At 42.9% G+C, this 576,716-nt stretch overlaps 7 protein-coding genes and 1 non-coding gene across 15 annotated transcripts in view; 4 read left to right on the top strand and 4 right to left on the bottom strand.

The window, feature by feature from the left end:
• The first annotated feature begins 21,646 nt into the window (after window positions 1-21,646).
• Window positions 21,647-173,795, top strand: upb1 (ureidopropionase, beta). The gene is made up of 10 exons (XM_072587006.1): window positions 21,647-21,801; window positions 24,172-24,343; window positions 53,440-53,527; window positions 62,732-62,826; window positions 119,614-119,775; window positions 137,707-137,876; window positions 143,302-143,383; window positions 161,791-161,833; window positions 170,398-170,552; window positions 173,264-173,795. The coding sequence occupies exons 1-10, from the start codon at window positions 21,686-21,688 to the stop codon at window positions 173,345-173,347; spliced, it is 1,167 nt and encodes a 388-aa protein (XP_072443107.1). The 5' UTR covers window positions 21,647-21,685; the 3' UTR covers window positions 173,348-173,795.
• Window positions 173,796-182,460: 8,665 nt separating this feature from the next.
• On the bottom strand, window positions 182,461-201,911 carry gucd1 (guanylyl cyclase domain containing 1). Its single transcript, XM_072587004.1, has 6 exons — window positions 201,693-201,911; window positions 201,496-201,580; window positions 201,231-201,396; window positions 198,573-198,664; window positions 195,912-196,153; window positions 182,461-183,969 (listed from the first exon to the last, which is right to left on the bottom strand). The coding sequence occupies exons 1-6, from the start codon at window positions 201,721-201,723 to the stop codon at window positions 183,878-183,880; spliced, it is 708 nt and encodes a 235-aa protein (XP_072443105.1). The 5' UTR covers window positions 201,724-201,911; the 3' UTR covers window positions 182,461-183,877.
• Window positions 201,912-202,032: 121 nt separating this feature from the next.
• LOC140487766 (small nuclear ribonucleoprotein Sm D3) lies at window positions 202,033-214,485 on the top strand. The gene is made up of 3 exons (XM_072587005.1): window positions 202,033-202,231; window positions 213,259-213,451; window positions 214,290-214,485. The coding sequence occupies exons 1-3, from the start codon at window positions 202,106-202,108 to the stop codon at window positions 214,349-214,351; spliced, it is 381 nt and encodes a 126-aa protein (XP_072443106.1). The 5' UTR covers window positions 202,033-202,105; the 3' UTR covers window positions 214,352-214,485.
• Window positions 214,486-224,955: 10,470 nt separating this feature from the next.
• med15 (mediator complex subunit 15) lies at window positions 224,956-384,119 on the top strand. Of its 4 annotated transcripts, none has more exons than XM_072587001.1 (18): window positions 224,956-225,117; window positions 228,169-228,256; window positions 228,797-228,848; window positions 235,395-235,415; window positions 262,326-262,463; window positions 266,944-267,125; window positions 273,707-273,922; window positions 288,467-288,706; window positions 303,498-303,605; window positions 345,151-345,266; window positions 348,622-348,749; window positions 361,306-361,440; window positions 370,074-370,137; window positions 371,711-371,777; window positions 373,496-373,656; window positions 380,850-381,016; window positions 381,241-381,339; window positions 383,628-384,119. In XM_072587001.1, exons 1-18 carry the CDS (start codon window positions 225,050-225,052, stop codon window positions 383,762-383,764), a joined length of 2,187 nt encoding a protein of 728 aa, XP_072443102.1. In that variant the 5' UTR covers window positions 224,956-225,049; the 3' UTR covers window positions 383,765-384,119. The 4 variants fall into 4 exon arrangements, with proteins under 4 accessions (XP_072443102.1, XP_072443101.1, XP_072443104.1 ...); XM_072587000.1 differs by having other exon boundaries at window positions 262,326-262,520; XM_072587003.1 differs by lacking the exon at window positions 262,326-262,463.
• A 5,612-nt stretch (window positions 384,120-389,731) lies between these two features.
• On the top strand, window positions 389,732-446,029 carry ccdc74b (coiled-coil domain containing 74B). Of its 2 annotated transcripts, XM_072586998.1 has the most exons (9): window positions 389,733-389,909; window positions 395,381-396,142; window positions 422,047-422,091; window positions 423,926-424,003; window positions 427,194-427,335; window positions 433,066-433,279; window positions 433,846-433,946; window positions 434,900-434,956; window positions 445,714-446,029. In XM_072586998.1, exons 2-9 carry the CDS (start codon window positions 395,809-395,811, stop codon window positions 445,847-445,849), a joined length of 1,107 nt encoding a protein of 368 aa, XP_072443099.1. In that variant the 5' UTR covers window positions 389,733-389,909; window positions 395,381-395,808; the 3' UTR covers window positions 445,850-446,029. The 2 variants fall into 2 exon arrangements, with proteins under 2 accessions (XP_072443100.1, XP_072443099.1); XM_072586999.1 differs by lacking the exon at window positions 422,047-422,091 and having other exon boundaries at window positions 389,732-389,909.
• Window positions 446,030-451,949: 5,920 nt separating this feature from the next.
• On the bottom strand, window positions 451,950-452,024 carry trnaf-gaa (transfer RNA phenylalanine (anticodon GAA)). Its single transcript has one exon. It is a non-coding gene; the product is annotated as a tRNA-Phe (tRNA).
• Window positions 452,025-461,192: 9,168 nt separating this feature from the next.
• Window positions 461,193-540,653, bottom strand: smpd4 (sphingomyelin phosphodiesterase 4). Of its 4 annotated transcripts, XM_072586994.1 has the most exons (20): window positions 540,481-540,653; window positions 539,538-539,624; window positions 536,269-536,411; window positions 532,209-532,284; window positions 526,804-526,912; window positions 522,898-522,950; window positions 517,544-517,695; window positions 514,234-514,366; window positions 507,008-507,079; window positions 505,991-506,002; window positions 504,701-504,793; window positions 497,452-497,603; window positions 491,402-491,492; window positions 489,822-489,922; window positions 482,380-482,543; window positions 479,445-479,650; window positions 473,966-474,202; window positions 471,051-471,182; window positions 470,042-470,170; window positions 461,193-462,684 (listed from the first exon to the last, which is right to left on the bottom strand). In XM_072586994.1, the coding sequence occupies exons 1-20, from the start codon at window positions 540,646-540,648 to the stop codon at window positions 462,361-462,363; spliced, it is 2,634 nt and encodes an 877-aa protein (XP_072443095.1). In that variant the 5' UTR covers window positions 540,649-540,653; the 3' UTR covers window positions 461,193-462,360. The 4 variants fall into 4 exon arrangements, with proteins under 4 accessions (XP_072443095.1, XP_072443097.1, XP_072443096.1 ...); XM_072586996.1 differs by lacking the exon at window positions 504,701-504,793; XM_072586995.1 differs by lacking the exon at window positions 505,991-506,002.
• Window positions 540,654-566,375: 25,722 nt separating this feature from the next.
• Window positions 566,376-576,716, bottom strand: part of LOC140487760 (leucine-rich repeat-containing protein 75B-like) — a 47,912-nt gene continuing 37,571 nt past the window's right edge. The window contains exon 4 of the mRNA XM_072586993.1: window positions 566,376-571,449. Within this exon, the coding sequence (XP_072443094.1) occupies window positions 570,909-571,449 (541 nt within the window). The 3' untranslated portion in view covers window positions 566,376-570,908. The remainder of the gene's footprint in view (window positions 571,450-576,716) is intronic.

Genomic DNA, 576,716 nt, shown 5'->3' with positions numbered 1-576,716 from the left:
GGTCATGGGGACAGTGCTGAACTGGAAGGTTGGAACTGGGGTGAGGTGGGGGGAGGGGAAATGAGGAAACTGGTGAAGTCCACATTAATGCCCTGGGGTTGAAGTGTTCCGAGGCGGAAGATGAGGCATTTTTCCTCCAGGCATCGGGTGGTGAGGGAGCAGCGGTGGAGGAGGCCCAGGACCTGCATGTCCTTGGCAGAGTGGGAGGGGAAGTTGAAATGTTGTGCCACTGGGCGGTGGGGTTGATCGGTGCGGGTGTCCTGGAGCTGTTCCCTAAAGTGCTCTGCGAGGAGTCTCCCTAATGCAAAGGAGACCACATTGGGAGCAACGGATACAATAAATGACATTGGTGGATGTGCAGGTAAAACTTTGATGGATGTGGAAGGCTCCTTTGGGGCCTTGGATGGAGGTGAGGAAGGAGGTGTGGGCACAGGTTTTGCAATTCCTGAGGTGGCAGGGGATGGTGCCAGGACAGGAGGGTGGGTTGTTTGGGGGCGTGGACCTAACCAGGTAGTCACAGAGGGAACAGTCTTTGCGGAAGGCGGAAAGGGGTGGGGAGGGAAATATATCCCTGGTGGTGGGGTCCGTTTGGAGGTGGCGGAAATGTCGGCGGATGATGTGGTTTATGCGAAGGTTGGTAGGGTGGAAAGTGAGGACTGGTGGGGGGGCGCGGTTCTGTCCTTGTTATGGTTGGAGGGGTGGAGTTTGAGGGCGGAGGTGCAGAATGTGGATGAGATGCCTTGGAGGGCATCTTCAACCACGTGGGAATGGAAATTGCGGTCTCTAAAGGAGGCCATTTGGTGTGTTCTGTGGTGGAACTGGTTCTCCTGGGAGCAGACACGGCAGAGGCGGAGGAATTGGTCCTTCTGAAACTTTGTAAGGCTCTGGTCAGATAACATTTAGAGTATTGTGAGCAATTTTGGGCCTCATACCTCAGAAAAGATGTATTGGCCCTGGAGTAGATCCAGAGGGGGTTCACGAGATTGATCCCAGGAATGAAAGGCTTAACATGTGAGGAATATTTGAGAACTCTGGGACTATACTCGATGGATGAGTGGGGATCTGATTGAAACTTCAGAATATTGAATGGCCTGGACAGAGTGGACATGAAGATGTTTCCATTGGCAGGAGATATGAGGACGTGAAGCCACAGTAAAGGGAACACCTTTTAGAATGGAGATACGGAGAAACTTCTTTATCCAGAGTGGTGAATCTGTGGAATTCACTGCCACAGTTGAGAGTGTGGTGCTGGAAAGACACAGCTGGTCAGGCAGCATGCGAGGAGCAGGAGGATCAACATTTTGGGCGTATGCCTGAAACATCAATTCTCGTGCTCCTCAGACACTGCCTGATCTGTTGTGTCTTTCTAGCACCATTTTCTTTCCACTTTGATCTCCAGCATCTACAGTCTTCACTTTCTCCTAATTCACAGCCACAGAAGGTTACAGAGGCTAGGTCATTGAGTGTATTTAAAACAGAGAAAGATAGGTTCTTGATTGTAAGGGTTACGTGGAGAAAGCTGGAAAGTGGGGTTGAAAAGCCTATCAGCCATGACTGAATGGCAGAGTAGACTCGATGGGCCAAATGGCCTAATTCCTGCTCCTATGTCTTATGGTCTTATTGGCATGTAGGTATATGGACCAAACTAAGACAAATGGGACTAGATTAATAGTGAAAATTGGGTGGCATGGACAAGTTGGGCTGACCTGTTTCCATGCTGTAAATCTCTATAAATCTATAAAAATTACCTCTTTACCCCCACAGTGGATAGAGGAGACTCTTAGAATGATAATTCAGTGTCAAATACTGCAGTTCAGTCTGACAAGACACTTAGTCAAATGGAAACAAACCTTGAAAAATATATTCATCTTGATATGTCTGTTAATTAATTCCACTGTCATAAATGGTCTCCAACCTCATTCACCTAAAATTGATCATCAGCAGGATGGATCTGTTGAATGTGCAGTATCAGATCTCAGTACAATTCACGATCTCAAAAGGACTTCTTCCCATGTAACACTTGTTTGTTCTCTACTGTCTGTTCTCCCACATTCCTGTACTCCTGACTTTACCACACTTAGATCAAAAACAAATCTGCAGATGTTGGAAATCAGAAGCAAAAACAGAAATTTCTCAAAATACTCAGTAAGTCTGGCTGCAGGTTTCTGAAGAAACATTAACTCTGCTTTCTCTCCACAGATTCGGACAAACCTGCTGCGTTTTTCCAGCAATTGCTATTTTTGCTACCTGTCGGGTCCTTCTACAGCCTCATGTGATTCTCTCAAGGAGTTCATCCCAACCTCTCCTGCAACCCTCAATGTCCTCTTAGTCTCCATCTGTCCCTTTCTCTCAATACTCGAGTTCCTCTCTCAGTTTCAACAGAAAATGTAGGTTGTTATATTTTGGCAAGAAAGATAAAGACATCACAATTTTCTCAGGAAATATAAGTGGATCTAGGAGCATAAATGTTTGAATTGCTCAAAGTTCTATCACAATTCCAAAAATGCAAAAGAACAAAGTAAACATTTGCTTTCTTCTGAGAGGAATAGAATTGAGCCATCATAGAGCCATACAGCACAAAAACTTCATCTAACTCATCCATTTCAAACAATTTTTTCAAAGTAAACTATTTCCATTTGTGGGACATGGGTAAGGTGAATGACAATGGTATTTTCCCTAGGGTGGGGAGGTTCAAACTTGAGGGCATAATTTTAAGATGACAGAGGAGAAATATTTTAAAAGGATCTGAGGGGCAACTTTTTCACACAAAGGGTGGAATATGTGGAATGAAATGCCAGAAGTGGCAGGTGCAGGTACAATTATAACATTTAATGCATTTGGGCAGGTACATGACTAAGAAAGGTGGAGGATTAGAAAAGGATACAGAGGCAGAGAAAGGTGTGTAACAAAGAGTTGCCACAATGTTTCCTGAAATATGAGTTTGATAAGCATTGATCGGTTAGTGTGTTGAAGAGGGGTTTGGTTAGAGCAGTTAGTTTGTGATGCAGAATGATGCCGACAGCATGGGTTCAATTTCTGTACCTGTTGAGATTACCATGAAAGACTCTCCTCTCACCTGAGGTGTGGTGATACTTAGGTTAAACCCATCATCAGTTACCTCTCTCTCTAATAAGACAGCAGCCCTATGGTTTGGTAAGACAATGGTGAATTTACCTTGAAAAGATAGTTATTGGTGAGACCTTTAGAAGGATGAAACATTTTCTTCCAGTGCAGTGAACAAGATAGGGAATGTTGCCACGTGTATGACAGATCAAAATCACCATAGGATCGTCATCAAAGACTCAAAGGAAATTCAGAAGAAGGGTCTTTGTACAGTGGTGAGAACAACAGACAAAGAAAATTACAGCACAGGAACAGGCCCTTCAGCCCTCCAAGCCTATGTCATTCAAGATCCTCTCCCTTAACCTGTTACCTATTTTCTAAGGATCAGTATCCCTCTGCTCCCTGGCCATTCATGCATCTGTCTAGATACATCTTAAATGATGCTATCGTGCCTGACCTGTTTCCCGTGCCTGCCTCTACCACCTCTGCTGGCAATACGTTCTAGGCACCCACCACCCTCCGCATAAAGAACTTTCCACGCATATTTCCCTTAAACTTTTCCCCTCTCACCTTGAAATCAGGACCCCCCTAGTAATTGAGTCCCCCACTCTGGGAAAAAGCTTCTTGCTATCCACCCTGTCAAACCTCTCATGATTTTGTAGACCTCAATCAGGTCCCCCCTCAACCTCTGTCTTTCTAATGAAAGTAATCCTAATCTATTTGAGCTCTCTTCATAGCTAGCACCTTCCATACCAGGCAACATCCTGGTGAATCTCCTCTGCACCCGCTCCAAAGCATCCACATCCTTTTGATAATATGGCAACCAGAACTGTATGCAGTATTCCAAATGTGGCCAAACCAAAGTCCTATACAGCTGTAACATGACCTACCAACTCTTGTACTCAATACCCCGTCCGATGAAGGAAAGCATGCCATATGCCTTCTATTGACTTGCGTTGCCAACTTCAGGGGACAATGGACCTGAACACCCAGATCTCTCTGCACATCAAGTTTCCCCAGGGCTTTTCCCATTTATTATATAGTTCGCTTTTGAGTTGGATCTTCCACAATGCATCACCTCTCATTTGCCTGGATTGAACTCCACCTGCCATTTATCTGCCCAACTCTCCAATCTATCTATATTCTGCTGCATTCTCCGACAGTCCCCTTCACTATCTGCTACTCCACCAATCTTAGTGTCATCTGCAAACTTGCCAATCAAACCACCTATACCTTCCTCCAGATCATTGATGTATATCCCAAACAACAGTGGTTTCAGCACAGATCCCCATGGAACACAACTGGTCACAGTTCTCCATTTTGAGAAGCTCCCTTCCACTACTACTCTCTGTCTCCTGTTGCCCAGCCAGTTCTCTAACCATCTAGCTAGTACACCTTGGACTCCGTGTAACTTCACTTTCTCCATCAGCCTAGCATGGGGAATCTTATCAAATTCCTTAATGAAGTTCAAGTATATGACATTTACAGCCCTTCCCTCATCAATCAGCTTTGTCATTTCCTCAAAGAATTCTATTAAGTTGGTAAGACATGACCTTCCCTGTTCAAAACCATGCTGCTTAGCACTGACAAGCCCATTTTCTTCCAAATATAAAAAGATGCTATCCCTCAGTATTTTCTCCAACAGCTTCCTTACCACTGATGTCAGTCTCACCGTGTATAATTATCTGGATTATCCTTGCTACCCTTCTTATACAAGGGGACATTAGCAATTCTCCAGTCCTCAGATACCTCACCCTTGATCAAGGATGCTGCAATGATAGCTGTTAAAAACCCAATTATTTCCTCTCTTGCTTCCCACAGTAACCTGGGATAGATCCCATCCAGACCTGGGGACTTGTCCATCTTCATGCCTTTTAGAATACACACTTCCTCCCTCCTTATGCCAACTTGACCTAGCGTAATCAAACATCTATCCCTAACCTCAACATCCGTCACGTCCCTCTCCTCGATGAATACCGACTGAAAGTACTCATTAAGAATCTCACCCACTTTCTCTGACTCCATGCATAACTTTCTTCCTTTGTCCATGAGTGATTAGATTAGGTTAGATTACCTACAGTGTGGAAACAGGCCCTTCGGCCCAACCAGTGCACACCAACCCTCTGAAGAGTAACCCACTCAGACCCATTTCCCTCTGACTAATGCACCTAACACTATAGGCAATTTAGCATGGCCAATTCATCTGACCTGCACATCTTTGGACTGTGAGAGGAAACCTACGCAGACACAGGCAGAATGTGCAAACTCCATGCAGACAATTGCCTAAGGCTGGAATCCAACCTGGCAACCTGGTGCTGAGAGGCAGCACTGCTAACCACTGAGCCACCGTGCCAGTCTCACAATTTCACCTGTCATCCACGGTTCCCAAATCTTGCTATTTCTATCCCTCATTTTCCCAGGGACATGTCCTGCACTCTAATCAACCTCTCTTTAAAAGCCTCCCACATATCAAATGTGCATTTACTCTCAAACAGCTGCTCCCAATCCATGTTCCCCAGCTCCTGCTGACCTTTGGTATAGTTGGCCTTGCCCCAATTTAGACATTTCCATTAGGACCACTCTTGTCTTTGTCCATGAGTATTCTAAAACTTATGGAATTGTGATCACTATTCCCGAAGTAATCTCCTGGTCGGGCTAATTTCCCAACACCAGGTCCAGTATGGCCCCATCCCGAGTTGGGACTATTTACATACTGCTCTAGGAAACCCTCCTGGATGCTCCTTACACATTCTGCTCCATCTAAACCTCTAACACTAAGTGAATCCCAATCAATATTGGGAAAATAAAAATTTTCCATCATCACCACCACCCTGTTGCTCCTACATCTTTCCATAATCTGTCTACAAATTTGCACCTCTGTCTCACACTCACTGTTAGGAGACCTTTAGTACTGCCCCAACATTGTTACTGTACCCTTCTTATTTCTGAGCTCTGTCCATATTGCTTCACTGCTCGAGTCCTCCATTGTGCCCACCTTCAGCACAGCTGTGATATCCTCTCTGAGCAATAATACAACTCCTCCACCCTTTTTACCTCCCTCTCTATCTCACCTGAAGCATCGGTATCCTGGGATATTTAGTTGCCAATCTTGCCCTTCCCTCAACCAAGTCTCAGTAATAGCAATAGTATCATACTCCCAGGTACTAATCCAAGACCTAAATTCATCTGCTTTATCTACTACACTTCTTGCATTAAAACAAATGCACCTCAGACTACCTGTCCCTTTGTGTTCATCTGCTCCCTGCCTACTCTTCCCCTTAATCATGCTGACTTCATTATTTAGTTCCTTACAAGCTTTAGTTACTACCGCCTTACTGTCCACTAACCTCCTCATTGGGTTCCCATCCCCGTCCCATTAGTTTAAACCCTCCCCAACAGCGTTTGCATAAGCATCCCCTAGGACATTGGCTCCAGTACTGCCCAGGTGCAGACTGTCCAATTTGTAACAGTCCCACGTCCCCCAGAACCAGTCCCAATGTCCCAAAAATCTGAACCCCTCCCTCCTACACCATCTCTCAAGCCATGCATTCATTTTGTCTATTCTTTCATTCCTACCCTGACTAGCACGTGGCACTAGTAGCAATTCTGAGATCCGGAGGTCCTACTTTTTAACCTGCTCCTAACTCCCTAATTTCTGCTTGTAGGACCTCATCCCATTTTTTACCTGTATCATTGGTACCTACATGCACCACAATAGCTGGCTGTTCACCCTCCCCCTTAAGAATGTCCTGCAGGCAATCTGACACATCCCTGACCTGTGCACCTGGAAGGCAACATACCATTTGGGAGTCTTGTTTTCAACCACAGAACTGCCTATCTACTCCCCTTACAATTGAATCCCCGAAGACTAAAGCCCTTCCACTCTTTTTCATGCCCTTCTGTGCAGCAGATCCAGCGACAATGCCATGAACCTGGCTACTGCACCTTCCCCTGGTGAGCCATCTCCCCCAATAGTATCCAAAACGGTATCCCTGTTTTGGAGGGAGATGACTGTAGGAGACACCTGCACTGCCTTCCTGTTTTTTCTCTACCTCTTAGGCACCCATTCCCTTTCTCCCTCAGCAATCCTAATCTGCAGTATGATCAATTCACTAAACATGGTATTCATGACCTCCTCAGTATCGCGGATGCTCCAAAGTGAGTCAATTCGCAGCTCCAGAGTCATCATGTGGTCTAACAAGAACTGCAGCTGGACGCACTTCCTGAACATGAAGGAGGAGTCAGGGACATCAGTTGCGTCCCTGAGCTCCCACATTGAGCAAAAGGAGCATAATATGGGTCTGAGATCTCCTGCCATTTTACTCTTAAGCTTAACTTTGTCCAACTATAACATCAAATAATAGATAAATTAAACAAAGATGATTTTATCAATCACACTACTTACCAGCACACGATAAAAGAAAAATCTTATCTTATCAACACACCAGAGTCGTTTCTTTTTGGTTGGAAGAGGAGGGCGGGTGGTAGACACTACACATGTAGTGTATTGCATTTAACCACTGCCCAAATGTATCAGTTCGCTCACCTTCCCAGAGTGCAATTCGACCACTCCCACTCAGCTCCTCACTCTCACCGTTCCCGCTGCTGCACGTGGAATGTGGAACATTCTCTCACAGAGTGGCGGAAGCCAATAGAGTCATAAAGTCATACAACATGGAAACAGACCATTTAGTCCAACCAGTTCATGCCAACCATAATCCCAAAATAAACCAGTCCCACCTGCCTACAAACATTCCATATTCATGTACTTATCTCGATGTCTTTTAAATGCTGTAACTGTATCTGCATTCACCACTTTCTCTGGCAGTTCTTTCCATACAAAAAAAACTGAGTTAAAAAATTGCCCCTCAAGTCCTTTGTGTAAATCTTTCTCCTCTCATAACAATACTCCCCCTAGTTTTAAACTCCCCCATGTGGGGAAAAGACCCTTGTCATTCATCTTATCTATGCTCCTCTTGATTGTGATCACTACTTCCCAGAAGATCTTTTAGATTAGATTAGATTAGATTAGATTACTTACAGTGTGGAAATAGGCCCTTCGGCCCAACAAGTCCACACCGCCCCGCCGAAGCGTAACCCACCCATACCCCTACATCTACATTTACCCCTTACCTAACACTATGGGCAATTTAGCATGGCCAATTCACCTGGCCTGCACATCTTTGGACTGTGGGAGGAAACCGGAGCACCCGGAGGAAACCCACGCAGACACGGGGAGAACGTGCAAACTCCACACAGTCAGTCACAGTTTACTTTCATGTTACTAATTAACTTTGCTTCAACTTAGAACTAAAGTATTTTCATACATCAGACTTAGATCGAAGACATTTTCAGTTCTGCAATGTATTCATTCAAGAATCTGACATGACAACATTCAGCAAACTCACCTTTCACATCACCCTTACTAATTCAGTGATCTCAGTCCAAATGAAAATCAAAACCCCCACGATGCCTTTGCTATAAGCTCCAATATTTCCTTGTTTAATTCTGTGTCCAATGCTATAATTACTGTTTGGGGGCATACAAACTATTCCCATGTGTTTTCTGACTCTTGCTATTTCTAATCTCCACTCTTACCAATTCAGCTTCATGATCTGAGATAGTTCTTCACTGACGCCCTCATATTATCCTTTATTATCAGGACTACTCCATCTCCATTATCAGTCTGTATGTCTTGCCAAACGTTTGTGTAGCCTTGAGTGTTTACTTTCCAAATTTGATTCTTGTAAGCATGTTTTTGTATCAGTGTTTAGACCTAAATCTCTCGTTAGTTCTCAATTTTATTGCAGATGATTTGTTTACTGTTTTTTGAATATATTTGTTATTGAAAAATAGACTTTTTAATGTTACAACAAATACAAAACAATGCAATTCAAAACAGTATAGAAAAAGAGCAAAAAAACAAACTACACTCATATACAAATACATGTAACAGAATGAGAGAGAAAAATAACAATTGAATGCATAAATAAATGAATAATAACTAATAACTAACAATTTAATTATCTTAATAAGGGACCGCTTACGATGCCAGATAAAAGAGCTGAATGAGCCATCCAGTCTCCTGAATATTTGCCTTGTGAAGATCAAAGGGAGCATTTGCATAGGGTAAAGTTGGCGGGGAAGGATAATCATTTTAATAAGAGCTATCCAATTTAACCAGGAAACCAGTAGCGCCTCCCACCTTTAAAGATCTTGTTCGATTTTGTTGAATAAATGAACAAAATTAGCTTTAAACAGCCGATCAAAAATGGAAGTAATGGATATACCTAAACAAAGAAAGCCCCCTTGTGACCACTTAAAAGGGAATTGAAATTCACCTTCAAAACCTGGTACTTTTGTAAGATCACCCATAGGCATAGCCTGTGATTTTGCAAAATTGATCTTGTAACCCGAAAAGGTGCCAAACAAATTGATACATTGTATCAGACAAGGTACCGAAACTGTTGGACTTGACAAAAAGATAAGAACATCATCCATGTATAACAAAATCTTACATAATTCTGACCCCATTTCTGAGCCGATATATTAGGATCCCTACAGATGGCCTCTCCCAGCAATGTTAAAAACAATGGCAAGAGGGGCAGTCCTGTCAACTGCCCCTGAAGATATTAAAGTTGCTTGATTGCACACTATTGGTGAGAACCACGGCAAGAGGGTCACTATAGAGGACCTTTATCCATCTTATAAAGGCTTCGCCTAAGCCAAACCACTCTAGAGTAGAAAAAGGTTATGACCATTGACATGATCAAATGCCTTCTCTGCATCTAGAGAGATCACTAACCCCTATAGTGGTTGTTGTTGACATGCTTGGATCACATTAAGTAACCTTCCTAACATTACTGGAAGATCTACGGCCCTTTATAAAACCCATCTGATCCTCTTTAGTAATAGAAGGCAACAGAGTTTTTACCCCTAACACAAAGTCTTAGAAAGGATTTTGAAATCAACGTTTAAAAGTGAAATGGGCCCATAGGAAGCACAGTCCTCCGGAGCTTTCCCTTTTTGAAGAATAAGAGAGATATTGGTCTCTCTTCGAGATGGCGGGAGGCGATTATGACTGTATGAATCATTAAACATGCTGATTATCAGGCCTGACAGCATGTTGATAAATTCTTTATAAAACTCACTGGGAAGTCCATCAGGACCAGGCGCCTTTCCCCTATGAAGCTGCTTCACAGCCTCCTGCACTGATAACAGGACATTAAGGAAAGACTCTTGTTTTGGGGTTTCACCTGAGAGCTCAAGATTCTTGAAAAAAGACTTCATCCTAGCTCGCCCAGCCTCAAAACTCTCAGACTGATATAATTCGGAGTGAAATCTCTGAAATGCCGCATTAATCTTTTTAGAATCACAGGTTAGGTTTCCAGCGCCTTCCCTAATCGACATAATGGCTTTGGGGGCACTCTTTTGCCTGGCAAGATACACTTGCCCAGTTTGTCACCGTGCTCAATCAACTTTTGGTTTGCAACAGTGAGCTCCTTCTTAGCTGTCTGCGTGAGCATAGAGTTCAATGTAGACCGAAGCACTGTGATCCTCTGTAGCTTGGGCAACGAGGGCTTGTCAAAGTACGCCTTCTGGGGAGCCTTCAACTGTGTTTCGAGCAGACATTGCTGCTTACTTTTCTGCCGCTTCTCACTGGCAGAGTAGGAAATCACTAACCCCTGGCATAGGCTTGAGCAGTTTCCCAGAGAACCAACAGGCTACTAGCCGAACCTGAATTAATGTCTAGGAAAGCCCTGAATTCATTGGAGAAATACTCCACAAACTTACTGTCTTAATTTTTAATTGAAATAGATTTTTATTTTTGACAAAACTATAGAAGTACAAAAAGCTGTAAGTTAATCTTATATTACATAAACATTAACAAAAAGAACTATCTACTACCCTACAAAACAAACCAAAATTATCACAAAGGTACAGAACAATCTCTCCATGTTACAATTCAATAAATAATTGAGCTCAGCAAATTAGTTTAAATAAGCTTAAATTATACTAGACTAACCTAACTTAACTTAGATGAGGTCAAATTAGATAAAATCAACTTAAATTAAGCTAAACTAAATTACACCACCCAATGCATCCCCACTAAGACGCCCATCCACGGAAGCATTAGTTATTATACCCGTACTTATTCAAGCTTCCTCCCCCAAGGCCCCGGGACCACCAAATCCAACCTTCAAGCTATATAAAGGTTAAATGGCTGACAAGTCTGTGTCTATATAATTTAAAAAGAGCCACCACATCTGATAGAATACCTGTCTTCCGGTGCACCATATTCGGAAGGAAATCCAGAGGGACGTGCTAATCTGCACCACCCCACGAGACCTGGGAAGGTTTCTGAGGTCCAGCTCATTAAAATGTTCTTCCTTGCACAATATGTGAGAATATCAAGTATTCTCTTCCTGTGTTCATCTTGTGAAGGCAGATTCGGCAGTCCCAAAAGAAGGGTTACCAGATCTGCCCTAACTTCAATTCCCAGGATCTCATCCACCTCATTCGCTATAGTACCCCAGCACGTACGGAACATATGACATGACCACAGACAATGTGTAAGAGTGCTGGTGCTTGTTTTACATTTAGGGCACCCTGGAGATGCTCCTTTCTTGAATTTTGCTAATCACTCTGGGGCTTCAATTGCATAGCCTGTGCTTTACTGCATATTGAGATCTTTTTCACATTCTTCCATAGGTCTCCCATGTTTCAGATAAAACCTCTACCTCTAGTTCCTGACTCCAGACTCTGTAGAGTCTTTCCATACTTTCCAAGGTGCCCCCTCTCTGTATATGGTATAGAGTACTGACCGAGAGAGTGCCTATGCACTGGACCGCTCTTCTCTCCATGTTGGACTTGTAGCTGACCTAAAAGTGTGGTCCTTCTCTGACGTCCCTATTGAGTAACCCATATTTTTGACTTAGTTGGTCAAAAGACATCAGGATCTCTCCCTCAAGTAGGTCTGCCAAACAGGAGACTCCCTTGCTTTAAAGTTGGAATCCATTGAACCCGGCCTGAATCCTGGGGCTCCAACTCAGGGGGTAAACGGTGAGGTCTTATGCAGGTTGCCCTCGCCCTGCCACATCATCCTCCATGCTTTGACCATATTTATAATAATTGGGCTTCTACAATGCTTAGCAACAGATTTCAGTTGAGAGTGTGTTGCTGAGAAAGCACAGCCTGTCAGGCAGCATCTGAGGAACATAAGAGGAGCATAAGACGTACAGTTAGTAAGTTTGCAGATGACACCAAAATTGGAGGTGTAGTGGACAGCGAAGAGGGTTACCTCAGATTACAACAGGATCTGGACCAGATGGGCCAATGGGCTGAGAAGTGGCAGATGGAGTTTAATTCAGATAAATGAGAGGTGCTGCATTTTGGGAAAGCAAATCTTAGCAGGATTTATACACTCAATGGTAAGGTGCTGGGGAATGTTGTTGAACAAAGAGACCTTGGAGTGCAGGTTCATAGCTCCTTGAAAGTGGAGTCACAGGTGGATAGGATAGTGAAGAAGGCGTTTGGTATACTTTCCTTTATTGTTCAGAGTATTGAGTACAGGAGTTGGGAGGTCATGTTGCAGCTGTACAGAACATTGGTTAGGCAACTGTTGGAATATTGCGTGCAATTCTGGTCTCCTTCCTATTGGAAAGATGTTGTGAAACTTGAAAGGGTTCAGAAAAGATTTACAAGGATGTTGCCAGGGTTGGAGGATCTGAGCTACAGGCAGAAGCTGAACAGGCTGGGGCTGTTTTCCTTGGAGCGTTGGAGGCTGAGGGGTGACCTTATAGAGGTTTACAAAATTATGAGGGGCATGGACAGAATAAATAGACAAAGTCTTTTCCCTGGGGTCGGGGAGTCCAGAACTAGAGGGCATAGTTTAGGGTGAGAGGGGAAAGATATAAAAGAGACCTAAGGGGCAACTTGTTCACGCAGAAGGTGGTACGTGTATGGAATGAGCTGCCAGAGGATGTGGTGGAGGCTGGTACAATTGTAACAGTTAAGAGGCATATGAATGGGTATATGAATAGGTTTGGAGGGATATGGGCCGGGTGCTGGCAGGTGGGACTAGATTGGGTTGGGATGTCTGGTCGGCATGGATGGGTTGGACCGAAGGGTCTGTTTCCATGCTGTACATCTCTATGACTCTAACAGGGAGAATTGATGTTTCGGGCATCAGGAATGAGGCTTGTGGGCCAGGGCTGAGAGATAAATGAGAGGTGGGGTGGGGGGGGGGGGGGGGGGGTGGGGGAAAAGGTAGCTGAGAAAGCGATAGATTATGAAAGTAAGGGAGAAGGTGATAGGTCAGAGGACGGAGTGATGGAAAGGTCTGGAGGGCGATGCCGAGTCGGAAGCTTGGGACTGGGATAATGTGAGGGGAGGGGAATTGAGGAAGCTGTTGAAATCCACGTTTATCTCATGCGGCTGCAGGGTCCCAAGGTGAAATATGAGATGTTCTTCCTCCTGGTGGCGGGTAGTAACGGATTAGTGGTGAAGGAGGCCCAGGACCTGCATGTCGTTGATGGAGTGCAAGGGGGGGTTAAAGTGTTCAGTCACGGGGTGGTGGGGCTGCTGGGTGTGAGTGTCCCAGAGATGTTCTCTGAAACGATCTGCAAGAAGATGTCCTGTCTCCCCGATGTAGAGGCGAACACACCGGGTACAATGTATGCAGTAGATGACATTGGTAGGGGTACAGGTAAATTTCTGGTAGATGTGGATTTAAGTGGGTCATTAGCAATAACCATCTGGAGTCCATTTAGACTCCAGAGAGGAAGAACTCAAATTACAAATTGCTGAGCCTCAATGAAAGAAAATCCACAGAACATTTAAAACTGCACAAACTAAAACCACTACAGTTAACAAACATTCATTCAAAACTACCAAAAACTATATACAACAAACACAAATAAAATCACTAATGACACTGAATTTAACCCCAACCCAAAGGGGGCACCTACACACCCCAAAACCCTACTTGGTACCACGCAGACAATACAGCAATTAGGGCATTTAAATACCAATATAAGCCTTAAACTGCCCATAAATAGGTGTTGAGCCATCCCAACCACTTTCCCTTCTCCTTGATAGAGTCGCATCACAAACACAAACAAAAAAAAGAAAACATGAATACCCCATCCATCCCCTGGTATAGCTTAATTTAGAAGTTAAAAGTGAATACTCCATCTGTCCCAGAGCATAATTTAACCCAGATTATTGCCAAAAAAGGGAGAAGATGAAAACTCCAATAAGACTTCCTTTCAAAAAAAAGGACATATCCAAACAATGCTATTATGTGCACCTGTAAAATCACCCAGCCTAAGTTAGCTTGTCCACAAAGTCTCTTACTTTCTCTGATGAGTGAAAGAAGTATACAGATCCATTAAAGGTAATCCAATGCACTGCTGGGGACCTTAGAGAGTACTGGATCCCGAGCTCCCTCAAATCTTTTTTTGATGCCATCATAAGATTTCCTTTTCCGGATCACCGCCGTGGAAAAGTCCTGAAAATACATGATCCTGGAGCCTTCATAAGCTAAAGCCTTTGGATCTTTCCCCTGGATTCTGGAAGCTTCCATATTCTCCATTTGCCTCTATAATTATGGAACCACATCAGGATACGGCAAGGGCGTTGGTCCAGACCTGGCTTCTGTACCGCGACCTGGCAAGCTCTTTCAATCTTCAGGCTTGCCATGCCAGCCTCCAAGTTAAGGAATTTCAGCAGCCAATCCTCAAGAAATTCCATTGGTTGCTCACCTTCCTCCCCCTCTGGCAGACTAACAATACAAAAGACTTTCCTCCTGCCCTGTTCTCAAGATCATCAACCTGATTAAGAAAATTATGCAACAGCATCTTCAGGGCCTGGATCCAGTCCTTAGAAGAGTCAGTCTCACATTCCACTACTGTGATTCCGTGTTCAACCTCGTCTGACCTTTTCCTACGGTCCCCCAGCATAGCAGAGATCAGGGCCAGCTTGTCCTTGGTCTGCTTCCCCAGCAACTCGCGAGACTTTGTGAGCTCCGAGACCAAGGCCTGGCAAGTAATCGAGTCTGTGGCGCCTGTGGGTTGGGCCTCGGGCGAACTTGCTCCTTTCTTCAGTAACCCTAGGTGGAGAAACGAAGATAAGTAAAATTCTAGGACTCTGTGACTCTTCCAAAGTCCTAATTTACTGAGATGACCTGAATAGGGTGGGTTAAGACTCTATCCTGCCTGCGCTGCGGTGCAGAGCTCAGCACAGCGACTCTTCTAGATTGCTGCCATCTTGGATTCCCCCAGTTTATTTACTTTAATGAAGAAGTTTTAACTTCCATTCCCTTCACACTGTTTGCCAATGTTGAATTTTTTGATCAGCTCTCTGCCCCATTCTTCTTGCATTTATGTGTATCATAATACTGCCATGACCTGTCTCTATCTGCCTCCATAAGAACCCTTCTCATCACACCTAACAACCAACCCTTAGCTTTTAACTATGCATGGGATAAGGGTATCACTGGCTAGGCCAGAATTTATTGCCCATCTCTAATTGCCCAGAGGGGCAATTAAGTAACAGTCACATTGCTGTGAGTCTGGAATTACATGGCAGCTTCTTTAGGATATTAGTGAACCAGATTTTCTCCAAAAATTGACTTGTGGTCATCATTACTCTCATAATTCCAGATCTTTAAAATTGAATTCACATTCCACCATAGCAGGAGTTGAACCTGCAATCCCAGAACCTTGCCTGGATCTCCAGATTAACAAATCTAGCAATAATACCACTAGGCCACTGACTTCCCCAGTTCAAAAGCTTGTGGCCTGGCCAATTTTATTCCCAAGCCACCATTTGAGAACAGATTATTATCCAGCCATTATTCATTTCTGCCTTTCTCTTTGTGGGCCACATGGAACATTCCTTGTCCCAGTTCTATTCCAGCCCCTACTGACAGCTTTCTCTGATATTTTGATGATAACATCAGCACTGCCTCCCTCTCTTGTCCAGAACTGGAAAGATTTAATCGACTTACCTTTCACTTTCCACCCTACCTTGCCCTGACATTTACCTTGTCCATCTCTGACTCCTCCCTTCTAATTCTCAATATCTATTTCTGGGGACAGGCTAGCCACTAATATTCACTAATAAACCCACCAACTCCCACATTCACCTCTACACATTCACTATACATCCTCGCACCCTGCTTCCTGTAAAGACCATTTCATTCTCCCAGTTGCTCCGTTTCATCGCATATGTTCCGATGATGCCAACTTTAACAAGGGAGCCTCTGAAATGTCTACGTTCTTCCTTGACCAAGGATTCCCCACCACCATTGTTGAGAGGGTCCACAACTAGGTCTGACCTATCACCTGCACTTTGGTCCTCACCCCCTCTCTTCCTTCTTGCAAAAGTGATAGGGATCCACATTCAGAAGATCATTAGCTGCCATTTCAGTCAGCTCCAGTCAGACGCCACACCAGACACATATTTCCCTTCCCCCCTCCATTGTCTACTTTCCACAAGGATCGTTCCCTCCAGGACATCCTGGTCCACTCTTCCTTCACTCCCAACATCATCCCACAGCCCAATGGCACCTTTCCCTGCAATCGCCGAAAGTGCAACACCTGCCCATTTAGTTCTTCCCCCCTCAGTATCCAATGCCTCAGACACACCTTCCAGGTGAAGCAGTGCTTTACCCACACTTCACACAGTCTAGTCTGCTGCATTCGCTGCTTACAATATGGTCTCCTCTATATTAGAGAAATGAAATGTAGTCTGGATGATCGTTTCCCAGAACACCTCCTTTCTGCCCACAAAAACAACCCTGGGCTTCCAGTTGCCTGCCACTTCAACACACCACCTTGTTCCCTGGCCAATATCTCTGCCTCAGGCTTGCTGCAGTACTCCAGCAAAGCTCAGCATAATCTGGAAGAACAACACTTTATTTTCTGCTTTAGGGACCCTTCTGGACTCAAGATCAAGTTCAATAACTTTTGGACTTGAACTCTCCCAAATCCTAGCCCCCAGCTTCACTAGTTTCACTTGTTATCACAAAGTCTGCTATTACAACAATTCATTGTTAGCCAATAACAGTCCCCATTAATAGCTATTCATCCTCCTAACCAGATTGTTATCCACTCCTTTGTCTGTCCAAATGTTCTCTCTCTTTGGGCTCCATCTATTGTTCACTCCTTATCCCCTACCCCCACCCTATCTTCTACATAGAAACTAACATTTTCCTAGCTATCATCAGTTCTGAGGAACGGTTATTGGACACAAATTGTTAACTCTGTTTTCTCTTGGTTTATTTGAAATCACAAGCTCTTGAAGTGCTGCCTCTTTGTCAGGTAAAGTGAAGAAAAGCATATAGGCACAGAATTTACAGGGGTAAAAACAATAACTGCAGATGCTGAAAACCAAATACTGGACTAGTGGTGCTGGAAGAGCACAGCAGTTCAGGCAGCATCCAACGAGCAGCGAAATCGACGTTTCGGGCAAAAGCCCTTCATCAGGAATAAAGGCAGTGAGTCTGAAGCGTGGAGAGATAAACTAGAGGAGGGTGGGGGTGGGGAGAGAGTAGCATAGAGTACAATGGGTGAGTGGGGGAGGAGAAGAAGGTGATAGGTCAAGGAGGAGGGTGGAGTGGATAGGTTGAAAAGGAGATAGGCAGGTCAGACAAGTCCGGACAAGTCAAGGAGACAGTGCTGAGCTGGAAGTTTGAAACTAGGATGAGGTGGGGGAAGGGGAAATGAGGAAGCTGTTGAAGTCCACATTGATGCCCTGGGGTTGAAGTGTTCCGAGGCGGAAGATGAGGCATTCTTCCTCCAGGCGTCTGGTGGTGAGGGAGCGGCGGTGAAGGAGTCCCAGGACCTCCATGTCCTCGGCAGAGTGGGAGGGGGAGTTGAAACGTTGGGCCACGGGGCGGTTTGGTTGATTGGTGCGGGTGTCTCGGAGATGTTCCCTAAAGCGCTCTGCTAGGAGGCGCCCAGTCTCCCCAATGTAGAGGAGACCACATCGGGAGCAACGGATACAATAAATGATATTAGTGGATGTGCAGGTGAAACTTTGATGGATGTGGAAGGCTCCTTTAGGGCCTTAGATAGAGGTGAGGGAGGAGGTGTGGGCACAGGTTTTACAGTTCCTGCGGTGGCAGGGGAAAGTGCCAGGATGGGAGGGTGTGGACCTGACCAGGTAGTCATGGAGGGAACAGTCTTTGCGGAAGGCGGAAAGGGGTGGGGAGGGAAATATATCCCTGGTGGTGGGGTCTTTTTGGAGGTGGCGGAAATGTCGGCGGATGATTTGGTTTATGCAAAGGTTTGTAGGGTGGAAGGTGAGCACCAGGGGCGTTCTGTCCTTGTTACGGTTGGAGGGGTGGGGTCTGAGGGCGGAGGTGCGGGATGTGGACGAGATGCGTTGGAGGGCATCTTTAACCACATGGGAAGGGAAATTGCGGTCTCTAAAGAAGGAGGCCATCTGGTGTGTTCTATGATGGAACTGGTCCTCCTGGGAGCAGATACGGCGGAGGCAGAGAAATTGGGAATACGGGATGGCATTTTTGCAAGAGATAGGGTGGGAAGAGGTGTAATCCAGGTAAGCTGTGGGAGTCGGTGGGTTTGTAAAAAATGTCAGTGTCAAGTCGGTCGTCACTAATGGAGATGGAGAGGTCCAGGAAGGGGAGCGAGGTGTCAGAGATGGTCCAGGTAAATTTAAGGTCAGGGTGGAATGTGTTGGTGAAGTTGATGAATTGCTCAACCTCCTCGCAGGAGCACGAGGTGGCGCCAATGCAGTCATCAATGTAGCGGAGGAAGAGGTGGGGAGTGGTGCCGGTGTAATTACGGAAGATCAACTGTTCTACATAGCCAACAAAGAGACAGGCATAGCTGGGGCCCATACGTGTGCCCATGGCTACCCCTTTGGTCTGGAGGAAGTGGGAGGATTCAAAGGAGCAATTGTTAAGGGTGAGGACCAGTTCAGCCAAACGAATGAGAGTGTCAGTGGAAGGGTACTGTTGGGGACATCTGGAGAGGAAAAAACGGAGGGCTTGGAGGCCCTGGTCATGGCGGATGGAGGTGTAGAGGGATTGGATATCCATGGTGAAGATGAGGCGTTGGGGGCTGGGGAAACGGAAGTCTTGGAGGTGGTGGAGGGCGTGGGTGGTGTCTCGAACGTATGGGGGGAGTTCCTGGACTAGGGGGGATAGGACAGTGTCGAGGTAGGTAGAGATGAGTTCAGTGGGGCAGGAGCATGCTGAGACAATGGGTCGACCAGGGTGGTCAGGCTTGTGGATCTTGGGAAGGAGGTAGAACCGGGCAGTGCGGGGTTCCCGGACTATGAGGGATTTATAGGCAGAGAGATGAAAAGATCACACAAGTGATGGGAATAGAGAACAGAATAATAAGTCTCTGCAAGTGAACAAAAGTGTCACAAGTTGTGAATAAAGTGTCAACAGCTCAATAGTAACTGAAGGGGATGAACTACAATCCAAATAATTGAGGCAGAGAGAGATAATTACAAAAAATTAAAAATGAGGTGGTGCTGGAGACAAACCAAATTGCTGGAACAAAATGATAGGTATAAGAGTTGCATGCTGAGGGTCTAACCAAAATAACAAGTAATCAAAATATGTATAAACCAATTAAGATAGAGAGGTCATAATAAAGTAGCAAGGTGATGGTGCTACAAAAGGACATTAAGGAAGATTTTACATATCAGAATGGTAGATTTACATGTAGCACGACATGAACCCAAGATCATGGTTGAGGCCTACTTTGTGGATACTGAACTTGACTTTCAGTTTCTGCTTGCGATTCTGCATTGTTGTGTATCTCGAAGACTGCTTACCCAAAGATTGGAGGTTGAATGTCCTTGGACAGCTGAAGCACTCTCTGATTGGGAGGGAATATTCCTATATGGAGATTGTTGAGCGGTATCCATTCAGACTTACTCTTCAGAACCAGTCTTATTCTTAGACAGACGCATCTCATCAAGGACCTCACTTTACTGGAAGAGCACAAATAACTGCAACAATGCTGCACTTCTCTAGCTTCCACTCTAAAGAAGTACATAGTATCTGCTCAGATGAGGAGGAATGCAATGGACAACTAAAGATCATGAGAGAAGCCCTCATAAGAATGGGATATGATGCTGAACTCATAGATTGCCAGTTCTGACATGCCACAGCAAAAAACCTCAACGACCTCCTCAGAAGATAGACCAATACAGTACCCTTTGTTGCCCCTTGAGCTTGGAAACTATGTCACGTTCTTCACTGCCTTCAACATGTCATCGATGACAACAAACATCTTGCCAAGATAATCCCTTTGTCCCCACTTCTTGCCTTCAAACAAATGCCAAATTTTAAACAGACCATCATTCACAGCAAACTACCCAGCCTTCAGTACAACATCAACCAAAACACCACACAACCCTACCACGGCAACCTCTGCAAGCCATGTCAGATCATCAACATGGATTCTACCATAACATGTGGGAACACCAACCAACATACACTGCAGCAAGGATGCCCCGAGACATGGTATATTGGAGAGACCATACAGATGCAATGACAATAGGTGCATAGACACTGAGCAACAATCGCCAGACAGGATTATTCCCTCCCAGTCAGGGAACACTTCAGCAGTCAAAGACATTCAGCCTTCAATCTTCGGGTAAGTGTCCTCCAAGGCAGTCTTCGAGATAATGCGGAATTGCTGAGCTGAATTCATAAGTTGTGTCCATGAACACGGCCTAAACTGTGACCTTGGATTCATGTTGCGATACCCCACCATATTGTTCTGTACTTGTTAAATTTTCCTTACTGTCCTGTTTTAACACCATTACCTTGATAACTTGTTGCGAACTCTCTACCCTTGGTGGACACTTTACTCACACCGTCTGACACTTGATCACCTGTAGAGACTTATTATTCCACTTAAACAATTTTATGACCTTTGATCACTCTGACCCTTGGTCTCTGCCTATAAATTCTGTGCCCGTGTGCTTTTCCTTACTTCACTTGATAAAGGCACAGTATTCTGCAAGCTTGTGATTTGAAATAAACCTGTTGGACTACAACCTGGTGTCTGTGACTTCTGACCTTGTCCAACACAGGCACCTCCACAGCCCGATTTCTCTTCACAGATGCTGCCAGAACCCGTTGTTCAAAACGGAGCAATTTCTGTCTTCGTCTCTGATTTACATCATCTGCAGTTCTTTCAGTTTTTATCTCATTGTTGCTTGTAGGTTCGCAAATTGGCCACTGTTTCTCACGTGGGTGGGGTTGGCGCAGGCTGGGAAGGGTGCTATATAAATGCAATGCTCACTTGGCAGGGCACTGTTGGCCAATTAAGGGTGTGGAGAAAGTGAGGACTGCAGATACTGGAGCTCGGAGTCAAGAGTGCAGTGCTGATATTCCTGATGGAAAACTCCAGCCCAGAACATGGATTCTCCTGCCCCTCAGATGCTGCCTGACTTTGCTGTGCTTTTCCAGCCCCACAATCAGGGGTGTGGCCAAACTGGACAGGTGACGGGCCGACACTTGTCCAATCAGGACAAAGGGATAGCGATAAGTCTGTCCAATCCGGACGTGGGGAGGGGGCGGGGTCTCCGCTCTGTTTCCAGCAGTTTCTCTGAGGGGCTGGTAATGGCGGCGAAGATGGCGGCTGGAGAGGTCAGCTCTTTGGAGGACTGTCTAGAGGAGCACCTTCCGCCCGCGGTGCTACAGCATGTCTGGCGGATGCTGTATGGTAAAGACACGAGGTGAGGGGCGGATGGTAGAATGTAGTCCCCGCAGAGAGAGAGAGAGAGAGAGAGAGAGAGAGAGAGAGTGTGTTGGTGAACTACAATCCCCAGAGAGCCCCGCGGCCTCAGCCCGAAGATGTGGGTCAACCCGCTGTCCTGTCAGTACTTAGATTTCTGATTTTTTTTTTACCCCCCCCCCTTTGTAATTAATTTCATTATTTTGTCCCGAACAAAACTTCACCCGTCCACACAAATTTGTCTTATTAAACACAATAATTTGTGGTAGAAGGGTCTCCGATGCAGTACTGAGGGAGTGTTGCTCTGTCAGAGGAGCTGGCTTTGCATGAAGAGCAAGGAATGTCTCTCTGTACCTGAAGTAGTGGCCAACATTTACTTTTCAATCAAGGTCACAAAAAACAGATTATTGGGGGGGTGTATCTTTCCCACTACTTTTGTGGGACTTTGTGCATTAATTAGCTGCTGTTTCCCATATTTCAAACGTGGCTACATGTTAAAAGTGCTTAATTGGCATTACAACATGTTAGGCCGATACTGTGATGTTGATTGTTTCCTATATAAAAGCCTTCTCTTTAATGCATCCCTCAGCATGTAGTCCTTGACTTTGAAATGTGCTTGTCAGGGTTAATTCCTTCTGGAAGGCCAAGTTTCAGGCAAACCTGATTGTATTTGAGGCTGAGCTTGCCAGATTTTTGATCAACAAGACTAGGGTTATGGAGTGCAGTAAGGAAGTCAGACTTTAGGCTGGAATCTGACCTGCCTTGATCTTAATGAATGGCAGTGCTGGAATGGATGGGCCAAATGTTTTACTTCCATGCCTAGTTCTTCTAATCTTGTCTATTGAGTTTCACAAGTGACTGATAGTCATTAACTCCTTGCTGTTCATGAGCTCCTGCTGTGGTCAACATTGGCATGTTTCTTAAATTAGAGCAGTGAATGTTTCATTAGATCTCAAGAGGTGAAAAAAGGTGCAAGTACAAAGTTTTCTTTGATTCACAATACTTGCTGACTTGCTAAATAGTTTTGTAAGCTTTTTATCTCAAACTGACCCCAGAACTGTTCTGTTAATAGCAAATCTTGTGTTTACAGATTTACTACCATGAGCAGAGATACTTTGATCCAGTCAAGAGAGACCTGGCTGCACGTTGTCATAGAACCAGAGAAAAGTTATAGCACTGAAAGAGGGCATTCAGCCCATCGTGTTTACCCTGACTAAATAAATTAGCTGTCCATTCTATTCCCACTCCTTCATCCCTTGCAGTTAACAGCATCTAGCTTTAAATAAGTTGTTTGTTTAAGTAATTTGTCTCTCCCTGAAACACCAAACTAGGCAATGGACAGATACCCACTCATGTTCCATCTGAGCCTTCTACCTATCACCTTTAAACCTGTACCTTCTGGTAATTGACCCCTCTGTCTTGAAAAGACGTCTTCCATATCCATGATATTGAAGTTCCTTTTTTTTTCGAAAGATTAGATTAGATTCCCTACATTATGGCAATGGGTCCTTGGGCCCCACAAGTCCACACCTTACCTCTGAAGAGTAACCCACCCAGACCCGTTCCCCTACCCTATATTTACCCCTGACTAATGCGTCTAACACTAGGCAATTTAGCATGGCCAATTCACCTGACCTGCACATCTTTGGACTGTGGGAGGAAACCAGAGCACCCAGAGGAAACCCACACAGACACGGGGAGAATGTGCAAACTCCACACAGTCATCAGAGGTGGGAATCAAACCCAGGTTCCTGGTGCTGTGAGGCAGCAGTGCTGACCACTGAGCCACCATGCTGCCCCTGAGCCACTGTGCCATTGTTTTCTTTTATTTTGTACACCTTCATTTAGTTATCACTAGCCTATTCATTGTTTCCTCATAGCTATAATCTCCAAGCCCTGGCAACATTCTTGTAAATCTTTTTTGTGCTCTCCCTAATGTCCTTCCTGAAACTCTAGCTGAGGCCTAATCAGTTCTTGTTTAGTTTCAAAGTTACATGTCTGCTTTTGTATGCAATATCCTCACTCAGTGAAGGAAAACCTGAATGGATGCAGCTCTAACAACACTGAACTAGCTTGACACCATCCAGAACAATGTAGGCCACTTGATTGGCATCATATCCACAATGATCCACAACCCTCTGCCACCAACGTTCAGTCGTAGCAGTGTGTTCTGCTGACAAGATAGACTACGGACATTCACCAAAGATCTTTAAGCAGCACCTTCTAAAATCACAACTAGTTTGATCCGGAAGGGCAAAAGCAACATATACATGGGAGCAACTGAGATTTTGTGGAAAGTAGTTGTATAAATGAAAATAAAAGCCTGAATTTTAGATTGTCGAGCATTAAGTGTACATTTTCTGTTTTGCAGAAAGCTGGATTTGCCGAAGTCAGCTTTGACAGCCTCTCTGGAGAAGGACTTTCAGCTAAAGGGTTTTGGATTTGAGGCCGCCATAGAGCAGCTCCGTCAGCCTCGAGTTGTGCGAGTGGGACTTATCCAGAACAAGATTCTCCTTCCTACTGATTCCCCTGTGTCTGAGCAGGTGTGGGATAGTGTGGGCTTGCTTCAATGTTTGAATTGAAACCAGTGCAATGACTGTGGATGTCCTAAGAAATGACACTGCACTTACAGACCATAAATAGGGCCAAGTGGTTCAGTTCTGTACAGTGGAAACTCGATTATCCGAATGTGATGGGCAGGCGCTATTTCGTTCGGATAATTGATTGATTATTCGAAAAATTGATTAAATGCCTTTCCTCTGGTGCTTGGAGTTTTTAAAGTCTGCTCCCTAGTCAGGAGACTGCAGCAGCACAGTGTGTAAGACCCGGCCCCCAACACCGCGCCCCCCCCACCATCCAACACCGACCCTGCCCCACAGCACAAAGTGCGTGAGCCCCCGCCTCCAACCCAGTCCAGCCCTGCCCCCAGCACAAAGTGTGCAATTCCCCGGCCCCAGCACAGTCCCCTCACCACCACCCGTCCACCCCCGGCCCCTCTCCAGGGCAGCTGGACTGTACACCAACAACAAGACAACTGCTGCTGTCGCTGTCTTTGTGGGGTAAGTCTCCAAATAGCGTGCCCACAGACAGAACCACAGATACACAACTTTTTACTGCAATTTTTTGACCGGTTCCCTGTTTGCCCTGCACAGGACAATATTGGAGTGATTATTCCTGGGGAGGGGGTTAGGGTACACCCCTCTGTAGAACTCCAGGGAAAGTGTGGGGAGAGAGGGAGGGCAGGAGGGAGGTTAGTCATTTGGAGACGGTGCCTTTTTAATCAGAGAAACAAAAGACGCGATCACTGCTGTAAACGCATCTTTGATGTAGTGTTTCTATCGGGACCTCGAGATGTCCTTCGGATAATCCGATATTCGGATAATTGAGTTTCCTCTGTATATACCTAATCTCACCATATCTGAAAAATCTTTCTATTTCCTGTTTCCATCTGTTTATCTAGCTTTCCTTTTAAATTTGTCCACATTATTCATTTCAGACACTCCCAGTGGTAGTAAGTTCCATGTTCTAGGTAAAGAACATTTTTGGGTCTCTAGCTTTAGACGCCCCTACAATTAGAAATATTTTCTTCATGTCTGCTTTATTGAATCTTTTAATAAATTCAGGCCTCCAAATGATCACTTTTTTTTTGTAGAAAAGTGCCTCATTTTTGAGCTTGATTAGACTTTCCTGATAAATATAATCTTAGTTCTGGTATTACCTGTGCAATTTTTCTTTCTGCACCCTCTTTTTTTTATTCTTTTAGTGAAATGGTCTGATCAAGAACTGGGGTTTTGCTCCCACATTAGGTGCATAGAAGTGATAAATTCCCACTGGAATATTGTGGAGAGTTTTAATCCCCTTACCTATCTAAGGAAAGGTGTTGGAGGCAGTCCAGAGAAATTTTGCTAGGCTGAAATAAGGTATGGAGAGATTGTTTTATGAGGAGAGGTTGAATAGGTTGGGCCTGTACTTAGCATATTGAAGAATGAGACTGCCTTATTGAATCATAACATTATTAGAGAACTTGACAGGATTGATGTGGAAAAGTTGTTTTCCCCCGTAGAAGAATTTAGGATTAGAGGGCATTATCTCAGAATAAGGGGCTGCCCGTTTAAGACAAAGATGAGACGAATTTCTCTTCTGAGGAATTAATTATGAGGGGTTTTGAGGCTGAATCATTAAGTATATTTAAGGCTGAGACAGACAGATTTTTAATCAGGAAAGGAATCAACAGTTTCTGACATTATTTGACAGAACAATAACCCCAATGTATTTATGCATTTTTTGTACAAGAATGACTCATTTTACTAAAGGTTAAAGGTATCTCCTATCTCCTCAATGGTGCCTTACTATCTCTAGCCCTCTAAATGTCTCCTGAGACCAGATCCAAGGAGGTATCTCTTCAAGAGTATGATGGCTATCCAAGAAATCATATATCAGTATGTGCAAAGCAGAAACAGGGTTCCTCACTGAGTACCTCAGATTGAGTCAACTGGAGGCATCTGATCATTTAAGTTGCCATCTGTCTGTTGACTCATGCATGTGGTTACTCTGACCCAATACGTGAAAGTTGGAAGTGTTGTTTACAGGGTGGAACTTGGGATTTTCAGGCATATGCTTCATTTTCTTCATGATGGAGAATCTCTATCGTGAAAATTCAGATACAGCTTCACCCATCCTACTTTTCAATTCTGTTTCTAGCCAATGAGCTGCGTTGCCTTGCTTTCATTTTTTTAAACCTGTTATGTTATTTTTGATTGTGAATCTGTAAAGAATCAAAACAAAAAAAAATGAGCAGGAGTAGGCCATTTGGCCATTGCACCATCTGTCATTCACTGTGATCATAACTGATCATCCAATTCAGTCCCTGCTTTTGCTCCATAACCTTTCAGCCTCTTCAGCCCTAAGAACTAAACCTAACTCCTTCTTGAAAGCATTCATTGTTTTGGCCTCAACTGCTTTCGTGGCAGAGAATTCTACAGGCACACCAAACAAATTCCTTCTCCTCTCCATCCTAAATGCCATATTCTGTATCCTTAAACTGTGCTCGCTAATTCTGGACCCCTCCTTCCCTTCCAGTCAGTGGGAGTAGTCCATCTGTATTTACCCTGTCTAATGCTATTATAGGTTTCTGAAATCTACCCTCATTTTTCTGAACTCCAGTGTTTATCGTGCTAACTGATCCAATCTTTCTTCATTTGCCAGTCTTGCCAGGAATCAGTCTGGTAAAAAGTGTTTGGCTCTTTCCTCCCTCCACAGCCAGAACGTCCTCCTTCAGATAAGGAGATCAAAACTGCACACAATACTCCTCAACAAGTTCTGCATAATTGCAGCAAGACATCTCTGCTCCTGCATTTGAATCCCCTTGCTATGAAGACCAACATACCATTTGCCTGCTGCACCTGTATGCTAACTTTCAAGAACACCTGTGTCTGGTTGCACCTCTTGCTTTCCTGATCTATTGCCTTTCAGATGATAATCTGCTGTCCTGTTTTTGCTACCAATGTGGATAACTTTAAAATTTGTACATATTATCTGTTATCTATTTATCTGATGAATTTGTCCAAATCACACTGAAGCATCTCTACATCCTCCTCACAGTTCACCCTTCTACTCAGCTTTGTGTCATCTGCAAAGATGAAAGTATAACTTTTAGTTTCCTCCCCTAAATCATTAACATGTATTGTGAACAGGGAGTCCAAACACTGATCCCTGTAGTACCCCAGTAGTCACTGGCTGTCAATTAGAAGAAGTTCCTTTTGTTTCTATTATTTGTTTCCTAACTACCAACCAGTTCTCTAGCGATGTCAGTAAATTTTCTGCTACTCTGTGAGTCATAGTTTCATAGTCATACAGTAGAGAAGAGGCCCTTTGGCCCATCAAGTCTAAACCAATCCATTTACGCTAATCATGCCTTCCAGCAATTAACCCATGGCCTTGAATGTTATGACACTTCAAATGCTCATTCCAGCATAGTTTTTAAAGGCTGTGAGGTTTCCTGCTTCTGCTGTCCCAGGCATTCCAGATTCCCACCATCTGAGTAAAAAGTTATTTTTCTCAAATCCCTTATAAACTTCTGACTCTTCAACTAAAATTACATTCTTGGTTTATTGCCACTTAACTGAGTGGAACAGCTGCTTTTTGTCCAACCTGTCTATGCCCCTCAATCTTATACACTTGTATACAATGACTCCACCTTCTCCAGTCCAATGAAAAAAAACAAGCTATTCCAGCCTCTCTTCCTAGCTAAGATGCTCCAATCCTGGCAAACCTCTTCTACATCCCTTCCAGTGCAATCATTCCCATAATGTCTAACTTTACATACTAACCTCTTATATAGGACCTTGTCCGAAACCTTTTGAAATTCCAAGTAAGCATCCTCTGGTTCCCCTTTTTAACTCTACTTACTTGTGTTCTCAAACTTCCATCAGATTTGACAAGCATAATTTCTCTTTTGTAAATCCATGCTGACTCTCTGATCTTGTCATTGTTTTCCAAGTGCTCTGCTATTAAATCTTTAGCATTTTCCCCACTACTGATGTCAGGCTAACCGATCTATAATTCTCTATTCTCTCTACCACGGAAGCAGAATAACTTCAGTGTGGAAACAAGCTATTAGGCCCAACAAGTCCACACTGACCCTCTGAAGAGTGTCCCATCCACACCCATTCCCCTACCATATTACTCTTACATTTTCACCTGAATAATGCTCCTAATCTACACATCCCTGAACACTATGGGCAATTTTGTATGGCCAGTTCACCTAACCTGCACATCTTTGGACTGTGGGATGAAACCCATGCAAACATGGGAAGAATTTGTAAACTCCACACAAATAGTCACCAAGGCTGGAATCGAACCTGGGTCCCTGGCCCTGTGAGGCAGCAGTGCTAACCACTGAGCCACCGTGCTGCCTTTTTTAAATGGTGAAATTATATTCGAGCCCCCAATCCATAAAAACCATTCCAGAGTGTTTAGAAAGATGGCCACCAATTAATTCAGTATTTCGTGGTCCACTTCTGGGATGTGGATTATTGGGCCCTGGGGAATTATTGGCCTTTAATCCCATCAATTCCCTGAACGATTTCTTTCCTTTCCTTCCCTTTCACTAGACTCCGTGTTTCAACATGAGGACAGATAGCCAAAGCAAATCAGCCTCCCTATACCTGTATTTGCAACACAGTAAAATTGAATTGTTTGAAACATACAATGTGGTGAAGTTCAGTGAGAAGCCTTAGAAGTTACCAAAGGATATCTTAAAAAAAACAAGAATTGAGGGCAAGCTAGCTAGTAATATAAAATATTGCAAGAATATTTTTAGGTACTTAAAAAGTAAGAGAGAAAGGCAAGAGTGGACATTGGATTGCTGGAAAATGAGGCTGGATAAGTAGTAATGGGGAACAAAAAAATTGCACAGAACTGATTATGTAACATGTCTTTCACCATGTAGATGGACACACATACACCTGTAGCGTACTAGAACTTCCAGAGAGTAGGGGGGCAGTGGTGAATGCAGTGCTGTCACTCAGGAAAAGGTGCTGGGTAAGGCTGAAAGATGGATAAATAACCTGGGCCAGATGGACTACACCTCAGATACTTGAGAGAGCTCAGGAGATTTTGGAGGTATTGGTGATTTCAGGAATCATTTGAGTTTAGATTAGATTAGATTAGATTACTTACAGTGTGGAAACAGGCCCTTCGGCCCAACAAGTCCACACCGACCGCCGAAGCGCAACCCACCCATACCCCGACATCTACCCCTTACCTAACACTACGGGCAATTTAGCATGGCCAATGCACCTGACCTGCACATCTTTGGACTGTTATGGAGGGTCCCAGAGGACTGGAAAATGGCTAAGATAACATCCCTTTTAAAAGGGAAGGAGACAGAAGGCAGGAAACAATAAGCTGGTTAGCCTGACCTGGCTTGTTGGTTAGATTTTAGTGTCCATTATTAAACATGAGATTGTGGAGTACTTGAAAGTGCAGGAAAATAGGGCTGAGTCATGCCTGATGAATCTGTTAGAATTCTTTGAGGTAAAGCACAAGTTAGACAAAAGAGAGCCAGTGAATGTGATCTATTTTCTGGATTTCCAGAAGGCTGATGTCAAGGTGCCACTCAGGATGCTAAATAAAATAAGAGCTTAAGTCTTGGGCACTAGGTACTGGCATGGATATGGGATTGGCTGACTGGCAGAAGACTGAGAGCAGATAAAGGGTTCTTTTTCAGATTGGCAGCTGCTGACTAGTGGGAGTTCCCCAGGAGTCATTGTTGGAATCACGACTAATCACGTTTCCCAAATTTGCAGATGACCACAAGATTGACGGGTCTGTGGAGTTGGAAGGTGCTGTCTAAGGTTCTTTGGTGAATTTCTGCAGTGCATCTTGTAGATAGTACACACTGCTGCTACTGAGCACCGCTGGTGGAGGGATTAAATGTTTGTAGATGTGGTGCCAGTCAAGCGGGTTGCTTTTTCCTGGATAGTGTCAAGCTTCTTGAGTGTCATTGGAGCTGCACCCATCCAGGCAAATGGGGAGTATTCCATCACAATCCTGACCTGTGCCTTGTAGATGGTAGATAGAGTTTGGGGTGTCAGGTGGTGAGTTACTTGCCATAGTATCCCTGGTCTCTGACTTGCTCTTCTAGCCACTGTGTTTATGTGGTGAGTCCAGTTGGGTTTCTAGGCAATGGTAACTCCAAGGATGTTGACAGTGGGGGATTTAGTGATTTTTGTAATACCATTGAATGTCAAGGGGTGGTGGTTAGTGTCTCTTATTGGTGATGGGCATGTCTGGCGTGAATGTTACTTGCTACTTGTTGGCCCAAGCCTTAATTTTGTCTAGATCTTGTTGCATTTGAGCACTGACTGCTTCAGTATCTGAGGAGTCGAGAATGGTGCTGACACAGCAATCATCGGCGAACATCCCCAGCTCTGATCTTGTGACAGAGGGAAGGTGAACTGGCTGAAGATTGAACCTAGGACACTACCCTGAATGAATCTTTTTTTTAATCCTCTGTTGCTAAATCTAAACTGCATCCAGTTCTTTTTTGACCAATTTGTATGCCTCTCGTACTATCCCAAATTTCTCTTGCTAGTCATGGACTAGTTCCCGTTTGGGCTATGTTTCCTGTTTTATATATGTTCCACAGGCTCTTTAATGTTTGTCATTGCCTGTCCATAATCATCCCTTTAAGTAACATTCTCCAATTTATCATAACCAGCTCAAACTTCAAATGGTTTCCTTTATTTAGATTCAGAACTCTAGTCTGAGAATTAATTGCATCACTCTCCACCTTAATGAAGAATTCTGTCATATTATGGTCCCTCTCTGGAGATTGCCCTTAAAAGAAAAATCAAAATGTGTGAAGTAATGGGAAACATGCTAAGTAATTTAGTAAAGCATTGCTTAACAGCTGGGAATTTAAATTTTTCCAGTTCTACCTCATGGTTGTGCTGGGGTTTAAGACAATGCAAATGCAGGAATTGTCTGGCAGTCAGTGATTGTTCTAGTAGAATCTGGGGAGACTGACTTGTAAATATAAAATTCAAACATTTGGCAAACATCAGAAGAATGAGAAGATTGAATTATTAGATCATATACACTGTTCTTTATAAAGTGTAGTAAGTAGGTAAAGTCAATTTTCTGTAATAGTATATACAATCTAGAATAAAGGATACTTGGTGATCATGACAGTAGACTTTACCATGGGGTCAGTAGATACCACCTTGTATTAATAACTTGCATTAAAGAAATAGAGAAATGGAATAAAATGTCCTGAAGTTTTTTCACAAGAGCATAAATGCAAAGTGTACTTGTATGAAGTGGAATTTGAGTTACTTTGGTATCTGGACTTGTGGTAATAGGAATTGTTAATTTGTGGATGGAGTCAATATCCTCCCAGATAATGTTTTTATAAAAAGTTATGACTTCACCTTTTAATCACAACACCTGATTGAGGTTAAAGAAATAGAACAGTTGGCAGAAGTAATTCCAGGTATTTTTCCATAGTGTGTGGTTACCAAAGCAATTTCTACAAGTCCATCACTGGAGGTTAGTAATACCACAAACTGTCAGTAGCCAAAACTTTCTTTAAGGATGGGAATGATTCAGAAGTGTTTGAAAAGTCTCTGCTATTTGAAACTCAAAGCAGACTCAGATAAATAAGATGATACACGGGCGACACGGTGGCACAGTGGTTAGCACTGCTGCCTCACAGCGCCTGAGACCCGGGTTCAATTCCCGCCTCAGGCGACTGACTGTGTGGAGTTTGCACGTTCTCCCTGTGTCTGCGTGGGTTTCCTCCGGGTGCTCTGGTTTCCTCCCACAGTCCAAAGATGTGCAGGCCAGGTGAATTGGGCATGCTAAATTGCCCGTAGTGTTAGGTAAGGGGTAAATGTAGATGTAGATGTAGGGGTATGGGTGGGTTACGCTTCGGCGGGGCGGTGTGGACTTGTTGGGCCGAAGGGCCTGTTTCCACACTGTAAGTAATCTAATCTGTAAGTAATCTAATCTAATCTAATCTAATCTGATACAGGTAGCTTACACTTGACCTGAGGCTAAAGTAGTTCTGGAGTGCTATTGTGTTAAAACCTAGAAAGTAGAATCGGAAGTAGGCCATTCAGCCCATCAAGCCTGCTTTGCTTGAAATTTGATCATGGCTAATCACTGAACTCACTGGGCTGTTCCTCCTCCCCACATTCTTTGATCTCTTTAATGAGCGTGATATCCATCTCCTTGAAATCAATGTTTTGACCTTGACTACTTTGTGTTCCACAGGCTCACCATTCTCTAGGTGAAGAAATTTCTCCTCCTCTTAGTCCTAAATTGTTTATTCTATACCCTTAGATGGTGATCAATGGTTCTGGCCCCTCCCCCATCGCAATCGTAAACTTCCTTCCTGCATCTACCCTGACTAGTCCTGTTAGAATTTTATACATTTCAGTGAGTGTCTTCTGAACTCCAGGGATTATAATTCTAACAAAGTCAACCTCTGACAGAGTTTTAATGAGGAAATGGAGACCTCCTCATCAATCTGTGGACTCTTGGTGAGCCTGACCTTGGTGGTGGGCAAGTTGTTGGAGGGAATCTTGAGGGACAGGATGTACATGTATTTGGAAAGGCAAGGACTGATGTGGGGTAATCAAAATGGCTTTGTGCATGGGAAATCATGTCTCAAACTTGATTTGTTTTTTGAAGAAGTAACAAAGAAGGTTGAGGGCAGAGCAGTAGATGTGATCTATATGGACTTCAGTAAGGCGTTCGACCATGGCAGACTGATTAGCAAGGTTAGATCTCATGGAATACAGGGAGAACTAGCCATTTGGATACAGGACTGGCTCAATGGTAGAAGACAGAGGGTGGTGGTGGAGGGTTGTTTTTCAGACTGGAGGCCTGTGACCAGTGGAGTGCCACAAGTATCGGTACTGGGTCCTCTACTTTTGTCATTTACATAAATGATTTGGATGCGAGCATAAGAGGTACAGTTAGTAAGATTGCAGATGATACCAAAATTGGAGATGTAGTGGATAGTGAAGAGGGTTACCTCAGATTACAACAGGATCTGGACCAGATGGGCCAATGGACTGAAGTGTGAGGTGCTGCATTTTGGGAAAGCAAATCTTAGCAGGACTTATACACCTTAATGGTAAGGTCCTAGGGAGTGTTGCTGAACAAAGAGACCTTGGAGTGCAGGTTCATAGCTCCTTGAAAGTGGAATCGCAGGTAGATAGGATAGTGAAGAAGGCATTTGGTATGCTTTCCTTTATTGGTCAGTGTTGAGTACAGGAATTGGGAGGTCCTGTTTCAGCTGTACAGGATATTGGTTAGGCCACTGTTGGAATATTGTGTGCAATTCTAGTCTCCTTCCTGTCGGAAAGATGTTGTGAAACTTGAAAGGGTTCAGAAAAGATTTACAAGGATGTTGCCAAGGTTGGAGGATCTGAGCTACAGGGAGAGGCTGAACAGGCTGGGGCTGTTTTTCCTGGAACGTCGGAGGCTGAGGGGTGACTTTATAGAGGTTTACAAAATTGAGGGGTGTGGATAGGATAAATAGACAAAGTCTTTTCGCTAGGGTAAGGGAGTCCAGAACTAGAGGGCATAGGTTTAGGGTGAGAGGGGAAAGATATGAGATATAAAAGTTTCCCTAACGGGCAACTTGTTCACGCAGAGGGTGGTACGTGTATGGAATGAGCTGCCAGAGGATGTGGAGGAGGCTGGTACAATTGTAACAGTTAAGAGGCTTTTGGATGGGTATATGAATAGGAAGAGTTTGGAGGGATATGGGCTGGGTGCTGCCAGGTGGGACTAGATTGGGTTGGGTTGTCTGGTTGGCATGGACAGGTTGGACCGAAGGGTCTGTTTCCATGTTGTACATCTCTGACTCTAAATACTAGTAACACCCAGATATCAGAAGGAGATATTAAAAGCAGCTGCTGAAATTCCTATGGCAGGACATGTAGGCATTCAGGAAGTTTGAATGTTGAACAGGTAAGTCACCTGTTCAAGTCTTCGAAGGATGTAAAGCAGTTCTGTAAAACAACAAAAACGTTAGTGAGAAAACCTGAAAATGTGATCAAACCAGCACCTTTAACCACTGTCAATCTAGGCAGTCTATGTGGAGTTTGTACATTCTTGCGTGTTTGCACATGTTTCCTCTGGGTGCTCCTGTTTCCTCCCACAGTCCAAAGATGTCCAGGTTAATTGGATTGCTCATAGTTTCCATGGATGAGCAGGCTAGTTGTATTAGCCCTGGTAAATGCAGGGTTACAAGGATAAGATGGGGCAGTGGGTCTGGATGGAATGCCCTTTTGGACGGTCAGTGTAAGCTCAGTGTGCCAAATGGCCTGCTTCCGCACTAAGGATTCTATGATAAGCCATAAGTGATAGGCGTCGCGAAGTGATCCCATAACCAACGGTTTAAGGAAAGGCAGTTAGGAACGTTTGTAGAGTGACTTATCAGACGGATACTCCTGGTGGCAAGATGAAGAGTCAGATATCACATAATTATATTCTGGAAATATCGTCCTAGGTAGGAAGATGAATTGAAGGTGTATGTTAGGTAGAAAGATGACTGGGATAGCAAGATTGAGATAGTAGGTGAGGTGACAGTTTACAAAACTGCCTTCTCCAATTTGACTAGCAAATACTGGGACAGATGTATTTAGAAGCAGGGCAAAGGGATGATCTAGTAAAGTTGCTTAAGAAATTCAAGAAAATCATGATAAATATACCAGGATATACCATACTGTGGTTATTGGGGAATCAGTACTGATTTTTTAAAAAATCCTCTGGTTAAGCCGATAGTCAAGCTCAGATGAAAACAATAATTCAATATATACTACAAAATCCCCTAATGGACCCTCTTTTATGACGCAGTGATAGTGTACCTACCCCTGACTGAGATGCTCGGGTTCAATACACTCTGTTGTGATGTAAGAAAGAACATCTCTGAACATGTTGATTAGAAAAATAGGCTAAATTGGGTGTTCTTGTGGCACACAAATAGTGCCCTACCCTTGGACTGGGAGGAATGGGGTTCAAGTCACACCTGCTATAGAGGAGTGTAATATCTGCGCAGGTTGGTTAGAAAAATATGTTTAAAGAAAATTACAAAGTGTCCTAATGGATACACTCATGGTACAATGTATTGTTTCTAACCCTGGACTGGGTTCAAGCCTCACTTGTTCCAGAAGTGTGTAATAACATCTGAGTAGGTTGATTGGAAAGTACACACAATTTCCTAAGGGGTCTTGAGATGTAATAGTGTCCTGAGTCAGGAAGTCTGTGTTCAACCCCACCTGATGCAGACATGTGTAAGTACATTTCTGAGCAGGTTAATTAGAAATAGCTAGAACATCTCCTGACTTGAACCTAGTTGTTGGAGCTCGCTGGTGTTATTAGTTCCTAAACCAGAGGGAGCAAGTAGATTCTGCATTGATTACAGAGAAGTAAATGCAGTAACATTACTTCATACCGAATTCCTCAGTTAGGAGGTGTTGATTGGGGTTGGTATTACTTCACTTCATTCTAAGAATGAATCTATTGAAGAGGCACTAATAAGTGCCATAACATCAAAAGCTGAAGAGATCAGCCTTTGTTGCACCAAGTGGGTGATATCAATATCTGGTGATGCCATTTAGGTTATTCAAAAAAAAAGTTACATTCCAAAGATATAGGCACCTTTAGCTAAACTTATTTTCTGTGTAGTTCATTTTGAGAATATCATAATTTGCAGGAACACCTAAGAAGCAAAATAGAAAACCTACTTAAGCAACTGCAGTTTTCTGGCTTAGTAGCAAATCTTGCCAAGAGTCATTTTGCAAAAACAAGGGAAATTTCTCAGACATGCCTTAGGGCAAGGGAAGTATTACCAAGAATAATTAAAGTGGAAGGCTCTGAAAGAATTCCCTGTTCCTAAACCAAATAGGAAATCATGAGATTTCTAAAAATGCATGGGTGTTGTATGCATCGGAACTGTTTCCCTAATTTCAGCGCAGTAGCTGTCACTTTAACAGATTTGTTCTGAAAACAGGTAGAGCTGGTACGTTCAAGCATAATGCCAAGTAGCCTTGGAAAAGTTGAAGGCAATCCTAATAAATGAACCATTTTTGTCTGTCACTGACTTGATGAAGTATTTTAAAATGTAATTGATGCGAATGACTTCGGGGTACGTGCAGTCTCATTGCAAGCAATGAATTAAAAATAGAAAAACCATCCGGATACTTTTGGAACAAATTAAACCAGTATCAGAATAAATGCTGTCCAGTGGAAAAGGAGACTTTGGGATTACTTTTGGCTCGTGAGCATTTTGAAGGGGAAGGTGATGTATGGCCTCTTATCAGCGCTTTTTTTTGTTCTTTCATTGCTTAACTGTTAATCCAAGAATCCAAGGTAAATGTTTTGGGGACAGTTTTAAATCATGTCAATTTAAAAAAAAATCTGGAAGAGCCTAATGAAGTGAAACCATTGCTGAAACAAACTAAAAAATAAACTAAAAATACAAATAAATGTATGGTTGAATCAATAATCCCATTGTAACAATATAAAAATTGTTCACATTTCCAGAATAAATGTAATAGCAGGGGAATTATCAAGAAGGTGATAGTATGGATATAGTTTAAGGATTTGAGAAGAATATTGCAAGAAGTTGCTTAAATGCTTTACAAGGGATGGATGGTGGTGTTAAATTAAGTTGAAGCATCTTTAATACAACACTTCATTTCCTTTTAAAGGTGGGAGCTTGTTTTTCTGTCTTTTTGGCCTATTAAATCTTGTGAATTTGTGGGCTGTAAACTGAAATGGAAGTTCAACTGCAATAGTGTACCCAGGGATGGCTTTTACAACTTGAAAATCAAGTGCTGCGTATTGTTGAGCTGTGTGATACAATATGCCTTTTTATTTAAAAAAAGGCAAATGTAAAGTTGAACAGCAAGAATCTTTCCTTTTTTTTAATGTATAAGAATGTATAAAACTTGATTATGCAGAACACTGAGCCCCCTCAACTGTCTGAGTTCCAAGGATGTGATGTAAAATGTATATGGGGTAAATGGGTATGATCTAATTACTATTACAGAAATGTGGTTCTAAAGTGACCAAGACTAAGAATTGAATATTCAAGGGTATTCGTCATTTAGGAAGGACAGAAGAGAAAAAAATGCTACTACACATCCTTTTTCTAAGGAATTAGGTCAGTGCATTTGTGAAAGAGGAACTTAGATTGATTCTACAACTTGATCTTTCAATTTAAGTAGAGCTAAGAGTCAGCATGGGAGAACAAGCATTAGTTGAAGTTGTTCCCAGTAATGATGATGGAGGGCATGATCTAAATTGGGAAGTTCAAGGTGTATGTAATGTGTGATGTAGTAATGATATGTAACTGGAAGTTGCATATTAGTAAACCTAACTGCCGAATGATGACCGATGAATCCCTGGAGTGTGTATGTGATGGGTTATGCAGCAGTACATTGAACAACCAACTCTGGTTTGGGCTATTTTTGATTTAAATTTTTAAAAATGTGGGCATTGCTGGCTGGGTCTGTATACATGGATGAAACCTGATCAGGGCTTTATAAGTATTGAGTATAACATCCCTGATTTTTGCACACAGTATTTCTGTGTGAAGTATTACACTCCATGTACATTAAAATCATCTCCGCATGTTTTGCTTCTTTCACAGAAATCTCCAGATCTGTGTATATTCTTTAGTATAGGGCTGTTGCCTCTCCCTATGTCTGGAAAGACTATCTCTGATAGGGAGAACTGCACTACAGTGTTAGCCTAGACTGTGTTCAAGTCCGTGGAATAGGATATGAACCTTCTCTGTTTGAGGTGAGGATTCCTATCACTGATTCAGGGCTGACCCCTTAACATATGACCCTTCTTTGCTCTCACATATGATCTGATTATCCGACATTCTGCCTACCCTGATAACTTTTCACACACATACCAAGAGTACATATATCTGTGCCTTATAAATATTCCAAGCTCTAAATCTAACACCTTTTGGGGAGGCGAACCACCTGAACAGAGAATAATCTCTCCCATGGATGTCTCCAATGGATAATCTGTGACTTTTTAACAGTGACCCCTGAATTCTCAATTCTCCCACAATAAGGAACATTCTCTCTGCTTCCACCCTGTCAAGATCTCTCAGTCAAGATCTCTCAATCAAGTTGCCCACTTATTTGTTTCATCTCCAGCAGGTATTAGCTGCTCTCTCCAACCTTTCCTCATAAGACAATCTGTTCATTCTAGGTAATTGACTAGCAAACCCTCTCTGAATTGCATCCAATGCATTTACACACAAGAAGATGAACACTGCATACATTACTCCCTTGCATGCAATTCTCTTCACAATAAATATTACAGGGAGAGAGTGAATAGTCTGGGGCAGTTTTCCCTGGAGCGTTGGAGGTTGAAAGGTGACCTCAGATTTAGGAAATCATGAAGGGCATGGATAGGATGAATAGACAAAAGTCTTTTCCCTGGGGTGGGGGAGTCCAGAACTAGAGGGCACAGGATCGGTGTGAGGGGGGAAAAATTTAAAAGGGAACTAAAGGGCAACTTTTTCCACACAGCGGATGGTGCGTGTATGGAATGAGCTGCCAGAGATAGTAGTGGAGGTTGATAAAATTACAACATTTAAAAGGCATCTGGATGCCTATATGAATAGAAAGGGTTTAGAACGATATGGACTGGGTGCTCGCAGGTAGGATGAGATTGGGTTGGGATATCTGGTTGGCATGGACAAGTTGGACTGAAGGTTCGGTTTCTATGCTATACATCGAGGACTATAAATATTCACATTTCATTAGCTTTCCTGATTACTTGCTGTACCTGCGTACTAATGATATGGAGCAAGCTAGACCCCCTCAAAACATTTCATGACTGGAACACAGACACTAACTTTTCCAGTTGTTTTAAGCAGGTATAACGTGGATATTCTAGGAGTTATGCAGCTGACCCAACCACTGAGTTTTAAAATAACTTATTTACAGACTACTGAATGAAACATTCCAAAAGAGAAGCGCACTTAGAATAACTTATCTGAAAACCCATTCTCTGTATCGCAACTTAATGATGCTGTTCCAAATTTTGTAACATACCCAGAAACACCCCCTTGGCAAAAGAAGGTAAAAATCAAATAGTTTTTGACAGGAATGATGTCATTGAACGAGTGAGAGGATCAGCATAGAATTGTTTTTGTCTTTAGTAGCTTCTCTGGGTTCCTAGCTAAAACTTGACTCGCAGCTGCAAACAAAAAGCTTGTTCAAACCAAACCCTGACCCAGGAGAACTGGCCACTACCTTTTCACTGCACAAGTTTTTTTTTATTTTAAGAAAAAAATACTTAAAAGCTGTTTTTAAGTAGATATATTTCCAGACACATCGAAACCTCTGCCTTTAACGGCCCCTCTGGGGGGAAAAAAAAACTAGGGACAGAATAACCTTGTTTTTTTAAAAAAAAACCCCATCGATATCTAAAGATGGCTTCATTTTAAAACCCCTTCCTCTTAAATTGTTGGTACACTACAACACCGGTATACATTACATTGACTATAAATATGCGCTATTACATTCTGTTTACTCCTGCCACCGAATGCCTCAGTTTCTTTTTAGATTACTTACAGTGTGGAAACAGTGTGTGAGTGCTGGATAGGTTTGTCCCACTGAGGCAAGGAAGAGATGGTAAGGTGAAGGAGCCTTGGATGACGAGATGTGGAACATCTAGTCCTCGATGTATAGCATAGAAACCGAACCTTCAGTCCAACTTGTCCATGCCAACCAGATATCCCAACCCAATCTCATCCTACCTGCGAGCACCCAGTCCATATCGTTCTAAACCCTTTCTATTCATATAGGCATCCAGATGCCTTTTAAATGTTGTAATTTTATCAACCTCCACTACTATCTCTGGCAGCTCATTCCATACACGCACCATCCGCTGTGTGGAAAAAGTTGCCCTTTAGTTCCCTTTTAAATTTTTCCCCCCTCACACCGATCCTGTGCCCTCTAGTTCTGGACTCCCCCACCCCAGGGAAAAGACTTTTGTCTATTCATCCTATCCATGCCCTTCATGATTTCCTAAATCTGAGGTCACCTTTCAACCTCCAACGCTCCAGGGAAAACTGCCCCAGACTATTCACTCTCTCCCTGTAACACAAATCCTCCAACCCTGGCAACATCCTTGTAAATCTTTCCTGAACCCTTTTCGAGTTTCACAACACCCTTCTGAAAGGAAAGAGACCAGAATTGCATGCAATATTCCTAAAGTGGCCTAACCAACGACTGTACAGCTGCAACATAACCTCCAACTCCTATACGCAATACTCTGACCAATAAACAAAAGCATACCAAACGCTGCCTTCACTACCCTATCTACCTGCAACTCCACTTTCAAGGAACTATGAACCTGCATTCCAAGATCTTTAGTTCAGCAACACTCCCTAGAACCTTACCATTAAGTGTATAAGTCCTGCTCTGATTTGCTTTTCTAAAATGCAGCACCTCTCATTTATCTGAATTAAACTCCATCTGCCACTCCTCAGCCCATTGGCTCATTATAATCTGAGGTAACCTTCACTATCCACTACACCTCTAATCTTGGTGTCATTTGCAAGCATACCAAACATACCTCCTATGTTCACATACAAATCATTTATATAAATGACAAAAGTGGTGGACCCAGCGTGGATCTTTATAGGACACCATGGTCACAGGCCTCCAGTCTGAAAAGCAACCCTCTACCACCACCCTCTGTCTTCTACCTTCATGCCAGTTTTGTATTCAAAAGGATAGTTCTCCCTGTATTCCATGAGATCTAACCTTGCTTAACCCAGTCTTCTATGAGGAACGTTAATGAACACCTTGCTGAAGTCCATATAGATCATGTGCACTACTCTGCCCTCAATGTTTTTCATTATTTGTTTAAAAAATTCAATTAAGTTCGTGAGACATGATTTCCCACGCACAAAGCCATGTTGACAGTCCGTAGTCTGTTCTTGTCTTTCTAGATGCATGTAAATCCTGTCTCTTAGGATTCCTTTCGACAAGTTGCCCACCACTGATGTAAGGTTCTCTGACATTTAGTTCCCTGACATTTCCTTACTACCTTTCTTAAATTGTGGCACCATGTTAGCCAACCTCCAGTCTTCCAGCATCTCACCTGTGTACCTCAGCAAGGAGCCCAGCAATCATTTCCCGAGTTTCCCACAGAGTTCTAAGGTACACTTGATCAGATCCTGGGGATTTATCCACTTTTGTGTGCTTTAAAACATCCAGCAGCACACCTCTGTAATATGGACATTTTTCAAGATGTCACCATCTATTTCCCCACATTCTACATCTTCCAGATCCTTCTCCACAATAAAAAGTATTTACTAAAGACTAATGCAAAATACTTGTTTAGTATCTCCCCCATCTCCTGCAGTTCCTCCCTTTCTCCTTTCCCCCCCCCCCCCCACCTTCTCCTTTTCTGAACTAAGCCCTTAATATTTCAAGTAATTTAGCATTCCCTACAGGTACCAGCCTTTCCTTTCACTCTAATAGGAATATACTGTCTCTGGACTCTCAATCTCATTTTTGAAGGCTTCCCATTTTCCAGCGGTTCATTTACCTGTGAACATCCCTTTCCACCCCCCCGGCCTGCCCGCCCAGTCAACTTTTGAAAGTTCTTGCCTAATACTATCAAAATTGGGCTTTCTCCAGTTTAGAACTTCAACTTTTAAATCCGGTCCCTCGTATTCCATCACTATTTTAAAACTAACAGAATTATGGTGACTGGGCCCACACTGACACCTCAGTCACCCCTGCCTTATTTCCCAAGAGTAGGTCAAGTGGTAGCTACATCCATATATTGAATCAGAAAATTTTCTTGTACACTCTTTCCATCTCCTTCTAAATTCCTCTCCATCTAAACCCTTAACACTATGGCAGTCCCAGGCTATTTGAAAAGTTAAAATCCCCTACCTTAACTACCCTATTTTTCTCACAGATAAGTGATCTTACAAGTTTATTTCTCAATTTCCTGCTGACTACTGGGGGTCTATAATACAATCCCAATAAGGCGATCACCCCTTACTTATTTCTCAATTGCACCCAAATAACTTCCCTGGATGTATTTCCAGGAATATCCTCCTTTGTTCAGCCGTAATGCTATCCCTTATCAAAAAACACTATTCCCCCTCCTCTCTTTCCCCCCCCCTCCTTTTCTATTATTCCTATAGCATTTGTATCCTGGAGCATTAAGCTGCCAGTCCTGTCCATCCCTGAGTGATGCCTCTATAATTGCTACGATATTTCAGTCCCATGTTTCTAACTATGTCCCGAGTTCATCTGGCTTCTCTATTTGGCTTCTTGTATTGATAAATTAAACTGCATTTATTTCAGTGCTACTGTGTTCTTTGTTTTGTTGCTGCCTGTTTCGACTGTTTGGCTCCTTTTCCCAACCGTACCAGTCTCCTATTGATCTCTTTCCATACTATTCCCCTGCGTGTCTCCCCCACCCCACGCTTACTATTTTATATCCTCCCAAGCAGCTCTAGCAAAGTCCCCTCCTGATTCAGGTGTAGTCTGTCGTTCTTGTACAGGTCACTTTAACCCTAGAAGAGATTTCAATGATCCAAAAATGTGAACCCTTCTCCCATACACCAGCTCCTCAGCCACACATTCATCTGCTCTATCCTCCGACTCTTACCCTCACTAGCTCGTAGCACCAGGAGTAATCCGGATAGTACTCCCCTCGAGCACCTCCCTTTTTAAATTCCTGCCTTTCTATATTCTCCCTTCAGAATCTGATCCTTTTCCCTTCCTATGTCATTAGTTCCAATGTGTACAATGACCTCCTGCTACTCCCTCTTCCCTTTTGAGAATATTCTGCACCCTCTCGGAGACATCCTTAATCCTGGCACTAGGGAGGCAACACACCATTCTGATTTCTCACTGTTGACTGCAGACGCATCTGTCTGTGCGGAGAAAGGTCTGTGCCTCTGACTAGAGTCCCCAGTCACAATCGATCGCTTGGAACCCGACATACCCCTCATTATATTAGAGCCATTCGTGGTACCAGAAACTTGACTGTTTGTGCTACATCCCCCTCAGAGTCCATCACCCCTTTTAGTTTCCAAAACAGCATACTTGTTTGAGATGGGACAGCCACAGGAGACTCCTACCCTACCTGCCCACCCCTCTACCTTTCCTGGAGTTAACCCATCTACCTGACTCTCTGCAGCTTTTCTCCCTTCTTATAATTGCCATCCATCACAGCGTCTAGCTCTTGTAAATTCCTTATTGCCGCTAACTGCCACTTCAACCAATCCATGCAATTTGATAGGATTCGCAATCTAAAGACACTTCCTGCAGACACAATCGTCAGTAACATGGAAACTCTCCTTAAATTCTCACATCTGACAGGAAGCACACATAGGAAGGCCATCTTTGCATCTTAATCAACAGACACAGAAAATAACATCATCTTTTTTCTCAAAAATAACACTGCACCAGGTTAACTTAATTTTTTTATATTTTTATAAAATATATTTTATATATTTTTATTTTTAAATTTTTTATATTTTATAAAATATATTTTATAAAATTATTTTTAAAATTAAATTGAGACAGGTCTCAATAAAACACAATCAAGAAAGACCCACTCTACTTGTTTTAGTGGGTTTATAGCAAGGCTACACTTAAAAACTGTGTGCACTTATCTGTTCCTGTGCTATGAGCTCTCCCACACCCAGGTGCCTCCAAGGTTAGCTGTGAATTTTGTTGTTTGTTATCAAGAGGAAGAAGGAAGCCTACTTAAAGTTGAGGAGGCAAGGATCAGACAGGGCTCTAGAAGGTTACAAATTAACCATGAAGGAACTGAAGAATGGAATTGAGAGCTAGAAGGGGGCATGAAAAAGTCTTGGTGGGTAGGATTAAGGAAAACCTGCTCTGTACTTACGTGAGGAACAAGAGGATGGCCAGCATGAGGGTAGGGCAGATCATGGATAGTGGAGGGAACTTGTGCCCGATGTCTGAGAAAGTGGGGAGGTCCTTACTTTAAAACTTTGGTTCAGTAGTGAGAGGGACCTTATTGTTTGCGAGGACAGTGTGGAACAGGTTGATGTTAAGAAGGAGGATGTGCTAGAAATTTGGAAGAACATGAGGATGGTGAAGTCCCCTGGGCCAGGTGGAATATACTCAAGGTTATTGCAGGAAATGAGGGAAGAGATTGCACCTTTGGTAATTATCTTTGTGTCCTTACTGTCCAATGGAGTAGTACCAGAGATTGGAGGATGGCAAATGGCCAAGAAAGGGAATAGAGCTAATCCTGGGAATTACAGACCAGTCAGTCTTGTGTTGGTGGAGGGCAAATTATTGGAGAGGATCCTGAGAGACAGAATTTATGATTATCACTAATCAAGCTTTTCCAAATAATCAGCATGACTTTGTGAGGGGCAGGTCATGCCTCAAAGCCTTACTGAATTCCTTGAGGATTGATGAAAGTAGAGCAGTGGATGTGCTGTACATAGATTTTAGCACGACATTTGATAAGGTTCCCCATGGTAGGCTCAATGTAAGGAGGCATGGGATAAAGGTAAATTTGGCTGTCTGGATATAGAATTGGCTAGCCCATAGAGAACAGAGGATGGTAGTAGATGGAAACTATTCAGCTGGAGCTTGGTGACCAGTGGTGTTCCACAGAGATCCTTAATAAAAATCACCATTGGCTTGGATGAGGAAATTGAAGGGTGGGTAAGTTATTTTGCTGATGACACAAAGGTTGATGGAGTTTTGGATTGTAAGGAGGGCTGTTGTAGGTTGCAATGGGACATTGACAGGATGCAGAGCTGGGCTGAGAAGTGGCAAATGGAGTTCAACTTGGAAAAGTGTGAAGTGATTCATTTTGGAAAGTCAAATTTGAATGCAGATTACAGGGTTAAAGACAGGATTCTTGACTGTGGATGAAGAGAGATCTTGGGGCCCATGATCCCTCAAAGTTGCCGCCCAAGTTGATAGGGTTGTGAAGAAGGTGTATGGTGTGTTTACTTTCATTAGCAGGGGTATTGAATTTAAGAGCCATGAAGCCATGCTGCAGCTCTGTAAAGCCCTGGTTAGACTAGACTTGGAATATTGTGTTCAGTTCTAGTCGTCTAATTATAGGAAGGATTTGGAAGCTTTAGAGAGGGTGCAGAAGAAATTTACCAGGATGCTGCCTGGACTGGAAGACATGTCTTATGAAGACATGATAATGAGAGGCATAGATAGAGTCGATAGCCAGAGACTATTTCCCAGGGCAGAAATGGCTAACACAAGGGGTCATAGTTTTAAGCTGGTTGGAGGGAAGTATAGAGGGGATGTCAGAGGCGGGTTCTTTATACAGAGTTGTGAGAATATGGAATGCGTTGCCAGCAGCAGTTGTGGAAACAAGGTCATTGGAGACATTTAAGAGACTGCTGGACATGCATATGGTCACAAATTTGAGGATCAATGGTCAGCACAACATCGTGGGCTGAAGGGCCTGTTCTGTGCTGTACTGTTCTATGTTCTAAGAAAAGTTGAGGGCTGTTCTCATTGGAGTAAAGAAGGATGAGAGGTGATTTATAGAGATAAATAAGCTGATGAGAGGCATGAATAGAATGGATATTCAGAGACCTTTTCCCAGGATAGAAATGGCCATCACAAGGAGATAAAAGTTTACGGTGATTTTAGGTGGTTGGAGGAAGGTTTAGGGGAGATGTCAGAAGTGGGTTATTTACACGAGATTAGTGGGTCCCTGGAATGCACTGCCAGCAATGGTGGTAGAGCCAAATACATTGGGGACATTTAAGTGACTCTTGGATAGGCACATGGATGATAGTAAAATGTTGGGTATATAGGTTAGGTTGATCTTTGAGTCTGATAAAAGGTCAGACTCCACATTGAGCGCCAAAGGGCTCCATTTTCTGTAACAGTTGGATGAGCTCCAGTCACTGTAACTAACTCGCTTTGATACATCGTCTTGGAGCATGCACTCAATCTCCTTTTTGAACTTGTGCCAACTTTAGAGGGTTATGTCTGTAGGGATGTTGATTAATTGGAATAACATCTCCTATATCTACATCATGAATAATTAGAATCCCTACAGTGTGGAAATAGGCCCTGGGGCCCAACAAGTTGTCACTGATCCTCCAAAGAGTAACCCACCCAGACCCATTTCCCAATGTTATATTTACCCCTAAGTAATAACCTACACAATGGGCAATTTAGCATGTCCAATTCACCTAACCTACACATCTTTGGACTTGGGTTAGTACTTCCCACGAAGCTCCCCATGTGAAAGCAATAACTCTTTCAGGTCATTTCAATTTTCTTCTGGAAATAATTTATCCCAATTTTTGGCTACTTTTTATTGTTCAATTTAGTTTGAGGAAGTTCTAATTCAAAATCCTCTGAACTTGGATTTTCGCTTTGTGTTTTAGCCAATAACAGTCTCCTTTTGCTTTTCTTCCCCGTCGAATACCTTTTGAGCATATTCACATGTCAGAGATTGCTTTCTGTCTGGAATCCTTACCAAATAGTTCACCTCGCTCAATTTCCTTTCTATTTGATAAGGTCCACTAAACCTTGCTTTTAAATGTTCACATGTCACTGGAAGTGACACAAACACCTTATCTCTGATACCAAATTTGAGTTTTTGATTTCTTGTTTGCTTCCGGTTTCATTGCATGCTGTTACTTTTAAATACTGTCTAGCCAACTCTATTTAACCTTTCCCTAAAATTGTCTCTGAATTCTGACTCCATCTCTCCTTAATCAATTTTAGCAGTTCTTTCAATTTATGCTCAACAACTAATTCAAATGGACTGAATGTGGTCTATTCATTTGGTGCATCTCTGGCAAAAAAATACAAGTAGAATTCCTTTATCCCAATCAGCTGGATAGTCTTGACTATAAGCCCTCAATGTGGTCTTTAATGTCTGATGCCACTTTTTCAGCATTCCTTGTGATTTTGGATGAGATGCAGTAAATTTTAATTTTTTTATTCCTAAGATGTGCATAACTTGAATAATTTTGATGTGACGTTTGGCCCTTGATCTGATTGTATATCTGTGGGTAGTCCATATTTAGTGAAAGATTTGAATAACTCCACTACAATCCTTTTAGCTGTAATATTGCGTAATTGAATGGCTGCTGGAAATCTAGTGGATGCATCCATTATTGTTAACAAATATTGTTTCCCCCTTTTGTTTTAGGTAAGGGTCATACACAATCAAGACTCTGTAAAAGCTTCCTCAAATGTAGAATAGGTATTAAACGTGTGGGTTTTTGCCTCAGGTTTTTCCAATTACCTGATGTATGACATGTCTGGCAAATTGCAACTAAATTCTTGCCCAGGCCAGAAAAATGTTTTGGTATTTTAGCTTGTTTTTCTTACGCCTGAATGACTTCCCACTGGTAGTTCATAATCTACCTGCAACACCTTCTTTCTATAACCCCACTGACATTATGTGACAAGCTTATGCCCATTTCTCATCTGCCTATATGTGATGGTCTCTATGTCCTCATTAAGACACAACTTTTAAGATAGTAGCATTCAGGAATACATTCAAATTCCTTTTCCATGTGTACTTTTTGATACAATTAATTTAGTTTGTCATCTTTCTGCTATAAATCAATTCATTTCTCTGAACTAAAGATGTCGTCTTTGTCATCTATTTGCTCCTGGTTGTGTCAACCATTTGATTTAATCAGTCTCTGCTAATTCCACTTCAACTTTCTTACCTCTACTCTTTGATTTCTCCTGTTTGAACCGGTGACTTTGTGACCTCATTATCACACAGGCAAAATCCCAGGAAATGCTTTCTCCAATAGTTCAGTTGCCTGGGTTTTCACTGACTTTTCAACTGCAGTAGCAGCACTCCTACTTGTGAATCTGCTAAATTGTTAGAAAGAATCATTTGTATTTCTGGAGCTGAGAATTTGTCCAGTACTTCTACATGATTTCTCCACTCTTCACAGAACATTGTAATCTCACTCTACATAGTTGAGCATTTCTGGTCTCATGGTGAATTCCCATTAGTAGCATTTTTTTCTGGCCATAATCCTTCTGAGCTACGTCTCCCCTCATCTTTCAACATCAAAGAGGATCTTGTATCTCTTAAAACTGTAACCTCTTTACCTACTGCTCCTGTCCTGTGCAAGTAAACTTTATCTTAACCGGTATATGGTTTAAGAAGATGTCGCTTCCTTTTTAACCAACCTTTGACCACGTTGTAGATTCTAGCGCAGCTTTTTAGCCTCCACTGTGCTTTCCATTATCAATCCAACAACATTCACTAGTTTATCTTTGTTTTCCTACATCTGGTTTCTTAGTGCTTTTCCTAACCCACCAACACTGACTTCATGTGGCCTACTTTATTGCAGTGAAAACACTGGAGCCTTTTAATTTCTTTCCCCTTCATGGGTTACCTTTTTCCCTATGGTAAGTTATCCTTATGATCTTCACTAAGATTTATCTTTCCCTTACCACGTGAGGATTTCTTTTTTTCCCAATTTCTATCCCTCATGGATTGAAATTGATTTTGATTCATAAATCAAAGTTTGGCATTAAATCATCAGCCATTTCAGCTGCTAATCTTACCGTTTTAAATCTGCTCTTCCACATGAGTTCTCACTACCTCTGTGAATTTTTAGACTCCTCCAAAAAGGTAGTTTCTCTAAGAACGTGTTTAGGTTTGATCTATTTTTAATGCCCTTATCTACCTATCAAAATTACTTTGTTTGATCCTTTCAAACTCGGTGTAGTTTTGCCCAGAGTCCCTCCTTAGATTCCTGAAACATTTTTCTGGAGTCTTCAGGCACAGACTCATGTGCACTTAAGATGTCTTTCTTCACCACCTCACATGCCCCAAATACCACCTGTGATAGTGAGGTGAATACCTCACTAGCTCTACCTATAAGATTTGTTTAGATCAACAAAGCCCACTTGGTCACTGGCCATTGCATTTGTTTAGCCACCTTTTCAAATGAGATGAAAAAGACTTTTACATTCTTCTCATCAAATTTAGGCAATGTTTGAACATATTTAAACAGATCACCACCAGGCATTTGGCTACCATGGGTTTGCTCATGCCCACACTCTCCTCACGAAGCTTACCTTCAGCCTTTTAAGGTGACTTTCCTGTCTATGTACCAATTTATGAAGTTCAAACTCCCTCTCTTTCTCATTTCCCCACTCTTCTCCTTTTCTGTCTTCCTCTGTCTTCTCTCTCTTTGTTCTGCTAAAACGATTCTGTCTGTCTTTTTTGTTTTGCTAGGGCCTTTCATGCTTTTTCTCTTTCCTCTGCGTTTAATTGTAATTCAAACAGTTTCATTTCTTTTTCTCTTTCGTTTTATATTGCCTCTTCTGAAGCTGTTTCATTCTCAGTTGAATTTTAGCCATCTCCAAAGATTCTGCTGGTGTTTCCAGCAAACTTAAACGTTGAGCTACTGCTATAATTGTGTCTCCTTTCCTGATGGAAGGAGGCAGCTCCAACTCCAGCTTGACTGTCATTGCTTTTGCCTTGTTCACCTTTTGTAAAACCCCCAAAGTCACTTCTTCCACCCCCAGAAAACTCTAATGACAGCCATTACTACACCAAGCACTGTTTAAACCAACTGGATTCTAGACCCGGAACAAAAGAGACACACCTGCCACTCGCTGCCTTTGAGTTTAGCAACCATAATCCCAGTTTGCAACTTAGAGTCAGAGAGATGGACAGCACGGAAACAGACCCTTCAGTCCAATTCTTAATGCTGACCAGATATCCCAACCCAATCTAGTCCCACCTGCCAGCACCCGACCCAGATCCCTCCAAACCCTTCCTATTCATATACCCATCCAAATGCCTCTTAAATGTTGCAATTTTACCACCCTCCACCACATTCTCTGGCAGCTCATTCCATACACGTACCACCCTCTGCGTGAAAAAGTTGCTCCTTGGGTCTCTTTTATATCTTTCCCCTCTCTCCCTAAACCTGTGCCCTCTAGTTCTGGATTCCCCCCAACCCAGAGAAAAGACTTTGTCTATTTATCCTATCCATGCCCCTCATAATTTTGTAAACCTCTATAAGGTCACCCCTCAGCCTCTGACACTCCAGGGAAAACAGCCCTAGCCTATTTAACCTCTCCGTATAGCTCAAATCCTCCAACCCTGGCAACATCCTTTTCTGAACCCTTTCAAGTTTCACGCCATCCTTCCAATAGGAAGGAGACCTGACTTGCATGCATATTCCAACAGTGGCCTAACCAATGTCCTGTACAGCCGCAACATGACCTCCCAACTCCTGAAATCAATACTCTCTGACCAATAAAGGAAAACATACCTTACGCAGCCTTCACTAACCTATCTACCTGCAACTCCACTTTCAAAGAGCTATGAACCTGCACTCCAATGTCTCTTTGTTCGGCAACACTCCCTAGGACCTTACCATAAAGTGTATAATTCCTGCTAAGATTTGCCTTCCCAAAATGCAGCACCTCACATTTATCTAAATTAAACACCATCTGCCAGTTCTCAGCCCATTGAACCATCTGATCAAGATCCTGTTGTAATCTGAGGTAACCTTCTTCACTGTCCACTATACCTCCAATTTTGGTGTTATTTGCAAACTTACTAATTATACCTCCTATGCTCACATCCAAATCATTTATATAAATGATGAAAAGTAGTGGACCCACCACTGATCCTTGTGGCACTCCACTGGTCACAGGTCTCCAGTCTGAAAAACGACCCTCCACCACCCTCTGTCTTCTACATGTGAGCCAGTTCTGTATCCAAGTTCTCCTTGTATTCCATGAGATCCAACCTTGCTAACTAGTCTATCATGGGGAACCATATAGATCACATCTACTGCTCTGCCCTCATCAATCCTCTTTGTTACTTCTTCAAAAAACTCAATCAAGACTGAGACATGATTTCGCACACGTAAAGTTATGTTGACTATCTCCAATCAGTCCTTGCCTTTCCAAATACATGGAATCCTGAGGGACCGGATGTACCTCCAACAACTTGCTCACCACCGACGTTAGGCTCACTGGTCTATAGTTCCCTTGCTTGTCCTTACCACCTTTCTTAAACAGTGGCACCACGTGAGCTAATCTCCAGTCTTCTGGCACCTCACCTGTGACTATCGATGATACAAATATCTCAGTAAAAGGCCCAGCAATCACTTCCCTAGCTTCCCACAGAGTTCTAGAGTACACCTGATCGGGTGTTGGTGATTTATCCACTTTTATGCATTTCAAGACATCCAGCACTTCCTCCTTTTTTATATTATGGACATTTTTCAAGATGTCACCATCTGTTTACATTCTATATCTTCCATGTGCTTTTCCATAGTAAATACTGATGCAAAATACTAGTTTAGTATCTTTCCCCCCCATCTCCTGCGGCTCCACACAAAGGCCACCTTGCTTATCTTTGAGGTGCCCTATTCTCTCCCTTTATTACCCTTTTGTCCTTTAATGTATTTTTAAAAATCCTTTGGATTCTCCTTAACTCTATTTGTCAACTTTTAAACAAATCCCACACTGAGCTCCCAATCTGTTATGGACTTGACCAGACCCCCTCAAAACAGTTCAAGAAGGTAGCCTGGACCCTAACTTTGCTCATTGTTTTAAGCAGGTGTAAGTGGGATATTCCAGAAGTGATGTAGCTGGCCCAACCACTGATTTTTAAACAAAATAGGATTTATTTACAGACTACTGAATGAAATGCAAACAAAAGAGCACCAAATTTAGGTTTACTTGATCTATTTGAAAACCCAGTCGACACTATAGCAACTTAATGATGCTGTTCCAAATACTTGCAACATTCCCAGAAATGCCCCCTTGGCAAAAGAAGGTAAATATCAAATACAGTTTCTGACAGAAAAGTTGTCAGAGTGAGGGGATCAGCATGGAGTTGCTGCTTTGCACCCCAGCAGCTTCTCTGGGTTCCTAGCTAAAACTTGACCAGCAGCTGCAAACAAAAAAAGCTTGCTCAAGCCAACCCTGGACTGGGAGAATTGGCCACTTCCCTTGTGTGCAATTCTGGTCTCCTTCCTATCGGAAAGATGTTGTGAAACTTGAAAGGGTTCAGAAAAGATTTACAAGGGTGTTGCCAGGGTTGGAAGATTTGAGCTATAGGGAGAGGCTGAACAGGCTGGGGCTGTTTTCCTTGGAGCGTAGGAGGCTGAGGGGTGATCTTATCGAGGTTCACAAAACTATGAGGGGCATGGATAGGATAAATAGACAAAGTCTCTTTTCTCTGGGGTCAGGGAGTCCAGAACTATAGGGCATAGGTTTAGGGAGAGAGGGGAAAGATATAAAGGAGGCCTAAGGGGAATTTTTTCACGCAGAGGGTGGTAAGTGTGTGGAATAAGGTGCCAGAGGAAGTGGTGGAGGCTGGTACAATTGCAACATTCAAGAGGCATTTGGATGGGTATATGAATAGGAAGGGTTTGGAGGCTGGGTGCTGGCAGGTGGGACTAGATTAGGTTGGGATATCTGGTCAGCATGGACAGGTTGGACCGAAGGGTCTGTTTCCATACTGTACATCTATGACTCTAAGTGTTTTTAAAAAAAACACTTTTGTAAGTAGATATTTCCAGACATATAGAAACCTCTGTCTTTACAACCCCTCTGAAAAAATAAATTGGGCACAGCATTATCTTGTTAAAGGAGCACATTGTCACAATGATTTGCATTTGAAATACTGGGATGTCCAGATCCCTTTACATAGAGTTCTGCGATCTGTCTTCCTTTAGATAGTATGCTTATTTTTGATTATTCATGCCAAAACGTCTTAGTGAGCACCATGTGTTGGGGAGGGGTGCGTTTTTTTTCTTTTGAACTAATGTAAGTAATAATACCTGTCTGTGAAAGTATGACAAGACAGTTTGGAACCAGTCTTCAAAGACGCAATATTAAAACTGGACCATTAATCTCCGGGGATTGGTAGTCTGTTTTTCGTTCAGAAGTTTCTCATTCAATGCGAGCAGGGACAGGAGGAACATGGTGACTGTAAAGTTCCATCAGTGTATGGAATGATGGCAGCTTCTGTAAACTATGAATTGTCCTGGATTTTTAATGGGCTGGTATTCTGTTCTGTAGGTAATAACTGGGTTGTTTCTTTTTATTTAACCCCTCAGGTTGCTGCCCTTCAGAAACGCATCGCAGACATTGTGGAAGTGGCTGCCATGTGTGGAGTGAATATTGTCTGCCTCCAGGAAGCCTGGAGTAAGTGATCCCTCCTTCATAGGATAAGATGCCAGTGTAAACAAAAAAACTGCCTCTGCCATTCAATAAGATCGTGACTGATCTGTTTACATTTCAAATTCCATATTCCCATCTACCCCTAATTAATTTTGATTTATTTTGTCCAACAAGAATCTGTCCAGTTTTTGTTATTCAATGGCTCTGCCCCCCCCCCCCCCCCCGCCTTCAAAGAACAAATAATAGTACAGCACAGGAACAGGCCTTTCGGACCTCCAAGCCTATGCTGACACATTTTTGCCCTTCCATATTAAACCGGCGAACAACAGGTGGAAAAAAAAATCCCTCACCTCTGCTCTAAAACAATAACCCCTAACTTAAAATCAATGCCTCCTTAGTACTAGGGGTCAGACAGCATCAGAGAAGCAGCAAAGTCGACGCTTTCGGTCAGGACCCTTCATCAGGACTGGGGAGGTGGTGGGAGGGAACTCTAAAATAAATAGTGAAGTGGTGGAGCTGGGGGAAGGTAGGTGAGATAGTGGTAAGAGGATGCAGGTAAGGGGTTATTGTGATTGGTCAGTGGGAAGGATGAAGCAGATAGGTGAGAAGGAAGATGGACAGGTTAGGTTAGGTTAGTTCGGGTCAAGGAGATGGGGAGGAAGAGGGGGCTGAACATGGGATGAGGTTGTGGGTGAGTAGAATTTGAAGCTGATGAACTGTGTTGGAGCCACTGGGCTGTAAGCTCCCGAGGCAGAATGGAGGTGATGTTTCTCCAGTTTGTGTGTGCTATCATTTTGACAGTGGAGGAGGCCCAGGATGGGCATGTAGCCAGGGGAGTGGTGGGGGAATTGAAATGATTGGCAACCAGAAGGTAGTCTTTCTTCGACCACATGCTGAATATTTTTTTTTCCAAAATCAAAATGAAGCCACATGCAAACTGGAGGAACAGCACCTCCGGGAACTTAAGTAATACACATTTTTCTCAGTTTTCCTGCCAAAATGAGCAATTTCACATTTCCACACATTGTGTGATTGGTCAGATTTTTGCCCACTCATTCAGTCTATCTTATTCTTCTGCAGCTGCCTTGCTACTTTTTCATGGCATACTTTCCCACTTTCCTTGGTGTTATCTACAAATTTAGTTTTGTCTTCACTCCCTGATTGAGGTCATTGATATACTTTTTTGGGCCGTAGCACAGACCCCTGGAGGACTCCACTCATGGAACAAATTACTGCACAGGGGTTACAGAGAATTACCAGGGCAATAAATGCCAGTGACGCTGTCATCCCATGAATGAATCTTTTTAAATGCGGAGGTCACGGAGGATTCGGCAGTAATCAGGATAGACAGCAGCTGATATGAGTTCTGTGTGGAATGTCACTGCCCTTGTATCAGGCCTAAAGGACAACAAAAGAGGGTGCCGAATACTGTAGGTAGGGGGAGGGAGGTGAGGAAGACACAAATCAGCCCATTGACATAGAAGAGGTTTAAGGTCCTGTAGTCAGTTTTCATAACTTGGGAGGAAATGTAAACTAGGAAACCTCACATTTCCATTTGCTCGTTAGTACAGATTGTTCTGCTATCCCATGCATTTTGTTTATGCAAATTCACTGTAACTTGATGAACTGGGGACACTGTTTCTAAAGTTGAACTTAGCTGTAACATGATTATATCACCAACCCTTTATGTGCTGCTTCTAAAGCAGGATTTTTCTATAATGCAGGGTTGAACAAAAGCTACCTGTATAGGAATTGTAGGGAGCTTTCATATTAATGTGTGGATAGGGTGAAAACTTTGGGTTTTGGAACCAATTTTGAAACCAGAGGGATCTGTTAACGCTCGGTGGGTTGCATCTGAACAGAACTGAAGCCAAGTGTCCTTGCAGGAGGTTGACTGGTCCTGTGGGGATTAGTTTATGTCAATGTGGAGAGGAAGGTTAGTATCTCTAAGAAGCATTAGAAGGTGGGAGGAAATGGTTCAGAAACCGAGCTGTATAAACAACTGAAGATGTAGGTTTAAATTACACTGTAAATAAGCAATAAACGCTGGCCGAGCAGTAATGTCCACATCGTATGTAATTCAAAAAAAAAATCAAAGTTAATGATACAGTGGAGATCCAAGCTGGATGTGAAACTAGAGGCAACTAAGAATGTATGACAGTTTCCTGTTAATTTACTAAGGGGAGGCCATGGTGGTATGGTCGCTATTTGATTTGTGTTTGGGTTCCCTTGGGTTCTATACCACCTGTGTTTTACCGGAAGCTCACTGATGATGTTACCTAGTATGGTGACAAAAACATCTGAAAACGAGCCTTCTAGCTCAGTGAGCAAACCTACATCCAGAACCTCAACCTGAGCTACCAATCTTCTCAAAACTTGCTAATTCTGATGGACATTTAGGCAGGGATTAATCAAATACAATCTTATTGTTTGTTAAAGGGAGATTGGTGTCTGACCAATTAGATTAAACTTTTCAAAGTAGCCATCAGGTGTGTAGATGAAGACAATACTTCTGATGTAGTCTATGTGGACTTCTGATATGGTGCCTCATGGGAGACCAATAGGAAAAGTAAAGGCCCATGGAAACCAAGGAAATTTGGTAAATTGGATCAACGATTGGTTGATTGGCAAGATGCAGATGGTGATGGTTGCAGGGTGTTTTTTTGACTGGAAGTCAATGACCAGTGGATGAGTTTAACTTCCCCAGTATTGAATGTCTTAGTGTCCCCTTAGTGTCAGAGGCTTGGATGGGTCAGAATTTGTAGTGTACCTACCGTAGGTTTTCTTGAAAGTATATGCAGATAGTCCCACTAGAAAAGAGGCCATACTAGACCTTGGAGAATGAACCTGGCCAGGTTATCAAAGTTTCAGTGGGGAAGCATTTTGGGAATGATGATCATAATTTTGTAAATTTTAAAATAGCTTGTGGCTAAGGATAAGATTGTTCCACAGATGAAAGTGCTAAATGGAAGGGAAGGCTAATTACAACAGTATTAGGCAGGAACTGGGAAAATTAGATTGGTGGCAACTGTTTGAAGTAAATCCACATCTGACGTGTGGAAATCTTTTTAAAGACCAGCTGATCAGAGTTCAGGACTAGCATCTTTCTGTAAGGATAAAAAGTAAGGACAGCAAGCTTCAGAAACCCTGGATGATGAGATATTGAAAGTTTAGTCAAAAAGAAAAAGGAAACATATGTAAGATTTAAGAAATTGAGATCAGACAAGGCTTTTGAGGAATATAAAGGGAGCAGAAGAGAACTTAAACAAGGAATTAGAAAGACTAAAAGGGGCCATGAAGTATTTTTGGAATGTAGGATTAAAGACAGTCCCAATGTATTTTTTATATATAAACTGTTATGATATGGAAGTCGAGCCCCTCTTAAAACCAACCCAGAAAAGCTTGCTTCGTTTTGTAATCTATTAAAAGTGAGAGTGTGAGAGAGGGAACTCCTAATTTCCACTACCTAAAGAAAAATGACTTATTTTCCTAACTCTAATAGTGAACATTAAACAAAACCCTATTAACAAAGTGAACACTTTTTTTTCTTAACTATCTGACCCTAACTCGATAAAAATGTTGCTGCAATAACACAATTATTGAACATTACATTAACTTAATCTCAAGTCTGCCTTCTCCACTGTCTCCAATCTTCTGTCTGCTGGTCTCCCTTGGATGTTGTCTGTCTTTCTACTGCAAGAATATTTACAGGAAAAGATTTTTTTTTTTATTTCAAAAATATACTTTATTCATAAATGATTTGATGGTCTGTACATTGGATCATGCCATACATATGTCCATATTTACAAACACAGATTCGACTTTATTCTTGTCCTTTACAATCCTGTGCATTTTTTCCATCTTGTATATATACATATATTTGGCTGAGGCATCAGCAGAGCCCAAAAAACGTCTGTATGGGCCCCCTGTTCTTCTTTCGGCAGGCCGATCTTACACGGTGGTCTTTCCCCACCGCGCCTTGGCGGCAGCTGCCCCAAGCTTCAGCGCGTCCCTCAACACGTAGTCTTGGACCTTGGAATGTGCCAGTCTGCAACACTCGGTCGGGGTCAACTCCTTCAGCTGGAAGATCAACAGGTTTCGGACCGCCCAGAGAGCGTCCTTCACCGAGTTGATGATCCTCCAGGCGCAGTTAATGTTCGTCTCGGTGTGAGTCCCGGGGAACAGGCCGTAGAGCACGGAGTCCCGCGTCACGGCGCTGCTCGGGACGAACCTCGACAAGCACCACTGCATTCCTCTCCAGACTTCCTCTGCATAGGCACATTCCAGAAGGAGGTGTGTGACAGTCTCGTCCCCCCCGCAGCCACTTCGAGGGCAGCGTGCGGTGCGGCAGAGAGTCCGGGCGTGCATAAAGGATCTCACAGGCAGAGCCCTTCTCACCACCAGCCAAGCCACGTCTTGGTGCTTGTTGGAAAGTTCTGGCGATGAGGCATTCTGCCAAATGGCTTTGACAGTCTGCTCAGGGAACCGCTCGACAGGATCCGCCCTCTCCTTTTCCCGAAGGGTCTCAAGGACGCTACGTGCTGACCACTTCCTGATGGACTTGTGGTCAAAGGTGTTTTTCCTCATAAATTTCTCCACGAAGGACAGGTGATACGGAACGGTCCAACTACTCGGAGCGTTCCGCGGCAGCGAGGCCAGGCCCATCCTTCGCAACACCGGGGACAGGTAGAACCTCAGTACGTAGTGACACTTGGTGTTTGCGTACCGGGGATCCACGCACAGCTTGATGCAGCCACACACAAAGGTGGCCATCAGGGTGAGGGTGGCATTGGGCGTGTTTTTTCCCCCATTGCACCGGTCTTTGTACATTGAGTCTCTTCGGACCCGGTCCATCTTTGATCTCCAAATGAATTGGAAGATGGCCCGGGTGACTGCGGCGGCACAGGTCCTGGGGATAGGCCAGACCTGTGCCACATATAGCAATACTGAGAGGACCTCACACCTGATGACCAGGTTTTTTCCCGCGATGGAGAGCGACCGTTGCCCCCATCTGCCTAGTTTCTGTCTCATCTTTCTGATCCGCTCCTCCCAGGTCTTGGCGCACGCCCCAGCCCCCCCGAACCAAATACCCAGCACCTTCAGGTGGTCAGTCCTGACGGTGAAGGGGATAGAGGATTGGTCGGCCCAGTTCCCGAAGAGCATGGCCTCGCTCTTGCCTCGGTTTACCTTGGCCCCCGAGGCCCGTTCGAACTGGTCGCAAATGCACACGAGTCTGTGCACGGACAGCGGATCCGAGCAGAAAACAGCGACGTCATCCATGTACAGGGAGGCCTTAACCTGCAGGCCCCCGCTGCCAGGAATAGTCACCCCTCTCAGGCTCGCATCCTTCCTGATGGATTCGGCAAATGGCTCTATGCAACACACAAACAAGGCGGGTGAGAGGGGGCATCCCTGCCTGACTCCAGATCTTACAGGGAAGCTATCTGATTCCCACCCATTGATTGAGACTGCACTGACAATGTTGGTGTAGAGCAGTCTGATCCAATTTCCGATTCCCTCCCCAAAGCCCATTTTGGAGAGGACATCCCTCATATATGTATGCGATATCCTGTCAAAGGCTTTCTCCTGGTCCAGGCTGATGAGGCAGGTGTCCACCCCCCTGTCAAAAGATTTTTTTTTTATTTCAAAAATATACTTTATTCATAAATGATTTGATGGTCTGTACATTGGATCATGCCATACATATGTCCATATTTACAAACACAGATTCGACTTTATTCTTGTCCTTTACAATCCTGTGCATTTTTTCAATCTTGTATATATACATATATTTGGCTGAGGCATCAGCAGAGCCCAAAAAAAAACGTCTGTATGGGCCCCCTGTTCTTCTTTCGGCAGGCCGATCTTACACGGTGGTCTTTCCCCACCGCGCCTTGGCGGCAGCTGCCCCAAGCTTCAGCGCGTCCCTCAACACGTAGTCTTGGACCTTGGAATGTGCCAGTCTGCAACACTCGGTCGGGGTCAACTCCTTCAGCTGGAAGATCAACAGGTTTCGGACCGCCCAGAGAGCGTCCTTCACCGAGTTGATGATCCTCCAGGCGCAGTTAATGTTCGTCTCGGTGTGAGTCCCGGGGAACAGGCCGTAGAGCACGGAGTCCCGCGTCACGGCGCTGCTCGGGACGAACCTCGACAAGCACCACTGCATTCCTCTCCAGACTTCCTCTGCATAGGCACATTCCAGAAGGAGGTGTGTGACAGTCTCGTCCCCCCCGCAGCCACTTCGAGGGCAGCGTGCGGTGCGGCAGAGAGTCCGGGCGTGCATAAAGGATCTCACAGGCAGAGCCCTTCTCACCACCAGCCAAGCCACGTCTTGGTGCTTGTTGGAAAGTTCTGGCGATGAGGCATTCTGCCAAATGGCTTTGACAGTCTGCTCAGGGAACCGCTCGACAGGATCCGCCCTCTCCTTTTCCCGAAGGGTCTCAAGGACGCTACGTGCTGACCACTTCCTGATGGACTTGTGGTCAAAGGTGTTTTTCCTCATAAATTTCTCCACGAAGGACAGGTGATACGGAACGGTCCAACTACTCGGAGCGTTCCGCGGCAGCGAGGCCAGGCCCATCCTTCGCAACACCGGGGACAGGTAGAACCTCAGTACGTAGTGACACTTGGTGTTTGCGTACCGGGGATCCACGCACAGCTTGATGCAGCCACACACAAAGGTGGCCATCAGGGTGAGGGTGGCATTGGGCGTGTTTTTTCCCCCATTGCACCGGTCTTTGTACATTGAGTCTCTTCGGACCCGGTCCATCTTTGATCTCCAAATGAATTGGAAGATGGCCCGGGTGACTGCGGCGGCACAGGTCCTGGGGATAGGCCAGACCTGTGCCACATATAGCAATACTGAGAGGACCTCACACCTGATGACCAGGTTTTTTCCCGCGATGGAGAGCGACCGTTGCCCCCATCTGCCTAGTTTCTGTCTCATCTTTCTGATCCGCTCCTCCCAGGTCTTGGCGCAGCTTTTGATAGAGAGTGCCTTTTTATTTCTTTGAGAGCAAGACGTTAGATGGGCAGTTAGCTCTTCAGCTCTACGGCAGTGGATCAGCTGTTCAGTGACAGTTGCTCTGACCAATTTTTAAAATGGCCCCATTTTATATTTCCCCCCCCCCCCCCCCCCCCCTGCAGATGTGTCTACAGTAAATTCAAACTCAATTGGGTTTTAGTTTCCTGGACAGAAATTTAACCAATTAATTTAAATTGAATTGTAGTCAAAACAACAACCAATCAACAACCATTTAACAGCCAATTGTTCTATGTATCTATTTGAAACAGCCTATCTCTTAGCTGTTCTGGCAGCTAGGTGTACTTTAAATTTACACTAAAATTCAGAAAACACTTCCTATCTTAAAGTGAACATAAACACTTTGTAACAATGTATAAAATATATTAACACCAAGAGGGTAGCTAGGGAAAGAGTAGGTTTACTCAAGGATGAAGGATGAATTTGTGCACAGAGTCAGAGGCTGAAGTGCTTAATGAGTATTTGGCATCAGTATTCACCAAGAAGGACACAGATTATGGTAAGATATGGGACGGGTATGTTGATATTCTAGGGCATATCTCTATTAAGGAGGAGGTGGTGTTGGGTGTTTTTATTTAAAAAAAAAGATAAGTCCCCAGGGCCTGATGGGTCTATCCTGGGATACTATCCTATTTTATAGATTCCCTTAATTTTATGTTTCCATAAGGTCCCCCCCCCTCATTCTTCTGAATTCCAATGAATATAATTCCAATCTACTCAGCCTCTCCTCATAAGCCAATTCCCTCAACTCCAGAATCGACCTAGCAAACCTCCTCTGCACCCCTTCCAGTGCCAGTACATCCTTTCTCAAGTAAGGAGACCAAATCTGCACACCACACTCCAGGTGTGGCCTACCAGCACCCTGTACAGCTGCAACATACCCTCTCTGCTTTTAGTTACTGGAGAAGATTCTTAGGGACATGATTTACCTGCATTTGGAAAAGAAATGATAGTCAAGACGACTTGATGTGCAGGCAGGTGGGGGGGAGGCGATCATGTCTCACAAAGTTGATTGAGTTTTTTTTAAGTCATGAAGAGGATTGAGGATAGGACAGTAGCTGTTGTCCACATGAACTTTGCTAAAGTGTTTGACAAGATTCCTAATGGTAGACTGGTCCAGAAGGTTGTTTTGTGGGGTCCATGGTGAATTTGGAAGTTGGATACAAAATTGGCTTTCATAGAAGACAGAGGGTAGTTGTGATTTTTGGTGGTGAAGGAAGGTAGCAGGGTTTAGATATGTCACCATTGTACCCAATTGTGTGCCCAAACTCAGCATCTTCAGTTGCAGAAGATTCTTTATTAGTCAGCTTTATTAGTAGTGGGGTTGAGTACAAAAGGAAGGAACTCATTCTAAACCTTTGTAAAACGTGTTTGCTGATATTGTCAGATGACCTCTCTAAATATGCAGAATCATTCCTGTTGGAAAACCAAACTCTGTTCCCAATGTCCTTCCAAATTTCTGCTCCATCTCCAACCCCATCCAAAGTCCTCAAATATGTTGGCACATCTTTTCAAGAGCTTCAAGTTCGAATCCCTCCAGTCAGATTTCCTTCCCTACCACAGTATCAAAACTTTCAAAAGCTTTCCTGGCTGCTCTTTGGAAACTGGATGTTTTTAGATTAGATTGGATTCCTTTACAGTGTAGAAACAGGCCCTTCAGCCCAGCATGTTCACACCGAGACATGTTACCCTCCCAGACCCATTTCTCTCTGTCTAATGCACCTAACACTATAGGCAGTTTAGAACGGCCAATCCACCTGACCTGCACATCTTTGGACTGTGGGAGGAAACCGGAGCACCTGGAGGAAACCCACGCAGACACTAGGAGAATGTGCAAACTCCACACACCGTCTCCACACAGGTTCTGAAAGTCTCTGCTGTCTTTGTCTGCATTTATTACCTCTCCGTTCCCATTTAAGCAATTCTAACCTTCTCATCCCAGACTTCCCTTGTTATTCTTTCTCTACCACTTTCAACAGCATCAAACCAAGCCATTTCTACCTTTCTTCAGCTGTGAATGAGAGTCATTCAGCTGAAAGCATTAACTTTGTTTCTGTTTAATCCTCTCCTCACAATTCCTCCTCTGAGTATTTGACATATTCCACATATATTTTTGAATATTTACTTGGAGCAGTTTTTTTATTGTATTTCTTCATCAGAACTCATTGCAATGTTTCATTTTGTAGCTATGCCATTTGCTTTCTGTACAAGAGAAAAATTGCCATGGACAGAATTTGCTGAATCTGCAGAAGATGGTCAGACAACACGGTTTTGCCAAGAGGTGAGTAGTTTCCCCAAGTTACAAGGAGAACCTTTTACATGGTTTTGGTGGAAGACATTAAGAACTGCATAGCATTTGATTTTAAACTAATTCCAAGACACTGAACAAAAGTGATGTCAATAGATATGTTCTTAACACAGCCACAGAAGGTGATATGGGTTCAAACAAGCATTCCTTAATCTAGAAATTAGGTCAAAGGAACATCTTAAAAAGGAGAGAAATGTGAGAAGAAATTCTAGTTTGGGTGGCGAAGCAGCCAAAATATGGCCACCAGTTGTTGAGTGAATCAAATCAGCTTTATGTAAGCACTGGACATGAGGGCAGTGTAGGTTTCTCGAGTAGAAGGGCTGGTGAAAATTATGCAGATAGGGATTACACAGAGGAGGTCAGATCCATAAAACCAGTAAGAGTGAGAGGTCAGTGAGTGGCTAACCCCAGTGCAAACCTTGCCAATATTTAAAAAGGCTGAAAAAGTTAATACCCGCAGACAGCTGGTAGTGAGTAGGTTGGAGCCTTAATGTAGAGAAAAGCATGAAGGAAAGTTGAGAGTTCCATCTTTAACAAAACTGATTTTTTAAACTTCTCCTAAATTTAAGACCAGAGCATTTTAGGACTGACTGGGAGTTCCCAGTGTGTGGGGGAAATCTCAGACATTCCTGGATGACCACACTTGCAGGAAGTACCATCAGTCTGTCCAGTATGCACTCTCGGCTTTGGAGCTTCAGCGTCACCTGGAGACTCAGCAATACAACTGCGAGGTTGGGAATTATGTGAATAGATGTAGTCATCCCACCAGCCTAAGAAAGTGCAGTCAGAGGGAATGGGTTACTGTCAGCCAGAAAAAGGAAGTTAGGCAGGTAGTAGGAATGTTCCAAAGAATATCTCCCTCAAGAACGACTTTTCTGTATTTAGAAAATGGTGAACATGACAGTTCCTCTGGGGAGTTCAGCCAGAGCCCAGCTGTAGAAGGAAAGGAAGAACAATAGGAGACTCCAGTAATAGAAACGTGACTCTAAGATGGTGTGCTGGCTTGTAGTAGTAGGGTCAATGACGTAATTGGCTGTGGAGCATTGTGAAGGGGGATTGTGAACAGTCAGATCATTGTTCATACAGGGACTGATGATATCAATAGAAAGTGTGTGTCATACAGCAAGAATTTATGGAGCTAGGTAGCAGATTGAAAAACAGAAACTCTAAGGTTGTAATCTATGGATTACTCTCAGTGCCACGTGCCAGAGAGTTGAAGTAGGGGAGAAGGCTTTAGATTCCTGGATCTTTGCCTCTGTTTCTGAGGAATATAGGACCTGTAGAAGTCTGTTGAGCTGCAACTAAACCAAAATGGGATTGACATTTTGCTGAGGGTAGGTGTGGGCAATGTGTAGTGTTATTGAGGAATTTAAGCTAATGTGGCAGTGAGGAATGCACAGATAATGGAAGAGTTGCAGTTACGTAAATATTCAGTCCCAGAGAGAGAAAGATGGAGCTATCACTCTGCTACTCTGTGAATATTGACAGAAGATCTCACCATACTGGAGTCATTTCTTGAACAAAACCTGTTGCCGTTGCCTTGCTGATCTGTGTGTGTCCCATATGTTAAATGTAACAGAAGCTTGTTACAATATAAAGAAAGCCTTTAATGTAAAAACAAGTGATGCACATAAAAGTTTAAAGGAAAAGTAAAGTCAGTCTAGAAGGCGGTGTGTATAAAATTTGGAACACGTACAGAAATTTCCGGAAAAGTTCAGCAGGCCTGGCAGCATCTGTGGAGAAAAATGAGTGTTAATGTTTTGGATCCAGTGACCATTCCTCAACGGATGGTGGCTAGGAAAATGTCGGTTTTTGTGCAGAAGATAGGGTAGGGGAGGGGGTAAGGAGTAAATGATAGGTGGTTAGATAGAGCCCAAAGAGAGAAAAGAACAATTTCACAAAAGTGGATAATGATCAGGCCGGGAGGGTGAATAGCTATTAATGGGGACTGTTAGTGGCTAGCAATGGGTTGTGTGTAATAGCAGACCATGTGATAACAAGGCCTGGTGTGTGGGGTTAGGGATAAGTACATGAGACAGCTCAAGCCATAAACTTAATATTGAGTCCACAAAACTGTAGAGTTCCAAGTGGAAAATGAGGTGCTGTTCTTCCAGCTTGCACTGAGCTTTGCTGTATAAAATTTGGGTTCCTCCAGGGCCACTCACCTTCTAGTCTCCTTTAAAGTCTTGGTTCAGACATGGACAGAAGAGTTGAATTCCGGAGGTAAGGGGAGAATGACAGACCTTGATATCAAGGCAGTATTTGACTGAGTGTGGTATCAAAGAACCCTCGTAAAACTGGACTCATTGGAAACTGGAGAGAAGATTCTCAAATGATTTGGAGTCATACCTGGCACATTGGATAATAGAGATCCAGGATAACTCTGCAGGAATTCCTCAGGATAGTGCCCTAGGCCAAACCATCCTCAGCTGCTTCATCAATGACCTTTGCTCCTTCATTTGGTCAAACGTGGAAATGTTCAGTGATTGCACAATGTTCAGCATCATTCATGACTCCTCAGTTCATGTTCAAATACAATATTCAGGCTTGGGCTGAAGTGTGGTATGATATGTTGCTTACATAAATGCAAGGCAACGGCCATCTCCAACAAAGAATCTCTCAACTGCTCCTATAGCATTCAATAGCATTATGATCACTGAATCCTCCAATATCCCTCCCTGGAGGTTACCATTAACCAGAAACTGAACTGGACCTGCCAATTAAATACAGTGGCTACAAGAGCAGGTCAGACCCAGGAATACTGCAGCAGGTAACTCCCCAAAGTAACTCCTGACTCCCCAAAGCCTGTCCATAATCTACAAATCATACTGCCCATTTGCCTGGATGTGTGCAACTCTTATATTCAAGAAGCTTGACACCATCCAGGATAAAGCAGCAGCTTTGATCGGCATCCCTTCCACAAACATTTACTCCCTCCACAAATCTAGCAGCACAGTGTACTATCTACAAGGTGCACTGTTACCTACAACACATCTACTCTATAACCCACAAGTAATAATCTTGATGAATGTCTACCCATTTTTCACCTGCCTGATTATGTAATAGTCTCCCTTTCCTCATCAAGGCTTCATTTTTAAGATCGTAACATACTGGGAAGCGCTCAGATTCTTCTTCTATATATGATTTTTGATAAAATAGCGTCAATTTGTAATCTTTTTGTTATAATTTAACTATCCTCTTAGAACTAAAAATATCCACTTTGTCTTCCATCTGTTCTTGTTTTTTGTCAATTGATCAAACATCTTTTCTGATAAATTAAACTTCAGCTATCTTTCTTCTTTGATTTCTCCTTCTGTTTCAACCTGTGGCTTTACTACACAGTCAGGAAAAATCCCAGGATATACAATACTTCCTGTAAAATCTCAGTTGCCTGAGTTTCCATCGGGTTTCATAGTAGGCATCACTCACACATGAGATCCAGCTTTATCATTCTCGAGGATAAACTATCTCCAGAACAGAGAATTTCTCTATTCTTACTACCACTTCACCTTTCACTGACTCCTCAGTCATGTTCAGAAGCAGTTCATGTGCAAATACAATATTCAGGCTTGTGCTGAAGTGTGGTATGATATGTTGCTTGCATAAATGCAAGGCAACGGCCATCTCCAACAAAGAATCTCTCAACTTTATATAACGGAACACTATTCTTCTCCCCACAGCACCAGAGACCCAGGTTTGATTCCAGCCTGGGCGTAATGTCTCTGTGTGGAGTTTGCACATTCTGCCAGTGTCTGCTCCGGTTTCCTCCCATAATCCAAAGATGTGCAGATTGGGCAATTTAGCATAGCCAATTAACCTAATGTGTCCAGGGATGTGTAGGTTAGGTGCATTAGCCAGGGGAAATGTAGAGTAATAGGGTAATGGGTCTGGGTGGAATACTCTTTGGATGGTCAGTGTGGACTTGTTTGACCGAAGGGCCTGTTTCCACACTGTGTCGTAATTCTAATTAATATTCATGTGATGACCTACCATTTTATTTGTTTCGCCACTTTCTCAAGTGAAATGAAAAAGGTTCCTACGTTCTTCTCATCAAACTTTGAAACACTTAAACATATTTAAACAGATCCCCATCAGGCTTTTGGCTATGATAGGTTTGCTCTATAGCACTGTCCTCATCAATACTCCTACCTTTGTCTCCACTCTTTTAAGTTGACTTTCCTCTCTCTCTCTCTCTCTCTCTCTCTCTCTCTCTCTCTCTCTCTCTCTCTCTCTCTCTCTCTCTCTCTCTCTCGCGCTAGGGCCTTCCTTTCTTTTCCTTTTTCCTCTGCGCTTAAACATCCCTAATGTGTCTGACTGTACTACCTCTGCTGGCAGTGTATTCCATATCCCCACCACTGTGTATAAAGAACCTACCTCTGGCATTTCCTCAAAACCTTAAAATTATGCCCCCTTGTGATAGTCATTCCTGCCTTGAGAATAAGTCTCTGGTTATCCACTTTATCTATACCTCTCATCCTTCTTCACTCCAAAGAGAAAAGCCCTAGCTCCCTCAACATTTCTTCATAAGACATGCCCTCCAGTCTAGGCAGCATCCTGGTCAATCCCCTCTGCACCCTCTCTAAATCTTACATCTTTCCTATAATGAGGCAACCAGAACTGAACACAATATTCTAAGTCTGGTCTAACGAGGGCTTTATAGAGCTGCAGTATAACCTCGTGTCTCTTAAACTCAATCCCCTGCTAATGGAAGGCAACACACCATACACCTTAACAACCCTACGAACTTGGGTGGCAACATTGAGGGGTCTATGGACCTCGAGATCCCTCTGTTCCTCCAAATTGCCAAGAATCCTGCCTTTAACCCTATAATCTGCCTTAAAATTAGACTTTCCAAAACGAATCACTTCACACTTGAACTCCATCTGCCACTTCTCAGCCCAGCCCTGCATCCCATAAATGTCCCATTGCAACTTGCAACGGCCGTCCACACGATCCACAACTCCGCCAAAACTTGTCATCGGCAAACTCACTAACCCACCCTTCCACTTTCTCATCCAAGCCATTTATAAGACACTCAGCCATGGGCAACCTTACCACATGCCTTGTTCACATCCATTTACACCACATCCACTGCTCTACCTTCCTCAATGTTTTGTCATATCCTCAAAAAATTCAGAAAGGCTTTTGAGGCATGACCTGGCCTTCTCAAAGCCATGCTGATTATCTCTAACCTCTTTCAGAATCCTCTCCAATAATTTGCTCACCACCCACTTGTTATGGATCAGACCAAGCCCCCTTTAAATAAACTAAAAGTGACGGTCTGGACAATCTCCTTGATATGTTTGAAGGGAAGTATAAGGTGATGTGTTTCAGATGTGATTCATTTGATTTAAACTACTTGGCTTTAAGCAAAACACACTTTTTTCTTACTCTACAATTAAAATACGAAGAAAAGAATTGGTATAACTTTAACGCTGTTGGAAAACTTAACAGAATATAAAATGATTGAACTACGAAACAGCAACTGTTCCAGTATAGTAACATCACATAAACACACAAAAGGGGGAAAGTGAGGACTGCAGATGTTGGAGATCAGAGTTAGTGGTGCTGGAAAAGCACAGCCCCTTAGGCAGCATTCAAGGAGTAGGGGAATTAACATTTTGAGCATTATCCTCAGATGCTGCCTGACTGGCTGTGCTTTTCCAGCACATTGCTCTTCAACATCCATAAACACACCCTAGGCAAAGTCAGTAAAATCTCTTGTATCGCATGCAATTCTAGCAACAGTGAGAACACCTAAGCTTTCACCTGTAGACAAGAGAGATATATAGCTGCTTCCCCACAACTATCTTAACAGTAAAATTCAAATTTGGTTATGTTTTAGTATCTTGGGGCATAATTTAAACTGGCTAAATTTGAATTGCTAGTTGTTTCATAGCCAAGTGTTACGTTTTTTAATTTTCCGGCACATTTTGTGCCTGCTAGATGTTTACCAGCTTTCACTCTCTAAGATACAGTAGATGCCTACAACTTCATAACAATAGTTTGGTCACACCTCCCTGTTTTAAAAAATAAAATCAATATACAAAGATGGCTTCATTTTTTTTTAAAAGCCCTTTAGTCTTTTACTACGTATACACGACACTGACTCTAAGCATGCTCTCATTCAATACTGCAGTCCATTTCTTCCACCACTAAACACCTTTGTACTCCTTCAACAAAGTCATGACAATGCGTTAGGAGAAAGTGAGGACTACAGATGCTGGAGATCAGAGCTGAAAAATGTGTTGCTGGAAAAGCGCAGCAGGTCAGGTAGCATCCAAGGAGCAGGAGAATCGACATTTCAGGCATAAGCCCTCCTTCAATGAGGCAGGTGTGCCAAGCAGGCTAAGATAAAAGGTAGGGAGGAGGGACTTGGGGGAGGGGCATTGGAAATGCGATAGGTGGAAGGAGGTTAAGGTTGTGGAAGGAGTAATGTGGTTGACTCTTAACTGCCCTTTGGGTAATTAGGGAAGGGGAATAAATGCTGGCCTTAGCAGCAATGCCTTCATCCTTTGAATGAATAAAAAAAACTTCAATTAACAATCTTGCGATTTCAGCTTTGAATATATTTAACAACCCAGCCTAAGCAATTGCCTGTAGTAAAGAAATCACAAATTCACAACCCTCTGAGAGAAGTAATTACTCCTCATCCAAGTCTTAAATGCCACTGTAAGGTAGTTGTTGAGGTGAAAATCTTGACTCTTTCATTTTAGTGTTTGTAAAGGCACCATTTGAAGTATTTCATGCATAGGTTAATACAGTTCATGTTTTTCTTTTGTCTAATGTTCTAAAGTTTTCTGTTAGAAGTATATTGCTAGACTCTTGTGAATATGCTGAATGACTGTCTAATATGATAAAGAAAAAGTAAAAATAAAACTTCTGGTATACCAAGGCATGTCACTTCTGTCCAGCATCATCAGCTGCAATCAGAACAATAGTCAAGAAAATAAAAGGTAAACTGAAGTTGAGACCATAGTCAAAGTGTATTGAATGGCCAAATGCTGTTCTGAAATGCCATATTCTGATGTACTTCTGTCCTAGATTTTGTTACTCAGCCAACTTTGTTTCCATGTCACTTTGACAATGTCTGTGTATACTCCATTAACCCCACTGTAGTCATCAACCTTCATTGACCCATAATGTCTTCAAATGCATCTCTTCTGGTCCTGGTGAGATATCCATGTTATTTATCAAAAGCCTTTCCAGTGCCTACCTTCTAACTTACCTTCTAACAAGTGCCTCAACTCTTTCACCTTGAATTTTGCCATGCCCTTTTCCTCTGTGCAAATCTTGTATTTAGTCCTGAATTGGTCCCAGTATCCTCCTTCCTACCTTTGTGTACAGAAAATGTTTTTTAGTTCCCTGTTAATGTCTGTCTTCATATACTCTGTCCAAACTCATCATAATTTTGAATAATCCTCAACTCTTGGCATTTTACATTAGCTATTAGTCTCTTCTCATATTCACTCTTTGCTTTTGATTTTATTTTTGTTTCCCCTCTCAACTATCTAAATTCAGCCTGTTTTAGGAGCTAGAGGTCAGACCTCTTTTTTTGCTTTAGCCTGGTATTGTGCTGACAGTCAGGACCAGAGAACGAATCTAACCTTTCCTGATGGGTTTGGCTTCATACCATATCACATGATGTACTTTCCTAATTGAGCTGCATGTTGGGATGGATTTTTATTGCCAAAATCTATAATAATTGCAATGGGGGGCAAACTATAGTTCAGCAATTATTTTGTCATTTGTGCTTTTTGATTTTTTTTCGGTCAGTATTATTTATTTATTTTTGCTAAGTTCAATTTTGCTTACTCTAATAATGCACAAGGTCATTGGTTTAAGGAGCTCTTGAGGGGACGTCTAGCTAATGCATAGAGATGGATTTTGACTGACTTGATATTCTTCATTGAAGAGAATGTAAGTGGCAAGAATCGTTTTGTTAAAAGTCAAAGATGTTGGCTCTGACTGCAGTTTGTTGCATGAATGATTTGAAGGGGTTGGAAGCATTAAGATTAGAGTTAGAAATCCCATCTGGCAACCAAAGGGCACAGATTTGAGTGGATTGGCTCAAGGATTGGCAAAGAGAAGGCAAAATGGTTTCATGTATGCAAACTACTGTTGAAAGTCTAGACTATTAGAAGAAATGCTGCTGTTATTCCACAGGTGAACTTGGATGCTGTCTGACTTGCAACATTCGCGATCTTTATTACTATACACCATCTATGAGTCACATAGAAGTATATCCCCACAGAGAAGGAAATATATAACAAGTGACTGGGGAAAGAAAAAGGATAAATCAGCCCCTTTTCAGCTCATTAAAGTGTTATTTCTGTAACTTCATGGGCACTTCTTGAATATTTTTCTAACTATGCACTGCATAGTGGGAGCTAAAGAGTAGGAGAGAAGGTGGATTTAAAAAGACTTATTTTAAATAACAGTATTTTAGAATCTCCATCATCACACTGGCTTGGTGCACATCCCTGGTACTCTACTGGAAGCACCAGTTGAAACTGCCTCAATATGAATGCAGCTACCCAAAGTCTAGTATGTGCTTTCAGGATCCTTTTGTACTGGTCACACACCAGCTGTACATTTAAGCACTTGAATCCCTTCCACATATGTATACCTGGTTGCTCCGAAGCAATCTTGATAAAATGCTAGAAAAACTTAGCAGGTCGAGCAGCATCTGCAGAGAGAAGCAGTTTGATTCTGTTATGACTCTTCTTCAGAACCAAAATTCGTCGTCCTCTTCAGTGTGCCAGTTTGGTTTTTAGACAGCTGAGGAAAAGAATATTTGAGGACTTGCATCTCAAACCTGAGAGTTCATGGTTTACTAAGTAGCAGTGATCCTTATATGTTTCAGGGGCTTAAGATAATATTGAGCAAACTAGCTACCTGACGAAGGAGCAGCGCTCTGAAAGCTTGTACCTATACTTCCAAATGAACCTGTTGGACTATAACCTGTTGTGTGATTTTTAACTATCGCAAACAGCTTAAAGTACTGGCGAAGTACTATCAATGGTGTATTTGTAAGATACTTCAAATGTGTTGCAAGAAAGGCAGCCCAACAGTAGGGTCTTCTCTTAGGCCAGCTTGCTCATCATCTGCTAATCACTCAAAACTGGCTCTGCTGGACAGGATTGACATTTATGTGCCTGAAAACAGGTACAAACTACATCATTAACACACCAATATTGTTTTTTAAAGAACTATTTATATTAAATCCTTTTGGCTGAGAACAGTGAGGATTTTAAGTATATTAAGTATTGCTGAGTTGCTGACATTTAATTTTATCTGATTTGAATTTGTTGCCTTTTACAAGATAGCAACAGTCATCAGGTCCAGACAAGTTACTATCTAAACTTGAGCTAAAAGTAGAAGTAATTCACTGACATTTGCAATTCATTCTCTCACCCTCTTTCTCTCTCTGCCTATCACTCTTTCCTTCATTCCTCCTTCCTTGAAATGTTTGCCATCAGTTGAATTGTTCATTATTTGGAAATAACCAGTGGCCTTTATCATGGTGAACGCCAGCAAAATCAAATATTGTTGAGCTAAAATTCTTGAATGAAAGTAGAAATGCCCAGCAGGTTGGCAGTGTCTGTGGAGGGAGAAATAGTTATTTTTTTTTCAGATCAATGAGCTTTTCACATAATGAAATATGATGAAGCTGTAAAAGTGCAGACAGGAATGGTGTGGGAAGAACAAAAGGGAAGGTTTGTGCTTGGGTGATTATAGCAGAGATGAAGTGATGAAACAGATGATGCAGACCAAAGAAGAGGGGAATGGGATGAGTGAAGAAATGAAAAAAAAAGGGCGCTAGAGTCTCTAATCGATGTTGGAATTGTTATCAACAGCTACTAGCTCAAAAGATGAGCAATATTTACGAACTGAAAGGGTTGACTTTGGTATTGAGTCTGGAAAGCTGAGAAGTACCCAACAAAAAAAATTAGCTGTTCCTGCAGCTTTACAGTCCATTCCTGGTTAAGGAGATGTATAGGACAGCTTCAGCTTTTCCTGTTATTCTGAACATCAAAAAGTTATCACATCATTTGACAAGTGAAATGCTTGATTCTGACACACATTTCAAACAACTAATTGAGACATGAAGGTATAGGTGAACTTAACCATTAAAAGCAATTCCTCCAGCCTTGTTTTTGACACGCCCACCCCCCCCAAAACCACCAAAGGTGCCTACTGTGCCTACTGCATCACCTCAACTTCTGACACTGCTCACAGTGGCAGTCGGCCCCTGACTGGCAACCTTACCATGGGCAGGACGTTGACATGATCCCTATGGAAAGCCCACTGGGTGGCCACTTCAGTGGCTGATAGGCACAAAGTCTGATGGGCTTTCCTGCTCCCCGTCATGGGGACGGATAGGGTTTGTGATACATCCAGCTCTCTTTTTTTTCATACATGTCCTACATAAATGTAGAACAGAAAGTAGAAGATAATGCCCTTGTCTCAGCTTCAACCACTTTGTCCCAAAATATTTCTTGCCTCAGTACTGCCAATGAGACAGTGTCTTCTTCGCTCCCCCTTTCTCTCTCTCACTGTTTTAGATTGCTGACTCTAATCTGATTTTTCAGCATGAAATATTCTTTCTTTGGTCATTGTCAGATTTCTTAATATTTTGAAATCTTTGATTAGCATTGCCCAAAATCTTCACTTTCACTGGTTTCAATATCACAGTTGTCCTCTCCACATAATTATACTTGCACACCCCTAACCTTGCTTCACCCTCCAATCCCCTGAGGCAGGCTTGAATATAAAACATGTTACTATGGTTGAGGTGATTAGCATAGATACCCTCTACAGTCATGTAAAAGTCTGGTTTCTAAGGCTAAATGTTTAGTCACAATTGTAGGAAGTTGTCTTTTATAAGAGTAACATTTTGGAGGGATTGAAATTTACCCTATCCCATTACCTCACTATTATAGTTGCCACATCGCCTTGCTATTACAGATGGTCCCCACCAAAGAGTAGTGCAAAAGGAGCTAACAATATTTATATTATTACATTTTTATTTAAAATAAATAATAATCTCCAAGGAGACATGTTAATGTCATTGACTTTATCAAATACATCAAAAACAAAGGCCGTTGATACTAAACATATACAGTTTCACTCTATTTTCTCACAGCACCAACGAGCATACTACTTAGAAGCACAGCATTTATTGAACTTTTCTTAACATCCAGAAAAGTCACCATCCTTACCCTCAGGCCAAATAATTCATCTCCATCTGCTTCTTGAATGGTATAATCATTGAGATCATCATCTTCATCAAGTATTCATATCCTCTTTGGTCAGACCATTCCATAGATAATCTCCACTATCATTATGTGCATAGAATAGCCACATTTCATAAATATTCGATGACAATCATATTTGGTCTTACAACCCGTTCACACTTGGCTGCTAATGTCAGAGCCCACTTGTTGCTCCCATTGGTGAGTGTCTTCTCCCCTCCAATCATCAAATCATTCCATTGTTTTCTCAAAAGATCCTTAAAGAGCTTCTTTAGAGAAACATCTAATGGTTGAACAATGCTTGGATCTCTTGGAATTTCTGTACTGATAAAGATTTTAAGATGGTTGCAGGCCCGCTCGTGGTTAGATAGGCCTATGTGTGCTCAACAAAGTCTCCCACAATGAGTGCAAGTGAAGATGCAGTCACTGCTGGGGAGCAGCATTTTCTATTTCATGCTGGCTATTCATTCAGTCTCAAAAGCACCTGTAACAAGCCTGATGTGGCATCTCTAGGCATCACAATCTATGGCTTGTCATTCCCACTAGTGATGGTCAATAAGATACTTAAAGATTTCTGCAGGGAGTTGTTGACATGTTTGCATGTGGTCCTTCTGTTCCTTTTCATAGTGGTCAGCTTCCAGATGGAAATGATTATGGAAGGTGCTGTCTAAGGAACTTTGAATTTTTGCAGTGTATCTTGTAGATAGTAAACACTGCTACTGCTGAACATCAGTGGTGGAGGGAGTGGATGCTTGTGGATGTGGTGCCAATTGGGCTGCTTTGTTCTGGATGGTGTCAAGCTGCTTGAGTGTTGTTGGAGCTGCTTTCAATTAGACAAGTGGGGAGTGTTCCATCATATTCCTGATTGGTGCCTTGTTGGCAGACCAGCTTTATGGAATTGGGAGGTTAGTTACAGGTCAGTATTCCTAGCTTCTGACCTGTTCTATAACAACCCTGTTTATGTGGCGCCTTTAACTTGAGTTTCTGGTCAATGGTAACCCCCAGGATGTTGATAGGAGAGAAATCAGTGACGCATGTCAAGAATTGAAGGTTAAATTGTCTCTTACTAGAGGTAGTCATTGCCTGGCGTTTTTGAGGTGCGAATGTTACTTGCCACTAGTCAGCCCAAGCCTGGCTATTGTCCAGATCTTGTTGCATTTTATCATGGGCAGTCTCAGTAGCAAGGTCTTAGAGAAGGATATCATTTTTCTCTGACAGGAGTACTCTACCAGAAATGCTTTTGGATTTAATAGTAATGTATTTCTATGGTATTTCAAAATCTTTCAAGGTATATTATATGTATATTATAATTAGATGTTTATCAAGCAAAATAATTTGTTTTATTAATGAAACTAATTCCACAATATTGCGTGCGTATGTTACAGTGAGAGACCACCTTCCTAAAACAGAAAAATATGATCTATCAATTTAGATTTCAATGTTGTCCTTGTTTCTTGATCATAGTCATGGAGTCTTCCAGCATGGATAAAGGCCCTTCAGCCCAAACAGGTCCATGCCGCCCACAATGTCTATCCACGCGAACCCCATTTTCCCTGCACTTGGCCAACGTCCTTCTAAATCTTTCCTATTCATGTATTTGTCCAAATGCCTTTTAAATGTTGTTAATGTACCCTCCTCAACCACTTCCTCTGGCAGCTCATTCTATATACGTACCATCCTCTGTTTAAGAAATTATACCTCGGATTCCCTTTTATTCTTTTCCCTCTAATCTTAACCTGCTGCCCTCGAGTCCTTGATAGCCCAACTCTGGGGAAAAAGACTCATGATCTTACACACCTCTGTAAGAGCCCCCCTCTTTTCCCTACGCTCTGAAGAAAAGAGTCCCAGGTTGTCTAACCTCTCCCTTGAGTCCTGGCAATATCCTTGTAAATTTCTTTTGCACTCTTTCCAGTTTAATAACATCCTTCCTATAGCAGGGTGACCAAAACTGAACACCATATTCTAAGTGTGGCCTCATCGATATCCTGTACAGCTGCAACATAACTTCCTAACTTCTACACTCAGTGCCCTGACTGATGAGGGCCAGTGAGCCAAAAACCTTCACTGCCCAGTCTACCTATGACTCTACTTTCAGCGAACTGTGTACCTGAACTCCAAGGTCCCTCTGTTCCATTACACCCTTAAGGTCCTACCATTCACCATAAACTCCTATCTTAATTTGACATTCCAAATGCAAGATCTCTCACTTATCTGAATGAAACTCCATTTCTCAGCCCACTTCCCCAGCTGATCAAAGTCATTCTGTAATTTCTGATAACCATGTCAAGAAAGTGGATCAACATTTTGAAATGAAAAAGACAGGTAATAGAGGAATGGCACAAAAGTATGTTTTAATTTTCAGAGAGCATGATGATGAGCTGAATGACCACTTGCAGCTCTTTAATATAATGTTCTTCAAGCTCAATGGGTAATGTTGCACAGCAGACATGTTGACAAAGTAGAGATAGCAGAATAAAAAAGACAATAGGATTTTGTATACAAATTTTGACAAGGGACAAGAAATCGAGAATTGTGGGAAACAATTGGTTTTCCAGACTGGAGGAAGGAATACAATGGGGATCCCTGAGGGTCAGTACTAATGCCACAGCTTTTACAATATTATTGGCCTAGACTTTGGTGTATAAGGCACTCTTTCAAAAGCAGCTGAAGTTCCATGTAGTGAAGTGTGATACAGTTCATTTTCGAGAGTAAATTAGAGAGGGAACCATGGTGGGACAGGTAAAGTATTAGAATAGATGTGCTGCACCTATAATATTCCAAGAACTTGTAAATCACAGCTGTTTGGAATTACTGAACTGTAGTTATTAATAGTTATTTAAAAATTGCTGTTGAATCATCATGTCTTGCACTCATCAGAACTAGGATGAAGTAAGCCAAATTGAAGAAAGAGATAGTATGTTATACAACTTGAGAAGAGGGTGCTGATTGGTTTTATAAAATTTAAGCTATGGGCGTCAGCTATGGTGGGAATCAAACCCAGTACCTCAGAGCCTAAAATTAGGTTTTGGATCAGTAGCCCAATGACATTGCCTGTATATCACTGCCTTTTTTTTTGTACAATTTAGCTATTTCTAAAAGACTCATTGACCCCCTATCTAAGCACTGCATTTATTTTCCTGTCTCACAGCAGGACTTGTTGTGAATTTTGTTCATGTTCCTGGTTCACAACTATACTGTCTGATGTTCCACATCAAAAATTAAAATGGCGACATCAGCATATAGGAGGCCAGACAGCCACAATATATTGAGGATCCATTCCATTCTGCAGACATCCTGTAATATCTGAGAAGGAAAGTCTGTATAAACTAAGTGATCATGGGAGGAAAACCAGGTACCAATGCAACAGATGCTATTACTAATGATATTTGGCAGTTTTAAGATATTGATTTAAGAGAGCTCAGTTTGGCTGCAGTGGTTTGTTGAGGAGCTGCTCTGGTATTTTAAAGATGCACATAGATTTTCCACAACAAAAACTTGTGTTTATGAGAAAACATCCCAAGGTGCTATAAAACAAAAATGAGACCATCTACACACAGCACTTTTAGATCAGATGGACGGAAGTCATGGCAAGAGTTACAGCTGGGGGAAAGGCAATTATGATGCAATTAAGCAAGATTTAGGATGTATAGGATGGGTATGGGAACTGTGGGGGCTGGGCACAATTGAAATATGGAGCATATTCAAGGAACAGCTACTGCGTGTCCTTGATAAATGTACCTGTCAGACAGGGAGGAAGTGGTTGAGCGAGGGAGCCATGGTTTATTAAAGAAGTTGAATCTCTTGTCAAGAAGAAGAAGGTGGTTTATGTTAGGATGAGACGTGAAGGCTCCTTTAGGGTACTTGAGAGTTACAAGTTAGCTAGAAAAGAAAGATGGAGGACGGGAAAAATTTCTGGCTGTAACAGCTGCTCCTTTTTTGAGGTACTTTAGGTGCTGGACGTGATTTCCTCGAATTCCAGGAGCAGCAATACAACCAGCAGTTTCATACACTCTTCCAAAACAATGCAATTTTGGAAAAAAAAAGTCAAAACAAGAGTTTTAAGAGAGAAGAACAGACAAAGGAAGCACGTGGTGAGGTCAGTGCAGGAGAGAAAGAAACTGACACTGCCATTGCTGTTTGAATTCATGTACTGCTGGATATAGGAATGTGTCTGGGAAAATTAACAAAGTGAAATTCACAACTGGTCTTGGAGGAACTGTTGGGTGAAGTTCACAGCACAGAAGCAGATAAGTGTATTGTTTTATGTATGATCTACAGAAAGTCTGCAGAAGTGAGTAGAGTGGGTTCGTTCTTGATTTGTTTTTGGAGATGTGTCTCTTGATTAAACTTAAATTAATAGCTATGGCTTATATTTTAACCTGGTTAGAGTTTGTAGAGGAATAAGACAGTGTTATTTTCTGGGTCTGTAGATTGTGAAGAAGCAAAAATGGCCTTTAGTAGAGTGATATGTACTACTTGTCAGATGTGGAAGTTTAAAGAGAATTTAAGAATTACAGCAGATTACATCTGTCATAAATGCTGTTGCAAATCTTATCAGATCAAATGGATTGGTTGGAGAGACTGTTAGAAGCAATGATGAATTTGCAACAACAACCATATGTGATGGATGGCAGATATAGGAAGTGGGGGGAAAGTCTCTGATACAGTCACATAGATGGGTTAACCTAGGAAAGGTAAGAGAGGTAGGCAGGTAGTGCTGGAGTCTTTTGTGGCTATACCCATCTCAAACAAGTATGCTGTTTTGGAAAATGTAGGGGCGGATGGATTCTCAGGGGAATGTAGCACGAGCAGCCAAGTTTCTGGTATTGAGAATGGCTCTAATGCAACGAGGGGTACGTTGGGTTTCAAGAGATCAGTTGTGTTAGGGGACTCTCTCTTCTGAGGTATAGACAGATGTTTCTGTGGCCAACAGTGAAAAATCAGAATGGTGTGTTGCTTCCCTGGCGCCAGGATCAAGGATGTCTCAGAGAGGGTGCAGAATGTTCTCCTTACCACCCTTCTTAAACAGTGGCACCATGTTAGCCAACCTCCAGTCTTCCAGCACCTCACCTGTGACTATCGATGATACAAATATCTCAGCAAGAGGCCCAGAAATCACTTCTCTAGCTTCCCACAGAGTTCTAGGGTACACCTGATCAGATCCTGGGGATTTATCCATCTTTATGCATTTCAAGACATCCAGCATTTCTCCTATGTAATATGGACATTTTGCAAGGTGTCACCATCTATTTCCCTACAGTCTATATCTTCCATATCCTTTTCCACAGTAAATACTGATACAAAATACTCATTTAGTATCTTCATTTTCTGGGAGAGGGGCCAGCAAGAGGTCATTGTCCACATTGGAACCAATAATGACATAGGAAGGGAAAAGGTTGAGATTCTGAAGGGAGTTGAATGCATGGCTGAGGAGCTGGTGTATGGGAGAAGGATCCCCATTTTTGGATCATTGGAATCTTTTTTTGGGTACAAGTGACCTGTACGAGAAGGACGGATTGCAATTAAATTGGAAGGGGACTAACATACTGACAGGGAAACTTGCTGGAGCTGCTTGGGAGGATTTAAACTTGTAAGGTGGGGGTGTGCGACCCAGGGAGATGGTGAGGAAAGAGGACAATCTGAGACTGATACAGTTGAGAACAGAAGCGAGTCAAGCAGGCAGGGACAAGGTAGGACTAATAAATTAAACTGCATTTTATTTTCAAGCAAGGGGCCTAACAGGGAAGGCAGATGAACTCAGGGCATGGTTAGGAACATGGGACTTGGAAATCATAGCAATTACAGAAGCATGGCTCTGGGATGGGCAGGACTGGCAGCTTAATGTTCCAGCATACAAATGCTACACGAAGGATAGAAAGGGAGGTAAGAGAGGAGGGGGAATGGCGTTTTGGATAAGGGATAGCAATACAGCTGTGCTGAGGGAGGATATTCCTGGAAATATATCCAGGGATGTTGTTTATGTGGAACTGTGAAATCAGAAAGGGATGATCACCTTATAGGGACTGTATTATTGACCCCCTAATAGTCAGAGGGAAATTGAGAAACAAACTTGTAAGGCAATCTCAGCTATCTGTAAGAATAAATGGGTGATTATGGTAGGGGATTTTAACTTGCCAAACGTCGACTGGGACTGCCATGGTGTTAAGGGTTTAGATGGATAAGAATTTCTTAACTGCCTCCAAGACAATTATCTGATTCAGTATGTGGATGTACCTACTAGAGAAGGTAGGTACATCCACTTGACCTACTCTTGGGAAATAAGGCAGGGCAGGTGACTGAGGTGTCAATGGGGGAGCACTTTGGGGCCAGCGACCATAATTCTATTAGATTTAAAATAATGATAGTAAAGGATAGACCAGATCTAAAAGTTGAAGTTCTATATTGGAGAAAGGCCAATTTTTACAGTGTTAGGCAAGAACTTTTGAAAGCTGATAGGGGGCAGATGTTTGCAAGTAAAGGGATGGCTGGAAAATGGGAAGCCTTCAGAATTGAGATAACTGGAGTATATTCCTGTTAGAGTGAAAGGAAAGGCTGATAGGTATAGGGAATGCTGGATGACTAAAGAAATGGAGGGTTTGGTTAAGAAAAAGAAGGAAGCATATGTAAGGTATAGACAGGATTGATCGATTGAATCCTTAGAGTATAAAGGCAGTAGGAATACACTTAAGAGGGAATTCAGGAGGGCAAAAAGGGGACATAGCTTTGGCAAATAGAATTAAGGATTTTTACAAATACATTAAGGACAAAAGGGTAACTAGGGAGAAAATATGGCCCCTCAAAGATCAGCAAGGTGGCATTTGTGTGGAGCTGCAGAAAATGAAGATACTAAATGAGTATTTTGTATCAGTATTTACTGTGGAAAAGGATATGGAAGATATAGACTGTAGGGAAATAGATGGTGACACCTTGCAAAATGTCCATATTACATAGGAGAAATGCTGGATGTCTTGAAATGCATAAAGATGGATAAATCCCCAGGATCTGATCAGGTGTACCCTAGAACTCTGTGGGAAGCTAGAGAAGTGATTGCTGGGCCTCTTGCTGAGATATTTGTATCATCGATAGTCACAGGTGAGGTGCTGGAAGACTGGAGGTTGGCTAACATGGTGCCACTGTTTAAGAAGGGTGGTAAGGACAAGCCAGGGAACTATAGACCAGTGAGCCTGATGTTGGTGGTCCAGTTGTTGGAGGGAATCCTGAGGGACAGGATGTACATGTATTTGGAAAGGCAAGGAGTGATTGGGGCTAGTCAATAAGGCTTTGTGTGTGTGGGAAATCATGTCTCTCAAACTTGATTGAGTTTTTTGAGGGAGTAACAAAGAGGATTGGGGGCAGTGCAGTAGATGTGATGTATATGGACTTCAGTCAGGCGTTCAACAAGATTCCCCATGGGAGACTGATTAGCAAGGTTAGATCTCACGAAATACAGGGAGAACTAGCCAGTTGGATACAGAACTGGCCCAAAGGTCGAAGACGGGGTGGTGGTGGAGGGTTGTTTTTCACACTGGAGGCCTGTGACCAGGGAAGTACCATAAAGATCGGTGCAGGGTCCTCTACTTTTTGTCATTTACATAAATGATTTGGATGCGAGCAAAAGAGGTACAGTTAGTAAATTTGCAGATGACACCAAAATTGGAGGTGTCGTGGATAGTGAAGAGGGTTACCTCAGATTACAACAGGATCTTGTTCAGATGGGCCAATGGGCTGAGAAGTGGCAGATGGAGTTTAATTCAGATAAATGCGAGGTGCTGCATTTGGGAAAGCAAATCTTAGCAGGACTTATACGCCTACTGGTAAGGTCCTAGAGAGTGTTGCTGAATAAAGAGACCTTGGAGGGCAGGTTCATAGCTCCTTGAAAGTAGAGTCGCAGGTAGATAGGATAGTGAAGAAGGCGTTTGGTATGCTTTCCTTTATTGGTCAGAGTGTTGAGTACAGGAGTTGGGAGGACATTGGTTAGGCCACTGTTGGAATATTGCGTGCACTTCTGGTCTCCTTCCTATTGGAAAGATGTTGTGAAACTTGAAAGGGTTCAGAAAAGATTTACAAGGATGTTGCCAGGGTTGGAGGAATTGAGCTATAGGGAGAGGCTGAACAGGCTGGGGCTGTCCTCCCTGGAGTGTCGGAGGCTGAGGGGTGACCTTATAGAGGTTTACAAAATTTGAGGGGCATGGATTGGGTAAATAAGCAAAGTTTTTTTTTCCCTGGGGTTGGGAAGTCCAGAACTAGAGGGCATAGGTTTAGGGTGAGAGGGGAAATATATAAAAAAGACCTAAGGGACAACGTTTTCTACGCAGAGGGTGGTATGAGTATGGAATAAACTGCCAGAGGAAGTGGGTGGAGGCTGGTACAATTGCAGCATTTAAGAGGCATTTGGATGGGTATATGAATAGGAAGGATTTGGAGGGATATGGGCTGGGTGCTGGCAGGTGGGACTAGATTGGGTTGGGATATCTGGTTGGCATGGATGGGTTGGACATGCTGTACATCTCTATGACTCTTTGACTCTGTTTGCCTGTACCTGTGTTTTTGTTTTTGCTGCTATTTACTTATCTATGCTACTTAACTCTGTGATTTGCCTGTATTGCTTGCCAGACAAAGCCTTTCACTGTACCTCTGTGCACGTGACAATAAATTCAATTTAATTCAATACATCACCTACTTTGAGTTAAACAGGCACAGCACTTGGACATAGTTTTTCTGAATTACAGCCATTTGCTGGTTTGTTTTTCACAGCAATGATCTGATCAGGTCAACTGCTTGATTTTAAAATCTTAGCAAAACCTGGAATTAAATGTCAATCATGAACTACTGCAATCTCCATGGCAACCCCTCAACTAATCAGTCTATTTGTCAACTAATCAGCACTCTCCTCACCTCCAGTACTATTACTCCTGCTGAGTGCAAGAGAACACAATATAGAGTCCTAGAGATGTACAGCACGGAAACAGACCCTTCTATCCAACTCATTCATGCCGAACGGATGTCCAAAATTAATCTAGCCCTATTTACCAGCACTTGGCTGATATCCCTTCCTATTCATATACCCATCCAGATGTCTTTTAAATGTTGTTGTTGTACCAGTCTCCTCCACTTCCTCTGGCAGCTCATTCCATACATGCACCACCTTTTGCATGAAAAAGTTGCCCCTTGGGTCCCTTTTAAATCTTTCACCCTAACCTAAAGCCTTCTAGTTCTGAACTCCCCCACTCCAGGGAAAGGACCTTGTCTATTTACTCTATCCATGCACCTCATTTTATAAACATCTATAAGGTCACCCCTCGGCCTCTGGCGCTCCAGGGCAATCAGTCCCACCCTATTCAGCATCTTCCTATGGCTGAAACCCTCCAGCCCAAGCAATATCCTTGTAAATATTTTCTGAACCCTTTTCAAATATGTCCTTTTCCAGCAACACTATAACATTTTCTCCATCATTATCCTTTTTCCAATTATAAACTCTGCTTTCTTTGCCTACAACAGACACACATTTGCCTTTGCCAATCTTCTCTCTTGCACATACCTACAGAATCTTTTACAGTTTATGCACAAACAAGAAACATATTCTCATTTTAATCTTTTGCTGAATTCTAAAATGCTCATCATTTTTGGCAACTTTCAAAGCCTCTTGCTCTGATCTAATAAAATCTTCAGTCACTTTTGTGAACCACAGTTGACTCACCTTGAATTCCTCACCATCAAATGCCACCCCTTCTATCTACCACAGGAATTTACCACTGCTATACTAACTGCTGTGTACATACTGCCACAAGCACAGATTGAGAAAGCTCTGGACATGCTGTACTCTACCACTAACACCTGGAGACAGAACACCTGAGGCCCTATTTATTGTAACTGGCGACTTCAATCAAGCGAAAGTGCCACCCGAACCTTACCTACCCCACCAGGGGCCCGAACATTTTAGACCACTGCTACATCTCTGAAAGATGCCTACTGCTCCATCCCCTGCTCTTATTTCAGGAACACTGACCGCTATGTCATGTGTCCCCTCCCGGCTGACAGGCAAAAGCTGAAGCAGGAGACCTCTTGTTGTTACAGGTCCAGTGCTGGTTGTTACAGGTCCAGTGCCAGATGGGATTTATCTTGGGATTCTCTGGGAAGCCAGGGAGGAGACTGCCGAGCCTTTGGCTTTGATCTTTGTCATCATTGTCTACAGCAATAGTGCCAGAAGACTGGAGGATAGCAAATATTGTCCCCTTGTTCAAGAAGGGGAGTAGAGACAACCCTGCTAATTATAGACCACTGAGCCTTACTTCGGTTATGGGTAAAGTGTTGGAAAGGGTAATAAGAGAGAGGTTTTATAATTGAGAGGAATAAGTTGATTACGGATAGTCAGCATGGTTTTGTTAAGGGTAAATCGTGCCTCACAAACCTTGAGTTCTTTTGAGATGGTGACCAAACAGGTGGATGAGGGTAAAGCAGTTGATGTGTATATGGATTTCAGGAAGGCGTTTGATAAGGTTTCCTACTGTAGGCTCTTGCACAAAATACGGAGGCATGGGATTGAGGGTGATTCAGCGGTTTGGATCAGAAATTAGCCAGCTGAAAGAATAGAGGGTAGTGGTTGATGGGAAATACTCATCCTGGAGTTCAGTTACTAGTGATGTACTGCAAGGATCTGTTTTGGGTCCACTGTTTGTCATTTTTATAAAGGACATGGATGAGTGCATAGGGGATGGGTTAGTAAATTTGCGAATGACTAAGGTTGGTGGAGTTATGGATAGTGCCGAAGGATGGTGTAGGTTACGGAAGGACATAGGTAAGCTGCAGAGCTGGGCTGAGAGATGGCAAATGGAAAAGTGAGTGTTTGGAACTCCTTTGGAAGGAGTAACAGGAATGCAGAGTACTGGGCTAATGGTAAGATTCTTGGGAGTGTAGATGAGCAGAGAGATCTGTGTCCAGGTACATAGGTCCTTGAAAGTTGCCACCCAGGTTGATAGGGTTATTAAGAAGATGTACAGTGCGTTAGCTTTTAGTGATAGACGGGTTGAGTTTTGGATCCGAGGTTGTGTTGCAGCTGTACAAAACTATGGTACAGCCGCACTTGGAGTATTGCATTCAGTTCTGGTCACTGCATTATAGGAAGGATGTGCCAGCAATTGGAAAGCGTTCAGAGGAGGTTAACAAGATGTTGCCTGGTATCAAGGGAAGGTCTTGTGAGGAAAGGCTGAGGGACTTGAGGCTCTCCTTCATTAGAGAGAAGAAAGTTGAGAGGGGACTTAATTGAGACATATAAGGTAATCAGAGGGTTAGATAGGGTGGACAGTGAGAGCCTTTTTCCTCTGGTGATGGCTAGCATGAGGGATGATCGATATAGGGTAGACGTCAGACGTAGTTTCTTTACTCCGTAGTAGGGGCATGGAATGCACTGCCTGCAACAATAGTAAACTCGCCAACTTTAAGGGCATTAAAATGATCATTTGGATAGGCATATGGACGAGAATGGAATAGTGTCGGTTAGATAGGCTTCAGATTGATTTCCCAGGTCGGTGCAACATTGTGGATTGAAGGGGCTGCATTGCGCAGGTACAGGCAGATGAATTTAGGGCTTGGATTAGTATCTGGGATTGTGATGTTCTTGTTGTTACTGAGACTTGATTGAGCAAAGGCCTTGATTGGCAAATAAATATTTCATAATATCATTGCTTCAGGTGGTATAGAGAGGGAGGTAAAAGGGGTAGAGGAGTTGCATTACTGGTCCAAAGAGGATATCACAGCTCTGCTGAAGGAAGGCATTCTGGAGGACTCGAGCAGTGAGGCAATATGGACAGAGCTCAGAAATAGGAAGGGTGTAGTAACCATGTTGGTGCTGTACTTCAGACCTCCCTTTCGGGCGGCATGGTGGCTCAGTGGTTAGCACTGCTGCCCCATAGTGCCATGGACCCGGGTTCAATTCCTGTCTCTGGCGACTGTGTCTGTGTGGGTTTCCTCCCACAGGTGTGCAGGTTAGGTGAATTGGCCATGCTAAATTGCCCATTGTGTTAGGTGCATTAGACAGGGGTCAATGGAGGGGAATGGGTCTGGGTGGGTTGCTCTTCGGAGGGTCAGTGTGGACTTGTTGGCCCGAAGGGCCTGTTTCCACACTGTAGGAAATCTAATCTAATAAAGAGTGAGCGTGAGTTAGAGGTACAAATATGTACACAGATTATGGAAAGATGCTGGAACAATAGGGTGGTGGAGGTTGGGAGATTTTACTTTTCCCCACATTGACTGGTATTCACTTAGTTATAGAGGTCTAGATGGAGCGAAATTTTAAAGGAACACCCAGGAGGGTGTTCTGGAGCAGTATGTAAATAGGGTCGAAGTGTGTGGTGCTGGAAAAGCACAGCCGGTCAGGCAGCTTTTGACGAGCAGGAGAATCGACATTTTGAGCATAAGTTCTTCATTATTCCTGATGAAGGGCTTACATTCTGTCAATTCTCCTGCTCCTTGGATGCTGCCTGACTGGCTGTGCTTGTTCGACTCTGATCTCCAGCATCTGCAGTGCTCACTTTCTCCCAGTACATAAATAGTCCAACTCGGGATGGGGCCATACTGGGCCTGGTGTTGGGGAATGAGCCCCACCAGGTGGTTGAAGTTTCAATAGGGGATTACTTTGGGATCAGTGATCGCAATTCCGTAAGTTTTAGAATTCTTGTGGTCAAAGATGAGAATGGTCCTAAAGGAAGAGTGCTAAATTGGGGCAAGGCCAACTATACCAAAGTTCAGCAGGAGCTGGGGAATGTGGATTGGGAGCAGCTGTTTGAGAGTAAATGCACATTTGATATGTGGGAGGCTTTTAAAGAGAGATTGATTAGAGTGCAGGACATGTCCCTGGGAAAATGAGGGATAGAAATGGCAAGATTAGGGAACTATGGACGAAAAGTGAAATTGAGAGACTAACTAAGAGGAAAAAGGAAGCATGCATAAGGTCTAGGTGACTGAAGACGGACGAATATTTGGAAGAATGTCGGAAATGTAGGACCAATCTGAAGCAAATTAAGAGGGCTAAACAGGTCATGAAATATATTTAGCAAATAGGATTAAGAAAAATCCCAAAGGCTTTTATTCATATGTAAGGAGAGAGTTGGTCCACTCAAGAACAAAGGAGGAAAGTTATACGTGGAGTCAGAGAAAATGGGTGAGATTCTTAATGAGTACTTTGCATCAGTATTCAGAGGAGAGGGGCATGACTGATATTGAGGTTAGAGATAGATATTGATTACTCTCTGTCAAGTCGACATAAAGATAATGGAAGTGTTGTGTATTCTAAAAGGCATTGGGGTGGGCAAGTCCCCAGTTCTGGATGGGATCTATCCCAGGTTACTGAGGGAAGCAAGAGCGGGAGTAGCTGGGGCCTTAATAGATATCTTTGCAGCATCCTTGAACGTGGGAGAGGTCCCAGAGGACTGGAGAGTTGCTAATATCCCCTTGTTGAAGAAGGGTTGCAGGGATAATCCAGGTAATTATACACGGTGAGCCTGACATCAGTGATAGGGAAGCTGCTCGAGAAGATTGAGGGATAGGATCCATTTACATTACAAGAAAATGGGCTTATCAGTGTTAGGCAACATGGTTTTCTGCAGGGAAGGTCATGTCTTACCAACTTAATAGAATTCTTTGAGGAAGTGTCAAAGTTGATCAGGGAAGGGCAGTAGATGTCATATACGTGACTTCACTAAGGTGTTTGATAAGGTTACCCATGGTAGGCTGATGGAGAAAATAAAGTCACATTGGGTCCAGGGTGTACTGGCGCGATGGATAGAGAACTGGCTGGGCAACAGCAGACAGTGTTAGTAGTGGAAGGGAATTTCTCAAAATGGAGAACTATAACTAGTGGTGTTCCACAGGGATCCGTACTGGGATCACTGATATACGTAAATCTTCTAGAGGAAGATATAGGTGGTCTGATGAGCAGGTTTGCAGATGACACTAAGATTGGTGGAGTAGCAGATAGTGAAGGGGGCTGTCAGAGAATATAGATAGATTGGAGAGTTGAACGGAGAAATGGCAGATGGAGTTCAATTTGGACAAATGCAAAGTGATGTATTTTGGAAGATCCAATTAAAGAGTGTACCAATCAGTAAATGGAAAAGGCCTGGGGAAAATTGGTGTACAGAGAGATCTGGGTGTTCAGGTCCATTGTACCTTGAAGGTGGCAACGCCATTCAATAGGGTGCCCAAGAAGACATCAGACGTGGTATTAAATACAAGAGTTGGCAGGCCATGATACGGTTGTATCAGACTTTGGTTCAGCCACATTTGGAATACTGTGTACGGTTGTGGTTGTCATGTTAACAAAATGATGTGGATGCTTTGGAGAGGGTGCAGAGGAGACTCACCAGAATGTTGCCTGGTATGGAGGGCACTAGCTATGAAAAGATGTTGCGCTGATTTTGATTATTTTCATTAGAAAGACAGAGGTTGAGAGGGGACCTGATTGAGGCTTACAAAACCTTGAGAGGTATAGACAGGGTGGATAGCAAGAAGCTTTTTCCCCAGAGTGGGGTCTCAATTACTAGGGGTCACGAGTTCAAGGTGAAAGGAGAAATGTTTAAGGGAGATGTGTAAGGAAAGTTGTTTTTTTTTAGAGGATGGTGGATGTCTGGAACGCGTTGCCGGTAGAGGCGGGCATGATGTCATTTAAGATGTGTCTAGACAGGTATATGAATGGGTGGGGAACAGAGGGATACAGATCCTTGAAAAATAGACTACAGGTCATTGTCATAGAATTACATTGTCATAGAATCCCTATAGTGTAGAAACAGACCATCTGGCCAACAGGTCCATGGTCTCCTTCCTATCAGAAAGATGTTGTAAATCTTTTCTGAACCCTTTCAAGTTTCACAAGGATGTTGCCAGGGTTGGAGGATTTGAGCTATAGGGAGAGGCTGATCAGGCTGGGGCTGTTTTCCCTGGAGTGTCAGAGGCTGAGGGGTGACCTTATAGAGGTTTACAAAATTATGAGGGGCATGGATAGGGTAAATAGGCAAAGTCTTTTCTCTGGGGTCAGGGAGTTCAGAACTAGAGGGCATAGGTTTATGGTGAGAGGGGGAAGATATAAAAAGGGACCTATGGGGCAATTTTTTCTCACAGGGTGGTACGTGTATGGAATGAGCTGCCAGAGGAAGTGGTGGAGGCTGGTACAGTTGCAACATGTAAGAGGCATTTAGATGGGTATATGAATAGGAAGGGTTTGGAGGGATATGGGCCGGGTGCTGGCAGGTGGGACTAGATTGAGTTGGGATATCTGGTCGGCATGGACGGGTTGGACTGAAGGGTTTGTTTCCATGCTGTACATCTCTATGACTCTATAAGACTTCCAACGAGTAACCCACTCAGACCCATTTCCCTCTGACTAATGCACCGAACACTATGGGCAATTTACTATGATCAATTCACCTAACCTGCACATGGTGGCACAGTGGTTAGCACTGCTGCCTCACAGCACCAGAGATCCGGGTTCAATTCCCGCCTCAGGCGACTGACTGTGTGGAGTTTGCACGTTCTCCCCGTGTCTGCGTGGGTTTCCTCTGGGTGCTCCGGTTTCCTCCCACAGTCCAAAGATGTGCAGGTCAGGTGAATTGGCCATGCTAAATTGCCCGTAGTATTAGGTAAGGGGTAGATGTAGGGGTATGGGTGGGTTGCGCTTCGGCGGGTCAGTGTGGACTTGTTGGGCCGAAGGGCCTGTTTCCACACTGTAAGTAATCTAATCTAATCTAATCTTTGGATTGTGAGAAGAAACTAGAACACCGGGAAGAAACCCATGCAGACACTGGGGAGAATGTGCAAACTCCACACACGGCCGAGGCTGGAATCAAACCCGGGTCCCTAGAACTGTGGCATCAGTGCTAACCATTCAGCCATTAAAAGTGACATTGAGCAGATAGCAGAGGATGGTTTTGATTCATTGTCCTGAGGTATGGGTCCAGCATGCTCCTGCTGTGCCACTCTGCTACAAGTTTAGAGAGAGGATCTGGATAACGCAGGCTTTGAGGGCCTGAGGGCCAAAGGGCCTGTTCCTGTCTGTAATTTTCTTTGTTCTCTTTGTTTCTTTTAATTTTGTGCTCTTTGGATTAGAGGGTGCAGAACAGAAGACTGCTCTTTGGAATAGTCAGCGTGAAAGATAATGGTTTTCTTTGGGAAGAGGGTTTTGAAGGTGGAGGAGATGATGATTTTCAGCAAATCAGGAGCCACAGAAATAGTATGATGAGTGGAGGGATGAAGGCCAGTTAGATGGAATTTGAGTGTGTAGTGAAGTGGAGGTATTTTCTTTCCCCTAAAAAAAAATGCTGAGGTAGATTGGATCACTGGTTATATAAATGAATATTGGCCATTTCAAAGCGAAATATTATTTATTTGTCTGCTTCTGATATTTACTTGGAAAGGTTTTTTGAAAAGACTGAGACATATTTTAGCAAAAAAAGGAACTAAACTGGAAAATGATCTATTCAAACATGTCAGTCTGTATCTTGTGAAGTGAATAAATTAATTGATTTTGTATTAATGACAGGTCGAACCCAAAATATTAACTTCTCTGATCTGAAATAGTATCATAGAATGATACAGTACAACAGGAGGCCATTTGGCCCTGTGTGCATATGCTTTGGAAGACATCTCAAATTTGTTGTAGAACATGAACAATACAGCACAGAACAGGCCCTTCGGCCCATGATGTTGTGCCGAACATTTGTCCTAGCTTAAGCACCCATTCATGTACCTATCTAATTGCTGCTTAAACGTCACCAATGACTCTGACTCTGCCACTCCCACATTGTATCCACATTGTCCTGCAAATTTCCCTTTTTTCATTTATTCCTCCAATTCTTTTTTCAAAGATGCTAATCAACTTGCACCTTACCTTTTGACTCGTGCATTCCCTACCATAGCCATTCACTGTGTTTAAAAATAATCTTGACTCTCTCTTGATTTGTCAGTTAACGATATGTTGGCCACACAATGTTTGCCTTTATTGCAAGAAGATTTAGGCACAGGATTAAAGATGTCGTATTTCAATTGTATGCGAACTTGGTAGGACCGCATCTGGAATACTATGTGTAGCTTTGGTCCTGAGTAAGACTATTATTGCCATAGAGCGGATGCAATGAATGTTCACAACTTGTGCTGAGGATGGTGGGCAATGCTCTAACGAAAGATTGAGGAGACTGGTCCCATATTCTCTAGTGTTTTGAAGAATGAGGGGTGATTGCATTGAAATTTGTAATAGTTTTGTAAGAACTGACAACGTAGACACAGGAAGAATGATTCTCCTGGCTGAAGCGAGTTACGCAGTCTCTGTTCACTCAGTTGGTTGGGCAGCATGTTTACAATGTGAAAACAATGACTGCAGATGCTGAAAATCAAATACTGGATTAGTGGTGCTGGAAGAGCACAGCAGTTCAGGCAGCATCCAACGAGCAGCGAAATCACCGTTTCGGGCTTTTGCCCGAAACGTTGATTTCGCTGCTCGTTGGATGCTGCCTGAACTGCTGTGCTCTTCCAGTACCACTAATCCAGCATGTTTACAATGCAGAGTGACAGCGATACCATGGGTGATGTTTGGGTGGTCACACGCACACAAGTACAAACACAAGGAATGGAAGTTTTTGTTTCGACTAAAACCATTTCTAAAGAAAATGTGCAGTACTCGGTTGAAGGATGAATGATCAGTCTCTGGAGTCTGTTTGGGAGTAACTGGAGTAGTGTTTGGAAAACTTCGTTCCCATGAGAAAATATGTAATCGGTCATTGTTGCGCTAATTGTTGGCTTGTTGGCAACACTCTTTGCCCCTTGAGTCAGTACACAGTCAGGGTTTGAGGAGTCAGCCTAACCTGGTTTTATCCACTGCTGTTGGATATAGACTGCTTCATTATCTAAGCACGAATCATGCTGATCCTTGTGCAGTTATTAGTGAACATCCCACTTCTGACCTTATGATGGAGGGAAGATCATTGAAGATGAACTTCTGTAGAGATGTCCTGGAGGTGAGATGGTTGACCTGTAATAACCACAACTAACTTTGTGTGCAAATTATGACTCTAACCAGTGGAGAGTTTCTCCCCGATTCCCATTGACTCCTGTCTTGATAGGACTGCTTAATATCATAGTCTAGCTTAGAGTGGTGCTGAAAATGCACAGCAGGTCAGGCAGCATCCGCGTAGCAGAAAATCGATGTTTTGGCAAAAGCCCTTCATCAGGAGTGAGGCACGGAGCCTCTGGGGTGGAGAGATATTGGCCCATCTGATCAAGATCCAATTGTAATCTGAGGTAACCTTCTTTGCTGTCCACTACACCTCCAATTTTGGTGTCATCTGCAAACTTGCTAACTTTACCACATCCAAATCATTTATATAAATGATGAAAAAGTAGTGGACCCAGCACCGATCCTTGTGGCACTCCACTGGTCACAGGCTTCCAGTCTGAAAAACAACTCTCCTCCACCACTCTTTTTTTATCTTTGAGCTAGTTCTGTATCCAAATGGCTAGTTTTCCCTGTATTCATTTGAGATCTAACCTTGCTAATCAGTCTCCTATGGGGCACCTTGTCGAATGCCTTACTGAAGTCCATATAGATCACATCTACTGCTCTGCCGTCATCAATTCTCTTTATTACTTCCTCAAAAACACTCAATTAAGTTTGTGAGACATGATTGCCCATGCACAAAGCTGTGTTGACTATCCCTAATCTGTCCTTGCCTTTCCAAATACATGTACATCCTGTCCCTTAGGATTCCCTCCAACAAATTGCCCACCACCGACGTCAGGCTTACTGGTCTAAAGTTCTCTGGCTTGTCCTTACCACCTATCTTAAACAGTGGCACCATGTTAGCCAACCTTCAGTCTTCCGGCACCTCACCTGTGACTATCGATGATACAAATATCTCAGTAAGTGGCCCAGCAATCACTTCTCTAGCTTCCAACGTAGTTCTAAGTTACACCTGATCAGGTCCTGGAGACTTATCCACTTTTATGCATTTCAGGATATCCAGCACTTCCTGTGTAATATGGACATTTTGCAAGGTGTCACCATCTATTTCCCTACAGTCTATATCTTCCATGTCCTTTTCCACAGTAAAGACTGATGCAAAATACTCACTTAGTCTCTGCCCCACCTCCTGCAGCTCCACACAAAGGCCGCCTTGCTGATTTTTGAGGGGCCCTATTCTTTCCCTAGTTACCCTTTTGTTGTTAATGTATTTGTAGAAACTCTTTTGGATTCTCCTTCACTCTATTTGCCAAAGCTATTTCATGTCCCCTTTTTTCCCTCCTGGTTTCTCTCAAGTATACTCCTACTGCCTTTATACTTTTCTAAGGATTCACTTGATCTATCCTGTCTATACCTGACACATGCTTCCATCTTTTTCTTAACCAAACCCTCCATTTCTTTAGTCATCCGGCATCCCCTATACCTACCAGCCTTTCCTTTCACCCTGACAGGAATATACTTTCTCTGGATTTTCGTTATCTCATTTCTGAAGGCTTCCCATTTTCCAGCCATTTCTTTACCTGCGAACATCTGCGCCCAATCAGCTTTGGAAAGTTCTTGCCTAATACCGTCAAAATTGGTCTTCCTCCAATTTCGAACTTCAACTTTTAGATCTGGTCTATCCCTTTTCATCATTATTTTAAAACTGATAGAATTATGGTCGCTGGCCCCAAAGTGCTCCCCCACTGACACCTCAGTCACCTGCCCTGCCTTATTTCCCAAGAGTAGGTCAAGTTTTGCACCTTCTCTAGTAGGTACATCCACATACTGAATCAGAAAATTGTCTTCTACACACTTAACAAGTTCCTGTCATCTAAACCCTTAACACTATGGCCAGTCTCTGTTTGGAGAGTTAAAATCCCCCACCATAACCACACTATTATTCTTACAGACAGCTGAGATCTCCTTACAAATTTGTTTATCAATTTCCCTCTGACTATTAGGAGTCTAAAATACAATCCCAAAAAGGTGACTATCCCTTCCTTATTTCTTAGTTCCACCCAAATAGCTTCACTGGATGTATTTCTGGGAATATCCTCCCTAGGTATAGCTGTCATGCTATCCCTTATCAAAAATGCCACTCCCCTTCCTCTCTTGCCTCCCTTTCTGTCCTTTATGTAGCATTTGTATCCTAGAACATTAAGCTGCCAGTCCTGCCCATTCCTGAGCCATGTTTCTGTAATTGCTATGATATCCCAGTCCCATGTTCCTAACCATGCCCTGAGTTCATCTGCCTTCCCTGTTAGGCCTCTTGCATTGAAATAAATGCAGTTTAATTTCAGTCCTACCTTATTCCACTTTGTACCTGCCTGCCCTGACTACTTTACTTGCCTTTGTTGTCAACTGTGCCAGTTTCAGATTGAAATCTTTCCTCATTCTCTCCCTGGGTCCCCTGCCCCACCTTACTAGTTTAAATCCTCCCGAGCAGCGATAACAAAGATTGAACAATAATAATTTGCTTAAATCTGAATATTTATTGAGAAATAATAAAAGACAAAAAAGAAAGGATTTAAGGAAATAAGAATGAAAAAGAGCTTTAAAAACTTCCATTTCTGTTGAGGGCCCTCAACCTGCATGAAGGAGAGAGGATAAAAGAGAGGCTGCTAGTCAATTCCTTTCTATTCTGGCATTTGGAGCTTTCTGTACACTTTTTTTTTCTAATTACTGTTGCCACTGGGTACGCGACTAGGGTTTCATGTTGAATTGTACTACCACTCGAGGTAATATAATGTTGTCTTGCCCATGCCATCATTCAGTCATGGACTGCATCAAAGGCAGTTTTACTGTCTATGTAGATGTTAACTTTTGTCATTTTCCTAGCTGGTAGGTGACAGTAAGTGCTTTTGGTTCAGTGCTTTTAATTCAGCTACCTGGGCAGAGACATTCTTCTACCCTCTCTCCTGCCAAAGTTCCCCTTGCAAATTAACCACAGCCTGTCCTGTCTACAAATATGCTTTTGACTCTTGCCCATTTAATGGCTCCTTCTAACTTGAACCTGATTCTCTTCCTTCTGCTCCATGAGGGGGACATAATCATGTATCTCTCCTTCCTGATTTATTAAGCTTGCTGGGTTCTCTCAATTGTCTTTTACCATTTCCACATGATTGTACAGCTTTCCATTTGGCTCATCAACAGTCTGTAACACCTCTCTGTTTTACAACTTCCAGTTGCTGGATTTTGTGGGTTGTCACCTTCCCCAGTTGTCAAGGGGAGGGTATCGTTAATGCCCAGGCAGCACATCGTATGTGTCAAACATACGAGTGTTGTCCTTTCATGACTGAATCCATTTTGCATGAGTCGTATCCCACAGACTGGATCTTGTCTTCATGTCTCTAACACTACTACAGACTGTTTGCCCGTGCTTTCACAGCAAAAGAGGTGAAAGGGATTTTTCAGGTCAGGGAGTCCTAAGTGTTGTTGCAGAGGCCAGTGTCTGTTTGATTTTGACAAAGGCTATCTCTTGCTCAGGTCCTCATTCAGTTTTCTCTGAGCTGGCTCACCTTCCCCTTAGTAAGGTCTTGCAGGGGTCCGGCTATGCTGCTGTAATTTACTACAAAGTTTCTGCAATAGTTAAATTGCCCTAAGATTTGTCTTAAGACTTCATTTCCAATAATACCAGCTGACTGGGCGACCAGAATATTGTCTACATTTTTTTAAGTTAATCTATATTTACACAAATTGCTCTAAAATTCAGTATATTCCAGATTCAGGTTCCTTAATTTGTTTTTTTTAAATCCTCCAGTTCTCTATCCACTGATCACCTCACCCAATAACAAAATAACTTCATAAATAGACTCAGTTTCTACAGCTGTCTGGATCTGTATCCAGCCTGAGGATTCTTCAATATGTTTACTACTTTGCCAATTTTTTGAATGATTATATCATTGAGTGGTAACGACATCCATATGCAGGTACTGCCTTTGAGCTACAATATACAGGGATATGGTATCAAACAATACAGCTCTAATGTTCATCAGGCTTTACCTTCAACTTATGCTCCCTGCCTTTTAGATTTCCTGGGGTTTCCTTACCCCTGACTCATGTACAACCAGAGCCTTCTTTCCCTTACACCAACTGTCCTAACACTCAATTTCACCTCCTGGTTTATTCATACAAACAGTCAGGATGGGGTATCTGTATGTCATCCGTTGGGCCCTTTCACTCAGTCCACTCTCACTTCTCCCAACGCCTTTTATTTCTGTAACATTTTGGAATAATAGCCAATCACATTTTTATTTTGATTGCAATTCTTCTTGCCTCTCTCACTAATACTAGAGAATACTAGTTCTAATTCTAAAGTACTACTTAAAGACAGTTTGTTTTTTTTTGACTGATTTTTGTATCAGTGTCTTACCATTTAAACAATACTTTTGTGCTCTTCCAAGCCACACTAATCCTTTTTGTCAAGTAAGTGTACGTGTCTGAGACCTGGTCTTCAGTATATGTTTTTGTACTGACTATTGTTTGTTACTTCCGAGGTAACATTCACTTTTGCACACTTACAACACATGGTGTCCCAAAGCCATGTCACTCATTTTTGACTCCCATATGATCTTCTCAAATAATCTTTTGAGGTTTTACTTATCATTAGGGGCAGCACAGTGGCTCAGTGGTTAGCACTGCTGCCTCACAGCACCAGGGACCTGGGTTAGATTCCAGCCTTGAGTGACTGTCTGTGTGGAGTTTGCACATTCTCCCCAAGTCTGCATGGACTTGTTGGGCTGGAGGCCCTGTTACCACACTAGGGATTCTTTGGAAAAAAATTCCACATATGGTCCCGATGCCTCTGGTAGTGGCATGATCACCAATTCAGTCTTAAGAAAGACAAGAACTCAAACGTCACTAATAGAAAGCTCAGTTTGGTGCTGTCGTCTAAAATTCCTAATTGCATTTTAACCTCAATTGCTGTTCCAGTCTATTACCTGTATTCTAATTTTTTGTCTTCTGCCAGCAGTCTCCCCCCTCAATTACTTCATCTCATCCAATTTTGTAACTTAAGTATTTACCACCATATCTAATTCCAGAAATCTATCGATTTGTAGTCTTTGTATAAAATAATATTTTATAACAGAAGTCAAATATTTCTGTTTGATTCAGGCACAACATAACCATTGTCATGCATTGAAACCACTGAGACTATGTGCATTGTCACTAAGTTGGTGTGTAAAAATGGTAAAATTGTAAAATGAATCGAAAAGCAGTGCATGATGCATTTGAGAGATTGTGCTTTGTCTGTACTAAGGATAGCTGGTCGTGTCGTTTCGTGGCCACACACACAGACGACAAGCAACATGAATTCGACTGGGGCAACACTACCATTATAGGGCAAGCCAAACAGAGAACAGCCAGGGAATTCCTAGAGGCATGGCACTCATCCACAGACTCTATCAACAAACACATCGACCTGGACCCAATATACCGGCCACTACAGCGGACAGCTCGAACTGACAACCGGAAGCGGCAGAGACAGGCCACTATAAATGCCGGAGGAAACAGCACAGAAGCGCTTCACAGGAGGCTCCCAAGCACTGAGGATGTCACCTAGACAGGGGACGAAACGTTTGCAAGACAAATTCCCAGGTCGGCGAACAGAACCACAACAACGAGCACCCGAGCTACAAATCTTCTCCCAAACTTTGATCAGTTAGGGAATAGTTAGTACTTTGGAGGAAATTGTTCAGTTTGAAAGTAATTCTGTTAATTTGTTCACTGTTGGAATTAGATAAAATAAGTTGTTACTTGTCAATTGTAGAATGAGTAAAAGGATTTCACTTCATTTAACCACTCCTTTATAACAGATTGAGGGTAAGAGGTAAATTATACCACTTGTCACGTGTCTCTTATCAGAAAATGAGATCCGGTTATCTTCTCTGCATGCTTTGGTTTTAATTATCAGAGGGTGACGACGTCTGCTTTGTAACACGTATGCACTTTATCATTTCCCAGAAATTCTTTAAATTTTCAGATAACTATTCCATTTGAATGTTTTTAGAATACCAGGGCATGAGAGTCTTAATATAGTTCTTATCATGATATGTTTAAGTGTACCCAGGCTCCGTGGTTTCAAGATTCCTGACGCTCCATACATTTTGTTTCCAAGGTACTTCCCCAACACTGAATAATTAACGAATGGGCTAGATGGGATGAGGGTGCCTCATCCACCACTCTGTTGACGTTAAATCTGCAAACAGGTCCAGCATTTAGTGCCTCCAGTTTCTTAAAAAGCAAACTCCATCTATTCCATGTCACGCAGAATGTGTTAATTATTATTAATCTACTACGGATTGAGAAAGGGGTGGGGCATAAACTCCTGCACATAATTACATCATCTGTCTCTCCTCCTGCGAGGGTTTTTACACCAATGACTCATTGTAAATGTACAATCTTATCATCCAGAATTAAAGATTCACTCATGTTAAAACTGTATTTGGAAGTTCACTCTAGCCAGAAAATGAAATTCCAAACATGGTAATTTCTGGAATTAAAATTTACCCAGTCCAAACATGACACAGAGCCAACTCCAAAAGGTAAATTTTTGCATGCTTTACGAACCAAATTTTTAAATCAACATTTTGTCAGAGTTTTGCTTTACGCAACCACTGGTTTCTTAAAAGGACACTACATTAACCATACATGTCCCACACTGATACAGGCATACCGTACACTTTCAAGTCACTGTACATCCCAAAATGTAAACTAACTTCAAAGTATCGCCAGGCTTTGAGCTCCAGGGAACAAAATAGACAAATTGTACAAGACAACATTTAGCAACCAACAAAGGTGCATTCAAACCAGACTGCAGAGAGTTAACACTTCTACGAGGCTCAGTACACTTGCACAGCACAGAAATCTGGCCTCCAGTTCTGTTTTCTGATTATAACTGTATCCCATTCTTTTGGGGGTCCTAACTGTACTAACCTATCAGCTGCAGAGTCGAATCCAGAGTCTGCCGCATTCCATCCCAGAATGCAGAAGGTCTCTGGAGCATTCGGTTGTTTTTACCTTCTCTCAAACATTTCCCCGCATTCCATCCTCAGCACCAAAAATGTCTTGGATCACAGGGTGTATCCAAGCGGTTCTTTTGGATTTGTCTGAGAAAGCTCAACAATAGCCATTTGCTTAAATACTCCTTGTCTTATTTCTCATCTTATGTCAAATCATGGAAATATTGAAAAATAGGCACAGGAAGTAGACCATTTGGCCCTTTGAACCTCTCTGCCATTCAATATGATCATGGGTAATCATCCAACCCTCATCCCACTTTCTTCCCATACTCTTTGAATGTTTTCAAGGAGTTAGATACAGTTCTTGGGGCTAAAGGGATCAATGTTTTGACCTCAATTGCTTTCTGTGGAATTCTCTTCCACAGACTCACTGCTCTCTGAGAAAGAAATTTCTTTCCATTCTTAGCCCTAATTGGCTTATCCCTATGCTGAGACTGTGACTCCTGCTTCTGGACTCTCTGGTCATCAGGGACATCCCTTATTGTGTTTACTCCATCCAGTGCTATTAGGATTCTTTGTGTTTCTGTGAAATTCTACCTCATTCTAAATTGTAATGAATTTAGACATGACGGATCCAGACACTCTTCATACGAAGTCCTGCTATCCCAGGAATCAGTGTGGTGAATCTTTGTTGCATATTGTCCATAACCAGAACTTCCTTTTTTGGGTAAGGAGACTAAAACTGTACATAGTACAATTATGGTACAATTTCAGCAAAATACCTCTGCATCTGTACTCTAATCCTCTTGCCATGAAGTTCAACTTTAGTGTTTGCTATAGACCAGACCAGACCCCCTCAAAATATTTTAAGACTGCCTAAATTGTGGCACGGTGGCACAGTGGTTAGCACTGCTGCCTCACAGTGCCAGAGATCCGGGTTCAATTCCCATCTCAGGCAATCTGTGGGGAGTTTGCACATTCTCCCAGTGTGTCTGCGTGGGTTTCCTCCAGGTGCTCTGGTTTCCTCCCACAGTCCAAAAATGTGCAGGTTAGGTGAATTGGCCATGCAAAATTGCCCGTCGTGTTAGGTGAAGGGGTAAATGTAGGGGAATGGGTCTGGGTGGGTTGTTCTTCAGAGGGTCGGTGTGGACTTGTGGGGCTGAAGGCCTGTTTCCACACTAAGTAATCTAATGTAAAAAATTTTTCTAATTTTAAAGGTAGATGTGAAGTGATGTGTTCCGGATTACGTGTGACTGGTCAAATTACTCCACATCAAACAAAACACAATTATTTAAACCTTGTGTTAAAATACACACAAATGAAAGGAATTTAGAATCGCTTAATTGTTGGAAAACGTAATCGAATAATAGATATAATAACTATTACAAATTAACTATTCCAATATAGTGACATCCCATAAACGCACCCCCTCTGCCCTCAGCAAAAAGGCAAATTCAGACACAAATTCTCACATGTAGTTCTCCAATCTAGGAGGTAGAAAATATCAAGAGGTGATACGGAGAGAATACCAGCCAGGAGACATTCATTGAAGTTTTTAACTGTCTTGCGACCTCAATAGCTTCTGCTTAAAAATAAGACTCAAAACTAAATCAAAACTAGAAAGCATAGTCTGAGAGAGCTGGCAACACCCAGCCTGTTTCCATTGTTCCAACTCTTAAAGGAAAAACCCCAAGACCCCTCAAATTGTTTATTTTCTTAAGACAGCTCTCCACCTCTGCCTTACAATCTGTTTTTTTTAAAAAAAAGACCAAATTACCTCTTAAAGTGACAGCTTTGACACACATTTGCTGCCTTGCACCTCATGCCCGGTCTTGTTGCATCTTCCCACTTTCCCAAATTTTCACCATTTCAAATAATAATCTGCCTTCCTGTGCAAAAAATCAAGATGAAGTATTTGCATCCATAGTTAAAAGTGCTGAGTGGATAATCCATTTCAGGCTCCTCCTAAGGCTGATACCAGTCTTCAGCCAATTTGATTCACTCCAGGTGATAATGAGAAACTACTAAAGAATCTGGATACTGTAAAGGGTATGGGTCACTGAAGACTTGCGCTCCAGACTAGTTGCGTTTCTAGCCATGTGGTTCCAGTTCAGCTACAACACTGGCTCAACAATATGGAAAATTGTCCAGGTAGATCCTGTACATAAAAAGCAGGACAATTACATTAGTCTACTTTCAATCATTAGTAAGTTCTAGAGTGTTGTCAAGCTGCGCTTACTTACCAATAACCTGCTCACTGACATTCAGCTTGGGGTCCTTTAGGACCACTTGGTTCCTGACCACACTCACCACTCTTTGATATCAAAGCCACACTTGCTCTAATCTGGTATCTAGGAGTCATTATAACATTGAAGTAGGTGGAAATTGGGTGTGGCATGTTGAAGTCATACCTGACTCAATGAAAGATGGTTCTGGTTGTTAGAGGTCAATCATAACAATAGTAGCCTTTGTAGGAATGTTCTCAAGGTTCAGCCATTTCAGCTGCTTCATAAATGCCCTTCCCTCCATTGAGGTTAGGGTTCAGGATAATCACTCACGATTATTGTTTTGGTTTCATTTCCAACTCTTTAGATACTGAAGCAGTCATGTCCATCCACAGCAATATCCAGACAATATCCAAGCTTGAGTTGATAGGGATCATGCAATATTTGCACCAGACAAGAGTCAGATAATGACCATCTCCAATAAAAGTGAATGTAACCATCACCCCTTCACATTCAGTGGTAGTACAGTCACTGTCATTAACCAAATTTCCTCTTCCTTTTAATCAAACATCATTGATTCAAACATTTTGTAAAGTGGTCATAGGTTGTGTCTCAATCATATGTTCTGATTTCAAAGGAAACTTTCAAGGTAAGTCAAAACAGCTAGGAGATAGTCTCCAATCTGCTTTCCTCTCCTTTGCAATGAGGTAAACAATTCATTAAAGTGTAAATAGTGTGATGAAAACATCAGTTATTATGCCCATCATATTTACTTAAAGGGTTTTCTGATTAGTTGTAACCCTCTGTATTGATATTCCAGATGGTAAGCTATGGCTACCAGATGGTTTCCAATTATATTTCTGCTGATGGTAACGCAACACCTGTAAGAGGAAGCTGCAATCCATGAAATTTGACCTAATGGATTAGATTAGGCTATGAATACTTAACAGCTAGAACAATTATTTTGGATGAGGAAATGGGCAAAGATGCATTTTTATTTCTGCTTGCGATCAATTGGTTTTGAAGTGGAGCTTCATACTGCCAAATCTCTCTCAGCAGCACTCTGACAGATGTATCTTATGTGAATAAATTTGGCTATAGACAAACCATTACCATTAAATATTGTTTCTACATCTAACTTTCAAACTGTCCCACAAAAACAGATTATCTAGTGTTTTTCTCATTGCTGTATACAAATTGGCTTGTCCTGTAGAGACCTCCTCATCGAATATTTCATTGACTATATAAGGTTATAAAAGGTGTTGTATAATTGCAAATCATCCTTTCGTTGCCTGATATTTTAGGGCTTCTTGTCGGTGAATGTGTTATATTGTGCTGATTTTAAGAAGATCCCAATCTTGCCCAGGCTAGGGTATTAAGTCGGACAAGGCTGGGAAGTGTTTTCCTGATTCATCTATGATATGGGTCTTACGGGCTGGGCCATTGCTATAGACCTGGTGGTATAATGCTGCAGGGGAGGGACTTCAGGGATTTTGATCCAAATTTTACTAGTGTTTCAGCCATCTGCCTGTCAGCTCCCACAGGATCTACCAAAGGCTGTGTCTTCACAATTGTTGAGGTTATAGTTGCAAGATCTCAAGTTGTCCATTAGTGTGTCTTTGTAATATTTTACCCATCCATCTCTGTTATGAATCCAAACTCCAGCTAAATAGAATTTAGTTATAGGGAGTTATAGAATTCTAGGAAAAGAGGTGCTGCTGAGGAAAGTAGGGGAGTCCAAGGGCACTTGAATCTGTGAAATTTTTTTAAAAGTTGTACAATTCTAGAACTGGTAAGATTTCTGCATCTGTTGATCTTGATGCCTGTTCTCCTTTGGAGTGATATGTGACTAAGGAGAAGGTAGCTAGTCCTGTTTTAGCAGCTATTGTTGGTCATCGAAGTTGATGTAATGTGCAGTCTTCAAGCAGAACTCCCCCACCCTCTCAAGGCTGCCTCTGGTCCTACTTCCAGACCATCTGTAACTCTGTTTTCATGTGAATTCAGCCCTGAGGTGTAGGAGGCCAGACCTGAAGGTCTACAGGAAGTAGAATTCTAACTCCCAATGTTTTGTAGAGTTGTAAATATTTGACCTAAGAAAAAGACTGTTGGTCCAGTTTGATGATACAACCATTATTGTGTATAGTGTAACCTCTGGGTGCAAAGGGCTGTAGGAGAGTAAACTGCAGGAGAAACTATTTTACATCATATAGCTGCTGGACTGGTAAAAATTTATTCCAGAAGTACAAGCAGAAGTACTTTCTCCACATGTCTGAGAGTCAACCTCCAGGCTCTTGGGCAGGATGTTTCTGCTGTCAACAACCTCTTGGAAAAAGATCTTCTTGAGTCTTATTCCAAACCCTACACTTGTGTGCTTCCCCCTTTACCCCCCCCCCCCCCCCCAAAATGTTGTGGGTTCCTGGAGATTAAAAAGGTGCCTGAAAATGAGGAATGTTTGGGGCAAGCGAGGAGCTTGTGGGATACTGATTCCATGTGGGAAGGGCCACATGGCTGCTGCTGACTTGACGTACATTCAAAGAGCTGGTAAGATTTCTGCATCTATTGATTTCTGTTCTCCTGTGGAGTGATATGTGACTAAGGAGAAGGTAGCTAGTCCTGTTCCAACTGCTATTATGGCAAGGATGGACTCTTCCTCTTATGACCCCTTAGTCTGCATAAATGAACTTCATGCAGGAGTCAGAAGGCTTAAGGAGGAAATTGGGGAAACCTCTGTGTCACTACTCCCTTTCTGCACTCCTGCAGCCTCAACGCCTCAGTCAACATAACTCAACCCTTTGCTGAGAATCAGAATTGGATGTGTTTTCCTATCTGCCTCCCCACCCACCTTTCCCTGACTAGTTGAGGAAGCTGGAAGTAGAATTCTAACTCCCAATGTTTTGTAGAGTTGTAAATATTTGACCTAAGAAAAAGACTGTTAGTCCAGTTTGATGATACAACCATTATTGTGTATAGTGTAACTTCTGGGTGCAAAGGGCTGTAGGAGAGTAAACTGCAGGAGAAACTATTTTACATCATATTGCTGCTGGACTGGTAAAAATTTATTCCAGAAGTACACATCATTTTCCTGTGTGCCATCAATTTCCTCCTGTTTTCCAAGTTTCTGATATGATTATAAAAATGGCATAATGGAGAGCAAGGAAAGTGAATAAATCTTTGGTGAGACTGCAAGGCAGCTGCAATGGAACGCGCAGCTTATCACGTAGCTCACAGACTGGGCTTTTCACACATCACCTCAGCCCTGTGCAGCGAATTCCTGATGGCCTGGTTTATTCACTACTGCAGCTGCTTGACGTGACAATTGCTCTTTGCTACACTGGGCACTCTCTTGTGTTTTTTTAATATATTCTTTAATCTTCTCACTTCAGTATATTATTACCCAATTTGACTTTTTGATTGGAAATTATTTGATGCCACTCCTTTAGCCAATTGGAGAGAAAAGACAATTTTAAACAGAGAATAAAAATTTTAGAACTTGGGTTGCTGCAAGTGAATTGAAAAGGTCCAGTATAAACAGTACCTCCAACTTTCTATCCTCCTCTCTGGAAATATCTGTGGGTTTTAATAAATTATGAGGGGCATGGATAGGATAAATAGACAAAGTCTTTTCCCTGGGGTCGGGGAGTCCAGAACTAGAGGGCATATGTTTTAGGGTGAGAGGCGCAAGATATAAAAGAGACCTAAGGGGCAACTTTTTCACGCAGAGGGTGGTACGTGTATGGAATGAGCTGCCAGAGGATGTTGTGGAGGCTGGTACAATTGCAACATTTAAGAGGCATTTGGATGGGTATATGAATAGGAAGGGTTTGGAGGGATATGAGCCAGGTGCTGGCAAGTGGGACTAGATTGGGTTGGGATATCTGGTCGGCATGGACGGGTTGGACCGAAGGGTCTGTTTCCATGCTGTACATCTCTATGACTCTGTGATATATAGCCAGGGAGGGGAGTCCAATTGATTCTTTCACTGGAGTTTCCTTACACTGATGTTTGGCCCATCTCTCTCCTTTTGCAGCGCTGAATGTTTTTCCTGAGGAAGGGTCACTCTGCTTTGATTTCTCTCCACAGATACTGCCAGACCTGCTGAGCTTTTCCAGCAATTTGTTGTTTGATTTACAACATCCTCGCTTCTTTTGGTTTTTATTTGGTGTTTTTTCATTGTTTAACTTCTCAGTCCTGGACTGATTCTAGGCCGTTCAATCATGGATATCATCATGGCTAGGTTCTCACTCAGTTTTTGAGTGGTACTGGATTGGGAGCTCTATGGTGGTGATGAGGAGAGGGAAATTCCCTTGCCCCTTTCTGCAGCCATGAATTTGTCAATTCAGTTAGGGACCCTGAGGTCAATTATCACTTTATAGTTGAAACCAACTGTGTGTTTGTACCCAGTGTCCAGACCTGGCAATGGCCTAACTGAGCAGTTCCCATATTGGGTAATTTTAATGACTGATATCGGCCATGTCATTGGGTAGAACACCCTGTTCACCTTTGCAATAACATCACCAGATCATTTGCATCCTCCTGTGGTGGTGAACAAGATTTTAATGTCTTATCATAGAATTGGGACCTCTGACAGTGTAATACTCCCTCAGATCTGCACTGGGCCTTTGTGATCAAGTCCATAGAACAGGAATTGCATCCACAATTTTCTAGTTTGCCCATTGAGCCTCGAATAATCAGTTTCCTACCTTTCCTCAAATGAGGAAAACGTTTTTTGTGTTGAGGTTAAGATTGCTTGGCCAGCTTCATGGGCATGTTAATTAATACACAGAAGCTAAATATTGCTGTGATGTACTGATTCAGTACAATATTAGCAGTATTTGAATTATTCTAGAGGAGTTGAATATTCAGCATGCTCTAAAAGTGACTCCTTCCTTCATGAACAGTTATCTGAAACCAGTGTGTATAATGCCACTGATGCAGGGAGCAAGTCAGTGGGTAAGTGTGAGAGCGCGTGTGCATGTGCCACCACCAGGGACCAATATAAATGGCCTTCAACATTTGCGTTGTCAATGGCAGAAGATTGACAGCATCCATGTTTTGAGTAAGGGTGCTCAAAGTCTGGGTCCTGGAGTAAAGCTGTGACCACTTTTGTGCCAATGGAAAATCATGAAAAACTATTTAAAATTACATTAACTGGACTTCTTGTCCTCAATATGCCACCAACTTTCACTGGCTGTGATTTTTAAAATGTCCCAGTGACATCCCTGAGCCAGCCTCAGCTATATTAGAGGGATGGGGAGGTTGGGATCATTACGGAATGGACCTCCTTCACCCTGTAACTTTCTACTGTTGTATTTACCTCTCAGGCAACCAATCACATGTAGGTACAGCAAGTGATTCAGAAGGCCAATAGTATGTTAGCCTCCATTGTTGAGGGATTGAGTGTAAAAGTAGGGAAGTCTTGCATCAACTGTACAGAGCATGGAGCGATGACATATAAAGTACTGTGCCTAGCTTTGGTCACTTTGCTTAAGGAGGGACATATACTAGAATTGGTGGCAGTTTGGAAGATTTGTCATATGGAGAACAGTTGAGCAGATTGGACCTGTATCCACTGGACTTTCAATGATTGAGAAGTGATCTTATTGAAACATAAAATACTGAAGGAGCTTGATGGGTTGATGCTGAGTGGATGTTTTCTCTTTTCAAATAATCTAGAACTCTGGTACAGAGCCCCACCATAGTGGGGGCTCCCATATGATATGGAGATGAAGAAGCATTACTTCTGTCTCATGGTAGTTTTCCATGGAATCCTCTCTTCTCTAGAGTGAAGCAGATCATTGTTTTCTTTGGGATGTGGATGTCGCTGGCTGGCCAGCATTTATTGTCTGTCCCTAGTTGCCCTTAAGAAGGTGATGGTGAGCTGCCTCCTTGGAATGCAGCAGTTAACCTGTTGTGGGTTGACCCTCAATGCCATTAAAGAGGACATTCCAGGATTTTGACCCAGTGACAGTGAAGGAACGGCAATATATTTCCAAGTCAGAATGGCTTGGAGGGGAACTTGAAGGTGGTGGCGTTCCCATACATCTGCTCTTGGCCTTCTAGATGGAAGTGGTCATAGGTCTGAAGAACTTTGAACTTCTGCAGTGCATCTTGTAGATAGTACACACTGCTGGTACTAGCGTCAGTGGTGGCGGGAGTGGATGCTTGCGGATATAATACCAATCAAGTGGGCTGCTTTGTCTTGGATAGTGTAAAACTTCCTGAGTGGTGTTGGGGCTGCAGTCATCCAGACGTGGGGAGTACTTCATCACACTCCTGAATTGTGCCTTGTAGATGATGGACAGGCTCTGGGGAGTCAGGAGATGTGTTAGTTGAGTTTCTGATCAATGTTAACTCTCAGGATCTTGGTAGAGGGGGTTTCAATGATGGTTACACCACTGAATGTCATGGGGCAGTGTTTAGACTGTCTCTTATTGGTGATGGTCACAGCTTGACATTTGCATCGCATGAATGATACTTGTCAGCTCAAACCTGGATATTGTCCAGATCTTGTTGCATTAGACTGCTTTTGGTATCTGAGGAATCGCGAATGGTGCTGAACATTGCACAATCATCCTCACTTCTGACTTTATGATGGAGGGTAGGTCATTGATGAAGTAGCTGTAGATGCTTGGGCCTAGGACATTACCATGAAGAACTCCTGCAGAGATATCCTGGAGCTGAGATGTGACCTCCAACAACAGTAGGTGTCACTCTAACCAGTTTTTCCAGGAGTCCTTGATGCCACATTGTGAAATGCAACCTTGATGTCAAGAGCTGTCGCTCTCATCTCACCTCTAGAATTTAGCTCTTTTGTCCATGTTTGAAACAAGGCTGTAATGAGATCAAGAGCTGCGTGGTCCTGACAGAACCTGAACAGGGTGACATTGAGCAGGTTACGGCTAAGCAGGTGCTGCTTGATAGCACTATTGCTGACAACTTCCATCACTTTACTGATGATCAACAATAGACTGATGGGGCAGTAATTGGCCGGATTGGATATGTTCTGCTTTTTATATATAGGACATAATTGGGCAGTTTTCCACATTGTCGAGTAGATGCCAATGTTGTAACTGTACTGGAACAGCTTGGCTAATGGAGCAGCATGTTCTGGAGCACAAGTCTTCAGTACTATTGCTGAAATGTCATTGCAAGATCCTGTGTACCCAACCATTTCTTGATATCATGTGGAGTAAATCGAATTGGCTGAAGACTGGTATCTGTAATGCTGGGGACCACTGGAGTAGACCGAGATGGATCATCCTTCTGGCTGAAGATTGCAACAAAACCTTCAACCTTATCAGTTGCTCTTCCATTATGGAGGATAGGGTATTTATGGAGCTGCCTCCTCCAGTGAGGTTGCTTAATTGTCCACCACCATTCATACGAGGATGTGGCAGGACTGCAGACCTTAAATCTGGTTCATTGGTTGTGGGATCAATAGCCCTGTCTATCACTTGCTGCTTAAGCTGTTTAGCATGCAAGTAGTCCTGTTCAATAGCTTCATCAGGTTGACACCTCATCATCGGGTACATCTGGTGCTGCTCCTGATTTGCCCTTCTGCACTGTCCATTGAACCAGAGTTGAGCCCTGGGCTTCTTGGTAATGGTTGCAAATAGGATATGCTGGGCCATGAGGCTACAGATTGTGCTGGAGTACAATTCTGCTGCTGTTAATGGCACACAGCATGTCCTGGATGCCCAGGCTTGAGTTGCTGGATCAATTCAAAGTCTGTCATATTTAGCGCACAACACGGTGGAGGTTATTCTCAATATGAAGGCGGGACTTTCTCTCAACAAGGATTGTGTGATGGTCTGGAATCAATACTAAGGACTCCCAGGGCAATTTCCTCCTGACGGTAGCACAGTGGCATACAATCTCTACTGGGTCTGACCTGGTGGAATAGGACGCAACCAGGCATGGTGATGAGGGTGTCTGGGACATAGTCTGAATCATACCTTACAGAAAATGTCAGACTGTTCCTTGACTTGTCTGTGAGACAGCTCTCCCAATTTTGGCTCGAGCCCCCAGATGTCAGGTTATCCATTCAGTTTCATTTCTTTGAGACTTTGTAGCGATTGGTACAGCTGAATAGCTTGTGCCATTTCAGAGGGCACTTGAGCATCAATCACTGCTGTGGGTCTGGAGTCCCGTATAGGCCAGACCAGGTGAGGACATTAGTGAACCAGATGGGCTTTTCCCAACAATCATCAATGATTTCATGGTTGTCGATGATTCTTAATTCCAGATTCCCATGGGCAGGATTCAAATCTGGGTTCCGAGAACATTACCTGAACCGCTGGATTAATAGTCTAGCAATAATATCACTTGGCCGTTGCCTTCCCTAAGTAAATTATAAATCTGAGCCATACAGCATGGAAAAGTATCCTTTGGTACAACCAGTCCATACTGACCATGTTGCCAAACTAAACTAGTCCCACCTGCTGGCACTTGGCCCATATCCTTCCGAACCTTCCCTTTCTTATTCATAAGCTTACCCAAATGTGTTTTCAACATTGTAACTGTAGCTGCATCCACCACTTTCTCTGGCAGTTCATTCCACACACTGACCACACTTTGTCTTTAAAAAAAATCCATTTCCCTTAAAGAATATGCAATCTAGTTTTGAACCCTCCCACCCTAAGGAAAAGATTCTTGTTATTCACCTTGTCCAAGTCCCTCACTATTTTTGTAAACCTCTAGATCAATCCTGAACTTCCTAAGCTCTAGCGAAAAAAGGTCCAAGGCGTTCCAATCTATTTTTAGATCTCAAACCCTCTCTTCTCAACTACATCCTGGTAAATCTTTTCTGAACCCTCTTTAGTTTAATAATATCCTTTCAATAGCATGCCAAGTTAAACAGATTTTTGTTGGCCCGGGGGGTCTAAGTCTTTGGGGGAACAGGCAGGATTATAGAGTTAAGACCAAAGTCAAATCAGCCTTGATCTTATTGGATGGCAGAGCAGGCTGAATGGGCTACTTCTGGTTCTGTTTCTCATGTTCTTATGGTTACTGAATAGAGAAATGGTGACGAGGTGTTGATGTAAAATTTCCTCTTTGGGGGACACTTCCTGAAAAGGATAAGGAAGCAGTGTATATTTTTAAATATATTCAGTATATTTTTAAAGGCGGAAGTTGATTCGCTGTAAGCAAGGGGTAAAAATTAATTAGGTAGGATGGAATGTGGATTTGAAGTTACAATCAGATGTACCATGATGTATTTAAATTGCAGAGCAAGCTTAAGGGGCTGAATTGTGTGATTTCGCTGCTCGTTGGATGCTGCCTGAACTGCTGTGCTCTTCCAGCACCACTAATCCAGTAAATGATCATATCATATATGACCAGCTCCCACACATCCACCAACCCCATCCTGCCGCTGCCGCCAAACATCCTGCAACTTTGTTGTTCTCCTATTGCTTACCCCTCTTCCTCATAATATGGAGACCTTGTTTTTGAATATTGAGGTGAAAAAGCAGCTTCCAGTTTAACTAGATTCCAAGCATTTCATCTCAATTTGGTTTTAGTTTATCTTATTGAATTCAGTAATAGGGAGAGAATAATACCTTTCCTAAGAGGGAATTATAAATACTGTAAATCTTAAACTATGATTTTGTGAATGTACTGTTACTTTGACAGATACTTGGGAAAAATGAGATAAATGACTTTGTGCCTCCACTAACTTTTAATTGCACATCCCACAAACCCCAGTGTTCTTAGCATGATGAAAATAATTTACAGACTTTTTTTTTTCCTGCTGCCTCTCAGTGCCAGGGTCCCAGGTTCGATTCCAGCCTCGAACCATTGTGTGGAGTTTGCACATTCTCCCCATGTCTGCATGGGTTTCCTCCCACAGTCGAAAGATGTGCGGGTTAGGTGGATTAGCCAGGCTAAATTGCCCATAGTGTTAGGGATGTGTAGGCTAGGTGGATTAGTCAGGGCAAGTGTAGAGTAAGAGGGGTGGGGAAGTGGGTTTGAATAGGATACTCTTCAGAGGGTCAGTGTGACCTTGTTGGGCCAAATGGCCTGTTTCCACACTATAGGGATTCTATGATCTATGAATCTTTAGCACCATTAAATTGACAGAGGATAAGATGGAACCATAAGCAATAAAAGGTCAGGTGAATTAGCCATACTAAATTGCCCATAGTGTAAGGTGCATTAGTTAGAGGGAAATGGGTCTGGGTGGGTTACTCTTCAGAAGGTCAATGTGGACTTGTTGGGCCAAAGGGCCTGTTTCCACACTGTAGGGAATCTAATCTGGGTGTTTCTTGGAACATTGAGATAATCCTCTGTGATGTGAGGCTGACATACTGATTTGCTCAGCCTGAGTCAATCTTGCAAACCATCTCCAGCCTGTAACAGAATGGAGCAGTATTGAAAGGGAGCAGAAATTTGAGGCATTGCAGTGTAATCAGTACAACAGTTTTTTTTACTTCTGTATTGTGGTCTGTCACATCTTGATGTTGCGATATTCCATTAGTTTTATGGGTCAATAACAAGGGAGTATTTATTTAAGATAAGGGGGTATAAAGCTGATAGAGTGGAAGATAAATCTTTTCACTCGGGGTGGTGGGAGTTTGGAACTGACTGACTGGAAGGATGGTTGAATCAGAAACTGTTGTAAGATTTAAGCAGAATTTTGATATGCATTGGTGTTAGTACAACCTCCAGTGGCTGTGAATCAAAATCTGGAAAATGTGATTTGTAATCAGATCTTTAACTGGCACAGAAATGATATGGTGATCAGAGCATATGGTGTCTGTGGCGCCAGTAACTCTCCTCTACTTCACACCAGGATCAATCTTCAAGCACTTTATAGGTACGAATGACATTGAGTATTTGTTTTTGTGTAGTTTATTGGTCTAATTGCACAATCTCTCTCGGCATTGAATTGTGTAAACCATTTGATGAGTTGTTCAGTCTCAGTAAAGACCTTTTTCTCTTAACTGTTTAAAGATGCAATTCTTTCATGAAATGAATGTAGGTTTGCTCGTTGAGCTGGAAGGTTTGTTTTCAGATGTTTTGTCACCATACTAGGTAGCATCATCAGTGAGCCTCTGGATGAAGCACTGGTGGTAAGGCCCGCTTTCTCTTTGTGTTTAGGTTTCCTTGGGTTGATGTCATTTCCTGATCTTTTTCTCAGGAGGTGGTAAATGGGATCCAAGTCAATGTGTTTGTTGATAGAGTTCCAGTTGGAATGCCATGCTTCGAGGAATTCTCATTCGTATCTGTTCAAACAGGGAATGGTGTCACCATAGAGAATGACATCACCAACCCAAAGAAACCTAAAGACAGAAATAGAAATTGAGCTATGCTACGAGTGCTTCATCCAGATGCTCACTGATGATGTTACCTGGTATGGTGACAAAACATCTGAAAATGAATCTTCAGCTCATCGAGCAAGCCTACATCCAGAACCTCAACCTGAGCTATAAATCTTAGCAACACTTGCTTTCATTAAACCTAAACAGAAAATGCCAAAAGTCAGAAACAACTGTAGAACATGAGCTTGTATCGAACAATCCATACAACGGTATCACAATTATTATGGCACAGGAGGTCTTTTAGCCCATCATGTCTTTGACTCTTCAAATGAGCATCATTACCTCGTACCACTTGCTTTCTTCCCATACCCTCCACACTATTTCTATCTAAACAATCATCCAATGCCCTCTTGAATCTTGCGACTTTCACATTGAATTCACTTTGACAAAGATCCCAGTGGTGATGGTGAGCATGGAATAATCAGATTGTTATAGAAACCCAAATAAATTATGAATGTCTTTCAGAAAAATGTGGAAACCTGCTGTCTGTACCCATATGTATCTGTATATGTCTGAACCATGATCAGTCCAGTGTCATATCAACAGACTAGAGTCTGAAGTTGCCTAACAAACCACTCAGCTGTACACAGCAATTGGCAGTAGACAATGAATGCCAGCAACAGTCACCTGAGCAAGAATCAGCTTTTAACAGCCAGGTGAAGTCAGTGTATGTACTCCATTCCTGATGAAGGGCTTATGCCTGAAATATTGACTCTCCTGCTCCTCAATGCTTCCTGACTTGTTGTGCTTTTCCAAAACCATGCTTTTTGACTCTGATCTCCAGCATCTGCAATCCTCACTTTTTTGATATGTACACGACAGTCACAGTCCTGTAACTTATTGTCTAGGTTCACTGATGGACACCCAGGAGAAAGCCTTTGGGATCAAGATTCAGCATCTTCAGGGAGAGCAAACAGAAGTGAGAAGGCAGTTGGTAGATAAACAAAAGCCATATATCTGTGTATTTCACAGTTAGTCAGACAATTTTTTGATCCTTGTGTTGGAAAGACACGTTGTTTCCATACAGTTTCCATATTTCACACTGACATTATTTTGGCCCACGATGTTGTGCCGAGGATTAATCCTAATGTAAAATAAAGTAACTTTAACCTATGCACCCCTCAATTCACTGCTATCTATGTGTATGTCCAGCAGTCACTTAAATGTCCCTAATGCCTCTGCTTCCACCACCACTGCTGGCAATGCATTCCATGCATTCACAACTCTCTGCGTAAAGAACTTACCTCTGATGTCCCCTCTATATCTTTCTCCTAATATCTTAGAACTATGACCACTTGTGCCAGTCAATCCTGCCCTGGGGAAAAGTCTCTGGCTATTGACTCTATCCATTCCTCTCATCATCTTGTATACCTTGATCAGGTCACCCCTCTTCCTCCTCCTCTCCAGAGAGAAAAGTCCATACTTAGTCAACCTCTCTTCATAAGGCAAGCCCTCCAGTCCAGGCAACATCCTAGTAAACCTTCTTTGCACCCTCTCCAGTCTCTCTCTTTCCTATAGTAGGGCGACCAGAACTGGACACCATATTCCAAATGTGGTCTCACCAGGGACTTGTAGAGCTGTAGCAAAACCTTGTGGCTCTTAGACTCGATTCCCGCCCTGTTAGTGAAAGCCAAAATACCATTTGCTTTCTTAACAAACCTATCCACTTGGGTGGCAACTTTGAGGGATCTATGCATTTGAACACCATGATCCCTCTGTTCCTCAGCATTGCCAAGAATCCTGTCTTTAATCATATATTCAGCATTTGAGTTCGACCTTCTAAAATGCATCATTTTGCATTTATCCAGGTTGAACTCCATCTGCCAATTCTCAGCCCAGCTCTGCATCCTGTCTGTCACGCTGCAGCCTGCAATAGCCCTCGATACTATCAATGATTCCTCCAACTTTTGTGTCATCTGCAAATTTGCTAACCCACCCCTCGACCTCCTCATCCAAGTCATTTATAAAAACTACAAAGAGCAGAGGCCCAAGAATAGAGCCCTGCGGGACCCCACTCAATACTGACCTCCAAGCAGAACCATCTACAACCACTTTCTGCCTTCTGTCAGCCAACCAATTCTGAATCCAGACAGCCAGATCTCCCTGTATCCCATACCTCCTGACTTTATGAATAAGCCTACCGTGGGGAACCTCATCAAATGCCTTGCTGAAGTCCATATACACCACATCCACTGCTCGACCTTCGTTGACCTGTCTTGTCACTTCCTCAAAGAACTCAGTAAGATTTGTGAGGCATGACTTGCTCCTCACAAAGCCATGCTGTCTGCCTTTAATCACGCTATGCTTTCCTGAATAGTCATAAATCCTATCCCTCAATTCTTTCCAAAACCTTGGCCAAAGATGTAAGATTGACTGGTCTGTAATTGCCAGGGACTTCCCTATGACCCATCTTGAAAAGAGGAACAACATATGGCATGCTTTCCTTCATCAGACGGGGTATTGAGTACAAGAGTTGGCAGGTCATTATACAGTTGTATCAGACTTTGGTTCAGCTACATTTGGAATATTGTGTACGGTTGTGGTCGCCACATTACCAAAATGATGTGGATGCTTTGGAGAGGCTGCAGAGGAGGTTCACCAGGATGTTGCCTCGTATGGATAGCTATGTAACTTTCTTTATTTGTTCTCATTAAAATTGTGTATCCAGTGCACCAGTTATAACATTATTGTAGCTTCCACTTGCCAGTCGATCTAGTCCATGAATTGTCCTCCAAAAAGTCCCCTGTTTAAGAGTGTAACTTTGAGGCTGACTTGAATTCCCATCCCTAATTACTCTAGAGAAGGGTAGGGATCAGCTGGCTTCTGGAACCACTGCAGTTCTGGGGTGTGCATGCACATTAACATTGTAATAATGCCCCCAGTTCACCTGTCCTGGCTCACCCACTACTCAAACCTTTAACTATCACCTCCAGTCTGTACTATTCCAACCCACTCCCAGTCTGCTTTCCCATGTTCCAATTTAAGCTAATGCAAATATCAGACAACAACAACTCACCAGAACGAAGGACCCGATACCCAACATGAGCAAAACTAATGTAGTGTACAAAATCCCATGCAAGGACTGCACAAAACACTACATCGGACAAACAGGAAGACAGCTAACGATCCGTATACACGAACACCAACTAGCCACGAAACGACACGACCAGCTATCCTTAGTAGCCCCACACACAGACGACAAGCAACATGAATTCGACTGGGACAACCCTATAGGGCAAGCCAAACAGAGAACAGCCAGGGAATTCCTAGAGGCATGGCACTCATCCACAGACTCTATCAACAAACACATCGACCTGGACCCAATATACCGGCCACTACAGCGGACAGCTCGAACTGACAACCGGAAGCGGCAGAAACAGGCCACTATAAATGCCGGAGGAAACAGCACAGAAGCGCTTCACAGGAGGCTCCCAAGCACTGAGGATGTCACCTAGACAGGGGACGAAACGTTTGCAAGAGAAATTCCTAGCTCGGCGAACAGAACCACAACAACGAGCACCCGATCTACAAATCTTCTCCCAAACTTTGATGCAAATCTCTGCAGTCTAGGTCTCAAGTTGCACCAAATCCCATTCTTCTCTCACCCCAGTGCTCATTGACATTGATTCTCGGTCAATCGATATCTTGATTTTAAAAATTCTTTTCCTTGTTTTCAAATTTTCCCATGGCCTCATCCCTCCAGCTCTACATCTTGAGATATAAACAGAAATTTTTGTTAACCATTTGACTCTGCAAACAATGGTAAGAAGTTTTTATTGTGAGGGATGTTGTTGATTTGGAAAATGTTGACTTTATTGATTCTGTAAATCATCCTGAAATGCAGGTTTCAACTTGTATAATGTCACGAGTTTACTGATTTAGCTGATGAAGCTGAGTAAATAACAGTTTGGCAGAAGGGTTTTTCCTCCTTCCTGAAGCTGCTAATTCTTGCTAGGAATCCAGGTCAACAGGCACTCAGCCCTGTGTTAGCTCTCTTAGATGTAGGCAAAGATATTGAAAGCAATGTCTCAGCAATATTCAACCTTCAAAGATATAAAAGAAAACTGCATTTGCAGGGTTTGTTCTCGAGCAAAGTTGACAGTTTAAAGAAAAACCGAAAGAACTGTGCATGCCGTAAATCAGAAACAAAAACAGAAGTTGCTGGAAAAGCTGAGCAAGTCTGGTAGCATCTATGAAGAGAAGTCAGAATAAACGTTTTGGCTCCGGCAGTCTGAGGAAGGGTCACTTAGTTCTGAAAGATTAACTCTGATTTCCCTTCACAGATGTTGCCAGACGTGCTGAGCTTTTCCAGCAACCTCTGACAATTTAAAGCATGTAGAACATTTAGGTAAATGCAGATAATCCAGACACATCGGCTGTTGGATTTGGGTATACCAACAACTCAAGGTAGTGGTTATCTCTGAAAGAGGAAGAAGATCATAAAATCCTATATAGTGATTTGACACATACTGACACTTGCCCTGAGAGTGACCTGACATCTATTGGTTTATATTGACTTAAAGTTAATGGTGCCTTTTATTAGTGACTGACAAATTTGCTTTCCTGGTTACCCACTCACTGATCTGATAATCTTCTCTAAGAAAAATGCAGAGTGGTGTTGGAGACTTGTTCTTCTATATTTTTGAGAGGTGTCAGTTTATTGGGTTATGTCCTACAACTGGTATGTCCTTATATATGCTCAAGATGTTATCTCATCATGCCATGTGTCCTGATGGTATAAAGATCTCCGGTTCAATCTTACTGGGGATACTTGCAACATGACACACTGAGAAAGCATGCAACAGTTTGTTAACCAAATTACTCAGTACTAGCCCAGACAGGGCAGTGCCTTTAATTGTAATTTGTCGACTTCAGTAGCTGTCGCAAACATCTATTGAATCCAACTATTGAATCTTATGAAATGGGAGCTAACCCAAGTATCACCACATTAGGTACAAATTTCTTGCTGAAGGTGAAAAGCCCATAACCTTACCTCTGTGATAAATCATGAGGGTAGAACTGTGGTAGGTGTCCATGTATAAAGAAACAACTCCCAAATCTTAGATATTGCAACATTGGCGAGGAGCCTTTACTATCTTGCAGCACCAGTGATATTGTCATGCTACTGGACTACTCCTCCCTTGGTCTAGGCTAATGATCAACAACACGAGATCAGATCCCACAATGACAACTAAGGAATTTAAACTTTAAGTTCAGGTCATTCCCATTTAAAGCATATTTTAAATTGTGCTTTCACATTAGGGACATTCCCAGAATGGTCACACTTCTGATTTCATTTCAACACAGTAACTGAGCATTCTCAGGCTTGATTTAACAATAAACTTTGCCACTTCAATCTCCTTCGCCCTTCGCCCTTCCCCTACCTCATGTCCTCTCCCTCTTTCACCTCCTCTTCTCTCTCTCCTTCTCTCCATCTCTCATTCTTTCTTCCCCATTGACACTCTATTTGTTGTCACCAACTCTTCCACTCAATGCTTCCTGCCCCACTCCCTCCCTCCCACTCTCTATCTAGTCACCTCTCATCCTCCTTTGCTCCAATGAGAAAAATCCTGGCTCCTTCATCCTTTCTTCATAACACCTGCCCTCCAGTCCAGTCAGCATCCTGGTAAATCTCCTCTGCACCTGCTCTAAAGCTTCCGCATCTTTCCTATAATGCAACTAGAACTGAACACAATATTCCAAATGTGGTCTAACCAGGGCTTTAGAGCTGTGGCTCTTAAACTCAATCCCCCTGCTTATGAAAGCCAACGCACCATAACTTAACACCCTACGAACTTTGGTGGCAACTTTGAGGGATCTATGGACCTGGACCCCACAATCCCTCTGTTCCTTGATACTGCCAACAATCCTGTCTTTAACCTTGTATTCTGCATTCAAATTTGACCTACCAAAGTGAATCATTTCACCCTTTTCCAGGTTGAACTCTACCTGCCACTTCTTAGCCCAATTGCAACAATTCCTGTTGCAACCTACAACAGCCCTCAACACTATCCACAACACCACCAACCTTTGTGACATTGGCAAACTTACTAACCCACACTTCCTCTTCCTCATCCAAATCATTTATAAAAATCACAAAGAGCAGAGATCCCAGAACAGATCGTCCAGAACACCACAGATCACCAAGTTCCAGGCTAAATACCACCACCATCTGCCACCACCCTCTGTCTTATATGGGATAGCCAATTCTGTATCCAGACAGCCAGATTTCTCTGTATCCCGTGCCGCCTTAAGAACAAAACAATTTATTTGGCAAAAGGCAGGCCACAGGTTTTTATTGTAACCTCTCTTTTATTATGTTTCTTATAAGAAAGTAAATTGGGAGTTGAAATGTTAAGAGCGTGAAAACAAAAGCTAGGTGCAAATAAATCTGGAATAAAAAGCTAGTCTCTAATGGTGACTGAAACCATGGGAATATTATAGTATCCCATCTAGTTCATGTGTCCTTCAGGGAAGGGAATCTGCTGTCCTCACCTAATCTGGCCTACATGCTCATAGCAATGTGATTGTCTCTCAATTGTCCTTTGAAATGGCACAGCATGACTGCACTCGGTGGTATCAAGCTGCTACAAAAGTCTATAATCCACACAGACTGCAGCAGTTCAAGAAAGGCAGCTCACCTTGTCGGGATGAGCGATAAATAAGCGATGGTCTAGCCAGCAACACCCACACATCCTGTCAACAGAGCTGAGACTGATAATTGTGCATGGACCATGATCACAGTGCAGTCTCAGTGTCCTACTCAATGGGAGGACGGAATCATATCTAGTACTGTCTGTTACAAACATTGTCATTATCAAGATTATAGTAGATCAAATAAGACAGATGGGGAATGGTTTCAAAATCTGTGCCTCTTTTCAGCTTTTGGCCAAAAGCCAAGAGGTACAAACAAGGTCGATATAACCTTTCATCAGTCTTATTCAGCATATTCTTGTTTTTTTGTTCTTCCTTGTCTATCTTCCTCTATGCCCTGTTCCCTGCCTCCTACAGCTTGCAAGAAAATATAACCTGGTCATAGTGTCACCAATCTTAGAGCGAGATGAGTTTCATGGGGACACGCTGTGGAACACTGCGGTAGTGATTTCGAACTCTGGCAAAGTCCTTGGCAAGACCAGGAAGAATCACATTCCCAGGGTTGGCGATTTTAATGAGGTGAGAAGATGGTGACTATTTCAATGTGTACAATACATGAAAATTGTAGCAACAGAATATTCTGTCTTGTCAGTTTCCAGATTCTGCCTTTCTGTATGCTCAAAATAGAAATGTTCTGACAATCCTAAGAAAATTGTTCTGAGGAAGGGTCACTCGACCCGAAATGCTAACTCTGATTTCTCTCCACAGATGCTGCCAGGACTGCAGAGCCTTTCCAGCAATTTCTGTTTTTGTTTCTGATTTCCACCCCCCCCCCCCCCCCCCCCCCCGATCTTTGTTTTTATCTAAGTAATTTGAGTTTCCTGTGTAGCCCAAGTGAGGTAAAATGGACCACACAGACATAACATGTCAATAGCATGCTCCAGCATGCAATCTCAGCTCAGTATGAATTTGATTTAGTGTAGGTTTAACTCTGTCACCTTGAGTGAGGGGCAAGTCCCTGCTCCCTTGGCCTGAAAGGCTTAACTCCAAGGCTCTGGAGTAGCTCTGCATACTGAATTATGAATGAATGGGATAATCTAATGATTTGGAGATGCTATAAGCAATGGTCTATAAATTTTTGCTATAAATTCTGTGTTACGATCGAGCCCTCCACAATCACCTGATGGAGTGTCGCTCCGAAAGCTAGTGTGCTTCCAATTAAACCTGTTGGACTATAACCTGGTGTTGTGATTTTTAACTTGGGATAATCTAGTTAGTTCTGAGTAGTTCTAATTTGCTGTGTGTTAAAGTCAGTTCAACAGACTATAATCGTAGCATAGAATCTCTTAGGAGGTAACTGTCTATTACTTCGTTGGTATAGTTAACCAGTTTTCAGCTAATGTAACCTGTTAGCTCTTTACTATCTAGTTATCTTGTTGTTACTGAGAATGACCTCTTTTGTCAACGTCTAGTTCATGGTGAATCCTTCAGCACTCCACATGAGACTAATATTACAAGAGGTTGGATGGCAGCAAATGCTCCCGGTGGCACATCTCAACATTTATCCGTTGTTTTGAATTGAATTGAATTTATTGTCACATATACCAAGGCAAGCTTTGATCTGCCTGTACTGCGTGCAAGACAGAGTTAATAGGTAAACAGTGGCAAGAACACAGGTATAGGCGAATGTCAAGAGTTTGAGAGTACATTCAGTATTCTAACAACAGTAGAGTAGAAACTGTTACAAAACTGGCCTGTGTGTGTGTGTTCAGGCTTCTGCATCTTCTCCCTGATGGTAGAGGTTGTAGAAAAGCATTGCCAGGATGGGATGATCTTTGAGAATGCTGGTGGCCTTTCCTTGACAGCGGGCTCTGTAGATGGGAGGTTGGCCTTTGTGATTGTCCAGGCCGAGTTACCACTCTGTGTAACCATCTCCGATCTTGAATGGTACAGTTGCCATACCAGGTGGTGATACATCCAGACTAGAATGCTCTCGATAGCACACCTATAAAAGTTGGCAAGGGTATTCGCAGTCATGCAAAATTTCCTCAGCTGCCTGAGGGAGAAGAGACATTGTTGGGCCTTTGTAACCAGTGCGCCCACATGAGTCCAAGAAAGCTTCTTGTTGATGACCATGCCCAGGAGCTTGACACTCTTCACTCGTTCTGCCTCTGTTCAGTTAATGTGTTGGAAAGCATCCTGCCGAAAGTCAATAATTTCCTTGGTTTTGCCAGCATTGAGCGCTAGGTTGTTCTCAGTGCACCATTTTTCCAGGTCTTCCACCTCCTGTCTTAGTCTGTTTCATCGCTATCTGAGATTTGACCAACTATGGTGGTGTCATCAGTGAACTTGTAAATGGCAACGTTATTTGTTATTTGGTGACGTGTCATGGGTATACAGTGAGTACAGTGGGGTGCTGAGTACGCACCCCTGGGGGGGCTCCAGTGTTGAGTATTAGTGAGGATGAAATATTGTCCCCAATCTTCACTGATTGTGGCCTGTGGGTCAGGAAATTGAGGATCCAGTTGCAGAGAGTGGGTCTTAGTCCAAGATCACTAGGTTTAGTAATCGGTCTTGAGGGGATAATAGTGTTGACTACAGTTCAGCCTTCAATGAGTAGGATTCTTGCGTAGCTGTTCTTGATGTCAAGATGTTCTAGGGAGGAGTAAAGAGCAAGTGATGTGGCATCCGACATGGATCTGTTAAGCAAATTGGAGTGGATCAAGAGTAGTGGGGAGGCTGGAATTGATTAATACCATAACCAGCCTTTCAAAGCACTTCATGACCATTGACCATCCTTATGTTTTGAGTGGGTGTCCTGCTCTGAAGGCAGTGTAGTCTCGGTCTTACTAGCAGGCCGGCAAGCTTACCTCATTCCTGAAGAAGGACTTGTGCCCGAAACGTCGATTCTCCTTCTCCTTTAATGCTGCCTGACCTGCTGCGCTTTTCCAGCAACATATTTTTAAGCTCTTACCCCACTTCCTCACAGGCTTCTTACATTTGAATGGTCCGGTGGTCTGGTGGATTGGATTGTGACTGCTTCCAGTTAAGTGATCCTTCCTAGGACCCTGTGGAGCAGGTAGATTGCGGTTTAGTGTATTTTTGCAGAGGGTCTGTTTAGAACCCAGTGTACCAGGTAATTTACTGTGTGGTCTTTTACTGGAAGGAGTTTGCTTAGGATCCAGTGGAGAAGTTCCTGGTTACAGTTGCTGCCGATTTGCTGCTCCAGGCCCAGCCATGATTTTTTGCAGAAGTATTTGGGCTGCTCTCCAGCTATGTGCTAGTAGACTTTGTATCAGGCAGGTGTCTTATGGAGCTGCGGGAGCATTTTGTGTCGGACTGTTTTCTACTGTAGTTTAGGAATTACAGATTAGGGATGGTTGATACTGATTGCTGCATACTATCTTGTTACCATTCTGACTGTCCTCCTGATAATTTAAGGGTGGTGCAGTGTTTAACAATGATGTTTCACAGTGCCAGGAACCCAGGTTTGATTCCACCCTCTGGTAACTGTGGAGTTTCTCACTGTGCCTGTGTGGATTTCCTCCCACAGTCCAAAGATGTGCCAGTTTGGTGGATCGGCCATGCTAAATCCGACCATAAGACTTAAGAGCAGAAATTAGGCCATTCGGTCCATCAGGTCTGCTCCACCATTTAATCGTGGCTTATAAGTTTTTCAACCCCATTTTCCTGCTTTTTCCCAGTAACCTCTGAACCTCATGGCAATCAAGAACTTCTGTCTCTGTTTTAAATATACTCAATGACCTGGCCTCCACAGCCTTCTGTGGCAATAAATTCCACAGATTGGCGACACTCTGGCTAAAGAAGTTTCTCCTTATCTTGTTCTAAAAGTATTCCCTTGACTCTCAGGCTGTGCCCCTTGGGTCCTCATCTCTCCTGCCAATGGAATACCTTCCCAATGTCCACTTTGTCCAGGCTGTTCAGTATTCTGTAAGCTTCAATCAGATCTCTTTTCCACCCCCCCACCCACCCATATCCTTCTAAACTCCATTGAATATAGTCCCAGAGCCCTCAAGTGTTCCTCATATGTTAAGCCTTTCATTCCTGAGATCATTCTCATGAACCTTCTCTGGACCTGCTCCATAGCCAGTACATCTTTCCTGAAGTATGAGGCTCAAAATTGCTTTCCGTACTCTAAATGTGGTCTGACCAACGCCTTATAAAGCCTCAGAAGTGCTTCCCTGCTTTTATATTCTAGTCCTCTTGAGATGAATGTCAGCATTGTATTTGCCTTCCTCACCGTTGACTAAACCTGTACGTTTACCTGATGAGAAACCTGGACTAGAACTCCCAAGTCTTCCTATTTCTGAATTGTCTCCTTGTTTAGAAAACAGTCCATGCCCCTCTTTTTCCTACCAAAATGCATGACCTCACACTTTCCCACATTGTATTCCATCTGCCACTTTTATGCCCACTCTCCCTACCTGTAAAAATCATTCTGCAGCCTCCCTGCCTCCTCAATACTACCTGTCCCTCCACCTATCTTTGCATCATCTGCAAACTTAGCCAGAATGCCCTCAGTTCCTTCATCCAGGTCATTAATGTAAAAAGTGAAAAGTTGTGGTCCTACCACCGAACCTTGTGGAACACCACTAGTTACTGGCTTCCATCCTGAGAAGACCCCTTTTATTCTCACTGTGTGTTTTGCCAGACAGCCAATCTTCTATCCATGCTAGTACATGGCCTCTAATACCATGGGCCCTTAATCTTATTCAGCAGCCTCCTGTGTGGCACCTTATCAAAGGCATCAGGCAGTCCAGATAAATAACATCCATTGGCTCTCCTTGGCCTAACCTGCTTGTTACCTCAAAGAATTCTAACAGATTTGTCAGGCATGACCTCTCCTAAATTGCCCATAGTGTCCAGGGATGTGCAGGCTAGGTGGATTAGCCATGGTAAATGCAGGGTTACAGGGATAGATTAGAGGGATGTGTTTGGGCAAATGCTAATTGGAGGGGCTGTTTACTCGATGGGCTTGAATGGCTTGCTTCCACACTGTAGGGTTTCTATGATTCTAATTAATTGTACTTTTTTTTTGTAGAATTAATGTGCAGCTACTAGATCCATAGTTACCTGTGTCACTTGGCTCCCATTTTGAATTTCCACCAGATTTGTCTGTCTCTAATCTACTGCTACATCCCAGTATTCAAGAAATGCTTCCTACAATTGCCACTGCCCTGCTTTATCTCTGCATTATATAATATGTGGCATTATTTCTTGCTGATTAATGCCCTTAAAATATCAATAGAACAAAAAGAAATCAATCATTTAATATCAGTCATTGATTCACCTGGATGAGGATGCACATGCTGCTTATTCATTCACAGGAGATGGGAGTTGCTGGCTAGCCTAGCATTCATTCCCCATCCCCAGTTGCCCTTTCCAGGATTTTGAACTAGGAACAGTGATATAGTTCCCACTGAAGATGGTGATTATTGAAGGGGTCTTGGCAAGTTGCTGCAGTGCATCCTGTAGAGGATACACACTGCTACGCCATTGTCAGTGATCAAGGGACTAAGTGTTGCAGGTGATGGATGTGGTGCCAGTCATATGGGACGTTTTATCGTGGATTGGATCAAACTTCCTGAGTGTGGTTGAAACTGCACTCATTTAAGAAAATGGGAAGTATTCCATCAAGACTTGTGCCTTGTAGAAAGTGGAGAGACTTTGGGAACACAGGTGGTGAACAACTCACTGCGAAATTCCTAGCCTGTGACCTGTTCATGTAGCTGCAGTAATGATATTGCTGGCTCAGATCAGCTCTGGTCAATGATGACTCTGTTGCCATCTCTTGTGATACTGGGAGATTTGTTCTGTTTCAAGCCTATTCTCATTGTCTTGCTTGCCTTACAGGTAAAGTGTTAGGAGAACGTTATATGATTGGTCCCAGGTTCTGGGATTAAACAATGTGTTGAAGGCAAGAGTCAAGGTTAGTTAGAGGAATGCCAGGTTCAAGGCTGTGGAGCACAAGACACCTGAGATAGGGAAGAATGAAGCAAGAGAAAATTTAATTAAGATGAGAACTTTAAACTGGTCGTACAAGGGAGTCAGAGCTAATGTAGGTGAACAGAACTTGATGTGAGATAATTCAGGGGCAACTGTGGCCTCTAAGATACTTTTCACAATGCAGTCATTAGACCAGGGACCATTCTTGATCAATGAATGAGCTCACGTTGTAAGGACGTTTATGACTTTGCATTTTCAACAGATAAATTATGGTAAATGTCATCCATGAAATATCTGGACTGAGAGACTCAGCCCAGAGGCAAAAACAATTATCATACAGACACTTCCAATGAACGTTTGTCTACTATAAATGCAGTGGGTCTCTAAATATAGGATAACAAATAGCTGGGAGCAAAGCAGCAGCCTGTCATCTAAAGTGCGTCATGAATGCACTTTATTAATGTTGGTGAACATACTGAATTGAATTCCTGCCTGATCTGTTTATTTTGTATATGATGTAGTGTCATTTGTATAAATAACCAGGCAGCAGTCAGAATGTGTGTAGTAGAAGTTAAGTGAGGTAGAAAGGGAGAATATAAAGATAACTGCAAAGCAATGTGGAGTATATATTAGCACATCACCAAGAAAGTGTCTGAACAAAAAAGATCAACTATAAAATGGAGATATTTCTCATGCCTTTTTCAAATAATTTAAAACACTCTGAATTCAGTTTTAGGTTTTCTGTAGCTGCTATCCTCATTACTGTGTAAAACAATGGGCTAGATTTAGTGCCCTCTGCACTAAATGTGGGGTGTGGGTGTCTCCAGGGGGCAGCTAACTTACTCATCCCTCTGGTCCCCCAGCAAGAACCCCACTGGATCAAAGTTCAATTAGCAACTTGAGTGCTATCCATGAGTTTCTTGGCCAATAGGGAAATTTGACACTGAAATTCAGTCCTGCATGAAGGTACTGGCTAGTCAGAAGCCAGCAACCATTGGGAACTGGAGAGTGGTGTTGGGGATTGTGCAGCCATGAGGAACTGTGCTGGGGACAAGCTAACATTTTTTGGGGGATATCATGGTGATAAGGAGGGGTGTCAGGGGTATTGCTGCAAAGGGCTTGCTTTCAACAGCCAAACTCCTGCCCCTAGACTGTGTGGTAAATGAAGTAACTCCATTGCCCCCTGCTTTGTGCAGGCAGGCTGGCCTAGCTTCCCTTTGGAGAAGTAGACATTTTCCTCGCCTTTTGGAACAGTAGGGAATTAGGCTGCAGGAGTGTTGAGGCCATCAAGTTGCTGTTAATGATCACTTAAGAGCCCTAATTGGGGACAGGTTGAGAAGGTTATCATTGGACTTGAACTGCAATGAGCAACAGCCTTGGTGAGAGGCAGCAAGACTGGGGAGGTGAATGAGGGAGCAAGAGATACTTTGAGTGGGGCAGGAAGGAAGGAAGAGTTGGTGAACAGGAGAAGCAACAACTGGGAGGGGGTAAATGGAGGAGAAAGAATGAGCAACGGAGAGTGAGAGGGGGAATGGTTTATTATTTTGCTAATACCAACCTGCCCAAATATTTGCCCTTCCCATATCTGCCCTGTGACCTCCAGGGGGGATAAGGTCCTTCATTACTGGTGAAATCCTGGCAATGGCACTGGCACTGAGAATGAGGCATAGGAAGGAAGGAATACAAGTAACAAAAAGCATACAAGACTACAAGCCTAATGCTGGGAAATGAGATTAGAATGGGTGGATGATTAATGACCAATGTGGACACGATGGGCCAAAGGGTGTCTCTCTGTGATGTAAAAACTCTGACTTTGAGAGATGGAGAGTGGGTTAGCAGGTGACAAAGAGTAAGAGGTGGAGACAGAAAGGGGGACCGAAGAGGTTGAACAGAGTGAGAAGAGGATACAGCAAAAGAAACATGGACAGGAACTAGATAGGGAGAGATATATCTAGACATTTTTCAGTCTCTGACTTGGGGCAGTCAGGCTATTGTTTCCTCTATTAACCAGTGTGCTGGTTTTCTGGTTTGTTATTGCCATAGGCCATTTGCAAAGAGACTGATGTGTCTGGGGGTTTAGGGGTGGTGATGGCCAGATCAGTGCAAATAATAGGTAGCCATTTATACCTCTTGAAGAACTTACTGAGGCCACCATGCAGGCGGTGACTGGAATTTTTCACTAGCTATTCATTGAGGCTGCACTACAGCCATTGAAGTCTCTTGGGATTTCCCCCTCAAAGGTAGCCTAATGGCTACAGACACATTGTGTTTAACTTTTCAAATCCTTCGGAATGCAACTCCATCTTAAGGTACACCATCTTCTTTTACCTACACCTTTGACCACAGCACTTCCAGAGGTGGATGGCCCTCTGTTGGTGCCCATCTCTAACTCATCACTCTGACCCATCATCCTTGTCCTCACTGACCCATCGCCCTGACCCTGACTGGTACTGTGTTTAAGCAATGAGAGTGAAAATAATTGACTACAGAGTGTAGAGCATTGGCTGATTTGTATGGGTGATGAAATGCAACTGAAAGATTTAGTGTCAGTGAGGTTGTACATCACCAGTACACTCACCAGCTATATAAATCTACTCAGATTTTGGAAAGAAATGATTCTTAAAAGAAATATTACTGGAGGTTTATGCTTCGCTGGGTAAAGCAGTGCCTAGCAGCAATCCCATTTTCTGACTCTTCTGTCAGTTGCAGTCCAACAGTAAAACAATTGGATAGAAGTGAGGGGGAGTTATTGGAGTGTGTCTGCTTTTCCCAAGGAGGCAGTTTCTTGCTTTCTAATCCGCTGCGACATTCCGTGAGCCTGGGGAGAGATTAGTAAGTGCTCCTCTGGTACAGTTAATTTTGTAACTTCATATAGACCAGAATTTGTGGGTCTAATGCGATTTAAGCTCAGTGCTGAGGGGAGGGTTGGGGGATTGCTGTCTAGTCACCCCTAATGGGCAAAGGCAGATACTAAGTGAGGACTGGTTTAGTTACAGCTGCCATGTCGTGCACAGTCAGACTGACTTTTATGTAACAGATGGATAAAGTAGCAGAAGATGCCAATGTGAGTTGGACCAAATCTCAGCACCTTTGGAAATAGAGGGATTTCAGAACCTCAAACTGTTGGCACTTTGACAATGTTGTTGATGATAGACCTTTTAAGAATGAACCAGGACATGTTCCAGAAATAATAGAGGGTAGCTAATATACATTGAAACATATTGGAGCTGATTTTTTGAGGGCTTTTGTGGTGCAGTGATTGTGTCTCTTGGTAGAGTCCGACCTGCTCCAGAAGTGTGTAAAACTTGTGCTCCATAAATGGACAACTAAAAACTTGCCCCTTATACAGTTGCAACGCTATGAAATACTTAGCAGATTTCATAGTGTTGCAACTGCATGAGGGGCAAGACCTTTTCAACAGGATTGTAAATTCATAACTTCAAACAGTAGAAAGGAGGATTGGTGCAGCTAACTCCTTGAACCTCAGTCCGTTAGTGAGTATTTGTTCAGAGTCCATTGTGACAGCTGGGAGTGTCCCGAGTGTCGACAGAACACTGAAGAGGCTGGACCAGCCGCTATCTCTGTATGAGCTGACCAAGGCCCTCGAGTCCTTTGAAAAGAATAAAACTCACGGAAGCAACGGCTTACCGGTCAAGTGGGACTTGATTGGCCAGGACCTGCTGGAGGTATATGTCAGTATGCTTCGGGCAGGTACCATGAGTGAATCCATGAGGAAAGGCATCATCACCCTCATCTACAAGCAGAAGGGGGAGAGGGAGGAAATCAGAAACTGGAGACTAATCTCTCTATTAAATGCAGATTACAAAATCTTGCCAAAGGTCATCGCCAGCTGGGTCAGGTCTGCTCTGGGATCAGTGATCCACCCTGACTAAGGAAGTCTGGAGACGAATGCAGTGATGCTTCTCTAGGTTCGTCCCGAGCAGCTCCGTGACGCGGGACTCTGTGCTGTATGGTCTGTTCCCTGGGACGCACACCGAGACGAACATCAACTGTGCCTGGTGGATCATCAACTCGGTCAAAGATGCTCTTTGGTCTGTCTGAAACCTGTTGAAGCTTCCAGCTGAAGGAGTTGACCCTGACTGAGTGTTGAGGACTGGCGCATTCCAAGGTCCAGGACTAGGTGTTGAGGGACACACTGAAGCTTGGGGCAGCTGCCGCCAAGGCGCGATGGGGCAAGACCACCGTGTAACATCTGCCTGTTAAAGAACAGGGGGCCCACACAGTCAATGGGCTCCGCTGACACCTCAGCTAAATATATGGATAGTAAACGTACAGACCTGTATATGTGAATGCAAAGAAATGGAAGGTTTATGTATGTATGGCATGACCAATTGTACAGATCATCAAAATAATTTTATGAATAAAGTATATTTTTGAAATAAAACAAGTGACATTCAATTCACAGCACTACTCTGCTTACTGGGTATTCTTGTGGTGCAGTGCTAGTGTCCCTCCCTACCTGTGGCAAGAGATTGCGGATTCAAGAGTTGTGATATAACCTATCCAAATGGGTTGATTTTTAAATTTCTTTTTTAACAATTTTTACACCAATTGCTGCTGACTGTTCAGTGGAAAGAGTCTGTGATCTACAATTCCTTAGTGCAGAGGGCTGTCTGGGGTAGACAGATCTTTAAGTAAGGTAATTGGGGAAAAGACAGGAAAGTGGAGTTGAGGATTATCAAATTATCCATGATTTCGTTGAATCTGCTCCCATCCAATGGGCTGAGTCCAACTTCTGTTCCTGTGTTTTATGGTTTTATTGAGGTATGAGGTGCCTCTATTTAAATAATCATTTAATTTGTTATTTGATTTTATTTAAAAGAATACAAAGGAGGGTTGGTGACAGCGCTCCACCTCCAACAAAAGCTACCAGTGGTTGGTACCACATTGTACAACAAGGTGAAGTGAAGCCTGTTTCTCCCAGGAAACTAAAATATATCCTGCCCACACTAATGGAAGAGATTTGTTTCATTTTCAAAAGCACTCACCTGTGTGCTGTGAGGAATCAAATCACTAAATAAATACATCGTTGATCTTAGTTTGCACCTTGATTTTATTTTCTGATTCCAATTTATCTCTCCAAAGACAATAATTTCACCTAATAGACTGAAAACCTATGAAGAGCTGCAGGCTGGAACACTACGATTGGTTACTGATCGGCGTAATCACTGTTGTGTCATGTATAATGACCCCTATTTTGGAAACTCAAAAGCCATTAAAGTAGTTAATTGTATTTTGTAGCTTGTCCTTTTAACAATGAAAAACTGATCAATGTACCTTGATTTACAGGAAGAGTTTTAATAGCTCCATTAAAGCAGACTAATCCTTGCACGGTACAGCTAACCATACACTATATACCACAGCCAGAAACCTCTGGAGGTGTATAAAGATGCTAGTGTCAATCCACATGAGCTATTCAAAAACCATTCTGTCTAAATCTTTGCAGTAAGTGACCTAGTTGTTTTTATCTCTCCCATATGCTTTTGGTAAATTGAAAATACAGTGGTCATGCCCCAAAAAAAAACCTTTTTTGCTGTATTTTCATTGTCAGTGTAGGTGGAATATCAGCAAATTGTGCATGGCTGGACTGATCTACATTCCGACCCAAGATCACCAGCAGCGACCAATGTCCACAATCCACAGCAGTCATTGCCTGTCATCCCAAAATGACATTGATTAGATTCCCCACAGTGTGGAAACAGATCAACAATTGACTGTCTAAAGAGTAACCCACCTAGACCCATTCCCCTACCCTATAGTTATCCCTGACTAACGCACCTAACAGTATGGGCAATTTAGCATAGCCAATTCACCTGATCTGCACACCTTTGGATTATGGGAAGAAATCTGAGTACCTGGAGAAAACCCATGCAGGCACAAGGGGAGAATGTGCAAACTCCACACAAACAGTCACCCAATATGAGAATTGAACCTGGGTCCCTGGTGCTGTGAGGCAGCAGTGCTGACCACTGAACCACCGTGCCACCCATTACTCCACATTAATCGGAGTTCAAAGTTTGTGAGAAGATTTGTAGCTCGGGTGCTCGTTGTTGTGGTTCTGTTTGCCGAGCTGAGAATTTGTGTTGCAGACGTTTCGTCCCCTGTCTAGGTGACATCCTCAGTGCTTGGGAGCCTCATGTGAAGCGCTTCTGAGAGGTTTCCTCTAGCATTTATAGTGGTTTGCACCTGCTGCTTCCGGTTGTCAGTTCCAGCTGTCCACAACCCAAAGGACTAGCCACACTACCATACATCAAAAACATTTCTGAACTGACAGCCAGACTACTGCGACCACTAGGACTCATAACAGCACACAAACCAACAGCCACTCTCAGACAATAACTCACCAGGCTGAAGGACCCAATACCCAACATGAGCAAAACCAATGTAGTGTACAAAATCCCATGCAAGGACTGCACAAAACACTACATAGGACAAACAGGAAGACAGCTAACGGTCCGCATCCATGAACACCAACTAGCCACGAAATGACACGACCAGCTATCCTTAGTAGCCACAGACTCAGATGACAAACATGAGTTTGACTGGGACAACACTACTATTATAGAACAAGCCAAACGGAGAACAGCCAGGGAATTCCTAGAGGCATGGCACTCATCCACAGATTCAATCAATAAGCACATCGACCTGGACCCAATATATCGACCACTGCAGCAGACAGCTGGAACTGACAACCGGAAGCGACAGAGACAGGCCACAATAAATGCCAGAGGAAACATCACAGAAGCGCTTCACAGGAGGCTCCCAAGCACTGAGGATGTCACCTAGACAGGGGACGAAACGTCTGCAACACAAATTCCCAGCTCGGCGAACAGAACCACAACATTAATCTGAGTTTTGGTGATTTGATCAGGAAGAATTAATCTCAACCTGAGCTCTCCTTCACTAACTAGATGACATCTGACCTTGTAAAATAGGGGACCCTTGGTACTGGTGAGTAATATTGTCCCAAATAATATCAAAAAGGACTTTTTAGATGGTCATCCATCAGTAATTCTGGTTTGTAGCCTGCAGCAACATTGTTTCAATAGCACCCAAGTAAAACAGGAGGTTTCACGCACCGTTTTAAAACTTTCTCAAACAGACTTTTCAACTCTATATAAAAGTCTGGACCAAGAGTTGGCCATTTGGCCCGTCACCTCAAGGCTGTATTTGCCAGTTCGATCGATCAAAAATGACTCCTAATTATTGCGCTTGATTTCTTAAAGTCCCGTTATTTATTGATTTTATACTCAAACTTTCAATCCTTTTTTTTCTGTTTATGATGTTGAATGTTTTTATCTCTGTTTACTTATACACGTCTTGTATAACTTCGTGACTTTCCCAACACTTGACACAGTTTTTTTTCACGCTATTGAAATGTGTTGGTGCAGTGCATTTAGTATTGGTCAGAATGTCTGCAAAGGCGAATGACAAGTCTATTCATCGACTTTCTTATGAGGATCTATGCAGTAATCCCAAGCAGCATTTTACTATAAGTAAGACAACCTGATCAAACCTCTATGCATATAGACAATGAAAAGCAGCTGCACAATACCTCAATTGACTCACTGGTTAGTATGGCTGCCTCATAGCACCAGGGACCCGGGTTCGACTCCATCCTTGAGTGACTGTGGAGTTTGCACGTTCTCCCCATGTCTGTGTGGGTTTCCTCTGGGTGCTCTGGTTTCTTCCCACAGTCCAGAGATGTGCGGGTTAGATGTATTGGCCATGGTAAATTACCCATAGTGTTCAAGGATGTGTGTTAGCCGTGGGAAATGTGTGATTATGGAGATATGGTTTTGTTAGGGGGTGGGGGTGGGAGGGGTGGCAGTGGTTTGGTTTGGATGGAATGCTCTTTGAAGGGTTGGTGTGGATTTGATGGGTCAAATAGCATACTTTCATACTGTTGGGGATTCTGTCATTCTGAGTCCCCCCACCTCTTCCCTACCTTGTCTAATATATGCAAAACCTGTTTACAGCAAAAACTAGGTAAAAGTACTTTGTCATTTTTTCAGCATTACATCCAGTTTTTGTCAGAAAAACACAAGGCTAATTTTTTTTAAATGAATTCACGGATTTGGGATTTTCTAGCTTGGCCAGCACTTATTGCCCATCCCTAGTTGCCCTTGAGAAGTGGTGGTGAGCTGCCTTCTTGAACCACTGTAGTCCAATTGCTGTAGGTGGTTGCACAATGCTATTTGGGAGGGAATTTGAGGATTTTAATTCAGTGACTCTGAAGGAATGGCAACATATTTTCACGTCAAGATAGTGAGTGGCTTGGAGGGGAACTTGCAGGTAGTGATGTTCCCCTGTGTCTCTGTCCTTGTCTTTCTAAATGGTAGAGTTCATGGTTTTAAAAGGTGCTATTTAAGGAGCCTTGGTGAATTTCTACAATGCATCTTGTAGATAGCAGCAGCAGCAGCGTGTACTAAGTGTCAGTGGTGGAGGGAATGGAAGCTTGTGGATGTGTCAGTCAAGCTTACATGAGCTGCATTCATCCAAGCAAGTAGGGAGTATTCCATTATACTCCTCATTTCTCACTTGTGAATAATGGATAGTCTTTGGGGAGTAAAAAAGTGAGCTACTTGCTGCAGGACCCCTAGTCTCTGAGCTGTTCTTGTAGCCGCAGTATTTATAAGGCTTATCCAGCTTAGTTTTTGGTCAGTGTTTAACCCCCAGGATGTTGATTGTGGGGAATTTAGTGATGGTAATGCATTGAGTCAATGGGTGATGCTTAGATTCTCTCTTGTTGGAGATGGTCATTGCCTGGCACTTGTGCAGCATCACTGTTACTTGCCACATTTCAGCCTAAACCTGGATACAGTCTGGATCTTGCTGAAGGTAGAAATGGATTGCTTCAGTATCTGAGGAATCAGGATGGGTGCTGAGCACTCAACAGCGAGTATCCCCATTTCTGAACTTATAAGAGAAGGAAGACAACAGATAAAAATCATTTGAGGACCTTGTGCAAGGATTACACCTAAATTGCATGCCCAGCTGATAATCAGACTGTTTGTTGATCTGAATCTTTGCAGACTCAGGTCTGCTTGTCCTAGACCTCTGGGAATCACAACCGTCTTTATGTTGCAGGAATGACTTTAACCAGCAAAGAGTCTTTCCCTGATTCCCATTCCCAGTTCTTCAGGGTTGTATACTGTGTCCAACCATCTTTAACAAATAGATGGGAACACCACTACCTTCAAGTTGCTTCAGTCATTTAACATCCTGATTTGGAAATGTCACTGGATCAAAATTCTGGAACTGGATCCCTTATAGTATTGAGTGTATGTACACCAAATCACTTCAGAGTTCAAGAAGGCAGCTCGACACTGCCCTCACAAGGGTAATTAGGAATAAGTAATAAAGGATGGTACAGCTGGCAATGCTTAAATCCCATGAATGAATAAAGCAAAGTTACTCAGACTGGCAAAATCTGAAGAAATGTCCCACTACATTCAGTGCTTTAAGCACTGTTGTTCATTATTTGCAAAAACAATATAAATTCTGAATTGACAAGATAATTCAAAATTTGCCAGTGACACAAAACTTTGAGTTGCACTTAATATTGAGGAAGACCCAACAAAATACAGGAAATAATTAATAAACTTACAGAATGTTTCTGTAACTGGCAAATGAATTTCAAATAATCACTTGGCAGTGCAGGATGTGAGAATTGCTGAATAAAGAGACATTTTCATCTTGCACTGAACAGGGTAGAAGCGTAAAATTGTCAAATTTTGGACAGAACATTATTTGATACTGCATGATAAAAGGATGGTGGTTGGTTAGCAAGTCAACTGATTGGTCAAGGCTGTGTCATGGAGGATGCATCATCAGGGAGTTATTGTCCTCTACTCTTTCATTTAATTCAAAAAGAACACAATGCCTGAACATAGTCCTTGTGTGTTGAGGACATGGAATTGTATAAGATTATAATTTTGTATTGTTTTAGTAAGTAAGCCGCATTGTAAGTTTGACTGATGACTAGCTAATGTCTAAGTTAGACTTCATTCTCCAAATGAACTGTACTTGCTACACAAACCTGAGTCTGCTAAGATTCATGGCAACGAAGTCTGATCATTAGTTGGGCATGCAATTTAGGCATAATCTCCCTAGAAGCTACATATATGCAAGAATAGAGTCAGAGTCCTACAGCATGGAAACAGGCCCTTTGGCCCGAACTGGTCCATGCTGAGCAAAATGTCCATCCACACTAACCCCATTTCCCTGCACTTGGCCTGTATCCTTCTAAACCTTTCCTATCTATATATTTGTCCAAATGCCTTTTAAATAAGATTCCACCTCCCCCACACCTCAGTCTCGTACGTTCTAAAGGAAAAAGTCCTAGTTTATCCAACCTTCCCCTATGAACTCAGACCATTGAATCCTGGCAACGTCCTTGCAAATTTCTTCTGCACTCTTCACAGTTTAGTAACATCATTCCAATAACAAGATGATCAAAACTAGACACGCTTCTCCATGTGCGGCCTCACCAACATCCTGTATAACTGCAACATAACTTTCCAAATTCTATATTCAGTGCCCTGACAGATGAAGGCCAGTGTGCCAAAAGCCACCTTCACTGCCCTGAGTATCTGTGACTCCATTTTCAGAGAAATGTGAACCTGAATGCCAAGATCCCTCTATTCCACTACACTCCTTAAGGCCCTACCATTTACTATGAAAGACCTCACACTTATCTATATTTGCTATTTATTGGCTCTCTTCCCCAGTTGATCAAGGTCCTGCTGCAATTTCCTCATTGTCCATGATACCGCCTATTTAAATGTCATCAGCAAACGTACTAATTATTGTCTTGCTCATTCTCATCCAAATCATTGATGTAGATAACAAACAATAATGGGATCAGCACTGACCCCTCAGACACTCCACTAGTCATAGGCTTCCAGGCCGATAAACATCCATCCTACATCTGTAGGAAAGAGGAATATGTCCAGGAATGTGTCCTCGTAAAAAGTCCTGAGATATGCCAGATGAAAAGCTTTTAACAGTATGCTCCCTTTTCAGCAAGATTAAATATTTTCAATAGAGACCTGATGATGCATTTTACACAAAGACCAAAGAGACCCTAGACAATTTTCTTTAATAAGGAAAGTCTAAATAGGGTAGAGGTATGGTGTCATAGTAGTTGAGATGTACGGCTCAGAAAAAGGCCCTTTTGATACATCACGTCTGTGCTGGTCAAAAATTACCATCTAACTATAACCATTTTCTAGCACTTGGCCCCGTAGCTTTGTATGTTTTGGCATTGTAAGTGCACATCTAAATTCATCTTAAATGTTATAACGGTTTTTGCCTCTACTACCCTTACAAACGGTGTTTTGGCTTACAGATATCTCAATTAAAGTAATTATTGATAAAAGGGCAAAAAAAAAGTACTGGAGCTAGTTGCTCGAGTATTCGAAGATTTGAGGGATGCAGTTGAAAATTAGGGAAGTTACATTACACTGGATAGACCATACTTGACATTTTATGCACATCTCTGCTGTTCTTATTGTAAAAAGGAACTGTAAAAGATGCAATTTACAAGGCTGATGTGAGAACTGAAAGATTACATCAACCAAGAAAGATTGAACAGACTCCTGTTTCTTTCATGGGGTAGAGAAGGCTGAGAGATGGCCTATTAGATGCCTTTGACCCAATCAATTACTTTCATTATCTCAATGTGAATAGGATATTTCCAATTGTGGGTGGAGGAGAGAGGGTAGGTCCAAATCATGAATTGTAAATATATAATTGTCACTAAATAGATCTCAGAATTCCGGAGAAACCGCTTTACCCTAGAGTTGATGGAATATGGAACTTGCTACCACAGGGACTAGTTTATGTGACATTAAAGATGCATTTCAGGAGAAGCCGAAGAAACACAAAAGGGTGAAAGGACAAGAGGGATATGCTGATAGGAACAGATGAAGGGAGGAGACTCATTTGGAGCAGATATATCAGCATAGTTAACTAGTTGAGCTAAATGTGGTGAAGTTTTGTGTAATTCTCTGTAACCTCCTGCATTGAACATCCATAGCTCCTCTGAAAAAAAAATCCTGGTTTCTCTCCGCCACTGCATTTAGCATCCATTTATTCAGTTATGTTCTATTCTGTTTATTGCTCCTCCTCAACTAAAAAGCAATAGTCCTGATTTAAAGTACCAGTACTAAGTTAGCAAATCTTCCTACTCTTTTTTTAAAAAGACTTCCAGCAATTGGTCCCAATGAAGATAAAGGAATTGCAATTACAGGTTGTTCCACTATAACTTTCATTTCATTTCAACTGAATTGACAAATTGGGGACACTTTCTAAAGTGTGAACGTTTAAAGGGTGTATTGGTTATAACACAGTTTCAGCCCCATTAGTTTAAATGGTGCTGCTATTATGCAATTTTCCTATAATCTGTATGTGTCCCATGTCGGGATAGTGAGTGTTTTGGATTAATTTCCAACATTGTAATTTATATCAAAATTCAAACTTGTAATTTTGGTAATGGAAATTTTTTTTCTTCTTAAGTCTACATACTACATGGAAGGAAACACAGGACACAAAGTGTTTCAGACTCAGTTTGGACGGATTGCTGTTAATATCTGCTTTGGTCGACATCACCCTTTGAACTGGTTAATGTATAGCATTAATGGAGCTGAAATTATCTTCAACCCCTGCGCTACTGTGGGGGCGCTGAGGTGAGAGAACAGTGTGACTGTAATTACGGGTATCCTGTGGTGACATTTCATTCTCCGCTTGGCCAGAGCCCTTAGATGTTTTTGCCAAATAGTTATTGATATAATGGAACACATCACTTCCACTGATTTAATTTCATTACACTAGCATTTGGTCATGCAGATGGCCATAACTTCTTGGCTGTGGCTCCATTCATCCTGAACTTCAAACACTGCTATCTACAAATGACCAATTTGCTGATGGATGTATATTGTTTTTTTTTCTGAATTTTTGGAGTCCCAAATATAGGGCATTTTTCAAACAGAGGATCAGGCTGAATGGAGAATGGGGTTCTCTTCTGACTTAACTGAGTTTGAAATGATAAGTCCATATAGATTGTTTGGCCTGTAATGCAAATTTTATTAACCAACTGACAAGATTATTCTGAAAGATGTGCAGGGTACGGATGGAAGTTCCCTTTGCTGGATAGAAGCTGTATAAGTCTGTGTGAACATATTTACACAGTTAAATCATATTTACAAACATACTGTATCTCTTAGCTGTTGCAAAATGATGTTGGCAGAGGAGGTTTAACATCGACATTTAATTGACGAGTCCTCTAACGCTCTTATCTGGTGTGATCTCAAGTGAACTACGTATTTTAACAATGTACTGGCCTTGTAATGAAGTCTGAGCGTTTAGGATAAAGATGAGGACTATACCCTATTAGGAGTTGCATCAGGCAGGATATGTCGCTAAAACTGGGGTGGAAGACAGACTGAGCCTTCACTGGAGTAAAACCTCATATTAACATTATCAAACAGGACATAGAAACATTAGAAAATAAGAGCAGGAATAGGCCATTCAATCCTTTTGAGCATGTTCCACTATTCAATACTATCATGGTGGTTGGAATCTCAGCTCAGAGGAGGTTGTGAACAGTCTGGTTCAGTGTCTGTTGGTTGCTATGGAAGAGTAATGGAGTTGATTGTTTGGGAAGGGAGTTTATGGTGGGGACTAATGACAAGAAGGACTTTTTTTCATTCATTCATTAATTCATGCTAAGCAAACATTTATTACCTGTCTCTAATTACCATGGAGAAGCTGGTGAGCTGTCTTCCTGAATTGCTGCAGTGTTTGGAGTATAGGTGCACCCAAGGTGGCAGTTAGAGAGAGATTTCCAGGATTTTGACAAAGCAACAATGAAGGAATAGCCCATATACCTCTAAGTCAGGATGGTGTATGACTTGGAAGGCAACTTGCAGGTGGTGTTGTTTTCATATATGTCCTGCCCTTCGCCTTCTAGATGGAATGGTCATGGGTTTGGAAGATGCTGTCGAGGGAGGTTTGGTGAATTTCTAGAGTGCATCTTTTAGGTAATATACACTGCTGCTACTGAAAGGTGATGGTGGAGGGTATGATTGTTGAAGGTGGTGTATGTGGTGTCAGTCAAGCAGGCTACTTTGTCCTGGATGATGTTGAACCTTTTTGTGTTGTTGGAGCTGCACTTATCCAGGCAAGTGGGGAATGTTCCATTATATACCTGACTTGTGCCTTTGTAGATGGTAGACAGACTTTGGAGAGTCAGAAGATGAGTTACTTGCTGCAGAATTCCCAGCCTCTAACCTTTATTTGTAGCCATTGTATTTATATAGCTGTTCCAGTTCAATATCTGGTCAAATTTACAATATGCATTTATGGTTGGAGGAAATTTCAGCCTTTAAGGAGGGCAACGGATAATCTGGGAATTTAGAGACTGTGAGTCCTACATCTGTGGTGTAGGGAAATTATTGGAGAAGATTCATATGGACAGGATTTACTCACACTGGGAAAAATATGGACTGATTAGTAAAAGGCATCATGGCTTTGTCCAGAGCAGTTGTGTTTCACAAACGTGATTGAGTTTTTTAAGGAAGTGACAAAGATGATTGATGAGATCAGGGTAATGAATGTTGTTTACATGGACATTAGCCAGGCTTTTATGAAGGTCCCTCATGACAGGCTGATACAGAAGGTTAAGTCATATGGGACCAGCATTGAGCTGATAAGATGGGTACAGAACTGATTTTGTCATGAAAGACAGTAGTGGTGGAAGCGTGTTTTTCTGTCTTGGGATCTGTGACCAGTGGTGTTCTGCGGGGATCAGTGCTGGGACCCTTGTTGTTTGTAAATATAATTATTTGGAGGAGAATGTAGGTGATTAGTAAGTTTGCAGACAACACAGACTGGGGGAACTGCAGATAGTGAGGAGGATTGCCAGAGGATACAGCAGAACGTTGATAGGTTGGAAACTTGGGCACTGAAATGGCAGATGGAGTTTAATCTGGGAAAATGCGAAGTGATGCATTTTGGAAGATCTAATGTGGGAGGGAAGTATACAATAAGTAGCAAACCCTTGGAAGAATTAACGTAACACAAGTGGATGAGATCTTCAGTAAGATGAACTGCATGCTTGGCTTTATCAATCAGGGCATAGAGTTTAAAAATCGGCAAGTCATGTATCTGTATAGAACTTTAGGCCAAATTTGGAATATTGCGTACATTTCTAGATGCCACATTACCGGAACTTATGGAGGTTTTGGAGAGCATACAGAAAAGGTTTATTTTTAACCAGGATGATGTCTGGTTTGGAGGATATTAGTAATGAGAGATTGGAGAAATTTGGTTTGTTTTCACTTGAATGTTGGAGGCTGAAAGGCGACCTGATTGCATCTCAGTTTTGTAAGCTTAGATAGTCAGAATCCTTTTCCTAAGATAGAAATGTCAGTTATGAGGGAACATAGGTTTAAGGTAATGGGAGGAAAATTAAAGGAGAGGTAAGGGGTAACATTGTTCTCTGGAATGTGTTAAGTGGCTAGAATGCACTGCCAGAGGAGGTGGTAGATAGATACAATAGTAATGTTTAAGAGGCATCATGGCACACAAATGAATAAGCAGTGAATAGAGGATTACAGATCACGTAGAAGCAAAAGAGTTTTAGTTTAGAAAGACATCATATGTCGGCAGAGTCTTAGGGTGACAAATGGTCTGTGTTGCGTAGTTCTTTGTTCTTAGACGTCATTAATGATAAGCTGATTCAGGAATGATGGGCTCTCTTTGAGCTATACCTTCCTATTTTTTTCTTTTTCTTAAAACTATTCAAAATGGCACCAGATCGTGGCGATAGTGGAAAAGCTTTCCACTGTATTTTACTGTTTTGCTCACTGTAAAATACACATGACAATAATTCATTCATTCATTCATTCTTGGATAGCTCCATCAGAACTGTTTAGGACACAGAGGACAGAGACCATGTACAAATCACTGCCTTGGTTAGAATGTGAGAATGTGAGCAGAAGCTTGCTGTGGGAAAACTGTCAAGGATATGGGAAAAATGCTGAAGAGATTTATTATAATTCAGCAATAGGTAGGAATACTTGGTAGCAGAGACTAGACAAATTTAACTGTTAAGTAATGCAAAATTTTCAAAACATATTGTGAGAAACAAAGCCCACTCACTTCAATAATTTCAGTCCGAGACAAGATCTGAATCAGTAGTGTCATTTATTTTACACTTGCAAGTGGGTGTGCTGTCACTTTCTCAAGGCAAGGGACATACACACACTAAATTCAATTCATACATAACATTTATATGATTTGATGTCTATTGTTTTACACTGCTCCCTCCCCTGCTTACATCGTCCACTTCCCTAAGACCGGCCCCCATTACCCCTGTTTACCTCTTGCCTTATCCGGCCTTGTCTGTGATAAAATGCTTATTTCTGGTCTCACAAGGCTGTTTGACCTTATCCTGCTATAGGTCATTGTTAGGCCTATCCTTTCTTCATCATTATCTACCCCCTTCATCTGTGTCTTTCCCGAGGCCGTTCTGATCCCTATGACCCTTTTAATTGGGGTTTGTTCCTGTGTTTTTGTAAAAGTGGGAAGCACATGTTTATATCTACTGTTTGTACAGGCGTATCTAGCTTAACTTCATCCCCTCACAACATCTTATCTACTTGCCCATAATGTCTACCTTCTGACATAGAGTTTTAGCTAATACAAAAACAATTATATATTTCCTCCACATCGTTTCCATTCTTGTTGACTCAGCTCTTGGCTAAAACAATTACACACTGGTGTGAGTTCACCTCCTTTGTAAGATGGAATTGCATAATTGCAGAAGTAACATTAATTCACCTATATCCCACAATATGTTTTGATAAGGTGAATGGCTTCCCATTAATCTAATCAAAATGCATCACTGTTGTGTGAGTCAGTCACTAAAGGGCTGTATTACATTTAACTCAGCCCTGTAACCTTTGGATTTTATGGGCCCTGTCCACTGATATTTGTTGCTTTTGTTGATCTGTCTGATTAGAGGTAGATTCTGTAAGCATTGATTGTCAAAAGGTCAAGAAAGGTACAAATCACTAACTGGAGGTGGATTATTTACTATCCTTGCTTTCAGTAATGCTTCTGGATTAGTTTGTAGGCAGCTCTTCACAAACAAGCAATTTCCCTGATACTGCTGTCGAGTAAAACCCAGGATATGTTTTAACTGAATTGAGACTTATTGTCAATCTTTCCTCCAAAGCTGTGACTGGGACCAGTTTCCAGAGAGTCCTGACATTGACCCCATGCAATCTGACAACATGCAGCCATGTGGAAAAATCTAAAAGGGGCCATGCATATAAAACAATCAACCAAATTGTCAACAGTAAAATAAGATGTAATATCAGAAATAGAAAGTTCTGGAGAAACTCACTGGTATGGCAGCATTTATATACAGAGAAACTTAATATCGAGTCCTGTGACACTTGTCAGACCTGCTCTAATGAAGGGTCACTGGACTTGAAACATCTTACTCACAGGTGCTGCTGGACCTGCTAAGCTTCTCCAGCATTTTCTGTTTTTGTTTGATTTTCAGCACCTGCAGTTCTTTTTATACAAGTTGAGGGAGAAGGTTGATCACAGTTTGGCAAATGTTTGTTCCAGTGCAGTGTTGGCAATTAAACAACTGGGTAGGTATATCCTATTGACAAAATGCAGAATAACTCTAACTGGGCAAATTACTGCTCCAGTGCTCCGTGAGGTGATGTAAGGAACTAACATCACCAATTCTGGTGGTCAAGTGTTGTCTCAGGAGTGACTTACTCACTGCCACTTAGCTATACTTAGGCCAGAACCACTTTTCCTAAACCTTGTCAGGACCTTGATCCAGGTGTGGACTTGAACTGACTGTCAGGAGTGAGGTGGAAGGAGCCCTATCAAAATGAAGATCATTGGGGATTTAGTGGAAAACTCTCCGATTACTGCAACAATATCTGCTTTGGCCACTGACAAACATTTCCCTTCAATCAGCTCAGAGCCAGGAACTCTTCAGTTCCCTCAATGTCTTGCTGCAGTGTCAGTGGAAACTCGCCCAAGAAGGTAGTGCTTGTCTAAATGTGTTATTTTGACTTTCAGTGAACCCATGTGGCCTATTGAAGCCAGGAATGCAGCCATCGCCAATCACTGTTTCACCTGTGGCATCAATCGAGTCGGGACGGTGAGTAACGGTGTTGACTTAATTTGTGACTGCTGAATGATCCTTGGGACAGGGCCTCAATACACATTTGACCCTCACTTCGCTAGAATCTCGCATATTCCATGTAACAAACAACAAAACATTTTCTGAGTAAGGTCACCAGACCTGAAATTTTAACTCTGATTTGTCTTCACGGATGCTGCCAGACCTGAGCTTTTCCAGCAATTTCAATTTTTGTTTCTGATTTACAGCATCTGCGGTTCTTTCAGTTTTTATGTAACAGAACATTTTTGTTAGTCATTCAAAGGATGTGGCCATCCCTATCTGGGCTGATATTTATTGCCTATCCTTAATTACCCTTGCGATGTGGGCAGGAGCTGCTGGTACACCTAATACCATTAGGGATTTCCAAGAATAGAATTCTTCATGATTTCCCAGTCACTTGCTGGACGACTTAAATTGAACAGTCTATGGACAAAGGGTGCTGTGTGGAATTATAAACCTTTAGGGATCCTAATAAAAACATGATCAAGCTTTTCTCTTTCGCTTGTGTTCATTCTGCCCTTGATTGCTTATCTCTGAATAAATGCCAATATTAGACCTATTGCTATCTTTAGAATCCCTAAAGGAGGCCATTTGGCTCATCCAATCTGCACCCACTCTCCAAAGAGCATCACGCCCAGACCTTGCACCCTCATCCTATCCCTGTAACCCAAATTTACCACTGCTAATTTCTGGACACTCCAGGGCAATTTATACTGGCCAATCCATCTAACTTGTACATCTTTATCCTTACTGTATCCCCATTTAAAAATGATGCTTTAAGGAAAGGAGGATTAAAGATTCCTAAAGAAAAATTGTCTGAGCCTGATCTGAAACAGCAACTTCAATATTGCCTTTAAAAAAATTAAAAGGAAAGGAGCTATTAAAACAAAAATTTAAAGCAGAGCCAAAGGAGAAGCCTCAAGAGATGACCTAAAACGTTGAGTCAAAGTTAGAATTTTTGAGAAAGGTTTCAAAGGAGGAGATAGGCATGAAAAGGCAGAGGGGTTTGATTCCAGAGGTGATTGAGGCTTAGACTAGGTTAAAGGCACATCTGTCAGTAGTGGGGTCAAGGGGTCTGGAGGTCAATGAGACAGCATCTAATGCTGGAAGAATGGCAGCAGGTGCAGTAAACAGGTAGGAAAGCAATTGGTATGTCATCGCAAGGGAATTTTGGTTTCAGTTGAGGGGTGCATCAGAGGTTTGCCAGCAATAGTGGCACTATCCTACGAGCACAGATTGAGGAGGGGGCCTGTATTCACTAGGGTTTAGAAGAATGAGAAACTATCTCATAAGAACTTATGTAATACTTGTAATTACAGGGCTCAATAAGTAGGTGCAGAAAGGTTGTTACCCCTCATGAGGGACTTGGTGGGAGAGGGGGGGAGGAAACAGGGGACACAGAATAAAGGGTGAGTTATTTAAGACTGAGATGATGAAGAACTTATTCACTGAGAGGGTTTTGAATCTTTGGAATTCTCTGCACACGAGAACTGTAGTTCCTCAGTTATGGAATGTGTTCAAGACAGAGCTTGATTGATTTCTAGGTACTGCTGATATCAGTGGATGAATGATACTGCTAGACCATCGTGCTAAGGTAGAGGATCAACCATGATCAAGTTGAATAACGAAATAGTGTTGAAGGGCTGAGTGGCCTACTCCTGCTCCTGATTTCAGTGTGAGGGGCAACAACATGGTCCTTTATCACAGGAACCCTGATGATTAATGTAGTTGGTACTTGGAAAGGCACCATTTGCAAATACGCTTGTCATATTGCCAGTTTGTATTTTAGACAAAAGCTAATTTCTCTGGGATCAATCAAACAAGTCTTGAGGAAAGGTTAGTGGTGATTTATTCCAGACAAAATCTGAACACCAGTGCTTCAATTATTAAGTGTTGGATGGATTGACTAAATTATAGTGATGCAAATTAAACCAGCATGGAAACAATGGGCAGAATTTTCTTAGTGTCTGAAAAAGCATGGGCAATAGTCGGAATGTGGGGTAAATATTAGGGAGGTGTTCTGTCTTATGGTATTATTGCTAGACTGTGAAACCAGAGACACAAGTAATGTCCTGGCAAATCAAACCTGATAATGGCATCTGAAATAAAAATCTGGAATTAAGAGTCCACTACCGTGAAACCATTCTTGATTGTCAGGAGGAACCCATCTGGTCCACTAATAGTCCTTTAGGGAAGGAAATCTACTGCCCTTACCTGATCTGACCTACATGTAACTCGAGACCCATAGCAATGTTGCTAACTCTTAACTGCCCTCTTGGCACTTAGGATTTGGCAACTAATGTTAGCCTAGCCAGTGATACCCACATCCCAATGAATAAATAAAAAATATCAAGATTGGAAAACTTAGGTTCATGACATGAGGAAAATCAGACTTTTTTTCTGAAACGACAGGATCAGAACCTCACTGGTGAGTGGCGAGGGTCCAGTTTGCATGTCTTGCCAAGTCTCACCGCAGTGGTCAGGAGGTTGTGAATCTCCAGAGCCTGGAGAGAATCTGGGTGATGCCATTTCCTGATAGGAATATCAGCGTGTTTCCCCAGGTGGATGTCTCTGGCATCTTTTCCCAGTATCCATCCCAGCCACAATTCTCAAAATATTTGGGGTACCCCCCCCCCATCCGCATCGCAAAGCACCAACCTCGCCAATCATGACATCATACCTTTTAATACAGTTCAGCTCTTCACTACTGCACTTTGGAGTTCACTGCCTCCTGGCTCCTGTGTCCTGTGTGTTCCTATGCACAGGGAGACACACCCATTTCATGTGAGAACAGGATGTATCTCTGGGCCATTAGCACGCACTCACTTTTGGGAGGGTGGGGTCTGGGGGAGGCATGGAGATATGTGTGTGGTTGGTTACTAGGCATCAAGGGATGTTATAATGGGATAGTGCAACGTGGGGGAAAATACAGAACTCTAGTGTGAGGACTGAAGGCAGCATGCTGGGATGCAAAGGGGACAGTGACTGTGAAGGGGGCAGCCCTACATACAAGGGTGGAGCTATTGTAGAATCGGAGGCCGCAGGGTTGTGAGGAGAGGCAGGGGTCATCTATGGTCACCCACAACCCTGACCTCAAGGGGTGCAGTGGATTACTACGTTGGGCATGACTAGGCAGTAAGCGTGGAGCTCAGGGGATGAACTGGAAAAGAAATAGTTAAATAAAAGGATTGGGTGGAAAAATGGGGAGGCTCAGTGTTGATGGGATTACCAGTGTATGCAATGCAGAAAGGAAGATAAAGTTTGGTTGGTGGGTCCTATAGCAAGAGATGGAGTCTGCAGTTCACTGTCATTAGCACCATCTAGAAGACCTTCATCTACAATTAAATCTCAACTTCGCCACAAACTTAGAAACTGATTTGCAAGAGTGGGCTCCACCTGTGGATATTGAGGTCCCTCGAGGGCCAATTGCATTAATCAGGGACTTACAAATTGGAGACTAGAGAAAAAATTGCTCCTGTGCTGGTCATGCATTAATCAACTACATAGCTTACAAATCCTAAACTCCTCTGGGAGGAGGAACAATTCTTCAGACTGTATTCTTGTGTTGTATGGTGCTTATGTGGGCTATCTTCATTCTTATAGCTGCAGTTAAAACAAGAGTCTGACTGAGATGATGAATCCAAGTGCCAAATGTGACATTCTGTGTACAATGAAGTGTCATCCATGTCACCTGTGATGATGCTACTGCTCCTTTAAAAAGGCTATACTGTCCTTGGCTTTTGTTTTTCAGCAGCAATTCCAAAAGTCTAGGTTTGAAGGGTTTTAGGGCCAGTTTGATAATAGCTAACAGATATTGCATCAGTAAAAAGGCTTTCAAGTTTATATAAAAAAAATTGTTCAATTCTCTGAGCTCAGGTTTTCTCTGGTTTAGGTTTTGCAGTCTGACTGTTCACTGAAAGCAGCTGGGTCGGTTTGAGGCTCCTGTAAGACCCTGTATTTTTTACCAAGGAGTGTGTATAGGGATTGTTGCAGGAATTTGGATCAGTATCATTAAGTTGGAGTCGTCTTTTGGAGTTTTGGATAGGTAAATTATTCTACATTCTGCTGTCTTTTACTTGTGTTTCATTTGGTAATATTACAAATAAATTCTGTTTTCCTTAAAACTCAGTGATTTGACCAGCTGTATCACTCCTGGAACATCCATTCTACACCTGCATAAAACAACTAGATAAGATAGAGTTTGGGCTACTTTCTTGAAAGTTTTGAAGAGATCTGGCTTGGTCCATAACGGGATGCTTTCTTTTTTTACCTTGCCCTCCTATTATGTCTAGGCACAGTACCAAGGTCCTTGGCTAAGGGTGGAGGGTGCTGTCCCTGCAATGTAACCAAGGGTTTGGACAGATGATCTTGGGCTTTTGTGGCCAGAGAACCCAGACATGTTGCAAGTGACCTGCCCAGATGCAGACTCTCCCTCCTTGACTGCCACTTTCAAAAGGTTAAGGGTCACAGGTTGGATGGAGATGGAGGTGGAGTGGCTTTGCACCTCCAGAGTATCCTGAGAGCAGATTTCCTAGAGCCTGTGCATTGTTTCCTCCTTTGCCTGATTGTATCACCCTATCTCCTTGAAAGGATAGGGGCAGCTAGAGTTGAGGTCAAGGTCCCTCGTCCTCTTTTCACCCGAGTAGCAAATGACTACAGCGATGGGAGTACAGATCTGTGAGCATTTCTGGCATCTACTGTGTGCCTGCATACAGCAAGCGAGAGCATAAATTGGGCAATAGAGCTAGAAGCTTAAGCATGCTAAGAATATATTCACTTTGGTGGTAATGAGAGAGTAGTGCTGTACTTGCCAATGAAGCTTACTTGCCTGCCAAGCTATGGAGGTTTTGGAATCACCACATGAGAATCGTGGTCCTCTCTTACTAATTCAATTATGTTCACTTCAGAGAGGGTGAGGGGACAAATGTTGGCCCCACATCACCCATCTTTGCCCTTTTGTGGCTTGTTTCTCCTGCAGTGAGGTAAAGGGAAAGATTGAGCAGTGGTACAGCTGCTGGTGCTGATACAAGTGATAGGGTGTCCTGAGTAAGAAGTGCAGAAGACAGGAAGTGTTAATAATCTGGGGGTTGGGATGGGTTACAGCCATTGAACCAACATTGAAAGTGGTGATCCGTGTGAATTGATAGGTAGTGAGTGCTGTAGCACAGATAGTATGTGTAAGGTAACAGGAGAAGATGGTGGCACTTCCCCTGGCGAAGTGGAAAAAATCTTTAAATAAAGGCTTGGTAATACAGAACATAGACAAGAGTTTCTCTACTGGTTTTGACTTCTATTTATCCCTTAACCATCATCTGCAAAACATATTATTTGGCTGCTTTCAAATTATTATTTGAGATTTAGCTATACACAAAACTGTTGCAACTCCAATATTACAACAGTAAGCAAGAGTGAGCTCTAAAGTACTTATTGATATCCTGTGGTCATGGAAGGTTCTGTGGAAATACAAGCTTTCCCTTTGTTTCTACTTTAGCAGGGTCTTCATCATGGGACAGATTAAGGAGAATTTGGAACACAATCAAAAATCTGTTTCAAAGTGGAATAACAAACAATTTCCCCAGAGCGCAGAATATTATTTGCCTCCTCTCACTGTGGCTTTTGGATGTGTGGGAAGTTTTAGGCTAATTTTTGACCTTCATGATACAGATGCCTTCATCCTGAAGATTGAATCTGGTGCATCAATCCTTCACTTTTATTTACTACTATCCCTGAATTTCTTCCACAGGTCAGATTTCTCCTATGGGGCACATGGGAACATTACATCTCCAGGCCATCACATGCAATATTTATCACAGAAACAAATTTCCTGCATTACAACAGCAATTGCACTTTAGAAGTACCTCATTGACTTGGAAGTATTTTGTACTGCTCTGAGATTGTGCAAGATGCTATATAAATGCAAGTCTTCTCTTCACGATCAGTCTGTGTGAAGACTTTTCACATCAGCATTTTGATTTCATTGTCTGTGATAAGTATCAGTGGACTCTGACAAGTCTCGAACATGAAGATGCAAGTAAATTACACTGAATGTGAATGGCTGTCCTGTAAATGATGAAACCATGTGACTCAAGGCAATAATTACTGGAAACTGTTTACCTTGAGGCCAGAAATGGACACAACATTCCTCAGCACCTCCTATGATTGGATTTCAGTGGAGAACTCCTGCTGTTGGAACTTTGGGACCAGTGTTCAGTTGAGTAAAATGTGTGATTAGGACAGTCACAATTTACTCGTTACGGAGTTATGCTTCTTCCAAGCCCACAGAAGTTCACATACTGTATATCCATTCTAGCTTTAAAGGGTGCAAAGTTACATTCCTCAGTTATCCATTGCTAAGGAATGACTGTCTTCCTTGCGCATCTCTAAGGGGCAGGCACCGGAGATGAATATGAAGCATGTGTGGCAGACCTAGTAATGTGATTCAGACCAGCCATATTGCTCCTCAACCTGAACCAAAGAAAGCCTACCCATTGCTCCCTTAAGGAAACCTACTCTTTCCTTTCAGTCACGGTCTCTGATCTCTCTAATGGCTCGGAGCTTTAGAGTTGCCTTGCTAGGAGCTTCGACAGTTGTAGAATCCCACATCATGGAGACAGGTCCTTCATCTTTCCTATCCATGTATGTGTCAAAATGTCTTTTAAGTGTTGTTAATGTACCCGCCTCAACCACTTCTGGTAGCTCATTCCATATGTGTACCACTTTCTGTGTTTTAAAAAAAAACAAAAGTTGTCCCTGAGGTTCCCCTTTATTCTAACCTTAAACTGATGCCCTTTACTCCTTGATTCCTGAACCTTGGGAAAAGGACTGAGTGCATTCACCCTGTCTTCTCATGATCTTATACACTTCCACAAGATCCCCTTCAGTCTCCTACGCTGTAAAGGAAAACTCCTAGCTTGTCCAACCTCTCCCTCTAAACTTGACTCCTGGGAACATCCTTGTAAATTTCTTCTGCACTCTTTCCAGTTTAATAATATGCTTCCTAGAGTACAATGACCAAAACTGAACACAATACTCCAAGTGTAGCCTCACTTGTACAACCGCAACATAACTTTCCAACCTCTATACTCATTGCCTTGACTGGTGAAGGCCAGTATGCCAAAACCATGTCTACTGTGATTCCACTTTCAGAGAACTGTGCACCTGGATTCCAAGGTGTCTCTGTTCCACTACACCATTTAAGGTCCTACCTTGATTTGACTTTCCTGATAATTATCTATATTAAACTCCATTTACCATTTCTCGACCCACTTCCCCAGCTACAATTTCTGATAACCTTCCTCACTGACAATGATACCACCTATTTTAGTATCATCAGCAACTTACTAATCATGCCCTGTACATTCTCATCCAGATCATTGATTATAGATAACAAACAGCAATGGGCTCAGCACCGACCCCTGAGGAACTCCACTAGTCACAGGCCTCCGGTCTGACAAACATCCTTCTGCATTTTTCCTTTGTTTCCTAACATCAAGCCAATTGTGTATCCAATTTGCTAGCTCCCTGAGATTCCATGCAATCTAACCTTCCAGAGCAGCCTGCCAGGTGGAACCTTATCAAAGGCCTTACTGAAATCCTTATAGACTACATCTTACCACCCTGCCCTCATTAACCTTCCTGGTCACTTCATCTAACAACTTTGTGAAATGTCCTCTTCCTTTACCATACAAAATACATGAATGGGTAGGAAGCAGAGAGATACAGATCCTTAGAAAATAGGCAATACGTTTAGATAGAGGATCTTGATTGGTGCAGGCTTGGAGTGCTGAAGGGCTTATTCCTGTGCTGTAATTTTTTGTTCTTTGAAAAGTGCTGGAGAAGTACAAGCGGTTCTTTGACAAGAATGTGATGTGCTCTGACTGCACACCAGGAGATGGAATAGAGCTGGGCTTCAGAAGACTGCCCTTATTACAGGCGAAACCATGGTTCAGCAATGTGATAGTTACCAAGAAGACCATTCTCTAAGGTGTTTAGCTGTGAGTGGAGGATTTTTTAAAACATTCATTCAATGATGTGGATGTCATTGGTTGGTCCAGTATTTACTGAATCGATTTGATTTATTATTGTCACGTGTACCAAGATACCGTGAACAATATTGTTTTGCGCTATCCAGACAAATCACAACTTCTGTAAATATATCAGAGTAATATAACAGAATCAGAGTATAGTTATATGGACCAGGCCAGACCCCTGAAAATATTTCAAGAAAGTACCCTGGACCCTAGCTTTGCTGGGATTTTGTTTTGAAGCAGGTGTACAGTGGATATCTCTGGGAGTGATGCACCTGGCCCAGCCACTTTGTTTTAAAGAAAACGGAATTTATTTGCAAGATTACTGAATGAAACACAAACAAAACAGAACACAATACAGATTAATGTAACCTATTTGAAAACCCAGCAGATTATCCCAACTTAATGATGCTGTTCCAAATACTTGCAACAATTCCTATAAACCCCACTTTACAAAAAAAGGAAAGATTCAACACCAGTTCTTTCGGGAGAGATGTCAGAGAGAGGGAGTATCAGTATGGACCTCCTTCTTTGTGTCCAGCAGCTTCACAACTGACTGACTACATTCTCTGAATAACCAGACTGCTAAAACCCAAATCAAACCAAGCCAGAGAAAAGCTGAGCTAGGAAAATTGGCCACTCCTCTTTCATTGTACAAGTTTTTTTTAAAAAACTTAACTTCCAGTAGATCAAGCCTGTGACTCAAACACTTTGGGGAAAAAAACGAAGGACAACACAATCTTGTAAAAGAAACAGCATCATCACACCTCCCCCCCCCCCCCCTTTTTTTTAACAAAAGCCCATCAATATCAAAAGTTAGCCTCATTTTAAAACCCCTTAATCTTAAATTGTTAGTACATTACAACACTTATATACATTGACAATAATCATGCAAATATGCACTACTACATTTTGTTTCTGTTTTACTCCTACCACCAAACACCTCTGTTTCTCATTCAAGTGGGTGGCTCGGCGGTTAGCATTGCAGCCTCACAGCGCCAGGGACCCTGGTTCGATTCCAGCCTTGGGCGACTGACTGTGTGGAGTTTGCACATTCTCCCAGTGTCTGCTTGGGTTTCCTCCGAGTGCTTCGGTTTCATCCCACAGTCCAAAGATGTGCAGGTCAGGTGGAGTGGCCATGCTAAATTACCCATAATGTTAACTGCACTAGTCAGATGGAAATGGATCTGGGAGGGTTACTCTTCAGAGGGTCGGTGTGGACTTGGACCGAAGGGCCTGTTTCCGCACTGTAGGGAATCTATTCAAGTTTCAACAGTGTGTCGACAATCACATTTTCTCGTCCTGCCACATGCACAATTTTCAAATTGAATGGCTGTAACAGCAATCTGGAATTGTCCTTAAATTTCTCTGCAAACTTCAATGGATTCTGATCAGTGTATATGATTGTCTCAGCTAAGTTTCTGGTAACATAAATATTGAAATGTCGTAATGCCAGCACCAAGCTTCTCAACTGTCAAATATTTCTGCTGATGAATGTTCAGGTTCCTGGAGAAACACCTGATAAGTCTTTTTTTCTATCTTCTCATTCTCCTCTTGTAAGAGCACAGCACCAACACCCAAATCACTCGCATCGATAGCCCCCTTGATTGATTGGTTTTGCATAATTAAGTGTGGCTAATACTGAGGCAGTGGTTAACACAGCTTTCAGGCTATCAAATGCCTGTTGACAGTCCGTTGTCCGCTGACACCTCTTGCCTTTCTTTAGGAACTGCTAAAGTTTGGCATGAATTTTCAATAAAATTCACTTAATCCCAGGAATCATAGTACTGCTCTTCAAACACCCCAATTACCTTTTGCATTTGCATTCTGTGGAGCCATTTGTCCACGTCCAGAAACATGGCCAAGGAAGTGACTTTGGCTTTGACAAATTCTCTTTTAGCCAGGTTTATCACTAAGCCTGCCTCCTGAAGTTGATTGAACAATTCTGATAAATGTTGCAAATGTTTACTCCATGTCTGACTAACAATCACCAGGTCATCTATATATGTGGCACAACAGGGTACTCTGAAATGTGGCTGGCACATTTATCATACCAAACTGCATGACTTTAAATGGATGTAATCCATTTGGCATTATGAAAGCAGAAATTGTCTTTGCTCTTTCGAACAAAGGTACCTCCCAGTATCCTCTGAGCAAGTCCAACTTAGAAATATAGGTTATTTGACCCATCTTTTCAATGCAGTCTTCCAAACGTGGATTTGGATATGTATCAATCTTGGTAACTGCATTGATTTTACAATAGTTCACATGTAACCAGATGGTACCCAGCGGTTTTGGTGCCATTACTATGGATGAGTTCTAGTCACTGTAACTCACTTTGGTTATGTCATCTTGGGTGGCACGGTGGCTCAGTGGTTAGCACTGCTGCCTCACAGCGCCAGGGAGTCAGGTTCGATTCCAGCCTCAGGTGACTGTCTGTGTGGAGTTTGCACGTTCTTCCCGTGTCTGCATGGGTTTCCTCCGGGTGCTCTGGTTTCTTCTCACAGTCCAAAGATGTGCAGGTTAGGTGAATTGGCCATGCTAAATTGCTGATAGTGTTAGGTATATTAGTCGGAGGAAAATGGATCTGGGTGGATTACTCTTCGGAGGGTTGGTGTGGACTTGTTGGGCCGAAGGGCCTGTTTCCACACTGTAGGGAATCTAATCTAATAATTCTAACCTCACTGTACATAATTGAGCATTTCTAGTTTCACTGTGAATTCCCATTACTAGCACCTTTTCTGGCAGTAGTCCTTCAGAGGTACATCTCTCCTCACCTTTCAACATCAAAGATTGAGTGGATCTTGTATCTCTTAATACTGTAACCTCTTTACTTGCTGCTTCTGGCCTATGTGAGTAAACATTACCTTCTCAGGTCTATGGTTTAAGGTTTTCTGGCACTTCCTTCTTAACCAACCTCCGACCAGCTTGTACATTCAGGTGCAGGTTTCTAGCTTCCACTGTGCTTTCTGTTACCACTCCCAACAATATTTACTGGCTTATCCTGGTTTCCTACATCTGGCTTACTAGTGCTTTTCCTCACCCACCAACACTGATTTCACGTGGCCTGCTTTTATCGCAGTGAAGAAAAGCACAGCTTTTTAACTTTGCTTTCCCCTTCAAGGGGTTCCTTTTTACCCTGTGGTAAGTTATTCTTATGATCTTCACCGAGATCTACCTTTCCTTTTCCAGGTGAGAATTTCTCTTTTCTCCAATTTCTATCCCTCACGGATAGAAATTTATTTTGGAAGCCAAATTTTGATTTATGGACCAACTCATAATTGGCCATTTCAGCTTCTTTTCTCTACTTCTTTTCTCTACTTCTTTTCTCTCTCTCAATCTCCCTCTTCTGTCTTTTTCTCGCACTTTCTTTGTCTTCTCTTTTTCTTTTTGTTCTGCTATACTGATTCATTTCTTTTCTCTGTTTTTAATTGTACTTCAGACTGTTTCATTTCTGTTGTCCTTGCTTTTTGCCTTGAACTCAAGCTGTTTCGTTTACAGTTGAATTTTAGCCATCTCCAAAGATTCTGATGGTGTTTCCAGGAATTTAAATGCTGAGTTATTGCTGTAATTATTTGTCCTTTCCTCATGGAAGGAGGCAGCTCTAACTGCAGCTTGTCTGCTAATTCTCGCAGTTTTGCCTTAACCACCTTTTGTGAAACCCCCAAACTCACTACTTCCACTCTCTGAAAACTCTTAGTACCTGATAAAGCCTTTGCTGTTCCAAGTTAAAAATTTCACAACACCAGGTTATAGTCCAACAGGTTTAATTGGAGGCACTAGCTTTTGGAGCACTGCTCCTTCATCAGGTGGTTGTGGACCAACTGAAGAAGCAGCACTCTGAAAGCTAGTGCTTCTAATTAAACCTGTTAGGCTATAACCTGGTGTTGTATGATTTTTGAACTTTGTACACCCCAGTCCAATGCCGGCATCTCCAAATCATTGCTGTTCCAAGCACTGTTTAAACCAACCAAAATCGACACCCAGATTGAAAGACACTAACATCTGCCACTCACAGCGTTTTTGAGTCCAAACACCATAATCCCAATTTGGACCTATAGAATAAATCCCGAACGAGCCCCCAGTCTCTTATGGACCAGGCCAAACCCCCTCAAAAGATTTCAAGAAAGTAGCCTGGACCCTAACATTGCCCGTTGTTTTAGCAGGTGTACAATGGATAGTCCAGGAGTGATGCAGCTGGCCCAACCACTTGTTTCAAACCAAACAGAATTTATATGCAATATTACCAAATGAAACACAAGCAAAAGAGAACAGAATACAGAATAACTCAACTATCCAAAAACCCAACAGATTACCGCAACTTAATGATGCTATTCCAAATACTTGCAACAATCCTCGTAAACCCTGCTTTGTGAAAAAAGGAAAAGTCCAACACGGGTTCTTACAGGAGAGAGGGAGGATCAGCATGGTCCTGCTTCTTTGAGTCCAGTTGCTTCACAACTGACTACTGTTTTGGACAGCCAGACTGCTAAAACCCAAATCAAACCAAACCAGAGGTAAGCTGAGCTGGGAAAACTGGCCGCTCCCCTTTTATTGTATAGGCTTTTTTTTAACTTAAAAACTTCCTCAAGTAGATCAAGCCAGACATTTCAGAACCTGTCTCGTAAAACACTTTTGAAAGAAACCAAGAACAACATAACCTTGTTAAAGGAGCAGCATCACCACAATAGTGTTACAGCTACAGAGACGGAGCAGAGAGAGAGATCAACTCCAGTATGTGAGAGGTTCATTAATCAGTCTGATAACAACCAGGAAGACGCGGTTCTTGAATCAGTTGGTATGTTTTTTCAAACTTTTCTTTCTTTTGCCTGATGGAAGAGGGTGAAAGTGAATATAACTGGGATGTGAGGGGTCTTTGATTTCGTTGGCTGCTTTCCCGAGGCAGTGGGGACTATAGACAGTCAATGGAAGGAAAGCTGGGTTTTGTGATGGACCGGGCTGCCCTCAACTCTCTAATTTCTTCTGGTCTTGGGGCAAAGCAGTTGGTATCCCAATCTGTGATGTGTATGGGATAGGAGGCTTTCTATAGTGCATCTATAAGATTCTTTGTGGAAATGCCAAATTTCCTGAGCCTTGAGGAAATAGAGGAATTGGTGTGCTTTCTTGTCTGTAATGTCCACGTGGATGGACCAGGAGAGTTTATTGATATTTTTAATGCTAGGAGCTTGAAGCTATCCACCATCTACACCTCTGCACCATTAATGTAGATAGGAACGTTATCTACACTTCTTTTTGAAGTTGGTGACCGGAATGGAAGTTGCTGAAAAAGATCAGCAGGTCTGCCAGCTTCTGCCCTAGGCTCAACCAGTTCAGTTGCTTCATCAATGACCTTCCATCCCCAATGATCAGAAGTGGGGATGTTTGGTGATGATTGCACAATGTTCAGTATGGTTTGTTTTTCTTCACATATTTAAGCAGTCCGTGTTCAAATGCAGCAAGACCTGGATAATATCCAGATTTGGGCTGAAATATGGCATGAATGTTGCCACATAAGTGCCAGGCAATGACCATCTCCAACAATAGAGAATTTTGCAGCCATCCCTTCACATTTTGTGGCATTGCCATCACTGTGTGCTGCACTATCAACATTCTGGGTTTCCATTGGCCAGAATCTGAATTGGACTAGTTGTGTAAAAACTGGCTACAAGACCAGACCAGAGGCTAGGAATACTGCAGCAGGTAACTCCCCACCTGATTCCCCAAAGTTTGTCTACAAGACACAAATCAGGATTGGTATGGAATACTCGTTTGCCTGTACAGGTGCAGCTCCAACAATGTTCAAGAAACTTGACAGCATCCAAGACAAAACAGCCTGCTTGATTAGCACCACATCCACAAACATTTACCTCCTCCACCACTGATGCTTTGTAGCAAGATGCACTGCATAAATTCACCAAGGCTCATTAGACAATACCTTCTAAACCCATGACCTCTACAATCTAGAAGATCAAGGGCAACGGAGACATGGGAACACCACCATCTGCAAGTTCCCCTCTAAGTCAGACACCATTCTGACTTGCAAATAAATATATGACAATTCCTTCCAGCTGGGTCAGTTGCTGGAACATCCTATACTGTAGGTATCACTGCACTCCGAGGACCCAAGCAGGTCAAGAAGGCAGCTCACAACCACCTTCTCCAAGGCAATTAGGGATGAGTAGTAAATGTTGACTCAGCCAGTGACTTCCCAGGAACAAGAAAAAATAAAGATGTTAGCTTCCATTTTATCAGTTTATTTCTGTTTGGTCCCAATTCCAATGAAATGGCTCTAGGTTGGGCATCATCACACACACTAATTGGTCAGGAACTAGCACAGAGGTTCTGTGGCTGGGTTGAAAAGCCCCTGTCAGACATATTGCTTTTACCTTCAAGCTTTCAACCAGATCCCTAGCACTGACTACTTCTGCGCTCCCTTGACTCTGGACTCTATCAGATTCAGTGACATCAGGTCAAACATGGGCAGGAAATGTTCTGCTGATTACTATGTTCCATCTTCACCCTTTCAGCTGATGAATCGGTGCTCCTCCACATTGAACAACACTTAGAGGAAGCATTAAGAGTAGCAAAGCTGCAGAAGGTACCTTGGGCAGAGGACTTAGAATAGCTTGGCAGCACCACAACTGACACAGCTGGTCAGGTTATAAAGAATGAAGCTGCTAAACTGGCTCTGTGGAAGATAGTGAGGGAGCTGGCTCATTTTGCAATGTATTACTGATCCAGTAAGTGGCTCCAAATTACAGCCAGAAGGAATTGGGTTTCAGCTGCAGTTCTGTTCTCTGCAAGCCATCAGAATGTCAATTCTTGAGGCTGCAGCTCCCCTCGGTGGTAGAAGGTTCTTCGACACTCGTGGTTTGTCATCAATGCAACAGAAATGTTTTGTGAAGGTACTTGTGAAAAATAATTCATCCTGAGAAGACCTTATCTAATGATGAGACACTAAACTAACACTGTTACAACACTAAACTAACAAACTCAATCTACACACGAACCTGCAGAAACCGCTGTAATGGGGCTACCAACCTTCAAGGATTTTCCTGGAGTTTACAGTGTTTGAAGATTCTCCTGGAGACTCCAGCGAGCAACCCAGTTCTGAAATGGAGTCATACCATTACATAACATTAACCCTGTTTCTCTCTCCACAGATGCTGCCAGACCTGCTGAATTTCTCCATCACTTTCAGTTTTGTTAACTCAGTTTCGTTGTATTATTTGGTTTGAAGTTAACTTTGGTTAGGACACTGGGGTAAATATCCCATCTCTCTTTGAAACTGTGCTTTGGTATCTTTTATGTTCTGAAAGGAGTGGAGTACCATGTTGTGTTTTGGAGAGGACCGTGTTATAAAGTCTTTACTATCAGAGAGCAGGCCATTCAAAAAGGTCTAATTCTGGTATTTGTGCTCCACACAAATAAAGCTGCTGTTAATATTGATACACAGACTAAAGATGAGTCCAAAATCTGACCTACAGTTTAAAAAAGGCCAAGGAGGAAAATTAATGGCAATTGAAGAAGTTTTACACGCCTGAATTGAAAATGCAGGAAAAGCACATCCAAATTGTGACAAAGCAGATAGCAATAATACTCCGAGCTAATAACAAAACAGAAAAAAGACATGCTTTGAAGGTGTGTGGAAAAGCAGAATGTATTATTGACCTATAGAACTGCAGAAAGAATTACCTGATTTTGAACATAAATTAGAAATTCAGAATGGGAAGCGATCCCTTTGGAGAGAATGGAATTAGACGAAGCGCATGCTCAAGAATATGAAAAACAGGAGGCAATATGCAAAATTTATGAACTGAATTTAAAGAATTGTCAAGCTTTCTTAGCTGACCATTGAAGTAACCTCAATGACATTCTTAAAGCACTAAAGATGATATAACTCTGCTGAAAAATGAACTAAGTTAAAAATCGCACAACACCAGGTTAAAGTCCAACAGGTTTAATTGGAAGCACTAGCTTTCGGAGCGATGCTCCTTCATCAGGTGACTATCAGCTGATGAAGGAGCGTCACTCCGAAAGCTAGTGTGCTTCCAATTAAACCTGTTGGACTATAACCTGGTGTTGTGTGATTTTTAACTTTGTACACCCCAGTCTAACACCGGCATCTCCAAATCATGAAAAGTGAACTGTTTGCACAAAGGAGCCAATAGTAAACCTGGAAAAGAAGCATGAAGTGTGTGGTTATAGAAAATAAAATTAAAATTGAGCATGAAACTAAACTAGATGAGGTGAGTACAGTTTGGTTGATTGGTCAGTGGTAACTTTTTTTAATGTCACCAACATTAAACAAAGCTGCAGACAAGGAAGAAAATTAGATCAGGAGTTAACATCTGATTTGAAATTGGATGTCTGACTTTACCCTGTACTGTGAAAGTGCCTGATTATTGCAATTATCCCATGAAGGACCTCCTATTACTCTGGAGTAGAGCCTGTTCCCTCAGACAGAAAATAAACACTTACTGCACTCACTCCAGGTGTGCTGACTGACAGCTGCCTTCCATTTCCAGTGTATATTTATTTTTTACATGAGTATGGATGGCATCACAGCTCATGCTTGACACAGTGAGTCTGATAAACCTGGAGTACCCTTTGAACCTCCATGTTGCATTCTTCCTAGCAGTCCCTGGTAAGCATGGCAAAACTGAGATTCCAAATGTTCCCACAAACCTATTTGAAATACAACATTACCCCCTGAGCCCAGGCCCTATAGTCATTCATTCATTATGCTGCACTGTTGCCCTGTTGAAGTGGGTGGTGGTTGTGATTGTTGATATAATCCACTCCCCATCCCACACCACAGGAAACCATGCTCTAAATGTCTCCTGAACTCCCCCTTTATATGCTGTGTTCTCCCTCCTTCTCAGTTGTTGTCCTCTCTGCACCTCAACATTGATTCCTCCAATCTCGAGAATTGACTTCTCCAACTTCTCTGCCACAACAGTGACTCATAATAATCCCTCCACTCTCTGTGAGCTGATCCCAGAACTGAGCATGGTCCACCAGTTCCTTGAACAGCCTGACTGTCAACCTCCACTGCCGAAGACTGATTGGACCTCTGATCTCTGCGGAGTTCCTAACTGAATTACCACCACTCCTCACCCTAGTTATAGTGGACCTATGGGACTGAACGTGGTCAACTCCATGGACTATAGTGATGTTGACCTTGCGTCTGACCACCAACTGGGTGTACTGATCTTAAACAATGTTCTTAACATATTCAGGAACTCCACCCTGACTGAAGGCTGTCTCCCTTGGCCTGACTGTAGATTGTTATCACCTCATGGTCTGAAGGAATGCCTGAGACCTAATAGAATGCTAAAACATGTGGTGGGTATATTAATGAAGAATTAATTGGGGTTGAATTGGTTGTATAAATATGGAGAACTAGTAATCAGTGGGGTGTGTGTTTTATGGAGTGTAGCTAACTGAAATAAAATTCTCATAAAAGTGTGGAATTGAAATCTTTTTAAAGGTTATTATCTTTTGGAGGATAACATGAGCTTAGACTTTGAGACATGGCCATTTGGTTTAACCACAATGCAATGTGATGGCATATGTGCATGTGTGAAATTTAATGTATAGCAATATATACTGCCTGGCACTATGTATATATTTAACAGTAAGACAAGACAGAAGGCCTGTGAGCCTTTTAAGCTATGGCTGAGAGGGCAAAGTGCAATAAAGCAAGGTAAGACTCCACAACGTGAGAGAGCACTGAGAGAATGTGAGAGACCGGAGTCCAATCCATGACCTGCTGCCTGTTCCCAGGAATAACCTGCCTTGGAAGCAGCATTCCAATGAAAGGGGCTGGTGTGCTCCAAAGTGCAGCAGTAAACTGCAGATCCCGTACTGTAAGTGGGTCAACAGTGTGCCATGAGGGTGCAGAGAGACTGGTACCTATCCAGTGCCAACCTCTGTGGATGGAAAGGAGCAAGCGGTCATTGCTCATGGCGTGTGTCCTGAACTATTGGGGACTGCCTTTATGATGGAGGACCAGAGGAGATGCCAGGTACCAGCTTTAAGTTTGATGTCGGGAATTGACACTGTCTAGTTTCTATCGATCAGATGGGAGAATGGGGATATGCAAATCGTTGGTTTCTTAGTTAGCTGGTATCCTACCATGTCTTGAGAATATTGTTGTGAATTGCTGCTAATTATGTAAGGTTAGGTGCAACGTTGCAGAGTCCATCTTGATCTGTTGTGAACATTATGTGTGTCCAGTGGGAGTGCTATGATAGCTGAGGAAACAGCCTCAGCTCAGATATCCCACTGCTCTGTCCACTGGATTGACTGCTGCTCATACTGAATGCACCTCCTGCTTATTTCTCTACCCAGGAACATTTCAAGAATGAATTTACTTCAGCTGATGGGCAGAAGGGTAAGCAAGCAAGATCAGTATGTTCTTCCTCTTCCTTTTATTTTATCCTGCTAAGTTGTTGTCATAGCTTTCATTATTTAACCCATCTTTTGTAGGTGAGTACTTGTATCAAAAAAAACTTTAGTTCTTGATAAAGCTTGATGTTTATTAAAGTTGATTTTAATCATGCATTTTGTGCCATAAAAGATCTGAGTACATTTTAAATGGTGAACAGGCAAGAAACTGAAGTGAATATGATTCAAGGATCCATGAACAAAGAGTATCAGAATAAAATGGGCACAACAATAACTAAAAGTGGCTGCTGGATTGTTAGCTAGAACATAAAGGGTAAAAGGAATTTGATTTGATTTATTGTTGTCACATATACCGAGGGAAGATAACATGTGGGAGTTGTTGAAACATCTGCTGATCAGAGTTCAGGACTGCCGTGTTCCAGTAAGGAGGAAGGACAAGGATGGCAAGGTGAGGGACGTTTGGATAACGAAGGAGATTGTGAATTTAGTCAAAAGGAGAAAAGCATCTAAGATTTAGGAAGCAAAAATCGGTCAGGGCCTGTGAGGAATATAAAGAAAACAACAAAGGATTCAATTAGGAGAGCACAAAAGGGTTTGGAACAACCTTGGCATGGAGGGTTAAAGAAATTCCCAAGGCATTCTACACATATTTTTCAAAATAAAAGAATAACTACGGTGACAATAGGACAACTCAAGGATAAAGGAAAGGATTTGTGCTTGGAGGCAGAGGATATGGATGAAATCCTAAGTGAGGACTTTGGGTTGATATTGATCCAGAAGAAAAATATGGAGGGTAATGGGGTGGAAGGTATGTATGCTAATTGCATTTTGAGATCTCTTGGTGTTGGTGTTGGATCTCTTGAAGAGCATTAAGATGGATATGTCCCCAGGGCCTGATGGTATTGAGAGAGGCAAGAGGGGAGGTTGCTGGGCTTTTTAATATTAAATTGTACAAATATCAAAAGATATTTGCATCCTCGTTAGCCAGTTGAGAGATCCTGGAGGACTGGCAAAAAGCTGTTGTCCTTCCTCTGTTCATGAAGGGAAGTCGGGATGATCCAGAAAATTACAGACCAGTGAGTCCCACATTGGTTGTTGGCAACCTATTGGAGAGAATTCTTAGGGATAGGATTTATGTACATTTGGAAAACATGGCCTAAGTAAGGAAAGTCAGCATGGGTTTATGCAGGGCAGATCATGTCTTACTAACTTGTTTGAATTTTTCAAAGAGGTGATAAAGGTGATGAATAAGGGTAGAGCAGTGGATGCTGTTTTTAAGATTTTGAACAAGATCCCTTATGGTAGGCTTATTGAAAAGATTAAGATCCATGAGATCCATGGTGACTTGGAAGCATGGATTCAGAATCAGCTTGCCCGTAGAAGGGTAGCGGGGGAATAATGGTTTTCAGGCTGGAAGTCCGTGACGAGTGGTGTTCCAAGGGATCTGTACTGGGAATTATATAAAAGACTTCGAAGAACGTGTAGATGGGTGGTTTAGTAAGTTTGCAAACGATACAAAAATCAGTGGAGTTGTGGATAGTGTAAAAGGTTGTGAAAGGATACAGCAAGATATAAATCAGCCACAGATATGGGCAGAGAAATGGCAGATGTAGTTTAATCTGTACAACTGTGAGATTCTGCTCTTTGCAAGATCAAATGTTAAGAAAAAGTGTACAGTTTATGGCAGGTCCCTGAACAGTGTTGATGTGTAGAGAGATCTGGGGGTTCAAGTCCATAGCCTCCCTGAAAGTGGCCACACAAGTAGATAAGGTGATAACGGAGGCCGTTGGCATGCTTGCCTTTATTGGTTGGGGAATTGAGTACACGAGTCATGATGTCATGTTGCAGCTTTGTAAGACTTTGGTTAGGCCACGTTTAAGAATATTGCACTCACTTCAACAGGAAGGATGTAAGGGCTTTGGAGAGGATTGACCAGGATGCTGTCTGGACTAGAGGGTATGAGGAGAGGCTAGAACACCTTGAGTTATTTTCTCTGGAGCAGTAGAGGCTGAGGGGAGACTTGATAGAAGTCGATTAAAATTATGAGATGCATAGTTGGTGTTTACGGTCAGAATCTTTTTTCCAGAGGTGAAATGTCTGATACTAGGGGACATGCATTTAAGGTGAGAGGGGGACAAGTTCAAAGGAGATGTGAGGGGCAAGTTTTTTACACAGAATGGTAGGAGTCTGGAAGGCACTGCCGGTGATGAAGGTAGAGACGATAGGGACATTTAAGGGACATGTACATAAGCACATGAATATGTAAGGAATGGAGGGATGTGGACGAAGGGCAGGAGGAAGGGATTAGTTTAATTTGGCATCATGTTCAGCACAACATCGTGGGCCAAATGATCCATTGCTGTGTTGTGCAGTTCTATGTTCTCTTAAGACGATTGCTATTGTTCGAGACTTTAACTTGACAGGGAATTCCTTAGACCATGAGGGTTAGATGGGGTAGAATTTGTTAGGTGTGTCCAAGAAGATTTCTTGAAGCTGTATTTGGATAGTCCATCTAGAGGAGGGCCCATACTGGACATTATACTAGCTAATGAGGCTGCTGGCCTAGTGATGGACCTGACTGACATTACAGTGGGAGAGCATTCTGGAAACAGGGATCACAACTCCTTTAGTTTTAAGATAGTTTGGATAAGGATAAGTCAGGACTTTTGCAGGAAGGTACTAAATTTGGAGAGAGATAATTATGGAGAGAGATAATTATGACAGTATTAGGCAGGAGCTAGGGAGAATTAATTGGGAGGAGCTGTTATCTGGAAAGTCCACATTTAACATGTGGGATCAGCGTTTGGGACCAGCATATTCCTGGAAGGAGGAAAGATAAGGGAGGAAGCTTGGGAACCCTTGGATCATGAGGGAGATAGTGAAATTAGTCAAAAAGGAAAAAGAAGCATTTGTGAAGTTTAGAAAGCTAAAATTGAATAGGGCCCACGAATATAAAGATAACAGGAAATTGGGAGAGCGGAGGAGGGAGAGGGAGCATGAAATGACCTGGGCAACTAGGGTTAAAGGCAATCCCAAGACATTTTATATGTATTAAAAGCAAGAAGATTGTCACTCAGGAAAAGGAGAATATTGTAGAGGAGAAGAATGAAGTACAAGATATTAGACTAGAAAGGATAGAGGTTAGTTACGAAGAGATGTTATCAATTCTAGAAAGAGTGAAAGTAGACAAGTCTCCTGGGCCGGATGGGATTTATCCAAGGATTCTCTGGGAAGCTAGGGAGGAGATAGCAGAGCCTTTGGCTTTGATATTTGAGTCGTCATTGTCTACAGGTTTAGGACCAGAGGACTGAAGGATTGCAAATGTTGTGCCCTTGTTCAAGAAGGGCAGTAGAGATGACCCAGGTAATTATAGACCAGTGAGCCTTACTTCCGTTGTAGGAAAGGTTTTGGAAAGGATTATAAGAGATAAGATTTATAATCATCTAGCAAGCAACAATTTGATTTCAGATAGTCAACATGTTTCGTCAAGAGCAGGTTGTGTCTCACAAACCTCATTGAGTTTTTTGAGAAGGTGACCAAGCATGTAGATGAGGGTAGAGCAGTTGACATGGTGTACATTAAGTTCAGTAAAGCCTTTGATAAGGTTCCATATGGTAGGCTGACGGAGAAACTGCAGAGGCATGGGATTGAGGGTGATTTAGCAGTTTGGATTAGAAACTGGCTTTCTGAAAGAAGGTAGCGAGTGGTAGTTGATGGAAATATATTCAGCTTGGAGTCCAGTTACTAGTGGTGTGCCACAAGGATCTGTTTTGGGACTTAGAAGAATTCCTACAGTGTGGAAGCAGGCCATTCAGTCCATTGAGTCCATACTGACCCTTGAAGAGCATCCCACCCAGACAGAACCATATAACCATATAATCCTTGTAACCCTGCATTTCCCATGGCTAATCTACCTAGCCTACACATCCCTGGACAGTACGGGCAATTTAGCATGACCAATCCTCTTTGGACTGTGGGAGGAAACTGGAACATCTAGAGGAAACCCACATAGCGATGGGGAGTATGTGCAAACTGCACACACAGTCACCTAAACCCAGGTCTCTGGTACTGTGAGGCAATAATGCTAACCACTGAGCCTCTTCTGAGACTACATGCCCTCATTCTAGACCATAAGACTTAGGAGCAGAAGGAGGCCATTCCTTTATGTCTGCCTTTCAATCAGATTATGTTTTATCAGATCCTGAATTCCACTTTGCTGCATTTTTCCTGTAACATTTGATTTCCTTACAGAATATAAATCTGTCTATTCTGTCTTGAACAACGGTCGAGCTTAAGCAGCTCTCTGCGGTAAAGATTTCTGCAAATTTGCAACCTTTTGAGAGTAGAAATTCCTCCTCAACTCTATTAAATGTGTGGCTCATTATTCTGAGATTATGCCCTCTGGTCCTAGACCGTTTCACAAGAGGAAACAACCTTTCCGCATCTACTCTGTCAAGGTGCAAAAGAATCTTTTATGCTTCAGTAAGGTCGTCTCTCATTTTTCTAAACTGTAGTAAGTACAAGCCCAACCTACTCAACCTCTCCTCATAAGATACAGTCTCCTCCATATTTGGTATCAGCTTAGTGAACCTTCTCTGGATTGCTTCCAATATCATTGTATGTTTCTTTAGATAAGGGGTCCTCAACTGGTTAGCAGTATTCCAGTTATGGTCTGGTTAATGCTTCATTTTAGCAAAACCCCCCTACTTTTTATATTTACTTCCGTTTGAAATAAAGAACAACGTTCTATTCACCTTCTGTATTACCTGCTGAACTTGGATGGATTTTTGTGGATTAACGCACAAGGACCCCCAAATACCTCTACGCTGCAGTTTTCTGCAGTCTTTCTCAAATATTTATCTCCTATATTCTTCCTGTCAAAGTACAGAACCTCACATTTTCCCACAGTATATTGCATTTGTGAAGTTTCTGTCCTCCTTGCGTAATCTGTCTATAACCCTTTTCAGACTTTTTGGATCAACCTCACGACTTGCCTTTCCACCTATTCCACGTCATCCACAAACTTGGCTACGGTACCTTCATTTTCCTCATTCAAATTATTAATGTATATTGTAAGTAATTGTGGCCAATCTGAAAATGCCCCTCAATAGTCCGACGAGGGAAGGGGCCATATTGGACCTGGTGTTGGGGAATGAGCCAGGCCAGGTGGTAGAAGTTGCAGTGGGGGATTTCTTTGGGAATAGTGACCACATTCTGTAAGTTTTAGAATACTCGTAGACAAAGGTGAGAGTGGTCCTAAGGAAGAGTACTAAAGAACACAGCAATTTGAAGGAAAGTCCACATTTGATATGTGGAAGGCTTTCAAAGATAGGTTAAGGTAGTGCAGGATAGGCATTTCTCATTGAAAACAAGGGATAGGAAACGCAAGATTCGTGAACTATGGATGACAGGAAAAATCATGCGACTAGCCAAGAAGAAAAGGGAAGCGTACATAAGGTCCAGGCAGCTAAGAACAGAAGGGACTTTGTAAAAAATATTGGGAGAATAGGACCAATCTTAAACGAGGAATCAAGCGGGCTAAAAGGAGTCATGAAACAACTTTAGCGAGCAGAATTAAGGAGTATCCCAAGGCCTTTTATTCAGAGATAAGAAGCAAGAGGGTAACTAGAGAAAGGGTTGATCTACTAAAGGATAAGGAAGGAAGGTTGTGTGTCGAACCTGAGAAAATAGGTGAGATTATCAATGATTACTTCGCATCCGTGTTCACTGAGGAGAGGGACATGATGAATGTTGAGATTCGAGATGGAAGTTTGTTTACTGTGGATCATGTTGACATAAGGAGGGAAGATGGGTTGAGTAGGCTAAAGGATATTAAAGTGGACAATTCTCCAGCATCAGATGGGATCTATCCCAGGTTGTTGAGGGAGGCGAGAACGGAAATAGTTGGGGCCCTGACAGATATCTTTGTAGCATCCTTAAACACAGGTGAGGTGCTAGAGGACTGGAGGGTTGCTCATGTTGTCCCCTGTCTAAGAAGGGTAGTAGGGATATTCCAGGTAACTACAGACCAGTGAGCCTGAGGTCAGTAGTGGGTAAGTTGCTGGAGAAAATACTGAGGGTTAAAATCTATTTATATTTGGAAAAGAATGGGCTTATATCAGTGATAGGCAACATGGTTTTGTACGGGGAGATTGTGCCTTACCAACTAAACAGAGTTCTTTGAGGAAGTGACCAAGTTGATAGATGAAGGAAGGGCTGTAGATGTCATAGACATGGACTTCAGTAAGGCGTTTGATAAGGTTCCCCATTGTAGACTAATGGAGAAAGTGAAGTCACATGATGTGTAGGGTGTTCTAGCTAGGTGGATAAAGAACTGGTTGAGGAACAGGAGACAGAGTGTAGTAGTTGAAGGGAGCTTCTCAAAATGGAGGAAGGTGACCAGTGGTGTTCCACAGGGGTCAGTACTGGGGCCACTGTTGTTTGTGATATACGTAAATGATCTGGAAGAGGGCACTGTTGGTCTGATCAGTAAGTTTGCAGGTGACAGGAGATTGGTGGAGTAGCAGAAAGTATAGGGGACTATCCAAGAATACAGGCTATAGATAGACCAGAGAGTTGGGCAGAGAAGTGGCAGATGGAGTTCAATCCAGGCAAGTGTAAGGTGATACATTTTGGGAAATCTAATTCTAGAGTGAACTATACTGTAAAAGGAAGAGCCTTGGGAAAAGTTGATGAGCAGAGAAATCTGGGAGGTCAGGTCCATTGTACCCTGAAGGTTGCTGTACAGGTGGGTAGAATGGTCAAGAAGGCATATGGTATGCTTGCCTTCATCGGACGGGGTATTGAGTATTAGAGCTGGCAGGTCATGTTAAAATTGTACAAGACTTTGGTTCAGTCGCATTTAGAATACTGTGAATAGTTCTGGTTGCCACGTTACCAAAAGGATGTGGACACTTTGGAGAGGGTGTAGAGAAAGTTTGAGGATGTTACCTAGTATGGAAAATGCTAGCTATGAGCAGGTTAGGATTGTTTTCATTAGAAAAAAAGGAGATTGAGGGGGGACCTGATTGAGGTTTACAAAATCATGAAAGGTATAGACAAGATGGATAGAAACAAACTTTTTCCCAGGGTGAGGGATTCAATAACGAGGTCACATGTTCAAGGTGAGGGGTGAAAGGTTTAAGGGCGATATACACGGCAAATACTTTACACAGAGGGTGGTAGGTGCCTGGAACGCATTGCCAGCAGAGGTGGAAGAGGCAGGCACAATAGATTCATTTAAGGTTGTCTGGACAGATGGATAAGTAGGTGGGGAGCAGAGGGATACAGATCCTTAGGAATTGGGCGATAGGTTTAGAGAATGGATTTGGATTGGCTCAGGTTTCGAGGGCCGAAGGGCCTGTTCCTGGGCTGTAAATTGTTTTTGTTTTTGTTCTTTATACCACCACTGTTTCTGTTAGTAGCCAATTCTTATCCATGCTTATATACTCCATCCACCACAAAGAGCTCTTATTAAGTAGCCTAACATGTGGGGTGCCTTATTAACAATGAGAGAAGTACAGCACAGGAACAGGCCCTTCAGCCCTCCAAGCCTGTGCCGCTTATCATGCCCTAACTAAACTAAAAAACAGACCTTTTGCCCTTATTCGGTCTGTATTCCTCTATTCCCTCCCTATTCACATAACCATCCAGATGCCTCTTAAATGTTGCCAATGTGTCTGCTTCCATCACATCTTTTGGCAGAGTATTCCAGGCTCCTACCAATCTCTGCACGAAAAACCTCCTTCGCACATCTCCCTTAAACTTCGCCCCCCCCTCCCCACCTTGTAATTGAAACTTCAACCCTGGGAAAAAGCCTCTATCTCTGGCTCACATATTGAATGCCCTTTGGAAATTGTTCTGGAATCTCAAACTAAGGGGAAGCAGCCTCTCACATTCACCCAGTACACTTCTCTCAAGAATGTTATACCCCTCAGTGATATGAACTATTGGCAAACTCCTGAGAACATCAGCCCACCCATTTGCCTAATCACTGATTTTCTAAGTGACCATCTAATTCTGACAGATTCTAGTAATTTATTGAGGACTGACCCTAGGCCTGTATTCTTGGTATTCTCTGCTTCCTTGACCAGTGGGGTTATGTTTCAAATTTCAATACACAGAGGCCATTCTACAACCTGGGGATTGTGTACCACACAGTTCCCTCACTTCACTACACACCACAACCATTTCCCATCCAATGCCCTTCCCCATCTGCTCCAAACAGGTTAACTTTGCAGCCGGTCTCCCCTTAGCTTTGGCTATTTATTTTCTCAAAACCTCACTGTCATTCTTAGCAAATATTAGGGACGCGTGTATTCCACACTTTACCTTTCACATCCCTCTGTATACTCTGAACTTCACTCACCAGTCAATAAAGTGTGGGCTAGATTATTATTTCAGGGGAAGGGGTTGTTGCAATGCTTTGTGGGGTGTTGTTATTTCATGGGGAGGCGATTTTGTTTTGGATGAAGGGCTTGTAGGAAAGAGTTGTTGTGTTAGGGATGGGGTGTTTTGGATTAATTTTTTTTTTCTATTTCTTACGGAAAGCACATCATGAATTTGGCCATTTTTATGGATCCAGTTATGTAGCTGCTCCTGATGGAAGCCGCACTCCTGGCCTGTCTCGTATTGAGGATGGTCTCCTTGTGGCTGAGCTCGATCTCAACCTGTGTCGGCAGATAAATGATAAATGGGCCTTCAAGGTAAGAAAAGCAAAGATAAATGATTCTTCTTTGGTGCTATTCTGTCCAATTCTCCGATATCTCCTCTTCCAGATGGAAAAGCTAGTTCAAAAGTCAGTCAGTTTGGAAATGAACAACATTGGGCGAACCAACAGGATTTGCATGTTTTACTACTGAGTGATGGGATAAGTACTTAAGAGTTTGCACCAAGCACACTTCTCATTTATTTCCTCTGCTTGGCCCTCAGTCAACCTGTCCTTCCTCCACCCTTATTCTGTACACATCTCCTCCTCCTCCCTCACTCTCTAACCTTCCCCCTTCTCTCTGTTTAGCTGCTCCTCCATCTGTCCGGCTACTCCTCAACTTCTTTGTCTCCAGTCCCAATTCTATCTTTAGTCATGGCCCAATTTGGTCACCTTTGCTGTGTCTGAGGAACCAACTGTTTTTTCGCCATCAGTTTAAGGAGAGGTGATTATCTGGTCTCATTGACGTTTCCTGCAGAAGGAGATCCAGCCACAACCTCTCCTCAACCTCCTTCCTTTCCCCAGCCTCCAGATGTTATTCCAACATTCAAGTTGTTTCTCTGGACTTGGCTGAATCTGTTTGGAAAAATGATCCATATGGGGATCACAGTCGAAGGTTTCGGTCGGATCAGAGAATCAATCATGTTACATTCTAGTCATGGACCACTTGACAGCTTTAGCACAATTCAAACGAAATCCTCTCTCACTCCGGAAACCTTTTGACAATAAGAACCTTTTTAGAAGTCTCAACACCAGGTTATAGTCCAACAGGTTTATTTAAAATTACAGGCTTTTGGAGTGCGCCCCAAAAGCTTATGATTTTCGGATAAACCTGTTGGATTATAACCTGGTGTCGTGTGACTTCTGACCTTGTCCACCCCAGTCTAACACTGGCACCTCCGCAACAAGAACCTGCACACAGCCAATCTACACATGAAGACTGAACACTTGCATGTTAGCCCCTTACACATCCCTCATTGATCAGAGTGGGCCTGATACTGCAGGAGGACTGGCTATGTGGTTCAATCTGTATTTCAGGTCTAACTCCACTGTGGTCTCCAGCTCAGTTGGCACTGATCGAGGTGCTGAACTTGGTATTTAACAATCTCTCAGGCCAGGACAAAATGACTGACCAAGAAAAAAGGTGGTAGGAGGAGGAGGAGGAGAAAGAGGGAGTGAATAGAAGCAGTAGGGTGTAGGGAAATACTAAGCTGTAGGTAGGAGGCCTAAGACGTTGTACACAGGGACTGCCATTCTCTGCAGTATGCGCAGGACTGCTGTTCTCTCCATGAGACACAGAGTCTGCTGTTCTCTAGAATATACAGAAGGACTACTGTTCTCTATATCATACACAGGGATTGCTAATCTCTCCATTATACACAAGGACTGCTGTTCTTTATATTTTACACAATGACTTGTTCCTTATATTAGACACAGGGACTGCTGTTCTCCATATTATACTCAGGGACTGCTGTTCTCTCTTATACATGGGCACTGATGTTCTCCATAATAGACACAAGGACTGGTGTTCTCTCGATTTGTACACAGGTAGGGCTGTTCTCTATATCATACACAGGGACTGTTGTTCTCTTTATTAAATACAGGGACTGCTGTTCTCTATACTGTACACAGGGACTGCTTTTCTCTATATTATACATAGGGACTGCTGTTCTTTACATTGCCCACAGGTCCTGCTGCTCTCCATCTTGTATACAAGCGACTGCAGTTCTGCATAATAGTCACTGGGACTTCTGTTCTCGATCTTATTCACAGGGACTACTGTTATCTCTAATAGACACAGGCTCTGCTTTTCTACGACGTTGTACACACTGCCGTTCTCTGCAGTGTACACAGGACTGCTGTTCTCTATAAAGGACACAGGGACTGCTGATCTCTATACTATGCACAGGACTGCACTTCTGTATAATAGAGATTGCTGTTCTCAATATTATACACTGGGACTTTTGTTCTCTTTAATAAACAGGGACTGCTGATCTCAATTATACCCAGGGACTGCTGTTCCCTACTTTGAACACATGGGCTGCTGTTCTTTACATTGTACCCAGTGACTGTTCTTCTCTGCATTGTGCACAATTTCTGTTCTGTTATACACAGAGACTGCTGTTCTCTGTATTGTTCACAGGGACTGCTGTTCTGTAATAGACATAGGGAAAGCTGTTCTCTGCACTATACAAAGGGACTGCTGTTCTATATAATAGTCATAGGGACTGGTGTTCTCTACAATGTACACAGACTCTGCTGTTCTCGACATTGTACACAGTGACCACCGTTCTAAGGGATTGCTGTTCTCTTTCTTAAACACAGGGACTGCTGTTCACTACAATGCTAATTGGACAAGTTCAAGACTTGACTCGTGTGATTTGATTGACTTTTTCCAATAGTGGAAATGTTTACCTCGAGGGGGCATAATTTTAGGGTGATTGGAGGAAGGTTTAGGGGAGATGTCAGAGATGGGTTCTTTTCACTGAGAATGGTGGGTGTGTGGAATGCACTGGCAGCTGAGGTGTTTGAGTTAGATGCATTAGAGACTTTTAAACTATTCTTGGTTAGGCACATGAAACATAGTACAATGAAGGGTATTTAGGTTAGTCTGATCTTAGAGTAGGATAGAAGGCCAAAGGGCCTGTACTGTGCTGTACTGTTCTATTCTATTCCTGACACCTCCCTTTTTCCTGTTTCTTTTCTCAGATGACAGGAAGATACGAGTTGTATGCTGACGAACTTGCTGAGGCAGTGCAGCCCAATTTTGATCCCTACATAGTCACAGAGTAGTGACGTTACTGGGCACAGACAACATGGAGACAATGTCAGAGAATCGTAATGACTGATCAGGACTTGTATCCATTTGCTGAGTCATATTCTCTTTATTTCCTATTTCCCTTTATCCAAAGCATTGTCATTGTGATTTTACACCAGATATTTCCTCAGACTCCAAGTAACCATCATCAGAGTACACAGAACTTATTTCTAATGCTGAAGAAGTTCAACTAAACTTGGAACTAACTATTTTCTGTCTCCAGTTACTGGAGACCTGTTGAGTCTCTCCAGCACTTTGTTTTCTGCAGGTCTAGTATAATGTGATTTCTGTTTGGTGCCAGTACATGCTGTTCTAAGAAACTATCCTGAAAATACTTTATGAACCTGTCATCTAGGCTTCTTTGCCCATCTGACTTCTCTAGTCTATATGTGGATTAAAATCTGTGATGATTATTGTTATGCATTTCTGACAAGCTATTGTTATTTCTTCCTTCCCACAAGTGATTTCTTGCCATTCAACTCTACCCAAACGACTTCCTCAACCAGGTTTCCTCAACGTGGGTCATTCGTATTAATCATAATCAGATGGTTAACTAAAAGATTCAACCTTCTACCTTTTCCTAGCTCCCTGTTGTCCATGCAGCCAGGCTACTAGATCATATTCTTTTCTGTTTGTGCTTGTTTCAGATGCTCTGAGCTTTCAGATGTCTTTGTTTTGTATCCTCTATTCTGATCAGTTGGTTTACTTAGATTCGGACTCTCCATCCCTTCCTGTCTGTATATCATTTTCCATACCTTCCTTCTTTCTGTTTGGTCTTGACTCTAATCTTGGATTTACCACATTTTCCCAATTTTGATCCCTTTCCCCTACAATTTAGTTTTAAATCATCTACTTGTCTAGTTATGCCGTCAGTAAGAACATTAGTCCCAAACTGGAACCCACATTTCCCACAGCAGTCTTCGAATTGTACATTCATCTCTTTAATCTGATTTGTCCTATGCCAACTCACACATGACTCTAATAATCCGATTATTAGTTTTGAGATTGTGTTTCTTCATTTAGTAAATAGTCCCTCATACTGATCAGGCCCAACCTCTTCCTTTGTCGTTGGTACATCCATAGACCATGACAACTGGATCCTCCTCCTCTTGTTGCAAGTGTTTTCCCTGGATCACATTAGCACCCGTTAGTACTCAAATGCTGCAGCCATAATAGCTGACAACATAGACTTCCTATTCCTGACAAATAGGAAACTGATACCCTGTACTGTTCCTTCATTAGAAACCTCAAGGCATCTGAAACAGCTGCAGTCAATCACTTACCCAAGGATCTCCGAGCTGCCACTCAAACCAACAGTCCAATGTTCACTGTTCTGGTGGCACATGAGCAGCTCAGTATTTTTATTGAAACGGCAGGCATTTTATCGTCGTACCTGTCTAAGCCAGAGATGGTTATGCTGAATATGATAGCTCTGGATCTATTAAATGATTTATCTCAGACAAACAAACAATTACATTTGCCAAGAAATTTGCTCTTGTGGAGCTGCCTTTGATCAAAATATTTAGTACCCAAGAATTATTAAAGTATTTATCAGTTACATGCTAACCTGAGACTAGAAAACACAAATTAAAAAGAACTAGCAGCTATTCAGTGTATTTTCCTCAGAAATCCATTCAGGTTTTGAGGTGAGAGTCAGCTGGTTGAATCTTGCTGAAAAGAGAAAATAATCAAGACAATGATCAAAGAGGATGCCAGAAGTTCCAATTTACTTGGGAGTGCAATTTATTCAGATTTACTAATCTGGTCTCAGACTGAATTAGATCAACTTGAACTCAAATAAAATTCGCCCATGAGAATCACTTCTCCTGATGATCCATTAATTATTTATTAACCCTGTCTCATTATACAACATTTCAAATAGCCTTTGTTGTAGTTGGTTCTACAATGCATTATTCTAGAAAACTATCTTCAACTATCTTCATTGACTTCCATACTATTGCTAATTTGATTTGGGTAGTCTAGTCATGTGAGAGTTGGCATAGGACAAATCAGATTAAAGAGATGAATGTACAATTCGAAGACTGCTGTGGGAAATGTAGGTTCCAGTTTGGGACTAATGTTCTTAGTGACTGCATAACTAGACAAGTGAAGTCTTCAATAATTATTGTAGTTGCTGTTGGAAGCTCATATCTTGATTAATCATCAGGTAGTTATGTAGCTATTGATAACAATTCTTGTTCTATCTCTTGGATCTTTTTTAACTCAAACTGATTTAGTTGCTACATTTGCAGCCCAACTGTGCACCCCATCAAAAAGAATTATCATTCTTTGAGAGGAAGTAAGCTCACTGGTCTTCACTTTCCACCCTTTTCGAAAGATCAAGTACCTGAAAATATTTAGTTCCCATTCATGGTCACAGTGCAACCACAGGCCTGTAATTGCTAACAGGTTTCTTTAACCCAATTTGTACTATGTTGCTACATCTTATAAATATTTTGAGCACTGAGATAAGGCATTTTTAATTTCAACTTCTTCCCTTCTTTTTTAAGATGGAAATAGTGCCCTTGATTTTTTGAAAAATTTATTCACGGGATGTGGGTGTCACTGGCTAGAGTAGCATATCTTTCCCATCCCTTATTGCCCAGGTAAGTATGGCAGTTTCCCTCCCTCAAGAATATTAGTGAACCAAATGGGTTTTTCATGACAATCCATAATGGTCATCATTATAAGTCTCAATTCCAGATTTTTATCAAATTCCATCATCTGCCCTTTTCAAATTTCTGCCTAACTCTCTGTAAACTCCCTTCAGGGAAAAGGTTGAGATTCTGAAGGGAGATTACAGAGAGTTAGGCAGAAATTTAAAAAGGAGGTCCTCGAGAGTAGTAATATCTGAATTACTCCCGGGCAGGAATAGGATGGAACAGATGAATGTATGGCTGAGGAGCTGGTGTATGAGAGAAGGATTCACATTTTTTGGATCATTGGAATTTCTTTTGGTATAGAAGTGACCTGTACAAGACTACGGATTGCACCTAAATTGGAAGGGGACTAATATGCTGGCAGGGCAATTTGCTGGAGCTCCTCGGGAGGATTTAAACCAGTAAGGTGGGGTGGTGGGACCCAGGGAGATAGTGAGGAAAGAGATCAATCTGAGACTGGTACAGTTGAGAACAGAAGCAAGTCACACCGTCAGGGCAGGCAGGGACAAGGTAGGACTAATAAATTAAACTGCATTTATTTCAATGCAAGAGCCAACAGGAAAGGCAGATGAACTCAGGGCATGGTAAGGAACATGGGACTGGGATATCATAGCAATTACAGAAACATGGCTCAGGGATGGCAGCTTAATGTTCCAGGCTACAAATGCTACAGGAAGGATAGAAAGGGAGGCAAGAGAGGAGGAGGAGGAGTGACATTTTTAATAAGGCTGTGCTGTGCTGAGGGAGGATATTCCCGGAAATACATCCAGGGAAGTTATTTGGGTGGAACCGAGAAATAAAAAAGGGATGATCACCTTATTGGGATTGTATTATAGACCCCCTAATAGTCAGAGGGAAATTTGAGAAACAAATTTGTAAGGAGATCTCCGCTATATGTAAGAATAATAGACAATAGATGCAGGAGTAGGCCATTCTGCCCTTCGAGCCTGCACCGCCATTCACTATGATCATGGCTGATCATTCCTAATCAGTATCCTGTTCCAGCCTTATCTCCATACCCCTTGACTCCACTATCTTTAAGAGCTCTATCCAATTCTTTCTTAAATGAATCCAGAGACTGGGCCTCCACTGCCCTCTGGGGCAGAGCATTCCACACAGCCACCGCTCTCTGGGTGAAGTAGTTTCTCCTCATCTCTGTCCTAAATGGTCTACCCCGTATTTTTAAGTTGCGTCCTCTGGTTCGGCACTCCCCCATCAACGGAAATATGTTCCCTCCTGCCAGAGTGTCCAGTCCTTTCATAATCCTATACGTTTCAATCAGATCCCCTCTCAGTCTTCTAAACTAAGAATAATAAGGTGGTTATGGTAGGGGATTTTAACTTTTCAAACATAGACTGGGACTGCCATAGTGTTAAGGGTTTAGATGGAGAGGAATTTCTTAAGTGTGTGTACAAGACAATTTTCTGATTCAGTATGTGGATGTACCTACTAGAGAAGGTGCAAAACTTGACCTACTCTTGGGAAATAAGGCAGGGCAGGTGACTGAGGTGTCAGTAGGGGAGCACTTTGGGGCCAGCAACCATAATTCTATTTGTTTTAAAATGGTAATGGAAAAGGATGGAAAAGTTGAAGTTCTAAATTGGAGAAAGGCTAATTTTGACAGTATTAGGCAAGAATTTTTGAAAGCTGATTGGGAGCAGATGTTCGCAGGTAAAGGGATGGCTGGAAAATGGGAAGCCTTCAGAATTGAGATAACTAGAATCCAGAGAAAGTATATTCCTGTTAGGGTGAAAGGAAAGGCTGGTAGGTATAGGGGATGCCGGATGACTAAAGAAAGGGGTTGGCTAAGAAAAAGAAGGAAGCATATGTAAGCTATAGACAGGATAGATCGAGTGAATCCTTAGAGGGAAATCAGGAGGGCAAAATGGGGACAGGAGATAGCTTTGGCAAATAGAATTAAGGAGAATCCAAAGGGTTTTTACAAATACATTAACGACAAAAGGGTAAGTAGGGAGAGAATAGGGCCCCTCAAAGATCAGCAAGGCAGTCTTTGTGTGGAGCCGTGGAAAGTGGGGGAGATACTAAATGAGTATTTTGCATCAGTATTTACTGTGGAAAAGGATATAGGGAAATAGATAGTGACATCTTGCAAAATGTCCATATTACAGAGGAGGAAGCACTGGATGTCTTGAAACGGGTAAAGGTGGATAAATCCCCAGGACCTGATCAGGTGTACCCGAGAACTCTGAGAAGCTAGAGAAGTGATTGCTGGGCCTCTTGCTGAGATAGTCACAGGTGAGGTGCCGGAAGACTTGAGGTTGGCTAACATGGTGCCACTGTTTAAGAAGGTGGTAGGGACAAGTCAGGGAACAATAGACCAGTGAGACTGACGTCGGTGGGGGGCAAGTTGTTGGAGGGAGTCCTGAGGGACAGGATGTACATGGATTTGGAAAGGCAAGGACTGATTAGGGATAGTCAACATGGTTTTGTGCGTGGGAAATCATGTCATTCAAACTTGAGTGTTTTGAGGAAGTAACAAAGAAGATTGAGGGCAGAGCGGTAGACGTGATCTATATGGACTTCAGTAAAGCTTTTGACAAGGTTCCCCATGGGAGACTGGTTAGGAAGGTTAGATCTCATGGAATACAGGGAGAACTAGCCGTTTGGATACAAAACTGGCTCAAAGGTAGAAGACAGAGGGTGGTGGTGGAGGGTTGTTTTTCCAGAGCAGTGGAGTGCCACAAGAATCAGTGCTGGGTCCTCTACTTTTCATTATTTATATAAATGATTTGGATGCGAGCATAAGAGGTACAGTTAGTAACTTTGCAGATGACACCAAAATTGGAGGTGTAGTGGACAGCAAAGAGGGTTACCTCAGATTACAACAGGATCTGGACCAGATGGACCAATGGGCTGAGAAGTAGCAGATGGAGTTTAATTCAGATAAATGAGAGGTGCTGCATTTTGGGAAAGCAAGTCTTAACAGGACTTATATACTTAATGGTAAGGTCCTAGGGAGTGTTGCTGAACAAAGAGACCTTGGAGTGCAGGTTCATAGCTCCTTGAAAGCAGAGTCACTGGTAGATAGAATAGTGAAGAAGGCGTTTGGTAAGTTTTCCTGTATTGGTCAGAGTATTGAGTACAGGAGTTGGGAGGTCATGTTGCAGCTGTACAGGACATTGGTTAGGCCACTGTTGGAATATTGCATGTAATTTAGGTCTCCTTCCTATTGGAAAGATGTTGTGAAACTTGAAAGGGTTCAGAAAAGATTTACAAGGATGTTGCCAGGGTTGGAGGATTTGAGCCACAGGGAGAGGCTGAACAGGCTGGGGCTGTTTTCCCTGGAGCATCGGAGGCTGAGGGGTGACCTTATAGAGGTTTACAAAATTGAGGGCCATGGATAGAGTAAATAGGCAAATTCTTTTCCTTGGGGACGGGGAGTCCAGAACTAGAGGGCATAGGTTTAGGGTGACAGGGGGAAAGAGACCTATGGGGCAACCTTTTCACACAGAGTGGTAAGTGTATGGAATGAGCTGCCAGAGGATGTGGTGGAGGCTGGTACAATTGCAACATTTTAAGAGGCATTTGGAGGGTATATGAATAGGAAGGGTTTGGAGGGATATGGGCTGGGTGCTGGCAGGTGGGACTAGATTGGGTTGGGATATCTGGTTGGCATGGACAGGTTGGACCGAAAGGTCTGTTTTCATGCTGTACATCTCTATGATTGTATCTGCCATGGTGAAATTTGAACCCTGGTCCCCAAAGCATTGCATTTCTACATTAATCGCTGGACTGTTAATACCAAAAGCTCATCACTCCCCTGTAATGATGGCAATGATACAAGGTCACAAGCTTGCTCTGGGTAAAATACACGTCAGAAAACAGTTCAATTCAACTTGAGCCAGCTAGAAAGAGATGACACCTGGGGACTGAGGCTTGTAGATGGGAATCAAAGCTTTGGTCTTCCGATTAGTGGAAGAAACGTCTGATATCCAGTACTGGATTTTGGATAAATAGTCTGATCAAATGAGAAACGGGGGAGAGCTAAGAGAAGTGATGATGCGGTGTAGCTGGGCAGCTAAATGAGAACTCGGATGGATCCAAGAATAGATGCTCGGCAAATACCAGAAGTAACATGCAGAATCAGAGAAAAACCACTTTAAATGATTCTCTGGCTAGACCAGTAGTCACCCCATTGAAGACTAGCGGAAGGCACTAGAAGAGGATGGTCAGGTCAATTGTGTCAAAGGCTGCAGGCAGGTCAATGACAATGTAAGGATTTGCCACATCCATGTATCTTTGTAACACTTCGTACCAACCATTTTGATATTTTGAGGAAGGTTGTCATGGATTTGGGAGGGGACTTAAAAGGATTTGATAGGGATAAGAATTTACAAAGACTCAAGGATAATTACAGCAATTTAAAAGTAAAGTAGAAGAATATGGAGAAAACATGAACGCTTAACAGTAGGACAGGAAGGGAAGTCAGGTGATGTTCAGTGCCATGACCAGCACTGGATCTCCTATCCTGGGGATCACCATTGACAAGAAACTGAACTGGATCAGCTGTATAATTACTGTGGCTACAAGAGCAGGTCAGACACCTGAAGTAAGCAACTCACCTCCATTAAATACTCCTCACTGGCCTGGATGAACACAGCAGCAACAATACCGAAGAACCTTGAAACCATCCAGGGCAAAGCAGCCTGCTTGCTCAATATCCTGTCCACCACTAAAACACTCACTTGCCGCATCTCCAATAATGGGTTTCAGCAGCAGATGAGCTGAGGCAGAGTGCCTGATGCTGAAAAAAAATGTGTGAAAGATTGGGGTCAAGCTAAGGTTAGGAACACGCAGGATGCAAGCAGTCTTGTTCTACATGAGTCGATGACTGGGGAGTTAAATAAGCAGTGAAAAGTTTAGGGTTGAACTGAAGACAATGGCTCTTATCTTGATGTTTACTTTAAGGAAATTTCAGCTCAGAGTACTGGGTAAATCGAAGGCAGTGGATGGAGGAAGAGAGATATGTACAGATGGAAGCTGATTGCTTCTTGGCACTACTGCTGTAAGATATGCCGTGTTTAAAAAGTAGTGGAAAGCCAGAGGAAGTGGAATGGGATTACAGGACTTTCTCCACCTCCAGTTGGCTGTTAAGAATGGACAGCAGTTTGGGGAGGTATTGTGTCTGATGGTGTGCTAACTGTGTCAAAGGATGCAAACAATGTGGAGAATGAGGAAGGACTGTTTATCATTGTCGAGATCAGATAGAATATCATTTTAAAATTTCCATTAGTGGTTTCAGGGCCATAGTTATTTGCTGGTACCGACAATCTTATAGTTCACCTCCACAGTGCCACTTATTCACTAAAATTAACTTTACAGCCACTAAGTGTAGAATATGGTTCTGCTGTCAATTCCCATTTATCTCTCCACAGTGGAGGCTTTCTGCCTCTACTCCTGATGAAGGGCTTTTGCCCAAAACGTCGATTTTCCTGCTCCTTGGATGCTGCCTGACCTGCTGTGCTTTCCCAGCACCACTATGATCTCAACTCCGGTTTCCAGCATCTGCAGTCCTCACTTTTGTCTTGTAAATTTTTATGCCACTAGTGATGTGTGGGAGGGTCTATTATTTTGGTATATTCTGTCAAATAGGTACAACAATACAGGGTCATTGGCAGAAGTGCTTTTACTGTCATTTTAGATGAAGATAAGTCTCAATGAGTACAGCTACCCCAATCATGGGCTGAAAATGTCCTGCTTGGAATCTAGGGAAATAAAGAACTGCAGATTCTGGAGATCCGAAACAAAAACAAATTGCTGCTAAAATTCAGCAGGTTTGGCCAGAGCTGTGGGAAGAAAGCAGAGTTGACGTTTCAAGTCTCATCATCAGAAGAATGTTTTGATGAAGTCATCAGATTTGAAATGTTAACTCTGCTTTCTTTCCACAGATACTGCCAAACCTGCTGAATTTCAGCAGCAATTTGTTTTTGGGATAGATTGAGACAATTAGGAACAAGTGAAAATAGGTAAAACTGAAACAGCAAGAAACCTGCTGCTGCTGCCTTGTACTCACAGCCGAGGTTTGTCAGCTTGCTGTATTGTTCATGTACAAGCTGCAGTAACACCGGTATCTCTCTTTACTAAAAATTGTACATATTGCATTTAACTGCCTTCCGCAATACTGTACATTTGTAAGGCACAAGCCATTAACCAGTAACTGCAGAACAGCTTGTTCTGAAAGAATATTTCATAGTACTGCATAGAAACACAACCAGGCCAAAGTCTGACAGATAAAGTGAAGCTGTGGAGCCTCAAGGAAGGTGAAACAGTGGGAATTCCAGTGCTTACAATCCATTAGCACCTCCCAGACACAAGGTAACTTGAAAACCAAGCTTCTCACTGGGATTTCACTGAAGCCCCCTATAATTTAATATTTGTCCAAGATAATTGAAAAATCCAGTCTGGAATATGTATCAAATCATCGTTTAATGAGATGCAATGATTTTAAATTAACCCAATTACAAATGTGTTGAAAACATAGATTGGAATGCTGTGAATTAAAAATGGGAGTGAATGAGCTGCACCAATAACTCAGGCTTGTGGGGCTAAAGTTCAGATTTATCACCAGTTCACGGAGTTAATGATGTGCCCGAAGAATAATTCACACTTGAGGCTTTAGAACCAAAGGACTAAGCCAAAAGGGCTCAGAATGCAAATTTACACAAATCGAAACATTTGGTGTGGTAGAAGGAAGAGTTAGTGGTGAATTACCATTAGGGACGGAGTTGGAAAAAAGGGAAGGGACTCACCACTGGCAGAGGGGGCTGGCATCCTGATGTTTTAAGGTGCAACAAGTTTCCATATTGAAGCACGGATAACCTTTTGAATAATCTAAGTTTGCAAAGCAGATTGGTTGGAACAGATCTTCCTTTATAAAATTAAAGATATTTCTTTGCCAAGCATAATTTCTTTTTAAAAAGCTTTCAGAAACCGTTTCCCATTTAACATTTTGTGCATAATCCTATTTGACAGGCAGATCAATAGAGGTCTCAGTCCAGGCGGAGGTGGGTTCAGTTGGCTTGGTTCTGCTCTCATGCCAAAGACTGAGACCAACCTATAGACTGTTCTACAGTTCAGGTTCCTAATGAGGTTATGGGCTGCTAGCACAGTGCAGGTCCTAGACTGTACCATCTTGTAAAGTGAAGGGTAAGGCTTTTACATTCTCAATGCCCAGCTCCCATTTTAACCTACCCCATAGCCTCAGCTGGACTTGTCAAGTCTGGTGACCCTCACAGCTAGAGGGGATTGACCCTGCCTGACTCAAGGTCATCCATGCAAAGAAAGAAAGCAACCAACAAATGACTACTGTACTGAATTCCAAGAGCATTTTTGCCCATTAGTCCTCACCTTCTACCCCTAAGAAAAGAATTACATAGCAGCACTTTTGGCAGATGAACCCAAAGCATTTACAAGAATTCAAGCTCTCCTCAGTTCTATAGGAAGGCCTAAAATATAGGAGCATACAGTTTTGACTGGTATTTAAAACCAGTTGAGTTCTAAGTGGTTTGTGAGCATCAAGCTGAGCAGGCAATGGAAACGTGATGGGACGGCCATCTTCCCAGGCTGGAAGAAGTTATTTTTCTCCAGAACCTGACTTTTCCAGGAAGACTCCACAGCAAGCTTTCTGTAGAGGGAAAGGAGTCACATACGGGTTCTGTCCAATCAGCGACCATCAGGAATGAAGAGAGAGAATAGGTGCAGTACTGTGACAGAAATCAGATTCGCACTGTGCAAAGTGAGGAATGCATTGCAATGCCACCATCTCACGTCCTTAGGTAGTATGTGTTTGACATGCTCTTAGGGCCATCCATTGCGATACTGTAATCAGCTGTCTTTGTAAACAAACAGAATGTCTTCATCTGTCCCATAGCTCATGCGGGCCTCATTGAAGTTACTTACAGTTGTGCAGCAGACTCCTGAAAAGACAAGGCAAGTATCAATGAACACAACTCAAAATCCACCCCAAGTTTGTGTTTTTTCCTCCATACCTTTCCCTCAAGCTACTGGATAATATCAGACTGGGACTGACAGCCGATGTGCCTGGTTAGAGTCAACTTGAGTCACTTTTAGAATGGAGTGATCATAGGCCAAGGTAAAGCTCTGTCAGCCAGAACGATACACCACAGTTCCCCCTTCCCTAGCTCAGGCTGCTGGTGCCCAATGCAATCCAAACTGAATAATCAGCCCTCAAAAAGGATGAGGGCAACAAAATGTAGTTAAAGTAAGGGGGATTGCAGAGAATTGACTTGTGTTAAAAGGAGGAATGTGAACAGGTAACACAACTTATAGGGGAAAATCATTGAACATTCAATTCCTTCCCCCAGCATCTTTCCACTGAAATACTCATTGAGATGGTTTGAACTAATAAAAAGTAATAAAGCGATGGGAAAATGAATTCTCTCGATTTCACAAGCACCATTTCCAAAAGACAGATTGCCTAGTTTCTATACATACCAATATCAGCTGGGAAATGGTTCCCTCAGATGGATATAAAGTTTTCCCAGTCATTATTTTTACTTTATCAATTGACGTGATGTGGACATCATTGGCTAAACCGCATTTATTTCCCAGCCCATTTGTCCAGATGTTCTGTGTGTCTGGAGTCATGTAGGTCAGACCAGGTAAGAATGACAAGTTTCCTTACATAAAAGGACATCACTGAACCAGGTCGGTTTTTAGCACAATCAACAATGGTTCATTGTTACCACTAGGTTAGTTCATTAATCAAGACTTTACTGCATTTCAGCAACTGCCATTTAACCTTCAGTTAACACACATCACTGACACGCAGCTTCCCCTGCACAATCCCACCACTTTCAGGGCAGCTTCACTTAGAGATAGCCAAAACGTAAATTGCTGCAAAATCACAGCAGGTCTGGCACCATCTATGGAGGGAAATCAGAGTTGGCATCACTGAATCAGAACCATTAACTAATTTCTTTTCCTTCTGATTTCTCTGGTTCTGAAACAACTGTTTTCTCAGCACAGATGCTACTAGACCTGCTGAGATTTTCCAGCTTTTGTTTTTTTTTTTCAGATTTCCAGCATTCACAGTTCTTTAAGTATTTCAGCTTGAAGTTCTAATGAATGAGTATATTTCAAAATAACCTCAGTGTTTTGGAACATCCTGATTATCATTAAGGACGTTAAAAAACTGCAAAGTCCTTGGACCTTTCAGAGATGATCTGTGAAGGGACTATGAATTGCTCTAAGCTGGATGGAATACAGTAAGTAGGAGTAGGAGTCCAACATCTCAAGCTCAATTTGTCACATCAGACCTGAGCACATACGTCAAATCCAACTTTCTCACCTTATCCCAACGTCCCTCAAGATTCAAAAATCTAATAATTGTCCTGAACAAGCTCATTGAGGTTCAACTGCTGGCAAATTTCCTTATTTTATTTCTTCATGGGATGTGGGCATCCCTTGTTACTTATTTGTTGCCCAAGAGTTAACCACATGGAATGAGGTATGTAAGGATGGCAGATTTCCTTCCCTAAAAGGACATTAGTGAAAGAGACAATTGGCAATTGGTTTCATGGTTATCATTAGACTCTTATTTCCCGATTATTATTGAATTCAAATTCCACCATCTGCCATGGCAGGTTTTAGTTGCCCAGAACATTACCTTGGTCTCTGGATTAATTGTCTAACGGCAAATGGCCCTAAGTACGAGGCCATCACTACTATTTGTTTATCTAATAATTGAATCCCTTACAATAAAGGCTAAAGGAGACATGCTGGCATAGTGTCATTGTCATGGGGCATAAAATAGAGATCCAGGTTTGTATCCTATCAAAGCACAAATCTGGAATTACGTGTTTAATGATGACCGTGAAACCATGTCAGATCGTCACAAAAAACCCATATGAAAAGGGTTGCAAGCCACTCAGTTATCAACTGTTTTGTCTCAAAAACAAAAAGAAACTAGATGGACCAACTAGCATTAATCTTGGCACCAAAAACAACAAATAATCCTGTTGATCCTGTGAAGTCATCCTTCCTAACATCTGAGGGCTAGTGCCAAAATTGGGAGGTGTCTCACAGATTAGTCAAACAACAGAATGACTGTCATTCTCATGTACTAGATTAGTTTTTACCTTGTCATTCTCATGTAATCATACCTGACAATTTCCCAGACAGGCACCACCTTCATGGTCCTTTCCAAGATGATGGCGCTGTGGAATACAGCAGGAGGGAGTTGCCTGGGAGTCCTCAACATGGACTCTAGATGCCATGACATCTCGTGGCATTAGATCAGACATAGACAAGGAAACTTCCTGCTGATTACCACATACTGTCCATCAACTGATGGATTGGTACTCCTCTATATTTAACACTGAGACAGCTCTGAGGGTTGCAAGGGTACAAAATGTCTTCTGGATAAGAGATTTCAATGTCTATCACAGAGTGGCTCAGCTATAGCATTACTAATTGTCTTTGGGACACCATCAGCCTGGAATACAAATCTTGGCCTGCAACAGGTGAAACTAGAGGGAAAAGCTTACTTGACCTCATCCTCACCAATTTGCTTACTGCAGATACATCTGTCTATGACATATCATTGTTCTTCAGAGTCACTGGGTCAAAATTCTGGGATCCTTAATGGCACTTTGGGTCCACAACAGATCAGCTGCAGGAATTCAAAAAAGGCACCTTAAGATTGTAATAAACGCTGGCTCAGCCAAAGTGCACATCCCATGAATTTATTATTTTAAAAAGTTACCATTATTCACTTGCCAATATTTAATTGTTTTTCACCAGTTTAAAAATATTCTGTTTTCTATTCTCCCTTACCCACAGCATATTGCCATCTGCCACCTCCATGCTTACGCTCAACCTATCTGTGCTCCTTTGCATCCTCCACGTAGCATAGTTTTACACACAGTTTCATATTTAAATACATTATACTAGGTCCATTCACTTAAGGCATTAATAAAGGTTTTAAATAGTTATGGCTCCAGCAATGAACCTTACGGTATCCCATTGTTAACAACCTAACAATGTGAAGAGAAGCTGTTTATCTCTACTTTGTCTGTTAAGATCTTATCTACAAGACCATGCAATAATCTTTTGTGTGGCCCATTATCATGTGTCTTTTAGGTATCACCTTTATCTGGCCTGTTAGTTATATCCACACACAACTATTAATAGACCTGTCAAATGCAATTCCTATATCATATGATTATGTTGGCACTTCCTAATCATATGATGATTTTCTAAGTGCATTGTTATCATTTCCTTAAAAAGTGGACTTTTCCCGACGGCTAACAGGTTTGTAGTTCCCTTTTTATTCTCCCTTTTTTCTTAAATAATGTTATGTTCGCTGACTTCCAAACCACAGGGGCATTTCCAGAAACCTTTTAAAATCCCAGAATGTCACCATTTGAGGGGATTTGTCAGTCCTTAGTCCTATTAATTTCTCCACTCTGTCCAGAATTAGCTATAGTTTGCTTGGGATCATTGTCACTTTTGAAGAGAGGTGCAAATGATTAGAGCATCTGTCCCACTGTTACTACCTGCCATGGCTATTTCGGAAGAATCAGACAATTATCCATTTTTTTTTTGGCAGTATCAAAATAAAATCTCCAGTCCTGGAGTGGGACTTAAGACTCTTACAATATGGAAAGAGATTCATCGGTCCAACTGATAGATGTCAACCAGATATCCTTAATAAATCTAGTTCTATTTCCCAGCACTTGGCCTATACCCCTATAAATGCTTACTATTCATATTGTCCAGATTCCTTTTAAAGGCTGGATTTGGAGATGCCGATGTTGGACTGGGGTGTACAAAGTTAAAAATCACAACACCAGGTTATAGTCCAACAGGTTTAATTGGAAGCACGCTAGCTTTCGGAGCGACGCTCCTTCATCGGGTGGTAGTGGAAGGCTCAATCCTAACACAGAATTTATAGTAAAAATTTACAGTGTGATGTAACTGAAATTTTACATTGAAAAATTGATTGTCTGTTAAGTCATTCATCTGTTTGAATACCATGATAGTTTCACTTCTTTCATGTGTAAATTACGAAACCTTTTTTAAAAAAGTTGCATTCTCAGGTTAGCTGTTAACAATGGCGATAGCTACACAATATGTTGCCAACAAGATATCGCAACCCAATCTAGTCCCACCTGCCAGCACCCAGCCCATATCCCTCCAAACCCTTCCTATTCATATACCCATCCAGATGCCTCTTAAATGTTGCAATTGTACCAGTCTCCACCAAATCCTCTGGCAGCTCATTCCATACATGTACCACCCTCTGCATGAACAAGTTGCCCCTTAGGTCTCTTTTATATCTTTCCCCTCTAGTTCTGGACTCCCCAACCCCAGGGAAAAGACTTTGCCTACTTATCCTATCCATGCCCCTCATAGTTTTGTAAACCTCTATAAGGTCACCCCTCAGCCTTCGATGCTCCAGGGAAAACAGCCCCAGCCTGTTCAGCCTCTCCCTGTAGCTCAAATCCTCCAACCCTGGCAACATCCTTGTAAATCTTTTCTAAACCCTTTCAAGTTTCACAACATCTTTCCAATAGGAAGGAGACCAGAATTGCACGCAATATTCCAACAGTGGCCTAACCAGTGTCCTGTACAGTCACAACATGACCTCTCAACTCCTGTACTCAACAGTCTGTCCAATAAAGAAAAGCTTACCCAAACGCCTTCTTTACAATCCTATCTACCTGCGACTCCACTTTCAAGGAGCTATGAACCTGCACTCTAAGGTCTCTTTGTTCAGCAACAGTCCCTAGGACCTTACCATTAAGTGTATAAGTCCTGCTAAGATTTGCGTTCCCAAAATGCAGCACCTCGCATTTATCTGAATTAAACTCCATCTGCCACTTCTCAGTCCATTGGCCCATCTGAACAAGATCCTGTTGTAATCGGAGGTAACCCTCTTTGCCGTCCACGACACCTCCAATTTTAGTGTCACCTGCAAACTTACTAACTGTACTTCTTATGCTTGCACCAAATCACTTATGTAAATGACAAAACGTAGAGGACCCAGCACTGATCCTCATGGCACTCCTCTGGTCACAGGCCTCCAATCTGAAAAACAACCCTCCACCACCACCCTCAGTCTTCTACGTTTGAGCCAGTTCTGTATCCAAATGGCTAGTTCTCCCTGTATTCCATGAGATCTAACCTTGCTAATCAGTCTCCCATGGGGAACCTTGTCAAATGCCTTAATGAAGTGCATATAGATCACATCTACTGCTCTGCCCTCATCAATCTTCTTTGTTACTTCTTCAAAAAACTCAATCAAGTTTGTGAGACATGAATTCCCACGCACAAAGCCATGTTGACTATCCCGAATCAGTCCTTGCCTTTCCAAATACATGTACATCCTGTCCCTCAGGATTCCCTCCAACAACTTGACCACCACCAAGGTCAGGCTCACCAGTCTATAGTTCCCAGCTTGTATTTACCACCCTTCTTAAACAGTGGCACCAGGTTTGCCAGCCTCCAGTCTTCCGGCACCTCACCTGTGACTATCGATGATACAAATATCTCAGCAAGAGGCCCAGCAATCACTTCTCTAGCTTCCCAGAGTTCTCGGGTACACCTGATCAGGTCCTGGAGATTTATCCACCTTTACCCGTTTCAAGGTATCCAGCACTTCCTCCTCTGTAATATGGATATTTTGCAAGATGTCACCATCCATTTCCCTACAGTCTATATCTTCCATAGCCTTTTCCACAGTAAATACTGATGCAAAATATTCATTTAGTATCTCCCCCATTTTCTGTGGCTCCACACAAAGGCCACCTTGCTGATTTTCGAGGGGTCCTATCCCTACCCTTTTGTCCTTAATGTCATTGTAAAAACCCTTTGGATTCTCCTTAATTCTATTTGCCAAAGCTATCGCCTGTCCCCATTTTGCCCTCCTGATTTCCCTCTTAAGTATACTCCTACTGCCTTTATACTCTAAGGATTCAATCGATCTATCCTGTCTGTACCTTACATATGCTTCCTTCAAAGTTTGGTAGAAGATTTGTAGCTCGGGTGCTCGTTGTTGTGGTTCTGTTCGCCGAGCTGGGAATTTGTCTTGCAAACATTTCATCCCCTGTCTAGGTGACATCCTCAGTGCTTGGGAGCCTCCTGTGAAGCGCTTCTGTGCTGTTTTCTCCGGTCCACAGACTCTATCAACAAACACATCGACCTGGACCCAATATACCGGCCACTACAGTGGACAGCTCGAACTGACAACCGGAAGCGGCAGAGACAGGCCACTATAAATACCAGAGAAAACAGCACAGAAGGGCTTCACAGGAGGCTCCCAAGCACTGAGGATGCAACCTAGACAGGGGACCAAACGTTTGCAAGACAAATTCCCAGCTCGGCGAACATAACCACAACATATGCTTCCTTCTTTTTCTTAACCAAACCCTCAATTTCTTCAGTCATCCAGCATTCCCTTTCACCCTGACAGGAATATACTTTCTCTGGATTCTTGTTATCTCATTCCTGAAGGCTTCCCATTTTCCAGCCGTCCCTTTGCCTGCGAACATCTGCCTCCAATCAGCTTTCAAAAGTTCTTGCCTAATACCATCAAAATTGGCCTTTCTCCAATTTAGAACTTCAACTTTTAGATCTGGTCTAACCTTTTCCATCACTATTTTAAAACTAATAGAATTATGGTCGCTGGTCCCAAAGTGCTCCCCCACTGACACCTCAGTCACCTGCCCTGCCTTAGTTCCCAAGAGTAGGTCAAGTTTTGCACCTTCTCTAGTAGGTACATCCACACACTGAATTAGAAAATTGTCTTGGATGCAGTTAAGAAATTCCTATCCATCTAAACCTTTAACACTATGGCAGTCCCAGTCGATGTTTGGAAAGTTAAAATCCCCTACCATAATGACCCTATTATTCTTACAGATAGCAGAGATCTCCTTACAAATTTGTTTCTTAATTTCCCGCTGACTATTAGGGGGTCTATAATACAATCCCAATAAGGTGATCATCTCTTTCCTATTTCTCAGTTCCACCCAAATAACATCCCTGGATATATTTCTGGGAATATCCTTCCTCAGCACAGCTATAATGCTATCCCTTATTAAAAATGCCACTCCCCCTCCTCTCTTGCCTTCCTTTGTATCCTTCCTGTAGCATTTGTATCCTGGAACATTAAGCTGCCAGTCCTACCCATCCCTGAGCCATGTTTCCGTAATTGCTATGATATCCCAGTCCCATGTTCCTAACCATGCCCTGAGTTCGTCTGCTTTCCCTGTTAGGCCCCTTGCATTGAAATAAATGCAGTTTAATTTATTAGTCCTGCCTTGTCCCTGCCTGCTCTGACTGTTTGACTCACTTCTCTTCTCAGCTGTACCCGTCTCAGAGTGAGGAAAGAGATCGCTATCTCCCTGGGTCCCACCACCCCTCCACCTTACTAGTTTAAATCCTCCAAAGCAGTTCTAACAAATTTCCCTGCCAGTATATTAGTCCCCCTCCAATTTAGGTGCAATCCGTCCTTCTTGTACAGGTCACTTCTACCCCAAAAGAGATTCCAATGATCCAAAAATGTGAATCCTTCTCCCATATTCCAGCTCCTCAGCCATGCATTCATCTGTTCGATCTTCCTATTCCTGCCCTCACTAGCTCGTAGCACTGGGAGTAATCCAGATATTACTCCCCTTGAGGACCTTTTTAAATTTCTGCCTAACTCTCTGTAATCTCCCTTCAGAGTCTCAATCTTTTCCCTACCAATGTCGTTGGTTCCAATGTGGACAATGATCTCCTGCTGGCCCCTCTCCCCTGTGAGAACATTCTGCACCCTCTCTGAGACATCCTTGATCCTAGCACCAGGGAAACAACACACCATTCTGCTTTTTCTCTGCTGGCCACAGAAACATCTGTCTGCACCTCTGACTACAGAATCCCCTAACACAATTGATCTCTTCAAAGCCGACATACCTCTCGTTGCATTCGAGCCAGTCTCAGCACAAGCAGCCAAGTTTCTGGTATTATGTTCCCCAAGAATCCATCACCCCCTACATTTACCAAAACAGCATACCTGTTTGAAATGGGTATATCCACAAGAGACTTCTGCACTAGCTCCTACCTCCCTTACCCTTCCTGGAGTTAACCCATCTATGTGACTGTATCTGAGACTTTCTCCCCTTCCTATAACTGCCATCCATCACATACTGTTGCTGTTGCAAGTTCCTCATCGCTTCTATCGGTCTCTCCAATCGATCTGATAAGATTCGCATCCAACAGCATTTATTGCAGATATAATCCCAGTAACCCTTAAACTCTCTTTAAACTCCCACATCTGACAAGTCGTACATATCACTGCAAAGGCCATTTTTGCTCCTACAGACCCAGAAAATAACACCGTCTTATTCCTCTATAAACACTGCCCCAGGTTAAAATATAAGCCAGAGCTATTAATTTAAGTTTAATCAATAGACTTATCTCCAAAAACATATAATCAAGAAAGAATCCACTATACTCACTATTGCAGCCTCTCTCTTGGACAGACTTAAAACAACAATTAACTTATCTGATTCTGTGCTGTGAACTTCGCACAACAGTTCCTCCAAGATTAGTTGTGAATTTCACTGTTTGTTAATTTTCCCAGATGCACTCCGATGTCCAGTGATACATGAATTCAAACACCAAGACGGTAACTGTGCAGGTTCTCTCTCTTTCCTGCACTGACCTCACCATGTGCTTCCTTTGTCTGCTCTTCTCCCTTTTAAAACTGTTGTTTTGACTTTTTTTTTTCCAAAGTTCCAAAACAACACAACAGCATATAAAACAGGAATTGCTGCTCCTGGAGTTTGAGGAAATCACCTCAAACACCTAAAATACCTCAAAAAAAAAGGAGCAGCTCTTACAGCCAGAAATTGTTCCCGTCCTCCATCTTAGGAGTACCCAGAATCCTTTTCTGACAGCTCCTTCTGTACATGCACCACCCTGTGTGTGAAAGAATTACCCCTTAGATCCTTACAAATGATTCCCCTCTCACCTTAAACGTATGCCCTCTAGTTTTGGACTCCCCTACCCTGGGGCAAAGATCTCAGTTATTCATCCTATCCATGCCTCTCATGATTTTGTAAACCTCTATAAAGGTCACCCATCAGTCTCCGATGCTCCAGGGAAAACAGCCCAGCCTATTCAACCTCTCCCTATAGCTCAAATCCTCCAACCCTGTCGACATCATTGTTAATCTTTTCTGAACCCTTTCAAGTTTCACAACATCCTTCTGATAAGAGGGAGATCAGAATTGCACGCAGTATTCCAAAAGTGGGCCTAACCAACGTTCTGTACAGCTGCTATATGATCCCCCCAACTGCTTTACTCAATGCATTGACCAATAAAATGCAAGCATCACAAATGCCTTCTCTGTCCGGTCTACCTGAGACTCTATTTTCAAGGAACCATGAACCTGCACCTCAAGATCTCTTTGTTCAGCAACACTTCCCAGGATCTTACCATTAAGTGTAGAAGTCAGGAGCTGGAAAAGCACAGCAGATCAGACAGCATCTAAGAAGCAGGAAAATCAATGTTTTGGTCAAAAGCCCTTTATCAGGAATTCCTATTTTTCCTGCTCCTTGGATGCTGCCTGACCTGCTGTGCTTTTCCAGCTCCACACTCTTGACTCTGATGTCCAGCATTTGTAGTACTCACTTTCATCTCATTAAGTGTAGAAGTCCTGCCCGGATTTGACTTTCCAAAATGCAGCACCTCACATTTATCCAAGTTAACTTTATCTGCCACTCCGTAGTCCATTGACTCATCTGATCAAGATCCTGTTGTACTCTGGAGGTAACCTTCTTCACTGTCCACTACACTGTCAATTTTGGTGTCATCTGCAAACTTATTAACTATGCTTCCTATGTTCACATCCAAACCATTTATATAAAAGGCAGTGGATCCAGCACCGATTCTTGTGACACACTGCTAGTCACAGGTCGCCAGCCTGAAAAGCAACCCTCCACTACCATCGTGTCTTCTACCTTCGAGCCAGTTCTGTATCCAAACGGCTGGTTTTCCCTGCATTCTATGTGATCTAATCTTGCTAATCAGTCTACCAAGAGGAACCTTGTCGAATGCCTTACTAAAGTCCATATAGATTATGTCCTCTACTCTGCCCACATCAATCCTCTTCATTACTTCTTCAAAAAAAAAACAAATCATGTTAGTAGGAGACAATTTCCCATGCACAAAACCATGCTGACTATTTCAATTAGTCTTTGACTTTCCAAACACATGTAAATCCTATCCTTCAGGATTCCTTCCAACAACTTACCCACCACTGATGTCAGGTTCAGTGGTCTCTAGTTCCCTGGCTTTTTCTTATTACCTTTTTTTAAATTGTGGCACCATGCTAGTCAACCTCCAGTCTTCAGACATCGCATCTGTGGTTATTGATGATGCAAATATGCAAGGGGCCTAGCAATCACTTCCCTGGCTTCCCATAAGAGTTCTGGATTCATCTGATCAGGTCCTGGGGATTTATCTACCTCTATGCATTTTAAGACATTCAGCAGCACCTTCACTGTTATATGGACATTTTTCAACATGTGGCTATTTATTTCCGCAAATTCTGTCGTCCATATCCTCTCCTCAGTAAACACTGATGCAAAAAACTCGTTTAGTATCTCCCCCATCTCAGTTTTGCTCAGTTGGCGACATGGCTGGTTTGAGATGCAGACCAACACCAACAGCGTGGACTCAGTTTCCATACCAGCCGAGGTCACCATAAAGATCTCATCTTTTCAACCTCTCCCCCTACCTGAGACGTGGTGTCCTTCGGACTAATCTCCCCACCAGTCATCTAAGGAGTGATCAGACCTATAATCCTCTGGGAATTTGGCAATTTTATCTTACATATTTAAAACTAAAGTTATTTTTATAATTTCTTAAAAGTTTACTCTCATTTTATTTTCCCCCCAGTTTCAGCATTGTTTCTGGCCATCCACCTTTGGCTCTACAGCTCCCTAATCCTCAGGCTTACTGCCATTCTTGGCAAAAATTATACAGCCTCTTAAACTAATCTTCACCTTGATATTTCAGCACAGTTTTCCCAGTGAGATTTTATTTCTCAAAGAATATTCATTGAAAATTGTCAACCTTTGAAACAAAAAATTGTATTGTAACTAAATTCCTATTTATCTCAGTCAACTCTTTCCAATACCTAGATAATTGGTTTTAATTTTAACAATTTTTCATTTTATCTAAGGATATGGGGTCGGCCTTTTAGGACTCAGAGGAGGAGAAATTTCTTCAAACAGAGTTGGGAGCCTGTGGAATTCACTACCACAGAAAATGGTTGACACCAAAACATTAAATGTCTTCAAGGAGGAGTTAGATTTAGTTCTTATCAAAGGGCATGGGGAGAAAGTGGGGACAGGGGACTGAGTTAGTAATCAGGCATGATCATATTGAATGGTAGGCAGACTTGAAGGAATGAAAGGCCTCCTTCTGCTTCTACTCTCTATGGTAACTGTCACACAAGACCTCAATGTGGAAACTAGATTATGACCGATCTTTAGAAGGTCCCTGACTAAGCGATTATTAATCAACATTGTCTCATTACACAAGACAAGATATAAAATAGTTTCTTCTATAGTCAGTTCCATGACTGCTGTTGGAGACTGGAAGGAAGAGTGAAATTAATGGGGTAATGGTGAGGTTTTGTTAATGGCTTATGGGTATATGAATAGGAAGGGTTTGGAGAGATATGGGCCAGGTGCTGGCAGGTGGGACTAGATTGGGTTGGGATATCTGTTTGGCATGGACGGATTGGACCGAAGGGTCTGTTTCCATGCTGTACATCTCTATGACTTCTAGATTAGAGGATGTTTTTCCTTTCTCCTGTAGTGGATTGTTGAGTTTCACTTACTGTCAGCATACGCTGGGTTGTTGTAGAAGATGCAGCCCGAGTTCCTGTTGTAGCCACACACCACAATGAAATGGCCTTGATAGTCTGGCTTCCTGCAGAAACATTTCTGTCCAATGGGCAGGAGGCAACAGAACTTGACCGGAGCTGAACAGAGGTCACAGACAAGCAGGACTGCATTCACTAGGACGATGATCACGTGCTCCTTCGCTAGGTGCTGCTGGATCTCCTGAATGGTGACAGACCTGTTCCAGAGACAGATACAGAGCAACTCAGCTTCTGTCAAACAAGGGAACAGACACAATCTTATAGGCACTAAGAGGTGGGGTCCCAAACCTTGGCTCTAGTGTCTCTTAGCTCCTCTACAATGTTTGCCATTTCTCCAGGCTCCCAGGTTATATGGAATGTGTATTGTGCTCACTATTAGCATTGCTGCTGGGTGAGAGCAAACTCAGTCAGCAAGGGCTCCCGCTTGCTTTGGAACACTCCATGGCCTATTGCTGGCCAGCTCAAAGGGAGACATCCTCAAGAAACTGGGAAATTTCCTTGTTTAGAATCTAGTTTGTGTGTCAATGGCTCATAGAAAACAAAACGTGAAAGTAAAAATGGATCATCTTAATATGAGTAAAAGCCAAAACTATAAAACATCTGCATTTACTTTAGAGTTGAAATACTTGCAAGGGCCATTGTGTAGTTCCAAGGGGGATCAGAAGATGTACCAAGTACAGCAGGATGTAAGAGTGACAAAACAACTAGTTATCAGAAATACATGCTGTGCATAAAACACATGATACATTAATAGGAACCGCCAGTATTGCTGACTTGCAAATGTTAGGAGCTTTATGAAGGGAAAGTCTGTGCTGTGATATATGATGAAGCGGCTCATGGGACAGAGTGAAATAAGAAGATTAGTATTGAAAACAGGAGGCAGTAATCAACTGAGAGACAGTGTTGGTGAGAGATGACAGCAATTTGAGCGATGTGAATACAGGCATCAGAATTGGTCACACATATTTGTGGAATGAATTCATGATAATTTGGGCTGCTGCACGGCCAGGATCTCTCAAAGAAATTTCCAGGAATAGGAAGACAGGGAGGGAAATCAGAAAGAAGAACACAAAGAGAAGACACGTGGCATATAACAGGCTTTGGAAAGACATCAGAAGTGAAGCAGCCCAGAAAAACAGTAAGTGTTGGGAAATAAAAGGAGCTTTCAAAGCAGGAATTCAAGAGGGAGAAGAGGCCATGTATGTGATGACCTGCTCAGCCACAACCCTGTGGGGTAGAGAATTCCAAAAGATTAATAATCTATTGAGCGAAGAACTTTCTCCTTATCGTTTATCTCCTCGACTAAATCCTTGTCCAGAGCTTGATCTCCTTGTGTTTTGTCTCCACTACGCGGGGAGGCTCCGAGTCTGCCCTTTCAGAATCTTGACTCAAAACTCAAGAGAGTTGAAGACCAAATTTTTTCAAGTTATTCTCAAAGGACAACTCCCCCCTGCTTGCCCCAATTACCACCACCACTTAGTGAATCAGTCCAAATACATATAGTCTTAACACTAAAATTCTAACAAGTTTTCCTTATTCCTGTCCTCCATCAATAAAGGAAAGCATGTTATTCACCTTTCCAAATGTTTCCTGAAATCTCTCAACATCAAAGACAGTGGAGATGGGAGACTCATTGTCATTTGATGCTTTCCAATCACTGCCCAGTGAGCAGGTTACAAAGAGATACAGTATCCTGGAAGCAGGTAGACCACAGTAACATAATTCAAGCACAATTCAAATATAAAGCAGGAAATAACTGGAAATGTGCATTGGACTGGAGACTTTGATTACACGATACAAGTGTTTGAACATATGCAGAGAATGATTAACACACCAATGTTTGTTTTGAGCAAGGAAGGTAGGAAAATTCAATCCTGAACACCCTCAAAACACTTGGGAAAAGTGAATTGTGGCAGTGACCAATCAGGGAAAAATAACCCCTGAAAAATTAAAAGGTTGTCCTCAAGAAAAGCACTTGGAGTGGGGGTTGGGGAAAGTTGTTTAAACTCCTGATATAAACACAGGATAACAAATCCAATCAAACACAACATCAGCATACAATAGAATACAATTCACTTATTCTGAGCAGGCCAATGCTCCGAGGTTAAAAACTGCTGAACCCAGACGTGTTGGAGCTGCTGTGCAATATTAAAGCCTTTAGAAACTAGCCAACAAGATTCTCAAGGGTCAATGCGCAAGATCCAGGTTCAATTCCCAGTTGCCTCAGGGTAGCATCTCAACATGTCCTGACAGGTCAATTCAAAAATACATGCAACCAATATTCAGCCACCAGAGAACACTGTGTTCTGACAAGCAAATAACCTGTTGTTTACCAGAGGTCCTAACATTGTCATTTATTTTTCACTCGCGTAATTACGTGAGGTGAATGTGAAATTAGCAATTCTGACATTTGAATTTAATTGTGATTTCTGACAGACTAAATCTCTCCCCCTTCTCAAATTTTCCCCTCGACTTTATCAGCCAACCATCCTACTGATGACCTCACCCAACCCACCCTCCAGATGCACTGCCAATCTCAGAAGCTTGTAAATAAATAGGCAACTGCCTTTCCCATGGAGTCAGGTCATGAATAAACACAGGACACCAGGCCCCTACCTCTTTTCTACACGAACTCCATTTGCTTCAGCTTGAGAAAACAGCTGATTAACCCGGTCCTCTTCAGTCTCGAAATGTTTCCGATAGAAAGACTGAGGAAAGGAAAGGGCAAGTCACTTCTCAAAGAGAAATCATATCGCAAAGCCCTATTAAATAATTCAACAGATACTCCAATGTGGCACAGGCAAATCTAGATAGATACATCCAAATCCTAGGGATCTCATCCACAAATTATGCAGATATCATGACCTTTAATGCACATAAGCATTGCACTATAGTTTTGGTGATAAACCAATCAAATAATTCAAAATTCTTTTCAAAAACAAATCCATTGACCACTTCAAAAATGTAAAAATGGTTTGTGTTAAAATTAATATTTTAAACAAGGCTTTTATAATTAAATTGGACCATTAATGCCATTTCTTAACATCTCTTTTAAAAGTTTCCCGTCAAGGTTCAAGTCTATCACAGAGTCAGTTTGTATGCAACAGCTTCCAACAGCATATTCCCCATTATGATCTAAGATTTATTTGAATATTATAGTAAAGACCAAGGTTAACCACCATCTCACTGAATGGCAGAGCTTAAAGAGCTAAATGGCCTGTGCCAGGTCCCATTTGTTACATGCTCCATTCTTCCCTCATTTAGCTTTATGTTAGAAATACAAGTTCAACCGATGATCCTATTCCTGCCCCATGGACAGCAATTCAACACTGATCATGGGACGGGAACAGGATCAGACACCATGCCAGTATACACACTTTCTCAAGCGCAAGTCAGAATGCCAATGAGGCTTTGGGCCAGTATGAGTCTGTACCATGAAGGCAATGACTGGAGTTAGTATATTATTAAAGGAAAGATGGGACTCAAGTCTTTCTGTCAACAAGAGGGAAAAAGGGTATATTTAGAATTAGAATCCCTACAATGTGGAAACAGGCCGTTCGGTCCCAAGAGGTCCACACTGACCTCTGAAGAGTAATCCACCCAGACCCATTCCTCCACCCGACTAATGCACCTAACCTACACAGCCTTGAACGCAATGGGCAGTTTAGCATGGCCAATTCACCTAACTTGCACATCTTTGGATTGTGGGAGGTAACCGGAGCACCCAAAGGAAACCCACACAGACACGGGGAGAATGTGCAAACTCTACACAGGCAGTCACCCGAGGCTGGAATCGAACCTGGATCCCAGGCGTTGTGGGGCAGCACCGCTAACCAGAGTGACGGGCCACCCATGGGTAAGGGCTTTTCTTAAATTCAGTTGTGGATGTCCCTCATTGGATTAGCATTTTATTGTCTGTTCCTAGTTGCCCTTGAGAAGGCAGTCCACATGCTGTAGGTTGACCCACAATACCCTTAGGGAGGAACTTCCAGAATTGTGACCCAGTGACTATGCAGGAACGGCAATACATTTCCCAGTCTGGATGGTGAATAGCTTGCAGGGGAATTTGCAGTTGATAGTGTTCCCATGCCTTTGCCCTTCTAGATGGAAGTGTTTGTGGGTTGGTAAGTGTAAGGATCTTTGGTGAATTTTGCAACATATTTTGTAGATAGTACATTATTGTAGATAGCAGCTGAGTGGAAAGATGGTGGAAGGAGTGTGTGCCAATCAAGTGAGCTGCTTTGTCCTGAATGGTGTCAAGCTTAAAGGAGCCTTCCACATCCATCAAAGTTGTACCTGCATATCCACCAATATCATTTATTGTATCCGTTGCTCCCGATGCGGTCTCCTCTACATTGGGGAGACTGGACGCCTCCTAGCAGAGTACTTTAGGGAACATCTCCGGGACACCCGCACCAATCAACCACACTGCCCTGTGGCCCAACATTTCAAATCCCCCTCCCACTCTGCCAAGGACATGAAGGTCCTGGGCCTCCTTCACCGCCGCTCCCTCACCACCAGACACCTGGAGGAAGAACGCCTCATCTTCCGCCTCGGAACACTTCAACCCAGGGCATCAATGTGGACTTCAACAGTTTCCTCATTTCCCCTTCCCCCATCTCACCCCAGTTCCAAACTTCCAGCTCAGCACTGTCCCCATGACTTGTCCTACCTGCTTATCTTCTTTTCCACCTATCCACTCCACCCTCCCCCCCCCCCCCCCCGACTTATCACCTTCATCCCCTCCCCCACTCACCTATTGTACTCTATGCTACTCTCTCCCCACCCCCACCCTCCTCTCAGTTATCTTTCCACGCTTCAGGCTCTCTGCCTTTATTCCTGATGAAGGGCTTTTGCCCGAAACATTGATTTTACTGCTCCTCGGATGCTGCTTGAACTGCTGTGCTCTTCCAGCACCACTAATCCAGAGTCTGGTTTCCAGCATCTGCAGTCATCATTTTTACCTTCTTAAGTCACCCATCCAGGCAACTGGGGAGTGAAAAGATGTAAAAAGTATAAGTTATATGCCTGGAAATGTGATGATGCATGTCGAATTGCGGCATTCAAGAGGGCTTTGGATGATCATTTGAATACAAAATGTGTGCAAGTATGTGGGTAAAAAGTGGGGGATTGGCACTAGGAAATGACTGCAGAAACAATGAGCACCTTCTGTTTCTTGTGAATCCTGTGATACAAGACCCAGTTCAACAAATCAATCGAAATTTTGATCCTGCCATTATGTTCAGTGCATGTGAGGAACAGTTAAGAGCTCACCTGGTATCGATAGCCCTTGTCAACTCCCAGTGTCTGTGTGCAGAACCTGTGCATAACTCCAAATTGCTGCATCAGGTAAGCCAGATCTATTGTCCAGACACTTTCACTGAGCTGTGATCTCCAACAGGCTGTCTGGAATTCCTCGTCACTCACAGGATGGAGATATCTTTACACAGGAGGATGAGAGAGAATAATGTAATAAACAAGAACTATAGCGGGAGAGGGGTGAGGAGATGCGACACGGGGGAAAGAGAGTGCCACTTACTGCAGGACCATCCTGGAGCAGGCGAGTCCACAGTCCCAGTGGAAGGATTGCTGAATGATAGGAACATTCAACTGGACCAGCTCACCTGAGGAGAGAGAGAGAGAGAGAGAGAGAGACAGAGTGAGTAAGTGCGGCCTCGCCTTCACTGACCCCCTACCCCGCTGACCCCAACCAGCAAACCCTGAACCCACACTTGCCTCTCAGCATCTCCGTCTCACTGGGCTTCATGGTGACCACTCCCCTAGGGGGAGGTTCCAGACGGTAACCCCCCCCCAAAAAGAAATCTATCCCTTCGACACTGAGACAAACTCCGCAGGTTGGGCCTGGTGGAGGGAGTGGCTGTTTATTCTCTCAGCAGCTTCTTGCCGTCCCCCTGTATCAGGAGGAGGCGTTTCCCGGAACCCGCCTGAAGGAGAAGGGCGTCAGGGGAAGGTGATCTCTGTCACACAGATAACGGAGGGCTTCCGGTTAGTGGTATTCTGGGACCTAGGAGGACCGAGTTGCGCGGTGTTTGCTGGGACAGTGGAAGATCCTTAACGCGGTGGTTGCTGGGATAGTGGAGGACTGTTAACGAGCTGAGTCTGAAAGGCGCGCTGAGAAAGTCTGAACTATGTCGATCGGAGTCCCCATTAAAGTGCTGCACGAGGCTGAGGGCCATGTGGTGACATGTGAGACCAACACCGGCGAGGTTTACCGGGGAAAACTGATCGAGGCCGAGGATAACATGAACTGCCAGGTAAAGCCGGCTCGGTGTGAGGTTGGCGGCCCTTGGGGCTGGGCAGAGGCTGAGATGGTCCCCGCGGTCTCACCATCAGCTCATCGTCTCCTTGTGGGATCTTGCTGTGTACTGTCTGACATTGACTGCTCCATTGGTTTTCAGGCTCTGGTCTGCTTTGTGCTGACGAAATGCTCTCTATAACCTTCAATCTTTCTGGTTTCTGAAAGGTTTATTCTCAATCTTCCCTCCTTTAACTCGCACACTTTCTGCCGCAAAGAACAAAGCGAATTACAGCGGAGGATAAAAAGGTCCTTCAGCCCCCCGAGCCTGCGCCGATCCAGATCATATCTGTATCCCTTTGCCCCTTGCCCGTTCATGTATCCGTCTAGAAACATCTTAAATATTGTGCCCACCTCTCCCACCTCCGCTGGCACCCACCGCCCTCTGTGTAAAGAACTTTCCCCATATATCTCCCCGAAACCTTTCCCCTCTCACTTCAAACTCGTGACCCCTAGTAATTGAGTTCAACACTCGGAAAAAGCTTTTTGCTGTCTATATCTATACACCTGTCTATATCTCATGATTTTGTGGACCTCAATCGGGTCCCCCCTTGACCTCTGTCTTTCTAATGAAATTAATTCTAATCTACTCAACCTCTTCATAGCTAGCGCCCTCTATACCAAGAAACATCCTAATCAACCTCCTCTGCACCCTCTCCAAACCATCCAAATCCTTTTGGTATTGTGGTGACCAGAACTGTACGCAGTATTGCAAATGTGGCCAAACCAAAGTGTTATACACCTGTAACGTGACCTGCCAACTCTTGTACTCCATACCCTGTCCAATGAAGGGAAGCTGCCTTGACCACTTTATTGACTTGCATTACCACCTTCAGGGAACAATGGACCTGAACACCCAGATCTCTCTGTACATCAATTTTCCCCAGGACTTTTATCATTTTATCCTTCCTATCCTTTTAATACTCCGGCTTGTAATATTAGGGACATGAATATGCTATTCAGCCCACCGGGCCTGCTCTGCCACCTCCTTGATGGCTGATCGTCTCCTCAATGCTGCTTCCTTGTATTATTTTCATGTTCCTTTGTCATTAGTCTTCAGTAATTGATTGACTTCTGTTTTGAACATGTTCACTGACTGCCAGTATTTACTGATCCAATTTGCCTACACATGCTCAGTATCACTTTATTCCCTACCTCTTCACATGTCTGTCTAAATGCTTCTTAAATGTTGCTATAAAATCTGTTTCTACTATCTCTCCTAGCAGTGCTTTCAGGGAACCTGCTATCAATTGTATTTAAAGACAAAATTCCTTTGCACAACTCCTTTAAACTTTTCTGCTCTTCCCTTATCCCATGTCCCCTGTTTTTCACATTTCCGTCTTGGGAGAAAGTCTATCCATGCTGGTCATAATTTTATATCAGGTTATCCCTCCAACTCCGACCTTTGGCAAAAACAATTCCAGTTTGTCCACTCTCCCCAATATAGTTAATACACTCCAATCCAGGCAACATCCTGCTAAATTTCTTTTGCACTCTCTCTAAAGCCTCCACATCCACACCACAGTGTGGTATCCAGAACGGCACAAATGTTTCAAATATATCCTAACTCAGGTTTTATACAGCTCTGACATTACTTCCCAATTTTTACTTTCAGTGCTCTGACTGAAAAAGGCAAGCATGCCAAGCACCACCTTTCCCACCTTATGCACTACAGGGAGTTATGGACTTGGACCCCAATATTCCTTTTTATTTCAGTGCTCCTGAGGGTCTTTCCCATTGCATTTCACCTCAAAATAAATCACCTCACGCTTAGTCATTGTAAAATCCATCTGCCATTTCCCTGTTTAACTTTCCAACTGAACTTTATCTTACTGTATCCTTGGTAATATTCATCACAGTCCACAACTTCATCAATTTTTGATGTCATCTGCAAACTTACTAACTAGACCATCTACATTTTCATCCACGTTGTTTATATTTACTGTATTACAATCAACACAGGGCTCGGCACTGATTCTTGTCCCAGCAGTAGCACAACATCTTCAGTGGTTAAATCACCTTGAAATTACTGTTAAAGTGCTGGTTGCCTGTCTAATTGCTCGCAGCTCCTGCAGGCTAGCTTTCCATTGATGTACATGCCCTTATCTCTTTGGGCACTTGCATTTCCCAACCTTTCTCTATTTAAGAGATAGTCTGTCTCCTTTTGCACCGAGGCGAATAACTATTCATATTATATTCCATCTGCTGTGCTCTCGCCTATTCACTTCTTGAAGCTTCCTTCCATCCTCATCACAATTTGCATTCACACCCAGTTTGGTGCCATCAGCAAATCTGGAAATATTACAACTGGTTCCCCACATTCACTTTTTATAGATTGTTAACAAATATGGACCTAGCACTGAGCCTTGTGGTACTACACTGTAACACCAGCCAAACTGAATGAAGTAGAAATTGCTGTAAAAGCTCAAGTTCTGGCAGCATCTGTGGACAGAAATCAGAGTGACTGTTTTGAGTCCAGTGATCCTTCCTCAGAACTGCAATTTTTGTTAATTTCTGTTTTGCTTCTGATTTCTCGCAGTTTGTTAGGTTTTATCCTGAAAATGATCTGCTTATTTTGTTTTTTGTCTAATAGCAAATAACCAAAGGGATCCAGACGAGTATATTTCCTCCCCCACCAATCCCGTGCACTTTAATATTACTTGCTAATGTCCTGTGCGGGACTCTATCATAAATCTTCTGTGAGTCCAAGTTCATCTCATGCGCTGGCTCTCCTTTTCATATGCTACAAGTAATATTTTCAAGAAATTTCCAACCTTGTTATAAACCTTTTATAAATCCATGTTGACTGCATAATTTAATATCGTTCTTTTTCTAAATATGAAGTTAGTGAATTTTCACAATAGGTTCTCATATTTCCCAACCACTGATGTCAAGTTGACAGGTCTGGAGCTATCCACTTCCCCTCTTTCTCTCTCATTAATTACTAGAGTTATATTTACTATCTTCTAGCCATCAGGAACCTTTCCAGAATCTATAGAATTAGGAACCACTAATGCACTCACTACCTCCATAGCTGCTTTTTATGTAGTTATTGAGGTGAAGCATATCTGGTCCAGGGAATTTATCAACTTTTGATCCAGTTAAATTTTTTAAGTACCATCTTTTCACTAATTTCCCTTGGCTCTTCAACTTCCATTAACGATGCCTCTTGTTTTGGATTATGAGTGCCCATGCATCTGGGGGCTTCAGCGCAGGAGGAGACCATTGACCTATTGTTAACCTCTCAGTACAGCTCAGCACTGGGGACTCCTAAGTTCATGAAGATGCTCCATGATATTCTCTTATGGACACAGTCTGGTGTCTCCTTTTTATCCAACTTGACAGAGGACAGCTATATGTGGTTATCTCTTAGCAATGGCAGTACTGAGGGAGTGTTAGAGATCAAGGCTCCATCTGCCCTCTAATATGGATAGAACAGTTCTTATGGCACCGTTATGAAGAGGAGGAGAATTTGCTCTGACTTAGCTGATATTTATCTCTTCTCCAAGAACAGCAATCCTTGATCATATTATTATAATGTTGCTGTTTGTCAGAGTTTGCTATCTGAATGTTCAATGCTGATTTTCTGTATTACCGCATTTCAAAAATACAGATTGTTGTATGGTAGAACAGAATGTGAGTATTGGTGAAAAAGGACACACTTTGTCAACGCGTGCAGTGATCGGGAGGATTGTCACTTAGGCTGGCAGTGTTGTTGGGCTTTTACATACTGGAAGCTGCACATGTTAATATGTTTGCAGACTGAAGGAAATTGCATGTACATGCACGCATGCGCACACACCTATTTCACCCTTACATTATAGGTGACAACCATGTCCAGATTCATTTCTCAGGTAGTTAACTGGTGCGTTCTCCTTCTACTAATCAGAGCCCTCTTGCCAACCAATTAGCATTCTTCTCTAATGGAGTATAAAGTTGGTTTTTCTCTTGATTTTATCCAGAGGATGTGACAGAACCTGATGGGGTCTTAACTGAGTTTTCAGAAAGAATCCTTCTCCCTGTTCTCTTTCAAAAGGATTTGGACCTTCTGCTGATGGAATTCTGAGCTTGTTGACCAGAATTGCCTGGAAGTTCCTTGCCTTTATTTTGTCATAGTCAAACTGTGGAACCAGACTCTTTGGTCCATGCTGACCATGATCCAAACTAAACTAGTTCACCTGCCTGTGCTTGGCCCATATCTCCTCCAAACCTTTCCACAACAACACCTGACAGTTCATTCACACATTTTAAAAAAAGTTACCCCCATGTCCTTTTGTTTTATATCATCTTCCCCTCCTGTTCAAAATATGTCCCCTAGTTTTAAACTCCCTAGAGAAAAGACCCTTTTAATGACCATATCTATGCCCGTCATGATTTTATAAACCTCCAGCCTTTCCAGTCAAAGTTTATATCTCAAACCCTCCAATCCCAACAATATCCTGGTAAATATTTCTGAACCCTTCCAGTTTAATAATATTGTTCCTGTAACAGGGTGACCAGCACAGCATACAGAATTCCAGAAGAGGCCCCCCCAACAATCTGTATAATTTCAACATGACTTCCCAATTCCTATACTCAAAGGACTGAGCAATGAAGGCAAGCATGCAAAATGCCTTCTTAACCATCCTGTCTACGTGAGATCCAAATTTCAAAGAATTATTACCTGAACCCCTGGGTCTCTACCGTGCAACACTACCAGAGCCCTACCATTAATTGTATATGTTCTGCCCTTGTTTATTTTACCAAAATGCAATTCCTCACATTTATCCATCTGCCACTCTTCAGCCTGTTCACCCAATTGATCAAGATCTCTTAGTAATCTTAGATAACCTTCTTCACTGTCCAGTATGCCACCAATTTTGATGTTGTCTGCAAACTTGCCATTCTGACCATGCTTTCTATATTCTTATCCAAATCATTTATATAAATGACAAACAAATGTTTACCCCCATCAGACTCTCCTGGATTTAGGACAGCACGGGGTTAAGCCCAGAGCAAAGCGTACAATACCCTTTTAAAACACAAAAATCAAAGTTTCCAAGACGTTTGAACCAAAATGAAACTCCAGTGACACTGGAGAAAGAAAAAACAACAAATAAACAAAGAAATGGCTTTTCTCAACTCTGCGCACCCCCTCCCCCCACTCTTGGGGAAGAGGCAACAAGGGGTCAAAATATAGAATAAATATTTCTTGTGCCCCTCCTTTTCCAAGAGCACAAATCCAAAATAAATGCAACTAAAAAGACAAAATGGAAACTTGTACTATGGAAAACAAAAGGATTTACAAAATCATGAAAGGCCTTGACCCCACTGATGAGCACCATGTGACCCCCGAGTATGGGCATAACCATGAGGGGGGGGGGGTGGCAGGCAGTCAGGAACAACGAGCCCTCTCTGGACCATGTTCCAAACTTTGATAATAAAGTTGCCGCTGCCTGGACCTGTTAATGGCCATCTTGGCAATGCCCAAGAGAAAAGCCATGTCCCTGCCCCACCTATAGATCAAGACCATGGGGTTGAAGTGCAAACAATATTTCAACACCTGCCCCTTCAAAAAAAACTAAAAAAGGACTTCAGATGAACGCACTCAACATATAATGGAAGACCATCTCCTCCATTTCAGAGAACATGCACCTTGTAAATTTGCTTAGTTGCTGTTGGCACATGAGAACAACCCTTCAACGTCTCTCTATCTCCAGCTGTTAAGTCAATTTTGTATTCAATTAGCAAACTCTCCCTGAGTCTCATGTGATCTAGCTTTAATAATTAGTTTAGCATGTGAAACCTTGTCAAAGGCTTTACTGATGTCCATCAATGTTTTTCTTTATTTCATTAAAGAAAACTCAGTTGAGTTTTTGAGACATGAATTTCCTGCACTAAACCCATGCTGACTATCTCGAATTGTTCCTACCTTTCCAAATGCATGTAAAATCTACCTTTCAGAATCACCTCCAACAACTTACCCACTACCGATGTCAGACTCACAGGTCTATAGTTTCCAAGCTTCTCCTTGCAGCCTTTCTTAAAATGGCATAACATTAGCCATTCTCTAGTCCTCTGATCCTTCACCCAAGTTTGTAGATAATACAAGTATTTCTGCTAGGAACCCTGCAATTTCCTGCAGTGTTTTGGATACACTTGATCAGGTCCTGGAAATTTAGCCATTTGTTTTTCTAAGACATCCAGCAGTTCCTCTCCTGTAATATGATCTGTTTTCAAAACACCAGTATTTATTTCCTTCAGTTGTCTCACCCCCCCCACCCTTTCTTTCTCAACTGTAAAAACTGACACACAATATTCATTTAATATCTCTCCCATTTCCTGTGGTTCAACACAAAGATTACCTCCTTGATCTTTGAGGGGTCCTACTTTCTCTCTCTCGTTGCACTCTTGTTCTTATGTATTTGTAGAATCTTTTTGAATTATCTTTAATCTTATGTGCCAAGGCTATCTGATAGCCCCTCTTTGCCTTCCTGGTTTCCTCCTTTAGAATGCTCCTACACTGTTTATACTGTTGAAGAGGCTTAGTTGACCATACTTCTATATTTATGATATTTTTTATATTCTTGACTAGAACTTCTATCTTTGTTCATCCATTGTTCCCTACTCTTACCAGCCTTGCTTTTCATTCTTAACAGAAACATAATGCTTCTGAACTCTTGTTATCAAACTTCTGAAGACCCCTCACTTATCAGTTTTCTCTTTTATTATCAAAGTGTTTCCTTCTCTATATGATTTATTCTTGGTTTTAATCATTCCTAGCAGGATTTGGCTCTTCAGGTCTGCTGTACCATTCAGTGGAATCATGGCTGATCTGATTCTGGTCTTGATCACACTTGTCTGCCCTCATAACCTTTTGAGTCCCTTTGTGTATCAAAAGTCTGTCTCATTCAGTCTGCAGTATATTCCACTGCTGTCTGAGGCAGAGAATTCCAAATGTGAACAAAACTCTGAAATAGAAACATTGGACAAGGATCCACAATGTTTGGAACTTTAACTTTCACTTGTGATTTTACAAAACTTAGAACAAGAGATGGAATGAGAGGAGCTTGGTGTTTCAATTTTTCCCTTTATTCCACTTCTGCTCTTCCCAATCTCCACCTCTCCAGTTTCAATGGTTTAAAGTTTCTGTGACTATTCATCATACTGTCCGAGAAGGCCCCTCCTCTATTGATTATAACCATCCTGATGTGTGCTGATCCAGAGCTCTGGTCCCTGCTTGTCAGGTGGTGTGTTGCTTCCCTGGTGCCAGGATCAAGGATGTCTCAGAGAGGGTGCAGAATGTTCTTAAGGGGGGGAGGGACCAGCAGGAAGTCATTGTACACATTGGAACCAGCGGTTATAGGATGGGAAAAGGTTGAGATTCTGAAGGGAGATTAGAGAGTTAGGCAGAAATTTAAAAAGGAGGTCCTCAAGGGTAGTAATATCTGGATTACTCCCAGTGCTACGAGCTGGTGAGAGCAGGAATAGGAGGATAGAGCAGATGAATGCATGGCTGAGGAGCTGGTGTATGGGATCACTGGAGTCTCTTTTGGGGTAGAGGTGTCCTGTACAAGAAGGACGGATTGCACCTAAATTGGAAGGGGACTGATATGCTGGCAGAGACATTTGCTAGAACTGCTTGGGAGGATTTAAACTAGTAAGGGGGGGGGTGGGACTCAGGGGGATAGCGAGGGAAAGAGATCAATCTGAGACTGGTACATCTGAGAACAGAAGTGAGTCAAACAGTCAGGGCAGGCAGGGACAAGGTAGGACTAATAAATTAAACTGCATTTATTTCAATGCAAGGCGCCTAACAGGGAAGGCAGATGAACTCGGGGCATGGTTAGGAACATGGGACTGGGATCTCATAGCAATTACAGAAACGTGGCTCAGGGATAGCCAGGACTGGCAGCTTAATGTTCCAGGATACAAATGCTACAGGAAGGATACAAAGGGAGGCAAGAGAAGAAGGGGGAGTGGCATTTTTGATAAGGGATAGCATTATAGCTGTGCTGAGGAAGGATATTCCCGGAAATACATCCAGGAATGTTATTTGGGTGGAACTGAGAAATAGGAAAGAGATGATCACCTTATTGGGATTGTATTATAGACCCCCCAGTAGTCAGAGGGAAATTGAGAAACAAACTTGTAAGGAGATCTCAGCTATCTGTAAGAATAATAGGGTGGTTATGGTAGGGGATTTTAACTTTCCAAACATCGACTGGGACTGCCATAGTGTTAAAGGTTTAGATGGATAGGAATTTCTTAACTGCATCCAAGACAATTTTCTGATTCAGTATGTGGATGTACCTACTAGAGAAGGTGCAAAACTTGACCTACTCTTGGGAACTAAGGCAGGGCAGGTGATTGAGGTGTCAGTGGGGGAGCACTTTGGGGCCAGTGACCATAATTCTATTTCTTTTAAAATAGTGATGGAAAAGGATAGACCAGATCTAAAAGTTGAAGTTCTAAATTGGAGAAAGGCCACTTTTGATGGTATTAGGCAAGAACTTTTGAAAGCTGATTGGAGGCAGATGTTCGCAGGTAAAGGGACGGCTGGAAAATGGGAAGCCTTCAGAAATGAGATAACGAGATTCCAGAGAAAGTATATTCCCGTCAGGGTGAAAGGAAAGGCTGGTAGGTATAGGGAATGCTGGATGACTAAAGAAATTGAGGGTTTGTTTAAGAAAAAGAAGGAAGCATATGTCGGGTTTGGAAAGGATAGATCGAGTGAATCCTTAGAGTATAAGGGAAGTTGGATTATACTTAAGAGGGAAATCAGAAGGGCAAAAAGGGGACATGAGATAGCTTTAGCAAATAGAATTAAGGAGAATCCAAAGGGTTTTTACAAATATATTATGGACAGAAGGGTAACTAGGGAGAGAATAGGACCCCTCAAAGATCAGCAAGGTGGCCTTTGTGTGGAGCCACACAAAATTGGGGAGATACTAAATGAATATTTTGCATCAGTATTTACTGTGGAAAAGTCTATGGAAGGTATAGACTGTAGGGAAATAGATGGTGGCATCTTGCAAAATGTCCAGATTACAGAGGAGGAAGTGCTGGATGTCTTGAAATGGGTAAAGGTGGATAAATCCCCAGGACCTGATCAGGTGTACCCGAGAACTCTGTGGGAAGCTAGGGAAGTGATTGCTGGGCCTCTAGCTGAGATATTTGTATCATCGATAGTCACAGGTGAGGTGCTGGAAGACTGGAGGTTGGCAAACCTGGTGCCACTGTTTAAGAAGGGCAGTAAGAACAAGCCAGGGAACTATAGACTGGTGAGCCTGACCTCAGTGGTGGGCAAGTTGTTGGAGGGAATCCTGAGGGACAGGGTGTACATGTATTTGGAAAGGTAAGGACTGATCAGGAATAGTCAACATGGTGTTTGCGTGGGAATTCATGTCTCACAAACTTGATTGAGTTTTTTGAAGAAATAACAAAGAAGATTGATGAGAGCAGAGCAGTAGATGTGATCTATATGGACTTCAGTAAGGCGTTTGACAAGGTTCCCCATGGGAGACTGATTAGCAAGGTTAGATCTCATGGAATACAGGGAGAACTAGCCATTTGGATACAGAACTGGCTCAAAGGTAGAAGACAGAGGGTGGTGATGGAGGGTTGTTTTTCAGACTGGAGGCGTGTGACCAGTGGAGTGCCACAAGGATCGGTGCTGGGTCCTCTACGTTTTGTCATTTACATAAATGATTTGGATGTGAGCATAAGATGTACAGTTAGTAAGTTTGCAGATGACACCAAAATTGGAGGTGTCATGGATAGTGAAGAGGGTTACCTCCGATTACAACAGGATCTGGACCAGATGGGCCAATGGGCTGAGAAGTGTCAGATGGAGTTTAATTCAGATAAATGCGAGGCACTGCATCTTGGGAAAGCAAATCTTAGCAGGACTTATACACTTAATGGTAAGGTCCTAGAGAATGTTGCTGAACAAAGAGACCTTGGAATGCAGGTTCATAGCTCCTTGAAAGTGGAGTCGCAAGTAGATAGGATAGTGAAGAAGGCGTTTGGTATGCTTTCCTTTATTGGTCAGAGTATTGAGTACAGGAGTTGAGAGGTCATGTTGCAGCTGTACAGGACATTGGTTAGGCCACTGTTGGAATATTGCGTGTAATTCTGGTCACCTTCCTATCGGAAAGATGTTGTGAAATTTGAAAGGGTTCAGAAAAGATTTACGAGGATGTTGCCAGGGTTGGAGGATTTGAGCTCCAGGGAGAGGCTGAACAGGCTGGGGCTGTTTTCCCTGGAGTGTCAGAGGCTGAGGGGTGACCTTACAGAGGTTTACAAAACTATGAGGGGCATGGATACATAAATAGGCAAAATCTTTTCCCTGGGGTTGGGGTGTCCAGAACTAGAGGGCATAGGTTTAGGGTGAAAGGGGAAAGATATAAAAGAGACCTATGGGGCAACATTTTCACCCAGAGGGTGGTATGTGTATGGAATGAGCTGCCAGAGGATGTGGTGGAGGCTGGTACAATTGCAACATTTAACAGGCATTTGGATGGGTATATGAATAGGACGGATTTGGAGGGATATGGGCTGGGTGCTGGCAGGTGGGACTAGATTGGGTTGGGATATCTGGTCGGCATGGACAGGTTGAACCAAAGGGTCTGTTTCCATGCTGTACATCTCTATGACTGTCTGCAGCAGGACTTGAACCGCTTGGTTCAGAGGTAGGGGTCCCAGCATGAGGCCAAAAGCTTGCACTGTGTCCCATGCTGCAGGTTTCTGCTCCAGTTCCATTCTTTCAGACTTAGTTATTATTCTGTTCCATTTTGGACAGATGGTTTTGTAGTCTCTGCATGTTTTAGAGCTGTGATTTTCTAGTAGCTTCAGCTGATGTCCTAGTGATCTGTTAAAATAAGTTGGACACTGCTGTGCTGGCTTTATTTTCCACTTGGGTTTCGTTGTCAATTATTAAATGTTAACATAGTTGTGCCTTCTTGGTTTCAGAGCTGATTGACCTTGTTCCCATTTGCTGTACAGATGTCCAATATTACTGTCACCTACCGGGATGGGCGCGTGGCTCAGCTAGAACAGGTCTACATCCGTGGCAGCAAGATTCGCTTCCTAATATTACCTGATATGCTGAAGAATGCACCCATGTTAAAGAGCATGAAGAACAAAAACCAGGGAACTGGGGCTGGCCGAGGGAAAGCTGCCATCCTCAAAGCTCAAGGTTCGTGTGTCTGTATCCTAAATCATCATTCTTCAGTGGCTGGTGCCATTAAGTTGTTCATTCCCTCTCACCCACTCCATTACAAGGCCTGCCGAGGTCCCTGCAGTATAGCTCTGGATACCCGGAATACTGAGCAATCACTGTGGGGATTAAACTCTCCTCTCTACTGCTAATGAAAGCATTTGGTGCATTGGTCAGGGTGCCTAGTTATGAAATTGACAAAGAGTGCATTTCTACTTGATGTGGTGTAGGGGTTCGTGTGGATGTAGCAGTGCAATCTAAATTTATGAATTGATTGCTGACCTGATTTACAGCAATGTAGAGTGAGATTCACTCTGTATCTAACCTCCTGCTCGCATCGTCCTGGGTATGTTTGATTGGAGCAATGTCATGGGGCTTTGCTTTCCGTTTAAAACAGTGCAGAGAATGTTACTTTCATTTTTAAAAGTGAAGTTTACTCTGTACCTAAATCTGTGCTGTTTCACATTTGGGAGAATTTGATAAAACAGTGTAGAAGAAGCTTGGGGCAGCTTTACATTGTCTAACCCTGCCCTGTACATATCCTGGAAGTTGTTAATGGGGACAGTTTATTTTCAATTTCAAAGAGTAGACACAGCTTTACTCTATCTAACCCATGCTGTACCTGCCCTGATAGTACTGGATGGGGTCAGTGCAAAGGAAGCTTTACTTTCAGCTTAAAGTGATAAAGAAAGCGCTACTTCAGTTTCGTTATAGTGGAGGCAGTTTGACTTTCAGTTTACAAGAATAGAGGGAGCTTAAACAGCAAGAGGCTGGAAGTGAAAATCCTATTTTTAAAAAATATTTTTTTTTCTTTCAGTGGCTGCTCGAGGCCGAGGCCGTGGGATGGGTCGTGGAAACATTTTTCAGAAGAGGAGGTGAGGCCATCTCTGCCTTTCGAATCACCCAGGAGGAATTCCAGGATTTTTTTTTGTGTATTTTTATTTTATAATTCCGTAGAATGACAAAGTCAGGTTTGTTAAGATATGTTGCCAATAAAAATGTTCTTTTCCATAGCCGATGTCTGTGTTTTGTCTTTGTAGATGGATGTGATTAATTATTGTGATAAGCTGCTCCTCTGACAGTGAACATGCTGAAATCTGTCTTGATTTCTCCTACCTCATCCTTTTTTACTGACTTAACTCCTCTACTTTCTGTCATGGACTGTTTCATCTTTGAATCTTACAAAATAAGCTGTGATTATCCGACCTATTATGTCCAAAAGAACCGTCTAAATAGTTTCACTCCTTTGTCCTGTCAGTCAACCTTTTTTTTTAATAAACCTTTTTCCAGTGTCTGTCAGACTGTAGTTCACTGCCAATAAAACTTAATTTCAGCATTGCTAAAAAGACATGAAGTTGAAGCATTTTATCTTGTTCATGTCAGTGCTAAAATGCAAGGAAACCAACTTTTGAAAGGGCACAATATGCAAGATTGGAAGGTTTTGTTTGGCATAGAAGTGTAAGATCCACTAATTGTCAATTTGTGCTAATTAAACTGGTAAGGTTATTGCCATGGGGAGTGCAGCAGGTAGGTAGCAGTTTTCTGCCTCTGTCCTCCTCTAAACAGTCTGGCCCGTGTACCTGCAAACTCAAGGCTGCTCTATGTGACGACTTGGAGCTTCTAGCATGCATGAATAAATTGCATTGTGAGCTCAAATAGTACACTTAAATTGGTTTCCAGTATAGTTCTGAGTGCAGTCAGGATTGCTCGACAAGTGGTGTCCAAAGGCTGAATCATATTTTAAGGTTGAACACTGTTATGTGCTTTTGCAACTGCTGGCTAGGCACAATTAGCACACTAGCCACTGCGGAAACTACAAGTGACAAGTTTGATATCACTTAAGATGTGTAGCTTATGTAGCTGGCATCACATTGGCACTGAAACCCATAGCACACGTGTGATCAGCTGACAGTAGGATGAAGAGAAGATTGTATTGTCCCCAGTGAGAGATAAACACTCCCTATAAATGCAGACAGTCTTATTGAACGACTGCCTGGCATTTGCATCCCACTGGGACCTAGCCAGATAGATGATGATGTAAGGGGGTGGGTCTTCTGATTGAAGTCCCATTTTATTCCGGGCTCTAAACGGCTGCAAAATTTTGACTCTGTGAACAACTATATTGTGGACAACAATCACAAGTTGGAGAGCTTTCTTATCTCTTCCCTAAGGGAGGAGATGCACGAGTGTGTTATGCAGCTGACAAGGGTGTCTTGATTATTCAGCAAGTGCTCACCCAAGTCTCCTGACACTGATTTAAGATGGGGATCCAAAGCTGGTTCACTCACTGACTACATATGTTCAGAATTAAGACCCTGTCCTCTGCAGGAAGTTGGATTGTGTTCCGACATTGAGAGTTTTGAACTAAACAAAAGACTGAGGACAATAGTTATCTAGAGGATTTTTTTAATGGTAATGTCTTATTTGCCACTCTCTGCAGAATAAATTGTGACCTTTGAAATTAGAGAGATAGTGGAATAACAGTAATGACGAGTAGTTCAGATGCACAGGGTGATGGAGATATGGGTTCAAATCCCATGGCAGCTGATGAAATTAGTCTTTGTAATTGTGATCACGAAACCATCAGTGATTAGTGTAAAAGCCCCATCTGATTCACTAATGTCCTTTAGAGAAGGAAATCTACCAGCCTTCCCTCGTCTGGTCTACACTGGACTCCAGATCTGCAGTAATGGTTAGTTCAGAATGGTAAATCAAAGGCAGGCAATCAATGTTGGCCTTGCCAATATTGTCCATATCCTATGAAAGAATTCTTTAAAAATCATGTAAGATATAGATGGTGGCTCAATGGTTAGCATTGCTGCCTCTCAGTGCCAGGGCCCTGGGTTCGATCCCAGCCTTGGGTGACTGCATGGGTTTCCTCCTACAGCCCAAAGATGGGCTGGTTAGGTGGATTGGCCATGCTTAATTGCCCCATAGTGTCCAGGGATGTGAAGGTGGTATTTAAATGGGTGGCATGGTGGCACAGTGGTTAGCACTGCTGCCTCACAGCACCAGGTTCAATTCCAGCCTCAGGTGACTGATGACTGTGTGGAGTTTGCACATTCTCCCCGTGTCTGTGTGGGTTTCCTCCGGGTGCTCTGGTTTCCTCCCACAGTCCAAAAATGTGCAGGTCAGGTGAATTGGCCATGCTAAATTGCCCATAGTGTTAGGTGAAGGGGTAAATGTAATGAGTTGGGTCTGGGTGGGTTGCGCTTCGGCGGGTCGGTGTGGACTTGTTCGGTCGAAGGGCCTGTTTCCACACTGTAAGTAATCTAATCTAATTGCTAGACAATTAATCCAGAGACCTAGATAATGTTCTGTGGACCTAAGTTTGAATCCCATCTTGGCAGATGGTGGAATTTGAATTGAATTTTTTTTTACATCTGGAATTAAGAATCTACTGGTGATCATGAACCATTGTCAATTGTTGAAAATACCCATCTGGTTCACTAATGTCCTTTTAAGGGAAGGAAATGTGCCATCTTCACCTGGTCTGGCCTACATGTGACTCCAGACCCACAGCAGTGCGGTTGATTCTCAGTTGCCCTCTGAAATAGCCTAGCCAATCATTCAGTTGTACCAATCACTACAAAGTCTCAAAGAAATGAAACTGGATGAATCACTTGGCATTGATCTAGACACCAGAAAAGACAACGTCAGAAACAGCCCTGTCGACCCTACAAAGTCGTCCTCACTACCGTCTGGGGCCTAGTATAAAAACTGGAAGAGCTGTCTCACAGTCTAGTCAAGCAACAGCATAATATGGTCATTGTCTGTAAGGTATGATTCCATGACTATGTCACAGACACTACCATCACCATTCCTGGATGTGTCCTGTCTCACCAGCAGGACAGTCAGGAGGGAGTTGCTCTGGGAATCCTCAAAATTGACTCTGGAGCCCATGAAGTCTCGTGTCTTTCAGGTTAAATGTGGGCAAGGAAATCTCCTGCTGATTATCATGTACTGTCCTCCCTTAGCTGATGAATCAGTACTTAACAACACATGGAGGAAGCACTGAGGATGGCAAGGACACAAAATGTACTTTGGCTGGGGGTGGTAGTAGTACTACAGATCAAGCTGGTCATTCCTGATAGGCTGGGTCTGCAGCAGATGGTGAAGGAACCAACAAGAGGGAAAAACCTGCTTGACCTCATCTTTACCAATCTGCCAGCTGCAGATGCATCTGTCCATGACAGTATCGATAAGAGTGACCACCGAACAGTCCTTGTGGAGACAAAGTCTTACCTTCACACTGAGAATAACCTCCATTGTGTTGTGTGGCACTATCACTGTGCTAAATGGAACACACTTTGAGCAGATCTAGTAACTTGACTGGGCATCCATGAGGCACTGTGAGCCATCCACAGCAACAGAATTGTGCTCCAGCACAATCTGTAACCTCATGGCCCAGTATAACCCCCTTTCAACCATTACCATCAAGCCAGGGGATCAATCCTGGTTCAATGGAAAGTGCAGGAAGGCATGCAAGGAGCAGAATCGGGCTTACCTGAAGATGTGGTGTCAACCTGGTGAAGCCACCAAACAGGACTAGTTGCATGCCAGACAACGTAAGCAGCAAGTGATAGACAAGGCTAAGCCAACCCACAATCAACAGATCAGCTTTGCAGTGCTGTCACGAATGGTGGTGGACAATTAAACAGCTGATTAAAGGAGGATTCTCCACAAATATCCTTTTCCTTCATGATCCAGGAGTCCAGTACATCAGTACAAAAGATAAGGCTGAAGCATTCGCAGCAATCTTCAGCCAGAAGTGCAGAGTGGATGGTCCATCCCAGCCTCCTCCAGTGGTCACCCAGCATCACAGATACCAGTCTTCAGCCAATTTGACTCACTCCATGTGAGGCACGGGATACTGTAAAGGCTACAGGCCTTGACAACATTCCGGCAATAGTACTGAAGACTTGTGCTGTGGAACTTGCTGCTCCCTAGCCGAGCTGTTCTAGTATAGTAACAACACTGACGTTTACCCAGCAATGTGGAAAATTGCCTACATATGTCCTGTATATAAGCAGCAGGACAAATCCAATCTGGCCAATTACAACCCCATCAGTACTGTTGATCATCAGTGAAGTGATGGAGTGTTTCATTAACAGTACTATCAAGCAGCACCAACATGTTCAGTGATGCCCAGTTTGGGCTACACTAGGGCCCCTTGCCTCCTGTTGTCATTACAGCCTTGGTTCAAACATGGACAAAAGAGCTGAAATCCAGAGGTGAGGTGAGAGTGACAGCCCTTGACATCAAGGCTGCATCCAACTGAGTGTAGCATCATGGAACCCGAGCAAAACTGGAATTAATTGGTATCGGCAGAAAAATCTCCGGTGGTTAGAGTCATAGCTGACACATAGGAAGATGAGCGAGTTTGTTGGAGGTTAGTCATCTCAGCTCCAGGACATCTCTGCGGGAGTTCCTCAGGATAGTGTTCAGATCCAACCATCTTCAGCTGCTTCATCAATGACCTTCTCTCCACCAGAAGTGGGGATATTCGCCAATGATTACACAAAGTTCAGCACCATTCTTGACTCCTCAGATACTGAAGTAGTCCGTGTCCAGATCATGTTGCATTTGGACAATATCCAGGCTTAGGCTGATAAATGACAACACAAATGTCGGGCTATGACCATCACTAACAAGAGATAATTTAACCACCATCCCTTGACATTCAATGGTGTTACCATCACTGAATTCCCCACTATCAACATCCTGGGAGTTATCATTGATCAGAAACTCAACTGGATTCACTCCATAAATGCATAAGCTACAAGATTAGGTCAGAGGCCAGGAATACTCCTGACTCCCCACACTGAACAAATACTGCTGCGAGTAACACACCTCCTGACTCCCCACAGCTGGTCCAACATCTACATGGCGCAAGTCAGGAGTGTGATGGAATGCTCCCCACTTGCCTGGATGAGTGCAGCCCTGACAAGAAGCTTGAAACCATCCATGACAAAGCAGCCCGCTTGATTTAAAAAGGACCTAAGGGGTAACGTTTTCATACACAGTGTGGTTCATGTATGGAATGAACTGCTAGATGAAGTGGAGGAGACTGGTACAATTACAACATTTAAGAGGCATTTGGATGGGTATATGAACAGTCGGGGTTTAGACTGATATAGGCTAAGTACTGGCAAATGGTCAGATTGAGATGACTGGTCAGCATGGACAAGTTGTTCCAAAGGGTCTGCTGCCATACTGTATGACTCTATGACTTTACCATTTACCATTTGCAATAAGGTATATGATTTAACAACACAAAAAGATAAAAACAACTATGATATAGCCGAGATGACAGAGACTTGGCTGCAAGTTACCAAAGATGAGAACTGAGCATCATTTATTATTTAGGAAAGACAGACAATAAAGGAAAGAAGGTGGGGTAGCATTGTTACTGAAGGAGTAACATCAAGCAATCATGAATATTGGCGCAGAAAATCATGTTGTCCATTTTGTATGGGTGGAGACAAGAAAGACCAGGCACAGAAAATGTTGTTGATGGTTATCCATGGGTCCCCAAACAGTGGTGGACATAAAAAGGAAGGCATTAAACAAGACATCAGAGGTGTAATAAGGGTGCAACTGTAATCATTGGCAACTTTAATTTACATATAGATTGGACAAACCAAACTAGCAGTGGCATTGTGGAGGAGGATTCCCTGTAGTACATACAATGATGTTTTTTCCACCAATGTGTTGAGGTACCAACCAGAGAACAGCAATCTCACACTGTATATAATATATAACAAGGAAGGATTAATTAACAATCTTGTTGTGCAGGGTAATGTAGGGAAGAGCAACTAAACCACGATAGAATTCTACATTAATATGGAGATCGAAGTTGTTGCATTTAAAACTACTGTCCTTGATCAAAATAATGGAAAATATAGGGTATGATGTGTGAATTGGCAATGATGAATTGGGCAATCTTATAAAATGGATTGCTGGTGGATAGGCAATGGGTCATATTAAAAGAATGTGTTCACGAATTACAACAATTGTTCGTTGTCTGGCACAAAAATAAAAGAGGAAAGGTGGCTCAATTTAAAACATGGTTTATCTGCATCATTGGAGAGCAGAGATTTAATTGTGACTGTGAGGATTTTGAGGATTGTGCATTGCTGTTGTAAACTGGGTGTGAGGTTGTAATTGTCAACTGAAAGGCCTCAATTTGCAGTAGTGGAATATGTACATCCACAAGCATTCTTACCAAATGCTCAGTCAGGCCACAGAAATGTCTCACACACCTTCAGGTAGACAGGTAGAAAATCCTTCTCCTCACTCCAATAGTTTCCATTGATTCCATCATTAGAATTACTCTGATATGCTGAACCGAGAGCAAACAAGTTGTCTCCTTTGGTTTTAGCTGTGAAACAAATAATTCAGAGAGAGTTCTGAGAAAAGTAACTGGTAGTTTAAAAAGCGCCAAGGGACTTAGAAAAGGTCAACATATATACCTTGGATGTGGAGTCAGAGTTAGACAGGGTGGTGAAGAAGGTATTTGACATGTTTGCTTTCATTGGTCAGGATATTGAGTACAGGAAAATCATGTTACGGCTGAAAAATGTAGGTTGATGGATTAGTAAGATTGCAATCGATTCAAAGATCAGTGGAGCTGTGGATGGTGTAAAAGGTTGTTAAAGGTGCAGGGGGATATAGATCAATTCCAGATATGGGCGGAGAAATGGCAGATGGAATTTAATCTGGTTAAGTGTCAGGTGCTGCACTTTGGGAGATCAAATGTTAAAGAAAAGTATTCGGTTAATGGCAGGACCCTGACCAGCTTTGATGTACAGAGGGATTTTGGGGTTCAAGTCCATAGCTCCTTGAAAGTGGCCATGCAAGTATGGTGATAAAGAAGGCATATGACATGCTTGCCTTTATTGGTTGGGAAACTGAGTACAAGAGTCAGGATATCATGTTGCAGTTTTATAAGATTTTGGTTAGGCTACACAAGTGTATTGCATTCCGTTCTGGTCACCACATTACTGGAAGGGTATGGATGCTTTTGGAGAGGGTGCAGAAGAGGTTTACCAGGATGCTGCCCAGATTAGAGGATATGAACTTTCAGGAGAGGCCAGAAAAACTTGGATTGTTTTCTCTGGAGCAGTAGAGGCTGAGGGTAGACTTGGAAGAAGTCTATAAAATTATGAGATGCATAGATAGGGTTGATGGTCAGAGTCTTTTCTCAGAGTTAAAATGTCTAATACTGGGGAGCGTGCATTTAAAGTGAGATGGGGAAGTTCAAAGGATACGTGAGAGGCAAAGGATATGGAGGGAGTGGTAGGAGTCTGGAACATGCTGCCAGGGTTGATGGTGGGGGCAGATGGGAATGGGGGTGGCGGGGGTGTGGTTAAGAGACTTTCAGAAAAACACATGAATATGCAAGGAATGCAGGGATTTGGACCAAGGTTAGGGGGAAGGGATTAGTCTAATTTGGCGTCATGTTCGGCACAATATCATAGGCTGTAGGGCCTGTTCATGTGTGGTATTGTCCTATGTATCCTCATAGGCTGTAGGGCCTGTTCATGTGTGACATTGTCCTATGTATCCTCATAGGCTGTAGGGCCTGTTCATGTGTGGCATTGTCCTATGTTCTGATACAGTTTACGTCTTGGCCTCCACAGCCTTTTGCAGCAAATTCCACCAAATCACTATCCTCTGCTGACGAAATTCTCATCTCGGTTCAAAAGGGTCATCCCCTCACTCTGAGGCTGTGCCCTAGTCTTTCCTACTAGTGGAAACAACATTTCTATCTCCACTGTATCCAAGCCTTTTAGTATTGTCTAAGTTTCAATGAGAAGCCCATCATCCTTCTAAACTCCATTGATGCAAACCCAGAGGTCTCATCTGCTCCTCATATGATAAGCCTTGCATTACTGGGATCATTCTTGTAAACTTCCTCCGGACCCCCTCCAAGGCCTTGCACAATCTTCCTTAGACACAGGGTCCAAAACTGTTCATAAACATGGTCTAACCAAGAGCCTTACACAGCCTCAGCAGTGCATCCCTGTTCTTGTGTTCTGGCTGTCTTAAAATTAATTGTATCATTATATTTACTTTCTGCCAACTGAACCTGCATGTTAACCTTAAGAGAATCCTGAACTAGTATACCTAATTCCCTTTGCGCAGATGATACGAAACTGGGTGGGATTACGAATTGTGAGGAAAATGCAAGAAGATTCCAAGGTGATTTAGACAAGCTGAGAGTGAGCAAACACATGGAAGGTCAATTCCAGCATGGCTAAATGTTAAGTTATACATTTCAATATGAAAAACAGAAAGGAAGAGTATTGTTTAAATGGTAATATATTGGAAAGTGGAAGTACAAAGGGATCTGGATATCCTTGTAGACTAGTCAATGAAAATAGGCAAGTGCAGCAAGCAACTATTTGGGCCTTCATTGGAAGAAGATTTTAGTACAAAAGTAGGAATGCATCACTGCATCAGGGCTTGGTGACTCCACATCTGGACTATTTTGCATAGTTTTCGTCTGTCTATCCAAGGAAGGATATGCTTGCCTAAGAGTGCAGTAGAGGTTTAATTAGGTCGGTACTGGGGAATGACAGGATTGTTATATGAGGGGAGATTGGTTTGACTTGGCATGGATTTACTAGAGATTAGAAGGATGAGAGGCGTTCTAACAGGGGCTGGATGGAATAGACCCTGGGAGGATAATTTCCTTGGTTGGAGACTCTAGAATCAGGGGACATGGTCTCAAAAATTCACACCACACACAAACAAATAGATAAGTCTATGGGGTGAACTTGCATTTGCAGATTTGGTTTTGCAAATACGTTCTATTTTGTTCAAAAAGCACACAATCTGTGGGCAGGAGAAAGTGAGGACTGCAGATGCTGGAGACCAGAGTTGAAAAATGTGGTGCTGGAAAAACACAGCAGGCCAGGCAGCATCCGAGGGGCAGGAGAATCGACATTTTGGGCATAAGCCCTTCTTCAGGTTCTTCAGGAACCTTCCTGATGAAGGGTGTATGCCCAAAGCGTTGATTCTCCTGCTCCTCAGATGCTGCCTGGCCTGCTGTGTTTTTCCAGCACCACATTTCGCAATCTGTGAGCAGTCAGTCCATGTGACATTTTCTCAATTCCTACTTAAAACCAGTCTGACTCAAGGTTGGGATACAGACAAACTCTAACCTCACACCTTTAATTCATTGTCTAAGGTGAGATGTCACTTTTTAAAAAAAATAAAATCACAAGTTATTCACAGTTTGGGAGAAAATTTGTAGCTCTGGTGCTTGTTGTTGTGGTTCTGTTCGCCGAGCTGGGAATTTGTCTTGCAAACGTTTCGTCCCCTGTCTAGGTGACATCCTCAGTGCTTGGGAGCCTCCTGTGAAGCGCTTCTGTGATGTTTCCTCCGGCATTTATAGTGGCCTGTCTCTGCCGCTTCTGGTTGTTAGTTCCAGATGTCCGCTGCAGTGGCCGGTATATTGGGTCCAGGTCGATGTGCTTATTAAGCACAGCACGGACAGCTGGAACTGACAACCGGAAGCGGCAGATACAAATCACTAGGACAGATCACAGAAGCGCCTCACAGGAGGCTCCCAAGCACTGAGGATGTCACCTAGACAGGGGACGAAACGTCTGCAACACAAATTCCCAGCTCTGCTATAACCTGGTGTTGTGTGATTTTTAACTTGGATCATATTGAATGGCAGAGCACATTTGAAAAGCTGAATGACCTCCTCCTGGCGCGACTTTATTTCTCTGTCCCAGAACTCCAACATCTGAGCACTCTGGTTTTAAATTGAGGAACACGGTGTGGAATAATGAGATCCATATTTAAAATGGTCACAGTTTTAAATTTGGAAAAATTCCTGAATTTAAAAATTCTGATGATCACTAGAAAGGTTCCCTTTCTATCAATGAGACCCAGGATCATCAATGAGAGGGTAGGACACTAACACTCAGACAAACACTCCACCCTCTCACAGGGTCACCATCTCCATGAGATGACTCAGCGCCCCGTGCGGTGGGAGGACTGCTGTCGGAGGACTCAGCGCCCCGTGCGGTGGGAGGACTGCTGTCGGAGGACTCAGCGCCCCGTGCGGTGGGAGGACCTCTGTCGGAGGACACAGCGCCCCTGGCGGTGGGAGGACCGCTGTCGGAGGACACAGCTCCCCTGGCGGTTGGAGGACTGCTGTCGGAGGACACAGCTCCCCTGGCCGTGGGATCACCTCTGTCGGAGGACACAGCTCCCCTGGCGGTGGGAGGACCGCTGTCGGAGGACACAGCTCCCCTGGCGGTGGGAGGACCTCTGTCGGAGGACACAGCTCCCCTGGCGGCGGGAGGACCTCTGTCGGAGGACACAGCTCCCCTGGCGGCGGGAGGACCTCTGTCGGAGGACACAGCTCCCCTGGCGGTGGGAGGACCTCTGTCGGAGGACACAGCTCCCCTGGCGGTGGGAGGACCGCTGTCGGAGGACACAGCTCCCCTGGCGGTGGGAGGACCGCTGTCGGAGGACACAGCTCCCCTGGCGGTGGGAGGACCTCTGTCGGGTTGCTCCTGGTTCGTTGTTGGGTGACTCGGGCCAGGCCACACGATGGATGTGAATGTGAGCGATAGCGACTGGCGGAGCCCCGCGTTTCGGCAGAAAGTGGTGGCCCAGATGTGAGTAGTGTATTGGGGAAGGGCGAGCGGTGCCAGGCCGGACTGGGAGAGCCGAGCCCGGGTCTCGGTAACGTGGTGTGACTGGGAAAGGGAAAGGGCCCCAGGACCGACCTCGGGCTTTCCTGAGGCCCCGAGCCGGCTGACAGCATCGCGCGGGGGCGGCAGCTTCCTGAATGAGAGGCGGGAGACACTGACACTTAAAATAATATAAAAGAATTGCTGGAAAAACTCAGCAGGTCTGTCAGCACGTGTGGAGAGAAAACAGTTAACGTTTAAATTATAGTCACCTCCCCCTCCCCCAGAACATTCACCCTCGGGGGGGGGGGGGAGTACAGCGTCTGAGGAGCAGGAGAGGAGACCGCGTTTACACCACTCCCCCTCCCCCCCTCCCCCTCCCCCCCCCCCTCCCCCCCCCTCCCCCTCCCCCCCCCCCCCCCTCCTCCCCCCCCTCCCCCTCCCCCCCCCCTCCCCCCCCTCCCCCCCCTCCCCCTCCCCCCCCCTCCCCCCCCCTCCCCCTCCCCCTCCCCCTCCCCCTCCCCCACCCTCTCCCTCTCCCTCTCCCTCTCCCTCTCCCTCTCCCTCTCCCTCTCCCTCTCCCTCCCCCTCCCTCCCCCTCCCCCTCCCTCCCCCTCCCCCCCCCCCCGCCCCCCCCCCTCCCCCTCCCGCCCCCCCCCCTCCCCCTCCCGCCCCCCCCCCCCCCCCCCGGCCCTCTCTCCCCCCCCCGGCCCTCTCTCTCCCCCCCCCCCCCCCCCCCCCCCCGGCCCTCTCTCCCCCCCGCCCCCCCCCCCCCCGGCCCTCTCTTCCCCCCCCCCCCGGCCCTCTCTTCCCCCCCCCCCCCCCCCCCCCCCCCCCCGGCCCTCTCTTCCCCCCCCCCCCGGCCCTCCCTTCCCCCCCACCCCCGGCCCTCCCTTACCCCCCCACCCCCGGCCCTCCCTTACCCCCACCCCCGACCCTCTTTCCCCCCCCCACCCCCGACCCTCTTTCCCCCCCCCCACCCCCGACCCTCTTTCCCCCCCCCACCCCCGACCCTCTTTCCCCCCCCCACCCCCGACCCTCTTTCCCCCCCCCACCCCCGACCCTCTTTCCCCCCCCCACCCCCGACCCTCTTCCCCCCCCCCCACCCCCGACCCTCTTCCCCCCCCCCCACCCCCGACCCTCTTCCCCCCCCCCCACCCCCGACCCTCTTCCCCCCCCCCCACCCCCGACCCTCTTCCCCCCCCCCCCACCCCCGACCCTCTTCCCCCCCCCCACCCCCGACCCTCTTCCCCCCCCCCCACCCCCGACCCTCTTCCCCCCCCCCCACCCCCGACCCTCTTCCCCCCCCCCCACCCCCGACCCTCTTCCCCCCCCCCCACCCCCGACCCTCTTCCCCCACCCCCACCCCCGACCCTCTTCCCCCACCCCCACCCCCGACCCTCTTTCCCCCCCCCCACCCCCGACCCTCTTCCCCCCCCCCACCCCCGACCCTCTTTCCCCCCCCCCACCCCCGACCCTCTTTCCCCCCCCCCACCCCCGACCCTCTTTCCCCCCCCCCACCCCCGACCCTCTTCCCCCCCCCCCACCCCCGACCCTCTTCCCCCCCCCCCACCCCCGACCCTCTTCCCCCCCCCCACCCCCGACCCTCTTCCCCCCCCCCCACCCCCGACCCTCTTCCGCTAGCCAGTCCCTTGCCCTCGACCACTCCAACGACACTCTCCACACCAGCCACCCGTCATCCGCCACCTCCCCATGACTGTTCCCCTCCCCACGACGCTCCCAATTCCATGAGACCCCTTCCCCTCAACTCCACCCCTTGTTCCCTTCTTCCACGCCCCTTCCCCCAACTCCCTCCTCTCATCCCTATCCACTCCATGCTCCTTCCCCTTCACTGCTCCTCTGTCCCCTCCCCTTGATCAACCTGTCTCCCTCCCTTCACTGCTCCTCTGTCCCCTCCCCTCGATCACCCTGTCTCCCACCTTGTGGCGAGAGAGGGATTAATAATTTGTTTCAGAGCCCCTGCAATTTCCTACCTTGCCTCCCACAGCAGTCTGGGTGTATTCTTCTCGATTACTACTAGAAGCCTTGCTACGGAGCGGAGGTCGACATCCCTCTGGTAATTAAAACCCAAACACCCTGAGAAGGTATTCTCGTCTCATAATCTGATCAAGAAGTGTGAAAGTGCTATCTTTTACCCCCCAGTCTGCTATAAAGGAGTGGTTAAATGAGATGGCATCCTTACACCCAGTGTATAATTAACAAATAACTATTTTTTTGTCTAACTCAGTGAACAAATTAGCAGATTACTAACTAACCAGACAATCCCTGTCTAACCGAACTCCAGACCATCACAATTTGGACCTGACTAAGAAAATCAGTGAATCCCTCTCTAACTACGTACTCCTGAATAAAACAAGATTCTAATAGTATGCTGTTCCAATAATGCTGGTCTCACTTATATAAATCCAAATAATAAGCAAATAATAAATTAAAACTTAAGTCTTTCAAAGTTCACACAGTGTTTGTCTTCCTGAAATTTCTGTATCATCTTCTGTCGTATTCCACTGTCCAAAATGCCGCCTTAGTCATTTTCTGGTGTCAAGGCTATTATCTCAGTGCCATGTACCTTTATGAATAGATGTTGCTTTTTTTTTACTGAAAACTGGAATATTCTTATCTCTTCAGATGGCAGTTGGCTCTCCCTTGTCCGACCAATTGCCCCCATCTTTATACCAGTGCTGACATACTAATTTCTTTACAACGGATATGCTTAAGGTTGTCGACACCGTCAGGTTTAAATTTAATTGACTTTCAATCTCTAAGTGCTTTGTTTAAATTGATAGGCTAAATTTGAAAAGACTTGTTGTCGTAGTAAAATGCTGCTTGGCTGTTGGATATAAAATAGTTCAATCTGTGTACCTGCAGTTCCAACATTCATTTTCACTCATAAGCACCAAACAGAACACCATCTTTTCAAGGGATTACACAATGCTTTCCCCCATTTTACAGTTTTACCATTTTTACACAAAGTCTTTGTAATAGCCTGTTACCTCTGATGGCTGTTTTTCTTTCCAGAGACGAAGCCATGCGGGCAGCAGGTACTCCAATCACGAAGTCCAGCAAAGATATGGAAAACCACGTCTTCCTGAAAGCAAAGACAAGGGTAAGGGAGAAAGCTCTGAAATATGCCAAACTTGATTGGTGCTCAAAGGAACAAACTTTCCTTCTGGCATCATTCTGTTTAAGTTCTTCCTACTTCTTTAAACTGAAAGTAAAGCTTCCTGAACGCTGACCCATGAAACAACCCCATGACAGGGGTAGCAGAAATTAGATGCAGAGTAATTCTCCCTCTACACTGTCCTCACCATACACTCCCTGGACAGGGCCAGCATGAAGTTGGATTTGAATAGAGTTCCTGCTTTTTAAAATTGAAAGTAAAGCTGGTACCATCCAAATCAAGCACTCCCAGGACAGCAGAGTGAAGGGTTAGATACAAAATCCTGGAATTCCCTCCCTACCGGCATTGTGGGTCAACCCACAGCAAGTGGACTGCGGTGATTCAAGAAGGCAGAATAAAGTTCCTCTTACAGTGTCATACTTAATCATTCCTAGTGATCTTTATCTATTTTTATCAGTTAAACTGTTGTATTTTATCATGACAGTGGCATATGATCAGATTTTGTTCTGTTCCCTGTTCCAACAGGAGGAGTATCTTAGTTTGGTGGCAAGGCTTATTCTGCATTTTAGAGACATTCGTAAGTACTGTCAATTACTTCAGTTTTGGAGATTTGTTGAAGTTGCATCTTCATGGTCACTTCCAGTAAAACCAAATTTTTATTTTCAGGTTGTTTTAAAACCAAATTTAAACTCTCAAATGTCAGGGTAGATTTGGAACTTGCAATCTTCCAATTATTAATCTAATAACACAAATTATGCCTTCCAAGAGTAATATAATTTCAATACAACAATTTTAATATACGATTCAGTGTCTCTGAATCCTTTTGTTCTTCACAGGCCAGATGTGCTTTCACTCAATACACCAATGAGTTTTGTATGCCCTTTACTTGGCTACATCTACTATCTTTTGCAAGTGATTATTCAAGCCACATTCCCTTTATCCAAATGTAAGTGATTTTATATATAACATGATCAGCTATGGCTCTAATATCAACACATACATTTTGCTGGACAGTAGAACATCAGTTCACAGCTCACTGACTCCTATCCCACAGCTAATTATGTACCAAAGTTGTCTCTACCTCTTTAAGACCTTATGCTTAAATATTCGACTTACTCAGGAAACAGAAGATACTTTATCAAATGCCCTTTGAAAGTCTCTATATACAATAAGTGCACTACTTTCATCAGCCTTCTCTGTTAGCAACACAATCTGATTAGTTGAACAAAATTTTCAGTGTTTGCAGTCCCAAATGATGCTTGCTCTCCAAATAAGAACAAATTTTCTCTGTGTCAACTGGGTAAATAGTTCTTTCCAGCCGTGAGGGGGGCGATACCTAGCAGGTTCACCATTCTCCTATATTTTGGTCCGTGAAGTAACTCTCCAATCCTGTACTCTCCTCAAACTGAAGGGAAGTTGAAAGATTGTGGTTCAACCTACTGTTCTCATCTGTCTCGACTCCCTTAGCAGTCTCAACCTGGAGATTTGTGAATAGTGAATGATATCAGCCTCTTGAGCATTTCAGACGATCCAAATATCACAAACTTACTTATCCGAGCTGCAGTAGCACTATCCTTCCTTTATGGCAGCAGAGGGAGCGAGAGACAGCGGGGGTAGGTGAGGGAGGGTGAGACGGTGCGGGTCAGTTAAGAAGGGAAAGATGGTGCAGGTCAGTGTTGGAGGACGGGACGGTGTGGGGGTCAGTGTTGGAGGGCGGGGCGGTGCGGGTCAGTGAAGGAGGGTGGGGCGGTGCGGGTCGGTGAGGGAGGGCGGGGCGGTGCGGGTCGGTGAGGGAGGGTGGGGCGGTGCAGGTCAGTGAAGGAGGGTGGGGCGGTATGGGTCAGTGAAGGAGGGTGGGGCGGTGCGAGTCAGTTAGGAAGAGAAAGACGGTGCGGGTCAGTGAGGGAGGGTGGGGCGGTGCGGGTCGGTGAGGGAGGGTGGGGCGGTGCGGGTCGGTGAGGGAGGGTGGGGCGGTGCGGGTCAGCGCGGGAGGGGGAGATGCCGCGTGTCAGTGAGGGAGGGATTTGTGTGGGAGAGACTGCAGGCATCAGTGATGGAAAGACTGTTGGAAGGGGCCAGGGGATGAGAGAGGAGGTGGGTGATGGAAGGAGAGACAGACTACAGGGGTCAATGATGAGAAGAGAGAGACTGCAGGCTAAGGGAACACGTGATAAAGAGATTGACTGTGGGTGTCAAAGAGGGCGAGTGAGAGAAATTACAAGGGTCAGAGAGAGTGTGCGTGTGAGAAAGAAAGAAAAGCTGGTGGTCAGGTAGAGTGAGAAAGTGATCACGGGTGTCAGAGGGTTTGAGATACTGTGGGGATCATTGAGGGAGGGAGAGATTGCGAGAGTCAGTGAAGGAGAGAGTCTGCAGGGTTCAATGAGGGAGCGAGGGACTACTGGTTTCAGTCTGGGGTCAGTGAAGGAAAGACAGAGTTTATGGAAAGATTGAGGGAGCAAGAGAGGGAGATTGACAAGGAACTGAGAGAATCTGTCCATGTCAACTTGGGAAAGATTGAAATGGTTGAGAAGACTGTGGAATTAGCGAGTTTTGAGAAGATTTGTAGCTCAGGTTGAGGTTCTGGGTGTAGGTTTGCTTGCTGAATTATCCTTCCAGCCCAGTGAGCAAACCTACATCCACATCCAAGACTGTGGAATGTTAGCTTAGTGGTAATGTGCTTTACTTGAAATCCAGAGGCTGGCATTATTGTACCAGAGGCAGGAGTTCAAAATCCAACCATGGCAGCTGGGAATATTTCGATATAGCTAGTTACAGCTACATTAAAAAGCGATTTCAATATTGATGATCATGAAGCCATCGACTTCACTAATGTTCTCGAGAGAATAAGATTTACCATCTTTACCATGTTCTGGTCTACATGTGATTGCAGACCCTCATCTCCCTCTGAATTGACCAAGCAAGCAACTCATCTCAGAAATGTCCATTCAAAATAAAACAGCAGACTATCCAGCATTAAGCTAAGCATTGGCAGGGAAAAGGCAAACTGCAAATTCCTCCTCACAAACATTCAGGGGCTTGTGTTAAAATTGGGAGAGCTGCCCTACGGACAAGTCACAGTCTGAGATCGTCATGCTCGATGAATCATCCAAACACCACCAAATCCCACCATCATCATCCCTGGTTATGTCTTGTCCCACGAGCAGTACAGACCCACCAGAAATCATCGAACAATGACATACATTTGGGAGAGTGTACTGTGGAGTTGTGTAGATTCCATTAAGTCTTACGACTTTAAGTTGATGATGTGGAGATGCCGGTATTGGACTGGGGTGGACAAAATTAAACATACCACAACACCAGGTTATAGTCCAACAGGTTTATTTGGAAGCACTAGCTTTCGGAGCGCTGCTCCTTCATCAGGTAGCTGTAGATCAAGATCATAAGACACAGAAATTATAGCAAAAGATTACAGTGTCATGCAACTGATACGAAATATTGAACAAGCCTAGTCTCTTATCTTTTAGAATGGGTTGCAGGTTTTGGTTTATTAATATGTAAAAGCCAGAACTACTTTTCAGTCACATTCTTGAGATAACTTGGGTTTTATTTTGAAAAAAGGTGATATCTCAGCTCAGACAATGTATTAAAGATGTGAGGTTAGAGTCTGTGTGTATCCCAGTCTTGAGTAAGACTGGTTCTATTTCCAAAGTCCTCCAAGGCAGACTTCAGGATACGCAACAATGCAGAGTGGCCGAGCAGAGGCTGAAAGCCAAGTTTGGTACCTATGAGGATAGCTTCAACTGGAACCTTGGGTTTGTGTCACACTACAGATGACCCCACTACAGTATACAGTCTCTCTCTTACACACACGCATGCACACTTACATACTCTCATACGCAGACATTCTCTCATATACACGGTCTCTCTCAGACCGCCCAAGCATACACCCCCTCACAAGCTTATACTCCGTCATATTCATACACACTACCAAGGATGCACACAGGCAAATGTACACACTCTCACTCTATCATTCACATGTGCGCACACTCACTGTCTCCCACATGCGTGTGCGTGTGCTTGCTCTCTCTCTCTCTCTCTCTCTTTCTCCCCACCCCCCTCACATGCACGCAGGCACACGTATAAGTGTTTGGGGTGACTTTGCATTTGTGGAGTTGTAATTGCAGATACATTGTATTATGTTGAAAAAGCACACAATCTGCATGCAGTCAATCCATGTAACATTTTATAAATTCCTACGTTGGAAATAGAACCAGTCTGACTCAAGATTGGGATACAGACAGACTCTAACCTCACACCTTTAATGCATTGTCTGAGCTGAGATATTACTTTTTTTTATAAAACCTTAAGTTATCCTGAAAATGTGACTTGAAAGAAGTTCTGAGGTTTACATAATAATGAACCAAAACCTGTAGCCCATTCTAAAAGGTGAAAGACTTAACAGCAATCTAGGTTTGTTCAACATATGATATCAGTTGCATAACACTGTAATCTTTTGCAGTCTATTCTGTGTCATATCCTGTTCCACAGCTACCTGATGAAGGAGCAGTGCTCCGAAAGCCAGTACTTTAAAATAAACCTGTTGGACTATAACCTAATTTTTGACTTTAAATCCATCACAACTAACGAATCAGTATTTCTTCATGTTGAACACTAATTGGAAGAAACACCAAGGGTAGCAAGAGGTCAAAATATAACGTAGCTGACTGGCTTTGATGTCCATTACCAAGAGTGGCTTGGCATCGCCACTGTTGACTGAGCCCTGAAGGACATTGCTGTTAGACTAGGTCTGTGGCAAGTAGTGAGGGAAAAATTTGCTCAACCCTCTCTCACCAATCTGCCTGTCAGAAATACATCCGTCCATAACAGTATCTGGTGCTTGTGGAGATGTAATCCGATCTTCACATTGAGACTATCCTTCATGTTGGATGGAGCTACTGCCATGCTAAACAAGATAGGCTTAAAACCAAACTAGGCCCTTGTGAGAGACTGGGCCATCAGTAGCATCATTGTATTCAGTCACAATCTGTCAACTTATAGTACAGCACATCCTCCACACTCCCACTGCCAGCAACCATGTACAATGAATAATGGAGGTGATCAGGGCAAGAGCAGCATCAAGCATACCCTTTTTAAAAAAAGGGTGTCAGTGTGGTGAAGCTGCAGCACAAGGATATTTGTATACCAAACAGCAGAAGCAGCATGTAATAGTCAGAACTAAACGATTCGACAACCTAAGATCTAAGCTCTGCAGTCCTGCCACATCTCCATGGTGAATAGTGATAGACGCACACAAGGAGTGGAGACTCCTCAACTATCTTTGCCCTCAAAGGTGCGAGAGCCCAACACATCAATACTAAAAATTTTCACCACTCTTCAGTGTAAGCTGTCTGAGTGGATGATCCATTTCCTCCACCTCCTGAGGTCCCCAGCATCACAGATATCAGTCTTGAATTTGATTCACTACATTTAACACACATGCACTGTAAGCCAGTCTTACCTTAGTTTTATTTTTCGGGACAGTTTGCTTACCTTAGTTTTAAACTGTGGGTGTGTCACGTTGCTGTTACCGCCGTTAATTTGAGAGCCAGTGCCCAATCTATAAAAATCGTGCACGAATTACTGCTACCATGCCCAGTGGACCTGTAGCCACCAATACTTCTAATGTTTTTCTAGATCAAGGCACTTGTCTCTAGACCCAGGCTGAGTTAGGGAAGACAGATTCTAAAAATATATGGGTTGAACATAGAGCATAGAACATAGAACAATACAGCGCAGTACAGGCCCTTTGGCCCTCGATGTTGCGCCAATCCAAGCCCACCTAACCTACACTAGCCCACTATCCTCCATATGCCTTTTAAATGCCCATAAAGAGGGAGAGTCCACCACTGCTACTGGCATGGCATTCCATGAACTCACGACTCGCTGAGTAAAGAATCTACCCCTAAAATCTGCCCTGTACCTACCACCCCTTAATTTAAAGCTATGCCCCCTCGTAATAGCTGACTCCATACGTGGAAAAAGGTTCTCACGGTCAACCCTATCTAAACCCCTAATCATCTTGTACGCCTCTATCAAGTCACCCCTAAACCTCCTTTTCTCCAATGAAAAAGCCCCAAGTGCTTCAGCCTTGCCTCATACGATCTTCCTACCATACCAGGTAACATCCTGGTAAACCTCCTCTGCACCCGTTCCAGTGCCTCCACATCCTTCCTATAGTATGGCGACCAAAACTGCACGCAATACTCCAGATGCGGCCGCACCAGAGTCTTATACAACTGCAACATGACCTCAGGACTCCGGAACTCAATTCCTCTACCAATAAAAGCCAGTATGCCATATGCCTTCTTCACCGCACTATTTACCTGGGTGGCAGCTTTCAGAGATCTGTGTACATGGACACCAAGATCCCTCTGCTCATCCACACTACCAAGTATCCGACCATTAGCCCAGTACCCCATCTTCTTGTTACTCTTACCAAAGTGAATCACTTCACACTTACCTACATTGAACTTCATTTGCCACCTTTCTGCCCAGCTGTGCAGCTTATCTATACCCCGCTGTAACCTGCCACATCCTTCCTCACTGTCAACAACTCCACCGACTTTCGTATCATCCGCAAACTTGCTCACCCGACCTTCTAGCCCCTTCTCCAGGTCATTTATAAAAATGACAAACAGCACTGGTCCCAAAACAGATCCTTGCGGAACACCGCTAGTAACGGCACTCCAAGATGAACCTTTACCATCAACTACTACCCTCTGTCTTCTTTCAGCCAGCCAATTCCTAATCCAAACCTCCAACTCACCCTCAATGCCATACCTCCGTATTTTTTGCAGTAGCCTACCATGGGGAACTTATCAAACGCCTTACTAAAATCCACATACACCACATCTACTGCTTTACCCTCATCCACCTCCTTAGTCACCTTCCCAAAGAATTCAATAAGGTTTGTGAGGCATAATCTGCCCTTCACAAAACCATGCTAACTATCCTTGATAACATTATTCCTATCCAGATGTTGAAACCTTTTTGTGTTAAAGTGGATGCAGTGTAGTATCTTGCACATTTAACTCTGCTGTGTTGAAAATGCTGAAGGGCATATTTCCTCTTTATAATCTTCTGATGTGTTGTGTTTTTGCAGATAAGAAGAGTCGAGCTGGTGGTAAGCAGTATTTAATTTCAGACTTCAGTGAGATACAATAAAATTGTGCCTTTGAAATGATTGACTGGTTACCTGATTCAGGCCTGTAATTGTTGTGATTGTCATGACAGCAATGCATAGATATCCTGGCATTTTGTTTTATTTGTCCACTGGTTGTGGGCTTCACTGACAGCATCAACATTTATTGCCCATCCCTTATCTGGAGCTTTCTTTTTGAACCACTGCTGTCTATGGGTCCAGGGTCAGATTTGTCGAGTAGTCAGCAGGTAAAAGAGAAAGATGGGGCAAGGTTTTCTGTGCAGCTGCTTAGTCCTGTTGAAAGTGAACAATAATGAAGGACTCTTTCCTGATATCTCTATTGCTATTCGTTGTGAGACCTCGTAATGGCAGTATGTACAATTTGGAGGCCAGAAGGTTCCTTGTGACTTTCCAGTCTCTGATCTAAACTGGGATTGCACTGGGGGCACTCAAACTGACCTCACTCCTCCTCCAGTTTTGTAAGGGTAAAATGAGCCAGCCCCTGTCACACCTGCCCATTGAGTAAGGAGAGGATCAGGCTCTATTGTGATAGTCCTTGGGATGAATGCCTTGTTGACAGTCTGACTCTCCCTACATATTCTTGACCCACATTCCAGCATTTTTCTAGCAAAGCCCTAGTGTTGATTCCCTTGGGTTCAGTTCATGCTTCTACAGTATTGCTATTGCAAACTACTTCTGTTGAAATCTGAGTCTCTCAAATAAATGCAACTCCTGCAATGACTGTTGTGAACTAAACTACTCATGCTGTTGAAGTCCAGGCTTTACTCCTGGGGTAAGAATGATTGGGAACTTGACATTCTCAACTGTTTATAAGGGAACAGTCCTTACTAAGCTGCTTTGTTAAATTGATGCATAGAGGTGAGCTTGTAATCATCCATGCAAAGGAGGTTTCAGCCTCAGCCCTACACCCAGGATGAGCTCATCTTTCTTTGTTCTTTGGCTTGGGAGATAGGGAGGATGTTCCTGCTTTTGCTCACTACTGAAATGAAATGTGTGCATGATATATTGTAAGAGGATAGGGTATTCTATCAACATCACACTCTCGGCTTGTGTCAAGACAAGCTGTGAGAGGCTAAAGTTCCTGTAGTTTGGTAACCATGAGAAGGCTGAAAGAGAAAACAAGAATGAAAGTGTACAATGTGCATGAAAGCAGAAAAAGTTTTAACCATCAGGAATGTATCATTTCCCCATTACCAGTTTCCTGTTAGGGTAGGGGTGAGTGGTGATGGCTGTTCACTGTTGTTTTGGGGGAGACAATACCTTTCAAGACGTGGAAGGGAATTGATCCCTGGTGCAGATGCAATATTCTATTCAGGATGTCTGGTACGCGAATCGCTGCTGTTCACTTTGCAAGCTGATTCAGCAAAGATCTGTGTGGCGATCTGTGTTGGTTACTGTTCTGGAAGTGGTTCCCTCTTCTTTTTGTGCTGCTGCTATTCCTCGTGAGGCAAGTCCTTTTCCTGTTAGACTTTTTTTCCCCCCTATACAGAGCCACAACTAATAGTATACAAAGTTCCTACAGAAATCATCATTTTGAAAATTTTCTAATCCTGAGGTGGTAGTGATATCACTTATTTACCTTTGGCTTCTGTGATGGAAAGTCACATTGTAGGAATTGTAGGAACCAAAAATCTGATGACAATCAGAAATTTAAACCAATTAATGGTAACAATGTAGTAATACCAGAGACATTACTGTAACTCTCACCCTAGATCGAGATTCCCTGGAGCTGATGTCCTATTGCTTGGGTTCAAAAGGAGGTGAATGTAGATATCATGGATGCCTCTGTTTTGATCTGATAAAACTCCCCAGATTTTTGGAAGGTGAAAGATACAACCCTGTTGTTCAAGGAAGGAGGGCAAGGAAATGTAACTGTAGGCTGACTAGCCTGCTCTCCATCTTCAGGAAAATGCTAAAGCCTGTTATTGGGATTTAGTTTAAAGGAAGTTTTAGAAAATCATCACATGGTTTCATGAAGGGGAAATCATGTTTAATACTTTTTTAGAAGATCCAACTAGAAAGGGGCAACCAGTGAATGCGGTATATTTGAGTTTTCAAAAGCAATTGATAAGGTGCCATGTGGGACATTATAACACAAAACTTGGGCTTGTGAGATTGCAGCATCACGTGAAGACACGGGAAAAAAAGCTTAGTATAATTTGGTCAATTTTCAAGTTGACAGACTGTAACTAGTGATGGAAACAAGGATCAGTGCATATCCCTAAGCTGTTTATAAGCTATATCATTGGTTCATATCATTTGTGGGCGGCACTGTGGCACAGTGGTTAGCACTGTTGCCTCACAGCGCCAGGGACTCGGGTTCATTTCCCGCCTCAGGCGACTGACTGTGTGGAGTTTGCACATTCTCCCTGTGTCTGGGTGCTCCGGTTTCCTCCCACAGTCCAAAAAATGTGCAGGTTAGGTGAATTTGCCATGTTAAATTGCCCGTAGTGTTAGGTGAAGGGGTAAATGTAGGAGTATGGGTCTGGGTGGTATATGCTTCGGTGGGTCGGTGTGGACTTGTTGGACCGAAGGGCTTGTTTCCACACTGTAAATAATGTAATGTAATTTAGGTGAAGGGATTAGGTGCAATATACAGTATTCAGGTTTACTGACAGAACAAAGATGAAGGCTGTTTGGACAAATTGTGTGTGGAAGTGTGAAATCATCCACTTTAGCAGGAAGGAGCAGGATATTTTTTGAAATTGAGAGTCGAGCAGTTGTTGCTATACAGAAAGCTTTTGTTACACTTAGGCACAAACCACAAAGTTTGCATGAAGCTGCACCAAGCAAATAGGGTAACAGTCATTATGTCAGCTTTTATTGCAAGAAAGTGATGTTTTTGCACCAAACTTGAAACATAGAAAACTTAAGTCTCTTCTGGTTTATCCTCCACATGAATCATCCCCTATCTCTGTTCATCTAACCTGATAAATGCATCTTTCTATTCTATTATTTCGCTGTGTTTTAAGAAGAAGCTAGGTAAGAACAAATCTCTTGTTTGTCTCAACTGCTTCTTGCAGTTCAAGTTCCACATTTTTTATTGCACTGTGGGTGCAAAACTACATTTGATAAGGTTCCCCCTGGTAGGCTCATTTAGAAGGTCAGGAGGAATGGGATACAGCTGTCTGGATACAGAATTGGCTGGCCAACAGAAGACAGCGAGTGGTAGTAGAAGGAAAATATTCTGCCTGGAAGTCAGTGGTGAGTGGTGTTCCACAGGGCTTAGTCCTTGGGCCTCTACTGTTTGTAATTTTTATTAATGACTTGGATGAGGGGATTGAAGGATGGGTCAGCAAGTTTGCAGACGACACAAAGGTTGGAGGTGTCTTTGACAGTATAGAGGCTTGTTGTAGGCTGAAGCGGGACATTGACAGGATGCAGAGGTGGGCTGAGAGGTAGCAGATGGAGTTCAACCTGGATAAATGCGAGGTGATGCATTTTGGAAGGTCGAGTTTGAAAGCTGAGTACGGGATTAAGTATCGGATTCTTGGCAGTGTGGAGGAACAGAGGGATCTTGGTGTGCAGGTACATAGATCCCTTAAAATGGCCACCCAAGTGGACAGGGTTGTGAAGAAAGCATAATGGTGTTTTGGCTTTCATTAACAGGGGGATTGAGTCTAAGAGTCGTGAGATCTTGTTGCAGCTCTATAAAACTGCAGTTGGACTACTGCGTCCAGTTCTGGTCGCCCTACTATAGGACAGATGTGGATGCTTTGGAGAGGGTTCAGAGGAGGTTTACCGGAATGCTGCCTGGACTGGAGGGCTTATCTTATGTAGAGAGGTTGACTGAGCTCGGACTTTTTTCATTGGAGAAAAGGAGGAGGAGAGGGGACCTAATTGAGGTATACAAGATAATGAGAGGCATAGACAGAGTTGATAGCCAGAGACTATTTCCCAGGGCAGAAATGACTAACACGAGGGGTCATAGTTTTAAACTGGTTGGAGGAAAGTATAGAGGGGATGTCAGAGGTGGGTTCTTTACACAGAGTTGTGAGAGCATGGAATGCATTGCCAGCAGCAGTTGTGGAAGCGAGGTCATTGGGGACATTTAAGAGACTACTGGACATACATATGGTCACAGAAATTTGAGGGTGCATACATGAGGATCAGTGGTTGGCACAACATCGTGGGCTGAAGGGCCTGTTCTGTGCTGTACTGTTCTATGTTCTATGTTTTGAATCTCCAGTGGTGGTGATGTCTTCTCAGTGTCTTTTTTTAATGTTAACAGTGCCCCAAATTTGGTCTCATCAACAGAATTTGAAATTGTATTTCTGATTTTCAAGTCCAAATAATTTTACGTAATTTGTGAAAAATAGTGCTCCCAATTCTGACTTTCGTGGAGCTCTACTTTCTATCGGTTGACCTAAGTGGCTTATTTAAAGACTTAGTGTTTTCTGTCCTGTAATAAATCTGCAGGAGTCAAGGGATCAAAGGACCTGCCACAACTGTTTATAGCTTTGAGACCACATCTCAGGCAAGGTTTTAGTTTCCTAAGGAGGAATATGTTTGTTTTATGGAGGTCGTGATAGAGATTTACTAGTTTGAGTCCTAGGATGAGGAGAATGGAGGTTGAATAGAATGGACCCATATCTCCAATTTAGAAGAATTAGGAGTGACCTTACTGAAAGTTGTACAATTATTAGTGGTCTTGATAGGATAGAAACTGCGAGGCTGGTTCACCCCTGCGTGGAAAGTCTAAAATGATAGGTCATAGTCTCAGAATAATGTGTCACCCATTTAAGATTTGGACAAGGAGAATGTCTTCATTCAGAGGGTTGTGAATCTTTGTACTTCTCTACTTCTAATTCTCAGCCAATAAGTACATTCAGAACGGAGATTGATAGAACTTTTGGGCCCCAAGGATAATGTGAGAAAGACATGTTGATTTGGAAGATCTTACTGAATAATGTGGCAGGAGAAAGTGAGGACTGCAGATGCTGATGAAGAGCTAATGCTCAAAATGTTGACTGTCTTGCTCTTCAGATGTTGCCTGACTGGCTGTGCTTTTCCAGCACCACACTTATTGACACTGAGTAATGTGGCAGGTTGAATGGACTCTATTTCTTGTTGATGGCTTTCCCTCTATCATAAGGTCAGAAGTGGGAAAGTTCGCGAATGATCGCAAAATACTCAGCACCATTCTTGGTTCACATTTAAATGCAACAAGACCTGGACATGATACTCAAGTATCACGTGCACCACACAAATACCAGGCAATGACTGTTGCCCAACAAAAGAGAATCTAATTATCACCTCTTAACATTTATCACTGAATTCCCCCACTATCAATGTCCAGAGCATTACTATTGACCAGAAACAGAACTGGACTAGTCATACAAGTACAGTAGCAACAACAGCAGGTCAGAGGCTCGGAATCCTGCAGTGAGAAACTCACCACCTGACTCCTCAAATGCTGTCAACCAACAAGGCACAGTCAAGAGTGGAATGGAAGGATGCTCACTTGGATGGATGATGCAGCTCCAACAACCATTTGAAAGCAAAGCAGCCTGCTTGATTGGCACCACATTCACAACCCTCCACTCCCTCCAATACTGGCGCTCAGTAGTAGCAGACTGTACTATTTGTGCAGAAATTCGCTGAGGTTCCTTAGACAGTACCTTCCAAACTATGACCATTACTGTCTCGAAGGACAAGGGCAGCAAACACATGGGAACACCACCATCTGGAAGTTCCCCTACAAGCCACTCACCATCACTGTCATTAATTCAAAATCCTAGAAATAGATGACAGTACAGCAGCTCACCATCTTCTCAAGGGTAACTAGGAGTGGGCAATAAATGCTGGCTCAGCCAGAGCCAGCCACATCCTGTGAATAAATAAAGAGACGTATAAGACAAAAACCCAGATTTTGAATGGACCAATATCTGGCCCCGAAATGCAGCTGGTTTCAAACATATGGTTTCTGTGAATTCTGTCACTCTCCCCTGATTTACAGCATAAAACCTTGTTGTGAATGAATTCACTGTTAATACAGCTTCACATCAGTTGTTACAAATTTAATTGATCATTTGGCAAAGGATGAATATACCACATTAAGTAAATTAGTGAAATCTGTAAATTTGGGTCACTTAAGAATGTTAAATTAGGTGTTCTCTGTTTGTGGATATTCTTATTGTAATAAGTTGGTTGAGTCTAATAAAATAACTGAAGACTGGCAGAACAATCTTCCCCTTTTTTGCTAATTTTGGAACCCTTATCAGCAGGTTTCTGTTAATTTTCTGATTTTTGTGTTTCCTAGTTCATTACCACTGTTATGACACAGGTAAACCCCTCTGTTAATTTAAACCTGACACACAGAAACACCGAAATCGACGTTTCGGGCAAAAGCCCTTCATCAGGAATAAAGGCAGAGAGCCTGAAGCATGGAGAGATAAGCTGGAGGAGGGTGGGGAGTAAGTAGTTTAGAGTGCAATTGGTGAGTGGGGGAGGGGATGAAGGTGATAGGTCAGGGAGGAGGGTGGAGTGGATAGGTGGAAAAGGAGATAGGCAGGTAGGACAAGTCCGGACAAGTCATGGGGACAGTGCTGAGCTGGAAGTTTGGAACTAGGGTGAGGAAATGAGGAAACTGTTGAAGTCCACATTGATGCCCTGGGGTTGAAGTGTTCCGAGGTGGAAGATGAGGCGTTCTTCCTCCAGACGTCTGGTGGTGAGGGAGCGGCGATGAAGGAGGCCCAGGACCTCCATGTCCTCGGCAGAGTGGGAGGGGGAGTTGAAATGCTGGGCCACGGGGCGGTGTGGTTGATTCGTGCGGGTGTCTCGGAGATGTTCCCTAAAGCGCTCTGCTAGGAGGCACCCAGTATCCCCAATGTAGAGGAGACCGCATCGGGAGCAACGGATACAATAAATGATATTAGTGGGTGTGCAGGTAAAACTTTGATGGATGTGGAAGGCTCCTTTAGGGCCTTGGATAGAGGTGAGGGAGGAGGTGTGGGCACAGGTTTTACAGTTCCTGCGATGGCAGGGGAAGGTGCCAGGATGGGAGGGTGGGTTGTAGGGGGGCATGGACCTGAAGGAGCCTTCCGCCTCGGAACACTTCAACCCCAGAGCATCAACATGGACTTCAACAGTTTCCTCATTTCCCCTTCCCCCACCTCACCCTAGTTCCAAACTTCCAGCTCAGCACTGTCCCCATAACTTGTCCGGACTTGTCCTACCTGCCTATCTTCTTTTCCACCTATCCACTCCACCCTCTCCTCCTTGACCTATCACCTTCATCCCCTCCCCCACTCACCCATTGTACTCTATGCTACTTTCTCCAAGCCCCCACCCTCCTCGAGCTTATCTCTGCACACTTCAGGCTCTCTGCCTTTATTCCTGATGAAGGGCTTTTGCCCGAAACATCGATTTCACTGCTCCTTGGATGCTGCCTGAACTGCTGTGCTCTTCCAGCCCCACTAATCCAGAATCTGGTTTCCAGCATCTGCAGAAACACACCTCGTCCCATAATTTGTAAAATTTCGAGAAGCAAAGAAGATAGAAAGTAGAACATTACAGCTCAGTACAGGCCCTCCGGTCCTTGATGTTGTGCTGACCTGTGAAGCCCATCTAACCTATACTATTCCATTTTCGTTCATATGTTGATCCAATGACCATTTAAATGCCCTTAGAGTTGGCGAGTATACTACTGTTGCAGGCAGAGCATTCCACGCCCCCAGTACTCTGAGTAAAGAAACCACCTCTGACATCTGTTCTATATCTGTCCTCCATCGTGCTAGCAGTCACTATCCGAGGAAAAAAGGCTCTCATTATCCACCCTATCTAATCCTCTGATTATCTTATATGTCTCAATTAAATCACCTCTCAATCTCCTCCTCTCTAACAAAAGCAGCCTCAAATCCCTCAGCCTTTCCCTGTAAGACATGCCCTCTATACCAGGCAACATCTTAGTAAATCCCCTCTGCACCCTTTCCAAAACTTCCACATCCTTCCTATAATGTGGTGACCTAAAGTGTACGCAATACCCCAAGTGTGGCCGCAGCAGAGTTTTGCTACAGCATGACTTCGTGGCTCTGAAACTCAATCCCTCTACCAATAAAAGCTAACATACTTAACAACCCTATCAACCTGGATGGCTTCTTTCAGGGAACTATGCACATGGACAACGAGATCTCTCTGTTCATCTACACTACCAAGAATCTTACCATTAGCTCGGTATTCTTTATTTCTGTTGCTCCTTCCAAAATGAATTGCCTCACACTTTTCTGCATTACACTCCATTTGCCACCTCTCAGCACAGCTCTGCAGCTTATCTATATCCTTCTGTAACCTGCAACATCCTTCTGCACTATCCACAACTCCACCAGCCTTAGTATCATCCACAAGTTTACTAACATATCCTTCAATGCCCTCATCTAGGTTGTTTATAAAAATGACAAACAGCAGTGGACCCAAAACAGATCCTTGCGGTACACCACGAGTAACAACTTCAGGGTGAACATTTACCATCAACCACCAGCCTTTGTCTTCTTTCAGCTAGCCAATTTCCTATCCACATCCTCAATCCCATGCCTCCATATTTTGTGCAATAAATAGCCTACTGTGGGGAACCTTATCAAATGCCTTACTGAAATCCCTATACACCGCATCAACTGCTTTCCCCTCATCCACTTGTTTGATTCTCTTTGAGAAGGTGAACAATGAGCTTTGTGAGGCATGACCTACCCTTCACAAAACCATTTTGACTATCCCTAATCAGCATATTCCTCTCGAGACGATTAAAATTCTTTCTTTTATAACCTTTTCCAACACTTACCCACAACTGAAGTAAGGCTCGCTGGTCTATAATTTCCAGGATTGTCTCTACTTCCATTCTTGAACAAGGGAATAACATTTGCTATCCTCCAGATATCTAGCGTTATTCAAGTAGATAATGACGATGTAAAGATCAAAGCCAAAGGCTCTGCAATCTCCTCCTAGCTTCCCAGAGAATCCTAGGATATATACCATCCAGCCCAGGAGACATCTATTTTTACGCTTTTCAGAATTGCTAACACCTCCTCCTTGTGAACTTCATTCCCATCTAGTCTGGTAGCCTGTATCTCAGTATTATTCTTGACAATATTGTCTTTTTCCAGTGTGAATAATGACGAAAAGTATTCATTTAGTGCTTCCCATCTCCTCTTACCCCATGCACAACTTCCCACGACTATCCATGATTGGCCCTAACCTTACTCTAGTCATTCTTTTCTTCCTGATATACCAATAGAAAGCATTAAGGTTTTCTTGAATCCTATCTGCCAACGACTTATCATGTCCCCTCCTGGCTCCTCTTAACTCTTTCTTTAGGCCTTTCCTCGCTAACCAGTAACTCTCAAGCTCCCTAATTGAGCCATCACATCTCATCCTTACATAAGCTGCCTTCTTCCTCTTGACAAGAGATTCAACTTCCTTAGTAAACCACGGCTCCCATGCTTGACAACTTCCTCCCTGCCTAACACATACAAACTTATCAAGGACACGCAGTAGCTGTTCCCTGAATAAGCTCCACATTTCAATTGTGCCCATCCCTTGTAGTTTCTTCTCCATCTTATACATCCTAAATCCTGCCTTATCGCATCGTAATTGTCTTTCCCCCAACTATAACTCTTGCTCTGTGGTATATACCTATCCCTTTGAATCATTAAAGTAATCATAACCGAATTATGGTTACTATCACCAAAATGCTCACCTATCTCCAAATCTAACACCTGGCTGGGTTCATTACCCAGTACCAAATCTAATGTGGCCTCGACCTCCGTTGACCTGTCTACATAATGTATCAGGAAACCCTCCTGCACACATTGGACAAAAACTGACCCATCTAAAGTCCTCAAACTATAGTATTTCCAGTCAATATTTGGAAAGTTAAAGAACCCATAACAACTACCCTGTCACACTTTCTCCTATCAAGAGCCATCTTTGCTATCCTTTGCTCTACTTGTCTGGAACTATCCAGAAGTCTATAGAAAACTCCTAACTGGGTGATCTCTCCTTTCCTGCTTCTAACCTCAGCCCATACTAACTCAGTAGACGAGTTCTCAAACGTCCTTTCTGCTACCATAATACCCCTTTTACCATCTTCTCTGATCTTACTGAAACATCCACATCCCAGACCTTGCAACCAGCATTCCTGTCCCTGCTCTATCCATGTCTCTAAAATGGCCGCAACATCGAAATCCCAGGTACCAACCCATGCTACAAGTTCACCCACCTTATTCTGGATGCTCCTGGCAATGAAATAGACACACTTCAAACCAATGTTTTGCTTGCCAGTGCCCTTTTGAGACATTAGATTAGATTAGATTAGATTAGATTACTTACAGTGTGGAAACAGGCCCTTCGGCCCAACAAGTCCACACCGCCCCGCCGAAGCGTAACCCACCCATACCCCTACATCTACATTTACCCCTTACCGAACACTACGGGCAATTCAGCATGACCAATTCACCTGACCCTGCACATCTTTTTGGATTGTGGGAGGAAACCGGAGCACCCGGAGGAAACCCACGCAGACACGGGGAGAACGTGCAAACTCCACACAGTCAGTCGCCTGAGGCGGGAAATGAACCCGGGTCTCAGGCGCTGTGAGGCAGCAGTGCTAACCACTGTGCCACCGTGCTGCCCACAAATGAAATGTTATTGCTGACCTCACTACTAAATTGAACTACAAATTAGGTTCCCATTTCCCTGCTGAATTATTTTGGTATTGGTACCTCTCTGGTTCAGGCAAAGACAATCCTGTTTGTAGAGGTCCCACTTACACCAGAATGAGCCCCAATTATCCAAATATCCAAAACCCTCCCTCCTGCACCATCTCTGTAGCCATGTGTTCAACTCCTCTCTCTCCCTATTCCTCACCTCGCTAGCATGGGCACAGGCAGCAAACCAGAGATAACAACACAGTTTTTTCCCGCTGTAAGCCTCCACCCTAGCTCCCTGAATTTCTGCCTGAAATCCCCATCCCTCTTCCTACCTATGTCATCGGTGCCGATGTGGAACACGACTTGAGGCTACTCCCGCTCCCACTCAAGGATACCGAAAACGCTATCAGAGACATCATGAACCCTGGCATCTGGGAGGCAGCACACTAACCATGAGTGTCTCTCGTTCCCACAGAACCTCCTATCTGTCCCTGTAACTATGGAGTCCCCAGTGACTAATGCTCTGCTCCTCTTTCCCCCTTCCCTTCTGTTCCAGACCTGTGTCTCAGTGTTTTCCCCTGGTAAGTCATTCCCCCAACAGTATCCAAATGGTATACTTGTTGAGGGAAATGGCCACAGGAGATTCCTGCACTGCCTGCTGGTTCCCTTTCCATCCCCTGACGGTAACCCATCTACTTTCTTCTTGTACCTGAGGTTGACTACCTCCCTGTAACTCCTCTCAATAGCCCCCCTGCCTCCCGAGTGATCTGAAGTTGCTCCAGCTCCAGCTCCAGTTTCAATAGACAATAGGTGCAGGAGTAGGCCATTCTGCCCTTCGAGCCTGCACCACCATTCAATATGATCATGGCTGATCATCCTTAATCAGTATCCTGTTCCTGCCTTATCTCCATAACCCTTGATTCCACAATCCTAGAGAGCTCTATCCAACTCTTTCTTAAGTGAATCCAGAGATTGGCCTCCATTGCCCTCTGGGGCAGAGCATTCCACACAGCCACCACTCTCTGGGTGAAGAAGTTTCTCCTCATCTCTGTCCTGTATTTTTAAGCTGTGTCCTCTGGTTTGGCACTCACCCATCAGCGGAAACATGTTTCCTGCCTCCAGAGTGTCCAATCCTTTAATAATCTTATATGTCTCAATCAGATCCCCTCTCAGTCTTCTAAACTCAAGGGTATACAAGCCCAGTCGCTCCAGTCTTTCAGTGTAAGGTAATCCCACCATTCCAGGAATTGACCTCATGAACCTACGCTGCACTCCCTCAATAGCCAGAATGTCTTTCCTCAAATTTGGAGACCAGAACTGCACAGAGTACTCCAGGTGTGGTCTCACCAGGCCCCTGTACAGCTGCAGAAGAATCTCTTTGCTTCTATATTCAATCCCTCTTGTTATGAAGGCCAGCATGCTATTAGTGTGGGCGGCACGGTGGCACAGTGGTTAGCACTGCTGCCTCACAGCGCCAGAGACCTGGGTTCACTTCCCGCCTCAGACGACTGACTGTGTGGAGTTTGCACATTCTCCCTGTGTCTGTGTGGGTTTCCTCCGGGTGCTCTGGTTTCCTCCCACAGTCCAAAAATGTGCAGGTCAGGTGAATTGGCCATGCTAAATTGACATAGTGTTAGGTGAAGGGGGTAAATGTGGGGGAATGGGTCTGGGTGGGTTGCGCTTCGGCGGGTCGGTGTGGACATGTTGGGCCAAAGGGCCTGTTTCCACACTGTAAGTAATCTAAACCTCCTTCACTACCTGCTGTACCTGCAGGCTTCATTGACTGGTGTACAAGAACACCCAGATCTCTCTGTACTGCCCCTTTACCTAAATTGATTCCATTTAGGTAGTAATCTGCCTTCCTGTTCTTGCCACCAAAGTGGATAACCATACATTTACCCACATTAAACTGCATCTGCCATGCATCTGATCAATCACCTAATTTGTCCAGGTCACCCTGTAATCTCCTAACATCCTCATCACATTTCACCCTGCCACCCAGCTTAGTATCATCTGCAAATTTGCTAATACCATTTTCTATATCATTAACATATATTGTAAAAAGCTGCGGTCCCAGTACTGATCCCTGCGGTACCCCACTGATCACTGCCTGCCATTCCGAAATGGAGCCATTTATCACTACTCTTTGTTTCCTGTCAGCCAACCAACTTTCAATCCAAGTTAGTACTTTGCCCCCAATACCATGCGCCCTAATTTTGCTCACTAACCTCCTATGTGGGACTTTATCAAAAGCTTTCTGAAAGTCCAGATATACTACACTACTGGATTTCCCTCATCCATCTTCAGAGTTACATCCTCAAAAAATTCCAGAAGATTAGTCAAGCATGATTTCCCCTTCATAAATCCATGCTGACTCTGACCTATCCTATTACTACTATCCAGATGTGTTGTAATTGCATCCTTTATCATAGACTCCAGCATCTTTCCCACCACTGAGGTCAGACTAACTAGTCTATCATTTTCTGTTTTCTCTCTCCCATCTTTCTTAAAAAGTGGTACAACATTAGGCACCCTCCAATCCGCAGGAACTGATCCCGAATCTATCGAACTTTGGAAAATAATCACCAACACATCCACGATTTCTCGAGCCACCTCCTTCAGTACCCTGGGGTGTAGCCCACCAGGCCCCAGGGACTTATCAACCTTCAGACCTAACGGTCTCTCCAACTCCAATTCCTGACAAATATAAATTCCCTTAAGTTCAGGTCCTTCAGCCACTGTTACCTCAGGGAGATTGCTTGTGTCTTCCCCAGTGAACACAGATCTGAAGTACCAATTCAATTCTTCTGCCATTCTTTTATCCTTGTAATATATTCCCCTGTTTCTGTCTTCAAGGGCCCAATTTTAGTCCTAACCATTTTTTTGCCTTTCACATACCTAAAAAGACTTTTACTATCCTCCTTTATATTATTGGCCAGTTTACCTTTGTACCTCATTTTTTCTCTGCGTATTTCCTTCTTAGTAATCCTCTGTTGTTCTTTAAAAGCTTCCCAGTCCTCTGTTTTCCCACTTATCTTTGCTATGTTATACTTTTTCTCTTTTAACTTTATATGTTTCTTAACTTCCCTTGTCAGCCACGGCCACCCATGCCTCCTCTTAGGATCTTTCTTCCTTTTTGGAATGAACTGATCCTGCAACTTCTGCATTATACACAGAAATATCTGCTATTGTTCCTCCACTGTCATCCCTGCTAAGGTATTGTACCATTGAACTTTGGACAGCTCCTCCCTCATAGCTCCATAGTTCCCTTTATTCAACAGAAATATTGTCACTTCCGATTGTACCCTCTCCCTCTCAAATTGCAGATTGAAGCTTATTGTATTATGGTCACTACTTCCCAATGGCTCCTTCACTTCGAGGTCCCTGACCAATTCTGGTTCGTTACACAATACCAGATCCAGAATTGCCTTCTCCCTGGTCGGCTCCAGCACCAGCTGTTCTAAGAATCCATCTCTGAGGCACTCCACAAAGTCTCTTTCTTGAGGTCCAATACCATCCTGATTCTCCCAGTCTACCTGCATGTTGAAATCCCCCATAACAACTGTAGTAACATCTTTGCGACAGGCCAATTTCAGCTCCTGATTTAACTTACATCCGACTTCCAGACTACTGTTTGGGGGCCCGTAGATAGCTCCCAAGAGGGTCTTTTTACCCTTAGTATTTCTCAGCTCTATCCACACTGACTCTACATCCCCTGATTCTAGGTCCCCTCGCGCAAGGGACTGAATATCATCCCTTATCAACGTGGCCACCCCATCCCCTCTGTCCGCCAGTCTGTCCTTATGATAGCACATGTGGCTTTGAATATTCATTTCCCAGGCTCTGTCCACTTGAAGCCACGTCTCAGTTATCCCCACAATATCGTATCTGCCAATTTCCAAAAGAGCCTCAAGCTCATCCATCTTATTTCTAATGCTTCGTGCATTCATGTATAGTATTTTTAATTTGTTACTGCCCTCACCCTTCCCATCAACTCCTATTTCACTCCACCTTTACAGCATGATCCCTTTCTGAGTTTTCTGCCTCATTGATACAGTTGTCTTTCTTGACTTCTCTTGTTCTAACTTTCCCTCCAATTTCCTTCTTAAGCATCCAGTTTGTCCCCTCCCCCCCGCTACTTAGTTTAAACGTAGCTGTGTTGCAGTAGCAAACCTGCCTGCCAGAATGCTGGTCCCTAACCTATTAAGGTGCAAACCGTCTCTCTTGTAGAATTTATGCTTACCACAAAACATACCTCAGTGGTCCAAAAATTTAAATCCTTGCTTCCTGCACCAGTTCCCCAGCCATACGTTCAAGTCCATTATCACACCGTCCTTAAGTCCGTCTGCTGCCACAAAAACCACAGATGCACTTCCCACAGATGCATTCAGCAGGGACACTACTGGTGACCCTTACCTCCCACATTCTGTAAGAGGAACATTCAACTGTCTTAAGCTCCATTTCCACCATTCTAAATTCGCAACAAGAGTACTGAAAACTAAAAAAAAACTAGTCTACGTATCAATCCAGCACACAGAACTTTCTTTTTGTTTAGAGGAGGAGGAGGATGGGTGGGAGAAACTACCCAAATCGTGTTTCGGGTAAAGCAACCGCCCAAATATAAAGCCTCACTTATCCAGCTTCCGTTCCTGCCTCAGCGTGCACTCTGTCTATACATGAGGTAGGTACCACTACATGTGGTAGTGGCTGTCGCTCCTCCCACTTCAACTGCCCCCCCCCCCCCCAAATAATGAAGATCTCACGTCATTCACAATTTTATTCTTTAAATCCAACAGAGAATATTAAAACCACAACTATTTACAACCTTTCTCTTAAACCTATCTTTTACCTCCCACTACAATACTGGTCTGACAAATTCCCCCTTAAATTTATGGCAAATCAATTTTGAACCCAGTTGTCATCTTCGGATGTCAAACTTTCTCTGTAGATTTCTCTAAGTTGGCTTCAGTCTTCTGATGCACAAATTTCTTATGGACAGGTACCTTTTGGAGAATTGTCCGGCTGGCCTTATGTTGGTGCTTGCTTGGCTGCTCTTTGCTGTTCTCTCCTAAATGTTCAAAATGTCCAGTTTTATACCTCAAAACATTGGATCATTTCATTGGTTTGATGTCATCCCAAACAGTACAATTCAAATTCAAATGGACTTTGGTCACTGGGGTATAATTTAAACTGATCGGCCAAATTTGAATTTTTTTTTACCATGCCAACACGGAACCAGCTATTTGTGTCAACCAAATGTTACATTTTAAAATTGTTCAGCGCACTCTGTACTTTCAGTCCTTGCCAGCTTCCTCTCTCTTAAAAGTCTAGTGCACATCCACGCCTCCATAACACCACTTTGTAGTCGTCTTTCCCCATTGCATGAGGATTGTGCTCAACTGGGATAATGTGCACTGGACAAGGGTACTGCTGTACAGCCAGAGATTCTGGAGATCCCACATGAATTGGAGGTAGGCTTACCATCCTGCAGCACTCCATCCTGGAACCCTCATGTTGTAGCAGATAATGTTGAAAGGAACAGTTAGTAGCATCTATTACATTATGGAAATAAAGCAAAGATGTGGATGTTGGAGATCTGAGGAAAACAGAAATTGCTGGAGATCTTGCAACATTTGTTGAGGGAAAATAGTGCTAACATTTGATGTCCAGTGACCTACCTTCACAAACTGTTAATGTAATGGAGTCTGGGTAAAGAATTCCCCATTCTACAAAAAAACATTCTTTTACCAGTTGATGCCGAGCATGAATGTCTTCTATGAATGCTGCCTACAATTCTTAATTTGTGATTTTTCACAATGCAGTTACAATGCAAGATCATTGAGACATTTAAGTCTCCGTAATTTAGGCATATGTGTTTTACAAAGATTTCCCTGTATTCCAAGCTGAAGGATTAAAAATATCTTGTAGCATCGGTAATATAACTTGTTCAGCCTTCTACTGCTGTGAAGTTAGTTATTTTAAAACAAGCCTCTCCAGATTGGGATTGAAAGGTATTGTAATTGTGTGTCATATCCTCAAATCTTCCAGCATATCAGTACTTTTTTGAGCATGCTGATTACATCAACTGCACAATGTAGCACTACCCTAGAAGATGGTGCTAACCTAGCCCACAACTGCCTGAACATACAACTATCTACCTGCCCTTTCTCCCTTATCTCCCCTCCCTCACCTCTCCTTACCTTCTCATACCTCACTCGACCTCTCCTGCTCTGCTCTCACAGCTCTGGCAACCGAGCATTACTCCTTCCATCTTCTGGTTGCCTGTGAACTGGGTCTTCTGGCGTGTAGAAGGGGGCCTAACAATGGCTGCACAGCTCAGAAACTACCAGCCCACCGGACCTCCTGTTGCTGCAACTGCCGCCAGATTTTTCCTAACACACATCCACCATTCCAATGTCTTTGTAACCCCACAGCCCAGTATTTATATAACTCCCCCCCCCCCCCCCCCCCTCAATAATTTTTACAACAACCTCCCCAGAGATTTTTTTAGAAGCCCCAAAATTTTTTATACAACAATCCCCTAAGCCAGTGTTCCCCGCCAGTAATTTTATAACAACCCCCCAGCCCAGTGCTTATATAACCCTCAACCCTGTATTTACACAATCTTCATTAATGTTTATAACATCCCAGCCCAGCGTTTTCTTTTTAACCCCCCCCCCTGCCCCCAGTAATCTTTATATCACCCCTCCGCCCGGTAATTTTATAACACACTTCCAGCCCAGCAATCTTTTTTATTCACAACTCCTGAGAGTCCAGTGTTTTATAAAATATCCCGCCCAAGGGATATAAACTCCCCCAGCCCAATAATCTTATTAAACCCTCCCAGCCCACTGTTTATATAAACTCCTACCAACCCAATAATTTTATAAACTACAATTCAGTGATTTTATAAACCCCTAACCCAGTTCAATATGTTATTTTAATATATACTCCCCAAACTCCCAGCCCAGTGATTTCTTTTTAACAACTTCCCCCCTCCACATCAGTTATCTTACAAACCCCCACCGTCAGCCCAGTGATTTCACAATCACAAGCTGAGAATGGCAGCAACCACGCTATATTTCTTGTTCTCTCTCCTTTCTCCTACAGTGCATTCTGTATAATACAGCAGTAGTGTTCCTCTGTTACCCTGCACTATAGAAAATCGTGCTGTAGAAGATTGCTTTAGGAAATGACTATACCCATTCAGTAGAAAGTTTGTGTTATCCAAACAGCATCCATAATTCGTCAATTGCTTTGTAGCCAGTTTGTGTTGCTGAAACATGTCTGAAATACCAGAATGACCTGTACTGTCCTCAGCTTAGACTTTGCACTAACCCAACATGATGTGCCGCCCAGCTCTGAACTATTTGTCCGAACTCCAACACAGACAATCTAAGACCAAACAGCAGTGTCTGCCTCCAAATATCTTGGAACTCCCTCACCCCTGGACCAAGACCATACCCTGCTAAGCTTGTGTGGTAACTGGTGTGCAACAGTTTCACCATGTCAAAACAATTCCCACACAGGCACCTTCAGCACCCTTAGGATCGGAATGTCAGGACCCTTATGGACAGTCTTGCCAGTGACAGACCGGAGTGCCACACTGCCATCATTGCTGGGGAACTCAGGCACTATGATGTTGACATTGTTGCCCTGAGTGAACCTGCCAGGCAGGGGAAGGATAGTACAGAGAGCAAGGTGATAGCTGCACCTTTTTCTGGAAAGGCAAGGCCGAAGAAGAGTGCAGCATCCATGGAGACAACTTTTGCTACCAAAAGCGAACTGGAGAACCAGCCCAAAGACTCCCTCCCCTGGGGATAGGTAAATACCTCACGACACTCTGATTCACCCTTGCTCAGAGCCAGTATGTCACAATATTCAGTGCATGTACACTAATGCTCGAGGTAGCAGCCGAGGACAAGGAGGAAATCTACTCCAGCCTTAACCAATCTCTCTCGTGTCCCTGCAGCAGACAACCTAATCATCCTTGGTGATTTCAGCACCTGCTGGCAAAAGTGCAGACCTTTGGGCGATATAATTGGGAAAGAGGGAGTTGGGAAGCAAAACTCCAACGGTATTCTTCTGACCAAGTACCACGAATACGACCTCCTAATCACCAACACACCATTCCACCAAAGGAACAAATGTAAGACAATGTGGCAGCACCCCCACTCCAAACACTGCCACCTCCTGAACTACATCATTGTCAGATTGAGGGATCAGAAAAACGTTAAAATCACATCAGTCACGACAGAGTTGATGATAGCTGGAGTGGACCATTGCCTGATCTGAGGCAGGATCAATATTTATATAGCCCCACAACAATGGAGACAACATAAGCAGTGCTGAAAAAAAAGTCAGCATCGAGGCATTTAAAAACCTGGATAAAATAGCCTCATATAATCAATTCCTCTCCACATACTTAGTGACCCTTGGCAACACCGTGTCTTGAGATCCCAACAGTTTCTGTTTGTCCTTAAATTGGCCATTATAAATGCCTGTAAAAACTTGGTTGGCCACCCAACCAGGAAACAACAAGACTGGTTTAATGAGAATGATCATGAGGTCATTAAGCCAGAAGCGCATGGCAATTCTGAGTGTAAAACAGCAGCCACACTCAGAGAAAAGTAGGCCTACAGGCGACTAAAAGCAAAGGTACAAAATCAAACTCGTGGCATAAAAATAAAGTGATGGGTGGAGAAAACACTGGAGGCTCAACAAGTGGCCGACAACCGTAACATGCCGTCAAGACCACATACGGACCAAACATGCAAGGCAGCATGTCACGGATGGCCAAGGATAGAGTGATTCTTATCAAAGATAACAAAACTATCAAAAAACACTGGGGAACACTTCAGAAACCAGGACTCTGCCATTGACCCAAGTGTTCTTGATCGCGTCCTACATGCTGTGAGGTCTGCAATATTCCAACCTTTCACAAAATAGCAAAGAATGTCTGCCAGCTCAGGGGCAACAAGGCTGCTGGAGCAGATGGTATTCCCACTGAGGCACTGAAGTGCAGAAGCAAAGAGCTCCTGCTGCAGCTACATGCCCTTGTCTGCCTTATCTGAAAGGAGGAGAACATCCTGGGATAGCTCTGAGAACGCACAGTTGTGAGAATTTTCAAAAGAGGGAACAGGTCTGACTGTGGTAGCTACAGGGGAATCTTCCTGCTGTTGACTGTAGGAAAAGCCATCGCCCAAGGTCCTCCTCAACTGTCTCCTCCCTGTGGTTGAACTCCTCATGACTCATTGGGTGGGGGGCATATAGTGGGCATAATTTTCACTATGTGACAGCTGCAGGAGAAATGCAGAGAAAAGAATCCATCCCTGTACATGGCCGCCTCTGATTTTACAAAAGCCTTTGACACCATATTGCACATTAGAGCGTTCTTTTCTGCTTTGGTTGCACTTTAAAATTTGTCACCATCCTTTGCCTGTTTCATGATATGGAAGTTGTGGTAATGACAAATGTCTCCACCACTAACCCATTCCCTGATCAGACAGTTGTCAAGCAGAGCTGTGTCATAACCCCAACACTGTCCTTGATCTACCTCGCTGCAATGCTTCACCTGGTGGAGTGCAGATAGATTACAGAATCAGTGGGACATTATTCAACCAGTGCTGCCTTCAAGCCAAAGCCAAAGTCACCCCAACCAGTGTCATTGAGCTGCAGTTTGTGATGATGTTTATGTATGTGCAATCTCTGAGGACGTACTCCAGACGTTTGCACCTTTACAGAGGCATATGAGAGCATGGGCCTCACCCTGAACATCTGCAAGAAAAGGTCCTGGCCTGGCATTGTGGAGCAAATCCCCAATCATCAAGGTCCATGGGGAGGCCTTTGAGAATGCTGACCACTTCCGTACCTTGGGAGTATCCTGTTGGCTGAAGTAGCTATTGATGAAGAGATCCAGCATTGCTTCCAGTGTGCAAACGCAGCCTTCAAATGCCTGTGGAAAAGAGCATTCAAGATCAACAGCAAGGTTATAATTTATAGGAGTGGTTGTAGCCCTTCTATATGGTTCTGAGAAGTGGACTGTCTACAGCAGATACCTAAAGGCACTGGAGCAATACCACCTATGCTACCTGCACAAGATCCTGCGAATCCAGTGGAAGAAAAATGCACCAACACCAGCATCCACGACTAGGCCACCTATCCCCGCATCAAGCCACTGCCCACCCTTGATCTGCTATATTTGGCTGAACATGTCGTATGCCTGACCGACATGACCCTCCCAGCAGGTGCTGTATTCCAGGCTTCGAAATGGCAGGTGAGCGGCAGGTGGGTAGAAGAAGTCCTTCAGGGATGTCCTCAAAGCCTCACAGGTGAAGTGCGGCATTCCCACTGACTCCTGGGAATCTCTGGCCCAAGACTGTCCGAAGTGGAGTTGGAGCATCCGGGAAGGCATTGAACACCTTTAGACTTGCCGTCGGGAAAAAATACCTTTTGGGCTGATGTGCAGGGCTCCTCCATCAGGGAATCTCTTGTTGATGTTCATTTAATTTTCCATTCCCATTCACAGCTGGCTGCTACAATGGCAGGGTCCCTGGGTCACTCCGCTGACTTTTGTCTTCAATCTTGGGTGCAGGTGTTGCTAGCAAGACCAAAATTTGTTGCTTATCCCTAATTATATTTGCAAAGGTGGTGATGAGCCACCTTCTTGGACTGCTCTATTCCATGTAGTGTAGGTATCTTCAGTGTATTATTCAGAACGAGTGCATGATTTTGACCTAATGACTGTGAAGGAACTGTGCTTTTTAAAAATTCATTCCTGGATTGTGAACTTCCCTGGCTGGGCCAGTGTTTATTACCCATCCCTATTTGCACAGATGGCAGTTAAGAGTCAACCACATTCCTGGGTCTGGAATCACATGTAGAGCAGAGCAGGTAAGGTTGGCAGATTTCCAGATGCGCTTTTATGCATTCGGCTAGTTTGTACTGAACTTCTTTACTGAATTTAAAATTTGCTTAGGGTTTGAATCCCATCATGGCTGAAAGTTACCTGACCTGACCTATATGTCACTTCAGACCCACAGCAAAGTGATTCTTAATTGTTCAAAGAGTCAATAAATGCTGGACTAGCCAGTGACGTCTACACCTCAGGAATTAATTTTTTTAAAAATTTGTATTGATAAACCGGTTAAAGATAAGAAGGATAAAATCCTTGGTCTGCATGAATTGCTTCTACACATATCAAGCACAAGTTGGGGAAGAGCTATCAGATTGTATTTGAATAAAGGAAAAATCCATTAGAAAAGGAAACACAGAGGAACCTTGATTATCCAAAGGACACGGGCAGGGAGTATTTCATTTGGTTAATTGAATTCCAGACAATTGAATGCCAGATAACATAGTTTAGCCAAGCATTGGGAACCTTGTGATCTTGCTGGTAATCCGATCCTTAGAAAATCGAATACCAGATAATCGAGATTCCTCTGTAATGCCAGAGAGATACTGCTGTTCCTATTAGTAAGAGGAAATAGAACAGTTCCCTGATCTTATGGACCAATTCATTTAACGATTTGGAGATGCCGGTGTTGGACTGGGGTGTGCAAAGTTAAAAATCACACAACACCAGGTTATAGTCCAACAGGTTTATTTGGAAGCACACTAGCTTTCAGAGCAACGCTCCTTCATCAGGTGATTGTGGAGGGCTCGATCGTAACACAGAATTTATAGCAAAAATTTACAGTGTGATGTAATTGAAATTATACATTGAAAAATTGATTGTCTGTTAAGCCTTTCATCTGTTAGAATGCAGTGATAGTTTCACTTCTTTCATGTGTAAATCACAAAACCCTTTTTTTTAAAAGTTGCATTCTCGGGTTAGCTGTTAACAATGGTGATAGTTAGACAATATGTAGAAGGTGTTAGCCCCCTGTGTTCTCTGTCTATGACCTGATGTTTAGATTGGTTCTAATCTAAGAAGTGAGATAACAGAGTTTTATATAAATTCATGCAGTTTTTGAGCTCAGAGTTCTATATAAATGTATGCAGTTTTTGAGCAAAGTGCAATGTAACTCTGCAAGTACAAATTCACCACACAAAATATATGTGTGCATGTGGGTCTTTGTCTGTGTGTGTGTGTGTGTCTGTCTGTCTGTCTGTCTGGGGTGGGGTTATGAGTGTGAGAATGTGTGTGTGTGTGCGTGCGCGTGCAGTGAGTGCAGAGTATCTTAAGTCTGTGAGGGGGTGCATGTGGGAGTGTGTGTGTGGGTGCCTGTGTGCGCGTCTGTGTGTACCTGTATCCGTGAGAACACAGGGGGCTAACACCTTCAACATATTGTCTAGCTATCACCATTGTTAACAGCTAACCCGCGAATGCAACTTTTAAAAAAAAGGGTTTTGTGATTTACACATGAAAGAAGTGAAACTATCACTGTATTCTAACAGATGAAAGGCTTAACAGACAATCAATTTTTCAATGTATAATTTCAGTTACATCGCACTGCAAATTTTTTGCTATAAATTCTGAGTTACGATCGAGCCCCCCAGTTTCACCTGATGAAGGAGCGTCGCTCCGAAATCTAGTGTGCCTCCTATTGAACCTGTTGGACTATAACCTGGTGTTGTGTGATTTTTAACTAAATTCATTTAATATTAGTGATAGGAGCGATAATGGCACCTTTAATGATGTTTATAATAGCATCTAGAAACTAAAAATATAATGAAGAGTAGTCAGCATAATTTCAAAAGAGAAGGTCATGCTTGAACTACCTTATTGCATTCTTTGAATAAATAGCTGAAAGAGCAAACTGGCATAATGCAGCCCACAACACACTTTTGGATTTTCAAATCACCTTTGGTAAGGTACCACACAGAAGACTTGTCACTCAAGTCAGTTTGTGCAGAGTCAGAAGATGTGTCTCAGAATGAATAGCAAAATTTCTACAAGACAGAAAGCAGAATATTGAGGTTAAAAGTAGTTATTCAACTGCAAAATGTGACAAGATTGGTGTTGCAACTAATATAATTCACTGCTAACATAAACAACTTAAGACTCAGCAATTGGAAGTACCATTTCAATATTGTGAGCAAAATCAGTTTGATTTTGAGTCAGTACTGAGGAAAACTTCAAAATATCAAAGATGACATGAATGAATTTGCAGAGTGAATTGTTACAGTCATAAATGATGAGACATGTTGGTAGAAGAATATGGAGGTCCCAAATAAAAGTAACCTGAAATGGCTTAGAGCACCAGGAAGATGCAGATACACAAATCACTGGATTTTATTAACAGGTTAGCAATGTAGATGACACCTTTGTCATCACAAAACGAAACAAGATAGAAGAGACATTTAACATCATCAACAACACCCTCACAGGCATAAAGTTCACCAAGGAGGAAGAAACCGACAACAAACTCGCATTCCTGGACGTCACAGTCGAAAGAAAGGACAACGGAGAACTACAAACCTGCGTATACAGAAAACCGACAAACACTGACCAAATACTTAACTACACCAGCAACCATCCCAACACACACAAAAGAAGCTGTATCAGAACACTATTCCAACAAGCCACCACATACTGCAGCACAGACGAACTTTGGAACACAGAGGAGAACCACCTATACAACGTATTCGAGAAGAACGGATATTCAAATCATTCGGTGCGCAGATTCCTCAAGAACGAACCATGACAAGCAGACCAAACGCAGCCAGAAACCCTAACCACCTTACCATACATCAAAAAAGTTTCAGAAATGATAGTCAGACTACTAAGACCCCTTGGAATCCTAGTAGCACACAAACCCACCAACACACTCGAACAAAAACGAACAAACTTAAAAGACCCAGTACAACCCATGGACAAAACCAATGTCATCTACAAAATTCCATGCAAGAACTGCCACAAACACTACGTAGGACAAACAGGAAGAAAGTTAGCCAACAGGATACACAAACACCAGCTAGCCACAAAAAGACATGATCCTCTCTCCCTCGTAGCCCTACACACGAATAAAAAAAAACACCATTTCGACTGGGACAACACATCTATCCTGGGACAGGCTAAGCAAAGACATGCCAGAGAATTCCTAGAGGCCTGGCACTCCAACCACAGTGCCATAAACAAATACATAGATCTAGATACCATCTATCAACCCCTCAGAAAACAAACAGGAAATGACATCACCACAAACCCCAGGAACCCCATCTAGGACAAACATATAAATAGAAAGCAGGAGGCAACAGCTTCGCTTCACTTGGAGGTCGCCACTGATGATGTTACTTAGCCAGGTAATGACACGTCTGGATATCAAACCTACACCCTAAACTCAATCTGAGCTACAAACCTTCACCAACCTTGCAAAAAAGGTTAGCAATATAGTAACACCATAAAGAAACAAACCATATAAATAGAGCAAAAAGATTAACAAATAGAGATGTGTCAAGCTGATATTGAGTTTTGGTTAGAACTCACCAGGAGTGTTGTACACATTTATTATGTCCATATTACAGAAAGGGCACGGCTCAGCAGAAGTTATTAAAGTTTCCAGAATTATAGGAAAGGGTCAAGAATCTAAGTTCAGGCATGGCAGATGAGGGGACAACTATGAGAAGGGGGGCACTCAGCACAAACCTGAGGGTGTTGTACTTAAATACATGCATAAATACCAAACAAGGTAATTGAACTTGTAGTGCAGATTGAAATTGATAAATATGATATTGTGGGTATCATAGAGATGTGGCTGCAAGAATATCAGGCTGGGAACTAAATACTAATGAATACCCATCCTATCAAAAGGTTGGGCAGGGGATGGGATTGCCTTGTTAGTAAGAAATGAAATTGATTTGATGGTAGGTGATATTGAGTTAGAAGGCATAGAATCTGTATGGGTAGAGTTGAGAAATTGCAAAGGGAAAAAGAGACCCAGATGGGAGTTATATACAGAGGAACCTCGATTATCTGAAGGACACAGACAGGGAGTATTTTGTTTGGTTAATCGAATGCTGGATAACATAAGTGTAGCCAAGCATCGGGACCATGCAACCTTGTTCAGATAATCCAAAATTTGGCGAATCAAATGCTGGATATTCGAGGTTCCTCTGCACTGCCCTTCTAGCAGTAATCAGAAAATGGGGAAAAAAATAAATCAGGAAATAGAAAAGGCATGCATGAAAGGCACTATTACAATAATTATGGGGAACTTCAATATACAGGTGGACTAAGAAAATGAGGTTTACAGCAGATCTCAAGAAAAGGAATTTGTGGAATATCTTTGAGATGCTATAAGATAAGAGTAGTGGAGCCCACTAGGGCACAGGCAATTCTGGATTTGATGATTTGTAATGAGGCAGACTTGATTAAGGAGTTTAAGGTGAAGGAACCCATGAGGGGTAGTGATAGCATTCACCCTGCCATTTGAGAGGGAGAAGCTGGATCCAATATAAAGATTTTACAATTGAGTAAAGATAATTACAAAGACATGAGGAAGGAGATGGCTAGAATTGATTGGAAGGGAATCCTAGCGGGGAAGACAGTGGACAGTAATGGCTAGAGTCTCTTTAATATAACTTTAATATAAAAGCAAGAAGCTATTTCCCAGAGTGGGGGACTCAATTACTAGGGGTCACAGGTTCAAGGTGAGAGGAAAAAAGTTTCAGGGAGATGTGCGTGGAAAGTTCTTTATGCAGAGGGTGGTGGGTGCCTGGAGCGCATTGTCAGCAGAGGTGGTAGAGGCGGGCATGATGGCTTCATTTAAGATGTATCTAGACAGATGTATGAAGGGGCAGGGCGCAGTGGGATACAGATCCTTGGAAAATAGGTGACAGGCTTAGGTAGAGGATCTGAATCGGCGCAGGCTTGGAGAGCCGAAGGGCCTGTTCCTGTGCTATAATTTTCTTTGTTCATGGGTGGATAGAGTGAAAATGTTGGAACACATTGTAAAAATCATTGGCAAAAGAGCTAAAGGGGATATGAAGAAATTATTTTTGCAGAAGGAGTTTGATTAGAAATTATCTTGTAAACAGATTCAGTAGTAACTTTTGAAAGGAAATTGCGTAATTCTTGTTGGAAAAACTTTGCAGGATTGTTGTTAAAGAACAGGGATTGGGGCTCTTTGGGCAGCTCTTTCAAAGAATTGGCGCTGGCACAGTGGGGCCAAATGGCTGCTTTCTGTGCACTGTGATTCTTTGATTTACCTGATCTTTATTTGGGCATCTGCTTTTCATTAAAGAATTTAACAGAAGTTTTTTTTTCTGTTTCCCTCCCTCCTAGATCCAATGAACGCTTTGCAGAACTTGCAAGGTGGCCCTACGGGGAGCTCGAGTGGGATGATGGCCACTCGTACCCCCGGAGTGGCAGGTCTGGGACAATTGAATCAGTCAATGTCACATCCTGGACAGCCTCAGCCGGGTACGTCTGGAATGGTGCCTCACATGCCTGGTTTCCCGCCAAGCACGCAGCAGCAGTGTGAGTAGGATACAGACGTTGCAAAGTCCTGAAGTAGGCTGCACCTGTTTTATGGCAGTCACTGTCTCAATGTCTTTTCTGGGCGCTTTCCTTGCTAGACTATGCCGCTTGGCTTGAGTATTCCCTATACATGATACACCAGTTCCCTACACGGTTGCTTGGTAGCTATGTCTGGTTCTTGTCTGGGGTGGGATGGGGAAGTGGGAGGTGGAGAAAGATAGGCGGTGGTGTGGAGAATGTAACTTTGGAGGTGTCTGTTTCTTGGCTAGGAACTGCAACACAATAGTCTACTCAATAGGAAGGCTTGTAGAATAGTGTCTATGTTATATGGTTATTAAAATATACAGCTCCCTATTTGGGCCTTTCATTACCCTGAAGGTAGAGGAATCAAGTCCCCTGACTCCATGAAAGATCCCAACTAGTGTTACCAAGATGTTGAAATTGCTTTGCTTTTATTGTTATTTAGCCCAAAAAGGACACCCACCAAACTTCATCAATAAATGTAAAACTTAATTCGTTATGAATAAACTGGGTCTTTAACAAGTGAGAACGTGGATTATTAGCTGCAACAAAATGCCACTGCAGATAACCATATATAGCTTCCTACTGTTGTACTATCTAAAGCTCCAATAATCAGCTCTTTCTGCCTCTCACCCACCCCTACCCCATTTTCAGTCATAGATTTTTGGCTACACTACATTAAACGTATTGACCCTTTATGTTACCTCATTAAAAAAAACTCAAATCATGCTATCTTAATGCAATTTGTCTTTATCAGATTCATTTTTTCTATAATTAATCCATCCTTTTCCAAGGAATTGTTACTTTATCTCAGGTTATTAGTCCTAAAAGCTTTCCCACTACTGAAATTAAATTGACTGGTCTGTTATTTGTGCCTACATCATTCTTGAACAAGGGTGTAACATTTGTAATTCTCCAGCTATCTGGTACTAACCCTGCATCTCAGAAGAATTATGACAGGTAATTCCACAAATTTCACTCTTGCTTTACTCAGAATTTTGGGATGCATCCCATTTGGTCCCAGAAGCTTGCCAGTTTAAATATAATCTTTTAATGTTTTCATTTCCCATAAAAGATTTCTGGGCTCTCTGATATTAGTCTGTCCTGACCAGTTTTGTACCTCATGCTTTATTTTTACATCTTGCATATTTTCTTATTTTCCATCTGAACTTTTTATATTCAGCCTGGTTCTCACTTACATTATCAACCTGAATCTGTCATAGTTGCTCTTTTTCTACTTCTCTGTCATGATTTTCATCCAGGTAGCTCTGGATTTGGCTGCCCTAGCAATCACCTTCATGAGCCTCCTGGCCTGAGCTTCTACCTTGACTGTACCTGAATCTTCTCTTTTTAGGCAGCCTGGGTCATACCATTCTGGTCTGATCCCCATCTTTATTGGGATAATTAAAGTCCCCTTTTATAACTATAGTATTTGTACCTTTGTGTAATTTCGCTGCAAATGTAATGCTTTATATCATTTCCAGTTTATTAGTTGCCTGTAGAATTCTCCCAGTAGTGTATTGACACCTCTGTTGTATGTCATGTCTTGCCACTTGACCCCTCTCAGTAGGATTATCATATTCTCCTTAATCATTACGAGTGTCCTTCCTTTGCTTTCTTGCCCTGCATTTCCTGAATACCTTGAGACAGTTGTTGTGATCACATCCTTTTAAGATTGTTCGCCCATTGGTGTTGAGATTTCTTGTGGTCTCCATTCACTTACAAATAGGTGTTTACTAGATCATTTTTTGTTTTTGTGTAAGCAAAGCATTGTGCGTTTTGCTGGCACAAAAACAAAATGGGAAACGTGGCCCAAACACGGAATTTAAAGATAATATAAGATCCAAGGAAGGGGGATACAAAGTAGGCAAATAACATCAGACCTGCGGTTTGGAAGCAGCTTAGATTTCAACAAAGGAGTGCAAAGGGATTCATTTGGGGAGGTGAAGGTGGAAGGCATTGGGAGAGTACAATACAAGACTAAACTTGCAGGAAACATACAAACTGATTGTAAAAGCTTCTCTAACTATGCAAGGTGAAAAAGATTAAGACAAATTTAAATCCTTTACATTCAGTAACAGAACAAGTTTAACTGGGATCAAAAAGAATGGCAGATTTTTGTTCAGTCTTGACAAATATGAGACCAAAAATATTGAAGCACACAGGGCCTGATGAGAGGGAGGAACTGAAGGAAATCAATATTACTAGAGGAATGGGGTTGGGGAAATTGATGGTATTGAAGACTGAGAAATCCCCAGGGCCTATTAGTTTACTTCCCAGAATATTTAAGGAAGTGATCCTAGAAATGTTGCATGCATTGGTGGTCATCTGAGAATTTTTTAGACTCTGGAGCAGTCTTGGAGGATAGCTCATGTACCCCACCATTTAAAAAGGAAGTAGAGTGAAAATGAAATTATAGGCTGATTAGCCTGACAGCGTGAGTGGGGAAATGCCAGAGTCTGTTAGAAGAACTTGAGAGCAGAGCACTTGGATAACAGCACCAGAATTAGAAAGAGTGGGAGTGAGTTTACGTGGACTTTCCATATGCTTTTAGTAAAGTCCCACATAAGAGATTAGCATGCAAAACAGAAGTGCATGGGTTAGTGTCCTGACATGGATAGAAAACTTGTTAGCAAACAGGAAACAAATAGTAGGAATAAATGGGTATTTTTCCAAGTAACAGGCAGTGCCTTGTGGGGTACCATGGTGATCAATGCTTGGACTCCAGCTACTCATAATATAAGTGATTTAGAAGAAGGAACTAAATAGAATATATTCAAGCTTGCAGATGACACAAAGCTGAGTGGAAGAGTGAGCTGGGAGGAGAATTCCGAAATGCTTCATTGTGGTTAGGATGAGCTCAGTGAGTGCAAACATATCGCAGATGACATCTAAGGTGAATAAATGTGAGGTTGTCCACCTTGGTGGCAAAAACAAGAAGGCAGATCATTATCTGATTGATGATAGATTGGGAAAGGGGGAGGTGCAATGAGATCTGGGTGTTCTTGTACACCAGTCACTGAAAATAAGCACACAAGTGTGGCAGGCAGTGAAGAAGACAAATCGTTTGTAGGCCTTCATAGTGAGAGGACTTAAATACAAGCACAGGGATATCTTGTTGCAATTGTGCAGGGCTTTGGTGAGACCACACCTGGAGTATTATGTGCAGTTTGGTCTTCTTATCTGAGGAAGGATGTTCTGGCTCTGGAGGGAGTGCAGTGAAGGTTTACCAGACTGATTCCTGGGATGGCAGGACTGACATATGAAGAGATACTCAATTGGCTAGGATTGTATTCACTGAAGTTTTGAAGAATTAAAGAAGATCTCCGAGAAACAGATAAAATTCTAACAGGATGAGACAAGTTAAACACAGGAAGGATGTCCCAAATGACAGGGCAGTCCGTAACTAAGAATCCCAGTTTAAGGATAAGGGGTAGGCCATTTAGGACTGAGATGAGCAATGTCTTCATCCAGAGTGTGGTGAGACACATGGGAGCTACTTAGCTTCAAGCTTATAATGTTTATATTATGCAGAGACTTCCCTTCATTACACTGGAAGGACTAAACAAGTAGGAGTTTGTTACTTGACTATTGCCATTCAGTATGCTCGCTGTTCACCTCTGACCTCAACTCCGCATCGCCATCCAACTCCCATATCCTTTGATTCCCGTAAATTCCAGGAATTTATCGGTCTCCCGTCAGAGCATACTCATCCATTGGGCATCCACAGCCCTCTGCAGTAGAGAATTTGAAGATTCACAACCTTCTCAGGAAAAATATTTATCTTCATTACAGTCCTAAATGGCTGATTATTTACCCTCGGACTAGTTTTGATATCTCCTTCCAGACTGTTGATGTATTGGATACCACAGTGGAGCTGAAGAAGATTCAGCACAAGGGAGATGGACTTTAAGGATAATGTGGGTAACAGGCAAGCCTTGATTGTTCATTGGAGTTCCCTTGGCTTAGTCATAGTTATTTTTACTGAGTGACTGGTGAGGCACTCAAATCTGTCACACTTTTGAACTGGAGTCATAGGTACAAAGAACCATTTAGCACAGTTTGCAATTTTCAGTGCCTGTTGCATTTACATCACCTAATATTGTCCAGTATGTACCTCACCGTGTTTAGTGGAATGAACACAGGTCACTCTGTTATGTGAATGACCAACTTTACACCTTTGAGATTGTTAAATACTGAATTTGTAAAACCAGTTCAATATACAATACAGGAATTTTCACGAGCCACTGGAATGCTGTGCCTTGTTGGATTCCATCCCCATGACCTCTTGTGTGAGATACACTTTGCTTCAGTGAAGGACCAGTTGGATCCAGGGCGAAGCTCACACTTTGAGTGAGGGGGTTAAAGTTAACAGTGTTCTTTTATTAATCCAATCCTGCAGCCCAATTACAGATGCAGCAGATTGCCCAGCAGCAGCAGCAGCAGCAACAACAGCAACAGCAACAGCAACAACAGTTCCAGGCCCAACAAGTCGTGCAGCAGCAACAGCAACAGCAACAACAGTTCCAGGCACAGCAGCAGCAAATGATGAAACTTCAGATGCAGCAGCAGCAACAGCAGCAGGTAACAGGACTGGCTTATACCTGAATTGAATCCTGAATGCAAGTTGTAAACTACTTTATCACCTGCTGTCATCAAAGTTTCTCTCCTCTTCCCTCCTGTTCCAAAGTTACTGAGACATCTGAGCTTCAGTGGACATGAACCTTCTATGATTTGCCGCAGGCTATTTGATCATGTGAATTACTGTAGCCCAACTTATTGACTGCGTACGTGCATTTATCACCAAGTAAACTAAATACTGGGAGCAGCCAATCTGCCTGGCTTCTCGAACTCCTGACTCCACAACACCGACTGCATCCCTAGAATCCCCACTGCCACCTCAAACGATTAACTCAACACACCCCAGCATATAAGCTGTTGTCTTATGAGCTGTATTGATCATCTCGCAGTAACTCATCAGGGTAGCTGCCAGTCTTTCCGCTAAAGCAGTGAGCTTTGTATTGGGCAGGAGCCCACACTGATTTGATGAGATCTTGCCATCCTCTCATTTTTTAGAGAAATCCTGCTTCACTCACTTGATTAAAGTTGGGATTAGTAGCTGTGGTTAACAAGAGAATCCTTTAGTTGTTTTAAATCTGAAGTTATGCTCCCCCATGAGGATACTCATTGCAGAGTTACTATATTATCAAGAGCATTGCCAAAAATAATTTAGTAGAAAAGCAAAGTTAATGAAGATACTGGAAATCTGTTTTGAAAACTGAGCATGTTTGAAATATGTGGAGTTGTACAGATGCACAGCATGGAAACAGACCCGTCAGTCCAACTCGTCCATGCTGACCAGATATCCCAACCTAATCTCGTCCCATTTGCCAGCACTTGGCCCATATCCTTCTAAATCCTTCCTATTCATACACTAATCCTTTTAAATGTTGTAATTGTACCAGCCTCCACCACTTCCTCTGGCAGCTCATTCCATACACTCACCACCCTGTGAGTGAAAAGCTGCCCCTTAGGTCTCTACATTATCTTTACCCAGAGAACAGCCAGGGATTTCCTAAAGGCATGGCACTCATCCACAGATTCAATCAATAAGCACATCGACCTGGACCCAATATACCGGCCATTACAGCGGACAGCTGGAACTGACAACCGGAAGCGGCAGAGACAAACCACTATAAATGCCGGAGGAAACATCACAGAAGCACTTCACAGGAGGCTCCCAAGCACTGAGGATGTCACCTAGACAGGGGACGAAACGTCTGCAACACAAATTCCCAGCTCGGCGAACAGAACCACAACATTATCTTTCCACTCTCCCCTAAGCGTACGCCCTCTAGTTTTAAACTCCCCAATCCCATGGAAAATACTTTGTCTATTTATCCTATCCATGCCCCATATGATTTTATAAACCTCTATAAGATCACCACTCAACCTCCAGCACCCCAGGGAAAACAGCCCCACCCTATTCAGCCTCTCCCTATAGCTCAAATCCTCCTACCTTGGCAACATCCTTGTAAATCTTTTCTGAACCCTTTCAAGTTTCACAACATCTTTCTGATAGGAAGGAGACCAGAATTGCACACAGTAGGTCAAAAGTGGCCTAACCTACGACCTGCCCAGCCTCAACATGACCTCCCAACTACTGTACTCAATACTCTGACCAATAAAGGAAAGCATACCAAACGCCGCCTTCACTATCCTATCTACCTGTGACTCTACCTTCAAGGAGCTATGAACCTGCACTTCAATGTTCACCAACATTCCCTAGGACCTTACCATTAAGTGTATAAGTCCTGCTAAGATTTGCTTTCCTAACATACAGCACCTCGCATTTATTTAAATTAAACTCCATCTGCCATTCCTCAGCCCATTGGCCCATCTGATCAAGATTCCATTGTAATCTGAGGTAACATTTTTCACTGTCCACTACACCTACAATTTTGATGTCATCTGCAAAGTTACTAATTATAACTGCTATGTTCACATCCAAATCATTTATATAAATGAGGAAAAGTAGTGGACCCAGCACCGATCCTTGGGACACTCCACTGGTCACAGGCTCCAGTCTGAAAAACAACCCTCCATCACCACCATCTGTTTTCTACCTTTGAGCCAGTTCTGTATCCAAATGGTTAGTTATCCCTGTGTTCCATGAGATCTAACCTTGATCACCAGTCTCCCATGGGGAACCTTGTCAAACGCGTTACTGAAGTCCATATTTATCACGCCCATCACTCTGCCGTCATCAATCCTCTTTGTTATTTCTTCAAAAAACTGAATTAAGTTTGTGAGACATGATTTCCCATGCACAAAGCTATGCTGACTATCCTAATCTGTCCTTGCCTTTCCAAATACATGTACATCCTGTCCCTCAGGATTCCCTCCAACAACTCGCCCACCACTGAGGTCAGGCTCACTGATCTATGGTTCCCTGGCTTGTCCTTACCACTTTTTGTAAACAGTGGCACCACGTTAGCCAACCTCCAGTCATCAGCACCTCACCTGTGACTATCGATTCAAATATCTCAGCAAGAGGCCTAGAACTCCCTTCCCTAGCTTCCCACAGAGTTCTAGGATACATCTGATCAAGTCCTGGGGATTTATCCACCTTTATGCGTTTTAAGACATTCAGCACTTCTTCCTCTGTAATATGGATATTTCTCAAGATGTCACCATCCATTTCCCTCCATTCTATATCTTCTATGTCCTTCTCCACAGTAAACACTGATACAAATTACTCGTTTAGTATCTGCCCCACCTCCTGCAGCTCCACACAAAGATCACCTTGCTTATCTTTTAGGAGTCCTATTCTCTTCCTAGTTACCTTTTTGTCCTTAATGTATTTGTAAAAACCCTTTGGATTCTCGTTAACTCTATTTGCCAGAGCTATTTCATGTCTCCTTTTTGCCCTCCTGATTTCCCTCTTAAGTATATTCCTACTGCCTTTATACTGTTCGAAAGATTCACTTGTCTATCTTGTCTATACCTGACATATTAGATTAGATTCCCTACAGTGTGGAAACAGGCCCTTCGGCCCAACAACTTCACACCGACCCTCCAAAGAGTAACCCACCCAAATCCATTTCCCTCTGACTAATGTACCTTACACTATGGGCAATTTAACATGGCCAATCCACCTGAACTGCACATCTTTGGACTGTGGGAGGAAACTGGAGCACCCGGAGGAAACCCACACAGACATGGGAGACACAGGCAGTCACCTGAGGCTGGAATTGAACCTGGTACCCGGGTGCTGCGAGGCAGCAGTGCTAGCCACTGTGCCGCCCCTTCTTTTTCTTAACTAAACCCTCAATTTCTCTAGTCATCCAGCATTCCCTATACCCAAGTCTTTCCTTTCACCCTAACAGGAGTATACTGTCTCTGGATTCTAATTATCTAATTTCTGAAGGCTTCCCATTTTCCAGCCGTCCCTTTACCTGTGAACACCTACCCCAATCAGCTTTTAAAAGTTCTTGCCTAATACCATCAAAATTAGCCTTCCTCCAATTTAGAACTTCAATTTTTAGATCTGGTGCATCCTTTTCCATCACGATTTAAAACTAATAGAATTAGCTGGCCCCAAAGTGCTCCCCCACTGACCCCTCAGTCACCTGTCCTACCTTATTTCCCAAGAGTTTGTCAAGTCTTGCACCTTCTGTAGTAGGTACATCTGTATACTGAATCAGAAAATTTTCTTGTACACAGTTAACAAATTCTGCTCCATGTAAACCCTTAACACTATGGCAGTTCCAGTCTATGTTTGAATGTTAAAATCCCCACCCTATTATTCTTCCTGAAATTTCCTTATAAATTTGTTTCTCAATTTCCCAATGATTATTAGAGGGTCTATAATGCATTCCCAATAATGTGATCATCCCTTTCTTATTTTTTAGTTCAACCAAATACCTTCACTAGATGTATTCCCAGGAATATCCTCCCTCAGCACAGCTGTCATGCTATCCCTTATCAAAAATACCACTCCCACCTCCTCTCTTGCCTCCCTTTCTATCCTTCCTGTAGCATTTGTATCCTGTAACATTAAGCTGCCAGTCCTGTCTATCCTTTAGCCATGTTTCTGCAATTCCTAGGATGTCCCAGTCCTATTTTCCTAACCATGCCCTGAATTCATCTGCCTTCCCTATTAGACCTCTTGCATTGAAATAAATGCAGTTTAACTTATCAGTCTTGCCTTATTCTTTGCTTTGTCTCTTCCTTCCGTGACTGTTTGACTCGCTTCTGTTCTCAACTGTACCAGTCTCAAATTGATCTTTCCTCACTCCCTCCCTGGGTCCCATCCTCCCGAGCAGCTCTAGCGAATCTCCCTGGCAGTATATTAGTTCCCTTCCAAATCAGGTGCAATCGATCCTTCTTGTACAGGTCACTTTTACCTCAGATGAGATTCAAGTGACCCAAAAATGCGAATCCTTCTCCCATATACCAGCTCCTCAGCCACTCATTCATCTGCCCTAGCCTCCTATTTCTACCTTTACTAGCTCGTAGCACCAGGAGTAATCCAGATATTACTACCCTCGAGGACCTCCTTTTTAAATTCCTGCCTGGCTTTCTATATTGTCTCTTCAGAATCTCATCCTTTTCCCTTCTTATATCATTGGTTCCAATATATACAATATCCTTCTGCTGGTCCCTCTCCCCTCTGCGGAAATTCTGCACCATCTCTGAGATATCTTTGATCCTGGCACCTGGGAGGCAACTTACCATTCTGATATTTCACTGCTGGCCGCAGAAACGTCTGTCTGTCCTCTGACTAGAGAGTCCCCCTAACACATTTGATTGCTTGGAACCTGACATACCCGTCATTGCATTAGAGCCAGTCTCAGTATCAGAAACTTGGCTATTCATGCTATATTCCCTTAAGAATCCATCACCCGCTACATTTTCCAAAATAGTGTACTTGTTTGAAATGGGGATAGCCACAGAAGACTCCTGCACTGCCTGCCTACCTCTCCTGCCTTTCCTGGAGTTAACCCGTCTATGTGACTGTATCTGCAGCTTTTCTCCCTTCCTATAACTGCCATCCATCACTCCCCCTTGTTTTTGTAAATTCCTCATTGCCTGTAACTGTCCCTCCAACAGTTAGGACGATTCGCAACCAACAACATTTATTGCAGATATAATCCTCAGTAACAAGTAAACGCTCTCAAAACTCCCACATCTGACAAGAAGAGCATATCCCTCTGCGAAAGGCCATTTTGCTCCTTCCAATCTGCAGACCCAGAAAATAGCACTGTGTCATTGCTCTACAAAATACTGCTCCAAAACAGGCTAACTTGATATTTATGGCTTATATTTTTAAAATTTAATCAAGCGACATATCTCAATAAAACATATAATCAAGAAAGAGCCCACTCTATTCACTATTGTAGATTTACAGAAAGGCTACACTTCAGATTAGACACTTATCTGTTTCTGTGTGACCTCTCCGAAACATGTTCCTGCAAGATCAGTTGTGAATTTCGCTATTTACATTTTCCTAGATGCACTGCGATGTCCAGCGACACATGAATTCAAACAGCAAAGGCAGTAACTGTGCAGATTCACTGCTGTGTCACTTAGCAATGTGAGTTTCTTTCTCTCGCTCTCCTCTGACCATGGGCTGCCTATTGTCTGTCCTACTCCCTTTTAAAAGTGCCGTTGTTTTAATTTTTTTTCTCCAAAAGTTCCAAAAAAATGCAAAGGCGTATAAAACAGTAATTGCTGCTCCTAGAATTCGAGGAAATCACCTCCAACACCTAAAGTACCTCAAAAAAGGAGCAGCTATTGCAGCCACAAACTTTTCCCGTCCTCTATCTTGGATTACCTAGAACATTGACTTAAATTTGTGACTTGAGGAAAATTTGCTATTGGAATAATTTGTGCAGAGAGAAGCAGACAACTGGAAGAGTTTGAAGGAAGAAAAGAGGCAGAAAAGCTGGAGAGAATGAGGAAGGAAATGTGATAGGGGGAAAAATAAGGCAGATTAAATGACAGATGGGATGACGATGCAAGACCAAAGGAGAGAATAACACAACAGGTCTGTCATAATAATGGGACACAGTACCAGTGGGGACAGGTCTGTCAGAACTAGGATACAGTCCTGGTGGGGACAGATGTGTCAGAAACAAGGATATAGTCCTAGTGAGGACAGGTCTGTCATAACTGGGATACAGTAATGGTGGGATAGGTCTATCACACCACTGGGGTACAGTAATGGTGGGGAAAAAATGAAGACTCCAGATGCTGGAGTCAGAGTTGGAAAGTGTGGCACTGGAAAAGCACAGCAGTTCAGGCAGCATCCAAGGAGCAGGAGAGTTGACACTTCAGGCATGAGCCCTTTGTCAGGAATGGTGGGGACAGGTTTGTCACACTCTGGGATATAGTACTGGTTAGGGCATATCTGTTTCTGTATAACATGTGTCCAGTACTGGTGGCGATGGATCTGTCACTGTGTAAAATTGGATAATGGTGCTGGTGGTAAAAAAGATAGGTCTGTCACTTGTAACATTGGGGCACAGTTGTGGATGCAACCCTGAAGTGTGGTGCTGATGGATGCAGGCAGATCTGTCACTTGTGTAACAATGCATTAAGTTAACTTTTCTGAGCTTGTATAATAGCTTAATGATATTTTAATTCTCATTCTGTCACAGAGGTTAATTCAACAGCAACTGCAGCAGCAGCAACAACAACAGATCCAACTCCAGCAGCTTCAACAGTTGCAGTCTCAAACACCATCTCAGCTGGTGCCTCAGTCCCAGTCTCAGCCCATGGTTACTCAGGTGCCGGGCCAGATGTCAGGCCAGGTTTCCATGTCTTCATCCTTAACACAGCAGCAGCCACCAATGAAGCTTCAACCTCTGCACCAGGTATATAGCCTGTCATTTCTAAGCAACTGTCATGTTATGAACATTTCCTCAGCTAGATGGACCTTCAATGTATGCTGGATAATTTATTTACATTAGAATTTATAACAGTGGAGTGAAGTTAGTTTAGAACATTACAGTGCAGTACAGGCTCTTTAGCCCTTGATGTTGCCCTGACCTGAGGAACCAATCTGAAGCCCATCTAACCTACACTATTCCATTCTTGTCCATAAGCCTATCCAATGACTATTACTCTCGCTCCTATCCAGAATTACCTTTGCTATCCTTTCCTCTACATCTCTGGAACTATTTGGAGGCCTTTAGAAAACTCCTAACAAGATGACTTCTCCTTTTCTGTTTCTAACCTCAGCCCATACTACCTCAGTAGAGAAGTCCTCAAATGTCCTTTCTGCAACCGTAATATTGTCCTTGACTAACAGTGCCACATCTCCCCCTCTTTTACCGTTTCCTCTGTTCTTACTGAAACATCGAAATCCCGGAACCTGCAATAACCATTACTGTCCCTGCTCTACCCATGTCTCTGAAATGGCCACAGCATCGAAATACCATTCTGCAAGTTCACCCACCTTATTCCAGACGCTCCTGGCATTGAAGTTGACACACTTCAAACCAGCAGCTTGCCTGACGGTGCATTCTTGCAATCTTGAAACCTTAGTTCTGACTTCACTGCTCTTATCCTCCCGTATACTTTAACTATAATTTCGGTTCCCATCCCCCTGCTGAATTAGTTTAAACCCACCTAAAGAGCGTTAGTATATATATACCCCTCTGGTTCAGGTGAAGACCATCCTGTTTATAGAGATCCCACCTACCCCAATTATCCAGGAATCCAAAACCCACCCTCTTGCACCATCCCTGTAGCCACGTGTTCAACTCCTCTCTCTCTCTCTCTCCCTATTCCTCGCCTCACTAGCACATGGCACAGGCAACAAACCAGAGACAACAACTCTGTTCGTCCTAACTCTAAGCTTCCATCCTATCTCCTTGAATTTTTGCCTTAAATCCCCATCTCTCTTCCTACCTACATCGTTGGTGCCTATGTGGACTACAATTTGAGGCCGCTCCCCCTCCCCCTTAAGCATCCAAAAACACCATCAGAGACATCACGAACCCTGGCACCTGGGAGGCGACACACCAACCGTGAGAGTGTCTCGTTCCCACAGAACCTCCTATCTGTCCCAGTAACTATGGAGTCCCCAATGACTAATGCACTGCTCCTCTTCCCCCTTCCCTTCTGAGCAATAGAGATAGACTGTTGTGTCACAGACCTGTGCCCCGTGCCTTACCCCGGTAAGTCAGCCCGCACAACAGTATCCAAAACAACATACTTGTTGATGAGGGAAATGGCCACAAAAGATCCCTTCACTGCCTGCCAGTTCCCTTTCCATCCCCTGACAGTAACCCATCTACCTTCTTCTTTTACCTGAGGTGTGACTGCCTCCCTGTAACTCCTCTCAATAGCCCCCTCCACCCCCCGAATGATCCAAAGTTCATCCAGCTCCAGCTCTAGTTCTCTAGTGCGATTTTCGAAGAGCTGGAGTTGGGTGCACTTCTCACAGATGCAGCCTGCAGGGGTGCTGCTGTTGACTCTTACCTCCCACATTCTGCAGGAGGAGCATTCAACTGTCCTAACCTCCATTCCCACTATTCTAAATTCCCAACAAGACTACTGAGAAACTAAACAAAAAAATCACCAGAAAGCAGTATGCTAGACTGCCACAGGAAACTAGTAATGAATCAGGATTCAGGATGCTCAAAAGTAAATGTAAATGAAGAAAATAATTGCAGTATAGAGTGACAAGTTCCCAGGGTCAAACGGTTTTCAGGTGGGTTCGAAAGGAAGTAAGTGAGAATATTGCAGATACCCGAGCTCTCACCTTCCAAAGTTCTCTTGGTTCACGAGCCCTTGTTTGCATTGGGAAAGTGCATAGGTTATTCCAATATTTAAGAAAACTGAGAGAGAGAGAGAAGCCAGGGAATTAAACACCAGTTCACCTAACATCTGTTAGGTGACCCTAATTAATAATAGATTGACTGAACATCTCAACAATTATTGGCTAGTCAAAGACAACCCTGTGCATTAATACAGACCAGGTCATTTCTGATAAATATGACGAATTTTTTTGAAGGTGTGACTAAAGTAGTGATCAGAAGAATGTCTGTGAATGATGTTTATACAGACTTTTAGCATTGCATTTTTATAGAGCTCCTCATAAAAGATTGTAATGAAAGTTAAAGCTCAAGCAATTGAAGGGAAATTAATGTCCTGGGTTGGGATTTGGCTGAATAGTGAAGACAGAGAGTTGGGATACTGGATTGTGGTACCCCAAAAGGGTCTTTGATTGGGGCACAACAACTCAACATATTTATTAATGACTTGGATGATGGGATAGCAAGCCACATGCCCAAATATGACAATGACGCAAAGATGTAAGCACAAATTTAGAGTAATTGGTAGAAGATTTAAAGGGCACTTAAGGACAAGTGTTTTCACTCAGAGGGTTTTCAGTGTCCAGAATTCATTCACAGTCTGGAGGTTCAGGTAGAAACGTTCAACTTGTATAAAAGAACATGGATATGAGCTGAGATGTTGCCAGGAGCTCGGCAGCAATATTAGAATGGACAGCTAGTTTATACAGCCAGCACAGGCACAATGACCTCTTTGTTGTTTTGGTGGTTTTGTCAATGATGAAAACATAAGACTATAAATAGATACTGATAGCTTAAAGAATGTGGCAAATAGATTTTGATCTAGCTAAATGTGAAGTCCAAAGGTCCAAGCTAAAAAGTTTAGAACTGGGTATTTTATAAATTGTGAAACCTGCTAACATTAGTAACCCAAAGTGAATCAGGGATCCAGTTACAGAGATTATCATGTACTGGATAGGCCTTTACATCTAGAGGACTAGACTGCAGTAACTACCCAAAGCCCTGGCAAGACCACAGCTGGGAGCAGTTCTTGGTATCAGAATTTAGAAAGGGGGTATTGCATAGATTTATTCAAATGATGTCTGGACTCTGTGTTAAGTTATGAGGCAAGATTGTGCAAAGCATTCTCTGTAATTTAGAAGGTTAAGAGATTTCTCTTCAGGGAGGCGCAAACAATATTATGCCTACCGTTTTTGTGTTGGAAAAGAAGAAATAAATGTGAGGAAGAAGAAGGTAGGTTGAAGGTAATAATTAATTTTTGCAGTTTGTAAATTTTTGTAAGTATTTTTACCAAAACAATTTGTCATTTAGTTGATGTTTTTGGAATAAATATAATTTCAGACATGAGAATCATAGGAACTCATGAGTTTTGTTTATGGTGAGCAGTTCACTGTGAGCTCTGGAGAAAGTTGCTGAGCATTGGTGAGAGTGTTGTGTGATGAGTAAGGAAGGTCAGGATCTCTGAATATGCCCTTGATATTTGCTCACTGTACGAAATAACAGATGAAAGTCTTGGAGCAGGCTTTCTGATCCCCTGAGGTAAACAGGTAGTTCGGAAGTGTCCTGTGGCAATTCCTCTCAAACAGGTACTCAGGTTTGGGTACAGTTGAAGGGGATAGTCTCTCAAAAGAAAATATAAGAGGCAGTCAGATCGTGGGCACTAAGAATGAATCTCCTGTCAGGCAGGGTTGACAAAATTAAAAAGAATAATTGTTATAGGAGACTCTTCTGTCAAGGGCACAGAAAGGAAATTCTCTGGCAGTGAATGTGAATCTAGGAGAGCATGTTGCTTTCCTGGTGCCAAGATTAAGGATGTCTCTCAACATTTGAAGAATATTGTTAAAAGGGAGAAAGAAGCCTGCAGTTGTTGTCCTCATTGGTAGGAACCAATGTGTACAATACTTCCAAATAAGTATAATCTGGAACTATAACCTGGTATTGTGTGATTTTTTAACGTTGGTAGAAGCAATATAGTTAGGGAAAAGGTTAAGGCTTTACAGAATGATTATAAGAGGTTAGGTAGAAGATTTTAAAAAGAGAACCTCTCAGTGACAAGTTTGAATGAGGGAAGGAGTACAAAAATAAAGGAGATAAATCAGTGGCCGAAGAGGTGGTGTAATGTTCAGGAATATTGGGACCATTGGGATCATTGGGACCTCTTCTGGGGCAGAAAAGTGCTGATCACAAGAGATGGGTTTCACCTGAACTGAAAATGGAGCAATATCGTGGGGGTGAGATTTCTGTTAAGTATGACTATAAACTATTAGCAAGATGGGGTGGAGGGATCTAAGTAGGTGGGTAAATACAGAGGAACCTTGATTATCCAAATATCAATTATCCGAATATCGATCCATAGGCGAAATTGCATCAAGGACCTGTTTCCAACACTGATTGTGTCTTTTGTTTACGGCGATTAAAAGTGAACTCAGCTCACAGAAATGCTGCCGAGAACAGTCCTGGACTGATGGGAGCCCAGGCACCATCTCCAAATGACTCACCTCCCACCCTCTCGCCCCACACATGGAGTTGGGGGGGGGGTGGGGGCGGTGTGGCGGGATGGGGGTATTGTTAGATAGGGGTGCAGTGTTGGATGGAGTTTGGGAGAGGGTGGAGGGGTGAACGGGGTCAGTGTTGAACAGGGTTGGGGGGTGGGTGGGGGGGTGTCTGGGGTGGAGGTGCACAGGGGAGGGTGTTGGATGGGTATGGGGGGGGGGGGGATGAGGGAAGCAGGTGTGCGGGGTCTCGCATGCGGTGTGCTGCTGTCTGATAGAGAGTGGAGTTAACAGAAAACTCCGAGCCCCAGAAGAAAGGCATTGAATCAATTAACCCGAATAATCAATTATCCGAACAAAATACTGCCTGCCCATCTCGTTCAGATAATCGAGGTTCCCCTGTAGATAGATGAGGATGATTCTGAATCTGAAAAGAACGAGTTGATTAGAAAAGACAGGCAAGAGCAAGTCAGAAAATGAAGTAACTCTGAAGAATGAATTGCATTTATTTCAATGCAAGGGGTCTTACAGGTAACGCTGATGAACTCTGAGCATGTTTGGGAATGTGGGATTGGGACGTAATAGCTATTACCTGAGGGATGGACAAAACTGGCAGCTCAAAATTCCAGGATTCAGATGCTATAAGAAGGGTAGAAAGAGAGACAAAAGAGGAGGGGGACTGGTGTTTTTGATAAAGGAATACATTACTGCTGTAACCAGGCAAGTTGTTTCTGAAAAATCGTGCAGTGAAAGTATATGGATTGAAATTAGAAATAAGAAAAGAATGATCCCCTTGATAGGATTGTACTGTAGACCCCCCAATGATCAAAGGGAAATTGAGGATTGAATACGTAAACAGATTTCAGATATTCATAAGAGTAATAAGGTTGTAATAGTAGGTGATTTTAATTTTCCAAGCATTGTCTGTAACCACCACAGTGTCAAAGGTTGAGATGGTGAAGAATTTGTTAAATGTGTTCAAGATTTTTTTCTTTATCAATATGTAAATGTTCTTATTAGAGAAGGAGCAAAACTTGACCTTCTCTTGGGCAGGGTAAGTGACTGAAGTGATGGTGGGGGAACACTTTGGATCTAGTGATCATAATTCTATTTGTTTTAAAATAGTTATGGAAAAGGATAATCCTTCCGCAAATTTTAAAGTTTTTAATTGGACTAAGGCAAATTTTAATGCTATGAGACAAGAAGTTTTAAAAGTTGATTAGAGTAGACTGTTCACAGGGATGTCTGATTAATAGGAGGCTTTCAATGTGCAATAATGAGAGTTCAGAGTCATTATGTTAGAGTGAAAGGTAAAGCTGGTAGGATTAGAAAACAATGGATCAGTAAAGATATTGAGGTTATAATCAAGAAAAGACAGGAATCAAATATTAGATATGGACATGTAGTTCAAATGAATCTCTTGAACAATATAAAGAATTTCTTAAGAGGGAGATCAGGAAGGCAAAGAGATAACTGACGGATAAGATTAAGGATGATCCAAAGAGATTTTTCAGGTATATTAAAAGCGAAAGAACAACTAGACAGAGAGAGTAGTGCTCTTAAAGATCAAAGAGATCATCCTTGTTTGAATCTCAGGAGGTGGCAAAGATATTAAATGAATATTTCTCGTCAGTTTTTACTTTAGAGAAAGAAATGGAGGCTCGAGAACACAGGGAAGTAAATATTGATGTTTTGAAAACTGTTCACATTACAAAAGGGGAAGTTTTGGAGGTCTTAGAAACTATAAAGGTGGACAAGTCTTGGGGACATGATTTAATGTATCCCAGGACGTTGTGGGAGGTTAGGAAGGGAAGTGCAGGGCTCCTTGCAGAAATATTTGTATCTATAAGTATGGGTGAGGCGTCGGATGACTGGAGAGTGGCTAATGTTGTGCCTTTGTTTAACAAGAGAAGTAAGGAGAAGCCTAGCAACTATAGACCTGTGAGTTTGACTTCGGTGATGGGTAAATTGTTGGAGAGATTCTGAAAGGTAGGATTTATATGGGGGATTCGGAGAGCCAAAGAATGATTAGGGATAGTCAGCATGATTTAGTGCAAGAGAAATCATGTCTCACAAACTTGGTTGAGTTTTTTGATGAAGTAACCAAGAAGATTGTTGAAGGTAGAGTGGTGGATATTGTTGACTTGGACTTCAGTACAGCTTTTGACAAGATTCCGCATAGTAGACTAATTAGTAAAGTTAGATTACATGTGATTCAGGGTGAGCTTGCCAGTTGCATACAAAATTGGCTTAACAACAGAGACAGAGGGATGATGGAAGATTCTTTTTCGGACTGTTGGCATGTTCCCAGTGGTGTTCCACAGGAATTGGTGTTGGGCCCACCTTTGTTTGGCACTTATATAAATAATTTAGATGAGAATATAGAAGTCATGGTTTGTAAGTTTGCAGATGACACCAAAATTGGTGGTATGGTGGACAGTAAAGAAAGTTATCTAAGGTTACAGAGAGATCATGATCAATTAGGACAATAGGCTGAGGAGTGGCAGATTAAGTTTAATTTGGACAAATGCAAGGTATTGCATTTTGGTAAAACAAACAAGGGCAGAACTTAAGCAATTAAAAGTAGAGTCTTGGGTAGTGTTGTAGAACAGAGAGACCTAGGGGTTCAGGTCCATAATTCTTTAAAGTTTGCATCTCATGTAGACAGTGTGGTTAAGAAGGTGTTTAGCACACTTACCTTCATTTCTCAGACCTTTTGAGTATAAGAGTTAGGATGTCATGCTGAGGTTGTACAGGAAGTTGGTGAGGCCTCATCTGGAGCACTCTGTCCAGTTCTGGTTACCCTGTTATAGGAAGGATGTTATTAAGGTAGCGAGGGTTCAAAAAAAATTTACAAGGATGTTGCCAGGAATGGAGGGTTTGAGTTATAAGGAGAGGCTGGATAGGCGAGGACTTTGTTTCACTGGAGCAAAGGAGGTTGAGAGGTAACCTTAAAAGTTTATAAAATCATGAGGGCTATAAATAAGATGAATTGGTGGTGCATTTTCCATCAGATGAGGGATTTCAAGACTAAAGGGGATATATAAGTGAGAGGAGAGAGATTTGAAAAAAACAAGAGGGGCAATTTCTTTACACTGTGTACACTGTGTTTCATGTGTGGAATGATTTTCCAGAAGAAGTGATGGATTTGGGTACAGTTACACTGTTTGAAAGACGTTTGGATAAGTACATGAATCAGAAATGTCTGGAGGAATATGGACCAAGCGCAGACTAGTTTAGTTTGGAATTATGTTCGTGATGGACTAAAGGTTCTGTTTCCATGTTGTATGATTATGATATTTTGCATACCATGGAAAATTGAGGTGACTTTTGTTTATTATCTTAGGATGTTGAGTATACAATCCAAATGAACACCACAGGGCAAAGGGCAATTGTAAATGTGCATAACTCTGGTCTTGTACTCCTTGTGAAATTAGATCTACAACCTAGACCATTTATTTTTAAATTGAGTTTAATCCATAGTGTTAATTGAAGCTTCACCCTGGGGTCAATTTACAAATATACTTTAACCTCAGATAATAACAGTTTATTTTGCACATTAGGTGCTTTTTGGTGCAAGATCAGAAAAACAGTAATATCTTCATTTTATTTAGCAGGTCAAAGTCAGTAAATGGATAGCCATCCCAGTGCTGGGCTACTGTTCCTCTGAACTTTGCATCCTCACTTCTGTGCACTGGAATGTATCAAAATTATGGTAGTAATAAAAGTTTATGTCTGTATGTACAGAACAGATGTCAGTTTTAAATCAAACGTTATTGTCCCTGTAGTTTTCAGTGATGTGGTGCTCTCTACTTCAGTCGAACATGCAAGCCACAGATCCTATATTTTCTTTCTTGTTTTTATCTTTGTTGCATGAATACATAGGAGTTGGCCATTCAGCCCCTTCTGCCTGCTTCGGCATTGTAGATCATAGTTGATCACCTGCTTCAATGCCATATTCCCTGATGTAATTAGTAACAAGGAATCTATCAACTCCTTGAGTTTCAATCAGTGAGCTTTTACAGTCCCCTGTGATAGAGAATTAGAATACAGAACATAGAACATTACAGCGCAGTACAGGACCTTCAGCCCTTGATGTTACACTGACCTGTGGAACCAATCTGAAGTCCTATCTATCCTATGCTGTTCCATTTTCATCCATATGTTTATCCAATGGCCATTTAAATACCCTTAAAGTTGGTGAGTCTACCACTGTTGCACACAGTGTGTTCCATGCCCCTACTACTCTCTGAGTAAAGAAACTACCTCTGACATCTGTCCTATATCTAACACCCCTTAATTTAAAGCTATGTCCCCTCACATTAGCCATCACATTCCAAGGAATAAAGCTCTCACTGTCCACCTTACCTAACCCTTTGATTATCTTATATGGCTCAATTAAGTCACCTCAATCATCTTCTCTAGCGAAAACAGCCTCAAGTCCCTCAGTCTTTACTCATAAGACCTTCTCTCCATACCAGTCAACATCCTAGCAAATCTCTTCTGAACCCGTTGCAAAGCTTCCCCTTGGACATGAGAGTCCTGGCTGCCTCTACTGCCAGATCAAAGCCACCTGCCAACTGAAGGAAGAATGCCTCATCTTTATGGGCTCTGACAGCATTCCAGCAATTGTACTAAAAACTTGTGCTCCAGAGCTTGCCACTGCCATAGCCAAACTGTTCCAGTACAACTACAATACTGGCATCTATCCAACTATTTCTGATTAGATTACTTACAGTGTGGAAACAGGCCCTTCGGCCCAACAAATCCACACCGACCCTCTGAAGAGCAACCCACCCAGACCCATTCCCCTTCATCTAACACAACGGGCAATCTAGCATGGTCAATTCACCTAACCCGCACATGTTTGGACTGTGGGAGGAAACTGGAGCACCCGGAGGAAACCTACGCAGACACGGGGAGAATGTGCAAACTCCACACAGTCAGTTGCCTGAGATGGGAATTGGATCCGGGTCTCTGGCGCTGTGAGGTAGCAGTGCTAACCACTGTGCCACCGTGCCACCCACTATGTGGATAATTGCTCTGGAATGTCCTATACACAAAAAGCAGGACATACCTAATCCAGCCAATTTCAGTCCTATCTACCTTCAGTTACCAGCAAAGTGATGGAAGGTGGCAGGCTCATCGGTAAGTCCTGCTGCACCACAGTGCCAGGGACCCAGGTTCAATTCATGCCTTGAGCAACAGTGTATGTGGAGTTTTCACATTCTCCCCGTGTCTGCATGGGTTCTGTCAAGGTAGTTTGGTTTCCTCCCAAAGATGTGCAGGCGCTTTGGATTAGCCATGGTAATTACAGGGATACAGTGGGTGGGTGGGATGCTCTTTGGAGGCTCAATTAAACACAATGGACCAAATGGCCTCAAATGCACTCTAGGGATTCTATGGTTCTAGGTAAAATATCTGCTCAGCAACACCAGCTTACTGATGCCCAGTTTGAGTACTATCTACAAGATGCTCTCTTAGAGAGAATTGTAAGGGATAGGATTTATGAACATCTGGATAGGAATAATGTGATCAAGGATAGTCAGCATGGTTTTGTGAAGGGCAGGTCGTGGCTCACAAACCTTATTGAATTCTTTGAGAAGGTGACTAAGGAAGTGGATGAGGGTAAAGCAGTAGATGTGGTGTATATGGATTTTAGCAAGGCGTTCGATAAGGTACCCCATGGCAGGCTAATGCAAAAACTACGGAGGTATGGCATTGAGGGTGCATTAGAGGTTTGGATTAGGAATTGGCTGGCTGGAAGGAGACAGAGGGTAGTAGTTGATGGTATAGGTTCATCTTGGAGCGCAGTTACTAGCGGTGTTCCACAAGGATCTGTTTTGGGACCATTGCTGTTTGTCATTTGTATAAATGACCTGGAGGAGGGGCTTGAAGGCTGGGTGAGCAAGTTTGCGGATGACACGAAAGTCGGTGTAGTTTTGGATAGCGAAGAAGGATGTGGCAGGTTACAGCGGGATATAGATAAGTTGCAGAGCTGGGCAGTAAGGTGGCAAATGGAATTCAATGTAGCTAAGTGTGAAGTCATTCACTTTGGTAGGAGTAACAAGAAGATGGATTACTGGGCTAATGGTAGACTACTTGGTAGTGTGGATGAGCAGAGGGATCTTGGTGTCCATGTACACAGATCTTTGAAAGTTGCCACCCAGGTAAATAGTGCTGTGAAGAAGGCATATGGTGTACTGGGCTTTATTGGTAGAGGAATTGAGTTCCGGAGTCCTGAGGTCATGTTGCAGTTGTGTAAGACTCTGGTGTGGCCTCATCTGGAGTATTGTGTACAGTTTTGGTCGCCATACTATAGGAAGGATGTGGAGGCATTGGAACGAGTGCAGAGGAGGTTTACCAGGATGTTGCCTGGCATGGTAGGAAGATCGTATGAGGAAAGGCTGAGGCACTTGGGGCTTTTCTCATTGGAGAAAAGAAGGTTTAGGGGAGATTTGATAGAGGTGTACAAGATGATTAGGGGTTGAGATAGGGTTGACAGTGAGAACCTTTTTCCGCGTATGGAGTCAGCTGTTACTAGGGGACACAGCTTTAAATTAAGGGGTGGTAGGTATAGGACAGATGTTAGGGGTAGATTTTTTACTCAGCGGGTTGTGAGTTCATGGAATGCCCTGCCAGTAGCAGTGGTGGACTCTCCCTCTTTATGGTCATTTAAGCGGGCATTGGACAAGCATATGGAGGTTATTGGGCTAGTGTAGGTTAGGTAGGCTTCGGTCGGTGCAACATCGAGGGCTGAAGGGCCTGTACTGCGCTGTATTTTTCTATGTTCTATGTTCTATGCTCTACAGAAATTCACCAAAGGTCCTTAGACAGCACCTTCCAAACCTGTGGTCATTTCTATCTAGAAGAACAAGGGCAACAGATACATGGGGACATCATCACCTGCAGGTTCCCGTCCAAGTTATGTACCATCCTGGCTTGGAAATATATCTCCATTCCTTCCGTGTTATTAGGTCAAAATTTTGGAATTCCCTCCTTAACAGTATAGTGGGTCTACCTAGTCTGCACAGGATGCTCTTCAGAGAGCTGGTGTAGGCCTGTTGTGGGCTGACTGGCCTATTTCCATACTGTAGGGATTCTGTGATTCTAGATGAATTGATAAGTTTCAAGGGATCACAAAGAAACTACTTCCATTGCGGGGAATTCCAGAATGATCAGAACAAACCTGTCATGAATGAAATTTGAGCAGTTTTACACACAAAGGACAGAAGTTTGGAACTTGTATCCGCAAATACTAGATTTGTTTTAAAAATGAAGTTAACAGATTTTTGTTAACCAAAGAAGTTAAGAGATGAGGCAGGAGTGGCTATATGGAGCTGGGTCACACATCAACTATAGTTTCATTGAATGGGGAACCGAGTTTTGAGACCTCCTCTTGTTTCTGATTTCCTGTGTTCCTTGATTTAGTTGCAAGTATCTCCAACTTCAGTTCTGTGAAATCACCATTTCAAGGTTCTAAATGGTATGATATGGCATGATTCATTGTGCTTGTGTCACTTTTTAGCGATTCATGCCATTTTCCCAGCTATTTTCCTCTTGGCTTGGGAAATGCTTCTTTGTTCAAATAAAAATACCCTTTGAAAGGTTTTGTTGAATCTGATTCCAGCATAATGTTTGGCAGAGCATTCCAGATTACAACAACTTGCCGTAGAAAAATATTTCTCCTCTTTCTGAAATCTATGTCCTGTGTTTACAATCCTTCCTGTCAGTATGAAGAGTTTCTTCCCCTTTACTCCATTGAAACCTTCATGATTTTGAGCATCTCAATTAAATAGCCACTTAACTTTCTCTGTCCTGAAGAAAACAAGGTCAATTTTTCTAATCGATGCTATTGATTTCTGCACCCCTGCCCTTAACACAATTTACAGAAAATAAATCTTAAAATTACTTCTAGTGTACATAGATTGCTAAGTTGCTAACTGCTAAATTGCAGGTCAGCTGGTAGAGACCTTTTCAGACATTTTCATCAAGGTGGAGTCTGTCAGGTGTCACTCCCTCAGATATGCCAACTATTCAAATAGGACATATGGCCTCTCCATTTGGCAATAATGTAGTAGGAGCTGGCTTATAGTGAACCCTTTGCCTGGAGTGTTATTCATGCCTATTTTATGAGAGGGAAAGATTAATTGAAGCAGGGCCCTGCTGCCCCATCGGTCAAATCCAACTTTCACCTTTGCATTTTTTGGAAAGTCTGTGGTAATAAGTTAAGGCCAACAGGTAGAACATAGAACAGCAAAGGAACAGGCCCTTAAGCCCATCGTGTTATGCAAAACATGACACCAAATTAAACATGATACTCTTTTGCCTGCCATTGGTCCATATCCCTCCATTCCTTGCATATTCCTGTTCTTATCTAAAAGTCCTTTAAATGCCCCTAACTTATCTGCCTCCACCACCATTCCTGACAGTATGTTCCAGAATTTGTCCCTCACACCTCCTTTGAACTTCCCCCTGTATGTTGCACATTTCATCTCTGGGGGAAAAAGATTCTGACCGTCAACTCTATCTATGCATTTCATAATTTTATAGAGCTCTATTGTCTCCCCTCAACCTCCACCACTCCAGAGAAAACAATTCGAGTTTTTCTAGTCTCTCCATATATCTCATTACCTGTAATCCTGGCAAACCGCTTCGACACCCTTTCCAAAGACTCCACATCCTTCTTGTCATGTGACGACCAGAATCGAACGCAATACTCTTAAGTGTGGCCTAACCAAAGTCTTATAAAGCTGCAATATGACATCCTGACTTGTACTTAATTACTTTAATGCCATACGCTGCCTTTTCCACCCTATCTACTCGAGTGGCCACTTTGAGAAAGCTATGGACTTGAACCTCTGTACTTTGATGCTGTTCAGAGTTCTGCCATTAACTGTACACTTTTCCTTAACGTTTGATCTCCCAAAGTGCAGCACCTCACACTTACCCGGATTAAAGTCCATCTGCCATTTCTCTGCCTATATCTGCTGTATCCTTTGACAACCTTCTATACTATCCACAGTTCCACCAGTCCTTGAATCATCGGCAAACTTACTAACCCACCCATCTATATTTCCATCCAAGTCATTTATATATATCACAAATAGCAGAGTCCCAGTAAGGATCCCTGCAGAACACCAGTAGCCACGGACCTCCAGCCAGAAGAATATCCTTCCACCACTACTGTCTGCCATCTATTGATGCAATTAAGGAAATAAAAATTGCAAATTTTAAAGCTATTATTAAACAAATGTTTTATAGCATTATTATTTTATTATAGCATTAGTAATACTACTGGGATCATTCTAAAACTAAGTGCTAGGTCATCACCTCCAGATGCCCAGGCCCAAAGGAAGGCAAATTTTTGTTAAAAATGGGAAACAAATCTGGTCACATGCTTGTTATTGGATTCATTAGTGAAACTGAATAACCCATATTGGTTGAAACTAATATTCGATCTTTATTATTAAAAGTAGCAATTATTCTTGACCTTGTATTCAGAATTCTGTCTTTTAGAGGCTGTTGGTATATGCCTACCTAAGATTATTGGTAAGATATTTACACAATGAATGTGCTTCAAATCACTGCAAGTCCAACAGAACAAGTACAGTTTAGTTCTCATCTAACTTCTTTGTCTTACAACTTGTCTTTAGCTGACCAATCCAATACAATTGGGGGTTGACTTAGCTGGACAGTTTGTCATAGTAAGGGATAACTTGGTCCATGTTCTGGCTTTTGATCTCCCAATGGGGCCCTCTCACCATCACCCTGCAAGTTTATCCCTTAAAGTATTTATCCAATTTCCAGTAGAATGTGATTACTACATTTGCTTCCAACACTCTTTCAAGCTGTGCATTCCAGATCCAAACTTGCTGCATAAAAATAAATTATTCTCAACTTGCCTCTGTCTTTGTTGATAATTATCATAAATCCATGTCCTTTGTGTACCCACCCTTCTGTTCAGTTTCCTGCTGAGGAAAGCCAGATTAAAAGACTGGGTTGATCGTCTGATTCTTACCATTTATTCATTTGCCGAAGTAGTAGGAAATGTATATAATTCAGATTAAATGTGATTATTTGAACTCTTAATGTTTTATTTCAGGTCCGCTCACAGTTTCCCCAGGGTCAGACAGCCCAGGCCCAAGCACAGGCCCAAGCCCAGGCTCAAGCCCAAGCACAGGCCCAGGCTCAAGCCCAAGCACAGGCTCAGGCACAAGCACAGGCCCAGGCACAGGCCCAGGCTCAAGCCCAAGCACAGGCCCAGGCTCAAGCCCAAGCACAGGCCCAGGCTCAAGCCCAAGCACAGGCCCAGGCTCAAGCACAAATTGGAGCAGGAGGGCAGGTAAGGAAAGTGATGAAAGTGAGTGCCAACTGGCCTTCACTGCATGAGTTGATTAGCATGTTGTATTATTTCTGGTGGATTCCAGGGTCCTTGTCTGGGTTGTTAATTGCACGCGTTGTAAAGCAAGCTGCTTCTAAATAATACAATAATAAATTGATCCTAAACCTAATTCCTTTTTTCTTCCAGTTTTGCAGCTACTGACAAAACAATTGTACTTTACATTTAGATATTTTTTAATCCGGTTTCGGTTGTATTTGGAATGGCAGAAGACATATTGTGTGGACGTAACTTGTTTCACAGTCTGGATAAGCATATTACTATTTACCTTGAAATCATTTTTTGAAACATTAACTTAATAATTGCTCAATCTCTAGCTGGCCATAAAGTGGACTTGGGTAGGGAAGATGTGGGATTACTGATAGATTCTGAGGCCAATTTACTGATTTGTAAAATGAATGTCAGAGACAGAGATCTTGTTAATAAGCAGCTATGTTATTACTTACACAAAGAACTGTGGGAAATGTTGCTGTTTGCATCTTCGCAAGTTCTTAGCCCTCTAAAAACCTAACTGGTGTGTGTAGCCTGCCCGACATCCTGGACTGCAAGTGTGGAATTACACAGAGGTTGTAATACAGAAACATACCCTTCACATACCAAATGCCATTGATGTTTATCCTCCACCCGACCTGTTGTCACATATCCCTCACTTCTCCCTCCCTTCAGTTAACTAACTTAATCTTAAATGTTGATGAGGTCTCTGGTTCGGTTACTAACCCTACTAGTGTCACAACTCTGTGAAAGATTAAAATTCTAACTGCTCTCCATCTCCTAGTTTTTCATTAAATTGTACATCTTTGACCCTTGTTCTTGACTTTTGGAAATAGCATGTTTCTATCTAGCCTTGTGCCTTTAGAATGTTAAATATCTTGATCAAATCTCCCTGTAGTCTGCTCTGTTATAATGAAGAGAACTGCAGTTTTTACAGCATCTTTCTACTTGTGTTTCCTCATATGAGGCAGATATCCGTGTAACTGCACAGTACCCTGTCTTCTACCTCAGTATTTTCCCTATAATATGGATGCCAAACTGACCTTGCTCAGGTTCTATATGACTTAATTATTACATCCAATAGCACATCTGAAACTAGGAATTGCCGGTTTTACTACCTTGCTAACTTGTGAATCTCATGACACCCCCCCCCCAAAATTATGCATTTATTGAATACAGCCTCTGAGGCAATATGTTCTGTGGCCTCTGATGAGACAATGTTTGTGCCAAGTTAGCCCAGCCTTCAAGTATTTCTGCTGGGCAGTCATCAGCTGATGTTGAAAAGTGTGGCACTGGAAAAGCAGACTAGGTCAGGCAGCATCCGAGGAGCAGGAGAGCCGGGCTTATGCCCAAAACGTTGACTCTCCTACTCCTCAGGTGCTGTGCTTTTCCAGCGCCACACTTTGCAACTCTGATCTTCAGCATCTGCAGTCCTCACTTTCTCCTAGTCATCAGCTGGTTACAGGTGACCAGGATGGCTGCCACGAATGCAGATTTCAGCAATATCTGGAATGAGTTTATTGACTGTAGAAACCGTTTGATGGAAGTCAGTACCACCACTGCCATGTAAGCAGGAAGAAACATTCATTCAGACACTTGACCTTCAGACCATCAGATGTCAAGGCTCTTATGGGCTTGGGCATACAACTTTGGTCTCTTCACCTCTGAAGCAAGGATGAATCTCAGTGCATCTGCAGAGGCTCCCAAAACAGTTGGGTATTTTGACAAGCAACAGGTTGCTTTTCTTTTTTAAACAGGGTGAAGAAATGGGAAGGAATTTCTTGTTCCACAGACCACAGTGACCGTGAACCAAATCAAAAGACATCCCACCTCTCTCTTATATGCTGCAGTGCCTGTCAGCCAGGGATCCATCCAATTGCTTTGTGCAAATTTATAAGGAATCTACATTCACTGCAACTTGTCCCAAAGGTTGATCAGTTTTGCACTCTCCATTCAGGTAGTTAATGCCATCCTTGATGGATAGAGGTACTGAAGGGCAGATCATCCTTAGGACCTAATCCAAGACAGAAAACCTGCTTGCCTTATGTTTCACTTTGAAGATGCAAGGATTGCAGTGCTGGTTGTGCTGTTGCTCTGCTTGGCAAGGTAGATTTCTGCATAGCACTTCTTTCTTTTTCCTCACCACTCCACGTCTGGAATTAGGGAGATGCAGATGATGTCTCATTGCTTCTTTCGGTGGGAAGACCTGACTCTCAGACTCATGCCCTATGCATACATCTATCCATCAGGAATTTCCAACAGGCAAGACTTTTCACTTGGAAAAATAATCAGCGATTCTCAGTGCTTAGCAGAGGTGGGGGAGGGGGGGGCAAGCAATGAGATAGTGAGGAAAGATTTCAATCTGAGACCAAAGTTGAGAACAAAGGTGAGTCAGTCAGGGCAGGCAGGGACAAAGCAGAGAACAAGGTAGGACTGATAAATTAAACTACATTTATTTTAATGCAAGAGGTCTAACTGGGAAGGCAGATGAACTCAGGGCATGGTTAGGAACATGGGACTGGTATATCATAGCAATTACAGAGATGTGGCTCAGGGATGAACAAGAATGACAGCTTAATGTTCCAGGATACAGATGCTACAGGATGTACAGAAAGGGAGGCAAGAGAGGAGGGGGAGTGGTGTTTTTGATAAGGTGATAGTATTACAGCTGTACTGAGGGAGGATATTCCCAGAAATATATCCAGGGAAATTATTTGAGTGGAACTGAGAAATAAGAAAGGGATGATCACCTTTTTGGGATTGTATTATAGACCCCCTAATAGTTGGAGGGAAATTGAGAAACAAATTTGTAAGGAGATCTCAGTTATCTGTAAGAATAATAGGGTGGTTATGGGAGGGGATTTTAACTTTTCAAACATTGACTGGGACTGCCATAGTGTTAAGGGTTTAGATGGAGAGGAATTTGTTAAGTGTGTACAAGAAAGGTTTCTGATTCAGTGTGTGGATGTACCTACTAGAGAAGGTGCAAAACTTTGAACTACTGTTGGGAACTAAGGCAGGGCAGGTGACTGAGGTGTCAGTGGGGGAGCACTTTGGGGCCAGTGGCCATAATTCTATTAGTTTTAAAATAGTGATGGAAAAGGTTAGACCAGATCTAAAAGTTGAAGTTCTAAATTGGAGAAAGACCAATTTTGATGGTATTAGGCAAGAACTTTCGAAAGCTGATTGGAGGCAGATGTTCACAGGTAAAGGGATAGCTGGAAAATGGGAAGCCTTCAGAAATGAGATAACAAGAATCCAGAGAAAGTATATTCCCGTCAGGGTGAAAGGAAAGGCTGGTAGGTATAGGGAATGCCGGATGACTAAAGAAGTTAAGCGTTTGGTTAAGGGAAAGAAGGAAGCATATGTCAGGTCTCAACAGGATAGATGGAGTGAATCCTTAGAAGAGTATAAAGGCAGTAGGAGTATACTTGAGAGAAATAAGGAGGGCATAAAGGGGACATGAGATAACTTTGGCAAATAGAGTTAAGGAGAATGCAAAGGATTTTTACAAATACATTAAGGACAAAAGACTAATAAGGGAGAGAATAGGGCCCCTCAAAGATCAGCAAGGTGGTCTTTGTGTGGAGCTGCAGGAGACGAGGTAGATACTAAATGAGTATTTTGCATCAGAATTTAGTGTTGAAAAGGACATGGAAGATATAGAATGTAGGGAAATAGATGGTGACACATTGAAAAATATCCATCTTACAGAGGAGAACATGCTGGATTTCTTGAAACATATAAAAGTGAATAAATCCCCAGGACCTGATCAGGTGTACCCTAAAACTCTGTGGGAAGCTAGAGAAGTGATTGCTGGGCGTCTTACTGAGATATTTGTATCATTGATAGTCACAGGTGAGGTGCTGGAAGGCTGGAGGTTGGCTAATGTGCCACTGTTTAAGAAGGGTGGTAAGGACACGCCAGGGAACTATAGAGCGGTGAATGTGACGTCGGTGATAGTCAAGTTGTTGGAGGGAATCCTGAGGGACAGGATGTACATGTATTTGGAAAGGCAAGAATTTTTTAGGGATAGTCAACATGGCTTTATGCGTGGGAAATCATGTCTCACAAACTTTTTGAAGAAGTGGCAAAGAGGATTGATGAGGGCAGAGCAGTAAATGTGATCTATATGGATTTCAGTAAAGCGTTCGACAAGGTTCCCCATGTGAGACTCGTGAGAAAGGTTAGATCTCAATGAATACAGGGAGAACTCACCATTTGGATACAGAACTGGCTCAAAGGTAGAAGACAGAGGGTGGTGGAGGGTTGTTTTTCAGACTGGAGGCCTGTGACCAGTAGAGTGCCACAAGGATCAGTGCTGGGTCCACTACTTTTCCTCGTTTGTATAAATGATTTGGATGTGAGCATAAGAGATATAGTTAGTAAGTTTGCAGATGACACCAAAATTGGAGGTGTAGTGGACAGCGAAGAAGGAATGGCAGATGGAGTTTAATTTAAATAAATGTGAAATGCTGCATTTTGGGAAAGGAAATCTTAGTAGGACTTATACACTTAATGGTAAGGTCCTAGGGAAAGTTGCTGAACAAACAGACCTTGGAATGCAGGTTCATAGCTCTTTGAAAATGGAGTTGCAGGTTGATAAGATAGTGAAGAAGGTGCTTTATTGGTCAGAGTATTGAATACAGGAGTTGGGAGGTCATGTGGCTGTACAGGACATTGATTCAGACAACGTTGGAATTCCTATCGCAAAGATGTTGTGAAACTTGAAAGGGTTCAGAAAAGATTTACAAGGATGTTGCCAGGGTTGGAGGATTTGAGCTACAGGGAGAGGCTGATCAGGCTGGGGCTGTTTTTCCTGGAGTGACGGAGGCTGAGGGGTGATCTTATAGAGGTTTATAAAATCATGAGGGGCATGGATAGGATAAATAAGGAAAGTGTTTTCCCTGGTGTGGGGGCAGTCCAGAACTAGAGGCCATAGATTAGATTAGATTACCTACAGTGTGGAAACAGGCCCTTCAGCCTAACAAGTCCACACCGACCCTCCGAAGAGCAACCCACCCAGGCCCATTCCCCTACATTTAACTCTGACTAATGCACCTAACACTGCGGGCAATTTAGCAAGGCCAATTCACCTGACCTGCACATCTTTGTGACTATGGGAGGAAACCGGAGCACCCGGAGGAAACCCACGCAGACACGGGGAGAATGTGCAAACTCCACGCAGACAGTTGCCCGAGACGGGAATTGAACCCAGGTCTCTGGCGCTGTGAGGCAGCAGTGCTAACCAGTGAACCACCGTGCCGCATAGGTTTAGGGTGAGAGGGGAAAGATATAAAAGAGACCTAAGGGGCAACTTTTTCACTCAGAGGGTGGTACGTGTATGGAATGAGTTGCTACAGAAAGTGATGGAGGCTGGTACAATTGCAATATTTAAGAGACGTTTGGATGGGTATATGAATAGGAAGGGTTTGGAGGGATATGGGCCGGGTGCTGGCAGATGGGGCTAGATTGGGTTGGTATATCTGATCGGCATGGACGAGTTGGACCGAAGGGTCTGTTCCTGTGCTGTACATCTCCATGACTCTATACTATAGGCCTCCCAATAGCTCATGGGAGATAGAGAAACAGATATGACAGTAGATCATGGAATGGTTTTAAATAAGCAGTGTTGTTGTAGTGGGTCATTTGACTTCCCCAGTATTGATTGGCACTCCCTTAGTGCCAGGAGCTTAAGCAGAATTTGTGGGCAATTAAGGAGAATTCCAAGACATTTTATGTGTATATTAGGAACAGGAGGGCAGCTAGGGAAAGGATAAATCCACTCAAGGACAGAGGTGGGAATTTATACATAGAGCCAGAGGAAGTGGGTGAGGTCCTTAATGAGTACTTTAGTCAGTAAAGAGAAGCACATGAATGATGGTAAGATTAGGGAGGGGTATCTTGGGATTCTGAGGCATATCTAAATTAAGGAGGTGGAGGTTTTGGGTATCTTGAAAAGCATTAGGATAGATATGTCCCTAGTGCCTGATGTGATCTATTTCAGGATATTGAGGGAAGCATGAGATGAGCTTGCTGGAGCTTTGACAGAGATCTTTTTAACTTCTTTAGTCACATGGTGAGGTGTTAGAAGAATGTAGAATGGCCAACGTTATTCCTTTGTTTAAGAAGGGCAAGAGGAAATTATACAGTAAATGGCATGACTCTTGGGAGGAGTGATATACCTAGGGTTCTTGGGGGTACAAGTCCATAGTGCTCTGAAATGACAACACCAGTGTATAAGGTGGTCTAGAAGGTGTATGGCCTGTTTGCTTTCAGTGAGGACAAAGTGTCAAATTGCTAAGTTGTGGTGGGCCACGTTTGGAGTACTTTGTGTAGTTCTGGTCACCACACTATAGGAAGGACGTGGAGCTTTGGAGAAAGTACAAAAGAGGTTTACTAGGATGTTGCTGGATTAGAGTGTGTTAACTATTAGGAGAGGTGGGACAAACTTAGGTTGCTTTTCATTGAGCAATGGAGGCTAAGGAGATGACTTGATAGAAATATATAAAATTGAGAGTCGATAGTTGATGTCTTTTTCTCGGGCTGGATACGTCAAATACTAGCGGGCTTAGGTTTAATGTGATAGGGAAAAAGTTTAAAGGAATTATCAAAGACAAGTTTTTTTACACACAGGATGTTAGGTATCTTGAACACACTGCCAGGAAAGTTGGTAGAAGCAGAAACAATAGCAACATTCAGGCAGCGTTAAGACAGACACATCTACAGGTATGGAACAGAGGGATATGGACCATGTGCAGATAGATAGGACTAGTTTAGAATGGCATCATAGTCAGCACAGACATGATGGACCGAAGAGCCTGTTCCTGTAATAAAAGAAGCACCCTCAACTGTTCTGCTATTCAGTTAGGTCAATGCTGAGCTGTTCTTATCTCCGTTTGCCACTTGTAACTTATTTCTGGAACTGTTGATGCTCATTGCTTTCCAAACCTTTCAATAATTTGTCCACATTTTAGTTCTCAAGATTTCAAACTTGTGGGATCTGTGAGGGGTGGATAGGCAGTGAAGCAGAGATGCCTGAGGGTGGTGACTGATGAAAGCAATAGGGGAGAGTGATGAGAGACACAAGGGATCGACAGAGGGGGGAAAGGTATTTAATAGTTAGGGCTTTTAAGCAAATTCCAATTCGGTTTGCTAGGACAGAATTCAGGCTGACCAGCCAAGGAAGAGTCACCAGACCCAAAACATTATCTTTGATTTCTCTTTGCAGATGTTGTCAGCTGAGATGCTGAGCTTTTCCAGTAACTTCTGTTTTTGTTTCAGGCTGACCAGATCAGGTGGTTTGGCCATGCCCACTATTTTTTAAAAATTTGCAAGATTTAAGAGGTTCTCACAGTTCCAATCATGGTTGGAACTCTATGATAGTCATTGTTTCAATGAAACCCACTGGGGCTGCAACCCACAGTTTGGTAAACTCTGATGTGGTCCACTAAAATATCTCAGTTTTGAAATTTGCAGATGAGTGGGACCATGGCTGCCTTTTTTGGGATAGGTTATTCAAAATTTCCATTGAGAAGAGTTCCCAGCCATTACCTGTGAATAGGAGAAAGTGAGGACTGCAGATGCTGGAGATCAGAGCTTAAAAGTGTGTTGCTGGAAAAGCACAGCAGGTCAGGCAGCATCCAAGGAGCAGGAGAATCAACATTTCGGGCATAAGCCCTTCTTCAGGAATGAGGAAGGTCTGCCAAGCAGGCTAAGATAAAAGGTAGGGAGGAGGGACTTGTGGGAGGGGCGTTGGCAATATGATAGGTGGAAGTAGGTTAAGGTGAGGGTGATAGGCCGGAGAGGGAGTGGGGGCGGAGAGGTCGGGAAGAAGATTGCAGGTCAAGAAGGCGGTGCTGAGTCTGAGGGTTGGGACTGAGATAAGGTGGGGGGAGGGGAAATGAGAAAGCTGGAGAAATCTGCATTCATCCTTGTGGTTGGAGGCCCGCTCTTCCCCCGGGCATCATGTTGCAATGGTCTGGTGATGGAGGAGGCCAAGGACCTGCATGTCCTTGGCGGAGTAGGAGGGGGAGTTAAAGTGTTCAGCCACGGAGCGGTTGAGTTGGTTGGTGCCGGTGTCCCAGAGGTGTTGTCTGAAATGTTCCGCAAGTAGGCGACCTGTCTCCCCAATGTATAGGAGGCCACATCTGGTGCAGCGGATGCAGTAAATGATGTGTGTGGAGGTGCAGGTGAATTTCTGACGGATATGGAAGGATCCCTTGGGGCCTTGGAGGGAAGTGAGGGGGGAGGTGTGGGCGTAAGTTTTGCATTTCTTGCGGCTGCAGGGGAAGGTGTCGGGAGTGGAGGTTGGGTTGGTGGGGGGTGTGGATCTGATGAGTGAGTCGCGGAGGGAGTGGTCTTTCCGGAAGGCTGATAGGGGTGGGGAGGGAAATATATCCCTGGTGGTGGGGTCCGTTTGGAGGTGGCGGAATTGACAAAGGATGATACGATGTACATGGAGGTTGGTGGGGTGGTAGGTGAGGACCAGTGGGGTTCTGTCCTGGTGGCGATTGGAGGGGCGGGGTTCAAGGGCGGAGGAGCGGGAAGTGGAGGAGATGCGGTGGATAGCATCGTCAACCACGTCTGAGGGGAAATTGCGGTCTTTGAAGGAGGCGGCCATCTGTGTTGTTCGGTATTGGAAATGGTCCTCCTGGGAGCAGATGCGGTGAAGGCGAAGGAATTGGGAATATGGGATGGCGTTTTTACAGGGGGCAGGGTGGGAGGAGGTGTAATCTAGGTAGCTGTAGGAGTCAGTCGGTTTATAGTAAACATCCGTGTTGAGTTGGTCGTCCGAGATAGAAATGGAGAGGCCTAGGAAGGGGAGGGAGGAGTCTGAGATGGTTCAGGTAAATTTGAGGTCGGGGTGGAACGTGTTAATAAAGTGGATGAACTGTTCAACCTCCTCATGGGAGCACGAGGTAGTGCCGATACAGTCATCAATGTAGCGGAGGAAAAGGTGGGGGGTGGTGCCAGTGTAGCTGTGGAAGATGGACTGTTCCACATATCCAACGAAGAGGCAGGCATAGCTGGGGCCCATGCAGGTGCCCATGGCTACTCCTTTGGTTTAAAGGAAGTGGGAGGATTGGAAAGAGAAGTTGTTCAGGGTGAGGACCAGTTCAGTCAGTCGAAGGAGGGTGTCAGTGGAAGGGTACTGGTTGGTACAGTGGGAAAGGAAGAAGCGGAGGGCTTTGAGTCCTTTGTGATGGGGGATGGAGGTGTACAGGGACTGGATGTCCATGGTGAAGATAAGGCATCGGGGGCCGGGGAAGTGAAAATCATGGAGGAGGTGGAGGGTGTGGTGGTGTCCCGAACGTAGGTGGGGAGTTCTTGGACTAAGGGGGACAGGACCGTGTCGAGGCATGCAGAAATGAGTTCGGTGGGGCAGGAGCAGGCTGAGACAATGGGTCGGCCGGGGCAGTCAGGTTTGTGGATTTTGGGCAGGAAGTAGAAATGGGTGGTACGGGGTTGTGGGACTATGAGGTTGGAGGCGGTGGATGGGAGATCCCCTGAGGTGATGAGGTTATGGATGGTCTGGGAGATGATGGTTTGGTGGTGGGAGGTGGGGTCATGGTCAAGGGGGCAGTAGGAGGAGGTGTCCGCAAGCTGGCGTTTAGCCTCAGCAATATAAAGATCGGTGCGCCAAACTACCACCGCGCCTCCCTTGTCTGCTGGTTTGATGGTGAAGTTGGGGTTGGAGTGGAGGGATGCATGTTGTGAGGGTGAGAGGTTGGAGTGGGTGAGAGGGGTGGACAGGTTGAGGCGGTCAATGTCGCGGCAGCAGTTGGCTATGAAGAGATCGAGGGTGGGTAAGAGGCCAGCATGGGGTGTCCAGGTGGATGGGGTGTGTTGGAGCCGGGAGAAGGGGTCATCAGAGGGTGGGCGGGAGTCCTGGTTGAAGAAATAGGCGCGGAGGCGAAGGCGGCAGAAGAAATTCTCAATGTCTCGCCGTGTGTTGAATTTGTTAATCCGGGAGCGTAGGGGGATGAAGGTGAGCCCTCTGCTGAGGACTGATCTTTCATCTCAGCGAGGGGGAGGTCTGGAGGGATGGTGAAAATACGGCAGGACTGGGAGATAGGACCTGGTGTGGGACTGGAGCTGGGCGTGGGGGCGGGGTTAGGCGTGGGGGCGGAGATCGGTACAGGGGCGTGGTTAGGTACCTGTGAATAGCCTAGTGCCAATTATTATTACCTGTTCAATCTACAAAAACCTTGAAGTACATCACATAGTTAATAAGATCACCCCTTTAATTTTCTGTGTTTAGGGGAATCTAAAACTAGTCTATGCAGTTTGTCCTTGTAAGTTATACCTTTTAGCTCCAGAATCATTCTTGTGCGTTTGTGCTGCATCCCTTCCAAAACTGCTATATCCTTCACACAGTGCAGTGTTCAAAATGATTGCAGTACTCAGAATGCAATTTAATCAGAACTTTGTAGAGCATGGTTCTGAAGTTCTCACCATTTGCAAACTGTTCTGATCCATCTTTATTGGATCCAAAGAAGCTTTCAACTTTGGAACTTTGAGCTCCGTCTCACCACACCCTACCTGGTATTTTGTTTGAAGAAATTGGAATTGACCAGAATCCATGCCAATGATACAGGTTGTGGAAGCGAATATATTTGAAATTCTGATATGATTTGGTGACCAACAACTGGAAGTGAAAAGCTCTAGATCTTACTAGAGCTCTTCAGTCTCCTGAAGGATTGTATGGATTAACTTGCCAGGTTGTGGGAGTACCTCATTGAGAGTTTCTACTGGCTGGACCTCTAACTGTAGTACTGCACTGAGTAAAAACTTTGGGCAGCTTTCCTGCTCCCTGATCTGTGAACCAATGGATGATTGTATGTTGGAACTGCCCTGTTTATTGCGATCAAATTGTGGTGTGTTTGCACTCACTCACTAACTCAGCTGGGTATCTAGAAAGGACTATGTTCATGGCTGTTTTGACATCAGAACTGATATTTCACCTTGTGAGGTACCAGAATTTTCTTGACAATATTGTCAGCATTTGTTCTAAACTGTTAAAGGCTCAGTATTCATCCATAGACCACCACACAATGTGGAAACAGGCCATTCAGCCCAACATGTCTATACCAATCCTCTGAAGAGCGTCTTACCCAATCCCATCCCCTTATCCTTTTCCCTGTAACCCAGCTTTTCTCATGGCTAATCCACCTAACCTACACATCCCTGAACACAATGGGCAATTTAGCATGGCCAATCCACCTAACTTGCACATCTTTGGACTTTGGGAGGAACTGAAGACCCAGAAGAAACCCATGCAGACACAGAGAGAGCATGCAAACTCCATGTTCCAAAATATTATCAGCTGGCATGTTGTCAAATGGGTACAGCCAGTTGCAAGACTTGGCAGAACATGAATTTAACTAGAGTTTTAATATCCCACTAGTACCTCAACATTTGTTGATGTTACTAATGCAAAAGGTGGGAAATACCAAGCTTGCACTTTTAGTCGGTGTATTAGCATTTTATATGTTCCTCTTGAGTGGTGTTGAACAGGACTGTGCTGAGAGGTCCAGGTTCATATAGTTTCAGCATGCTTGATCTTGGGCTCAGTTCTGATTTCTTTTGCTTTCATTGATTGACATCTACTTCCATTGGTCATCTTCCTGCTCAGCCACCCAATACCGAGCTACCCAAAGCTTTGATGCTGGAAGAGTTAAGAACTGAGAAATACTTGAGCAAATGTTTGCTGCAGTATTCTTTTGAAGCTCACTGGTAGAATTCTCCCAGCCTGCAATGGACTCTCTTGTGCTCTTTCTGTTCTCTAACTCCTGTCTTCCCTGGCTATTTTTATTCTAAACTAATTATTTCGGTCACCTTCTCTGTTACAGATTTAAATTGTCATTTAAATATGCCTTTACCTTTTTCTATTTCCTCTCTCTTCTGTGTGTTTCTCTCACTCTGTAAGTGCCTCTCATAAACTTTCTCACCCCTGCTGTCTACTATGCCTTCCAGTCACTCTGCCTGCCATTGTAACAAGTTTGTACCATCCCTGTAGGTAGAATTTTAAAGAACCTTGCTGAGACCTCACCTGAAGTATTGTTTATTCCTGAGTTGAGGATCCAAAAAGAACACTGGGCCTGTATTCTCTGGTGTTTAGAACAATGAGAATTGTTCTCGTTGAAACATATAACTCTTTCAGGGATCAACAGGGTAAATGCACCTCTCTTTTTGTAGAGGGGTTGGAAAAGAGAGCCAGGCACACAGTCTCAGGATTGAAATGAAGAGTTTCTTCACTCAGTGGGTGGTAAATCTTTGAGATTCCGTACACCAGTGCAGTCTGAAATGTTGAGTACGTCAGGATAGTGATCAATAGGTTTCTAATATTAAAGGTATCAAAGGATATGAGAATAGTGCAGGAAGTAAGATTGACATAGAGGATCATCCATGACCTCACTAAATGGTGGAGTAGGCTTGAGGGACTGAATGATCCACTCTTGCTCCTATTTCATGTCATTGTATATGTCCCACACTGTGACTTAATGTTTCTTTATCTGTTTGTCTCCCACTCACCTTTTACTCTCTTCCCCTCCTCGCCCCATGTCGCACAAGAACCAGGCCGAGCTCTGACTCTCTGGTGACAAGCTGCAGCCCCGAGAATGAAACCGGGGTAACTGGGCTCTGAGCAATAAGGCAATAACACTTGGACTTGGTCTGGGCTGGAGTACAATTCTACCTCATGCTAAATGGTTACTCTCTCTCTCTGTTTCTTGGCTGCAGGGCTGTTGCTGACTAGTGCAAACACTTGAACAAGATAATTTTGTAATTTATTTTGTGTTTCCTGTGAATATCCAGTGTGAGCAATAAGAGGGAAGGTGTGGTGCAGTTCACTCGCATTGTGATGGATACTGAAGGGCACTAATGGGTTGATAAGAGGCTATCCCATCACTCAATACCTGTTCTTAGTTTGAGGATGACCATACAGAGAATATACATGAGTAAATGGGACAGTGGGTTGAAATGGCTGAGGAAAGATGGATATTATGTAATACAAAGGAGGGACATTGAATGCAATTAATAGAGTGGACCTTGCAAAAGACGACAATAGTTTCTTTTGTCAGTGAGATTTGGAATAGAACAGTATGCATAGCCCAGGTGCATTCTCGATCTTAACTTCTGTAAATTATATTCTTATTGGAAAGTTTATGTGGGTGTTACAAGTTGCTATTAGAGAGTATCCTAGGATGGATGATGAGGTGCCATGACAACTGTAATCTCCTCAATATTGGTTTTGCATAATATGATCGATGCTGAAACAAAGTATCCAATTGTGAAGGAGTAAATCAGCAACAGAGACGATGATAGCCCAGCCATCCTGCACTTGAGGGAAGCTACTGAGTAATGGCCAGTGCACGCAAATACTGATCAATAGATGCTGGCCAGCTTGGTGAAAAGCTTCAGGAATGTTATGGCTTTGGTTGGAGATAGACCAGCTGGCGATTTTGCAGAGGGGTTTTCTTGAAGATTTTGCTTGTCATGAGTGCATGTTGTGATGCTTCCTGTTTTAATCACCTCTCATTGCCCTTCGCTGGCTGTCTGTGTTTTTGTGAACTAATGGAATCACCTCAGTCTCTGCTCAAGCTGCCTCTTTTGTTTAAATATTGCTGAATTTAAACTTTATTTTTGAAAGTACACACGTCCTATAAAACTCAAAAGGGTTAGGGTAGGAAGAATTGCCATTTTCTCTTCAGTGATTCATTATTATCTCGATTGTTTCCACCTTCAGAGTGTCAAGACCATAAATGTACTTTGCAAAGTGGCAACAATCTAAAGCTGGTCAGGAAAATATTTGCACAAAAAAAGCCTCAAAAACTGTAAGATATATAGGATATTCTTTGTGTAGACTGATAACCTGCAGTGACATCATGGCACCCAGTATCCTCAGGCCAAGATGAAATAGGCACAGAATTGCCCAATGAGCTGAGGAATCGGAGTCTGGCCAGTGCTGATGGAATTGAACTTCAGGTATCATCAGCACCCCTGAGAAAGGTGCACAGTCAGTCAATGCAACAGTTATCAGCATGCTGTAGGTCAGTGTTGTCCAATATGATTTCTACTAAGCATGGGTGTCTAATTGCATGCCTGATCAGTAAACAGCCAGTTAGTTATATCAGTTAAATCCGTTATAGACTAAGTCATTCGACAATGGATGCTTGATAGGTTTGTATCATCAATAGCAGTGTGTTTTTTGATTGTTGAGTTCTTCACATTTTTGGTTAGTGGTAGATGTTGGTTTGGTGAAGTATCAGTTACATTTAGATATTTGGTGTGAGTTTGTTTAAGATTTTTTTCTACACAAATTGGTGCATGTGGCTAACTCTGCGTCACTGTAACCACATCTGTGCTAGTCGGCAATGTGTATTGGACAACACTGCCATAGAAATTTAGTAAATGGGCAAGAGTTTAATGAACCCATAATACCTCGTATAAGCCATTTATAAAGTAAAATAACTGAAATTAGATTTTCCGATTTTAAATATAAATTCCAGTGAGAACAAATATAAACCTGTTTATGTTCCTGATTAGATTTCAGGTCTGTTGATGCTGACTGAGCTTTTCCCTATCTATAATGCAACATAACAAACATTCAGTATGACAGAAGGTGGCTGCAAAGCTGCCCAATTTTGGCCCATTTAGGGACGTGTGTGCTTCCTTTCGTTCCTGCAGCACTGCATTCTTGTTTTGCGATTACTTGTCTGTTGTCCCTCTGTCCTCAAAGATGATGTCTTCTATGACCCGTGCTGTACGACCACGGTTCCCACCTGCCTCTGTTGCATCGTCCACGCCTCAAAGCTCCGTTCCTCTGGGAGGACAGCAAATAGCACAGGTATTTAACTGTAAAATGGGCCACTCTGTAGGTTGACTTATGGGTAACATATTAAATGTTCCAGGTTTGGATCTTCTAAAACCAACGAGTTACTGAACTGCACAGAAATCCCAGACAGTTGAGTCCCAAAGTAGGTGCTGCTTTCTCTGTAAGATCAAGGTGCAAAGCAAACTTCAGTCTATCTCCATTCAGTTTACAATGATTGCTGTTTTGACAACCTGGGAAAATGTGTAAGACCACTGTGATTGGCCTAACATCTGCAGCTGGACCTTGAGAATTACCCTCAGCGCCATTAGAGTAGGAAGGGGGGAGGCAGTAACCAACAACCCTGTTGTTGATCACCACCAGCGAGCTCCAGTTGGAATATATGGGGAGTAAGGGGAAGGGGCTACTGTATCAAAACAGGTTGTTGGTGTTCTTTTCATAATTGAATCATCTGAGATTATCCATCAGGGATTAAACAGATGAACGGGCACACTCTTAAGAGGTTGAAAATAAGGAAAACCGATTATGTTGCTATCCAAGGAACAAAGTAAAATTTATTTGGAACAACGTTTGTTGACCTTCCATTACTATGTAAATTAAGTTTGAGAAAATTAAAGATTTTTTGCATGACCTAGATCACTGATTCTTGCATGATTTTATGTATGTGGTGTACAACTCTGTGAACTGGTGCTGAAGTAAAAAGGCCTTTGTAATGCATTGTACTGAGACCCACAGACCAGATTACAGCAGATTCTATCCTTCCTTATACTGTACTAACAGGGTAAGGATGGAGGCTACTGCTAAAACAGAGAACTGGGCCAATGTTTCTGCACCTGCTCACTAATCCCCAGAACCAAATAGAATAACACCTCATGTTGAACAGCCACAGACAAGCATAGGAGCTTTCTTGGAGAAATGCCTGCTGATTTTCTAGCAAGAGTAGGTGTAATTGGGAGAAAAGGGCCAAAAATTGGGGCTACTGAAACTTTTATAAAACTTTTTAATAACTTTTTACTATATTTCTTTTTGTAAAAATACATGTGACAATAATTGCTAGTTTATTCTATGAAACGGCTTTGCTCTCCCCTGTATTGGGTCAGGTGTAATTCCAGGAGCATCCTCTGTCTAGAAACTGTGCACTACATCATGTCCATTTACAATATTTTATTGTTACCTCCTTAGATTCTGGTCAAAATGTCCCACAGGTTTGAATTTTAATTTCACAGGAAGGAAAAGAAGAAAACTTTATGAAATTAAAATAAAGTAGTGAATCATGAAACAAATTAGGATTACAGCGCAAGCAACTTCCTAACATGGCCATGTCCCAGTGTGAAATCTTTGGACTTGGCCCTTTGGATTTCTGTGAGAGATTGACTTGAGGTTTTTGAAATCTAACCTGTTTCTATGCGAAAGTGTTGATTATGATTATCTATCAGTCTAATCAAAATGTGTTTTGGCTTTTGAAACCAAATCAATCGGAATAACATGAGATAAGAATCTTCCTGATTGTGATAACTGATCATAGTTGTCACAGGTTGCATCAGGGAGTCAACTTATAGAACTGTCCTCATAATCTCATGTTTTTGTTTTGCAAACTATTTTAATTATGTTTGTGCTTTCAGCTTATGAATGGATTTTTAAAAGCCTTTTTTTCCCCTTCCCATGTGAAAAGCTCTGCATGGTTCCCATGATGTCTCTGTAAATGTGTAGCTTGTCAGTCAACTAAATATGTACGCATTTCACACCTCTGCTGCTTTCCTGGGGGGCTTTGTTGAGTCACTTGGTTGGTGTGACCTGTATGGTTGAACAGAATTTGGGCAAATTATTTTGTGCATTGCTGATGTCTGAGTGTTGGAACTTAGCTGTCAGTCCCAGAACTCAATTCATTGTGTAATCTCTGGAAAGGCTACTGTACATTAACAAAGTTTAGCTCAGGCATGTGTATTTTTGAGATTAATAAAAACCTTTGTGTTATCCATTTTACTGAAGGAACTATGTTTTATTTTTATGTTGTAATATTGTTGGACTGGTAAACTGCAAGCAGATGAATCTTTGCTTGTTTAGGTTTAATTTGGCAACAGAAACTCTGTACATAGGTTGACAGTTGTATGATCTGCAAGGAGGCATCCCGTTAATACACAATCAACTAGAAAGGTAAGGGCTTTGCAACGTGTTCTGCATTTAATACATCCCGTTGCAAGGAAGTACAGTTCCATGTAACAATGCTTAAAGCAATCTGTAACTGATTTCATTTTTACCTCTCGACCCTTTACCTTGAGAGGATAACTAGAAAGACATCCTGTTTTCAGTTATGTTCCATTTTGTAGCTTAGTCTGATGGGCAGAAGTAAAGCTTGACTGAGTTATTGAGCACACTTAAAACTTTCTAGCATGTTAACCTCACAGTAGCATATCTTAACTTTTACTTGTAATATATGTATTAATCAAGGGGCCTTTATCCCACTCAAGGTCAGGCTCACTGTTGATCTTACTGATACATCTCAGATCTGGAAATGCAGGTAGTACAACCTGTATGACTTTATCTGAGTTTAGTCTTCCTGAGGCGATTTGTTTGCTTTATGTTAGAAAGGAGCTGGTGTGGGAAGATATACAGTGAGAACATGCTTTTTAGAATCATTTCAGATTGTTGTAAGGGTGCACAGTGAAGGTTCCACAGGTATGTGTGTTTAAGCCTTTGGATGGATTTTCAAACCTTGTCATGGCTGGGTGATAGAATGAAGTAGCTGAAAACAACATTGCTTTTATGTGACAGCCCAAATGAACATCTCAGCAATACCAATTCCAGCATAGTCTGAAAGGCTGCAGTCTTACATTAAATGAGCTTGTACAGTTCAAAGACAAGTTGCTCATGTTTGACTTGTTGTTTCAACATGCTGCTCACTACCCACACAGCATCCAGTTCCATGTTCAGCAATCCTACTTCAGGGAGCTGCCCACTCACACAGTCACACAAATCGCTGGTGCTGTTGGAGATCTGAATCTCCTGAGTTAAACAATTGTATGTATAGGCCTTCATTAACAATGAGCCTTGGCCTAATTGCTTTTCCTTGAGGATTTCCTTGACAAAAGTAACAAGTAAATCAGCAAAATGACTCACCCTTGGAGTTGAGTCACAGCAGAGCAATCTGAGACTGCAGATTAGGAAGGAATGTTTCTATTAAATGTGTTGATGACAAATCATGCTTTTTTAAGTCTTGCAACAAGTGATTCAGAGATGGATATGCGGGAAAAAAGAGAAGGGATAAATATCCAGGTGTTCGAAAATCCATGAAATTTCAGCAATGTGTTTAGTATATTGAGTCTTTCCTTCTTTTGGGTGAACTTCCCTTGGATTAGTCAACAAAAGTCTTGAAGGAAGGTGCACTTCTGCAACATTGGTTGGTTCAGCACTTCCACTATTTGTTGAGTTTGTCCTTCTAGATCGACATTAAGATGTAATGTTGCTGTATGGTCATGCTTGGTTACTGCTTGTGTAACTTAGAATTAAAGCTTTTGTCTGACAAAACTACTTGTTCCTTCACATTTGCTTTCTTTGAATTCCTTGATCGATGGAAATGATAATGTTTGAACCTTGTAATTGTGAAAAACCTATTTGGAAAATAGATATTTTGAAGTACTTTTAGTCTGGTGAGTTCAACATCCAAACAATTTTTTCAACCCATAAATTCTGGAATACAAAGTTGATAAAAGGTATCCCTCATTCATATAAAGCCTTTGACCGACCACAGCTACAGATACGATGTTCAATTTTGGACTCAGCACCTAGGAAGGGATATATTAGGTATGGAAGGAGATGCAGGGTTGATTCATTAGGGCTTGGGGTGTTAAATACGGGCAGTAAGCATCAGAAATGTCACCGTGTACAAGTTTCCCTTCGAGCCACAAACTATACTGAATTTATCAGGAGATATATCGCCTTTCTTTCTCTGTTGCTGGGTCAAACTCTTGGAATCTCATCCCTAAAAACATTGTGGGAGTATGCATAGACTGCAGTGGTTTAAATAGTCACCTTCTCGAGGGCATTTAGGGAGAGTCAACAGATTCTAGCTCAGCCAATGACACCCACATCTCACGAAATAATTAAAAAACTGTGTAAACAAATTCTGTAATAATAGACTGTATTCCTTTGATTTAGAATCTGATTGAGTTGTCTATAATGATAGAAGAATTCATTTGGGTAATCACCAAGGAACTGATAGGGAGGTGATGGCCAAGTGTATTACCGAGTACCTAATATATTATCACTAGACTATTAATCCACAAACTAATGTTTTGTGATCAGGGTTCATAACATGCCATTGCAGATGGTGGAATTTGAATCCATTAAAAATCTGAAAATAAGTGTCTAATGATGACTGTAAAATCATTGTCAATTGTTGGGGGAAAAAATGTTTTGTCCACTAATGTCCATCAGGGAAAGAAACCAGCTGTTCTTATTTGGTCAGGCCTACAGCAATGTGGTTGACTTTTAACTGCTCTCTGGACAATAAAAGTTAGTTTAGACAGTGATGCCACATCATGTGAATGAATAAACAAAGAAAAAAATTGCAATGTTAAGGAATTCAAAAATAAATTGTCAGATTGGATCAAGGAAAACGCTTTCTGTAGGTATATCAGGAATAAAAGGATGTCTACAGTAAGGTTAGGGCCAATGAAGGATAGTAGTGAGAAGTTGTACACAGAACAGAGAACAATACAGAGCAGAACAGGCCCTTCGGCCCTCGATGTTGCGCCGACCTGTGAACTATTCTCAGCTCGTCCCCCTACACTATCCCAAAATCATCCGTGTCCTTATCTAAGGATTGCTTAAATCTCCCTAATGTGGCTGAGTTGACTACATTAGCAGGTAGGGCATTCTACACCCTTACCACACTCATGGAGTCCGAGGAGATAGGGGAAGCACTAAATGAATATTTTTGGTTGGTATTCACACTTGAAAAAGACAATGTTGTCAAGGAGAATACTGAGATACAGGCTGCTAGACTAGACAGGATTGAAGTTCACAAGGAGGAGGTGTTTTCAATTCTGGAAAGTGTGAAAATGGATGTCCCCACGCCGGATGGGATTTATCCTAAGATTCTCTGGGAAGCCAGGTTACAGATTGCAGAGCCATTGGGTTCGATGTTTTATGTCGTCCTTGTCTACAGGAATAGTGCCAGAAGACTGGAGGATTGCAAGTGTTGTCCCCTTGTTCAAGAAGGGGAATAGAAACAACCCTGGTAATTATAGACCAGTGAGTCTTACTTTGGTTATAGTTAAAGTGTTGAAAAAGGTTATAAGAGAGAGAATTTATAATCATCTAGGGAGCAATAAGTTGATTAGGGATAGTAAACATGGTTTTGTGAAGGGTAGGTCATGCCTCACAACCCTTATTGAGTTCTTTGAGAAGGTGACCAAACAGATGGATGAGGGTAAAGCAGTTAATGTGATGTATGTGGATTTCAGTAAAGCATTTGATAAGGTTCCCCATAGTAGGCTATTGCACAAAATATGGAGGCATGGCATTGAGGGTGATAGAGCATAGAAGGATGGGTTATTAGATTTGCGGACGACACTCAGGTTGGTGGAGTTGTGGACAGTGCTGAAGGATGTTACAGAGGTACATAGATAAGTTGTAGAGCTGGGCTGTGAGGTGGCAAATAGTTTACTGTGGAAATTTATGAGGTGATTCCCTTTGGAAGGAGCATCAGGAATAAAGAGTATTGGGCTAATGGTAAGATTCTTGGCAATGAAGATGAGCAGAGAGATCTCGTGTACATAGATCCCTGAAAGTGCTGACCAGGTTGATAGGGTTGTTAAGAAGGCAAACGGTGTGTTAGCTTTTATTGGTAGAAGGATTGAGTTTCAGAGCCATGAGGTCATGTTGCAGCTGTACAAAACTCTGGTGTGGCTGCACTTGGAGTATTGCATATAGTTCTGGTCACTGCATTATAGGAAGGATGTGGAAGCTTTGGAAAGGGTTCAGAGGTGATTTACTAGAATGTTGCCTGGGAGGGAGAGAAGGTCTTTTAAGGAAGGACTGAGGAACTTGAGGCTGTTTTCAGTAGAGGGGAGGAGGTTGGGAGGTGACTCAATTGAGACATAAAAAATAATCAGTGGGTTTTCTAGGGTGGGCAGCGAGAGCCCTTTTCCTTGGATGGTGATGACTAGTACGAGGGGAAACATCTTTAAATTTATAGATATAAGACAGATGTCAGAGGTAGTTTCTTTATTCAGAGAGTAGTAGGGGCTTGAAACGCACAGCCTGAAACAGCAGCAGACTCGTCAATTTTAAGGGCACTTAAATGGTCATTAGATAAACATATGGATGAAAATGGAATAGTGTAGGATAATTAGGCTTTAGATTGGTTCCATAGGTCAGTTCAACATCGAGGGCCGAAGGGCCTGCACTGCACTGTTGAGTTCTAGGTTCATGAGTCAATCATGAACGAATTGAATGTCTGAAAATGTGGTTCAGGGTTGATTGGTTGTCTCCTGCTCCTGTCTAACCCCAGCCTCACAGTAAAGTGTGACTGGTGTCCTGACCCAGTCAACCTCCTGTGAATCATCTCAAAGTATAAACTGAGCAAATTATCCAATTATCTGAGAATACTTGGCATTCAGGAAGGAAAGGCAAAAGTGGAAAGGAAGTGGGAGGTAGGTACTGATAACCAGGAATGGGATTAATACATTAGTGAGATAGAGTCTTAAATGAGAAGGACAAGATGTAAAGTCTGTTTGGCTGGAGCTAAGATGCAGCAGGGAGCATAAATCTTTGGTAGGAGTACTTTATAGGCCACTAAAAAGTGAGGATGAATGTCACTGTATAAATCAGGAAATTAGATGTGCTTGAAAGAAGTGAAATGTAGTAATCATGAGTGACATTTATCTATGTATAGACTAGGTAAACCTAACAAGTGCTGTGGAGAAAGAATTCCTGTAATATGTAAAGATGGCTTTCTAGAGTTGTATGTTGTCAAACAAACGAGCATAAGCTTTTTTAGATCCAGCATTATGCAATGAAAAAGGGCTAATAATATCATTGTAAAATAAACTATATGTAAGAATGAGAAGCATATGACAAAATTTTCTATTAGGTTTGAAACTGTGTCATTCAGTCTGAAACTAAGACTTAAATCAAATCAAGGGAGCTATGAAGGTGAGACGAACAGGTTACCTGTCCTGAGTTGGGAAAATATATTAAAAGATGTGACTGTAGACAGGCACTGGTTATTATTTAAGGAGTTAATGCATGGTTCCCAAAAAATTGCATTTCTTTGAGGCACAATATCTCAACATTGAATTGAATTAAATTTATTGCCACATGTAACGAAAAGCTTTGTCTTGCGAGCAATACAGGCAGATCACAGAGTTAAGTCGCTTAGATAAGTAAATAATAGGTGAACAGCAGTAAAAACAAAAACACAGGTACGGGCAAATGTTAAGAGTTTGAGAGTCCATTCAGTATTCTTACAACAGTAGGTAGGAACTGTTACAAAACCGGCTGGTGCATGTGTTCAGGCTTCTGTACCTTCTCCCTGATGGTAGAGGTTGTAGAAAAACATTGCCAAGGTGGGATGGATTTTTAAGAATGCTGGCGGTCTTTCCTTTACAACGTTCCTGGTAGGTGGATTCTATAGATGTGAGGTTGGCCTTCGTGATTGTCCAGGCCAAGTTCACCACTCTCTGTAACCGTCTCCGATCTTGAATGGTACAGTTGCCATACCAGGAAGTGATACATCCAGACAGAATTTTCTTGATGGCGCTCCTATAAAAGATGACAACTCAGCTGCCTGAAGAAGAAGAGGTGTTGTTGGCCCTTTGTAACCAGTGCGTCGACATGAAGACTGTTGTTGTGGATGGCTACTCCCAGGAGCAAGTCTTGTTGAACAATATCTTTCAAACCCGTGACCATAACCATCTAGAAGGTTAACAGCTGCAAGTTCCCCTCTAAGCCACTCACCGTCCTGAATTAGAAAGACATCCCCCTTCCTTCTGTGCACTGGGTAAAAAATGCTGGAATGTGCTTCCTAATGGATTCTGGATCAAATAGATTTCAGCAGCTCAAGAAGGCTGTTCATCTCCATCAACATCACCTCGGCAACCCGGGGCATACAATAAACGTTGACTAAGCCTGTGAAACCCACATCCTTTGAATGAATGTTTTACCCTAGAGAGCTGTGGAGGCTCAGTCATTGAATTGCTCCAAAACATTATTCCTTAGATTTACAGATATCTATGATATCAAGGAATATGAGAATATTGTGGGAAATGGTGTTGCAGTAGATCTCATGGTCAAGTAGCTGAACACTCTTTCTTACAGCAGAATTATTGGATTGGTGCAGCCATACCATTTCACATATGGTGAAACTTGAAGCTTATAAAGTCAAACTTTTACAAAGGTCATCATTGTGTTAATCTGTCAAGATGCAAGTATCAGCCATATGTTGTGCACCAAAAATCCGTGAGTTGGATTGTCAGCCAGCAAGAATTCCATGCTCCGGTTCAAATGGTGCCACAGATTAATTTAACATACACCAAATAGTTGACTGGATGCCTCTGCCAGTGTAACCCTCTCTTAGCAGATACCAGGATGTCAGCCCAGATTAAGAACTCCTGTCTTCTAGGCTAGGGTTTGAAAGTAGCATGAAACTGACAAGATGAGAAATGAGTTGGACTGTTGAAAAGAAATTGTGGTAACTGACTGGAACAAATGCCAGCAGGAAGGAAATACGTGCAAGATTGGTGGTCATCAACAGTTTTGAGGATTGGTTGCTTTTGAAGCTATTTGATTACACAAAGGACAAAGGCGACTCAGAATTTAGTGCAGCAAGAGTAGCTGCTGATTGTGAACAGGGAGTTTAATTCACCCACTAATAACATAACAGTGCCACAAATTTAAAAGGCACATTTTTCTTTAAAAGGGCTAATTTTTTTATTCATTAACGGGATGTAAGCTTCCCTGTCTCGGCCAGCACTTATTTTCCATCCCTCATTATCCAGCGAGTAAGTAAGAGTCAACCACATTGCTGTGGGTCACATGTAGTCCAGACCAGGTAAGGTTGGTAGTTTCCTTCCCTAAAGGTTATTAATGAGCCAGATGGGTTTTTCCTGACAATCGACAGTGGTTTGATCAGATTCTTAATTCCAGATTTCTATTGAATTGAAATTCCACCATCTGCCACGACAGGATTTGAATCCAGGTCCCCACAACATTACATGGGTCTCTGGATAAACATTCCAGCAATAATGCCACGATACTATTGCCTCCCTTTTAACTGTAACTTTTTCTGTCTCTTCTGTTATAGACAGAATCCACCTACCAGGAATGTTTTAAAGGAAAGACCGCCAGCATGTACAGTGATGTACAGCATGGAAACGGACCCTTCAGTGAAACACTTCCATGCCAACCAGATAACCAAAATTAATCTAGCCCATTTGCCAGCACTTGGTCCATATCCCTCCAAACCCTTCACATTGATATACCCATCCAGGTGCCCTTTAAATGTTATAATTGTCCCAGCCACCTCCACTTCCTCTGGCACCTCATTCTGTACACAAACCACCCTTTGTGTGAAAAAGTTGCCCCTGATGTCCCTTTTAAATCTTTCCCCTCTCAGCCTAAACCTATGCCCTCTAGTTCTAGAATCCTCCACACCAGTGAAAAGACCTTGTCTTTTTACCCTATCCCTGCCCCTGACAATTTTATAAACATCTATATGGTCATGCCCCAGGGAAAACAACGCCAACCTATTCAGCTTCTCCCTGTAGCACAAACCCTCCAACTCTCCGACCCTCGCAACATTCTTGTAAGTCTTTCCTGGACCCTTTCAAGTTTTACAATAGCCTTCCAATGGGAAGGAGACCAGAATTGCACATAATATTTCAAAAGTGGCCTAACCAGTGTCCTGTACAGCTGCAACATGACCTCTCAACCCCTATGCTACTCAGTGCTCTGGCCAGTAAAGGAAAGCATACCAAACGCCACCTTCACTATCTATCTACGTGCGACTCCACTTTCAAGGAACTATAAACTTGCACTCCAAGGTCTCTTTGTTCAACAACACACCTTACCAGTGCGTGTATAAGGCCTATCCTGATCTGCATTTCCACAATACAGCACCTCACATTTATCTAAATTCTGAAACTTCTGTCTCTTATATTTATTTTCCCAGGATTTTCCCATCAAATAAACTTTGTGTTACATACCGCTTCTTCTTCCTGTTTTCTAACTCCGTAGTACTGAAGCTTTGTCGTCTTCTAACTTGTTCTTTCTTGAAACTCTGGAACGGTCAACTTTCTCCTGGAACTTCCTACCACACCCGGCCTTTCCTTGTTTCTCCACTCTACTGGCCCTTTTATACCCAGGCTTTATGTACCATTACTTAGTCAACCTTTTTTAAAGCTCACTCTTTGGTGGTGACCTACTGTAGTCCATCTGGTTTTCTACAGTAAATTAGCATGTTAAATGTAGCTGTATGATGTGGGAGCTGGCTGATCCCATTGTGAACTGCAGTGACCACATCGGCAACAAGTGTTGGTTGCTGGAAGAACTCTGCTCAGTTGATGAGTTGGAATCTGAGCTTCAGACACTGCAGCACATCAGGAAGGAGGAGAGTTACCTGGATGCTTTGTTTCAGGAGGCTGTCAAACCCGGTGGATTAAGGGTCACAAATTCGGTCAGTGGCCAGGGACAGCAGAGTGTGACTGCAAGTGAGGCGGTTAGAGGGATCCAGGTGGAAGAGCCTCAGCTCTTGACCTTGTCCAACAGGTATGAGGTACAAGCTTCTTGTCTGGTTGAGGAACAGAGCTGCAGGAAAGATGAGCCAGCTGACCACTGCCTCAACGTACAGTATGTCATTCAAGTGGTGGGAGCAGTAAGACAAGTGGTAGTTGTAGGAGATTCTGTAATTAGGGGAATAGATAGTAAGCAGTATCGAGAGCCCCGCATGGTAAGTTGCCTGTCTGGTGTCAGAGTGAGGGACATCTTTGACCAGCTTGAAAGGATACTGGAGAGGGAGGGGGAGGGTCCTATTGTTGTGCTCCACATTAGGACAAACAATGTGGGCAAGACTAGGAAAAAGGACCGGTTTAAGGGTTATCAGGAACTAGGAATCAAATTTAAAAACAGGTCCTCAAAGGTTATAATCTCTGGATTACTGCCCAAGCCACGTGCAAATTGGCATAGGAACATGAGAATAAGTGGTGTAAACACTTCCCCAGATGAGCTAATAGAGTGGTGCAGGAAAGAGAGGTTCCTTTTTATGGGGCATTGCATCAGTATTAGAACAGTACCTTTGGAATGGGCTCCACCTGAACCAAGCTGGGACAAGTGTTCTCATGAAAAGGGTAAATAGGGTGGTCTACAGAGCTTTAAACTAGAAAGTGGGAGGAGCAGGGGAGGGTAAAAAATACGAAAAAAAGAAAAGAAAGGAGAGATTGCAAAAATCTCCAGCAGTGTTTGGAAAGGATTAGGAATAAACTTCAAACAGTCAATACAAAACTGAAGGTGTGTATCTGAATGTGCCCAGTATGCGCAATAAGGTAAATGAATTTGTGGTGCAGTTTGAGACATGGCTGCATGGGGATCTGGACTGGGAGCTAAATATCCAAGGATAGACATCCTATCAAAAAAACAGGCAGATCGGCAGAAGGGCTGGGGTTGCTTGTTAGTAAAATAAAAATTAAATTAATTCGATAGCAATAATTAAAGTCAGGTGGTGTGAAATCTGTGTGGATAGAGTTGAGGAACTGCAAAGGTAAGAGTGGCAAAAATGGACATTGCCCGCTGAAAAATGTTGCTGGAGAAGTAGTAACAAGGAACAAAGAAGTGCCTGAGGAACTGAATATGTTCTTTGCATTAGGCTTCACAGTGAAAGACATGTGTAATATGCTAAAATTTAAGAGAGTCAGGGGGGCCATCACCAAGAAGAAGGTCCTAGAAATACTGGAAGGTCTAAAAGTGGATAAATCGCCTGAACCGGTTAGATGGGCTATGCCCTTGAGTTCCGAAGGTGATAGCTGAAGAGGTAGTGAAGACTTTAGTAGTGAGCTTTCAGGTATCACTGGAGGCAGGGAGGGTCCCAGAGGACTGGAAAGTTGCTAATGCAACCCCCCCCTTTAAGAAGGGAGCAAGGCAAAAGACGGGAAATTATTGACAGATTAGCCTAACCTCAGTCGTTGGTAAGATCTTTGGAGTTCATTGTGAAGGGTACAATTTCTGAATACTTGGAAGTGCATGGTAAAGTAGGGCAAAGTCAGTGTGGTTTCATCAAGGGGAGGTCATGCCTGACAAATCTGTTAGAATTCTTTGTAGAAGTAATGAGCAGGTTAGACCAAGGAGAGCCAATGGATATTATCTATCTGCACTTGCAGAAGGCCTTTGATAAGGTGTTGCACAGGAGGCTGCTGAGTAAGATAAGGGCTCATGGTGTTTGATGCCAGGTACTAGCATGGGTAGAAGGCATGGAAGCTGGTGACTAATGTGTTCCACAAGGGTCAGTATTAGGACCACAACTTCTCACTTTATATATTAATAATCTAGATGAAGGAACTGAGGGCATTCTGTCTAAGTTTGCAGTTGATACAAAGATAGATGGAGGGGCAGGTAGTATTGTGGAGGCTACAGAAAAGTTAGATTAGGTGCGTGAGAAAAGAAGTGGCAGATGAAGTATAATGTTGGATACTGTGAAGTCATGCACTTTGGTAGGAAGAATAGAAACATTAACTATTTTCTAAGTGGGGAGAAAATTCAGAAATCTGAAGTGCAAAGGGACTTGGGAGTCCTAGTCCAGGTTCTCTCAAGGTAAACTTGCAGGTTGAGTCACTAGTTAGGAAGGCAAATACTATGCTGTCATTCATCTTGAGAGGACTAGAATATAAAAGCATGATGTACTTCATGATGAGCTTTATAAGGCTCTGGTCAGACCACATTTAGAGCATTGTGAGCAATTTTGGGCCCCAGACCTCAGGATAGATGTATTGGCCCTGGAGTGGGACAGAGGGGGTTCACGAGAATGATCCCAGGAATGAAGGGCTTAACATATGAGGAATGTTCGAGGACTCCGGGACTATATTCGATGGAGTTTATACAGATGTGGGGGATCTGATTGAAACTTACAGAATACTGGACAGAATGGACATTGGGAAGATGTCTCCATTGGCAGGAGAGACAAGGGCCTGTTGGCACAGTCTTAGAGTAAAGGGAAGGCCCTTTAGAATGGAGATAAGGAGAACTTATTTAGCCAGAGTGTGGTGAATCTGTGGAATTCATTATCATAGAAGGCTGTGGAGGCCAGGTCGTTATCTGTCAAGTTCTTATTTGTCATGGGGATCAAAGGTTGCAGGGACAAAGCAGGAAAATGAGATTGAAAAACCTATCAGTCAAGTTCGAATGGCAGATTAGATGGGCCGACTGGCCTAATTTCTGCTCCTGTGTCTTATGGTCTGAAACATGAGTGTCTTACCGAAAAGACATCTCCAGTTTTGAATGTCACCTGTTCTCTTTCAGTATGTACACACTTTCCCATGCTTATTTGAATTCATCCCTGAGAAAACAAAATTAGATTGGAGATCCAAGTTGAGAATCCCACTCTTCTGCACTTCAGTTACTCAGATAGCTCAACACTTTGTTCCTTGTTAGGATTCAATAAGAGAGGGTTTTATTTAGTAAAGTCTATGTTTCTTGCCCGTCTCGCATTCTTCTATGAAATTGAGGGTTGCCTAAAGGAATTGGCAGAGGATTGGAGTCACATTTCGAACAGACTGTGTAGGAATGTACAAAATCTCTTTCCTAGAGGGCAGTCTTGGAGCTTTCACTGTCTTCTGATAAATTGACACATTCAGATTCATAACTTGCCATGGCTGTGTTTGTGTACACAAGTCTTGAACATTACTAGTCCAGTCCTAAAACTGTGTTCATATATTTTTCTCAGACTAAACCTGGAAGGTACATTCTTAGATTGCTGACTGCGATTAGCTTTGTGTAATGTTGGTGCAGGATATTTAGATGATAGGATGCAAAAAAGAGTGCCTGACTAATGAGAAGTCAGTCTTTTATTTGAATTCTCCCCTAGATGTGTCCAAGTCTGACCCTGCTTTCTAGCAGATTTTTCGAAACACATAAACTTACAGATATGGGAGAAGAGGATAAGGCTAGCAATACCGTCGAATTTGTGTCATGTGTTGAAGGTGCAATGCATATATATCTAAGTCTCCTGACAAACCAGTTATGCAATTACCAAAAAATAGCTCAGCCTGATTTAGGAGAAATAAATTAAGGAAATTCCTCTCTGACCCCTGAAGTGATCAGAATTCAAAAAAACCACATTGATTAATAGGCGTATAGCCAAAAACACTCTCTCATTCACTTTTATGAAGCAGTGCTGGATATGCAGAACTTGGCCAGCTCCTGTTTGAATTTTTATACACTCTCTGAGTCAATTATTTATTCTGTCATTTGAAGGCAATCTACCTTCTGATGCCTGACCAGCTTGTGGTTATTTATAGTAACCTGTTTGGATGTGTTAAAAGCACAGTTCCAGGATGGGTGGGTCTTGAACTCAGACTTTCTGGCCCACATGTAGGGACAATACCACAACACAACAAAACCTTCCGAAGAACTTTTATGCTTGGGTAAGTTATTTTCACCCCTGATCCTCACTATCCATCTTTATCAAGTAGTCTATCTATTTTGACTGAATTTAATCCTTACATTATCTTCTAAGATCTGAACCAAACTTTGAAGTCTACTCCCATTTTCTAGAGTAAATTAATTCAACTGTTGTGATTTCTAAGCACTTTTAAATTACAGACTCATTTTTCCTAACCTCATTTACCATGTGAGGAGGGTCAAAACTGAACAATATTAAATTATCCTGTCTGTATATCCTAATGCTCCTCATCCTGCCAGTGTATCCTCATTCTTGTTTGTTTTATGATAGCCTCATACCATTTGCCATGAATATCAAGAGACTTAAACACTGTTACTCCAAGGCTGCTCCCCCATTCATCAAAGCTAAGTATGCAACCCTGCCTGATATACCCATGCTTTGCAATAATACTAACCAAGTGTAAGACACCAATTTCCGAACATATCTAGGTCTACGTAAAGAATTTTTATTCTCTCTTTCTCCAGGTGCCACGCCTTAAGAGGGTAAAGTTCCATAGGATTGGTGTATGATTAGCCTTAATAAAGTATTACAGTAGTTTCCATTCCCTTCTGACCAGAAAACTCACCTTTTATCGTCTGCCATTTTATATATATATATATAGGGAGGATTTGCAGGTTAATGATCAACTTGCTTGGAGATAAGAGTCGAAAAATGTGGCACTGGAAAAGTACAGCAGGTCAGACAGCATCTGAGGAGCAGGGAAATTGATGTTTTGGACATGAGTCCTTCAGGAGAGGTGGGGGAAGGGGGACTGAGATAAATAGGAGGGTGGGGGAGGAAGGTAGCTGGGAAGGCTACTTTGCCAAGTACATGCAAGTCCTGGGCTGCCTCCACCGCCAAATCCAAGCCACCTGACGACTGGAAGAAGAACGCTTTATCTTTTGACTTGGGACACTTCAACCACACGGCATCAACATTGATTTCACCAGTTTCCTTATCTCCCCTCCCCCCCCACCTCATCCCTGATCCAACCTTCTACCTTGGCACCATTCTCTTGATCTGTCCATCTTCCTTCCCAGCTGTCCACTGCACCCTCGGCTCTGACCTATCATTATGACCTCCCACCTGCATCTACCTAAAGCCTTCCCAGCTACCGTCCCCCCTTCCCGCCCCCCCCCCCCCCCCCCCCCGCCCCATACCTGCCCTCCTACTTATCTCTTCACCCCCTTTATACACACACATACACACACACACACACCACATTCCTGATGAATGCCCAAAATGTCAATTTGCCTGCTCCTCAGATGCTACCTGACCTGCTGTGCTTTTCCAGTGACGCTCTTTTCGACTCTCATCTGCAGTCCTCACTTTCTCCTGTTTGGAGGTAATCATGGGTGATTTAATCTGCATGTAGATTGGATGAATCAGATTGACAAATGTAACCTGGATGATTTATTTGTGGAATGTTTTCATAGTGTCATAATAGTAGATGCAGGAGTAGGCGTTTTGGCCCATTGAGCTTGCTCCACCATTCATCAAATCACGGCTAATTTATCCATCATCTCAGCTCCTCCTACCTGCATTATTCCATAACCCTTAATTCCCCTATCATGCAAAAATTCATCCAACTATGTCTTGAATACATTTAATGAAGCTGCCTTTACTGCTTCCTTGGACAGAGAATTCCATAGCTACTCTCTGGGAAAAGCAGTTCCGCTTCATCTCTGTCCTAAATCTACTCCCTCTAATCTTGAGGTCATGTCCCCTAGTCTTAGTCTCAGCCACCAATGGAAACAACTTGCCTGCCTCCATTTAATTTATCCCTTTCATAATTTTATATGTTTCTGTAAGATTCCCCTCTCATTCGTCTGAATTCTGGTGAGTACAGTCCTAGACAGTTGAACCTCTAGGTAACCCCCTCATCCAAAAAATCAACCTGGTGAACCTCCTCTGTATTGCCTCCAAAGCCAGTATATCCTTCCTCAAATGAGGAGACCAGAACAGTGCACACTACTCCAGGTATGGACTCACCAACACCTTGTACACTTGCAGCTGAACTTCCCTGCTCTGAAATTCAGTCCCTCTAGCAATGAAAGACAATATTCTGTTTGCCTTCCTGATTACCTGTTGCATCTGCACATCAACTTTGTGATTCGTGTATGAGCACTCTTAAGTCCCTCTGCACAATAGCATGCTGTAAACGTTCACTATTTAAATAATACTCTGACCTACTACCTTTACTTCCAAAGTGGACAATCTCACATTTACCAACATTGTACTCCATCTGCCAGACCATTGCCCACTCACTTAACCCATCTAAATCTCTCTGCAGACCTTCCACATCCTCTGCACAGTTTGCCTTTCCACTCAATTTAGTGTCATCAGCAAACATTGGATGCGTTACAGTCTGCCTCCTCTTCCAAATCATTTATATATATGTCATGAAAGGTTGCATGTCCAACGCTGACCCCGCGACACCTTGCTCATCACTGATCTCCAACCAGTGAAACATCCAACAATAGAGACATCCTATTGGTTAAACAGTCCTCTATCCATGCTAGCACATTTCCTGCAACTGTTATCTTATGGATCTTATGAGGCACCTTCTCGAACGCCTTCTGGAAATCCAGGTACAGAACAACCTCGATTATTTAAGCGCCAATTATCTGAACTTTGGATTATCCGAACAAGATCTCAAGATCCCGTAAAAATGGCATTAGGCAACTCAGCATTTGATTAAACGGCATTATGGCGTGTGTTGCTGGATAATCGAGGCATGTCCAATAACTGGCACTCACATTACTGCTTGTTTATGATCAGATCAATTATCCGAACAAAATACCACCCACCATCTCTTTCGAATAATCAAGGTTGTTCTGTACACAACATCCACCGCACTTGTTACATCCTCAACAAACTCCAATAACTTTATCAAACACAACTTTCCCTTCCTTGATTCAAGCTGCGTCTGTCTAATGAAACCCTTTCTTCTTTAATGATAACCTCCAGCATTTTCCTGAGTACAGATGTTAAGCTAACTGGCTTATAGTTTACCTGCCTACACCCTTTTTTAAACTGTGTGACATTCGCTGTCTTTGAGTATGCCGGGACCTGGCCAGAGTCCAGTGAATTTTGGTAATTACCATTGATGCATCTACTGTTAACATCTGCCATTTCTTTCAGCATCCTGGGGTGCATTCCATCAAGACCAGGGGACTTATCTGCCTTTAGATCCTCAACATTTTCTATCTTGTTCATGTCCTGAAGACTTCAATTACATTACGCTTCTAACTTCGAGAGAAAACAGGCTTAATTTGTTTAATCTCTCCTCATAATTAGATTAGATTAGATTACTTACAGTGTGGAAACAGGCCCTTCGGCCCAACAAGTCCACACCGACCCGCCGAAGCGCAACCCACCCATACCCCTATATCTACCCTTTACCTAATACTACAGGCAATTTAGCATGGCCAATTCACCTGACCTGCACATCTTTGGACTGTGGGAGGAAACCGGAGCACCCAGAGGAAACCCACGCAGACACGGGGAGAATGTGCAAACTCCACACAGTCAGTCGCCTGAGGCGGGAATTGAACCCGGGTCTCTGGCGCTGTGAGGCAGCAGTGCTAACCACTGTGCTACCGTGCCGCCCTAATGAAATCCATGAATTCCAAGATGATTATTTGTAAACATGCATTGTCTAACTAGGGTTTTGTACAAATGCAGCATAACACCTGCATCTTTATAAACAGCCTTTTAGATATGAAGGCCAGCATTTCAATAGCTTTCTTGACGCTTTTCTATTTGTGACATTTTAAAGAGCTATGCACCTAACCTCCAAATCTAATGGGACATTAACTTTATGCCTTCTAAAATAATACCCCAATCTATCTTTTCTTGGTCCAAATGGATAACCTCACAGTTGTTTATATTAAAATCTAATTATAATAGCTTTGCCCATTCACCTAATCTATTAATATCCCGTTGTGATTTTAGGTTATTTTCAACACTGCCCAACATTCTGCCCAATTTGTGTTGTCAGCAAATTTGGATATTTTACTTTTTATGCCATTATCTAAGTTGTTAATGATACTGTGAATGATTGAGGTCCCTACATAGATCCCTGCCACTCCACTGATTTCCTATCCATGTCAGTAAATTGCCCTCAATTTTATGGGCTTTCACCTTAGCCAATAATCTATTGTGTGGGACTTGATCAAAAGTCTTCTGTCAGTTCATATAGACAACATTTATTGACTACCTCTGTCCATCACCTTTAACCCCTCTTCAAAAAGCTTGTTAAGGTATATTAGACATGACCTATCCTTTGTAAAACCATGCTGACTCTCTCTGATTAACTGATAGGTAGGATCAAGGATAACCTCAAGGCCTTTTATGCATATGTGAGAAACATGAGAGTGACGAGAACGAGGGTAGGTCCGATCAAGGACAGTAGTATTGAGTCGGAAGTACTTTTCTTCAGTACTTACAAATGAGAGGGACCGTATTGTTCAAGAGGAGAGTATGAAATGGACTGGTAAGTTAGAGGAGATACTTGTTAGGAAGGAAGATGTGTTGGGCATTTTGAAAAACTTGAGGATAGACAAGTCCCCTGGGCCTGACGGGATATATCCTACGATTATGTGGGAGCAAGAGAGGAAATTGCAGAGCCGTTGGCAATGATCTTTTCGTCTTCACTGTCAACAGGGGTGGTACCAGGGGACTGGAGAGTGGCGAATGTTGTGCCCCTGTTCAAAAAAGGGAATAGTGATAACCCCAGAAATTACAGGCCAGTTAGTCTTACTTCGGTGGTAGGCAAAGTAATGGAAAGGGTACTGAGGGATAGGATTTATGAGTATCTGGAAAGACACTGCTTGATTAGGGACAGCCAGCACGGATTTGTGAGGGGTAGGTCTTGCCCTACAAGTCTTATTGAATTCTTTGAGGAGGTGACCAAGCATGTGGATGAGGGTAGTGTACATGGATTTTAGTAAGGCATTTGATAAGGTTCCCCATGGTTGGCTTATGCGGAAAGTCAGGAGGCATGGGATAGAGGGAAATTTAGTCAGTTGGATAGAGAACTGGCTAACCGGTCAAAGTCAGAGAGTAGTGGTAGATGGTAAATATTCAGCCTGGAGCCCAGTTACAAGTGGAGTTCCACAGAGATCAGTTCTGGGTCCTCTGCTGTTTGTGTTTTTTATTAATGACTTGGAAGAGGGATTCGAAGGGTGGGTCAGTAAATTTGCAGACGATACGAAGATTGGTGGAGTTGTGGATAGTGAGGAGGGCTGTTGTCAGTTGCCAAGGGACTTAGATATGATGCAGAACTGGGCTGAGGAGTGGCAGATGGAGTTCAACCCTGTCAAGTGTGAGGTTGTCCATTTTGGAAGGACAAATAAGAATGCAGAATACAGGGTTAACGGTAGGGTTCTTAGTAAGGTGGAGGAGCAGAGGGATCTTGGGGGTCTATGTTCATAGATCTTTGGAAGTTGCCACTCAGGTGGATAGAGCTTGTAAGAAGGCCTATGGTGTATTAGCGTTCATTAGCAGAGGGATTGAATTCAAGAGTCGTGAGGTGATGTTGCAGCTGTACAGAACTTTGGTAAGGCCACATTTGGAGTACTGTGTGCAGTTCTGGTCACCTCACTTTAGGAAAGATGTGGAGAGGGTGCAGAGGAGATTTACCAGGATGTTGCCTGGAATGGAGAATAGGTCGTACGAGGATAGGTTGAGAGTGCTAGGCCTTTTCTCATTGGAACGGCGAAGGATGAGGGATGACTTGATAGAGGTTTATAAAATGATCAGGGGAATAGATAGAGTAGATAGTCAGAGACGTTTTCCCCGGGTACAACAGAGTGTTACAAGGGGACATAAATTTAAGGTGAAGGGTGGAAGGTATAGGGGGGTATCAGGGGTAGGTTCTTTACCCAGAGAGTGGTGGGGGCATGGAATGCGCTGCCTGTGGGAGTGGCAGAGTCAGAATCATTGGTGACCTTTAAGCGGTAATTGGATAGGTACATGGATAGGTGCTTAAGCTAGGACAAATGTTCGGCACAACATCGTGGGTCGAAGGGCCTGTTCTGTGCTGCATTGTTCTATGTTCTATTACCCCTTTAGTGATAACAATTGAATTGCGGTCCTCACCTCCCATCATATCTTTGGCACATCAGATACATTTTTCACTGTGAAGACTGATACAAAAAGGTTATTCAAGGCTTCAGCAGTTTCAGCATTACCCAATATTAATTCCCCTTTCTCATCTTGCAAGGGACCTTTGTCCACATTAGCCACCCATTTCCATTTTATATGTTTCTAAAAACCTTTCCTACCTTTTTATATGTTCTGTGCAAGTTTGCATTCATAATCTATCTTTCCTTTCTGTATTGCTTGTTTCATGGTTCTTTGTTGCTTTTTAAAGTTTTCCCAATCCTCCTGTTCCCACTACTGTTGGCTGCTTTGTAAGCCTGAGCTTTTAATTAGGTGCCTTCCTTTATTTCCTTCGTTATCCAAGGCTGGCTCTTCCTACCCTTGGTACCCTTGTTATTGACCAGGATATACTTTTCTTAAGCACGGTGAAAAATCTCTTTGAAAGTTCTCCAGCAGCTCTTCAATTGTTCCACCATACAACTTGTGTTCCCAGTCTAATTTAGCCAACTCCTTTCTCATCCCATTATAGTCTCCCTCTTTTAAGCATAAAACCCTGTTTTTAGAATGTACTCGTTCACCCTCCATTTGTATCCAAAATTTGATCATACTGTGATCACTCTTTTCAAGAGGATCCCTAACTACGAGATCATTAATTTTATCTGTATCGTTACACAAGACCACATCTAAGCTTGCACACTCCCATGTAGTATCAGTAACATGCTTTTCAAGAAAGTTATCATGGATGAGTTCTATGAAATCCTCTTCAAGACTGCCTCTTCTAACTTGATTCGGCCGATCGATGTGCATGTTAAACTCCTTGAAGGCTACTGCCATTCCATTCTTAAATGCGTCAGATATTTTTTAATTGATTGGCTGTGCCACTGAAGCATTATTATTGGGTGGCCTATAGTCCACTGCCACCAGTGACATCTTCCCCTTACTATTCCTGATCTCCACCCAAATGGATTCAATATTTTATTCCTAAGATCCTCTATCTTCTCTCCCTATCACCCTAATCTTATCTGTTTTGGAGTTTCTTGGAGTAGAATGCTCTAGAGCTAAACACAGAGCAATCTTAACTATACCTGGTAATGTGCAAAGAGACACAATTAATGACCTTGTAGTGAAATCACCTCTAGGTAGCAGCATTTGTCATATGATTGAATATTTCATTTTGGAGGATGAGAAAGTTGGATAGAAGACTAGAGCTTTAAACTTAAGGGTAGTCATGAAGACAGTGAAATGAATTGAAAAATCAGGTTTATAGGCTTGGTCAGTAGAAATGCAGTGACAGACATTTAAAGAGATATTTCCGTCTAGTTATAAGGGATACAGTCTAATAAGTTAAAAAACAAACTCGGAAAAATGCAGTATGGTCAGCTAGGGAAGCTGAAGATAGTATCAAATTGAAAGGAAAAGCATATACTACCACGATGATGAATGACAAGTCATAAGACTGGACAGAGTATAAAGAACCACAAGGAATGACTAAAAGATTAATAATAATTCTTCGAAATTTGCGTCATAGGTAGACAGGGTAGTGAAGAAGACATTTAGTACGCATGCCTTCATTGCTCAGACCTTTTGGGTGTAGGGGTTAGGACATCATATTGACGTTGTGAAGGATGTTGATGGGGCTGCTTTTGGAGTACTCTGTATAGTTCTGGTCCTCTGTTATAGGAAGGATATTACTGTATCTGTTTGTGTAAAAGTTGAATTTTTAGACTTTTTTAAGGTTAAATTTATGGGGTCGACCATTACATGGATACTACTTTTGAGGGGTTGAAATTCATGCTACAGTCCAAAATACCGTACAATTAGCAGAAGCCCAACTGATCTTTAAACGAATAAAGGAAAAATACACATTGAATGACGGTAATTCCAGAACTGCTACAGGAGAACCAAGCTCAGCTGAGCTGCACTCAAAAGGAGGTTGCCGCCTGACTCTGACCTGATGTGTCTTAAACTTTCACATCAAATTCTTCTATTTCCCTGTTTTTTTCTTGTCTACTGTTGTTTTAGTTTTCAAAGTAACATTTTAAGCTTTTATTTCTGATACCAAAAGTTATCAGACATTTGATTCTCATACTGTCTCACTGATCATTGTTGTTGTGAGAAATCGTCAACAGCTGCACAGTATAATGATAGTGAAGTAAGTGCATATAAGTCTGCTTAAATAGGGAATGATGGTGTGATAGCCTTTGTAACACACTAATTATACTAATTATAGTGCTAGTTTGATAATGAACTTAAATGCTATTCTGGAGATTTGTAGCTCAGGTTGTGTATCAGGTAGTAAGTTTGGTCTCTGAGCTGGTAGATTTGTTCTCAGATATTTAGTGACCATGCTAGGTAACATCATCAGTGAGCCTCCGATGAAGCACTGGTGTTCTGTCCCTCTTGCTATTTATGTGTCTTGGTCTGTTGTGGTGGGTGATATCACTACTTTTCCTGAGAGGTTGGTAAATGGGGTCCAAATTGATATATTTGTTAATGGAGTTCCAGTTTGAATGTCAGGCCTCTTAAGAATTCCCATGGAATTTGTTTAGCCTGTCCCAGGATTAATGTATTGTGCCTGTCAAACTGATATCCCTCTTCGTCTGTGTTTGGATACAAGTGATCATTGGTCATGTCTTTTGGTGGCTAGTTGGTGCTAATGTATCCTGATGGCTACTTTCCTGCCCATCTGTCCAATGCAATGTTTGTTGTAGTCCTTGCAGGATATTTTGTATATGACATTGGTTCTGCTGGTTGTTGGTACAGGGTCCTTTAAATTGTTTCAGTGTGGTGGTAGGTTTGTGGGCTACCATGATGCCTAGGGGCTGGAGTAGTCTGGTCGTCATCTCCAAGATGTCTTTAATAAATGGCAGCGTGGCTAGAGTCTCTGGGCGTGTTGTGTCTTCTTGGTTAGGTCTGTTGTGTAGGAATCGGAGGACTGCATTTATCAGATATCCATTGTTCCAGAATATGTTGTATAGGTGTTTGTCTTTAGCTTCTCTTAGTTCCTCGGTGCTGCAATGTGTTGTGGCTGGTTTAAATAATGTCCTGATACAGCTCTGTTTGTGGATGTTGGGATGATTTGCTCCTGTAGTTGAGTATCTGGTCAGTGTGTGTAGCTTTCCTTGGTGTCCTTGATGGTGATAAGGAATTCCTGAGTGGAGTGGATGGAGTGGCTTGAGTCGTCTTCGAGGTGTTTCAGTTTGCTTTGCAGTTCCTTTGCTAATCTGTTGTTTGTGTGCTGGAAAGTGAGACTATGAGTCTGGGAGGGTGGGGGCCCTTGTTTATGTACCTTTGGCAATCTGTCGAAACGAGGTATGTTGGATCCTTCAGGTTTCATTCTTTGGAGGTCTGTCTTATTAATTTCACCGGTCTTGTGACATTTCCTCAGGGATGTTGTCAACCACTTTTATAGCTGTGGAGTTGGGTTCATTGCAACCGGGCGTGGTAGATATCGATATTTGCGAGTAGTGTGTTTGCTTTTTCAATGTATTGTGTTCTGTTTAGAATGACAGTCTTGCGCCTTTTGTCTGCCGGTAAGATTACAATATTTCTGTCTTTTCTGAGTCCTTCCAGGGCTTTCCTTTCCAGTGTGTTGAGGGTGTTCTATCTGCTTAGTGTTTGTGCTCTTACTGTCTGATAGCTTGCTGGATTTCATCCTGGAGTCCGTTGTCTTTCAGGATGGATTCCAGTGCTGCTAGGAAGTCCTTTTTGTCCACATCCCTGTTGTTGAAGTTCATCCCTCGTACGAGGATGGCTTTTTCCATGTCTGAGAGATCAGTCTGACAGGTTTTTTTATCCAAGTCTTTGTTATTACTTTGTTATTCCATGTTATTACTTTGCGTTTTCTTTTAGGGCTAGTCTTTCTTTGTCTTGGTCAGCTGTTGTTTAATATTAGTGACTTGTTCTAGCGTACTTGTCCATTCATGGTCAGTCGCATTACTGTATAGAGTTTTTTGGCTCGAAATTTCTCGTTTGTGTTTATGCATTTCAACCAGAACTCCATCAACAAACATATCGATTTGGGCCCCATTTACTAACCTCAGAAAAAGAATCAGAAGTGATATCACTGACCACAACAGACCAAGACACACACATAGCAAGTGGGACAGAACACCAGCACTTTATCAGAGGCTCATTGATGATATTACCTAGCATGGTGACAAAATATCTGAGAACAAATATACCAGCTCAGCAAGCAAACTTACAACCTGAACTTAAGAAATCCATAGCCTAACATTGGTGTGAATTGTACATCAAAACACAATAATAACATGAAAAATAAAATAAATCTCCTCATTGTAACATTTATATACAGGATAATACCTTGACTCTCAAATGTTGGTCTATTATCTGTGAAGAACTAGGATTGATTTTTACATGGGTTATATGGAAAATTCCAGATATTTTGGCCACTTTTACATGAGATCAACATTTACTCAAGTATATATGGTATTAAACTGGAGAGGGTTCAGAGAAGATTTACCAGGATGTAGCCAGGAATGGAGTGTTTGAGTTATAAGGAGAAGCTGGATGAGGTTGTAGAAGTTGATAAAATCATGAGGGGTATAGATAAGATGAATGACTGGTGTCTTTTTCCTAGGGAGGGGGCTTTCAAGACTGTGGAGCATATCTTTAAGGTGAAGGGAGAAAGATTTTAAAAAAGACATGAGGGGGTCAATTTTTTTTACACAGTGGTTCATGCTTGGAATGAAGCTCCAGAGGAAGTGGTGGATGCAGGTACAGTTACAATGTCTAAAAGTCACTTTAGATAAGTACATGAATAAGAAATGTTTGGAGGGATGTGGGTCAAGCGCAGGCAGTTGGGATTAGTTAGTTTGGGGTTTATGGCTGACATGGAGTGCTTGGAAATTTACCAGGATTTTGCCAGGAATGGAGGGTTTGAGTTATAAGGAGAGTCTGGCTAGACTGGGACTTCTTTCACTGGAATATGGGAAGTTGAGGGGTGACTTTAGAGATTTATAAATCATGACGGGAGTAGATAAGGTGAATGGCAAACTTTTATCACCCCTAAGGTGGAGAAGTTCAAAACTAGAGGACATCTTTTTACATTAAAAGAAGAAAGACTTTAAAAAGGACACGAAGGTCAATGTTTTTACTGTGTGGAATGAATTGCTAGAGGAAGTAGTGGATGCAGATACAGTTGCAATATTTTTTTTTAAATTTGGATAAATTCACGAATATGGGCCAATTGCAGGTGGGTGGAATTAGTTTAGTTTGGAAACATGATTGGCGTGGACTAGGTGGTCCAAGGGATCTTGACTCTATAAGCTCTATGAGCTTATGAAAAAACCTGGCTAGCAATATGAAGACAGATAGTAAAGCTTTCTAGAGGTATTTAACAAGGAAAGGAGTAAGTAAAATGAATGTTGGTTCTCCAGAACGTATGTCTGAGGAATCAATAATGAAAAATAAGACGTGGCAGATGAAGAGAGGGAGGAATTTGAAATAATTTCATTTGCCATGGAAGGGATAAGAAGAACAACAGTTAGAACTAAAAACTGACAAATCCTCAGTTCTTGATGAGATTCATCCTAGAATGTTAAAGAAGTGACGGCTGAAATAGTGAGTACATTAGTATTTCTATCACCTGATGAAGGAGCGTCACTCCGAAAGCTAGTGTGCTTCCAATTCCACCTGTTGGACTATAACCTGGTGTTGTGTGATTTTTAACTTAGTACTCCAAAGCTGCTATGATGCTGGATAGGTCCTATCAGATTGGTAAATAGGAAATGTGACATCTGTACTCAACACGGTGGGGTTGGTTGACAGAAACAGGAAACTACAGGCCAGCGATATAAAGATAGGAAAATAAGTTGTGAAGAGGACATGAGGAATCTACAAAAGAATATTGATAGGATGGGTGAGTGGGCAAATGTTTGGCAAATGAGACATAATGTAGGAAACGTGAACTTATCCACTTCAATAGGAAGAAGCAGCACATAATTGCATAGGGGTAGAGTTCTGGAGTATATGGATTTGGGTGTCCTGATACACAGGTCACGTAAAGATATAGCAATTGATGAGGAAGGCAAATGGAATGTTGTAACTCATTGCAAGGGGAATAGAATATTAAAATAAGATTGTCTTGTTGCAATTGTTCAGTGCATAGATGAGATCACATCTGGAATATTGTAAGCACTTTTGTTTATTATTTTAAAAAAGATGTAAATGTGTTAGCAACAATTTTGAGCAGATTCTCTTGACTAGTACCTGGGATTGGGGAATTAACTTTTGTGAAAGGTTGGATAGATTGGACCTTCTTTGGAATTAAAGTCATAGAATCATACAACACAGAAACAGACCTTTTGGCCCAACTTGTCCATGCTGACCATATTTCCTAAACTAAACTAACCCTTTTTGCCTGCATTTTGGGCCATATCCCTCTAAACCCTTCCTGTCCATGTACCTGTCCAAATGTCTGTTAAATGTTGCAACTGGACCGACATCTATCACTTGATCTGTCAATTTGTTCCATATATGCAGCGCTCTCTGTGTGAAAATTGCCCCTCAGGTCCCTTTTTAATCTTGCTGTCTTCAACTTAAACCTATGCCATCTAGTTTTGGACTCCCCAACCTTGGCTATTCACCTTACCAGTGCCCGTCATGATTTTATAAACCTCTATAAGATTACAACTCAGCTTGCTACACTGTATGAAAAAAATCTCACTCTATCTAGGCTCTCCTTACAAACTCAAAACTTCCAGTCTCCATAACATCCTTGTAAATCATTTTTGCACCCTTTCCAATTAGTAACATCCTTCTTATAGCAGGGTGACTGGAATTGTATACAGTACTCTAAATATGGCCTTAGTGTCTCGTCCAGTTGTAACATGATGACCCTACTCCTGTACTTAATGCTTTGACTGATGAAGGCAGTCATGCCAAATACCTCCTCACCACACTATCTACCTGTGATGCCACTTTAAAGGAAATATGTATTCCTGCACCCTAGGTGTCTCTGTTCAACAACATTCACCAGGGTCCTACCATTAACTGTGTAAGTCCTGCCTTGGTTTGTCTTACTAAAATGTGAAACCTCGCATTTATTGAAATTAAACTCCCACTGGCCCGGTTGATAAAGATCCTGTTGTATTAGATAACCTTCACTCTCTGCTGTACCACCAATTTTGGTGTTGTCCACAAATTTACTAGCCATGCCTCCTATCTTCTCATTCAAATCATTTATATTAGAACTTCGAATCCCTACAGTGTGAAAACAGGCCATTTGGCCCAACAAGTCCACACCGACCCTCCGAAGACCAACCCACCCAGACCCATTCCCCTAACCGATTGCTCTACATTCACCCTAACTAATGCACCTAACCTATACATCCCTGAACACTGTGGGCAATTTAGCATTGCCAATTCACCTAACCTGTACATCTTTGGATTATGGGAGGAAACTGGAGCACCCGGAGCACCACATAGACACTGGGAGAATGTGCAAACTCCACACAGTCGCCCAGGGCTGGAATGGAACCCAGGTCCCTGGTGCTGTGAGGCAGCAGTGCTAACCACTGAGCTACCTGAACAAAAGCAGACTCGGCATTGATCCTGCAGCATACTACTAGTTACAAGCCTCCAGTCTGAACAACAACGTCTACCACTCTGCATTCATGTATCCTCTTGGTCGTAATTATGTAGCACCTTTAACATAATGAAATGCCCAAAGTTTATCATAAGGAATATGAAGCAAATAATGACACTGAGCTGCAGAGGAGATATTAGCTCTAATCACCAAAAGCTTTATTAAAATGGTAGATTTTAAATGTTTTAAAGGAGAAAGGTGAACAAGAGAAATGGAGAGGTGTAGGGCAGGAATTTGGAAATTGGGGACCTATGCCATGAAAGGCATGGCTTCCAGTGATCACTCAAATTATGGATTGAAATGTGTAAAAATCGTAACTAGCGGACTGCAGCTATCACAAAAGTTTAGAATTGGAGGAGATTACAGAATTAGAAAGGGCAAAGTTGTGTCGGGATTTGAAAACAAGCTTGAGAATTTTAAAAGCAAGATGTTGCTTCACTGACGGCGTATGAGTAAGAGCTTAAGCTGAAGATACACTGAGACGTACAAAATCAAGTGATGAGGAAGTGGAAATTGGATGTCTTTTGAGATGGCGCAAATCTAAAGTTGGAAGCTTATCTTGGTTCCAATATGACACCAAAGCTACAAAGAGATTATTTTAATCTGAGTGTTACCAAGGAAGAAGGTTGAAGTCTGTAGCAAGGGAGCAGAGTTTTGAAGCGAGGACTGAAAGCAGGGGCTTCAGTCTTCCTGACATGGAGAAAATCTTTGCTCATCTGCACTGAAGTTGGAAGGGTTTTTACATAGGTTTACACAAGATATATGGTGCAGAAATATACCATTTGGCCCAGCCAGTCCATTCTAGCATTTTCAGAGCCATCTCCCATCTTTTGACATCTATATCTACCTCCATTTCCCTAATTTGCTTGCCAAGTTTCCCCTGAAATGCATCTCTATTTTACACTTCAGTCACTCCATGTGAAGCAGTTCACCTTCTAATTACTCTTTTAGTAAGGACGATTCTTCTGAATTCCATATTGGAATTTCTGGTGATTAAGTAACATTGATGTCCTTTATTTAAGCTCTTTTCCTGCAATAAGAAACATTGTTCCATCCTATCAAAACATTTCAAAGGCCTATGTTAAGTCACCCTCAATCATCTTCAAATATGAGGATACCCAGTCTATCAATTCTCTCCCGAAATGTCTAACCACATGATCCTGTTCTCATGTGGTCTGTGCTTGGAATTAGAGATCAAGAAATAGACAACCTGATGTAAGGTGACAAAAATACCATGGTTCATGTCCAACAAAGAGCAGAGACTAGTGGTTCTCCAACTGGGGTCTGTAGAGCGTTGGAGGGTTGTGTAAATCTTCCAGGGGTCTGACATATAAGGGAATGGATGACAGCCAGAGACACCTTGCAGCAATTGGATTTTTATTCCTTCATGGGATGTGAGCGTCATGAGCAAGATATTGATCTGTTAGTCATTAGCAGCATGGTCATAAGCTTGTGGGTTACTAGTGCTAATTGTGAACAAACTAGTGGCTGCCTGTGATTTTGAGTGTCACCACACTTGCACAGAATTTTTATGCTAATGTCAAGTGATCATCATTCAGTTACTGCCAATAGGGAGTTGTGGTCATGTTCTAGAATGATTACACGCAGGAAGTATCTCCAGCTGCAAAAACATGAGCTCTGGCTTTCGAAGGACTGGAGTTACTGTGGTGCATTCTCAAAGCCGAGAACTTTGTGGATAGCATGTTTAAGAAAGTGATCACACTGCTGATTCAGACCGGGGGGGGGGGGGGGCGGGGGGGCGGGGGGTGGGGGGGGGCGGGGTGGGGGGGGGTGGGGGGGGCGGCGGGGGGGGGGGGGGGGTGGGGGGGGGCGGGGGGCGGGGGGGCGGGGGGGGGGCGGGGGGGGGGGTGGGGGGGCGGGGGGGGGGTGGGGGGGGGCGTGGGGGGGGCGGGGGCGGGGTGGGGGGGGGGGAGGGAGAGAGTGAGGGAGAGAGTGGGTGGCAGCTAGACAGTCAGGAAAGACTAAGTAGGTAGTGCTCGAGCAACTGTTTGTATGGAGTTGGCACAGTCTCCCTGTGTCTGTGCAGGTTTCCTTTGGATGTTCCAGTTTCCTCCCACAATCCAAAGATGTGCAGGTTAGATGAATTGGCCATGCTAAATTGCCCATAGTATTCAGGAATGTGTAGGTTAGGTGCATTAGTCAGGAATAAATGTAGAGTAATCGGGAGGGCAATGGGTCTGGGTCAGTTATTATTCGGAAGGTCGGTGTGGACTTGTTGGGCCAAAGGGCCTGTCTCCACACTGTAGGGATTCTATGCAGGAGCATTCTGAGTCTATCTTATTCACTAATTGTTTTTCCATTTTCCATTCTGATGAGAGTGATGGTTCATCAAACACATTTCATGAGAGCCAAGCTTGTGGCACTGCAAGGCACAATGTAACTCAAGAAAGTAAAGGTGCATGTAACAAACAAATTCAAAAATCATGGGCAGCTTCAATCTGCACATAGATTAGTCGGTCAAATTAGCACCAATGTGAAAGAAGTGTTCCTGCAAAGAATGTTTCTGGAGCAATGGCATTGAGGAAACAGTTGGAGAATAGGGTATTTAATATTGAGTATCATGCTGAAAGAGCTGATTAATAATCTTGGTGTAAAAGAACCGTTAATGAATAGTGATGATTGTCTGAGGAGGACGTTGGCTGTTGTGGGTTGGAAAAAAATGCATTAAAAGATTTTATGGTAAATTGGTAACATCTAGTATTTAAGAGACTAATGTTTAGTTTTCAAAAAAATGTATCCCTGTAGGCCAAAACCCACCAGGAAGAGTGAGAGCCGTGATTAACAAGGAAAGTTAAAGATATTATTAGTGCAAAAAGGCTAATGAAGTGAGTCTGAAGATTGGGAGAATTTTAGAATTCAACACAGGAGGTTCAAGAAGTTTATGATGAAAAGGAGAATTGGAAAGAATATCAAGAATCTTAAAAATGATTGTAAAAACCTCCATAGGTATAATAAAAAGAAAAAGTTAGAAAGACAAATACTGGTCTGTTCTTGGCACAGACAGGAAAATTTATTATAGGAAATAGAAAAATAAAAGAAATAAGCACTTTATACTGTACTTACAGAGGATGACACAAGAGCTAAAGTCCAAAGATCCAGTGAGTGTGTGGAAGCGGAAGGAATTAATTTTTTAAAATGTCACATTGGATGAATTAATGGGAGTGAAAATTGACAAATCTCTGGGTCCTAAAGATCTTAACCCTAGGGTCTTGAGAGAGATGGCTACAGAGATTACAGAGATAGTGGATGCATTGCTGATCATCCTTCAAAATTTTATTAATTCTGCAGTGGTGCTTGCAAAGTGGGAAGATTCTGAATGTAGCCATATTGTTTTAGGAAAGGAGGGTGAAAGAAAACTTAATTGCAGACTTGTAAGCGTTTCATAAAATAATAGAATCCATAAATATTGAGATTTCTGAATATTTAGAAAATAATTGTGATTGGACAGATTCAGCATGGTTTTATGAAGGAGAAATCATAATTGATGAACACAATAGTTTTATTTTAAAGATGTTACTAGCCGAGTTGATACAGGGGAGGCTGGTACAATTATAACATTTAAAAGGCATCTGGGTGGGTATATGAATAGGAAGGATTTAGAGGGATGTGGGCCAAGTACCTGCAAATGGGACTAGGTTAGGTTTGAATATCTGGTCAGCTTGGATGAGTTGGATCGAAAGGTCTGTTTCCACACTGAACATCTCTATGACTCCCAAGTACATCTGGATTTTCAGAAGACTTTCTTTAAAATCTATCATTGGAAGTTCGTCAACAAAACAGGGATTAGAGGTCATATACTGGCACGGATTAAGGATTTATAAACAGACAAAACGTGGAGAGCAGAAATAAAATGGGTAAATTCGCAGGTTGGCAGGCTGTGACCAATGAGATAATGTAAGGATCAGTGCTTGGACCTCTGCTATTTGCAGTCAATATCAATAGTTTGGATTTGGGAACTAATTGTAATATTTCCCAACTTGCAAATGATACAAAACTTGGGAATGTGAGTTGTGAGAAGGACACAAAGAGGCTACAAAGGGATTTAGGTAGAGTGAGTTGGTGGGTAAGAATGTGGCACATGGAAGATAATGTGGGTAAGTGTAAGGTTATCCATTTTGGTAGGAGGAATAAGGTGCAAAGTATATCTTAAATGGTGATAGTTTAGAAAATGCTGCTGTCCTTGTGTGTCCTTGTTGATAAGTCACTGAAACTAACCCTGTCAAGTGCAGCAAGCAATTTGGAAGGTAGCCTGTATATTAACCTTTAAAACAGGAGGGTTGGAGTACAGGAACAAAGAGGTCTTGTTTCACTTGTGTAAAACACTAGTGACTGTGCACCTGGATTATAGTGTATAGTTCTGGTCGCTTTGTCAAAGGAAAAATATTACATGCTGTTCCTGGGATGGTGGGACTGTCCAATGAGGAGAGATTGAGGAGACTTGGCCTGTACTCTGAGGTTTAGAAGAACAAGAGACAGTTTCATAAAAACTTACAAAATTCATAAAGTGATAGACAAGATAGATGAAGATCAAATATATTATCTATTGCTGTGGGATCCAGAACTGGGGTGTGGGTAGTGTGGTGGGGGTGGGGGTTAGAAGGTGGGAGTTTCAGAATAAAAGGGAAGTTATTTAGGGCTTAGATGAGGAAGAACGTTTTCAGTAAGAACTCAAGATTTTTTTCCGACCTCCAGAGTACTGCGCAAGTTTAGATTAGATTAGATTAGATTACTTACAGTGTGGAAACAGGCCCTTCGGCCCAACAAGTCCACACCGCCCCGCCGAAGCGCAACCCACCCATACCCCTACATCTACATTCACCCCTTACCTAACACTACGGGCAATTTAGCATGGCCGATTCACCTGACCTGCACATCTTTGGACTGTGGGAGGAAACCGGAGCACCCGGAGGAAACCCACGCCGACACGGGGAGAACGTGCAAACTCCACACAGTCAGTCGCCTGAGTCGGGAATTGAACCCGGGTCTCAGGCGCTGTGAGGCAGCAGTGCTAACCACTGTGCCACCGTGCCGCCCACGGTAAATCAAAATCATTGACTTTGTTCAAGATAGAAATTGATAGATTTTTAGTTTGTAATGGCATCAAGGGGTAAGAAGATAGTACAGAAATATGGCATCCAGATAGATGATCAGTCCTGATCTGGAAAGGCCAAGTAGGTATGAGGAGCTGAATGGCCTGTTCCAATGATCCTCAGGTCTTCCACATGGTCAGAGTTGGCCCTATACAAGTGCATCATGATGCCTTCATCAAAGTTAAAAAATATTGACTTATATGGCTCATTACCATTGAATTGCGATTTGCCTGCAAACTATTTTTATTGTTGAAATACTTTAGCTAAGGTTTAGTCTTAGCTGCTTTCAACTGAATTTGATACTTTAGTGCTGAAAGTTTTGCTAAATGCATCAATTTAAAATTGTTGTCTGGACATTACCATTATCCAATCTGGTTTTCTTTTACCATATACCTTTTATACCTATAGACATATATCATGTCTTTTCGCATAATGGTATCTTTGCAAACATTTAGGTTTTCTTCTTCATTGCTGTCACTCTGACCAATGAGAGAGTGGATTCAATTTTGCCCAAGTTAGCTGGCCTCAAAATATTAACAAGGACATGTCCTCTAACCCAGTCCCTGAAGCTATGTTTGGTATGTAGAATATATCATACATATATCACAGACTGATGTATGTATAATATGTAAGTTGGTGTTTCATTTTATGCATATAGACCTAAAAGAAAAATCCCATTCTTTGTAATTCTTCATTTCCTCCCTATTGTCTGACCTCTGTGTGCCAGACTAGGTGTTTTTTTTGTGAGGTACTTTCACATCCCCTCCTTGCTAGTTTAGCATATCCTATTGTTATACAGGTTTAGGATGGCCCATATTGTTAGGTATTCCTTTACATAGATTTAGGACAGCCCATGGCTTTAGACTTTTCTGTTACGTTAGTTTTCCCTTGCCATGGCCAAGGACACCAAAACCAGTTCGTCCAATCTATCTGAGACCAGCAATTAACACAACAGCAACCAGGGACCAAGAGTTGGGACCCCCATGTCCACAGTACTACTGCGTTATGAGCTTATTTGGGAGCTAGGGTAGAAAGTCTTCATACTTTGTATAATAGTTATTATTCTGTATGGAATTTATCATATTGGTATATAGCAGAACAAAACAGTTACAACTCTTCAAGGGAAACTGTCTTTGATTTCCCCCCCTCCCACCACATGCACATGAACGTAGCCTCAAGTTTGATGCTGATTATACCTGACATGATAGTTTTTTCTGAAGGAAGCTTTTACAGTTGTAACTCATTCCACATGCCTTGAGCTTCTTAATGAGAAGTCCATTTTTATCTTTGTATACAGTGATGAGTTTGGGTGTACAATACAAAACTTGAATTGAATTGAATTTATTACCACTTGTACAGTGAGAAGCTTTGTCTTGTGAGCATTACAGGCAGATCACATCGATCACTTTCACATGCAATTGCAATTTTTCGAGTATAGCACTACAATCTGAATGCTTCCAGCACAGGAGACCACTTAGCTGAATGTGTTCTAACTGACTGTCTGCAAGGGCGACTCAGGTAGTCTCACTCTCTACTTCTTTCTCTGTAATCTCATAGTTTGCTTTGCTCTTTATGGTTATCCAACTCTGGTTTGGAAGCCTTGATTTAATCCATGCCATTACACACTCGGGCAATGCTTTTCAGAGCCTAAGCACGCACTGTGCAGGAAGATCTTTCTTCATGTTGTTACTGGTTTTTAGTTCTATGGTTTTGACATTCCCTCCAATGGTAACAGCTATTTTCTACACTACCACCTTTCTTAATTTTGCATACCTTTGTCAAACACCATTTTACCCTTTACCAAGGAGGACAGCACAGCATGTCCAACCTCCAATTAGTTGAAGTCCCTCAACCCTATATTCATTCTTGTCACTCTTTTCTGAATTCTCTCAGAAGTCTTCACATCATTTCTAAAGTGTGGTGTTCAGAAATTGGCACTGTTTTCTAGTCGGGGACAAACCAGTTTTTGTAAAGACTCATGTTAATTCCCGTACTTTTGTATTCTATGCCTCTATAAAACCTCATGCTTTTGTACCCATTTTCTTAACTTGCCCTGTAAACTTCAACAAATTCTGCATATATGTCCCCTAATATTACTGGCCTCCTTGCCCTGTCACTGAGAATGGAAGACAATGATAATCACCACTGAATTAAACTGCAAAGAAAGTGGAATCAGATGAAACACAAATCGACAGTAATTCAAGGACGACCTTCTGGACATAGCACACATGTTGTACTGCATCCAACTACGTATTACTCCTGGTCCTCCTCCCAGTTGTTGTTGTATCTGTGTGTGCTCATGTGTCTGAATACAGTGTCTGTAACATATGAACCAAAACAATTGAACTGACAGCTGAAATAGAAAGAAATATGTTGACCTGATAGTCATTATGGAGATGTGGCTACAAGTTGGTCAAGGATGAGACCTGAATATTCGATGACATGAAGGAGATGAAGCTAGGAAAAGGGTAGCTGTGTTAATCAAAAATAACATTAGTGTAATAATGAGAGATGACCTTGTTTCTAAAGATTGAGAGTCACTTTTTGGGAGTACTTTGCAGATTCCCTAAAGTTATGAATAGAGCATATAGCCAAGAAATAATGAGAGCTTGTAAGGAAGGCTCTGTAAGAATCATGGTTAATTGTAATTTACTAATAGATTGAAGTAATCACATTTATAACAGTAACATAGAAGATGAGTTCAGAGCGTGTTTGTAGGATAGTTTCTTTGAGTAGCATGTTTTAGACCTGGTAATTTGGAGTGAGACAATTAATTAAAGACCTGACTGCAAAAGAGCCTTTGGATAGCAGTGATGATAATGAGATTGAATGTCGTATTCAGTTTCAAAATGAGAAGATTGAGTATAAGTCTTGAGTTTTAAAATTCAGTAAAGGCAATTAAGAATGTATGAAGACACAACTGGTGAAATTGATCTCAGAAATTGTGTTGAAAGTCAGTCAGATGTTTAAGGAGATATTTCAAAACACAGTAAAGATAACATTCAAATGAGAAGGAAGGACTTTAGGGAAAGTATGCAAAATAGAACATAGAACATTACAGCGCAGTACAGGCCCTTCGGCCCTCGATGTTGCGCCGCCCTGTCATACTAATCTGAAGCCCACCCCACCTGCACTATTCCACGTACGTCCATTTGTCTGTCCAATGACGACTTAAGTGCACTTAAACTTGGTGAATCTACTACCGATGCAGGCAAAGCATTCCATACCCTTACTACTCTCTGAGTAAAGAAACTACCTTTGACGTCTGTCTTTTACCTATCTCCCCTCACTTTAAAGTTGTATCCCCTTGTGTTTGCCGTCCCCATACTTGGAAAAAGGCTCTCCCTGTCCACCCTATCTAACCCTCTGATTATCTTGTATGTCTTTATTAAGTCACCTCTCAACCTTCTCTCTAACGAGAACAGCCTCAAGGCCCTCAGCCTTTCCGCGTAAGACATTCCTTCCATACCAGGTAACATCCTAGTAAGTCTCCTCTGCACCCTTTCCAAAGCTTCCACATTTTCCTTATAATGTGGTGACCAGAACTGTACACAATACTCCAAGTGTGGCCTTACCAGAGCTTTGTACAGCTGCAGCATAACCTCCTGGTTCCGGAATTCGATCCCTCTATTAATAAAGGCCAAAACACTGTATGCCTTCTTAACAACCCTGTCAATCTGGGTAGCAACTTTCAGGGATCTGTGTACATGGACACCGAGATCTCTCTGCTCATCTGCACTCCTAAGAATCTTACCATTAGCCCAGTACTTTGCATTCCGATTACTCCATCCAAAGTGTATCACCTCACACTTGTCCACATTAAACTCCATTTGCCAACTCTCAGCCCAGCTCTGCATCCTATCTATGTCTCTCTGCAACCTACTACATCCTTCATCACTATCCACAACTCCACTGACCTTTGTGTCGTCCGTAAATTTACTAACCCACCCTTCTAAGCCCTCATACAGGTCGTTTATAAAAGTGTCGAACAGCAGTGGACCCAACACTGACCCTTGCGGTACGCTGCTAGTAACTGGACACCAAGATGAACATGTTCCACTAACTACAACCCTCTGTTTTCTTTCAGCAAGCCAATTACTGATCCAAACTGCTATGTCTCCCAGAATCCCATTCCTCTGCATTTTGTCTAATAGCCTACTGTGGATAACCTTATCGAGCGCCTGGCTGAAATCTATATACACCACATCAACCTGTTTACTCTCATCTACCTGTTTGGTCACTTTTTCAAAAAACTCAATAAGATTCGTTAGACACAACCTACCCTTCACAAAACCATGCTGACTGTCCCTGATCAGATTATTCTTTTCTAGATGGGTATAAATCCTATCTCTTATAACCTTTTCCAACACTTTACCAACAACTGAAGTGAGACTCACTGGTCTGTAATTACCAGGGTTGTCTCTATTACCCTTTTTGAATAAGGGAACCACATTTGCTATCCTCCAGTCCTCAGGCACTATTCCTGTAGACAATGATGATTTGAAGATCAATGCCAAAGGCTCAGCAATCTCTTCCCTTGCTTTCCAGAGGATCCTAGGATAGATCCCATTCGGCCCAGGGGACTTGTCTATTTTCACACTCTGCAGTATTTCTAATACCTCTTTCTTGTGAACCTCAATCTCTTCTAGTCTATGAATAATGTAGGAAATTAAAGATACTATCAACTTGAAAGAAACAGTATACAACTCCGGTCAGAGGATTGAAGAGAATTTGTAAACCGAATGTAAGAAAAAGCTAACAAGGAATACAGAAACAGATAGTAAGAGTTGCTACAAGTATTTAAAAATAAAAAGAGCAACTGAAGTGAACATTGGTTCTCTAGAGAATGACAATGAGGAATTAAGAGTATTAAATAAGGAAATGTCATAAATATTGAACAGGTGTTTTATGTCTGTCTTCACTGTAGAAGACACAAATGGTATCCCAGATTCAAAAGTAAAAGCAACACATAAACTTAAAACAATTACAACCACTAGGGGAAGGGCTGTGATTATTAGAATAAAAGGATGGCAAATTCCAAGGGCATGAAGGCCTGCATCTTGACATCTTAAAAGTGGTACTTGCTGAGCTAGTAGATGTGTTGGTTGTAATTTTTCAAAATTCCCTCAATTCTAGAAAGTTTCAGAAAATAACAAATGTACTTTGGACCAGTTAGCTTAACATCTGATGTAGGGAAAATGATAGAAACATTTATTAACCCATAAGTAGCAATATCTATATTCCCTCTACAGGGAAACCTGTAGAAGCAATATACTTGTATCTCCAAAAAACATTGTGTAAGATGCCTCATGAAAGGATACTGTACAAAATCAGAGCTCATGGTGTTGGCAATAATGTATTAACATTGATAGACGATCGGTTACCTAACATGAAGTAGAAAGCAGGAATTTATCAGTAATTTGGGGTTGGCAAGATAGAACTGATGGAGTTTCGGATGGATCGGTTTTGTGGCCTCAAATATTTACAAATCTACATCATAGGCATAGATGAAGGAACCAAATGTTTGATTCCTAAATCTATTATTGATACAAAAGACAGGTATGAGAATAGGTTGTGAAGAGGATATAAAGAATCTGAAAAGGGACTTGGATAGTTTAAGTAAATGATCAAAAAGTAGGCAGATGATAATGTGGGAAAAAGTGAACTTTTCAGCTTTGATAGGAAGTATAGAAAGGCAGCATATTATTTGAGAGACTATAGAGAGAGAGAGAGAGAGAGAGATTGCAGAGAGCTCTGTGGTAGAGAGGTATTTGGGTGTCCTGTGGTATGTAAATTACAAGAAGTTAGGAAAACCAGACAGCAGATGATTAGGAAGGCAAATGGAATATTGGCTTTTATTGCAAAAGGAATTGATTAGAAAAGCAGCATGGTTTTATTACAGTCGTACAAGATATTGATGAGACCACAATTTTGGTCTTGTTATGTAGGAAAGTATATTAATGCATTAGAAGCAGTTCAGAGAAGATTTGCTTAATTGATTTCCTGGAATGAATGGTTATCTTCGGAAAGGTTGAACAGATTGGGCCCTCATCCATTGGAATTTAGGAAAATGAGAAGCGAGCTTATCAAAAATCTTGAAGGGACTTGACCAGTTGGATTTTGAGAGAATGTTTCCTTTTACCAGAAAAACTTGAATGAGGGGAAATAATTTAAAAACAAAGGGTCTCCCAGTTTAGATGGAATTGAAAACAATTTTTTTCTGAGGTTCATTAGTCTGTGGAATTCTTTGCCTCAGAGAACAGTGGAGAGAGCTTTAAGGCTGAATTAGAATATTGATTAATAAGGGATTAATAAGGGGTAATGAAGGTAGACAGAATAGTAGATTTGAAGCTATAGTCACATCAGCCATGACCTCATTGCACAGTGGAGTAGGCTCCTAATTAGTTTGTATGTCTGTCTTCACACAAGCAGCACTTCGGTGAGACTTAAGGCTGTGCCGTGTGTAGTTTGGGTATCACTTCTTTTATAATGCATCCATGTATAAAATCCAGTATCTTATTTATAATATGACCTTTGCTGCCTTCATTGCCAGCTTTGAATGATCTATGTGTCTACACCTGACAAACTTTCTAATCCTTGACTTTTCGCCATTCACAATACATTTCTTCTCTCATTCCTCAAGATCTTTTACAGTTTTTTTTGGACAGTAAACTGCATCTGCAACCAACCTGCTCACTGCACTCAATTTGATTGTTTTGCACTCTGTGCACTAATATACCCTCTAAATATCTCTGTCAGTTTCCGCATCACTCAGCTATTATTCCTCTTAAGAGGGTATCCAAATTCTTATCATTATGCATTATCTTCCCTTGAGATTCTACTGCTCTTGCACAATTTTCAACCTTGTCTTTACGAGATGCTAACATGTGCTACAGTGCAAATTCTAAAGATTGAATGGTTTAAATAGGGAAAATTAACCATTCGTTAGAATAGTCTCCTCCTCTGTAAGGAGACTTGGAGCACAACATTATTGTCTTTGACCCTGAGAGTATTGTGTCCAAGCTTAACATGCCATCCTGTGATATTTGCTCATGTGAAAGTCAGCAGGACCCCATTGGCTAGCGACCTTGGTTGATTTTCTTTTCAAACTCTCTTTACACCAAAGATACTGTGACTAATTGTACAAACCTAAAAATCACACAATACTAGTTTATAGTCCAACAGGTTTAATTGGAAGTACTAGCTTTTGGAGCGCTGCTCCTTCATCAGGTGGTCGAAGGAACAGTGCTCCAAAAGCTAGTGTTTCCAATTAAACCTGTTGGACTATAACCTGGTGTTGTGTGATTTTTAGCTTTGTACACCCCAGACCAACACCGGCATCTCCAAATCGTGACTAACTGCCTTTGGACTGACTGCCTCAACACAGAGTAGAGATTAATCCCAGGAGCTTATGATGGGCGTTTTAATTCTATCCTGCCATCTGACTGTAGTTCTTCAAAGCCACAATGTAAACCATTTTCCTCTTGTATTGTTAAAGTCTCTTGGGATAGTATTTTTTATTCATAGCAGGTTGTTCTGCTGGGAAAGAACTAGTTGTGTGAAAATCTGCTATAGCTTTCCAAGGCTAAACAATGCAAGTAAAGCTTAGGAGCTTTGAAGTGCCGATAGCAACTCCTCTGATTTGAACTTCGCTTTGCCGCATTTTGGCTACAGCCAGGGAAGAATCTACATTTATGTAGCACCTTTCACATTCTCAGGCTATCCCAAAGCACTTTGTGGCCAACAAAATACTTTTGAAGGCTCATCAAACAAAAACAGTATATTGTCTTGGAGAAGAGGGAGATAATGAAATTTGCTTTGATTCACAATTATTTTTAATCAATCCAACTGAATCTTAATTCAGACTTAGTTGGCAGGACATTGTAGATTTGTCTTAGTAACCTACAGAGAGTGGTGATGAGGTTTTGTGATGATGTTGGCTAGGTATTTAAAGACAGCACTCTGTTCTGCAAGGTAATCCTGCAGCCTGCTCTAAAAAAGAATGAAGAAGGATGCAGGAGGTGTGTCCTGTGAAATTGTAGGTATTCATTGCCTGCATTGCTTGTGTCTGCCTAACTACAGGTTAACAATGCGATTGCCATGATACCTTCTCCAGTGCAGCAAGTGCAGACGATGCTTCCACCACCGCAGCCACAACCATCTCCTCAACCACCTTCGTCCCAGCAGAGCTCTGTGAGGTGAGTGATATGAGGTGTTTTGACTCTTTCAATGCCATGTTTCTAGAGGAAACAAATTCCAAGAAGCACGTTGAAGGAGGCAGGATGGATGTGCTTGAGATTTTGATTATTAATGGAAGCATGGTCTCATTTTCTGCTCAGCACCATCTCTGAGCTGTCACTTTTTCAGTAAAAGATCTAGTAAGAGTTAACTTTGCAACATCTGTCGAAACACTATCATGGGAGGCTAAAGTGCAGTTAAGGATGTCTGAGGAGCTGTTTTATTGAGTATTCCCTCCACCCCAGATTTAAGGGACTGGGGTTTGAATGTGTGGCTGCTACTGTAGTTTGTGTTCTTACTTTCATGGTGATGAGGTTCTTTAAAATAAATAATGTTCCACTGGCAAAGCAGTCAGGACAAGTATGCAGTTGTCTTGCTGTATGCTATCTTTATAAAATAATAGCACACTTCTTTTTAGCTGTTTTTTTGTTTTCTTTATTTGTTATGTATATTGCTGATTTCCAGCATGGAGAGTATGTAAAAGATTTTGTTTGTTTAAAAGAGTCATAGAGACATATGGCACAGAAACAGACCCTTCAGATCAATCCAATCCATGCTGAACATAATCGCAAACTAAACTAGTCCCACCTGCCTGCTAAGTTAATGTTATTATTTGTTTCTCTAATTATAGTGTGAATATCACATTCTGAAAGTGTTCAAATTATCATTTTTTGATTAAGCTCTTAATATTTTGCATTGTCTTATTGTCACTTTAATAGCATGATCCACTGCCTATACTCCAAAGTCTAATTATGTTTCACTGGTCTTGCCCCATAACCTAATAGTGTCCTAAGTAGTAACTGTAGTGCTGGAAGCCCTTAGTTTGAATTTAGTTGCTGAGATCTTGTAATGAGTCTTGTTTCATGTTTGTACAGCTTTCATTTACACAGCACCTTTACTGTGGAAAAACGTACCAAAGCACTTCAGATATTTTTAAAGGAAGGCTTGGAGGTCGTGATAAGGGTTCAGGGAGTTAATTCCATATTGTGAAGCCAAGAGGACTTATGACACTGTCTTCAGTGGTAAAGTGAAGAGAAGTAAGAGTTTTAAATTTGAGACGCTAAAAGACAGAGATTCAAAATAAATAAAGACAGGAGTAAAAAGGAAATCTTGCAGAATGTGGAAATCTGAAATGAGCACCGAGTTCTGGACAAATTCAGCCAGTTTGGCAGCATCTGTGAAAAGAGAAACAGAGTTAGAGTTTCAAGTCTGACATGATTTCTTCAGGGTCTGGAAGAAGAGTTATACCAGTCTCAAAACATTAATCCTGTTTTTCTCTCTCCGTAGATGCTGCAGAATAGTATATAGGGAGAAAGTTCTGGGTGAAGTGAAATTTCAGAATATGTGGAAAGCACACCAGTAGGCCATGAGAATAGTAGTGTGGAAATGCTAAAAAAAACATGAATGAGGTTTTCATCAGTGAAAATGAATAATATTACAACTTGGAAACAGAAGGTATTCCTGAAGGGAAAGATCAGATTGGGATTGAATAGATTCCCAGTGGTACAGACAGACTTGTTCAGCCTGAGACAATGGTCAGGAAGGTGGGTAGAATATTAGGCATGGTTTTGACATTTCTGGTAATTCAGGGATCAGACAGAATCAGCAGGTAGGTCATGTCTTACAAACATAGCTGAATTTTTTTGAAGAGATGACTAACATAGTGGATAGGGGCTTATCTGTAGGTGTTATAGATTTTAAGAAGGCATTTGATGACAAGTATAGAAGCTACTGTTATCCTGTTCCAGTATAAACAGAATTGGGACAACAGAATAACACAAGAAATAGGAACATGAGTAGATCATTCTCTGAGCCTGCTCCACCATTCAATTCAGTTATACCTTTCATCAGAACTGGTTAGTGTAAAATTGTTAGGTGAGAGAGATTACAGAAAAAAACGATAAGCTTGGTACACAGTAATCCAAATATTCTTTTATGCTTCCTTCTTGTGACATTAGTGAATTGGGGACTTTGAAAGAACATTGAAAATGCATCAGTGGTTACCAGATATACTTGTGTTGTGCCATATGAAGGCAAGTTGTTGCTATTAAAAGTATAACCATTTAAGATATTTAAACATTTTTTTGCAAATCCATTATGTCCAGATTAAGATCTGCATGATTAAGATTGCATGCATCACATCTATTTAACTGATCTGTCAAGAAATCAAATTCTGTGTGATATGAGATCATTTTTGAATTGTTGTTTCAGCCAGGTGTGCGTTTATCCACCTTATTTTATCCTGTTCTTTGTAGCTTTAGTGTACATAGTTAATGAAGTAGTTACTATCATTAAGGTCCTAAAGTGAAATCCAATCATTTAACATTAAGTGAAGGTATATTCTCTGAGGGACCATATTGTTCAATGACTAGTTTTGATTGTGTTAACCCAACTTAAACTTTCTGGACCAGTTATAATTCCTATATTAAGCTATAACTAGCCTCACTCTTAGCATTAAAGTAATCATACCATTTTGCCAGCATCATGCAGAGACACTCATGAAGATAGTTTAAGTTCTAGCCCAGCTATACATTTTAACTGTTTAAAAGAAGGAACACTGCTGTAGCATTGATGCCAGGAAAATGTGGTCAATATATGTATTTAAGGAAACAATGCAACTAGTGTTATTAAAACAGAATACTAAAGATCAATTTTCCTCCATGAATACAGTAAATAATGTATTCTTGGACCTGGAGATGGAATGGACTAATGTTTCTTCTTGAAGTTCTAGATGAATCCCTGAGTGGAATTGTAATAGGATGTGCCTGAGCCATCCAAGAACAGACAGTAATGCAGAGGGAATATTAAGTTTTTGGAGAAAGCAAGATGCAAAGCTGGAATTGATTGTTTGATAACACCAAAGTGGTGTTTTAATAGCCCAAAATCATAGACTTGAGTAAGCCTGAAGTTCCATATTTTTAAACTCGTAGCAAAGAATGAATAGTAATAGGATGCTGCAATGCGTCCTGCTTTCAGCGTGCAGAATGTGTAGAATGAATCTTGGGTACAGAAGAACATTCAGAGGAAGTGGTATTGATGTGGAGCAATAAATTGGGAATGAAAGTGCCTATCATGAAATGAGCAAGAGCGGAAAAAGAATTTCCAAAAATGGCAGTAGTTTTAAAGCTTTTGCACAGATTTGGGCTTTATAGAAAGTTAAAGTCGTTGAGATTTTTTTTCTTACCAGAAAAGCATGTTGGAGGAAGGTTGATTCTTTTTCCCAAACTAGATATGAAATCTTCTGCAATGAGAGATATTGCAGGGTACGTCCACTGATTGTCATAAAGCAATCAAACTCTGATTGATCTGTTGCAGTTCTGGTCCAGCTCCATCACCAAGTGCCTTCCTGCCAAGTCCATCAGCACAGACAACACAGAGTCCAGCTGCAGCACGGACACCACAGAATTTCAGTGTCCCTTCCCCAGGCCCCCTCAATACTCCAGGTATGGTGTTTACAGTTATATTGTTAAGTTGTAGACAGATAGCACTTGGCACCATTCTAATTGTGTTAAGCTGTCCAGAATCACCAGTCTTGTGAGATCAGTGTGAAATTCCAAAAGTGCATTAACAAGTTGGTTGTGTTGGTGGATAGGTTCATTGGAAAAGTGTGAGGTAATGTACTTTGGTAGGAAGAATACTGAAAAGCAACATTAAATTGCGATTACAATTCTAAAGGGGTGCAGGAGCAGAGGGACCTGGGTATATATGTGCAAAAATCATTGATGGTGGCAGGACATCGAGGACAAGCGCGGAGGAGGTGATGCTGAACTTGTAGAAGACACTTTTCAGACACCAACTGCAGTATTGTGTACAGTTGTGGATGCCACATTTTGGGAAGGGTGTGAATAGAGAATGTGCAGAAGTGATTTACAAAAATTGTTTTGGGAATGCGAACTTCATTTCTAAGGATAGATTGAAGAAGCTGGGATTGTTCACCTTGGAGAGAAGAAGCTGAGAGGAGATTTAGTAGAGGTTTTCAAAATCATGAGTGGGCTAGACGGAGTTGTTCCCGTTTGTACATGGAATAAGAATAAGATGCAGTCGATTTAAAGTGATCTACAAACAAAATAAGGATGGTGTGAGAAAACACTTTCTCACATGTCAATACTGAGGCTGTGGAATGCACTACCTGGAATCGTAGAGGAGGCAGGTTCAGCTGAGGCTTTCAAGAGGGGCACTGGATGATTATATGGATCGAAATAGTGAGCAGAGAAATGGGGTGAAAGCAGAAAAGTGGTACTAGATAATGATGAAGAGTCAATGCAGGCTTGATGGGGCAAATGACTTCCTTCTCGGCTCTGACAATTCTGTCATTCCATCCCACAACAGCAAGACTGATACCTATGGCATAACATTGTTTTGGATTCAGTTTGATGTTCAGTGGCAGGGTTCTGATGTTAACGCCACCATCTCCAAGCTGTACTGGTAAGTTGCCTGGTTTGAAACATTAGTGAAGAAGGTTATCAGCCATGTGTCACTCGTGGTGCGCTACACCATTGAAAAATTCTGAGCAGTGTGACAGGTACAGCCTACTATCAGTCATGTTAATGTGAGACAGCTTTCCCAAGTGGCCGACTGTTTAGCATCAGAAGAGGCCCAGAACTGAGTTGACTGTCAGAGGCACAGCTTAGCAAGATTAAGAGTAAATGGTGAATGTTTATATCATCCTCTGACTGAGGTAGAACAACATTGGGTTTCTATGACTTGTTTATTTTGTTGACCAGTGTCAATGCCAGCTTAACACTGATCGTGACGGTATGTAACATTGGTAGATGATTGCACATTGTGGGGAGCCACAGTTGGGTCAATTCTCTGTCCTTGACAGCAGCAAGCTTGTACTTTTGTATCACAGCAGCAAGACCCGAGCTGAAGATTCCTGTTTCTCCACTCCTCACCTGGCCAGTCTAGGAATGCCTTGTCCTGTCCACTGAAAACTGAGCGACCTCATCCAACGCTGCACCAACTCCAGATCAGTTCTGGTACTTTATGTTCTGTGAAGCACAGAGTGATGCATTTATCTGCTGGAATCAGTAAGGTTGGAAGTGTGGATGTCATGCTAGTTTCTTCATTTTGAGTAAGACCTTCCTTTTGAAGTCTTACAGGAGCTATAATGTCCCTGCTCCCATCCCTTTCTACTACATTCACATGAATCTTCATCCTAAATATCAACTAGCAGTGAATTTCATGATCTTACTGTGACTTGAGAGTTAATGTCATTGTTGTACTCACAATCAATAGTGAACCAAATTAATTGCATCTTTCAATCAGGCAGATATTCAATTCTTGAGCTATGATGAGAGTGGCAGTATCCAACAGAAGTGTGTGAAGTTACTTTATCCACAGTTGCATTAAACATTAATATTGCACAATATCATTTAAGCCTAAAATTCTGCTTATTCCATTGAATTTGGTACCAGTTTTCAAATCTTTAACTATAGAACTGTAAGTGTGACACCTGAAGTATGTGCCAGTCAGAGTCTTATTAGTGAACCTTGTGGTTAGAGACTGATCTGTAAAGGGCTTCCCACTGGCTGAGAACCATTACTAGTAAGGCTGCCACAGTGTAGGACTGTGTGACTGCTGTCAAATGAAGAGGAGATAAACTAAGAGTCTATGGGACTGGAAAAAAATGTAAATAGACAAGCATTTACCAAGTGGCACTGTCCTTTGTAAAAACATAATGTTGGAGTCTTGTGTAAAAGGTTCACAATTTTTGGAATTTATGGTCTGCATTTATTTTCTGTGTCTACAAGATGCTGTAGAACATTGAACTGTACAGCACAGACTTTGGCCCACAGACTTGTGGCGAGCATGATGCCAAATTAAACTAAACTCTTCTGCCTGCCCTTGGTCCGTATTCCTTCATTCCTTGTATGTTCATGTGCTTATCTAAAAGTCCCTTAAACTCCTGTATTATATCTGCCTCCACCACCATCCTTGGCAGCACATTTCAGACTCTTCGCTGTATCAAAAAACATCTCACATCTCCTTTGAACTTTCCAGTCTCAACTTAAATGCGTGCCCCCTAGTATTAGACATTGCAGTTCTGGGAAAAAGATTCTGATTGTCAACCTCAACTATGCATCCTGTAATCTTATAGACTTCTATCAAGTCTCCCCTTAGCCCCCGCTGCTCCAGAGAAAACAACCCGAGTTTGTCTATGTGGCTCATACCCTCTGATGCAGGCAGCATCCTGGTAAACCTCTTCTGCATCCTCTCCAAAGCCTTCACATCCTTCGTGTAATGTGGTGGCCAGAATTAAACACAATACTCAGGGCGGTACAGTGGCTCAGTGGTTAGCACTGTTGCCCCGCAGCACCAGGGACCCGGGTTCAAATTCAGCCTCAGGCAACGGTCTGTGTGGAGTTTGCACATTCTCCCCGTGTCTGCGTGGGTTTCCTCCGGGTGCTCTGGTTTCCTCCCACAGTCCAATTCACAGGCTAATTCACCTGTAGGTAAGGTGAATTAGCCATGCAAAATTGTCCATAATGTTAGGTGTATTAATCAGGGGTAAATGTAGGTAGAGGAATAGGTCTGGGTGGGTTCCTCTTTGGAGGGTCATTGTGGACTTGTTGGGCCAAATGGCCTGTTTCCACACTGTAGGTAACCTAGTCTACTCTGAAGTGTGGCCTGACCAAAGTCTTGGTTACCAGACTAGACGGGATTGACGTTAGCAAGGAGGTGTGTTAGCAATTCTGAAAAGTGTAAAAATAGATAAGTCCTCTGGCCGGGTGGGATTTATCCTCTGATTTTCTGGGAATTTGATTTTTATGTTGTTATTGCCTACAGAAATAGTGCCAGAAGACTGTAGATAGCAAATGTTGTTATCTTGTTCAAGAATGGGAGTAGAGACCACCTTGGTAATTATAGACCAGTGAGCCTTATTTGTGTTGTAGACACAGTGTTGGAAAAGGTTATAGGAGATAGGATTTATAATAATCTCGAAATGAAAAAGTTGATTAGGGATGTTCAACACGGTTTTGTGAAGGGTAGGTCATGCTGGCATACCTTATTGAGTTCTTAGAGATGGTGACCAAACAGTGGATGAGGGTAACGTGGTTGATGCAATGTATTTGGATTTCAGTAAGGCGTTTGATTAGGTTTCCAACAATAGGCTATTGCACAAAATACGGAGGCATGGGGTTGAGGTGAATTAGTGGTTTGGATCATAAATTGGCTAGCTGAAAGAAGACAGGCTGGTGGTTGATGGGAAATGTTCATCCTGGAGTTCATTTACTAGTGGTGCACTGCAAGGGTCTGTTTTGGGTCCACTGCTGTTTGTCATTTTTATAAATGACCTGGATGAGAGCATAGAAGGATGGGTTAGTAAATTTGTGGATGACGCTAAGGTTGATGGAGTTGTGGATAGTGCTGAAGGATGTTGCAGGTTACAAAGGGACATAGATAAGCTGCAGAGCTGAGCTGAGAGGTGGCAAATGGAGTTTAATGGAAAAGTGTGAGGTAATTCACTTTGGAAGGTGCAACAGGAATGCAGAGTACTGGGCTAATGGTAAGATTCTTGGGAGTGTAGATGAGCAGAGATATCTTGACGTAACAGCTGCTAGGGGTGTTAAGAAGGCATGCAGTGTGTTGGCTTTTATTGGTAGAGGGATTGAGTTTCATAGCCATGTGGTCATGTTGCAGCTGCACAAAACTCTAGCATGGCCATAATTGCATACAGTTCCGATCACTGCATTATAGGAAGGATGTGGAAGCTTTGGGGAGAGTTCAGAGGAGATTTCCTAGAATGTTGCCTGGTATGGCAGGAAGGTCTTATGAGGAAAGGCTGGGGGACTTGAGGCTGTTTTCATTAGAGAGACAAAGGTTGAGAGGTGATTTAATTGAGACATGTAAGATAATTGGGGGTTAGAAACGGAGGACAGTGAGAGCCCTTTTTCTCTGATAGTGATGGCTAGCATGAGAGGACATATCTTTAAATTGAGGGGTGATAGATATAGGACAAATGTCAGAGGTAGTTTCTTTACTCAGAGTAGTAGGGGTGTGGAATGGCCTGCCTGCAACAGTAGTAGACTGATCTGATAGACATATGGATGAAAATGGAATAGTGTTGGATAGATGGGCTTCAGATTGGTTCCACAGGTCTGCGCAACATCGAGGGCCAAAGGGCCTGTACTATGCTGTTATGTTCTATGTTCTTATAAATCTGCAAAATGATGTCCTGACGTCTGTACTCAATTCCCTGACTAATAAAGGTAAGCATGCCGTACACTACCTGTGCCATCCTATCATCTTGTGTGGCCACTTTCAAGGAGCTATGGACTTGAACGCCAAGATCCATCTGTTTATCAGTGCGGTTCAGAGTCCTGCCACTATACTTTTCTTTAATATTTGATCTTCCAAAATGCAGCACCTCACATTTACCCGGATTAAACTCCATCTGCTATTTCTGCGCCCATATCTGCAACTGATCTATATCCCTCTGCATCCGTTGACAGCCTTCTACATTATCCACAATTCCACTGATCTTTGTATTGTCTGCAAACTTGCTAACCCACCCATCTATATTTCTATCCAAGTCATTTATATATATCACAAACAACAGATGTTCCAGTACAGATCCCTGCAGAACATCACTAGTCACAGACTTCAAGCTAGAAAAACATCTTTCCTTGCCCTCTCCAATCTATGGACAAGCCACTTCTAAATCCAGATGGCCAAGTCACCTGAATCTCATGCATCTTAGTCTTCTGGATGAGCCTATTAAGAGGAACCTTATCAAAAACCTTACTAAGTTCCATGTAGACAACATCTCACTACTGTACACTCATTGATCAACTTTGTTAACTCCTTGAAAAATTCAATTACATTAGTAAGACATGACCTGCCCTGCACAAAGCCATGCTGAATGTCCCTAGTTAGGCCATGTCGTGTGTTGTGACTATTACATGGCTTGGTGGCTCACTCTTATCTGGTGCAGATACCAGCTCTTGGTATCTCTGCAGTGGAGCAGATACCAGCTCAAACATATCCCGTACTGAAGCAGATATCAGCTGTCAGTGCCCCAGTACTAGATCAGATGCGTCTTGGGGATGCTGAGCTGGAGCTCCTCTCAGTATCTCTGTACTGGAAAAGATCAGTTCTTGTGCCCTAGTACTACAGCAGATACCAGCTTTCAGTGCCCCAGTCTTGGAACAGATACCAGCCCTCGGTGCCCCAGTACTGGAGCAGATACCAGCCCTCGGTGCCCCAGTACTGGAGCAGATACCAGCCCTCAGCGCCCCAGTACTGGAGCAGATACCAGCCCTCGGTGCCCCAGTACTGGAGCAGATACCAGCCCTCGGTGCCCCAGTACTGGAGCAGATACCAGCCCTCGGTGCCCCAGTACTGGAGCAGATACCAGCCCTCGGTGCCCCAGTACTGGAGCAAATGCCAGTTCTCGGTGCCCAAGTACTGAAGCAGATATCACCTCTCAGTGCCACAGTACTGGACCAGATGCCAGCTCTTAGTGCTCCCGTACTCTAGCAGATACCAGCTTTTGGTACCCCAGTACTGGAGCCGATGCCAGCTCTCGGTGCCCCAGGACTGGAGGTTGGAGGATTTGAGCTATAAGGAGAGGCTGAACAGGCTGGGGCTGTTTTCTCTGAAGCGTCAGAGGCTGAGGGGTGACCTTAGGAAAAGTTGATGGGCAGAGAGATCTGGGAGTGCAGGTCCATTGTATCTTGAAGGTTGCTGCACAGGTGGATAGAGTGGTCAAGAAGGCGTATAGTATGCTTGCCTTCATTGAATGAGGTAGAACATAGAACAATACAGCACAGAACAGCCCCTTCGGCCCACGATGTTGTGCCGAACATTTATCCCAGCTTAAGCACCGACCTATCCATGTACCTATCCAATTGCCGCTTAAAGGTCACCAACGATTCTGACTCTGCCACTCCCATAGGCAGCGCATTCCATGCCCCCACCACTCTCTGGGTAAAGAACCTACCCCTGACATCCCCCCTATACCTTCCACCCTTCACCTTAAGTTTATGTCGCCTTGTAACACTCTGTTGTACCCGGGGAAAAAGTCTCTGACTGTCTACTCTATCTATTTATAAACCTCTATCAAGTCACCCCTCATCCTTCACCGTTCCAACGAGAAAAGGCCTAGCACTCTCAACCTATCCTCGTACGACCTATTCTCCATTCCAGGCAACATTCTGGTAAATCTCCTCTGCACCCTCTCCAAAGCTTTTACATCTTTCCTAAAGTGAAGCGACCAGAACTGCACACAGCACTCCAAATGTACAGCTCCAAGGTCCTGTACAGCTGCAACATCACTTCACGACTCTTGAATTCAACCCCTCTGCTAATGAACGCTAATACACCATAGGCCTTCTTACAATCTCTATCCACCTGAGTGGCAACTTTCAAAGATCTATGAACATATACCCCAAGGTCCCTCTGCTCCTCCACCTTACTAAGAACCCTACCGTTAAGCCTGCATTCCGTATTCTTATTTGTCCTTCCAAAATGGACAACCTCGCACTTGACAGGGTTAAACTCCATCTGCCACTTCTCAGCCCAGCTCTGCATCATATGCAGCCGACAATGGCCCTCCTCCCTATCCACAACTCCACCAATCTTAGTATCATCTGCAAATTTACTGACCCACCCTTCGACTCCCTCTTCCAAGTCATTAATAAAAAAAATAAACAGCAGAGGACCCAGAACTGATCCCTGCGGAACTCCACTTGTAACTGGGCTCCAGGCTGAATATTTACCATCTACCACCACTCTCTGACTTCGACCGGTTAGCCAGTTCTCTATCCAACTGGCCAAATTTCCCACTATCCCATGCCTCCTGACTTTCCGCATAAGCCAACCATGGGGAACCTTATCAAATGCCTTACTAAAATCCATGTACACTACATCAACTGCTCTACCCTCATCCACATGCTTGGTCACCTCCTCAAAGAATTCAATAAGACTTGTAAGGCAAGACCTACCCCTCACAAATCCGTGCTGGCTGTCCCTAATCAAGCAGTGTCTTTCCAGATACTCATAAATCCTATCCCTCAGTACCTTTTCCGTTACTTTGCCTACCACCGAAGTAAGACTATTGGCCTGTAATTCCCGGGGTTATCCCTATTCCCTTTTTTGAACAGGGGTACAACATTCGCCACTCTCCAGTCCCCTGGTACCACCCCCGTTGACAGTGAAGATGAAAAGATCATTGCCAACGATTCTGCAATTTCTTCTCTTGCTTCCCACATAATCCTAGGATATATCCCGTCAGGCCCGGGGGACTTGTCTATCCTCAAGTTTTTCCAAATGCCCAATACTTCCTTCCTAACAAGTATCTCCTCTAGCTTACCAGTCCGTTTCATACTCTCCTCTTCAACAATACGGTCCCTCTCATTTGTAAGTACTGAAGAAAAGTACTCATTCAAGACCTCTCCTATCTCTTCCGACTCAATACACAGTCTACCACTACTGTCCTTGATCGGACCTACCCTCGTTCTCGTCATTCTCATGTTTCTCACATACGCATAAAAGGCCTTGGGGTTATCCTTGATCCTACCTGCCAAAGAATTTTCATGCCCTCTATGAGCTCTCCTAATCCCTTTCTTCAGCTCCCTCCTGGCTATCCTGTATCCCTCCACTGCTCCGTCTGAACCTTGTTTCCTCAACCTTATGTAAGCCTCCTTCTTCCTCCTTACAAGACATTCAACCTCCCTCATCAACCAAGGTTCCCTCACACGACCATCTCTTCCCTGCCTGACAGGTACATATATATCAAGGACACGTTGTATCTGTTCCTTGGAAAAGTTCCACATTTCCACGACATCCTTCCCTGACAGCCTATGCTCCCAACTTATGCCCCTCAGATCCTGTCTTGCAGCATCGTATTTGCCCTTCCCCCAATTGTAAAACCTACCCTGTTGCATGCACCTATCTCTCTCCATAACCAAGGTGAAAGTCACAGAATTATGGTCACCATCACCAAAATGCTCACCCACGAACAAGCCCATCAGTTGTCCCGGTTCGTTACCGAGTACCAAATCCAATATGGCCTCCCCTTTGGTCAGACAATCTACATACTGAGTTAGAAAAGCTTCCTGGACACACTGCACAAACACTGCCCCGTCCAGTCTACTTGATCTAAAGAGCTTCCAATCAATATTTGGGAAGTTGAAATCGCCCATGACTACTACCCTGTGGCTTCTGCACCTTTCCAAAATCTGTTTCCCAATCTGTTTCTCCACATCTCTGCTGCTATTGGGGGGCCTATAATAAACACCCAACAAGGTGACTACTCCTTTCCTATTTCTGACTTCAGCCCATACTACCGCAAGAGGCCGATCCCCCTCGAACTGCCTTTCTGCAGCCGTTATACCATTTCTAATTAGCAACGCCATACCCCCTCCTTTTTTACCACCCTCCCTAATCTTACTGAAACATCTGTAACCAGGAACCTCCAACAACCATTCCTGTCCCTCTTCTATCCACGTTTCTGTGATGACAACAACAACGTAGTCCCAAGTACCGATCCACGCCTTACGTTCACCCACCTTATTTCTGATACTCCTTGCGTTGAAGTATACACACTTGAACCCATCTCTGTGTCCGCAAGTATTCCCTGTCAGTGCTACCTTCTCCACAGCCTCCCTACATTCTTGGACATCCTGAAAAACAGCTAACCTGCTTACTGGACTACAAGTCCGGATCCCATCCCCCTGCCAAATTAATTTAAACCCCCCCCCCCCCCGAAGAGTGCTAGCAAACCTACCTCCCAGGATATTGGTGCCCTTCTGGTTCAGGTGCAACCCGTCCTGCTTGTACAGGTCCCACCTTCCCCAGAATCCAGTCCAATTGGCCAAATACCTGAAGCCCTCCCTCCTACACCATCCTTGCACGTGTTCAACTGCACTGTCTCCCTATTCCTTGCCTCACTGTCACGTGGCACCGGCAACACCCCAGAGATGACGACTCTGTCCGTCCTAGCTTTTAGCTTCCAGCCTAACTCCCTGAGCTCCTGAATGACCTCCCCACCCCTCTTCCTACCTATCGTTGGTGCCAATGTGCACCACGACTTCTGGCTGCACACCCTCCCCCTTAAGGATTCTGAAGATACGGTCCGAGACGTCTCAGACCCTGGCACCCGGGAGGCAACAAACCATCCGAGAGTCTCGCCCATGTCCACAGAACTGCCTGTCTGTTCCTCTAACTATAGAGTCTCCTATAACTAGTGCTCTCCTCCTCGCCCCCTTTCCCTTCTGAGCCTCAGAGCCGGACCTCGTGCCAGAGACCCAGTCACTGCAGTTTACCCCTGCTAGGTCGTTCCCCCCCCCCCCCAACAGTATCCAAAGCGGTATACTTATTGTTGAGGGGAACGACCACAGGGGATCCCTGCACTGCCTGCTTCCTCCCCTTCCCACCTCTAACTGTTACCCAGCTACCTCTGTTCTCTGGCGTAACTGTCCCTGTAGCTTCTATCTATCACCCTCTCAGCCTCTCGAATAATTCTCAGTTCATCCAACTCCAGCTCCAGTTCCCTAACGCGGTCTGTGAGGAGCTGGAGCATGCTGCACTTCCTGCAGATGATGTCACAGGTGCATCGGTGGTCACCCCCACCTCAAACATCCTGCAGGAGGAACATTCCACTGCCTGCGCTGCCATAACTCTACACTTAGTCTCCAAAACAAGAACACTGAGTAGCTTACCTGTTCAGCCGACTGAGTCCTTTTTTTTAGGTTAGAGGAGGAGGGAGGGTAGGAGACACTACACGTGTAGTGTCTCGGGGTCCTTCTCCACTCAAATAACAATCACTTACCTTCCCGACTGGCTCTGCGCTCCGACTTCACTTCTGCCCAGCTCCCGCCGCTCTCTGCTGCAAAAAGGGTATTGAATATAAGAGCTGACAAGTCATGTTAAAATTGTACAAGACATTGGTTCGGCCGCATTTAAAATACTGTGTACAGTTCTGATTGCCACATTACCAAAAGGATGTGGATACTTTGGAGAGGGTGCAGAGAAGGTTTACGAGGATGTTGCCTGGTGTGGAAGGTGCTAGCTGTGAAGAAAGGGGGAGTAGGTTAGGTTTATTTTCGTTAGAAAAAGGAGATTGAGGGGGGACCTGATTGAGGTTTACAAAATCATGAAGGGTATAGACAGGGTGGATAGAGACAAGCTTTTTCCCAGGGTGAAGGATTCAATAACGAGAAATCACGCTTTCAGGGTGAGAGGTGGAAAGTTTAAGGGGGGGATACATGCGGTAAGTACTTCACACAGAGGGTGGTGGGCGTTTGGAATGCGTTGCCAGCAGAGGTGGTAGAGACAGGCACGCTAGATTCATTTAAGATGCGTCTGGACAAATGCATGAGTAGGTGGGGAGCAGAGGGATACAGATGCTTAGGAATTGACCGACAGGTTTAGATCGTACATTTGGATCAGTTCAGGCTTGGAGGGCCGAAAGGCCTGTTCCTGGGCTGTAAATTTTCTTTGTTCTTATAGAAGTTTACAAAATCATGAGGGGCATGGAGAGGATAAATAGACAAAGTCTTTTCCCTGGGGTCAGGGAGTCCAGAACTAGAGGGCATAGGTTTAGGGTGAGAGGAGAAAGATATAAAAGAGACCTAAAGGGGAACTTTTTCCACACCGGGTGGTGCGTGTATGGAATGAGCTGCCAGAGGAAGTAGTGGACACTGATACATTTGCAACATTTAAAAGGCATTTGGATGGGTATATGAATAGGATGGGTTTGTAGGGATATGGGCTGGGTGCTGGCAGGTGGGACTAGATTGGGTTGGGATATCTGGTCAGCGTGGACGGGTTGGACTGAAGGGTCTGTTTCCATGCTGTATATGTCATGACTCTTGCTTCTCCCATACTCTAAAAGATACCAGGTCTTGATACCCCAGTACTGTAGCAAATACCAACTCACGGTGCCCCAGTACTGGAGCAGATGCCAGCTCTCAGTAATCATGCACACGAGCAGATACCAGCTCACGGTTATCATGAACAGGAGCAGATGTCAACACTCGGTGATCCTGTACTTGAACAGATACCAGCTCTTGGTTATCGTGTACTGGAGCAAATACCAGCTCACGGTGCCCTAGTCCTGGAGCAGATATCAGTTCTCGGTGCTCCAGTACTGACGCAGATACAAGCTCTTGACATCTCAGTACTGCAGTAGATACCAGCTCTCTGTGCCCCAGTACTGGAGCAGATACCAGCTCTCGGTAATCATGTACACGAGCAGATACCAGCTCACGGGTATCGCTAACACTTGCTGATCCTGTACTTCAGCAGATACTAGCTCTTGGATATCGTGTACAGGAGCAGATACCGGCTCTCGGGATCCTGTACTGGAGCGGATACAAGCTCTCAGTGCCCCGGTGTTGGAGAAGATATCAGCTCTCAGTGCCCCAGTACTGGCGCAGATACCAGCTCTCAGTGCCCCAGTACTGGCGCAGATACCAGCTCTTGGTGCTCCAGTACTGGAGCAGATACCAACTCTTGGTGCCTCAGTACTACAACTGATACTAGCTCTCGGTGTCCAGTACTGGAGTAATGCCAGCTCTCAGTGCTGCTGCACTAGAGCTGATACCAGCTCTGTGTACCCCAATACTGGATCAGATACCAGCTCTCAGTTATCGTGCACAGGATTTGATGCCAACTTTCTGTGCCCCATTACTGGAGGAGATAGCAACTCTTTGTGCCCCATTACTGGAGCAAATACCAGCTCTTGGTGCCCCTGTCATGGAGCAAATGCCAGCTCTCAATGACTCTGCACCAGAGCAGATAACAATTCCCAATGACTGTGTACCAGAGTAGATACCAACTTTTCATTATCTCTGTGCTGATTAAATACTACGTGGTGGCACTCTCTACCAGATCAGATTGCTGGCAGGCTAACAATTGTGTAAGCTTTAGAGTCTTGCTCTATCTTAAACATTTGTGTCTAAAACATTACAGGGTATAGAGAATAAAATCCTGCACTGCTTTATTAGGGCCCTGAAGTCCAAACTAAGCATCCTTCTTTTGCTGTTACAGTGAACCCAGGCTCAGTTCCAAGTCCAGCTGGTCGGACACAGACTGAGGAACAGCAGTACCTGGACAAATTGAAGCAGCTATCAAAGTACATTGACCCTTTGAGGCGGATGATCAACAAAATAGACAAAAATGAAGGTGAGTTTCTTCACACTTGTGAGATGACCTGGTCTCACAGTAAGCATAATTTGTCTTTTACACCACCCCAACAGAGTGGGCAGTATGACAAAACGCTCAGGTTTTAACAATATTAATTTCTCTCCACTCATTAAAACAAAGTCTGTTTTAAAATATAGACTGATGTAGGTACATCTAATCTCAGAAAGCAATGTGACAAAACAAACATCTACGATACCTTAACATTTTAGGAGGTTGTACAACAGAAACATGCATGTATTAAAATTACATGAGTAATTTAAATGTCAATAAAAAGGTTTATTTAATATCTGAAAGTATTTCACAAAATTAATAAAAATAATTTGTTCATTCTTCCTTTTTGCATACTTTCAGTGAAACCACTGTGCCACCTTTCTCTTTCAGTGAGGGTGTCTCCTATTTCCTACGGCTTGATTCTGCTGTCTCAGCATCTCTGACTATATTAAATCTGAGCACTTACTTTAATGAACAACTTTCCTTAATGGTTGGAGCTATGACACCAATTCGCATCAATGAAAACCATTGTCTTGTTACTGGTGAATGCCTAAATTCTGTGAACTTTCATTTTCTTTGTGACTCTCTTAATTTACTTTCACTTTGGACTTTTGGAGGAATTTGGAATATTGGAATTTTATCTTCCTTTCCCTTTGTCACACTTCCTCTTTCAAGTAAATGATCTACATGATTCTCTCCATTCTTCATTAGATACGTATTTGTATCTACTCTCTCTATAGCAACTCCAATCACATTCTTTCCTTTCTCAGCTTTATCTTTTTTATCATGATCTTTTGACAAGCACTGAACATTTCATGCCTAGTGCATCATGACTTATTTTTAGATTGTCTTGTTTTTACTTTACTGTTGACGTTAGACTTAAATAAACTAAACCTTGTCCTGGGAGGATGTTCAAACATTAACCTGTAAGTGAGCAACCTGTTGTATACTGTGGTTATTCTGTAGGAGAATAGAAGATTCTTTTAATCTATCTCAGAGATAAACATGGAAAAACTACCAAGTTTATCACCTTGTAAATTTTTTAAAAGTATTTACAAGATGATAAGCTTGGTAGTCATTTCCATGTTTATCCGTGAGACAGAATTATGTGCATTGAGAAGTTTGGCAGAAAGATTTATGTGGATAGAAGAGAAAAAGAATTTTTAGAAAAATTTAGAAGGTTTTTAGATTAGATGTAGGGAACCTAATCTAAAAAACCTTGTAAATATTTTATTTTTTTTCTCTTCTATCCACATAATTCTTTCTGCAGCACCTCTCAATGCTGAGTGAAATGGTGAAATTACAATATGGTTAATTCCAGTTTTGCTCTGAAATATTTCAGACTCTTCTGACATTAACTGTGGGCCATTATCTGACAACAGCACCTCTAGCAATGCATAAATTGCTAAACAGCTTCTCAAAACTTCAATAGTTTTGACACTTCGGTATTGGGCGTAGATTCTCAACATTTATTTACTTGCTGTAGCTGTTGACCAAAGCAAGTTGCTGTTTCCTTTTCACCTCAAAGAAATCCATATATATTTGTTCCTAGTCTTTTCTAGTGTCTGGCCATGGATCGAGTGGATCATTTCTTGTCTCTTGTTGTCTGGATCTCACTGAAATCCAGTGGATCTCCCTTGCCTGCTGAGGAAAACTATTCCCATTTTTCCATTTCTATAGCCTTGGCCTCATTGCAATAACTCTTCCATGTTGGCTTATTGCCTTTTTTCAAAAGTTAGGCCTGAATCTTATTATTCCTTCTATAGATGTATAACAAAATTGAGTTCTAAGTTTGTGCTATACCCACAGTAGCAAATAAGTTTCATTAACTGGAGAACATAATCTGCTTCTGTCTCCCTTGGCAACTACTTCCTTTGAATGCAGCTCTTTGCAATTTTATTCTTAATCATGCTGTATTATCAGTTGAGAATCTCTGTAGGTTCAGCATAGAATACTGCAGTCTCTGGGGTAACACGTGTTAGTCACTACATCAAAGGCGTCTGGTCCTATTTCGTTGAGGGAAACATTTTCTTATTGTCATCTCCTGTTTTATTCACTTTAAGCCAAATGTGCAACCTTTGTTCATAATTACACTGGTACTTTTTGTTAAGTTTCAATTCCCTAATTGTCTCCAAGTATGCCTTCAGTGTCTTCTTTTTCAATCAATTAAATACCATGCTGACTCACTGAGCTGTATGTAATGAATCTTGCGAATTGTTCAAAATCAACTTTGAGTTCCAAAAGCTATGTAACAGTCCTTTCTTTTACAAGCAAAATTAAAAGGAAAATGTATTCCGACTCCTCGACATCTTTCTGGTATGTGCTACACCTAAATTAAGACCCACCATATTGGACCCACTGTAAGCAGCCATTGTAGACCTAACAGTATACCTCCCAACAGAGACGGCATTGTGACACAAAGTCCAGCCTTTACAATAAATGAAGCGTACTTCCTTGATAATTAAGCTCAGAATGCTGGAGATCTGGAGCAACCTGAACATTGGGCTTGCTCAGATAATTCACCCTAAGTCGGTGGTTTAAAGAACATCTTCCTGAATGTTAGAGGATTTACCTGAATTTGCAGCCAGTTTTCTCCCCAGCATGCTATCATTTACAAAGCTTTGCTTTGATAAGTAGATTGGAGTTTTTTTCCTGAAATCTTTTCCAGCTGGATAAATGTATAAAAGATCCAGAGGGGGCTAGCTTCCAAACTCAGCCTCTGCTGTGTTTGCTAATCTGAGCCACGATATTTCTGGAACTAGTTGGCTTCAGTGTTGTTGGGCCATCATCAGGAGAATGGAATCAGGGTCTGCTCTCCTAATCGTTTATCCATTCTTTAAGTGTAAAGTGATTAATTTTCTCAGAGACAATATTACTGTGAAATTAAGGGTGAAATTCTAGCAGAGGGACAAGGGTGTATATGTACATAATTCACTATCAGTTGTGGACAGATTGAGAGCATGTAATGAAGCAAATTGTATCTTAAACTTTATCAATAGGTGCATAGAATATAAAAGCAAGAACGTTGTGTTACATAGAACATAGAACAATCAGCACAGAACAGGCCCTTCGGCCCATGATGTTGTGCCGAACATTTATCCTAGCTTAAGCACCCATTCATGTACCTATCCAATTGCTGCTTAAAGGTCACCAATGATTCTGACTCTGCCACTCCCACAGGCAGCGTATTCCATGCCCCAATCCCTCCTGACATCCCCCCTATACCTTCCACCCTGCACCTTAAATTTATGTCCCCTTGTAACACTCTGTTGTACCCGGGGAAAAAGTTTCTGACTGTCTACTCTATTTATTCCCCTGATCATCTTATAAACCTCTATCAAGTCACCCCTCATCCATCGCCGTTCCAATGAGAAAAGGCCGAGAACTCTCAACCTATCCTCGTACGACCTACTCTCCATTTCAGGCAACATCCTGGTAAATCTTCTCTGCACCCTCTCCAAAGCTTCCACATCTTTCCTAAAGTGAGGCGACCAGAACTGCACACAGTACTCCAAATGTGGCCTAACCAAGTTCCTGTACAGCTGCAACATCACTTCACGACTCTTGAATTCAATCCCTCTGCTAAGCCACATGTGTTAAGCCACATTTAAAAAAAACTAGTACTGTGACTAGTTCTGGGTGTGTACTGCAGGAAGATTGTGAAGGTACACTATCAGTCCGGAATCTAGAGTTGCAGATAATGTGGCTAATAGATTAGTAATGGCCAACTTCAATTTACGTATATACTTGATAAATCAAATTAGCATTCATTCTGTAATGTAATTTCTTGTGTGTGTGAGAGATGGAGCAGCACATTGAGGAACCAAATAGGGATCAGGTTATTTTGGATTTAATGTTGTGTAATGAGAAAGGGCTCATTACACCTTGTTAAATAGTGATCATAATATAATAGAACTATACATTAAATTGGAAAACAAAATAGTTCATTCTAAAACTGAGATCTTACATCTGAACAAAGGAAACTGAAAAAAATAAGAGGCAAATGGGCTGAGACAGTTTGAGAAAATACAATGGTAGAGTTAATAGTTGACAATGAAATATTACATTGTCCACAACAGATGATACTTTCCTCGAAGGCACAAACACTCAAAGTGAATCCTCAATCAACCATGACCAATGAAAAATGTTAAAAATTGCTTCAGATCAAAGAAAGTGGTAAATCTGAACAGGACTAAGAAACTCATAAAGGAAAGTGAAAATAGAATGAATGCAAGCTAGCAAGAAACATAAAAGCTTCTTTAGGTGTGTGAAAAGTTTAGCTTGGACAAATGGACTGAAAAATTTATAGTGAACAGCAAGTGGAGAAACCAGTTATTTTGCACATGTTCATGGAAGAAGGTATCGAAAATCTCCCAGAAATACAAGATGGCCAAGGGATTTGTGAAACTGAACAATGAAAAGAAATTTATTTCGATAAACAAGTAGTACTTTAAAAGTCAACTGGATTAAGGTTGGTAGATTCCCTGGACCAGGTGAGCTACATCCCCGAGTGTTGAACAAGATGGCGAGAGATTATCTCTGAAAATTCTATAGCTCCTGGAAAAGTTTCTGGAAACTGGAAAGCAGCGAATGTAATCCTCGTGTGTTTAAGAAATGAAGAAGAGGGAGAATGTTAGAATCAATTAAAAACAACATAATGACTTGATATGTAGAAAATAGTGGTAATGTTGGGCAGAGTCAACCTGGATTCATGGAATAAATATAATCTTTGGCAAACTTTTTAGAGTTTGTTTAAGGATGTTACTTGTAATGTAGAAAGAGGAGAACCTGAAGATGTGGCGTATTTGAATTTTCAGAAAACTTTTGTTGAGGTCCTACATGAGGTTAGTAAATGAGTGCATGGGTTTGGGCTGGGAAATCTGCTAGTCTTGATTGGATTGTGAATTGGTTAGTAGACTGAAAGTAGGAATAAACACATCTTCAGATAACAAGCAATTACCATTGGGGTCAGTACTAGGTCTGAACTGTTCATAATCTATATAAATGATGTTGATGTAGGAGCCAATTGTAATATTTCCAAATTTGCTGATGGCATCAAACAGGGTATGAATGTTAATTGTGAGGAGGATGCAAAGAGACCTCAAAAGATCTTGGACAGGCTAAGTGAATAGATCAGAACATGGCAGGTGGAGTAAATGTGAATGAGAGTGAAGTTATTTACATTGGTAACAAAAACATCAGAATACTTCTTAAATGGTGAGAGGATGGGAAATACGGGTGTTTAATGATACCTGAGTGTCATAGAATTGTAGAGGTTTACAGTACAGAAGAAGAACATTCGACCCATCATGTCTGCACTAGCTCCTGAAAGAGCTCCCAGCTAGTCCACCCTCTAGCTGTATCTCCATACCCATCTGGCTCCACCACTTTCAAATATATGTCCAGCTATCGTTTGAAACTTCCAGTGGAATCCACCTCTACCACTCTCGCAGGCAGCACATTCCAAATCCTAAACAACTCTCTGAATATACAAGCTTCTCCTCATCTCGCTCCTAGCTGTTTTGCTAACAATCTTGAAATTGCTGACATATCAACTAGTGGAAACAGAATATCCTTCTTTACCCTGTCAAAAATTGTTCATAATTTTGAACAACTCAGCAACATCACCTCTTAATCTTATCTGTTCCAAGAAGAATATGCCTAATTTCTATAATCTTTCCTTGAATCTAAAATCCCTAATTTCTTGTATCATTCTAGTAAGCCTGCTTTGAACTTTGTCCAGCGCTTTAACATCCTTCCTTACATAATCTGAACACAATATTTCCAGAGGGTTTATAAATAGAGGCAAAGAGAATAAATGATTTGTCGAGGTGTAGTATCACTTTTATTCTCTTTGCCTCTATTTATAAACCCAAGGATTCCATAAGCTGCCTTAATAGCTGTTTCAGCTTGCCTTCAGAGAATCGTCTAGTGAGCCCTAGGTTCCTCTGCTGTTGTACTTCCCTCAAAGTCGTACCATTGAGCCTTTATTATCTGTCCGAGTTTCTTCTTCCAAAATGGATTATCTCACATTTCTCTGCTTTCAAATTCATTTGTCAGGTGTCTGCCTATTTGGTCAACTTGTCAATGTCCCTCTGAAGTCACTCAGCATCATCCGTACAATTCAGCATTCTCCCTAGCTTAGTATCATTGTTGTTGAGTCACTAAAAGTTCGCATAGTGGTGCAGCAAACAAATGGAGGACAAATGGGTATGACAATGTAGTAAGCAATTAGGAAGGCAAGTAGTCTTAAAAGGAAATTTGAACATGAAGGAAAGATGTTTTGCTGCAGTTGTTTAGAACCTTGGTCAAACCTCACCTGGTGTACAGTTCTATCTCCTAATCTAATAAAGGATATACTTGCCATAGAGGGAGTGCAAAATAGGTTCACCAGATTAATCACTGTGAAGGCAGAATGGAGGAGAAGAGATTGAGGAAAGTACGCCTGTATTCTGAGGAGTTCCGAAGAATGAGAGGGGACTGCAGGTTGGGTACAGATCAGATGTTTCCCCTGACTGGTGAACCTTAAACCAGGAGTGAGATTCTCAGAAAGAGGAAGTTGGCCATTTAAGATGGAAATGAGAAGTTCAGAATGTGGAGATTCTTTAGAATTCTGTTTCTCAGAGACATGTTCAATCGTTGAACAAGCTTTAGGACAAAAATTGATTAAGTTCTGGATACTTACGATACCAGGAATATAGAAGTAGTGCACAATAGTGGTATTGAAGAGATGATAAGCCATGATCTAAATGTGTGGACAGCTAAGTCAATCTGAATAGCCTACTCCTGTTCCAAAGCCCCTCCTTAGTTACCCTGGAAAGATGGTGGTGGGTTGCGTTCTTGACCTGTTGATGGTTCATTAAGTGTTTGTAGGACACTTTGGAGGGCAGCTAACAATCAACCCTGTTGGTGAGGGACTCGCTGCATCCCATGAATTCTTGATTTTCCATCACCACAACCAGCAAGCATCCAGAGATCCATCTTAAGTATTTCTGTTTCCTTACAAGAGAGAGAGGGCAGCAAAACAGCTGAATTGGGCTGAATCAGGTTCATTCTGTACATAAGGTAGGCCTATTTCATGTTGCCACTGTGTGCAGATGGAACAGTGTGTTGCTGTTAATTCCCATCTCCACTTTGCTTTAAGTGCATTGACTCAAATAACGCATGACCTCAGAAGTGACCTCAGGCATGTTCCCTGACGAATGCATAATGTTCAGCATCATTCACAACTCCTCGGATGCCAAAGCGATCTGTGTCTAAATGCAGCAACCTGGACCGCATCCAAATTTGGGGTGGCAAGGAACATCATGCCACACACGTGTTAGACAATGACCATCGCCAGCAAGAGAGAATCTATTCATCATCCTTGGATGTTCAATGGCATTAATATCTCTAAATGTTCCATTATTATCATCCAGGAGGTTAACATTGACCAGAAGCTAAACTTGATCAAGCATATAAACACAGTGGCTGCAAGAGCAGGTCAAAGGCTCAGCATACTGCAGGGAGTAACTCACCTCCGATTTCCCAAGAGCCCCTCTTCCATCTATAATGCGTAAATCAGGAGTTTGATGGAATAGTCTCCACTTGGCTGGATGAATGCTGGCCCAAAAACACTCAAGAAAACTTGACATAATGCAGAACAAAGCAGCCTGCTGATTGCAATCCATCCAACACCTTCAAAATCCCCTCCCTTCATGATAAACACTCCACAGAAGCAGTATGTACTATCTGCAAGATGCACTGCAGTAACTTGCCAAGACACCTCCAATACCACCTTACAAACTCAGGTCCTTTATGACCTAGAAGGACAAGGACATTAGATACACAGGGGCACCACCACCTTGCAGGTTCCCCTACAAGCCACTCACCATTTTACTTAGAAATATATCACTGTTCCTTTAGTGTTGCTGGATCAAATTCCCCCTCTAACAGTGCCATGGGTACACCTACACCCATGGCTACAGCAGTTCAAGAAGACAACTCACCAGGCAACTAGGGTTGGGAAATACATGCTGACCCACACTGCGACACGTGTATTCCATGAATGAATAAATAAAATCAACTAACCTGAGGATCGGGTTGGATGACTATCAGCAATCCTTTTTTGAGTTGCTCTGTCACTATCTGCTCTCTCAGTGCAGCGGAGTAGCAACAACCATTTGCCATTATGTAGCACATTTTACTTGAAAAAAAGGTCCTATACGTTCCCAGGAGAACACACACTGAGTACCAGTAAAGAAGAATGACAAATGAGGAATTATAAAGATGGAAAGGAAATAGCAAAGCTGGGCTTTTATGGAGAGAATTGCAGACATGAAGGCGTGACGATGGTATGAAGAGCCCATAGCACTCCCAATTACTACCTTGCTGCAATCATCAGCTTGTTATACAATTTTAAGCTTTGCATGTTTGTCAGAGTACCACTGGATCGTTGGAAAATTTGTGACTCTGACTTGTATGTTGCTTCACTCGCTCAGGTAGCTTTGTTCAGTCTCTTGCTGTATTTGGTGATATTAATTTCCACCTTCGTGTTATATAGTTATCATTAATGCAAATGCTGATGCAACACGATTCTGGTCAGAGATGATCTAATATTTTGACCAACCTGTATGTTACAGACAGAAAGAAAGATCTAAGTAAGATGAAGAGCCTCCTGGACATCCTCACTGACCCTAACAAGCGGTATGGCATGAATTGTACTGATATGCAGAGATGGTGTGTTTTATATTGAGACCGTCTCTGTTGTCTATTCTCCATTCCATGGGTTATTGACGACTGTCTGGGTCTCAGGATTACTAGTTTACTGACCGAACACTAACTGTCTCCTTTGCACTCTGACTTAGAGTCTTGGAGTGTACAACATGGAAACAGACCCTTCAGTCCAACCCATCCATGTCGACCAGATATCCCAACCCAATCTAGTCCCACCTGCCAGCACCTGGCCCATATCCCTCAAAACCCTTCCTATTCATATACCAATCCAAATGCCTTTTAAATGTTGCAATTGTACCAGCCTCCACCACTTCCTCTGGCAGCTCATTCCATACACACAGCACCCTCTGTGTGAAAAAGTTGCCCCTTAGGTCTCTTTTATATCTTTCCCCTCTCACCCTAAACAAATGCCCTCCAGTTCTGGACTCCCCGACCCCAGGAAAAAGATTTTGTCTCTTTATCCTATCCATACCCCTTATAATTTTGTAAACCTCTATAAGGTCACCCCTCAGTGTGCAAATGTTTAATGGTACCTTTGGCTGATGGCCAGTCACCACTAAGCTCTTTTACATATTTTCAATCAGCTTGTTCAGAGATGTTAGTACACAGCTCTGGAGCAGTTGGAACTTCAATCTGGGTCTCCTGGCTCTGAGATAGAGACACCACTACTGCACCTCTAGAGCCACTGCTCCAACCTCTGTTACTCCAACTCTTTTCAATTGGTTATTTCAACAGATCAATAAGATTAAAGCTGAATGTATTTGGATGTTGATACACTGACCCAGGTGAGCAGCAACAGGAACAGAGAATTTACTCTTTGATAAACATAGTCATGGTCAGATTGAGGCATGACACCTGTCTAAGAGCAATATGGCTAATTCTATCTTGTCCAATTAGGAATTGATATCAAATAGCAGTTTAGCAAGTGGCATACTCATAACTCATCACCACTTCTGCAACTATAAGACAACTGCATCTTATATGGTTTGGAAAGTGAACAATTTACCATATGGTGGCTGTGATAAATATATGGGGCAACCCTACTGAAAAGGTACAGAGGACAAGATTGGACAATTTTAGTGATGAGGAAAAATTGGATAGGCTGAGAATGTGAAGCAGAGAGGGCTGAGGGAAGATTTCATTGAGGTGTATAAAATTGAGGGGCCTATATTGAATGGATAGGAAGGAACTATTTTCATTAACAGAGATCAGTGATGAGGCATACATCAAAAATGATTTGTGGGAGAACTGGAGGGGAATGTGTATGTGGTGTACAGTGGGTATGGATCTCGCTGTATTAAAGTGTGGCGGAGACAGAAGCCCTCGTAACCTTAAAAAAAAGTACTTGAGGTGTTGCAACCTGTAGAGTTACTGACCATATTCTGGAAGGTGGGTTTAGATGGGAAAGCTCTTTTTCAGCTGCCATGGACACAATGGGTTGAGTGGCCACCATGCACTTTGAAGTTTTTTCTGTGTTTCTGTATTAAAAGACTGATTCCTTCTGTTGGTGATACTAAAGGACTCATTTGATTCATTTTCACAGATGTTCTTTGGCAACTCTCCAAAAGTGTGAAATTGCTTTGGAAAAGCTCAAAAATGACATGGCTGTGGTGAGTTGCACTGCTTGATATGGTAACACTTAACCTTAAGTGTTTTCCCCAATTTCCCATCTTCTCAGACCCTAATTGGAGTGCAGATTGAATGAAACATCGGCCATGTCCCTCTACCTTGCCATATACCCTTCCATTGCAACCACTGAGAGCAAACAAAAAGTTAACTGATAGGTGCCTCAGCCTAGCCCTATTCTGCTTTCATCCAGCCTTCATAGAGAGAGGAGTATACTATTCAGCCCCTCAAGCCCATTCTAGTATATAGAGATATTCTACTGGAAATATTCTTAAGAGCAGAAATTTGCTTGGAATATTTTTACTCCTATTCCTAATCACACCATAGTCCCAGTGAATCATGGGGCTACAGTCTCATTAAATTCTGATAACTGGTGGTTTGTTTACATATATTACATTACGTTACCTATAGTGTGGAAACAGGCCCTTTGGCCCAACCAGTCCACACCGACCCTCCGAAGAGTAACCCACCCAGACCTATTTCCCATGCACCTAACACTATGGGCAATTTAGGATGGCCAATTCTCCTACCTGCATATCTTTGGACTGTGGGAGGAACCCCACGCAGACACAGGGATAATGTGCAAACTCCACATAGACAGTCACCCGAGGCTGGAATCGAACCTGGGACCCTGGTGCTGTGAGGCAGCAGTGCTAACCACAGAGTCACCGTGCTGTCCTACTGAGGGTTACCACACTTCAGATGAGGGGTGAGGTTGAGAAGGCGTGGGACCTTCATGATGACCTCAGCTGGTGTGGAAATTGAACCTGTTGGCATCACTCTGGAGCTAAGCACTTGGTTTATGACGCAGAGTGACGCTGTATGGGTTCAGCTCCTGCACTGGCTGAAGGTACCATGAAGATCTTGCCTTCCAACCTCACCTGAGGTGCGGTGACCCTCAGTCAAAACCATTACTAGTCATCTCTGTCAAATGAGAGAGCAGCCCCATAGGACTTTGGCATTAAGGCAACTTTACCATTATCTCTTGTAGGGAAAAGAAACAGAGTAAAATGATTAGAGAGACCCCTTTGGGAGTCTCCTGGGCTGGTTTGTGATCATGGCCAGTGCTGTTTTGTGGGCAACTGGTTCAGGAATTGCTGGGATGCTTCTAATCAATCTGTTTATGCAGCATCTCAGAAGAAGGGACAGTTTGTTCACCAGAGTATCTGTGGCATTTGAAATTTTACTGACATTTCGGATTGAACTCTTGTAAATTATGAAAGTTTAGGGGAGGCGATGGCCTGATGGTATTATTGCTGGGCTGTTAATCTAGAGACCCAAGTAATATCCTGGGTACCTGGGTTGAAACCTTGCCATGGCAGATAGTGGAATTTGAATTCAATAAAAATCTGGAAGAGTCCTAATGATGTTCATGAATCCATTGTCAGCTTTTGAAAAAATCGAAGTGGTTCACAATGTCCTTTAGGGAAGGAAACTGCTATCCTTACCTGGTCTAGCCTACATGTGACTCCAGACCCACAGTAATGTAGTTGACTCTTAAATGCCCTCTGGGTGATAAATGTTGACTCAGCCAGCAATGCACTCATCGCACGAATGAATTTAAAAAAAAGATGGGGACAAGATCTCTGCTCCATATATGATTCCTGCTTTAAACTAATTTGCTTCTTTTTGTTAATGCAGATAATCCCTGAGTGCCCATTAGGCAGATAGGTTAGTAATAATATTTCTGTTCTCTTCACAGCCCACACCACCACCTCCACCAATGACCATCACAAAGCAGCAGTACTTGTGCCAGCCCCTCCTCGATGCTGTCCTGGCCAACATCCGTTCCCCAGTCTTCAACCATTCCCTCCAGCGAACTTTCGGACCTGCCATGACTGCCATCCATGGACCTCCAATCACGTATGTATGACAATCTCTCATCCCCTTGCCCACAGATTGTGGATTACTGGACTGTCCTGGCTACATGAATGTGTGTTTCATTGATGAACTGACTTGGAGGTTACTTTAGGAAGGATTCACTTTTACTTAGTTGCAGTCTCCCTTTCTCAGCCCCACTGTTGGTGAAACAAAAATGTTGCCATAGTTTTACCAGACTATAGGGCTGCTTTCAGAGAGAGAAAGACATTTGATGATGGTTTAACCTGAGGGTCACCATACCTCAGGCAAGTGCAAACGCTGAGAGAAGGAGATAACCTCAGCCAGTGTGAGAATTCGTGTCAGTCTGTGTCGCAAACCAGTCACCCACCTAACTGAGCTAAGCTGATTCAGGGAGGCATGGTGGCTCAGTGATTGGCACTACAGCCTTAGCACCAGAGATCTGGGTTTGATTATCGGCTCGGATGACTGTCTTCATAGAGTTTGCAAATTCTCCCCATGTTTGCATGGGTTTCCTTCGGATAGTCCGGTTTCCTTCCAAAGATGTGCAGGTGAGCTGGATTGGCCATGCTAAATTGTCCATAGTGTCCAGGGATGTGCAGGCTAGATGGATTAGCCATGGGAAATGCAGGGTTACAGGGACAGGGTAAAGAGGTGGATCTGGGTGGAATACTATTTGGAGGTTTGGTGTGAACTCAATTGGTCAAATGGCTGCTCCACATTGTCGGGATTCTATGATTCTATGACTCCCAATTACTGTTGGTACATTTTTTCCAACCCCTCTCTCCACACAAACCACTCATTTAGAGACTTTGTGATCTTACCTACCAACTGGATCTTGGTGAGACTCTTTGAGATATTTTACCAAATTAAAGACATGAATAAAATTTAAGTTGTGTACATTTTGTAGTATCAAAATGTGAGATGCTAGTTTGGAAACGCAAGACTGGGGAACTTAACAAAAGTTTTTAAGATTGGGGAAGGGAAGATAGAGATGGACAAAATGGTTCCACTTGTGAAAGCACCAAATGTCATCCTTAAATCTAATTGGTAGCAATTTATCTACTTGTCATTCAGTCTAGTCACAGTTCACAATGTGATCACCCCTACATTAGAAAGGTGAAATGCAGACTGGTTGACACCTTTGCAAACACCTGTGTTCTGTCCACAAAAAGCTTCTAGTTCTCTGCGCTTCAACACACCACCATATTCCCACACTAACGTTTCTGTTGGAGGCCTGCTGCGGTGTTCCAGCAAAGCTCAACACAAGCTCAAACTGCAACATTGCATTTTCCACTTGTGGACCATGCAGCATCTAGGACTCAAGAGCCTGATTTCATCCTTCCATGTTTTTTACCCACCCCCACACCTGGTCCTGTGACTCTGGAGTAAAATATGCTTGCCAGATGACTATTGACATGGTCACCATTGGATTCTTATTTCCAGATTTTTATTGAATTCAAATTCCACCATCTGCCGGAGTGGGATTCAAACCTGGGTCCTCAAAACCCAGAACCTGGGTCTATGGATTAACAGTCTAGCAATAATTCCTCTAGGTCGTTGCCTCCCTTCAGATTGTTTCAGATCCATTCAGATTGATTAAGATGAACACCATTAATGGTATTTTGTATTATGTTAAGGAAGAAGAGTGGGTTTCACACTGAAAGTTACTGGCAGGAAAATCAGTGGGTGGGTTAAGGAAAGCTACATCTGAGAAATACAGCAGAAAATATAAAAGTCGCAGGAGCAAGTAGAAGGAGCAGATGCTTGTGAAGCTGGCTATAGGAAGCAATGGCTGAGGACGGCTGGGAGAAAGGGGGGTAGGTGAAGGAACTACTTGTTTATGACCTGGTGACAATCATTGAAGCTCAAAGTGGATGAAATGCCGAAATTCACAGAAGAATATAGGAAATGTAGTATCCTTCCATATTGTAAAGGAAGTTGCATTCATAATATGTTAGGATGATTCTGAGCTTTGACTGATGTCAGCTTATCCACTGAAGTTGCTGGAGGTGAATGAAAAGAGCATGTGGCCATTGAGCAAGTCCTCACTGTAATTGTCCAGCATCACAAATATGAGCCTACTGTTTAACAAGGTAGACAGAAGACAAGCTACACGTATCTACAAGTCCTATTTCAGTCTTTGGGAAGGAGTTCAAGATTTTGATTAAGGATTGTATTTAGGAAAGGTGGAATTATTACTGTAATCCACTAGAATTCTAAGAAGTATTCTAGAAAATATGGTGTTACTGATAGTGCATAGCACAGTAGCAAACTGAATTTAAGCATACAGAAATGCAAGGTTAAAATTAAAAACAATACTTAATGAGTTGGTTCATGTCATTACGAATTATAACTAGCTTGGAGTGAACTTGTCTTTAGCTGTTAGATTGTTAAATGTCCTTGTGAATTGCATAACTAGGTAAGTGGAAAGGGTCTTAAACTAAGAAGGAGGGGCAAGGCTTAAATGTGAGAATATGTGGTAAATCAGTAGAGTCAAGGAAAGAGAGGAATAAAGTAACATGTGAAATGAAGGTTGGAGAATGGCAGGATGAAACAGCGAGGTATTTGACATTCAAGAAAAGTAGGAAGCTGGGGTAAAGGTGATGGCGGGGAGATCGTACTGTGTACTTTTGATAAAGGGGCAGAAATAATCATGGTGACAAATCTTCCAAAAAAACTGGATTGGTAGTCTTAAGAGCTGAAAATGTGTTGCTAGAAAAGCGCAGCAGGTCAGGCAGCATCCAAGGAGCAGGAGAATCGACGTTTCAGGCATCAGCCCTTCTTCAGGAATGAGGAAGGGCTGATGCCCGAAACGTCGATTCTCCTGTTCCTTGGATGCTGCCTGACCTGCTGCGCTTTTCCAGCAACACATTTTCAGCTCTGATCTCCAGCATCTGCAGTCCTCCTTGGTAGTCATAAGGTTGAGTTCATATATTGCTTTTGAGCAAATTTCTTAGAGCAGCATTATTTGGAACTGACCAGAAAGCAGGTTATATTAGACTGGGTATTGTGTAATGTAACAGAATTAATTAATGACCTAAGAGTTAAGGCACCCTTAGCAGCAACCACAATATGATTTACATTTAGTTTGAAAGGAAGATGATCAAATTTAAGGCTAGTGTTTTAAACTTAAATAAGGGCAATCGTGTGGGCATGAAAGCTTATCTAGCTGAAGTGAACTGACATATTAGTCCAAGAAGTGATCAATGGAGACGCAGTGATAGATATTTAAGGGAGTATTTCAGAATTCTTGGAATAAGTACATTTCAACTATGAAGAAAAGGTCTGCAGGGAGGACCTACCATCTGTGGTTAACTAAAGAAGTTAAGGAAAGCAACACTTGTAAGGAAAAGGCATACAACTGCGCAAAGGTGTGGCAGGTCAAATGATTGATCAGAACATAAAGAACAATAGAGAATGACTGAAGTGTGAGAGAAATTTTAAAATGGATAGCAAGCATTTCTCTAGGTATTTAAAAAGGAAAATAGTAAGTAAAGTGAGTTTGAGCCTTTAGACAGTGAGAATGAGGAAGGGTGTGCAGTTAATTGTGGATAATAAATAAATGGCAGATGTAACTAACAAATGTAGTTATGTCTTATGTCTTCATTATAGAGAATGTAATAAGCCATTCCAATAATGGCTGTAAATCTGTAGGTGGTAGGAAGAGAGAAGCTCATGAAGTTACAATCTCAAAGGATGTGAGCAAACTGATGGAGCTATGAGTTGACAAGTCTCTGGGTCCAGATAGTTCTGGTGCATGAATCACAAAATGTTAGCGTACAGGTACAGCAGGTGATCAAGAAGGCTAATGGAATGTTATCCTTTATTACAAGGGAATTGAAAATATAAATAAGGATGTAATGTTCCAATTGTACAGGGCATTGTTGAGAGCCACCTGCTGAACTATGCAGTTTTAATGTCCTTATTTAAGGAGAGATGTAGATGCCTTAACTTCAGAGGAGGTTTACTGGATTGATACAACAGGTTTGACAGACTGGTCTTGTTTCCACTGGAGTTTAGAAGAGTGAGAGAGGTGGCATGATTGAAGTCTGTAAGATCCTGAATGGTCTTGACAAAATGGGCATGGAAAGCATGTTTGTTCTTGTGAGTTAGTTTTTTTTTTACTTACAGATTAGATTAGTTACAGTGTGGAAACGGGCTCTTCGGCTCAACAAGTCCACACTGACCCGTCGAAGAGCAACCCACCCATACCCCTACATTTACCCCTTTACCTAACACTATGGGCAATTTAGCATGGCCAATTCACCTGACCTGCACATCTTTGGACTGTGGGAGGAAACCGGAGCACCCGGAGGAAACCCACACAGACACGGGGAGAATGTGCAAACTCCACACAGTCAGTTACCTGAGGCGGGAATTGAACCCGGGTCTCTGGCGCTGTGAGGCAGTAGTGCTAAACACTGTGCCACTCCTAGTTCTGAACTAGAACATAGAACATAGAACAGTACAGCACAGAACAGGCCCTTCAGCCCACGATGTTGTGCCGACCACTTATCCTCATGTATGCACCCTCAAATTTCTGTGACCATATGCATGTCCAGGAGTCTCTTAAATGTCCCCAATGACCCTGCCTCCACAACTGCTGCTGGCAACGCATTCCATGCTCTCACAACTCTCTGTATAAAGAACCCGCCTCTGACATCCCCTCTATACTTTCCTCCAACCAGCTTAAAACTATGACCCCTTGTGTTAGTCATTTCTGCCCTGGGAAATAGTCTCTGGCTATCGACTCTATCTATGCCTCTCATTATCTTGTATACCTCAATTAGGTCCCCTCTCCTCCTCCTTTTCTCCAGTGAAAAAAGTCCGAGCTCAGTCAACCCCTCTTCATAAGATAAGCCCTCCAGTCCAGGCAGCATCCTGCTAAACCTCCTCTGAACTCTCTCCAAAGCATCCTAGGAGCACTGTTTTAAAATTAGTGGTCACCCTTTCAGGAAACTGATGAGGAGAGTCTCTTTTTCTCTCAAAGGGCTGAGAGACTTTGGCACATGCTGCCTCAGAAAGCAGTGAAGGCAGATTCATTTATTATTTTTAACAGAGGTCTTATTAAGTGGAAGAATAGGATTTATTGGGTTGGATGGGAATGTGGAATTGTATTTTGTATTTTTTTGCTCTTGTATTTTTTCTCCAGGTATATAAATAAATAGGCTCACTTTCATGTATTCTTGAGAATACACCTGGACTGGTTAGTAATTCAAAGTCATCTATAGATATCCCACCAGTGAGTATAGAAAGCTAATGCTATCTGTCAATGTTATCAATAAGACAGTCTAACTCCAGTGTACAAGGATATGTACAATATAATTAATATTAACCTACAAAGGAACAAATGTGGATTTCAAAAAGGTCCTAGCCACTTTTCACAAAACATGATGTCTGCAAATGAGGTAGATTGAAAAGATTCCATCAGGTGGTTGTGTAGATAAATAAACATAGCAAGTCCAGTCCTGTTAGAAGAATTTTGGCCTCTGCATTGAAATAGGTGTTAAAACTGATGAATTCTGTGGAAGGATTCTGCACCGTGGGATTTTTTAGACTGGAAAGTCTTTGGAAAATGTCCTCCTGTCTGGTACAGAGCCTGCAGGGCAGTTTAAATTCATTGAGCAATCTCAGACTTATTACAGTGCAGAAAGAGATAATTTGCCCCTTTTGAGTCTGACTGGATTCTCCAAATGAGCAATGCACTGAATTTCCTTGTCTCCTGTTGATAACTGTTCACATTCTTCCTTTACACACAACAACCCAATTCCCTCTTGAATGCCTCAATCGAACCCCATTCTCAAGGTGTATGTTCTATCTCCTAAAACTCAGTGTGAATTGCTTGTTTCACATGTCATCATTGTGTCATCCAGTGATTGAAAAGTCAGGTGGGACTTGTGCTTTCTGTTTAGTAATGAACTCATGATTGAAACTGTACCAATCGGAGTACGGTAGAATTATGCTTTCACAAGTTGAGTTGGCGATCATTCCTTAATATAGATTAAGTGCATAAAAGCCTTGTCAATCACTGAAGTATGGCTTTCAAATGTGATTAATGGGACAATTACCCATTTGACTCCCTGCTTCTGTTATTCTGGTGGGACTGGTGTCACTGTTTAAAGGTCAGGGATGATAATGAATGTTAGAATATGAATAAGTCTCAGAATGAGCAGTAACTAAGACAGAGTCTGAAGAAGCAGCCATGGGTTCCTTTCAGTAAATAGTTCAGTGCATTTAGTCTGAGAATCTCAGCCTGGGCTGATTCCAAAGTTTGCAATCTTGGACTGGTGGGAGAGAATTAAGAGGGCTTTGCACATCAATTGGTGGAATTCTGGTGCTGCAATCTGCTGAGTGTCTCTCTAACCATGTCCTAACACAACATTTTAAAAGTTTCAGCCATTGTCTGCCAAACTTACTCTGACTCCTCTTGTTAAAATCTTGGTGTTCGATTTTGCAATGTTTTAGGTAGCAGCCTTCTTTGGAAAGCACTGATCAAAGGAATGTTGACTAGCTCCATTATGCCTGAGTTGCCTGTTGTCATGATCACGAGGTGTTTATCCTGTTATCAAGTTGATTTGTCCTTTAATACTGACTGGCTTGGTGTTGGTCATGATGATGAGCAGGATCGCGAGTCACTGCCACATCCTGCTCACTGAAAGGCTTGAACTCAGGCTGGAATTGCAATGGGCAGTCACCAAGTGGAGGCCAGGACAAGAAAGAGACTGATAGAAAATGACAGGCGTAGTGTTTTTTTTTGTAACTGATTGATTATTTGGATGCTGGGAAACCCATCCTGCTCAGAGCCTTTCCTTGTCTCTTGGTATTGGAGAGGGAGTAATATTAAATGATACCCAATATCCCAAGTCATGACTGGAAGCTGAGGGAAGTGGCTGGAACACTTCATCGGTTAACACACAGTGATCAAGCACATGGATATCTCTGTGGTAACACAGCAGAAGATCACAAGCTGATCAGCAATGGGGAATATGTAACACAATCATCATGATGCTGTGTTGACCAGATTTTCATCTGCAAAAAGCAAAGGGAGTTCCAGAAAAAGATTTGAAATAAAGCAGTGCTTGGCTCATCGTGGTAATCAACTTGCTAGGCTTGTAATCCTGAGACCCAGGCCAATGCACTGGGGTCATGGGTTCAAATCCAACTAGGATAGCTGTGGAATTTAAAACTAAATACTGATGACTTCTTCCACGCAGGGCCCCTCTGATCTCACCACGGAAGCGCAAGCATGACGAGGATGAGAGGCAGACCATTCCCAATGTTTTACAGGGTGAGGTTGCGCGGCTCAATCCGAAATTCCTAGTGAATTTGGACCCATCCCACTGCAGTAATAATGGAACAGTCCACCTCATATGTAAATTAGGTAAGTCAAGACAGATTCTGACACCATTCTGATCAGTATGCAGTGACTATTTAAATGTAATTGATTTCAGGTTTGAAATTATTAAAATTGCCTTGCCTTCAAAAGATTAACTAGTTTTATGATCGGGAGGATGTAGTGTGATTATGTTGCAACATGATTCTTTCAGATCTGAGTAGATTACTGCTGATTACTTGGACTAATATTGTTATATCCTTTCCTGCCAGATGATAAGAGTCTCCCTAGTGTGCCCCCTCTGCAGCTAAGTGTTCCAGCTGATTACCCAGACCAGAGCCCTCAGTGGACAGATGACTCTCAGCAGTATGGTAAGAGAATAAGAGGATTTTGGGACTCCTCGTATGTTGTAATACAGGATGGGCTTGTTTGAAAGATAGTTGACTTCCTCATTGGAGATGTCATTCCTCCTTTTTACACATTAATGGATTTATATTGTAATGAATTATTTGGTGAAGGATAGAAATGTGCTGATCTTTATTTATTTTTACAAGCATTTATTTACAGAGTTACACATTATAAGCAAGCTTCTCTTAACCCACAACCCCTGTTTCAACATGTGTCAATTTATACTTCTATTTGAATCTCCAGTTAGCTTTCTCTTCCTGCTAACAGTTAATGTACTTTTCGAAAGCAATAATGTCCAATAAACAACCAAAATGAATTTGAGAAGAGTAGACAGTACAGTACAATATTGATCACCTCACTTAAGAAAGTGTGTAAATGCACTGGAAGCAGTACAGAGGTTTGCAAAACCAGGAATGGGCAGGTTGTCTTGCAAGACAATGTATCCTGAGGATTCGTGACTGGGTGGACGTGGAGAGGATGTTTCCTCGTGTGGGAGAATGTACAATGTGGATTGCGAATTGAAGCTAAATGAGAAATTAATTCTTTGAGGGTAACAAGTTTTTAGAATTCTCTTCCTGAAAAAGTGGTGGAAGCAGAATGTTTGAATGTTCCAAAGGGGAAACTGGATATATTATTGGTAAGCAATGGGGCAGAAGATTGTTGGCAGCATTGTGGGATTGGGGTCACAAGCAGATCAACCATCATCTTATTAATAGGCACAGTAGGCTCAAGAGGCTAAATGGCCTGCCCTCGATTCTTAATTTATATTGAATGGAGGGGGGGAGTCTCACTGAGACTTAAAGAATACCGAGAGATTTGGATAGAATGGAAATGGAGAAGATGTTTCCACCAGTAGAAGAGACTAGGACCCAAGGGCACAACCTCAGAGTGAAGTAATGACCCTTCAGAACTGAGATGAGGCAGAATTTCTTCACCCACAGGGTGGTGAATCTGTGGAACTCATTGCTGCAGAATGCTGTGGAGGCCAAGTTATTGAGTCTATTTAAGACAGATGGATGCGTTCTTGATTGGTAAGGGGATCAAGGATTATGGGGAGAAGTCGAAGGTTTGGGGTTGAGAAACCTGTCAGCCATGATCAATTGGCGGAGAAGACTTGATGGGCCAAGTGGCCTAATTCTGATTCTGTATCTTATGGCCTTATGAACAATCAAAAAGGCCTACCACAAACACAAATAGTAAAAATAATGATGTTTGAAACTGTGGAGATTGAGGATTAATCTGTTGCATCATTGCCTTCACTGATGATTGTCGAGAAATCTATCAGTTCATGGGAATAATATGGTAAAAGTAGTCATTTCATAATTGATGTTTTTTTTCAAGCAAAGATCTTTAATTTTTCCAAAGTCTATATAGCATAGGCACATGCTGAGGCTAAGTGACTAGAAAATCTCTCTCTCTCTCTCTCTTTCACACACACATTCATTCAATCACTCTTCTCATGCCTTTACTATAGATGGGCCAGCATGAATTGCCCATTCATTGGGAAGGTGGTGGTGAGCTGCCATCTTGAAATTGCTGCAGTCCAGTTGCTATAGATACGCCAGCCATTAGGATAGGAGTTCCATCCCTTTTGTCCCAAAGATAAAAGATCCCAATCTTAAATTTGTATAATGGCAGGGGAGTTCTATTATTCTGGTCAATATTTGTCCCTCATTCACCATCACCAAAAACAGGTCCTTCACTGTCGATATAGGCTGGTGCTGGCTTGCCTGCATGACAACTATGGCTCGATTTTAATATAATGAATAATGTTTGATGAGCTCTGAGAGATTTGATGTGCATTTATTCATATGAGTTATTCTCAAGATTGGCGCCTTGTGATACTGGCATGAGTTTGAATCTCAGCAGACGGGTATGATCCAACTCTTCAATGAAAGTCCTGTTCAGTGATGTCTGGAACTTTGCTTAACTGCCATTCTAAGGCACCAGGCAGGACGAGATTCCTTGGTTCCTGAACTGTGATTCTATTCTAAGCCAGCAATGAAGTTTGATTATTAAGGATCAAATAAGTTTAGAAAATGTGCAGTACTGAACTGCCAGTGTCAGCAAACAGTCAATGCTTTTGTGGACAAGAATGCAGCCTGTGGCAGCTCTCTCAGCCTTTCACAGTGTGCATTGTGACACCAAACGAACACTGAACACCCACTCTGCGTTCCCGTTACTCCTTCCAAAGTGAATCATCTCATACTTTTCCATATTAAATTCCATTTGTTTTTCTGTTCACTTGCAGAGGCCAACCCCTTCCTACAGATGGTTCACCGTGCGATGACATCCAGACTACTGCAGCTGCCAGACAAGCACTCAGTCACTGCACTCCTCAACACGTGGGCACAAAGTGTGAAGCAGGCCTGTTTTTCTGCAGCATAACTCAGTAGGGGAGGAGTGTACCCATTCCAGCATGGAGTCTGTATCTTACCAAGGAGCCTTCTAATGGATTCACTAAGAAGCTAAATGTGTGGAACATAGAGGAGTTGCACCGTTTAGCTTTCTTCCTGATCACTTTAAAACAATATGGGACCTTTCCCTGGTATTTGTTTTGGATATAAAGATATGTAACAAGAATTCAGTACTTTATTTACAGCCCCTGTTTCTATTTCAGATACTGTGTTTGCTCATCGCCCAATGAGAGTGACTCTCAATATCCTGTATGTTACCTGGGCATCTGTGTTTTTAATAATGTATCAGTGAAATTGTCACTGGAGTAAAGTTTTTATTTGCAAAAGATTAGTTAATTGCTCTTTTTTGTTTACATTTAGCTCAAGTGCCTGATGCTGCAGGAATGAATGGGCTGGCTTGCTCACTCTCCTCTCCAAGTCAGTCTGTAGGTGCAAGCCCTGTCCCAGGGTGTGGGCCCATAATTCAGGCTGACATTCTCAGAGGAAGTGCAGCTCTGGCAGCAGTATTCCCCTTGATGAGATATCCTGCTCACATGCCTGCTGAGTGGATTTTAAAGAGTTTGTGCTGTTTGAAAAAGAGCTCTCCTAGTCTACATAATGTACAGTACAGGCCCTTCAACCCTCGATGTTGCGCCGACGTGTGGAACCAATCTGAAGTCTATCTAACCTACATTATTCCAGTCTCATCCATAGGCCTATTATTTAAATGCCCTTAAAAAGTTAGTGAGCTTACTACTGTTGCAGACAGTGCATTCCACACCCCTATTATCTGAGTAAAGAAACGACCTCTGACATCTAACCTATATCTATCACCCCTCAATTTAAAGCTATGTCCCCTTGTGCTAGCCATTGCCATCCAAGGAAAAGGGCTCCCACTGTCCAACCTATCTAACCCTCTGATTATCTTGTATGTCTCAATTGAGTCGCCGCTCAGCCTTTTCTCTATTGAAAACAGCCTCAAGATCCTCAGCCTTGTCTCATAACACCTTCCCTCCATACCAGGCAACGTTCTAGTAAATCTCCTCTGAACCCTTTCCAAAACTTCCACAGCCTTCCTATAATATGACCAGAATTGATACGCAATACTCCAAATGTGGCTGCAGCAGAGTTTTGTACAGCTGCAGCATGATCTCAAGGTTCCAAAACTCAATCCCTCTACCAATAATAGCTAACACACCTTAACAACTCTATCAATCTAGATGGCAACTTTCAAGGATCTATGTACCTAGATACCTATATCTCTGCTCATCTACACTACCAAGAATCTTACCATTAGCCCAGTATTCTGCATTCCTGTTACTCATTCCAAAGTGAATCGTCTCTCTCTTTTCCACATTAAACTCCATTTGCCACCTCTCAGCCAGCTCTGCAACTTATCTATGTCTCTCTGTAACCTGCAACATTCTTCGTCACGATCCACTGTACCGACCTTAGTGTCATCCACAAGTTTACTAACACATCCTTCTATGCCCTCATCTAAATTGTTTATAAAAATGACAAACAGCAGTGGACCCAAAACAGATCCTTGTGGTACACCACTAGTAACTGAACTCCAGGATGACAATTTCCCAACAACCACCACCCTTTGTCTTCTTTCAGATAGCCAATTTCTGATCCAAACCGCTAAATACCCCTAAATCCCATGCCTCCATATTTTGTGCAATAGTCCACCTTATCAAACATTTGTGAGAACTTGCTGCGTTATAGTTACAGCATTTCATTGCAAAGTATTTGAGGGACACTTAAGGCATGATATGTTATAGAAACATAGAAAGCAGGAGCAGGAGTAGGCCTGTCAGCCCTTTGTACCTGCATGGCTGATCATCCAACTTCGTACTATATACCTTTTTCCCCGCATACCCTTGGACCCCTTTAGCCATAAGAACTATATCCAACTTCTTGCAAACATTCATTATTTTGATCTGAACCACTTTCTGTGGCAGAGAATTCCATAGATTCACCACTCTCTGGGTGAAGAAATTTCTCCTCATCTCAGTCCTAAATGGCCTACTTATATCCTTAAACTGTCACCTGTGGTCCTGGGCTCCCTGGTCATCGGGAACATTTCTAGTAAGGACAGGGAAAGGAATTCCATTTGTGCCAATTCTGATACCTGGCTTGGTGGATCTGAGGAGAGACAGCATTAGGTTGTAACAGTTACCTTCAATATCTTGGCATATGAGCAAACGTAGGGTCAGCCTGTTTTAATGCTCCTGACCACTACATGAAAACTCCAACTATGCTGAATGTCAGAGTTGAATAAGCAGACAACAGTCTTTGTATATAACCATGTAAGGAATGACCAGCTGAGAGAGGCATGAAAGGCACCCCTGAAACTTCTCCATTTCTGGAGAGTCTGGAGAAAATTGGGTATCAAATTTATAGGTTAGTTTAGATTAGATTAGATTACTTACTGTGTGGAAACAGGCCCTTCAGCCCAATAAGTCCACACCAACCCTCCAAAGAGCAACCCACCCAGACCCATTCCCTAACACTTACTCCTTCATCTAACACTACGGGCAATTTAGCATGGCCAATTCACCTAACCTGCATACCTTTGGACTGTGGGAGGAAACCGGAGCACCCAGAGGAAACTCATGCAGACACGGGGAGAATGTGCAAACTCCACACAGTCAGTTGCCTGAGGCGGGAATTGAACCTGGGTCTCTGGCGCTGTCAATCAATCAGAGTAAGTATAACAGAATGAATTAATAAGAGTATTAGCACAGAGTACGAATGAATAGTTTATATAAGATGCGGACTTCATTCTAAAAAGGAGATTGGATCCAGTGTCATGTGTGAACTTAGGGGAAATGTCTTCAGCTACTCAAGCTTGAACTCAGGACTTCTGACTTTATGGGCAGGTGGTGTCATGGCAGAACATCAGGAAGGATATTTCATGGAACATACATTCCATGAGGTGGTTATGCCACAGACAGAGTGTCACTATCTCCCCTGCGTGGGCCAACAAATTGCACTGAACACGTTTTGTGCACGAATGTCTGAAAGTGCTTTGTAGGAAATGGTGTAGGATCATTGTTAGTAAATTTTTATTACTGGTTTAAATTGACCAGAATAATTAAGCAAAAAGAAAACTGGTAAAATTACTGAGTATTCTTTATTGCTGAACAATCTAAATAATAAAAATGCAGGGTAAGCTATAGAATGAGACACGAATGGATGGTTCAATTCTAAATAAGTTATATTGGACTCAACATTAACTTATATCTGGCACCATCAGTGGAAAGCTTCTCCAGTAGCTTGACTCTTAATTGACTCCTGGTTATGCTGGAAGACAGCCTAGGGGTATCCATCAATACATTTCATTTTTGTTTTCTGATGATAGAACACTTCATTCTGCTTTAATGTAGTTTTAAAGTCTTCTGGTGTCTGACCACCATTAAAACGACCTTCCTCCATGAAAGAAAGCAGACAATGTGAGATGCAGCCAGGAGAATGGAAGCTGAATCTCTATGGTACTATATGTTCTGGTAGCATGGATTCAAATTTCAATCATTTGCCCGGGTCTCTGGATAACTGATCCACTGAATATACCATTATGTCACTGTCTCCCCTGAACACCGTTCATTCCATATGCGGCATAGCCACCTCCCGGAATGTATGCTCCACAAAATATCCTTCCTGATGTTCTACAATGACCCCACTTGTCCACAAAGTCAGAAATCCTGAGTTCAAGCTTGAGTAGCTGAAGACATTTCCCCCAAGGTCCCACATGACCCTGAATCCAATCCTTTTTAGAATCAAGTCAGCATCTTATATAAACTATTCATTCATACTCTGTGCTAGTACTTGTAATAGTTCACTGCTATATCTACCCTGATTGATATTGTTTATTAATTAAACTAATCTCTAAATTGGATACAAAACGCTATGGATTCCCATATTGTGTTCAAAACACTGCCACAGTTTAGGGGGCAAAATCCTTTGACACACACCAAACAATTGTCTAGCTGCTGTTCTATAACGTTATTGTGTACTTTAGAAAATACAACAGTCAAGTTGAACACTCACCATCTCCCACTATTCACTGCTGCAGCTCCAGTCAGGTCCACAACTCCCCAGCTCTGATTTATCAACCACTGATGTGGTCCTTTCAGATGGTCTTGCATCCTGCTCAAATGAGAAGTATAAGGTTCTTACTTGTTAGGCAGCCAGTAGCAGGACAGTTAGGGAGAGGGGAGTATGTGACATCTGCCAGGAATTCATCGAACCTGATCTGACAACCTTAAAATAAGTATGTAAGGATTAGAGGTTGAGGGTGTAAATGATTTTGAAGAGGATGGCTACTTAAAAGCTAATGCCTTATATGAGCCGGTGAAGGTTGGGGTGGATTGTTGTTGGTGAACATGCCTTTGTGGGTTAGTTGACTCCATTCTGAAGGAACTGCAGCTTAAGTAGGGGCATCTGAGATCTTCACGAGCACAGAAAAGGAACAAAATAAAATTAATGAACTGCAGGTGCTGTAATTCAGAAACAAAATCAGAAATTGCTTGAACATCTTAGCAGATCTGGCAGTATCTGGGAGAAAAAACAAAGTTAAATTTGTGTCCAGTGACCCTTCTTCAGAACATGAACAAATTAAGTCAGGAGATGATGAGTATAGATGAGCTTTTCAGCTCAAGCTACAACAGGATATCATGGATACAGACAGATCAGATTGGCAGGCATATGGAAAGATAATGACAACACAAATGTTTTATGTTTTGTACCATTTATAGCACGCTGCACAATGCCCAAGATACAATCAAGGTAAGTGGAGAGGTGAAATTATTTGACCATCATAGGGTAAAATGGTAGCTCAGTGGTTAGCACTGCTGCCTCACAGCATCAGGGACCCAGGTTCAATTTCACCCTTAGGAGACTGTGTGGAGTTTGCACATTCTCCCCATGTCTATGTGGTTTTCTCCCACAATCCAAAGATGTGCAGGTCAGGTGAACTGGCAGTGCTAAAATTGTCCATAGTGTTCAGGAATGTGTAGGTTATGTGCATTAGTCAGTGTAAATGTGGAGTAATAGGTTAGGGCAATGGTCCTGAGTGGGTTACTATTTGAGGGGTCGGTGTGGACTTGTTGGACCAAAGGGCCTATTTCCACACTGTAGAGATTTTATTCTATTGATTAGATTAGATTACTTACAGTGTGGAAACAGGCCCTTCGGCCCAACAAGTCCACACCGCCCTGCCGAAGCGTAACCCACCCATACCCCTACATCTACATTCACCCCTTACCTAACACTATGGGAAATTTAGCATGGCCAATTCACCTGGCCTGCACATCTTTGGAGTGTGGGAGGAAACCGGAGCACCCGGAGGAAACCCACGCAGACACGGGGAGAATGTGCAAACTCCACACAGTCAGTCGCCTGAGGCGGGAATTGAACCCGCTGTGAGGCAGCAGTGCCAACCACTGTGCCACCGTGCCGTACATGGGAAAACTGACTCCGTGCTTACTGATAACGCCGATGTGGAGCATGGTCTGCATTAGGAATTAAAAACTAAAGATGGAATCGTGGAGTGTATGAGAGGTAATCATACACACAAGAGAGATGTGTTAGCATTTTTGAGGTGGAATGATTTAGAGTTGGTAGCATTGCTTGCCACCTGCTATTGGGACTATGGATGCAAGCCAACAAGGATAGCATGCCCTTTACCGAAGCAATGACTTGGGAACAGCCCTGTCGTTGTTCTCTCAGTCACCACCCTCCCTTGAACACCCACTCCCTAATGTTGCTGCTGTTTCAGGCCATGAAGGGGGAATGGAACAGAACTGCTCACGTGACCTTGGCACGCTCGCCATGTTGGATTGTACCAAGTTCCCTCGATGGATATGGGGGTTCAGAGGCTCTTGGAGCCGTAACCCTTTAGCTCCTTCATCCCTGACACACAGTCTCCATCACTCGCCCCCCTCCTCTCCCCTCTCCCGAACCCACGGTCCCTCAGTGCGGTCTCTCAAACACGCCAAAACCCTATCCCTCCACAAGTGGGAGTTTCCGGTTGCCCATGGTAACGCGGTCGGTTACTAGGGAACGGCTGTCACCCTGGGAACGCGGCGACCGCCCAACCACCGCCGCCCGGCCGCTTTCAACCGCCCGGCTCGGTGAGTAGCTCAACCCGGGACCGGGACCGCACACCATCGGGTCCCCTTACACACTCCCACCAGGAAGCCGCATCCCCCTCCATGGGGGGGGTTCATGATGCTGCCAGCACCACCCACCGGGACCCGGCCATAAGGGCACCATTACCCCAGACCCCCCCCCCCCCCCCCCGGAAACACACTCCACTCCAGCCATAACTAGGGGATCTCTTAAAACATTAGGGCTGGGACACACCTAAACCCAAGGCCTCCTCACCTAAATCCCAGGACCCCACCAAATAGCCCCATAACTGGACAACAACCACCTCCCCAATAATCCAGAACACTTCATTATGAGGGTTTCCCTCAAATACCACCCCTTCTCATCATTCCTTCATCCTAAATCCCTTCCCCATTCACAGCTCGACTGGGAGAAAGTGATTTTAGACTGGAGAGGGGGATGAGTGTAATTTGGAATACGATTAGCAGGAGAGTAGGTGTGAAGGGGATAATCAGATTCAGTTCAGTAGTTGAGGATAAATCATGGGCAGTTTCTGTGGTTCCTGGACGCCACATGATGCCCAACTTTACCTCCCCAACCCACCCCCTATCTACAGTCGCTTAATCTAGCTCTGAACTGTCAGACAGCTTTACCAGCTGTGTGAATGATTAACAAATTTACCCTAATCATTTGTCGACATGTCATCTTCCTACCCCCAATTACTTTCTACATCTGAACCACACCATTAGAATTCTTGGTGTTTTTTGCTTAGTAGAGATGTAAACCCAACATTGGCGAGCTTTGAGAAGAATTGTAGCTCAGGTTAATGTTCTGGATGAAAGCGTTTCGTGAAAACTAAACCTTTCAGCTCAACTTACATCTGTAAACCCAACATCTTAAAAACACAGGTAGAGAAAAGCAGGACAGGCCATTCTGCCCTTGAACTTGCTCCACCATTCTGGATCAAGGCTAATTACTTACCTCAGCATTATGTCGTTAGTATCCAGAAATCTTTGGATCTCCGTCTCGAACTAACTCAGTCATTGAGCTTTCCTGTGTGAGAAAATTCCAAAGATTCAGTATCCTCTGAATGAAGAAATTCAGGACTAAATGGCTTATTCTGAGTCTAAACTCAGTAGTTCTAAACCCACCCATTTCCTCCCAACAAAAGGAAACATCCTTTCTGCAATATCCCTTTAAGATTTTTCTCTAAATTTCAATTAGATCACTTCTCAATCTTCTAACCTATAGAGGTTACAATACCAGTCTCCTTAATATTTCCTCAAACCACAGTTTAACCATCCCAGTCTGGTGATTTTCTGCACTCCCCTGTGTAAAGTGTATCTTTGCTTCGGCAAGGGCACCAGAAGTGTGCACAACATTCTAGATGCAGTCTCAACTGAAACAAGGCTTCATTGGTTCTGTCCTCAAGTCCTCTTGAAATAAAGTCCAAAAAAACTCTTGCCTAATTGATTGCTACACCTCCATGTTGGCTTTCAGTTGACTTATGAATGAGGATACCCATGTCCTTTTGGACATTTGCACTTTTCTCATCTCCATTCCTCCTAACAAAGTGGCCAACTATCTATAAACCCACTGCATCCTTTGATAATCCTTGTTACAGCTGTAATTCTGCAAATTTTGGTGTCATCTGCAAACTTATTAAGCAGACCATCTACATTTTCCACCAGATCTGCCGCTTCCGGAAGCGGCAGGTACAAATCACTATAAATGCCGGAGGAAATATCACAGAAACGCTTCGCAGGAGGCTCCCAAGCACTGAGAATGTCTCCTAGACAGGGGATGAAACGTCTGCAACACAAATTCCCAGCTCGGCGAACAGAACCACAACAACGAGCACCCGAGCTACAAATATTCTCCCAAACTTTGAATTATCCAAGGATTGTTTAAATTTCCATAATGTGGCTGAGTTAACTACATTGGCAGGCAGGGCATTCCTTATCCTTACCACTCTCTGAGTAAAGAACCTGCCTCTGACATCTGTCTTAAATCTGTCACCCCTCAATTTGTAGTTATGCCCCCTCGTACAAGCTGATGTCATCAACCTAGGAAAAAGACTTTCACTGTCTACCCTATCTAATCCTCTCATCATCTTGAATGTCTCTATCAAATCCCCTCTCAGCCTTCTTCTTTCCAATGAGAACAGACCCAAGTCTCTTAGCCTTTCCTCATAAGATCTGCCCTCCATACCAGGAAACATCCTGGTAAATCTCCTCTGCACCTTTTCCAATGCTTCCACATCCTTCCCAAAATATGGCGACCAGAACTGTACACAATATTCCAAGTGCGACTGCACTAGGGTTTTGTATAGTTAGAACATGGTATTGTGGCTCTGGAACTCAATCCCTCTACCAATGAAACCTAACACATCGTATGCCTTCTTAACAGCACTATCAACCTGGGTGGCAACTTTCAGGTATCTATGTATTGATCTCCATTCCGAAAAGCACCGTTGCCCCACTATTCTCTCTCTTCTATGATCAAGCCAGTTTTGTATTCATCTAGCCAGCTCACCCCAGATACCATGAGACTGTACCTTTTGTACCAGCCTGCTCGAGGTACCTTATCAAATGTCTTACTAAAGTCCATATAAACAACATTCATTGCCCTTCCCTCATCAATCATTCTTGCCACCACCTGCGAAAATTGAATCAAGTTGGTGAGATGTGATCTCTCTAACAAGTCTATTTGCTTCCAGACGTGAATAAATCCTGTCTCTCAGTATCTTCTCCAACAGATTTCCGACTGCTGGCAACAGGCTCACTGGTCTGTAATTATCTGAGTTATCTCTGTTTCCTTTCTTAAACAAAGGCCATTCTGCAATTCTCTGGCACCTCGGCCTAAGGTGAAAGAGGATGTAAAGATACCTTCTCAGGCCACAGCTATTCCCTCCTGCAGTAACCTGGGATAGATCCCACCTGGCTCTAGGGGCTTGTTTACCTTAATACATTTCAAGAAGTCCAATAGTTCCTCCTTCATTATGTTGACCTGCTCAAGAGTATTCACATATCTTTCTCTAACCTCAATATCCCACGTGGCCTTTGGTGAATACCATTGTAAAGTACTCATTAAGGATGTCACCGATTTTCTCTGGCTCCACACATAACCTCCCTCTTTTATCCTTGTGTGAGCCTACTCGTTCCCTAACTACCTTCTTGTTCCTATTATATGTATAAAATGCCTTGGGATCCTTCTATACCCTGCTGGCCAGTGACATTTCATAGCATCTTTAGCCCTCCTAACTCCCCCTTTGAGCTTCTTCCTACTTCCTCTATATTCTTCAAGGACTCTGTTGTTTTTAGATGCCGAGACTTAGGCAACTAAGTCTTTTTGACTAAGCTGATAATTTCCACTATCATCCAAGGTTCCCGAATCCCTCCATTCCTGTTATTCATTTTCACAGGAATGTACCTGTCCTGCTTTCTAATCAACTGATCTTTAAAAGACTGTTGCGTGTCAGATGTGGATTTACTCTCAAACAGTCGCTCCCAATCCACATTCTCCAATTCTTACCTAATTTTGTTATAGTTGGCCTTCCCCCAATTTAGCACCTTCATCTGAGGTCCACTCTTATCCTTATCCACAAGTATCTGAAAACGTACTGTTCACTATTCCCAAAATGATCCCCAACTGAAATTTTGATCACTTGACTAGGCACATTTCTCAGTATCAGATCAGTGTGACCCCCTCTCTTGTTGCACTATCCACATACTGTTTCAAAGAACCCTCCTAAACACACTAATAAATTGGTCCCCATCCAAATCCTCAGCACTAAGGCAGTCCCAGTCAATGTGGGAGAAGTTAACATCAACCACCATAACAACGCTGTTGTTTTTACCCCTTTCCAGAATCTGACTACATATCTTCTCCCATTGAGCTGGGAGGTCTGTAGTACAATTGCAGCATTGAGATTGCACCATTCCTATTCCTGAGCTGTACGCACAGCTCCTGATGAAGGGTTCTGGCTTGAAACGTCAATTTTCCTGCTCCTCGGATGCTGCCTGACCTGCTGTGCTTTTTAGCAACACACTCTCAACTCTGATCTCCAGCATCTGCAGACCTCACTGTCTCCTGTACCCACAATGTCTTGCTGCAAGATCTGTCCAGGGTGTCCTCCTTCAACACAGCTGTAATATGCTCCCAAACCAGTAATACAACTCCCTCATCTCTTTGCTTCTTCCTCTGTCTTGTCTGAGACATTGATATCCCAGAACATTAAGCTGCCATTTCTGTCCCAGTTTCAATCATGACGGAACAACAACAACATAATTGCATGCATTAATCTAAGTTTATCCTCCTTACCTGTTATACTTCTTGCATTGAAGCAAATACAGTCCAAGCCTCCAGTTATGCTGAGGCCAACAACCTCTGCCTGACTGCTCTTTCTGTTAGCTACATTTGCCTAAGTATTAAGGTCATCCCCAGTCCCTATTCTTACTGACCTCCTCGTCTGGGTCCCATCCTCCTGCCACACTAGTTTAAACCTTGTCAAGTTGAACTATTAAACCACCCTGCCAGAATATTGGTGTCCCCCCCAAAATGCAGCACCTTGTATTTGTCTAAATTAAACTTCATCTGATCAAGATCCCATTACAGTCAGAGATAACCTTCTTCACTGTCCACTACACCTCCAATTTTGGTGTCATCTGCAAACTTACCACAAAAACCTCCGAATGTTACTTATATTAGTGCAAATAATTCACATACTTTATTGTGAATGCTCCCAATACAGCATTAGTTTCTTTAACAAGCTGCAGTGTTTCATCTCCAACATCTGTATTTGCGTGAAGATTCTCCAGAGGAGAATTCTAAATATCTATTTAAAGTAACCCACCACACCTCCAGCCGTAATATCCGCAATGGTATGGAGCCATAGTCCACAAAGTATCTCAGACATCTCCATCCATTACAGGGTGAGAGGGGGAGAGAAATGATTAGTTATGGACGCCTTAAGGGTAACCATTCCAGAAACATGGATCAGGTGAGGAGATTCCTTGAATCTCTACAGCTGACACGGGGAATGAATAGATGCTGTTGGCTTTATCCTCACTATGTAAGCCAACTTATCCCCTCACTATTAGGAATCACATCCCTGAACTGCCACCACTATCACTGACACCCCTTCATCCAACATCAGCTTGTACAAAACTAGGTTTGTGACCAAGCTGTTTTCTCCCCCTCTCCCCCCAATATTTCTACCTCTTGCCTTTGGTCAGTGCTGTCCTTGAATCGCCTTTTGTTTCCTGTAAGGTCCACTCTCCCTTCAATCCTCTTGCTACCTGTAAGGCGCACTTTCCCCTTAACTCTTTTTTGCTACTAAGTATGTTCTAAGGTAGCTAAGTGTGTTCAGGCTCAAGTTCAACAACTGTGTCTCTGGAATGAATAAATGAATGAGAAACAATGGCCCACTTGCTTGATCATCCCATTGCCTTCCTTTCCCCTCATTGATTCCTTTGTCTTTCCTCTCCTGCAGTAATCGGATTGGAGATTTCAGAAATAGAGATGTGGCCTGGCCACTGCCCATGGGTCAGAAACATTGAGAGCAGCGCCGAGAACTTGTATGGCCAGCGGGGAACACGGCTTCGAGTGTAGTCATAGAAGCTCTGAGAGAAGGCAGCAGGACACTGCAGTGGATCCACGGCAGCAATTCAGGGAGGACTTAGCACCCTTGCCTCTGCGAACCCAGTGGATTATTTACTGTTTGGGAAGGTTAAGGAAAGCAGAGTTGGCCTCAGAGCAGCGACTTCACCAAAGCCAACTCAGAGCTTGCATTTGTTCTCCAGCGCAGATTGAATGATCTGAAAGGGAAGAAAAAACACATCAGAGTTTTTAAAAAAAATTATTTATATATAAATTTCAGACTTGGCTAGGTCTGAGTTCCTGCCGTGCAGCGGGGATTTGATGGAAGCCCTCTCCCCGGGGCACATGTCGAGTGCCAGCCTTCCCCCACTCCGTAACCTGCCCCAGTGGTCCCGGGTAGGGACTGTCCAGAGGAGCCGCTATCCCCGCTCCTTCTTCCAGGACAATGTCAAGCACCTGCCCTTGTCATCCAATGCAAAGATACCCAAAAGTGAGGTCCCGCACCAACTCAGCCCCCTGTATGAGCAGCAGGATGTCGACCCCAACCTGCGGGTAGTCACCCTGGAAAAGAATCTGAAATTCCTGCAGGAACAGCACTCGGAAACACTGGGCAAACTACACCAGGAAATCGAACAGCTCAAACGGGCTAATCAAGGTGTGTGTTTTTTGGGTGTTTAAACAGAGTTACATGGGGGTGGACGTGGATGTGAACTGAGATTCAGCCTGGGTCCCAAAGCACTTTACAGCAAAGCTTTATCCATTGTTTTTAGTGATGATAGTTGAGGAATAAATATGGACAGGATGATGATGGTAATTCCGTTGTGTTTCAGAATTGTGTCGGACAGGATAAGCGAGGCTTCAGCATCTTCAGTTTAATGCCTCGTGAAAGGCAATGGTCAGACAATCCCTCAGTAAAATGTGCTTGAGTGGGCTGGGCTAACATTCTGGTGGCTTGGGTGCAATTCACATAATAACAGCTGGTGGAATTTAAATTAACAAATCTGGAATTGAGAGCTAGGATCAGTAATGGTGCTAAGAAGCAACCACTGTCATAAAAACTTATCTGTTTCACTTTAGGAATTAAATCTGTCATCCTTTGGTCCAGGCTGCATGTGACTCCAGACCCTCTGAAATCATTTTTATTTTTGTATTGGGTGTCACTTCTGCGTTGGCATGTATTGCCCATTCCTAGTTGCCTTTGAAGGTGGTGCCTTGAAGTGCTGCAGTTGAACTGGCATAAGTACACTTACAGTGCATTCAGGGAGGGAGTTCCAGGACTTTGAACCAGTGACAGTGAAAGAGTGGCAATATAGTTCCAAATCAAGTTGGTGAATAGCTTGTAGGTAGTAGTGTAGCTGCTGCCCTTGTTCCTTCTAGATGCTAGTTTGTGCATATCGAAGGAGCTTGGATGAATTTCTGCAGTATTTCTTGTGGATGGTACGTACTGTTACAACTAAATGTCAGTGAAGGGAGGAATAAATATTTATGGATAGGGTGCCAAACAAGCATGCTGCTTTGACCTTGAACTTCTTGCATTTTGTTGGTGCTATGCTCATCTTGGCAAGTGGAGGGTATTCCACCACACTCCTGGCTTGAGCCTTGTAAATAATGAACAGGCTTTCAAGTCAAGAGGTGAGTTACTTACTGCAGGATTTCTAGTCTCTGACCTGCTCTTGTCGCTACAGTATATACATAACTGGTTCAGTTGAGTTTCCCTCAGAATGTTGATAATGAGGATTCAGCAATGGCATTGAATGTCAGGGGACAATGCTTATATTTTCTTCTGTTGTAAATGGTATTGTTTGGTACTTGTGGCACAAACATTACTTGACACTGTCAGCCCAAACCTGCTGTGGAGGTGCCGATGTTGAACCAGGGTGGACAAACTCAGAAGTCACATGACACCAGGTTATAGTCCAACAGGTTTATTTGAAATCACAAACATTCGGAGCACTGCTCCTTTATCAGGTGAAGTTCTGACTTAGCCCTAACCTGAATATTATCATTCATTGGATGTACATCTTGTAGACAAGGCCAGCATTTTTTACTCACTCCTAACTGGCCTTGACCTGGGTACTTTGCTCAGCAATTTCAGAGGATTTAAACCGATATTCCCAGAGAGTGAGCTCAGCTCCCCAGATTACCAATGCAGAGACATTACCACAATGCTACCACCTTCTCTATGACTAGCAAACCCCACTCAGTTCAAGGGCAGTTAGGGATGAGCAACAAAACCTGAATACAGATTACATCTGCTTTCCATATAGTAATGTCTACGTAAAAGACTCAAATAATTTAATCCAGTCACCATGGAGGAATGATGAAATTTGGCTATATGGTGTTATGATTTAACTAGGAAGATTGTGTTGATAATCATGTTCTGTAAGTGGTCCCAAATATATAAATGTATAAAAACCCAAAAAGGCCACCAAAATTACCATTTGTCTGATTGGCTGCTGCTCAGGACAAAAGTTCACACCAGGTTTCATCACTAACAGAAAAAAAACTCTATTCATTGTGACACACATAACTTTAACAAGAGCAAGAAAAGAATTTCTAATTGATTATTATGTATACCCCTTGCAAGCCCCATACATGCACACATTCAGTCACAATTAAGACAGACAAAATACAAATGGTTTAACACATACACTATGTGTAGAAAATAATATAGAATAAACAAACTTTTGAAGGTCAGAAGTCCAGACCACAAAGTGGAAAGTTATCAATCCTTTTGAGTTGAGCAATGATGATGCATCATCTTAGGGTGATGGTCAGTTTTCAAATTAGTGGTTGACGAGGTGAACCTAGGTCTTTTTCAGAATCGTTTTTAAACTTCCTTGGTTTGACAGTCTATTTCCCACATTGAAAGAGAGAGCGAGTAAGAGAGAGGGGGAGCACTTTCTCTTTGCAGCCTCTGAATTTTACTCTCCTGATGCCCTGGTGCTTACAGCTCTTAATACTCTGTAGTTTAACCAGACAGAAGACTGTCGACAGGCTGAATGTACTCAACTCAAAAGACTCAGTGCCACTTAATTTCATTCTCTCCCTTGCTACTTCAAAAAGCACAGCTCAAAAATATGTAGTACTTTATTTTCAAATTGCAAATCTCTTGTGGTATTTCAGTTATCCAGCAATCCAACTTCCATTTCAGCTAAAATAAAACAAAGAATTGCAGATGCTGGAGATCTGTACAAAATCAGAAATTGCTGATTTTCATCTTGGCAGCATTTGTGGGAAGAAAGCAAAATTGACATTTCAAGTCTAGTGACTCTTCTTCAGAACTGATAGCAGTGAGGAAAAACTGATATTTATGCTAAAGATGGGGTTGAGGATGGGATGAGGAAAAGAAGAGGTGAGCAGATAGGTAAAGAGAGAGAGATATGAAAGGGGTGAGTAAATGAGGGGATCATGGATGGCAGGCCAGGACAGAAGAAAAGCTGAATAATTGATAGTGAGAGCTGAGAGTATCAGAGCTGAGTAGTTAATGCTGAAAGCAAGCTATAAGACCATAAGACATAGGAGTGGAAGTAAGGCCATTCGGCCCATCGAGTCCACTCCGCCATTCAATCATGGCTGATGCGCATTTCAGCTCCACTTGCCAGCGTTCTCCCCGTAGCCCTTAATTCCTCTAGACAACAAGAACCTATCAATCTCGGCCTTGAAGACATTTAGCGTCCCGGCTTCCACTGCACTCCGTGGCAATGAATTCCACAGGCCCACCACTCTCTGGCTGAAGAAATGTCTCCGCATTTCCGTTCTGAAATGACCCCCTCTAATTCTAAGGCTGTGTCCACGGGTCCTAGTCTCCTCGCCTAACAGAAACAATTTTCTAGCATCCACCTTTTCAAAGCCATGTATTATTTTGTACGTCTCTATTAGATCTCCCCTTAATCTTCTAAACTCCAACGAATACAATCCCAGTATCCTCAGCCGTTCCTCATATGCTAGACCTGTCATTCCAGGGATCATCCGTGTGAATCTCCGCTGGACACGTTCCAGTGCCAGTATGTCCTTCCTGAGGTGTGGGGACCAAAACTGGACACAGTACTCCAAATGGGGCCTAACCAGAGCTTTATAAAGTCTTAGTAGTACATCTCTGCTTTTATATTCCAACCCTCTTGAGATAAGAGACAACATTGCATTCGCTTTCTTAATCACAGACTCAACCTGCATGTTTACCTTTAGAGAATCCTCGACTAGCACTCCCAGATCCCTTTGTGCTTTGGCTTTATTAAGTTTCTCACCATTTAGAAAGTAGTCCATTCCTATATTCTTTTTGCCAAAGTGCAAGACCTCGCACTTGCTCACGTTAAATTCCATCAGCCATTTCCTGGACCACTCTCCCAACCTGTCTAGATCCATCTGTAGCCTCCCCACTTCCTCAGTACTACCTGCCTGTCTACCTAACTTTGTATCATCGGCAAACTTCGCTAGAATGCCCCCGGTTCCCTCATCCAAATCATTAATATATAATGCGAACAGCTGTGGCCCCAGCACCGAACCCTGCGGGACACCGCTCGTCACCGGCTGCCATTCTGAAAAAGAACCTTTTATCCCAACTCTCTGCCTTCTGTTAGATAGCCAATCCTCAATCCATCCCAGCAGCTCACCTCGAACACCATGGGCCCTCACCTTGCTCAGCAGTCTCCCGTGTGGCACCTTATCAAAGGCCTTTTGAAAGTCCAGATAGACCACATCCACTGGGTTCCCCTGGTCTAACCTACTTGTTACCTCTTCAAAAAATTCCAACAGGTTTGTCAGGCATGACCTCCCTTTACTAAATCCATGTTGACTTGTTCTAATCAGACTCTGCTCTTCCAAGAATTTAGAAACCTCATCCTTAATGATGGATTCTAGAATTTTACCAACAACCGAGGTTAAGCTGATTGGCCTATAATTTTCCATCTTTTGCCTTGATCCTTTCTTGAACAAGGGGGTTACTACAGCCATCTTCCAATCGTCCGGGACCTTTCCTGACTCCAGTGACTCTTGAAAGATCTCAACCAATGCCTCTGCTATTTCCTCAGCAACCTCTCTCAGAACTCTAGGGTGTATCCCATCGGGGCCAGGAGATTTATCAATTTTAAGACTTTTTAACTTTTCTAGCACTATCTCTTTCGTAATGGCAACCATACTCAACTCAGCCCCGTGACACCCTTTAATTTTTGGGATATTACTCCTGTCTTCCACTGTGAAAACTGACGCAAAGTACTTGTTAAGTTCTCCTGCTATTTCCTTATCTCCCATCACTAGGCTCCCTGCATCAGTTTGAAGTGGCCCAATGTAATGTGATAATAGGTCTGGGATTTGGTGAAAATAGATTGGCTGTGCTAAACATAACCAGTGTCATAACGTGGCCAGGTGTGCCTGTCGGTAAAAATACATAGAAGGATGGAATCAGGCTGTACAGTTACTGACCTGTTGAGTATCAGAAGCTGCAGGATCTCCAAGTGGAAATGAGATGCTGTTCCTCGTGCTTGCACTGAGCCTTGCTGAAGCACTGCAGCAGGCCTGGAAATGTCGGTGTGGGAACACTTGGTGTGTTGATGTGGCAGATGACTGGAAGCTCTGGATCATTTTTGCAGACAGAACGTAGGTGTTTTGCACATATAGGGGGACCACATTGAATACAGCAGCGAATACAGTAGACTAGATGGAATGAAATGCAGGTAAATTGCTGCTTCACCTGGAAGGTAAGTCTAACCCTTGGATGGTGACAAGGAAGGAAGTAAATGGACAGATTAGATTAGATTAGGTTACTTACAGTGTGGAAACAGGCCCTTTAGCCCAAGAAGTCCACACCGACCCGCCGAAGCACAACTCACCAAAATCATTCCCCTACATTCACCCCTTCCACCTTCTGCGATTACATGGGAAGGTACCATGGGTGTGTGGGAAGTCACTGGGGATGGAGGAGAAGTAGTCCGGAGGGAACAATCCCTGTGAAAAGCTGTCAAAGGAGGCAACCAGGATATGTGTCTGATGTGGCATCCCATTGGAGGTTACGGAAATAGTGTCTTGCAATCCTTTGGATATGCACATTGATGGGATAGTAAGTGAGAACCAGGGGGATTCTATCACTGATGTGGGAAGGCACATAGCTGCGGACAGATGTGTGGGAAATGGGCTGGATATAACTAAGGGCCCTTTTGACTATGGTAGCTGGGAGTCCTAGTTGAGGAAAAAGGTGGATTTTCCTGAGGCCACCATGCATCACCAGAAGAGATACAACAGAGATGAAGAAACTCGGAGAGTGGAATGGAATTATTACAGGAAGCAACGTATGAGGATGTATACACTACTCTGGGTAGCTGTCGGAGTTTGTTCGTAATGGATATCAGTCGTCCATCAATCCCCAGAATCAGAAAATGATGTTAAGGGAAGATTCAGAGGTGGACAAGATGAAGATGAGGACAGGTTGAAATTGGAAGCAAAATTCTCTACTAATCCCAGCCCTGATTATTATTTATTCAGCTACTCTTTTATTCTGGCCTGCTATCCACAGTCACCATGTTCATCTACGCCTCTCCCTCCTTTCTGTCCCTTCCCTAACTTGGAAGTAGAAGTTGTAAGGAGCTGCTCCCAAGTGGAGTAGCACAATTGCTCAGTGATTAGCATGTTGCCTCGCAATACCAGGGACGCAGATTTGATTCCAGCCTTGTGTGACTGCCTGTGTGGAGTTTGCACGTTCTACATGTTTCTGCTGGGTGCACCAGGTTCCTCCCACAGTCCAAAGGTGGACATGTGTTTCTAGGTGCTATCAGTCCTGAAGAAGAGTCAATAGACTCGGAACATTAACTCTGCTTTCTTCCCACAGATACTGTTGGCCGTGCTAAGTTTCAACAGCAATTTCTGTTTTTGTTCCGTTTCAGCTTATAGACCCAATAAAGAAAATAATGTGGTCTCTTACCAATATGTGGGATACTGTGTGACTTGGTGAAGAACTAGGTACTAGTATTCCCATGCACAAACTTGCGGTCTACTGCAGGCCAAATATGTAAAATGGAACGTTCTGGAACTAGGGACCCAGGGAGCTGCCGGGATGGTACGTTTCCCATTGAAATGAATGGGTTCGCTCCTATCTGCAGTTTTGGGTTTCCATGATAGGTCATGGAACGTATCCCCAGCAGGTACGGGGGACTAGTGTACAGGGAAAATGTTGTCAATTGTTAAACCTTAAATCTGAGTTTGAACCCTGGTATGGAGTTAAAAGGGTATTAAGCTATGACCAACCCAGTCTGCAGAGGTTGTGCTTAGGATGGTGTGTTTGTGGAAATGTACCACAATGATCTGTTTTGGGTCCACTGCTGTTTTTCATTTTTATAAATGACATGGATGAGAGCGTAGAAAGATGGGTTAGTAAATTTGAAAGATGGAGGTAGGTATTGCAGATGCTGGAGATTAGAGTCAAGAATAGAGTGGTGCTGGAAAAGTACAGCAAGTCAGGCAGCATCCAAGGAGCAGAAAAATCGACGTTTCGGGCAAAAGTCCATCATCAGGAATGAGGCTGGGAGCCTCAGGAGGAATGGAGAGATAAATGGAAGGGGTGGGGTGGGGCTGGGGAGAAGGTAGCTGAGAGTGCAGTAGGTGGATGGAGGTGATAGGTCCGAGAGGAGAGTGGAGCAGATAGGTGGGAAGGAAAATTGACAGGTGGGACAGGTCATGAGGACAGTGCTGAGGGGAAATGAGGAAACTGGTGAATTCCACATTGATGCCATGGGGTTGGGGGGTCCAGAGGTGGAAGATGAGGTGTTCTTCCTCCAGGCGTCGGGTGGTAAGGGAGTAGCGATGGATGAATGCAGAGTACTGGACTAATGGTAAGATTCTTAGTTAAAAATCACACAACACCAGATTATAGTCCAACAGGTTTAATTGGAAGCACACTAGCTTTCGGAGTGACACTCCTTCATCAGGTGATAGTGATAGACTATCAGCTGATGAAGGAGCGTCGCTCCGAAAGCTAGTGTGCTTCCAATTAAACCTGTTGGACTATAATCTGGTGTCGTGTGATTTTTAACTTTGTACACCCCAGTCCAACACCGGCATCTCCAAATCAAGGTAAGATTCTTGGTATTGTGGATGAACAGAGAGATCTCTGTGTCCGTATAGATCGATCCCTGAAAATTGCCACACGGGCTGATAGGATTGTTAAGAAGGCATACGGTGTGTTAGCTTTTATTAGTAGAGGGTTTGAGTTTTGGAGCCATGGGGTCATGCTACAGCTGTGCGAAACACTCGTGTGGCCGCACTTGGAGTATTGCATACAGTTCTGGTCACCACATTATATAGGAAGATGTGGAAGTGTTGGAATGGAGGGAAAGTCTTATGAGGAAAGGCTGTGGGACTTGAGGTTATTTTCGTTTGAGAGAAGAAGATTAAGAAGTGATTTGATTGAGACAAATAAGATAATCAAAGGGTTAGATAAGGTGGACAGTAAGAGCCTTTTCCCTCGGATGGTGATGACTAGCATGAGGGGACAAAACTTTAAATTGGGGGGTGATAGATATAGGACAGATGTCAAAGGTAGTATCTTGACTCAGTAATGCCATGGAACGGCCTGTCTGCAACAATAGTGGACTCGCCAATTTAAGGGCATTTAAATGATCATTGGATAGACATATGGATAAAAAGGGAACAGTGTAGGTTAGATGGGCTTCAGATTGTTTTCACAGGTTGGTGCACACCAAGGGCCAAAGGGCCTGTTCTTCGCTGTAATGTTCTATGTCCTTTCAACACACCCCTTGGCAAAAAGGTAAATTCAGACACAGATTCTTACATGCAGTTGTCCAATCCAAGAGGAAACAACATCGAGAGATTTCAGAGAAAGTAGCAGCTTGGAATCATTCACTGAAGCTCCAATTCTTCTGGGACCCCAAACAGCTTCTGACTGTTAAAGTTAAAACAAAATGAGAAAGGCTGGTCCGTGAGAACTGGCCACTTCCATTCAAGCTGTTTCCATTGTTCCAACCTTTTAAAAACAAAACCAAAAGGCCTGCTAAGTGATTTACTTCAGCTGTTTCTAATAGCCAGTTCAGCACCTCCACCTTGACAACCTCGCTTTGAAAAAACAAGAACAAATAACCTTTTTAAAGTGACAGCATCATCACATGATATTGTTAGTTTGTGTCTGCATCAGCTAATAAAGGAGTTGTTGAAACTGGAAAAGTAGCCATTGAGAACGCTGCAGGAGGAGCCTTTGTGGAAAAATATCTTGCTGGTATTTACGCTGTCAAGCCCCTTCAGAATGTTATATGTTTCAATCAGATTATGTTATTCTTTTAAATTCCAGAGGAACTTACTCCTAATGTCAAACAAACCAACATGCTTAGAACGAGTCCCAGGGATAGCCAAATCTTTAGTGTTTATCTCTGATTCAAGTATATCTTAAGGTATAGAGATGAAAGCTATGCACAGTACCCCAGCTGTGCTTGCACCAAATCCCTACAAAACTGTAGCAAGATATGCTTGTTCTTGTGCTCCAGCTGTTGCTTGGCTTCCTAATTTCTTGCTATAATTTCACACTTCTTGCTTTATTCATTCAGAGAGCATGGTTTTCGTTGGCTTGGCTAGCATTTATTGCCCAGCCCGAGTTGCTCTTGAGAAGGAGCACTGCAGTCCATTTGATGTGTTCTGGAGGGAATTCCAGGGTTTTGACTCAGAGATATTGAAGGAATGGGAATATATTTCCAAGTCAAGATGGTAAATGGCTTGGAGGTGTTCCCATTATCGTCTGCTTTTAACGTTTTACATGGTAGTGGTCATAGGTTTGGAAGGTGTTTTCTAATGAGTCTTTATGAATTTCTGCTGTGAATCTTGTTGCTGATGAACACTATTGCACTGAGTGTCGGTAGAGTGAGTGAATGCTTGAGGATATGGTGCTGTCAAATGGCTGGTTTGACCAGGATAGTGTCAAGCTAACTTCGTGTTTCTTGCTGAGTACAACCAAATCTCTCTAAAATCAACATTTACAAGTTTCCGGCCTTTTTCAGAAGAATTGATTTTCTAATCTACTACCAAAAATAAGTAGCTAAAAAAACCTAAACTGTATAAATCTCATTGCAGCCTTTTTGTGTCCTCCTCACAATTTACAAACCCATCATCAGTAAACTTGGTTATATTAAGCTTGATCCCATTAATGTGGATTATGATATCTGAGGCACTGATTTTTGTGCACTCTCAAAGTTATCAACTACCTTTGGAAATTCAGGTATCTGAAGTGCATCTAGCCTTAGGATCTCCTTTATCTACCTTACTGGTTACATCTAAGAAGTTTATCAGTTGTTCCTTCTGCATGACCATAGTGACTTTGATTGTACTGTGATCTTATAATTGGATTGGTAACAATTCCTTAATAGCTCTGTTAAATCATCGATTAACGATTAAGTGTCCCATTTGAAAGGGCGCCACTAACCTCCTCAAACCAAAACATTAAAGGAAATTCGATTTAAGTGAAGATGTCTTTCCTGGAGTTGATAACACACTCCAGTCCTCCTGCCATCATACCACTCATGTCATTAATAAGCAAGGCAGGATGATCTATACTGAAGTAAATCATTGTATGTAGTGATTGTAACAAGGTCAACCAAGTGGACCTTATAGAAAATCACTTCCCTGACTGGGGCTGTTAATTTAGTCCAATCAGGGAGTCCTAGCTGACAGCTATAAACAGGGCTGTCACAGGTTCTGTTTATTCTGAGAGTTGGCTCTGAGGAAGCTGGAACAGAGTCAAGGATTTTCCAATTATAAATAAAGGGTGACTTGGTCACGGGATACTGGCATCTGTGGAGTTATTTAATTGTGCATGCTGAATTTTTCTTTTAATGCTTGTTTCTGGGATATGGACATTGATGGCTTATTGATATTTATTCCCCATCCCTAATAGGCCTTGAAAAGTGGTGGTGAGCTGCATTCTTGAACTACCAGAGTTCATGTGGTGTATGGACATCCACCATAATGTGAGAGATAGAGTTCCAGAACTTTTTCCAGTGACAGTGAGGGAACAGCAATATATTTCCAAGTCAGGTTGGTTTGGGACTTGGAGACAAACATGTGGATGATGGTGTTGTCATGTATGTGCTGTTCTTGTCCTTCTAATTGAGAGAGATAGGATAGGTGCTGTTGAAAAAAAAACTTTAATGAGTTGCTGCAGTGCATCTTGAAATACCATTCATGGCATCAACTAAACACTGGTGATGGATGGGGTGCGGATTAAGTCTTAGCGAGGGTCGAGCTTTTTGAGTGTTCTTGGAGCTGAATCCATCCAGGCAAGTGACATATAACAAGTGGGAGGCTTTCAAGGGTGTGATGACAAGAGTTCAGAGGCATTATGTTCCTGATAGAGTGAAGGGTAAGGTTGGTAAGATTCAGGAACAATGGATGAATAACAATAGTCAAGAATAAAAGGGAATCTCATTTTTATTATCGACAATTTGGTTCAGTTAAATGTCTTAATCAATATAAACAGTGTAGAGGAATTCTTAAGAAAAACATCAGGAAGGCAAAGATGGGATATGAGATAGCATTGGCAGATCGGGTTAAGGATAATCCAAAGCGATTGTACAAATACATTAAGAACAGCAGGGTAACTAGAGAGAGGATAGGGCCCCTTAAAGATCAGAAGGTCCACTTTGTGTTTAAACCCAAAGATGGGAAAGATATTAAGTGAGTATGTCACATCATTTTGTTAGTGTGAAGAAAGAAATGAAGGCTAGATAACGCAGAGGAATAAAGTTGATGTTTAAAAAACAAGTCCACATTACAAAAGAGGAATTTTGGGAGGTTTTAGAGAATATAAAGATGGATAAATCTCTGGGACCTGATCAAATGTATCCTGGAATGTTGTGGGAAGTAAGGGAGGAAATTGTGAGATCCCTTGCAGAGATATTTGAATTATCTATAACTATGGGTGAGGTGCCTGATGATTGTTAGGAGGAACCAGGAAACCATCGACGTGTGAGTCTGATTTCAGTTATGGGTAAATTATTGTAGGTGATTTTGAAAATAGGATTTATGGACATTTGGAGAGGCATAAATTGATTAGGGACAGTCAGCATGGTTTTGAGGGAGGTAAATCGTGTCTCACAAACTTGACCATCTTTTTTAAGGACATTAACAAAAGACGTTTAACAAAAAGACGTTAAGGGCAGAGCAGTAGACATTGTTTACTTGGACTTTAGTAAAGCCTTTGACAAGGTTCTGCATGGTAGACTAATTAGTAAAGTTGGTTAACATTGAATTCAGGATGAGCATGCCAATTGGATAAATTATTGGCTTAATGGTGGTGGAGGATTGCTGTTCGGAGTTGAGGCATGTTGCCAGTGATGTTCCACGGGGGTTGGTTGTGGGTCCTGTTTTGTTTATTGTTTATATTAATGATTTGGATTAGAATACAGAAAACATGTATCGTAAGTTTGCAGACGATGCCAAAATTGGGGTGTAGTAGACAGTGAAGAAGGTTTTCTAAGATTACAAAGGGATCTTGATGAAATGGGTCAATTGGCTGAAAAATGGCACATGGTGTTCAATCTGGATTAATGCGAGGTATTTCATTTTGGTACAACAAACAAGAGTCGGGCTTATACAATTAATGTAGGGCCTTGGGTAGTGTTATAGAACAGAAGGACCTAGGAGTTCAGGTGCATAATTCTTTCAGGTTTGCATCACATATAGACAGGGTGATTAAAAAGGCGTTTGGCACAGTGGCCTTCATTGCTCAGTGCTTTGAGTATAGGAATTAGGAAGTCATGTTGAGGTTGTATAGGACATTGGAGGGGCTTCTTCTGGACTACTGTATCTGGTTCTGGTTGGCCAGTTATAAGAAGGATATTATTAAGCTGGAGAGGGTTCAGAAAAGATTTACCAGGATATTGTTGGGTATGGAAGGTTTGAGTTATAAAGAACGGCTGGATAGGCTGGAACTTTTTTCACTGGAGTGTAGGTGGTTGAGAGGCAACCTTGTAGTAGTTTATAAAATAATGAGAGTTAATGGTAATTGTCTGTTCCCTTGGTCAGGGGATTTCAAGACTAGGTGAGGTAAGATAAGAGGAGAGAGATTTTAAAAAATCTTGAGGGGCAAATGTTTACACAGAGGGTGGTTCGTGTGTGGAATGAATTTCCAGAGGAAATGGTGGATGCAGGAACAATTACAACGTTTATAAGCTATTTTGATAACCCTTTTGGAAGGGTGTAGAGGGAAATGGTCCAGGAACAGGCATGTGGGACTAGTTTAGTTTGGGATTATGGTGAACATGGGCTAATTGTATTGAAGGATTTGTTTCCGTGCTATATGACTTTATGACTCTATGACTATGACTAGCATCTGCCTGGCAATGTGGAAAACTGTCCAGGCATATTCTGTGTCCAAAAATTAAGTCTAGACCAACCTGGCCAATAGTAAAATGATAGATGGTGTTACGAAATTGAAAGAGTGTATGGTCGCTTTAAGAGAGAGGTGCCTTTTCTGAGCTGAGAGATTGTGACAGTACATGTGTCTGTGACTAGCTGACAGGCGCAGAGAGTGCTGACAATTGATAATATGTAACAATCAGCTTGGAGTTGATGTTAAGGCAACCAGATTTGAATTTAACCAATTAATTTAAATTAATTTCCCTCCAGTGTGGAAACAGGCCCCTCAGCCCAACAAGTCCACACAGACCCTCCGAAGAGCAACCCACCCAGACCCATTCCCCTATATTTACCCCTGATTAATCCACCTGACACTATGGGCAATTTAGAATGGCCAATTCACCTAACCTGCACATCTTTGGACTGTGGGAGGAAACCGGAGCACCCGAAAGAAACCCACGCAGACACGAGGAGAATGTGCAAACTCCACACAGAAAGTTGCCTGAGGCGGGAATTGAACCCTGGTCCCTGACACTGTCAGGCTGCAATGCTAACCACTGAGCCACCATGCCACCCACACTTCCTGAAGAAGAGCTTATGCTCAAAACGTTGATTCTCCTGCTCCTTGGATGCTGCCTGACCTGCTGAGCTTTTCCAGCAACACATTTTTCAGCTCATGCCACCCATACGCCCAGGATACCAAAAATCAATTGAATTGGATTTGATTGTATTGACAACATTGGACCAGTAAGAGGGTATGAGTCTTGGGAGTTTAAAAAGGAAGGGTATTTTGAAAATTAGTCAGAGCCAACTGCCATCTAAAGAAATAAACAAGGCTCTCAAAGAAATCTCTCAGAAGGCATAACCTTTTCAAGGCACCAAGGAATTTTATACAAAGACACTCGCAGTAAAAAAAATCATTTAAGATGACCCAGGGAGAAGACAGGAGAATCAGAAGAACAGAAGGAAACAGCAGATTGAGACAACCCAGGAAGGAAGTAGCAGATTCAGAAGACTGGAAAGAAGACAGCACCAGAGACTCAATGGACTTTGAAAGATAAAGTTAATTTAATGTTTAATAATTGTGTTATAGAGTTGATGTCAGATTGTGATTAGTCAAGACAAAGGGGGCTTGGGTTTATTAATAGTTTTTGTTTAGTGTTTACTGTTAGAGTTAGAAAACTATTTTTTTTCTTTAAACATTGGAAATCTGGAGTTTTCTTTCACTGACTCACACCTTTCTGGGGTTCGACCACTGAGTCGTAACAATGGTGTCATCAATAGTTCAATTTAAATTTTGCCAGGGACCACATAGCTCCTGACATCAGAATCATACAGTTCAACCTCGGTCCTCAAGTTTGCATCGACAAAACTTTAATACTACTGACCCTACTTCCACTTTTCCGCAATAGACAGTTGCCTTGTTATGACACTTCAAATGCACATCCAAGTATGTATTACCTGTTGTGAGGTTTCCCACCTCAACCTAAAACGTATAAAGGTGGATATATTCCCGGGACCAGATCAGGGATACCCTGGAACTTTGTGGGAAGCTAGGCAAGTGATTGCTGAGTGTGACAATCCTGCCCCTTTAACAAAGTCTTTTTTTTTCAAGAGGGGTGGTGAAGGCAGAGGTGTGGATATGTCTGGAAGAGGCTACTTTAAACAATGACAAGGGGATGGCCAGTTCTCCCAGTTCAGGGTTTTTTTCTAGTTTGGTTTGTTTCAGCAGGCAGTCAGCATCTGTTGGTAGCAGACAAGCTGCTACTGTGAAAAAAGGTTTCTTGCCTGACTCTTCTCTCCGCAATTCTTCCTGCCTGTAAGAACCTGAGTTTTAATTTACCATTTGCCAGAGGGTGTGTTTTTGGAATGTTGCAGGTATTGGAACAGCTCCTTCGTTAAGTTGCAGTTTCAAGTCAGTTGGGTTTCCAAATAGTTGTTATTCTAAATTCTGTTTTTTTTTATTCGTGTTTCAACTGTATTGTGTAAATAAATTTTATTTTGCTTAAAGTGGTTTGACAAGCTACATCACTCCTGGAATATCCATTTTACATCTGCCTTTAGGGGTAAGTAGGAGGTAATTTAGGGGTACCCATTCCTGCATTTGAGGAACCATTTATTGATTGTATAGGACTCCTACCTCAAACAAAAGGTGTGAATCAGTATTTGTTGACAGTAATGAATGTGTCTACTAGATTTCCTGAGGCCATTCCATTACGCAATATCAGAGTTAAAAGGATTGTAGAAGAGCTACTCACATTTTTCACTAGATACAGACTACCTAGAATTAGAATCGACATTTCGGGCATAAGCCCTTCATTCGCAGTAGGTTAAGATCAACTAGGAGAAAGTGTAGACTGCAGATGCTGGAGATCAGAGTTGAAAAATGTGGTGCTTGAAAAACACAGCAGGCCAGACATCATCCAAGGAGCAGGAGAATCGACGTTTCGGGCATAAGCCGAAACGTCGATTCTCCTGCTCCTCGGTTGCTGCCTGGCCAGCTGTGTTTTTCCAGCACCACATTTTTCAACACTGGTCTCCAGCATCTGCAGTCCACACTTTCTCCTTCCTATAATTAGATCAAGGGTCAAACTTTACATCGAAATTATTCAAGCAAGTTATGGACAGTTTAGGAATTCAACTCAAAACCACTGCATACCATCCAGAATCGCAGGGAGCACTGGAAAGGTGGCATCAGATGTTAAAGATCATGTTGAGGGCTTATAGTTAAGACTATCCAGATGATTAGGATAAAGGAATTTTGTTTGTGTTATTGCTATCAGAGATTGACAAAATTCAGTCCGTTTGAATTAGTTTTTGGGCATGAAGTGAGAGGACCACTAAATTTAATTAAGGAGAAATTGGTGAGTCAGAATTTAGGGACACATATTAGCCCTTGTGTCAAATTGTAGGGAACGGTTTGATAGAATCAGAGAGCTAGCTAGACAGTCATTTAAAAATATCACAGCATATGATGAAACAGGAAGCAGACAAGAAATCAAAAACTCTTCAATTTGCTAATAGAGATAAAATAATAGGTGAACCTTTAAAAGCAAAGTTTAGTGGACCTTATCAAGTTGAAAGGAGATTGAGTCAGGTGAACTATTTCATAAGGACTCCAGACAGAAAGAAATCTCGCAGAGTGTGTCATGTGAATATGTTCAAAAGATATTTTGACAGGGAAGGAAAGCAAAAGGAGAATGGGTACAACACAGTGAATAACCAAGTTCAGAGGATTCTGAATTAGACATGCCTCAAATTAAATTGGACAATGAGGAAGTTCTCAAAAGTTGGGATAAATTATTGAGTTAACTTCTAGAGGAAAATCAAAATGACCTGAAAGAGTTATTGCTATCGCATGGGATAGGGAGAATAATCCAGGGGTTGCAGGGAAGGTAAGTTAACCCTATAAAAACTTACCTCATGGGATCAGTGGCCTTCATTTTTGCAACAGCAGCAGTGGTGAGAGCAAGGACCAGGGGGCTCCTGGGAAGATAAATTGCATGCTCCTCCTGTAGAATGTGGGAGATAAGGGTCACCACTAGTGTCCCTGCTGATTTCATCTGCGGGAAGTGCACCAACTGCAGCTCCTCAGAAATCGCATTAGGGAATGGGAACTGGAGCTGGAACTGGCTGAATTTTGGATCATTCAGTCGGCTGAGAGGGTAACTGAGAGGAGTTACAGGGAGGTAGTCACACCTCATATATAGGATAAAGGTAGATGAGTTATAGTCAGGGTTACAGAAAGGGAACAGGCAGATAGTGCAGGGATCCCCTGTGACCGTTCCCCTCAGTAACAAGTATGCCGTTTTGGATACTGTTGTGGGGGACGACTTATCAGGGGTAAGCAGTGGGGCACAGATGTCTGGCACAGAGTTTGTCTTTGTTGCTCAAAAGGGAAGAGGGGAGAGGAGTAGAGCATTAGTCATTAGGGGCTCCATAGTTAGGGGGACAGATACTGATCACAGACCTCCAGTCTGAAAAACAACCCTCCACCACCACCCTCTGTCTTCTATCTTTTGAGCCAGTCCTGTATCCAAATGGCTAGTTCTCCCTGTATTCCGTGAGATCTAACCATACTAACCAGTCTCCCATGGGGAACCTTGTCGAACGCCTTACTGAAGTCCATATAGATCACATCTACCGCTCTGCCCTCATCAGTCCTCTTTGTTACTTCTTCAAAAAACTCAATCGTTTGTGAGACATGATTTCCCACACACAAAGCCATGTTGACTATCCCTAATCAGCCTTTCAAATACATGTACATCCTGTCCCTCAGGATTCCCTCCAACAACTTGCCTACCACCAATGTCAAGCTCACTGGCCTATAGTTCCCTGGCTTGTCCGTACCACCCTTCTTAAACAGTGGCACCACGTTAGCCAACCTTCAGCCTTCCGGCACCTCACCTGTGACTATCAATGATACAAATATCTCAGCAAGAGGCCCAGCAATCACTTCTCTAGCTTTCCACAGAGTTCTAGAGTACACCTGATCAGGTACTGGGGATTTATCCACCTTTATGCGTTTCAAGACATCCAGCACTTCCGCTTCTGTGATGTGGACATTTTGCAAGGTGTCACCATCTATTTCCCTACAGTCTATATCTTCCATATTGTTTTCCACAGTAAATACTGATGCAAAATACTCATTTAGTATCTCCCCCATTATCTGCGGCTCCACACAAAGGTCACCTTGCTGATGTTTGTGGGGCACTATTCTAGATTAGATTAGATTACTTACAGTGTGGAAACAGGCCCTTCGGCCCAACAAGTCCACACCGCCCCGCCGAAGCGCAACCCACCCATACCCCTACATTTACCCCTTACCTAACACTACGGGCAATTTTAGATTGGCCAATTCACCTGACCTGCACATCTTTGGACTGTGGGAGGAAACCGGAGCACCCGGAGGAAACCCACGCAGACACGGGGAGAATGTGCAAACTCCACACAGACAGTCGCCTGAGGTGGGAATTGAACCCAGGTCTCTGGCGCTGTGAGGCAGCAGTGCTAACCACTGTGCCACCGTGCCGCCCTAAATGTCTCCCTAGTTACCCTTTTGTCCTTAATGTATTTGTAAAACCCCTTTGGATTCTCCTTAGTTCTATTTGCCAAAGCTATCTCATGTCCCCTTTTTGCCCTCCTGATTTCCCTCTTAAGCCTTTATACTCCTCTAAGGATTCACTCAATCTATCCTGTCTATAGCTTACATATGCTTCCTTCTTTTTCTTAACCAAGGCCTCAATTTCTTTAGTCATCCAGCATTCCCTATACCTACCAGCCTTTCCTTTCACCCTAACATCTGCCCCCAATCAGATTTTGAAAGTTCTTGCCTAATACCGTCAAAATTGGGTTTCTCCAATTTAGCGCTTCAACGTTTAGATCCATCACTATTTTAAATCTAATATAATTATGGTCGCTGGCCCCAAAGTACTTCCTCACTGACACCTCAGTCACCTGCCCTGCCTTATTTCCCAAGAATAGTTCAAGTTTTGCATCTTCTCTGGTAGGTACATCCACATACTGAATCAGAAAATGTTCTTGTACACACTTAACAAATTCCTCTCCATCTAAGTCCTTAACACTATGGCAGTCCCAGTCTATGTTTGGAAAGTTAAAATCCCCTACCATAACCACCCTATTATTCTTACAGATAGCTGAGATTTCCTTCCAAGTTTGTTTTTCAATTTCCCTCTGACTGTTAAGGGGTCTATAATACAATCCCAATAAGGTCTATAATACAATCCCTTTCTTCCTTCTCAGTTCCACCCAAATAACTTCCCTGGATGTATTTCCAGGAATACCCTCCCTCAGCACAGCTGTAATTGTATCCCTTATCAAAAATGCCATTCCCCCTCATCTCTTGCCTCCCCTTCTAGCATTTGTATCCTGGAACATTAAGCTACCAATCCTGCCCATCCCTGAGCCATGTTTCTGTAATTGCTATGATATCTCAGTCTCATGTTCTTAACCATGCCCTGAGTTCATCTGCCTTCCTCGTTAGGCCCCTTGCATTGAAATAAATGCAGTTTAATTTATTAGTCCTACCTTGTCCCTGCCTGCCCTGACTGTTTGACTTACTTCTGTTCTCAACTGTACAAGTCTCAGATTGATCTCTTTCCTCACTATCTCCCTGGGTCCCATCCCATCCCCCCCACCTTACTAGTTTAAATCCTCCCAAACAGCTCTAGCAAATTTCCCTGTCAAGGACAGTATTACTGTGGCAGAAAGGATGTTTGATCAGGACTCCTCTACTGAGGTACTATGGGCTGAGGTTAGAAACAGTAAAGGAGAAGTCACCGTGTTGGGAGTTTTCCATAGGCCTTCAAAAAGTTCCAGAGATATAAAGGAAAGGATTGCAAAGATGATTCTGCATAGGAGGAGCGAGCATGACAGGATAGTTGTTATGGGGCTTTCAAATGTTGACTGGAAATGCTATAGTTCGAGTATCTTAAATAGGTCAGTTTTGTCCAATGTGTGCAGGAGGGTTTCCTGACAAAGTATGAGGATAGGCCAACAAAAGGTGAGGCCATGTTGGATTTGTTACTGGGTAATAAACTGGGCCAGGTGTTAGATTTGGAGGTAGGTGAACACTTTGGTGATAGTGACCACAATTCGGTTACATTTACTTTAGCAATGGAAAGGGATAGGTACGTACCACAGGGCAAGAGTTATAGTTGGGGGCAAAGCAATTATGATGCAATTAGGCAAGATTGAGGATGCATAGGATGGGGAAGGAAACTGCAGTGGATGGGCACAACTGAAATGTAGAGCTTGTTCAAGGAACAGCTACTGCGTGTGTTTGATAAACATGTACCTGTCAGGCAGGGAGGAAGTGTTTGAGTGAGGGAACCATAGTTTACTAAAGAACTTGAACCCTTTGTCAAGAGGAAGGAGGAGGCTTATGTAAGGATGAATGTGAAGACTCAGTTAGGGCACTTGAGAATTATAATTTAGCCAGGAAAGACTGAAAGAGAGAGCTAAAAAGAGCCAGGAGGGGACATAAGAAGTCCTTGGCAGATAGGATCAAGGAAAACCCTAAAGCTTTCTATTGGTATGTCAGGATTAAAAGAATGATTACAGTAAGATTAAGGACAGTCAAGGACAGTAGTGGGAAGTTGTGCATGGAGTCCGAAGAGATAGAAGGGGCACTAAATGAATGCGTTTCGTCTGTATTCACACTGGAAAAAGATAAAGTTGTTGAGAAGAATACTGAGATACATGCTACTAGACTAGATGGGATTGAGGTTCATAAGGAGGAGGTGTTAGCAATTTTGGAGAGTGTGAAAATAGATAAGTCCCCTGGGTCGGATGGGATTTATCCTCAGATTCTTTGGGAAGCCAGGGAGGAGATTGCAGAGCCTTTGGTATTGATCTTTATGTCATCATTAACTACAGGAATAGTGTCAGATGACTGGAAGATAGCAAATCTTGTCCACTTGATCAAGAAGGCAAGTAGGGACAACCCTGGCAATCATAGACTAGTGAGCCTGTCTTTTGCTGGGTAAAATGTTGGCAGGATTATAAGATATAGGATTTATAATCGTCTAGAAAGGAGAAAGTTGATTAGGGATAGTCAACATGGTTTTGTGAAGGGTAGGTTGTGCCTCACAAACCGTATTGAGTTTTTTGAGAAGGTGACCAAACAGGTGGATGAGGGTAAAGTGGTTGATATAGTGTATGTGGATTTCAGTAAGGTGTTTGATAAGGTTCCTCATGGTAGGCTATTGCAGAAAATACAGGAGCAAGGATTGAGGGTGATTTAGCGGTTTGGATCAGAAATTGGCGAGCTGAAAGAAGTCAGAGGGTAGTGGTTGATGGGAAATGTTCATTACTAGTGGGGTACCGCAAGGATCTGTTTTGGGTCCATTGCTGTTTGTCATTTTTATAAATGACCTAGATGAGGGCATAGAAGTATGGGTTAGTAAATTTGCGGATGACACTAAAGTTGGAGGAGTTGTGGATACTAATAGAGTCATAGAGATGTACAGCACAGAAACAGACCCTTTGGTCCAAACCGTCCATGCCGACCAGATATCCCAACCCAATCTAGTCCCATCTGCACCCGGTCTATATCCGTCCAAACCCTTCATAGTCAAAAACGCATCCAAATGCCTTTTAAATGTTGCAATTGTACAAGCATCCGCCACTTCCTCTGGCAGCTCATTCTATACATGTACCACCCTCACGTGAAAACGTTGCCCCTTAGATCTCTTTTATATCTTTCCCCTCTCACCCTAAACCTTCTAGTTCTGGACTCCCCAACCCCAGGGAAAAGACTTTGTCTATCTATCCTATCCATGCCCCTCATGATTTTGTGAACCTCTATAAGGTCACCCATGAGTTGCAACACTCCAGGGAAAACAGCCCCAGCCTGTTCAGCCTCTTCCTATAGTTCCAATCCTCCAACCCTGGCAACATCCTTGTAAATCTTTTCTGAACCCTTTCAAGTTTTGCAACATCTTTCTGATAAGAAGGAGACCAGAATTGCACATAGTATTCCAGGATGTTGCAAGTTACAGAGGGATGTAGGTAAACTGCAGAACTGGGCTGAGAGGTAGCAAATGGAGTTCAGTACGGAAAAGTGTGAAGTGATTCACTTTAGGAGGAGTAACAGGAATACAGAGTACTGGGCTAATAGTAAGATTCTTTGTAGTGTGGATGAGCAGAGAGATCTTGGTGCTCATATGCATAGATCCCTGGAAGTTGCCATCCAGGTTGATAGGGTTGTTAAGAAGGCGTATGTGCATTAGCTTTTATTGGTAAAAGGATTGAGTTTCATAGCTCTGGTGTGGCCATGCTGGGAGTATTGCGTACAGTTCTGGTCACCACATTATAAGAAGGATGTGGAAATGTTGGAAAGGGTGCAGAGGATATTTACCAGGATGTTGCCTGGTATGGAGGGAAGGTCTTATGCGGAAAGGCTGAGGTTGTTTTAGCAGGCAGTCAGAATCTGGTAGCAGAGAACTGTTACTGTAAAAACAGGTGCCATGCTTCAACAGATGTTTTTTGCTTGACTGTTCTCTGCACCATCTCTCCTACCTGCAAGAACCTGAGTTTAAATTTACCATTTATGAAGGGGTATGTTTTCGGGATGTTGTGGGTATTGGGACAGCTCCTTCATTAAGTTGTGATTTCGAGTCTGTTGTATTTCTAAATTCTAATAGTTGTTATTCTAAATTCTGTTTTATTTTACTTGTGTTTCAACCATAGTGTGTAAATAATTGGATTTCTGATTTGAATCTTTTCGTCTAATGCTCTTACTGATTTTTTGCATATAGGTGTATCTTTAACTACTTTGGAATCCATATCTATGATTACCTGAAGAATTTTGACTAAAATCTAGTATTGTAACAGATTGATTAAATAATTCAGGAGAGATTGATTACTTACAGAGTGGAAGCAGGCCCTTCGGCCCAACAAGTCCACACTGACCCACCAAAGCGTAACCCACCCAGACCCATTCCCCTACACCTAACACTACGGGCAATTTAGCATGGCCAATTCACCTAACCTGCACATTTTTGGACTGTGGGACGAAACCCGGAGAATGTGCAAACTCCACACAGCGAGTCGCCTGAGGCAGGAATTGAACCTGGGTCTCTGGCACTGTGAGGCAGCAGTGCTAACCACTGTGCCACTGTGCTGCTCACGGTGAGAGTCAGTAATTAAATGTCTTATCTATGTCTTCTGTGTAAACAACTGGAGTTGCACATTCTATCTTAGTTCAGTAAACCTGAGTCTATAGAGCTATTATTGTCCTACTTGTAAAGACTATATTAAGCAAATATTTTCCCAAGCCCTCTATCTCCTGGCAGCCATGTTCTGCTGCATTAATCATGAGCAGCTTATTGCCATTTTGCGCTGCTCAGTCATGGACAGTCCTAACGACCCCCCTTTAATTGAATCACAAAGCACACAAATATGTGTTTACACATACGAGATAGGCTTTCGATTCAAGAATGGTTGCTTCAGCAATCCTGCTACTTTCTTTGTCATTGACCTTTCTCACACACTCATGCTCATTCCCTTCCCTCCTCTTCCATCCTGCCATGTTTTCTACTTTATATCTTACTTCCTGGATATGCTGATTGATCAGGATTAGTACAGACTCCCATTTCGCTCTGTGGCTGTCTGATACTGCTCTTTATCATAATTTGTTTTCCAGTTCCCTACCCACAGAATACCTCACCCAACAACAGTAAAATTACATCATACATGGACTCAAAATTTCCCCAGCCTCCTTCTTCTGTATCCATATTGTGGATAATTCTTCAATATTTTTCCTTCTTTGCCTATTTTATGAATGTTTGTGTAATTGAGTGGTAACTACCTCCATATTCAAGTACCCACCATGAGCTGCAAAGTTCATGGTATCAAACAATACAGCTCTAACAAATTAAAGTGCGTTCATCAGGCTTTACCTTCTGCTTTCCCCTCCTTTTCTTACCCCTCCCGGAGTCATTAATTAATTAATTCATTCATTCATTCATAACTCTATTTAGCCCATTTGGTTTACAAGAGCACATTTTGATTCATTCAGACTGGTACCAAGTCTATTGGTACTAATCCCACTTTGTTCACAATACATCCAAAAGCTAACATAGTTAAAAACATCGTTTAATTGTGCCATTATATTCAAATAAAACTGAGATATATTTGTTACGTATATCTTTAATTCTTTGACAAATTTGTTAATGTTGCTGCGGTTCATTACATATGAGGGTAAATGGAAGGGAAATAAAGAATTTGGCGGGAAAGTTCAAGATGCTTACATATTCAGAATTTAATAAATGTTTCATTTTAAGTGGGCCATTATACCAGGCCATGACGGTGTTGAACAGTGTAATTTTGCTGGATTTCAATGAATCTTTGACATGTTAAAATTTCGTACCAATATGTATAAATAAAATTTATTGCCAGTAATTCATTCTTGTTTCTCTTGCTTTTATCTGGTAATTACCTTGACTGTAATTCATTATGTTTGTCTTCTTTACCCGAGACAAGTTGAGCGATCAAAACATGGTATTTCGGATTGTATGGAAAACAAATAGCATGAAAGCAAGGGAAGAGTTAAAGCATGAAGACCACTGGTGATTTGTTGCAATGGGTCTGTGGAAGGCGGGTGGGATAAGAATAGTGGAATGCTCTTACACCAATTAGTAGAGTAAGGTTGAAGCTGAAAAGTCACTATGTTGAGATGGGATAACACAATTAGTAAAATTAGCCTCATCTGTTGAGTATCATTATGACAAGATTGGGACCATAAATATTTGGGACATGTCATTAAATGTCTAATTAATTAGTTAGTAGGGTCAGTCTGCTTGAGACTATTGGCAATAAATATCTAATCATGACAATAGGAAAATATTAAGTAGGGTCTGGAATGAAAGACCATTTTTTGCAAAAGCTGACACTAAATATCTAACCGTGACATTAGAATAACATTAAGTAGAATAAAGAGATAATGGGAACTAACATCACTGGTTTATTGTGTAGCTAGAGTAGGGTACTTTGTTTAATATAGTTGGACTTGCAGATAAGCTAAGAGAAACATGATAAAAAAAATATTAAAAACCATGGATCCTAAGGTTTGGGGGCATTCGAGAATCTGCTTTCTCAGTGTCACGGTTTTTGTTTGCAAATAAAAGAACTACTTCTTGAAGAACTCTCTGCATCTCCTGGTGATTCTCTACATTTTCTCCACGACAACTGCAGCATGAATTCAGCCCTTTAAAACTAGTGCCCATGTAATAGTCAACCCTATAAATTGAATCTTTAAAAATAGTCTCAAAAATTTGACTTTTACACAAGTATATACGGTATGTCTGGATTGCTTAACAGGCTCTCCTTTACCAAGTCCTGTTTCTCAACTCTCAAAATGGCCAGTGTTTCAGGGAAGGACAAAGAGAAGACTTCAAAAACATTCTGAAGTTCTCCTTGAAGTGCAGCATCGTTGATATTAATGACTGGAAGGAGCTTCCAATTGTTCAAAATAGTAACAACCTATCCACCAAGCTGCATTAGGCTTTGATGGTGTTTTAATAATGAGGTACAGAAAAGGAAGCAAAGCCTGCACTCAGTTCATCCCACTCTCCTCTCTGAGTCAGAATGGTGTAGGTTCAAGTTGCATTGCAATGTTTTGAGTATATAATAACAGGAAACTAAAATGCTGCAGAACCTCAGCAGGTCTGGCAAAATGTGTGGGAGGGAAACAAAAGTTAAAGTTTCAAGACTGATATGATTCTTCTTTGACATTCTGGTTCTCCAGCACTTTGTTTTTATTTGAGTATTTACTCTAGATTATCTCCTCAGTACAGAAGTGAGGTGGTTCTGCAGTGTCAGGATAGTGTCTTCAATGAGATGCTAAAGCAAAGCACTGTCTTAACTCTCAGGTGAACATAAAAGAAAACAGAAAACAGAAAATATCTTATGGTACTATTTGAAAGATGAACAAGAGAGTTCGTTAATGTTCCTGCCATACTTCTTACTCTGTCATTATTGCTAAAGAAAATATCTGGCCATTCACTTCAATACTATTTGTAAGGTATTGCTGTGTGCAAACTGACAGCTGTTTTCTCACATTACAACATTGGCAATAATTCAGAAGTATTCAATTGATTATGAAGCATTTTGTGACATCCCAATACCATGAAAAATGCTATTTCAATGCAAGTTCTTATCTGAAATTCCAGTGACAACTCTGTAATGTGGATTCATTGACCAGAGACCGTAAAAGTAGAAGTAGGCCATTCAATGAGATCATGGCTGATCTGATAATCCTGAACTCGTTTCCTACCTTTTCCCCAAAATCCTAATTCCCTTTCTGATTAAAAATATCTATCTCAGCCTTGAATATACCTAACAATCTAGCCTTGTCAGTCCTCTGCTGTAAAGAATTCCATAGATTTATTACCCTCTAAGAGGAGAAATTCCTCCTTGTCCTTGTCTTAAATATGCAACCCCCTTATTCTGAGATTATGCTTCTGGTCCTAGACTCCTCCACAAGAGAAAACAACATTCCCTGTCAAGTCTCCCACTTTTTTTTCATTTAATGAAATTCTATTGACAATGATGTAATATGGATTAATGGGGTATTGCAAAAGGCATAACAACTTTCTAGAAAAGCTTCACTCCTTGGTGATGCACTGCATGTCATCTTCTTCTCAAATTGTTTATTTCTATACCTAATGAGTTGCTTCTTATTTTCAGATCTCCATTTCAAAATGATAATGAATCAGAGGTTGACCCCTCAAGGTAAAATGTTCATTAACTTTTATTTATTGTTAAATTAATTTTGTCATCTCCAGTAGTTTAAGTAGACAGTTGGTTTAAAACCTAACAGAATCTCAGCAACCTTCAACTAAGCAAATAGGGTGTTGGACTACCTGGTAAAACAGTAGAGAGTGAGCACAGTAGAGCAATAGTTGGAGAGCAAATAGTGTGTCAGCCAAGTCCAAAGTGGCAGAAGCCAGAACTGAGAAAGAAAGACATGCTGATTGGTCAGAATAGAAGAGCAATAATTAATTTACTTGGACTAGAGAAAGCAGTAAACCCTAGGTGCCAGTGGGTGGTCCTCAAGGTGGTATTCCCAAGGGACCACTGTTGGAATTGGTATACCCACACGCAGCATCATTGCTGAAGATGGTATACCTCAGGATTATATGCCAAAAGATAATTATTCAAACAGATCCCAGGTCCATGTATTTATGTCAGAGCTTTATTTCAGTTAGCCACACACTCACCCCACTGATTACTAGCTCCCAATATTTATGCAACCAACCCTTCGTTAATATATCCATAATTTGTTCCCTAACTCCATTAGGTCTCAGGTATTTCTTCATACCATATTTGATGATAACAGGTGTCAGTGCTGGAGGTATTATACCTCGGGTCAGTTTTGGAAGTTGTATACCCCAGAGGATGGCCCTAAAGTTGGTATACTCCAGATGCTAATGTTGGAAGTTGTTGCTGGAAATGGTATACCCTGCGGGTCAACCCGAGAGATGGAATACCCCAAAGGTCAAAGCTGGAGTGGTATTCCCTAAGGAGTCTGAGCTAGAAGTGGTATACTCCAAGTAATTGCTGCTGGAATTGGCATATCCAGAACCCGGTCCTTGGTAGTCAGTACTGGAGAAAGTGAGGACTGCAGATGCTGGAGATCAGAGCTGAAAATGTGTTGCTGGAAAAGCGCAGCAGGTCAGGCAGCATCCAGGGAGCAGGAGAATTGACGTTTCGGGCATGAGCCCTTATTCAGGAATTAGTCAGTACTGAAAGTACTGGAAGTTCCAGGGATTGGTGCTGGATCATCTTGTTTTAACAGTATTAATATAATTTGGGCTTGTGTCTGACAAATGAACTCTCACAGTTAATTAATCACAAAAGTATAAAACTCAACCAAGAATTGATGATGTGAAGAGGAATATGGTAAAGTGTGGTCTAGTGGAATGAGCAAGGGTATGTGGATCGGTTTATAAACATTCATTCCCTCCACTGCTGATGTTCAGTATCAATGGGGTGTACCATCTCTGAAGTGCATAGTAGAAATTCACCAAGGCTCCTCAGACAGCACCTTCCAAACCCATGAGCACTACTGTTAAAATGACAAGGACAGTAGATACATGGAGACACCATCACTTGCAAGTTCCCCTCCAAGCTACTCATTATCCTGACTTGGAAATATTTTATCGTTCCTTCAATGTCACTGGGTTCAAATCCTAGAACTTACTCCCTAACGTATTGTGGATATACCTACACCAAATAGACTGCAGCAGTTAAAGAAGGCAACTCACCTTCTGAAGGGTAACTAGCAATGAGTAATAATGCTGGGACAGCCATTGTCACTCATACCCATGTGTGAATAAAAAAAAGGTGGGCAATCTCATATTTTTAGGGAAAACAAGAATTGCACATTGCTCTGAGGCAGAGTCTCTTGCACCTTTTCCTGAAAATGTGGATAAATATTTGTTGTAGAAGAAATCTGCAGCTCTGAGGAAATAATAGAGAAATGGGATTATTATAACTTTTCTCAATAAAGATCCAGCGTGCATACAATGAACTGAACAACTGCCCATTTTATTTTATTTTTCAGTGGGGAGTTCACTGTGCGTTAGTCCAACTGGTCCAATCTCAGATACTGCCCAAATGAGTTCCAGAGATCATTCTACAGGTAAATATGCAAAACCTCCTTCATCTCCTTTCACATGCTATTAATCTTTATCTATTTTTGGTTGATTGTCCAATTTCAATATGTTGTAAAAGCTGCATTTTTATGACATACTCAATGGCTGTATTCAGGAGCTGCATTGTCATGTAATGGGCAGGAGAGTGGGGTTGAAGCTCAAGATTAGCCATGATTATATTGAATGATGAAGCAAGCTGGATGGGCCAAATGGTCCTGCTCCTGCCTCTTGAGTTCTTTTGTACTCTTCTTCTGCTACATTGTTGTGTGTGGGATTGATTCCTTCAGTTACATATTATTATATCTCTTTAATCTGTCCAGTGTTTGAATGTAATGTCCACAGGAGGGTCCATTATAACTCTTATTATCTATCCTACAGCAGAATATTAAGCAGTTCGATGGAAAAGATCATATTTTGTGGATTTATGTCCTGTGGTGGAAGGTTTGCATGAAAACCCTCAGGTTCACTTCCCTTTGTACTCTAGCTTTTTCTTCATCAAGTCCAATTTTCCCGGACCAATTCAGACATTTTCCTTCATTACTGAGTTATGACAATCATTATCCACCCCAAATCCAATTTTGCTTTTAGACATTGATCTGAGAATCCATGTCATGGATGTGTTCATTGATCAAGTGAGAAAGTTGAACAATTGTAATTGATCAGGCAAGATGATTCAGAAATCTGTTATAACGTGGTTATTATATCGTTAAACCAAAGGGCACTTATGGTGCAGTGGTGGTGTCTCCCCACATCTGGGAAGAAGGCCTGAGTTCAATTTCCACCTGGGAGGTGTGTCATAATTTAGGACATAGAACAATACAGCACAGAACAGGCCCTTTGGCCCTCGATGTTGCGCCAACCTGTGAACTATTCTCAGCTTGTTCCCCTACAGTATCCCATCCTCATCCAAGGATTGTTTAAATCTCCCTAATGTGGCTGAGTTGACTACATTGGCAGGTAGGGCATTTCACACCCTTACCACTCTCTGAGTAAAGAACTTGCCTCTGACATCTGCCTTAAATCTACATCCCTCAATTTGAAGTTATGCCCCCTCGTACAAGCTGACGTCATCATCCTAGGATGTCCAAACAGGTCGAATAAAAATAACTATAATTAAACTGAAGGAAGTAATTGTATAAAAGAGCCAGACACTTTGAAAATACGGCATTGGCTGTAAATTGCTTTGAGATGTCCTGAGGTCATGAAAGGTGCTACATAAATACAATAGCTTTCTAACCGCAAATAATATAAGTGAAGCATGAATAACAAGCTTACATAACCCATTCAAATCTGAAAATATCTCCATAGTACATTAAAACTGACCACTAGCAACATTCATGGGTATTCACATATTAAATCTGTCACTTAACATTGCTACATGCTGTTTTACTTTTGCTGAGTATGAGCAATACCAGGAAAACAAGTAGCTATATCAATGCAAAGAGTATTTGTCAAAGTTTTCCAAAGCTTCACATTGTGTTGCTTTTGCTTCATGTTTATTAAAGTATGTTATGTATGAAGTTTTAGTTTAATCAATTTTATGGTTGCTTGAAGACTTGCTGTGCACTCTTTTAGTAAATATAAGTGTTACAGATTTAGCTAGCTGTACTATTTCCACATTTTACATTTTGGAATGTACTTGGACTGCCTATTTTCCACTTTCGTGATTGTGAATCTAATTGTGTAATTGTATACCCTCTAAAGATCTGACTAATCATTTATTTACTGTATCAAGTCTTTCCAATCTTTTCAGCAAATCAGTGTGCAATTTAACAATTACAGATGTTCAAATTCATTGAATTTCGTTAGTTTCTCTGTGTAATATGACAAAACAATCACTATGCTACAATCGCCAACATCAATGATTTATCCTACTTGATTTAATTAAACAAGATAACCTTTAAATGCTTTTCTGCTTTGAATCTTCCCCTCAGCCTCTGCTGGGTTGGCTTCAATGCTACCTGCTTCACAAAAACTGACTTCTGATCTTTTAACTTGTTCTGTCATATCTATATCAGACACCCCATGGACTGCCCAGAACCTCCCAGTCAAATAGATGTGAGGTGTTTGTCGATTGCTGGATCAGGTTAATAAGTTGCTTCACGAAACAAAAACCACATGGATAGACTGGGACTTTTTCACGGGAGCATAGGAGGTTGAGGTTTATAAAATCTTGAGAGGCAGAGTTAAAATGAATAGCGCAGAGAGTGTTCAAAAATAGGGGGCATATTTTTAAAGTGAGTGGAGGAAGATTTAAAAAGGACATGAGGGATAACTTTTTTATGCAGAGTGGCTTGTGTGTGGAATAAACTGCCAGAGGAAGTGGTAGATGCAGGTACAGTTACAATATTTAAAAGACATTTGAATAAGTACATGAAAAGGAAAGGTTTGGAGGGATATGGGCTAAATGCAGGGAGGTGGGACTAGTTTGGTTTGGGAACATGGTTAGCATGGACTAGTTGGACTAAAGGTGTGCTTCCATGCTGTATGATTCTATGATTATGACTCTGTAACTGCAGAATATGGAAATCAGAAACAAATCAAAACAGTTCTGAAGAAGAGTCACTGGACCTTAAATATTAATTCTGCTTTCCATCCAAAGATACTGCCAGACCTGCTGAGTTTTTCCAGCAATTTCTATTTTTGTTTCAAATAAGTTGCTTGTTCACATGCCGTTTGTAATATTTGAGGAAACTTTTAAAACCAGCTTTGTTAGCATTTTAATCGCCTGGTCAATTTTAAATTAAATATAATGCATTATTGTTAAAGGCAATGTTTTCCCAAAATTCTTCCTTTGTGTTAAAAGCATTTAACTAATTCTCTAACCCAGACTGTAGTGTAGAAGCATCCTTACTGCAATACAAGAAAAACCTTTAAATGGGAACACAACTTGAACAAATAAGCCTAGCAGTCACCCCACTTCTGTAGGTGCTTCTTTAATGGCTGCTCAATGTTAATTTGCTATCATGATCTATCATGTTAAATTGAATGTTTTGGCTAATTTATTTGTAAAGATTACTTCTACCTGCTCTGCTTAGAAGAATAGTTCTCCAGTTTGAAGAATCATGCAATAAATGTTGGGCCGAAGGGCCTGTTTCCACACTGTAGGGAATTTAATCTAAATTCTCTGAAGCCTCTGACAATCTTGTCAGCAATTTCATTGTATTCTTCTTGCAGGTAGAAAGCATTCTCAGAAAGGTAATCAGCGCCGAGCTGTACAGCAAGAAGATCGGGTCAAGGAGCAAAGGATGGCACTGAAAGAGCCACAGAAGCACAACTCTGCTCGGCGAAAACTCTCCACAGAGGCAGCTAACAGGAGGTACAGTGCGATATCAGAAGTGCAAGAGGCTCTTCCATCCTGCAAGCTGGCCAGCCCATCATGGCCCACAATGAACCCCTGCAGTTGGTTATATTTGTTCTGATTGGGGTGGGGGGAGGTTGTGCTATATCAAGATTAAGCTTCCCAGTCTTTTTTATTTAGATTAGATTACTTACAGTGTGGAAACAGGCCCTTCGGCCCAACAAGTCCACACCGCCCCGCCGAAGCGCAACCCACCCATACCCCTACATCTACATTTACCCCTTACCTAACACTATGGGCAATTTAGCATGGCCAATTCACCTGGCCTGCATATCTTTGGACTGTGGGAGGAAACCGGAGCACCCGGAGGAAACCCACGCAGACACGGGGAGAACGTGCAAACTCCACACAGTCAGTCACCTGAGGCGGGAATTGAACCCGGGTCTCAGGCGCTGTGAGGCAGCAGTGCTAACCACTGTGCCACCGTCTTCATGCATCACACTGAGAATTGGACATTTTCAAACATCATGGATCCTAATCATAATATAATTATTGGGATTTGACCAGCGGTTTGTTGAAATGACAACCAAGTTAAGCACAGTTTTCAGGCCATAGAGGCTTAAGCATTAACTTACCATTTCAGGAGTCTGAATTAAAATCTAACTCTGATTGCTGGAATGAACATTTGAATTCAGCTCCTTGAATCTGATCTGCTATTCAATAAGATCACAGCCAATCTGAATGTGACCTCAAATCCACATTGCTGCTTGCCACCAAAACCTTTGTTAGTAAAACTTCTTCCTTAAAAAATTCCGATAACCTCACTATCAATCTCCAGGGAAGAGAATTCCTAAGACTCTGAGAGGAAAAAAATCTACTTCGCTTACATGAAAGACTCTTTTTCATGAAAGTAAGTGTCCATTGTTCTAAAGGCCAGTCTGAAAATGTCCTTCACCTGCTAGCTCTAAGGATCCTACATAAAATGGGCTGGCCAATCTCACTCAGGTTCCTGGTGGACATTGGCCTGCAGAACAAAACATGAGTTTACTTACAATCTTATCCAAATACTGTGGTATGGGGAATTATTTCCTCAGTACAAAATCCTCATTGGTGTAGGAGGGAGCCTTCTAGGGTTGGGACTACACTACATTGTTGGGGTAGATTAGAGGAAGCTTTACTGAGAACACTACTGCATCACTTCCCACAACTTAGACCAGTCATTGCCAATCATTAAACGCTGTTAATCACTAAGAACAGGATTGAGAGTATCTTGTGAAGTCACAGGAGTAACTATGACTCTCTTAAGGCGGGAGTAACTCTGACATAACCCCCTTAGGAAGGCGTACTTGCCGACTATGACGGTTTCGCATATTTTTGGCGCGTAGTTTGTGTCGTGCCTCCCTGCTGGCCCCGGCGGTAAGCCCAGCAATCCTGGCTGCTGGGTGACCAAACGACCAGAAAAAGTACGAGACGGCCATGGTCTAGACTGACCTGCTCTCAAACAACCAGTATGAGTCTTCCAATTTCAATGGAGCAGTCCGGCTGGGAAGCATCCCAGAAAAACAACCTCCCCGCAGTCTCGTCCACAACCGCGAGCTGTGATAAGTCATTAGGTTGTACATATTTAAAACCCGCAACAAGGTCCATCTCGGTCCAGACCGAGACAGTGACCTTGAGACGTTACCTCCTAGATTACAAGGAGCTGAGACTGGTCACCCCTCCCAGGGAGCCGGCTCACCCTGTAACAGATGACATAGATAACGTTGAAGAAGGCACCGTAAGGGCAGCCCATCCTGCGGTTGAGACAAGCATAGCCACCCAAACCTTCTACAACAAAAGTTATCGAGACATAATGCAGGGCGCAGACCTAAAAAAGACTATAAATGAGACTGGCGAGGAAACAGCTGATGCAACTGCCTTCATGGAAGGAGTTGTTATTGAGCCAGTGTGCGACAGAACATCTGTCTCAGAGGTAATCATCCACTATCCCGTTGATGGGCTGTTCTGCAAGGACTGGGACACCCTCTTCCCCACGCTGAGCCTGTTTAAGGCCCATGTGACTAAAGTGCACAGAATAAAGAATATCCGAACAAAATGTTCACGCTGCAGTAAAGCAGGAGAATACCATTCAATCACCTGCCATTATCCAAAATACAAAGGAACAAAACAACCCCCAATTGGGGACATTGCAGCGCATGTGACCAACGGTTTTCAACAAAGTCGGGCATTGGTCAACACGAGAGGCACAGACAGCCGGTTCTACGAAATGAGTAAAGCCTCAAACCGGCACCCAAAGTCAAGGGCAAACCTGGGAAAAGTGACCGCGTGTGGTCACAGGAGGATGTGGCACTCCTGAGGGAATTGGAGGTGAGATTTGCAGGATGCAAATTTATAAACAATTCCATTGCCAGCATCCTCAAAACCAAAACACCAAAGCAAATCTCAGACAAGTGCAGGCTCCTGGCAAGCACCCCAACGGAGGTCATGACCATCAGCGAGTCAATGACAGGTATAGACTCGCACGATTCCGAGGCAGAGAGTGTCCAGGAAAATTCCGAAGATCAAGCCCAACGCCAAAGAGCCAGCCGAAGAACACTGGCTTCGATCCCTAAATATAGAGACGTGGATGACCAGCTTACACAAGCTGAGGAGCTCTTGAGCGCAAGGAATGACCCGGACATGTTTGCCCTCGGAATCGGACTAGTGGGGAGTATTGCCGACCTACTAATGAATAGTAGGAAAAGACAGGACAAACACAAGAGGTCTCAAAAAGATCGGGCCCAGAAAGACAAAAGGACTGGTAGCAATACCGGAGCCAAAAAATGGTGGGCAGCACGTAAAGTGCTATTTAGAGCAACATAGCAGCTTTACAAAACTAACCGGCGCCAACTAGCTTGCGAGATCATGGGGGCGCCGACCTCATCCGCTTGTCCTCTCTCAAAAGAGGCGTTGGAGACATGTTTCCGTGAGAAACTGTCAGCACCAATTAAAAACTCAAACATAAATAAGTGTGCCCCATACACTGGCAAAGTTGACGACGGGTCCTTGATGAAACCCATTGAGGTAGAGGAGGTTGAAACGGCCATCAAGGGGATAGACGAGAACAGTGCTGCTGGACCAGACGACCTGAAACTGCAGGACATAAGAACAATCCATGAGCAAGAGGAAACTCGTTTACCCCGCCTCTTCTCCCTGTGGCTAAAGTCAAGCACGTTACCCGATTCACTAAAAAAAGAGTCGAACGGTCCTGATTCCTAAGTGCGAGGATAAGGACTGCTTGGAAAGCATCGACAACTGGCGACCAATAGCTATTGGTCCAATGCTGCTCTGGCTGTTCACAAAAATAATGGCAAAACGCCTAAGTGAAACAGTCAAAATAAACCCCAGGCAAAAGGGGTTCCTAGCAGCCACTCACGGATGCAATGGAAACATTGTCCTCGAAAATATCATTAAGGGAGCAAAGCACAATCGTAAGGACCTCGCAGTTGTCTTTGTCAATCTAGCAAAAGTGTTCGACTCGGTTGGGCACAAGCTATTGATCAAATCCTTGAAAAGAGCGAAACTACCCAAAGCCTTTGTAAGTCCCATCGAAGACCTATACACTGGCAACACAACAATGGTGGAAGGGAATGGAAACTTAACCACCCCAATAACCATTGAGAGGGGCGTAAAGAAGGGCGACCCACTCTCACCAATGTTATTTAACATCGCTTTGGATCCATTGGTATGCTCTCTGAGAAGGCCAACTCGGGGGTCTCCATGCCCCTGGGCGGCAGAAGAGTCAACTGCTTCGTGGATGACATTGCCCTTCTAAGCGACTCACACACCGGTATGGCTAGGAATCTGAAGCTGCTCCAGGCATACTGTGACCATACAGGCCTCAGTATTAACACAGCGAAGGGATTCCACTTCACTTTTAAAAGGAAAACCTTCTTGTACAATCACTTTGCAAACTGGAAGCTGCGGGACGAGTCCATAGCCTACATACCCCCAGGCGACACAGAGAAATACCTGGGTGCCTGTATCGATCCATGGGCAGTTGTGGCAGAAGGGGAATGGGAGGAGAAGCTTAAGTCCTGGATTAGAGGAATACAGGCAGCATCTCTCCGACCACGACAACGGCTGGAGATCCTAAAGATACATGTCATCCCCAGATTGTACTTCCACCTGATTCTGACAGAAGCGTTGCAGGCAACTCTAATAAAACTGGACCAAATAATCCGTAACACCACCAAAGAATTCCTACGCTTACCACCTCATACTGCTGACGGAGTGCTATACACTAGCAACAGGAACGGTGGTCTAGGCATCCCAAAACTGAACGTGCAAATTCCATCCGCAATTGTTCACAAATGCGAGGCACTAGACATGTCCAGTGATGTGGTCATTCGGGCCTCCTTTCAACATAAAGGAGAGAGCAACACAGAGACTGTTGTGGGACTCCGTGAGCTCAAGGTCCTGAAGGAAATTGAAAATTTCCAACCCAGTAGCCGCAGCAGCGGCGAAGGGGAAATCACCTGATGACCGCCATCCAAGACATCATGCCTGCACTCCAGGAGGCAAACGCGAGGCGACCAAAACCACCCAATAGGTATGCTGGCTGGAGGGAGTGGGAATTCGAAAATTGGCAAAAGCTGGAGTGTCAAGGGGCAGGCATCCAGTACTTTAGAGATGACAAGATCTCTAATTCTTGGACAAAAGCCGGAGTACAACAAAAATCCTATAGATTCACAAATAGCGTGCTCCTGCGGTGTAATCTATACCCGACAAGAGCCACACTATCTAGAGGAAGGCCAAACCGAAACAAACTATGCCGAAGGTATGAGACGGCAAACGAGACCATATCACACATCTCAAGATGCTGCCCATTCGTGAAAAATGCTCGGATTAAACGCCATAACAAGATCGCTGACCAGTTGCAGAAACACGTCAGTAAGTATGGCTGGACATCGTACGTGCCAAAGACGGTTCCCTATCTCATATTTAGAAAAGAGTAGAAGATTGTGGTTGTTGATGTCACAGTGCAGTACAAGAATGATAGCAAAGCACTGGAAACAGCATGGCGGGAAAAACAAGAGAAATATAAACACCTGAATGCCGAGGTCACGGAATTGACGGGAGGCATGGACCCCAAATACTTTGGCTTCGTGATGGGCGCACGAGGCAAGTGGCTGGATATGAATAACCCCCTCATGAAATTCCTCGGCATTGAGAGATATGATACGTTCGCCCAAAAGACATCAAGACTCACTCAGTCACTGACACTTGAACTCTTACAACTCTTCAGTGACAAGTGAGCAAATAACAGTAAACGGTGCGATAAGATCCTTCACTGAGACAAAGACCGGCCGAACCCCACCAAAAAAAAAACAAAAAACGGGGGAAGCCGGTCCACAAAATCCTACAACGTCACCAACATCAGTAGGTCCCTGCTAACAATGATGAAAACAACCAGCCTCATATATCACCAGTATCACCTGGTCCTTGGTCTGTGGTGATGCTAGACAGTACACAAACATCGACGAGCGATGTAAAGACTCGGAAAAGGCACTTCCCTGAGTGTTCCAAAATAAACTGTCTGTCTGAGTAGGATTTGAACCAGATCCAGTGGCAAGTGCCCTTGATGAGTCAATAATCCTCGCAATCAGCTCCTGAAAGTTCAATTTCCCTTAGGTCGATAGATAAAATCCGAAAACGCAACATTTGTCCAAGATATGTTTCAGACCAATGGTGATTCTTCTATTGTAGGAACAATGGATCTGAAGCCTCACAGCAATCCAGTTCAGTCTTACCTGTGCTGACTCTTCAACCAGAATTAGATGAGACACAGATACTTGTTACATCACTCACTCCCCTTTTGATCCAGATAGATCCTTCAGGATCACCTCGAGCTCCAACATTGCAGGAATGTGCAATCATCGTCCAACACTTGCATAATACCAACAGCTTACAGTCTCAGGAGGTAAGAATTTCTTGTTTACTGAGCTTTTAGCATTGTTATTCTCGTTGGGCTTAGCATCACTGTGCAATCCTGTTAGAGGGCTTTGTGTCATTATAACTTGAGGAAGTGCACTTTGTACCTTTGATAACTGCAGCTAACTGGATTGTATCATGTAATCTGCTCATTTTTAATAATAGATCTCTGAGCTTCAGCTGTTAACTGGCAGGTCATTTAACTTCAACAGATAAATTACAAAGATAAATAATAAAAATTACAAACTATGCTACCCTCAAAATAGCTATCTATACAGTTAACTCATTGTTCAGGAATTGAGACTGGAACCATTCACTAAGGCTTGTTTTATCATTGAGACATTTGGGACTTTACTTTTATCTGTGTTACAGTATTATCGCTAATTTCTGTTATAACGATCCAAATCTAAAGCTACTCTATCTATATGGGAAGACAGAGCACTAATTGCTTCCAGAGGTAGGAAATAAGTAAATATGCACTGGCCTCTGTCTCTGACCCTGTAGTGATCCTCCTCCTGTTTGTATCATCATTCACATTCAATTGTGTTGTTTTAGCTCCTGCGTTTGAAGACGAGCTTGAAAGACCTGCTATACTCCAACAAATGGACTCCGGATGCCTACCTCCTTGCTAAGGCTTACCTAGCTGATTTGAGTCAGTGAGTTATTGGAATGTTTATTCCAATCTTGTGGGAAATACAGTACTGTTTAATAACTAAAGTATGAATAGATGGAGACTCGCTTGGGATCAACTTGAGCAAATTAGAATTAATTTATGTACTATCACTGTTGCTCACCACATATAATTTTCTAACTCTTAAATATCCCGTTCTATAAATGAGCACATTGCATATTGCAGGTTGTCTTCCAAAGAAAGGTTGGACAGGCTGGACTTATTTTTTCACTAGAGCTCTGCAGAGTGAGGGGTGATTTGACTGAGGTTTATAAGATCTCATGATCTTATTATGGTGGACATGGAAGAGATATTTATTCTTATCGAGAGTTAGGAGATACTTTTAAATTAGGGTACACCTAATTTTAGACTAGAGATATTTCTTTGAGGGTTCTGTAACTTCAGAGTTCTCTGTCTCAGAAGACAGTGGAGACAGAGTCATTGAATATTTTTAAGTTGGAGGTGGACAGTTTTTTTGTTAGGCTATTGAGAGTAGACAAGAATGTAGAATTCAGAACACAGACTGATCAGCAATAATCTTATTGAATAACAGAGCAGCCTTGAAAGGCTGAATAGCCTACTTCTGCTGATTCGTATTCTTCACACAGTGACAATCACTTCTAAAGCAGAAGATTACCATGGTGAATCAAATCACTGCCAGTTGTTGATTGCATTTCAACTTTAGCCAATGTAAAAGTCTCCAGATTTCATTCTGACTCCATGCAGCCCGTGATCTCTTCCTGCCAGGCATCCACATCAATTTGGTAGGAGGCTACATAAGTGTAACAGCTTAGTCCTTGTGATATTTTGTGCAAAAGGGGAAGAATGATACAATTACTTATCCTCAACGAGAGCTGCTCAGGGAGCGGTGTATTGTTAAAATAATAAGATATATGAAATGGTTCAGAGTGAGTAACTTTATGTTTGTTTTCCTCTCAGGGACCGGGATGTTGTGCAGCTTCCCAAAGTGCCTTTGAAAGAACCACCAAAAAAACTGTAAGTTTACTGAGCATTTTGGTGTCAACCTGAAGCCTTTTTCTGTGCACAAGTCAATAATGAAAGAACTTGAGATCAAGAAGTGTCAGGCCGTTTTCCCACTTTATATGTTACACTGACCTTAGTCATTGGTAATTCAGACATGGCAAATTTAAAACAGCCAAGGGAATGAAGAGTCACTTCAAGGAGCAAGCTAAAATGTTTTCAGTTATGTGAGGCTGGGTATCCTACAGCCTGACTCTGTTGTCGCATCTCTTGTGGGAACACCACACTGGGAATCAATAGCTCCGCTATTCCATGAATCATCACAAGTGTGCAGATGAGTAGTGTAATTCTAGGCTGTTTAGCATCTGGCTGTAACCAGTACCTAAGAAAGAAGGAACTCCTGTCAGTTTTCAGCATTGAACAAGTAAAACAGAAACTTATCATTATAACAAACCTATCCTCAAACATGTAGCAAATTGGATTATTAATCAGCAATGAAAAATTAAACTGTACCCTCTTTAAATCCAAACACTTACATAAATAGGATAGACAAGACAGATGGGGCAATAGAACCTGATAAATAACTCCGCGTCTCCCCTAATGAATAATGCTAGGATGCAATATTTATAGGAACTGCAACATTTTCTTATCTCATCCAAACTTCTTACATAGGTCCAGGCAGCGTAGGGGCAGAGGTGTGCACAATTGAACCCAGTCTTGCAGTTAATGCCTGCAGGGATGAGTCAGATGTTGTAGCTGTTTTTCACTGACCAATGAAGACCAATATCCCATACACTTTATTAATCACTTTCTCACTTCCATAAAAATCCTGGTCTGTCTGCTCCTGCACTCACTTTAGAATTTTTTTTCCCAGTTGTCTTGCCACGTTCTTCCAAACAAAATGTTTATTTCACACTTTGCTGCCTTTAATTTCTTCTGCCACATGTCTGCCCATTTTACCAATCTGTCTCTGCCCTCTGGAAATCTATCACTATCCTCTACACTGTTTACAATCCAAGTTTTGACTCCTCTGGAAATTTTGAATTTGAGCTCTGTACATTCAAGTCTAGGTCACTAATATGGATTGAGAAGACACGTGGCCCCAACACTGACTCCTGGGGAACACCACAATGCATTTTCCTCAATCCAAAATTATAACTTTTCAATACACTCTGCTTTCTGACACTCAGCTAACTTTGTCTTCATTATAATGCTATCCCTTCTGCACCATGGGCTTCAACTTTGCTGACAAGTCTGTTTTGTGGCATTGTATCAAATTCCTTTGAAAGTCTATGTGCACCACATCAATCACATTATCCTTATCAACCCTCTCTGTTCCTGCAAAGAACTCAAACAAATAAGTTAAATATGATTTTCCCTTAATTCACACTGGCTTTCCTTAAGTAATCCTTAACTATCCAAAAAAAGGAGCAAGGCGTCGCCAGTTTCCACTTTTACTTCCCTTAATATTCTGGGAATAATCTAGTCCTGGAGATTTAAGTACAACAATCTCTCTAATACTGTGTTATTGTATTTTAGCCCATCCAGTTCTCAGCTGCACCTTTGAGCAAAGTTTTGCATCTGACTTTACCAAGGAAGAAGGTAGATGTTATCAAACAGATATTGTGTGTCCTTGATAAGTATGTCCCTGTCAGGCAGGGAGGAAGTGATAAGGTAAGGGAACCCCATCTGAGAAGAATGAGATATGAGATATTAGACTTCAAAGGATTGAGGTTAGTAAGGAAGAGGTGTTATCAATTTTAGAAGGAGTGAAAGTAGACAAGTCCCGTAGGCCAGAAGGGGACTCTCTGGGAAGCGCGGAAGGAGGTGTTGGAACCTTTAACTTTGATCTTTGGTTCGTCATTGTCTACAGGTTTAGTGTCAGAGGACTGGAGGATTGCAAATGTTGTGCCCTTGTTTAAGAAGGGCAATGGAGATGACCAGGTAATTACAGACCAGTCAGCCTTACGTCTGTTGTAAGAAGAGTTTTTGAAAGGATTATAAGAGATATGATTTGATTGCAAATAGTCAACGTCGTTTCATCAAGGACAGGTCATGTCTCACAAACATCACTGAGTTTTTCAAGAAGGTGACCAAGCATATGGATGAGGGTAGGGCAGTTGACATGATATATATGGACTTCAGTAAAGCATTTGATAAGGTTCCATATGGTAAGCTTTTGGAGAAAATTCAGAGGCAAGGGATTGAGGGTGATTTAGCAGTTTGGATTAGAAACAGGCTTTCTGAAAGAAGGCAGCGAGTGGTGGTTGATGGAAAATATTCAGCCTGGAGTTCGGTTACTAGGTAGTGTGCCACAAGGATCTGTTTTGGGTCCACTGCTGTTAGTCATTTTTATAAATGACTTAGATGCAGGCATAGGTGGATGGATTAGTAAATTTGCAGATGACACTAAAGTCAGTGGAGTAGTGGACAGTTTGGAAGAATGTTACAGGTTGCAGGGGGACTTGGATAAACTGTAGAATTAGGCTGAGAGGTGGCAAATGTAGCTAAATGTGAGGTGATTCACTTTGCGAAGATAACAGGAAAGCAGAATACTGGGTCAGTGGAAAGATTTTTGGTAGTGTGGATGTGCAGAGGGATCTTGGGGTCCATGTACATAGATCCCTGAAAGTTCCCACCCAGGTTGATAGTGCTGTTAAGAGGGCATACAGTGTGTTCGGTTTTATTGGTATAGGGATTGAGTTCCGAAGCCGTAATGTCATGCTGCAACTATGTCATGCCTGGCCGCACTTGGAATATTGTGTACAGTTCTGGTCGCCATATTTCGGGAAGGATGTGGAAGCATTGGAAAAGGTGCAGAGGAGATTTACCAGGATTTGTCTGGTCTGGAGGGAAGGTCTTATGAGGAAAGGCTGAGAAAATTGGGTCTGTTCTCATTGGAAAGAAGAAGGCTAAGAGGAGATTTGATAGAGACATACAAGATGATCAGAGGATTAGATAGGGTAGACAGTGAAAGTTTTTTTCCTAGGATGATGACATCAGTTTGTGCAAGAGGGCATAACTACAAATTGAGGGGTGATAGATTTAACTCGGTAAAAACAATGACTGCAGATGCTGGAAACCAGATTCTGGATTAGAGTGGTGCAGGAAAAGCACAGCAGGTTAGGCAGCATCCGAGGAGCAGGAGAATCAACATTTCAAGCATAAGATCTTGATGAGGGGCTTATGCCCAAAACGTCGATTCTCCTGCTCCTTGGATGCTGCCTGACCTGCTGTGCTTTTGTAGCACCACACTCTTGACTCTGATCTCCAGCATCTGCATTCCTCACTTTCTCTTAGAAAAAGCTATAAACAACTTTCGGATACACTTTCATGTTAGCTGCCAATCTGTTCTCATACTCTGTCTTTGCAGCTCTTATTTCTTTTTCCACTCCCCCGAGGAATTCACAGAATGGTGCAGAACGACACCATTTGGTCCATATTGTCTCCACCAGCTCATTAAATGAGCATCATTACCTAGTGCCAATCTCCTTGCACATTATTTTATCCAGTCATCCAATGTCCTCCTGAATGTTTCATATTTTATATATTCAGCTTTGTCCTTTGTTGTATCATCCACTTGACATCTGTCATATGTACCCTTTCATATTACTTTCCACCTGTTTGGTCAGCCAGGGATTCGGGCTTTCCCACTATTCCCCACATGCGAATATACCTGAACTATATCCTCTTAAGAGGCAATCCACAGCCTCCCAACCTTTGATTCTAATCTCCTGGAGCCAGCTCCATTGCCCTCTTGAAATTAGCTCTCCGCTCAAGTTTATTTTGGATTACTCTTTGTCTTTTTCAGGAGCTAACATAACCAATGCTACAGTCACTTGCTCCTAAATGTTCCTCACAGACACTTGATCCATTTGTGCCACCTCATTCCCCAGGACCAGATATCACACTGCCTCCTTTCTCACTGGACTGGAAATATGTGGATATATAAAATTCTTAAATATAAATCTTCTCCTCCTCTGTACTTTATTCTCTTATTGTTCCAAACTACATTACGATGATTCAAATCCCCCATAATAAATAACTACTTTGTGGTTTAAGACACCTCTCTTCTTACAAATGTGTGTCTTTAAATCTTTCCTACTCATTGGTAGCTGTAGACTCAGTACCTGGAGGTGTGATTGCCTTATCATAGAATTCCTACAGTGTGGGTACAAGCCATCAGGCCCAACAAGTCCACACCGACCCTCTGAAGAGTATCCCACACCGACCCATTTCCCTCCCCCATTACTTTACATTTCCCCTGACTAATGCACCTAACCTATACACTATGGACAACTTAGCATGGCCAATTCACCTAACCTACACATCTTCCTCCCAATGGGAGGAAACCAGAGCAACCACCAAGAAACTCACGCTGACACAGGGAGAATGTGCAAACTCTGCACAGACAGTTGCCTGAGGCTGGAATCGAACCCAGGTCCCTAGCACTGTGAGGCAGTAGTGCTAACTACTGTGCCACTTGAAAGGTAGTACAGGCTAAGCTTGTGTCTGCTGGAGTTTTCAAGAGTAAGAGGTAATTTGATTGCAACATTTGAGGGGTTTTGACAGAGGATATTCCTTCTTATGGAGAATCCAGCTGGGAGGTGTACGGAAAGCTGGATGACTAGAGAAATTGAGGTTTTGGTTAAGAAAAAGAAAGAAGCATACTTCAGGTATAGTCAGGAGAGATTGAATGAATCCTTAGAAGAGTATAAAGGCAGTAGGAGTATACTTAAGAGAGAATTCAGGAGACCAAAAAGGGGACATGTGATAGCTTTGGCAAATGGGGTTAAGGAGAATCCAAAGGGACTTTACAAATACATTAAGGACAAAAGGGTAACTAGGGAGAGAATGGAGCCCCTCAAAGATCAGCAAGCCGGCCTTTGTGTGGAGCTGCAAGAGATGGGGGAGATACGAAACAAGTATTTTGCATCTGTGTTTACTGTGGAGAAGGACATGAAAGATATAGAATGTGGGGAATTAGGTGGTGACATCTTGAAAAATGTCCATATTACAGAGGAGGAAGTGCTGGATGTCTTGAAATGCATAAAAGTGGATAAATCCCCAGGACCTGATCAGATGTCCCCGAGAACTCTGTGGGAAGCTGGGCCTCTGTGGGAAGTGTTTGCTGGGCCTCTTGCTGAGATATTTATATCATCGATAGTCACAGATGAGATGCCGGAAGACTGGAGGTTGGCTAATGTGGTGCCGCTATTTAAGAAGGAGGTAAGGAAAAGCCAAGGAACTGAGCGGTGAGTCTGACCTCAGTGGTGGCCAGGTTGTTAGAGGGAATCCTGAGGGACAGGATTTACATGTATTTGAAAAGGCAAGGACTGATTAGGGATAGTCAACATGGCTTTGTGCATGGGAAATCATGTCTAACAAAATTGATTGAGTTTTTTGAAGAAGTAACAAAGAGGATGATGAGGGCAGAGCAGTAGATGTGATCTATATGGACTTCAGTAAGGCATTCGACAAGGTTCCCCATGGGAGACTGGTTGGCAAGGTTAGATCTCATGGAATACAGAGAGAACTAGCCATTTGGATACAGAATTGGCTCGAAGATAGAAAACAGAGGGTGGTGGTGGAGGATTGCTATTCAGACCAGAGGCCTGTGACTAGTAGTATGCCACAAGGATCAGTGCTGGGTCCCGTACTTTTCATCATTTATATAAATGATTTGGATGTGAACATAGGCGATACGGTTTGTAAGTTTACAGATGACACCAAAATTGACTGGATAGTGAAGAAGATTACCTCAGAGTACAACGGGATCATGAAAAGATGGACCAATCGACTGAGCAGTGGCAGATGGAAGTTAATTTAGATAAATGCAAAGATGCTGCATTTTGGAAAAGCAAATCAGAGCAGGACTTATACACTTAATGGTAAGCTCCTGGAGTGTGTTACTGATCAAAGAGCCCTTGGAGTGCAGGGTTATAGTTCCTTGAAAGTGGAGTTGCAGGTAGATAGGGTAGTGAAAAATCCTTTATTAACCAGATCATTGAGGATAGGAGTTGGGAGGTCATGTTGTGGCTGTACAGGACATTGGTTAAGCCACTTTTGGAATATTGCATGCAATTCTAGTCTCCTTCCTATCAAAAGAATGTTGTGAAACTTGAAAGGATTCAGAAAAGATTTACAAGGATGTTGCCAGGGTTGGAGGATTTGAGCTACAGGGAGAGGCTGAACAGGCTGGGGCTGTTTTCCCTGGAGCACTGGAGGCTGAGGGATACCTTATAGAGGTTTATAAAATCATGCAGGGCATGGATAAGATAAATAAACAAGGTCTTTCCCTGGGTTGTGCGAGTCCAAAACTGGAGGGCCTAGGTTTAGGGTGAGAGGGGAAAGATATAAAAGGGACCTAAGGGGCAACTTTCTCACACAGAGGGTTGTGCGTGAATGGAATGAGCTCCCAGAGAAAGTGGTACAATTTACAGCATTTAGAAGGCATCCAGATAGGTATATGAATAGGAAGGATTTAGAGAGATATGAACCAAGTACTGGCAATTGGGACTAGATTAGGTTAGGATATTTGGTCAGCATGGACAAGTTGGACCGAAGGGTCTGTTTCCATGCTGTACATCTCTATGACTCTAATCTAGAATGGTTTAAAAATCCGATGTTGAGGTGAAATATTTTCTATGATGGTCATGAACCATAGAGTCATACATCACAGAAACAGACCCCTCAACACTTCTGGTCACCTCGTTATAGGAAGGATATTATTAAGCTGGAGTGGGTTCAAAGGAGATTTACCAGGATGTTGCTGGGTATGGAAAATTTGAGATATAAAGAAAGGCTGAATAGGCTGGAACTTTTTTCACTGTAGCGTAAGAGGTTTACAAAATAATGAGGAGTATAGATAGAGTTAATGCTGGTTGTCTTTTCCTTTGGATGGGGGATTTCAAAATTAGAGTGTACATTTTTAAGGTGAGAGGAGGTCAAGTCGGGCAAATGTTTTACACTGAGGGTGGTTTGCATGTGGAATGAACTTCCTGAGGATGTGGTGGATCTGGGGTCCAATTACAATGTTTAGAAGACATTTGGATAAGTACATGAATAGGAAGGGTTTGGAGGCATATGGGCCAGGAGCAGGCAGGTGGGATTAGTTTGGGATAATTTTCAGCATGAATTGGAATTTTCTTCCTGAAAAAGTGAAGCAGAAATTAGGATTAGCAGAATCCTTGAATTATTTTTAAGGCAGAAGATAAATAAATTTTGAAGACCATAAAACCACAAGAAAAACAAGAGTTGCCATTTCAAGTCCAGTATGACTCTTCTACAGAAGAAGAACTCTGAAGAAGAGCCATAATGGACTTGAAACCCATTAACTCTGTTTCTCTCTCCAGAGTCTGCCACACTTGCTGAGTTTCTCCATCATTCTCTGTGTTTGTCTCAAACTTCCAGCATTTGCAATATTTTGTTTTTATTCGAGCAGATGGTCCTCCACTCCACTTTTCCTGTCTTATCCCAGAACACTTGATTCCCTTACTGTATAAAAATCTGCCCGAATCAATCCTGAATGCACTTTAGGACCCAGACCCTATAAGATAAGGAATTCCACAGATTCACTATTCTCTGAGAGAAAAACTCCCTCCTGAAACCTCTCTGGTCCTAGATTCGCCCACAAGGGGAGGCAACCTATGCACATCTGCACTGTCAAAACTCATAAAATTCTTATGTTTCAATGAGGTCTCCTCTCATTCTTCTAAACTCAAATGAGTACAAGCCCAACGTGCTCAACCTCTCCTCGTAAGAAATTACCTCCAATTCTGAAATCAACCTGGTGAAACTTTTCTTGTTAAAATACCAAAAGAACTGCAGATGCTGGAAATCTGAAACGAAAACAGAAATTGCTGAAGAATCTTAGCAGGTCTGGCAGCATCTTTAGACAAAAATCAGAATTAACATTTTGGGTCTAGTGACCCTTCTTCAGAACTGATGGCAGGTAGGAAAAGGATAGTTTTTATACAAAAGATAGAGTAGGATGAAGGGGGGAGAGTAAACAATAGATGGAGCCCAAAATGAGAGAAAAGCAATTGACAAAGGAGTGATTAATGATCAGGCTAGGGGAATGAACAGCTGGTAATAGATTCATATATTCGTATGGTGCAGAAAAGGCTATTCAGCCCAGCAAGTCCACATTGTCATAACTACTATTAAAGATGTGCAAATCCTAACTTCCTGAGCTTGTGACATATCCCTGAATGTTCAGATATCTCAAGTGCTTATCCAAATATTTTTTAAAGTTTGTAAGGTTTCCGGCTTCACCTACCTTCCAGATTCCCACCACCTGCTGAGTGAAAAAGTATTTTCCCATATCCCCTCTGAATCTCCTGCCACTTATCCTCAAACTGTGCCCTCTTGTGATTGACCCTTAAAATCAAGAGGAACAGCTGCTTTCTATTCACCCTGTCCATACCTTTCATAATCTTATACCCCCTCAAACTTTTCTACTCTAAGAAACATCCCAACCTATCCTTAGCTCAATTTCTCCATCCAAGACAACATCCTGGTGAACCTCCTCTGTGCTATACTCCCCGAGTGGTATCAGAACTTTCTTGTAGTGGGATGACCAGAACTGCACACAGTACTCCAGCTGTGGTCTAACGAACACTTTATACAGCTCCAACATTATCTCCTTGCTCTTATGCTCTGTGCCACGACTGATAATATGGCGGCATATGTATCCCATATGCCACCATAACTATCCTATTCACGTGCTCTGCTGACTTCAGGGATGTGTGAATAATTAACCCAAGATCCCTCTGTTCCTCTAAGCCACCCAGTGTCCTGCCATTCATTAAATACTCCCTCATCTTGTTTCTTTTTCCAAGTGTATCACCTTGCACTTATTAGGGTTAAATACCATCTGACACTGATCTGTCCACCTGACCAACCCATCTACATCTTCCTGTAACCTATAAACATCTTCTTCACAACCAGTCTTAGTGTCATCTCCAAATTTGCTTAACGTTCCCCCGACATTTTCATTTATGTATATAATAAAAAATAAGTGTCTCAGTTCTGACCCTTGTGGTACACCTCTGGACACTGGTATCCAGTCACTCGAACAGTCTTCTACCACTACCCTTTGTGCCAATTACTAAACCAGTTTTTGATCCATCTTGCCATGTTTCCCTGAATTCTATGTGCTTTAACCTTCTCAATCAGTGTTCTATATGGAATCTTGTCAAAAGCTTTGCTAAAATTCATATAAATTACATCAAGTGAATTTTCCTCCTCAACAAGTGATCACATTTTTTAAAAATTCTAACAAATTTGTTAGGCAAGACCTCCCTCTGACAAAGCGAGCAAACCTACATCCAAAACTATGCTGACTATCTCTAATTAACCCAAATGGCTATTAATTTGCTCCTTCAAGTTTTTCTCCACAAGTGTCCCTACCGTAGGGAGTGGGGTGAAGCATGGGGAGAGGTGCGCAAGCCCTAAAGTTGTTGAACTCCATATTAAGTCCAGAAAGCTGCAGAATTCCTGAGCGGAAACTGACGTGTTCTTCCAGCTTGCGCTGAGCTTCTTGTTCCTAGTTTACATTTTGTTTCTCTCTAATGTTCCCAAATTCCTGCTAGGGTACTTTAAACTCTCCCTAATGGCATAAGGAAAACACATTGGTCCTGGCTTTACTCACATGCACCTGGTCCCATCTCTCTCAGTGCTGGTCTCAATGTCCCAGGAATTTAATAACCTCCCTCTTGCACAATCTCTCTCGCCACACACTCCTCTGCTTGAAGATGACAGCCAGTAATCTGGAAATTACAATCAGAGGCCCTGCTTGCTAGTTTCTTTCCTAGCTCCCTAAACTTTGCGTGTAACACCTCATCACTTTTTCGACATATGTCATTGGTACAGTCATGGCCTGCAACTGCTGACTGTTCATCCCCGAGAATGCTCTGTAGTTGCTCACTGACATCCTTGATCTTGGTGACAAGGAGATAACATCCCAGCCTGGATTCCTATCCACAGTAACATCTATTCCCTAACAGTAGAATCCCTTATCACTATTGCTTTCCCAACCTGCCCTTTTCCTCCATTTTACTGAGCCACTTATGGTGCTATGTACATGCCTGTGGCAGCCCTCCCCAGAGAAACCAGCATTCTCACTAATATTTGGACCTGAATACGCCTTAAAGAATGAGATGTTGCTCCTTGATTGTCTGACAGTCTCCGTCCAAACATATTCAGTAAAGTGCTATCTGTGTAGTGCTCAGTCTGACAGATGCTCTGCAGTAATGTCAGTTACTGCTTATTCTCCAAAACCAAGAACTTGAGCACTTCCAACTGATGACATTTCTTGTGCATGAGAATTATGCTAGAGTACCCCCTTAAGAATGTGCTCGCCATAGGACCAGGATGTTCTGCCGAGTTTAAATTTATGAAACAAACTTTATTTATTAAACTTATTAAATCAAATTACTTAGAAAATAAAATACAATCCTTTACATACTAATTATATTTGCCTACCAAGGACTCTTTCAGACCGTCACAATCAAGTCATCCTTGTTGCTTATGCTTAACTCAGAAAGACACAATTAAAAGTCCTCAAGCCATATCTTTATACAAGTTGTTTCTGTGCTGACAGTTTGATGTATTCTACCTGGTGCACTGTACTTAGAGATGGGACATGAGGCTACAGAGACACAATTGAGTGCACTAAAAGATCCCAGATCCTGCCAGTCCTGAGGTAGGTGTTGCAATGCCCTTTTTTTGCCTAGCTGCATTCTTAGACTTGTGCTCTCACTCCATAGGCCTGAAACTGTGCTACCGACAGCAGATAGAGTCATACTTCCTGCACTGAAGAATACAGTGGGAAACCGAGCCACAGAGAGACAGAGGCGATTGCAGGCTGTGCAGAAGAACCGCTGTCGGAAGATTCTGCTGTAGTACTCTGAGTCAATGAGAGACTCCAGTGCACAGAAGCTCTATGGTCACTAAAATTTATATCTGCACTTAATAATCTGACGCACATGCACTCTTGTGGACATTGATATGAATGGACTGACTTTGTGCATTTGTTCTACAGGGAAACCTGCTTTACTATGCATTAAAATATTCCTTAAACTAGCCCTAAATCCCATCTTGTACATGAATACTAATATCAATACAGATAACCTTTTATAAACAGGTACAGCAGATGGCAGCAACCAACATGCTGGTAGGTCAGAACCTGTGATCTGTATGAACAGATAGTCGCCAAAGTATAATTCCATCAAAGCAGCCTGGATATGATTGGTGTCCAACTTAATGGCAGCTGACAGAGGGAGAGCTGAGAGATCATGCCACACTTCTGGGAGTGGTCTGTGTTCCTTCTGGATTACATGCTGTTAAGGCAGGCAATAATTCTAAAACAATCTGACCCTGTTCCTTAAAGGAAAAGCTGCTCTCTCCTTTTCCTGATCACACTTTTACTTGGAATGTATTGCGTCTATGAATGGTGATTAATCAGTTGCAGTAAGAGGCAAGGTGGCATCTGCAGGTTCTGCAGAAAATGGTGTAGATGGAATAATTACACTGGTGTCAGGCTGATTATAAATTCATGTTCCTCATTCTGTCAGGGTGTGTGTGTGTGTGTGGAATAACAATGTCTGAACAGGTATCCACAGACCACAGGGCTCCGATCACTTTGATGGGTGATCAGAGGTACTTATTCAGCCATTACATCAATGGATGATGTTGGAGACATGGCTGAAGATGATCCAGAGTGGAAATTCAATGTAACAAGTTATGATGGGAACAAGCTGAGAGAGGTGGCTGAGGAAATAGCGGAGGCATTGGTTGAGATCTTTCAAAAGTCACTGGAGTCACGGAAAGTCCCGGATGATTGGAAGATCGCTGTTGTAACCCCATTGTTCAAGAAAGGATCAAGACAAAAGATGGAAAATTATAGGCCAATTAGCCTAACCTCGGTTGTTGGTAAAATTCTAGAATCCATCATTAAGGATGAGGTTTCTGAATTCTTGGAAGAGCAGAGTTTGATTAGAACAAGTCAACATGGATTTAGTAAAGGGAGGTCATGCCTGACAAACCTGTTGGTATTCTTTGAAGAGGTGACAAGTAGGTTAGACCAGGGAAACCCAGTGGATGTCGTCTATCTAGACTTCCAAAAGGCCTTTGATAAGATGCCACACGGGAGGCTGCTGAGCAAGGTGAGGGCCCATGGTGTTCGAGGTGAGCTACTGGGATGGATTGAGAATTGGCTGTCTGACAGAAGGCAGAGAGTTGGGATAAGAGGTTCTTTTTCAGAATGGCAGCCGGTGACAGTGTTGGGGCCACAGCTGTTCACATTATATATTAATGATCTGGATGAAGGGACTGGGGAAATTCTAGCGAAGTTTGCCGATGATACGAAGTTAGGTGGACAGACAGGTAGTACTGAGGAAGTGGGGAGGCTGCAGAAGGATCTAGACAGTTTGGGAGAGTGGTCCAGGAAATGGCTGATGGAATTCAACGTGAACAAATGCGAGCTCTTGCACTTTGGCAAAAAGAATAAAAGCTCAGACTACTTTCTAAACGGTGAGAAAATACATAAAGCCAAAGTACAAAGGGATCTGGGAGTGCGAGTCGAGGATTCTCTAAAGGTCAACATGCAGGTTGAGTCTGTGATTAAGAAAGCAAATGCGATGTTGTCACTTATCTCAAGAGGGTTGGAATATAAAAGCACCGTTGTGCTACTGAGACTTTATAAAGCTCTGGTTAGACCCCATTTGGAGTACTGTATCCTGTTTTGGTCCCCACACCTCAGGAAGGACATACTGGCACTGGAACGTGTCCAGCAGAGATTCACACGGATGATCCCTGGAATGGTAGGTCTAACATATGAGGAACGGCTGAGAATCCTGGGATTGTATTCATTGGAGTTTAGAAGATTAAGGGGAGACTTAATAGAGACGTACAAGATCATACATGGCTTGGAAAGGGTGGATGCTAGGAAATTGTTTCTGTTAGGTGAGGAGACGAGGACCCATGGTCACAGCCTTAGAATTAGAGGGGGTAAATTCAGAACAGAAATGCGGAGACATTTCTTCAGCCAGAGGGTGGTGGGCCTGTGGAATTCATTGCCGCAGAGTGCAGTGGAGACCGGGACGCTAAATGCCTTCAAGGCAGAAATTGATAGATTCTTGCTGTCTCGGGAATTAAGCGCTACGGGGAGAATGCGGGTAAGTGGAGTTGAAGTGCCCATCAGCCATGATTGAATGGCGGAGTGGACTCAATGGGCCGAATGGCCTTACTTCCACTCCTATGTCTTATGGTCTTTGACTAAGAAATAGTAATGGTAGCCTTAGTGGTTATGAATTAAATCACTTCAGCATTTACATTGATATAACAGGCGGTAAGCACATAATTGAGACATTGCAGATACATTCCAGAGGTAGATTGTATAAATGCAGATGACATAAATGTACAGCAAAGGCATATGGTTTAACTTAATACAGATTGGGATGAACGTACCAACACATGTCAAAAAGTTAGTGAACTTCTTAAATGGACAGGATTTCTGCAACAATTTGTCCAAGAGCCAATGAGGAATAAGCCACTTTAGAATTAGTAAATTAGCCAGACGAGGTAAAAACAATGACCGCAGATGCTGGAAACCAGATTCTGGATTAGTGGTGCTGGAAGAGCACAGCAGTTCAGGCAGCATCATAACCTGATCAAATTTAAAGTAATGTTTGAAAAGGAGAAGTATGAAATGGTTACTAAGGTTCTAGATTTAATAAGACTGACTTCACTGTTATGAAGCAGAATATCTACAGTAAACAGGACACATGCAGTTAATGAGCGAAATAGTCGAAGACGGTGGCTGGTTTTCCAAAAGAATTCAAAGTGAGATACTCTGTACTTTAACTAGTTCTATCACTGCAAAAACAAAACCATAGATGACTAAAATGAACAGAGACAATGTAAAACTAAACATGTACAGAAGAAAAAAAACAAGTACAAATTCTAACAAAAGGAAAGATGATGGTTACAGTAAAGGACAACAGAACAGATAGTAACAGCAACAAAAATGACATGGAAAACCCACAGAAGATGAAACATTTTACAATTCTATTAAGAAAAAGAGTAGTCAGGAACATTGATGACAACAAGCTGGTGACAGTGAAATTACAGAAATAGTGAAGAAATTTTAGAATTATTTGGCATTGGTGTTTGCAGAAATGAATGAGGGCAGAATGCCAGCTATTCTGCAAAACTAATACTGAATCAGAGTCAGAGTCACCAAACACTAACCTGAACAAAATAACAAATGAAGAAAAGGAAAAAGATAAAGGAAAAAATACATGAGAGAGAATAAAAAGGAAAAAGAAAAGAGCGAACAAACTCTGGCTGGGGCATCCTACTCTGCTACATGTTGTAGCCTGAAGAGATGGTAGTGTACTGGTAATGTAACTGGACCAGTAATCCTGACCTCAATCACTGCTGATGTGGGTTCAAATCCCACCATGTAATTGGTGAAGTTTGAATTCAATGAATGGCTTGGAGGCTAGTCTCAATGGTGACAACTCCAATTGTGGGTTATGTGACAATGCTTGAAGAGGTTATTTTTTTTATATGGGTGGCTCAGTGGTTAGCACTGCTGCCTCACAGCACCAGCGTCCCAGGTTCGATTCCAGCTTTAGGTGACTGTGTGGAGTTTGCACATTGTATCCGTGTTTGCGTGGGTTACCTCTGGGTGCTCCGGTTTCCTCCCACAGTCCAGAGATGTGCAGGTCAGGTGAATTGGTCATGCTGAATTGCCCGTTGCTAAATTGCATTAGTCAGAGGGAAATGGGTCTGGGTGAGTTACTCTTCAGAGGGTCGGTGTGGACTGGTTGGGCTGAAGGACCCTTTTCCAGTGTAGGGAATCTAATCTAGCTTAATCACCATCACAAGGTTGTCATTCTTTAGGGCTAATACTTTTTCTAACAAAGTTCACGAGATATAATGGCCTTCATCCTGGGGTCTTTAAAAAACTGAAATAATCTTTCAAAATTCCTTAGATTCTGGATGAATCCCAAGATTGAAAATAGGTAAAGTGACACATATTGAAGAAAGGAGAGAGTAAGAAACAGGAGATTATAGGCCAGTTAGCCTAGTGTCTGTCATAGGGCAAGTGCTAGAATCCACTTTAGAGGTTACAGCAAGATGCTTAGAAAATCATTACGCATAGGCAACATGGCTTTGTGAAAGCTTGCCCTCATGCTAATATCTCTGTCCTAGGTCTGTGACAGTATTCCAGTAAAACATAACACTAACAACAGACCATATTTTGGCTGGGCACTTTATAGCCTTCAGGACTATTAAGATCAACAAATTCTGTATGAGAGTCACAGAGTCAGGCCCTTCGGCCCAAACTGGTCCATACTGAGCAAAATGTCCATCCATGCTAACCCTATTTCTCTCCACTTGGCTCTTATCCTTCTAAATCTTTCCTATTCATATATTTGTCCAAACGTCTTTTAAATGTTGTTAATGTGTCCACCTCAACCACTTCTGTTGGCAAGCGTACCACCCTCTGTATAAAAAAAAAGTTGCCCCTCAGGTTCCCTTTTATTTTTTCCCTTCTAACCCTAAACTGATGCCCTCTAGTCCTCAATTCCCCAACCCTGGGAAAAAGACTGTGTGCTTTCACCCTATCCATGCCTGTCATGATCTTATACACTTCTATATAAGATACTCCCTCAGTCTCCTACACTGTTAAAAAAAAGGTCCTAGCTTGTCCAACCTCTCCCTATAAACTTAGACCTTTGAGTCCTGGCAAAATCCTTGTAAATTTCTTCTGCAATCTTTCCAATTTAATAACATCCTTCCTATATCCAGGTAACCAAAACTGAACATAATATTCCAAGTGTGTTCTCACCAACAGCCTATACAACTACAATATAACTGCCCAACTTCTATACCCAGCCCCCTGACTGATAAAGCCTTTTTCACTGCTGTGTCTACCTGTGACTCCACTTTCAGAGAACTCTCAACTATCACAGGCCTCCAGTCTGACAAACATCCTTCTACTATTACCCTCTGCCTCCTACCATCAAGCCAATTGTGTATCTAATTTGCCAGGTTCCCCTGGATTCCATGCAATCTAAACTTCCAGAGCAGCCTATCATGTGGAACCTTATCAAAGGCCTTACTGAAATCCATACAGACTACATCTGCTGTCATCAATCTTCCTGGTCACATCATCAAAGAACTCTAACAAATTTGTAAGGCATGATCTCCCATACACAAGGCCATGCTGACTACTCCTCCTGTCTTTCCAAATGCATGTATACGTTATCCCTCAGAATCTTCTCAAGTAACTTACCTACCACTGTTATGTTATGCTTTCCGGTCCATAGTTCCTAGGTTTTTCATTGCAGCTTTTCTTGAATAAGGGCACAACAATCATTACCCTCCAGCCTTCCAGGACCTCAAGCATGGCTAATGATGATGTAAAAATATCAGGCAGGGCCCCCACAATTTCTTCTCTAACCTTGTTGATCAATTAGAGTATTTTTTGAGGAGGTAACATGCAAAGAGGAGAGGCACCTATAGATGTGGGGGAAAGCAGTGTGCTATTTAAATAGGTAGAAATAGTAGAACTCGATGGTACAGAGAGATTTAGGTGACCTATTTGTGAACCACATAAAGCTAGCATGCTGATGCACAGGATTAGGAAAACATATGCAATATAATAGATAACAATTTATTGTGAGGGAAAAATGAGATCCCATGTTAATATAAATGTTAAGGATCTTAAATGCAAATGTTTATTCATTCTTAGCACTGGATTGTGTTCTGACTTGCATACAACCTGACTTACAAATGTACTTGGTAATGGGGCCTGTTCTTAACCTGAGGACTACTTGTATAAGAACAAGGAGCAGAAGAAGGCCATTCATCCCCTTGAGCCTGCTCCGCCAATCAGTACGAAGTTGGCTGATCTCATCTTGGCCTCAACTCCATTTCGTGCTGATCCCTCATAAGAAAGAACATAAGAAAACCAACCAATCAAATTCACTGCTGAAACTCAGGATTGAACCAAGGACCTCTTAGATCTTCAGTCTGAACACTCTCCCAACTGAGCTATTTCAGCTGGGCAAAGATATCAGTGAATCAGGTAGGTTTTTGTAACAGTTGTCTCCATTACTCCATATTTATTAGGAAAGTAGAAAATTTTGGACATTGGTTCAACCATATTTGAAATACTGTTCTAGACTCCTTATTTGAAAAAAAATATATAAAAAGAGGCAGTTCAAGTAGGTTCACTCTCATTCCTGGGATAAAAGGATTATCTTACAGAGAAAGGTTGAATAGAATCATAGTGCTGTACAGCATGGAAACAGACCCTTCAGTCCAACTTATTCAGACCAACAGGATATCCTAAATTAATCTAGTCCCATTTGCCGACATTTGACCCATATCCCCCTCTAAATTCATTCTTGATAAAGGACTGTTACCCAAAACGTCGATTCTCCTGCTCCTCGGATGCTGCCTGACCTGCTGTGTTTTTCCAGCACTACACTTTCGACTCTGATCTCCAGCATCTGCAGTCCTCACTTTCTCCTCCCTCTAAGGTCTTCCTATTCAATATACCCATCCAGATACCTTTTAAATGTTGTAAGTGCCTCCACCACTTTCTCTGGCAGCTCATTCCTTACACATATCACCCTTTGTGTGAAAAAGTTACCCCTTAGGTCTCTTAAATCTTTCTCCTCACCGTAAACCTATGCCCTCTAGTTTTGGACTCCCTTACCTTGGGGCAAAGATCTTGGCTATTTACTCTATCCATGTCCCTCATGGTTTTATAAACTTCTAGAAGGTCACCTCCCAGTTTCCAATGCTCCAGGGAAAACACCCCCAGCCTATTCAGCCTTTCCCTATAACTCAAACCCCCGAAGCCTAGTAAATATTTTCTGAATCCTTTCAAGTTTCACAACATCTTTCCTACAGTCGCAACATGACTCCCAACTGCTATACTTTATACTCTGACCAATAAGGGCAAGCATACCATACCTTCTTCACTATCTTGTCTATCTGGACCTCCACTTTCAAGGAACTATGAATCTGCACTCCAGCATCTCTTTGTTCAGCAACAGTCCCCAGGACCTTACCATTAAGTGTGTAAGTCCTGCCCTGATTTGCCTTTCCAAAACACAGCACCTCACATTTATCTAAATTAAACTCCATCTGCCACTCCTTGGCCCATCAGCCCATCTGATCAAGGTCACATTATACTCTAAGGTAGCCAGTGGACCCAGCTCCAATCTTTGTGGCACACCATTGATCACAGGCGTCCAGTCTGAAAAGAAACCCTCCTCCACTACCCTCTGTCTCCTACCTTTGAGCCATTTCTGTATCCAAATGGCTAGTACTCCTTGTATTCCCCGTGATCTAACCTTGCTAACCAGATACAATGTAGAACCACGTTGGAACACCTTACTGAAGTCCATACAGATCATGTCCTTTCTGCTTTCATCATTACTTCTTGTCACTTCTTCAAATACTCAATTAAGTTAATGAAACACAATTTCCCATACACAAAGCCACACTTAGTATCCCTAACCATTCCTTTCCATTCCAAATACATGTACATCCTGTCCATCAGGCTTCCCTCCAACAACATGCCCACCATTGATATCAGGGTCACCGGTCTATAATTCCCTGGTTTTTCCTTTCCACCTTTCTTGAGTAATGACATCACCTTAGCCAACCTCCAGTCTTCCAGCACCTCACCTGTGGCTATCAATGATCCAAGTGTCTCAGCAAGGGACCCAGCAATCACTTCCCCAACTTCCCACAAGTTCTGGGGTACACCTGATCAGGTCCTAGGGATTTATCTGCCTTTATGCGTTTTAAGACATTCAGCACCACCTCCTCTATAATATGGACATTTTTCAGGATTCTCTATCTTCCATATCCTTCTTCACAGTAAATACTGATGCAAAGTACTCATTCAGTATCTTCCCCTATCTCCTGCGGCTCCACTTGTTGGTGGCCTTGTTGATCTTTGAGAAGCCCTATTCTCTCCCTAAAAGGACACCCTTTTATCCTTAATATATTTGTAGAATCCATTTGAATTCTCCTTAACCCTATTTGCCAAAGTAATCTTATGTCCCCTTTTTGCTCTCCTGATTTCGCTCAAGAATATTTCTACTGCCTGTATATGCTTCAAGGGAATCACTTGACCTCTGCTGTCTAAACCTAACATAAGTTTCCTTTTTTTAACCAAAATCTCAATTTCTATAATCACATAGCATTCTCTACAGCTGCCAGCCTTGCCCTTCACCTTAACAAGAACATACTCTCTCTGGACTCACATTATTTCTTTTTGAAGACTTCCTCCTTTCCAGACGTCCATTTATTTGTGAGTATCTGCCCCCAATCAACTTTTTAAAGTTCTTGCGTAATACCATCAAAATTGGCCTTCCTCCAATTTATAAATTGAACTTTTAGATCCAGTCTATCTTTTTCCATCACTCTTTTACAACTTAGAATGATGATGACTGGCCCCAAAGTGCTACCCAACTGACACCTCAGTCACCTGCCCTGCTTTATTTCCAAAGAGAAGGTTAAGTTTTCTTTCTTCTCAAGTATGTATATCCACATACTGAATCAGAAAATTTTCTTGTACACACTTAAATTTATCTCCATCCAAGCCTGGCAGTCCCAGTCTATGTTTGGAAAGTTAAATTCCCCTATCATAACCACTCTTACAGATAACTGAGATCTCCTTACAAATCTGCTTCTCAATTTCCAATTGACTATTGGGGAGTCTATAATATAGTCCCAACCAGGAAATCACCCCTTTCTTATTTCTCAGTTCCACCAAAATAACTTCCCTGGATGTACTCCCAGAAATACCCTCGCTAAGTTCAGCTGTTATGTTATCCCTAATCAAAAATGCCACTCCCCCTTCTCTTTTGCCCCTCTTTGTATCGTTCCTATAGTACCTACACCCTGGAACATTAACATAGAAACATAGAAAATAGTGGAAGGGTAGGCTATTTAGCCCTTCAAGCCTGCACCAGATCATGGCTGATCATGCAATCTCCTATCCAATTCCTGCTCACTCCTTATACCTCTTGATCCATTTAGCTGCAAAGGCCATGTCCAGCTCCCTCTTGAATATATCCAATTAACTGGCCCCATCGGCTTCCTGTGGGAGATCATTCTACAGGTTCACAAGAGTCTGTGTGACTCTGGACACTCAGAGATGTGATTGACTCTGGTCAATTATGCTGACCTTGCCAGCAAGGTCCACATCCTGTGAATGAATTAAAAGAACACTGCCATTCGGAAAACTGAAAGGTGGTTTTCATTGAAATGTTGTCCTGTTTAGGGGAATCGATGTGGGGGAGACACAATCTAATCTCAGTGGTCAGGAAACTATTGGAAGTAATTCTGATGCGTTTGGAGAGGTAGGGATTAATCAAGAACAGTCAGCATGATTTTGTTAAGGTGATGCCTTGTCTGACCAACTTGACTGGATTTTTCAAAGATTTGACAGTGTCCGTGCATCAGGGCAATGTATTCAACATTGGATTTCAGCAAGACTTTTCATAAAGTCCAACAAAGAGTGTCTGATAACAAAGGTTATAGCCCAGGGGATCCAAGGAAATTTGGCAAAATGGCTCAGCAGTAGAAAGCGGCAGCTGATGGATGGTTGAAGGATGTTTTTCCAAGTGGAAGTCTGTGTCCAGTAGGATCACATCAGTGGATGTGGTCCTTGCTGTTTGTGGTTCATATAAACGATTTGGACTTAACTGTTGGAGAGTTCATCAGTAAGTTTTCAGATGATACAAAAATTGGTGAAGTGGTAAACAGTGAGGTCGCTCTCAATTTACAAGAGGATATAGAGGTGATATAGTCAGATGGGCTGATCAGCAGCAAATGGAATTGAATCCAGATAATTTGGGCAGCACGGTGGCATAAGTGGTTAGCACTGCTGCCTCACAGCGCCAGAGACCTGGGTTCAATTCCTGCCTCAGGCGACTGACTGTGTGGTTTGCACGTTCTCCCCGTGTCTGCGTGGGTTTCCTCTGGGTGCTCCGGTTTCCTCCCACAGTCCAAAGATGTGCAGGGTCAGGTGAATTGCCCGTAGTGTTAGGTAAGGGGTAAATGTAGGGGTATGGTTGGTTTGCGCTTCGGCGGGGCGGCGTGGACTTGTTGGGCCGAAGGGCCTGTTTCCACACTGTAAGTTATCTAATATAAAGAGTGCAAAAGAAATTTACAAGGAGGTTGCCAGGACTCAATGGTCTGAGTTTATAGGGAGAGGTTGAACAAATGAAGACCTTTTTCTTTAGAATCCAGGAGACTGGGCAGGTGGGGGTGGGTAATCTTATAGAAGTGTATAAGATCATGAGAGGCATGGATAGGGTGAATGCAGGGTTGGGGAATCGAGGGCTAGAGGGCATCATTTTAAGATTAGAGAAGAATGAATAAGAAAACCTGAGCTGGCAATGTTTTGTTTTACACAGTGTGATCTGCACATGGAATGAGCCGCCAGCAGAAGTGGTTGAGGCGGGTACATAGAGTCATAGAAATGTGCAGCACAGAAACAGATCCTTCAGTCCAACCCGTCCATGTTGACCAGATATCCCAACCCAATCTAGTCCCACCTGCCAGTACCCGGCCTATATCCCTCCAAACCCTTCCTATTTATAGACCCAACTTGATACCTTTTAAATGTTGCAATTGTACTAGCCTCCACCACTTCCTCTGGCAGCTCATTCCATACATAGAACATAGAAAAATACAGCGCAGTACAGGCCCTTCGGCCCTCGATGTTGAGCCGATCCAAGCCCACCTAACCTACACTAGCCCACAATCCTCCATATGCCTATCCAATGCCCGTTTAAATGCCCATAAAGGGGGAGAGTCCACCACTGCTACTGGTAGGGCATTCCATGAACTCACGACTCGCTGAGTAAAGAATCTACCCCTAACATCAGTCCTATACCTACCACCCCTTAATTTAAAGCTATGCCCCCTCGTAATAGCTGACTCCATACGTGGAAAAAGGTTCTCATGGTCAACCCTATCTAAACCCCTAATCATCTTGTACACCTCTATCAAGTCACCCCTAAACCTTCTTTTCTCCAATGAAAACAGCCCCAAGTGTTTCAGCCTTTCCTCATACCATCTTCCTACCATACCAGGCAAAATCCTGGTAAATCTCTTCTCCACCCGTTCCAGTGCCTCCACATCCTTCCTATAGTATGGTGACCAAAACTGCACACAATACTCCAGATGCGGCCGCACCAGAGTCTTATACAACTGCAACATGACCTCAGGACTCCGGAACTCAATTCCTCTACCAATAAAAGCCAGTACGCCATATGCCTTCTTCACAGCACTATTTACCTGGGTGGCAATTTTCAGAGATCTGTGTACTTGGACACCAAGATCCCTTTACTCATCCACACTACCAAGTATCCGACCATTAGCCCAGTACCCCATCATACCAAAGTGAATCAGACTTACCCACATTGAACTCCATTTGCCACCTTTCTGCCCAGCTCTGCAGCTTATCTATATCCCACTGTAATCTGCCACATTCTTCCTCACTGTCAACAACTCCACCGACTTTCGTATCATCCGCAAACTTGCTCACTCAACCTTCTAGCCCCTCCTCCAGGTCATTTATAAGAATGACAAACAGCAATGGTCCCAAAACAGATCCTTGCGGAACACCGCTAGTGACGGCACTCCAAGATGAACCTTTACCAACTACTACCCTCTATCTTCTTCCAGCCAGCCAATTCTTAATCCAAACCTCCAACTCACCCTCAATGCCATACCTCCGTATTTTCTGCAGTAGCCTACCATGGGGAACCTTATCAAACGCCTTACTAAAATCCATATACACCACATCTACCGCTTTCCCCTCATCCACCTCCTTAATCACCTTCTCAAAGAATTCAATAAGGTTTGTGAGGCACAACCTGCCCTTCACAAAACCATGCTGACTATCCTTGATCACATTATTCCTATCCAGATGTTTATAAATCCTATCCCTTACAATTCTCTCTTAGACTTTGCCCACAACAGAAGTGAGACTCACTGGCCTATAGTTGCTAGGGTTATCCCTACTCCCCTTCTTGAACAAGGGAACCACATTTGCTATCCTCCAGTCTTCTGGCACTATTCCTGTAGACAACGAGGACATAAAAATCAAGGCCAATGGCTCTGCAATCTCCTCCCTTGCTTCCCAGAGAATCGTAGGATAAATGCCATCAGGCCCAGGGGACTTATCTATTTTCACCCTTTCCAGAATTTCCAACACCTCTTCCCTACATACCTCAAAGCCGTCCATTCTAATTAATTGACTCAGTATTCACATCAGGAATGATGTCCTGTTCCTGAGTGAATACTGACGAAAAGTATTCATTCAGCGCCTCCCCAATCTCTTCAGCCTCCACACGCAACTTCCCATTACTATCCTTGATTGGACCTATTCCTACCCTAGTCATTCTTTTATTCCTGACATACCTATAGAAAGCCTTTGGGTTTTCCCTAATCCTACCAACTAAGGACTTTTCATGTCCCCTCCTTGCTGCTCTTAGCTCTCTCTTCAGATCCTTCCTGGCTACCTTATAACTCTCAATCGCCCCAATTGAACCTTCACGCCTCATCTTTACATAGGCCGCCCTCTTCCCTTTAACAAGGGATTCCAATTCCTTATTAAACCACGGCTCCCTCACACGACCCTTTCCTCCCTGCCTGACAGGTACATACTTATCAAGGACACTCAATAGTTGCTCCTTGAACAAGCTCCACATATCGATTGCACCCTTCCCTTGAAGCCTACTTTTCCAAGCCACACATCCTAAGTCATACCTCACCGCATCATAGTTTCCCTGCCCCCAGCCATAACTCTTGCCCTGAAGTGCACACTTATCCCTCTCCATCACTAGAGTAAAAGTCACCGAATTGTGGTCACTGTCCCCAAAGTGCTCACCTACCTCTAATTCTAACACCTGGCCTCATTCGTTACCCAGAACCAAATCCAGTATGGCCTCACCTCTTGTTGGCCTGTCTACATATTGTGTCAGGAAACCCTCCTGCACACATTGGACAAACACCGACCCATCTAACGAACTTGAGCTATAGCTTTCCCAGTCAATATCAGGAAAGTTAAAGTCCCCCATAACAACCACCCTATTACTTTCACTCTTCTCCTGAATCATCCTCGCAATACTTTCTTCTACGTCTATCGGACTATTAGGAGACCTGTAGAAAACTCCTAACAGGGTGATCTCACCTTTCCTATTCCTAACCTCAGCCCAAACTACCTCAGATGGCGAGTCTTCATCCATCGTCCTTTCCACCGCTGTAATACTATCTTTGATAAGCAATGCCACACCTCCCCCTCTTTTGCCCCCACCTCTGACCCTACTAAAACATTTAAACCCTGGAACTTGCAACAGCCAATCCTGTCCCTGTTCTACCCATGTACTAGCCACAATATCGAAATCCCAGGTACCAACCCACGCTGCAAGTTCACCTACCTTATTTCGTATACTTCTTGCGTTGAAGTATACACACTTCAAGCCACTTTCCTGTTTACAGGCACCCTCCTTTGAGATTGATACCATGTTCCTAACCTCCCTACACTCCAGGTCCTGCACCCTAAAGCTACAGTCTAGGTTCCCATGCCCCTGCAGAGTTAGTTTCACACACATGTACCCTGTGTGTGAAAAAGTTGCCTTTTAGGTCTCCTACATTAACAACATTTAAAAGCCATTTGGACAAATATATGGAAAGGAAAGATTTAGAAGGATATGGGCTAAGTGCTAGGAAATGGGGTTAGAGTGGATGGACATTTTGGTTGGCATTAACCAATTTAAGCCAAGGAAGTGAGAACCTGGAACTCTGCCTCTGAGGTGTTTGTCATTACATTTAGTAAGCATTTAGATGTGCACTTGTGATGCCAAGGCATATAAGGCTATGAGCCAAGTGTTGGATAACAGGATTAGAATAGTCATGTTTTTTTAACCACATGGATGTGATGCTGTGCTGGAGAACTCTGACACTGGTTGGTGAGTCTATGGTAGGAAGCAGAATGTAAAAATTGGAAGATTTACAAGGGTGACATTTTGAAAAAGCTTCTACACAAATAGTGAAGTTTGGAATTCTTCTGCAAATGGCAACTGATCAATTGCTAGTTTTAAACCAGAGGTCCATGGATTTTTGCTAACTAAACAGATTAAGGGACATGGGGAATTAGGTCAGCTGTGATCACACAATGACAGAACAGGCTAACATGACTGTGTCAGTTGATTAGTTTATAACCCATGAGATCAGGGTGATTTCTTGTACATTATGGGCAGCATGGTGGCTCAGTGGATAGCACTGCTGCCTCACAGCGCCAGGGACCTGGGTTCAATTCCAGCCTCGGCCGACTGTTTGTGTGGAGTTTGCACATTCTCCCCTTGTCTGCGTGGGTTTCTTCTGGGTATTTCAGTTTCCTCCCACAGTTCAAAGATGTGTAGATCAGGTGAATTGGCCAGGCTAAATTGCCCATAGCGTTAGGTACATTAGTCAGAGGGAAATGAGTCTGGGTGGGTTACTCTTTGGAGGGTCGGTGTGGACTAGTTGACCTGAAGGGCCTGTTTTCCACACTGTAGCGAATCTAAAAAAAGTCCTCCCCATTATATTAGCATTCATCACTGGCATACATTAGGAAATGATTACCTTTGTGTGATTACAAGGGTCCTATTCTAAGAACACAAACATAAAAGTTTAAGAAAAAGAATCAAGTCTTTCCTCCGTTCAATCATGCTCCGCTGTTCTGAAGATCATGGCTAATTTAAACTTACACCTTCCAGCTCTTCATATGCCTAGATTCCCTGAGAATCCAAATTCTAGTGATGAAGATCTTGAATATACTCAATGCCTCTCAAACACAGCTGTCTGGGATAGTGCATTCTCAAGTAGTTTTGTGAACCGGTCAGTGGTCATTCCAGGAACAGCTTGTTCCTAAATAGAATGCAAAACAGGGTCCTTCCTTGGGTAACAAAATCAAAATTATGTCATACTTTGGCATCACTTCAAGGCCCTATATAACATCAGTAAAGCTTTTTTACTCTTAGCTTTTACTTCAAAGACTGGAATATAACTTGTTGCTCACTGTATGATTACCGCCAAGTACCTCGGAATATCAATATTTCCATTCTCATTAAAAAACTAGACATTTCCATTTTAATTTAAATTGCAGTGCCTCAAATGCCAACCAGTAGAACATTAAAATACAAACACATTAAACACTAAATTCAAGATTTATCAAATTAATTTTGAAAATACATTATTGATTTCCCATTAGTGTGGCTGACAATGCACAATTTTACACAGAATATTAACAGTAGTTTTGTACATTTCATCTTCAGATCAATTCTGCTGAAATTCAACACCTGTCATGCCAACGACACAAAAGTATTTCACAGAAAAAGGCAGAAGCAGTGAGGACATGGGTTCAATGCTGAATTAACAAAGCCCCACAAATTACGAGCATATAGAGAAGAGTTACCCAATTCCACAGACACAGAATTTCTCATTCTGGGATTGTATGCACTCTCAACCCGACTTCATCCTTCTCCCAATCTTTCAACACAGATTGGATACATCAAGTCATACAAAAAACAAAATGTTAGAAATAGCAAGTCAGGCAAGCATGTGTGCAGAAAGAAATTGAGTTAATCTTTCAAGCTGATAATATTTCGTCTAAATTCAGATCATCAATTTGAACCATCACCATAGATACTTTCCGACCTGTTCAAAATTTCTAGTTTCTGTGTTTATTTTGGTATTAACAGTTCTGTCAGTGTAATTTTCACATCATACAGCAGAATGCACACTCAGGAACAAGTTCAATTTTTGACAACAGCAATCCCTGCATTGCCAATATTTCCTTAGTTTGAAGTGATCAGTCCTAGGGCCTGCTTTAAACTTTCAAATGGATGACCATTTCATGGTACTTGGTCTCACTTCAGCTCAGTTCCATGCTGGTGCTAGTGGGTACAAAACAATCCATTCTCCAATGGTTGCAGCAACAAACATGAAAAATGAGCCAGCCTTGTAAGTAAAGCACACTCCCAGAGCTGTAAATTAAATCCCAGTACAGACTGCAGAGTCTAACAAACCAGACCCAGGGCATTGGCTCAACTGAGGTTTCTTCTGGCAAAACCTCACCACCACACATCATGGGCAATACTGAGGGGACATCACATAACAAGAGAAAGGTACATAGTCATCTGTAAAAATAACTGTCTATACTTAACAGCTCAGACAGTAACACTAAATAATTCAAAAAATATTTTAAAAACATAGGTATTGGTATCTGATTTAAAAATTGGTTTTTGTTTTTACATTTGAAACAAATCGTTTTCTGAAGATGATAAAAAAATAGAAACAGCTGACTCCTTTACTTTTCATGCCTGGTGAGGTTTGGTTTGATCTGTACAGAGAGCCCATACAATCCCATAGAGAAACCAGAAGATCATGATCAACAGAAAAGAAGCTAAGGGATTCAGGTTGAGTGTGGCACCAATAACCATACAAATGAACAGAGAGAACAGCGTGCGATAACTAGCCAGAAAACGCAGGCTGAGCCGTGGACGTTGCTGTTGGAAGGTGTGGCATGTCACAGGAGCTGATGTGACCCTCTGACTCAGCTCTGGGTAGGTCAGGTAATAACGAGCCAGTTTTCCCATTATACTGTCCCGCTGACACAGGGCCTCCATTTCACCAGCAAACTGTAGGACATGAAAGACAGAAGAACTTAAAAAATAGAAGGAGCATTAGGCAATTTAACCCCTGAACCACCTGTTTAAGAAAGGAGGGAGAAAATCAGAAATTACACACCAGTTAGATGACCTTCAGGAAAATGCAGGAGTCTATTATACAGAATGTGATAACAGGAAACATAAAACACACCCACAGTAATATCAAGTCAGTTTGGATATATGAAAAGGAAAGTGTTTAACACACCGAATGGAATTTTTTTGAAGTATGTAACTAGTAAAATAGCTGAGGGAGAACCAGTGGATGTAGTGTGTTCATATTTTCAGAAATCTTTTGTCCCATGTGAGAGTAAAATCAAACTTTGTAGGATTGGTGTTAATAACTTCAGTAAAGCCTTTGATAAGGTTCCACATGGTCGGCTGTTGGAGAAAATGCAGAGGCATAGGATTGGGGAGTAATTTAGCAGTTTGGATTAGAAACTGGCTTTCTGAAAGAAAGCAGCGAGTGATGGTTGATGGAAAATATTCAGCCTGGAGTCCAGTTACTAGTGGTGTGCCACAAGGATCAGGTTTGGGACCACTGCTGTTTGTTATTTTTATAAATGACTTAGACGCAGGCATAGGTGGATGGATTAGTAGATTTGCAGTTGACACTAAAGTCGGTGGAGTAGTGGACAGTTTGGAAGAGTGTTACAGATTGCAGGGGGACTTGGATAAACTGCAGGATTGGGCTGAGAGGTGGCAAATGGAATTCAATGTAGCTAAATGTGAGGTGATGCACTTTGGGAAGAATAACAGGAAAGCAGAGTACTGGGTCAATGGAAAGATTCTTGGTAGTGTGGATGTGCAGAGGGATCTAGGAGTCCATGTACATAGATCCCTGAAAGTTGCCACCCAGGTTGATAGTGCTGTTAAGAAGGCATACGGTGTGTTAGGTTTCATTTGTGGAGGGATTGAGTTCCAGAGCTGCAATATCATGCTGCAACTATACAAACCACTAGTGCGGCCACACCTGGAATATTGTGTACAGTTCTGGTCGCCATATTTCAGGAAGGATGCATTGGAAAAGGTGCAAAGGATATTTACGAAGATGTTGCCTGGTCTGGAGGGCAGGTCTTATGAGGAAAGGCTGAGAGACTTGGGTCTGTTCTCATTGCAAAGAAGGCTAATAGGAGATTTGATAGAAACATACAAGATGATCAGAGGGTAGGGTAGACAGTGAAAGTCTTTTTCCTAGGATGATGACGTCAGCTTGTATGAGGGGGATTAACTACAAAATTGAGGGGTGATAGATTTAAGACAGATGTCACAGGCAGGTTCTTTACTCAGAGAGTGGTAAGGATGTGGAATGCCCTACCTGCCAATGTAGTTAACTCAGATACATTAGGGAGACTTAGACAAAGCTTGGATAAGCACATGGATGATCATGGGATAGTGTAGGGGGAGGAGCTGAGAATAGTTCACGGGTCGGCGCAACATCGAGGGCAGAAGGGCCTGTTCTGTGCTGTATTGTTCTGTATAGTGGTATGGATTCAGAATTGGTTAACAGACAGGAAGTAGAATAGGAATAAATGGATCAGTCTCACACTGCAAGGAGTGTCAAGTGGTGCACCAGAAAACATATCCGGGTGATTTAGACAAGTTGACTGACTGGGCAAGTATGTGGTTGACACAATATCACATTGATAAATGTGTTATGTCAATTCTTCAGGAAAAACAGAATGACAGAGTATTATTTAAATGGTGGTAGATTGGGAAATGTGGATGCACAAAGAGACCTGGGTGTTCTTATACACTGGTCATTCAAGCACACAGGACCGCAAGCAATTAGGAAGGCAAATGGTATGTTGGTCTTCACTGCAAGACTGTTTGAAGACAGGGGCAAGGAACTCAATGCAGTTTATAAGGCCTTGATAAGACCACACCCAAATCCTGTGGAGTGTTTTGATCTCCTTGACTTAGGAAAAGAAAGAGTTTCCAGAATATTCACCAGACTGATTCCTGGGATGGTATGTTTGATACACATGAGAAGTTAGGCTGACTTAGGCCTGTATTCACAGGATTTTTGAGGAACGGGAGGGGATTTCATTTCTGACAGGGCTGGACAGACTGCATGTGGAGATGATGTTTCCTCCTAGCCAAGGGTCCAGAGCAAGGAGTCGTAGTCTCGGGACACATAACAGACCATGTTGCACTGAAACAAGAAGAAATCTGCTCACCCAGAGGGTGGTGAACCTGTGGAATCATGGCTGATCAGACTTTTACTTTAACTCCACTTTCTTACTTGCCCACCAGAACCCTTTTGCCTTGACATCAAAACTCTCCCTATCTCAGCCTTGAATAAGTTCAATGATCTGGTCTCCAGAGCTCTCTGGGGAAGACAAATCAAAAAACTAAATCCTCAGAGATGAAACTCCTTATCTCTGTCTTAGCTGAATGACCTAATTTTGAGATTGTGCCCCTAAATTGTAGATCCCCTCATAAAAGTCCCCATTAACAGCTGCCAGAACTGCTAAGTTTTCCCACCAATTTCTGTGATTGTTTCATTATACTTCGGTTTATACTCTATACCCAAGATCCCACATTCCGTAATAATGACTCCTTCAATGCTGGTTGGCGAAGGCTAGATTATTAATCCAGAGATTCAGCTAATGTTCTGGGGACTTGGATTCAAAACCCACCATGGCAGATGGTGAAATTTGAATTCAACAACAAAAGAAAATCTGGAATTAAGAATCTACTGATGACCGTGAAATCATTGTCGATTGTCAGAAAAACCCATCTGGTTCACTAATGTCCTTCAGGGAAGGAAATGTGCCATCTTCATCTGGTCTGGCCTACATGTGACTCCAGACCCCACAGCAGTGTGGCTGATTCTCAGTTGCCCTCTGAAATGGCCGAGCAAATCATTCAGTTGTACCAATCACTGTGGGCGGCACGGTGGCACAGTGGTTAGCACTGCTGCCTCACAGCGCCTGAGACCCGGGTTCAATTCCCGCCTCAGGCGACTGACTGTGTGGAGTTTGCACGTTCTCCCAGTGTCTGCGTGGGTTTCCTCCGGGTGCTCCGGTTTCCTCCCACAGTCCAAAGATATGCAGGCCAGGTGAATTGGCCATGCTAAATTGCCCATAGTGTTAGGTAAGGGGTAAATGTAGATGTAGGGGTATGGGTGGGTTACGCTTCGGCGGGGCGGTGTGGACTTGTTGGGCCGAAGGGCCTGTTTCCACACTGTAAGTAATCTAATCTAATCTAATCTAATCTAAAAAAATGAGACAGATCACTTGGCATCAATCTAGGCACTAGACGAGACTACGTCAGAAACAGCCCTGTCGACCCTACAAAGTCTTCCTCATTAACATCTGGGGGCTAGTATCAAAATTGGGAGAGTGGTGTCACAGACTAATTAAACAACAGCGTGTCAAAAATCATACTCACGGAATCATAACTTACAATGTCCCAGACATCACCATCCCTGGATATGTCTTGTCTCACTGGCAGGACAGACCCAGCAGAGGTGGTATACAGTTGGGAAGGAGTTGCTCTGGGAGTCCTCAACATTGATCCTGGACCCCATTAAATCTCATGGCTTTAGGTTAAACATGGGAATGGAAACCTTCTGCTGACTACCATGTACCATCCCCTCTCAGCTGATGAATCGGTACTTCTCCAACATCAGTACAACACTTGGAGGAAGCACTAAGGTGGCAAGGGCACAGAATGCACTCTAAGTGGGAGATTTCACTGTCCACCACCAAGAATCACTTGGCACAATACTATAAACCGAGCTGGTCAGGTCCTAAAGGACAGAGCTACCAGACTGGGTTTACAGCAGGTGGTGAGGGAACCAACAAGAGGAAAAGACATAGTTGACCTCATCTTTACCAATGTGCCAGCTGCAGATGCATCTGTCCATGACAGTATCGATAAGAATGACCACTGTACGTCCTTGTGGAGACAAAAGTCCCACCGTCACAATCTCCATTGTATTGTGTTAAATGGGACAGACTTTGAACAGATCTACCAACTCAAGAATGTGCATCCATGAAGCACTGAGCCATCAACAGAAGCAAAATTGTACTCTAGCACAATCTGTAACCTCAAGGCCTGGCATATCCTCCATTCAACCCTGGTTCAATGGAGAGTGCAGGAAGGCATGCCAGGAGCAGCACCAGACGTACTTGAAGATGAGGTGTCAATCTGGTGAAGCTACCGAACAGGACTACCTGCACGCCAAACAGCATATGCAGCAAACGATAGACAGGGCTAAATGATGCCACAACCAACGGAGCAGATCAAAGCTTTGTAGCCCTGCCACATCTCGTCATGAATGGTGGTGGACAATTAAACAACTCACAGGAGGAGGAGGTTCCACAAATGATGGACCAGTCCAACACATCAGTACAAAAGATGAGGCTGAAGCTTTCGCAGCAATCTTCAGCCAGAAGCGTCGAGTGTATGATTCACCTTGGCCTCCTCCAGTGGTCCCAGCATTACAGATACCAGTCTCCAGCCAATTCGATTCACTCCACGTGATATCAAGAAACGGTTGGAGGCACGGGATATTACAAAGGCAGCATTCCGGTAATAGCACTGAAGGCTTGTGCTCCAGAACTTGCTGCTCTCCGAGCCAAGCTGTTCCTGTACAGTTACAACACTGGCATCTGACTGACGATATGGAAAATTGCCCAAGTATGTTATGTTGTACATAAAAAGCAGGACAAATCCAACCCAGCCAATTAACTCCCCATCACTCTACTGTCAATTATCAGTAAAGTGATGGAAGATGTTATCAACAGTCCTATCACATAGCACTTGCTCAGTGATGCCCAATTTGAGTTCCACCAATGCCACTCAACTCCAGACTTCATTATAGCCTTGGTCCAAACATGGACAGAAGAGCTGAATTCCAGAGGTGAGGTGAGAGTGACAGCCTTTGACATTAAGGCTGCATTCGACCGAATGTGGCATCAAGGAGCCCGAGCAAAATTGGAATCAATGGATATTAGGGCAAACTCTCTGGCGGTAGGAGTCATACCCATCACATTGGAAGATGGTCAACGTTGTCAGAGATCAGTTATCTCAGTTCCTCAGGACAGTGTCCTCGGTCCAACCATCTTCAACTGCTTCATTTATGACCTTCCCTACATCATAAAGTCAGAAATGGATGTTCACCGATGATTGCACCATGTTCAGCACTCCTCAGATTCTGAAGTAGTCCATGTCCAAATGCAACAAGATCTGGACAATATCCAGGCTGGGCTCAAATGTGGCAAGTAACATGCACGCCATAGAAAAAATCCCAGGATGTATGACCGTCACTAATAAGAGACAATCTAACCACCACCCCCTTGCATTCAATAGTGTTACCATCACTGAATCCCCCCATTATCAACATCCTGGGGTTATCACTGACCAGAAACTCAACTGGACTCACCCCATAAACACAGTGGCTACACAAGAGCAGGTCAGAGGTTCGGAATACTGAAGTGAGTAACTCACCTCTTGACTCCCCAAAGCCTGTCCACCATCTATTAGGCACAAGTCAGGAGTGTGATGGAATACTCCCTGCTTGCTTGGATGAGTGCAGCCCCAACAACACTCAAGAAGCTTGACACCATCCAGGATAAAGCAGTCCACTTGACTGGCAGAACATCCACCAGCATTCATTCCCTCCATCACTGATGCTCAGTCGCAGCAGTGTGTACTATCTACAAAATGCACTGTAGAAATCATTCAAAGATCCTCAGACAGCACCTTCCAAACCCATTACCACTTCCATCTCGAAGGACAAGGGCAGCAGATATATGGGAACATCCCCTCCAAGCCACTCAGCATTCTGACTTGGAAATATATTGCAATTCCTTCACTGTCGCTGGGTCAAAATCTTGGAATTCCCTCTCCAATGGTAAGTGGACTGCATTGGTTCAAGAAGGCAGCTCACCATCACCTTCTCAAGGGCAACTAGGAATGGGAGTAAATGCTGGTCAGCCAGTGACACCCACATCCCACAAATGAATTTTTTAAAAAAACTGTCCTGCAACATTCACAGATTTATACAAATATACCCATAAGTCCTTCTGCTTCTACACTCTTGTTAACACTGCACCTTGTAGATCGTATTGATGCACCAATTTACATTTCACGGCATTATCTGCTATCCATCGCACTAACCCATGTCCTTCTGAAGTATATGAAGCACCTCACAGCACCAGGGACCTGGGTTAAATTTCAACCTCAGGTAACTATCTGCATGGAGTTTGTACATCCTCAGTGTCTGCGTGGGTTTCTTCCCAAAGTCCACAGATGTGCAGGTTAGGAGGAGTGGCCAGGCTAGATTGCCCAAGGATGTGCAACAAGGTGGATTAGCTATGGGAAATGCAGGCTTACAGAGATAGGGTAGGGGATGTTCTTTGGTTGTGGACTCAATGGGCCGAATGGCCTACTTCCACATTGCAGGAATTCTATGATTTGATCATTATTCTCCTCACAGTTCACAATAACTCCAAGATTTGTCATCTGCAAATTTTGGAATGGTGAACAGCAACCAATTTCACGTCATTAATATAGATGAAGGAAAGCACTGGCCCTACAACAGACCTCAGGTGAACAGTACCTTCCTCCAATCCGCAAAACAACTTTTCACTTTTTTTACCACTGAGTTCAAGACACCTACCACTGACTGGAAAAAATCTTTCTTAAGTACCCTCTGAACTTCACATTCCTTTACCTTAAGTCTTTTCCCCTCGTTATTGACCACTTTGCTGAGGTGAAAATGTTCTATGTATGTCCCTCATCCATTTGAACACCACAATCCACCTTCAAAGCCTTCTTTGCTTCAAGGTAAACAACCCCAGCCTAGTTTAGTCTCTCTTCACAGTTGAAATGCTCCATCTGAAGCAACATCCTGGTGAATCTCCTCTGCACCACCACAAGTGTAATCACATTCTGTGTAGTTACCAGAATTGCACAGTACTCAAGCTGTGGCCATACTAACATCATATACAGCTCTATCATAATCGCCTTGCTTCAATTAAGAGAGGCAAGGTTCCCAAATTCTACATGGATTGCCTTATCCACCTGTCCTGCTGCCTTCAAGGACCTACGGATATGCATAACAAGGTCCCTGACTTCTACAGGTCAACCATTCAACATGCACTCCTTTGCCTTGTTAATCCACCCAAAATGCATCACTTTACACTTTTCAGATAAATTCCATTTGTCCCTCTACGCCCCGCCTGATCAGCCCTCTTTATTAACTGCACCCAGGTCTTAAGGGGAAGAGGAAACATTATTCACATTGAGCACTCAATTTTAAATAGAAAGAGAAAGAATCAGTACTAATAACTGCCAGCTATAATGACCAACATACCCGCTGGTTGATGGCAGACGATATCTGGAACAGTAGACGTACTAACAGGCCACTCTCATAGCTGCGAATTGGCTGCAGCTCAGGGTCTCCCTGATACTCTATCTCAAACCGTCGGAGTCCATTTATAATCTGCAAAACATACACAATTTGGTACAGCCAGACAGCGGTACACAAGGAAGACAATGCAGCCCCTAAACCCTCTCCCCACCCACTAAGGAACAGGATAGTAGACAGAACCACTGACCTTCTTCCTAGTGAAAGTCACATCATGAACCGAACCCAGTGTCAGCTCCATTAATCTGCTCCCCAGTGACAGTCAATGATCAGTGCACGTGTGACAACTCGACATGTAAGTGAGCTGCAGCAAGTGCTTGAAAACTGGGTGAGTACCTCCCTCAGCCGCCCACAATTCCCAGCAATATTACCAGTTTGCTATGAGGAATGTAGCAGACGGATGATTTTCATCCTCCCTGGTTTCGAGAACATACATGTCTCCTGCTCCCCCCACAACCAAGCCTACCAGCTGGCCATGATCAGTAAGGCTCATCTAGACTAGGAGGAAGCCACAGAGTTGTTTGTCAAAGTACTTCAGACTCTTTCTGGAGAAATTTACTGAGCTACTTGGAATGTTTCACTTTTTCAGGTATTAAGTTATTCTCAAGGGAAAAGATTACTTTTATAATATGTCTCTCTAACCCCATGCCCAGGAGGTAGATGATCTGAGTAAAGGCAGTACTCTAAAACTTGCCAAATATGGACCTATCCTTCCCAACGAAACATGAAATCAGAACAAGTAGTGGCATGGAATTCTTCAGTGAATTCCCCTACCCTGCTCTGGCTCAGTAAACACTCAATGCGCAATGAGGAACAGAAACGAAGGACAACTACTGTGAGCCAGGGCTGAGCAGTGAGACAAACAATGAAATACTGAAAACTCCATTTCTGCTTTGGTTTCTGAAACTCCTGTGTATCAGATGTGCTACAGCAAGTGACAGGGTTGCTTACATACCTGGTACCTGCCCAGTTGGGTCAAGGTCAGTCCATTCTCGCCCTGAATACAGTCGGGCATCTGGTGCCTTCCATTTTCATCTGTAGCTGCTCCCACATTCATTGCCAGAGATGTCAGGTGTGGGGTGCTGAACTGTGGATGAACAGATATCATTTTGATCAGCTGAACTCTTTCTAACTCACTCAGTTATTAGGAACTCAGTGGTGAGGATGCTCAAACTGTTTCCTATTGGAAACTTAAGATTAAAAACATTTTACCACATTTGAAGTACTCCTTGTGATCACTTTTCCGAGGATGTGCATCGTGTGAAATGCAGAGACTGGTGTTTAGCAGCTTTTCCAATCAGCAACTATTTGAAATGGATAACTCAGTCTTACCAAGGCAACTGATTTGGTTTGAGCAGATCTGTTGGCTTGTAAGCCCGTGTGGTTTGCTTTCTTATTATTCACAAGGGGATACATTTGTAAATGTATCAAGCCAGGAAAAGAGAACAGGGAGGGAGTTTTAAAATAAAAGCAAAACAGTGTAGATGCTGTAAACCTTAAAATTGAAAGCAGAAAATACTGGAGTATTTGTGGAGAGAAAGAATAGTTAACATTTTGAGTCTAGTAGGACTCGCCTTTAGATCTGAAAGGAGCTGGAGAGAGGGGTTTTAAATTTCTGCACAGAGGGGAGGAATTTGAACAGTGGGTGACAATGCCCAGAACAAAACAAAGGCGGTGATAATAGTGATAAAGGAGTGACATAGATGAACTATAGGTCGTTCTGGTATAATGTGCGTTATATCAATGTGAATTGGCTATAATGTGATTGACAAATTGTTAATTCCAGATTTAACATTATTAATCAAATTAAAATTCTACTATCTGCTGTGCTGGGATTTGAATGATGGCCCCAGACTATTAGCCTGGGCCTCTGGATTACTGATACAGCAATATTACCACCGCACTACTTTCTTGCCTTAATGAATTCAACCTTTAAGATGGAGCTGAGGAAGGATTCCTTCTCTCAGAGGATGGTGACTCTTTGGAATTGTCCACCACAGAGGGCTGTGGAAACTCAATCACTGAGCAGGTTCAAGGCAGAAATTGATAGGTTTCTGGAGATTAATGACGAAGGGATATGGAGATAGTGAAAGAAAGAGGCATTGATGGGTCTTGAAAAATTATTAAAATACAGCAGAGAGACACTCTGAATCCATGACTGCACCATTGACAGAGCAGTCATGGTCCCCAGCCTCTGAAATGCATCAGAATCATGTACCATGTACAGCAGACCCCTCAAATCTCTGTATAGTTATAACTAGCACTGCCTTTTTCAAAATCCAATAAATTCACTGGCAGGTTAGGTGTACCAACTTGAGTGGCCTCTCCCAGATCAAAATGCCCAGTATCAAGGCACTGGTCACTCACGACCAGCTGTGATTGGGGGAGGGAACATTGTTTATGTGCTGACACAACACTGACAAAACAAGTGCTCTACTCCAATAACCTCAATAGTAAGTGATCACTAGGTGGTCAGAGGAAATACTACAAGACACCCCAAAAGCTCCATTAAACAACTGCAACACCTTTACCAACATATTGGAATTACTTGTCCTGGATGGCACAAACTGGAGAAGAAACATCTGGAAAAGTAGCAATCACTTTGAGCATCACCAAGTGGAGCAGCTGGAAACCAGGGGTAAGCAGCCCGTCTCCTCAAACAACACTGCCCTGCCAGAGGCAGAGTCTACAATTTCAGGAGTGGACCATACTTCCACTGCAGGTGACTCAGTGGTTAGCACCGCTGCCTCGCAGCACCAGGGACCCGATTTGACCCCAGTCTCAGGCAACTGCCCATGTGGAGTTTGCATGTTCTCCCCACGTCTGCGTGGGTTTCAGCCGGCTGCTCCGGTTTCCTCCCATTGTCCAAAAATGTGCACATTAGGTGGATTGGCCACGCTAAATTACACTGTGTTCAAGGATGTGCAGGCTCAGTGGGTTAGCCATGGAAAATGCAGGGTTACAGGGATAAGGTAGGGGGATGGTTCTGTGTGGGATGCTGTTCGGAGGGTTGATGTGGACTTCTTGGGCCATATGGACTGTATCCACACTGTAGGGATTCTTAAAGGGAAACAACTCATCCTCAGCCATGCGAGACTGTTGAAGAAGAATGATCAAGTCTGAAAATCCTTTACTAGCTTGTGTCTTCTACCAGCCTGACTTCCAGAGGAGATATCTGTCTGGGATGCAGGTTTCCTGAACCTGAATTCCACTTTCTGCACTGAGCTGGGAAGCAGATTGAAAAAAAAATCAAAATCAATCCTTCCTCCATACCTGCCTATAACCAAAGCTTCCTAGATAAAGGTAGAGGTTTTGATATAGCGCAAGTGAAGGGATTGAATTGGGAGTGTGCATAGAAATATATTTCTATTATCTAAACAACAAAAATGATTTGCTGTTCACTTGCAGTTCATTTCCCCAAAATGTTTTGGGCATAACGTAACTGCAGTTCATAGGGCCAAGGATGTTTGGTTGCTAGGTGATTGGTGTTGGTGCCTAGAGCAAGGGAAAACAGTCTGACTCTTGGCCTCTGTAAGTAGTCCAATGCTGTAGAAACTTCCAACAGGTAAACAAGGGAAGGCATCTCATTTTAGAACATCTCCAGTTGCCCTCCAGGCACCCCCACAGCTCTCTAACAGTGGTACTGGCCTGATACGTAAACACATTCATCGGAGTTTGATTTCCTCCCCAGCATCTTCATAGCCAGAGATCTCAAAGATCATACAGTTAGAACTCTCTCTGCACCAGAGGGTTGTAACAGTAGGAATCCCTTAGCAATGCAAGATTAGCAGAAGAACCAAACCAATTTAGTCTGTATCCTGAGCAAAGTCTCACTCAAATCAATTCTAACATTCAAAATATGAAACTTACTTTGAACACTAAACACAAGTACTCCAGTGATCTTTCAAGGTACTCATCAGTTTTCCGTATCTCATCAGGTCCCAAGTCATCCAGGTCACTGCCTCCGTAAGTTGAGGTGTTGAAATCGTAGGTGGTCAGGCCCAATAAGGACATGAGCGACTGGCCTGTCGATTGCTCGGCTGTGTGATCAGAGATTGATTTTGCGGTTTGCTTGGCCTGTGCTATTAAATGGGCCAGTTTCAGAACCTATGGAAGAATGAGCCAGTAATTCAGACAGATATAAGCTTTCCACCTACCCTGACCGTAAATATCAGCTCAACTAATTCAGCAGGGCGATGGAAACTGTCGCCCCAGTGTATACTGAAGTTTGAGAACAGTGAGGTCATGAATAAGGTTTCAAGGTCACAGGTGTGTACCAGCAGGCAGGGAGGTGGTTCGAAGTATGTCCACTTCAAAGCCAGGTGCATCCGGAATAAGCTGGGTGACCTTGCAGCATGGGTTTGTACCTGGTACTTCAATGTTATGACCATTTCAGAGACATGGATAGACCAGCAACAGGAATGATGTTGCAGGTTCCAGGGTTTAGATGTTTAAGGAAGATCAGGGAAGATGGTAAAAGAGGGAGATATATGATACTGTTAGTCCAGGACAGTATTACAGTGGCAAATGTTTGAGGACTTGTCTACTGAAGTACTGTGGGCTGAGATTAGAAACAGGAAAGGAGAGGTCACCCTGTTGGGAGTTTTCTATAGGCCTCCGAATAGTTCCAGAGACATACAGGAAAGGATTGCAAAGATGATTCTGGATAGGAACGAGAGTGACAAGATAGTTTTCAAATATTGACTGGAAATGCTATAATTCAAATGTTTTAGATGGGTCAGTTTTTGTCCAATGTGTACATGAGGGTTTCCTGACACAGCACATAGATAGGCCAAAAAGAGGTGAGGCCCCATTGGATATGGTATTAAACCTGGCCAGGTGTTACATTTGGAGGTAGTTGAGCACTTTGGTGATAGTGACCACAGTTTGGTTACATTTACTTTAGTGATGGAAAGGATTAAGTATATACTGCAAGGCAAGCGTGATAGCTGGGTGCAATCAGGCAAAATTTAGGATGCATCGGATGAGGAAGGAAACCGCAGGGGCTGGAGCTTGTTCAATGAAGAACTGCCATGTGTGTTTGATAAATATGTACCTGTCAAGCAAGGAGGAAGCAGTCGAGTGAGGGAACCAGGGTTTACTAAAGAAGTTGAATCTCTTCCTTGTTAAGAGGAAGAAGGAGGCTTTTGTTAGGATGAGACATGAAGGATCAGTTAGGGCATTTGAGAGTTACAAATTAGCCAGGAAGGACCCAAAGAGAAAGCTAAGAGCCAGGAGGGGACACGAGAGGTCTTTGGCAGGTGGGATCGAGGAAAACCCTAAAGCTTTCTATAGGTATGTCAGGAATAAAAGAACAACTAGGGTTAAGATTAGAGCCAATCAAGGACAGTAGTGGAAAGTTGTGCATGGAGTCCAAAGGGATAGGAGAGATGCTAAATGAATATTTTTCATCAGTATTGACATAGGAAAAAGACAATGTTGTCGAGGAACATACTGAGATACAGGCTACTAGACTAGACGGGATTGAGGTTCATAAGGAGGTGGTGTTAGCAATTCTGGAAAGTGTGAAAATAGATAAGTCCTCTGGGCCAGATGGGATTTATCCTAGGAATCTCTGGGAAGCCAGGGAGGAGAACGTCAAGCCTTTGGCTTTGATCTTTATATCGTCATTGTCTACAGGAATAATGCTAGAAGACTGCAAGATAGCAAAAGGGGAGTGGAGACAACCCTGGTAATTATAGACCAGTGAGCCTCCCTTTGGTTGTGGGTAAAGTGTTGGAAAGGATTATAAGAGATAGGATTTATAATCATCTAGAAAAACTAATTTGAATAGGGATAGTCAACACAGTTTTGTGAAGGATAGGTCGTGCCTCATAAACGTCTTTGAGAAGGTGACCAAACAGATGGGTGAGGGTAAAGCAGTTGATGTGTATATGGATTTCAGTAAGGTGTTTGATAAGGTTCCCGATGATAGGTTATTGCTGAAATTATGGAGACATGGGATTGAGGGTGATTTAGCAGTTTGGATCAGAAATTGGCTAGCTGAAAGTTAGTGGGTGGTGATTGATGGAAAATGTTCAACCTGGAGTTCAGTTACCGTTGTTTGTCATTTTTTTTAAATAAATGACTTGGATGAGGGTGTAGAAGGACAGGTGAGTAAACTGTCAGATGACACTAAGTGGTGGAGTTGTGGACAGTGTAAAAGGATGTAGTAGGTTACAGAGGGACATAGATTAGCTGCAGACCTGGTCTGAGAGGTGACAAATTTAGTTCAATGCAGAAAAGTGTGAGGCGATTAACTTTGGAATGTGTAAACAGGAATACAGAGTACTGGGCTAATAGTAAGATTCTTAGTAGTGTAGATGAGCAAAGAGATCTCGGTGTCCATGTGCATAGATCCCTGATGGCTGCCACCCAGGTTGATAGGGTTGTTAAGGCGGCCAATGGTGAGTTAGCTTTTATTGGTAGAGGGACTGAGTTTCAGAGCCATGAGGTCGTGTGGCAACTGTACAAAACTCTGGAGTGGCCAAATTTGGAGTATTGTGTACAGTTCTGGTTGCCACATTATAGAAAGGATGTAGAAGCATTGGAAAGGGTGCATGGAGGAAAGGCTGAGGGACCCGAGGCTGTTTTCATTAGAGAGGAGGAGGTTAAGAGGTGACTTAATTGAGACATACCAGAGGGTTAGATAGGGTGGACAGTGAGAGCCTTTTTCCTCAGATGATGATGGCTAGCATGAAGAAACATAGCTTTAAATTGAGGTGTGATAGATGTAGGATAGATGTCAGAAGTAGCTTCTTTACTCAGGGAGAGTGGTAAAGGCATGGAATGTCCTGTCTGCAACAGTAGTGGACTCGCCAACATTAAGGGCATTTAAATGGTCACTGGATAGACATGATTACTTACTTACAGTGTGGAAACAGGCCCTTCGGCCCAACAAGTCCACACCGACCCTCTGAAAAGCAACCCACCCAGACCCATTCGCCTACATTTACCCCTTCACCTAACACTACGGGCAATTTAGCATGGCCAATTCACCTAACCTGCACATCTTTGGACTGTGGGAGGAAATCGGAGCACCCGAAGGAAACCCACACAGACACAGGGAGAATGTGCAAACTTCACACAGACAGTTGACTGAGGCGGGAATTGAACCCGGGTCTCTGGTACTGTGAAGCAGCAGTGCTAACCACTGAGCCACCATATGGATGATAATGGAATAGTGTAGGTTAGATAGGCTTTCGATTGGTTTCACAGATCGATGCAACATCGAGGGCCAAAGGGCTTGTACTGTTCTGTAATGTTCTACATAGAACAATACAGCACAGAACAGGCCCTTCGGCCCACAATGTTGTGCCGAACATTTGTCCTAGCTTAAGCACCTATCCATGTACCTATCCAATTGCCACTTAAAGGTCACCAATGATTCTGACTCTGCCACTCCCACAGGTAGCGCATTCCATGCCCCCACCACTCTCTGGGTAAAGAACCCACCCCTGACATTCCCCCCATACCTTCCACCCTTCACCTTAAATTTATGTCCCCTTGTAACACTTTGCTGTACCCGGGGGAAAAGTTTCTGACTGTCTACTCTATCTATTCCTCTGATCATCTTATAAACCTCTATCAAGTCACCCCTCATCCTTCGCCATTCCAATGAGAAAAGGCCTAGCACTCTCAACCTATTCTCGTACAACCTATTCTCCATTCCAGGCAACATCCTGGTAAATCTCCTCTGCACCCTCTCCAAAGCTTCCACATCTTTCCTAAAGTGAGGTGACCAGAATTGCACACAGTACTCCAAATGTGGCCTAACCAACAGTCCTGTACAGCTGCAACATCACCTCACGACTCTTGAATTCAATCCCTCTGCTAATGAACGCTAATACACCATAGGCCTTCTTACAAGCTCGATCCACCTGTGTGGCAACTTTCAAAGATCTATGAACATAGACCCCAAGATCCCTCTGCTCCTCCACCTTACTAAGAACTCTACCGTTAACCCTGTATTCCGCATTCTTATTTATCCTTCCAAAATGGACAACCTCACACTTGACAGGGTTGAACTCCATCTGCCACTCCTCAGCCCAGCTCTGCATCATATCTAAGTCCCTTTGCAGCCGACAACAGCCCTACTCACTGTCCACAACTCCACCAATCTTCATATCGTCTGCAAATTTACTGACCGACCCTTCGACTCCCTCTTCCAAGTCATTAATAAAAGTTACAAACAGCAGAGGACCCAGAACTGATCCCTGCGGAACTCCACTTGTAACTGGGCTCCAGGCTGAATATTTACTATCTGCCACCACTCTCTGCCTTCGACCGGTTAGCCAGTTCTCTATCCAACTGGCCAAATTTCCCACTATCCCATGCCTCCTGACTTTCCGCAGAAGCCAACCATGGGGAACCTTATCAAATGCCTTACTAAAATCCATGTACACTACATCCACTGCTCTACCCTCATCCACATGCTTGGTCACCTCTTCAATGTTCTAACTCAAATGATGGTGCCTAAAGCCTTTTCACCATGTCCCATTCATCACTAACCTTGACAGACACCAGCTTGATTTGAAAAGTCCGAACCTTGCTTTTAAGTATTTGCACAGCCACTCTCGTCCCTAACTCTGTAATCCCCACATATGTTCAATATCTGCGCTCCTTTAATTTTGGTCATTTATACATCAACTTTAACAAGTCGATCACTGGACACTATATCTTTGGCTGCCTAAACTTCAGAATTTGTCCCTAAATCTTTCAGCCTCTCCCTGCTTTTTAAATACATTATTGAAAAGCTACTTCTTTGACCAAACTTTTGTTCATTTGACCTCATGTGGCTCAGTATCAAGGTTTGCTCAATGACCCTGTATTGAAACATCCTGGGACATCTACATGAAACGATCCATTTGTAGGTTGTTCTTAAACTAAGCAGCAAGCTTCAATTTTAAAGTGCAGTCGAGCCTAGTGTTGCAATGAGTGAATGCTTAAACTGAGCTCCCCTTGACTCTTTGGAAGTCTGTCTTATCTTCAGAGTCAGGAGGAAATAGGGAGCTCAGTTTAAGCATGTTAGATCATTTACTCCCTGGATCACCAGGCTTGACTGCACTTTAGAACTGTAATTTGCTGCTTAGCTCAACAATAACACTATGGAGTTACCACAGGACCTATTCCCCCAACACATTTATCATATTTTGTTTCGTTTGTTTAAATATATATTGTCAGCACCTCTTGGACTCATACCTTTGCCTTCAAGGAGTGAGGAGGACTATATCACGACTGTCTTCTGGTTTCCCATTACCTCAGATCTACCACATCCCTAGTTCTTGCATTCCACCAAAGAGACAAGGGAACATGGAACAGGGATGAACATTCAGCACTTTGTACTCACCAGATTCCTGACTTCGGACCCAAACATCTGCTTGTACACACAGTCCTGCCCCTCCAAATTGTACACGTGACTCTTGACTCTGAAGGCTGTATCCGCCATTGGGGAATGCCACGAGGACATGTAGGTGCTGCTGAAGCCAGGAGACGTATAGACACGATGCTGCCTTGGGCGATGCATTGGATCAGGCTCCATGAACAAGCGCTCAGCTATTTATAAACAGGACACATTGTGGAGTTTACATCACTACCAAAAGTAAAACGGTTACCTTCCAGGAACTGGTAGAAATTCCTCAGCCATGCTCAATATCACCCAACACAGAAGCTCACAGACTGGGGAAGATTACTCAGAACCCAGACTGAGGCACCAGTGCAGAAATGTGGGAGGCGCAGCACTAAACAAGGCAGCATTACCAGAGGGAACCCTGCACCGCCGGTGGGGGGGGGTGGGGGGGGGGGGGAAGGTGGCAGCAAATGCAAACCATACAATTTGGGTCTGTGGGTCCTTTCAGATGGAAAGATTGAGAGAGACTACTTTGAAGGCATTAAGGCATATATTAAGAAAGTAGGCAGGCAAGCAATAAAGACACAGCTGTAATTACAGATGACTTTAAACTACATACAAATTGGGCAAATGAAATCAATGACAGCAAAGGGAAGTGAGTATGGGATGTTTTTCTGGATTAAAATATCAAGGAACCAGCAAGAGAGCAGGCCGTCCTGAACAGGGTATTGTGTAATGAGAAAGGAATAATTGGCAATCTAGCTCTGCAAGGTCCCTCGGGGAATAGTGGCTATGATTGAATTTTTCATTAAGGTGGGGAGTGATGTGGTTAATTCTGACACTAGGGTTCTGAATCTGAAGAAAGAAAACTATGATTTGTATGAGATGTGAGCTGGATATGATAAATGTTACTGAAGGAATGATGGTGAATAGGCAATGGTAAACACCTAAAACATAAAACACATCAGGTGACCAAAGCGTGGCCAACAAGGGTAATAAGAATAATATCAGATCCAAGGAAGAGACAAACAAATTGTCCAAAAAAAAAATCAGCTGAGCTGAGGATTGGATGTAGTTTAAATATCAGCCAAGGAGAACAAAGAGACTGATTAAGAGGGGTAAAATAGAGGATGAAGGTACGCTTGTGGGGAAGACACCCAGAGAATCTTTTACAATTAGTGTGGATGTGAAGATAAAAAGTTAGTGAAGATAATCAATCTTACAGTCAGAGACTGGGAAAGTTATAATGGGGAACAAAAAGACGGAATGCCAGTTAAATACATATTTTGGTTCGATCTTCACAAATGAGGACATGGATAATCTCCCTAAAATGTTGGAGAACGGAAAGGGATGAGGAGGGGAAGAAGGAGCTAAAGGGAATAATTATTAGGAAGGAAATGGTATATGGGAAATTAATGGGATTAAAACCAATAAGTCCCCAGGGCCAAATAACCTACATCCCAGAGTACTTAAAAATGAGGGCCTAAGAAATAGTGAATAAATTGGTGGCCATTTTCAAGATCCTTTACACCCTGGAGCAGTTCCATTAGATTGCTTGGCAGCTAAGGCCATTTAGGACTGAGCTGTGGAGAAATTTATTTACCCAGACAGTAGTGAGCCTGGGGAATTCTCTGCCACAGAAAGCAGTTGAGGCTAAAGCATTGAATCTTTGAGTCATAGAGATGTATAGCACAGAAACAGACTCTTTGGTCCAACTCGTCCATGCCGACCAAAAATCCTAACCTAATCTAGTCCCACTTGCCAGCAACTGACCCATATCCCTCCAAAGCCTTCCTATTCATATACCCACCCAGATGCCTCTTAAATGTTGCAATTGTACCAGCCTCCACCACTTCCTTTGGCAGCTCATTCCATACACACACCACCCTATGCGTGAAAAAGTTGCCCCTTAGGTTTCTTTCATATTTTTGCCCTCTCACTCTAAACCTATGCCCTCTAATTCTGGATTCCCCACACCAGGGAAAAGACTTTGTCTATTTACCCTATCCATGCCCTCAATTTTGTAAACCTCTATAAGGTCACCCCTCAGCCTCCGATGTTCCACAAAGAACAGCCCCAACCTGCTCAGCCTCTCCCTATAGCTCTATTCTCCAACCCTGTAAATCTTTTCTGACCCCTTTCAAGTTTCACAACATCTTTCCGATAGGAAGGAGACCAGAATTGCATGCAATATTCTAAAAGTGGCCTAACCTGTACAGCTACAACATGACCACCCAACTCCTGTACTCAATACTCTGACTAATAAAGGAAAGCATACCAAACGCCTTCTTCACTATCCTATCTACCTGCGACTCTACTTTCAAGAAGCTATGAACCTGCACTCCAAAGTCTCTCTGTTCAGCAACATATCCTAGGACCTTACCATTAAGTGTATAAGTCCTGCTAAGATTTGCTTTCTCAAAACGCAGCACCTCGCATTTATCCAAATTAAACTCAATCTTTCACTTCTCAGCCCACTGGCCCATCTGATCAAGATCCTGTTGTAATCTGAGGTCCACTACACCTTCAACTTTGGTGTCATCTGCAAACCTCTTATGCTCGCATCCAAATCATTTATATAAATGATGAAAAGTAGAGGACCCAGCACTGACCCTTGTGGCACTCCACTGGTCACAGACCTCCAGTCTGAAAAACAACCCTCCACCACCACCCTCTGTCTTCTACCCTCGAGCCAGTTTTGTATCCAAATCCTTGCTAACCAGTGTCCCATGGGGAACCTTGTTAGACTAAGAAAGCTTAGAATTAATTCTTAGGGCAAAAGAGATCAAAGGGTATTGGGAAAAACAGGAATAGGGACTGAGATGGATGATCAGCTATGATTGTATTCAAGACAGAGCAGACTTGATTGGCTGAATGGCCCACTCCAATCTGCTATGTTCTGGTGATAAACAATAGTGTCATAATTACTCCTTACCTTCCTTGATCATTTCAGCAAGGTTGGGCTGACTGTACACTTTGGCCACTCGATACACCATCAGTGCATTCTTGGGACTGACAAGGTCAGTGCGCAACGCTCGATTCAAAAAACCTTGGAAGAGTTTTGTGAACATCAGCAGGTTATCCTGCACAAACGGTGCCCTGCGAGATAGAATGAATGGTTAGAAGCAAGACAGAAATAATCAATCACCAATTAGATTGTGACAATTGAAAACTGGAAGAATCCTCCACACACAAGAATTGCTCAAACACCAACAAAATACAGTGTCCTCAGAATAACTACTCAGCCCATTGTGCCCATGTCTCTGTTAGCTCTTCAAACTGAGCAATCCACTCGAATCCCATTGCCTAATTTTTTTAAAATCAATTCGGCTACATATTCTTTTTACGTGATGTTGGAATCACTTCCCAATATTTGCATGGAGCAACAAAGCATTTATTTCAACTTCCCCTTTTGCTCTTGCAGAGACAATCTTCATATCTGCAACTTTGTTTCTGATTGCCAACCACTGGGAACAATCCTTCATCTTTCAAAGTCTTTAAAGAATTTTAAGCCCCTCCAGTATCTACCCATCTTAAAGAAAAGTTGAGTAATGCACAACTGTTGTTTTTATCTGCTTGGGAGAGAGGGAAATAAAAGATGACTTGGAAGGTTTAAGGAATGAAAAGTGGTCTTTGCAATGAAACAATATACTAGCAGATTGATTGCTTCAGAGTAAATCACACCAAGCTTAGTGAGCCTCAGCCAATGAAAGTAGCTCAAACATATTTATACAAAAATAAAGTTGATCTTAGAAACATCTTTCAAATAAAATAACAGAACAAATTCCCAGCCCCTTTCCAGTTCAATCAATTAAAGACAGTTCTAACTGTTGCATTCTTTTGGAACTTTGGAGAAAATAAGTCAAAATAACAGCACTTTAAAAAGGGAGAGGAACAGACAAAGGAAGCACATGGTGAGGTCGGTGTAGGAGAGAGAGAGAGAGAGAGAGAAAAACCCACATTGCTAACTAAAACAGCAGTGAACCTGCACAGTACTGCCTTTGCTGTTGAATTCATCTATCGCTGGACATCGGAGTGCGTCTGGGAAAATTAACAAACAGTGAAATTCACAACTGATTCACAAATTCACAACAGGAACCTGTTGGAGAGGTCACTGCACAGAGACAGAATAATGGCTATTTTAAGCGTGGCCTTACAGAAAGTCTGCAGTAGTGAGTAGAGTGGGTTCTTTCTGGATTATTTGTTTTATTGAGACATGTCTCTTGATTAAACTTAAAATATAAGCCATGAGTATTAATTTAACCTGGAGAAGTGTTTTGTAGAGGAATATTTTCTGGGTCTGTAGATTGGAAGAAGCAAAAATGGCCTTTAGTAGAGTGATATGCTCTTCTTGTCGGATGTGAGAGTTTAGGGAGAGTTTATGGGTTATGAGGATTATATCCACAATAAATGCCGTTGGTTGCGAATCCTATCAGATTGAATGGATCGGTTGGAGAGACAGTTAGAGGTAATGAGGTATTTACAAGAGCAAGGGGATGTGATGGAAGGCAGTTATAGAAAGGGGGGCAAGTCTCAGATACAGTCACATAGATGGGTTAACTCCAGGAAGGGTAAGAGAGGTAGGCAGGTAGTGCAGGAGTCTTCTGTGGCTATCCCCATTTCAAACAGGCATGCTGTTTTGGAAAACGTAGGGGGTGATGGATTCTCTGGGGAATGTAGCACGAACAGACAAGTTTCTGGTATTGAGACTGACTCTAATGCTGTAAAGGGTACGTAGGGTTCCAAGAGATCGATTGTGTTATGGGACTCTCTAGTCCAAGGTACAGACAGACATTTCTGTAGCCAGCATGAAAAATTAGAATGGTGTGTTGCTTCCCTGGTGCCAGGATCAAGGATGTCTCAGAGAGGGTGCAGAATGTTCTCATGGGAACAGGGGCCAGCAAGAGGTCATTGTCCACATTGGAACCAATAACATAGGAAGGGAAAAGGTTGAGATTCTGAAGGGAGATTAGAGAGTTAAGCAGGAATTTAAAAGGGAGGTCCTTGAGTAGTAATATCTGGATTACCCCTGGTGCTACAAACTAGTGAGGGCAGGAATAGGAGGATAGAGCAGATGAATGCATGGCTGAGGAGCTGGTGTACAGGAAATTGATTCACATTTCTGGATCATTAGAATCTCGTCTGAGGTAGAAGTGACCTGTACAAGAAGGACAGGTTGCACTTAAATTGGAAGGGGATCCCAGGGAGATAGTGAGGAAAGAGATCAATCTGAGATTAGTACAGTTAAAAACAAAGGTGAGGACAGGCAGGGACAAAGCAGAGAACAAGGTAGGACTGATAAATTATATTACCTTTACTTCAGTGCAAGAGGCCTAACAGGGAAGGCAGATGAACTTAGGGCATGGTTAGGAACATGGGACTGGGATATCATAGCAATTACAGAAACATGGCTCAGGGATGGACAGAACTGGCAGCTTTATATTACAGGATACAAATGCTACAGGAAGGACAGAGGGGAGGCAAGAGAGGATACGTTTTTGATAACGTATAGCATTACAGCTGAACTGAGGGAGGATATTGCCAGAAATACATCCAGAGAAGTTATTTGGGTAGAACTGAGAAATAAGGGAGGGATGGTCACCTTAATGGGACTGTATTATAGACCCCCTAACAGTCAGAGGGAAATCAAGAAACAGATTTGTAAGGAGATCTCAGTTATCTGGAAGAATAATAGGGTGGTTATGGTTCAAGATTTTAACTTTCCAAACATAGACTGGGACTGCCACACTGTGAAGGGTTTAGATGGAGAGGAATTTGCTAAGTGTTTACAAGGAAATTTCTGATTCAGTGTGTGGATGTACCTACTAGAGAAGGTGCAAAACTTGACCTACTCTTGGGAATTAAGGTAGGGCAGGTGACTGAGGTGTCAGTGGGGGAGCACTTTGGGGCCAGCAACCATAATTCTATTCGTTTTAAAATAGTGATGGAAAAGGATAGACCAGACCTAAATGTTGAAGTTCTAAATTGGAGAAAGGCCAATTTTGACGGTATTAGGCAAGAACTTTCAAAAGCTGATTGGGGACAGATGTTTGCAGGTAAAGGACGGCTGGAAACTATAGGCCGGTGAGTCTCACTTCTGTTGTGGGCAAAGTCTTAGAGAGTAGTGTAAGGGATAGGATTTATGAACATCTGGATAGGAATAATGTGATCAAGGATAGTCAGCATGGTTTTGTGAAGGGCAGGTCATGCCTCACAAACCTTATTGAATTCTTTGAGAAGGTGACTAAGGAGGTGGACGAGGGGAAAGCAGTAGATGTGGTGTATATGGATTTTAGTAAGGCGTTTGATAAGGTTCCCCACGGTAGGCTACTGCAAAAAATACGGAGGTATGGCATTGAGGGTGAGTTGGAGGTTTGGATTAGGAATTGGCTGGCTGGAAGGAGACAGAAGATAGTAGTTGATGGTAAAGGTTCATCTTGGAGTGGCGTTACTAGCGGTGTTCCGCAAGGATCTGTTTTGGGACCATTGCTGTTTGTCATTTTTATAAATGACCTGGAGGAGGGGTTAGAAGGTCGGGTGAGCAAGTTTGCGGATGATACAAAAGTCAGAGGAGTTGTTGACAGTGAGGAAGGATGTGGCAGGTTACAGCGGGATATAGAGAAGCTGCAGAGCTGGGCAGAAAGGTGGCAAATGGAGTTCAATGTAGCTAAGTGTGAGGTGATTCACTTTGGTAAGAGTAACAAAAAGATGGAGTACTGGGCTAATGGTCGGATACTTGGTAGTGTGGATGAGCAGAGGGATCTTGGTGTCCATGTACACAGATCTCTGAAAGTTGCCACCCAGATAAATAGTGCAGTGAAGAAGGCATATGGCGTACTGGCTTTTATTGGTAGAGGAATTGAGTTCCGGAGTCCTGAGGTCATGTTGCAGTTGTTTCAGACTCTGGTGCGGCCGCATCTGGAGTATTGTGTGCAGTTTTCGTTGCCATACTATAGGAAGGATGTGGAGGCACTGGAACGGGTGCAGAGGAGGTTTACCAGGATGTTGCCTGGTATGGTAGGAAGATCCTATGAGGAAAGGCTGAGGCACTTGGGGCTGTTTTCATTGGAGAAAAGAAGGTTTAGGGGTGACTTGATAGAGGTGTACAAGATGATTAGAGGTTTAGATAGGGTTGACCGTGAGAACCTTTTTCCACATATGGAGTCAGCTATTACAAGGGGGCATAGCTTTAAATTAAGGGGTGGTAGGTATAGGACAGATGTTAGGGGTAGGTTCTTTACTCAGCGAATGCCCTGCCAGTAGCAGTGGTGGACTCTCCCTCTTTATGGGCATTTAAACGGGCATTGGATAGGCATATGGAGGATAGTGGGCTAGTGTAGGTTAGGTGGGCTTGGATCGGCGCAACATCGAGGGCCAAAGGGCCTGTACTGCACTGTATTCTTCTATGTTCTATGTTCTATGAAAATGGGAAGCCTTCAAAAATGAGAAGTCCAGAGAAAGCATATTCCTGTTAGGGTGAAAGGAAAGGCTGGTAGGTATAGGGAATGCTGGATGACTAAAGAAATTGAGGCTTTGGTTAGGAAACAGAAGGAAGTATATGTCAGGTATAGACAGGATCGATCGAGTGAATCCTTAGAAGAGTATAAAGGCAGTAGGAGTATACTTGAGAGAGAAATCAGGAGGGCAAAAAGGGGATATGAGATAGCTTTGGCAAATAGGGTTAAGGAGAATCCAAAGGGTTTTTACAAATACATTAAGGGCAAAAGGGTAACAAGGGAGAGATTAGGGCCTATCAAAGATAAGCAAGGCAGCCTTTGTGTGGAGCCACAGGAGATGGGAGAGATACTAAACTAGTATTTTGCATCAGTACTTACTGTGGAAAATGACATGGAAATAGATGGTGGCACCCTGCAAAATGTCCATATTACAGAGGAAGAAGTATTGGATATCTTGAAACGCATAAAAGTGGACAAATCCCCAGGACCTGATCAGATGTATCCTAGAACTCTGTGGGAAGCTAGGGAAGTGATTGCTGGGCCTGTTACTGACATATTTGTATCATCAATAGTCACAGATGAGGTGCTGGAAGACTGGAGGTTGGCTAATGTGGTGCCACTGTTTAAGGCAGATGGTAAGGACAAGTCTGGAATGATTGACTGGTAAGCCTGACATTGGTGGTGGGCAAGCTGTTGGAGGGAATCCTGAGGGACAGGATATACATGTATTTGGAATAGTCAACATGACTGTGTGTGTGGGAAATCAAGTCTCACAAACTTAATTAATTTTTTGAAGAAGTAACAAAGAGGATTGATGAGGGCAGAGCAGTAGATGTGATCTATATGGACTTCAATAAGGCGTTCGACAAAGTTCCCCATGGGAGACTGATGAGCAAGGTTAGACCTTATGAAGACAGGGAGAACTCACCATTTGGATACAGAACTGGCTCAAAGGTAGAAGACAGAGGGTGGTGGTGGGGGGTTGTTTTTCAGACTGGAGGCCTGTGACCAGTGGAGTGCCACAAGGATCGGTGCTGGGTCCACTACTTTTCATCATTTACGTAAATGCTTTGGATGTGGGCATAAGACGTACAGTTAGTAAGTTTGCAGATGACACCAAAATTGGAGGTGTAGTGGACAGCAAAGAAGGTTACTCGGATTACAATGAGATGGGTTAATGGGCAGATGGAATTTAATTTAATTTAATTTAGATAAATTTAGATTTAATTTAGATAAAATGTGAGGCGTTGCATTTTGAGAAAGCAAATCTTAGCAGGACCTATACACTTAATGGTAAGATCCTAGGGAGTGTTGCTGAACAGAGACACCTTAGAGTGCAGGTGCATAGCTCCTTGAAAGTAGAGTCGCAGATAGATAGGATAGTGAAGGCGGTGTTTGGTATGCTTTCCTTTATTAGTCAGAGTATTGAGCACAGGGGTTGAGAGTCATGTTGCAGCTGTACAGGACATTGGTTAGGCCACTGTTGGAATATTGCATGCAATTCTGGTCTCCTTCCTATTGGAAATATTTTGTGAAACCTGAAAGTGTTTAGAAAAGATTTACAAGGATGTTGCCAGGGTTGGAGGATTTGAGCTATGGGGAGAGGTTGAATAGGCTAGGGCTGTTTTCCCTGGAGTGTTGGAGGCTGAGGGATGACCTTGTAGAAGTTTATAAAATCAAGAGGGACATGGATAGGATAAATAGACAAAGTATTTTCCCTGTGGTGGTGGAAGAACTAGAGGGTATCAGGTTTAGGGTGAGAGAGGAAAGATATAAAAGGGACATAAGGGGAAACCTTTTCACGCAGAGAGTGGTACATGCATGGAATGAGCTGCCAGAGGAAGTGTGGAGGCTGGTACAATTGCAACATTTAAAAGGCATATGGATGAGAACATGATGGGAAGGGTTTAGAGGGATATGGACTGGGTGCTGGCAGGTGGGACTAGATTGAGTTGGGATATCTGGTCGGTATGGACGGGTTGTACCAAAGGGTCTGTTTCCGTGCTGTACATCTCTAGGACTCTAATTTAGCTGGATCATGCCACTTCCCATTCACTGTGTTAGGTGTGTGGAATGCACTGCCACCAGTGGTAGTCGAGTCAGACACATTAGGGACATTAAAGCAACTCTTGGATAGGGTCATGGATGATCGTAAAGTAAAGGTATGTAGGTTAGTTTGATCTTAAACTAGCATAAACGGTCAGCACAACATCAAGGGCAGAAGGGCCTGTACTGTGCTGTTCAATGGTTTTGTGTAAATACATAGAAGTAGCAACAGGAAAGCATGATATTTCGTCATAACACAAAAGGATATGGACAAGTGCAGGAAATGGGGATTAGTGCACTTTTAGTGGTAGTTATGTCGATGAAGACTCGATGGGCTAAAGGGCCTTTTTTGCACTTTATCAATCTATGAATTGGCCCAAACTGTCAGATCAGCATTTACCCCCAAGTGAGTAAATGGTTTGACCAATTTTAACCAGCTGTTCCCAAATCTAGTTTTTGTTTTGGGGCTGGGGCATGCAGTGAACATCTTGACAAAACCATTTCCAATTCACTTCCACCATACAAAACTAAAATACATCTGCTTCCTAACTCCCTGGCAGATCAAAGATTAATTGGTGTAAACACACTTGTTTGTAATATCTGCAGTATTAGGTACTGTACCTTATAAAAGATAGCTATTGTTTGACATAATGGGTGGTGCACTGCTTTTAACCTGGAGAAGGGGAAAGAGGGGAACATGGCCCAGACCTCTCCTATGCTCAAAAATATGAATAATATAAAGAAATAGTTTAACTCCACTGTGAGCTCAAATTGGGTATAAAGTGAAGATGACTTGAGCCGAGTTAGAAGAGTATCTTTGCTTGCATTTTAACTGTAATCACACTGCTATATCAACGTCTTCCATGTGATTTACCATTTGTCTGGTATGCTGCGATCCATAGAATCAATCAGGCTGAATGGTTTATCGCCGGCATACCTCCATGGCTGCAGATAACTCAACCAGGTTTCCAAAACCTGCAGAGAAAAACTGAACTATTAAAAAGAGGACAGGCAAACATTAAAAATTGAACCCTGTCTCCAAGGAATCTTTTGAGTGTAAAATCACCTGGCTGTACGATTATAAGTTTTGAACTTTAAGTTGGATTGTGTCTGAAAACTGAAGCTATCAAGCAGATTCATCAGAATGAAATCATAACTTGTTGTTGTACTGGTGATGGCAGCAGAATTAACAGCATTATACTGGCACAGTAACACTGTCATTCTACACAGCAAGGGGTCCCTAATTTACAAATGTATTCCTGTGCAGGGTGAAATTTTAAAGATCCATCAAAGGAACATTACCTGTAATTACTAACAGCTATATCGCTTTGCTTTGTTTTCCAACATGTGTCCAAATTGATTTGTGAATGGACTGAAGACAAGAATCCATTTGCAACCCAGGGACTGCCTGTCCATTGGCAGCAATTCACTCAACACAGACAAGGGTTATATTGCGGTCTGCCAGAGCACAAGTAGTTCAAAAATGTTTTAATGATGATCTGGACTTTGTCCGATATTGTAAAACAGCTGATAGCCTTGGTCAAAGTTGGGATTTAAGGAGGATCTTGAAGGTGGAGAAGCAAAAGGATAGAGGAAAGGAGGTTCATCATTTGAGAGCAGAACTACAAATGGTGCCGATAGATGGGAAAGAGAGGGCTAAGAGCTCTTGGGAAATTTTAGGGCTGGAGAAAACTTGGAGGTGAGAAGACAAGGATGAGAATTCAAGTTCGATCTTTTTAGATTAGATTACTTACAGTGTGGAAACAGGCCCTTCGGCCCAACAAGCCCACACCGCCCCGCCGAAGCGCAACCCACCCATACCCCTACATTTACCCCTTACCTAACACTACGGGCAATTTAGCATGGCCAATTCACCTGACCTGCACATCTTTGGACTGTGGGAGGAAACCGGAGCACCCGGAGGAAACCCACGCAGACACAGGGAGAATATGCAAACTCCACACAGACAGTCGCCTGAGGCGGGAATTGAACCCAGGTCTCTGGCGCTGTGCGGCGGCAGTGCTAACCACTGTGCCATTGTGCCGCTCTTGGCTAATCATACTTCAAATTCAGTCAATCACTTGTCGTTAAATCATTTCTGTCTGGGTCATTAAGTATGATCAAGCCTGAGATAGGTTTTTAATCAGTAAGGGAATCAAGGGCGATGAAGAAAAGACAAGGAAATGGAGTTGAGGATTATCAGATCAGCCATGACCTCAATAAATGCCAGAACAGACCTGATGGGCTGAATGGCCTAATGCTGCTCCCATTTCATATGGTGTGTTGAAATCCAGTTTCTAGCAATGGAACACAGCAACAGTAGAGCACGGCAAACATCCCTACTGCTCAATCTAGTGTCAGTTACCGTGTTTTGAGGAGTTCAACATAATTCCAACTTACATAGGCAGTTCTGAGGTATATAATAAAAACATGCAGTGCTCAGTTGCAACATACCGCTCTAAAGGAGGCATCCAGAGGCCAGTGACTGAAACATTGTTGCAGGAACACATACAACTTCTGCTGAAGAAAGCATGAAATCACAGCTCTGCAAGAAAATCAAAGCAAATTATTTTCACATTAATTAAGCAGTCATGTGCAAGAAATGGAGAAAAACTGCTACACAGAATCTTAATTTTCATGATCAATTGGTGTAATTCAGCCTGTAACTTCCTCCAACCCAAAGCAGGAGACACACGATAAAGAACCATGCAATGTACTAAAGCAGCAAACAACTCATCTACATTTACTACTGTCATTCACCTCTTCGACACACTCGGGTACACGCAGAGTAATAGATACGAACAGGTTAGTAGACCTTTCAGTCCAAGTCATCCTTACCGACCAGATATCCTAAATTAATCTAGTTCTATTTGCCTGCATTTGGCCCATATCCCTCTTAAACCTTTCCTATTCATATACACATCCAGATGCCTTTTAAAATGTTTTAATTGTATTGGCCTCCGATACCACCTCTGGCAGCGCATTCCATACATGCGTATTCCATATCTGCGTGAAAATGTTGCCCCTCAGGTCCCTTTTAATTTTTTTTCCCTTTCACCTTAAACCTGTGGCTTCTAACTTTGGAATCCCCTATCCTGGGGAAAAGACCTGTCTATTCACCCTATCCATGGCCTTCATAATTTTATAAACCTCCACAACATCACCCATCAGCCTACAATGCTGCAGGGAAAAGAGCCTGAGCCTACTCACCCTCTCCCGAAAGCCCAAACCTTGCAACTATGGATCTTTGTACATCGTCTCTAAAGCCTTTCAAGTTTCACAACATCTTTCCTACAGCAGGGGATCCAGAACTGAACGTCATATTCTAAACATGGCCTAACCAATGTCCTGTAAGCCGAAATATGACCTCCCAACTCCTATACTCAGTACACTGACCAATTAAGGCAAGCGTAGCAAATGCCCTCTTCACTATCCTGTCGACCTGCAATTCTGCTTTCAAGGATGTACGAAGCTGCACCCCATGGTGTCTTTATTCAATAACACGCTCCAGGTCCTTACTATTAAGTGTATAAGTCCTGCCCTGATTTTTCCTACCAAAATGCAGCACCTCATATATATCTAAATTTGACTCCATCTGCCAATCCTTCGACCATTTGCCCATTTGATCAAGGTCCTGTTGCACTCTGAGGTAACCTTCTTCACTGTTTACTACAGCACCAATTTAGGTGTCATGTGTAAACTTGCTAACCATACCTTGAACATTCATATTCAAATCATTTATGTGAATGACAAAAAGCAGTGGATTCAGCATTAATTTTTACGGCACACTGCTGGTCACAGCCCGAAAAGCAACCACCACTGTCTGTGCCGCAGAGGAGACTGCTACATAAGAGCCCATGGTGTTAGGCGCAAGATACTGGCATGGATACAGGATTGGCTGACTGGCAGAAAGCATAGAGCAGGGATAACAGGGTTTTTTTTCAGGATGGCAGCCAGCAACTAGTGAAGTTCCACAGGGATAGATGTGGGGACCACAACTATTCACGTTATACATTAACAGTCTGTACGAAAAATTGAGGGATTGTTGCTAAGTTTGCAGATGACAGAACGGTAGGTGGATGACAGGAAATGGGGATGCTGCAGATGGACTTGGGACAGGTTGAAAGGTGGGCAAAGTGGCAGATGGAATACAATGGGGCAAAGTGTGAGGTTATGCACATTGGTAGGAAGAATAGAGGGATAGAATACTTTCTAAATGGGGAAAGGCTTTGGAAATCTGAAGCACAATGGAACTTAAGACTCCTAGCTCTAAATTCTCTTAAGGCCAATACAGTTGACACTTTTGAAGGCAAATGCACTGTTAGCATTCATTTAAAGGAGACAAGAATACATGAGAAGGGATGGATTGCTGAGGATGTATAAGGTCCTGGTCAGTCTGCATTTGAATATTGAGTGTAGTTTTGGGCCCTGTATCTACAGGCAGATAGACTAGCCTTGTTGGGTGTCCAGGAGGCAGCTTACAAGAATAGTCGTGGGATTGAAAGGCTTGTCATATGTGGACTGGTTGAGGATTCTGGGTCTGTACTCAATGGAGTTTAAATGGGTGTAAGGGGAACTCATTGAAGCCTGCAAATATGGAGAGACCTGGATAGAGTGGACACAGGGTAAATGTTTCTGCAATGGAGAGATTCGAACCTGGGGCACAACCTTAGAGTGAAGGGCCGCCCCTTTAGAACTGAAGGGGGAATTTCTTCAGCCAGAGTGTGGCGAACCTGTGGATCTCATTTCAGTCGAGGGCTGCGGAGGTCAAGTCATTAAGTATATATAAGACAGAGATAAATAGGTTCTTGCTTAAGAAGTGGATCAAGGGTTATGGGGAAAAGGCAAGTGTTGATAATGGTATATGGGGTTGAGAAATCTATCAGAGACCACGGAATGTCAGAGTAGACTCGACAAGCCGAATGACCTAATTCGCTTCCTATGTATTATGGTCTATGTTACACAGTCTGGCAGATTGCTCCATATGTTCATCTCTCTGAGAATGTCACTGCTTCAACAATCAACTTACAATAAGAAAAAATGTTCTTGGATTTAAATGCAAGTATGCTGGCTGATTTAAAAGAATATTCTGAACCCTGTGTTTTTTCCTATTTCTCCTCGTGACAACGGTGCTTCTCCAGTTTTCCCTCAGTGTATTTCCTTTAGATTTTAATCAGTCTTATTGCTCACCGATACCCTGCTATGATACTTTAGGAAGGTTTTTGGTGAACAGACGTTTTCATGTGTGGCCTAACTAAGTACTCCAGCATTAATTAACAATTGTCCTTTCGATACTCTCCAGTAGATTTTTAATCAGTTTTCTATACCGTAAATGGCAATGTCATAATTTTCCCATTCTAGACCATTCATCAGCAACACAAGGCAGGCAAAGTGTTTGCTGAGGCTTAAAAACTGGCACTTGAGATACCATTTCAGGGCTTTGAATGGAAACTCTTCATGTTCAGGCTGTGTGCATCTAATAATGGACAACATGCATTAAAATAATCACAGAAGTTACTGCAACTGTAACTTCAGCATAGCTCTTCATTGTATCTGTGGCTGCTCTAACCTTTCCTCAATGCCTTCCTGTCTTATTTCAACGTTCTGACTCTTATTTCTCTCACAGTAACTCAGTTCTGCTCCCTCTTGGTTTAATGTCTCTCCACATTTCCATACTGCTCCTGCTGCTTCAAAGAAGGATGTCTTAGATGAATTACAAGTGTCCTTAGGGGTGGAGATGGGGAGAGAATGAGGAAGGACAGACAGAGAATGATGGTTCATCAATGACCATCTATCAGAAAGCAATGTAGTTTGTGGTTGAACAGCTGATGAGAAAACAAGCAGCAGTGCTTTCAGGAAGGCAGACTGTTTGGAAAAGGGCGAGGAGTAAAGATAAATCACTCTCCTGATGATCCCTTAACACATGAGGAAAGGGTACCTACAGTGCCATTACTGCAGTATCAGTACAATGGGAGGAAAGACAGACTCGGGAGACACATATCACAAAGCTCTTAACATAGCAATGAGAAGCAATAAATTGAAGGTCTGCTTGTGTTGTTGTATTATCCAGTGCATGGCGTATATGTAGCATTTTCACAATTAAACTATGGGAGAGATGCAAATTAAAGGAAACATAATTAAAGGACAAAACACTCAGGGACAAAGGTGGGGACTCAAACCTTCCAATTCAGTGCAGCGAAAGTGGACTAATTTGGAAATTGCACTCAGTGAAAGTTTCGGGAGAAATTTTCCTGAATCCTTTTGTACCTGACTTCGATACTGTGAAGCAACTTGGCACAGTTGTGAAATTAAAACACAACATCAATACAGGTTTTGTTGCTTGATTAAACAATTGAGGCAAGTTAGCTCCACTATTTACATAAATGATTTGGATGCGAGGATAAGACGTACAGTTAGTAAGTTTGCAGATGACACCAAAATTGGAGGTGTAGTGGACAGCAAAGAGAGTTACCTCAGATTACAACAGGATCTGGACCAGATGGGCCAATGGGCTGAGAGGTGGCAGATGGAGTTTAATTCAGATAAATGTGAGGTGCTGCATTTTGGGAAAGCAAATCTTAGCAGGACTTATACACTTAATGGTAAGGTCCCAGGGAGTGTTGCTGAACAATGAGACCTTGGAGTGCAGGTTCATAGCTCCTTGAAAGTGGAGTCGCAGGTGGATAGGAGAGTGAAGGTGGTGTTTGGTATGCTTTCCTTTATTGGTCAGAGTATTGAGTACAGGAGTTGGGAGGTCATGTTGCGGCTGTACAGGACATCGGTTAGGCCACTGTTGGAATATTGCGTGCTATTCTGGTCTCCTTCCTATTGGAAAGATATTGTGAAACTTGAAAGGGTTCAGAAAAGATTTACAAGGATGTTGCCAGGATTGGAGGATTTGAGCTACAGGGAGAAGCTGAACAGACTGGGGTTGTTTTCCCTGGAATATCGGAGGCTGAGGGGTAATCTTATAGAGGTTTACAAAATTATGAGGGGCATGGGTAGGATAAATAGGCAAAGTATTTTCCCTGGGGTCGGGGAGTCCAGAACTGGAGGGCGTAGGTTTAGGGTGAGGGGGAAAGATATAAAAAAGAGACCTAAGGGGCAACTTTCTCACGCAGAGGGTGGTGCATGTATGGAATGAGCTGCCAGAGGATGTGGTGGAGGCTGGTACAATTGCAACATTTAAGAGGCATTTGGATGGGTATATGAATAGGAAGGGTTTGGAGGGATATGGGCTGGGTGCTGGTAGGTGGGACTAGATTGGGTTGGGATATCTGGTCGGCATGGACGGGGTGGACCGAAGAGTCTGTTTCCATGCTGTCCATCTCTATGACTCTACTGATCAGTGCAGGCCCTGATCTAAAGTATTTCATAACATCGGCTGGAAGTAGACTCATGACTCTCTCGTTGGGAGAACTTGATGCTGACTTAGGCAATACCTAATAGAATTACTTAGGAGCACAGGTTCCACAGGAACAGGTAATTTCGCACCTTCAGCCTGTCCACCATTCAGTGAGACCATGATTGATACTTGTCTTCTCCCATATCAATCTATTCCTTTTATTAACAAAAACTATTTTAAAATTTACAATTGATCACGCATATCAACTATCCACCCAAGAGAGTTCTACATTTCTCCTACCATTTCTTTGAAGAAATATTTCCAAATTCAATCCATGAAAGGTCTCGCTCTCAACGTTAGACAGTGCCTAGTCCTTAACTCACCAAAAAGCAGTTCCTCACCATCTAACCTATTTCCCTTAATATCCTGAAATCAAATTATCCTTCAGCCAATTCCAAATTTTGAAGCAATACAAGCCCAGCTTACTTAATTACTTGCAAAATACTGCTTCGTAAATTAATTTTTGGAGTCCACACAACTGCCTGGTAAATCTATGGTCCATTTTCAATGCATTTAAAGATGCTTGCAGCACCTTAGGTATGGTCTAACTGAGGCTTTGTGCAGCAGCATGACTTTTATTTCCTCGTCTTTAAGGTACAAAGTCCAGCAATCCATTAACCTTTTCACGCTCTGCGATTGTTGAGAACCTTTTTCATACATGTATACCTTCACCTCCACACCCCAACACTTCGCCAAAACCCCAAATCCCAACAAAGTATTTTTGAACCTCTACCATTTCTAACTTTTCATCATTTAAAGGGTACCTAACTTTTTAAGGTTGAAAGTGAATGATTTTACATGCACATTTGCTGCATCTTTGTTTGCATGCAATCATTCAAAGTTCCCTTGTAATTTTATGCTTCCATCTGCATTTTCACTAAATTGTCTGTCTTTGTGCCATCAGCAAACTTGGACATGTGGCTTTTAATGCCACCATCAATAATAACAGTACAATATTTGGGTATCATCACAGAGATTCTTGCTGGACATGAGTTACATCCTGCCATTTGAGGTAACTGCCCACTATCTCCACTCAGTCTCTATTTCAGTCAGACTGAAATCTTCAGAAATACACAATTCATAAAAAGAGATGACTAACCTCTTGAATTCCTCCAGTGGACTCGCAGTGTGAGAATGAGTTGAAGGTGAAGGCAAGGCTTGCTCTGGTTTTAGGCTATTGGAGAAACAGTGGAGGTGCTTGACCAGGAGCCTCACCATGAGCACATGCTCCTCTGTTGGAGTGAAGGGCTCCTATCAAATATAGAACAGGTGTCAGAAAACACAGAGCATGCAGAATCATAATTCAATGCTAAGGCAGTAACTTAACGCAAGGATCAACTTAATTAAATGGATCTCCTACTCAGGACCATTTTTGACTGATCTCACATCTAACCTGCACAATGACAATGGCAGAGTTAAATAATTAAACTAACATGCACCAAAAACAATCAATCACCTAACTCTGTTCACTCCACAAGAACAATTACATGGTCACTGACTTTCCTCTCTTCTTGCTTCTTCCTAGAAGCATCAGAAATTGTTAAGTGGAAAATGGGCTGACACCTGGGTCCTATCATCTGCAAAGTGGCCTGCTCACACATCACTTCATCCAAATTCTCAGATCTTATTCAAAATAAACTCTCACTCGTGTGTAACAGGCTCATTCAGCCACAAGATCCCAGGTTTCCTTTCTGATCTGTGAAATTAATAGATTTTGACCAGGATGACAGTCAGGGCTCATGATTGGAAGGTTCCTGTTTCTAACTGTGATGTTGTGGCTGCTGTTTGGGTTGGGAGAATGTGTGAACATCAAGTGCAAACAGCTGAGGATAAGGCTGCATTTTCAGCCTGCAACTAAATGGCCAACATTCACAATGTAGTTTCACAACTGAAAAGGGACCAATTAGTCAAGAGGAGGTTCAACAGTCAGTGATTTCAGGGACCAAAGAGGGAAGGAAACCTAGTTAAAACTAAGCACAGGGAAACTGAGATAGTAAGGACTGCAGATGCTGGAAGTCAGAGTCGATAAAACATGGAGCTGGAAAGTCAGACAATATTGGAAGAGCAGGCAAGTCGACGTTTCGGGTTGGGACCCTTCATCAGGACTGGGTCACAGACACAGTCATCAGGGGTGAGGTTGGGGAAAGATAGTGTAATTCTTAACTGAAAAACACATCCAGTGACACAATGTCCAAATCCTTTTAACTGGGAAGTGGCACTGGGAGACTGTGGACTATATGATTGGAGAAAATTGACAATGGGTGGCCTGTACTATTAGCTCAGTGACTGTAAAGGAGGAAAGGGACAATGAGGTACGAAAGATGACACTGAATGAGTCATTTTCTCAAAGAAGAACGTTAAGCATTGGATCAAATAATGAAAACAACACTGTTGCTTCAGCATAGCTCATTGAATGTTATTCTAGGACAGGATGCCTCGGCCTTTGCTCTGAATTGGCAAGTTTCATGCTGTTTATTTGTTAATGTTTTCCTCTGGGTTCCACTCCAAGCAATGGGGCTGGAATTTGCTCTGTTCTTTGACTCAGTAACTATTTTCAGGACCAGCCTAGATGAGGAGCACAGCCTTTTACATATCAATTGGTCCAGCATTTTGACAGCACTTTCTCCACTAACAGTTTCACTTCAACATCCAAGGCTTGAAGGTCAAGCTGAAGCATCAAAACAAAAAATACTGATCACATCGAGTTACGATATGGGAGACACCTGACTACACCTGCTGTATCCCAAATCGGGTAGAATAACGGTAATTCAATATAAATGTCACATTATATAACAGGGTATAATTCATTATTACCTGGCAGAGGTGCAAACCCTTTCTGCAGATGCGGGCTATCATTTCAACCTTACCAGAGGCAAGATGTTCTGATGTGAAGTCACAGGAGAAAGTGAGGACTGCAGATGCTGGAGATCAGAGCTGAAAATGTGTTGCTGGAAAAGCACAGGTCAGGCAGCATCCAAGGAACAGGAGCATCGACATTTTGGGCATCAGCCCTTCTTCAGGATGCTGCCTGACCTGCTGCGCTTTTCCAGCAACATATTTTCAGCTCTGATGTGAAGTCACAACAAACATTCCCATGCAATAAATCACCCACACTAAAAATAAAATTCACAGAAAATACTGAAATGAAAACATTTAAAGGCCAGGATTTGTCTTGGATCAACAAGGTGGTCACGGTGGCTCAGTGGTTAGCACTGCCTCACAGTGCCAGGGACTTGGGTTCGATTCCAGCCTCAGGCGACTGTCCATATGTGCACAGACTCTCCTAGTGTCTGTGTGTTTCCTGTGGGTGCTCCAGTTTGCTCCCACAATCCAAAAATGTGCAGGTTAGATGGATTGGCCAGCTAAATTGCCCATAGTGTTCAGGGATGTGTAGGTTAGGTGCATTAGTCAGGGGTAAATATAGGCTAATAGGTTAGGGGAAGGGGTCTGGGTGGGTTACTCTTTGGAGGGTCAGTGTGGACTTATTGGGCTGAAGGGCCTGTTTCCACACCATAGGGGTTCTATAATTGAGGAAAGGTCACATTTGAAATAGAATGTTATATTTCATTAATGATCCTGTTGTGCAGAACTCACCACCTTTACTGTATAAAAACAGTCATTAATTATCAAGTTTATTTCTGGCACCAACAACGCTCTGCCTACAAAAGACAGTGTTTGGAACCATTTCCTACTCAAGCAACGGAACACACATCATGTAGGCTGGTACCATGTACAGCGTACACTGTCAACTCCCAACAGGAACAGGGTGAGAACTGACAGGAAAGCCAAACAAAAAAAACATACAGGACATTGGTTAGGCCACTGTTGGAATATTGCGTGCAATTCTGGTCTCCTTCCTATTGGAAAGATGTTGTGAAACTTGAAAGGGTTCAGAGAAGATTCACAAGGATATTGCCAGAGTTGGAGGATTTAAGCTATAAGGAGAAGTTGAACAGGCTGGGGTGTTTTCCCTGGAGCATCAGAGGCTGAGGGGTGGCCTTTTAAAGGTTTACAAAATCATGAGAGGCATGGATAGGACAAATAGACAAGTCTTTTCCCTGGGGTCAGGGAGTCCAGAACTAGAGGGCATAGGTTTAGGGTGAGAAGGGAAAGATATAAAAGAGACCTAAGGGGCAACTTTTTCACCCAGAGGGTGGTATGTGTATACAATGAGCTGCCAGAGGGAGTGGTGGAGGCTGGTACAATTACAACATTTAAGAGGCATCTGGATGGGTATATGGGCCAGGTGCTGGCAGGTAGGACTAGATTAGGTTGGGATATCTGGTCGGCATGGACGGGTTGGACCGAAGGGTCTGTTTCCATGCTGTACATCTGTGTGACTATGACTCTATGCTGTATTTATTAACAGTCCATAACTAAAGTCATCCAAGAGAAATGCTGAATTGAAACATCTACAATAGTAGAATGCTAACACACCACAAAGAAAGCCACATGGTAAATGGGCTTTTAACCAAGGCAACTTGTAAATGAAACGCTTCATACATGGCAAAACAACAGAACTTTGGTAAAATGAAGTAATCCTCAAAATTTTAGTGCCAAAAGATTATCTTGCTTTTTAGTAGATAGAAACAAAGACTGGTCTCATCCAGCCTTGAGAGTTTCTATGTTTCCAAGTGTAGCTCTCTTGGGTACTTATTTTGCAAGCATCTAAACTATAATTCCTCATAAGCTCACACACTTAGATCTTGAAGGTGGCAGGAGAAATTGAGAGATGGTCAGTAAAGCATAAGAGCGGGTTTTGAGAAGATTTGCAGCTCAGGTTGAGGTTTTGGACGTAGGTTTGCTCGCTGAGCTGCAAGGTTCATTTCCAAATGTTTTGTTACCCTACTAGGTAACATCTTCAGTGGACCCCAGGCAAAGCAACGCTGAAAATTCCTGTTTTCTATTTATGTTTCTTTGGGTTGGTGATGTCATTTCCTGTGGTGAAGTCACTTCCTGTTCCTTTTCTCAGGGGGTGGTAGATGGGGTCTAACTCAATGCGTTTGTTGGAGTTCCAGTTGGAACACCTTGCTTCTAGGAATTCTCGTGTGTGTCTTTGCTTGGCTTGTGCTAGGATGGATGTGAGCGGTGCTGGAAAAGCACAGCAGTTCAGGCAGCATCAGAGGAGCAGTAAAATCGACTTTTCCGGCAAAAGATGTGTTGTCCCAGCCGAAGTGGTGTCGAAGAGGATACTAGTGAGAGAGGGTCATGTCTTTTTGTAGCTAGTTGGTGGCTAGTTTTCTGCCGGTTTGTCCAATGTAGTGTTTGCTACAGTCCTTGCACGGTATTTTGTAAATGACATTAGTTTTTCTCATTGTCTGTACAGGGCCTTTCAAGTTCATTAGCTGCTGTTTTAGTGTGTTGCTGGGTTTATGGGCTACCATGATGCCAAGGGGTCTGAGTATTTTGGCAGTCATTTCTGAGATGTCTTTGATGTAGGGCAGAGTGGCTAGGGTTTCTGGACGTGTTTTGTCTGTTTGCTTGGGTTTGTTGCTGAGAAATCAGCAGACTGTATTCATTGGGTACCCATTCTTTTTGAATACATGTCCAGAAACCCTAGCCACTCTTCACCTGAGGCCCACTGAAGATGGTACCTAGTAAGGTGTCCATGTACACAGATCTCTGAAAGTTGCCACCCAGGTAAATAGTGCAGTGAAGAAGGCATATGGCGTACTGGCTTTTATTGGTAGAGGAATTGAGTTCCGGAGTCCTGAGGTCATGCTGCAGTTGTATAAGACTCTGGTGCGGCCGCATCTGAAATGTGCAGTTTTGGTCGCCATACTATAGGAAGGATGTGGAGGCACTGGAACGGGTGCAGAGGAAGTTTACCAGGATGTTGCCTGGTATGGTAGGAAGATCCTATGAGGAAAGGCTGAGGCACTTGGGGTTGTTTTCATTGGAGAAAAGAAGGTTTAGGGGTGACTTGATAGAGGTGTACAAGATGATTAGGGGGTTAGATAGGGTTGACAGTGAGAACCTTTTTCCACGTATGGAGTCAGCTATTACAAGGGGGCATAGCTTTAAATTAAGGGGGGGTAGATATAGGACTGATGTTAGGGGTAGGTTCTTCACTCAGCGAGTCGTAAGTTCATGGAATGCCCTGCCATTATCAGTGGTGGACTCTCCCTCTTTATGGGCATTTAAGCGGGCATTGGATAGGTATATGGAGGATAGTGGGTTAGTGTAGGTTAGGTGGGCTTTGATCGGCGCAACATTGAGGGCCAAAGGGCCTGTACTGCGCTGTATTCTTCTATGTTCTATGTTCTAAGGTAACGAAACAAAACGTCTGGAAATGAACCTTGCAGCTCAGCGATCAAACCTACATCCAAAAGTGTAAAAGACCTTGATTTCATAGATAGAGGTGCAGATAACACAAGAGAAGTTGTGCTGAACCTTAAGAAAGCTTTGATTTAAACCACAACTGGAATATTGCGTCCAGTTCTGGTCATACTTAAGGAAGGATATGAGGGTCTTTGACAGAGTGCAGAGGAGGAGATTCATCAGGATGATTTCAAGGATCGGGGGGTGGAAGTTTAGTTATAAAGTTAGGTTGTAGAAGCTGGGATTGTTGTCTCTTGGAGCAGGGATTTGACAGAGGTACACAAGATTAAGACAGGCTTTGATAAGGCAGACAATGAAAACCTGTTCCCATTAGCTAGAGCCACAAATTTAAGGTTTTGGTTAAGAAATCGGATGGGGAATCTAAGAACAATTGTTTTTATGCAGCACAGCAAGTGGTAATAGTTTCAAATTTCCTGGCTGTGAGGACAGAAGTGGAGGTGATAGTGATTTCAATAGAGAATTGGATGGGCACTTGAGGGAAATAAACCTTGAGGCACTGGTGATGCAGGATTACACAAATACAGCAAGGAAATAGGATGGATTGGAGAACCAGGGGCTGAAGTCTTTCCTCTATGTGATAATGACCATTTATTTAGGTTCCCTCACTTAACAATTCCAAACCAGTCACACACTGCATAATGTTCCTTGACTGAAGCGTGAATCGATTTGTCGAAGTATGAAGCTGATGCTGGCTAAGGCACTATGCATTGCCCATTCTCAATTGTCCTGGAGAACATGGTAGGAATGCCTTGAATTACTGCAGTCCCAGTAATGCAGGTATACCCACAGGAGTATTCACTGCTGTTAGAGAGGGAATTCCAAGATTTTCACCTAGCAATAGGCAGGAACAACGTGATTCCAAACAGGATGATGCATGGCTTGAACAAGAACTTGAAGGTCGTGATGTTCCCTTGCACTTATTTTCCTGGTTTCCTAGATAATAGAGGTTGTGGGTTGGGAAAGTGCAATTGAAAGAGTCTTCTCTACAGGCCCTGCTCTTCAAAATAGCACATGAACATTTTTACATCTACCCTTGATTGGTAACAGTATAAGTTTTTGATAAGTTGTTTTGAATATAAATGTCCAGCACTGCTCTGTTCTCCAATAGCGTGATCTGTCTCCATATACTTCTGAACAGGTTCCAACACAAAATACAGGCTCTTATATGACCAGTTGTCTTAATTTGATGGCCCTTTTCCTCTCTTTCCAATCGCTCGGAGTTTCAGTTAGTCTCAGCCTGACTCTCCCACTTAATGTCTTCCTCCATCATCTAACTTTTCTTCGGGTCTCATCCACTCACGAAAAAATAATTGTAATTTTTTTTTTAAAAGGGAGCATTTTCTAACGTCCATCTCAAATAAAATCAATTTACACCTCTCGATGACACTTCTTGTAATATTTCATTAATTGAATCTCAAAGACTTAAGAACCCTTGTTTGTCTTCTGCCTGACCCTGTCCAACAGCTAGAGACAGTAAGGCAGGAAAGTATTCAATCAATGCATTGGGTTTTGGACAGCACAGAGAGTCAACTGCTGTTCAAGAGAAGAGTTTTAAGCATCAGGAAGGAAACCAAGGTCCTGACAAGCAGCATCAATGGGAAAGCGAATCTACAGGAGACAGCAAGGTCATGAAATGGGATTAATTATTTAAAAGCATGTTACTTAGCAGATGCTTCTTCAGCACATTTTTCTTGCAAGAGTCTCTTGTCCTTCAGTGACCAAATAGCAGCATTTTACAATGTGACACAAATTGATGCAAAGCGGTAGCTTAAGTAACTGGTCTCATTTCACAGTATCACAGGCCCACAATCATCAGGCTTGTGCACTTAGTACCTGATTGACAGCCTCAGTTAAGAGTCCCATCATGGGACAATCTACTTCCTGAAACTTGGCAGTCACTGCCCTGTACCCAGGAGTTGCTGATTGGAACTATTGATAGATTCTCAGTTTTACCATGTGGCTGACAAGATTAAATTAAGACACCAAAAATTAAAATAAAAAGGTACTTGGTAAGTGTGGAAGGTGCCATGGCCAGGCAGTGGTGATGCAGAGTTGTACTGAGTACTGCAAATACCGAGGCGGTACTGTAGCACTTCCAACTGGGGTTAGCATCCGAAAATAAGACAACACAAAGGGAAAGCATTAACCGAGAGAGAGAGAGAGAGAGAGAAAAACATTATAAACACAACAAAATCAACATTTAAACATTCATTCATTGCTAACATGTACATCTTTAACCCCTTCATTGCCAAACTCCAGCTTCTAAAAAGCACTACTAAAAAAACTAGCAGTTTTTACAGCCACTGGATCAAATGAGATTGAAAGTCAATAATGATATCAGGTGTCAGATAAAGTCAATAGGCAGCAGATTGGAATGATGCCCAATGACCAAGCAGAACATTGTACTGATGTGGGCTTTAAAAGTGAGATAATTGCATTAGTGAAACAAATTATTGCTCCCAGGCCAACTTCAAGAACCAGGAGCTAGGTCAGTGTTGATCAAGTTCAGTCAACAATGCTCCTCTGCATAGGAACACACTCAGGATAAGGCCAGCACAGTTCAGATACAGTAAACTGCCCTCTACAGTGCTCAATAAGTCAATAGATTCAGACTATAATCAGATTTGCTTTTGGGCATTGTCTGCCGGCATTGACCAAGCACTGAATGGCAGTTAAGAGGGTTGATACAATGGCCGATACAAATATGAAACACTGAGTAGTACAGTGCAAGAACATAATCAATTTCCCATCAATTCTGAAATACACATTTTTAGTCAATGCAGCATTACCAAAGTCACAGAAGCTGCCCAGAAGTAACCAAAGCAAGCAGTAGTGTTGTCACTGGGTTCCGAGTGTAGTTTAGCATTGGGTGTTTGAAATCTTCATGTCTGGTCAAACTAAAACATGCACATATCTCTAAAATTGTTAAATAAACCGAGTCACAACACTGCAATAGGTTATATCATGTTAACCCTTTTGAATTCTGAAGGACACTCAGCTTTTGAAATATTTGTCTCATCTTTGGCCCATATATGAAAAGCTAAACATTTAGTCAGCTTAATTCCCAGCAATTAGTGCAGTGGTGCGCTCTATAGTGGGTCAGCTGGATACAGCTTAAACCAGAACAGCCGATCTGTAAATGTAACCCATCAGTCAGCCGAGGTCACTGATGGTTTGAAATAGAGGCAGAGAACCATCTTCTCAAAAGAACAGAATTATGAAAAGTAGATGACTGCTGAGGCAGACCCTCATCCTCAAAAAGGTTAACTTGAGTTAGTCGGTTTCAAAGTGAATACCTGTGGCCCTGGCTTGCAATGCCCCGAATGTACAAGGCAGTCAGAATCAGAGCGGAGACGATGAAGATGGCGAGGGGGGAGAAAAAAAGAAAACAATGTAGAAGCATAACGCACATGCACCCAAAGCATCAAATCGACACAACATGCAAAGCTGGAGCAGAGCTCTAAAGTGCAGTCAAACTAAATGGTCACCCTCAGATTTAAAAACGCCATCCTGGGCACACTGGGAATTTCAGGATAACATGAATATGCCAATGGGAGCTCTGGTCCACAAAATGAAGCATAAGTTTTAAAAACAAGCCATTTGAATCCAGTACAACCAGCATTTGATCCACAGCCATAATTCCAGCCATGACTCTGCTTCAGGGGTTTGGTCAAGGAGTAATTGGAATGTTAGAATTTACTCATGAAATCTCCAAAATCAAATCATAATACTGTAGGTTATCAAAAACAAATTACTTCAATACTTAATTTTAAAAATTGCCTAAAAAGTGGAGAGGGGAACAGAGTAAAATGCTTCTCCTGCAAGTACCCCTTGAAGTCTCACACCATTCTTAATTAGATCAGAGTCGCTGGTCAAAATCTTGGAACTCTCTCCCTGACAGCAATGGGGATGTTCCTACACAACATGGACTTCAGTGGTTCATTAGGGCAGCTCAATACCGCCTTCTCCAGGGCCATTAAGTAAGTGCCATAACCCCTGGCCTGACCAACAATGTCGCATCCCAGGAGAGATTACAAGAAAACTTAAATTTCACAATAAACCAAAATGAGGTTGAGTCTATTCCCAGCGGTCAGGAATCATGTTGGAAGCACCCCTTTAGAGCCTGAAACACAAATCAGTTTCAATGAAGCAGCAGATTAAAAATCAGGGGCTTGCAGGTTAAATCTAGATTAGTAAACTAGTTTCAACTTTATAACTGCAGTCCGCTGGAGCCCACATATAGCACTCAAGACAAGTGATAAAGCAGTTAAACCAGTTCATCAGAAAGCACAAGAAAAATATGGAGCACATACCTTGACATGGGGAGACTGCATTTTCTGATACAATTCCAGTGAATAATGGTGAAGCCACATTTCAATGAAAATCTGTGAACAGACAATAGAAAAGTAAAAGGTAAAAAGCATTTAGCCCACCTCTCCCGTACCAGCTCTTGCATCCAAACCTCTCCCTCCTCCAGCTCAGCCCTTTCATCCTCATGTTTCAAAAGCCCTGCACCCCCCCCCCCCACCACCACCACACACATTGTGGCAGTGACTCAAAAGCCCATCAAGTAAGTTATTTGAAACTTTCTAAAATTTCTGAATGCATCAACCTTCCAGGGGTTTTAACGGGTTAAATGTAGTTTCCTCTGCTTGTACTTGTCTGGTATATTTGGCAATATTTTTAAATCAACAAGACTCTCTAAGGCTGTGCAGTAACTCCAGCTTACACTGATGACCAATAATTTCTGCCTCAATCACCTCCTTGATGCTGACAGCTCTCATTAGGGTCAAGAATGTTTGCTCAGCCTAACCCCTGTTCATGTATGCCTTTCCTTGAATTGCAGAACATGCAATTACACCATATATTCAATAAATGGGAGAAAGCAGAAGGCAAGCAAAGAGGAATCGTCTTTGTCACTCCCTGTCAGCTTTCTGAAATTCATTTCAATATGGAGCCAAACAAAAATACAAGACAGTGAAGTAATCATGCAAATGTAGTGCAAGGCACAAAACAACGCTACTCAGCACCATGGCTTTTCTGGCTGAGAGATCAAGCCTGACCAATTAGACATGGACAAGGGGATTGAAATGAACGATTGACAGGCAAAACACTGAGTAATGGGAGGCCTTTAAAAGAGCAGATAACTTGAGTAATGACTTGGGGCATTCTCACTAGCTGGAAAGAAAGGACATTGAAAGCTAAAGTCCCCTGGATGACTGAAGGCAAAAATTAAAATCTAAGTTAAAAGATGTTTATGAACATTATTTCAAAGAAAATCAAGCTCAATACAAAAAGAGGGGAACTGAGAAACAAAAAAGGAGCAAGAATGACAGTCTAAGAAACTAGGTTAGTGGGCAACCTAACAAAATGATTATAATTGATCATCAGGTAAAAAGATTAGTCAAAAGAAGAGTCAAAATGGGAACCAAAAAGGTAATGACTTTGTGGAGATGGATGGCACAGCTGAGATTCCAAATGAGCATTCACATCTGCCTTCACAAAAAGTCAATGTAGTTATGAAGAGGCAGCAGAGAAATTGAATAGGACAGGAATCACTGAACAGAAGGTGATTAAAATGTTTCCAGCCCTCAGGATAGAAAAGGAGCTTCAGCTACTGAAAGGAGTATCAGAGGAAAACACCCCTGTTTCACAGAGAAAATGATTAAACTATAAAATGACAGGTCAGTCAGCTTAATGCTAGTGGTGGGGAAACTTCAAGATAATATCTGGCACTATATTAATTCATATTTGTAAATATTTGGGTGAATAAAAAGCTAGCATAGATTTACTTAATGTAAACTGTATTTGACAAACTTGAGCTCTTAGATAACAGTGGATGAGAACAGTCTAAGGTGCAGTTATATATGTGGATTGTCATGAAGTACAGCATGACCAATTTGTTTTCAAAATTGAAGCCTTTGGGACTAAAGGGACAAGTACTGACATATACTAAACTGTCTAATAGTTATAGATAAACTAGTGAACAGTCATCGCAGAAGAAGACACGGAAAACCAACCAACTGAAGATCATCAGTGGATTTAGCAATGTGGTTCAATGATGTTTGCTAGAAGTTATGAATTTACATACCCAGGACAAAGAAACATAACCAGGCATTGTGCCCTTTTTTGAATTAAACAAAGCCTGGGGAAGCCAAAATAGAAATGAAAGATATGAACGTAGAAAGCAAATATGCGGCTAGCAGCAAATAAAGTCCTAGTACAAGAAGTGTTAAAAAAGATTAGTCTGAAGGTTGTATATCTGAATGCATGGCAAACTCAGTAAAGGACAGAAATTAATAGCACACATAGTTGTAAACATGTATAATATGATTACACCAACACAGTCATGCTCCCACATGCGACTAAGGCTGGGAAGTGAACATCCAAGGGTATTCAAACTTTAGAAAGGACAGGAAACAAAAAAATGAGTGGAGCTGTGAAAGATTAAATTAGTGAGAAAGGTGAGAAAGGTTACGAAACAACAAGAGGTGAAAAACATTAGTCGGAGTTGTCAATTGGCCTCCAAACAGAAGTGATATGGTGGGTTATGGCATTAAATTAAATCATTGAATCTATTTTTAGAAATCTATTTGCTGCTTTTGAGAGACTGACAATGTCAAATAACAAGGAGTGAGAACAGGAGTATATCACTGAGACTGAGCCATGACCATACTGAATGTCAAGTGAGCTAGATGGGCTGAATGGTTCTGGTTCTACTCCTGTTCCTATATTCTATGTTTCTAATAAGTTCCTGATGTATTCTCCATAATGGATCTTGATCAATCAAAACTGACTGGCTAACCAATCAGCCCCCTTTCCTCAGACAGTATAAATTGTTGCTCCTTTTGTAATTTGATATTCTTGCGCTCAACAGTTTGTCCCTCAACAAAATGCTAAAGGTCTGTGCAACCACATGACTGTTCAAATGTTGTGTTTAAGATCAGACCAAAGTTTTAGTGATGTCATCCAAGCACCGGTATAGGACAACTATTTTTACAAATATATAAAGATGATCTGAACTTGGATATATACAAAGTATAATTTCAAAGGTTGCAGATGACAAAAACCCAGAAATATCAGAAACATAAAGACAGACTGGTGAAATGGACAGAGATATGGATGAAATTTAATGCAGAGATATAAAATTATTGATTTTGGTCAGAAGGACTGGAAAACAATTTTCAAGTGGGTACATGAACAAAGAGACCTATGAGTGAACACAGACAAGTGTTTGGAGATGGTAGGACAAATCATGAAGGCTATCACAAACTATAACGAATCCTTACCTTTTATAAATTGAGGCACTGTCATAGAGTCATAGAAAACTAAAGTACTGATTTGCACCAGTCAAAAACCAACTAACTATTTTAATTCTATTTTCAGGTACTTGGCTATGGGCTTTTGCCCGAAACGTCGATTTCGCTGCTCGTTGGATGCTGCCTGAACAGCTGTGCTCTTCCAGCACCACTAATCCAGTTTATAGCCTTGGTATCTCAAGTGCACATCTAAACATTCAAGTGTTATGAGGGTTTTTGCCTCTACCCCTCTTACAGGCAGCAAGTTCCCGATTCCCACCACTCTTTGGGTGAAAATGTTTTTCTGCACATCTCCTTTAAACTTTCTGCCACTTAGACCTATACTGCTGGTTGATGATCCCTCCATCAAGGGGAAATAGTTGCGTTCAACCTCATGAAGAGTTTCGAAAGAATAAATAAGGTCAGCATAAGGGTCCCACAGATGGGTCAGTAACCAGACAACATAGATTTAAGGTGATTGGCAAGAGGACCAGAAATGACATGAGGCCAAAATATAACATAGAATAGGTTATGATGATCTGGAGCACACTACTTTAAAGAGAAGTGGAAGCCGATCCAATAGCAATTTTCAAAAAGGGAACTGGATTAAAAATGGTATGAGGAAAAAGTGAGGACTGCAGATGCTGGAGATCAGAGCCGAAAATGTGTCGCTGGAAAAGCGCAGCAGGTCAGGTCAGACCTTCATCAGGAATCCTTCTTGAAGAAGGGCTCATGCCCAAAACGTCGATTCTCCTGCTCCTTGGATGCTGCCTGACCTGCTGCGCTTTTCCAGCAACACATTTTCAGTTAAAAATGGTACGACTCATGTAAAGTAGAATTTTTGAATCAATTCTTTTAGGCCAGAAGTTATGGGGTCAACCTTTACATGGGTAATATTTGAGTGTTTGATTTGGACTCCAACTGGAATTAAAAAAAGCAACAGATAAAATAAACACTAACTCTGAAGAGTTAAACAATTATAACTTAAAATAGAGTCATAGAGATGTACAGCAAGGAAATAGACCTTTCGGTTCAACTCGTACATGCCGACCAAATATCCCAACCTAATCTCTTCACATTTGCCAGCACTTGGCCCATATTCCTCTAAACCCTTCCTATTCATATACCCATCCAGATGCCTTTTAAAATGTTGAAATTGTGCCAGCCTCCACCACTTCCCTCTGGTAGCTCACTCCACACATGCACCACCCTCTGTGTGAAAAAGTTTCCCCTCGAGTCCCTTTTATTTCTTTTCCCTCTCGCACTAAACTTATGCCCTCTAGTTCTGGACTCTCCTACCCCATGGAAAAAAGATTTGTCTATTTATCCTATCCATGCCCCTCATGATTTTATAAAGCTTACCTCAGCCTCTAATGCTCCAGGGAAAACAACCCCAGCCTATTCAGCCTCTCCCTGTACTCAAACCTTCCAACCATGGCAACATTCTTGCAAATCTTTTCTGAACCTTTCAAGTTTCGCAACAACCTTCTGATAGGAGGGAGGCCAGAACTGCACACAGCATTCCAAAAGTGGCCAAACCAATATCCTGTACAGCCGCAACATGGCCTCCCAACTCCTATATTCAATGCTCGGACCAATAAAGAAAAGCATATCAATCACCACCTTCACTATCCTATCTACCAGCAACTCCACTTTCAAGGAGCTATGAACCTGCACTCCAAGGTCTTTGGTAAGGTCCTGGGGAGTGTTGCTGAACATTCAGTGTGCAAGTCCTGCTCTGATTTTCCTTTCCAAAATGCAGCACCTGGCATTTACCAAGAATAGAATGAATTGAATCCCTAGTGTGGGAGCAGGCCATTTAGCCCATCAAGTCCACACCAACCCTCTGAAGAGTAACTGACCCAGACCCATTCCCCTACCCTATTACTCTACTTTTACCCCTGACTAATGCAGGTAAAAACAATGACTGCAGATGCTGGAAACCAGATTCTGGATTAGTGGTGCTGGAAGAGCACAGCAGTTCAGGCAGCATCCAAGTAGGTTCAAAATCGACGTTTCGGGCAAAAGCCATTCCTGATGAAGGGCTTTTGCCCGAAACGTCGATTTTGAACCTACTTGGATGCTGCCTGAACTGCTGTGCTCTTCCAGCACCACTAATCCAGACCCTGACTAATGCACCCAACCTACACATCCCTGAACACTACGGGGAATTTAGCTTAATCAATTCACCTAACCTGCACGTCTTTGGACTGTGGGAGGAAAGCGGAGCATCCGGAGGAAACCCACGCAGACATGGGAGAACGTGCAAACTCCACACAGACAGTCTCGCGAGCCTGGAATTGAACCTGGGTCCCTGGTGCTGTGAGGCAGCAATGCTAACCACTGACCCACCATGCTGCCCATTAAACTCCATTTGCCACTCCTCAGCCCATTAGCCCATCTGATCAAGATCCCAATTTACTCTGAGGTAACCTTCTTCATTGTCCACTGCACCTCCAATTTTGGTGTCATCTGCAAGCCTAATAACGATATCTCCTATGTTCACATCCAAATCATTTGTATAAATGACAAAAGGCAGTGTATCCAGCGCCGATCCTTGTGGCACACTGTTTTCCAGCCATCCCATTACCTGTGAACATCTGCCCCCAATCAACTTTTGAAAGTTCTTGCCTAATACCGTCAAAATTAGCCTTCCTCCAATTCAGAACTTCAACTTTTAGATCTGGTCTATCCTTTTCCATCACCATTTTAAAATTAATGTAATCATGGTTGCTGACACCTCAGTCACCTGCCCTGCCTTCTTCCATCACACCCCACCCACCCTTCCAATAAAACGAGCTTATTCAGTATTACCAGTATTAACAAATGTTTTCATAATGAAGACTTCTTTCTCCCCCAAAGTGAAGGCAATGATTTAGAAAGACATAGAGGAACCACACAACGAGCAATCAAAGCAGCTTTTGTAAATCATTCAAACCCAGAGGGAGCAGGACATGGATCCCATACAAAGAGGAGGTGCTAGCCAACAAACCAGATTTTAAAAAAGTCTAACGTCAGTGGTAAAGGAAAAGCTAATGGAGCAACACTAGAAGCATTTGCAATAAACTGTCTGAACGCCTGCACGTTCAAGGAACTACGACACAAGCAGAACAGAAATACTGCTTACCTTGGAAGATGGACAGAAATAGGACAGCAAAGGAGAGAATTTCAGGAATACTATAAAGGCAAAGAGTACAGTTCTCTATGCAAGGACACAACAATTAATAGCATGTCCGAAAGAGAGAGAATAAGAAACAATATAAATCAAATGACTTTAATGGAGTTTATGGCAAAGGACAGGCCACCAGTGGTGTACCAAGAGTTGCAAAGAAAACACTGAGACAAACGCCTTACAAAATATTACCTACTAGCACCCAAATGCTGCAGGGACAAAAACTGGGATGGATTAAAAAAAAACAGGATACAGGGCAGAAAGCAAATGTTACTGGTTACAAACTGTAAATTTGTCAATTTACTCTAATAAAATAAGAGAAGCTGTGGATTTAGAGCGCCTTGATATTTTACCTAACATACTTCCCATGCAAAGGGGACAAAAACAATGGTACGAAATAATTAATCATTATAACACAACCTGCCATTCATAATCTGCTCACTTCCATAATTCAAATAAATAAATACAAAACAAGAGATTAATTACTAAAATTGTGCAGAACATAGGAGAAGTGGCCAGAATACCTGGTCAAAGTGACACAGGCTTTCAAAGAGGAAATCAGTTGGACAGGTTGAGGGAGGAGAGTTCCATTAGAAAGCAGACAGCTAACAGTACATTCATCAATGGTGTATATGATGGGGCTGGGGAGGAATGGTATACAGAATATCAAAAATAGAATAACACAATATCTGTGCTTTTATCTACTTATGTACATCAATGGGCCCAGACTGATGGGTGAACTGGGACTTGGTGCAAATTTGGATTCAGACAAGAGAACTTTGGATGCACTTATGTTTACAGAGGGTAGAAATGGGAATAATGCAGCCCAAAGTAACAAAGGAGTAGATCAAGGTTTCAAAAACATGCAGGAGGGAGGACTTAAGGTTGGGAGTTCAGCTTTCTGCTGAACAGTATCAAACTCTACGGCTTGATTTGCTAACACTTGATACTGACTCTGTTCGTAAGCAAACACAAACTGTCTGCAAACAAAGTCACATTCAATACTTTGACCAGGCCAGCAATACAAAGCTCTGCAGCAAGGAAGACACCAAACTGTATTGATCATTACCTGAAGCAGTGTTTCAGATCTCCAGATTTCCTGAGCAGCTGGGTCTGTATTCACAGAAGGCTGATGTGAAATGTGGCGTTTCAGTAGGCTGGTGTGGGGCCCACCATAGGACGTGAATGGTACACTTGGTGTTCTGTATGAAGAGAACAAAAACGGATATTGAAGGAGGACACAAAATGTGCATTTTCTTGGTTACCAAATCTTGGTAAACAAAATGTGCATTTTCTTCCCACTGATAAATGGTTTTGATAGTAAGTGGCTCAGCCAGATAAATTCTTAACAGTTTCCGGAATCAATTCCTGCTCAATAACATCAGCACTCTGTGGGTGAATACAGTATGGTCGAAGGGCCAACAACAGGGGAGACCACACTGGATCTGGTGCTTGGTAATGAACCAGCCCAGGTGTTTGATTAAGTTGTAGGTGAGCACTTTGGAGAGAATGACCATAATTTAGTTACGTTTAGTTTAGTGATGGAAAGGGATAGGTACATGCCACAGGTCAGGAGTTATCGATGGGGCAAGGGCAATTATAATGTGATTAGGCAAGAATTAGGATGCATAGAATGGAGTAGCAAAATGCAGGGGATGCAGACAATGGAAATGTGGAGCTGGTTTAAGGAACAGATATTGCGTGTCCTTGATAGGTATGTCCCTGTCAGGCAGGGAGGAAGTGATAAGGTCAGGGAACCGTGGTTTACTACAGAAATTGCATCTCTGGTTAAGCAGAAGGAGGAGGCTCATGTGTTGACGAGGCAAGATGGTTCAGATGAGGTGATGGAGAGTTACAGATCAGCGAGGAAGGATTTAAAGAGAGTTAAGAGCAAAGAGAGGACACAAGCATTCATTAGCAAATAGAATAAAGGAGAACCCTAAATCTTTCAATAGGTATGTGAGGAATAAAAGGATGACTAGGGTAGGAATAGGGCCAGTCAAAGACAGAAGTGGGAAGTTGAGTGTGGACCCTGTAGAGATCAGAGAGGTGCTTAACGAACATTTCTTATCGGTTTTCACTCAGGAAAAGGAGAATATTGTGGAGGAGAAGAATGAGGTACGAGGCAGCATGATGTCTCAGTGGCTAGTATTGCTGCCTCATAGCACCAGGGACCCGGGTTCAATTCCCGTCTCGGGCAACTGACTGTGTAGAGTTTGCACATTCTCCCTGTATCTGCGTGGGTTTCCTCCAGGTGCTCCGGTTTCCTCCCACAGTCCAAAGATGTGCAGACTAGGGGAATTGGCCATGCTAAATTGCCCATTGCGTGCATTAGTCAGGGGTAAATGTAGGGGAATGGGTCTGGGTGGGTTGCTCTTCAGATGGTCGGTGTGGACTTGTTGGGTCGAAGGGAATCAAATCTAATATTAGACTTGAAAGGATCGAGGTTAGTTACGAACAGGTGTTATCAATTCTAGAAGGAGTGAAAGTAGACAAATCCCCTGGGCCGAATGGGATTTATCCGAGGATTCTCTGGGAAGCTAGGGAGAAGATAGTAGAGCCTTTAACTTTGATATTTGAATCGTCATTGTCTACAGGTTTAGTATCATAGGACTGAAGGATTGCAAATGTTGTTCCCTTGTTCAAGAAGGGCAGTAGAGATGACCCAGGTCAGTATGGACCAGTGAGCCTTACTTCTGTTGTAGGAAAGATTTTGGAAAGGATTATAAGAGATAAGATTTATAATCACCTAGCAAGCAACAATTTGATTTCAGATAATCAACATGGTTTTAGTCAAGGGCAGGTCATGTCTCACAAACCTCTGAGTTTTTTGAGAAGGTGTCCAAGCATGTAGATGAGGGTAGGGCAGTTGATGTGGTAAACATGGACTTGAGTAAAGCCTTTGATAAGGTTCCATATGGTAGGCTGTTGGAGAAAATGCAGAGAATGGGATTGAGGGTGATTTAGCAGTTTGGATTAGAAACTGGCTTTCTGAAAGGCAGCAGCGAGCGTGGTTGATGGAAAATATTCAGCCTGGAGTCTGGTTACTACTGGTGTACCACAATCATCTGTTTTGGGACCACTGCTGCTTGTCATTTTTATAAATGACTTCAGACGCAGGCATAGGTGGATGGATTGGTAAATTTGCAGACGACACTAAAGTCGGTGTAGTGGACAGTTTGGAAGAATGTTACCTGTTGCTGGGGCATTTGGATAAACTGCAGGATTGGGCTGAGAGGTGGCAAATGGAGTTCAATGCAGCTAAATGTGAGGCGATGCACTTTGGGAAGAATAACAGGAAGGCAGAGTACTGGGTCAATGGAAAGATTCTTGGTAGCGTGGATGTGCAGAGGGATTAGATGAGATTACTTACAGTGTGGAAACAGGCCCTTCGGCCCAACAAGTCCACACAGATCCGCCGAAGCGCAACCCACCCCTACATTTACCCCTTCACCTAACACTATGGGCAATTTAGCATGGCCAATTCACCTAACCTGCACATTTTTGGATTGTGGGAGGAAACCGGAGCACCCAGAGGAAACCCACACAGACATGGGGAGAATGTGCAAACTCCACACAGAGTCGGGAATTGAACCCAAGTCTCTGGCACTGTGAGGCAGCAGTGCTAACCACTGTGCCACCGTGCCGCCCCATTCTTGTAGTCCATGTACATAGCTCCCTGAAAGTTGCCACCCAGGTTGATAATGCTATTAAGAAGGTATACGGTGTGTGTTAGGTTTCATTGGTAGAGGGATTGAGTTCCGGAGCCGCAATATCATGCTGCAACTATACAAACCACTAGTGTGGCCACACTTGGAATATTGTGTACAGTTCTGGTCACCATATTTTGGAAAAGATGTGGAAGCATTGGAAAAGGTGCAGAGGAGATTTACCAGGATGTTGTCTGGTCTGGAGGGCAGGTCTTATGAGGAAAGGCTGAGACACTTGGGTCTGTTCGCATTGGAAAGAAGAAGGCTAAGAGGGGATTTGATACAGACATACAAGATGATCAGAGGATCATCTGACAGTGAAAGTCTTTTTCCTAGGATGATGACGTCAGCTTGTACGAGGGGGCATAACTACAAATTGAGGGGTAATAGATTTAAGACAGATGTCAGAGGCAGGTTCTTTACTCAGAGAGAGAGGTAAGGGCGTGGAATGCCCTACCTGCCAATGTAGTTAACTCAAGCCACATTAGGTAGACTTAATCAATTCTTAGATAAGCACATGGATGATGTTGGGATAGTGTCGGGGGATGAGCTGAAAATAGTTCACAGGTCGACACAACATTGAGGGCCTGTTCTGCGCCATGCTGTTCTATGTAACTTCATCCCAGAATCCCCAATATAATTGCTAGTTAGAAAAACAAGCAGAAGTACCTTGGTGTTGGAGGAGAAACTGTTCCACATGCATTCAGGAATGGTGATGGTGGCACATTCCCCTCTGTAGGGAGAAAGTATTTCAGGTACCTGTCCACTATGACAAAATAGGCACTGTCTGAGGTGCTGAAGAGCTGACCGGATGAACAATTCTGTAACAAGAGTTGAGAGCAATATTAAGAGAACAACATGCTTTCCACAAAAGCCTTGAAGATTTTGTGAAGCATTTTATCAGTCTATACCCAGCCGATGATCTCCCATGCAGTTCTGTGAAGTATTTGTGTCACTGCTACTCCCAAAATGTAACATTCCCATTGAAACAATATTCTTGGTCCACATTTGCAACAGCAAGTCTTAATATTGTAAATGAAATAAGAGCAACAAAAGGTGAAGAGGGCTTTGAATAACAACTTATATTTATACTTTGATATGGGAAAAAATATCAAATAAACCTGTCACCAAATTACGTAAGCTGATATTAAGACTGATAATTAAAAGCTTAATTAAATAGATTTTAAGGAGTGTCTTAAAGGAGAAAAGTAAGAGACAGCACAGTTTCAATGGAAAATTCCACACCTTGCATCCTCGCGATTGAAGGCGGGATTGCACTAAAGAAACTGGGGTTATACAAGAGTTCAGAACTGGAGAAGCACAGAAAAAAAGGGCTTAAGACCCCTAATACTCTTTCACTGAGTTTCAAAACCATTCTGATATTACATGTATTTGGGAGAAAGAGGGGAAAAAGTTGGGAGATGCCAGATTGGCAGTGCTGTGGAACAGAGACAGAGCTGGCAATACTGAACTGAGAGATATTGGTCAAGCTAACTACAAGAATCGCATTCTGCAACAATTCATGTTGACCTGTCACATTATGGTTTAGATGCAAGCATAACGTCAATTGGATTTTGCATCCAACATTTTAATCATTATACATAATGATCACAATCTTACATTGATCTTGCACTTTATTTTTCTTTATCTGAGTCCTTTTCAAAGTGACAAATTCATTGGCATGGATTGAAATCACCAAGAGGTGGCCATGCTTTCTGTTGGCTAGGCAAAAGCTGTGACAATAAACCTCGTGTCACTCTTTCCTCCTTCAAGATATTCCTTAAAACCTACCCCCTTGACCAAGTTTATAGCCTCCTGCCCTAATATCTCCTGCCACTGAGTGTCAGATTTTGCTTTATAATGTTCCTATGAAGGTTCCTGGAATATTTTATGTTAAAGTAGTTAAATAAATGTTGTTTTTGAATGGCGAGAATATGGAATTTCTGCTCTGCCATACTGAGCAAGTGAGTCACTTTGCACAATTTATAAGGGGAAGCTAAGTAAAGACTGAAGAAGAATGGGAGGATATGTTATTGAGGGTGAGAAAAAGGACCACAACAATTCACATTGATACAACAGAGTTAATGAAATAAAGTGTTCTGAGGAACTTCACAAGATTTTTCAAACAAAATTTGACACAAGGAAATAGGACAGTCACTAAATGTTTGGGCAATGAGATAGATTTTAAGCAATGTTTCCATGGTGAAGAGAGGTAGATGGTGACGGGTTTAGGGAGAATGCTCCAGAGGCAAGGGCCCCGATAGCTAAAGATGGTTCCGCCAATAAAATCAAGCAGAGGGAAATGCTGGACGGGCACAGGTATCCCAAAGCAGAGAAAATTATAGAGATCTGCTTTTTGGGTGAGCACCTTCAAAGTACGTGAAAATAAGGTTGAGTATTTTTTAAAGTCAAGAACAAGAGCAGAGGCAGAGTCAATGAGAAGAGTTTTGAATGAGCTCAATTTATGTAATGTGGTAGGCTGAAAGATATTTAGGCTAATCAAATATGAAGAATTGTCAAAACCATAGGTTGAATAACAACTGTATATTTGGGGCAGGGGGAGAGTGTTGGGTGGGAGATTGCATGCTGTTACAGAGATAGGGTGGAGGAAGATTACATGATGCACAGCTATTTGAATAGATCTGATGAGGGGCTTCACTGAAACACATCTATGTTATAAATCTCAATTAGAATGGAACTGCCAAGACTTTATGGGATGAATCATTAGCCACAGGGTCAAGGTTACAACTTAGGCATCCCTGACAGAGGCCAAACTGTTGGCAGTGGGTCAAACACCCAGGCAGCAGGCTCTCTCTGTCCTTTATCCAGTGCTGCTTCATATTTTGGAAAGGTGCAGAAGCCACAGGGTCGTAGTCATGGGCGACTTCAACTTCCCAAAATTGATTGGAAACTCTTTAGATCAAGTAGATTGGATGGGGCGGTGTTTGTGCAGTGTGTCCAGGAAGCTTTTCTAACGCAGTATGTAGAGTGTCCAACCAGAGGGGAGGCCATATTGGATTTGGTACTCGGTAATGAACCGGGACAAGTGGTGGGCTTGTTAGTGGGTGAACATTTTGGTGATGGTGACCACAATTCTGTGACTTTCACCTTGGTTATGGAGAGAGATAGGTGCGCACAACAAGGAAGTTTTTACAATTGGGGGAAGGGAAATTACGATGCTGTAAGACAGGATTTGAGGAGCATACGTTGGGAGCATAGGCTGTCAGGGAAGGATGTGGTGGAAATGTGGAACTTTTTCAAGGAGCAAATACGATGTGTCCTTGATATGTATGTACCGATCAGGCAGGAAAGAAATGGTCGTGTGAGGGAGCCTTGGTTGACGAGGGAGGTTGAATGTCTAGTAAAGAGGAAGAAGGAGGCTTACATAAGGTTGAGGAAACAGGGTTCAGACAGAGCAGTGGAGGCATACAGGATAGCCAGAAGGGAGCTGAAGAAAGGGATTAGGAGAGCTAAGAGAGGGCATGAAAAATCCTTGGCGGATAGGATCAAGGATAACCCCAAGGCATTCTATGCGTACGTGAGAAACCTGAGAATGACGAGAACGAGGGTAGGTCCGATCAAGGACAGTGGTGGGAGACTGTGTATTGAGTCGGAAGAGAATAGGAGAGGTCTTGAACAAGTACTTCTCTTCAGTATTTACGAACGAGAGGGACCGTATTGTTGAAGAGGAGAGTGTGAAACGGACTGATAAGCTAGAAGAGATACCTGTTAGGTGGAGGAACAGAGGGATCTTGGGGTCTATGTACATAGATCTTTGAAGGTTGCCACTCAGGTGGATAGAGTTTGTAAGAAGGCCTATGGAGTATTATCGTTCATTAGCAGAGGGATTGAATTCAAGAGTCGTGAAGTGATGTTGCAGCTGTACAGGACTTTGGTTAGGCCACATTTGGAGTACTGTGTGCAGTTCTGGTCGCCTCACTTTAGGAAAGATGTGGAAGCTTTGGAGAGGGTGCAGAGAAGATTTACCAGGATGTTGCCTGGAATGGAGAGTAGGTCGTACGAGGATAGGTTGAGAGTTCTCGGCCTTTTCTCGTTGGAACGGCGAAGGATGAGGGGTGACTTGATAGAGGTTTATAAGATGATCAGCGGAATAGATAGAGTAGACAGTCAGAAACTTTTTCCCCGGGTACAACAGAGTGTTACAAGGGGACATAAATTTAAGGTGAAGGGTGGAAGGTATAGGGGAGATGTCAGGGGTGGGTTCTTTACCCAGAGAGTGGTGGGGGCATGGAATGCGCTGCCCGAGGGAGTGGTAGAGTCAGATTCATTGGCGACCTTTAAGCGGCATTTGGATAGGTACATGGATGGGTGCTTAATCTAGGATAGAAGTTCGGCACAACATCGTGGGCCGAAGGGCCTGTTCTGTGCTGTATTGTTCTATGTTCTATGTTCTATGTTCTATGTTCTATGTTAGGAAGGAAGATGTGTTGGACATTTTGAACAACTTGAGGATAGACAAGTCACCCGGGCCTGACAGGGTATATCCTAGGATTATGTGGGAAGCAAGAGAGGAAATTGCAGTACCGTTGGCAATGATCTTCTCGTCTTCACTGGCAACGGGGGTGGTACCAGGGGACTGGAGAGTAGCGAATGTTGTGCCCCTGTTCAAAAAAGGGAATAGGGATAACCCCGGGAATTACAGGCCAGTTAGTCTTACTTCTGTGGTAGGCAAAGTAATGGAAAGGGTACTGAGGGATAGGATTTACGAGTATCTGGAACGGCACTGCTTGATTAGGGACAGCCAGCACGGATTTGTGAAGGGTAGGTCTTGCCTTACAAGTCTTATTGAATTCTTCGAGGAGGTGACCAAGCATGTGGATGAGGGTAGAGCAGTGGATGTAGTGTACATGGATTTTAGTAAGGCATTTGATAAGGTTCCCCATGGTAGGCTTATGCGGAAAGTCAGGAGGCATGGGATAGAGGGAAATTTGGCCAATTGGATAGAAAACTGGCTAACCGGTCGAAGTCAGAGAGTGGTGGTAGATGGTAAATATTCAGCATGGAGTCCAGTTACAAGTGGAGTTCCGCAGGGATCAGTTCTGGGTCCTCTGCTGTTTGTAATTTTTATTAATGACTTAGATGAGGGAGTCGAAGGGTGGGTCAGTAAATTTGCAGATGATACAAAGATAGGTGGAGTTGTGGACAGTGAGGAGGGCTGTTGTCGGCTGCAGAGGGACTTAGATATGATGCAGAGCTGGGCTGAGGAGTGGCAGATGGAGTTCAACCCTGCCAAGTGTGAGGTTATCCATTTCGGAAGAACAAATAAGAATGCGGAATACAGGGTTAATGGTAGGGTTCTTGGTCAGGTGGAGGAACAGAGGGATCTTGGGGTCTATGTACATAGATCTTTGAAGGTTGCCACTCAGGTGGATAGAGTTTGTAAGAAGGCCTATGGAGTATTATCGTTCATTAGCAGAGGGATTGAATTCAAGAGTCGTGAAGTGATGTTGCAGCTGTACAGGACTTTGGTTAGGCCACATTTGGAGTACTGTGTGCAGTTCTGGTTGCCTCACTTTAGGAAAGATGTGGAAGCTTTGGAGAGGGTGCAGAGAAGATTTACCAGGATGTTGCCTGGAATGGAGAGTAGGTCGTACGAGGATAGGTTGAGAGTTCTCGGCCTTTTCTCGTTAGAACGGCGAAGGATGAGGGGTGACTTGATAGAGGTTTATAAGATGATCAGAGGAATAGATAGAGTAGACAGTCAGAAACTTTTTGCCCGGGTACAACAGAGTGTTACAAGGGGACATAAATTTAAGGTGAAGGGTGGAAGGTATAGGGGAGATGTCAGGGGTGGGTTCTTTACCCAGAGAGTGGTGGGGGCATGGAATGCGCTGCCCGTGGGAGTGGTAGAGTCAGAATCATTGGCGACCTTTAAGCGGCATTTGGATAGGTACATGGATGGGTGCTTAATCTAGGATAGAAGTTCGGCACAACATCGTGGGCCGAAGGGCCTGTTCTGTGCTGTATTTTTCTATGTTCTATATCCAGCAGTCTCAACTTACCCGCGGTGTGGTGAGGTGCATAGCAAAATTGAAGAAATAGTATTCAAAGGGATCTGGTTATGCAGTTAAGAATTGCCAACTACTTTAAAAAAAACTATGAAAGTCTCTGCTTTGCTGGTTTATCGTACAGCTGTTCAAGATCCAATCCAAATGCTCCAAAGAAATTCACAGAACAAAGCGCACTAAATGTACCTTGCTACAACCTTTTAGTGTAATAAATGACTCAGTTTTCATGAAAAAAAAGAAACATTATTCTATGTAGTGAGAAGGAAGAGAATCATTCACCAGCAAAACTCGACACTTAATTGTCCTAACAGGATTTGGGTGAGTTCTATTTATTGCTGAAAATGTGTTGCTGGAAAAGCGCAGGTCAGGCAGCATCCAAGGAACAGGAGAATCGACGTTTCGGGCATAAGCCCTTCTTCTTAAGCCTGAAGAAGGGCTTATGCCCGAAACATTGATTCTCCTGTTCCTTGTATGCTGCCTGACCTGCTGCGCTTTTCCAGCAACACATTTTCAGCTCTGATCTCCAGCACCTGCAGTCCTCACTTTCTCCTCTGAGTTCTATTTATTATCAAGTGTGAAAACTATGCATCAAATCTGCCAAACAGAGTAAGGGAATCAATATTTTAGGACAAGTTTAAACTAGTCTCACACTTGCAGCACTGAGTCCCAGCTGCCCCCTTGGAGTTTGACTGCATGGACATCAGCCACACATTTCCCATTCGCAAATCAGATGCTTTGAAGTGAAGGATTCACATACACAAATTAAAGGTGGTGGAACAAGTTTACAGAGCAAGATCCTTAATTTTATGAAAGAGATATGGTTAAGCTAATCCTTTATGATGCCATCTTTAGGCTCAACATAGTTTGGCAAAAGGGAAAGAGTGTTGGAGCAACTTATTAGAGCTCTTTGAGGATGTAACCAAGAGTTGATCAAGGGGGAACCAGTCTATGTAGGTGATTTGGATTTGGTACCATTCTGTAAGTGCCAGGGCTCTCAGTCAACCCTGTATTCATGTTGCTAAGAAACAGTCATTCTGTGTCATTGTCAAGTTGACAAACTGTAACCACTGAATGCCACATGAATGGAGTCACTGGAGCCTCAACTACTTACAACCTACATTAATGATCAGGATAAAGGGACAGAATATTTAGCAAGCAATTTGCAGATGATAGGGAGAAACGTCAGTTATGGGTAGGATAAAAACAATTTGCCAAAGGATAGAGGTAGGTGAATTCAGTGGACAAAATTTGGCAGAAGAATACACTAGGAAAATAAATTAGGCTGATCATTCTGTCATGAGAAATAGAAAAACAGAATACAGACTCCAGAGTGCAACAGTACATGGATCTGGGACAGCAGGCACATGAATCATAAGAAGTTAACATGCAGGAACAGCATGCAACTAGGAATGCCCTTATCGTAAGAGGAATGAAATATAAAAGAAAGAAAGGCTTGTGTGGGACTGCACTGAGAGTATGAAGTACAGTTTTGGTCTCTTTACTGACAGATGGATATATTTGTGTTAACAGTTCAGAGAAGGTTCATTTGGCTGATTAAGCAAAAAATGAGGACTATAGATGCTGGAGATTAGAGTCGAGAGTTTGCTGCTGGAAAAGCACAGCAAGACAGGCAGCATCCGAGGAGCAGGAGAAAAGCCCTTCATCAGGAATGAGGCTGGGAGCCTAGGGGGTGGAGACATAAATGAGGGGGCGGGGGAGGGGGGGGGGGGGGGGGGCTGTGGGTCTGGTGGGGGAAGGTATCTGGGAGTGCAATAGGTGGATGGAGGTGGGGGTAAAGGTGATAAATTGGAGGGGAGGGTGGAGTGGATAGGTGGAAAGGAAGATGGACAGGTAGGACAGGTCATGAGGACGGCGCTAAACTGGAAGATTGGAACTAGGATAAGGTGGGGGGGGGGGGGGGGGGGGAATTAGGAAACTGGTGAAATCCACATTGATGCCCTGGGGTTGGAGGGTCCCAAGGCATCCTTCCTCCAAGCATCAGGTGGATTTGACAAGATAGTCGCGGAGGGAACGGTTTTTACGGAAAGCAGATAGCGGTGGGGAAGGAAAGATATTTTTGGTGGTTGGTTCCGTTTGTAGGTGGTAGAAATGGCGGAGGATGATGCAATGTGGAAGGTGAGGACCAGGGGGTTCTGTCCTCGTTGCGGTTGGAGGAGAGGGGTTCAAGGACGGAGTTGTGGGAAGTGGAGAGGTGTGCTGGAGGGCATCATCACCACATGGGAGGGGAAATTGTGGTCTTTAAAGAAGGCCATCTGGTGTGTTCTGTGGTGGAAGTGGACTTCCTGGGAGCAGATGTGGTGAAGGCAGAGGAATTGGGAATAAGGGATTGCATTTTTGCAGGAAGGCAGGTGTAATCCAGATAGCTGTGGGAGTCGATGGGGTTGTAGAATATGTCAGTGTTGAGCTGGTCACCGTTGATGGAGATGGAGAGGTCCAGGAAGGGGAGGAAGGTGTCAGAGATGCCTGGTTCAAGTGAATTTAAGGTCGGGATGGAATGTCTTGGTGAAGTTGATGAACTGAGCACTGAGATTATTGAGTTGAAGGGGTTATCTTGTGAAATGTTGAGTAGGCTGGGTCTATACTCATTCAAGCTAAGAAAAATAAGAAATGCACCTTTGAAGCAAGATTGTAAAGGATGCTGAAAGCATATTTTCCATTGTGGAAGGATACAGGATTATGGGGCACAGTTTTAATATTAGGGGTTTCCTATTTAAGACTGTAATGAGCAGGAATTTCTTTTCTCAGAGGGTCGTTAGAGTTTGGGATTCTCTTCCACAGACAACAGTGGTAAGCAGGGTCATTGAATATATTCAAGGCTGAATGAGACTGGTTTTCAATCTGCAAGGAGTAAAAGATTAGGGCGGTTAAATTGGAAAGTGCAGTTGAATTTACAGCTAGATTAGCCATGATTTTATTGAACGCTGGAGAAAGTTTGAAGAGGTCCATTACTGCATATTTATGCTTGCTACATATCATTACTTAGATCTTAGCTGGAGCACTGTGCTCAATTCTGTGCTTTAGGTATTTACTAATAGGGTACCAGAAATGAGAGATCCGATAAGCTGTGATTATCCTCCTGAGGGTAACTACTGCAGAGGGCCCAGAGGCAGCTTCCAGAACTGGCATCACATGCAGGACAGAACCAGCAGAGATTATTAGTCTGCTTTCTTTGAATAAAATAAGAATTCTAAGTGACAAGCTGTCTGTTTTCATGGTCAGTGTTTCAGGTGAGAGCTGACAAGTTACCAGGTTTCACACATTACCATGATGGGAGTTGAACTCATGAGATCTAGGTGTTTTGCCCAGTACCACAACAGTACCATAAAAATACTCTGGGGTTTTAAAGTTGAGAGGAAGTCACTGGACAGAAGCAAGAATCTTGACAGTTGTGCCTAATCAATTTCAGAGTTTTGATACCAATTAGCACCCTTACAGTATCCGAGCTCAGACCATTGTACATAGTCTAGTTAGGGATGCAGGCCGGGGCAAGGTACCTCTGTCTTTATTACTATTAAAACCCCTCTGGAATCTGGAACCATTTTCGTGTTGAGTGAACTTAAATTACGAGGTGCATTTGCTCTTGCTAGTGTGACAGCTCCGACCAGGTACAAATCATGAGCTGGGACTTCTGGCAATGAATCATCAACAAACACTCAAAGGTCAGGTACAGCCATATCAGTCAACATTTCCAGATATTCTACCCAGGCCCTTGATTGAAACAACACAAATAAAAATGCCCTGAAGCCAGTTATTCAGATTATCCCAAGATCAAGCAAATTAATATCCTGAAACACAAACTGCAAAGAGAAGGATCCGGCATCGACACTACACAGTGAAGGCAGAGTCATCAGCTCCACATACACTTGATTGAAAGGATACTGAGTGAGAGACTGAGGTTGGTCATTCCTGACAGAGGAAACTGCAGCTTGTTATGATACAGTGGAAAATCAGGTAAAACACCTTCTTGGATTGAAGCTTTCACAGGACCCTGGATTATAAAAACACCAACAGACCAATATTAGAAAGCATTGCAATTTTCAGGAAGCCAGTCTCAAACTGCACATAGTTTATACCTGTTCTTCACACACATTTCTGCACAAGAGGCAATCTTTTTATAGATAAATATGGACATAAGGAAGACATGAGTAGACAAGACATCTCTGCAAATGAAGATTGTGAACAACTGCTAGAGTCAGGGCAGAAATGTTTTTTAAATCTCTGTTAAATAATCATTAAGGATTGTACAGGGCAATTAAAGGGCAGTGCAAGATAGATTTATATTGATTTTCAGGTGATGGTAAAGGTTCCAAATGATATTTTTGCATCATTGTTGATGATGTTTCTGTTCCAAAGAAGGGAGCTCAGTCCTGAACAGCACACATACAACAGATGATGGCATTTTTGACAGATTAGAAAAACTGAATGCACAAACAGTATTTAGAAAAGGTTCTGGATTAGTGGTGCTGGAAGAGCACAGCAGTTCAGGCAGCAGCCAACGAGCAGCGAAATCAACGTTTCGGGCAAAAGCCCTTCATCAGGAATAAAGGCAGTGAGCCTGAAGCATGGAGAGATAAGCAAGAGGAGGGTGGGGGTGGGGAGATAATTAGAAAAGGTCAATTAAGGAGCTGGGGCAGACACTACCCCACTGGACTCTTGAATAGCTTGGGTAATTTCATTCAACTGAAAGCTCGATCATGTACTTCATGTTTCAAAAAAGGATCAAACCAATCTGACAGCTTTTATTTGAGAAATGTAGCAAACGATATGATTATGATTTTATGATTTATTCTTTCACGATTACTGGCAATGGGAAGGAATCAGTAGAAATATACAACATGGCTTCTGAAAAGATACAGGGTACCCAACACAAGAATCATTTATTGATTAAGTCACCACAATATTATTAAATACATTATTAAACTGGAGGAGGTTCAGAGAAGATTTACCAGGGTGCTGCCAGGCATGGAGGATTCCAGTTATAAAAATGAGGGAGGAGAAACCGTTCAAAACTAGGGGATATAATTTAAAGCAGGGGTAAGATTTAGAAAGGCCATGAGGGGTAACTTTTGTTATATATTGGTCTGTGTGTGGAATGAACTGCCAGAGGAAGTGGTGGATGCAAATAAAGTTACAATGTTTTAAAGATATTTGGATAAAAAGGTTTGGAGGGATATGGGCCAAACACAGGCAAGTGGGATTGTTTGGTTTGGGAACACGGTCAACATGGGTAAATTGGATGGAAGGGTCTGTTTCCATGCTGTAAAATTCCAATATCAGGACCTGAGCTGCTGACTCCCTAACCAGGAAAAATATCCTCTTGGCTACACTAACTGGGGAACTGGAACTGGAGCTGGATGAGCTGAGGATTATTCGAGAGGCTGAGAGGGTGATCGATAGAAGCTACAGGGACATAGTTACGCCGGAGAACAGAGGTAGCTGGGTAACAGTTAGAGGTGGGAAGGGGAAGAAGCAGGCAGTGCAGGGTTCCCCTGTGGTTGTTCCCCTAAAAAATAAGTATGCAGCTTTGGAAACTGTTGGGGGGGGGACAGCCTTGCAGGTGTAAGCTGCAGTGAAGGGGTCCGTGGCTCTGAGATTCAGAAGGGAAAGGGGGAGAAGAGGAGAGCGCTAGTTATTGGGGATTCTCTAGTTAGAGGGACGGACAGGCGGTTCTGTGGACATGGGCGAGACTCTCGGATGGTTTGTTGCCTCCCGGGTGCTAGGGTCCGAGACGTCTCGGACCGTGTCTTCAGAATCCTTAAGGGGGAGGGTGTGCAGCCAGAAGTCGTGGTACACATTGGCACCAACGACATAGGTAGGAAGAGGGGTGGGGGGGTCATTCAAGAGCTCAAGGAGTTAGGCTGGAAGCTAAAAGCTAGGACAGACAGAGTCGTCATCTCTGGGTTGTTGCCGGTGCCACTTGACAGAGAGGCAAAGAATAGGGAGAGAGTGCAGTTGAACACGTGGCTGCAAGGATGGTGTAGGAGGGAGGGCTTCAGATATTTGGACAATTGGACTGCATTCTGGGGAAGGTGGAACCTGTATAAACAGGACGGGTTGCACCTGAACCAGAAGGGCACCAATATCCTGGGGGGTAGGTTTGCTAGCACTCTTCGGGGGGGTTTAAACTAATTTGGCAGGGGGATGGGATCCGGACTTGTAGTCCAGTAAGTAAGCTAGCTGTGTGTCAGGATGTCCAAGACTGTGGGGAGGCTGTGGAGAAGGTAGCACTGACAGGGACTACTTGCGGACACAGAGATGGGCTCAAGTGCGTATACTTCAATGCAAGGAGTATCAGAAATAAGGTGGGTGAACTTAAGGCGTGGATCGGTACCTGGGACTACGATGTTGTGGCCATCACGGAAACATGGATAGATGAGGGACAGGAATGGCTGTTGGAGGTTCCTGGTTACAGATGTTTCAGTAAGATTAGGGAGGGTGGTAAAAAAGGAGGGGGGGTGGCATTGCTAATTAGAAATGGTATAACGGCTGCAGAAAGGAAGTTTGAGGGGGATCTGCCTCTGGAGGTAGTATGGGCTGAAGTCAGAAATAGGAAAGGTGCAGTCACCTTGTTGGGTGTTTATTATAGGCCCCCCAATAGCAGCAGAGAGGTGGAGAAACAGATTGGGAAACAGATTTTGGAAAGGTGCAGAAGCCACAGGGTCGTAGTCATGGGCGACTTCAACTTCCCAAATATTGATTGGAAGCTCTTTAGATCAAGTAGATTGGATGGGGCGGTGTTTGTGCAGTGTGTCCAGGAAGCTTTTCTAACGCAGTATGTAGATTGTCCAACCAGAGGGGAGGCCATATTGGATTTGGTACTCGGTAATGAACCGGGACAAGTGGTGGGCTTGTTAGTGGGTGAACATTTTGGTGATGGTGACCACAATTCTGTGACTTTCACCTTGGTTATGGAGAGAGATAGGTGCGCACAACAAGGAAGTTTTTACAATTGGGGGAAGGGAAATTACGATGCTGTAAGACAGGATTTGAGGAGCATACGTTGGGAGCATAGGCTGTCAGGGAAGGATGTGGTGGAAATGTGGAACTTTTTCAAGGAGCAAATACGACGTGTCCTTGATATGTATGTACCGATCAGGCAGGAAAGAAATGGTCGTGTGAGGGAGCCTTGGTTGACGAGGGAGGTTGAATGTCTAGTAAAGAGGAAGAAGGAGGCTTACATAAGGTTGAGGAAACAAGGTTCAGACAGAGCAGTGGAGGGATACAGGATAGCCAGAAGGGACCTGAAGAAAGGGATTAGGAGAGCTAAGAGAGGGCATGAAAAATCCCTGGCGGATAGGATCAAGGATAACCCCAAGGCATTCTATGCGTATGTGAGAAACCTGAGAATGACGAGAACGAGGGTAGGTCCAATCAAGGACAGTGGTGGGAGACTGTGTATTGAGTCGGAAGAGATAGGAGAGGTCTTGAACAAGTACTTCTCTTCAGTATTTACGAACGAGAGGGACCGTATTGTTGAAGAGGAGAGTGTGAAACGGACTGTTAAGCTAGAAGAGATACCTGTTAGGAAGGAAGATGTGTTGGACATTTTGAACAACTTGAGGATAGACAAGTCAACCGGGCCTGACAGGATATATCCTAGGATTATGTGGGAAGCAAGAGAGGAAATTGCAGTACCGTTGGCAATGATCTTCTCGTCTTCACTGGCAACTGGGGTGGTACCAGGGGACTGGAGAGTAGCGAATGTTGTGCCCCTGTTCAAAAAAGGGAAGAGGGATAACCCCGGGAATTACAGGCCAGTTAGTCTTACTTCTGTGGTAGGCAAAGTAATGGAAAGGGTACTGAGGGATAGGATTTACGAGTATCTGGAAAGACACTGCTTGATTAGGGACAGCCAGCACGGATTTGTGAAGGGTAGGTCTTGCCTTACAAGTCTTATTGAATTCTTCGAGGAGGTGACCAAGCATGTGGATGAGGGTAGAGCAGTGGATGTAGTGTACATGGATTTTAGTAAGGCATTTGATAAGGTTCCCCATGGTAGGCTTATGCGGAAAGTCAGGAGGCATGGGATAGAGGGAAATTTGGCCAATTGGATAGAAAACTGGCTAACCGGTCGAAGTCAGAGAGTGGTGGTAGATGGTAAATATTCAGCATGGAGTCCAGTTACAAGTGGAGTTCCGCAGGGATCAGTTCTGGGTCCTCTGCTGTTTGTAATTTTTATTAATGACTTAGATGAGGGAGTCGAAGGGTGGGTCAGTAAATTTGCAGATGATACAAAGATAGGTGGAGTTGTGGACAGTGAGGAGGGCTGTTGTCGGCTGCAGAGGGACTTAGATATGATGCAGAGCTGGGCTGAGGAGTGGCAGATGGAGTTCAACCCTGCCAAGTGTGAGGTTATCCATTTCGGAAGAACAAATAAGAATGCGGAATACAGGGTTAATGGTAGGGTTCTTGGTCAGGTGGAGGAACAGAGGGATCTTGGGGTCTATGTTCATAGATCTTTGAAAGTTGCCACTCAGGTGGATAGAGTTTGTAAGAAGGCCTATGGAGTATTATCGTTCATTAGCAGAGGGATTGAATTCAAGAGTCGTGAAGTGATGTTGCAGCTGTACAGGACTTTGGTTAGGCCACACTTGGAGTACTGTGTGCAGTTCTGGTCGCCTCACTTTAGGAAAGATGTGGAAGCTTTGGAGAGGGTGCAGAGAAGATTTACCAGGATGTTGCCTGGAATGGAGAGTAGGTCGTACGAGGATAGGTTGAGAGTTCTCGGCCTTTTCTCGTTGGAACGGCGAAGGATGAGGGGTGACTTGATAGAGGTTTATAAGATGATCAGAGGAATAGATAGAGTAGACAGTCAGAAACTTTTTCCCCGGGTACAACAGAGTGTTACAAGGGGACATAAATTTAAGGTGAAGGGTGGAAGGTATAGGGGAGATGTCAGGGGTGGGTTCTTTACCCAGAGAGTGGTGGGGGCATGGAATGCGCTGCCCGTGGGAGTGGTAGAGTCAGATTCATTGGCGACCTTTAAGCGGCATTTGGATAGGTACATGGATGGGTGCTTAATCTAGGATAGAAGTTCGGCACAACATCGTGGGCCGAAGGGCCTGTTCTGTGCTGTATTGTTCTATAACTCTATAACTAACTGGTTATTTTGTACAATCTAAGACATCTAAGCCAAGGGCATCTGTAACATTCATCATTGTCAATATTGTGGTCACTACTTAATTGCTTAAAATGTCACAAAATATCATTTGTTGTACCAATGCTGCGAATCTGCCCTGAACACAATGTACATTAGTGCAACCAATTCACTGCTCCATACTCACAGGAAGATATGAGAGTGGGAATTCATACTTAAAATCTTCAGCCTGAAGTTTGTAAACTAACTTCATCATTGGGCCACTGTTAAATACAAGAAAGAGAGAATTTTCATTAATAGTAAAAAGTTATCGAAGTCGTAGATATTAATGCAAACCTTGCAGTTAATATCATAGAACTTAGAATGTTTCAGTGCAGTACAGACCCTTCGGCCCTCGATGTCGCACGGACCTGTGAAAATAATCTGATGCCCATCTAACATAGGCCGTTCCATTATTATCCACATTTAAATGCCCTAAATGTCAGCGAGTTACTGTTGCAGGCAGGCCGTTCCACTCCCCTACTACACTGAGTGAAGAAACTACCCCTAATATTGGTCCTAAATCTATCATCCCTCAATTTAAAGCTCTATCATTTGAAGCTTGCCATTTGCAAATTGGCTGCTTCTTTTCCAACAATATGGTAAACACATTTCAGAAGTACACAAGTAGCTGTGAAGCACTAGAGACATCCAATGGTTGTTATAAGTGTTATATTAAAGCAAGCAATTCTTTCCGATGCCCTTCATGGGCACAGGTCAACCCAAACGTTACCACAATCACTTAATAATTGTGTATTGTCATTACTGTTGCTAGGCAGTGAAATGCAGCAGTGTGTGCGCGCACCAAACTCTCACAAGCAACCAGATAAATGACCGCACAATACGTTCTCCTGAAACAGGTGAACTAAAAACATTGGCCAGAACAGTCAGAGAAGCAATGCATTTGTCTAAAGTCCAGAACAATCCAAAGATATATAGGTTAGGTGACACTAAATTATCCAGGGATGCACAGGCTAGGTGGATTGGCAATGGTAAAATCCAGGGTTATAGAGATAGGGTTGGGCGGGGGGGGGGGGGGGCCTTGGTGGGATCTTCTTTCGATGGTCACTGCTGACTCGATGCGCCAAATGGCCTTTTTTCTTGCGGTGGCACAGTGGTTAGCACTGCTGTCTCATAGGACCAGAGACCCAGGCTCAATTCTAGCCTTAAGTGACTGCCTGTGTGGCATTAGCACATTCACCCTGTATCTGCACCACTGGGTATTCCGGTTTCCTCCTACAGTCCAAAGGTGTGCAGGTTAGGTGGATTGGCGATGGTAAATTGCCCTGCAGTGTCTAGGGATGTACAAGCTAGGTGGATTAGCCATGTAGGGTTACAGGAATAGGGTAGGGGATTGTGGGACTGAGTCTGGGTGAGATGCTGTTTGGAGGGCTGGCATAGACTCGATCGGCTGAATGGACTCTATCAAAATCTATCAAGGTCACAAAATCATATACTTGAAATCCAAGATACTGCGCTTCCCAAAGATAATGTACAACTTCTGTTCATCAGAAATGCTAACAGTCACAGGGCCATAGAATCATTCAGCACAGAAACTGACCCTTTAGTCCAACCAGTCTATGCTGACTATAATCCCAAACTAAACTTGTTCCACCTGACTGCGCTTGACCCATATCCCTCCAAACATTTTTGAAGGTTTGAGCTTTAGGGAGAGGCTGAACAGGCTGGGGCTGTTTTCTCTAGAGCGTTGGAAGCTGAGGTTTATAAAATCAGGAGGGGTATGGATAGGATAAATAGACAAAGTCTTTTCCCTGGGTTGGGGGCAGTCCAGAACTAGAGGGCATAGGTTTAGGGTGAGGGGGGAAAGATTTAAAAGGGACCTCAGGGGCAACAATTTCATGCAAAGGATGGTGAGTGTATGGAATGAGCTGCCAGAGGAAGTAGAAGAGGCTGGTACAATTACAGAATTTAAAAGACATCTGGATAGTTATTTGAATAAAAAGGGTTTAGAGGGACGCGAGGGTCGAGAGTGTGGTGCTCAGCAGGTCAGACAGCATCCGAGGAGCCGGAGAATCGACATTTCAGGCATAAGGCTTTCATCAGGAATGCAACTTGTAGGAGACTTTAGGAGAAAGGTAGCTGAGAATGCGATAAGTTGGAGAGGAGAATGGAGCAGATAGATGGGAAAGGTGATGGACAGGTCCTGAGGGCAGTGTTAATTTGGAGGCTTGGGACTGGGATAATGGGGGTGGAGAGGAAATGAGGAAACTAGTGAAATCCACATTGATCTCGCATGGTTGCAGGGTCCCAAGGTGGAAGATGAGGTATTCTTCCTCCAGTCATTGGGTGGTTAGGGTTTGCAAGGGAGGAGGCCCAGGACCTGCGTGTCCTTGGTGGAGTTGAGAGGGCAGTTGGAGTGTTCAGCCACGGGGTAGTGGGGTTGGTTGGTGTGGGTGTCCCAGAGATGTTCTCTGAAACGATCCACAAGTAGGCATCCTGTCTCCCTGATGTAGAGGAGACCACATCGGGTGCAACGGATACAGATGTGGAAGGATCCTTTGGGGCCTTGGATGTAAGTGAGGTGGAAGGGGAGGACCGGGGGATTCCGTTCTTGTTGCAGTTGGAGGGGTGGAGTTCAAGGGCAGAGGTTCTCCTGCTCCTCGGATGCTGCCTGACCTGCTGTGCTTTCCCAGCACCACACCCTCGACTCTGATCTCCAGCATCTGCAGTCCTCACTTTCTCCCCCTTTTGAGGGATATGGGTCAAGAGCTGGCAAACGGGACTAGATTAATCTAGGATATCCGGTCGACATGGATGGGTAGGACCTGTTTCCATGCTGTACATCTGTATGACTCTACATATCCAAATGTCGTTTCAACACTGCATCCACGACTTCCTTTGCTCCAGTGAACTCCTACACTCCAGTGATACAGGTCCCAGCCTGTCCAGTCTCTCCTTATAACTCAAACCCTCTATTCCCAGTAACGTCCTAGTAAATCTTTTGTGAACATTCTCCAGCTTAATAATATCCTTCCTGTAACAGGGCAACCAGAACTGGACTCAGTACTCCAGAAGAATCATCAACATCCTGTTCAACCTCAACATGACTCAACTCCTATACTCAAAGGAGTGAGAATGAAGAAAAGTGTGCTAAATACCTTCTTAAACACCCTACCCACCTGTGATGCAAATTTCAAAGAACTACATACCTGAACCCTTAGGTCTCTGTCATACAACACTACCTAGGGCCCTCTCATTAATTGTACAAATCCTGCCTGTGCTTGTTTTACCAGAATGCAATACTTTGCATTTATCCAAACTAAACTCCATCTGCCACTCATCAACCCATTGCAGCTTTCTGAAGGTGAGCTTAAATACTTACCTAATACAGCTGTTGCTGACCTGGGAATGCTTGCTAATGAAGCTTATGGAAATAGTTTTTGTTATATCCTATTTGTTGTTGACAATATCAGATAAAAGCCAAATATAAATAAAGGTTCACAACTCCGCAAGACCTTTCTCAAAGGGATGTTTCAAAAGTGCATTGCAGCAGATACAGTAATTCTGAAACTTTGATTCACTAATGGAAATTAGACTGACAGTTAGTCTGGCAACATGTGTGAACAGAGAATCAGTTAACGTTTCAAGTCTGATAAAACCCCTAAGAACAATTCCAAATAAGAGTCATACTTGACAGGAAATATTACACTGTCCTGCCTCTGCAGATGCGATGAGATCTGTTCAGCTTCTCTAGAATTTTATTTACAGGACAGAGCTAAAAATCAGGAGTCTCCCAATCAGGACTGAAAAATTGAACATTAATCAATTGTTCTTAGTGGTAAAGGTAGATAATTCTTGATGAGAAAGAGAGTCGGATGTTATCAGGGATAGGGAGAAAAGCGACTGCAATCAGATCAGCCATGAGCTTATTGGATGGCAGAGGTGGTTTGAGGAGCTGAGTGTTTTTTTTAAGAGAAGACAGCTCACCATCACCTTCTCAATGAGGAATCTGCATTAAGCACTGACCCAAGAAGCCCACATCCCATGAATGGACTTTAAAAAAAAAAGACCAATGAGATCATGGCTAGTCTCCCTACTACTGATACTCCGACTCCCTTGTACTCCTAACTCAAGTTCGTAAGTAGCTAGCATAAAAGGAAGATTGACTACTTTTATAATTTAGGCTCCTCAGAGTCAATCTTCAGTTCTATCCTTCTACAGTGAAAAGGAAGCAAGAATGGTTATACCTGGGATCTAAAAAATCAACCACAGCAGCGTATTCACTTGGATTCAAACGACCCTGCAAATATCGCAAGTTCCAACCAGGAACAGTTCCATCCGGGTTGCCAAACACACTCTCCATTAGCCAGGGGAAAATCAAATGCAGCTCCTAGAAACAGCAAAACAAGAAAAAAGAAAACACATTCACCAAGCAGCTGAGTAACTAAAAGTTAAAAGGCTCCCTGATGATGAAAATGCATAAGAACTTTATTAGATTAGATCAGATTACATTACAGTGTGGAAACAGGCCCTTCGGCCCAACAAGTCCACACTGACCCGCCGAAGAGCAACCCACCCATACCCCTACATTTACCCCTTACCTAACACTATGGGCAATTTAGCATGGCCAATTCACCTGACCTGCACATCTTTGGACTGTGGGAGGAAACCAGAGAACCCGGAGGAAACCCACGCAGACACGGGGAGAATGTGCAAACTCCACACAGACAGTCGCCTGAGGCGGGAATTGAACCCGGGTCTCTGGCGCTGTGAGGTAGCAGTGCTAACCACTGTGCCACCATGCCACCCAGCTTTGTGAGAATACTGAAGGCATGGTCAGTGAGTTCATGGGTGACACCAAAACTGGTGGTAAAGTTGACATTGAAGAAGGTTATCCAAGATTACAAAGAGATCTTGATAAATTAGGTCAATGGGTATTGCATTTAGCAAAACGAACAAGGGCAGAGCTCATACAACTGAAGTACGGCCTAGGGTAGTATTGGGGGAAAAACACATGAATACCTAGAAAAAAGAATGAGAGTTAATCTTTTTGAAACATACAAGACTGTTAAGAAAAACTGAGGAGGGATCAGGGCTGGGTCCACTTCTGATATTTATATAAATTATTTAGATGAAAATATAAAGGCATGGTTGGCAAGTTTACAGGTGGCACTAAAATTGGTGGTATAGTGGACAGCAAAGAAGGTTATCTAAGATTACAGATAGATCTTGATCAATTCAGAAAATGGGCTGAGGAGTGCAGATGGAGTTTAATCTGGATAAGTGCAAAGCATTGAGTTTTAGTAAAACATGCAAAGGTACAAGTAATAGTAGGGCCCTAGGTAGTATTGTGGAACAGATAGACCTTGGTGTTCATAGAGTCATAGAGATGTACAGCATGGATACAAACCCTTTAGTCCAACTCATCCATGCCAACCAAATATCCCAACCCAATCTAGTCTCACCTGCCAGCACCCAGCCCATATCCCTCCAAACCCATCCTATTCATTTACCCATCCAGATGCCTTTTAAACATTGCAACTGTACTTCACCACTTCCTCTGGCAGCTCATTCCATACACATATGACCCTCTGCATGAAACAGTTGCCCCTTAGGTCTCTTTTATATCTTTTCCCTCTCACCCTGAACCTATGCCCTCTAGTTCTGGATTTCACCACCCCAGGGAAAAGACCTTGTCTATTTATCCAATCCATGTCCCTCATGATTTTATAAACCGCTATAAGGTCACCCCTTAACCTCCGATGCTCCAGGGAAAACAGCCCCAGCCTGTTCTACCTCTCCCTATAGCTCAAATCCTCCAACCCTGGTAACATCCTCGTAAATCTTTTCTGAAACATTTCAAGTTTCACAATGTCCTTCCAATAGGAAGGAGACCTGAATTGCATGCAATATTCCAACAGTGGCCTAACAAATGCCCTGCACAGTCGCAACATGACCTCACAACTCCTGTACTCAATACTCTGACCAAGAAAGGAAAGCATACCAAACATCTTCTTCACTATCCTATCTACCTGCGACTCCATGGACTTTCAAGGAGCTATGAACTTCAGTTTCGAATTGAGCTAATCAAGTTTAGTTTCTCACTAACAAATTTCTGGATTACAAAAGGAAGTTGTGAAACATTTACCTGGATCAGCAGTACTCAGTATTAACCAGAACATTTCAACATTAAAAAGTTACTTACTAGTTCAGATTAATATCAACTACAGAAATACAAATGTGAAATTACAAAAATATACAGGGGAATGAGCTGGGCTGATCAACCGAAGATTTTGACTCTTTTTGATAAGGGTAGGATGGAATGAAGGAAGAGGATGGGCTCATTAATTATATTTTCCACCAGACTATTTTACTAGTCCAAAGCAAGGTGGGAAACATTAAATTTAGCTTTCTTAAACTGCAGAATATTCACACCCATCAGTGCAAGATCTGGAGGATACCAAGGTGTAATTCCTTGAAACTTGCGTCACAGGTGGACAGGGTGGTTAAGGCAGCATTTAACATGCTTTCCCTCATTTCTCAGACCATTAAGTACCAGGAGTTGGAACATCACGTTGAGATTGTACAAGATGTTGGTGAGGTCGCTTCTGCAGTACGTCATTCAGTTCTGGTCACTCTGTTATAGGAAGGATATTATTAAGCTGGAGGGGGGTTCAGAAGAGATTTACCAGGATATTGCAGGGAAAGGATTTAAGGTATCAAAGAGACTGGATAGGCTGGGACTTTTTTCACTGGAATGTAGGAGATGACCTTCTAGAAGTTTACAAAATCAAGACAGGGTATCAATAAGATAAATGTCAAGGGTCTTTTCCCTAGGGTGGGGGTATTCAAGACTGAGAGCATATTGTTCAGGAGGGAGGAGAAAAATTCAAAATAGACATGAGGTACAATTTGTTTTTAAAAACAGAGTGGTTCATATTTGGAGTGAACTTCCAAAGGATGAGGTGGATGCACAATGTTTAAAAATGTTTAGATTAGTACATGAATAAGAAATATTTGGAGCGCAGGCAGGTGAGACTCATTTAGTTTGAGATGATGGTCAGCATGGGTTGGCTGGATTGAAGGGTTTGTTTCCACGTACGATTCTACAAATAGGAGGCCATTTGGCCCTGCAAGGTTACTCTGTCAATTAAAATTCTAGCAGACCTTTGATCTCAATTTCATTTTCTTGCAGGATTCTCCAATTGTTCATATATTCATAAATCTAACAATCTCCATCTGAAACAACTAAGTACCCATATCTCACTTGATGAGAGAATTCCACAGATTCACAATACCCTAAGTAAAAGAATGCTCATTCTAAGTCCATCCATAGTGCTGTGGTCATGCCTTGCTGCATCCTTTCACACAGACAGGGTCAGAAATAAGGACTGCACACACTCAAAGGACGTGTACTTATGGCCTGGGATGGCGTAGAGGGTATATACACCCAAGGTCAATGTACTGGAAGAACTGGCAAGAGTTATCACAAAAGAGAGATAAGGTAGCATCATACCTTGGGTGAATAATCTTCTATTGCTTTGGATAATTCATGACATCTCTGAAATAGAGGCTTATTTGTACCATCTGCTTTTAGAAGAGCCTGTAAAGAGAGAACAATTTCATTCCTTCATTTTCTGAAAAGATTTCTGACAGGGATCAGAATTCCAAATATCACCAGAAAGTGTAGACAAAAATCTACGAATGTGCAAGTTCAATTGATAGAAGTTTCCAAGGAACAAGTGGTAGAGAAACTGATTGCTGAAAGTTACAATCTATCACACAAAAAGATTCCGGGACAAATAGCAAAAAACACTAACACTGTAGAGAACCTAAGGACACTCACAATAAAGTCACTCACAATAAAGGGCTAGTAGCCATCATATAGCCATTATCCTTTCATTCTGTGCATCCAGATCATTTCTATACCTCAGCTTCCCAAAATGGGGGTAACAAGCTCCAAAGCAGCAATAACCACCAGTGTTCATGCCCCCGTCCCCCACCGGCTGACAGACCATCTCTTCAGTCACCTGCTTTTCGAGGTGGGATTAAAGAAAATTTCCAAGCTTTGAAATAGGTGTCAGCGGGAGAATTTGGGAAGGATTGATCTACATTGTCACATTGCTATCTGCTTCCACCTCATGCTACCATTGCTGTTGTCATTTAATCATTCCACTTAACCACAAAACTTCTCTTGTGCTCTTCTTCTACCCCCAGTTCTACACTGTGTCCTGCTGGCTGTTCAGCTCATTTCCAATGCGTTACAATGCTGATGGCCTTTGATCAGAAATGTTTATTCTGCTGCACAGATGCTACTAAACCTGCTGAGTGCTTAAAGAGTTTAAATTGTGTTTATTTCAGATTTCCAGCACCCACAGTGTTCTGTGTTAGGGATAAAACCCAAAGCCAAGGACAGTCTAAACCTGGGGAAGGCCGTTAGCAGAGCCCGGTACACTCACCAGCAGGTAGCTGGGCTGCTGTAAGGGCAGGGCCGCCATGCCTTCCCCGCAGAGGGTATCCCGCTGCGATAAGCGACCACACAACCGCCCAAACAACCCCCTCCACACTCCAGAACCACTCGCCAGCTTCAAGCCGCCGCGCCGACCGCCGTCATCAACCTGCGACATCAACATCACATGACCCTGACTGAAACACCCGATTGGAGAACAATGTCAAGGGAAAGCCGCTGCTGATTGGAACAGACCAGGGAGGGGGAATCCGCTGCTGATTGGACGTGATGAGTCGGATCCGGGTTCTGATTGGATGGGGCGGGACAAAGGTTAGCTGCTGATTGGGTCATATAGGTCTCGGCTGACGATTGGTGTAGACGGACGTGACAGGGCCGGCTGGTTCGAGTTAGGTCAGTTACTGATTGGTCGGGTAAAGCGAATGGGAATAATGTTGGAGTGTGACTGAGATCACAGAGAGAAACCCGTCAGTCATGTTCATTCGGGAAAGCGGCGGCTTCTGATGGGGGGGGGGGAGATGGGAGATGGGAGATGGGGGGGGGGGGAGATGGGAGATGGGGGGGGGGGGAGATGGGAGATGGGGGGGGGGGGAGATGGGAGATGGGGGGGGGGGGAGATGGGAGATGGGAGATGGGGGGGGGGGGGGGAGATGGGAGATGGGAGATGGGGGGGGGGGGGAGATGGGAGATGGGGGGGGGGGGGGAGATGGGAGATGGGGGGGGGGGGGAGATGGGAGATGGGGGGGGGGGAGATGGGAGATGGGAGATGGGGGGGGGGGGGAGATGGGAGATGGGGGGGGGAGATGGGAGATGGGGGGGGGAGATGGGAGATGGGGGGGGGGGGGAGATGGGAGATGGGGGGGGGGGAGATGGGAGATGGGGGGGGGGAGATGGGAGATGGGGGGGGGAGATGGGAGATGGGGGGGGGGAGATGGGAGATGGGGGGGGGGGAGATGGGAGATGGGGGGGGGGAGATGGGAGATGGGGGGGGGAGATGGGAGATGGGAGATGGGGGGGGGAGATGGGAGATGGGGGGGGGAGATGGGGGGGGGAGATGGGAGATGGGGGGGGGAGATGGGGGGGGGAGATGGGAGATGGGGGGGGGAGATGGGGGGGGGAGATGGGAGATGGGGGGGGGAGATGGGAGATGGGGGGGGGAGATGGGAGATGGGGGGGGGGGAGATGGGAGATGGGGGGGGGGGAGATGGGAGATGGGGGGGGGGGAGATGGGAGATGGGGGGGGGGAGATGGGAGATGGGGGGGGGGGAGATGGGAGATGGGGGGGGGGAGATGGGAGATGGGGGGGGGAGATGGGAGATGGGAGATGGGGGGGGGGAGATGGGAGATGGGGGGGGAGATGGGAGATGGGGGGGGGGAGATGGGAGATGGGGGGGGAGATGGGAGATGGGGGGGGGGAGATGGGAGATGGGGGGGGGGAGATGGGGGGGGGGAGATGGGGGGGGGGGAGATGGGAGATGGGGGGGGGGGGAGATGGGGGGGGGGGAGATGGGGGGGGGGAGGGGGATGGGAGTAGTGAGAGCGGGGCCCGGGTGGAGGGGGTCAGAGAGTGTGGTGGGTGGGGTGGGGACAGTGAGAGCGGGGGCCGGGGGGGGGGGGAAGGGGGGTAGGTGGGGGGCAGTGAGGGCGGGGGTAAGGGGGGGCGGGCGGGCAGTGAGAGCGGGGGGAGGGGGGGTGAGTGAATGTGGTGGCGGGGAGGGGGGGCAGTGAGCGGGGGAGAGGTACAGTGAGAGCGGGGCCTGGGGAGAGGGGGGGAACAGTGAGAGCGGGACCCGGGTGGGCCCACGAAGAGTGGGGTCTGGGAAGGCATTAACAGTTTGGTCTGATCCTCAGGAGGGCAGTAACGATAGGGCCCAGATATTTGGATGGATAGAGAAAGTATTGAGATGGGAATGGTTTATTTGGAATGTGATGAGGTACTTTTCCCTGTAAACGGTTGATCATTTGTTTTGGGCTTGTTTCCTGGTGATGTGGTAAAAGCTGTTGTATGGATTGATGGAGTCTTCCCAGAGAGGTGGTGGCTGGCAGACTGAACAGTGATAGTGGACATGGGTTTGTCATCGTAAGCAACAAACAGGGCGATGCGATACGTGGGTGTATTTTATGGTTGAGATTCAGCATTTTAAGCTTTTTACACTTTTAAAATTTGAAGATGGAAAACACAAGCTTTATTTGTGTTTTTAGCTGACTAACCACGCTATCAGCCGAGTTCCCCTAATAGTTTGCCACATCGAAGTCCTCACCACCTCCTTTTTCAGATATCACAATCCATCCTTTCAGAGTGATTCTTCTCTAAACCTTTTGGTTCACACTTGTAATTATCAGAAACCATATAATCCCTACAGTGCAAAAAAAACAGTTCTGGGACAAAAGGAAACTCTGGGCGTTTGCTACATTGCTGAGTCTCCCACAGAGGGAGGATGGTCAGATGCTGGTGTGCCTTCGCACCCAGGTAGCAATTTCCCACTTGCAGAGAGACACCAATGTCTTCTGCATCTCCTACATGGTGTGCATTATGTTTTCTGTGAAGTGTACAGCCTCAATTATGACATTCAGCTCATCCCTCAGTGTTGACCTTGAAAACCACAATGAAACAGTGATCTGTACCTTTCAGGAACTACAACCCTGACTCTCCACGTAACCCTACCTTTATCAATTGACAGTTCATTCTTACACATTTAAAAAGGAAGCCTGATTTCTAAATCTGTATTTGTGTTTGCCACCTATTTGCAATATAAATCTATGCCCTTGGTAATACAGCATCCCTATGGGTTGTTCTATCTGTGTCATCTACTTTGACTGGCAACTCCTACATGTAAAAAGTCATCCTTGAGTTCTATGTCACTTGGGGATGGTAATTTGATCACCTCTACTTAATATCATGCCTATAAATAGATAAAATCAAAGCCCATGTCTGCATTTGGGTTGCAATTGAAGTGGGTACTGGAGACTTTGGATTTAAAGTAGCTGTCAGTGGCCCATGGTAAGGATTGATTATGAAATCACAACAATACAGGTATTTATGAAATCTCATTCCAAAGTCCAAAGATACTGTTTCATACTATGTTTGACCATAATTTTGCACACTGGCACTGAGGATTTGTAAGGCAAATGCAATCTGTTTTTCCTCACTATTATCCAAGACATTAGTGAGCTGGACACCTCCTGCATATGGAGAAGTGTCACCTGCTAGCTGAGTCTTGCTGGACATGTATAATGTACAAGCATTACACCGTTTAAATATACAAGCATTGTACCATTGAAATGTATAAGCATACCATTGTACCATCTTCCAATTTACTACCACACAACTTGAACACTTTGTCACACTTGTCTGTCCTAAACCACAGAACCGTCTTCCTCAAGATGAAATATATTTACCAGACTTGATAGAATTTGCCATAATAATTCACTAGACTAAAGCAAGATCTGAGCTCAGAGATATTTTGAGGGTGTGATCTGTTTCCTGTTACAGTATTTGAACCTGATTCTGGGTTGATGTGAGCCATCTCTGTCTAACTTGTGACCCAAATACCTAACAGAATTTTGAATATTATACATTTGACTGCTTTGGTTTGTACTTCATGCTCTTCCAAATGTTGGAACATCTCAACCTGTCATCAAAAGGCTGCCTATTGGAGATGAACTAAGTAAAACATTGAACTTTAACACACTGCTCCCTGAATTACTTGCAAAATATGATGGTTCATTAACTCTTGAACAACTCCAAAGGCTGAAGAAAAATGGCAGCCTTTGAAAGTGAAATAGATCTATGTAGGAATTAATAGGCAAATATGATTTTGACCGATGATTCAAGTTGCAGATAGGCATTCGTGAAATTTAATAATGAAAATATCAGACCTCCTGACACAGAATGAAGGGATCATCAACTTTTGTCAAACTACCGGGTGGATTACATGCTAATATCTGAATTGCTTTCTAATTTTCATTAGCAGAGGGATTGAATTCAAGAGTCGTGAGGTGATGTTGCAGCTGTACAGGACTTTGGTTAGGCCACATTTGGAGTACTGTGTGCAGTTCTGGTCGCCTCACTTTAGGAAAGATGTGGAAGCTTTGGAGAGGGTGCAGAGAAGATTTACCAGGATGTTGCCTGGAATGGAGAATAGGTTGTACGAGGATAGGTTGAGAGTTCTCGGCCTTTTCTCGTTGGAACGGCGAAGGATGAGGGGTGACTTGTTAGAGGTTTATAAGATGATCAGAGGAATAGATAGAGTAGACAGTCAGAAACTTTTTCCCCGGGTACAACAGAGTGTTACAAGGGGACATAAATTTAAGGTGAAGGGTGGAAGGTATAGGGGAGATGTCAGGGATGGGTTCTTTACCCAGAGAGTGGTGGGGGCATGGAATGCGCTGCCCGTGGGAGTGGTAGAGTCAGATTCATTGGCGACCTTTAAGCGGCATTTGGATAGGTACATGGATGGGTGCTTAATCTAGGATAGAAGTTCGGCACAACATTGTGGGCCGAAGGGCCTGTTCTGTGCTGTACTGTTCTATGTTCTATGTTCTAATTCCTGAATATTCTTATACTACCATATGTCTTTGCACTGCCACTTATGGGAGTAGTCTTGTTGACAAGTAAATAGATGTTCTGCAAAGAGGAAATGTGCTGAGCCAGTGGCAAAGTCCCCTGCATCAATATTGAGATTGCTGAGTGGGATGTGAAAAGTTAGGAAGAATTAACCCACAGCTGCTTACTGTGGGAGAAGGTCAGTGAGAGAGTGGATGGGCAATTAAGATTATAGGTTGGAAAGAGGAAACTCTGTGCCTTAAAGGACTCTACTAAGGAGGTAGGAGAGGCAAAGATGGCCATTCTATTTAAAATATATAAAGCCTGGGTCAGTGACAAGAGAATAGGAAAGAGTGTTGAAGAGGCCAAAGTACTCAGGCTAAAATGAAATGACCAATGAAGAGGGGATTAAGTGAGAGGAATCTGTTCTGAACAAGTTCTGAAGAAGGGTCACTGGACTCGAACATTATAACTCTGCCTTCTCTCCACAGATGCTGCTAGAAGGGCTGAGTTTCCCCAACAATTCTGGTTTTGTTTGTATCCCCTAAACACTAGTTGTGGTTCTGACTTATCAGCACAGTATTTTATGAGTAGTTCAATTGGTCCAATGGTTTGGAAGCCTAGCTTTGACATACATAGATGCAACTTTTCCAGTCTGTGAGGTGAATGAGAAAATAGAGTTTGTTCCCAGTGTTGTGGAATAGGCCAGACCCCCTCAAAATATTTCAAGAAAGTGTCCCAGACTCCAACGTTGCTAGTTGTTTTAAGCAGGTGTAAATGGAGATTTCTAGGAGTGATGCAGTTGAACAAAGAAAATTTACTGCCCAAAAACAGGCCCTTCGGCCCTCCAAGCCTGAGCTGATCCAAATGTACTGTCTAAATCTGTCGGTCAATTCCTAAGCATCTGTATCCCTCTGCTCCCCAGCTACTCATGAATTTGTCCAGACACATCTTAAATGAATCTACCGAGCCTGCCTCTACCGCCTCTGCTGGCAAAGCATTCCAAATGCCCACCACCCTCTGTGTGAAGTACTTACCGCGTGCATCCCCCTTAAACTTTCTACCTCTCACCTTGAAAGTGTGACCTCTTGTTATTGAATCTTTCACCCTGGAAAAAAGCATGTCTCTATTAATGGGCAGCACGGTGGCACAGTGGTTAGCACTGCTGCCTCACAGTGCCAGAGACCCGGGTTCAATTCCCGCGTCAGGCGACTGACTGTGTGGAGTTTGCACGTTCTCCCCGTGTCTGCGTGGGTTTCCTCCGGGTGCTCCAGTTTCCTCCCACAGTCCAAAGCTGTGCAGGTAAGGTGAATTGGCCATGCTAAATTGCCCGTAGTATTAGGTAAGGGGTAAATGTAGGGCTATGGGTGGGTTGCGCTTCGGTGCATCGGTGTGGACTTGTTGGGCTGAAGGGCTGTTTCCACACTGTAATGTAATCTAATCTAATGGAATCTAATCTATCTACCCTGTCTATACCCTTCATGAATTTGTAAACCTCCATCAGGTCCCCCCTCAATCTCCTTTTTTCTAATGAAAATCAACCTAACCTACTCAACCTCTCTTCATAGCTAGCAAATTCCATACCAGGCAACATCCTCGTAAACCTTCTCTGCATCCTCTCCAAAGCGTCCACATCCTTTTGGTAATGTGGCGACCAGAACTGTACATAGTATTCTAAATGCGGCCAAACCAATGTCTTGTACAATTTTAACATGACTTGCCAGCTCTTATACTCAATACCCCGTCCAGTGAAGGCAAGCATACTATATACCTTCTTGACCACTCTATCCACCTGTGCAGCAGTCTTCAAGTCTTCTACAATGGACCTGCACTCCCAGATCTCTCTGCCCATCAACTTTCCCCAAGGCTCTTCCGTTCATTGTACAATTTGCTCTAGAATTAGTCTTGCCTAAATGCATCATCTCAATTTTTTCTGGATTGAAAACCATCTGCCACTTTTCCACCCAACTGTCCAATCTATCTATATTCTCCTGTATTCTCTGACAGTCCCTTATGCTTTCTGCTGCTCCACCAATCTTCATGTCATCTGCAAACTTGCTGATCATACCAAACAGTGCCCTCGTCCAGATCATTTATGTATATTACAAACAAGAGTGGCCCCAGGACGGACCCCTGTGGAACACCACTGGTCACCTTTCTCCATTTCGAGAAACTCCCTTCAACTACTACTCTCTGTCTCATGTTGCTCAACCAGTTCTTTATCCACCTAGCTGGAACACCCTGTACACGGTGTGACTTCACTTTCTCCATTCGTCTACCATGGGGAACTTTATCAAACACCTTACTAAAGTCCATCAACAGCCCTTCCTTCTTCTATCAACTTGGTCACTTCCTCGAAGAACTCTTATTAAGTTGGTAAGGCACAATCTCCCCCAGACAAAACCATATTGCCTATCACTGACAAGCCCGTTCTTATCTAAATATAAATAGATCCTATTTCTCAGTACCTTCTCCAGCAACTTTCTCACCACTGACATCAGGCTCACTGGTCTGTGGTTACTCAGAATATCCCTACTACCCTTCTTGTACAGGGGGACAACATGAGCAGTTGACCCAACCACTAAATTTTAAACAAAATGTATTTGCAAGATCACTGAATGCAACATATAAAATAAACAGAATATTGAGTAACTTAATTTATCTGAAAACCCAGTAACCTATCCCAACTTAATGATGTTGTTCTAAATTCCTGCAACAATCACCATAAACAGCCCTTGGCAAAAAAGGTAAAATCAAACACACAGTGTTGAAGGATTCAGGATGGCGATGACACAGTAGGTCTGAGTCTGCTGAACTCTGCCCAGGACCCAGACAAAGTGGTGTACCAACCCTCCCCTCACTTTTTAAATTGTTAAAAATAGCTTTTCCCCAGCTGCTATAGCCATTTTGCACCAAACTTCAGTAGTTTGGTACATTTTAAAATGACCAAAGGTAAAGGATCACGAAGTTCGCAACAGACAGGGACCCCCTACCCCACCCGTAGCGATGGCTGATCCTAGGGAATTACCTGCAGAGGCGAGCCTGATCTCAGAGTTTGTCAAGCTCCAAGAGAAGATCAACGCTTCGATTGAGGAATCCCGGTCCAGGTGGGCTGCAACAGCGTGACCAGGAGATCGAGAAACTTGGACAGCATGTTGAAGGGGTGGAACAATGGGCCGCAGCCTCCGAGACCGCTGCTGAATCTTCCATGGGTCAGGTCCGGGCTCAGGAATGCTGAGTCTGGGCCTTAGAAGAGCAGATCAACAGCCTTGACCCTGCCCGGTCCTAGTGTGACTCCAGCACTACAGGGATAAGCAGATGTTGCTGGAGTCCTCTAGAGCTTTGGAGAAGGATCTCCATGGTATATGAGAGATCCAAAATAATGCTGTTCCAGGACTTCTCTCCGGTTGTGGTACACAAGAGGAAGGTGTTTAATGAGGTAAAGAAGTGTCTGAGGGATTTAAATATTCAGTTTTCCATGAGACACCCGGCAGCGCTGCACTTCAGTCACGGAGGGTCTGTTTATAACTTCGGATCACTGGAAAAAGCAAAAGAATTTTCTGAAATAGACTGAAGGATTTGAACTATATGAACAATTATTTTATTTTACCCCTTTTTTTTTCCTCCTCCTTCCCCCTTTCTCTTTTTCATCTTTCCTTTGGCGGGGGGGGATGCTGTTTATTTTAACTCTTAGATATAACTTGCTTGGTTTATCTGGTTGTTGGGGGATGCTTTTAAGATTTCCTTTAATACTTGCTGGAATTGTAATTTTATACATTTTATTTCATGTTGCTGCTTTGCCAAGAACACCGAGGGTAATAATATGAAGGGGGTGGGTTGGTTGCCCACTTTTAATTTCCCTGTAATAAGACATTGGTATTTGTTTATCTTACTTTGCGATGTCTGGGCCGAGGGCATGTCTCTAGCTGGAAGGAGTCATGTTGGGATTATTGGATGGTAGGAGTGCCCCTTGTGGATAAGGGGAAAAGTCTCCTTTAAATTATGTTTTATGTTATTGTTTCTTAGGAGTAGTTTTTAGTAGTTTTGATTTAGTTGTTTCAAAGGTTATATTTTTAAATTTATGTGAATTGTTTATGGTCTCTACTCAATGCTTTTTGAGTGGGGTTCTTCCTCCTGAACGATTGTGACTAGCCATTCATTTAAATAGTGCACCTGGAATGTTAAAGGGAGCCACTCGCTAACTAAAAGGAAAAAGATACTATCAAGTCTTAAAAAGGAGAGGGTTGATGTAGCCCTTTTACAGGAGATACATCTAATTGACAAGGAGCATTTGAAACTGCAGCAGGGAGGATTTGGTCAGGTGTTCTTTCTACCTTTCAATTCAAAAAGTATGGGATTGGCCATTCTTATCCGGAAGAATCTACCATTCCAAATGTTGAGCCAGATAAAAGATGAGTCCGGACAGTTTATAATACTTAAAGCTCTAATATATGGAGAGGAGTTTAGGATTTCGAATATTATGTTGCCCCAGGCACATCCTTTTAAATTCGTAACAGAAGCGCTCTCAAGGTTGATGGCCCTCGGGGTGCGTCACACAATTATAGGGGGAGATTTTAATTGTATTATTGATCCCGAAGTGGACAGGATGCCTAGGATCTCTGTGGGTATATCTCTGCGATCTAGGCAGTTGGCTGATCTGAATAGGAAGTTGGGACTGGTAGATGCGTGGAGGTGTCTTCCCCCTGAGGGTAGAGATTTTACTTTTTATTCTAACCCGCACAAATGCTGTACCAGAATTGATTTATTTTTGTCCCCTCGACCTTTCTGAATTCGATATTGTCCTGTAAAATAGGAAATATAGTTATTTCCAACCACGCAGCAGTGTACATGGAGGTCACGACTAGTGGTCATAAGATGGGCTCCCGACATTGGCGTATGGACCCTTTCCTATTGAAGAATAGTAAGTTGATAGAATACTTCTCGCAGGAGTTTAAAGCTTTCTGGGACATTAACTCAGGTAGAGCCAGTAACCTATCGGTGATGTGGGGGACTGCTAAGGCATAAGAACGCGGCTTGATTATCTCATATTCTGCGACCTGGAAACGACAAAAGGGAGAACTATAGCGTCAGCTTGAGTCTCACCTGAAGGCAGCTGATTCAGCGCATGTTGTAGGCCGTCCATTACTAAATTACAGCGGATTACAGCCCTCAGGGCTACTTTGAATGCCGCCATTACTCAAACAGCAAAGAGGGAGATACTGTTTGTGAAGCCGAGATTTTTTGAACATGGCGATAAGCCCGGACAGGTATCTAGCATACCTTGCCAGAAAGAAAAAGGCTCCCCAATCCATTAGAGAAGCTGCTGGTACTTTGACTTGTGATTCTAAAAAGATCAATGCAGCTTTTAGAAAGTTCTATTTTGAGCTGTATCAGTCGGAGGGCTGTGAGGATAGAATGGGGAAGATGGAATTGTTTTTTAAGAATCTGAACCTCCCAGGCGTAACCTCGGAGCAGATATCTTTCTTGAATGCCCACCTGACAACTCAGGAAGTACAGGAGGCAGTGAGGCAGCTCCAGAGCGGCAAAGCACCCGGGCCAGATAGATTTCAGGTTGAATTCTATAAAAAGTTTATAGACAAATTGGCCGGACCACTTATAGACATGTATAACTACTTATATAGTCAGGTTAATCTCCTGCCCTCTCTGAGAGAAGCAAATATCTCTCTCATCCTTAAGAAAGGAAAAGTCCCAGATGATTGTCTTTCGTCCAGGCCTATATCCTTATTGAATGTGGACTTTAAAATCCTTTCAAAAATGCTGGCATTAAGACTGGAGAGGACTTTACCATTTATTATGAAAGAGGATCTGATGGGGTTTATGAAGGATCGCAGATCTGCTTATTATATCAGGAGAGTGTTAAATAAGTCTGCCAGCAAAGAACAATATGTCTCCCTAAATGCAGAGAAAGCATTTGACTTTTTTATACTATGGAGCAATTTGGCATTGAAGAGGTTTTTACCAAATGGGCCACAATATTGTATAACTACCCGAAAGCAGCAGTGAAAACCCGCGGCATAAGATTGGATAGTTTTAGTGTTGGCAAAGGTTGTCATTAAGGATGCCCTCTCTCACCACTACTATTTACAGTAGTAGTAACTGCTGGCAGAAGCTGTCTGAACTGACCCCAATGTAACAACCCTGGAGGTAGGATCAGGCAAGCATAATATTACGCTTTAAGTGGATAATATTCTTCTTTTCTTAAATGATCCATTAACATCTGTAGCCCACTTAATTTATTTGATATGTTTTCAGGGTACAAAATTAATTTTATGAAATCAGAGGCTATGTCATTAGGAGGTCTTACCGGCAAATCCAACTTTGCGGATGGATCCCGCTTCCCCTTTCAGTGGTCACTGGGAGGTTTTCTCTATTTAGGTATTTTTATTAACCCGGTATTTGGTCAGTTATATAAAGCTAATTATACACATTTATTAGAGAAAATAAGGCAGGAGCACCAACGTTGAGAAGATCTCCTGATATCCTGGTTAGGAAGATTAGCTTTGGTCAAGATGAATATTCTCCCTCACCTATTTATACCCCATGAGAATGCTTCCTTTGATGTTGCCGAGACAGGCCCTGCGTAAGCTCTATGGTTGGCTTGGTTCTTTTGTTTGGAATCATAGATGGCCCCTTATTAAATTAGATAAGTTGCAGCTCACACAAGTAAGGGGAGGTCTAGATTTCCCAGATTTTAGGAAGTACCAACTGAGTTCCCTGCTATCATATGTGACTGATTGGGTTTCTTGTGATCCACAATCAATTTGGCTAGATATTATGGATTAGATGAGAATTGTCACGGATCATTGAAAAAACCAGATTGTCCTAAACACAAAGCCTGGAGGATCATACGACAGGGTGAGAGTAATTTACAAAAAACCTCCCCCTTTACTCCTATGGTGGGAATGTTGAGATTTCAGCCAGGCTTGAGAGAAGCTGGATTTAAAACTTGGGCGTCCAGAGGAATCTCCTGCTTGGGAGATCTGTTCGATGGGGAGGTCATGATGTCCTTTGAACAGTTGTATCAGAAGTTCGGGTTGCCTAGCAAGGATCTCTTTTGATATTTTCAAGTACAAGACGTCATACAAAAAAAGACCACATTGATGACTTACAAATCAAAAATGGAAAGGAGAGTGCTTCGACCAATGGGTGCACCCTCAGTCAGTACTCTCTATCACTCGCTAGGTAATAAAGTATCAAAGGACATGGAATGGCTATATAAAACCTGGACTCAAGAGTTAGCGATGGAAATCTCCTTAGAGATGTGGGAGGATGTCTGGAAAAATACCAGACCTATCTGTAATAGGACTCAAGCTATTCAATTGAAGATACTTCACAGGACTCATATAGACCAGGCTTGCTATATGAGGCCAGAGTGTCCCCAATGTGACCTAAATGTAAAATAGAAGTTGGTACTCCCACTCATTGTTTGTGGACATGCGATAAGATTTGTAAATACTGGGACAATGTAGCAAATACCTTGGCAAACATTTTGGGAATGGAGATTGGGTTGGACCCGGTGTCTCTCCTTTTGGGCTTTCCAAATCTTCCTTCTCTAGATGCATATGGGAAGAAACTGTTAACTATCCTCTCCTTTTGTGCAAGGAAAACATTTTAGCAAGTACTCCAGGACTTTCGAATTGGCATAGGATAGTTATGGAACTTATTCCCTTAGACTTCCTTACGAATATGGTGCACCAAAAAACGGAATTGTTCTATAGAACATGGCGGCCTTTCTTGAACTACACTGATGCAGATGTATCGGCCATACTGTCTAGGGCCTTTGTTTAGCCGTGAGCATGATGTTTGTCGGTTCAGGGGCACCTGGGAGGAAGAATCCCATATAAATACAAGTCTTGTTATGACTTGATATCATTTTATTTTGAATGCTTATTTATTTGTTTATGTATTTATTTACCCTTTTTTTGTTGTTAGTTATGTATGATACTATAATCTTTTTTATATATAGAATCTTCTTTCTTATATCTTTCCTTGTGTTTTAGTAGTCTGTAGAGTAGATTAGTAGTTAGTTTTCTTAATTTATATCGATACTGTTATTATATTGTAAAATGGTTACACTATTTTGTATCAGTTTTATAATTTTGTTTTTAAAAACCCCCAAAACCTTTTTCTTTCAATTAAAAAGTTTTACTAAAAAAAGACAGGGTCTTACAGGAGAGGTGTCAGAGAGAGAGAGATGGTAGAGATATTCAGCATGGAACACCCTCTTCCCTGCAGCTATTTCTTTGACCATCAGCCTCAAAACTGACTGACTGCTTTGAACAGCCAGACTGCTAAAACCCAAACCAAACCAGAGAAAAACTAAGCTGGCAGAACTGGCCACTACCCTTTCATTGTACAAGTTTTTTTTAACTTAAAAGCTTCCTCAATTAGATCAATCCATATATTTCGGAATCTGTGTCTATACAACCTCCTGAACTAAAATAGCCACAAACAACAGAACCTTGTTAAAGGAGCAGCATCGTCACACCAGCCTCTGGAGTGATGAGAGATATTCAACACACCCCTATGACAATGCAGGGAGTTAGGTTTTTTTAAGTCAATCATGGAATGTGGGCATGTTGGCTGGACCAGCATTTATTGCCCATTCCTAGTTGCCCTTGAGAAGGTGATAGTGAGCTGCCTTCTTGATCGACTGCAGTCCTTTTGCTGTAGGTTTACCCACAATGTCCTTGGGGATGGAATTCTAGGATTTTGACCCACCAACAGTGAAGGAACTTTCAGAAGATTTTCGAGTCAAGATTGTGAGTGACTTGGAGAGAACGTGAAGGTGGTAGTGTTCCTATGTATCTGCTACCAATGTCTTTCTAGATGGAAGTGGTCGTAGGTTTGTAAGGTGCTGTCTAAGGATCTTTGGAGAATTTCTGTAGTGCATCTTGTAGATAGTACACAGGTCAGGCTTGCTACCTTTTGGAGCAACAGCCTCACCACTGCTACTGGGTTTTGGAGGGAGTTGATGTTTGTCGATGTAGTGCCAATTCAGCAGGCTGCTTTATCCTAGATGCTGTCAAGCTTTGAGAGTGTTGTTGGAGCTGTGCCCATCTAAGCAGTGGAGAGTATTCCATCATATTCCTGAGTTGTGCTTTGTAGATGGTGGGCAGGCTTTGGGGAATCAAGAGCTGAGTTACTCATTGTAATAATCCTAGCCTCTGAGCTTCTGGTTAATAATATCCCAAGGATATTGATAGTAGAGGGGTACAACAATTGAACGACAAAGGTGGTGGGTTCGATTTGTCACTTATTGGAGACGTTCATTGCCTGGCATTTGTGTAGTGTGAATGTTACTTGTCACTTGTCAACGCAAGCCTGAATATGGTCTATTGTTGCATTTGAACTCAGTATCTAAGGAGTCGGAAATGGAGCTAAGCATTGTGCAATCATCAGTGAATATTCCCACTTCTGTCTTTAAGATGGAGGGAAGATCATTGATGAAGCAGCTGAAGATGGTTGGCCTCGGACACTACCCTGAGGAACTTCTGCAGAGATGTCCTGGAGCTGAGATAACTGACCTCTAACAATACAGCCATCTTCCTAGGTGCTAAGTATGACTCCAAGCAACACAATGTTTGCCCCCAATACCCATTGATTCCAGTTTTGCTAGGGCACCTTGTTGCCACACTTGATTGAATGCGGCCTTGATGTCAAGGGCTATAATTCTCACCTCATCTCTGGAATTAAAATCTTTTGTCCATTTTTGAACCTAGACTGTAATGAGGTCAGGAGCTGAGTGTCCCTAGTGGAACCCAAATTGGGCGTCACTGAGGAGGTTGTTGCGAAGTAGGTGCTTCTTGATGACATATTCTATCACTTCACTGATGATCAAGAATAGACTGATGGAGAAATAATTGTCTGGGTTGGATTGTCTTTTTTATCCACAGGACATATTGGGGCAACTTTCTACATTGTATTGTAGATGCCAGTTTTATACCTTTACTGGAACAGCTTGGCTACAGGAGTGGCAAGTTCTGGAGCACACGTCTTCAGTACTATAGCTGGAATGTTAACAGGACCCATTCCCTTCGTAGCATCCAGTGCATCCAAGTGTTTCTTGATATTGTGTGGAGTGAATCAAGTTGGCTGAACACTGGTATCTGTAATGGGGACAATTTAGCATAGCCAATTAGGTGAATTGGCTATGCTAAATTGCCCGTAGTGTTAGGTAAGGGGTAGATGTAGGGGTATGGATGGGTTGCGCTTCGGCGGGGCGGTGTGGACTTGTTGGGCTGAAGGGCCTGTTTCCACACTGTAAGTAATCTAATCTAATTTAAACTGGAGGAGGCCAGTTTGCACTTTTAGCTGAAGATTGCTCTGAATGCTTCAGTCTTACCTTTTGCACTGGTGTGTTGGGCTGCTCCATCATTGGGGATGGGGATATTTGTGGAGCCTCTTACTCCAGTGAGTTGTTTAATTGTCCACCACTATTCACTACAGGATGTGACATGAATGCAAAGCTTAGATCTGATCCATTGATTGTGGGATGGCTTAGGTTTGTCTATCACTTGCTGCTTATGCTGTTTGACAGTGCAAGTAGTCCTGTTTGGTAGCTTCACCAGGTTAGCACCTCATTTTTAGGTGTCCCTGGTCTTGCTCCTGGCATGCCCTCCTGCACCCTTCCCCCCCCCCCCCCCCCCCCCCCCAGCCCCCCTTGGACCGGGTTGATCCCCTGGCTTGATGGTAATGATTGAATGGGGGTATGCCAGTCCACGAGGTTGTAGATTGTGTCGGGGTACAATTCTGCTGCTGTTGTTGGCCCACAGTGCCTCATGGATGTCCAGTCTTGAGTTGGTAGATCTGATTGAAGTCTGTCCCACCTAGCACAATGATAGTGCCACAGTCAGATGGAGATTATTCTCAATGTGAAGGGGGACCTTCATCTTCATAAGGACTGTGCAGTGGTCATTCTTACCAGTTCTGTCTTGGAAAGACTTCTGTAGTTGGCAGTTTAGTAAGGATGAGGTCAAGTATGTTTTTCCCTCTTGTTGGTTCCCTTACCAGCTGTCACAGAGCCAGTCTAGCAGCTTTGTCCTTTAGGACATGACCACTTGATTGTAATACTGTTACCGAGTCACGCTTGGTGGTGGACATTGCAATCCCCCACTCGGTACATTTTGTGCCCTTGTCAGGCTGAAGTGCTTCCTCTTATGTGTTGTTCAACATGGAGGAGTACTGATTCATCAGGTGAGGGGGGAAGGTAAGTGATAATCAGCAGGAGGTTTCCTTGCTCAATTTTAACTTGAAGCTATTAGACTTCATGGAGTCTCGACCTCTCCGTCTCCATCTCCAGCGACCAACTCAACACAGACATCTATTTCAAACCCACCAACTCCCACAGCTACCTGGACTACATCTCCTCCCACACCCCCTCCTGTAAAAATGCTATCTCTCAATCCCAATTCCTCCACCTCTGACATACCTGTTCCCAGGAGGAGCAGTTCCATTCCAGGGCCTCCCAGATGGCCTCCTATTCTAAGGACTGCAATTTCCCCTCCCACATGATCAACAATGTCCTCCAGCACATTTCCCCCATTTCCAGCACCTCCACCCTTGGACCCCACCCCTCTAATCACAACAAGGATAGAATGCCCCTGGCCCTTACCTTCCATCCCTTAATCTCCGGATACAGCACATTATCCTCCGCCATTTCCGCCACCTACAATCAGACCTCACCATCTTAGATATATTTCCCACCCCTATCTGTGTTCTGCAGAGACCATTCCCTCTGCAACTCCCTCTTTAGGTCCATGCCCTCCCACCAACTCACCCTCCACTCCCAACACCTTCCCGTGCCGTCACGAGGTGTTAAAAGGACCCCAAAAGGATCGTTTCATATCCAGAAGAGACTTTTGTGCACATCGAAAAGCCTCATCTACTGTGTCTGTTGCTCTCAGTGTGGTCCCCTATATGGGGGAGACTGGACACCAACTCTTGGAATGTTTCAGGGAACATTTCTGGGACATACGCATCAAACAACCCCACAGGCTGACCACTTCAACTTCTCCTCCCACTCTGCCAATGACATGCAGGTCCTGGGCCGCCTCCACTGCCAAGCCACCTAACAACTGGAAGAAGAATGTCTCATCTTCCACTTTGGGACCCTCCAACCACATAGCTTCATCATCAACTTCACCAGGTTCCTTATCTGTCCTTCCCCCACCTTATCCAGATCCAACCCTCCAACTCAGCACCGCCCTCTTGAACTGTCCTACCTGTCCATTTTCCTTCCCATCTATCCACTCCAGCCTCCCCTCTGACTTATCACTATCATCCACCATCTGTATCTATCTCTTGGCTTCCCAGCTACCATCCCTCATACCCCCACCCTCATCTTTCAGCCCTCTTTCCCCCCCACATCTCTGATGAAGGACTAATGGCCAAGATGTCAACTCTCCTACTCCTTGGGTGCTGCCTGACTTGCTGTGCTTTTCCAGCGCCACATTTTTCGACTCTTCATGGGGTCTGGAGTAAATGTTGAGGACTCCTCGGGCATCTCCCTCCTGTCTCTATACCACTGCCACTAATGCTGGGTCTGTCCTGCCAATGCGACAGGACATATCCAAGGATGGTAAGGTATGAGTCAGTGAATATAACTGTGTCAAGCTGTTTCTTGACTAGTCTGTGAGACAGCTCTCCCAATGTTGACATTAGCCCCCAGATGTTAGTAAGAAGGACCTTGCAGGGTCGTCAGGGTGTTTCAGCCATTCTTTCCAGATGGTCTGGTTTCATTTGTTTGTTGAGAATTTGTAAGCAATTGGTACAACTGAGTAGCTTGTGAGGCCATTCAGAGGGCAGTTGAGAGTCAACCACATTGTGTGGGGTTGGAGTCACATGTAGGCCAGACCAGGCAAGAATGGCAGATTTCCTTCCCTGAAGGACATTGGTGAAACAGATTTTTTTTTCCTGACAAATGACAATAGCTTCATGGTCATTAGTAGATTCTTAATTCCAGATTTTCTTTATTAAGTCCAAATTCCACCATCTGCCATGGTAGGATTTGAACCCGGGTCCTCAGAACATTAGTTGAGTCTCTGGATTAATAGCCTAATAATAATACCACATGACCATCTACCACTAACATTAAATACAGATAGTGGGGTATGGGGAATTGAAAGGATGATTTGAGATGTTATTGGTTCAGAAAGGTTTGCCTCAGGCAGCACAGTGGTTCAGTGAGTAGTATTACTGCCTCACAGTGCCAGGGACCCAGGTTCGATTCCAATCTCAGGTGTCCAGCCCAGTCATACAGATGTACAGATGGAAACAAACCCTTTGGTCCAACTCATCCATGCCGACCAGATGTCCCAGCTGCCAGCACCCAGCCCATATCCCTCCAAAGCCTTCCTATTCATTTACCCATCCAGATGCCTTTAAATGTTGCAATTGTACTAGCCTCCACCAATTCCTCTGGCAGCACATTCCATACACAACACACTTAGAGTGAAAAGGTTGCCCCTTAGGTCTCTTCTATATCTTTCCTCTCTCACCCAAAATCTATGCCTTCTAGTTCTGGACTCCACCACCCCAGGGAAGCAACTTTGTCTATTTATCATATCCATGCCACTCATGAATTTATAAACCTCTATAAGGTCACCCCTCAGCCTCTAACGCTCCAGGGAAAACAGCGCCAGCCTATTCAACCTCTCCCTATAGCTCAAATCCTCCAACCCTGGCAACATCCTTGTAAATCAACTCCATCTGCCACTTCTCAGCCCAATTTTCCATCTGATCAAGAACCTGTTGTAGTCTGAAATAATCTTCACTGTCCACTACACCTCCAATTTTGGTGTCATCTGCAAAATTTCTAACTGTACCTCTTATGCTCACATCAAATCATTTATATAAATGATGAAAAACAGTGGACCCAGCACCTATCCTTGTGGCACTCCACTGGTTACAGGTTTCCAGTTGATAAACAACCCTCCACCACCACCCTCTGTCTTCTACCTTCAAGCCAGTTCTGTATCCAAATGGCTAGTTCTCCCTATATTCAGTGAGATCTAACCTTTCTAACTAGTCTCCATGGGGAACCTTGTCAAACGCCATATCGGTCATGTCCACCACTCTGCCCTCATCAATCCTCTTTGTTACTTCTTCAAAAAACTCAATCAAGTTTGTGAGACATGATTTCCCCAGCAGAAAGTGATGTTGACTATCTCTAATCAGTCCTTGCCTTTCCAAATACATGTACATCCTGTCCCTCAGGATTCCCACCACCAACATCAGGCTCACTGGTCTATAGTTCCCTGGCTTACCACCCTTCTTAAACAGTGGCACCACATTAGCCAACCTTCAGTCTTCTGGCACCTCACCTGTAACTATCAATGATACAAATATCACAGCATGCAGCCCAACAATCACTTCCCTAGTTTCCCACAGAGTTCCAGGGTACACCTGATCAGGTCCTGGGGTTTATCCACTTTAATGTGTTTCAAATCTGTGAGGAGTTTGCGCATTCTCTCTGTGTATATCTGGGTTTCCTGTGGCTGCTGTGGTTTCCACCCACAGATACAAAGGTTACATGGATTGACTATGCTAAATTGCACATAGTGTCCAGGGGTACGAAGGTTGGGTGGACAGGCCGTGGGAAATGCAGGATTACGGGGATAGGGTAGGGGGTGGGTTTGGGTGGAATGCTCTTTGAAGGGTTGGTGTGGACATGATAAGCCAAATGGCCTGCTTCTGTACTGTAGGGACGATATGATTTATAAATGGAACATCTGGACTCCTGGTTCCAGAGTTTGTTAGTCACTACTCCTTTGGGAATTTTGCAAAGTTAAAATATTCCAAAAAATGCTGAAAGAAAACTCAAAACATTTAATGTCAAAGTAGCAAAATACCCAGCAGAAAAATGCCAGCTCCAACAATGTTGGTTCTTCTTTAAGAATTGTTCAGTGGTGGACCAAATACAGTTTAATAATAAGCTTTCTATTGGTATATCAGGAATAAAAGAATGACTAGAGAAAGATTAGGGCCAAACAAGGAGTGGAAAGTTGTGCGTGGAGTCCAAGGAGATGGAGGAAGCATGAAATGAATATTTTTTGTCAGTATTCACACTGGAAAAAGATAATGTTGTCAAGGAGAATACTACACTAGAAGGGATTAAGATTCACAAGGAGGAGGTGTTAGCAATCCTGGAAAGTGTGAAAATAGATGGGCTAGATGTGATGTATCCTATGAGTCTCTGGGAAGCCAGGGAGGAGATTGCTGAGCCTTTGGTTTTGTGTTTTATGTCGTCATTGTCTACAGGAATAGTGGCAGAAGACTGGAGGATAGCAAATCCTCCTTGTTCAAGAAGGGGAGTAGAGTCAATCCTGGTAATTATAGACCAGTGAGCCTTATTTCAGTTGTGGGTAAAGAGTTGGAAAAGGTTTCAAGAGAGAGGATTTATAATCATCTAGAGAGGAATAAGTTGATTAGGGATAGTCAACACCAATTTGTGAAGGGTGGGTCGTGCCTCACAAACCTTATTGAGTTCTATGAGATGTTGACCAAAGAGATGCATGAGGGTAAAATGATTGCTGTGGTGTATATGGATTTCAGTAAGGCATTTGATAAGGTTCCCCACGGTAAGGGGGGAAAATATTGCACTAAAAGCAAAGGCATGGGATTGAGGGTGATTTTGTGGTTGGGATCAGAAATTAGTTATTTGAAAGAAGACAGAGGGTGGCGGTTGATGGAAAATGTTCATCCTGGAGTTACTAGAGTCATACCGGAAAGATCTGTTTTGGGTCCACTGCTGTTTGTCATTTTTTTATAAATGACCTACATGAGGGTGTAGAAGGATGGGTTAGTAAATTTGCAGATGACACTAAGGTTGGTGGAGTTGTGGATAATGTTGAAGGATGTTGTAGGTTACTGAGGGACATAGATAAGTGGCAAATGGAGTTTAATGTGGAAAAGTGTGAGGTGATTCACTTTGGAAGGAGCAATAGGAATAGAGTACTGTTGGTAAGATTGTTGGTAGTGTAGATGAGCAGAGAGATCTCGGTGTCCATCCCTGTAAGTTGCCACCCAGGTTGATAGGGTTGTAAAAAAGGCGTACAGTGTGTTAACTTTAATTGGTAGAGGGTTTGAGTTTCAGAGCCACAAGGTCATTCTGCAGCTGTACAAAGCTCTGGCGCAGCTGCATTTGGAGTATTGCATGCAGTTCTGGTCACCGCATTAGAGGAAGGATGTGAAAGTGTACTGTGCAGAGGATATTTACCAGGATGTTGCCTGATATGGAAGGAAAGTCTTATGAAGAAAGGCTGAAGGACTTGAAACTGTATTTGTTAGAGAGAAGAAAGTTGAGAGGTAACTTAATTGAAACATAATAATCAGAGGGTTAGGTAGGGTGGACAGTGAGAGCCTTTTTCCTTGGATGGTGATGGCTAACATGAGGGGCATAGCTTTAAATTGAGGGATGATAAATATAGGACAGATGTCAGAGGTAGTTTCTTTACTCTGAGAATAGTAGGGGTGTGGAACGCCCTGCTTGCAACAGTAGTAGACTTGCCAACTTTAAGGGCATTTAAATGGTCATTAGATAGACATATGGATAAAAATAGAATAGTGTAGGATAGATAGGTTTCATAGGTCGGTGCAACATCGTGGACCCAAGGGCCTGTACTGCGCTGTAGTATCCAATGTTCTATACGTCAGGTTATGTGATCTAGTTGAATGCTAAGATTGGACATTGATCAACAGTTGTGACAATAGGTGTAGTACTTTTGTTTCCAATTAATGAGGCTTGCCTGCAGATAAACAACCCTGTACTCTGAAAAATCCAATCACTTGAATTTAAAACCTCCTACTGGCAAGATTCGGGGCTTGGAGCTCGCAGAATGGGATCATAAGTGTACCCGACATGAAACTGGATTTGAACTCAGAGCTTTCGGCTTCAGAGCTGACAACATTAATTATTGAAGGAACAGAGTGCGGAGGAGATTCTCCAATCGTCAACGATGAGCTGGAACTTGTTTCCTACAGTGCAATAGACACATTGCTTGAGTCATAATGTTATTTTGATCATCACTAGGGGAAGACTTCCAGTGAATCGATAGACCTATCCTGGCTTCTCAGCTGTCACTCTGAATTAGATCCGCAACTTTTCTCAGAGAGCCTGTTTGCAGTAGGAATGATGTAGGTTACCAAGGAAACAGCAAATTAACATTGATCAAACTAGTTGGTACATGTGATATGACAAGAAGCCACTAGTTATTGTTTTCAGGTGCTTTACATCATCTCTCAGCCTCACAGTGGAGCAGGCAAGATATGGAAAGGGTTGTTCTGACAAGCCTTACCATTATAGACACTCTTGTGTTGAGGTTGAGCAGTGGTACTCTAGCCCTGAAACTGTAAGACTGGATAACACTCCTCCTTTGGCCATGTTTTCAGCAACATACTGGTGACTGTTCCAAAGCATTGACCTTGGGCCCAGTAGTGAATGCTTACTTGACCTACGCATGACTCCCATGGCAATGATGACTCTTAAATGCCCTCTGGCCTAGCCAGTGATGCCCTTGCGAATCAATATTTAAATAAAATGCTGCCAGCCAATATCCCTGTGCCTCAGTGAATATTGGCCCCTTACTGCTGCCTGAGGCAGGTGCATCATTTAATTTTGACCCTGTTGTGTCATTGGTTTGTATGTCCCTATCCCCTACCCCATCCTTATGGTATAGAAACTGTTACTGCACATTTGCCAATGGCAGTTTTGAGCACCAGGTGATCTGCAGTGCCAGCACATGATCGAGATCATTCAACCCTTAAGCCTGTTCTGCTGTTGTATTAAGATGGGTGATCTGAATCTTCCATCAATCTGCACCTTTCTTCCTGTCAGGTAGCTTCAGCATCCAGTTTTTTGGGGAGACAGATCGACTGTATTCACTACTCACATTGCAGTTCCCTTTACATTGGTGAGACCACACGCAGAGCGGGTGACTGCTTCAGGGAACACCTCTGTTCTGTCTGCAGGAATTTCACTGACTTTCCAGTTGCTTTCCATTTCAATAAATCACCTGGAGAGAAATTGAGGACTACAGATGCTGGAAAGTCAAAAAGTGTGGCGCTGGAAAAGCACAGGAGGTCAGGCATCATCCAAGGAGCAAGAGAGTCGATGTTTTGGGCATAAGTCCCTCATCAGGAACCACTTTGCCTCCCATGCTAACATTTCTATCCTGGGCCTGCTATAGTGCTGCAATAAAACTCAATGCCATTTTCTGCTCAGATACTTTTTAGCTTCAGAGAACTCAATATTGAGGTCACCAACTTCAGAACATATAATGCCTTCCATTCTGATTGAACCCCCCCAGCACCACCTGTCTTTTTGCTGTCAGCAAAGTGAACCCATTGTCTCCTCTCTGCACCTATCACTTACACCTATTTTCCATCTCAATAACTCTTTTGCCACCATAGTCATTGTCTTTGTCTTTGATTCTTGGCACCATCACAATCTGTTCCACTTGCCCGCCATTTCATCTATAGTGTAAAACCAACATTTTCCAGCCACTTTCTGTTCATAAGAAGTCGCATCAGATTCAAACCATTAACTCTTGTTTCTTTCTCTAGAGGTGCTGCCAGACCTGCTGAGTTTCTACAGCACATTATTATTCCGGATTTCTATTTTCTTCATGTGAAGAAGTATTTCTTGATTTAATTCTTTAGTTAGTTCTAATTTAAAGGATTTGTTCTTATGCTTTAGAAATAAGTTCTCCATGTGTACCCTGTCTACACTTCTATCAGATCATCCAGCAACTTCTAAACTTGAGGAGTCGCAAAGCCTGTTTATGAAACTTGTCCATGTGATTTAATCCCCCCACTGCTCTGGTGTTTCTGTGCAGCACCCACCCTAACAATCCTGCCAGGTCCTCCATACTAATGAACTGGGGACTTGTGTCAAAATTGACAGAGTTGTCTCACAAACTAGTTAAGCAAAAGCCTTAAATAATCATACTCATGAAATCATAGCTTACAATGTCTGAGGCACCACCATTACCATCCCTGAATATGTCCTATCAGTATACCGGTGTCCTCCCTAACCCTAATACTTTATCATGCAGTAGCATACAGTCAGGACAAAAGACCTAAATTCTAGAGGTGAGATGAGAGTGACAGCCTTTTACATCAAGACTGCATTCGACCAAGTGTGGCATCAAGGTGCCCAAGCAAAAACTGGAACCAATGGGAATCGGGGGAAACCTGGCACAAAGGAAGAACGTTGTGGTTATTGGAGGCCAGTCACCTCAGCTTCAAGACATCTCTGCATGAGTTCCTCAGGATAGTGTCCTAATCTCAGCTGTCTTCAGCTGCTTCATCAATGATCTTCCCTCCATCTAAGGTCATAAGTGGGAATCTTTTCCAATATTTGCACAATGTTCAGCACCATTCAAGACTCCTCAGATACTGAAGAAGTCCATGTTCAAATGCAACAAAATCTGGACAATATCCAGGCTTGGGCTGATAAGTGGCAAGTAACATTTGTGCCAACAAATGCTGTACAATGACCATCTCTACTATGGGACAATCTAATCACCACTCCTTGACATTCAATGGTGTCACTATCATTGAATCCCCCATTTGGAGGTTACCCTTGAGCAGAAACTCAATTGGGCTCACTCCATAAACACAGTGGCCACAAGTTGAATTCAGAAACTCAAGTGGACTTGTCATATAAATGTGGTGGCTACACAAGCAGGTCAGAGTCTAGGAATCCTGTGGCAAGTAACTCATCTTTTCACTCCCCAAAGCCTGTTCACCGTCTACAAGTCACATCAGGATGTGATTGAATTCTCTCTATTTGCCTGGATTGGTGTAGCTCCAAAAATGTTCAAGACGCTCGACAAAAAGCACAAGACAGGTGGTGCTGGAGGGGAGTTCAATCAGAATGGAGGGCATAGATGCTCTGAAGTGGTGACACGACAAAACTGCTCGCTTGACTGTCCCCACATTCACAAGCATCCACTCCTTCCATCATTGCTGCTCAGTCGTAGCAGCAGTGTGTACTGTCTGCAAGATGCACTACAGAAATTTACCCAAGATCTTTTGACAAACATATGACCATTTTCATCTAGAAGGACAAGGGTTGCAGATACATAGGAACATCACCACTTGCAAGATCTCCCCCCCTTCCCCCCCCCCCCCACCAAGCACTTGCAATCCTGACTTGAAAATATATTGCCGTTCCTTCACTGTCACTGGGGCAAAGTGCTGGAATTCTCTTGCTCACGGCATTTTGGGTCTACCTAAAGGAATGTGAACTGCAGCAGTTCACAAAGGCAGCTCACTTTCTCAAGGACAATAAGAGATGGGCAACAAATAATGGCCAGGCAGCAACACCCACATCCAGAGTATGAATTTTTTAAAAATCTGTACAATTCAGCTTTTTTGTCCATGTTTGAATATAAGGTTAAGAGCTGAGTGGCCCTGTTGGAACCCAAACAGTGTCAGAATGTACAGAAATCTGACGCTAATACATCTAGCTGACTTTATATTGTAGTTTCTCCTCAGGTATTATCTCCATCTGGACACTTCACTTGATGCCCTTCTCCAATTTCAAATAACCTCCCTTCCCATCCCCCAATCCCTTCCCAGCTCCTCTCCCCTCAATTCCACTCCTCCCTGCCACCAATTGGATTCATTCCTCCCATGACCAGTAAGGTCGTACCCTCTATGTGTCTTCACCTATCCCACTTCACCCCCTGCTCCACCACCCCCTTTATCTGCAGCTCCCCCTCACACTCACCCCCAGTCCTGAAGAAGAGTTACACCCAAAATGTCAAGTTCTCCACCTCCTGATGCTGCCTGGCTTGCTGTGTTCTTCCAGCTTCCTGCCAGTCTACTTTGGATTCCAGCATCTGCAGTTTTTTAGTGTCTGATAAAGTTTATTGTCAGGCAACTTGCCAGAGATACATGGCCTCACTCCAGTAACTGTTCACTATTTACACTCCTCAATAATCTGTACCTCCTACAACTTTTCTCCAATAATTAGATTACTTACAGTGTGGAAACAGGCCCTTCAGCCCAACAAGTCCACACTGACCCTCCGAAGAGCAATCCACCCAGATGGCAAATTCACCTAACCTGCACATTTTTGGGGTAGGGAGGAAGCCGGAGCACCCGGAAGAAACCCATGCAGACATGGGGAGAATGTGCAAACTCCACACAGACAGTTGCCTGAGGCGGGAATTGAACCCAGGTCTCTGGCGCTGTGAGGCAGCAGTGCTAACCACTGTGCCACCATGTTCCTCAATAATCTGAAACCCCAATTTCTGTTCTCTGTTAGTATTGCTCAGTTATCTCTAACTCCAAACAAGTGGCAGATGTAATTATATCCAAATAATTTATTGAAGGACATAGAAACACAATGACACTTTTATGACATTATTATTATATCACAGGTTCTGTTTATACCAGGTCAGGTTCCCAATAGAACACAGAATTCCATAAGACTGCGGCCTTTCTTCAATTGATTTGCTGTGAAGTTTGTCTTACAGCACGTCCAAAGACCCTCACCTGACATGGTGGCATTAGGCTGAAAATGGATGACCAGTGGTGCAGCAAACAATGCCATTGAGATCATCTTCCTGAAAGTGGGGTATCACATGTCACATCAGAGAGACAGCACTGACATCTGAAGTAGGAACATTGTTGGATTCTATAAGTAAGGACAGTGTAACTGATCACCTCAAAAGGTTTATCAGGGAGAGTCAGCATAGATTCATAAAGGGTAGGTCATGCCTGACAAATCATCTCCAGTTTTTTGAAGAGGTGCCAAAGGTGGTAGACAGAGTTAAGTCAATGCATGTTGTTTAAAGTCCGAGACAAGAAACTGTTAGCTTAGGTGGAAGCCCATAGAACTAATGACAAATTACTGACATAGTAAATTGATTGAGTGGCAGGAAACAGATAGTTAGAATAATGGGTAAGTACTCAAACTGGCAGGATGTGACTAGTGGTGTTCCATCGGGGCCTCAATTATTCACAATATTAGTTAATGACTTGGATAATGGCATGTAAAGTCAAATATCCAGATTTGTTGAGGACACAAAATTGGGCAACCTAATAGACAGTGTTGATGACAGCATAAAATTGCAACAAGATATTGATTTATTAGGTGAATGGGCAAAGCTGTTGCAGATGGATTTTAATATAAGCAAGCATTAGGTTATCCATTTTGGACTGAAAAAGGATGGATCAGGATACTTTTAAAAGGCACAAAGTTAAATATCGTTGATGTCCAATGAAATTTGAGTTTCAGATGCATAGCTTTTTAAAATGCCACAAACAGTTGCAGAAAATAGTCAAGGCGGCTAATGGAATGCTGACCTTCATATCTGAGGGGTGGAGTATAAAGATGCAGATGTCATGCTATAAGTTATACAAAACCCAGGTTAGACCCCACTTTGAGGACTATGAGGAGCAGATCTGGGCACCACACCTTGGGGAGGATGATTTGACCCTGGAGGGAGTTTGACACAGGGATGATACCTGGACTTCAGGGGTTATGTTATAAGGAAAAAATAGATGTTTATTGTCTACAATTTAGAAGGTTAAGGGACAATCTAATTGAGGTCTTCAGGATATAAACAAAAAAAGACAGGTAGATAAAGATAAAACTATTTCCACTGGTTGAAGATTCTAGAACCAGGAGGCATAGTCTAAGAATTAGGGCCAAGCCATTCAGGAGAGATGTCAGAATAGACTGCTACATGCAAACAGTGGAAGCTTGGAATTCTCTCCCTCAAATGGTGGTCAATGCTAATTAACTGTCAAATTTTAATATGAGAGACATTTTTTATTTAGCACTGAGATACAGGCCCATGGCAGACATATGCAGTTCAGTCACAGATTATCAATGGTCTCATTGAATAGCAGGGGAGGCACGAGGGACTGGGCCTACTCCTGCTCCTATGTTTCTAACTATCCCTCAGAGTTGCTCCACTATGGCAGCCTTTGACGTCTTGTGAAACTTGGAACTCAGCACTGACAGTGTTACTAGCTGAACCAGGGGAATCATGAGCAGCTCACGGTCAGTGCTTTCTCAGAATGACCTCTTGTGTGACCATTCACAAGGACATTTGAATGTGGTTATCGAGAGGGAGAGCCGACAGACGTGGATTAGGACAGAAATGGAAGTGGTTGACGGGGAGAACCTGTTTATTGGCCAATGACCTCGTCTACTGTAGCTGTTAAGTGGAGGTATTTGGTTGGAGGATGGGACAGGACCACAGTAATCATGAGATAACCATTCAGCACCTCAGACCTGGCCTGCCCTTCCATTGATTATGGGCTATTTATAATATCAGCTCAATTTTCCTGCTTCTCCACCATTCCCTTGTCCAAAAATAAGTTTTCCTTCTTTCTCCTTTCCCAAAGTCAGCTACTGCCCAAGATGCAGCATACGACTATCTCAGCTAAAAGTATCACTCAAGGTTTTCTCCACTTCTAGTGACATTGCTTTCATTTTGTAAGTCTCTGATAGAATTTGTGTGTGGATTTCTATGATTTCTTACTCCAATTCCCAAAGTGTGTTCCCATTGTGGGAAAAACTATTGGAAACCTGAACTGGTAGAGTTGACCGCAAACTTACAAACCTAAGTTTAAATTTAGGTGTGGCATGGTGGTTTAGTGGTTAGCACTGTTGCCTAACAGCACTAGGGTCCCTGGTCCAAGTGTAAAGATTTACTAGGATGGTGCCAGGAATGGAGGTTTGAGTTACAATGAGGGGCTGGTAGGTTAGGACCTTTTACACTGGAGCATAGGAGGTTGAGGGGTGACAATATGGACATTTATAAAATCATGAGAGGTACAGATAAGGTGAATATCTTTTCCCTAGGGTGGAGAAGTGCAAGACTACGGGACATATTTTTAAGGTGAGAGAAGATAGATTTTAAAAAGATATAGGCAGTAACCTTTTTTTACACACAGAGTGGTTCGTATGTGGAATGAACTGCCAGAGTGGATGTGGTTTCAGTGACATTTTAAAAATATTAGAATAAGTACATGAATAAGAAAGGAGGGATGTTAGTCAAACACAGGCAGGTAGGACTAGTTTAGTTTGAGATTATGGTTGGCATGGACTGGTTGGACCAAAGGATCGGTGTCTATGCTTTATGACTGTGTGGAGATTGCACGTTCTCCCTTTGTCTGCATGGGCTTCCTCTGGGTACTCCAGTTTCTTCCTACAGTCCAAAGATGTGTAGGTTAATTGGATTGTCCATATTAAATATGGAGTTATGGAGATAGGGTGGGAGGCTGGATCTGGGCTGGACCCTCTTCGGAGGGCCGGTGCAGATTTGATGGGCCAAACGGCCTCTGTCATGTGGGGATTCCATGATACTTAAAATAGAAATAATTGCAGAACTAAGCCAGTTGGTAGAACCTTTTACACTGGAGTATAGGAGGTTGTGGGGTGACATTTATACAATCATAAGGGATATAGATAAGGTGAATATCTTTTCCCTAGAGTGGGGAAGTTCAAGACTAGGGGGCATATTTTTAAGGTGAGAGAAGAAAGATTTTTAAAAGATATAAAAAGTAACTTTTTGCTGAAAATGGGAAAACAAATGAACAAACAATTGTCAAATGTAGTTAGGAGAGGTGTTTTAGATTAGATTACTTAGATTACTTACAGTGTGGAAACAGGCCCTTCGGCCCAACAAGTCCACACCGCCCCGCCGAAGCGTACCCACCCATACATCTACATCAACCCCATACCTAACACTACAGGCAATTTAGCATGGCCAATTCACCTGACCTGCACATCTTTGGACTGTGGGAGGAAACCGGAGCACCCGGAGGAAACCCACGCAGACACGGGGAGAATGTGCAAACTCCACACAGTTAGTCGCCTGAGGCGGGAATTGAACCCAGGTCTCCGGCGCTGTGAGGCAGCAGTGCTAACCACTGTGCCACCGTGCCGCCCACGGTGAGGTTGTGGGGTTGAATCACAGATGTCAGCATATGAACAACTGGAGGCATGTTACAGAGTTCTCTATGTTCACAGCTGAAATGAACAATACAGTTATATGTACAAAAGTTTAGAGTTGGCCAAAATGTACAAGTCAGTCGACATCTGTGGAAAAACTAACAAGCAGCAGTTGCTGGAAATCTGAAACAAGTAAAAGACAGATCTGGATAGATTCAGTCTCTGTGTAGTGATCATGGCAGTTAAGACTGCAGACTCCTCACTAGAACTGGAAGATATTACTAACATGACATTTAAATAGGAGCAGGCACACATGCGTATACACAACATGCACACATAATTACACAGATATACTCACACAACACACATGTGACAGATTCATATCTGACGGGTTTTTTTATATTTCACAGTGAGTCTTTGTGGATTCTACGGTGCTTGAAAATTTTAGCTGGAAAGTGTTTCTCCAGCCATGTGGCAGTTCTACACGACACAACACACTCAGTCAATATTCAAAGTCATTAGTTTCGTGATGACCAAAACACAAATATATTGGACAGCTGACAAGCGGCTTCCTGTTCTTGTTGTGATGTACCAGGCCATGTTGACATTGCATCTTCCTTTCTGAAAGTTTGGAAGATTTTTGCACAAAAGTCAACATTTTGTTTCTTTTCTTTAAGGAGTTGATGCTACCAGCCAACGAAAGAAGAAGTTTCATCAGCTTCACTGTCTAATGATACCCAGACTGAAGATCATGAGATATAAAATTCACTCTTGGACAATTTATGGGATCTATAAAGATACTTTGCTGGGATAGGCTTTCAAATAAATGGCAATTCATTTGGCCTAGGGGTATAACAACTGGCTGAAACCCAAACTAGATTTAGAGCACGCCTTTACTGAACAAAAACTCAAACCACTCACTAACTCGCAATCATCTCTGGCAGCAGCCCTGTGGACCAATTTCCCTTTGCACTGTGGGCCAGTGACCATCTTCATCCTGCTCTGAGTGGGTGACCTCCTCCTCTGGCACCATCTCCTGGTCACTGGGCTGTCCTTCTGTGTACTCCTGGATAGTGGGCAGTGCCCCTTGTAGGCTGCAGCGCCGCCGTAGCCCCACCAGAAGAGGCTGGGGCATGGAGCAGATGTCTGCGTTGTTCCCTAGGTCAATCCAGGACAGTGCAGGATACTTGTTTGGCTCCTTCATCATCTCGGTCATTTCATTGACAACGAGCCGTGTCAGTCGGTTCCCATTCAGTGCCAGGTTGGTTAGTTTTGGAAGGGTTGCTAGCAAGGGCAACAAAAGTCGTAGGCTTTCATCTGCCAACTCGGTGAAACTTAAATCGATGGAAGTCAGATGGTCTCGGTTCAGCTGCAAGTAATATGCCACACGGTGAATGTCCCTGGGAGAGAGTGGCATTCCTGATAGATCCAGGGAATCACTGGTGAGATTTTTCTGCAATGCAACTTTTAAGCTAAAAGGAAAAACAAGGAATAGATTATTTGAATCAATGCTCCTTGTTACTGGCTTGTTATTTCTTACCCGTGTTACGGACCAGATCAACCCCCTTCAAATATATCAAGGCGATTGCCTAAACCCTAACTTTTAACTTTCTTAAAGGCAAGCATAAGAAGCTGTGTTCCAGACATAATTTGATTGTGGGCAGCACAGTGGATCAATGGTTAGCACTGCTACCACACAACACCAGGCATCTGGATTTGGTTTCATCCTCGGGTCTGTGTGGGTTTCCTCGGGGTGTTTCAGTTTCCACCATAATTCAAGGATGTGTGGGTTAGATGGATTGGGTGTGCTAAATTACACAGAGTGTCCAGGGAGGTGCATTTCCCAACCCTGGGAAATGCAGGGTTACAGGTCTGGGTGGGATGCTCTTCAGAACATCACTGTGGACTTAATGAGCTGAATGGCCTGCTTCCACACTGTAGGGATTCTCTGATTGGTCCCACTACTTGGTTTTAAGCAAAACACACCCAGTTAAAATACAAAAAAAATGTAAAGAACTGATCTAACCAACTCGATTGAGAAATCTTAACAGAATAATAGATTATCTAATGACTTAACAACAACTATTTCAAAATAGTAACATCTAGTAAACACACCCTTGGCAAAGGCAAATTCAGTAAAATAGATTGACTCACATGCAATGTTTCTTCAGATCAGGAGAAAAGAACACCAGGAGAAAATTCTGGCAGAGAGATAGAACTCAAGGGTTTTGCTGTAGAAGGGTGAGATGGATGGGAGCTTCAAAACCCCAACAATAATTGAAAGCTAAACTAAAATCCTGGTTCTTTGGGAGCCTGACTCCACTATTCATGCTGCATCTGTTATTCTAACTTCTAAAAAAAAACTAGGGCCTCACAAACTATTTACTTTATTGGCTTCAATTAGACTAGTCACTTCTGTCTCAATCTCTCTTAATAAAAAAAAAGGATAAAATACACCTCTTAAAGCCATGGTATCGTCCCACCCTGACTTGTACTATAGTTCATTCCTCCAACTTCAGTGCCACCCTGACTTGTACTATAGTTCATTCCTCCAACAATTGTCAAATTGGGAGATCAGTGGGTCCAATTTAAAAAGAGCAGGAAATCTCTTATGTTGAGGTGTTATTGGTGAGCTGATCAGTACATACAGCATTCATATGAAGACCATAAGAAACAGGAACAGCAGTAGGCCAATCAGCCCCTCAAGCCTGTTCCTGCAATTTAACCAGATTCAACCGCACAAAAGGACAAGTCCTAGAAAATATACCTACCACCCCAACACTTTGCTCAAAGCAGGATACGGGGGCAAGGAACAGTACTGCATATAAACAACAGAATAATCATTGAGAAACAAAGTCCCAGTGATAAAATCCAATTTCTGCTTCACTCATCACCTGCCAGTTACTACATTTGAAAGGATTTATTTATTATAATGTATGTCTTGTTACAAAATACAGTAAAAAGCATTGTATCGTCTCACCAGTCTCTAGTGCCATTTTAAAGCACAGGAAAATAAACTCAAACACAGAATGTAAAGACAGAAAAATGAAAACATAAAGAAAGTGCCCAGCTTTAGAATCCTTCTTGTTAACTGCCCCGTCACAGGTCTGGTGGGTAGGCACGAGTCCTCTCTGTAATGCCACCACAGCTGGAACAAAAGTTGCATTCTTCTGTGCCATTTTGCCTCCACTGACGTAATCGTCATCATCTTAGTTACATATTGATTACAAAACCGGAATTAAAAACACAAATAAAGGAAACAAAGCCAAAAGGAATGAGAAACATCCAGATATTAAAGTCTTATTTTAGTCTTATCTATGCAGGCACCCAGGCCAAGCCGCAGTTTGGATTCTCGGAAGGAGATGAGTGCTTGCTGCCACTGAGTGTACCACTTCGGATCTCCTGCTGCTGCTGGCGCTGCCACCATCACCTCCAATTTTGTAACTGCTGGTGCCGCAACTGGGTCCTGGAATGGGCTCTGCCACGGAAGATACACATTCAACAACAAGAGCTGGAAATGCTCAAGAAGTCTGACACAACCACATAGAACATTAAGGCACAGTACAGGCCCTTGATGTTGCGCCGACCTGTGAACCAATCTATCCTACATTATTCCATTTTCATCCATGTGTTTATCCAATGACCATTTAAATGTCCTTAAAACTGGCAAGTCTGCTACTGTTGCAGGCAGGGGATTCCATGCCTCTACTACTCTGAGTAAAGAAACTACCACTGACATCTGTCCTATATCTAACACCCCTTAATTTAAAGCCATGTCCCCTCATGCTAGCCATCACCATCTGAAGAAAAAGGCTCTCACTGTTCACCCTATCTAACCCTCTGATTATCTTATATGTCTCTATTAAGTCACCTCTCAATCTTCTCTTTAACAAAAACAACCTCAAGTCCCTCAGCCTTTTCTATTAAGACCTTCCCTCCATACCAGGCAACATCCTACTAAATCTTTCCTGAATCCTTTCCAAAGCTTCCACATCCTTCTTATAATGCAGTGACAAGAACTGTATGCAAGACTCCAAGTGCAGCCACACCAGAGCTGAAAAATGTGTTGCTGGAAAAGCACAGCAGGTCAGGCAGCATCCAAGGAGCAGGAGAATCGGCGTTTCGGGCATAAGCCCTTCTTCAGGAATTGCTCACTGGTCTATAGTTCCCTGACTTGTCCTTACCACCTTTCTTAAGCAGTGGCACCATGTTAGCCAACCTCCAGTCTTCTGGCACCTCACCTGTGACTATCAGCAAGAGGCCCAGGAATCACTTCTCTAGCTTCCCACAGAGTTCTAGAGTACACCTCATAGAGTATTAGAGATGTCCAGCATGGAAACATACCCTTCGGTCCAATCTGTCCATGCCAACCAGATATCCCAACCCAATCTAGTCCCACCTGCCAGCACCCGGCCCATATCCCTCCAAACCCATCCTATTCATATACCCATCCAAATGCCTCTTAAATGTTGCAATTGTACCAGCCTCCATCACATCCTCTGGCAGCCACGTATTCTTCTGCTCTATCCTCCATACATGTACCACTCTCTGGGTGAAAAAGTTGCCCCTTAGATCTCTTTTATACCTTTTCCCTCTCATCCTAAACCTATGCCCTCTGATTCTGGACTCCCTGATCCCAGGGAAAAGACTTTGCCTATTTATCCTATCCATGCCCCTCATAATTTTGTAAACCTCTATAAGGTCACCCCTCAGCCTCCGACGCTCCAGGGAAAACACCCCCAGCTTGTTCAGCCTTTCCCTGTAGCTCAGATCCTCCAACCCTGGCAACATCCTTGTAAATCTTTGCTGAACCCTTTCAAGTTTCACAACATCATTCCGATAGGAAGGAGACCAGAATTGCACGCAATATTCCAACAGTGTCCTAACCAATGTCCTGTACAGCTGCAACATGACCTCCCAACCCCTGTACTCAATACTCTGACCAATAAAGGAAAGCATACCAAATGCCTTCTTCACTATCCTATCTACCTGCGACTCCACTTTCAAGGAGCTATGAACCTGCACTTTGTTCAGCAACACTCCCTAGGACCTTACCATTATCCACCTTTATGTATTTTAAGACATCCGGCACCTCCTCCTCTGTAATATGGACATTTTCAAGATGTCACCATCTATTTTCCCACATTCTCCATCTTCAATATCCTTCTCCACAGTAAACACTGATGCAAAATACTTATTCTGTATCGCCCCCATCTCCTGCGGTTGTGCACATTGGCTACCTAGCTGATCTTTGAGGGGCCCTATTGTCTCACTAGTTACCCTTTTGTCTTTAATGTATTCATAGAATCACTTTGGATTCTCCTGAATGCTATTTGCCAAAACTATCTCATGTCCTCTTTTTGCCCTCCTGATTTCCCTCTTAAGTATACTCTTACTGCCTTTATACTCTTCTAAGAATTCACTCGATCTCTCCTGTTGATACCTGATATATGCTTCCTTCTTTTTCTTAACCAAAACCTCAATTTCTCTAGTCATCCAGTATTCCCTACACCTACCAGCCTTGCCTTTCAGCCTAACAGGAATATACTGTCTCTGGAATCTCGTTATCTCATTTTTGAAGGCTTCCCATTTTCCAGCTGTCCCTTTACCTGCAAACATCTGCCCCCCAGTAAACTTTTGACCATTCTTGCCTAATACCATCAAAAGTGGCCTTCCTCCAATTTAGAACTTCAACTTTTAGATCTGGTCCATCCTTTTCCATTACTATTTTGTAACACAGAATTATGGTCGCTGACCCCAAACTGCTCTCCCACTGACACCTCAGTCACTTGCCCTGCTTATTTCCCAAGAGGAAGTCAGGTTTTGCTCCTTCTCTAGTAGGTACATCCACACGGAATCAGAAGATTTTGTTGTACACATTTAACAAGTTCCTGTCCATCTGAAATCTTAACACTATGGCTGTCACAATCCATGTTTGGGAAGTTAAAATCCCCTACCATAACCACCCTATTATTCTTACAGTTAACTGAAATCTTGCAAATTTGTTTCTCAATTTCCTGCTGAGCATAATACAATCGCAATAAGGTGATCATCCCTTTCTTATTTCTCAGTTTCACTCAAATAACTTTCCTGCATGTATTCCCAGGAACATCTTCCCCAAGTACCGCCATAATCCTTATTAAAAATGCCACTCCTCCTCCTCTCCTGATCCCCCCTTCCCGCTTTCTATCCTTCCTACAGCATTTGTATCCTGGAACATTAAGTTACCAGTCCTGACCAAACCTCAGCCACGTTTCTGGAATTGCTATGATATCCCAGTCCCATGTTCCTAACCATGACCTGAGTTCATCTGCCTTCCCTGTTCGACCACCTGCATTGAAATAAATGCAGCTTAATTTATTAGTCCAACCTTGTTCTCTGTTTTGTCCCTGCCTTCCCTGACTGTTTGACGTGCTACTTTTCCCAACTGTATCAGTCTCAGATTGATCTCTTTCCTCACTATCTCCCTGGGTCCTCCCCCACTTACTAGTTTAAATCCTCCCAAGGAGCTCGAGCAAATCTTCTGCCAGTATACTAATCCCCTTCCAATTCGGGTGCAATCCATCCTTCTTGTACAGATCACATCTACACCAGAAGAGATTCCAATGACCCAAAAATGTGAACCCTTCTCCCATGCACCAGCTCCTCAGCCACGTATTCTTCTGCTCTATCCTCCTATTCCTACCTTCACTAGTTCATAGCTCCAGGTTTAATCCAGATATTACTACCCTCTAAGACC

This window comes from Chiloscyllium punctatum, chromosome 17 (genome assembly GCF_047496795.1).
Source record: "Chiloscyllium punctatum isolate Juve2018m chromosome 17, sChiPun1.3, whole genome shotgun sequence".
Lineage (NCBI taxonomy): Eukaryota > Metazoa > Chordata > Chondrichthyes > Orectolobiformes > Hemiscylliidae > Chiloscyllium > Chiloscyllium punctatum.
Note: the sequence above shows the minus strand (reverse complement) of the source record. Positions and strands in the feature narration are given on the sequence as shown.

Excerpts from the sequence above, each read along its gene's own strand:
- upb1 (XM_072587006.1), top strand. The coding sequence starts at position 21,686 with ATGGCGGCGAAGATGGCGGCTGGAGAGGTCAGCTCTTTGGAGGACTGT. Across the intron at positions 21,802-24,171 it reads CTGTATGGTAAAGACACGAG|AAAGCTGGATTTGCCGAAGT; the intron begins GTGAGGGGCGGA and ends TCTGTTTTGCAG. Across the intron at positions 62,827-119,613 it reads CAACACGGTTTTGCCAAGAG|CTTGCAAGAAAATATAACCT; the intron begins GTGAGTAGTTTC and ends TGCCTCCTACAG.
- gucd1 (XM_072587004.1), bottom strand. The coding sequence starts at position 201,723 with ATGAAGCCCAGTGAGACGGAGATGCTGAGAG. Across the intron at positions 201,581-201,692 it reads TGAGACGGAGATGCTGAGAG|GTGAGCTGGTCCAGTTGAAT; the intron begins GCAAGTGTGGGT and ends CTCTCTCCTCAG. Across the intron at positions 198,665-201,230 it reads ACAAGGGCTATCGATACCAG|TCTTTCTATCGGAAACATTT; the intron begins GTGAGCTCTTAA and ends TCCTTTCCTCAG.
- LOC140487766 (XM_072587005.1), top strand. The coding sequence starts at position 202,106 with ATGTCGATCGGAGTCCCCATTAAAGTGCTGCACGAGGCTGAGGGCCAT. Across the intron at positions 202,232-213,258 it reads AGGATAACATGAACTGCCAG|ATGTCCAATATTACTGTCAC; the intron begins GTAAAGCCGGCT and ends TTTGCTGTACAG. Across the intron at positions 213,452-214,289 it reads TGCCATCCTCAAAGCTCAAG|TGGCTGCTCGAGGCCGAGGC; the intron begins GTTCGTGTGTCT and ends TTTTTCTTTCAG.
- med15 (XM_072587000.1), top strand. The coding sequence starts at position 225,050 with ATGGATGTGAATGTGAGCGATAGCGACTGGCGGAGCCCCGCGTTTCGG. Across the intron at positions 288,707-303,497 it reads AAATTGGAGCAGGAGGGCAG|ATGATGTCTTCTATGACCCG; the intron begins GTAAGGAAAGTG and ends CTGTCCTCAAAG. Across the intron at positions 373,657-380,849 it reads ATCCATGGACCTCCAATCAC|GGCCCCTCTGATCTCACCAC; the intron begins GTATGTATGACA and ends TCTTCCACGCAG.
- ccdc74b (XM_072586998.1), top strand. The coding sequence starts at position 395,809 with ATGGAAGCCCTCTCCCCGGGGCACATGTCGAGTGCCAGCCTTCCCCCA. Across the intron at positions 427,336-433,065 it reads ACAGAGGCAGCTAACAGGAG|GAACAATGGATCTGAAGCCT; the intron begins GTACAGTGCGAT and ends CTTCTATTGTAG. Across the intron at positions 434,957-445,713 it reads AAAGAACCACCAAAAAAACT|GCCTGAAACTGTGCTACCGA; the intron begins GTAAGTTTACTG and ends CTCACTCCATAG.
- smpd4 (XM_072586994.1), bottom strand. The coding sequence starts at position 540,648 with ATGTCGCAGGTTGATGACGGCGGTCGGCGCGGCGGCTTGAAGCTGGCG. Across the intron at positions 526,913-532,208 it reads TCCCACTCTCATATCTTCCT|GGTCCTGTGAAAGCTTCAAT; the intron begins GTGAGTATGGAG and ends TTTATAATCCAG. Across the intron at positions 489,923-491,401 it reads TGGATGCCTCCTTTAGAGCG|GTTTTGGAAACCTGGTTGAG; the intron begins GTATGTTGCAAC and ends TTTTCTCTGCAG.